Source organism: Grampus griseus (genome assembly GCF_964374135.1).
Source record: "Grampus griseus genome assembly, chromosome: 3".
Taxonomy (NCBI): Eukaryota; Metazoa; Chordata; class Mammalia; order Artiodactyla; family Delphinidae; genus Grampus; species Grampus griseus.
In genome coordinates, this window is record NC_139019.1 from 40,842,723 (window position 1) to 41,419,438 (window position 576,716).

A 576,716-nucleotide genomic window follows, 5' to 3' on the forward strand; every position below is an offset into this window, starting at 1 on the left:
GGCATGATCTTATACCTAGAAAATCCTAAGGAATCTACTAAAAAATTATTAGAACTAATAAATGAGTTCAACAAACTTGCAAAATACAAGATCAACATGCAAAAATGCAAGGATAAAAATGTCTAAATGATTACTTCTTTTCTTTTCTTTCTCCTTTTTTTTTGGCCTTGCGGCATGTGGGATTTTAGTTCCCTGACCAGGGTTTGAACCCGCAACCCCCGCATTGGAAGTGCGGCATCTTAACCACTGGACCACCAGGGAAGTCCCTAAATGATTACTTCTGAAGGAGGAGGAGACAAGGTAGAAAGAACAGGCACAGCGGTAGATTTCTGCGATTATACTTTGCATTGTAGATTAGACAACCCGGAGCTCTGAAAATATTCTACATGTTTATAAAAACAAAATTTAATTTAAAAAGACGGCTCTTAAGCACTGAAAATAAATGGGTACAAATGAACCTAACTGCACCATGTTGGTGGCATAACTACACATAGAAAAACTGTTTCACATGACATTAACATGCAATAAATTCACTATCCATCCTGAGTGGAATGTACTCTGAGGACAAAAAAAATTGCAAGAATAATTTTAAAAATCATAAACTGTTTTCAGTGATCACATTGTTGGTGGCAGTGTTAGTTTTATTTTGAGACAGCTGTGTGTGTATTATGGGATAAAGTAAAAGAGTAATGTGTCATTGAAAACGAGGACTTTCCCATGGGAAAAAGGAGTAGTAGGTGATAGTTTGATGGGGATAAATCTTGGAGTCTGGAAATTGGATTGGAAGTGAGAGTTATAAATTTATAATGTGTTTTATTTTTAACATTATAAAAGCATTTCCAATTTCTGTCCTTTAAAGAGGCCTAGAAGTAATGACTAACTCAGTAAAAATGCACACTCCTAGTGCTCAGATTGTAGTCCCTAAACATCCTTTCCAACTTATACGAGTGAGAGCTGATTCTGGGCCTGCAATGGGAAATGTAAAAAAAATGAGTCTGCAACATTTTGTCTTACCAGAAAGCAATAAAGTTATCAAAGACTATTGGTGTTGTTGGGTGTTGAATTTTGTTCCCCAAAAGATATGTTCAAAGCCTAACCTCTGGTACCTGTGAATATGACTTTATTTGGAAATAGGATCTTTGCAGATGTAATCAAGTTAAAATGAGGTGATACTGGAGTAGGGTGACCCCTAATCCAATGACTGGTATCTGTATAAAAGTGGGAAGTTTAGACATAGCTACAGACAGGGAGAGAACACTATGTGATGGCGGAGGCAGAGACTGGAGGGATACTTCCGCAAATCAAGGGAAAGCAAGGATTGCTGGCAAGTGCCCGCAGCCAGGAAAGAGGCATGGAGCAGATTTTCCCCTCAGAAGAAGCCAATCCTGCTAACAGCTTTATTGCAGACTCCTAACCTTCAGAACTATAGTATAAGTTTCTGTTGTTTTAAGCCACGCAGTGTGTGATACTTTGTTATAGCAGCCGTAGGAAACAATACAAGGGCTTTGTCAGAAAGACTCAGAAGCCAACTTGAAAGGGGTGCCATTGGTCAAATATGGGCCATTGGAGCATCCACAATGATAACAGATCCAACAAAGTAAGACAAATAAACATGTTTAAATCCATAAAATCACACTGAAATTTGGAACATTAAAAAACTTAACTGCATAACTTGGGAGGCTGTTAGAGAACTAACTCAATATTTTGATAATATATAGGGGAAATCAAGCATTCATTCTGCCTCTCCTATACAAACTATATCACTGGTTAACCAACAAGTATGTGAGGGGAATTTTCTCTTTATGGAAGTATTCTAGCTAATATGTGGTAGAAGATCACCATTTTGATACTCCTAATGCATGAATGGGCCCAGACAACAATCATCAATGGCTACCAATGAAAAGAGAGACAATCACGAGCTTTTTGATTGAAACATACAGCACTATGATGTGCTCTTAGAGAAAAAATGCTAATCTGATCGAATCTCTAGATCCAACCACAATTTGAAGACAGTACAAGAAACAAATAAAGTTTTTTTAAAAAAAAATAGTATGGGGATGCAATCAACAAAATGAAGGACAAAATCCTACAAGAAAAATGATTTGATCTCTTAAACAAATAAATTACAAGAAAAAACAAAAGCAAGACAGTCAGGAAACCCCTAGATTAAAAGACGCTTTAGAGACATCAACTAATTGTAGTTCATGGAGTTTAATTTGAATTCTGGTTATAATAAAAAAAAACTGAAGAAAAAAATTTATGAGATAGTTGGAGAAATTGACTGGATATAAAGGAATTATTAATAATTTCTTTTAGGTGTGACAATTTATGTCTTAAGAAAATTCTTATCTTTTAGAGGCAGGTATCAAAATATTTATAGATCAAAAGATAGATCTGGGATCTGCTCTAAAATAATTCAGCAGGGTGGGGGGATAGGGTCGGGAGATAGATAAAGTTAGATTGGTCATGACTTTATAATAGTTGAAGATGAAGTCATGGGAGTTTATTATACGTTTCTTTCTACTTTTGAATGTTTTTAATGCTAAAAGGTTAAGGGGAAAAAACTTTACTGAAAGAGCAAGGGCTTCCAACCCCTAAAAACTCATAATTCAAAATGTTATCAAAGACCAGCTGAAAAGGCCCAGCAGACAGTGAAGCCCTGATCACCTCCTCCCGGTTTCTCCTTTTCTCCCTGTGAGAGTCCTGCCCTAACTCACAGGGCTGCAGGGAGAGTAAGTAAATGTTGAAAGCATGTCAAATACAAAGTGCTAAGTGTTTAACAATAGTTGTTGGAAGGCAGTTCTCTTTATCTTTTTTGCTGAGTTCAGGCTCAGGGCCACATCACTTCTTCGGACTTCTGTATTTATTGCCATTGCCCAGGGCCTTTAGACACAAAGATAGATCCAGACCACTGACTGCCAGGCCCTTAGTCTGATATCTAGACCACCCACCCACTTCCCATGGCAACTTCCAGTTCAGAAAAATATTTATGGGAAGGCACCTGCTCCCAGGGTTAAAAAAAAGAAAAAACCCCCGTGGTTGAACTGAAATCATTTTCTCCCATTCCAGTTTTAAACCACTGTCCCATGTGTTGAGGGCAGAATGAGTTGAGTCATGGACGAAGAGTTACAAATCCCACAAAATAATCACATTTCATCACAGGAGGGACTTGGTTGGTAACAGACTCATCATTGCCAGAATACTTTGAAATAATGAATCACTAATGGAACAAACACCTATGGAGTTAGACATTGTAGCTGCCAAAGCAATAATTACAATTAATATGCTCACAACACATGCAAGTCAATGGACCCCTTATTAGTGATGTCATGGACAAGCTTGCTGGTAGCAGTTTTCATTGAGAATTAGTATAATTAGCAATAATCACAATTAAATTTGGGATCCCTGTGGACCCTCTACACGGTTTCTGACTCGGATTATGCGAGGCTATAATGTAACTTCATGTCAAGTATGATCACACCCATTTCACAGCTAATAAAATAGGTTTGGAGTTTTCTCAACATCCAGCAGGTTAATCAAGAATGCCCAGAGGGGTGTCCTTCATCTGCCAGCTCACCTGAGGATTTTGCTCTTGATAGCATCTGTGACCTGGAATTTCAAAATTTATTGAAACACAAATCTTTAAATAGCAAAGCTGTGCTAATTTAAAAAGTATATATAAAATGTTCTTATTCAGGGCCTTTAAGAAACAATTCCAAGCTTTCTAACAGGGCCCTGGTCTTCATTCTATGACTTATGTCTTTTTATTCCTGAGTTAGATTTTCAATGGTTGTATTCTGGGCAACATAGTTACACATCAAATAATAAATATTTCCTTCAAAAATTAACTAGAAATGGATCACAGATCTAAATGCTAGAGCTAACATTATAAACTTTCTAGAAGAAAATATAGGAGAAAAATCCTTATGACCGTGGGTCAGGCAAAAGTTTCTTGAATAAGTAAAAGAAAGCATGGGTCCAAAAAGAAAATATTGATAAACTGGACTTCATCAAAATTTAAAAATTCTGTTCTTTAAAACATACTGTTGAGAAAATGAAAAGATAAGCCAGAGTCTGGAAGAAAATATTTGCAAAACATAGTTGATAAAGGGTATATCTGGAATATATATGTATTCCAGAGACTGTCTCTGTCTCTGTCTCTCTCTTATGTGCGTATACATACATACATATATATATATATATTACACATACGTACATATATATATCATACGTACATACAAATATACACATATATACTCAATAATAAGAAAAACCCAATGTTTACAAAATAGGTAAAAGAATTGGATGTTCTACCAATGAGGCATGGCAAATCATGGCAAATCAGCACAATAAGAGATGCTTATTCCCATGGCAAATCATGCACAATAAGAGATGCTTAATGTTTGTTGGAAGAGAAATGCAAATTTAAACCACAATGAGATACCACAACATACCCACTGGAATAGCTAAATTAAATTAAAAAGACTGATAATACCAGGTTCTGGCAAGGATGCAGAGCAACTAGAAATCTAGTTTGCTGGTAGGAATGCCAAAATGATACTGCTACTTTGGAAAACAGTTAAGCAGTTTCTTATAAAGTTAAACACACACTCACCATACAACCCAGCAATCCTACTCCTGGGCATTTATCCAAGAAAAACTTGTGTCCACATAACCTGTATGCTAACATTTATAGCAAAGACCTATTCATGAATGCTTCTATCACTCTTGTTAATAGCTCCAAACTGGAAATGCCTAAATACCTGTCAACTAGTGAATCGATAAATAAACTGTGGTACATCCAGGTATATTACTGATATATACAACAATATGGATGAATTTTGCATTATGCTAAGTGAAAGGTGGCAGACACAAAAGCCTACATTTTGTTTGATTCCATTTAGATGACATTCTGGAAAAGGTGAAACTATAGGGACAGAAATCAGATCAGCGGTTGCCAGGAAGGAGCTAGGGGTAGGGCAAGAAATGAACTGTAAAGGGGCACAAAGGAACCCTCTGTGGTGAAGGCAATGTTCTAGATCTTGACTGTGGTGGCAGTTGCATAACTATATGCATTTACAAAACTCACTGAACTGTACACTTAAAAGAGTGAATATTAAAATATGTAAATTATACCTCAATAAACCTAACCAATAAAAAGCATTCACTGAGCAACGAATGCAGTGTGCTATGTAGGGTAGTACAGAAAAGTCAACAAATTACAGATGCAACCTTTGTGCTCTGAGGGATTTATTTTTTTTGGTAGAAGAACAAATTTTTTTTTTTTAATTTAATTTTTTTGACTGCTCCAAGCCACATGTGGGATCTTAGTTCCCCCACCAGGTATTGAACCCATGACCCCTGCAGTGGAAGCACGGAGTCCTAACCAGTGGACCGCCAGGGAATTCCCCAAAAGTAATGTTTAAAAGAGAGTCAACATTTCTCTTAAGGCTAGAACGTGGAAGGCCCTGAATTTTTTATGAAGGACTTGAGCCTCATAGACAATAAGTCTCCACCGAAGGACTGAAGCAGGGAGGTGATGTGTGGAAGTATCACTTTCAGGAAGTTAAACTGGTGATAATTTAAGGGATGAGTTAGAAGAGAAGGCAATGAGAAGAGAAGGCAATGAGTTGGAAGAGAAGGCAGGAAAACAGTTTTAAAATTCCTGGATCCTTGTGAGTAAGGGGAGCTGGAATTAGAATGGTGGCTGTGGGGCTGGGAGAGAAGGGATGGACTCAGAGACAAGGCTGGCTTCACGGGCACGTGAACTCTGTGGTCACACAAGTCTCGACAAGCTGATGGGTCCTGCACTTGGTTTGTGCTTGGCTATCACTGTCTTGAAATTTCTAATAATTTTATATTTGAACTTGTGTTTCATAAGTGAAGTCCAATGGGACAATGGACCACATGCATGAGTGGAGGACGTATGCATATATATGCAATCTTTAGTAGTTTTTTTTTTTTTTTTCTGTATGCGGGCCTCTCACTGCTGGGGCCTCTCCCGCTGCGGAGCACAGGCTCCGGACGCGCAGGCGCAGCGGCCATGGCTCACGGACCCAGCCGCTGCGCGGCATGTGGGATCTTCCCGGACCAGGGCACGAACCCGTGTCCCCTGCATCGGCAGGCGGACTCTCAACCACTGCACCACCAGGGAAGCCCTATGCAATCTTTGTCCACTGCCCTTGCTACCATGTGCATAGAACATTCAAGATGCGTCATGAGCACAGAATTCCAGGAGGACCAAAATGCATGGGAGTCCAGTGAGAGGCAAACGGAATACACGTGAAGTGTGTTACTTCTGTAACTGAGTAAGTGGAGGCACTAGCAACCCAAGAGGCCAGGCCTCCTGTGGAAACTGGGTTAGAACGAGATGGAAGGAAATCACGTCTAAGAAACATGACCAAGGAATTTTATCATATCCTTTCTTACCCGTGTTACTCCCCTGTATTAGCCAACATCTTATGCTGAAAATGATGACACAGAAGGACAGAGAAAGGTAGGGCAACCCATAGTTTTGTCTCCTTTACTCATCCATGTCCTTCTTTAATAGTCTTTTAAAATCCTTTACTCATCAGTGAGATGAAAGCAGAGTGTTGGTAGAATGTGTGCACATCAAAAAGTGAAATAAAAACAGGTGAATTAGTTTTGTGTACTTTCCATGGTTCTGATGAGAATGAAATGTGAGTGTATGGGTGAGCTATGGAAATTGAAGTGTAATTTTGGTGATTCCACATACAAGTTAAATGCTCCCATATTTGCATTTAAAACTGGCATTGCACAGTATAAAATTCATGGTCATATTTTAATTTGTAACTTTTCTTTACTTAGTATGACAGAAAATAGCAAAAACAAAAAAATGCAACAACCAGAAAAACCAAAAAATAACCCCTATAACAATTTGAGAGTTCACAGAAGAAAGGAAAATCTTCATATTTTAGTACCATTAACAGCACTGCATTTTGAACAAAGAGGCCTGGATTTTCCTTTTGCACTGGGCTGCATAAATTACGTAGCCAGCCCTGACCAGAGGACATAATGTACAAAGAACCAGCAGGATTTTGTGACTCCATAAGAAGCAAGTTAGTGGTCAGATAGTATCTCCTCCTACACTTCCAGACCACAGCGTCATCACATCAGGCGACAGCATAACCAAAGCCTCTGTGCAGAAATAAAGAGGCTCATTTTTACTGTACGCTCTTCTTTTTTAATTGTGATAAAATACACATAACATAAAATTTACCTTCTTCTTCTTTTTTTTTTTTTTTTTTTTGCGGTACGCAGGCCTCTCACTGTTGTGGCCTCTCCCGTTGCAGAGCACAGGCTCTGGACGCGCAGGCTCAGCGGCCATGGCTCACGGGCCCAGCCGCTCCGCGGCATGTGGGATCTTCCCGGACCGGGTGCACGAACCTGTGTCCCCTGCATCGGCAAGCGGACTCTCAACCACTGTGCCACCAGGGAAGCCCTTCTTAACTATTTTTAAGTGTGCAGTTAGGTAGTGTTAAGTATATTCACATTGTTGTGCAACCAACCTCCTGAACGTTTGCATCTTGCAAAACTGAAACTCTGCATCCATCACACAATAACTCTCACTCCCCCTTGCCCACCAGTCCTTGGCAACCACTATTCTACTTCCTGTCTCTGTGACTTTACTCTAGATACGTCATATGAGTGGAATCTTGCATATTTGTCTTTTTGTGACTGGCTTATTTCACTGAACATAACGTCCTCAATGTTCATCCATGTTGTATCAGGTGACAAGATTTCCTTATGTTTTAAGGCTGAATACCATTCCTTTGTGTGTGTATACCACATTTTGTTTTTCCACTCATCTGTCAATGGACAGTTGGGTTGTTTCCACCTAAAGAAGCTCATTTTAATTGCATTCAAAACTTGCCTCAATTGCTTTTGACCTTTTTGCTTCATCCATCCATCTACCCACCGATTCTTTGACTTATTCCACAAAGGATTTAAGGTGATTCCCAGACAATTCCAATTAAAGAAAAGAAAAGAGAGAGATTTAGGACAAATGGAAAATGTGGGTGACAAAATAGTAAAGCAGGTCCCATTGGAAATCTGGCTGACAAAATTTTCTAAAATCTATGCACTCACAATGTGGCTAGATTGACCCGGAACCACCAATTCTCACCCAGGGCTTTTCTAACTTTTTTGTGTCCTGGCACGTATAGAGAACAATCATATTTGCATGGCCTACAGGGGTAAAGTGATGAGGCTGCTCTCCATCAAAGGGGGCTGGCGCCAGATCACACACCATCCCCATACCCTGAGGACTGAGGGAACCTGCCTCTCAGGCCTCAGTGTGACCTGCTACTGGCAGGCCAGTGGCTGCCACAAACTGCATGAGAAGCTCTGCCAACTTACCCCCTCACGGGGGCCGAGCTATAACACAAGCTTCATATTTCAATTGTAAATGACCCAAATTACAATTTCTATCTCCAGCAAAGAGACTGTGAAGCAATGGAAAACACTAGGGCTTTGGAGTTAGAACAAACGGAGTTGTTTCTCTTTCTGTCACTAGTTCTGTGACTGGACAAGTGACTTAATCTCTCTGTGCCTCAGTTTACTTGTCTATTAATAAGACTAAAAATACCTGCCTGATAGGAATGCAGCATAACTAGAGGTAATGCTTTTGGAGTACATAATACACACAAGACCCTCATTTGGCGCCCCCCAATACTTGTATTAATAGTAATAGAAGTACTAAACTAGATACCGTTCTACCTAGTGAAGCAGTTCAACAGAACTTTCCGTTATTTCCTTCCTTCACTCATTGATTCATTTCTATGGAAAAGTATTTATTGAGTACTTACCTTGTGCCAAACACGACCAGGTTCTGGGCACGCACTTGGTAAGCCAAAGTGCAGTAGACTTCTAACCAGAATACTTGTCTTCTCGCCCAGGCTGTGTAACAAAGTGTCTGTGTGATTTTGGCTGAATCACTGCAACCTCCTGGGTCATTGTATTAGTCAGCCCTCACTAAGTTATGCTATAAACCAAACAACACTAATAGCTCACAGACTTAGTCAAACATTTGTTTCTTGCGCATGTAGACTGGTGGCAACTCTGCTTCATTCCAAAATCCAGACTGAAGGTGCAGCCAGGAGATGCTCTTCTCATGGGTGGGGGGACTGAAATAAGAGGACCCCAGCCAAGCCAGGCAATTGCATCTAACATTTCTGCTCTAAAGCAAATGCCATATCCACCCACATTCCATTGGCCAACACAGGTCACGTGGCCAAGCCCACAGGCAATGGGGTGGGGTGAGGGTTGGAAGGAAACAAGTAACGATGAGCCAAGAACATAATCTCTCACTGTCAGCTTTCTAATTTATAAAATGAAGATGTTAGGCTAGAGTTCTCTGTTTCCTTCCAACTCTATATTCGGTAATTCTATGATTTAAGGGAGAGAAGTATGACTATTAACTATCATGACCTGATTGAAGGGTCTGGAAGCCATGCTCCCAGAGCACCACGTTAAACACGAGATGCTTTGGACAAGGACCTCTATGATCTGGTAAGCCCAGTCACTCCTCTGCAGGGAAACACAAGGATAAAAGTAATGTTACTACACCTGCCTCTGAAACTGTTTTCCCACTTGGACCCTTTAGGTCTTTATGAACTTTACCCAGTCACAGCTTTCAAAGATGTGAACTGCATGGACCCCTTGACATTCCCTACGTAAAATAATATTAAGATTGTAATGCACTTTCGGGGAGGAGATTGTCACTTAAAAAAAACCCAACTCTGAAAAAAAAACCCCAAAACTCTTTAGTGAATCTTTTAAAAAGGTACAAAGTTGTTTTCAACAACTGACCTTCCATAATCAATTGCTTGCAAATATAGATTTTAATTTGCTGTCAACCTTGGAAAAGGACTGGGACAAGATAACCTTCCTCAAATAAGTTGGTCACTAGACCTATGAAATTCTGTGTTAAGCCTGTTGTCAGCCTCCAAATGTAACTTCTAAATGTCCAGGCTCCTACGGGCTCATTAATTACCAGCCTCATGTACTGTGTACCAACTAGAAGAAAAAAATGATTTCCACTGTACAGTTACGAATGGCTATAAATACTGAGACCTATGATGTGGCAAGTATCGTGCTGTGGTTTTACATTTGTGGTCTTTGCCCTTGTCATATCTCTGCAAGGTATTACCTCAATTTTCCAGATGAGCAAGCCAAGGTTCCTGGAGGTTCAATAACTTGCTTAAATACTTCAAAACAAAGCATATTTTAAACCAGTGCTACTGTGATGCCAAAGTTCAGTGCATCCTGCTGAAGAAGAAAACCAGAAAGTTCTTTTACTACCTCTGCCAGGAAGATAGAAGGCTAAACAGCTCTTTTTCTTCTTTGTATTTCCAATCATTGTTTTCCTCCCTGGAGGATGAGAGCTATTATATTCTGAAATTTCTATATGCAGGTTGTGAGAAGATGAACTGTATCTGAGAGTAAGGGACATAGGTGCCTTGCTTTGTGTGCTGGGGATGAAAGTTTGGAGAAACAGGTTAACTGTAACCCTTTTCCTACATATATGGACATCAGGCCTGGTAAAAGAACAGCCTACAGATCTCCTTGGCATAAGTTTTATTTTGACTCCCCTGGGGCTGCTGGCTACACATTCAGTGGGCTGGAATGAGAGCCCCAGACCCCGGTTCTGAGTGTTCATATACGCTAATTATACGGTCTCCTTGAGGTGGGAATAAACTGAGGGCTAACAGAAGAAAATGGCTTTTCCTTCTGGCTAATAGACGAGAAGAGTCGCCCCATCACATCAAAGGTACCCATGTTCATCCGCCTATAGTGGACTGTGGCCATTCATCTGCAATGTCACCGACAAGGCAGCCCATCCAGCCACATCTGGAAAAGTTAAGTGAGCTGCAGAGCTGACACGTGTTGGGGAATGCTTTCAGCATGGCATATTGACAACAGGCTAACACAGTTTTCTTCCCCCTCTTTGCATCAAGCCTAGTAAGTTATTGGAAAGTTAAAGCTTCCGGGTTTAGGTAGGTTGATGAAAACACATCCAGACAGATATGTACTAAGGCCATCAGCAATTCTTTGAAAAGTAAGATGTGACAGGCCCAGGAGGGTTAATGAGATCCATAAAAAGGGTGACCAGTCCAGGGGAAACTAGGGGGTTCCATGAAGGGTTCAGCATGTGTACCCTAAGAAGACAGATGCTTTTGGTACCCCTAACGCACACCACACAACTCTTTATCTCTTTACCGGGGTCTGATAACCGTCTGAAGAACAGAGCATGTGATCTGTCTGAATGATAGCACAGCCACCCTAGGGATTGATGAGTAGCTTTTCTGACTGCCCGGAATGGTTTCAGTTTTCTATGTCTAAATTCCCAACAAGCCCCTCAAATCAGGAGCCGTGTCTTTGGATTTCATTTGCTTATTTTTGTGGCACTGACAGCCTTGTGCATGATGCCACGTGGAAGGCACTCTGTAGCAAATCCTTCTTGTTCTAGTTCGGACGAGATATGACAACTCGGTACAGGGACAAGAGAAGTAGAATGATAATCCTGTGATTACTCTAATCATTCTCTTCGACAAGCTCCTCAGCTAAGGAGAAGATACTCTGTGATTCAAAAGCCTTCTCGAATGTTGTTTTCACTCACCATCCATCCAGAGGTGCTTTCTATTGAAACACTGATTTTCAGAAAAGTATCTTTGCTCCATGGAGCCCCAAACTTCATAGCATCCCTTTCCTGGTATAGCCTCATGAGAATCTGAGGAAAGAAATGGAGGTATGTGGCTGGGGAAGAGAGCAAAAGAAATTCCTGTGCTTTGCTACAAAAGCTTTGGATGGCGTGTAGCTGCATGGTGCATTTGGTTCGTGTACAGGTCCCCCTTAAATAAGATCCTTGCTCAGCCTCTGATTTCCCCATTCTCTTCCCGATGTTCTGTGCCTCCCGTCAGGAAAGAGTCATTTGAAGAAACTTTGCCATAGCCTACCTCAGCCCCATGGGAACTGGTGAGGCCACTTTCAGAGGTGAAAACTCAATTTAGGGATTGGCTCTTTGCACCAATTCAAGAAAGGGAGGTGTGGTGAGAAGCCTGGGAAGGCAAGACCTTCCCTTCTGCACCCATGGAGAGAAGATTCTTTTTAGAAAAGCTCTATCTGATCGACTTTCTTTTTCTAGAGAACTGTAGGGAATCACAGCTACCTGATGGGAGCAACAATTGTCCGGAGGCTCAGCGAGGCTCACAGGAGTAGAAAGTGGCAAAACTAGAATTCAAATCCAGATCTCCTAACCTGGTTCTCCAGTAGTTCCACATTGTTCTGCACACCTAACAGGCTGTGTGGGTACCCTGGGGCCACATTGTGCAGTACAGATGGATGAGATTGTGGAGGTCTGAGCAGTTCCCTTTTTATTACTATTTTAAAATTTAATCTAAGGGTAAGATTTTATTTGAAGAAAGACTTTCACAGTGAAAGAAAGTCTGTCTTGTCTACACCATGTTATCTCCAATTCTGGAAGATTTTACTAAAGTAAAATCTGGAAGCTATTCTCAGGTAGTTCTCTGTGAACTAAGTTCTCACTAAGCATCTTTTTATCCAAAAAGCATCATGGTAATAGAAAGCAATTACATTGTGGTCATTGGCTTACACATACGTTCCCGGCCCCCTGAATGACTGGAGAAGTTCTGATTCATCATTTTGCTATTTCTGAAGGATGCTATTGAGATTTTAATATTTATTCTCCATAAGAATAGCACAGTGGTTCCAAGTGTGGGCTCTGGTCAAATAGACTGGGTCTACCACTTACTATGTAACCTCGGGCAACTTAAGAAACAAACAAAAAACCCCAGAACAAAACCCAGAAACCTTTTATGTCACCTAGGGCTGAAGATTAAGTGACCTAACATATGTAGAGCACATAGTAAGTGTTCAATAAATATTTGCTGTTATTATTGTTGCTGCTGCTGTTGTTATTTGAGGGACCCATGCCAAGGTCTGGCAACAGCCTCTGAGCAAAACAAATGGAATCAGCTTCATAATCCAAAAGCTTTACATTCCTGGCTTAGATCAGTGCGTTGTTCTCTTAAATAATAATGTTTAGGGCAGAGCTGTACCCACAGTGGAACAAACCCAGCGAACCCAGTGTGTTGAGTAACTCACCACTGGAAAAGAGTAATCCACCACTTACCCAAGCTGGTGGTGGAGCTCGTGATGGGAGCCAGAAGCACTGTTCTCTCACCATCAGGCAACTGCAGTCTTGAATCTGTTGTCGTTGGCTCAGCTAAAACCCGCATTTCCAATTTTCACACTATCTGTAAACGTTTAATTCAAAAGGCTTTCCTATTTAATATCAAACAAGTGAGAAAAAAATCTCATCAGCTCATTAGTGCCGTGCCAGACTTCCATTGGGATATGGTGGTGACTGGAACTCAGCTGCGCGGAGACCTCAGTAGGATTTCTCAAATGGCTGAACGGAGAGCAGTACATCAGCCTACTAAAATCTCACATGCCATTTGGTTTAAATTTAAAGTTCCTTTGAGGTTAAGTAAGTATTAGAACCAGAAGGAAGGCAGGTTTACAATCTGTTAGCCTGGGCTCCACATGCGGCAGTTGTCACAAATATACCTCTTTTCGGCAAGAGGGGTCACTGCCAGCCCCAAATCTCCCCGACTTCATTTACCATTCAGAACTGGACTTTCACATTCCCATCAACCTTCGCCCAAGGCTGCTAAACCCACAGTCTAGACAGACATGCTGTCTGTTGGAAATAGAATTCAAGTCACAAATGTGAGGCACATGTCATTTTAAATTTTCTGATAGCCACACTAAATAAACAACTAGAAACAGGGGAAATGACTTTTAATAATGTTTTAACCCAATATATCCCCCAAATTATCGTTTCAAAATGTTATCAATATAAAAATAATCAATGGTATTTTACATTTTGGGAGTACTAAGTCTTTGAAATTTGGTGTGTACTTTATGTTTACAGAACACCTAGATTGAAACCAGCCACCTTTCAAGTACCCAATCGCTACTGTACTGGGCAGGACAGGTCTAGACTCTAGACTAGGGTAATTGCACACAGCGCACTATATCTTAAAGCAGCAGGCCAGTGGTGAAAATACCCAGCAGAGTCTGAGGAAGGGTCTCGTGAGGCTGAGAAGAATTGGGAGGACCCTGTGAAACAGAATCTGTCACCACAGTTCCTTTTGAAGTGCATTTGTTTGCAATAACTTCTATAAACATCAGCGGCTCTCTTCCCTTTGTTTCACAGTTTGGGGAGCCAATTGATCTCTGACGGAGGAGAGTATTATTTTCTCAGCTGCAAATCATGTTAATTGGGCAGCAACTAGATAGGAATGTGAAGTAAACACCCCTAATACCTTTAATGCTTTTGATGACTTTTCCAGCCCCATACTGTAGGTACTGTATTGAAGGGGGGTAGCAGCCCCTACCCCTGCTAAGGAGACAAGCGTCTGCAGAGTGCAGGGAGGTGGGGTCATGGATGCATTCTAAAGGGAATGCATTTCGAAGTTCTGATCCCTTGTTCTTTGATTTTATTTGATGATCAGACAACTTGGATCATTTGGCCAGAGTAAGTGCAGAAAGCACGTTTATCAGGGGTCTTTGGAGGCAAGATAAGTTTGGGAGGCTGTTGCAGTGCATCATGGCATTTGGTTAAAGCACTGATCTCTTCACGGCAGTCATTTTGCCAGTTGCTTTTCCTTCTCTAACCCTGCCCACCTTTCAGCTCTTGGGTCACTGGAGGCCTAACCAACTGTCCCAGATGATGAGAGGTCTGCCTTTCTTTTCTAAAGTGGGAGAAGGGGTGCTGTGAAAAGGAGGGGAAGGTGAAGCTGCAGAAGCTGACTCAATGTAAGGCAGACCAGTTTCAGGAACGAACACCTGTGTGAGATGAGGATCTGGAAATTGGTTTCCATAAAACTACCCTGCCGTGTACTCACTGGAACATCTTCCTATATCCCAAGTGTAGACGTAATGTAGCTTGATGCCTGCTGGTGCAGAGCGTACCAGAACCTTCCCTCACACGTCTTCAAATGCTTTTCTTCAGAGTCCTCAGTTATGACCCTTCTCCTCTTTCTCAGACTTCATCCCACTTCTAGAAGGCTCCTTCAGACCTCAACAGAGAATGACACAGTAACTCGGTACTCAGAACCCCCAGACTACAAAGAACCTGTAAGCTTATATTCCAGGGCAACGGCCAACCACAACTTTACGAAGGACGTGCCTGATGTAGGTTGAGTTTAACAGCTCCGGGACAAATAAATGTCCTTATGCCTAATTCATTTTTATCATTGTTCACCCTCTTCTGCCCTCTGCTGCCCACAAACACTCAAAGGCAGATTCATGACTCATAGATATTCTGATTTTCATTGATCTAGGAGCACGGCCCAGGAATCTGCATTTGTATGACTATTCTGGTTTCCTTTTTTTTTTCTGGTTTATTTTTTACTTATTTATTTTTGCGGTACGCAGGCCTCTCACTGTCGTGGCCTCTCCCGTTGCGGAGCACAGGCTCCGGACGTGCTGGCTCAGCGGCCATGGCTCACGGGCCCAGCCGCTCTGCGGCATGTGGGATTCTCCCAGACCGGGGCACGAACCCATGTCCCCTGCATCGGCAGGCTGACTCTCAACCACTGCGCCACCAGGGAAGCCCTCTGGTTTATTTTTATACCAGTCTGTAGAGCACGCCCTCAGAAGCCCCGTGGGATGTCTGCTGGAGTAAAGCTTTCAGTGTCGTAGACTGTCATGTCAATATAAGTATATAATTTGTTTCTGTGCATTCAAAGGTAGGATTGTGATTTCAGGGCTGTGTTCTGTCAAAGGAAATGTACCTATGAATCTATCTGATCCCTAGTAGATAACCAAATGATCAAAAAGACCTATTTTTTTGGCTTTCAAACATTTCAAAGACCACATCAGAAGGCATCCAGACCTTTTCCTGGATGAACAACTCGAGGTGCCTACTCACTACATTGCCCCCTCCTTGGCAGCATCAAAGAGACTGTTGCACCCCATGGTCTTCTTCTAGGAGTTTCTTATGCTTTGTAGCATGTAACCCTGCTATCCTGGCTATAGTTAATGAGATTAAGGATGGGAGCCCTATCTGGGGTCAGCCATCCAAAAGACGGCAGTGCCTCACCAGCACTCAGCCACATAAGAGTGTCTTCCACTCAGGAATGACTGGCATAAGCTTCCTCAAGGAGTTTGCATGTGCCACAGAGAAAGGGGGTCAGCTAGGTGGAGGCTGGTCAAATAAAGCACACAGAGTAAGTCTCCATCAGCATCACCATATGGTGGAGCACAACAGTGACTGCAGTAACTAACAATTTATCCTGTAAGAGCTAACATTTATTAAGCATCTGCTATGTGGCAGGCAAGGTGCTAATTTTATTTATAGTATTTCATTTCATCCTTATGAAGATCCTATGGTTATATGACATGAACTGTTATTATTCCCATTTTACAGATGAGGAAACTGAACCTTAGAAAGATTAACAACTTGCCCAAGGTCAGCAAGTATCAACATTGGAATTCAAACCCAGTTAATTTCAGAGCTTATATGTGTATTGAGGGTAGGGCTGGTTACATAACTTGGAGAGCCCAATGCAATATGAATATATGGGGCCCCTTGTTCAAAGAGTAGGGAAATATGTCATTAACATAAAGCTTTTCCTTTTCTTCCAAGGTCCTGATGTTGACTGGCCATGGTGAACTGTATTCGTCATTTAATGTCATTCTAAGTCAACAAAAATTAAAAATTAAAATTATTAACGTAAATTTTACCATTCATTTTTATATTATGCAATGCCAGCTTTGAGTGCCAGTTTTAACTTGTTTGCAGAATCACTGAAATTACACAAGTTGTATTTCATAGCTCAGACAATGCAGTTGTGCTTTACACAAAATGAACTCACCTGTTTTTATGTCACTTCTTGATACACACGCATTCCACCAACTTTGTACCTTTTGCTACTGATGAGTAGCAAGAGAGGACTGAAAAGAACTGGGACTCTGGGTTGCCCTGTCTTCCTCTTCCTTCTGTGCCATTATTTTCAGTGTAACTGGTTGGCTAAGACATGAAAGTAACACAGGTAAGAAAGAATATGACAAGGTTCGAAGGGGAGCAGAATTTGCCACCCCAAATATATCTTTTCGGCATAAGGATTATTTTAGGCTGGTTATTTTTAAGAAATAGCAGATACAGGAGAAGGTCTGAAAAGTGAGATGGTACCCTTTTGTAAGAGAAATTTGCATTTAGAAGAAAAAGGTCCGTTAAGGAAGGGTGTCTCCCTCTCTGTACCAGGAGGAGCAAGATGTCTAAGCCTCCAGAAACTCTTTACCAATGGAGAAGGCAACTGACTAAAATCTGCATACCAACCATGCCCTTGGTTAACTGTGCTTTGCTCGATAATCTTCCATAACTGGCTTTCCTCCCACTGCCCCCCAACGTCTTCTTTTGTCTTTACCTGGAGATGTTATTTAAGGTGGTGGCTTGGGCCATTTAGGGGAGTTATTCAGTTTTCCCGGGTATCTCACATGTGTACAGGAGGTGTATATGTTATTAAACTTGTTTGTTTCTCTCCTGTTAATCTGTCTTTTATTACACGGTCAGTCTCAGCCAAGAACCTAGAAAGACAGAGGGAAGAAATGATTATTCCTCTCCTGTGAGCTCCTTGATCGCTGCTGTTTCTTAGGCTGCCATTTGCTTTCTCCCTGTATTTGAAGCAAGCTCAGGTTTGGATGGAAAGCATGGCCTCTGAGAAGTATCAGTACCCCTCACACTCAGTCATGAACTGAACATGCTTGCCTTGCACCTGGCTGGAGATCACACACATGGTGGGTCCACTGGAATTCTATGTCAATGGGGCATCAGCCACACCACAACGTGAACAGGCAGGCAAGGACATGCACATTGCAGTGTCTCCTCTACTTACACGCAGGCTCCATCATCCCATTGGACCCCACTTACAAAATACAAGTCCAAAGATTATTAAGAATTTCAAGATGGTGGAACAGGGCATTAAGTCAAGCACAGGGCCCTTCCGAGTAAGGGCCCCTGTGCGAGTGCACTAGTTGCACACTCGGGAAGTGAAACCTGAATGGGGACTAGAGTAGAATAGAGCTTTTGCCATCTAGCTGTCATTGGATGATGTAAAGTTCTTCTGCACCTTGAAAAACATTGTTCCAGTTACCACAGCAGCCCAGCCACGCAGCCTCGGAAAGGGAACCGCACCACCTTGATTTGTTGGTGAGTTTATTGGTTACACCCTATTACCTGAGGCAGCTTGAGTGTGTTCAGCAAAGCACTTTCTGTGTGGCCTGTGGAGCTCCTCTGATCTTTGGAAATCTTCCGCGGGTGGCTGGGTGGGAGCAGTGCTCTGCAGAACCTCTACTCATCCATCTGCATCACGGAAATTCACCGAGTCCACCTTTGGAGGCATCCAATCTTGTCTTCACTGTTGTGGACAGTGGGGTTCTGGGGTGACAGGCAGGTAATAAAGGTAAGAAGGCTGGTTTTATAGTTCTCTCTTCATTACCTCAGGCCCTCAGTTTGGCTTCAGTAATTTACTTGTTGCTCCCGTTGACCAATGTTTTCCTGCTACATCTTTCATCTTAGCATATTTATTCTTTTACAATGTTACCTGTAACCATCTTAGAACTTCCCTCTCCCGACTCACACTCTCCCCAGGTTACTCTTCCTAAATAGTTGTTTTGATTACGCTCCTCTTAAAAACATTCATCGGCTCCCCACTGACCACTAGATTTCATCCAAGTTCTTTGCCTTGGCATTCAAATCCCTCCACAGTCTGACCTTAACCTACCTTTCCATTTGTGTTTTCATTCTTTCCTTCTGGGCCACATAGTAACGCATATAATCCTTGTCTCTTTTGTGCCTCTGCTATGTCTTCCCGCCCCTCCTTTCACATTTCTATACAATGGACTCATCATAAGTACATGGTATTTATTTATAAATCTTTTCATCCCACAAAAATATATATAATATACATTGCATATCTTCCCCGTGGTCAACATCATGTAATAAGTTCAAGGGAAGTGTTTGAGTTAAACAACTGATCAAACAGAATTAAACAGTGGTCACTTCTTCTACTTCCCCAGAAAGTGATGACCAAAGTTGTTTTGTTTATTTAAAGTCTTGCTAAAATACAAGTTATCATGATAGCAAATTAAAACAAGATGTCATTTTCTACCTATTCAATCAGGATAGATTAATATAATTCAAAAGCCCAATTCACAAGGTAACAGAGAAATAGGAACCGACCTGTAGTCACTGGTTAGAGTTGTGGATTGATACAGTTTGGGAGGGCAATTTGAGAACACGTTTTAAAACCTTAAAAGTGTTTTTGCCTTTTGACCCTGTAATTCCACTTTAAACCCTGTCATTTTGCTCGCTGTGGAAGTCATCAAGAAATGTACACAAATTTTCTACTACAAAGACATTTAAAACAGAAATCCAAATATCTAACAGGGGACGAGATAAATAACAGTATTTTAAAGTGCTAGGCAGCCATTAAAAATCATGTTTTAGGAAAAAATCCAACAACATGGAAAAATGCTTCTTATATATTAGTAAATAAAAAGCATGTTCTAAAACAACATGCATAGTCTGACCCAATTTTGTAGAATTACAGAAAAGAGATTAAAAGGTTACATATCACAACATTATTATGATTCTTTCTAGGGTTACAGTTATGTTCTATTTTCTCCTTTATATAATCATTATATGTTCCCCAATGAAAGTGAATCACTTTTTAAATCATTGATGATAAAGCTCACCTTTCTACAATCCCAGCCCTATGAAAATAATGTATTAAACTTAAAACTCTTGTCTCTAACTTGAAATTGTCCACCAGTCAGCAATATTCATGAAATTTTCCTGTATTTAGAGCTGTAAAGACAACACTGGACATAAGCAATGCCTTTCTGTGATTATAAGCTAACGATGACACAGAAAGTACTAAAAAAATCCCAGTGACTTCTGAAGGAATAAATATTTAACTAGCAAATATTTAGTTCTGAGCACTACATCAGATTATGTTTTTAATTGGTTTTTACCTCTCTCCAGTACATACAGCCCAATGCCTTGCGCATAATATACACTCAGTCAGTGTTGTTGAATGAATAAATGAATGAATGGGCAGTTGAATGACGAAAGACTGAGGCCATGGAGGTCACTGGAGGTGCATTGACCTAGTCTAGAAAGACTCCGTGACCAGGTGAGGATGGGCTTTTATGGAACTTCCTCTTCCCTCAGCTCTTACAGAGCTTTCTACCTAAGAAATGCAAAGGGAAGATTGCTCCAAATATACTTCCTGAAATCGTAGTTGCCACTATTTATCGAATGTTTCCTATGTGCCAGGCACCACGAGAAGCACTTTCCACACATGATGTTATCTAATCCTCATGATAGCCCTCTGAAGTAGGTATATTACCTCAACTGTAGAGGAGAAACTACAACACAGTTAAATGATTTCTCCAGAGTCATGTGACTAACAAGGAGTGGAACGGAACTCTTAGCTGGTTCTGGTTGACTCCGAAAACTAGGGGATTAGTCACTAGGCTACAAACCTCCTTCTTTGAATCAGGACACAAATTTTCAATGGTGATTAACATGCCAGACTGACACACATTTTTTTTTCTTTCTTATTTTCTTTTTCCTGGTATTATCTTTAATGGTAGCTATTCTGATGAGTGGATAGTGCTAACTCATGGTAACATCTCACTATGCTCTTGCTAACTTTTCCATTAAGTTGATTGTTTTTTTTTATCCTTCTTGATTTGAGTAGTTCTGAATCTATTCTGGCAACAGGCTTGGTTTTGCGTTGCAAATATCTTTTATTCTGTGGCTTTTTGCCCCACTCTCTTCACTTTCTCTTTTCCTTCTTTCTCTCTTTCAAACACTTTTTCTTGAGGAAATGTCAGTTATACATTCAGAGGCAGACAGCAAGTTATCCTGAACCTCCAGGTCGCCATCATTTGGCTTCAACAATCGTCACCAATCTTGTTTCATCTATATCCTCGCCTACTTCTGTTCTTCTCTGCACCCAACTGATTATTTTGAAATAAATTTCAAGCATAAGAATTCATCCATGAATATCTCAACATATGTCACTGATAGATAAGGGCTCCTTTAAAAAATACACAACCACAATTCCATTATCACACCTAAAATATCCTAGTAATCAATGCTTCCTTAATTTATGATATATTTAGTAAGTGTTTACATTTCTTCAATGTCTCTGATTTTATCTTTTTACATTTTGGTAGTTTGAGCCAGAAACCAAATAGGGTCTATACTCCGCAATTGTTTGATAGAGCTCTTAAGACTCACTCCATAGGTTTCCTCCCTCTATTCCTTTTTTCCTTCCTGCCATTTACTTAAGAAACCAACTCATCTGTCCAGTTGAGTTTCCAATAGTCTGGATTCTAATTATTGCATTAAATCACCACAGGTGATTAAATCACACCTCTGTTCCTGTATTTTCTGCAAATTGTTAGTTAGATCCAGAGACTTGATCAGACTCAGGTTCAATGTGGGGGTCAGAATACTTCATAGGTGGCATCGTATACTCCCTCAGGCAGCACATAATGCCTGGTTGTTCCCCTCTTTGTGATGTTAGCAGACACTGAAGAGCACTGCCCAGATCCATTATTTCACTAGGGGCAGAACCTCAAAGTATAAACCACACGCTTTAACTAATCATTGAATTTTGCTGTTTTACCTAAAAATTTGGGATGACTTGAAATTAACAAACTGAACAGAAATAGAAAGGATTCTGTTTCTGTTTCTTTTCGTGATTCTACCTGGTTACCCAGGCTGGTAGACTATAGGGGATGTTGCGATTCTCTGAGAGGCACATCTGTCATGGGGCTTGGGGCTGGTGAGGGAAGAATGGTATGGACTTCAGGTGTCCAGGGAAATGAGAATGGTGTTGGTATAGACTTTGTAAAAGTGCTTTAAATCCAAAATGTGTTAACTCCTCCTAAAGGAACAACCTTGCACGAGTATCATCTTGGAATAAATAATGCGTTTAAAGAGGTCTTTCCAAGTTTCCAATCTTCAATGAGAAGCAAACAAAGCAGCCTGAAACCCAGTTGAAATTTACTGCTTCTAACTGGTTAAAACATTCACTGGGTTGTACAGCTTACAGGTGACTCCTGTCTGGGTGTGTGAATTGTGAAATTTTCTTTTAAGACAGAGGCTTTTACCGTTAGGTGGAATAAAACACAAGAGACTGCCACTGAAGAAGAATTTTGTTCTTGGAGATTCATCATTTCAAATAGAGATCTTTTATTAGATCACCAGACAGAAGCATGAGACGAAGCTGCTCTAGAGAAAAAGATAAAGCCCTTTGAATACAGAAAAGATGAAAAGAACAGTAGGTGATTGAAAGAGTTTGGTTTTGCACTTTGGAAGCAATCTGTGTGCTAGACACATGCTTCGTTGTCGTAGTGGTTAAATAGCAGAAGAAAAGGTGCTAGCTTTACAGAGTTCTATTTAGAAAGACACTAAAGAGAGGTAAAGCCTTTTCGGTGTATGTGTGTGTTAGATTTCTGGTTTTATTAATGGTCTCAAAAGAAACTACACAGCTTTAAAAGGCAATTTTAAATTAGGAGGGCTGAAAACCAGAAATTAGGACCAAGAAAAGATATTGAAAAATCTGGAGATTCAAATTGCAATTTTACTATAAAAATGTTCCCCAAATAGAATAACATTCTCTAGAGCCATAGAAATAACCCGACTTAACCAAAGGCTACAGGAGTGAAAATCCTACAAAGATAGGAACCAAGACTGCTCTGTGCAGTACCGTATCCCAAGCATCTAACACAATACCTAGGACACAGTAGGTGTTCAACAAAAACATACCAAATGCACGAATAAATTAAAAGCCTAAAATTATCAAAACCCAAATTTCCAATTGTGAGATAAACCTGTAAAAAAGACCATGGTAAGTTGAGTCTTGACAAGCTGTCATCTGAAAAATCCTGTTGAAGCAGCTTAATAAAAGTGTTGGGTTGAAACACCCCCTGTCTAGAAAGTTGTAAAACAACTGGAGAAGGTCTAGAGCCAAGCCTGACTTGCTCCAGATGACAGAGAATGACAGCCAGACTTGCCGTTTGCATTCCTGTCTCTGCCATTTGGTGAGCAGTTTCTGCTCCAACCAAATCTCCTCACTTTTAATTTACTCTATTTATATGTCTAATGATTTAATATCACACCATACTAGTCTGGCCTTCAGGTGTCCCTGACACACATTTTTCTGATTGACCTTTCCATATATTATACATAAACCAGCCAGAAATCATTCATCGCCACATGAGCCTCTCAGGTGAGGATCGTCATTTCACTTCTCTCTCCAGAAACAGCCTTCTTCACAGAAGAAGGCTGTTTCTGAAAAGAGCTCCCTCCCCCTCCCCAACCCCCCTGCCCTCGTCTCCCACCTGTGTCTTCCGTAAGCTTGTAAGCTTGTCCAGACGTGGAGGCATCATCAGGCCAGGTCTTCTAGTCATTCCACTGCTTGCAAAGCAATCATTTATACGCATTTGGTGTTTGGTCTGACATCTTTTTGATGCTGGAGCGCCAGCCTTTGTCTCAATGAATCACTTGTCAGCAAAGGTTGCAGCATTCTAGGCTGGATTTCACACCTTCTGGAAGGGTTGCCTGTGATGTAAGTGATCTTAGGCCTTTTTGAAACCACCACTTCCCCCACTTCCCTATATCCCATGAGGAAACAGGGGACTGAAGGAGACCTGGGAACCCGATGCTTATTCAAGTCTTATTTTCATTTGTCAATGTGTACCTTGTCCCTGTGGTTGGAGCCGGGCTTTCCTCTCCGGGGACAATATTGTCAACTCACCTCCACGGTTGGAATGTTGCTGCTAAAAAGAACCAGGATGAACAATCTCTATAGAATATTTTGAGAGCTTCAGAATAAGAGGGAGAGATTTTTGAGCAAAAAAAAGAAGAAAAAAAGAGGAATTCATCATTCTTTGGTAGTTTGCAGATCATTTTTTTTCCCCCAGAGGATCATTTTTTTTAAAGTGCAGTTTGATGGCTGTGTCTAAGTCGGTCATAGTTGTGGAAATGTCTACTGGAGCAGTAGGGGGTCAGGAGTCAGACTGGGTTATAAACCAGGCTGATCCCAGCAAGGCATGAAATCGAGGAGTCCCCTTCCTTATTCTCCAGAATGGGCACCAGTGACCTCACAAAGTATATATGGTAAGTGAAGTTGCTCTAAACCACAAAGCCTGAACCATTTCCTTGTAAAAAGTGATTATTCAGATAGAACGTCCCATGGAAACTCCCTGCAATCTGAGGACTTGAACAGAGGATAAAAAAGTGGGGGGGAGCTAAGCCTAAGAACATCTTTGGTGGCCTTTCTAAACCAGGACCCAGTGATCAGAGCCAGCCTCGTGGAGCAGAGATGGAATGCAAGATGGGAATGTAGAGAAAATCTGATAGAAGAATCATGCGCTCTTTCACTCTGTTTTGTTAGGAAAGAAGGATGTATGCTGGAGGGATTTTTCTTGGTGCCTTTTAAACTCTTTGCATTGGTTTTCACAGAAAGCCACTTTATGAAGAGGTCACACACGGATGAATCCCTACGATGGGAAGTCAGAAGTTCCAGCTCCGATGAAACAGTAGGTGGAAGGAAAGTTTTTCATTCAGAGAATATGGGAAAGGGGAGGGGAAACTGATATCCCATCTGAGGCTGCTGGGTCTTTACAGGGATCCTTTTCATGTTCCTAAATCAGTACAAGGGGGGTGGGGCAGGGTGCCAAAACGGGCTCATCCGTCACTCCGTGCATCTGAGCTGGAAAACATTTTAACCCTGAGATGCAAATCATTTAATCATGCTGACTCAGTGGTGACCAAAAGTTGTGAACCCTTGGGATCCAGGAATTCCCAACATGATGTGATAATGCATTTCACAGCATGAACTTCAGATCTCCAGGACCCAGGCTAAGGGAAAGAGATGGCAGGGAATCTACATTCTCCTAAAGTTTTATCCTTCCTTCCAAATGCATTGAAAATGAGGGATCCCCAAGGGCAACTCCCACTTCCCGCCCCCTCCACGTATCTTTTCCTTTCTGTTTGCACCATTAGGTCAAGAGGTTAATGAAAATGCACTCTAAAATTATAAAGACGATAAAGCCAGGCATGAATATTAGGTTTCCACTCGAGTCTGAATATTCCATCTGGACATTATTAAGAAAACCCCATTTGCTTCAAAATCTTACAGTTCTGTCCACATTTGCTTGGATAGGTCTGAGATGCTTAGGAATGTGATAACTGCTAATTACCTACCTTGGAAACAAAACTAGGAATGCAGGTTGCAAGCTTTCCGTGTAGTTAAATAATGTGTCGGGATAATGTTGCATTTGGACCAAACAAGAGCTGGGATTTGTATTTTTCATCCTTCTATTATGTATTTTTTCCCCTTCCCTTCTTTGTCTTCTTCGTCCATCTATCTTTTAATTTTTCTTTCTCTTTTACGGAATACTCTCATCCTTAAAGATGGACCTATAAATATTGTACACAGCATTTCCTCCTGAGTCACTTAAAAATATTTACTTATTTCCTGAGGGCAACAATCCCCATTGAAGGACATAGTTCATTGCACCAAACAGCCACTCTTAGAAAGTTGCTTTTACAGCAGATATTATAAAATGATGCTTTGATTGAAGGATGACACTTGACATTAACATCTCGACTCTGCTTACCCATTCTGAAGGAATAGCTCCAGTGAAAGTAAATTGCTGCTGAAGACAAACCAACTGGAAAAGACACTTGCGCTTTTCTTCTTTTTTTTTTGTCTCTTAAGGTTTTCACAGTGGCTTCAAAGGAAATGTGAATTAATCATTTGTTTTGACCCAAGAGCAGCAGAACTTATTTTGAAGACTTAAACAGGCAACACAAATGTAAACAGAAATCTGGGACTCCCAAATGCTAAAGCTGGAAGGAGTCAGTCTGAAAACATCAATTCTACTCAGCGTTTATTTTCATTTGAAGATAGTGGAAATCATATATAAATCACGGACAATACGAGTTCTTCTTGCCTGGCCATTGTCCACATGAATCTGTTAACCTCTAAGTACAGATACAGAATTTTTTAATAGAAAGACAGGGCAATATGGCAGTTAATTAGCAACTGATACTGTAAACTACAGGAGATACAAAGTTCTGTCATATAAATTAATTGCCATTACAAAAAGGCAACTGCTTGAGCTAAGAAGGTACAAAAACTGATAACTTCCATAAATATAACGAGAAGCTAAGTGAAGAAATACATAACAGACTGTTTTTCCTATATAATATTTGAATATGCAAACTAAGACACCTGTGGCATTTTACAAGTAGGAATACGACAGACACGTTCACCCACCACCCACCCACCCATGTCCGTCCAAGCCCTCTCCCCTCCCCCTACGTGGATTTCCCAAACACGGCAAATTCTAGGGTTACAAGGACAGGATGCCGCACGGAAGCAGCAAGACTGCGAGCTCTGAACTGCTAGACAAAGAAGGAGCCTTATTGACAGTTGTAAAGCATTAGGCGTCAGACAGAAACTTGTCAAAAACAGCTGTTGTTGGGTACTGATTGATAATGTTTTCATTCTGACGGCTGAGACACTGCAGACAGTCGTGGGTCTGAGAAGAAGCCCATCCCTGGAGCACACATGAACACACACGCAGACAACGGGAAGTCATTTAACAGATGTCTTACGAGCACTCAGCCACGGTATCTTAAAAAGATAACATTCTACATTTAATGAACTTGCAGAGAAAGTAATGCCTAATAATCATTTATGTTTCATAGAAGATGAGCACAACAGGACGAAATAAAAGCAGGACTTTTGTAAGTGGTCATCGGAATAAAAGTTTTGTGCTGCTCACGGATTATATAAGGTTGATAATATTCAAGGATGCCGTAGATAAAATTTGAATGTGAATCTTTTTTGATCCACTCCATTAAAAAAAAAGGTTAAAAGAAGTGTTCGATGTTTCAAAGGTAATGATTTCATTAAAATCCACCTACAAGATCAAACCACAAAAGCAAAATTTGAATGACATATACCTTCTGGAGAATTACAAGGTATTACATCACCCTGTAATACAGTGTGAGTGTGGTATTTGGGAATCAGTCGATGCTACCTAAAAATTGCAAACATGTTTTTATTGCTCAGGTGAAGGGAGCAGTCTTCTATCATTTGGTCACTTGGTATTTTAAGTGGCCCAAAATCTGCAAAATGTGCCAAAGAGTATTTCATCCATTAACCTCAATATCCATAGATTATTCCTGATTTAGAAAAGGTCCAAGGTGCCAAAACTTAGTAAACCTGTACATTTATCTGTATAATTTTATCATTTAAACTAAATGAAAAAAAATTAGTTCCAAAGACTGAATCTAGGCCTTAAAATTATTTATTTGCTGCAGCCCCAGCACATTTTTAAGGGCATACTGAAACCCCTGAAAATAGAGGTTTATAAGAGAAATACTGATAGACCTTAAATTACTGGATGGGACATTAACAGACTCCATTAAACTACATTAGCACTTACTGAATGAATACACAGATGATTCTGCCTTTATTATCTTTGTCAAATCCACGCCAGCTTAAGCCCTAGCCAGTATAAACTATACTTCATTTGGCTGTTTAAAAAATTTTTTATCTCTTATTTTAAAAATTATTTTCTCTATTTCAATCAGACGTAAGATTTTTAGAAAAAGATTTTTAGAAACATGTTACACTGCAGCTCGACTTTACATTGGGTAATTTTTCCATTAAAAAAATATTTGAGGACTTGATGGAATAGTAATCAGCGATGCATGCATTGTGCCTAAATCTCCTCTAACTCTTCTTGAAAACAGAAACAATGTCTTTGCTCTTAAAAGAGGGGATTGAGGGAGAGTTCAGATGTAATTAAAAAAAAAAAAAGAGTAGGCAACTTGTCTAAGTTCTTCCAAGTCAATTTTACTATGGCAGGATACTCGTTTCTGGTAAGGTGATTAATTGAAGTTTTTGGTGCTCATTTTTCTCCTATACGCTGTAAGGCCAGTATACAGAAAACTTAAAAATAAGATAAGATAAAACCCCCAAGAGATCTTGAAAATGATACCCATATTATGGGGGAGCCCTAGTCACACAGTACTCCACCCCAAACCCAGGGTAAATGAGCCGAGGTTCTCGGTCTCCCTGAGTCTTCCATAAGGGATTTGATTTCTGGGAGCCACGAATTCCATCCATTTTAGCACACACTAGAGAAGAGACGCTTAGAACAACAGAAGGAAGAGACATGCGGTGAAGATAATTAGTGGTAAACAGAGAATAAATTCTCTCTCAGTAGTGTATACTTGACGGTAATGCCGATGATAGTTCACCTGATTTACAGAATATTCACTTTAATAGAGAGATGAGAGTCTGAGATAACTGGAAGAAAACAGATACTGAAGCCATTAAAGTCTTGATACCAAAATAAAATTAAACGGAGAAACTAACATGATAGGTTCAAGGCCTTGTGGGAACCCATTTTCTTCACCAAATTTCACATTCTTACAGCTTCATGGTCTTTTTCTTCTAACAAATTTATCAGCTGAGAGAAGCTGTCTTTCAGTGCGTCCATGTCATCCAGCGAGCAGGGCTGCAGAATCCAGCGTTTTCCACGTGCAAGTGGTTCAAGTTCAAAATATTTTTTGACCTTAATTGGGGAGGGGGAGAGAAATATGTTATTAATCATCTCGGAATCTTTCTCATACCGAAATTTTGTGAGTAATGAAGTAGGGGGATTTTAAGAAGTTATAGGAACCATGATGGCCGGGACCTGCTAGAATCCCATCCACAGCTGTGGTTATAATGTGGGTTATATGTTGTGACCCAGGAGTGTTTTTTTTAGGGGTGAATGACCCCCTTGCAAGCTACCATTCCATCCATTCACTTAACGGCATGGGAGGTCTGACGAAGTCTAAGAAAGAATTATATGTACTATGGCACGGAGCAAAAATACACTGCAGACACCAAAAAGTTGCAATTCAACCAAAATAACTCTAGCAGAGTAGCTTTCACTACATTACCTTGTTAACTTATTAAATTGGTGACGGCCAATAACATGTACACTACTGATTACACAAGACAATTATTTTGACCATCAAATACACACACAACAACAACAAAAATAATTTAAATAATCCTTTCTCTCATTTAAATACATGTCTCTGGCATGTATTTCTGAGACCTGGGAAGGTGGTTTTCTAAGAAAGAGGATAGAAACCGAGTGTATGTATCTGCATATATAAACTTATATAAATACACGTACATACATAAAGTCTCCTAGCTTTTTTTTTTCTCCCAGTCCTGAATTTTCAGGGAGGGGAAAATCAAGACCTTATAACTGGTATGTAAGGTGGAGCAGTTGCTATCTGAAAAATCTGTTTCATTAATAACAGGTCACAAGTCACCCTTACTGTGTACGAGGCTAGGATACTGACTAATAACATCCAGGATTACCAACTCCTGACTGTGAATAAATATCAAATTATTATGGCTTTCAGAAGTATTGATTTTCTCTCAAAGGGTATGATAAAGTACAAAGTTCACGAAGTTACAAACACACACACACACATACACACACACAAACACACACTACATCACACAAGAAAAGGACATTGTATTTATAGCCCAGCAGGGTTTACATAACATCAAATACAGTGAGTGGCAACATCAGAAGAGGCATTGTTCAAAGACATTCTTGGTCAATGAACTGTGTTAAATCTCATGTGCCATGGAGAATCCCCAGGCCTTACCTTAGTCAATACCTGACCCAGAAAAAAAAGGTGTCCCAATCTGATGCCACTTCCAAATGTGGTTTCATTTTGCTTTTCTCATCACAAGCACCAGACTACTGTTAACAGCAGAGACACACCATTCAAAGTGGTATTAATATGTGTGTACATTTTTAATGTGAGTAAGAAGATATAAATAACACTAAGTTTTTATGGTAATTTAGGAACCACAAATATGCTAACATTTTACAGTTCAAGTGTGTCCCAGAAGTACTCCTAAAGATGTCTGCAAATTCATAATAAATACCACTCCTGAAAAACAAAAGAAGCCCTTGAGAATGGAAGGACTCTCATTAATTCTGATTCTGAAGAGTAATGGAAAGCTCACCTACAGACCAGAAAATGGGTCCACAATTTCAAGACAATTTTTGGCCAAGGTATTTTACAAATCATGTTGTTAAGAGGATTCCCTCTTATGGAAAATGTAGACTCCATTCTCTTAGTTTCTTTTCTTCAGGGCTCTGAAAATGACTTACTTCAAAAAGAATATGAGATTAGGAACCAAGACGGTGGAGTAGAAGGACGTGCTCTCACTCCCTCTTGTGAGAACAGCAGAATCACAACTAGCTACTGGACAATCATTGACAGGAAGACACTGGAACTCACCAAAAAAGACACCCCACATCCAAAGACAAAGGAGAAGCCACAATGAGATGGTAGGAGGGGTGCAATCACAGTAAAGTCAAATCCCATAACTGCTGGGTGGGTGACTCGCAGACTGGAGAACACTTAGACCACAGAAGTCCACCCACTGGAGTGAAGGTTCTGAGCCGCACGTCAGGTCCCCAACCTGGGGGTCCGGAAACAGGAGGAGGAATTCCTAGAGAATCAGACTTTGAAGGCTAGCGGGATTTGATTGCAGGACTTTGACAGGACTGAGGGAAACAGAGACTCCACTCTTGGAGGGCACACACACAATAGTGTGTGCATCGGGACACAGGGGAAGGAGCAGTGACACCAGGGGAGACTGAATCAGACCTACCTGCTAGTGTTGGAGGGTCTCCTGCAGAGGTGGGCAGTGGCTGTGGCTCACCATGGGGACAAGGACACTGGGAGCAGAAGTTCTTGGAAGTACTCCTTGGCGTGAGCCCTCCCAGAGTCCGCCATAAGCCCCACCAAAGAGCCCAGGTAGGCTCCAGTGTTGGGTTGCCTCAGGCCAAACAACCAACAGGGAGGGAACGCAGACAAACCCATCAGCAGTCAAGCGGATTAAAGTTTTACTGAGCTCCGCCCACCAGAGTCAGCTCTACCCACCACCACTCCCTCCCATCAGGAAACTTGCACAAGCCTCTTAGATAGCCTCATCCACCAGAGGGCAGGGAGCAGAAGCAAGAAGAACTACAACCCTGCAGGCTGTGGAAGAAAAACCACATTCACAGAAAGATAGACAAGATGAAAAGGCAGAGGGCTATGGACCAGATGAAGGAACAAGATAAAACTCCAGAAAAACAACTAAATGAACTGGAGATAGGCAACCTTCCAGAAAAAGAATTCAGAATAATGATAGTGAAGATGATCCAGGACCTCAGAAAAAGAATGGAGGCAAAGGTCGAGAAAACGCAAGAAATGTTTAACAAAGACCTAGAAGAATTAAAGAACAAACAAACAGAGATGAACAATGCAATAACTGAAATGAAAACTAAACTAGAAGGAATCAATAGCAGAATAACTGAGGCAGAAGAACAGATAAGTGACCTGGAAGACAGAGTGGTGGAATTCACTGCTGTGGAACAGAATAAAGAAAAAGAATGAAAAGAAATGAAGACAGCCTAAGAGACCTCTGGGACAACATTAAATGCAACAACATTCTCATTACAGGGGTCCCAGAAGGAGAAAAGAGAGAGAAAGGACACAAGAAAATATTTGAGGAGATTATAGTTGAAAACTTCCCTAACATGGGAAAGGAAATAGCCACCCAAGTCCAGGAAGCGCAGAGGGTCCCATACTGGATAAACCCAAAGAGAAACATGCCGAGACAAATAGTAATCAAACTTGCAAAAATTAAAGACAAAGAAGTTATTGAAAGCAGCAAGGGAAAAATGACAAATAACATACAAGGGAACTCCCATAAGGTTAAAAGCTGATTTCTCAGCAGAAACTTTACAAGCCAGAAGGGAGTGGCATGATATACTTAAAGTGATGAAAGGGAAGAACCTACAAAAAAGATTATGCTATCCAGCAAGGATCTCATTCAGATTTGATGGAGAAATCAAAAGCTTTACAGACAAGCAAAAGTGAAGAGAATTCAGCACCACCAAACCAGGTCTACAACAAATGCTAAAGGAACTTCTCTAAGTGGGAAACACAAGAGAAGAAAAGGACCCACAAAAACAAAACCAAAACAATTAAGAAAATGGTCATAGGAACATACATATCTATAATTACCTTAAATGTGAATGGATTAAATGCTCCAACCAAAAGACACAGGCTCACTGAATGGGCACCAAAACAAGACCCATATATATGCTGTCTACAAGAGACCCACTTCAGACCTAGGGACACATACACACAGAAAGTGAGGGGATGGAAAAAGATATTCCATGAAAATGGAAATCAAAAGAAAGCTGGAGTAGCAATACTCATATCAGATAAAATAGACTTTAAAATAAAGAATGTTACAAGAGACAAGGAAGGACACTATATAATGATCAAGGGATCAATCCAAGAAGAAGATATAACAATTGTAAATACATATGCACCCAACATAGGAGCACCTCAATACATAAGGCAACTGCTAACAGCTATAAAAGGGGTAATTGACACTAACACAATAATAGTGGGGGACTTTAACACCTCACTTACACCAATGGACAGATCATCCAAAATGAAAATAAATAAGGAAACAGAAGCTTTAAATGACACAATAGACCAGATAGATTTAATTGATATTTATAGGACATTCCACCCAAAAACAGCAGATTACACTTTCTTCTCAAGTGAGCATGGAACATTCTCCAGGATAGATCACATCTTGGGTCACAAATCAAGCCTCAGTAAATTTAAGAAAACTGAAATCATATCAAGCATCTTTTCTGACCACAACGCTATGAGATTTGAAATGAATTACAGGGAAAAAAATGTAAAAAACACAAACACATGGAGGCTAAACAATACGTTACTAAATAACTGAGAGATCACTGAAGAAATCAAAGAGGAAATCAAAAAATATCTAGACAAATGACAATGAAAACATGATGATCCAAAACCTATGAGATGCAGCAAAAGCAGTTCTAAGAGGGAAGTTTATAGCTATACAAGCCTACCTCAAGAAACAAGAAAAATCTCAAATAAACAATCTAATCTTACACTTAAAGGAACTACAGAAAGAACAACAAACAGAACCCAAAGTTGGTAGAAGGAAAGAAATCACAAAGATCAGAGCAGAAATAAATGAAATAGAAACAAAGAAAACAATAGCAAAGATCAATAAAACTAAAAGCTGGTTCTTTGAGAAGATAAACAAAATTGAGAAACCATTAGCCAGACTCAGCAAGATAAAAGGGAGAGGACTGAAATCAATAAAATTAGAAATCAAAAAGGAGAAGTTACAACAGACACTGTAGAAATACAAAGCATCCTAAGAGACTACTACAAGCAACTCTATGCCAATAAAATGGACAACGTGGAAGAAATGGACAAATTCTTAGAGAGGTATAACCTTTCAAGACTGAACCAGGAAGAAATAGAAAATATGAACAGACTTATAACAAGTAATGAATTTGAAACTGTGATTAAAAATCTTCCAACAAACAAAAGTCCAGGCCCAGATGGCTAGACACGTGAATTCTATCAAACATTTAGAGAAGAGCTAACACCCACCCTTCTCATACTTCCAAAAAATTGCAGAGGAAGGAACACGCCCAAACTCATTCTATGAGGCCAACATCACCCTGATATCAAAACAAGACACAGATACTACAAAAAGAAAATTACCAAAATCACTGATGAATATAGATGCAAAAATCCTGAACAAAATACTAGCAAACAGAATCCAACAACACATTAAAAGGATCATCCACCATGATCAAGTGGGATTTATCCCAGGGATGCAAGGATTCTTCAATATACGTAAATCAATCAATGTGATAAACCATATTAACAAACTGAAGAATAATAACCATATGATCATCTCAATAGATGCAGAAAAAGTTTTTGACAAAATTCAACACCCATTTATGATAAAAACTCTCCAGAAAATGGGCATAGAGGGGACCTACCTCAACATGATAAAGGCCATATATGACAAACCCACAGCAAACACCATTCTCAATGGTGAAAAACTGAAAGCATTTCCTCTAAGATCAGGAACAAGACAAGGATGTCCACTCTCACCACTATTACTCAACACAGTTTTGCAAGTCCTAGCCATGGCAATCAGAGAAGAAAAAGAAATAAAAGGAATACAAATTGGAAAAGAAGAAGTAAAACTGTCACTGTTTGCAGATGACATGATACTATACATAGAGAATCCTAAAGATGCCACCAGAAAACTACTAGAGCTAATCAATGAATTTGGTAATGTTGCAGGATACAAAATTAATACACAGAAATCTCTTGCATTCCTATACACTAACGATGAAAAATCTGAAAGAAAGATTAAGGAAACACTCTCATTTACCACTCCAACAAAAAGAATAAAATACCTAGGAATAAACCTACCTGGGGAGACAAAAGACCTGTATGTAGAAAACTATAAGACACTGATGAAAGAAATTAAAGATGATACCAACAGATGGAGAGATATACCATGTTCTTGGATTGGAAGAATCAATATTGTGAAAATGACTATAATACCCAAAGTAATCTACAGCTTCAGTGTAATCCTTATCAAGTTACCAATGGCATGTTTTATGGAACTAGAACAAAAAATTTTAAAATTTGTATGGAGACACAAAAGACCCTGAATAGCCAAAGCAGTCTTGAGGGAAAGATATGGAGCTGGAGGAATCAGACTCCCTAACTTCAGATTATACGACAAAGCTACAGTAATCAAGACAATATGGTACTGGCACAAAAACAGAAACATAGATCAATGGAACAAGATAGAAAGCCCAGAGATAAACCCATGCATGTATGGTCAACTAATTTATGACAAAGGAGGAAAAGATACACAAAGGAGAAAAGACAGTCTCTTCAATATGTGGTGCTGGGCAAATTGTACAGCTACATGTAAAAGAATGAAATTAGAACACTCCCTAACACCATACACAAAAATAAACTCATAATGGATTAGATACCTAAATGTAAGACCGGACACTATAAAACTCTTAGAGGAAAACACAGGAAGAATACTCTTTGACATAAATCACAGCAAGATCTTTTTTGATCCACCTCCTATAGTAATGGAAATAAAAACAAAAATAAACAAATGGGACCTAGTGAATCTTCAAAGCTTTTGTACAGCAAAGGAAACCATAAACAAGACAAAAAGACAACCCGCAGAATGGGAGAAAATATTTGCAAACGAATCAACGGACAAAGGATTAATCTCCAAAATATATAAACAGCTCATGCAGCTCAATATTAAAAAAACAAACAACCCAGTCCAAAAATGGGTAGAAGACCTACATAGACATTTCTCCAAAGAAGACATACCAATGGCGAAGAAGCACACGAAAAGCTGCTCAACATCACTAATTATTAGAGAAATGCAAATCAAAACTACAATGAGGTATCACCTGACACCAGTTAGAATAGGCATCATCAGAAAATCTACAAACAACAAATGCTGGAGAAGGTGTGGAGAAAAGGGAACCCTCTTGCATTGTTGATGGGAATGTAAATTGATACAGCCACTATGGAGAACAGTATGGAGGTTCCTTAGAAAACTAAAAATGGAATTTCCATATGATCCAGCAATCCCACTACTGGGCATATACCCAGAGAAAACCATAATTTAATAAGACATATGCACCCTAATGTTCACTGCAGCACTATTTACAATAGCTAGGTCATGGAAGCAACCTAGATGCCCATCAACAGACAAATGGATAAAGAAGATGTGTTACATATATACAATGGAATATTACTCAGCTATAAAAAGGAACAAAACTGGGTCATTTGTAGAGATGTGGATGGATCTATAGACTGTCACACAGAGTGAAGTAAGTCAGAAAGCGAAAAACAAATATCGTATATTAACGCATACATGTGGAACCTAGAAAAATGGTACAGATGAACCGGTTTGCCGGGCAGAAATTGAGACACAGATGTAGAGAACAAATGTATGGACACCAAGTGGGGAAAGCCGCGGGGGGGGAGGGGGTGGTGGTGTGATGAATTATGCGATTGGGTTTGACATGTATACACTGATGTGTATAAAATTGATAACTAATAAGGACCTGCTGTATAAAAAATAAAATAAAATAAAATTCAAAAATTAAAAAAAAATTAATGAAGAATTGATGAGTCAAAAAAATATATATATATGAAATTGCTTGTGCAACGACCAGCACCAAGGACCAACCTTGCCGCGCCAAGAGAGGGGCTGCCAGTCAGTGGACCGAGGGAGCTATGGGCCAGCAGGGAGAGAGAAGAGCTGGTAGGAGCAACAGGTGGGGATCATGTTTAAATCTACAGCTAGAAGGAGGAGGTGGCTGCTCTAAAGAGTTTAAAATCCGAGATGCTAGTCTCCTTGATTCTGCCACAAAGACAGGTTTCAGATCACGCCACTAAGTGCAAAATTGGGGAAGCCTGTGCTTACCAAACAGTCTGGTATTTGATCAGTGATGCCTCCCATCAAGAGTGGACAGCATGTCACATGCAAATCTGGTACACGAAGGAATTTGTACCCTTGTCACATTTTATAACCTCAAATTTAAAAGGACAGCATTTTAAGTATTGCTAATACCTAGGAAGAGGACTAGTGGCAAGAAATCCAATACTATTAAAATAAAGACTAACACAGTAAGTGCATATTACTAACACTACTTCCTCCGAATGGTTTACTTAAAAATTCACAGAATTCATACTAGTAGCAAATTGACAGCTAATTTAAAAACAACGTTAGATGTAAATAATCACAAAATATCATAACTTGTGATATTTTGCAATATGGATTAGTCACAAAAGCACAGTAAGGATTTTAGCCACTCATCAGGTTGGTTACTAGGCAACTGAAAATATAGTCTATGACGTAGGCACACTTGGAAGATAATAAAGATGTCCAAAGGTAGTTATGTTTCAGAAGTTGTTCCTGATGAATATTAAACATGAGAAGGAAATGGAAGCTTCAATTACAGGGTGGTCACCAGATGAAAGAGCCTATTGGTGTTAAGCTGGCAAATACGGCTGGGTAACCTGAGATTTCCACATCTGTAACCTAAGTGGGTACCTAATTCTGCCATATTCACCCTACTGGTATCCAAATGATTCCCCACCACTCTACCTTTATAATATCATTTTAAAAACAAGTTTGGCATTCCAATGATACTCAAGTACAGTAAGTGACTATGTTTGCCGCAAGAACAGAGATTTGCATTACCCAGAGGTTTATGTTTCTGAAGCCAAAGAGTACAATACAAGAGAGGAGAAGATGAAGACTTAATGTTCTGCCTTGAACTTTTTTCTTTAGGATAACATTTTTTATTTTGTTTTCTTATATTAACCTGAGGTCACATTTTACCGCCTCCCCTCAATTACTACAATAAAAATGACCCACTGTCACACTTGACTTGTCCATGATTGCTTTCTCTGTCTTTCTGTATGCCAATGTATAATTTTAAAGAAAGATGTTTAAGTTTGACTAACATAAATCATATGCTTACATGTGCTTACATAATAACCTTATTATTTTTAAGGTTTAAAAAAACTGCCCATGATGCAAGGATCTATTTTTTATGATCGACATAATTTTTTAAAGGTTATTTCCTTATCAAGATAAACATTTTAAAAATGATTCAAGAGAAATGAACCCAACTCTTTTGACTGCTTTATCAGCTACTTAAATGTCATGGCTAACTGGAAACTGCTGGAATTAGGAGCTGGTGGTTGTTTCACATTGGCCTCTGGTGGTGGCACTTGGGGGAATGACCTCAGAATACAGCTGCCTGGCAACGTGTGGTCATCGGGCTATTTTCGGGATGGCCACAGAGAGTGGGCATTTGTTAGTGGCCATGGATCCGCCCTAGAAATAGGAAAACAAAGCCACTATAAGTTGCCAACCTATTTTAGCTATGTCATCAGAGCCCTTTCTTCACTCACAAAACTTCTGGGTGATTTGAATTACTGTATTGTTATCCACACATTGCATTTACTGTAAAGTCCTAATATAACAGAGACAAATCGGCACCACCTCATTGCTGATAATGTTTGTAGCAGCTGTTGAACCTGTGAGACATTACATAGCATAGGAGACCCACTCATTGGGTAGGAGATGTCCCTTATGTTTCCTTGAGTAGAGAAGTAACAAAACAATTCTTTCCTACTTACAGGACCCCTAATGGGGTTGTAATGATACTCACTGTTTTTCCTATCTTGCCCTTACTTAACATTCAAAAATTTTATTTTTAATTCCTGCAAACCTGTTGTGACTACATTTCTAGAAGTCACGTAAATAGTTTCTGAACTGAAATGATAGGTCTTTCCTTTTTAAAAACCTGCAAATCTTATTTTATTTATGACGATAAGCTGCTTGTTTTTTTCTGTTTTTGTGATTAAACCATGTAAGTAGTGTGTGGCCAGAGTTGGCCTCGTTTTCCTTTAAACACTTTTGGGGAGGCGGGTGATAGAATGCTCCACAAGGGGTTACTTAGTGTTTTCATGTTACATAGAGTTGCTTTGTAAGCTCAGATATTTATAAACAGTGCTTTGACCCACATGAATGTGTGGCAAGACATTAAAAAGGGGGTTTGTGACAATTTTTTAGGATGCATGGGACTGTGCTGTGCACCCTAGAACATGTCACCTCTAGTTCTAATGAATGCAATGTCATTAGCACCAACCGGTCACTGCTATAACTAAAAGCACCCTCTCCCCTCACACATCCAGAATACCACCTGTCCAGATCCTGTCCCTGTGGATGCAGGTATCTCTTGAGCCTGTCTGGGGCTATTAGCTTATTTTTGCATACATTCACCACTAGAGATAGAAGCTGGATATCTTCTCTCCTCCCCCATCTTCCCCAGATCCCCATCTACACACAACACGTATATTCCCTCTGCAAAAAACTAGCCGATTATAACGGACCTCTCTTAAGCTTGCGGGTGGCTGTGGTGGAGTGAGGATTAGTATAAGCAGTTTTGGAAATCTGCATCCTGAAAGCTGGCTTCCTACAGCTTCATTCATTCAACCACTACCCCTTGAATGAGCCTCGTGAACATGCTCTAATGAGCTACCTGTGCCAGCGCTCCCCTTGCCAGTGCATGGGGTTCCACTGATTTGAGAGAATACTGTAAAACCAAAACAGAACAGAAACAACAGCCGGATGAGGGGACGTTCCTCATCATTTGTGTTTTTTTTTTTTCTGCAGTACGCGGGTCTGTCACTGTTGTGGCCTCTCTCGTTGTGGAGCACAGGCTCCGGACGCGCTGGCTCAGTGGCCATGGCTCACGGGCCCAGCCGCTCCGTGGCATGTGGGATCTTCCCGGACGGGGGCACGAACCCACGTCCCCTGCATCGGCAGATGGACTCTCAACCACTGCGCCACGAGGGAAGCCCATCATTTGTGTTTTAAGATTACAAGTCCCCACCCTGCTCCTGGTTTTTTAGTGGCTGTGAAAGACTGTTCAGTACTGTACAGTTTACAAAAGGCTTTTTCACTCACTTAGAGCACTCTGACTATACTTCAACTGAAAGTAGGAAAAGCAATTGATTCACATGAAGAGGGATATTATTATTTAGAATAATTCTGAAATCATGTAAGTCAATTTGAATAAGAAGTATCTTGGTAGAAGATTGTTTAGAAAAAAAAACTTCAGGAATAAAGACACCTTCTTTCTTCATCTTTTGAGAAGGAATCAGGACTCACAGAGTCTAGGTTGACAACTTTGGCTCCTTCCAATTGACAGTGACAGGTCAACAGATAAGACAGACGGCAGAGACTACAGGGTGAGGATCGTCAACAAAATTCTGAAAGCCAGGAAAAATTGCAGTTGTGGATTTGATGGGTAGAAGGGAAAGCTGGAGGATGATGCAAGAGAACACGACTCGGTTAACTATCTTGAACCCAGTGGATTCACTATGGTTTCCTTGTCATAGCAATGTGTCCATTGCATGGTTTGTACTCTTTAAAGAACTGTATGAATAATGTTCTTTGGGGACAGGTTCATATTGGTTCTTAACTCTTTGATAAAAGTATGGTCGGGGGGGGGAGGGATAAATTAAAAGTTTGGGATTAATAGATACATACTATTATGAAGAAAATAGATAGACAATAAGGACCTACTGTATAGCACAGAGAACTATATTTGATATCTTGTAATAACCTATAATGGAAAATAATTTGAAAAAGAATATATAGATATAACTGAATCACTTTGCTGTACACCTGAAACTAACACAACATTGTAAATCAACTGTAGTTCAATTAAAAAAAAAAAAAAGTACCGTCTGGATGATAAATTTACCCCAGGGCTCCAATTAAGAGGATGTTAACTGAGCCTGAATGGACTGTGCAATTTTTTTTTTTTTTTTTTTGCGGTGCGCGAGCCTCTCACTGCTGTGGCCTCTCCCGTTGCGGAGCACAGGTTCCAGACGCGCAGGCTCAGCGGCCATGGCTCACGGGCCCAGCCGCTCCGCGGCATGTGGGATCTTCCCGGACCGGGGCACGAACCCGCGGCCCCTGCATCGGCAGGCGGACTCTCAACCACTGCGCCACCAGGGAAGCCCGGACTGTGCAATTCTGCACGATATTGTCCATGACTGTAGCCGTCCTTGCTCAGTTACACCCTAGCTCCTTACTGTAGTCACTACAGCAGATGCACCTATCGTATTTATATGTCACGCTGTGGGAAAACCTTTGTATTGAAATACTGACTGTGTGCCTTCTCTTTCCAATTCCAGACACAAGCATGTCAAATCATACAGGTCGTGCAATTGGCCATGGTTTGGAGTATTTACACCGTGGAAATAGGCAAGAGCAACAAACCAGGACTTTTTCTTTCTAGAGAATTGGCTGTTAAATGCTTACCAGCACATCACTGAGTATATGCATCTTGTATGGATGTTTGCAAAGGGACCCTCGAGCTTAGCTGTCTTCACTGCAGAAGCTCATGGAACAGGCTTCACTTGGTAACCCTCAACAAAGTCAGAGAGAACTTTGCCCATGCCACGGCTCCAGGACGGGGTCCGGAGATAAAGTGCTGGGCGCCATTAAGATTCTTCAGCAGCTTGTTCAAAGAAAGGTTAGTCTAGAGAGAGCTGCACCAGCTGTTCCCCTTTTCACTGTACTGCTTTCAGGATTTTGAAATCCTTAGAAAGGTACTAAATATGTCATTAAAGGCAGAAGTAAATAATACAAGTAAACCCAATTTGCCACAGTTACAAAGACATGACAACACAGAGTAGATATTACCTTTTCACTGAGTACTAATAGGGACCAGAAAATGGCAACTTGATGTTAACCCATACGTAGTATTACTTTGGGATGTGTATTTATAATGGACGCCTGCTTTCAATATAAAAGTAGTAATATAAAAGTGTAATATAAAAGTGTAGTTCTGATAAGACAGCTTGTTTCTTAAGTGGAGGGCAGCCTGTCTGACCTTGGAATAATTAAAAACCAGACAAATGATTGCAGGTTATGACCTGGGATTGAGCCTCACCCTTATTAGAAGTCTTTCTGCCCAGGCAGTAACCTCTGACGTGTCTAGAACGCTATATTTTGTGACAATAATTATATAGAAACCTAGGCTTCCACCGCACGGGAGGATTTAGCCTGCCCCAGAAGAGCCAAATAAAATGACCCCATTTGCTTTGCTGGTGAGCTTTAGGATCTGAAAAGCACTCCTATTTTTGCTTCATTTGCTAATCTGGAATTACAGAACAAATGATCAATGCACCTATTTTCTCTTTTTGATATACCTGGGTGTGTGTGGGGGTTCATTCTCTGAGCCCCAAATCTTGCTTCGCAGACAATCACTGTGAAAAGCACAGACTTAGGTATGGATGCTTCCTGTTTTCAGGGGGCGGTGAAATAGACCCCGTCTCCCCATTGGCACCCTCCTCTACTCCAGTGATTCCACCCGGCCCGCTGCAGCCTGCAGGGGTGCCTGCACATGGGCCCTGGCTCCAGCTCCTGCTTCCCACCCCAGATGCCTCCGTCCACAGGTGCAAAGCAACATCTTTGAAGACCCAGCAGATGTCCTCCTATCACCTCAAGGGGAAGTCTTAATGTTATAGAAGAAACTTCGCAAAGTCGAAGTGACCTTAGTCACAGTAGCCGCTGTTGGTTCCCTCCTCCGCACCACGCCCCTATGAATTCCCCGTAAATAAAGTTTTATTGGAACCTAGTCATGCTTATTCACTTATTTATGGCTGCTTTCATGCTACAATGGCGAAACTGAGTCATTGCCACAGAGACAGCGTGTCCTGCAAAGCCTAGAAGAGTTACTATCCGGCCCCTTAGAGAAAAAAAAGTTCCCAAGCCCTGGCCTACCACATCCTGCAGCTTCGTGCTTTGTCCAGCAGAGGCACAAGAAGCCCTTTGCAGGGGTCTCCGTGTGACCTGGCTCGCCAGCCCTCTTCCTCTCCGCTCTACCTCACACTTTAGGGGGACAGAGAAGTTGGCTTTTCAACCTGGCCAGGCCCCACTTATAATTTCAGATGTTCTCAGTTGTGGTCTAGCAGGCAGAAGGGACATCTCTCAACAAAGCCCTATTTTTTTCTTCTCTGTGTTCAGCCTGGGTTTCTTTCATGTGGAGACTTCCTAAAGGCCACAGGGACTCCAGGGTACGGGGTAACCTGTCAGTTTGAGGGTTTTGGTGTCCTTAAGGATGGCTTTTAGTGCGCAGAAATACCAGTTATTGTTACTTTGCAGTTTTAAAAGGGATATACAATTTATTAAATGTATAGTATCTGAAACCTAGTTTTTCCTCTAACTATTATATTCAACCTAAAAATCCTAATACTCCATTTATACATCTGTTAAGTTTTAACAAATACATTCAGGGGGCTGAATATTATTTAGGTCCATTTAAAAACTTAATTAAGTTAACCACTTTAAACATTTCAAAACTCCATTTATAAATTTAATATATTCAACTTTCTTAGACTGTCTTAAGAATCAAAACATCCTGAAGTAGTTAGGAATTATTTATTTTCTAGTAAGAATACTTAAAAATTTCTTCCATTAAATTTATATATTCAATGCCTCTCAAGTTCTGAGATAGTCTAATACTATTTACAAGTTTGAGTAAACACTCATACCTCTCCACATAGGAGGCCAATTCTGATCGCTTACACATTTTAAATTAAATCGTGCCTGCTTTCTTTCACTTAGCATAATGTTTTCAAGGTTCACCATATGCAGCATGTACCAGTACTTCATTCCTTTTTATGGCTGAATAATGTTATATTCTATGGATAGGCTCTATTTTGTTTATTCCAGGTTCATCAGTTGATGGACATTTGAGCTTCCTCTACTTTTTGGCAATTATGAATTCATTTATGTGAGCCATTACTTTCTCTTTAAAACAGACATTATCAATAGTTATTATATAAATGAATGGGTTAAGATATCCAGACTCATCGGGCATGAAGCACCCCCACAAGTCTAAGGTGAACTCCATTTTCACCCAGATTCACTAGGATCTTCTAGTTTTACTAAAATAACACAGATTTGGGATAATTATTCTCTAATTTTTTTCATATGTATGACCCCTCAGTTCCTTGAAGGCACAAACAATGAAAAAATTATTTTGCATTCTCTAATGTATCCAGTACAATGAAACGATAATGAAGAGGGCAACACAATATGTAGTTTATTTCATCCCATATTAAAATGTTAGTAAAGGAGAGAAACAGAATATTGGAGACAAGTTACCACTCTTCACAATTAATTAGGCCAAGGTTTCATATAGGAGGTGGGATTTCATGAACAGTTTTGAAACTATAGGCCTAGCTGATTTAAACTCTATTATATACATATGCAAACAGGCAGCTGCAGTGAATTCTTTTGTAAACAGAAAAGTAAACAGCCTATCATGGAAAACAGAACCACTCAAGAAATCTCAAGACCCATAGGACACTTACGTTTTGAGCTATTCCTTTAACCTGTGTTCAAATAAAGCAACTAATTCTTATCTCAGAGAATGGAAAGCATTGGCACGTGCAAAAAGAGAAGCACCAGTACCCTTGTCTTCGCATGCAGGTGCAGGCATTGGCCTTTTCAATAACATCTATAACATAGCCATTAATTACAGAGGCAGCCAGCTTCCAACAGCTCACCACTTTTTCTTTTTTCTCTTCTCTCCTCCCTTTATTCCATTCTTTCAAAACGACATTCGTTTTGGATACCAAGCATTTTTAGGGTGTTATACTTGATTCTGTATCTTCCATGTTTGGGATAATACTCAATTATGATTTATTTTTATTTCAAGAAGGCAAATATCATAAGTAGGAAGAAATCTATCTATGAAAACTTTTCTCCTGGCAAGAGAATATGGTTGTTAAAAAAGTCCTACCTATACATATGAGAGCTAGTCAAGTATGTACTAGACAGGAAGGAGAGTTAATGAGTGAAAGCCCCAAACACATCAGAGACAGCCAATTAGCTTGTCTGAAACACAGGCTTGTAAGGCTATCAGTAACTTATAAAATGGTCTGCTACATACGAGTAAAATGTTGTTTAAATGGCTTGCTTAACTAGATGCATTCACCATGAAATTGATTCTTTTAAGGTTATTTTTTAAACTTAATACTCATTAACTGTGCATATTGAAATGGCTGAGTGGGTGGGAAGAGGGGTAGATATCTTGCTACTGTAAAGTGCATGTTGAAGATATGAATTCCATAGTTTATGAGGTTAAGAGGTATTGGAAAAAAACAACAACAACAAACAACTCATCCATTACCAACAATTGTGTCTGCCTCAGTAATTGAAATGGATCAACCCAATTAGATTATTCCTCTTCTGCTTTGCTAAACACTTACACGGGGACTGGCAGATGTGCCCCGAGGACCTACCAATCTGAGAATTTATGCTTTTGTGTTACGGAAATGCACTGTTTTCCACCAAAGCCTACGATTCTGCAAAATGGCATGAGAGAAAGAAGACCCCAGGCTTGGTATATTTCAAATCCAACATGTGCCTCCGAGTGAACATCAAATTTCATCCCCCAAAGACTTAACTTTACTAAAACATTTGAGGTAACTTGATGTTAGCTGACACATGAATGACAATCACTATATAATTTCACACTTCGAATTTGCCTTCAAAAACTCTTGTATATTTTAAAATTGGTTTCTGGCCATGCCTTATACTCGGTTTTTCCTGTTATACAAGGCTGCATACCTTAAATACACCTCAGTCAATGATCAGACAACCGGGAGGACATGCTTCATTTTTGCAGGGTGTAACTCTTCCTCCTGCTTATTCAATATTGGTACCCTTAATGTGCTTCCCCAAACCACTATCAGTTGGCCAACTCAAAGGATTCTTTGACTCAACAAAACATTAGGAAAAATATATTTATATTTACAATGGTTAAAGATACAAAAATCTTTCAAATATAGTTTATATATTCTAGTTTATTTGGCTTTTATAATGGACTATATGTCCCCTATCTCAATGTCACAGTTGTGAGGCATCAGAAAGCAACAGCAGTAGTAACAAATCAAAATCTTAATATATGGAACCCAATTAAACATGTTTAATATTGGCCCTGTGGTACTACGGCAGCGTGCTGTCCTAACAACGGCAACGTTTAGATGTCGGGGCAGATTCAAATTCTTGGGCCTTAAGCAGGAGACAGACAAATACAGCAAGCCACGCACTGCCCAGCCACCCATGCAGGGTGCCAATGGCCCTGTCCAGATGCAGAGATATTCAAGGGATGTTCCTGTCAGCAGTCTGTCCTCTGGCTCCAGCAAGGAGCCACCATGGGAACACTGGGAGGAAAAGGAAAAAGAGGAAGGCGTGGAGAGATGGGGGGAAAGGCAGAAAGAGCTGGCAGCTCCCTCCATCACATATCTGAGCAAGGGGAACAGGTAACAAATGGCCATGTTGTTAGTCACGGGGAGAAAATTTCTCTTCCTGCTGGCGGTATAGTCAGGAACCTAATATCCTGGCAACTGAGAAGTATGAGCTTGGAAAGAGGCTTGCAGGCGGCCTGAGGAAAGGCAAGCTGAGTGGTAATCTGTCCTGAGGAATTTTAGCCAAAAAACCCCACACAGGACTAGTTGAGCTCGGAATAAAGCCTGTGAAAGACAAGTCTGGAGAACATTACAATCAGACATAAAGAGAACACCAGAAATGAAGGTTCAAAAGCCACTGACTGGACTTACCACAGCATTGTTAGTGTGGACTTGGGTCCTAGTTGAGTTCTCCACAGGGTAGAAGAGGCAAGGTGACTATGCCCTGTGGCTCCCGCCCCCCAGGAGAAATTTGGCAACATCTTGAGATATTTTTGGTTGTCACAACTGGGGGGTGGGTGGGGTGGGCAAAGGGGGTAGTTGCTACGGGCATCTAGTAGGTAACAGCCAGGGATGCTACCAAACATCCTACAGTGCACAGGACAGCTTCCCCTTCCCCCCAACAAAGAGCTATCTATCCCCAAACGTCAATAATGCTGAGGTGGAAAAACACTACTCTGAACCGACATTTTTAAGGCAAAAATCAAAGAACAAAAGACCTGTTAATGATTCAATCAATGGTTTATCAGCATGAACCATCAGGCTCCTTCCCTGGAATCAGGAGATGTAGCAACTGGATTGGAAAGCTCCCCAGGGAGGAGCATCAAAGGTCCACGGTACGTACTCTCTGTCCTTCCTTCTTGTTCAAAGTAGAAATCACTAGATCTTGGGGACAAGTGAGAGCATCAGATTGGCCTAAAACAAGGGCTGAAAGGAAGCAGCCACATTTCTCTCATTCTACATATTCACTGTTTTGAGTTCTGGGGATAGAAAGGTGCACAGTACAAGTCCCAGACCTCATGGAGCTTACTCAGCAGTGGAAGGAACTGACAGATATCAAGTGAAAATGTAAGGAGCTAAGTAAAGTCAGGTAAAAATGAGTGCCATGACGAAAAAGAAGGCAGGACAGCAATAATAACATCTGCCACATAACTGATCCAAAAGAGGGACTGATGGTGTAATAGGAGTTAAAAATCAAGCAGTCACAGATGAAGACGAATATCCAGCTGGTTTCAAAACAAAATTTCATATAATTACAATTGAAAACTCTCTTGATTAACTTCCACTTAATTGTCTAGGATTAGCCGACTCTTCATCCCACTGATACAAGACAAAGATTAATGCTATCTGCACAGTGAACGTCCACACCTGGCGGATATAGCACCAGCTACACCCTTGATGTTCTTGACCGGTAGACTGCTCTCTGGCCTGTCTGCTCATTTTTGCTCCTGAGCTGTCCATAATTCTCATCAAGGCAATCAGATTTGCTATTACCATTAAGTAACGTTATTAAATGTGATACCAATGAATGAAATATGAACCAGAAAAGAGAATTTTTATTTCTATGAAAAACTAAATGGGATCGGTTCAAAGAAATCTATAAAAATACGTCACTAAAAACAAACTGCTGTGGAATTAGATTTAGGTAAGATGACTCTAAAGAATTGGGAGGAAAAGGAGAAGATGGCTCCCCAAGTGTCTTTAACTATGGCTTTACTTTAAAGAAACAGGAGCTGAAAATCATAGGTAATGGCTGTGTTGCACGCAAGAAATATGATACAGAACTCTAATTAGTGGCCACATACTCAGAGAAAAGACCTTGGCCCAGTATCAAAAGATGAGGACCATCTGTATGTTGTAAGTTGAAATAAATTATTTAGGGTATGTATACATTTTACTTTTTAATGCCAAGACACTTTAACCAATTCTAACTGTTCAACCATCAGTTCAGATCAGGCCAGATACGGGGGTTTCTCACCATATATTTCAAATCGCACTTTTTATTCCATCTGAATCAAAAACCTTCTCAGAGAGGAAGTCATTAACACCCATTTCAGTCTGAGTGAAGAGTGTTACATAAAATCATATCCACTGTCAGCATCAATATTAGAGTCTATCACCTCAAATTCTCTTGTGAAAGAAAGTAGAGTATAAATAAATAAAATTAAAATAGTCAAATCCATACTCACACACATCCACACCCCTGCAGTCTCCTGTGGAAACAGTCTTATCTGTGAAAGCAAATTATAGTTAAAACTGGATACCTCATTATTAAATACAGTATCCTTAAAAGATAATAAACATTGAGGGTTTGGATCAAGATGGTGCAGTAAGAGGTCGTAGAGTTCATCTCCCCCCATGAACACATCAAAAATATACCTACATGTGGCACAATTCTTACTGAAAACTAACCAGAAACTGACAGAAGGACTCTGTACAACTAAGGTTGTAAGAATGATATACACGTAATTGGGTAGAAAAGGAAGGAAAGCAATTGGGTTGGGACCTGTGCCTCTGGGAGGGAACTCAGAGGAAAAAAAGATTACATGAGTGGACACCTGCCCTGGGGAGTGAGCCATATTGGGTGCCCCAGTCCTGGGGTCCTATGCAGGGGAGACAAGTCCACTTGGCTTTTTGAGGACCACTGAGACTAACAGAAGGGCTGTGCGAAGCCTAAACTCCACTCCTGAGAAACATGTGCAGGCTGGCTTGCCCCTGGGGCAGGGCAGAGAGGAGTCTGCTCTAGGATGCTGGCTTTCCCACAACTACCTTGCTGTGAGCCCCAGGTCAAGCTGAGCCAACTCTGGCCCCGATCGCTCCATGTCACAGTGTGGCACTGAATCTGGGATGGCCAACACTGGAGAAAAGACTCAACCTTGTTATGCAGAGGCATCTGGGTCTGGGGTGGACCCTGGGTGGTGTGGCAGTGGTCATTGTTGGCACTTACTCGAGCAGTGTCTCAGAAGCTGCCTAGATATCTGATGGCCACTCCACCACAGCTCACTCCCCTATACAGGGCTGAGAGTCCATGTGGCCCCCACCTGCAATCCCACAACAGAGCCTGGACAGCGGAGGCTGGGGGGACTGGTTGGCTGTGAGGAACACAGGGAACTTGTACCTGAGGCTGCATCTGAGCGGAGCTGCCAGCGCCTGCATAGGCAGTGCATCAGACTTCTGCCTGCAGCTGACATGAGTCAAGGGCCCACGCAAGAAATATGATACAGAACTCTAATTAGTGGCCACATACTCAGAGAAAAGACCTTGGCTCCACTTGCTTCAGTACTCCCCTCCTCTGTGGCAAAGGTCCCAGTGTGGGGAGAAGGAAAATACATACGCTTAAAGGAAACAGAACCAGCTTGAGCGTGAAACTCAGGGCTTCTGTTACAGCAACCTGGGATCAAACCCTGGCCCTGTAGGGTGATGATGGCCACTGAGCAGAGGGGAAGTCTTGCCTCATACCTGGCACCAACTCTAGCCCCTCTGTCTCTAGTTTCACCCCGTACCAAGGTGACAGCTGCCAGCACACCCTGAGGAAACACATGACTTGCCTCCATGTCAAATCCAGCTCTCCCATCAAAGGCACTGGGCACATGTAATTGGCATAGAGATGCTCCCACATAAGAACACCCTTTCAAGAATGCAATAGGTAACTGTTTCACCTAACTTCATAGAGACAGAGAAAGTTATGCAAAATGAAAAGGCAGAGGAACTACTCAATTGATAGAGCAAGAGAGAACCCCTGAAAAAAAAATAAAACAGAAATAAACAATTTACCAGATAAAGAATTCAAAGCATTGGTAATAAAAAATGTTAACTGAATTAGGGAAAAGAATTGATGTATACAGTGAACACTTTAACAAAGAACTATAAAGTATAAAGAAGACCCATTCAGAAATGAAGAATTCAGTAGCTGAAATAAAAAACACAATAGAAGGAATGAACAGTAGACTGATACAGAAGAACACATAAATGATCTGGAAGACAGAATAATGGAAATCACCCAATTAGAACAGCAAAAAGAAACACAAATTTTAAAATATGAAAGCAATTTAAGAGATCTCTGGGATAACATTAAGCATATCAACATTTGCATTAGAGGGATCACAGAAGAAGAAGAGAGAGAATGGGATCAAAAATGTAACTGAGGAAATTATGGCTGAAAACTTCCCAAACCTCAAGAAAGAAAAAGATACCCACCTACAGGAAGCAGAAAGGGTCCCAAACAAGATGAATCCAAACAAACCCACACCAAGGCATACAATAATTAAAATAGAAAAATTTAAAGATAGAGAATTCTAAAAGCAGCACGAGAAAAAGAGTCATTTACAAGGGAACCCCCATAAGGGTATCAGCTGATTTCTCTGTAGAAACTTTGTAGGCCAGAAGGAAGTGGTATGGTATATTCAAAGTGCTGAAAGGGAAAAACTTGCAACTTAGGATATTCTACCCAGCAAGATTATCATTTACAACACAAGGAGAGATAAAGAACTTCTCAGACAAAAAACAAACAAACAGACCAAAAAACCAAAAAACTAAGAGTTCATCAATACTAACCTTCCCTAAAAGAAATGTTAAAGGGTCTTCTCTAAGTGGAAAAGAAGGAAGAATATAGGAAAGGGAAAATTCCACTAGGAAAGGCAAATATATAGTAAGGACTGAGGATCAACCATTTAAGCCAGTATGAAGACTAAAAGACAAAAAATTGTAAAAGCAACTATAACTACAATACACAGTTAAGAGATATGCATGAAGATGTGAAATATGACATCAAATGTACAAAATGTCAGGGAGCGGAATAAAAATGTAGATCTTCTAAAATGTGTTTGAACTTAAATGACTGCCAGTTTAAAACAAGTAGATATAGTTATAGGTCAACATATATAAACCCACAATAATCACAAATCAAAAACTTACAATAGATACACAGAAACTAAAAAGAAAGGAACACAAGCATACTACTAGAGAAATCATCAAACCACAAAGGAAGAAACAAAAAGAAGAAATGAACAGAGATGAACTAAAAAAACAACTGGAAAACAAGTAATAAAATGGCAATAAGTATATACTTATCAATAATTACTTTAAATGTCAATAGACTAAATGCCACAATCAAAAGACATAGGCTGGTTATTTGGATTAAAAAACATGACTCTTCAATATGCTGCCTACAAGAGACTAACTTGTGTGGCTAAAAACCCACACAAACTGAAAGTGAGGGGTTGGAAAATGATACTTCATGCCAATGGAAATGACAAGAAAGTGGGGTTAGCAATACTCATATCAGACAAAATAGACTTTAAAACAAAGGCTATAACAAAAGATAAAGGAGGGCATAAAGAGGTCAATATAAGAACAGGGTATTATACTCATGAATATATATGCACCCAATACAAGAGCACCTAAATACATAAAGCAAATACAAACAGACATAAAGGGAGAAATTGACAATAATAAAATAATAGTGGGGAACTTTAACACCTCATTTACCTTGATGGAAAGAATATCCACACAGAAAATCAAAAAGGCAAGAGTGGTTTTAAATGACACAATAGAGCAGTTGGACTTAATAGATATCTACAGGATATTACATTTCAAAACAGCAGAATACACATTCTTTCCAAGTGCACATGGAACGTTCTCCAGAACAGATCACATGCTAGGTCACAAAACAAGTCCCAATAAATTGAAGAGGACAGAAATTATATCAAGCATCTTTTTCTGACCACAATGGCATGAAACTGGAAATCAATTACAGAAAGAAAAATGAAAAAATAACAAACATGTGGAGACTAAACAACACACTACTAAAATACCAATGGGTCAATGAAGAAATCAAAGTGTAAGTCAGAAAATACCTTGAAACAAATGAAGTGAAAACACAATACTTCAAAATCTATGGGATGCTGTAAAAGCAGTTCTAAGACTGAAGTTTATAGTGATGTAGGCCTTACTAAAGAAACAAAAAAAAATCTCAAATAAGCAACCTAACCTATCAACTAAAGGAATTTAAAAAAAGAACAAACGAAGCCCAAAGTCAGCAGAAGGAAGGAAATAAATAAAGATCAGAGAGGAAACACATAAAATAGAAATCAGAGAACAATAGAAATGGCAAAGAAACCAAGAGCTGTTTTTCTGAAAACCTAAATAAAATTGATAAACATTTAGCCAGGCTCACCAAGAAGAGAGAGGATCCAAATAAGAAATGAAAGAGAAGAAAAAACAACTGATATCACAGAGATACAAAAAATCATAATAAAATACTGTAAACAGTTATATGTCAATGATTGGACAACCTAGAAGAAAGACAAATTTCTAGAAACATACAACCTGCCAAGACTTAATCAGGAAGAAACAGTTTGAGCAGACCAATCACTAGTAATGAAATTGAATTTGTTTAAAAAAAAAAAAATCCAGCAAACAAAAGTCCAGGACCAAATAGCTTCACAGGGGAATTCTACCAGACATATAAAGAACTAATACCTATCCTTCTCAAACTGTTCCAAATATTGAAGAGGATAGAACACTTACAGATTCATTCTATGAGGCCACCATTACCCTGATACCAAAACAAGACAAACATTACAAAAAGGAAAATTACAGGCCAATATCTTTGATGAATATAGATGCAAAAATCCTCAACAAAATATTAGCAAAGTGAATCCAACAATATGTAAAAATGATCATATATCATCATCAAGTTGGATTTATTCCAGGGATCCAAGAATAGTTCAGTATTCACTAATCACTTGATATGATACACCACATTAGCAAAAGGAAGGATAAAAATCACACAATCATCTCAAAAGAAGCAGAAAAAACATTTGACAAAATTCAACATCCAGTCATGATAAAAACTCTCATCAAAGTGGGTAGAGGAGGGACACATCTCAACATAATAAAGGCCGTTTATGACAAACCCACAGTTAACATTACACTCAATGATGAAAAGCTGAAAGCCTTTTGTCTAAGTTCAGGAACAAGACAAGGATGCCCATTCTTGCCACTTCCATTTAACATAGTATTGGAAGTCCTAGTCACAGCAATCAGACAAGAAAAAGAAATAAAAGTCATCCAAATTAGAGGAGAAGAGGTAAAACTGTCACTATCTGCAGATGCCACGCTTTATATAGAAAACCCAAAAGTCTCCACCCCCAAACTATTAGAACCAATAAATGAATTCAGCAAAGTCGCAGGATACAAGATTAATACACAGATATCTGTTGCTTTTCTATACACTAATAATGAACTACCTGAGAAAGTTAAAAAAAAAATCCTGATTAAAGTCACATCAAAAAGAATACCTAACACTACCAAACGTAAAATAGATAGCTAGTGGGAAGCAGCCACATAGCACAGGGAGATCAGCTCAGTGCTTTGTGACCACCTAGAGGGGTGGGATAGGGAGGGTGGGAGGGAGGGAGATACAAGAGGGAAGGGGTATGTGGACATGTGTATATGTATAACTGATTCACTTTGTTAAAAAGCAGAAACTAACACACCACTGTAAAGCAATTATACTCTAATAAAGATGTTTAAAAAAAAAGAATACCTAGGGATAAACTTAACCAAGGAGGTGAGAAGCCTATACTCTGAAAACTATAAAACACTGATGAAGGAAATCAAAGGTGGTACAAAGAACTGGAAAGATATCCCATGCTCTTGGATAGGAAGAATTAATATTGTTAAAATGGCCATATTACCCAAAGCAATCTACAGATTTAACGCAACCCTTATCAAAATACCCATGACATTTTTCACAGAACTAGAACAAATAATTCTAAAATTATATGAAACCATAAAAGGCCCATAATTGCCAAACCAATCTTGAGAAAAAAGAACAAAGCTGGAGGTATCAGACTATACTACAAAGCTTCAGTAGTCAAAACAGTAAGGTACTGGCACAAAAAACAGACACACAAATCAATGGAATATGATAGAAAACCCTGAAATAAACCCACGCACCTATGCTCAATTAATCTATGACAAAGGAGGCAAGAATATACAATGGAGAAAAGACAATCTCTTGAAAAAGTGGTGCTGGGAAAACTGGACAGCTACATGTAAAACAATGAGATTGGAACATTTCCTCACATCATATATAAAAGTAAACTCAAAATGGATTAAAGACTTAAGTGTGAGACCAGAAGATATAAAACGTCTGGAAGAAAACATAGGTAGAACACTCTTTGACAGAAATTGTAGCAATATTCTTTTGGATCTGTCTCCTAAGGTAAAAGAAATAAAAGCAAAAATAAACAAATAGGGCCTAATTAAACTTAAAAGCTTTTGCACAGCAAGGGAAACCATGGACACAATGAAAAGACAACACTATGGAATGGGAGAAAATATTTGCAAGTGATATTACCAATGAGGAATTGATATCTAAAATATATAAATAGCTCACACAATTCAATATCAAAAAAACCCAACTTGATTAATAAATGGACGGAAGACCTGAACAGACATTTCTCCAAAGAAGACATACAGATGGGCAACAGGCACATGAAAAGCTGCTCAACATTGCTAATTATCAGGAAAATGCAAATCAAAACAACAATGAAATATCACCTCACACTGGTGATGGCTATCATCAAAAAGAACACACATAACAAATGTTGGTGAGGATGTGGAGAAAAGGGAACCCCTGTACACTGCTGGTAGGAATGTAAATTGGTGCAGCCACTACAGAAAGCAGCATGGAGGTTCCCGAAAAACTAAAAACAGAACTACCATACGACACACCAATTCCACTACTGCACATATATCTGGAAAAAATGAAAACACCAATTCGAAAAGATACATGCACCCCAATGTTCACAGCACCACTGTTTACAATTCCCAATATATGGAAGCAACCCAAGTGTCCATTACAAGAGGGATGAATAAAGATGCGGTACACATGTATAATGGAATATTATTCAGCCATAAAAAGGAATGAAATTCTTCCATTTACAGCAGTGTGGAAGGACCTAGAGAATATTATGCTTAGTGAAATAAGTCAGAAAAAGACACATACTATATGATATCACTAATATGTGAAATCTAAAAAATAATACAATTGAATGCATGTAGCAAAACAGAAACACACTCACAGATACAGAAAACAAACTAGTGGTTATCAGTGGGGAGAGGGAAGTGGGGAGTGGCACGTCACAGGTATGGGATTAAGAAATACAAGCTACTGGGCTTCCCTGGTGGTGTAGTGGTTGAGAGTCCGCCTGCTGATGTAGGGGACACAGGTTCGTGCCCCGGTCTGGGAGGATCCCACATGCCACGGAGCGGCTGGGCCCGTGAGCCATGGCCGCTGAGCCTGCACGTCCGGAGCCTGTGCTCCACAACGGAAGAGGCCACAACAGTGAGAGGACCGCGTACCGCAAAAAAAAAAAAAAAAAAAAAAAAAAGTTAAAGTTGTTCTTTAAGAAACATTACATTATTTTGAATGTATTGTAAAATATTTTCTAAATAGAACGTATGCCCATTTTGTAGAGTCAGAAGCAGAAACAGAATTATACAGCATACCCATCAGGAAAATTTCCCTGACCTTCCTTCTCTTAGCCACATCCTAGACTACTATATCACACACTTACAGTTTTCTAGGGAATAGGCAATATTAGTGCTTCTTCACAATAGTCCTATTTTACCTTGAAATTATTATCTGTTTCTTTCTACCCTTATCACATGGATGTTTCCATCAGTTAGATGGCAATTCTATCATAGTATTTAAAAACAAAAATCATATAATGCCAATGTCTGACAAATGATGGCTTGTGCTGACTATTTTTCACTAGGAGGTAAGTGTCAATGATGAAATCATATAAAAGGATGTAATGTAAATGGCATGTAAATGGCTTTTACCTCTCTGTGTCCACTAATTTATTTTTAGTGAATGAATTACCTGATACCTTGTCTTCATCACATTTAACATAAGGGGATCTAGACTTCAGAGTCCTCCAAATAGGGTTTGTAAATTTTAGGTGCCTGTTTATGACATCTAGTCTTTCACACCAAAAGAAGAGACGATGTGACTCCAGAGGAATAAGGATGTGAGAAATAAATTCTTGCCTATTTGACCCCAGCTTCTCATCCAGACATACAGCACATGTAACCTACATACTTCTTAGTAAGTTAAATGCAGCACATGGTTTGTGTAAAACACATGGGCAAGTTGAATTCTCTTGCAGCTGCTGAAACATTTGAATTCTGACTTTTTATCTGAAGTCACAGACACCAAGTATGTAGTCACCTGGTCACAGGTGGACCTGCATTTTGGTGCTTTTAGAAGGGATAACCTGACTTGATAAACTGTAAAGATGCCTGGTGTCTGGTATGACCTAAGGATGGCAAGGCTTGGATCAGTAACTAAAAGCATTGTGTTCTGGAAATGGAGTTTGCCCGGTTCTGACATGAGTACTGACCCTGTAAATCACCAAGACATAGGATAGTTCCTACACGACCTGGGGAGAAAGAAGGAAATGGGACAGATAAACATGTACCACATAATGGGTGGAAGTTTTCAATACAAGATGGAAATGAAAGTGAATTAACTGTTCTCTCTCTCTATTTAGGATATTAAGCTAAGGACTTATTTAAAGCACTGAAAGACAAAATTCATTAACTAGCACTCATGAAATAATTGAAAAGAATTCCCCAAATAAGCAAATCACTCTATCCTTACAGGCAAGGCTTTGGAGTGGCTTGCATAACTATCTTTGACGGCTCTTATGTTTTTATGAAACACTATAAATTAGACTATTTTAGTTTAGGTTTAAGAAATTCATTCGTGCTGCATCATAGATGTTTAAAAATCTTACTGCATCTGCACAAAGCATAAAAAGCTCTCTGGAAAATCATGAACCCTTGCACACCCAATATTCCCCTCCTCATTTCCCCCCACCCCCAGAATCCTTCCCATCTGCCAGCTGGGTTTCATTTTAAGAATTTCACACTGAATACAAAGTGCTATTTTGACCATTTGGCTCCAGAAATGTGAATTTATAGTCTATTCAGATCGTACACAAGTGACTGACAGAGAGGGGATTAACCAACTGGATGCGATGACGCCGCTGCCTCTTCCTTCAGGTTACTTTAAGTTTCCAGGAAAGGATGGCCATCCTAACACAGTTTCATTGAGACTAGCAAGAAGTACAGTCTCCTTGCGGAGGTCTTACTTTTCACTTCACTACTTAATGGCCACTGGACCTTGGAACTCTTTTCCCTATGTTCCTGTACCTTCCACATTCCACGTACTTCCCCACATGTAAACAAGAACACTACAGCTTGCTTTCTTAGACATCCTTTGTAACAATGTTCATCTACTGACTCATAACACATATCTGTAATTCCTGGTCGTCAGGTTTAAGAGTAAAATTCTGGGAAAGTATGTGTGTGTATTTGATTTTCTTGGGTAAAGGCTAGCAATGACTAACAACTTAAACATGGGAAAGACTCTCTGGGCGTAGTATTTCACAGATTGTTTGAAAGTCTTGGGCATCTAGAAATGTTTCAAATACCATTGTTATTTAAGCTCTACCACAAAGTAGTCTTTTTTTTTTTTTTTAATAGTTATCCACCTTGTTTCAGACTTATCATCCTCAACTATTATCACAGGCATAAAAGTGATGTTATAAGTATATATTCAGATTTGCTAAATCTTTCTTTTTCTTTTAAATTTTTAAATTTATTTTTTTATATAGCAGGTTCTTATTAGTCATCAATTTTACACACATCAGTGTATACATGTCAATCCCAATCGCCCTAAATCTTTCTTTTTGCAATTTTAGGGTGGTGCTGTTCCTAGGACTCTGTATGGACACTAAGTAGTACTATAAAGCAGATTACTTCTCTGTTTAACAAAAGCTCAATGAAAGGATAGTCAAGTGCTGAATTTTGAGAAGGGTGTGTAGAAAGAATTTAGATCTGATACTGCGATGCTGGAGCCAGTCTCAAAATTAATGAGCACATCTAAACTTGTATTACACAAACACACACAAGCTGACATCAGGGGAAAGTCAACATCATTGGGAAAGTACAAGCTTATCACATCCTATCAAGTTTGGTCCTGTTTAGAGTAGGAAAGGTTCGTTTGAAGGTGGGGTCCTTAGTTTCTAAATTATTCTAGAGAGTAATAGAGAGAATAATGCCTCCCCTCCCTTCCCCCCCGCAAAAAACAAGCAAACAAGTACTCCATAGAGACTCAATTATAATTAGGGGAAATTTTCTCCTACTTGCCAGCACAATAAATATGACTCCATTGAAAAAAATCACCAATATTATACATTTAAGTTTTAGACACATTATATGAACGGTTAAGAAAGTTACTGGAGCATAGAGAAAAGTATGGAAGAAGCCACAGCAAACTGATAACACTGGATAATACATTGGGGAGTCACGGAGAGTAAAGATTATTAACTTTTTCTTAATATATCTCTTGAATTATTGGACTTGAAACAATAAAGCCCCTACAGTTCTTATACTTAAAAAAAATAATAATAAAATAAAAACATACATATGAACAAATCACAGAGCAGAAAGGGCATTTTTTAAAAGAAAATAAAAATACGCCTATATGCAGAAACACATACAGAAAGGTAACCTGGTCTACCGTAGAGGCTCAGAAAACACGTGTTGTACGAATGTGAAGAAAACAATACGGATGATAAAAATTCTCCTCATATGATAGTTTCTACTCATGTGACAAAAAGAAATATAGTTGCTTTTTCCTCCCTAAGAGGGTAGTTTTTAAATTTTTATATAATTTTTAAAAGCTACACTCCATTTACCATTATTACAAAATATTGGCTATATTGCCTGTGCTGTACAGTACATCCTTGAGCCCATCTTACACCCGATAGTTTGTACCTCCCACTCCCCTACCCCTATCTTGCCCCTCCCCTCTCTCTCCCCACTGCTAACCACTAGTTTGTTCTCTGAAATATAGCTGCTTTTTAACCATCACAGTTAAATATGGATTTTTATCATATCAAAGCATTTTGGGGATTTACATTTTAAATCAATGACAATTTATTTAAATTATAAGAGTTTGTCCACTTCTGGAAAGTGGGTGACCTTCTAGGGAGTCAAAAAACACCACTCAGGACTCTTACCTTTCACAACTGAAAATCTGACACCCTCTCACCAGGCGGCAAAGTTCATATGTGGATTTTCCACAATCAGTAGTACCAGTGCTTCATGTCCTGGACAAGAAATAAAACTTCCTACTTTCTGTTCTTCATCAGATCCCCTTTACAGAGAAGTAATATTTACAGAAGATCATTTAAAGGGCCAGCCAATCCATCCTCCTCTACCGGATGTCTAATGCTATCTTTGAATGAAGTTCAAGCAGAGCCTGCTGAAGGCTATAAAATCACTCCACTCCATGGAATTTTAATACTAGGGTCTTAACTTTAATGTCACCATAAGAAAGAGCCACAAAAAATTCAGGTCTACATTTACTAAAAAAAGGTTATCATAGATTACTCATTAAATCACTGTCTCCCATAGGAAAGTCTTTTACAGTTGTGCTAGAACAGCTTTTATCTTCCCTGTGGAAGACACATCCTCCCTCTTTCCCAATAATGAGAAATATGTCACAGATCATGATTCCCCACCTTTTTGTTTTTCAGAAACTCAGAGCACTAAATATAAAATCCAACTTAAGCAGTAATTTGGCCCATACGATTGGCGTTATTATAGTTTCCTTTTTGTTGTCCTTATCTTCTATTTCATTTTTTAATTATTATTATTTTCATGTGAGTCCCTTTAAGTTTAAGTAAGTACTTTAAGTCCCTTTAAGTTTAAGTAAGTACTTTAATTAAAGTCCCTTTAAGTCCCTTTAAGTAAGTCCCTTTAAGACAGAAGTAGTGGACTATATACACAAATAAAAATAAAGTAACATTTCTGTCTGGAGTTGAATAACAACAGTCAATCAGTATCTCCTTTCTTAACAGAACATACCAAGCTTCATTGAAAGTCACCAGTCTTAAGTCATTCTTGCTGTTTTAGGGGCTTCTAGATAGCTAGTGGGAAGCAGCCACATAGCACAGGGAGATCAGCTCCGTGCTTTGTGACCACCTAGAGGGGTGGGATAGGGAGGGTGGGAGGGAGATGCAAGAGGGAGGAGATATGGGGACATATGTATATGTATAGCGGATTCACTTTGTTATATAGCAGAAACTAACACATCATTGTAAAGCAATTATACTCCAATAAAGACGTTAAAAAAAAAAAAAGTACCTGTCAACACTATCATCATGGAGTACAGACTCCAATTTTATCAGAATTGTCTCAGTATAAGAAACCTCAACAGAAGTTAATTCATTTTAAGATTGGGTTTTATGAATCACGGTAAGAAGAAATTCTTCAGCAGATCAGATCCCTTACAGAGAAATCCAAGGAATTGTTCAATTGTTTTACTGTATAAAACAAATGATGCTTAACATATCATTTTTCAGGTTTTGTTCTCTTGCTTTTCAGGTAGTGCTTACGTAGAGTTTTCCCCCCTGTGGTATTTTTTCGGGGTGTTGGAATTTTAACTGTACTGTCAACTTTTTATTATCATCTAGGTCAGAGATCAGATGTCATCTGGCATTTCTAATGTCACAGGATCGAACCCAATAACACCCTCCAAAATAATCTTTCAGGATGAAAGAGAGAGAAGTCTAAAAACAGCAAAGATGAGGTATCTTTAGCCAAACTCTTTGAGATAAATAAAATCAATCTGCCTTTATTCCTCCTTTTTCACCTTCCTTTTTAATAATTCTTTTCAGCAATCCTAGGAACCCCATCTCTATGTATCTTATTATATGTCAAGTACTCTTTCAAGATTTAAAAAATTATGCTAGCTTATCAACCCTCATGTCAACCCATTGAGGGAGTTACTATTATTATTCCCTTTTGCAAAGCCAGGACACTGAGGCTTGGAGAAGTTAAGTCATGTGTCCAGGTTGTGAGGGCAGGACCTGAAGGTGGTGGTCTGTCCCTAGAGCCTGTGCACAGGACTGTGCTTCCTGTCAGCATGGTGCACACTGAGAGCACACCAACACCAAAGATGTGGGTCTCCGCCAAAGACCAGAGATTAATATAAGGAAATGAAATCCAACAGTATGTAACTCCAGGCACCTATAATAGGGCTGATATAAGATCTGGTTGCAGTACCTCTTGAAGTCCCTTAAAAATCAGTCCACATTGACAGCTACTCCTTGAAAGCATTCTAAGTAGAACAAAGCATTTCTGCCCATAGAGTTCTTTTCAATACCTTTATATTTCTTCACTACCATCTTCACGGTACCCACTCCTTCAAAGGGCAGCACTGAATGCATTGACAGATAAACACATTGAACCAGTAAAAGTTTATTGGTGGCGTCCTATATACCATGGGGTCCCCAAGAGGTGAAAGATTAGTACAGTGTTGCGGACTCTCTATGATCCGGATCCGACTTATTCATTCATTCATTCAATAGATATTCACTAGAGACCTACAATGTGCCAGATACTGTTCTAGAAACTAAAGATGCAGTAGTGAACAAAACAGAAAAATTCCGAATGTCTAGTTGCTTACATTCCAGTAGACAGAGACTGACAGTAAACGTGATAAATCAGTAAAATACTAAATAGTATGTTAGACTATGGTATTATATAAAGTACTAGAAAGATGAAGCAGGGAAGATATATGGAAGGTCTACAAGCCAAAATAGGCTGGTCATCCCTCACTACTCAAAAGTTCCCACGTCCCTAACTTTCTAGCCAAACTGGGTTTAGCCACTCCCTAAATATATCTTGCCCTTCCCATCAATGAGCTCTTTGCTCAAGGTATTTCTCCTAGAAGGCCTTCTGCCCTGTCTCCATGTGGGTGGTAGTTTAGTATAATAGTTAATTAGACAGGAGTCAGCACCACCTATGTTTAAATCTCCGCTTTAACACTTACCAGCTGTTGGACTTTGCATAAATTTTTTAACTGTTCTAGGCCTTAATTTTCTTATTTAGAAAACGGGTGTAATAATAATTACAATAATATTGACCTCACAGGGTTCATGGCAAGGCTCAAACAAATAGGCTATATATAACATTTAGAAGAGTGCCTGGCACTATTCCACGACCAGTACCGCCACTACTAAAATTCTGCTTTTAATCGTGCTTCAGACCCAGCTCCAAAGCCACTTTTTCAGTCCCTAACCATAAGAACTGAAGGAGAGATCTTCCTTTTCTGAGGTCCTATAGTCCCTTGGTTTTATCATTCCAGTGGTATTTGCCCTGTATCATTGCAAACATTCACACTATCTTGAAGTGTGCTTATTTATATATGTAATTATAAACAATCTCCCCCCCCCGCCCCCCTCCCCACCATGAAGTCACAGCCCCTGAGGGTTTAGACTGAACATAAACTTTTCTTCTTTCTCCTTATCTCCTTCTCTTCCCTTCTGTTGAGTGTTTTAATTGGTTCATTATTCATATATACCAGAGAGTGGTTAAGACAAGGAAATGGGAGAGAAATTAGAACACACACACACATTATTTATAGTTCTATAGTAGTTCATTGAATTTAAATCCACCTACATTCTTGGTCTCCTTCTCTGAGCAAAGCTTGTATGGGATGCAAACAAGGGAGAACACAGTCCCTGTCCTCCCAGGCTTCACAATCTAAATTAGGTAGAAAAATACCTTTAACTAAACAACCTGAGCCCCAATGCTTCTTGAATCTAAGTCTCAAAGTGCTTGCTGTTTCTCCAGATATATCATATATTAATTTTCATTCTTTTTTTGTCTGAGTAGTATTCCATTTGTATATATATACCACAGATCCTTTATCCATTCATCCTGACAGCTCCTACTTTTACGACCCAATCAAAAAGAAATCCCTATTCCAGCTGCCTCGCTATTCATTGATTTTAGTTGTAAAAGTGGAAAAACTAAAAGGGAGAAATTTAAAAAATGCACCCCTGTCACATTCACTCTTTTTCTTTAGAATGATGTTGATCCAGGAATAACAGTCTTAACCAGGATGTCATATATTTTGAATTTCGAGTAAGAAAGGTAAATCCCTTTATTCTCAAGTTGGCTTTTGACCTGCCAAGTGACTCTATGTGGCTCACCTATTTCTTCCCAATTTGGTGTCTCCTATTCCAAAGGAGAAATTCTAAAACTTACTCATAAAACATTCAGAACAGATTTAATTGAGAGAATACCTTAAACTTTACTGCAGTGTATCCAGGTGCAGAGTCAAAATGCAATAAAGAAAAATAGAAAATTAGGCTCTAGAACACAAAGTATTATTTTTTTCAGAAAGTTTTTACTATCACAGAAGTAGGTGATACATCTTTTAAGGCTCTGTACTAAGCTTGCCCAGCAAATGCACGGCTAACTGGAATATTCTAATAGAACAATCAAGGTACAGGGAATCTCCTTTGAGACCAGGAAAAGGCTAGCTGATTGGTAAAGACCCAACATAATTTCTACCAAGGCGGCTAACATCACAAGGGGACACAGGACACTACACTGAACAAATTAAGTCCTGATGGGTCATTTAGGAAACTCACACATCCCAACACATGATGTCTTACCATTTCATTTTGCTCTGCATTTCAAAGAGATGATTTACCTCTAACCCAAACCTCTGATATTCAGGAATCACCTATTCATATTTATATGAAGGCAACCACTACAAAAGAAATCCACAAAGCTCCAGTTTGCTCTGGAATCAATATCCTAGGGGAAGACAACAGTTTTCACTTTCTTTTCTTTCTGGGGAACAAAAGCATCAGATAGGAAAATCTGTCCCTTCGGAAAAGGATCGGCCATTCGTTCTGTAGAAGGCCCCTGAAAGTAAGCAGATAAGGGAAAGGGGATATCTGGACTTGCCTGAGAAAAGCCTTTTAGGTCCAATGTAGCAACTTATTTGAGAGCTGCAACTCATTAAGTGTGGCTCTGATATCACTTCAGATATGAAGATTAGTGGAACATACCAATAGATTGAATCATCAAACAATTCTCTTAGGAATTTGAACATAGCCAATTTGATGGAGAAGGACTCCAAAGGCCCAAGCCTGTATGGGATCCTGGTAGAGATAAGATACAGACACCTTTCAGACAAGGGCTTTATTCTTCAGAAATGGAAGCTCAAACTGAGAACTTTCCAACAACATTATCATCAGTGTTTATTAGGAGTCTATACACACTCTGTGGGCATTAACCAAACACATAAAATCTGAACTCTGCCTTCACACAGCACACAAATGAAGAAAGTAACCCCGCCCCCACCTCCTATTCCAGCGAACAGATCTCTTTTTTTTTTAAATGCTACTAGTTTATATCCTCAAATCCTTATTGATCCAGAAAATAGTGCTCTTCAGGTTCCTGGCTTGAGAAGAGCAGCTATATTGAACCTTTTCTGATACTCAGGAGAAGCTGCTGGATACCTTCTTTGCATTACCTCTAGAAGGAATTCACAATGCTCTAATCCCTCATTTATCAAACTCCTTCACCAGAGGAGTGAAGGGGGACCTTTTGCTTCTTATTTTATGAGTCTGCCAGGAGTGAACTGGCAATCAAAACTGAAGCTAAATTCCTCAAAATGCTTTTGGTAAAAAGACATAAGACAGCATTGTGCTTACAGATATTGCGTATTCTAAGCTATCAATCTTCAATGGAGACTGCAAAGAGGCTCTGAATTTCCCATTCTTAGAAATCACATGGCATATTCAATAAGAACATATGGCCATGAGATAGCTGAGGCTTCGATTTGTACCACAGCCAAGAACACTAGACACCCAAGTATATAACAACTACTGATGAATTAAGGAATAATGCAGAGAATTTGCCGAGAGAAGGAAAAGACAGACAGAGTTGGAAAAATGTAGACATTTTAAAGGTATCTGGCAATGGGTAATATCAAAAATATTTACATAAATGTGATAATGAGAGTGATTTAGATTAGGGGGGCATGGAGTGAAGAGGCTTCTCAAACTCAGCAGAATTTCAGTAATTTTCAAAGATGATAGCAAGGCTTTTAAAGACAGAAGCAGGGGATTGCATACTAATAAATACGAAGCTCTTGAAATCTGGTTCAAAAGCAACAGCAGCAACACGGGCCCATGACGAATGTTAAGCAAACGAAATCAGAGTCTGAATATCTGAAAAAATGTTAAGTATACGAAGCAGATGAAATTTTGAAATACAGTTTTCATTTGAGGAACTGATTGGAACCTACACATTGAAGGCTGAGAGGTGTAAATATGGTGAGATTGACAGTACGGGAAAAAAATGTATTCCTTTTGAAGGTCCTTTAAACTTTAACAGTATCAACAGAAATCTATAACCTAATTGTACAGTTAAGTTACTACAGGAGATGTGCAATTGATTTTATATCTTCTGGGTTTTTATTGGGCTTCTCTTCCCCTCCCTTGGTTTTGTTCTCAACTGAGAAGGAACACTTTATCTTAAAAGCACCAGGTGTGAATGAACATTCGCTGGGCAACAGTACAAGGCATAATATACCCTTCAAACACCTCCTTATCAAGGCTTTTGTTATAGATCACCACCATTCTCTGTGAAAACAGGAACCATATTGCAAAGATCAGCAGTCTGCAGTTTTCTTTAACAACTTCAAGTACCAAATTGTAAGTCTAAGAGGTGTGTGCCAAAGGTCTTATGCAACATACTGAGTACTAAATAGCAAAAGCCGTCCTGTGATCACACTCCCTCAGCTTGGAAGGAATTCGGGAAGCCACTGAAATGAACGTGGAATGGTTTGAAGAACCTCTGAGTATTCACAATAGCATCTATTGAGGAAAACAAGAGAGGATGGGGGAAGAAAAGAAGGAAAGTTTCGAGTAGCACATGTGTGTGTACACTTTCTTTTTTTAAAATTGCAGTATAGGGCTTCCCTGGTGGCACAGTGGTTGAGAGTCCGCCTGCCGATGCAGGGGACACGGGTTCGTGCCCCGGTCCGGGAAGATCCCACATGCTGCGGAGCGACTAGGCCCGTGAGCCATGGCCGCTGAGCCTGCGCGTCCGGAGCCTGTGCTCCGCAACGGGAGAGGCCACAACAGTGAGAGGCCCGCGTACCGCCAAAAAAATAAATAAATAAATAAATAAATAAAAATAAAAATTGCAGTACAGTTAATTTACGATGTTGTGTTAGTTTCAAATGTACAGCAAAGTGATTCAGTTTATCTTTTTTCAGATTTTTTTCCATTATAGGTTATTACGAGATATTGAGTAGGTCCTTGTTTATCTATTTCATATATAGTAGTGTGTATCTGTTAATCCCGAACTCCTAATTTTTCCTCCCTGACCCCCTTTTCCCTTTGGTAACCATAAGTTTGTTTTCTATGTCTGTGAGTCTACTTCTGGTTTCTAAATAAGTTCATTTGTATCATAGTTTTAGATTCCACATATAAATGACATCAGATGATATTTGTCTTTCTCTGTCTGACTTACTTCACTTAGTATGATAATCTCTAGGTCCATCCATGTTGCTGCAAATGGCATTATTTCATTCTTTTTTTATGGTTGAGTAATATTCCATTGTGTACATATACCACATCTCCTTTATCCATTCATCCACTGATGGACATTGTGTGTACACTTTTAATAAACAGCTAGGATTTTCAGATCAAAGATCTGTGGCAGCTGGCATATTTCTGTGGAAGGGCATTGGGGTGGGAGCAGAGGAGGTAAAGGGGGCTGACATTTATAGAGGGCTTACTCTATGCCGGGCTGTGGAAACCATGCATTTGAATCATCCCACTTCTTTCTTTTTTTTTTTATTTGAATTTTATTTTATTCCCACTTGTTTCTTATACCAATAGCCTTTGCTCCTCATATCAGTGCTCTGCCACTTGAACTAGAAAGACCACTGTCCGGCCACTTTTTAAACGCAGACTCTTGAACAAGCCACTTCATGTTTTTCATTTTTTTAAGTAGAGATAAACAACTGTCCTTGAAGAGTTCTGATACAGTTGGGGTACAAATACAGATAAGTGGCTGCCCAGAGTAGGTGCTCAAGAATGGCTACTTTTAAGAATGAAATTTATAACTACTTACTAGAAACCTGGGATTTGAACCTGGGTCTTCTAAATATAAAAATTCTGTTCCTCAACACACCCCACCCTTAGGAGTTTCTCAATTTGTTTTTTTCTCAAGTAGAAGAATTAAAAATATAAATTGGGCTTCCCTGGTGGCACAGTGGTTTAGAGTCCACCTGCCGATGCAAGGGACACGGGTTCGTGCCCCGGTCCGGGAAGATCCCACATGCCGCGGACCGGCTGGGCCCGTGAGCCATGGCCGCTGAGCCTGCGCGTCCGGAGCCTGTGCTCCGCAACAGGAGAGGCCACAACAGTGAGAGGCCTGCGTACCGCAAAAAAAAAAAAAAAATATATAAATTAGTTAAGTAAATAAATAAAAAATAAATAAAATAAAATGCCAAAGCCCCAATCTTTCCTTTCTACAACTGCTTTCATAAATTGTTTTTTTTTTGGCTATTTTACCAAAAATAGCCTAACTTGATAAACTTATTTTTCCCACATATTCAAAGCTAGAGTGCAGTTGTGGACATGATGAAAGGTTCTCACATTGTTTTTGTTCTTGGCTTCAAATTGGTATATATCTCTGGTTAGCTGGCTTTCACAATTTATGTTTTTGTCATTTGATGCGGAAATGGCTCCCTGACGCAAGGTATGTGTTTCCATGGGTTTGTGCTAATTTGCATAGTCTCTGAGCAAAATGGCGAGGAGCATCGTGGTTGCTCCTTGGGTGTTCTTGGGATTAAAAAAAAAAATGATAAGCTGATGACTCAGTATGTGCCAGGCACTGTGGTGAGTGTCTTAGATGACCAGCGGAAACCATTAACGCGAGATGGTATCTGTCCTCCCCATCTTCTTCTGGTGTCAAAGGCTAGACCACACCCCACAGCCTCCACCATGCTGGGTGTGGCTGGTGAGTCCTGGGAGGAGGAGTACAGGGGATGTGCACCCCTTCCAGCCCTGGAACAAACAAAACCTTTGTGATGCCCCTCTTTTCTGTGCATAATCCTTGCTCTTTTTCCACAAGACGTTGAATAGCATGGGCCCCAAGGACCTAGAAGAGAGCAGCCTGGGATGGAAAGTATCAGGATCCTTGAATAAGTACATGGAGCAGAGTGCCCCCACTGACCCACACAGAGCTGTGAGGTGAGCGAGAAATAAGCTATAGTTAGAAGGCATTGAGACTGCAGACCTGATAGCAAGTTGTGCTATTTACTCCAACCAATACAGGAATATTACCTCATTTACTCTCACTACAGCTCTGTCAGCTAGTATTATTACCTGCATTTAAAACTCATAGGGGAACAGAGTTTCAGAGAGGTAAGCAACTTGTCCAAGGGCAAAGAGCTACCAGGTGATGAAACTGATGTGCAGCCCTAGGTCAGTATAACTCTGGAACCTGTGTTCTTACCCAAGGTAGTCAACTGACTCCCTAATAGCGGTTATAACTATGTAAGCACAAACCCACGTTATGATAGTACCTGTTTTAACATTGAACTTATGTTCCATAACAGAAGTGTTTTATTTTCCCATTAATTATAATTAAAGAGACTAGTAAAAGTTCACATGGACTAATTTTTGTAGGTGATTTCACTCAGGGAGCAACAGGTTAATGTATATAAAAGATTAAAAGCGGGAATGATGAAGTAAGGGGTAGTTCCCAGGAACAAACAGTTTGAAAACCACTGTGTCACATCACACTGCTTCTTATATTGTGCTACTCAGGTTTCTTCTTCTTCTTCTTTAATAGCCAGTCAGTTCTAAAATTCATTTTTATGGACATATCAGTGCCACAGATTAAAAGTTAGTGCACACTTTTAGAGCAAGGAATTCCATCAGTACCTGATCATCAAACCACTTTTTAAAAAAAAATTATTTATTTATTTTTGGCTGCGTTTTTGCACACAGGCTTTCTCTAGTTGCGGTGAGCGGGGGCTACTCTTTGATGCGGTGCGCGGGCTTCTCATCGTGTTGGCTCCTCTTTGTTGCAGAGCACGGGCTCTAGGCACGTGGGCTTCAGTAGCTGTGGCACACGGGCTCAGTAGTTGTAGCTTGCAGGCTCTAGAGGGCAGGCTCAGGAAGTTGTGGCTCACGGGCTTAGTTGCTCCGTGGCATGTGGTATCTTCCCGGACCAGGGCTTGAACCCGTGTCCCCTGCATTGGCAGGCGGATTCTTAACCACTGTGCCACCAGGGAAGCCCCCAAACCACTTCTTGTTTTACTTAACTTGTAAAGTAGACCCATTTGGTTTGTTGGTTAATTATGGATCCCCAGCAGCTAGCCACTTTGTAACGAAGAAGATGAATTTTTCTGATGTGTCATTAGTTTGAGTTTTTGGCCTTGTCCACATTTCAGTTCTTACCTTCTTTAAGCCTTAAGTCTATATTTAGCTCTATATAGTTCAGTTCACATTTCCCGTCCCTTTGCCTGTGCTTAATTAACAGGGATGCAACACGGTCCAGAACCAGTCCCTGCCCTAGGACCAGGAGAAGAAGCTGATATTTCACCGTAAGATAATCACTGTGTTGTAGTAGTTCAGTAAGCTCCTGAATCTGTTTTATTTTTTTAGATGACAAGGACTATAATAACTTTGTGCAATCATTCTTGAAGTTTTGCTAACCTTCTGTGTAAATGATGCCTAGTGAAGGGAAACTATTTCAAATACTGAAGAAGGGTATTCTCCAATCAGAATGGACACTGGCAGTAGTGCTGGAGCACGTTTCTAGAGCCTCCCTCCTAAGCCAGGATCTGTCCCTTTGGCTGTGGGATGGTGGAGCAGCTCGGGTCACAGGGAGGAGCCAATGCAGGCAGATAAAACAGCGGGGCACTTACAGGCATGGGCCACTACTTCAATATTTTAACAACTCGTCTGTATGCAGTGATGCATACGGATATAACAGTGCCTTGACCTAGAGTAGGTGATGGAAACTCAGACTTGTGAATACCAACTCCATAGGAAAAGGACAGCCACTTCTCCACCTCTGCTGGCAACTGAGCCGTGTAGATCCCAAACCAGAAATACAAGAGAAAAACGACCGGTAAACTGTCTCTTCCCTTGACAACGTTCACTTTCCTTTATAAGCATTTCACGTAGAGCGGCACTCCATGAATGTTGCTGACTGACTGACATTTACTGAATGCCCAGTGTACACAGACAACATTCTGAAAAACTTATAAAAAGAAAATACAAATGACGTATGTTAAACTGGCAGTTAAACTGGTAGTTATTTTGACAATCGAGAAAAAAGGCAGCCTTTTGGAGATGAGGATGCAATCACAACTACACCCTAATGAAGTCTTGCGAAGAGAGGTAACTTCCAATTTAGGATCCAACATGCTTTGCAGAGTGCTTCCCCCCCACCCCCCACCCCTCCATCCATCATTCAAGTTCTGGTCTTCATCAGCTGCCATTGGTAAGGGTGAGACAGAATGAAATTCATATAACTCAGCACAAACAAATAACTACTCCCATGCCTGAAGAAAAATCCTATCATCTCCCCAGCTTGAAACACAAGTTTGTGTTTGTGATCTGATTTTGAAGACCATATAACTTTACATCTGCTTAAAATATGATGCAGCTGGTTCCGAAGGGTAGGCTGTCTCCTCCCCCCTCCCTTCGTAAAAGGCTACTTGGTAAAATGATCTTTGAGCGCTAGGGATGAATTATACATCCTGAAAGTTGTCAAATGCGCAAAGCTTTTTCAAGGAAGGTTGATTTACTTAAAGCAACTCATTTACTAGTAACCTCGACTGTTGGGCATATCTAAATAATAATCTTGCAATATCCAAAAATGTATCAAGTTTTATTGTTTAAACAATATTTTTTAAGAAGCTTTCTTTTTTTCCAGACTAGGTAAACATTATAAAATTGAAAAGACATATGAACGCTTACAACTAAAGCTTAAGATCCTCTTTGAAAGATACATGAATGAAAATTTTCAATTAGAAAGCAGGGCCTGAGAGATACATGAGACATGACTATGACTTGTCTTCCTGGTGTTAGATTATGACTTTCAGGAAAAGGAGGTAATAAAAGCGTGGGGAGAGAGGTATTTGTCTGACATTGTGTCAGGTTTCCTAAGGCCCACGAGCACCTTGAGAAGTAACAGCTGGGAGGAGCAGACGGAGGGCTTTAGCAGCCTTTGGAAAGTTGCCATTATGTCTCCTTAGCTTTCTTAAAAAGCCTTCATTTGGTATTTGTCTTTTACTTTTATTAGCTTAAAAAATTTTAGCAGATTGTCACACAAACGACGTTATGGGAGATATTCACAATTTTGTTGATTACTTTTCAAGCCTTTCTTAGTGTTACTTTAATTATTCTAAACAGCATTTTAAAACTGTTTAGATGAATTGAAAATAAGATTCGTTCCAAAGAACTGATATGAAAAAGATACTCTTAGAGTCAGAATTTTAGAGCCAGAAGCGGACTTCCATATCATCTATTTCAACCCTCTCATTTTACAGATAAGGACACCAAGACCCCATTGGGTGAAACGACTAAACCCAAGGTCATCTTAAGAAGGTCCTGGACATGAACCAAACTTCTAACATTTAGTCTAATTTTCTTTCTACTAATGGCCAAATCCACACTGCTTGTCCTTTTCTCATTCCCACTCAGAGGCTGCTCGCAGCAACTACCCGCCCCTCATCCTGAGCACAGGACAGCAACCAAGCTGCCTCTGGCTAATGGCAACACCTGTGGATGGCACAGGGCGCTGCAGTTTTCTCCCACCAAGTGCCTTTCTTTCTCCTTCGTGTACTTCCTTTCTTCCAATTCTTATCAAATTCAATGAAACTGTGAGCCCCAAATACCCAAATCAGTGTCCACGAATTTATGGAGAAAGTAAGCAATATATTCACATCATGAAACTGTTAAGTTAAATGTATTAGACATGATAAAAATTTCATATCCCTCAAAAAGTGCTTATAGGGCTTCCCTGGTGGCACAGTGGTTGAGAGTCTGCCTGCCGATGCAGGGGACGTGGGCTCGTGCCCCGGTCCGGGAAGATCCCACATGCCGGGGAGCAGCTGGGCCCATGAGCCATGGCCGCTGGGCCTGCGCATCCGGAGCCTGTGCTCCGCAACGGGAGAGGCCACAACAGTGAGAGGCCCGCGTACCGCAAAAAGAAAAAAAAAAAAAGTGCTTATAAGTGTCTTTTAGCATTTTTCACAAAAGTCTTCTACTGCCTTTAATAAAATCTGTGTCCTTTGAAGCATCAGTTTTCAAGTCTGTTTTTTAATTCTGAAGTTTTAACTTACTCATTTGCCCTAAATTACAGATACTTTTTTTTTTTTCTTGGACATTTTGTTTCTCATGGTGCTTACTAACTCTGGGACAAAATGCAAGTCACTTAACCAGTTCCTGAGTGGAAAAGTGACGGTATTGAATCTTATAAACTTCAGCAAACATTGACCACACATGTACTATGACACACATCTAGGACCACACATGTAGGACCATGTTCTGCTCCTGAAAAATGAGCATAGATGAAGAAAGGACAAGGAACTTAGAGTCTTGGTAGTTGTGTTTGGAAACTCGAAATTAAAAGCATGTAACAAGGAGAGGATGCAGAACCAAGCAGTGCGATGAAAACTAAGCATCGAGAGCCCCAAATCTGTGATTTGAACGAGGCAGCAACTCAAGGTGGCGTACGGAGTGGTGGCCCCTGGCCCCTCGAATTCTGGCTTTGCCTTTCCTAATTACGTGACCTTGAGTACGTCTCTCAACGTACATGAGCTTTAGTTTCTTCACCTCTGTGGTGACAATAACATCCCTTAGCCTTTAGGTTATCCTGTGGATGAGGTGAGAGGCTGCAAGGGAAGCATTTAGCTTAGTGCCGGGAGTGTAGGAGGCACTGCATAAATGTCAGCTTGTGTTATTCAGCTCTACCCTCGCGATGAGCGCAGAGACGGCCTGATGGTAACTCAAGTTCCTGGAGTCTCCGTGGAGGAGGCAGGGTTCAAGATGGGCCTTTGATTATACGTCAGATTTGAACAGAGGCATCTGGATGCCAGAAAAGGCTCCAGGAGGTGGGGAGGGATGGATGGTTTCTTGAGTAGTTTAGACACTAAATGAGGGCAGTATTTTAGGATCAACACTTGGATTAATTTTTTTTTTTTTTTAATTGCAGGGTAAAGGTAAGCATTTGGGTAGAAAATCATTGTCACTGTTCGGGCCATGATCTCTCTAGAAAGGAGACTCCTCAGATCTTTCTCTTCACTTTTAATTCTCTAAACCCCCTATAAAGTGTGGATTAAAATTCATCAAATCATTTCAGGTTAAGGAGGAAGAGGCTTTGCTAATAAATACCCTTTAGAAATATGAGGCGTAAATTGAGACTCGACTTTGAGGACTTTACAAACAAATACAGCCAGTTACCCAAATTCTACAAATTATCACTAGCATTCATTCATATAGTCTCTCTCTCTGTAAGTATGGACGTATTTACGGGCTACACTTGAAAAAAATAATCCCAAGGACCTTGTCATTCCAGGAAATGGCTGCCAGGATAACTGGTTCAAGAAGAACGTCATATAAGGCTCAGCAAAGTTCATGCAAACTTTCTGCGCTATCTCTTCCCTCACCTCCAGATGTCTATACCACAGAAAACTCACTTCTGTAACCAAAGCCCGCTGCACGTTCAGAATGAGATGACTTTCTACTGTAAAAATGGTGTCATCCAAAGCCCCACGATCACTGGGATGTCTGCTTTAAGACTAATGAACCTGCCAGTCTGTAGAGAGTCCATGTATTTATGCTTTAGCAAAAGCACTGTAATTTTGTTTCTGAAATTTCATTCTTTTCCTCCATAAACAGAAATACAGAATACCCAAGAAAGATCACCTTCAGAGTTTTTATGCAGGTAAAGGGAAACTGTTCTCTTTGCTTTACTCCTCAGGGTTATCTAATTCTTTGTTTAGATAAGCATTCCAGATGGGAGAATAAGTTTTAAAAAATGAATACGTAACGATATGCAGACTGGTCAAATAGAAGGAAAGGGGGACAGAGGGAGGAAGTAAGGGTAAATATTATTGTTCCTTCCATGGAAGTGTTTTAAAACGAAATGTCTTGCCCTGAAAAGTCAAGAGGTTCGGAAAGTATTGGTGGTTGAAGTCATTTGAGAAAAGCACAACCAGAATGTGTATTTCTTTTATGGGTCAAACAAAAGTCAGCATAATTGTGAATGCCCTTTACGCCACTCAAAAATTGTTATAGGGCTTCCCTGGTGGCGCAGTGGTTGAGAGTCCGCCTGCCGATGCAGGGGACGCGGGTTCGTGCCCCGGTCCGGGAAGATCCCACATGCCGCGGAGCGGCTGGGCCCGTGAGCCATGGCCGCTGAGCCTGCGCGTCGGAGCCTGTGCTCCGCAACGGGAGAGGCCACAGCAGTGAGAGGCCTGCGTATCGCAAAAAAAAAAAAAATTGTTATAAAAAATGAGCACTCTAGAAACTATAAAACTATAGTTTACTATACATGTTTTTTTAGCAAATAATACCTGTGAGTTTTGTTTTGTTTTTTTTACCAAGCTACTGAATCAGAAATAGGTAACAATTTAAAAAATAGCTTTTCTATCACTGTGCAAGATTAATTCCTCTTTATTAAATTTAGATCCTAAAAGATAATTCTCTTATATGAGAGCACTGTAAAAAACAAAACATTTTATGTATAGCGGTATTGAGGAACTTGGCCATGAGAGTCAGGGTGGAAGGCCCAGTGGATTACCATAAATGGGTGGATCCCATCATTGGGACTGATGAACATGCTGGTCTGGCTTCTCAATCAAAGCAGCTCTTGCAAGGCACAAGTGTGGCAGCATGCAAATGGAAAGAAAGGCACAGCAGAGCTTATATTTTTCTATTGCATAGAAGGTAAAAAACAAAAAAAACACACGATAGTTTACAGTGGACACACTTGCTACTAAGTGAAGTATTCTCTTTCTTTACACCCTGTTCTTGGGATGGGCTGATCCATTTACTGTGAGTAATGGGGAGCCTCATAATTTCACAGGGAGTTTCAGATTAAAGACCAATGATATTAAATACCTGGAAAACCTGGTGTAAATAAAGATGGATTGTGAGCACTACTCAAATTAAAATTTTAATAATAAAATAAAAATATATTTTCATAATAAATCTATAAATCACATGCTCACATAGGCTACCTCTTCCCACCTGATGTATATACTGTGTTGGCTACCAGAAAAAAGAAAAGAAAAGAAGGGAAAAAAAAGAAGAGACAGACCCCTTTTATTGTTATATCTCTTAAAACTGAATGCTATCTAGAGATCTCCATCTTCACTAAGCAGCCTATGACTTCTCTTCCTGTTGCTACAAACTTGCCGACATTTCTCCAGCATCTGAGAGATATCTTCAGGGCTTCAAAGAGCCTGAGAAGGAAAGGGTCATTTGAGAGGGATGAAATTTACCATCCTTTGGCAACAAACCTTTCCCTACATTCACATAAGTTTCAATAAGCCTACTTATTTCATGGAATATTCCATGAAAGTAGGCCTCACTTCTCCTAAATGCAAGAGATACATTTAGTAAAAAGGAGGTAGAAGATATTGCTTTTGGTGTTAGAGTTCATTTCAAGACTCCGTAAAAGACAAACCTTGCTCAACATATTGGGGGAATATTTTCTTAGGTCGACTTTTAAGCACATACCGACTATAGAAGACACTCCTATGAATAAGACAACTAGAGAAGAGTTCACTGTTTTCTTAAATTAGCCAGTATCATAGAGCATCATTGAAACTTTTCACATTCAAGTGGTTTCCCTGTTTATGCCATGTTTATGCCAGTTTAATTCAATAAAAATCTGTTTGAAATACAAGCAAATAAGCGGAAAGATGGTGTCACAGATTCCTTCAGGAATTCTGGGCACTAGATTCACCCTCCATGCTTTTATTTATTTCTACCTAAAAAGGGTTCCATGAGAATAAATGATGATGTTCCTAATACCTGAGTAAAGGGAACAGTATAAACATGGAATGCTTTACACCCGTCATAGATTAAGGCTTTCAGAAACCATAAACTGTGATTATAAATAGTCTCAAAATCAATTCCTTATGAACATAAATGGGTAGTCCCAGCTTTACATGGCTTACAAAGAGGACAAATATTAATGTAAGTTATATGCTATTAATATACGCTATTGACAAACAGGCTTATATTATTACAAAAAACTTAGGGGGAAAATTCTCTCAAATTTAATCTTTCCTCCAGTGTGGGTTGCTGCGTCTAGCCCAACAGGTTTTGTACAGTGTGACACCAGGATGCCATTTACACAAATTATTGTGTGAATGATGGTCCTACCACTTCAAGTGTATATAGTATACAATTTGTTCTGTTGAAAGAAATAATTTAAGATTTAATGAAGGATTAAATAATTTCATTCCATCAAGATAGATAATGTGCTTGATGTAGTCTCCTACAAATCTTTGGGGAGCTTACTTTTATTTTTATACCATATCTTAGACTTGAGAATAGTTTTGGCACTAGGCAGCCATGCTCAATCTGGATCTTCCTGCTAAAGTAGGCCATAGCAATAGATACCTTTATTGGTGCCAATCTCATCTCCCTCATCTTTGGCCCCTTTATTTTCTTCCACCATTTATCACCGAAATAATATAAAAGCTATATACATTTTCCTACACAGTACATTGCAATTTCCTCAACAGCATAAAAGCTCAACGACAACCAAACAAAATGAGAATGACCAGGAGTCAGGCATTTCATTTCTTCTAACTCTACCCCACAAGTCTTTCTTTTTCTCATCCCGGTAGGTAGGTTTTGTGTTTGTTTGTTTGTTCCAATAACTGTCTTCCAAATAAGCCTGCAGGTTGGCTGATTATACCTCTTGCATCTTACACATCTTCTGTCCTCTGCACACGTGGTACAGTAGCTCGTTACTGGAAAATATACTTTTTGATGGGTCAGGCTTACCCTAACTCGCTTACTGGCCTTAGACTGCCACTTGTCTTTATGATTATTTTACATAATGCATGCTTTCTGGCGATTAGTCCACACTTTGCTGGATCTCAAAATTCAGTTTTTTAAATTACCGTTTGTATTTACTTGATAAACTAAGAAGGGGCGGCCCTGGTGGCCGTATATTGCAACGTTACAAAAAAACATCATAGTCGTGAGCATTTTCAAACAAATCTAAATCTTATAAGGAAGGGAACTTCCGCTTATTGAGAGAGAACCAGGATAAAGAATGCAGAAAACATATGCTTTTGGGGAGGGTGAGAGGAGGCAGTAGAAAACTAAACTTAAATGCTTTGGGTACAAATCCCCCCAAGGGAGTATAAACCAAACGGAACTGAGTACCTCCCACTAGCCCCTGGCCCTTCCAACAGCTCCCCCTTCTTTGAAGAGCTCTGCCAATGGCTTTAACCTCTGGCACAAAGACCAGTTACAAAATGGACCTACTATTCCCAATCCCAGGCTTTGAAATTACAAATAAGCAAGGAAGAAAAAACCTTCGTAAGCGGATCACCATCTGGGTTGAGGAACGAATTTACGCCAATGAAGTGGTGCTATGAAATTATAAACATTCTGGAAGACTCTGTGCCTTGATCAAAAGTACTGGGTGAAAGCCAAATTTGGAAACTGAAAGCAGGCTGTAGCCAATGTTTGTGGTCTTTATCATTCACTGTGATATTGGTTATAGGTAATGCACTGGACGCAGCGTCAGGAGGGAGTTAACGAAGGCTTTGAGATTGGAATATGTGGCTGGCAGTCACAAAGCAGGCCATAGGGAACGAAGATTTGCAAACAGAGGCTAAATGTGAGATTGTCTAAGATGAAGGAGCTCAAGAAATTGCACGTAAAATGTAGAAGAGCTGGGGCAAAGGACATTTAAAGCCCCATCAATTTCTGATCCACTTCTAGTAAATAGAGCCCTGTCTTATAATCCTTCTGGTCTCCCAAATGTCTCCAAATTTACTGGGTACAATTGGGCTTATTTGAAAGGATTTATAGAAGCACAAAAACTTAAGGTCATAGTTATCGCAGAGTCAAAGCTGTAATTTCTAACAAAGAAACAAATGAAAAACTTTTATTTAGAAGAGGACCGAGCATCTCTGCTATACTCTTTTGACATTACTTTTTGGGACAAACTTCAGGGTCTTTTCCAAAGACAATAACCCTACCTGCCTTTACTTCATGCTCTCAAAGAATCTTCCAAAGTCAGGGCATGGAGACATGGGTAGAATTACCCCCTGAGAAAAAGGATTAATTGAATCTAGAAGGAAAAAGGACATGGGACATAGGGAGGGTATAGTTGGAACAGCATTCCCTCACAGATCTTGATCGTCAGGAGAAAGCTTTCCTTTTATCAGTGAAGGTTAAGAAAAAGCATTCAAATGCACTAGAATGAACACTAACAAAAGTCTTCTCAATATACATCAAGTTTAAGGATTTCTCCCAATGAGAATCTACGCTTTCTTCTATGTTGCTTAGCTCAGTTTTAGAAGATGGTGATTGATATAGCATATTTTCACAATAACAGCTGCAGGATATTTCCAAAATCTGGCCTAACTAGCAATGCCCAAAGGGCTACATCTAGATTATGAAGATTCCCAAAGTTATAAAAATGAGTCTCAACCACTGCGCCACTAGGGAAGCCCTTAATTAAAGCCCTTTTGATAGATGTTCGTACAAATGTTTCCTAAGACCAGTATGTATGTACATTTAGTTGGCCTAGGAAAATATTCCCTCTGGAGTGTCACTTAACCCTTCATTAAGCCTTTATTTGTTCCAACAGGAGATACTGAGCCATACTGCTTTCAGAAGCCACTGCACCTGGAGATGGACACACTGGCAGACTCTATAAAGACAAATGCAGAATTCCTGCGTGCCAGGGAAGCTGCCACTTAGTTCAGGTCTTCCTTATTGTCATTTCATGAGAAACCTTAGTACGCAACTGCACATCAACTTAAAAGTATAATTTTTTTATCGTTTAACTGAAATTCTAGGGAGGACAGTATATAAATGGAGAAAAAATGGAAACCAGGCCACACAGAGCCCTTAAATAAATTTAATGGCTGCCCAAAGACAGGAGATTTAAATAAATGTACATTAAACTCTTACCACTTGACACATACATCTTTTCTCTATAGTTTGTGGGAAGACCAGTTCCAATAGAAGAAGGCCTTAAAGGATGTTATTACCCATTTTCCATCTATTAATAGAATAATGCAGTAGTCAAAAGACTTTCAAAAGATAAAAGCATCATTCTCTCTAAAGTTTCTGGACTCCTGCCGAAATCACAGTCATATTTTCATATTTGTCAGCTCAAAGAGACTCTTTTATAATAGCAAATAAAAATTAAGTGTTCACACTGGGCTTCAAAGCAAAATTCTTTCAGTGATGATGCATAAAGCACAGTATACATCTTTCTTTAGGAAGGTTGACTGCCTCAAATTCAGTATTCAAGCTGGTAACATCACAGAGTAAAAACATACTGGGACAATGACGGCTATGATCCGATTTTTAAAAATTAGGCTAATTATGCAGAAAAGAGTTCTCACATAAGTGAATCCAGAGCCCTTTCCCAGAGGTGGCATTTTTCAGAAATGTCCTTAATAAAGACATGGAACTGAAGAGTGAACAGGGATAAAAAGGGAAAGTGGATCACAATTAAGATACTATTACCACTTAGTGGATGCAGTGTCCGAGTAAAGAATTAAGCCACTTACTAAACTAATGTAGAAAAGCTATTAAATAATAGTAGTCCCTTGGGTGTTACTTGTTTCTTGGTAAACACACTCACATCCTAACACTTTTTCTTGGATTATTTTCCCACTGACAGAAGGAATTGTTCTCTTTACACCTCCTTTCATCCAGGAGCAGGGTCTGCTAATAAGGAGATCCACACTTGTGAGGAACAGAAGTAGTGATAAATCATTGATTTAAATAGTTTCAGGTTATTGACAAAAAAGAAAATAATTATTGGCAGACTCCTATTTAACTACTAGCCGATTCAAGAGTACAAACGCAAGTTTATCCCCTTTAGAGGGGTCTAGTCTGTATCACTCCCTTGTTTTAGCACAGTTGGTGGACCTTTACATTTGGAAATACCCCAAACCTCAGTGCCTGGGGTAGTGCCCATCAGATAAGCTCGCCAGGAGTTGTTGAGAGAAATCCTCTGGAACGTGGTTAAGTGTTTTCTGGATTCCTCGGTAAATCTGGAGGGTGCAGGGGGCCAAGTGACAGTGTGTGGGGAATTTATTCATGTCTGATTTGCATTTTGAGAGCCATATTCCCCCAAAGCAAACAGTAACACCACCACAAATCCTAGATAATCTCAGACATTTATTTGTAATCTCAGAGAAGAGGAAGAAAAGTAAAAAAAAAAAAAAAAAAAGAAAAGAAATAGTTTATGAAAAAATGAGCTTTTAGAACGAGATGCATACATAAGACCTAATAAAATAATATTTCTTGATAGTTATATAAAATATAATCTTATAAAATATTTCTTTATATAAATATTTTTATGTTAGGCCTCTTAGAAAAAATGATTATAAATAAGCAATCAAAGTCAAAAGCTACCATTTGCTTCACACTTATCTATTTTGAGTGTTTTACATGTTTTTGTGCATTTCTCCTCAATAACTTTATGATGTAGATGTGATTTTGCTCTCACCACAGTTTAACAATGCTTAGAGAAAGGATGGGCAATTTGCCTAAGGTCACATAGCTTGAATAAGGCTGAGTTTTAAACCTAAGCTGATTCTAAAACCTATGTGTCATATACAACGGAATATTACTCAGCCATTAAAAAGAATGAAATAATGCCATTTGCAGCAACACGGATGGACCTGGAGATTATCATACTTATATGCGGAAGATTGAAAAAATGATCCAAATGAACTTATTTACAAATAGAAACAGACAGACAGAGAACAAACTTACGCTTCTCAAGGGGGACGGGATAGATTGGGAATTTGGGATTGACATGTACACACTACTATATTTAAAATAGATAACCAACAAGGACCTACTGTATAGCACAGGGAACTCTGCTCAATATTCTGTAACAACCTAAATGGGAAGAAAATTTGAAAAAGAATAGATACATGTATATGTATAACTGAATCAGTTTAATGTACACCTGAAACTAACACAACATTGCTAATCAACTATACTCCAATATAAAATAAAAAATTAAGAACAAACTAACAAACAAATAAAACCTATGTGCATCTATTACCCCACTGTCTAGCCTGAGCGACCAGAGTATTGGGGCAACCTCAGGGAGGTGGACCAGCCTGAATCTCAATCTTGGCTTTGCCTTTTGGTACCTGTATGATAATGAGCAAACCTTTGCATCCTTCTCTGAAAAATAATATGTACCTATCTTTCAGGGCTGTTATGGAAATTACAAAGAACATCTATAAAGTACTTGAGAGCTGCTAGCGCTGTTGTTGTTACTATCATTATTATTACAAAGAATATAGAATTTTGAAATTCATTAAAGGTTGAGTGACCAATGTTTTCATCTATCCATGCATTTCATCTGCGTCCAACCTAATGTCGGGACTCAATTAAGCAGGTGAGCCTCTCTGCTGGGGTTGGCTGGAGGAAAGGCTGGGACCAGGACGCTGCTTCCCTGCTCAGGGTGGTTTTGATCACCCTCTGCTACCTCTCACTTGTTTCACTTTAAAAAGACTAAACTAATCCCAAACATTGCTAATCAAATCCAAACTAAATAAGAAAAGAAAATGTTCCTCCTTCGCAGGGAACCATAAAATTGGAATGCAGAAAACACATGCTTTTGGAAAAAAATCAGCAGAAAAGACTCAATACTCTTTGGGTACAAATTCCCCCAAGGGAACAGAGACCTGACAGAACTGAAAAAAAACACCCACTGACAGTGAATCCTGCCAAGAGCTCTCCCTCCCCCGAGGCTAATGGCATGGCTTTCACCTCTGGCATGGTGACCAATTACAAAATGGGCCTTCTATCCCTAACCACAGATGTCCTAAATGACAAATTAAGTGTCCAGGAGATAAAAGGTTATCGTGAAATCAGTACAACACACACACACACACACACACACACACACACACACACAGAGTCTGACGTGGGGTTAAAAAAAAGTCTCATTTGGTTTCTAGCATATTTACACTGGTTTCTCTTTTCCAGGATAACTCTTAGGTCAGTAGTTTAAACAGCTTTCAATATTTAAGAGAAAAGACCCTCATGTAAGTGCAAAATAAGTTATCAAAATAACACTACCACCACCAAGGAGGTCTCGTCTATGCAGTGAAGGGTAGGCTACGAAAGGGCAAAGAAAGCACTGGAGCTTTAAGGGCCTTCCCAGTCCACACAGCACACAACTGTACAACAGCAATATCATCACCACTTGGGAGTAAACAATTCCTGGGGCCGTTTATATCAAGGTCAGATCAGTGTTCATATTTGTTCTCATGAGAGTAGAAATAATTTTCTCTCGATCCAGAAGATTATTAAGATAAACACTCTCAAATAATATGGTACTTAGAATTTAGGAGAGCCCACAAATTTTGCTGTCATTTGTATGTCTCTTCCAATATAACTTTTTGAAATTTTTATTTTTCTTTCTTTCTTTTCTTTTCTTTTTTTCTTTTTTTCCCCCAGTTACAAGAGGTGGTTTACACATAGTTCTCCTTGGTTAGCATCCTGTTAAAAAAATAAAAAATAAATAGAAAAAGACCTAAATGTAAGGCCAGACACTATAAAACTCTTAGAGGAAAACATAGGCAGAACACTCGATGACATAAATCACAGCAAGATCCTTTTTGACCCACCTCCTAGAGAAATGGAAATAAAAACAAAAATAAACAAATGGGACCTAATGAAACTTAAAAGCTTTTGCACAGCAAAGGAAACCATAAACAAGACCAAAAGACAACACTCAGAATGGGAGAAAATATTTGCAAATGAAGCAACTGACAAAGGATTAATCTCCAAAATGTACAAGCAACTCATGTAGCTCAATAACAAAAAAACAAACAACCCAATCCAAAAATGGGCAGAAGACCTAAACAGACATTTCTCCAAAGAAGATATACAGATTGCCAACAAACACATGAAAGAATGCTCAACATCATTAACCATTAGAGAAATGCAAATCAAAACTACAATGAGGTATCACCTCACACCGGTCAGAATGGCCACCATCAAAAAATCTACAAACAATAAATGCTGGAAAGAGTGTGGAGAAAAGAGAACACTCTTGCACTGCTGGTGGGAATGTGAATTGGTTCAGCCACTATGGAGAACAGTAAGGAGGTTCCTTAAAAAACTACAAATAGAACTACCATATGACCCAGCAATCCCGTTACTGGGCATATACCCTGAGAAAACCATAATTCAAAAAGAGTCATGTACCAAAATATTCATTGCAGCTCTATTTACAATAGCCAGGACATGGAAGCAAACTAAGTGTCCATCGACAGATGAATGGATAAAGAAGATGTGGCACATATATATACAATGGAATATTACTCAGCCATAAAAAGAAACAAAATTGAGTTATTTGTAGTGAGGTGGATGGACCTGGAGTCTGTCATACAGAGTGAAGTAAGTCAGAAACAGAAAAACAAATACTGTATGCTAACACATATATATGTAATCTAAGAAAAAAAAAATGTCATGAAGAGCCTAGGGGTAGGATGGGAATAAAGACACAGACTTACTAGAGAATGGACTTGAGGCTATGGGGAGGGGGAAGGGTAAGCTGGGACGAAGTGAGAGAGCAGCATGGACATATATACACTACAAAACATAGAGTCGGTAGCTAGTGGGAAGCAGCTACATGGCACAGGGAGATCAGCTAGGAGGTTTGTGACCACGTAGAGGGGTGGGATAGGGAGGGTGGGAGGGAGGGAGACGCAAGAGGGAAGAGACATGGGAACATATGTATACATATAACTGATTCACTTTGTTGTAAAGCAGAAACTAACACACTTAAAAAATTAAAAAAAAAATTAAAAAATGTAAACTGGCTTATAATACCTGTGACACCAAAAACACTTGGTGAGCTACTGAACTGCAGTACTACGTACTTACCTTAGGGCAGGGGTCCCCAACCCCCAGCCTTGGACCTGTACCAGTGTGTGCCCTGCTAGGAACCAGGCCTCACAGCAGGAGGTGAGCAGCAGGAGAGGGAGCGAAGCTTCATCTGCCGCTCCCCGCCGCTCCCCATTGCTCCCCATCGCTCGCATTACTGCCTGAACCATCCCTGACACCGTCTGTGGAAAAATCATCTTCCACGAAACAGGTTCCTGGTGCCAAAAACGTTGGAGCCCGCTGCCTTAGGGGACCTCCCCACTGCATGCATGGGTAGATACTCTTACTTTATTGTACAAAGAATTAAGACATCAGATATTTCCACAATAGCCTGCATACATTTTCTTACTAATAACCATTACATTATTCTGCACACATCAATCTTTTGTCCTAGATGTTCCAACCGTCTCTTAACCAGGTTGTTTAAACATTAAAAAAATATATTCTTCTTATTGGTATTTGTAGTAGTCATCACTTTGTTGTCTGACCACGTACGTTAGTCTCAGTTCATTGGTTCTGTGTTTAGAGTTAATCAGGATGAATTAGCATTAGTTTTCTATGGTTATGTGAATCTTTCCCATTTTCCACACAGATTTCCCAGCATCATAAAATTACACTCATTTTTTTTAATGTATTAGAGATTTCCTCTATGTCAGTTATGGTGAAGACTCTTAGACTCACACCCAAACGGTATCTTGGTTGCATTTCTTCCAGAATGCACTTCCATCAACTACCCAAATTAAGCATCGTTAATCAGATTAGGTTTAGGAAGAGCTCCAAATGCATTCATTGTTATGCTGAATAAAAAGGAAATTGTTATTTTTCATTCAAGTAGCTTGACCTTTCCTTTCACTTAGGGAATTATTGTTTTCCAATAATTTTCCATATGAAAGTACTACCTATCTCCTGTATCTTCCCACAATCTTATATTTCATGGTAATGCTTGTATATCAGTTTTCATTTTACTGACATCAGTTAGTTACTAATGCTGTTAAAGTTTTTGTCTTCACAAGTTTGCTCTTGTGTAAGATTGCCTTCCCTCCTGTGTTTCCCTGTGTTAAAAGTTACATGTTTTGCATTAGCTCACATATTCACCTTTTGAACTTTAGAATGCATGCATGCTTCACCTTTGCAATTCTTCTGGCATTATAGAAAATATTCTGCTTCAAAGTCATAAGAATGAATTGATCGATTATATTTACTTCCCACAAATATCCTGTCTTTCACAGTCATTTAAACAAAGACAAAACAAGTTTGGCAGATTATTACCTGGGTACAAACCATCCCAAAGGCATTCTAGCCCTTTAAGCTTCTAGTTCTCTCAAAGATTTTAAGCAAAATAACCAATGTATTTTAATGATTAGGGAACCCAAATACTTTAAATGTATACTGAGTGTTTCTTAGAAAGCCCATCTTCTGTATCATTCAATTCTCCATCTAGAATATATATTGGCTATACCACAAGTAGGAAGGGATTTTTTTTTAAAGTATAGTTGGTTCACAATGTTGTGTCAGTTTCAGGTGTAGAGCAAAGTGATTCAGTTTTATACACACACACACACACACGTACACACATATAAGATTATTTTTCATTATAGGTTATTACAAGATATTGAATACATTTCCCTATGCTATACAGTACTTGTCTATTTTATGAAGGTATTTTAATAACACAAATGATGGGTAGAGAGCCAGCATGGTTCTCGGACTGAGGAAAATACTCAGTCATAATGTTCAGTATTGCAAATAGAAAGTTAGATTTTATATCACTCACGATTCCCTCACATTTGAGGTCTATGGGTTACTAATCATAAAATATTAAAATTAAGTACTCCCTAATTCCAACAAATATGCATAGCAATCTGTAATTTAGATACGTTACCCAGAGATTTATCCAGAAAAGAGAACAAACATTTGATTTTTGCTTGAAAATAAAACAATTAAAGGCCTTAATTTTTAAAGCCAGACCAACCAGTGCTATGGTACTGCTTAATTCCCACAGGGACATAGCAGATTTGTATTTGTTAAAAGAAAAAAATTTCAAAATTTTTCTCTTTACCTTTGAGCAATTTAATAAAATCAACTTTGAAAGAGATCAAGGGTAGGAATCAAAGTGCCAAAGATGGCTAAGAAAAAGCAAGCTACTTTGATGGGGGTTACTTAACACATATTTGAAGAACTTTTCCTCAGTATGAAATGCAGTTAACAGGAATTCACTCATTATGCATGGTCTAGTATCATTAAATGTCCATAGGTTATTTGTAAACTTTCGTAGACATAGAAGTTAGACGTCATGCTTCTAAATTTAACAGAGAACAATGATGGATTTTAAAAAAAGGAAAGAGAAACACATACACTTCACTTATGCCCATAACTTCTGGAACTTTTATGTTTAATATGAAAAATAGAAAAAGCATTTCTAATGTGATGTCAATTCTTTTGAACTTCCAATAATTTGAATGGACATTTAACAGCAAATAGTTTAATAATCACATCATGCAGCTCACTTAATTCTCAAGATGTCCTTGTAGTTTTTTTTTTTTTACGATAAGTGGGCCTCTCTCTGTTGTGGCCTCTCCTCTCCCGTTGCGGAGCAACAGGCTCCGGACGCGCACGCTCAGCGGCCACGGCTCACAGGCCCAACCGCTCCGCGGCATGTGGGATCTTCCCAGACCGGGGCACAAACCCACATCCCCTGCATCGGCAGGCGGACCCTCAACCACTGCTCCACCAGGGAAGCCCCCTTGTCCTTGTAGTTTTATTGTTCTGTAAAAGCAAACTGTTTCATTGAAAATTGTACTAGGTCAGGCTTTTACAAGAAAAAAGTTTATTATATTGCTCATTAAAGATTACCGATTAATTACCAAGTTTAATCAATGGGATTGCTTTGAAATGCCTGTGAGATGAATTTTTTATTACTTATTTTCATAATAATGAGATTTGACAGATTATTTACCTTACAAAATCTCAATGGCTTATTTCTTAATGTTATTTATTTGTTAAACCAAAGCATTAGTCATTCTTCTTTTCCTTTCTTCCTCCTGCTCCTTTCCCTTTACTTCTGTATGATTTTTTAAAAGAAAATACTTAAAATATGAAGAAATCTAACATTACACTTCATTAAGCCATTGCCAAATTCACAATAAAGTGTGCCCAGGCCGCTTTAAAAAAGGATTATGTGTACAGAAATATATGGAAAACTTACTGTTCTTAGAGAAAAACAGAATGGAACAAATAAAATTCCACATCCGAGGTAGAGTTTTCTTTTAAAGGAGGTTGGGTAAGTTCATACAGAAAAACCCTACAGAATGGGCTTGTCATTAGAAATAAATGAAGCAGGGCTTCCCTGGTGGTGCAGTGGTTGAGTCCACCTGCCGATGCAGGGGACGCGGGTTCGTGCCCTGGTCCGGGAAGATCCCACATGCCGCGGAGCGGCTGAGCCCGTGAGCCATGGCCGCTGAGCCTGCGCTCCGCAACGGGAGAGGCCACAACAGTGACAGGCCCGCGTACCACAAAAAAAAAAAAAAAAAAAAAAAAAAATGAAGCAAGGGATTACTGGGTTTAAATTGTTTTCTTATGAGTCAAAAAAGTTTTTCAAGGATTTTAGCCAAGTACATGAAGGTAAGTGATGTCTACTTCTGGTTTTGCCAAAAAACTCTAGAAATGACAAACTCCGATGGCTCTGGAAGAATGAATCTCTGCCTGGGTCAATTCTCCGTAACAGGAACCCACAGAATCTAAGTCTACTTCACATTTGAACTAGTAGATAACAGCAGGCCAGATGCATGTTCCTGATGAGGCACAGCTTATATACATTTGGTGGTTCCTCTCCGAGTTGTTACTGGCTTCTCCCTTTCTTTTCTTGCTCCCTCATCTCGCTTCCACTTGGGGGGCGGGGTGGGCCACTCCTATGCAGGATGCTCACCTCTGACTGTCTCCAGCAACTGTCTCTTAGAGCCTAATTGCATCTGGTACTGAAGAGAGAGGACTGCACAGATGTGGTTCACAGAGAGTTTGAACTCTAAGACAGAGTGGTATTGCAGATAAACATGTTCAAGATTTCCAGACAATACAATAGAAACATGATGCCTCTCTCCGTATATATACTACTTATGTCAAATATCAGACAAGATAATCTTAGAAGTAGAGAGTAACTTACATGAAGAGAGAAGGATTTGTGCAGGTATATAAAAATATGCAGAGGGCCTGGGACACAGTAAGTAATTAAAGAAGGTAGGGAGCCCACAGATAGTCTCAGGAATAAAAGCAATATAACCAGACGTGGAAGTTGTGGTAGTTTCACACAAAGAATTACTTGTGCAGCATTTAAAAAATGTGAACTGAAGGCAAGTTGCAGAAAGATAACAAAATAATATACCCCAACTTCAAAACAGCAGTTACCACTTAGGAGGTAGGGAGGGAAACAGAATCAAGTAGTTATTTATAAAGTTTCAACTTAAAAAATAACTGAGCTATGAAATAAATATGGCAAAATATCAACATTAAGACTGTAGCGTTGCTTATGTTATGTGTGAATTACAGACTTCACAATGTAAAAGAAAGAAAAATGTATGTGTAATATTTAAAAAATAAAGAAAAGAAAAATGTATAAAGTGATGATTGAGGTTATATCAAAATGAGAGGGTAGTAAATGGGCTTTTTTTCCTCCTTAACTTGCATATTTTTTGTAATATGATTGTGGTCATTGTCACTGCTATTCCCTGAAATTTCTGGCTCTGTTTCTGGACACCTGGTAGTTGCATACTGCCTGGTTCCCTGAACTTGGGTGGGGCTGTGTACACAGTACTGATCAAGAAATCGTGAGTGGAAGTGCTAACTGGAGGATTTAATGGCCAGGGCAAGACCCCTCTTCCCACCCCTGCTCTCCCTGCCCTCTGTCACGGCAAATGGCAATGTTCAGGCTGGTGGTCGTGCTCTCAGCCTGAGTCTCTGTGTGATCATGAAAGAACACATGGTCTCCCCACTTGGGTGTAATGGAAAGGTAGCATGAATAAGAAAGAAATCCTTGTTGCTTTAAGACACTAGAATTTTAGGGTTTTTGTGAATGCAGTGTATCAGAGCTTAGTTTTTAAGAAAAAACTTTTAAGTGAGAGATGATAGAATTACTAACTCTCTAAACAAAGATGTATTGAAAGCCTATTGTGTGATAGCACTGTTTTAAGTACTGGGGACACAGTGCAGCCATAACACAGACAGGGTCCCTGCTAGCCTGGAGATGACATTCTATTGGGACGACTGAATGTATGCAAGTAAATACATTTTTTTAAAAAACATCTTTATTGGAGTATAATTGCTTTACAATGGTGTGTTAGTTTCTGCTGTATAACAAAGTGAACCAGCTATACAGATACATATATCCCCATATCCCCTCCCTCTTGGGTATCCCTCTCACCCTCCCTATCCCACCACTCTACGTGGTCACAAAGCACCAAGCTGATCTCCCTGTACTATGCAGCTGCTTCCCAGTAGCTATCTATTTCACATTTGGTAGTGTATATATGTCAATGCCACTCTCTCATTTCATCCCAGCTTACCCTTCCCCCTCCCCGTGTCCTCAAGCCTATTCTCTACGTCTGCGTCTTTATTCCTGCCCTGCCCCTAGGTTCTTCAGAACCTTTTTTTTTTTTTGATTCCATACATATGTATTAGCATATGGTATTTGTTTTTCTCTTTCTGACTTACTTCACTCTGTATGACAGTCTCTAGGTCCATCCAACTCACTAAAAATAACTCAATTTTGTTTCTTTTTATGGCTGAGTAATATTCCATTGTATATATGTACCACATCTTCTTTACCCATTCATCTGTTGATAGACACTTAGGTTGCTTCCATGTCCTGGCTATTGTAAATAGAGCTGCAATGAACATTTTGGTACATGACTCTTTTTGAATTATGATTTTCTCAGGGTATATGCCCAGTAGTGGGATTGCTGGGTCGTATGGTAGTTCTATTTTTAGTGTTTTAAGGAACCTCCATAGTGTTTTCCATAGTGGCTGTATCAATTTACTTTCCCACCAACAGTGCAAGAGGGTTCCCTTTTCTCCAAACCCTCTCCAGAATTATTGTTTGTAGATTTTTTGATGATGGCCATTCTGACCAGTGTGAGGTGATACCTCACTGTAGTTTAGATTTGCATTTCTCTAGTGATTAGTGATGTTGAGCATCCTTTCATGTGTTTGTTGGCAATCTGTATATCTTCTTTGGAGAAATGTCTATTTAGGTCTTCTGCTTATTTTTGGATTGGGTTGTTTGTTTTTTGATATTGAGCCACATGAGCTGCTTGTATATTTTAGAGATTAATCCTTTGTCAGTTGCTACATTTGCAAAAATTTTCTCCCATTCTGACGGTTGCCTTTTCGTCCTGTTTATGGTTTCCTTTGCTCTGCAAAAGCTATTAAGGTTCATTAGGTCCCATTTATTTACTTTTATTTCCATTTCTCTAGGAGGTGGATCAAAAAAGGTCTTGCTGTGATTTATGTCAGAGTGTTCTGCCTACGTTTTCCTCCAACAGTTTTATAGTGTCTGGCCTTACATTTAGGTCTTTAATCCACTTTGAGTTTATTTTTGTATACGGTGTTAGGGAGTGTTCTGATTTCATTCTTTTACATGTAGCTGTCCAGTTTTCCCAGCACCACTTATTATAGAGGCTGTCTTTTCTCCATTGTATATTCTTGCCTCCTTTATCAAAGATAAGGTGACCATATGTGTATGGGTGTATCTCTGGGCTTTCTATCCTGTTCCATTGATCTATCTTTCTGTTTTTGTGCCAGTACCATACTGTCTTGATTACTGTAGCTTTGTAGTATAGTCTGAAGTCAGGGAGCCTGATTCCTCCACCTCCGTTTTTCTTTCTCAAGATTGGTTTGGCTATTCGGGGTCTTTTGTGTTTCCATACAAATTGTGAAATTTTTTGTTCTAAATTTTTAGTTCTCTGAAAAATGCCATTTGTAGATTGATAAGGAGTGCATTGACTCTGTAGATTGCTTTGGGTAGCATAATCATTTATACGATGTTATTCTTCCAATCCAGGGAACATGGTATATCTCTCCATCTGTTTGTATCATCTTTAATTTTTTCATCAGTGACTTACAGTTTTCTGCATACAGGTCTTTTGTCTCCTTAGGTAGGTTTATTCCTAGGTATTTTATTCTTTTTGTTGCAATGGGAAATGGGAATGTTTCCTTAATTTCTCTTTCAGATTTTTCATCATTAGTGTATAGGAATGCAAGAGATTTCTGTGCATTAATTTCGTATCCTGCTACTTTACCAAATTCATTGATTAGCTCTAGGAGTTTTCCGGTAGCATCTTTAGGATTCTCTATGTATAGTATCATGTCATCTGCAAAGAGTGACAGTTGTACTTCTTCTTTTCAGATTTGGATTCCTTTTGTTTCTTTCTCTTCTCTGATTGCTGTGGCTAAAACTTCCAAAACTATGTTGAATAATAGTGGTGAGAGTGGACAACCTTGTCTTGTTCCTGATCTTAGTGGAAGTGGTTTCAGTTTTTCACCATTGAGAATGATGTTGGCTGTGGGTTTGCCATATATGGCCTTTATTATGTTGAGGTAAGGTCCCTTTATTTCTACTTTCTGCAGGGTTTTTATCATAAATGGGTGTTGAATTTTGTTGAAAGATTTTTCTTCATCTATTGAGATGATCATATGGTTTTTCTCCTTCAGTTTGTTAATATGGTTTAACATATTGATGGTTTGCGTATACTGAAGAATCCTTGCATTCCTGGGATACGCCCCATTTGATCATGTTGTATGATCCTTTTAATGTGCTGCTGGATTCTGTTTGTTAGTATTTTGCTGAGGATTTTTGCATCTATGCTCATCAGTGATACTGGCCTGTAGTTTTCTTTTTTTGTGACATCTTTGTCTGGTTCCGGCATCAGGGTGATGGTGGCTTTGTAGAATGAGTTTGGGAGCATTCCTCCCTCTGCTATATTTTGGACAAGTTTGAGAAGGATAGGTGTTAGCTCTTCTCTAAATATTTGATAGAATTCACCTGTGAAGCCATCTGGTCCTGGGCTTTGTTTGTTGGAAGATTTTTAATCACAGTTCCAATTTCAGTGCTTGTGATTGGTCTATTTTTTCTGTCTTCCTGGTTCAGTCCCAGAAGGTTGTGCTTTTCTAAGAATTTGTCCATTTCTTCCAGGCTGTCCATTTTATTGGCACAGAGTTGCTTGTAGTAATCTCTCATGATCCTTTGTATTTCTGCAGTGTCAGTTGTTACTTCTCCTTTTTTGTGTCTAATTCTGTTGATTTGAGATTTCTCCCTTTCTTTTCTTGATGAGTCTGGCTAATGGTTTATCAATTTTGTTTATCTTCTCAATGAATAGCTTTTAGTTTTATTCATCTTGGCTACTGTTTCCTTCATTTCTTTTTCATTTATTTCTGATCTGATCCTTATGATTTCTTTCCTTTTGTTAACTTTGGGTTTTTTTGTTATCTTTCTCTAATTACTTTAGGTGTAAGGTTAGCTTGTTTGAGATTTTTCTTGTTTCTTGAGGTAGGATTGTATTGCTATAAACTTCCCTGTTAGAACTGCTTTTGCTGCATCGTATAAGTTTTGGGTTGTCGTGTTTTTATTGTCATTTGTTTCTAGGTATTTTTTGATTTCTGCTTTGATTTCTTCAGTGATCTCTTGGTTATTAAGTTGTGTATTGTTTAGCCTCTGTGTGTTTGAAGTTTTTACAGATTTTTTTCCTGTAATTGATATCTAGCCTCATAGCGTTGTGGTTGGAAAAGATACTTGATACGATTTCAATTTTCTTAAATTTACCAAGGCTTGATTTGTGACCCAAGATATGATCTATCCTGGAGAATATTCCACGAGCACTTGAGAAGAAAGTGTACTCTGCTGTTTTTGGATGGAATGTCCTATAAATATCAATTAAGTCCATCTTGTTTAATGTGTCATTTAAGGCTTCTGTTTCCTTATGTATTTTCATTTTGGACGATTTGTCCATTGGTGAAAGTGGGGTGTTAAAGTCCTCTAGTATTATTGTGTTACTGTTGATTTCTCCTTTTATGGCTGTTAGCGTTTGCCTTACGTATTGAGGTGCTCCTATATTGGGTGCATATATATTTACAATTGTTATATCTTCTTCTTGGATTGATCCCTTGATCATTATGTAGTGTCTTTCTTAGTCTCTTCTAATAGTCTTTATTTTAAAGTCTATTTTGTCTGATAATGAGAATTGCTACTCCAACTTTCTTTTGATTTCCATGTGCATGCAATATCTTTTTCCATCCCCTCACTTTCAGTCTGTATGTGTCCCTAGGTCTGAAGTGGGTCTCTTGTAGACAGCATATATACAGGTCTTATTTTTGTATCCATTCAGCCAGTCCATGTCTTTTGGTTGGAGCATTTAATCCATTTACATTTAAGGTAATTATCGATATGAATGTTCCCATTACCATTTTCTTAATTGTTTTGTTTTTGTTTTTGTAGGTCTTTTCCTTCTCTTGTGTTTCGTGCCTAGAGAAGTTCATTTAGCATTTGTTGTAAAGCTGGTTGGGTGGTGCTGAATTCTCTTAGCTTTTGCTTGTCTGTAAAGGTTTTAATTTCTCCATCAAATCTGAATGAGATCCTTGCTGGGTAGAATAATCTTGGTTGTAGGTTTTTCCCTTTCATCACTTTAAATATGTCCTGCCACTCCCTTCTGGCTTGCAGAGTTTCTGCTGAAAGATCAGCTGTTAACCTTATGGGAATTCCCTTGTATGTTATTTGTTGCTTTTCCCTTGCTGTTTTTAATATTTTTTCTTTGTATTTAATTTTTGATAGTTTGATTAATATGTGTCTTGGTGTGTTTCTCCTTGTATTCTCCTTGACTATTCTCGTTGAATATTTCCTTTTCCATATTAGGGAAGTTTTCAAGTATAAACTGTTCAAATATTTTCTCAGTCCCTTTTTTTTTCTCTTCTTTTTTGGGACCCCTATAATTCAAATGTTGGTATGTTTAATGTTGTCCCAGAGGTCTCTAAGACTGTCCTCAATTGTTTTCATTCTTTTTTTCTTTTTTCTGCTCTGCAGCAGTTATTTCCACTATTTTATCTTCCAGGTCATTTATCCATTCTTCTGCCTCATTTATTCTGCTATTGATTCCTTCTAGAGAATTTTAAATTTCATTTATTGTGTTGTTCATCATTGTTTGTTTGCTCTTTAGTTCTTCTAGGTCCTTATTAAACGTTTCTTGTATTTTCTCCATTCTATTTCCAAGATTTTGGATCATCTTTACTATCATTACTCTGAATTCTTTTTCAGGTAGACTGCCTATTTCCTCTTCATTTGTTTGGTTTGGTGGGCTTTTACCTCGCTCCTTCTTCTCATTTTGCTTATCTTACTGTGTTTGGGGTCTCCTTTTTGCAGGCTGCAGGTTCATAGTTCCCGTTGTTTTTGGTGTCTTCCCCCAGTGGCTATGGTTGGTTCAGTGGGTTGTGTAGGCTTCCTGGTGGAGGGGACTGGTGCCTGTGTGTTCTGGTGGATGAGGCTGGACCTTGTCTTTCTGGTGGGCAGGAGCACATCCAGTGGTGTGTTTTGGGATGTCTGTGAACTTATTATGATTTTAGGCAGCCTCTCTGCTAATGGGCGGGGTTGTGTTCCTGTCTTGCTAGTTGTTTGGCATGGGGTGTCCAGCACTGGAGCTTGCTGGTCGTTGAGTGGAGGTTGGTCTTAAAGTTGAGATGGAGATCTCTGGGAGATCTCTGGGAGAGCTCTCGTCGATTATATGGGGCCAGGAGGTCGCTGGTGGACCAATGTCCTGAACTCGGCCTTCTCACCTCAGAGGCTCAGGCCTGACACTTGGCCAGAGCACCAAGACCCTGTCAGCCACATGGAGCCAGATAATGAACTCCTGAGACACCCACCCACTCCATGGCCACTCATGCCTCTGTGGGACCTGTTGGAGGGTGCTGTGTGCTTGATCTTTATTTCTGAGACTGAAGTTCCAGCTTTATTATGCTCACAGGAAACATCCTGACCAGGCCCACCTGTCGTAAATACATTTTGAAAAGGAATGTATTTAAAATATAATTTCATATAATGGTAAGTGCTCTGAAGAAAATTAAAGCATGGTAAAAAGTAGAGCATTTCTGGGGGCAGGAGTGGCCAGCACAGCTATTTTTGAGAGGGTATCAAGGAAGCCTTTTCTGAGGAGGGATGTCCCAGCAGAAACCTGAGCAGGAGTAAGCAAGAGATTCACAGGAAGATAAGGTTAAATGTGCTCTTCTATGGCTGAGTAATATATCATTGTATATATGTACCACATTCTTCTTTATCCATTCATCTGTCAGTGGACATTTAGGTTGCTTCCATGTCTTGGCTACTGTAAATAGTGCTGTAATGAACATCAGGGTGCATGTATCTTTTCGAATTATGGTTCAAAGAATGAAATAATGCTATTTGCAGCAACATGGATGGACCTAGAGATTATCACAGTAAGTGAAGTTAGTCAGACAAAGACAAATATCATATGATATCACATAGGTGGAAACTAAAAAAAGGATACAAATGAAGTTATTTACAAAACAGAAACAGACTCACAGAATTCAAAAAGAAACTTACGGTTATCAAGGGGAAAGGTGGAGGGTGAGGGATAAATTAGGAGGTTGGGATTAACATACACACATTATATATAAAATAGATAACCAACAGGGACCTATTGTATAGCTCAGGGAACTCTACTCAGTATTCTGTAATAACCTATATGGGAAAAGAATCTAAAAAACAATGGATATATGTACATGTATAAATGAATCACTTTGCTGTACACCTGAAACTAACGCAACATTGTAAATCAACTATACTCTAATATAAAATAACAATCAAATTAAAAAAAGAAAAGAGTGTCCTGTAAGGTAGGCTTTCTTTCTTTACTCACATGTAATTTTAGGTAGCAAAACAGTCAAAGAAAACATGTATTAGACTGAGAATGTAACTGGAACTTAGCAAATGATGCAGAAAGCAGAAGAAAAGGGAGTCAGAGAGCTAGGCAAGGGTGAGCTCACTTACAGTCTGGATCAAGGCAGGTATTTATTCTACATGTGATGAGAAACCACTGGAAGGTTCTCAGAAGGGAAGTGACAGGATCTGATTGACATAGTGGAAGATCATGGGCTTTGGTGGTTTGAATGTAAGAGGGCAAGAGTGGAAGCAGAGAGACCAGGTGGGAAGCAGTTACAAGAATCCAGGTAGCAATGGTTGCTTGCACTAGGGTGGCAACACTGTAGATGGGTTCGGGATATATTCTGAAGATAAAACCAACTGGTCTTGTTCATGTGGGTGATGAGAGAAACTGGTGCCTCGGAACTGGGTAAATGGGGAGGGGGTTTGGAAAAGATGCTACTTTCACTGAGATGAAAACACTGGAAGAGAAGTTGGGTTTGAGGGAAAAGTGCATAAGTCTTTTGGCCTTAAATGTAAGATGCCATCAAACATACTCGTGGGGGGCTTCCCTGGTGGCGGTGGTCGAGAGTCCGCCTGCCGATGCAGGGGACACGGGTTCGTGCCCCGGTCCGGGAAGATCCCACATGCCGCGGAGCGGCTGGGCCCGTGAGCCATGGCCGCTGAGCCTGCACGTCCGGACCCTGTGCTCCGCAATGGGAGAGGCCACAACAGTGAGAGGCCCGCGTACCGCAAAAAAACAAAAAACAAAAACAAAAAACATGCTAGTGGGGAAGCTGAGGAAGCATGGGACTAGTCTCTCGATGGAGAGCTTTAAGTAGAGAGATAAATGAACAAATCATCAGTGTATTTAAAACTACAGGAAAGATGAGATCACCCAGGATATGAATATAGATGGAGAAGAGGTCCAAGACCTGAAGTCTGCATTCCAACATGAAGAGGTGAAGAAAGTGCTTCAGGAAACGATGGATCTAATGTGGACTGTTCAGGAGTCCAGTCATAAGAAGACTGATTGGTGTGGTGTGAAGAGGGAATGAGAGGTGACGAACTAGAGGCAGCAGATAAACAGTAAATATTCTCTCCAGGAGTTTTACTGTGTGTGCTTGCAGAGTCAAGAAAGGAGCTAGTTGGAGGAGAGGCAGAGGTGTGGAAAAGAAAGGATCAAAAAAAATTTAATAGGCCATATAATAGCATGTTTATATCCTGACTGGAATGGTCCACTAGAGAGAAGAAAAAACTGGTGATGCCAGAAAGAAAGTATAACCTCAGGAGGTGAAAGAGATACACAGAAAGGCAGTGGATAAAGCTCATTAGTAGATTTGGTTATGGGAAGATGAAGGTTCTTTTCTGATGGTTTCTATCTTCTCAGTGAAATAGGAATCAAGGTCATTCATTGTGAAGGGGGTGGAGATGGTAGAGGTTTGTGACAGGAGAACGGACCAGGGAACATAGTAGGATTGCCAGGAAATCTGAGGCTACTTGAGCCTTCTGGCTACCAATTTAATGAGAGGCCAGTTGGGACTGTTGTCCATTTTTCCCCCCTGTCATGCTCAACTATTCATACGCAGGTGTGGAGTAAGTTAAGTTGAAAACATGGGAAGTGATGGTCAAAGCTACAGCACCTGATAATGAGATTTTAGAGGTAGAGTGGCTACTCATGATGACAAGGTTTGGGAGAAAATGGCCTCAGAGAGGGTGGCTGAGGTAGAGTAAAGACTTAGAAGAAAGGAGCTCAAGGAACTGCGAGTCCAGGGGGCTGGATGAACTTTCTACCTGGAGTTTCCAAGAATGAAAGATGGAGCCATGGGAAGAAGACTGAAACCAGGGGCTCAAAAGCGTCAATGAATGATGGGCAGAATGAACAGGAGGTTGTAAAAAATACCTCAAGGAGGGTAGCAGGTAGAATTGCATGCTGGCTTATAAAACGAAGAAGTTGGGATTTTTAATTGGAAGAGAGATGATCTGGAAGTGGCAGCAAGGAAAAAGGAAGATGGCAGCCCCGACTCCTGATCCCGTGCTCTGTGGCCTCTGGGAGATAAAGATCATGACGAAGGGCATGGCTCGGGGAGTAATGGATAGAAAATGAACACGGAGCCTTCCAGGGCTCTTACGGTGCCTTAGATCTCCGTGGTAAACACCAGCACGTCTAGCACAGAGACAGACACATAACATGGCTTGAATAAATACTTGGGTTTTAACTAAAAGGAGTTTTAAAATATTATCAATTCCACAGACAGACAGCCTAGATATGAGGCTTTAGGAAAAGTCCAGAAGGGAGTGGTCAAATAGTTTGAGCAAGAGACTTGGAATATATGAGGAAAGGGATGAAGTAAAGAAATGACCTCATCATCTAGTGAACAGCTCCCTGCTGCACTCTCAGCTATTTTCTCTCCCAGTACCGTACCCTTTTCTTGATGCCTGTGCTTATTATTTGTATTCCCTTCTCGACTTTTAAATTTTCTCATTCACCTATTAGAAATTCATCAGCTCAGGTACTATTTCTTTTCTTCATTACTATATACCTAGGGCCTAGCAAAATGTCTGGTAAATATAAGATGCTCAAAGAATATCAAATAAGCAAAATGGAGATGAGAAAAGCATGGTTAGAAGGAGTCCAATTAACTTACATTATCCAGAGGAAAGCTGAGATGAGTTTGATTCTTCTGTGTATCCCTTCTTAGGGCTGGAATTGACAGAATGGAAGGGGTAAGAAATAAAGGTTGAAGGTTGGCTCCTGGGCAACAGCTCAGGGAGGCGGTAGTCTTGCGGGCCTAGGGCTGAAGAGCACTTGCCGAGAATAAATAGGCTTGGGAGTGGCCAAGGAGGGTCAGCCCTCTCTTCTGCACTCACCCATTTTCAAAGTCCTGCCTCATGGACATACAAATTGTGACCTCACTCCTAAGCAACTCCATCCTGTCCATTATTGTCTCCCATCTTTTCCACTTCCTGTTCTAACAGACCACCGCTATTTCCACTGTCACCCTGGTTTCTGCACCACTATTGCTGTGCAGCTGTGAACACTGACATACTTGCTGCTCATTGAGTATGCACACGTGAGTTAGACGTACACTGACATCAGTCAGTTTATCTTGTGGATTATAAACTCTTAGAACCAGGGATTTGTAGTCTCCTTAATGTCATCTTTGCTTCGTTACTGCAGTTTGCGTAGGTCAAGGTTGAGGGTTTAACCACCAAATGGATTATTTAATTTTGTTTTGCTTCACTGCCTCAAACTACCTCCGATTCAGGCATTCTCAGCACACCGAGAAGGGTTAAACAGAGACAGAATAATATAGGGGGAAAAAAATGAACATTTGAATAAAAATTTCCAACTTCACTCTTGCAAACACCATATGTTAAAAAGAACAGCAGTGAAATTCCAAAGCACCTGAAAAATGAGTTGAGAAAACAAAAAGGTTTATATAATCTGAAATTCCTGACTGCAGAAATATGTAAATATATATTTAAACTTGAAATATACAGCCATTCCTATTAAATGTAAAGTCAAATAAATTTATGTTAAAGTAAAATGTAGTCTTCTCATTCCACTAACCATAAACATAGAGGTTTAGAGCTAGGGAGGACCTTGCAGGCCACCCCCCTCATTCTGGAGATGAATTAGAAAAGCCCAGAGAAGGGATGCTGACATATTCAGCATCAGACAGCAGTGCGAGGAAGCAGAGTGTGGGAGCAGGAAGACCACAGGCTTTAGAGACAGACAGGTCGGAATGGGACCCTGATCGTCCACCCGTTAGTCAGTGACACTGGAAAACTTTACTCTCTGAAACCTCGGTGTCCTCATGTGTGACTAATCACACATGATGTTAGCTGTGATATACTGAAGAAGCACTGTAAAGATTGAATATGATAATAAATGAGAAGTGCCTAGAACAGAACTTCTAGGCTAAGATGGGAGAATAAAGTCAAATTATAGAATTTTTCCCCTAAAGCATAAGGAAACACATTTAAAATCACTATTTTTTAAAAAGAGGAAAAAAGTGTTGGCAGAAGTTAACCAAGGGAAGGAAAACACCACATCTTAATCTTTAAAAGTGGTGCCCAGGCAGGGAACTATATTCAATATCTTATAATAACCTATAATGGAAAAAATCTGAAAAAGAAGATACAGATGACTGAATCACTTTGCCGTATACGTGAAACAAACAATGCTGTAAATCAACTATACTTCAATCAAAAGTTGTTCATTTAGGGGAAAAAAAAGTGGTACCCAGGAATAAAAAGATTCCAAAAAAAGAAAGGATTAGGTTGGAGATGGGAAAGTTAGGTGGACAAAATCCTGAAAACTATCATTAACAGCCCCCAATTTGGGGAAAACAGATCTGAAGTGGTATTTAGGCAACCTGGGGAAAAGATGGAAAAATCCATCCAGAGTGAAAACGCCTCCCTGACATCACAGGATCTCCTCAGACACAGAGAAGTAAACCAGGGCTTACCATTTTGGTTTTCCATGCCTGGGAGGAAAGGAGGAGAAGAAAAGGGATATGAGTCATTATCAAGCAAAGCTAATTAATCACAGCCCAACTTTATTATAACACTACATGGAGGAGTCTAGCAAATTCAATCATGTATGTGGGATATCATTACCGTGAAGTTAATGCAATTAGGACGAGGGCTGGGATGAAGGAAAGAGGAGAGCCAATTGCCAATTGTGTTAAATCTGAGCTTGTCTTAACATGGGTGCACTCGTCTATATCAGCTTTTATTGTACCTTAAGCAGTAAACAAGGGGTTAGCCAAAGAGAAGGAAAATAAGATCTGAATACGTGTGTGTTGAGTGTGCAGCAGAGAGAACAAGAATGAGGGGAGAAGAACCCTAGGTGAAGTTCCTTCCTCTGATGTGGATTAATGATGCCATTGCTAAAGCTCACAGGTGTCCCTTTTTCTCCATTAGCTGGGAAAGGACAGAAACATCTGCGGGAGGTAAGTAGGGTTTGGCAAGGGAAGGAACACCAGGGGCTGACCTTCTTGGTTCTGTTACCTCCTTAAATTGGAGCAATAATCCAAAGCCATAGAAGACATCACCCCCTGCCCCCAAATATCCTCCCTCCTCTAAAGAGATTCATCTGTGGGTACATAGAGCAAACCTCGATGCAGGGCAATTCACACAATTACTGAGGAAGAGCCAAGTCCAGATCCTACAACCAACAGCACAAGCCTCGGCTCAACTCACTCTACCCCTTCCCTAGCATGTGGCCTCGTTTCCTCAAATCCTCAACTGAGTGGAGCTCCAGGGACAAGACATAGAGTTCTAATCAGAGAAAGTAAAAAGGAAAATGAGGACAATTCACCAACACTAAAGAGCAAAGAGAAGTCCTTAATTGAATTGTTCAAATGAAACTTAGGTCTAACAAAGAGAAGAGTAGGACAAGGAAGCAGGACTACTGGAGCAAAGAAAGAATGAGTGAAAGAGGAAGTGGTGGGAAGGAAGCAAGAATCCACTTGGGAAGAAAAGAGAGCCCTCCACCCCACCCCCCAAAATCTCCATGAGGATATTACGCTACAGGACAAAAGAAAAGATGAATTAAATGAGACATCAGTAATGAGATAAGTTGAAAGAATGAGATAAAAAAGAGATTGCAGAAGTAAGGAAACGATGAACAAAATAATCTCAGAACTAATAAACAAATAAAAAAAGAAGTAGAATAAGCCCAGGTGAAAGAATCACTGACATACCAAAACCCCTGGAAACCTGAGACAATGACAGTGAATACGTAAGATAATGACATAGAGGTGAAGGCAATTCAGGAATGGAGAACAGATCACGACAAACCAATAATGTTTAATATAGAACTAAAACTTAATGGTAGGTCCCTTAACAAATATTAGCAAATTTTCTTTGCCTAACTCCTATCACCATTTATGTAAAAACAATGTTTTATGATTCCTTTGGTCTTATAGAAGACTCCTTACACAAGTAAACAGTAAATGTAGGTTTTGTAAAATTTGCCCTGATGTCTATTTTGTAGGCTTGTAGAGTTGGTATTTGCCTAAGAGTGGCTCTCTTGGAGAGGAGCATTAGAAACTCAGTCCTGTACACCACTCTTTCTTCTTCAGTGAATATAAAAGAGAAATCTGAAAGCAATCTGATAACACAAAAGTATTAGTTTGTGGAATTGAAGCCTTTATCTAATAGACTTCCAAAGCAGCTGTAGTTACTAAAGTAAAAGTCTTTACTTCCGAGTGGATATATTTTAATTAAGAGAACAATTAATAATTTGTTTTTATATATTTTAACATTTTCATTAACTAAGAGCCACACACTTGCTAAAATACTTTTCTAGAAGCACAGAGTAGGTAATATTCACAACAAGTGAACCACAATTCACTCATTATTCCCTCACATTGATCAGAACTCCGTTCATCCATTCATTGAAAAGTGCTGGGCTAAAGGCTTTAACAAGACACGATACCAGAACTGAAATGCACAGGGCCTGAAACTCAGACTTTTACAACCACACACACACACACACACACACACACCATCTTTCACTGCCATTCTGAAGAGAATTTACTCTTTCTTTAAAAGTTCTTTAAGTTTAGAAGTGTCTCTGATTGCAAATAATACTCAAAGGAAAAAAAAATTATTAAAACTTGCTAAATAAACTAAAACTACATACTGCCTGCCACATAGAAGGTGTCTGATAAACATACACTGGATGAACAGCTTTCAATGCATGCCAAACAACAATTTAAAAATGTAATTCCCACTAGGATAAAGCATGGAAGAGGACTCTAAATTTCTAACTAAATCAGTGCCCTCTACTTCGTGCTGTTGACAGACTGGTTATGTAACCAGAACTCAACTCAATATACAAATTGCTACAGAACAGGCATTTTATCCCTGAATACACTAAAATAATAAGACATTATGTAATTAAATATGACTGATGGAGAAAGCACTTAGAACAATCTGATTTTGATTTTCAAGTGAAAAATAGGAAGTTGCCTATTTAAAAAGTTGCTGGGTTTGAAAATGGATCTTTTTATGGATTTATAACACAACCAGGGAACCAACTTTTGCAGTTTGTTCTCAAATATGAGGAGGCGTAGTTTCTTCCTCACTTAAAATGCGGACATGGAAGACAGCATGGGTATGACATAACATACTTTAAATACAGAAATACAGCATTAATGGGCTTGCTCATATTCCAAGGATATGTCTCTTTGAATACTGGTTTGTCTCATAGTTCTCACTTTTTTGGAAGACTTGACTCAGTCCAAAAATGCCGTGGCATGCATACAAAAGTTAACCTCTTATATTTGAAATAGAACAAAAAGGGAACACATAGTCTGATAGGAGATTCTATCATATGAGCTCAGAACACTGAACTTTAACAACCTGATGAAAGGTTTTCCCACATTTGAAATACTACAAACTATACTACAAGTAATTCACTTCCCAAAAGACTGCTGCATATGTGAAGAGTGGAAAGAAAAAAAAAAAAAAACCCAAACTGAAGTTAGGACTAAAGACTAACAAATGAATCAATAAAGAAGCTAAGTGCCTTTGCTCAATGCCAACACATTTCAGAAGGGCTTGCCTAGTTCACATGCACATATTTACTGTCAAACTTTGTTTAAATGAGATGGAGAAGAAGGTGCTACATTAATGTGAAAAATTAATGCTAAGTAAAACCATAATAACCATAGAATAAGAATGTTGTCACTTGATTATGTGAAAGATCAACCAAGTAATAAAAGTGTGCACTACTCAAGTATATAAAAGTATGTAGTGCTCAAGGTGGTCAGGGACAAACCACTTTTTTTTTTTTAATATTTATCTGGCTGCGCCGGGTCTTGGTTGTGGCATGCGGGATCCAGTTCCCTGACCAAGGATCGAACCCAGGCCCCCTGCATTGGGAGCACGGAGTCTTAGCCACTGGACCACCAGAGAAGTTCCAAGAAACCACTTCTAATAAACCAAATGGAGATTTCTGAGAAGAGAAATACAGTGGCCTCGTGGTGGGTGGAATGCTGTGGGAGCAGATAGGACCCGGGTTTCTGTTTAACAAGATGAGACAAAAAGGACCTGAGACAGAGAGAGGGAATCTGAGCAGTTCTCTGTTTTGGATGCTAAACTCACAATTTACTCACAGCCTTCTGTCATTTTATTACCATCAAAACCAATGATTAGTCCATTTCAGGATAAGAATTAAGCAGGATTTTAACTCACTGCTGTATCACTGTCCATTCCTGGCAACAAATTAAAATAATCCACTATTATGCTTATGTATCTGATCAAGAGATCTTCCATCCCACACTTCTTGGATTACTTCTTTAAGCAAAGTTCATGTAAGCCAGTAGGTCACAGCGAATCCTAAAATTTATTCCCACAGTGATACTTGGAACATTTTCCTTCTGGACTTTATTAAACATAATGTTCTAAGCATTATGAGTACTCTAAGGTATTCTTGAATAATAACCCAAACTGCAGAGTGAAATAAGTGGCAATTAAAATTGCAGAGAGAGAGGGAAAGGCTGAGACAAGGAAATGACAGCATCTGTTCCCAAAGATTGCTGGAATGGTGATGTAGCTCTAGGGTCAGCAAGCTGGGCCTAAGGCCCAAATCTAACCCACTGTCTGTTTTTGTATAGCCCACAGGAGTTAAGAATGGTTTTTATACTTCTAAGTGGTTGAGGAAAAAAATATTAATAGTATTTTGTGACAGGTGAAAATGAGATGAAATTAAAATCTCAATGTCCATAGATAGAGTTTAATTGGCACATAGTCATCTGTTCAATATTGTTCATGGCACTTGTGTGCAGCAGAGTTGAGTAGTTGGGACTTGGAGAGTACGGCCTGCAAAGCCTAAACTATTTACTATTTGACCCTTTCCAGAAAAAGTTTGTGGACCCCGAGCTATCTCAGAGTTTCTAATATCATATGTGAAGGATCTGATTTGTTTTGTTTTCTAATCCATCATGTATCAAATTATGCTTTTATAGAATACAAAATCACGTAGTTGGATGCTGTAGCGATGTCAAATTGCTACCAGTTTCTCAAATGCTTACTCTCAATTTCTGTATGTCTCTTGCGTCATACTGGTACAAACATTTTGTGGACTAGCACTAGTCCATAGACCATATTTTAAAAAGCACTCATCTAGGGCTTCCCTGGTGGCGCAGTGGTTGAGAGTCCGCCTGCCGATGCAGGGGACACGGGTTCATGCCCCGGTCCAGGAAGATCCCACATGCCGCAGAGCAGCTGGGACCGTGAGCCATGGCCGCTGAGCCTGCGCGTCCGGAGCCTGTGCTCCGCAACGGGAGAGGCCACAACAGTGAGAGGCCCGCGTACCGCAAAAAAAACAAAAACAAAAGCACTCATCTAGATAATGCAAGAATATCTTAATACAACTTTTTGGAAAACCTCTCTCCTTCCCTACATACTTCTGATACGGTGATCACTGAAAATATCAGTACATAAATATATACACACTTGGATAAATTTTTCCACGAGTCTTTTCCCTTTGAGTGTTATGCTTTAAAATTATAACAATTGATTCTGCATTACCAACTGCCCCAATATATAAGCATTTTATTATTCTCGTAGGAATGGGATAAAAGAAAAAAATTCATTTACCTTTCATGCTTTCGGGAATGATAACTCAAATTATTTCATAAACAAAGCAATTAGTACAAATGTTTTTTGGGCAATCTGTGCTGTGATTTTAGAAACTGTGTGTGAAAAAATCAGTCTTTGCACGGACCAAAACCAGTTTCTATGTTTAAATTTTTAGAAGGTTGAAAAGATTCCTTCTTATGTTTACTTTATAATAGCAAAGTCCCTTGGTATGTCAAAGGCCACGGAAGTAATTTTTAGCTTAGGTACAAAAAGTGCTTTGGGCTTGTTTTATATGACACTCCCTGGCTTCAGTATTGCATTTAAGAAAATGAATGCGAAAAAAAAATCATCTGCATGAAAATTTTTTTTATTGGCCTAAAGTTAGTAGTGGTTTACTTTCAAATTTCAATCTTTATCTCCCAAGGGAAATGCTTATTTAATCCTACTATGATTTTTGTTTAAGACTTGAAATAATTTCTAAACATTTTTAAACATTAAGGAAGATGAAACTCATTATAGGGCCAATGAATTTTTTATTATTAGGTGTCAGATGATCAAACATTCAAATAAGAAGCCATACTGTGATTTCATGGTATAAGTAGAAAGTCTACAAAAAGTAACTCCAGGTGCGCTAAGCATTTAGATGACAATAGGAAAATGTTTTCTTTATTTACTGTTATAAAAGTATGTTGCTGCTAGCAAAGGATGAAAATTTCAAAGCAGAGGGAATATAAAACGGCTGTGGATTGAACTTTTGCAAATGTCCGCTTTGCTCTGCAGCTCCAGTACCATGAAACAGTCAAAAGAGTAAAACCTACTAGTTCGAAACAATGACATAATGTTTATAAATATTTATATGTATGCTGAATTAGACCATGCCTAAGAGATGCAGCTGTGATAGAGAAAGAAAATCGGGGCCTGATCGGAGCCCTCGTTTTGCCAATTATTGGGTTCCATGATCCTGTGCAAGTCACTTAACCTCAGTGAGCCTCAGTCTCTTATCTGTAAAATAAAGGAGATATGACCCACTTCAGAGGAATTAAGGAAGATAATGCAGTGTCTTGCTAGCTACAAAGCACTATACGAACATCAGGGGTTATTATTATTATTACCGAGTAGAGAGCGAATAGACTCTTAAAATGTATTTATAAATTTGCTGTAAATAAAAATGAGCTTTTTATACAAGAAAATAATTTGGGTTGTTTGCATACTTTAACACCCTTGTCTAATGATATCACTACTTCTTCAAGCAGGGAGTATATTGAGGGAAACCCTTCTTAGACAACTTATTACACAAAATTTTCACTAACTGTAGTCATGGTCAGTGCTATTGATGGGCAAGGTGCTATGAAGAGGTGCCACAAGAGGACCTTTTTAGTATGGGGGCGGGGTAAGGGGATGGGCAGGGGCAGAGGGCATCGTATTCTTTTCACACAGACACCTGGAGGAAGAGGAGGCATCAGCCAAGGGAAGGTGAGAGCAAATATCCCCTGTACTACTAGATTTTCCTCATTTAATGAAATAATCAGTTTATATAATCACAATTAATATGGACATATCAAAAAGTCTCTGGTCTGGGACCTCCCTGGTGGTGCAGTGGTTAAGACTCCACGCTCCCAATGCAGGGGGCCTGGGTTCAATCCCTGGTCAGGGAACTAGATCCTGCATGCCACAACTAAGAGTTCATGTGCCACAGCTAAGGAGCCCACTTGCTGCAACTAAGAAGCGGGCGACTTGCAACCAAGGAGCCGGCCTGCCGCAACTAAGACCCGGGACAACGAAATAAATTGAAAGAACAAAAAAAAAATTCTCGGGGCTTCCCAGGTGGCGCAGTGGTTGAGAGTCCGCCTGCCGATGCAGGGGACACGGGTTCGTGCCCCGGTCTGGGAGGATCCCACATGCCGCGGAGCGGCTGGGCCCATAAGCCATGGCCGCTGAGCCTGCGTGTCCGGAGCCTGTGCTCCGCAACGGGAGAGGCCACAGCAGTGAGAGACTCGCGTACCGGAAAAAAAAAAAAAAAAAATTCTCTGCTCCATCATAATATGTCTATTCGTCGAGTCAAACCCACAAGCAACAATTGTTACTATGTGAGAGTCTTACACTTTAACGTATTATCTATGAATCCTTAAAATAACACAGGTTTTCTTCTTCAAGGTTAAAACTAAGTTCTGAGATGGTGCTGGATGTTTTTTACCCCCATGCACATGCACATTAAATATATGGTATGAAAACAGCTTCAAAATCCACTTTCAAAATTTAAGATAATTTAATTTCAGATCTTTAGTTGAGTAGGTACTGGTTTAGAGACTTCCCTGCTTACACAAGAGCATCCGCCACTTTTTTTTTTTTCCTCAAAGACATGGGGGCTTCTTCTTCGTCCTCCAAGTGGTAGAACTATTTTGATGTTAGGGAAACCAGTGCTGGGGGTCCTTTAGGGTCTGGATAACATACTTAAAGGATGATGGTATGAAAATAGGCAAGGGAGGCCCAGTTACTTCAGTAAGTTTGCTACATATTGATATATTCTCTCTATCCATCGTCTGGAAATACATTCCTCTTGCTTGGGATCCAAGCCCTATGCCAAAGGCATAGAATTTGTACACTGATTTCTCATTATTTGGAGGTGAAGAAGTTAATTACTACAATGATAGGAACAGAATAAGGTAATTATTTTCTAATAATACTTCCATGTTCCATAGCCCAACTTCTCAATGGATCAGTGCCCACTCCTTACATATCATGACTCTGCCTCTCCTGCTTCCCAAACATTACATGTTTGCCCCCAGAAAGCTTTCTTGTCACATCAAATGCTGATAGCCTGAAAAGTGAGTAAAAACTCATATTCCACTCTAAGGACCCAGGTAAAGAGGTTACATTATTGAGAATTTACACCATGTTAGGGCTTCAAGTCAAGGGTTTCACATATATGGCCTTAGTTAAATCTCAGTCAGGAAAATCAGGCATTATTATCCAAAGCCTCCAACACACCGCTTACTAAGACCACACTGTTCCTCACATAGAAAAAAAACATATTCCTTTTAAAAGCATTGTTTGTAAAGTGGAAACTATTTTATAGAAACTACAATAATCTAATTTCTGACCTGCACTCCAGTGTTTTCACTTTGCACCTGCTCTTCGGCAACACAGGTGTCACGTTGCAACACTAACTTCTGGAACCTGCCTAAGAAATAATTCCTTGGGTGAAAGTCTCTATATTCCTTCCAGCATGGAAATGCACATCATCTGCTTTTGTTCCACACCATAGCAATGTCCTAGTTAACGTGAACTGCATCTAACAAATATTTATTGAGCACCTTTCATGTGACACACTGGGCCTAGCCCTACAGATCCCCCTGAATGGAGAACTTGAAGAACTGTTTTCAGCGAAGAATTTATAATACGAAAGGAAATAGCAGCAAAGCTGGAGAGGTGTCTACATCCCTCCATTCACTCCTGACAGCCCAACAATTTCCTTCATTCAACAGTTAGATTTTTTGAAAAGGGTAAAATTTTCTATCTAATCATATTAGTGCCAAGCTGATATAATGTGCTTTACCACTTCCTCTTTGTAAATATGTAAATAGTTTGCAAAACACCCTTGTGAACCTACAGCAATATTATGAGGATTACAACTGCAATTAGAACTTCTAAAACTGGAAAATATTTTACAGTTTAAGAAAGAATGTTTTGATAAATAAAATACATGTCTGAACCTTGTATTTTAAAGTAGGGCAGGAAAATGACATCAGCAAAAATGGCAGAGTAGGCAGCTCCAAGGGCGCTGGCCCCCCAAGGGAAGATTGAAAAATAAAGCAAAAACTCTCAGAATCAGCTTTTTCAGAGCTCTGGAAAACAAAGGTTTACAGCAACCAAGCAAACGCTGAATGAATGGAAAGGCAATTTGAAAATGGTAGGAAAGCATTGTGGTGTTTTTGTATGTCTTTGGCCAATTCTTCTCCTGGGCTCAGCAGCGGTCTTAAAGATGACTGTTCATGTTCCCAGTTTGGGACTCTGGTCCCTGGTTCTGGAGGAAGCAGAGCAGACCTTATTTGTAAAGAATTGTGTTTGTCTGTTCTAACTTATGTAGGGACTACCTGAAGGACTGAGGTAAGGTGCTTGTCTTTGTTTCACCTAATTCAGAACTCACTCAGGGTGGAACTCCTTATAAGACAAAGAAAAAGCCTGCAGCTACCTGCGGCAAAAGATTAAGTGGAGGCGTACAATGGAGTGCCAAAATTCTGGGAGGAAAAGCTAGAGAGAGTTTATTTGAGAAATCAGGGAATTCAAAAGCACTTGTAAATTCCGGAATTTAGAAAGTCATGCACATGCTCAGGGCAGCATATATGCTCAGAAAAGACCTAAGAGGGTTTTTTTTTTCCCTCTTATTTTCACTCACTTTCTCTCTCATTTGGCCTCTGGTAGTCAAAGAAATCTCTGTCAAAACACTAGTGGGACATAAGCTAAAGGAAGAGAGAATTCAGAGACCACATATGACTAAGAACACAGTACATGCAAAAATAGTTTGGAAAAGTTACCTAACAAATAGCTACAGCCTACAGCAAACAACAAAAACAAACCCTAACAAGTAGGGGAAGACTCTGGTTACCAGAGTTACCACTTTATAATATTCAGAATGCCCAGTTTGCAACTAAAGATTACAAAGCATGGAAAGAAACAGGAAAGTATGGCCCGTTCACAGAAGAAATTAATAAACGTACTCCGAGGAACACAGACGCTGGACTTACTAGACAAAGCCTTTAAATCAATTGTCTTAAATATGCTCACAGAGCTAAAGGAAATCATGGACAAAACGCTAAAGGAAACCAAGAGAATATTGTATGAACAAATAGAGAGTATCAATTATAAAGAGACAGAAATTACAAAAAAAGGAACAGAGATTTGGGAGCTGAAAAGTACGATAACTAAAATGAAAAACTCACTAGAGGGTTTCAGTAGCAGATTTGAGCAGGCAGAAAAAGAACGAGTAAACTTCAAGATAGGTCAATTAAAGTTATTCGGTCGAGGAACAGAGAGGAAAAAGAATGATGGAAAATAAACAGAGTGTAAGAGACTTATGGGACACCATATTAGTGTACCAACACATACAACAGGAATCCTTGAAGAAGAGAAAGGGAAAGGAGAAGAAAAGATATTTGAAGGAATAATAGCTGAAAACTCCCAGAATTTGATAAAAGACATAAATCTATACAGTCGAGAAGCTCAATAAACCCTAGGAAGAATCAATGCAAAGAGACCCAGGTTAAGACATAATAGTCAAATTTTTGGAAACCAAGGTCAAAGAGAAAATCTTAGAATTAGCAAGAGAGAAGAAACTTGTCACATACAAGAGACCTTCAATAAGATGAACAGAAAATTTCTCATCAGAAACCATGGAGGTCAGAAAGAAGTTGGATGACATTTTTAAAGTGCTAAAAGAAAACTGTTAACCAAGAATTTTACAACCAGCAAAACTAACCTTCAAAAATGAAGCAGATAAACACTGAGGTGGTTCCTTGTCAGGGGACTTGCCCTACAAGAAATGCTAAAGGAAGTCCTTCAGACTGAAATGAAAGGATACTAGAAAGTAACTCAAAGCTATAACAGAGAAAGAATTCTGAAAAAGGTAGCCACATAGGTAAATACAAAAGCCAATACTATTGTATTTTTGGTTTGTAACTCCTCTTTTTATCTTCTATATGATTAAAAAAAAATGCATAAAAGAATAATAATTTAAAATCTACGTTAATGAACACAATGTATAAATGTACTTTGTGAGAACAGCAACATAAATGCGGAGAGGACAGAGCTGCACAGGAGCAGTTTTTACGTGTTACTGAGGTATTAATTCAAAGTAGATTATTATAAATTTAGGGTGTTAATTATAATCCCCATAATAACCACTAAGAAGATATATTAAAAAGGCAGGGGCTTCCCTGGTGGCGCAGTGGTTGAGAGTCTGCCTACCGATGCAGGGGACACGGGTTCGTGCCCCATTCCGGGAAGATCCCACATGCCATGGAGCGGCTGGGCCCGTGAGCCATGGCCTCTGAGCCTGCGCCTCCGGAGCCTGTGCTCCGCAATGGGAGAGGCCACAACAGTGAGAGGCCCGTGTATCAAAAAAAAAAAAAAAAAAAGCATACACAAAAGGAAACATGACACATTTCACATTTTACTTTATCTTGTTTACTATCTTCCTCTTTTACTGCACTGAAAGTTCCAGTAGGTCAGGGCTTTCACTTGTCTTGATCTCCACTGCATCCTCTGTGCCTAGAGCAGCGCCTGACACATAGTAGATGCTTGATAAATATCTGTTGAATGAATGAATGGATATTTGAGTAGATAAATGGAGAGACGAGTTTAGAGTTTAAGTGAAAAGGTCTAAGTGGAGGCATAAATTTGAAAGTCAAAGGGGATTAAAATGGGTATTATTTTCTCCAACTTAAAGATGTGAAAATTGGTAGAGACAGGGTAATATGAGTATGTATAATGTATACAACAAATTCTCATTATCTTACAAGCTGAAGTAAGCCTAATTGGCAGAATAGAGAAACATTTTCCTGGTGCAAATTCTAAATGGAATTTTTATATCTGAACATTTTTTAAAAAGCACACTGGAAAACATAATGAAACAATGTATCTTTAACAGTGCTTTTCTTATCATGGCCCTTGATGACAGCTCAAGGTCAATACAAAAGTCAATGTACTTCAGTGAAAGCATTTTGCAGTCCAACCCAATGAGGCTGGGGCACAAAGTCTTCTCAAGCTCTAACTTAATCTAAGGATAGAATTTAGAACACCTAATGAGAGAGAGATGGCTTCTGTATAAAATGGCATAGTTTGAGCAGGCTTGAAATTTTTCAATCACTGTTTGGGCTAGGGAAAATAGTAAAAGGAGAGTTACAGACCTCAGAGATCATTATGTCCCAAGGAGGTAGCTGGATCTTAAAAACAACAAAAAATCGTTTCCATTGGTTTTACTGTATTTTGAATAACGTTTACTTGTTCCATGTAATACACAAAAGCTTGAGAGAGAAAAATATTGTGCTTAGTTCTATTATCTAAATAACCAAAATGGGAAAGGAAAGAAAGAGAGAGAGACAAAGAGAAAGGAAAGAAGGAAGGAAGGAAGGGAGGAAGGGAGGGAGGAAGGAAGGAAGGAAGGGAGGGAGGGAGGGAGGGAGGGAGGGAGGGAGGAAAGGCAGACATGCAGAGATTTATTAAATTCCAGCAGTGGAGAAAGGCATAAAACAGAAGGTAAAAGCCTCATGAACATCTATCATCCCCATCCCACTCTGCAAAATTAATTATTCTTAATTGTGTTTTTTTTATTTCTGTGTATCTTCCCAGAAAAAAATTATCTTTTATGTTTTAGTAGTGTTAATTTAACATATGTTTGTATTTTCAGAAAAACATGCACAGACCAATATACACTGCTCAGACTTCTGAAAATTGCTTATTTCCTTTATCCTGAAGGTTTTCAATAGCAGCACAGAGATATCGACCATATTTTTCTTTTTCAGATGTTCTATTGTACAGAAGCGATGTAATTTTAAGCCGTTCACTCCTGATGGGTATTTAGGTTGTTCACAGTTCGTTACTATTATCAGCAAGACTTCAGTGAACATCTTTGTGTATATATATATGTATATATATATAGCTTAGTGTACTTTTATAAGTCTATCTCTTGGGAAAATTACTGGTAAGGGAATCAGGTCAAAGGGAATATGATTTTCAATTTTTACAAATTGCTCCCTAAAATGACTGCATAATTTGTATTCTAGCAAACGTCTGGGGATCAGGATATCCACAATACTTTTTCATCAAAAAGTATATGAAATTAACAGCTATGATGTAAACACAAACTATACTTACTATGTATTCTAGTCCTTGGGATTACTATGATCTACATAAATAATTACCATTAACAACAACATAATATATTTAGAGCTCTATGTTACCAAACATTAATTCACTAGGAAAACAATCATACTCTTTGCTATAGAACCTTCCATAAGAACGATTCTGGGAGCTGGAGGCCAGCTCAGTATCCATAATTAGAACCATACAAGAGTGTGTTGTGTGTGTCAGTGTTTGAACAGTAAGTTACATTTTGAAATACATCTGAATCAGCTTGTAAAAATCTCAAAACAAAAACATCCATTTATTGTCTCCATGCAAGGGCTGACCAGAAATATATCTCAAATGTATATTCTATTTTCCTCCTAAGTAAAGAGGAATAATTCACAGAAGTGTTCAAGTTAAGTAATGTGAAAAGATCCTCATCATTTTTCTTTGTTTCACTGAAATGGGATCAAAGGTAAAAATGATATATGAAAGTTTTAGGGTAAATTTTAAATTATGAAGATAATTGTCCTGAGGATATCAAGAGAGAGGATACAATAGAAGGTAGTGGTTAAAAGACAGGTACTTAAATAAGTTGTTAAAGTGAGGTCTGTGAAGCTACATCTTTTGCTTTACAAATTATGCAACTTCAGGCAAATTACTTAACTCTGTTTTAAATGAGGTAATACAAAGAAAGCATTTAGCCTGGTGCTTGCAGCTCCATACATGTGAGCTGCTATTAGTCTACAGTCACTATTACCAGAGCATTAAGAGTAAGTCTAAAAAATGGGAAAGAACACGTTTCCCTAAGGATATAGAGAAAAAAGGTAATAAAGGATGGGAAGAATTCGACAATAGGAATTTACTACCTAATTAGCACATTCATCCCCTCCCTCAAATGAAAAATGAACATGTTATCTCCAAAGAAGCAGATCACAGTGCAAGCTTGTCAGATTTCCACATTACGGGTTTGGTTTGCCAAGACTTTTGCAGACCTTGGCATGGTAAAAATACATCTTGAAACCCTTATTCTAGAACTGAAGAATTTAAGTTAACCTCTTTGCTTTGGGTGAAAAATAGCATTTTCCCATAGAAGACAGCACAGAAACTCACAGGGTCTTCTGACAGGAGAGGCAAAATTTAGCTTTATTTCTTCCCCCAATTTTATAAATTTCATGGAAAAAATTCATAAAAAATAAAAACTCAAGAATATAAAATTGACTCTAAAATGTAATTTGAATTGTTCACATCTTTGAAAACTGATTGCCAGGTAAATCCTAGAAATAGATGGTTATTTCTTCCCAGCCAGAAACTTGCTTTATTTTTCAATCTTCTAACTACTAGGCTCCTCTAGATCTGACCTTGTAATTTCTCTTCTTATCTGACGATTGCAGATGAGGGTGGGTGAATACAAGAGCTGTACACCACCACAGCTGAAGCAAATTCTGCAGAGGACTGAGGCTTTCTTCCCTAACGAGGCTACCTATGTCCATAGAGTCCTCTCAGCAAGTGCTACCCCCTCCTCCCTCCACCTGGACAGGAGTTGAAACTTACTTGTCATCCCTTTTATAGAATATTCACTTCACAGGAAGGCCTCTGCCAGAATCAATTAGGGTAATATTTCGCTGTAAAGTCATTTTCTTTTTTTCTTAAATTTTTTCTTTTTTGTATTAATGCTCTTGGGAAGGTGCCTAAAGGTATTTCTATACTGGTTTGAAACAGTTACTTAAAACAAAATTGGCGAGATCTTTGAACTAATGGGGATTTCCCCAGTCCTCTAATCTTACTTCCTCTGAATGTAGCAATCCTTTCTAGGACATCCTTGAGAATTAGAAATTGAATTCTGATCGAACACTTGAGCAATGTAGAACTTACAATGAGCACACCTTGTTATAGCAAAAAAAAAAGCACTGGAAAAAAAGTTGGGAGAGCTGGAGTCCCACTCCCCTTCCTGTGGTAGCCACTTACTCCATTCTGGGCTTTGGTTTTGTTATTTATAAAACATAGAAGTTGTTATTTTTGACCACAAAGTTTCTTTTGAGGTTTAAAAGTTTGAAAAACATTTCATAAGAAAATCCTTGACAGAATTAGAAAGTTTTTATTGTTAGAAACCTGCCTTCCTTTAACTTCTGCCCACACGACCTATTCTCTAGTCTAGAGAGACACAAATAAGTACATTTTCACACAGTAGTTCCTTAAAGTTGAAAGCTGGGTATCATGTCTGCCAGAAGTTTTCTTTTCTCCAGGCCAAGAAGATTTCTTAGAACATATTCCTTGTTTACATATTATTAGCATATCCTTCAGTGTTTTAGCAAATGATATAATGGTTAAAGGACAAAACTTATTTATAATATTTTAGTGGAAGAGGTAAGCGGAAAGTTGAAAATTTGCAACTAATAGTTTGTTTAAAGGCTTTATTTTTGTAAGAGGTTAAATAAAGAATATTATTTTAGCAATCTGCAACTGATTGACAACAGTTGACATTTAATTAATTGCTATTTCTACGAGCCAAGGTTTTACTGTCTTTGTAGGATTTCAAAATGCTGAGATGGGGGACATTGTGTTGAAATATGGTGAAAGCCTTAGAGACCACAGAGGGGAGTTGGGCTGCTGGGCCTTGAATTAAATGGGCCATGCACTGCGCAGTTTGGGATTCTATTTCTGATTTTTGGTTTTCGTGTATCCTTCCTCACTCAGTCTGTCTGCTATTACTTGACGCTGCTGCCAATGGATCTGACTATAGCAACTCATCTTTCTTCTTCCAATTTCCTGCTTCTGATCTACTGTGGATTTGGCAACCAGATAACCAAACATTTTAGAAATTTGTCTTAAATTAGAGTAAATGAACTGAGATACCATTTTTCATTTACCCAATCGGTTAAAAATATTAAAAGAATGGTTATTATACTGTGGATGTGGGGAATACAGACAAATTCATACCCTGCAAAGGACAGTATATAAACTGGTTTTAACCCTCTGGATAGCTATTTGGCAATCTAGTTTTAAAGCCCTAAAACAATGCATCCCCTTAATCTGACAAATCTTCTAGTAGCAGTAGAAACCTGTCCTCAGAAGATAGACGGACAAGTATAGAAGGATTTATAAATAAAACTTTTTTTGTAATAACGAAAAATTGGAAATTTCTATACATTGATCAATAAGGCAATGGATCCATAAATTATGCTGCTGCCATATAATAATACAATGAAAAAACGATACTCAGATCTATAATTATCAACAAATAAGTATGCATATGCTATATTGGAATAATATAAATCAGTTCATACCTTACAATCTCATTTTTAAAAAGATTATTCTACATGTTTGAATGGAAGTATCTGCAAAGTTATAGACAAAATATTAGTTAACAATCTTTCTTCAGTATAATTTCAGTTTATTTAGTTTTAATATCTTTGTCTAGTTGGTTTGGGCTGCTGCTTAAACACGATGAATTCATCACACAAGTTTTATCTCTTCTCTTTCCAAATATTACACTAAAATGACAATAAAGACATGTAAAGATAATAAATGGTAAGATCAAACCGAATGGGAAGAGCCAAAAGCAGATGACAGATTTTAGGAATGAAGATGGAGAGAAAAGCGGCTGTTTTGATGATATGCAGGCTACAGGGATTTGATAAGATTTAATAACTGGGTATGAGAGGGGTGGCGACAAAGGAATCAGGAATCAAACACAGAATCTGGGTTGGTGGGATGCTGGTGCTGTTCACTGAAATTGGGAAAACAAGAAGAGTAGGTAGAACACTATGGATAAAAGGATTCAGTCTCATATATCTAACTTTGAGAGACCTGTGGGATCCACAGGGCACCAGATACACACATCTGCCGTGCAGTAGACGGATGTGGGCGGGTCATCTGCATGAGTAGTAGCTGACACCAGCGTCGGCCATACGGTCACCTGGGAGACCTGTTTAGTGATAAGAAGCCAGGGAACGGAATCCTGGGGAACGTCAACTGTAATAAGCAGTGGAGGAGAACCAAAACAGGTAACCAGAGAGGCAGTGGAACTGGTGTCACGGAAGCCAGGAATGGGGGGGAGGATAGAGAAGTGGGGACTAAATAATAACGAAAAAGGTACAAAAGGTGAAAAAAAAAAGATAAGGCCTGGCAAGTGCCACTGAATTTGGTTAACAAAGAAGTGATCCTGTAAAAAGCAGTTATTGTGCAGTGGTCGAAATGGAAAGATGAGGGAGTGGGGACAGCCGGTGTAGACAGTGTTTTCAAGAAGTATGGTGGTGATGAAATAGACGTGAGTGGCTAGCTGGGGACATCACACTGAGGTTAGGGTTTTGGTTTTGTCTCTTCAATATAGGAGAGCGTTGAGTATGCTGAAGTGGAATTACATGTGGCATATGTGAACTGTTACTCTACAAAAAAACCACTATTTGTCTGAATAAATTAATACAGTTTTCAAGTGATTACTTAATATCTTACTCAACAAACTAGCAGCAAAAGCTGGCGTAGCTGATCTTTTGCTCTTAATTTTTTTTCTATTTTATGATCTAAACATCTCACATACTAAAACATAGAAGTTTAAAATATCAAACTAAGTTTGAACATTTGGAGGAGAGTAGGGGGCAAGAGACAAACCCCTCCCAACAGAAAACATCTTCACTGAGACTCGTTTCATTAAGACACCTTAAAACATAATTTCAGAGCCAAATCAAATACAAACTTATTATCTTGACAAATAAGATATAATTTAATTTTAGTAAGAAAGTAGCCAGAAATCAGTATGTAACGTGTGTTGCTGTGTCCTGCTCAGCTAACAGCATCCTGATCTGAAGGAGTCTGCAGTTTTCAAAGGGGCTAACCTCTTGATATAGAGCATTTAAACACGCTTCATGTTTTGTTATCCGAGCACATTTTATGTCTTTTGAAATACTCACATACATGCTAGTGTCTTTAGTAACTATATGTTTACATAACAGGCATGCTTTGTCCACCACAGCATATTTTTTAAAAACTGAAATACTTACAAAAGTACTATTAGGTATTCAACAATTTGAATTCCCTAGCTAGGGAGATGAGGCCAAATAGTATCATACTTTTTTTTTGGTAACTATTCATGGCAGAACTTCAACTACTTTCCTCTTAATGTGGTGTTCTGTGCAGTTAGTTTTTCTTTCCATGTCTATCTTAGAAGGATGGATTTTCAAAAATTAAAAACATGTGACAACAGTGATTTCAGCACATTCTGCCAGGAGCAAAGAGAAAGCAGCATGAACAAAGGGAAAGATTAATTAATTTAGGTACAACTCTGGTGAATCAGGTAGAATTATCAAGCAGATAGAAACAGGCCTGTTCCTACTTCCAGTCATCACTTTTATGCTTCATATTTTAATTTAATTTTATTAAATTTTTATTGGAGTATAGTTGCTTTACAATGTTATGTTAGTTTCTACTGTATAGCAAAGTGAATCAGCTATACGTATACATATATCCCCTCTTTTTTGGATTTCCTTCCCATTTAGGTCACCGTAGAGCACTGAATAGAGTTCCCTGTGCTATTATCCTTCATATTAAAAACAAACAAACAAAAAAACCGATTTCTTCTTTGAATGTAATAATCTTAACAAAACTCACTATGAAACATGCAAAAGGGTAATGATCTCTGAATTTTGTGAGTTGACAATTTTCCTCAAGTGCCTGGAAGAATTCTGGAATAAGAAAATACACGAACATTTTCGGTAATAAAAATATGACAGCTTAAAACACTTTACTGTTAAAAACGATTCATATTTATTCAAGAAGCTGTGATGGTAACAGGGGCTTAGGCATTTAAAATACCATAAATTAAGATAAACTTGGCACTTATTACATGAGCATATCTAAATGAAAATGTGGTTTGATGCCTCCACAATCATGGTATATCTCCTGGCACACTTAAAGGTGACTGCAAGCTAAAAGTGAGGGAAACCTTGGAAGAGGTAAGTCCAAAATGTGATACATGTCCAAATATGTATCCAGTACACTACCTCACAGGCTATAGATGAAGCTTGAGGGGAAACTCCCTCCAACATGACATCAAATGTGGCAGTCAACAAGTTTGAAATAAATTTCTGTCTTTAAGTTAAAAAGGAAAAAGATAAAAGATAGTCAACGGAAACAGAAAAAGAACTGTTATAATAAAAACACATTAAATTATGTTTAACAACAACCATGGGGTTGTTTTATTATAGTTTGTATGGTATACTAGAATCATGATCACTGTGCCAATTTCAGGTGGGTACACAGGTGGGTATAAAAATCCACACAATTCAGCTTCTAGGATACATCGGAAACAGAAATCACTTTCTCTTTGAATAATAGTTTGAACAAACTTCCAGGTTTTCTATAGCTTACTTCTGGTCCTCACTCCAGACTTTATAACTCTGTGTGTGTGTGTGTGTGTGTGTGTGTGTGTGTACTCCACACTTATGTGTTGAAATTTGGTCTTCAACTCTGGAATCCATTCTTACTGACACAGTTGCTCTGTTTCCCCTTCTTGCCCTGAACTACTCATCAAACATTATCAAAGATTATAAAGACAACTCAAAGCAACAGATGATTTTGTGTACATAGGCTGGAAGACAAATTGACTTTTGTTAATTGGACCCTGAAAGTTTTCCATCCCACCTTGGGCAGTTTACTGTCCAGCTTGCCAAACCTTCAAGTTATTATAACTAGTTTCACACAGATGCCAGACAAAACAGACAAGGGATTAATTGGAATGATCACAAACACACTCCTTCTGAATAAACTGAAACACACTGGCCAGTGCCAAAAGACATTTAAAACAGAAAACCTGAAACTAATCAATCAAAACAAGTTTAGTTCTTTGTGATGTTATAGTTGGGAGACATTTTGCTCTATAAGTAATAGAAAAATTACCTAAGGGAGGAAAAAAGAGAGAGAGAGGAGTTTGATAGCATCAAGAAGGAATTTTGCACTGTCAAAGAGAAATACCTAGGGAGACAATATCTTTTGTAGCCGGTGCTTTTTTCCCCCCCTTTAAATTATAATTGTTATTTTTGTAAGTGATAAGAGTTAGAAGTCTTAAAGAAAAAGTGAAGTCTCACACTATTGGCTCAGTTTTAAAATTATAACATTGAACAAATCAAAGTGTAAAAGCCCAGAACAATACTGGGAGATGAGGGCTTTGGTCAGATGTTAGACAGACTATCCAAACAGCTGGAAAAGATGTTGAAGATTCTCCTTGGGAAATTTGTAATGTATTTGACTCATGTTTTCATGGAGCTGTGGACTGTCCTAGGGGGTTTGAAAGAGAGAAAACTTGCCAAGAACTTTATCTGGAAAATGATAGTATTTTACCAGTTTTCCAATTAGACAACAAGAGAATTTAGAGAATAACAAAAATATTCATAATCGATGAATGTCATCTCCATAGCAATCCCATTTAGGCTATATGTCCAGAAGTTACTGACTAAATTATCTTATCCATTAATACACATTTTTTTCTTTAAAAATACATCCACACACAAATACAACATGAAGTGATAAAAAAAAAAGAAAAACAGAGTTTTTCATTACTTGAGTTGGATAATATGTTAGATTTCATGTTTGGTACACACACACTTTCTAAATGGCGTGCTCAATAACAAGTCTCCTTAGGCATGCCTTGGCATACCCACAGCTAGTGTCTGATGCAGAGAGGCCAGAAAGGGAAGATGTGGTCACTGAATCCTTGCTGATGTGATGGAATTTTTAGTTCTAAACAGTCTTTGCATAGGTTCTACTCAATTTCATAAAGGTTTTTAATTGTTTGCTTATTAACAATTACAATATTCATGTCACCCAATCGGCCTCCAAGATGGATTGGGAATTATCTATTACACATACTGAAAGATTTATGGATGAAATAGCATGATGTTTGAGATTGGCTTCAAAATAATCCAGGGTTGGGTAGGAAAGTACTTGAGTATAGAGATGAAATGAGACTGACTATGAGCTGTTGACTGTCGAACCTGGGTGATGGGTACCTGATGGGTACCTGAGGTTCACTGTATTATTTATTCTCTCTACTTTTGTGAATGCTCGAAATTTTCTATAATTTTTTTAATGTTAAAAGAAACAGTGGAAATGCAGAAAATATTTATCTCTTGGCTCACCAATGTAAAGAAGTTGATGAAGCACATTTTCCCCACATTTTCTAACTTCCTAGTGATTAATCAACCTGACCACATTGAAAGTTTGTTCTTCCCCTAAAGAAACATAGTTCCCTTAGTTTGGATCCTATTTTCAACACCACAATTATTGTGACAATTTTAACCTGTTCCCCAGAAGCACAGTAGAGTATACTAAACTTTGAGCCAGAAAACGCAGGTTCTAAAGTCCCAGTTGTGCTATTTTTCTAACCACATTACCTTTAACAAGTCATCTAATCTGAGACCGCTATCTCCTGTGCTCATCCCATATGGCATTATACAAATATTAGGTTGAATCACATCACATTTCTGGGTTTTTTCTTCCTAATTGTCGAAAACAGTTGAATTGTGGCAATATCATATGTGTCCAACCTAATATAAGACGTTATAACTACGATTTATTTCTTCTAGAGAATTTAAAGCCAAAGATCATCGTCATATAACTTATTACTCTAAAGGTTTAGTGATATCATGGGTCAAGGCATTTTCTGTGGAACATAAAATAGGAAAGTATTCCAACAGGTACATTATAAATGAGAACTGGTCCCGTCCTCTGATACCAGTATTGTACTGGAATTTCAGCATTAAGGGAGTGAGTAGGAATGAAAGCTACGAGAAGGTCTATATCTTCTGAGCTGTTATCTACTGGAATTGGTTTCAATGACTGTTCTATGCGACCAGGTTTGTTGGTGGTGGTGGTGTTTTTAGTTTCGTTTTGCAATGGCCTAAAAATACCTGAAGCGAAATTTCTGGAAATATTTAACTGCTTTTTACTGAATCACATTCAGCTTGTTTGTGCAACTGCAATGTTACTTGGACAAACAGCTGTAGAAAAAGCAAGACTGCGCTAAGTAAATATTATTTACTAGTGATGAAAATGACAGTGACGGCTAAGGGAATGCAATTTACAAGCACAGCCGAGTGCAAAAAAACTCTAAGTATAAAGGTCCAAGAGATAAACAGAAATTGAAAATTTATGGTGGGTATAAATTTGCTTTGAAAAATGTTAGTATCAAAAAATACACAAAGACTTAACTGACGTTAAATAATGTTTTAGTTTCTAGGAGGGGGCATTTTAAAAATGCATTCTAAACTGAAATGATAGTTATTTACAATATGAATAAATAACTCAGCTATTTCTAATGATTTCTCCCTTTTGTATTTGTGGGCAAATGATAAAGTCTTAAAAATTTTATGTTGAATCTGAAATTTTATTATAATTGAGGTTCAAATTTTGTGAATAAGCCATGGTTACTCTCCCCAACACCACAATCAAATTGCTCACTTTGAAACAAGCTATATAATTCTAAGGTTAAACAGTAAATACTTTAATTCCTCCAAAAAGCATCCCTTTAGGGAATTATTAATGGAAAAGGAGCAGGATTGAAAAGATATGGCTGGCAATAAAAGTTCAAAACGCAACTCAGTGTCCAAATTTTACAGCAAAAAACATATTCTGATAATTCCAAAACTACTGAGACAAAAACACACAATTCTTAAAAACGATCACAGTCCTGACACTAATAAAGCTACACAAAAGACTCAATTTTTAAGTTTAAATCTTCTTTCTCTTTGTTAATTTCCTATACTCTTCAATTTTAAAATCAGAAACATGCATTACTCTTTATGCTATGAGCTGGGACTGAACTCGAGAGCCCAATTTTTAGTACAAAAAATGCAAATATATGGGGGAAAAAACCCTGTCTGTACAGAATGAGTTGTATCCTCACGTCTTAGGAAGTCCATTATTTTCCAAAATTAATGAAATAAAACTAGCTTAGAAACTAGACTCATAGGGTAATATAGAACTATTTGGATTACATACTGAAGTTAACAATTCACAATCCAATATAACACGTTATTTTAGTTGTTTTCATGACAGACGTAACACTAATAGAAGAATTTAAACTCTTAAATAGCCAGTCTTTTACTCCATTAATATGATGAGATTGTTATAACCATTTTTTTTCAGATCAATCAGTTAAGTCACTTAATATCTTGACATAAAGGTGAGTTATAATTATTTTCATATTGTAACTCAGTCTTGTCCAGACATACGAGATATGCATCCACATATATACAATGTATGTGGAGTAACAGCACTTAGGTCATTTTGTTGTTGGTATCCCGTCCCTCTCACTGCATCAAAGCTGCATCTGCAGCAGTGTCAGGAATACTGTGGGCAGCCTCAAGCTCACTTAATCACTCTTGCCACGTGCCGCTCCTTCTACCTCCCTCTCCTTGTTTTCCTCTTGCCCCACTGGCTGCTCCTTCTTAGTCATCTTTGCCAGTTCCTCCTTCTCTCACTTCTTATGTCATGGTACCATCTCCATCTTGGTTCCAGCTGCCTAACTGGCATTTCCATTTTGATGTCAAACAGGTACAGTCAACTTGGCATAGCCCATACTTGCACTTCCTAATATCTGAAAAGGACAACCTCATTTTGTAGTTGCTCACCTTCCCCCACCTCCCCAAATCTCAAAGCCATCTTGCTTCTTCTCTCAAACCACACATCTAATCCTTGAGGAAATTCTCGTGGCTCTTCCATCTTCAAAGTACGTTGACTGCTACCACCCTGGTCTACACCAACAGGATTACGTACTCCAGTCTGGATTATTGCAATAGCCTGCTGACTGGTCTCCCTGCTTTTAAGCCTTGTCCCCCTCTGGTCTACAGCAGCCAAGGCAAGCCAGATGTCCTACTAGTATGCATGCCAGTTCATGGCACTCCTCTACTTCCAGTCCTCCAAAGCCTTCCCATCTCAATGAGAGTAAAAGCCAAGCCCTGGCATGTCCCGTAAGGCCTGCTCCTCCCCTTTTATTTCCCAGACATGATCTACTCTTACCCTTTCCCTGTCCACTCCTTCCCGCCACAGTGGCCTTGTTCTTCAAACACTCCAGGCATGCCTGCACCTCACTGATGCTTGGCAATGGAACCTCATCTTTCTTAAGGCTTTGCACAATTGTCCCCTTCTGAGGGAGGCTTGCGTTAATGATCACTCTTTTTACAATAGTATCCACCCTGCAACCTCTGAGACCCCAGTCTTATCACGCTTCCTTCTTGAACTATCTGGATTCTTTCTCTCAGTACAAGCTCCATGAAGGCAGGGAGTTTTGTTGGCTTTGTGCACTGTTCATAGATTCTCAAAGTGTTTATTTGTTGAATAAACAAGCAAGTGACACTTTTTTGGCAGAAGAGAAACTGTAGCAAGAAGTCTGGGCCGGAAAGAAAGAACACCAAGGAGCTCCTGTTCCTTTGACTCCCCTCACGTCTCTCCTAGCCTGGGGAACACGCCTCTGTCCCACTAGAGACCTCCCCCGCCAGAGTTTGGAGATCTTGGAAGAATCTAGAAGTCAGGTGCACAATTAGCACATCTTTATCTCTGTTGTGGATAGAACTGACCTTTGTGGTCTGTCTGGGAAACAGATTCAACATAAGTAACACTGTGTACAAACTAGACTCTATTTTCCCATAGAAACAAATTACACATTAAACTCTTCAACTTATTTGTAAATTGCTCTTCGGCAAAGTACTGTCACATACCCATCTTTTGGCAAGTCGCCTGAGACACTATCGTGCTGTCCAAGTTGGTCCAGCCATGAGAAAAACGAGCAAAGTCAGTGGCTTGGCAGCTAAGTGGTTGTAAGTGCCTGGCATTGCCAACTGAGTCTTCTTTCCTTGTGACTTAATCTGAGAGAAGAAAAATGATGGTCTATAATGTTACTAGGTAAATTTCTCCTCAATAATCAGCTCTAAGGTGCAATATACAAAGCATGTCTGCCCCTTTGAAAAATTTCTTCCACATATTAGTAGATATAAATTATTTTTAAAGCAAATGAAGGTTCCTCTGTGCCCAATGTTTTCTGCTTGGAAACAAGGTATCTGTGAGTGGAGGTCAAAAGCAGAGATATTAGAGAAAATGGCAGTATCCTGAAAGCTACTGCATCAGGTACCAGGCACAACTTGTAGGCTATCCGCTTGCCTAGACTTGTCCTAGCAGAATAAATTATAAGACAACACTGTATATTTGTTTATTCATTTATAAATTCAATCACTTGATAAATATTTAAGCAACTAAATGTGACAGCACTGTTCTAGGCATTAACAAAATAGTGAACAAAATGCTATGACCTTACAGACCTTAAATGTCTGGTTTATTAATGGACTTAACAATTTTGCTTCTGTCTTTGTACACAGGATTTGAGGCAACTATAATTCAAGAGTTAATTAAAGCCTGGTTGGATCCCAAGAGAGACCTTGGGCATGTATCAAGATCACTGGACACGTATCCTACCTCCAGGGGAACAAAGCTCTTCTGCCTTCTTTATTGAAATGAAGCCTTCCTCCACTTTACTTCTACCTCTGAGATGGTAATGGGCCATCAGAAGGTGGGGAAAACCATCTGGTTGTGTGGACCTCAGAGAGGTCCAAGCAAAGGAGCTACGAATGAGGCATCAGAGTAGCCCCGGTGCCTTGACTGGGTTGAGAAAAGTGATTTTGTGGGCTTGGTTCCCAGGCAGGCAACATCCTCTACTCTAACCTGGAAATGTAATCTCTTTTCTTCTTGTTCTTACAATCTCAATCTTTCCTCCTTCCCACTCTAAATATTTCTCCCATATCAATTCATAAGAGGAGAAGAGGAGAAAGAGGAAGAGGGGGAGGGGGAGGGGGAAGAGGAGAGAGGAGGGAGGAGGGGAGAAATGAGGTAGGCAGAAATGCTGCGTGAGCAGCTTCCAATTAGCATGGTCACTAAGAACACCTCTAGTCTCAGCCAGCTGGGGCTTGATCTGGTGTCTGTCCATTGCTGGAACGATCACAGTTTCACCAGCTCTCAAAGACAGCTTGCCTACAGAGCACTAGCAAAGGGTCCCCCCTGTCACATTACACCTCCGAGAAGTTCCCAAAGAGCACATCCTTTAGGGACATCCTAAATCCCTGGTTAGTGTTTGACATGGACATGATGCAGGATCATAAGAATAAGCATGAAAAGGACTGTGAAACGCTCAGTGTCTAATTCTGTTCCCTCTCAGGGCAATATTTAGTGACTTCATAATTATTACTGAACGAAAGACACTAGGGGCATCTAGGCTCCTGGGGTATGGCAGTATGAAGGGTCTTATTGAGAAAGAGTCTGAAAATGGAAGGAATTAAAGGAAGAGTATCCATATGACTCCTCTGGGGAAGGAGCAAAGCCAGATGAGACACAACCGTCCACAGGGTTTGCAGGTGGGTGGGTGGGCGAGTGGAACATGTTGACCTGACCTGTCCAAGGCTGATAGGTCTAGGAACATCAGTACAGCTGTTTGGCCAGAATCCCTGGCTCTGTACAGGTCATCTGGCTGTGTAGCTGTAACTATAAAAATGGCAACAAGGAAATTAAGAGGCCATACCTTTTTATCAAGGAAAGCTACCTACCATCATAGACTCATGACTCCCGTTAGCACTGAAAACTCGGATGTCCTGGATTTAGTCTGTGTACCATCAATGTTCTGTTTATTAGAAGGAAAGAAATTGATTTCCTGATTCCTTTCTTCCTTCATCCATTAATAAACATTATGTGAACACCTTCCATGTCCCAAGTACTGGGCCAGTAGAAACACAAATAAAACATAATCCCTGCTCTGAGGGTATAGTCGGGTGGGATGACAGAGGAGATACACAAACCAATGAGTACCAAAGTAGCTGGATAAGTGCCACGTTAAAAAAACACCCCAGAGCTGACTCTGGTGCACACAGGAAGGGCATGCAGGTAAGAGAGAATAACATTTGCAAATGCTCTAAGAGTGGAGCGATGACATGACCTGTTTAGGAAGCTATATATCATAGGGCTGACACATGTTATGAGACAGACTGGCTAGAAATAAGTGAGGAGGTGGCTGTGGGCCTTATGTGCTGCACCAAAGAATTTGAACTTTGATACTAATGGCTCTGAGGGGCCACTTAATTTAAGCAGAGGACTTGATATGATCAAATATCCAGGTAGAGAAAAATTACTTGGGCAAATGTGGAAGGGCAAAGCTGGTAAGCAGCCCCAAAGACTAGACTAGGTGATTGTTCCAAGTGACCAATTGGAAGACTGAAGCTTCATTCACTGAAATGGAACAAAAAGGAAGAGAAACACATCCAAAGCAGATGAGCTCAATTTCTGGCATGCTAATAAGCTTGAGGTGGTGATGGTGACTTAGAAATGTCAGTATCTAGGAGGAAAGTTGTAGGTATAGAGCAGAAGGGAGACAGATGTGGGAGTTATCAGCACAGGGGTGTTGGACCAATAGCTCCTTCTAAGACAATGGATTTCAGTAGCGACTAACTTCATGGATTTTTTTCTGCTGGAATATTTACACCTAGCAGTGATTTGACTGATCTCTGGATTATAGTATTTCTTTTGTTCTTATTTTTAATGACAAATACAAACTAATTACCGAGATATTTATAAAAGAGTTTTCGTATACGTTTCTCTTCAAATTACAATCTGAATATTGGGAAATTTGAGACATAGGAAAGTTTGAGACAAGGAAAGTATCCCACAAATAACTGTTTTGTAATTTAGCATAGCATTCTTTTGCATATGATTTTTCCCACCTGGGGAACTAAAAGTCTGTCAGTAATAACTTCAGGTTAATGCCTATTTAACCTGAAAGTTTTCCCCATCAAATCTGTGTCATGAATACCTGGTCTGAGTTTTTATGGAATATAGATCAATTTAACCTTAGAGCTTCAGCCCACACAATTTTGCCAAGCTAAACTAACCCAAATGATTGACCCCACTGATAGAAGAGATCATATTTTGAAAGATACCAGCACAAAATATAAGTATTTCAAACTCAAGCTCTTTGATGATGAAATTAGAGCAGAAAAATCTTATCAAGTCTCTGGAAACAGGGTCTGAGAACAATGAATCCAAGTCAGGAGAATCTGGTTCTCTCTACCCAATGCTTCCACCGGTGCCCTGTGTGACCTTGGGCAAGTCTCACCACCTCCCCCTCCCCGTTACTCGTTTTTTTCCCTCCTATCACCAGGTGGAGTTTTAGAAAGTATTTTATGCTCTTTAGATGAAAGATAGAAAGTGTACCACTTAAGTGGAAAGTCTGAGGCTTTTCACTCAGAATAGGAGGAAAGACTCACTAGCACATAACCATCGTAGAGACAAAAACTTTATCTAGTGGTTTTACTTCCCAGCTAATGCTTAAACCAACAAAGGCCTAGGTCACAAGTTCCCAAACATTTCAGTGTAAAGAAAATGGCGGGGATGCGGGCCGGGGGGGAAAAGAAGCCTAGTGAACAATCAAATCTTATAAGTGATATGTCTTTTAGTACCTGTAACCTGAGAAAATATGAAATGCTCAAAAGTTACTGCTAATTCAGGAATGCTTGCAAGTGAATTTACATATTTTGGGTGTGCTATTCACTTTTTTTAAAAATCAAGACTTTATTCTTTTAGAATAGTTTTAGGTTCACAACAAAATGGAGGAGAAGGTACAGAGATTTCCCGTATTCCCGCTGTCCCTGCACATGCGTCGCCTCTCCAATCATCAACATCTCCCACCAGAGTGGTACACTTATTAGTGGATGAACCTACACTGACACATCATCACCACCCAAAGTCCAGAGTTTACATTACAGTTCACACTTGGTGTTGTACATTCTATGGGTTTGGACAAATGTATAATGTGTATTCATCACCATGGTATCATACAGAGTATTTGCACGGCTCTAAATATCCTCTGCGCTCTATCTATTCATCCCTCCTCTCCCCTCTTAACTCCCGGCAATCACTGATCTTTTTACTGTCCCCATAATTTTGCCTTTTTCAGAATGTCATATAGTTGGAAACATACAGTATGTACTCTTCTCAGATCGACCTCTCTCACTTAGTATTTAGTATTTAAGGTTCCTCCATGTCTTTTCATGGCTTGATAGCTCATTTCTTTTTAGCACTGAATATTACACTGTCTGGAGGTACCACAGTTTATCCATTCACCTACTGAAGGACATCTTGGTTGCTTCCAAGTTTTGTCAGTTAGGGATAAAGCTGCCGCAAACATCTCTGTGCAGGTTTTTGTGTGGACGTAAGTTTTCAACTCCTTTGGGTAAATACCAAGGAGCATGATTGCTGGATCATATATTACAAATATGTTTAGTTTTGTAAGAAATCACCAAACTGTCTTTTAAAGTGGCTGTACCATTTTGCATTCCCACCAGCAATGAATGAGAATTCCTACTGTTCTACATCCTCACCATCGTTTGGTATCATCAGTGTTCCAGATTTTGGTCATTCTAACAGGTGTGCAGTGGTGTCTTGCTGGTGTTTTAATGTGCATTTCCTTGATGATATATGATGTGGGGCATCTTTGCATGTGCTTATTTGCCATCTGCATATTTTCTTGGGAGAGGTGTCTGTTCAGGTCCTTGCTCCATTTTTAATTGGGTTGTTTGTTTTCCTATTGTTGAGTTTAAAGGGCTCTTTGTATAGATAACAGTCCTTTATCAAATGTGCCTTTTGCAAATATTTTCTCCCACGAATGTGTATTTTTAAAACCCCCACGGTATTCACATATATTTGGAAAACAGTGGTGTCTGTAACATGAGACTTAACTCCTCAGTCACAGGCAACCACTTGGTTTGCAATAAGACCAAGAAACTCATGACATTAAATCTTAACACCCACCCTGGCGTTCTGAAGACTAAATATTGCAAAAACCTCCTTAGCTTCACAGAAGCTTTTGTTTTACTATTTCCTATTTCATCCATTTGTTGCAGCAATTGAAGGAAAAATCTCAGGCAAGAGCAATGTTAAAGTCCAGTTTAACACAAATTTTTGTGCAAGAAAATATATCCTACAGAGAGAAGGGAACAAAGTACCTCAAGGTACAGATCATGTAGAAAGCCACATAAAATAATGAAAGGAGGCAGAAGCACAATGAATTGAGGTTAAATTTCTATCATTTTTGCAAAGGGAGTAATAAAAGTGTGTTTATAAAATATATAACAAATCTTTTTTGTTGGTAAAGTGTTTTATAAAATAGAAAGTATTATACAAATGGTAAGTGGTTAAATACGTAGGGTAATATTAATATTAATATTAATAATAATATTAATATTAATATTAATATTAATACGTAGGAGAATATTAATTTCCTGAACACACCGGCATGGCTGCATTGAGAGGTTTTGTCTCCCTATCAAGGCAATCAGTAATCTCTCCTTACTCAGGCAGTCATGTCACTTCTTGAGCACCACATGTCATTCTGGGTCCAGCCTTTCGGAACACCTAGAACTTCTAGAGGTGGGCGGATTTGTCAACAGGGGTAGAAAACATAGATGATGATATGTAACAGTAGTTACCGTTTATTGATCACTTCCTAGGTGCCAGGCATTGTTCCAGACCTTAGTATATGTCATCACTGAGCCTCACAATACAGCACACCTCTTTGCATCTGTTTTTAGCAGAGGAGCCTCTGAGAGCACAGCCAGGGAGAGAAGTCTGGCCAACCTCATTCCAAAGCCCCTCTGTCACTATACTACCACTGCCTCCTAGGAAGTGAGATGCACATAAAACGGGAGAATTTTTCTCCAGCAAGAGATGTTCAAATAATTTGTTCAATACCTACCTGGCAGCTCTGCCTCAGCATCACAGTTTAAAGTCTTGATTCTAGTTTCTTTCTTCAACTACTGTTGAGAACCTACAACCTATCCCTTAGGGTGCTATTGACTTCACTGGCTAATAAACACACAATTCCTAAATTACCCTACTTGTTGCATTTCCTTGGTTATCTTCTCCAACGCATCCATTTTTACAAAAACATACCTGAGCAACTCGAATACAAGCTATGCTACCTCTATCTTCTATTTCCTTATTTCCTAGTAGTCTGAAAACAATCTGTAGTCACTCTTTTTTTATTATTTTTTATTTTTTTTGCGGTACGCAGGCCTCTCACTGTTGCGGCCTCTCCCGTTGCGGAGCACAGGCTCTGGACGCGCAGGCTCAGCGGCCATGGCTCATGGGCCCAGCCACTCCGCGACATGTGGGATCTTCCCAGACCGGGGCACGAACCTGTGTCCCCTGCATCGGCAGGCGGACTCTCAACCACTGCGCCACCAGGGAAGCCCTGCAGTCACTCTTTTAAGTAGCATCCAAGCAGCGCCAGCAATGTGCTAAGTACCTAATTTGCATTCCCTTATTTATTCCTTATGACAAAGCTATTAGGTTGGTGTTGGATCTCCATTTCATGGATAAGGAAAGAGTCCTAAGGTAGGATTCAAACAGAGGTTTGTTGGATGCTGAAGCCCTCATTTTAAGCCCTAATTTTAAGCACTACGGTATGCCTTCCCAGAACACAAACACAAGTTTTTCTTGTCAGAAGAGATTAATGGTTAAATTAAAGGAGCTGGATGGAGAGATGTCAGAAATTATCAGAATTTACTGCTTTCCACCTGCTCAGCCTCAGCTGTCTTCACTTCCTTTAATTCACTTTTGATCCTATAGAGCTAAGAATTTAGGATTTGAGTTATTCAAAAAGCCTTCAGACTTAAGGGAGAAGGCAGAACAAGGAACTAAGACACAGCATTGGTCTCCTTTCTTAAAACTATGTTCACTTCAAACGTTTAAAGAAAAGAAAACCCCAAATCAAAGCACTGTGTTTGCCTCAAAATCACTTCCCTGGCTAACACATTGAAAGGCTTCCCCTAAAATTGTCCCACACCCTCAGCCAGGAGGGATTCCTGAAGGAATGAAGCTGCTTAGGGGAGTGGTCTACATTCAAATGGACCCCAGCACCCTCAGAGGGGCCCCTGGTTGGGTCACCATGTTAGGGAAGAATCGCCCAGACCAAGAAACTGGAGAGGCAAAGGTTGTATCCAGAAAAAACAATCATAGAATTTCTACTCCTTCTGGTTTTTTTTTTCTGGCGGGGGGGTAAATTTTAAATACGCTAGTGAAGAAATGCGAATATTACTAACATGAATTAAAGACTGTACAGTAATGGCACTGTTGTTGCCTAAAGACAATCTTCCTTAGGTTTTTTTTAACCCAGTGCGACACTAGATGTAGAGGAAGCTGGAAGGTACCCTGGAGGCTGGCCATCGTATGAGGGTGGGAAACGGTGGCCATTCCAGCGTCTGAGTCTTTCTGGGGCACGTACACATCAGGGCTCTGCTAAGAGTCTCCACGTAACTGATATTCTGTGAGAGGTGGTGTATTTCAGCACAATCGTGAGGAAAATCATCACTCTCCGTTTAGGACTCCTTCCTAGTTCGAAAACTCGAAACACATTAATTTGCAGTTTGTATAAGAGCTCTTGGAAGAAATAATAGAGCATTTTCAAAGCTAGGCTAGGAGCCTGGACTTATTTTGCAGGAAAGAAGAAACTACTTGGGGTTTATGAGTAGGATGGGATTTCTATGGGGAATTTTGGAACCAGGGGAGCTGTGAGGAGAACCCAGATACTTTGCAGGCAGGAGGAATGGGATGAAAGTTAGCACTAGACCAAACATTCCTTGGTTTTACCCACTGCTTAGTGTCCCCAGATTTTCAGTCACTCCTTTTTTTATTTTCATGGGGCCAAATGGCCTGTGGGCAAAAGTGTTTCAATGAGCTGGGGCTAATGATTTTACACAGAGCACATAGGGCTATGTGTGAAGGATTTCTGAGGTACACGGGGCGGGGGGTGGAGGGGGTGGGTGCGATCAATAAGATTCTCTGAAAAAAATGACCTAATTTTTTAGGATTGCTGGGAAGTATGGCCAAGCTATTACAAAAGAAGGACTTAATTAAATAGCTTCAAATTGGTCTCTCCAGCTACAACATGCAACTCTCCGAGCTCCCAGTTTCTTCTTATATAAACTGCCAGTTATCTAGCCCATCAACCTTGCAGACAAGCAAAGGAGAACTCAGAGAGACAAGTAACTTGTGCAAGGTCACCACGTGTTCAGTTCTTGTTGATACCTCGGAAAAACCTTGAAACGTGCTCCATAAACGTTTCATATTTATCTCAGTTTGCAATAAGGATGGCATACCATGGAGTGGACAGTGTCATGTTTCTTAAGACAGAGACTTCCGTGATCACTGTTGTTTACGCAATTTTTAGGTTCTTACAGGAGACACTTCTATATCCATCTTGGGTTATCAGGGTGCATTTTGTATATAAGTATATTTTTAAAATAAATGTTCTTTTAAAAAATCATTAATTGACTCAATCCTTCTGCATATTAAAGGAACACAGAGAACTCACTGTCTGGATCCACACTCCAGATTGATGTCACTGATTTGTAAAGAACTTCTGAAATTTTCAGTTTGAGGTCTCAGGTTTCCACAGCAGGTGAAGGAAGGCTGCTTAAATCAGTGTCCCAGAAATTTCACTTTCAGGGTTCCTTTCTCTCAAAAGAACGCCAGGAGATGTACTCAGGTTCACTCCTATTTCCCTACAACTGCCCCATTTTGACAATTTGCATTTCATCTTGGACCAGGGCAATGGTTATTGTAAATTGGTCCACTTTCTTTAATCTGGAACTAGCAACAAGTCATTTTTTAATAGCCCTTAATTCCCCCTTTTAATGAGATATCTGTGTTTGGCAGTGACTCAACCATGGACTGCTGTAGGCTAGGGGGGATGAATCACAGAAAAAGAGATAGAAGAGACCCATTAGGTAATCTCACACAACTCTCTGCCAGACTCAGGACGACTCCCGACAATAAAACTTCGAAAGTCAGAAAGAGAAAGACAAATACCGTATGCTAACACATATATATGGAATCTAAAAAAAGAAAAAAAATGGTCATGAAGAACCTAGGGGCAAGACGGGAATAAAGATGTAGACCTACTAGAGAATGGACTTGAGGATACGGGGAGGGGGAAGGGTAAGCTGGGACAAAGTGAGAGAGTGGCATGGACATATATACACTACCAAACGTAAGGTAGATAGCTAGTGGGAAGCAGCCGCATAGCACAGGGAGATCAGCTCGGTGCTTTGTGACCACCTGGAGGGGTGGGATAGGGAGGCTGGGAGGGAGGGAGACTCAAGAGGGAAGAGTTATGGGAACATATGTATATATATAACTGATTCACTTTGTTGTAAAGCAGAAACTAACACACCATTGTAAAGCAATTATACTCCAATAAAGATTTAATAAATAAATAAATAAATAAATAAATAAATAAATAAATAAATCTTCTAGGACCAGTTCGGCATACTTTTTATTTGCCTCCAAGGATGAAATTGCTAACACTCACACCATAGGCTGTTCTATCATTTGAAGAGCCCACACTCCGACAGTCATCTCCCTGCTGTTTCATGTACACCCTCCTTATCCTCACTGCTCTTTATCTCAACTGTAAAGCTCTGGGTCCACCCAGACTACTGAGTGTCTCTTATGTACACACATTTTCCTTCCTGTCTGTTTGCAAGTACTCACATATTTAGAGAATGACCGCCTCGGACATCAAGGGAAAATTGAACTATACAGAAAAGAAGTTCTGATATTTCTTAGCCCCGGTCATAAAAACTAGAAACAGGATTCATACCATGGACTTCATCCTCAAAGGCTGCTGTCTTTTACACGCTTTCCAGTTCTTTGTTCGGTCTCATTCTCTCGCCGAGAGTTCTCTGAACTCTCTCCAGCTGTTCCACATCTGGAATTGAGCTGCTCACACTGAACAAACTATTCCTGGCGTGGTCTTACTTGATGAAGATCAACTCTGGGTCTCTTCTTCTTCCAGCCCCCTTACCCTGCTTGCTTTTCTCTTTTCCTTCTATTCTCTCTCTCTCTCTCTCTCTCTCTCGTTCTGTAAACTCCTCTTTGGACTCTCTGTTCTGAAGTGGTGTCATTCGAGTCAGGTCAGTGGGCTCAAGAATAACGATAACAGCAAAAATTCCTGGTGAGGCCTCAAAGCCCATTTAGTCAGCACAGCGATGCCTTTTAGGATTTCCACTTCCCTCTTCTCCTACAATTAACATTATCATCATCAACAACCACTACCTCTACCTTTTTCTTTTGAGGTCATTGTATCACCTTCTTTGTAATTATTCTACACAGCTACTATGGGTTAGTTGGCTTTTTCCATTTTTACTTCATTTCCAGCCAAATGCACTATTTTACCTACCTTTCAGCTCTGATTATTTTCCTATGTATGAACGTACAATTTTTTCTCTTTGCTAATGTTAGATTATTCTGCCTTCAATTTACTGAGAAAACTTCTATTTAGACCGTCAAGCCTAACCTCCCTAAACACTTATTTCTTCATTGTCTAAGTGATTCTTGCAATCTTTGCAAAATTCAGAATTGGAAAGGACTGAACTCATAGCTAGGCCACTTTCTTTGACCTTTAATGCTGGCCACTTGTCCTTCCAATTTTTCCTCACACATGTACAATGCAGCTTCCTTTAGAGCAGGACCTAGTTAAGGGAATCGCCTTTTAAACAGGAGACTTTCTATTCATTTATGTAAAAAGCTTCCTACCTAAGTGATTGGCAAGCCGGGAACAACTATGCAGCCAGATTTTAGCCCATCTGTTTACACAGAGTGGGTGAATGTAAATGTCACCCTCACAATTCCAAGGGTGCCCCCAAGGCTGCATGAATCAACCCTCTCCACCACTCCCCTCCTCCAAGAAGAGAAGGTCTTCCCCACGTCCTCACCCCCACATCCACCCCTTCCCCCATCTCCAGTTAGGCTAGGCTCAGATCATTCTTTTGTATAGTATTTTCAAACGTACGCAAAAGTAGAGTAATTGGTACAACTGATGTCCCCATATACTCAACAAGATCTGAAACAGGTCATCCCCCAATCCAAAGGACCCCAGATTTCAATTTCTCCTCTTCAGAGATTCGAAGGCCGTCGCTGAGTCTGGCACAGGAATTTTCCATTGTGCCTTGGGGATGACCCCCAGTGTGACTAGTCTTTGGATCTCATCACCACTAATCCCCTGGAACCGCAGAACTAACAGAACACATGTCCTCATCCAATTTGCCAGCGCTTTCTTTTTTTCTCTCCCCTCATTTAAAATTCTGCCAGAAGTTCAAAATAAAAAGAATAGAGTGCCTACCTTCCTTCAACCCCAACTCTGAAACATGTATTTTTACCTTGAATGCTTTTTTTTGGTCTATCTTCTGAAATTGTGACAAGTGGTTATGACTTCAACTTTCAAATGGCTTGAGGCAAGGTTTTGGAACAAACAAACACAATACTGCTAGAGAGAAAATGAAAACCAGCAAAAATAAACCGAAAAGGTAATTGATAATTATTTGGGGAGAGAATATTTATTTTTCTTCCTATTTTGACAATCTTTTGTTATTTTGCTTTTTCCTCAGCACTTCTAACACAGCTAAGAGCTCAGATCAGAGGTCTTCAAATGTTAATGTGCATTAAAATCAGCGCTAAAACTGTGGATTGCCAGGCTCCACTCCAGAGAGTTTGATTCCACAGGTCTGGAGCGGAGCCTAGGAATCTGCATTTTATCAAACACGCCAGAGGGCTCTAATGCAGGTGGTCTCTGACTACGCTTTCAGAAACACTGAAGGTTTACATGAGGAACACAAAGTCCTTATGAGAGTTTCGAAGAGGGAGTGGTTGTTTTTACTTGGGGTAACGAAGGGACAGCTTCACAGAGATGGAATTTGAACTTTATAATTTTCATTCAATCATTTGGTCACTGAAAAAAATTATTAGATATCCACTATGTACGAAGTTCTGTCTCAGGTACTAGAGTGAACAAGTCTTACAGAGCCCTGCCTCATGGGGGCTGAGAGTCTACACAGGCGGGATTGCAGGAGCAAAAGGAGGTACCATCATAAACAAAGAGTGGAGGGTATTAAGGAATGTCGAGTTCAATGTTGGGTTCAATGTTGGAGAACACAAAAGGAAAAAATATACAGTGACTGATCCAAAGAACTACTTCAATGATTCTTTGCTGATTTTCTTTGGATAGACTCATGTCACTGACTAAACTTACACATTTATAGGAGACAAGGAACTTCCCTGGTGGTCCAGTGGTAAAGAATCCATCTTACAATGCAGGGGATGTGGGTTCAACCCCTGGTTGGGGAACTAAGATCCCACATGCCGCTGGGCAACTAAGCCCGTGAGCCACAACTACTGAGCTCATGCACCTCAACTAGAGCCCACGTGCCGCAAACTACAGAGCCCACATGCTCTGGAGCCTGCACGCCACAACTACAGAGTCCACACGCCCTGGAGCCCTCGCGTTCCAAATAGAGAAGAGAAAACCTGCACGCCACAACTGGAGAGAAGCCCGCGCACTGCAACGAAAGATCCCACGTGCCTCAAGGAAGATCCCACATTCCGCAAACAAAAATAAATAAATAAACAAAATAATAATAAATAAATCTTTAAAAAATTAAAACAAAATAGGAGACAAGATTGAGACATGAGAACCAATAATGAATAATAAAGTATATAATTAAATCTGAATTGGGGCTATAGAATAACAGAATATATATGTGAATTTTGTGTTTAGGTTCGTATAATTTAGAAGGGCTTTGTGCAAAAGGCAGACCTTGGAATTCTGGGATGCTAATGGAGAAGCTGAGACGGGAACTGTGGTCATGTCCGGACACAAGCTACCTTGCTACTCCAGGTGTGGCCCTTGGATCAACAGCATTGGCATCACCTGTCAATATAGCTGTGTTAGAAATGTGGACTCTCAGGACCTACCCAGACCTCTTGAATGAGACTCCATATTTTAAGGAGATCACCAGATGATTCATATAAGCTTGACAAACACTGCTACAAGGGGTCCAAATGGAGATGGGCTACACATATTGAGGACAGAGTTTAGGGGTACAGTTGAGGGGCTAGAGCTGATGATATTGCTGTGAATTAAGAACACAGAGACAATAACCTTTGTCAGAAAACTGGAAGACTTTTCAAAGTAGGAAGGAAAAAACAGTAGGAGAACTGAGGCCTAGAGTTTAGGAATCGCTCATGGTGAGAGGAATGTTCACACATGGTAAGACGGAAAAAGAAGAATCAGATTAAAGAAAGAAGACATTAGAAGGGAGAGGGCAGTACAGTACAAATTAGGGAAAGAGTTGGAATGGCCAAGGCTTCAGGGAAAGATAGGATGGGAACTAAGAATGGGCATTGGAGATGCCTAAAAAGAAGTCTGCAGTTATCCCAGGGGCAGTGGGAAGCAGCTCTGAGGGGTTTAAGCAGGAATGACATAATTTCAAGATATGGTCCAGATAAAAATTTAAAAGGTCATCTTTTTCCTAGAAGGTAGGTTAAAAGTGAACTATACTAGAGATCATGTGTAAAATTGTCAATGTAGAAACAGACGTTGAACTGCTTCCAAAACTATGTCACCACGCTGACAAATTTTTAATTAAGTCCATCTGGTGTGAGCTCCTTGTATCCATGTCTTCTCTTCACGTAGATCTAGCCTCTTTCTTCCATCCAACTTGAGGAACAGATATACACACACACACATATACCCATGCACACGCACACACACCATCTTCCTTCCAGAGCCAATGCTGCTTCTAAGCTTTTAGTTGAATTCCCAGTCCCAGACCTTTTTCACGTGTCTTTCGAGGACCCACTCACACCTTCTGGATCTTTTTGAGCATCTTAACATCTTTAAAGAGAGTAAGAAGAAGAGACGAAAGATTTTGTGGCTAATGAATCTTTAAAGAAGAAAGGTGGCTCATAGGTGGCCAAAGTCAACTTTCCTTCCATTCAGAAGAGAGCTTTGTGTCCTTTCAGAAATTATCTAACCTCTCTGAGCCCAAGTTTTTTTCAACTATAAAACTGAAGACAATAGCTACCACTTCAGGTTCTTAGAATAATTAAATGAGTTGAGTTTTAAGTTGCTTTACTGTAGTGCCTGGTGCATGACAGTTGCTCAAGAAATATTAGCTGATAAAAGATTAGGAATATACATCATCAGGAGTAGGAAAAAAAGAATGAGCTGCTCATTTAATATTTACTTGGTGGTAACTTACACTTAGCATAGAACCAAGATTTTAAATTTATTAAAGGGACACATTTTGTGTGCCTAAGATGAACAGAATAATCTCCTAAAGACAGTTTTATAGCATACCGTCTAACGGTGTCTGGATTTTAATGGTAGATTGTAGCAGGGACATGAAGTGAAAGTCAGTTGAAGAAGAGAAGCCATTAAGGATAAAGAGGGGGAGAGCACCTCAATGCCAGCCCTGAGGTGCTGCTTGATAGATGAGTTCCCCACAATTCCAGAAACACTACCAAGCATAATGGTTGGCGTCTCAACCTTTGGGAGGAGTGGTGAATTTCTGAAAGGCTCCCATCAGCTGAGATAAATACGAAATGTTTATGAAGCATGTTTCAAGGTTATTCTGAGGTATCAACAAGAACTGAACACTAGGTGACCTTGTACAAGTTACTTGTTTCTCTGAGTTTTAGTTTGCTTGCCTACAAGGTTGATGGGCTAGATAACCTTTAAATGGCCCTTGTGGTTCTAACAGGATCTGGGAAGAGGAATAGATAACTGAAAAAGAGACCAGACTACACAGTCAGACCTGGGCTGGAACTCTGGTTCTACCAAGCACCAGGCAAAGCACTAAATATCCCTGGTTCTCATTATTCTTCTCTGTAAAATGGGGAAAATAAAACATACATTACAGAGCTACTGAGGAATGAAAGATGTTTCTAAATTATCTGGTATATAACAGACAATTAATGGAACACTCTCAAGAGACTCCCTGATTGTGTGTTAAATATACCTATTGCCAAATTTAAGGTATGGTCATCCCACAGGAGACTAAAAAGCATTTCTTCGGATTTCAAAAACATTTTTCCCTTAGAGAAAAGATTCATCCCAGGCTCCTCTTAGAATGTGAGTCAAAGTTCATCCTGAGCATCAGACAGACTTCTCGAATACTTAGATCTATCTACCCACTGTTGAATATGAAATGTGACATCTTCATCCTAAACAAACCCTTACTGAGGAAGCATGTGTACGTGTGTGTGTGTGTGTGTGTGTGTGTCTTACTGATTGCAAAGCTTGACAGTAAGCAATATGGGGTTTACAAAGCTGTGCATGGTTTGGTTCTCTGCTCCTGAGAAACCAACAATAACTTGCCTCTGTAGGAAGACTAGTACACAATGCCGAAGGATCAAAAGCATTATTCAGAGAAGGAAAAATGTGTGACTCCTTCCACAGAATTGTGTGAATTAATTAATGTTTATGAAGAGTTTTCATATGCTTGTGCAAAAGGCGCTTTAAATGTACACATTTTTAAGGGTACTTTGTTTTGGAAGACTACATTAGGAATACACAAGGCAGTAAGGAGTATTCTGCGAGGCAAGAAAAGGTTTTAAAGAAAGCACAGATACAGATGTACCCAGCTGAAAAGACAATACTTAAAACCTGTTGTAATCACGATGTAAAAGGATACTTTTAGAGTACGTTTTCTATGTAGATGATAAGCCAGGTGAAATCTGGAAACACAAATTTTTTAGCTCAGGATGAAAAGTCAAGTTCCTCAGTATAAATAAGTTTTAAATAAATTTTTAAAAACACCAAATCAATTTAAAGTGCTAACAGCCTTACTAGGATGTAAATTCTTAAACAATTAGCCTCATTCCCAACAGGATCAAACACAAGCAAGCGGCCAAGACAGTTTAGCTCCTAAGCCTGGTGTGTTCAAAGAGAATCTTGATTTGAGCCGAGCGTGATGTCCAGATGCAGTATAACCCTTCTACACACAGCTCCATGGGAAAGCATTTTCTGGAAACAGATGCACCTTGTTTAAAACCAAAGTTTTGCTTCTGAAAAAACTGGATACAAATAGAATTTTAGAAAATTGAATCATACTTCAAATGCCCTGGGGAGGCTCATATCATAGGGAACCCTGTCATGAATGTTTTTGTAAGTGAAAAATTATTTTATGAATTGAAAAATCACCTTTAATTTATATGCTGCATCGATACTTTGGTTTTGTTCTGTAATCATGTGCTTGCTTTTTGTGGCTTATTTTGAACAACTTTCTAAAAAACAAAACCATTTTTTTTTCTTTGAGTATTTAATTAAAAATATTTCCTTCTTTTAAGTGTAACTTTTAATATATTCTGGGACTAATTCCTTTCACTCCTACCCCTACACCCCCCTCCCCCCAAAACACCCTCCATTTTTGAAATTGAAGCTATGGGATTATCTAACTAAATTTACTCAAATTTATTTTATGGTCAAATTTTAGGAACTCGTTTATTCTACTTGGTAGGGAATGTACAATAGATCCTATTAGATCTAAGCAGAAAGCCATCGGGGGCATGGTGTCCCTACCTGCTCTTTGACAGTTGATTTTAAAGGAATTGAAGTGAAGGGATATATAAATTTCCCAGCTTTGTAGCTTGTCCCTGATCAGGTGGGAATGGATAGGACAGAATGAGGAACTTATGCTTGCTTCTGTGTTGAAAATCCACATTTGTTTGGTGTTGAAGCAAATATGCTGCAGACATATTTGCTTCAACTCCAAGAAACTGAGTAATGTTTCACAGTTAAGCAGAGGTTCCCAAACCCTCTTGGATCAATGAATCCCTTAGTCTTTCAGTAATTTTTTCCTACTGTCACTAGGCCAAAAGAAATACCTAACAGTTCATTTATTAAGTAGTTAGAGTCAAATAACCTACTACGTATTCACGTCCTAACAACGTAGTAGCACTTTGAAAAAATAATACTCATAAATTAAAAGAAATAAAGTATAGTTTAATTTTATTCTCAAAGAGCCAGACTTACTTACTAAAGGGTGTGTACGCCTATTGGGCAGCACACAACTTTCAAGTCTTGGAATCAGACTGTATACTGCCACCTTCATTTTCTGTTGCACATTAATTACCACGCAGAATTTACCTTTTGACACCTCAATCTCAAAAAAAACCCCAGCTTTAAAAAGCTATGACATCAAAAGGAATGTAGCGCCATCTAACGTTGAAACTGTGAACTATCTCAGCCAGTATTTCATTGGGTGTCTGACTGACATCAAATGTTACTGTGCTTTCTTCAAAAAAAGAAAAAAAATCCCATAAAATATCCCCTATGCATTGACTGTGGCACCCTGGGGTGCCCCGGCAAACAGTTTGGGAACCACAAGTTCAGCGACACAGCTATTCCCATTTTCCTGAACTGACTGAATGTCATGAGATTTCAGTATCTTTTCAATATACACACATGTACAGAGCTGAAATCTCTAGTTGCTTCCATGTACATCTTGTCCCCAGTTAAAATCACTGCCATCTCAGCTAGGTCACATTTTTAAAGACAATCCCTTTATCACAATTCCTACCCTGATGTATTTAAAGACAAAATACCATTAAATTTCAGCTTTACTTCCATAAATTTGTATCTGGCCAGTGATTTGATTTAGTTTATACTAGGAAAACATGCTCTTTTTTCACATACCTGAAGTTCTGTGTCGTAGTATAACCTAATGTTGAGTACCAACAGTGTTATTACTGAATCTGCCTTTGTGGGTGTCCACATGTCTAAAATGTAAGATATTACATATCCAGGCATAATGGCTGGACAGTCTAGTGCATGAAAAAATTACCAAATGTGTCAACTGCTTTGTGAAAAAGATGTTAAGAGCAGTAATTCAGGATAATGTTAAGTAGAAATCTTCCATTTCAATAACAGACATTTCTCTCCAGCAAGCGCTAGTAGAGGTTGCTAATGACAGAATGAGCCCAGTCCTAGTCTTTACTCCTGGAACGAAAATGTTGCCCCTCTTCCTTCCTTTGCATACAGCCTATTTATTTCCATTTGCTGCCGAGGATAAACCACTGACTGAATCACGTAATTCTAGTTTTGCTATCATCTCACGATTTCCTTTTATACCTTTGAAACCAAGCTCCCGTCATAAATTCAACTATTGTCCTGCCTGTTTCAACTTTCTGCATGTTCATTTCATATTGCTTTTGTTCTGGGTTTCCCTTCCCTCTTCAGAGTTTTATCTGTGCCCTTCCTTTCCTCTCTCTGCTACTTTCAAAAGCCTCCCACACAATCCTAGGTAATAGCAATTTAAAAAGGATGCCCTTGGGTGGAATAATCAGCCTTCATGATTAGAGTCAGGTCCTGGCTGAATCTGGGATGTAGGACCAAAGCAGTGTGTAGCCCCAGAAGAACAGAATTAGAGGGAAAACTGCACTCAGTTTGTTAAGCGTGGCATTTTTTAATCAGTACGGCACAGAGCCTTATTACCAATGTGGATTGAAATGAACTAATTCTAATGGCAGTGTGTCCATGGTCAAGATATTTGTGGTTCACGGAGGCAAGGAAGTTGATAGGTCCTAACCCAATCCAGTGGGGATAACAGAAATGTGCTGAAAGAGACTGGAAAAAACCACACCATTAAAGATATCACAGTGTAATCACTGAAAAGACAGCAGTGCTGGGGCCCCTATTCTTTCCTTTAACAAGATTTGTATTTTGTTACTTTTAAACATTCTGTCATACATAGTATTCTATCTCAGGAATATTTTAGCTCATATAATGACATTTAAGAAAAAAAAGTAACAAAAAACCTAGAAGCCTTTTCTAGTGCCAAGCTCATTTAGAAAGTTTAGCTTCTGACTAATGCAATGATGCAATGTAACAATACCAAATTCTTTCCTAATATTTAGGAGTAAGTGATTACTGGTGGAAACTGTAATGTTTCCTAACAAACCAAGTGTTTCAGGGACAGACCACCCAAATGTATTATTATATAAAGATGTCAGTTACATAATTACATGAGAAAACAACACATTTTACTTTTTTGTTTTTTAACAACAATTATCCTCTCTGGGGAAGATGGGCTGAATTAGCTGCTTAGCAAAGTGCCTCCTAGGGGCTCCAATTATCTCAGACACATTTAAACTGGAACCTTGATAATGTACATTTAACATGAGGAAAATGAAAATGTCTTTCCTTCTCTCTCCATCTCCCACTCCTGCCATGTCTGAAGTGACTTTGCTGAGACCACCAACAGTGAAGATGCATTTTAAAAACTCCAACTCAAATTTAACCATGAACCATATACCAGTTGCCTTGCTGTAAAAACTTTTAGAATTATCTATTTGAAAGGCATTATACTGATGCCATTCTTTAAAAGTAACCAGAAATATTTTAAAAATGTGAGTGTCCAGTTGCATTTAATTCAGATGGCATTTATAAACATCTGTGTACATGAGGGGTATTCAATAGTCTTAAAAATGATTATACTGCTCCCTTATAAAACATAAAAATATTTGCTTTAACTATTTGATGGCTCACTACTCATATAGTTCAGTATTTTGGCAGACACACCTGCTGACCATCCAATGTCAGAGAAAAGAGTTCTTCTGGTAATATCCAAATTAGCGAGATAGCTACAGATCAGCCATCTTTGAGTGTAGCTTATCATAATTTATCAGTGAAATAAAGATGGCAAAGGGAGAGGATGTTTTCATCAAAATGCTGGGTGTTTCTCAATGGGATGGTATCGGCATTTGTGATATGATAATTCTTCCTTGTGGTGGGACTGGCCTTGTCCTGGCATCCCTGGCCCCTTCCCACAAAATGCCAGTAGTGTTCCCCAGTCATGGTGATGATCAAAACAGTCCCATACATTTCCAAAAGTCCCCTAAGCAGGAACAGTACTGCCTTCAGTGGGAAACCACTGACCCAAAGAGTTCCTACCAAAAAGAGAAACAAAACCAGAATAATGGTGAAGTCTGTTAAAGCTTCATTATGTGGTTTAAAAGAGAGAGAGGGAGTGGTTTCTTAATAACTGTATGTAACTTTACTTCCTCATCTTTCAGTTTATTTGTAAGAGGTTTATCTCCCAGGGGGATTATACATTATCAATGATTCTCAAAGGCTTCCTCAGAGGGGGGCGCACAGGCACATAAGCCTGAACAGTATGTCTAGAGGAATGAGCGTAAGAAGCTCACGCTTTTGGTTGACCTCATCCCTGCCTCCTGGCTACTCAAAGTTCTCTGCTGTGGTACCACACCCAGGTTTCTGCTCCTGCCAGAGATACCCCATCTCTAAAGTTACCCCTCGTTTCTAATCCTGCCCCATGAACATTTCTGATGCAGCAGCAAAACGTTAGGAAAGCAATCTGATTAAGTCAAATTATATTATATTCTGAAAAATTGATATTTTTTCCCCTTTGGCATTTTTCATTAACCTGAAACAACTTCTACTTGATGTACTTTGTTCAAGGCAGGGTGAAAGGAAAGAAGAGCTGGAAGAAAAACACTTAACATTTTCTATCTACATTAGGTACATGTAAATACGCCTAGGAAGAAAAGGATGAAAAAAGCACTTGTAGTAGCCAGCATTTACCTTCAAAAAAGAGCTTGAGAGTCAACTGGGATATTAGACTCTGCAGAAAAATTTTCTGCAGCCTTTCTGAAAATTCCTAGATAAGCCAGGGGCACCAAAGCACTTACACTACCTATGTCTATGTCCTAGAGATAACTCTGGTGAAGAAAAAAAAAAAAATCCAATAATATATGAATAATGCTTTGGCTCTTGTAGGAGTTTTCACACTCCTCATCTCATGTAATCCTTTCAGCCACACAGTGAAGAAATAATCTAATCATTATTATCCCTCGAAAATAGGGGAGGAAATCAAAGCTCAAAATGATCGAAGTACTGGTAAATAGCCGGCAAACTTGAGATAGAAGGGTTTATTTATTGACGTCTTTTGGAACCATACTCCTGTCCTTTCCTACCACCCAGGAGACAGCAGGTGGAGGGATGGGGAACTTGATTCAGTGCAGGGTAGTCTCTTTAATGACTGCTGAAGGAGGACAGGCAAACTGGGCAGCCCTCAACAACACTTGCCGACGGGGGTTGGGAGTGGGATGTGGCCACATAAGCACTGTTTTCCCTTACGAGGGTTAAGACCCAACCACGGCCCTCCCATTTAGTGACGTCTCTTAGTTGTTATCTTGCTTGAGAATTTGTAAGTAATGTGTTCAGAAAATGTATTGATTTGCCTCCTTCCTCTTTCCTTCCTCACTTAGCTGACTCTAGAAATGTTCAAATTCACTGTATAAGAGGGATGCTAATGAATGGCTTGCCATTTGTACCTAATGATCATTTCTGTTGTGAATCCAGAATTTTTCCACTTATGAATCAACTTTGAATTACAATCGATAAAGATGCATTATTTCAGGATCTCTTTTGGGTGGTATGGGCGTATACAGAGAGTAAGACAAAGTTCCTACCCTTAACAAGACTACCCATACTACTACCAAGACTACCCATAGCTATAACCCTGTGAGATGGGCAGGACAGGTTTTAAGCTTCCCATTTTTGCAGATGGGAAGAAAGAGAAGTTCAGGGATGTTGCATTCTGTGCAGTTCAACAAATATTTATTAAGCCTTTGCTATATGTGTGAGACACTGTACTAGGTGCTGGCAGAATAGGCAAGTCAAGAGATCTTTTCAAAACTGTGTTGCAAATGCTATAGATCACAGTCTGTCCAGAGGTCTTAGGGGTACAGGGGAGATCAATCCCAGGGTTTGAGAAAGGCCTCCTTTGAGGGAAGGCACTTCAAAGGAGTCAAGACTGAATATATATAAATATGTCAGACTAACTTTGCTGTAGGTTTTATTTGATTAAAATACCAAATTGATAATAAAAACTTGGGTCGAGCCAAGGAAATACACCAATTAACTTAAAGTTTACTAAATGAGTCTATTCTTATAAAAACAAATTCTGAAGAAATTTCAGCTATTCAAAAAAGCTTTCAAATCAACCCAACTTTTTAACCAACCTAGATTTTGATTCTCCCGCAATGTACAGGGAGATCACTTTCCAACGTTACTACTTCAAACATGGTGAACAATAAACTTCCCATTTACCACTGGACCAACTGATGCTGTAAGGCAATTATTTTTGCTCAACCTAGGAAATCAACTCAACAAAGTTCTGCCTTTTACACTGTAAATCTAATTCATGAACATCCTACGAACTCATTCCTCCAAATAATCTGTTTTCTTTTTTCATTTCCTGAGCTAAGAAGAGTTCCTGCACCTGAGCTCCTCCCCTTCAGATTCCCCATTTTTCCATTTTTTGATACATACTCATCACCACCAGCTGTCTTTGTTTATCACTCTGGCCACACTGTCCAAAAATCTCCAAACAGTGCAAAGTCTCCTTGTTGCCCTCTTAAAAGTCCCCTTTCCTGGCTGTCTTCACAGAGCCGAATGGAAGGTCCATTTACTTCCCGATGACTAGCACACTTCCCCATACCACTTCCTTTTCTCTCTCCCTAAATCTTCATTAGCTGAGAATTTTCAGTAAAGATCCAAATGGCAACAGATTATACAATCATAGCGTCGCAGCCTGTGAGAAATGGAAGGGACTTCAGAGATCATCTAATTCAATAGCTCTTCAGATCTTCAGCCATTACCGTGTAAGAGGCAGGAGGCTGATGACCAGGCAGGACTTAGGATTGCTCCTCACCTCCTATTTAACCATAACAGTTCCACTTTAATCTGTTTTCCTAATTATGCTACTAAGTACAATTTTATTTTAAAAAGAAGATAAAAACAAGGTTGATGGTGTGGATCTCTGCTTAAAAAAAAGAAATGGAAAACCACTAATCTGTTTCTGAACATGCTGAGTTCTTTAAATAGGGTCTGATGTGAATCTTGCAAAAATTTGTGATTAACAAAGGGTCTTTAAATGCCTGGTCTCTTAGCAGTTCTAATCTCTCACTTTAAAAACTGGCCTTGGCCACCTAGAAAAGAGATAATGTGATTTATTGATGGATGTGCTGGAAGAGGAATAAAGAGACTCGTGTTTTACTGCTGGTTTTTCCATTAGCGAGCTGCTAAGCCACTTAACCTCCCCGGCCTCAGTTTCCTTGTCTGTAGAATGAGAACTGGGCTCCACTCAGGCATTTTCTGGCTTCACAATTCTATGTTCTACGAACAAGATTTCATACTTGTGAGTGGGGGACTGAGCCCACTTTCTCCCTCCTTTCCCCAGCTCTTGAATAATGTATCTTTCTTTTCCAAAGAGGGAAAAACGTATCCAGGGACATCAGCAAAAAAGCACCAGCTTTCATTCAATCTAACACCAAGACGAATGGAATGTTTACAGACAGACTGGCTGGCCTCAGCCCTTTAGTTTCTCTCCTTTTATCTTTCTAATCCTCCTTTCAATCTGTCACCCCCTCACATCTCTTTCCTTCCTTCTTAGCGCTGCTCCAGCTAAGTTGAACCTACCTTTAAGTGGCTACTGTGCACAAGGCCCTGCGGTTCAGCACTCGGGTTATGTAAAGATGAGTGAGACGCAGCCCTGTATGTATTAAGGGCCTTCAGTGTTTTAGGAGGATGACGCTGGCAGAAATATAAAGGATAGGTTAGAGATGCAAAAGAACAGAAGTGGAATATTTATGTAAGAGACGAAGGCATGAAATAGTCTTTGACTTAAAATCAACTAAACTTGAGAACTGACTGGGCAGTGGAGGGAAGTCACTCAATATTCATTAATTGAGTCAATGAGCACTTAGTGTTCCAGGCACTGCACCAGATGCTGCAGGTGCAGAAAGAAAAGGCATCGTGCCTGCGCATGCCCGATAGGAGAGATGGACATGGGTGATGGGTTTGGTATCCAGGAGAAAAAGAACACTGACCAGGAGAGGGAGCACATCATGTCAGAAACAGCAGTGATGGGGTAAGATGAGAGAGAATAATAAAACTCCAGTTAGAAAAATGAATTTATTTAATGTGATGATATTCAGGGGATGTCGGGACTAAAGGGGTATTAGGACATTCATGTGAAACACAGTCAAATGAGCATTTGGATCTAGAGTCAGGAGGGAGTCAGTGACATCAAGGTGAAGATGTTGTCAAAGGTAGAGCCATGAAGTGGAAGCAAGCTCCCAGGGAGAAAGAATAGAGGAGGAGGAGAAGGCTGCAGGACCGAACCCACCAAGTGCCTACACTCCAGGGGTAGAGAGGAAAAGAAAACTGAGTGAAGAAGACAGAGAGAAGAAATGTAGAAAAAGAAGTAGGGGCGTGCAGTGCCAAAATCAACCAACAAAGAGAACTTTGAAAGGAAAGAAGTATTAAAAAAATAACTGGGAGCAGAGAAGTCAAGCAGGGCTGTGAGAGAAAAGTAGCCCTAAGACTGGACAGTCAGCAATAAAGACCTTTAAGGGAGAAGCTTCACCTCATGTCTATATGGGGTCCAGGAGGATCTTCCTTCGAGAAAATTGGCAATAAAGAGAATGGTGCTGCACAGTAGACCGAGGTCTGAGAGACTCAAGAAACATTCGTTCTTTCTTTCCTTTTACTTTTTCTTCTTTTGGAGTTTGGAGGACAGTTGAGCAGCCTTCCAGGCCAAGGAAAAGAAATGAGCCTGCTACAAATTCTCATCACCGTCTATCCCCCGTGGAAAATGAAGATGCCAAATCTAAGGTAGGGGTTTTCAATCTTTTGAAACACTTCCTTCTTTTCATCTAGCTACATGTGGTGGTGGAGGTGGTGACAGTGATCTGGAAAAATGAAATGGGACACTGAGCCTGCCTACCACAGTGCCTGGATGGATTCTCACCACAACTGGGGCACCTTTGGGGTGGTCCATCAGGCTTTAACTGAAAAAGACAAACTGCTCCCCTCCGGAAGAGCTGAAACTGAGGAAAACAGTTGCCGATGTGACAACTGATGTAGAAAGATGTACAATAAATTTTAACACACCTTGGGTAGAAAAAATAAGCAGATCGGTTTCAAATGCGTCCCTTGAATCCAAGTCTGAAGGGCAGATCTGAAGTGACAGGTGATTGAATTGCCCCTCACAAGAACCATTACAAGTGGGCTACAAGTTACACAGATGCAGGAGTTTATTTAAAGATGAATATTGCTTCTCCTAAGTGACACTGGGAAGGTTAGCTGAAAGTGGCAGTAGCAGTAGGCAGAATGGTATAGATATTATTTCCAGTGTCTGCAATACATGCTAAGACACACATATGTGTATGTATATAAATACATATAACTATATATATGAACTCATTTTACATGTATTAGTTCATTTTACACATATTAATTCATTTAATCCTCCTAGCTCTATGAGGCAAGTCCAATGATCATTCTTATTTTACACAGAAAGTGAGAGAGACCCAGAGAGGTTAAATACCACCCACAAGGCCATCAAGCTAATAAGAGGGAGAGCAGGGACTTAAAACCAGTTCTGCCCCCCTCCGACGTCCACGCCACATTGCAGGCAAGAAGCCATGCCAGGACTTGGATGTTGCCACAGCCCAAACCCTACTTGGGAGAGACCAAGCTGGGATCTGACTAATCACTTTTCCCCTCTCCTCTAAAGCAAAAATGAAGATAGTATGTTTTTCATTTTAAAAGAAAATCAATCTATTAGGAAAAAAGTTTCCTAAGAATGGCTGCCCCTGTGTGCATATACCAAGATTCTGGATGGCAAGTCCTGAAGCTCAAGTTTAACAAATGACTCATCCCCTCCCTGGGTGCACACAACAGTCACCATGTTTCTTCAAGTCAGCTATTTCTTCTAAGTTGTTCATACCCTATTCTCTCTCCTCCCATATAGCAAACAAAAACTCCCCTGCCCTACGCCTAACCAAAAAAACATAAACCATAGTCTTGCCCACACATATCTGTCTTGATTTATAGAAACATTTTCAAATTTCTCTCTATAAACCCTTCCTTGAACATGAATTTAGTGCTGACATAGTAGATTTCATAGTAATCCCACATTCATGGTGGGCTTTGTGGGTGTGTGACCTGTGCAGTTGGCCACAGACCTGCTGTCAAAAGGGGCCCAGGCTTGGAAGCACTCTGCACTTAATTTAATGCTCTGCTGTCGCCATCTTGAAATTCTTAATTTTATCTTTGAACTTGTGTTTTGTAAATGAAGTCTGATGGAACAATGGAGCAGGCGCATGAGCAGGGGAGATACACAGAAGATGGAAAAAGCTTTATATTTTAGTACTTTTAATGGCTCTTTTGGCTTGCTTTTTGAACAAAGGGATCTGCCTTTTTACTGGGCCCTGCAAACTATGCAGCCAGCTCTGCCTATCACCTTTTGCCCCCAAATGGGTTTTGTGTGTTTGGGTCCTCCAACCACCACTCAACCCTCCCCATTATTCATTTCCTTGCATTGTGGACCTTCATAAATCATCCACACTTTTGAGGGGAGTGCCTCTATCATCTTCATCTCTGTATCACAAGCTCCCCACATCCAAGTGCCTAACAGTGCTAAGAACACTGAAGGTACTTGAAACTTATTTGTGAAGTCAGCACACCACCCCAATTAGATAATTCTTAACTTTTCCACGATGATCACAACTGCATCGTTCTACATTATAAAATCTATGTGGCTCCCAGAACACTATAAAGTATCAACCTTCTCTTTCTATAAAAGGCTACAAAAATAATGACTTCTTCCCTACCTGCTTATAAGAAAAAAACACTTCATATTAATAAAACAATAAGTGGCAGGGTATTAGATTTGTTTTTTAAAAATTATTTTTATTTTATTATTATTATTATTTTTGGCTGCGCTGGGTCTTCGTTGCTGTGCGCAGGCTTTCCCTAGTTGTGGCGAGAGGGGGGCTACTCTTTGTTGCGGTGCGTGGGCTTCTCATTGCAGTGGCTTCTCTTGTTGTGGAGCACAGGCTCTAGGCATGTGGGCTTCAGTAGCTGCAGCACGTGGGCTCAGTAGTTGCGGCACGTGGGCCCTAGAGCGCACAGGCTTCAGTAGTTGCAGCGTGTGGGCTCAGTAGTTGTGGTGCATGGGCTTAGTTGCTCTGCAGCATGTGGGATCTTCCCGGACCAGGGGTCGAACCCATGTCCCCTGCATTGGCAGGCAGACTCTTAACCACTGTGCCACTAGGGAAGTCCTAGATTTGTTTTTGAGGGCTTTATTTCCTTTTAACTTTTTGTTAAATCTGAGCATCAAAGCATTTTTTGGAAGTTTACTGTTCCAGCATCTAAGATTCCAAAACATGGCAACTGACTTTTCCTAAGGGTTGAATGTTGCTTCATGCAATTCTTAATTTGAGTCAACAAATGGCTGAGGAAACATCCCCAAATGTTTCTCTCTCAGGGGGAGCAAATGTAACTACCAGCCTCTGGCAGTCCAGAGGCAAATAACCGAGGTCAAGTTTCCATCTCTGATTCCTAGCACTGTTACACCTTGTACTATTGCTGGATTCTCATGCTGGCTCATTTAAAGCTCTTTATAAGGATATGATTTATATCCTATGATTCAAGTTCATTACAGGTAACTATACCCAAGATAGATACCACAAGGAGCAAAAGACTCTATATACTCACAGTTTCCGTGGTTGGAGTGACTGGATGATAAAAAGTCACTTATATGAAAAATATGAATTAAATTGCTTAAGTATCTCACAAGACTCCGGGTTTAACAATTTTCTTTTTCCCATTCTGGCAAGCATAGAGATAGAGAACTCAGAAATGTGTCCTTGGCTACTAAGAGGGAAGGGAGATCCAGGACACACATAGAATAAAGCAAAAGCCAATTTAATAACGATGTCTTTTATCCAAAGATGAGGGGAGACATCAGTTGTCCTCTAAACATTAATGGAAGGACATACAACTGCAAAACAATGATGGAGGGGCAAAGGAAGTGAACTAGGAAGAGTAACAGCATAGGTATTTGGTATTCAGAACAGTGGAGAGGGCTTCCCTGGTGGCGCAGTGGTTGAGAGTCCGCCTGCCGATGCAGGGGACACGGGTTCATGCCCCGGTCCGGGAAGATCCCACAAGCCGCGGAGCGGCTGGGCCCGTGAGCCATGGCTGCTGAGCCTGCGCGTCTGGAGCCTGTGCTCCGCAACGGGAGAGGCCACAACATTGAGAGGCCCGCGTACTGCAAAAAAAAAAAAAAAAAAAAAAAAAAAACAGTAGAGAATTGACAAGATGAGTTTGAATTTGGGGAGGTGTCATAAGGGTAATAAGAGTCTCAGTCACAACATTTTCACCAGCTTAAAATAAGAAGTTGTTGACGTTTAACATTAGCTATAATAATCTAAGAAGGACTAAATGTACACTGTGTTGATATATTTTAGGCAGAGTAATCAAGACACGGGGAGCATACTTTATTCACACTGTGACTAAACCTAGCACACTGCCAAAAAAATAGGATTTGGAACAAATTTTGGAATAAAAACTATTCATCTGTTTTGCAAAAAGAAATCAGAAGCACATCGTCGTAATCAGTAATTTTAAACTTGCCTATTAAGTCAGGACACTGACCACTAACAGATGCATATATTTGCAAGTTTCTTCAACAAAGTTGACAAGCTCTGCTTCACAGGCCTCTTTTTCCTGCTCAGGAATACATGTTTCTGAATTTGTAACTATGCTCATTACTAAATGATTCCGGGTATCTTTGTCAGTTTCTACTAACCGGTCGGATACTGCTTTGTAAGAAAGACCAAAGATAGGTTTTAAATCAGGCCTCAGATAGTCATTTTCTGGGTTCAATGTAAATCGAACAAAGTGGATTGGTACTAAGCAATCAACGGAAAATGCCCTGTTTGGGGAATGGACTTAATCTGTAAAAACTCTGGGCTTGCACCTGAAGCACTCCGACAGAGGGCATGGGTTTTAAAACAGATTCTGACTGGGCAAATGAGCTCCAGGTAACTCAGGACACAGTTCCTGAACGCGTCCGTTTCGGAAGTTACGCGTGTAAAGCACCACGGTGGCAGGGGAGGGGTTGTGCAGGATACGTGGCCGTGACAACTGAAGCCTTATCTAAGGGTGACGGTGAGGATGCAATAATGGAATAACTACACGTAATTGCAAGAAGGAGTATCACTCTGCTTCAAATTCTAGCAAGAAACCTAGTCGATGGAAACACCATAGTTACCTCGATGCTGTAACCCCACACATCCTTAAACTGGTTATATTTATGAGTCAGACATTTCTCAATAGTGTGGAGTTTTATATACAGAAATTTTTTAAAGAATATGCAAAGGAAGATCCATGACTGCTGAACATCTTGCCTGAGAATTTTGAAAATTCCCTTCAGAAATAAAACTGTTTTCCCCCAAACAACGCCTGAGCTATGGAAACAGGTTAAAGCTGCCAAAGAATTCACCTGTGGTGTTTATATTCTACCCTAAAGAGGCCGGGATGTCAGTCAGAACACATACACTGCCTTTGGCCTGGAACTAAACTTCTAAAATTCAGAAACGTCTTTACTGTGTCCCCTCCCCTTAAAAAAAAAAAAAAGCAGCTACCAAGAGTATTTCATTAAAAAAACCAAAAACAAGTACAAAAAACTTTCAGAAACCAAACTGTGTCAGCCAATAAACTGAAATGCAAGAAACATATAGACTTGTAGATCTAAAAATGAAAAGAGGAATATCAAAATGAATCTATAGACAATACAAAACAGTGTGAATAACAAGCTCTCTTTTTCTGCTAGTCTTTCTTTAGCCTCAAAATCTTACTAAAGCCTCCCTTTTGTAGTTTCATAGACAACCTTCCTTCAGTAACCCACTGGTCACTTTTCCTTGCCATCTTTTCGGCACTCCTAGGTGATACAGAAAACTAACTTTGCCTAGTGGTGGCAATATTCTCAGCACTTCACATATATGAATTCATTTCAAACTCATACTCATAAAAACCTATAAAGTAGATGGATTACCATCATAATGTTACAGATGAAGAAACTGAGGACCGGTGTGGTTGAATAAACTTGCCCAGTGGCCTGGGAGGAAAAGCTCTAGGGCCCATGCTGTTAACCACTCATGTATAACTGCCTCTCTGCCACAGTCATTTGCACTTACTGATAAATTATTTCAGAGAGTTTAGTAGTACTTTATTTAGAAGACATTCAATAAATGTTGCTGGGCAGTTAAAATTCTGTATGTGGGTACGTGGGTGTGCATCTGTATCTGTGTGTGTGTAGAATGGGTTATACCTGAACTTTGTTTCAATGAGTTCATATACAGAAAAAAGAAATTCACATTTTATTGAGGGCCTACACTGCACTGGTTAGAGTGTGATGTCTTTTAATCTTCACTACAACTCTGAGAAACAAGTATTCTCTTTCTAGTTTTTTATTTCTAATGTAGGTTTGTTTTTAAAACAGATATAGGAACTAAGGCTCCATGAAGCTAAGCAAACTGTTAGATGCCACACAGGTAGGAAGTGGCAAGGGAAAGACAGCCTGTCCCATCATGCATTTTGATATCCAACACTATTTGCTGCTTTGTCATCTTCTTTAGTTTTCAAAGACTCAAAGAGCTAACTTGTTCAGAGGATCCAGTCTGACCCCAGATTGTTTTCTGTCCAATATATCTCATGGTGGAGGATATAAGGGACCTTCCTCATATTTTGTCGTACCATTTTTGAGACTATTTCACTGATCGTTTTAGAGCACATCTCCAAAGTACACGCAGTCCTTTTACATTTAGAGGTTCATGAATCCAGGAGCCTGCTGCCATCAGTGGTCTTAGTGTTCGTGCTCTCTTTCACAATTGTGGCCACCATTGTTTCTGGGCTATAACTGAGGTGTCATTTCATAGATGTACCCATGGATATGAAGCTTTAAATAGTTCTGTACTCAAAAGTACCTGAAGAGCCATTTCAAAAGATTGAAATAAAAACAAAACCAAGAATTTCAAAGTTTTTCACCAAGATTCTCCATAAGAAGTCCTTTTGCTACTGAGACCCAGTACACACGTACATACGTGTGAATACACATGCATAACAAGAAAAAAAATTTACAAAACAATGTTCTCTTACCATAACACATTTTGATATTTTCTATTCAATTCAGTTTCTTTCTTTCCTTTTTTTTTTTAACAGAAAAATCACAAAAGTCTTTACATGACTCCCTAATCCACTGCAACCAACAGCTTGAAGAACAGAGATCAAGAACATACTGTTCCTATTTTAATTAATATTTCGTGCAGAACTGGATCAAAATCCATTCAGGCAAAATGAATAACATTGATTTCATAAAATGCGATCATTTATCTCACCTAAACTTACTTGAAATGAGACTGTTGTCTGCAATCTGGGGAGTAGAAAGGTTCCCTTTTCACCACGTGTGTCCTTTCTTTTTTAATTTTGTACCAGGTTAGTGCATTGCCCATTGAAAAGTTAAATGAGATAAAATTTTACCCTTCTGAAAATCAGATTGCTAATTAGGGCTGTTTTTGTGTTGCTTGATTTCATCTGTTCTGAGTGTTTTAAGGCTGATTTGTTAAATATTGTTTCTTCAGAAAGAGAAGTTCAATTCAGGTCTGTGGTTTGCAGGTCACAATTCTCCCTGTTAAAATATTGGTCCACTTTGGGCTCTTGTCCAATCTTATGTACTTCTGTAACCCTCCTGCAGTTTTCAAAACAGATAACCAAATGGTGTTTCAAGAAAGTTGGCCAATTTCTTTACTATCCTAGAATATAAGTAACATAACATCTAGATTTGAATATATTCATCTTATTCCAATCGTCTTTCAACAGATTTTCTTCCTCTTCATCTTAGCTTTTGATACCCTCTAAAGTGACATTTGTCTTGGCCAAAGATAAAATATTTTTACCTTGATATTTTCAAAGAAAAGAAAAAAAGGTAAGAGTAACTTTTTGGTATGCTGTTATCAGGTTTTGTTTTGGCTTTTGTTTTACTTTTTAAATATGGAGATAACACAATGATTTCTCATTTTACGTGCATTACACGCAAGTTATTATTTTTTTAATATGTTTAATCTTTAGAACTATGGAAAAGGAAATAAGAAAATTTTCTTAGCATTGAAGCAAAACATTGCCACTCTCCTTATGAACATTCCTTCTGAGAAGCACACATATGGGCCAAAAGAAGATCTGTAAGCTAGAGTCCTCTATTACTTCAGATTCTTTCAAATCAAAAGCAGTTCACAATGTTGGGAGTCTTGCCTGCCTTTCCTATATGAAAGAGGAAGTGTAGATTACACAGAAACACCTTCATGCTCAGGAGGGAGAGGGTTAAATTCTGCAGGAGACCCAGCCTTCAGTATCCCAGTGAGTCCCAGAAAAGTGCTGAGACTGGCCTCCTGCTTTAGTTCTACTGTCTTCAAAAGCAGCTATATTTGATACTCCTGTAGCTGACATAGCCTTTTGTATCAGAGGAGCTAAATAACTTCTATAACTCAGAAACAGTTTTTTTTTTTTTTTTTTAATGTTGAGAAACTAGTTCAAATGCCAAAAGACCTCTGGGCACACATGCAAAATTTTAAAACACTTTACATATACAAGAGAGAGAAGAGATGAGTAACCCACTAATACAGGGACGGTGAGAAGGTATCTGAGGAAAAGAAGGTGTGTCCTGATAAACATCAAATGTGTGAAATGTGTATGTGGATTGCATTTTTAGATCCATCCAGTTAGGTGCTAACGTATTGCTGCTAGTAAGTGGATTATTAAAACTGCACTGCTGGCTCCAACCTTTGTATCCAGAGTGCTGAGCTATGTCATCCAAATTTTTAAAAATACAAAACAAACACCCTTCATAACAAAAGTTCTCTCAGACTTTTGACCTCTCTCTTCTGGCATCATACAAAGCTAAAACTTGTTTTAGGGGTTGGGGAATGTGGCCTCTGATTACTAACCAGGGTTTTCTCTTTACACTGTCTTGTTTACTCATTTCTTCACCAAAGCCAGAGATCATCCCTTTAGCTACTGCAGCATTTCTACCAGATGCGACAAATCACAGGGGTGTATTTTGACTGCTGCTCTATCATGTGAACAAGAGTAACACTGAAACCTTTTACCAGTCCCTGTGCTTCATCTTTGTTTTCCATTTCCCCCAAATGTTTGTAAACTGCTCCAGAGAATTCTTCTTTTAACATTTTAATCTTCTTTCCTCCCCTAATATAAGCTAAAGCTTATATTAATAAAAGAAAATGTCATCATCAATTAGAAGTAATTTAGCATCGCCGCTATGTATTCTGACATTGTCATTTCTGTACTGTGGCTGACTGGAGGTCTGAGAAACAATTTATTTCAATGCAAAAGAATGAAACATTAGAAATTATTTCTATGGAAGTTATTTTAAGGTTCTGAAAATGATCTGATAGTTTTCATTCCTCTCTCCTAGCAATAGCATTCATGTTTTGTTATAAATAAAACTTGTATCAGAATTTGTGAAATACAAAAGGTGCTACATTATATATATATGTATATATGCACACACATCTGAATTCCCACAAATCTTTGACAGTCTAAATCCAAGTTCTCTTTGAACTTTTCTGTTCGCCATCACTGTTAAATTGCCTGATCACAAAGTTGCTTTCAATTTAAACACTTGGAAGGAGCAAGCAGTACCAGCCCGAGCCTCAGACCCAGTGACTTAAAAAAGCCTGTTGCCCTCATTTTCATCTACCAATCCATCTAAAATTACCAGTCATCACCTCTCCATAAAAGCTATAAATTTTTAAACAATCACTTTATTCATTTCAGACATAGATTTGCAGGTTTTTAAAAAAGCACATTATTCCATTACTAATTTATTTAGTTATGCAATGTCCCCCATTCTAAAGGAAATAAAACTTAAGGTTTTGTATTACATTTGCTGGATAACTGTTTCAGGTCCAAAAAGATAGCTCTCTTGCTGTTGCTGGCATTACTGCTTACAACTCAATGGGCTGTGGACCTTTTGCACAAACGGCTTTGTCTTCAGCCCAGAGATGGAATTCGGCATGCATGAAGTTGACGTTTGCTATAAGAACCATAACTGCTTTACTACTAAATCTTGCAACTTCTATATTAAATGAAACTTGATGAAAAATGGATCAAAATTTGAGGCTCAGTATCAGCCTTGCTTGACAATAGAGCCAGTCCTCAGTAACCCGTGGAAATGGCAGGCAGGGGAAGTAGGGAAAGCCTCCAAAACTCATTTTAGCCGAGTTCCAACAGTTTTAGTCATCAGAGTTCCTAACAAAGGACAGGATTGAAGGTTCTTCCTTATTTCTCAGCCCACCCTCCAGGGTAGGGGAGAGAAAGGGAGGAGAGGGGCTGGGAGGGCAGACTGCAGATTCTCTTTACTTTCCCTTTACAGAGGAAAAAACAAAACAAAAAAGACAGGAGGGGGAGATTAGGACAAACACAGGAGGTCACACAGGGAGGGAGAGTGATGACTGTTTTGAAGTGATTTGCATCCTTTTAGGAGACCTGGAGTCAAAGGAAAGCCCTCCAGAAAAGCAAAAAACACGGTCCCACCTCATTTCTTCCTGAAGGAGAGACTAACCATGACTCAAAATTAGCCTGAAGAGGAGACTTGTTGATAAACAATCCATGCAGAACCATCATCCTCATCACCTTACATTTCACACTTAACTTTATGAGTGTGAAAGCAATGAGAAATTCTAAAGTATAACAAGACTCAGTTTTCAATGAAAGAGCTACAAATTTAAGACTTCCAAAATATTGCCTTAAAAAATTCTCAAGGTAGGCAGAATTTCAATTGATATTGTCGCAGCTAAACATTTTTATTTCCCGTTAAAAAAAAAATTCTTCCATTGGAAATACCTACAGGGTCAGTTGGTAAGACACACAAGAAAAACAGCCTCAATACCTAATAGATTTTGCCTCACCTTTGACTCAGTTTGGAAGGGCTCCAACATAACTAAATATATTCACCAGACTTGGCTCTGAATAACCACAGGCTAATAAAAAAAAATAACAACCTGCTATGTTAGACCCAAGATTGTCCAACACTCAGGACATCAAAGAAAGATACTGGCCTCTGAAGGAATTATCTCAAATATTATTTTATTGATCCCCAAAACAATTCCATAGTATCAGTAAAATTATAAAAAAAAAATTAGCTCTAACAAAGTCTATGGTTAATATTAAGAAGTCCTAGAGACATAATAAAAGGCCAAATCACAAAACAAACTCCTATGCAGAGGGTTGAGAAACTAAGGAGTGAACCACACAAGATCAGGTCTCTAGCTTGAAAATAAGTGTCGTCTCGACAAAAGTCGTCATGTAAGATATTCAATCTGAAGAAATATAGACTGTGAATTCAATACTCTGAAATTCAAAACATTGTTGCTTTACAGACTATAAAAATATAAAATTAAATGTTTCACCAAACTTCACCATTATTACCTTAAGCAAGTTGGATTATAGGAAAATTCCATTTTCTATATGACCTATTTCTGTAATGGGTACACTTTAAAAAATGAGCACATTTCTTTTGTTGTCAGAAAAGGGATTTTTTAAAAAAATAATTAAAGACCCCCCCCCCCCAAAGTTGTACGTATTGGAGATAATGTTCTTCATGAGTGAGAGAAACTTGATCTGGTGATTAGAAAGGCAGTAGGAGTGAGAAATCTCATGAGCCCCATTTTCAACTTCTTTTCTAAGAAATCGTTTAACCTAAGACAACCTAAGACACAGAAGTTAAAAGACTTGTTTAGTTAGAGAATTTCGGAAGGGAAGCTTGAATGCAGTCACTGGACCACAGGCAGTGGGTCTAATAGGTGTAAACTATTTGCTTTCGCTGTGGTCTTAAAGAAGCAACTACAGACTAGACAAAAGATTGTCATTTAAAGTAGTATTTCTAGAGGACTACTAATAAGACACCATCATTTTGTGTAAAAATAACCATGTATTTAAAATATACTATTTCTATGTATGCCTAAAATGGCATGCATACATTACAAAACCCTTCTACGTCCTTGAAATATTTCAGTTCAAATCATAGCTCTGGAAGATACATGAGGGAAGATATTGTCCATCTCTCTACATAAGCAAATACTGAAAACTTCCAGAAATAAGGATTCTATAACTTGCCTATACACCTCATCATGGTATTTACTGTTTTGTGGGTTCCATGCTTCTAAGCAACCAGCTGAAGTCTCTTCTGCTTTGATTTTAGTTCACTGCCTCTTACTTGGTCACTCCCCTTCTTAGCACTAAAGATAGCAGTTAACTCTTGCCTTGAACGGTTGAGGGCTTGCTTTAATAATCACTGGGGGCATTGAATCCAGGCTATAGGATGATATGTTTTTTAAAAAAAGCACACTTATTTTCTTTTTCTTACTTTCTTTTATTCTGTTTTAAGACATCTCTATTAGTTCTGAAAATTGATTATAGAAAGCTAACCCATTTACCTTCATTTTCCAAGTTACAAGTATGTAAGCCACAAATTTAAGTTGAAAAGCTGTATCTAACACTAAATATTTTCAAAGTATCTCCTAACATCCATATATGAGTTACTCTTTTATTAAGCTAAACATTAGATAGGGTTTTTAGACTTTATATCTTTATATAAATGATGATGGATATTAGAATCATAGAATTTTAGTTTGGAGGCTTTTTAACAACGTTGCATTAATCATTTTACAATTGACAGGGTAAAAAATTCAGAGGGTCATAACACATTTAGTTTTCCTTCAATTCTGACCGAAACCTTAATTTTACTTATTTAGAGAAAAACAAAAAGCTTGGTGTGTGTGTCTATAACATACATAGCTTGCTTTCTTTGAGCTTCTTCCAAGTATGTAATAAGCAGTCAGGGGATGAGGGGAAGTGATACCTAAGATCACAGGACAAGTGTAGGGCTGTGAGAATGACCAACCACCTTCCCTGCAGGGTCGGCTCCACGGGGGCGCCACCTGTGCATTGCAGAGGGCCCTGCACTACGAAGGCTCCTGTGCTTGGTTTAATGATCTGCTATTGCTGTTTTGAAATTCTTAATTTTTGAACATAAGACCTGACATTTTCATGTTGCCCTAGCCTGCAAATTATGTAGCTGTTCTGCCACCTAGCCTTTAACACTGACTCCCCTCCTTGCATCAATTAATCCATCTCTAGGAGAGCTACGAACACAATCAAATCAGGGCTTCCCATCTTGGCCTTCCTCTGGCCACTTTCACTGCATACTGAGCGGCTGACCACAGCACACCACAGACTTCCCTCAACTGCCATCTCATTTCCTCAGGTCATTATTTTTTATGTTAACCTCTTTATGCTACGCTTCACCTATGGAATATTTTCTCCCTACCTTTCTGATGAGTCACATGCCCTTTAATACCTTTTTTTTTTTTGGTCATGCCACGCAACTTGTGGGATCTTAGTTCCCCGACCAGGGATTGAACCCACACCCCAGCAGTGAAAGCCCTGAGTCCTAACCACTAGACCATCAGGAAAGTCCCAGCATTTAATATCTTTTAAACTATCTTCTCAAACTATATTCCACGATGTTTTGCATTTATTGCCACCTGTCTCTCCCTTCCTTGTTTAAAACCAATTTTACGGTTGGCTGAACCAACCCCTTAAATGACTGTAGATCGAGGAAAAGTGAAGATAACAGCCAAGAATGTGAACTTGCCAGCTCTTCAATTCTACAGCTTCCTTCTACTTTTGCCTTCAATGCTGGCACGTGATTTGCTTCTTGTCTCCACTGCCCTGTGCTGCATCTAGCTCTTTGCTGGAACGGAAACAACATAACAACAAGAAGGAGAGTAATGAGTATGGAATTTTCATCAATGCGTTTGACCTTAGAAGCACACCCTTGAGCACAAGGGAGAGCTTAGGCTTGACGTATTTTCCCAAAATGCTGTGTGTGTGTGTGTTCACGTATTTTCCCAAAATGGTGTGTGTGTGCAAGCTTGTACGCCCTGACCAGGTCATTTTTTAAAAATTAACTTCAAGTGAACTGCAATGAAGTGGAGAGAGGTCTGAGTGTGTTCCAGCGTTCACAGATGTACACATCTGTGAGGCTGTCCTCCTGGCGAGAGGCACCGTGGCACACAGCTGTCTCACCTCCAGGACCAAACGCAGCTCTCCTCAGAATTCTCCGGGGTGGTGGCACCGGGATTCTCTCTGCTATTATTGCTGTAACTTCACTACCAGCTGTATTGTCACCAGCTCACATCGACACTCCCACACCACCACCCAGAAGGAGCACGTTCTCCCAGAGTTTAAGGGGGACTCAGTGCCTTTGTGAAAGAAACCCTCCCAAAGGGAAGGCTGGAAAACTGAGCCACAAGCAGTAACTGGGGTCTTTTGAAAACTAGTTTTTAAAAGGCCTCCTTTTCCTTCCCATTCCATTTGTTCTCTAACCCTTCCATTAACCCCCCGGAGCCTCTTGTTCTTGCTACCTTCCCCAGAACCTCAGCAAGAGACAAAAGACACTCTTACTTCCTTATAAGTCAAGAAAACTGGAACAGACTTGAGGGTGGCTAAGGCAACCTTGAGGAGGAAAATTAATAAACCGCTGCATCACCTACACAGACCAACACCATAAATGAGCACGATCCTCAGAGTAATTCTAAAACGAGAAAAAGTGGCAAATATTTTTAAAATGAACAGAATGTACAACTGCTGAAATGTTTACATAATAACTAGGCTTGTTGTCCACTGAAGAAGCACATTTCTCGTGTTCATCATTGTTTTTTTAAAAATATCTGGATTCGAACCCAACTCTACCACTATGTTTACCTGTCAAATGAGCATGAAAATGCTAAGGCTTTAAAAAATATATATATATATATAGCTCAAATGCACAATTTTTTTCCCCCTGTGAGTTTCACTTTAGAGGGTTAGTGGACTGATTTATAATTTGTTGCCTTTTATCTTTTTCAGCAGTATGTCATTAAGTCTTTAATTTGGCGTTTCCTATAGTCTGCAGTAGGATATATGCTATTTTAAATCCAGGGATTGCCGACATAGATGGTGGGTAAAAATCTGTGAACCATAAGTAAATTCTTATAAGGAACATACAAAAAAGATTGTTCTTCAGTCAGACTTAAGCCATTACTTTTTTCTAAAGAAGAAAAGGCACAAGTTAAGAAAAAGGCACCGTCAAAGACCTTCTGGCCAAATGTGCATCTCCATGAAGTTTCCTGCTGAGTGCATATGAATGCGCCGTGATCTGGGAAAAGGATCCAAATAGGATTTCAAACATCCAAAAATTTTAACTCAAACATTTAGGTATTTCACCATGCTGCTATTCATTCATTCACTGATTTTTTTTGTCTTAGTTTAAAGAGATGCTAAACAAAAGGAGGCGAGCTCTACATGTATTTACATTCCAAAACTAAGCTCCCTTCACCATCCCCCAAGTCTGTCATCCCTTCACAGCTAAACAAACCGTAAAGTCTAGCCCTAAGTTGGTGAAGAGAAGCAACAAACATGTTAAGAAAGTTTCCCCTTTTCTCTAACAAAACACAACTAAACACCCAGAGTGATTCATCTATTCTCATTCCCAATGTTATTTTTTTCTACGATTTGCACACTAAGACAATGTATGTAGGCTAAATTAAGGAACAAAATCAGATTCTTTACTAATTTGGTATTATTGCATTCTTTATTCCTTAAGTTTTTGGTCAATGAAATGCTTCTGGTATCTTCACTGCTAAATTTAATGAAAAATATGTATATCAATTTAATTTATGAAATTGATGCATTTATGATTATAAAGTGTAAAACACTTTCTGAAACACCCTGTACAGGATATTTTATTTTTTAAGCTGTGTCCTTAATCCAATTGAGAAGTACATGAGTTTGTCATCTAACAGTGATTTTTTACATTTAACTAGTAATTTTATTTATGGCCTCATCCATATATGTTAACGGTAAGTAAACTACGTGCTGCTTTAGTAGGTTCACATTTGCTTAGAGATAAGGCTAAAGTAAAGTAATTCCCTGGTATTCCTTATTTTTAAGAAGCTCTGCATTATTATTTTTGGAAGTTTTCTCTTCGCAAATGACCTGAGAATCTTCATAGCAACTAAAAGTACTGCTTAGTAACTCTGCAGAATGCTGTACCTATAAATCTACTATTTTGGGGAAGGATTTTTTTTTTTTTTTGGCAGTTCTGCATGGCTTGCGGGATCTTAGTTCCCTGACCAGGGATTGAACCCAAGCCATGATAGTGAAAACGCCGAGTCCTAACCACTGGACAGCCAGGGAATTCCTAGGGAAGGATTTCTTAATAGGCCCTCAATTAGTATCATGTTGAACAACTGTTGAGTATATTGGGACCATTAAACCACTAAAGTCCCTAAATCTGAGTGTGTTCACAAATTCTCAAATTTCAAGTTTAGATAATCTATGTACACATAATTCCAGAAATATAATAAACTGTATCCAAAAATGTGAAAAACAGACGTAACTATTATGACATTCTGTTGCTCATGCCAACATAGTCCTACACAAACGTATACAGTTAATTCTGTTGTAAATCTAGAACAAAAACGCCTATTTCTAATTGGCTTGTCATAAATTGAAGAATCAAGTAAGAGTTTAAGCACCGTCTACCTCCTTAAAAAAAAACAGCCTTATAATTTCACTGTTTTTCACAAAATACTTAGAAAAGCATTAAACTCTCTCATCCACAGCACACTTTGCAATTATTCTCTTCTTCTCACATCTGAAAAGCAAATTAGCAGTTCTCAAATGTGGTGCTACACCAGGCAAAAATGTAAGCTCTGAGCTTTGTTAAAACTAGTCTGACAAAAGTTAAATATATACCGATCTTTAGACCTAAATGAAATACAACTGAAAAAAACAACTACAGTAAAAACAGTTTTCAAGTTATTTGGAATCATCCATCTAAAATACTAAAAATTAGTGTTTAAAAATCATTGGTGTCTCCCCCTCCCCCAAGTCAGTGGAGACTACATGGGGAACGTGGACGTCCACCAGAGGCAGTGAGGAGCACCCCCCTCTGTGGGGGCAGTGTCAGACACAGTGGAGCCAGGACAGTCACCACCCAACGACAAGGCCAAACCCTGAAGAGTCAGTAGAGGCTGCACAGCAGTAAGAAGGAATCTCCACCTCTCCCAGCAAGGGTGGTATCAGCAGAGGTCTCCCGGGAAGCCTGAACTCCCACCCCTGCCGAACAAACATGAGGAACCACTTCTGCCCCCTAGGTGTTAACAGAGACTTAGGAGGGAATCTGCATTTCCAACCTCATCCAGCAGTAAAGAGGTAAGCAGTATCAGAGGAGATCTGCAGAACTAAACAGAAGATTTACATAAAATCCAGGGTCTCATAAAATAATGGCTAAAGAGTCAAAGAAAATCACTTGTCATACCAAGAACCAGGAAAATCTCAACTTGAATAAGAAAAGACAACCAAGAGTCATTAAGGGCTTCCCTGGTGGTGCAGTGGTTAAGAATCCGCCTGCAGGGAACACAGGTTTGATCCCAACTAAGCCCGCGAGCCACAACCACTGAGCCTGTGTGCCACACTTACTGAAGCCCGCGAGCCTAGAGCCCATGCTCCGCAACAAGAGAAGCCACTGCAGTGAGAAGCCCATACAGCACAATGAAGAGTAGCCCCCGCTCACCACAACTAGAGAAAGCCCGTGCACAGCAATGAAGACCCAATGCAGCCAAAAAAAAAAAAGTCATTAAGACCAAGATGGCACAGATGTTAGAATCATCTGACAAGGATTTTAAATCAGCCACCATAAAAATGAACTAATGAACAATTATAAAGACACTTGAGGGCTTCCCTGGTGGTGCAGGGGTTGAGAGTCTGCCTGCCAATGCAGGGGACACGGATTCGTGCCCCGGTCCGGGAAGATCCCGCATGCTGCGGAGCGGCTGGGCCCGTGAGCCATGGCCACTGAGCCTGAGCGTCCGGAGCCTGTGCTCCGCAGCGGGAGAGGCCACAACAGTGAGAGGCCCGCGTACCGCAAAAAACAAACAAACAAACAAAAAAAAACACACTTGAAACTAATGAAACAATAGAAAATATCAGCAAGTAGAAGATAGAAGAACCAAACATAAATTTTAGAACTAAAAATTACAATAACTACAACAACAAAACACAGCAAGTAGACTCAATGGCAGATGGGGAGAACAGAAGAAAGAATCAGTAAACTCAAAGACAGAACAACAGAAATTCCCAATCTGAAAAACGAAGTGAACACAGGCTGAAAAGAATGAACAAAGACTCAGGAACCTGTGGGACAGTAACAGGTGTTACTATCGCTGGTGTTTCAGAAGAAAAAGAAGAGAAAGTGGAGGGGGCTGAAATTTTTTTTTTCTAAGAATAATGTCTGAAAATTTCCTAAATTTGGCAAAAGACATAAATCTACAGATTTAAGAAGCTGAGAGAACCCCAAACAGTTGATATACCCAAATAAATCCATGCCGAGACACATCATATTCAAACTTCGGAAAAACAAAGACAAAGTTTTCAAGTAGCAAGAGAAATGAGACCTTAACTAAAGGAGGGGAACAAATAAATGGCAGCAGATTTCTTATTAAAAACCATGGAGGCTAAAAGGAAGTGGCATAGCACCTTCAAGCCTTGAAAGGAAAGATCTGTTAAGCTAGAATCCTGTAATCTAGCAAAAATATCCTTCAGAAATGAAGGGGAAATCAAGACATTCTCAGATGAGAGAAAACAAAGAGAATCTAAAGACTGAACAATAGGAATTACCCAGTCTGAACAACAGAAAGAAATAAGCCTGAAAAAATAGAAGAAATATTTAAGACGGTTATATTACAAATGGGTAGGGTAAAGGGACATACAGGGAGATAGTTTCTATACTTCACTTAAATTAGTAAAATGTTGACACCAGTAGACTGTGAACCACTAAAAAAGGTATACAAATAGATAAACTTAACACTACAGATAAATAAAAATGGAATTGTAAGCAATGTTCAAGTATCCCACAGGAAGGCGGCAAAAGCGAAATAGTGAAACATAAACGGAGGGATAAAATAGAAAACAAAATATAAAATGGCAGGCTTAAGCATAACATATCAATGCTGGGAAACAGAGGGTGATCTATGCCCCCAATAGGGGCAACACAAGGGAGATCTTTGTGGCGATAGAATAGATCTGGATCTTGATTTAAGTGGGAGTTACACAAGTCTACACCAGTTCAAAAAAAAAAGACATAGAAATACATACACATAGACTATCAATGTCAATTTCCTGGTTTTAATATTGTACTATAATTTTATAAAATGTAACCATCTGGGGAAACTGGGTGAAGGGTACATAGGACCTCTTTGCACTATTTTTGTAACTTCCTGTGAATCTAGAATTATTTTGAAATAAAAATTAATGGCAAATGTGTAATAAATCAGCAGAAAATATGTAATATCAAGATAAATGAAGGTCATGGTACCTTTGTAGATATACGAAGAGAAACTAATGCATGACTAACATGTACTGTAAAGTTGGAATTACAACACTTCGAATTCTATAACATATTAAAATGATAATTTTAAAAATTAAAGCTGTTATAATTACACTTGTCACTTTATGATCAGTGTGGTATTAATTCACATAATTATTATGTTTCCAAGAATAAAATAATGTGTATAATGGGGATTCCTAAGCAAATCTACAAGTTACTTTGCAAATATTCAAGAAGGATGTATTTATGTTCATTGAAATATGTAACTCTATTTCCCTATATCTAAACAACATATAGTTACTCATATTTATTTATTTATTATTATCATTTTTGGGCTGCACCACGTGGCCTGTGGGATCTCAGTTCCCTGACCAGGGATTGAACCCGGGCCACGGTAGTGAAAGCCCAGAATACTAACCACTAGCCCACCAGGGAACTCCCTAGTTACTCATATTTAACTAGAACAGCTAAAAATAACATTCCACTACCCAATAATCTGGATTAAGAGTTTGTGGTATCAAGAAAAAATACAAACACATACATATGTATATCTATAGTGAATATAAATACTCGGAGAATAAAGTGTAACATTAAACCCAGAACCTTTTAAAAAGGACATTTAAGAAGGGAAATCTGTTTTTATATGTATTTACTAAATAAATAGATAAATGAACCAACATTTCATAAAGGGATCAACATAAAGTGATTAACAAAAAATGAAAAAGGTAGTTTATATATGCGTATTTGTGGCATGTGTGTTTATGCTATGTGCACATATTTTTCTCAAATAAATTTTTTGTTTCTTTTTGTTTTAACCTAAAACCAATAAAGATAAAGGGAAAGAAGGGCTAAATCCCAGGCTGATTTGGTATCTACAGAACAACATGATAGTACTTTCCTGCCACTAAATGGAAGTGGTCCTTGGATGGATGGAACAATCCTTTCTTTGTGAAGCGAATGGAACGTGAGAGTAGCAACTGAAAACTTCAGTTCACCTTCACCTGAGTTTTCTTATATCTGCTAGCTGAACACACAGATAGGATATGATTATAGAGAGACAAAGGGAGGAAAAAAAAAGCAAACAACAGTCACGTATTGAAAGCATTCCGCATGCCAAGTATAGCAAACCTTATACCGTGGCTTATGAAGAAGGAGATTCTGTGAGGAAACAGAATTTAATTCAATTTCTTAAAATTAATTGGAACCTTGAACAGAAGATGTTAAACTGATATAGAACCTGAGGCAAATTTCTAATATATCATGATCACATTTTCATGAACAAGGATTTCAAAACTGTAAAATGTCATGCACCATAACACATGTGGTTCTTTCTGAATAAAAGCAATGTGAGTGATAATCGCTTCTCTTTCCTTGTTTTCATGTGAAAGATCCTACACTACAGGTAGGTTTTCTTTTTGTTTTGATAATTACAAAATCTGATCACATCAGTGAGAAAGCCATTTCCCAAGGATAAACTGACAAGGATGAAATTTTGAATGCGTTAAGTTAACTGGTGTCATCTTACAAGAGTAATTAATTTCTGGGAATATTTTACTTGCCATAAAAACCAGGATAGTGTAAATCTTCTTGGCACTTTTTCTTAGAAACATTTATAGAGTTTCTCAAACTGTAGGTCTTATTAGTCCTTAACATTCCTCTTTGGTAGGAATATTAGAAATATCATCTTCCTACGATATCTTAACATCTACCAGGAAGCAGAGGGCTTGATGGAATAATTTCCAAAAACAAAGAAAACTCAAACAAATTTTCAGTACCAGGGTTATAGCCATTTAGCATAATTTCCTACGTTAAATAATCACCATATAGTTTTTATTAGTCCCAGAGTTATGCTGAATTTTTAGATTTTACAACTTTGTTCCAAATTGCTTGGCACATAGTAAGTGCTCAATAAATAATTTCAGAGTACTTAAATGCAAAAGGTCATATTCAGCAGATACAAAAAATCAAAGTGTACCTAATAAATGATGTCACAACACAACAGTAAAACTTTCACTTTATAATTTTGAATCTGACATTCAGGAGGGCAAAAGGAAATTTTCTTGTGGTTCTATGGGTGAACTTTCTGATTTCCGTACAGAGTCTAAGTGGGACTGCAAGACAAGAGTACAGCTGAGACCTACCATCACCATGAGTGTTGCCTCTGTCATTATGCCATTCTTTTTGGAATAGCACCTATTCCTAAAGAACAACAAGAGAGACACCAATGAATAAGCCATTTCAGGAGAAAGGATGGGGCATTTGAGGGTTGTGACAAACATGTGAACTAAGTTACCAGAAGGTTACCATATAGAATCTTCTATGGTTCCTACTGATAGATTTTTCTTACCACTGGATGCAAAGTTCTCTTCTTAAGACAATACGAACCATAGCCTTGCAAGCCATAGAAATGATACTAAGCTTAAGGGTTTTTTTTTCCTGGATCTAGAAGATGACCTCATTTGTGACTAACTAAAGTGTATTGTTATTATTCCTCCCTTACAACTCATTTCAAATGAGTGGGTTTGGGGTGTTTAAAAAATGTCACTTGAGTGCCTTTGGCTTATAGCACTCTAAACTGTGAACAGGAGAGAATGGAAAATGAAAACGAGTCACCTGGTATTTATAGACAGCAGGACTGTGTTGAAAGTCAATATGATCAAGTACCTTGCCAGAAAAACAATAAGCAATAAAGCTGTGGTTCTAGAAAGTTTTTGACAAAACTGCATCTCATCTTGTCTTAACCAGTTGAAGGCAACTATGAATGGTGAGATTCCTTCATATATTAATTACTTAAACTTCCCTAATGAAATTCAGGTGTAATCCCTGAGGCTTTGAGGTCAGCACAGTTAACTAAACTGCAGAATATGGTATTTGCCAAAGGGGAATTAATTAACAGAGGTCTACTATGAATACCAACAAGTCTAAATTCACTATTTATTGAATAGTAGAAAAATGAAATGCTAAACTAGAATTTTAAATTATAAAACTGTAGAATACTGTTAATTACGAAAGCATGGCCTGTCATCTGGTTGCATGACATTTATTTTGTTTCGTTTTTACTTTCACCATTTTGATCTACGCTTATACCAGCTACCACACCTAACCTGGCCATCTGCAGCAGAAGGGGGAGGTTTTCTTTTCTTCCTTCCCTCCTCAATATTCTACATGACATTTTTCTTTCTTTTTTCTTTCTTTTTAAAAAATTTTTGGCTGCATTGGGTCTTCGTTGCTGCGCACAGGCTTTCTCCAGTTGTGGTGAGCGAGGGCTACTCTTCGTTGCGGTGCTCGGGCTTCTCATTGGGGTGGCTTCCCTTGTTGTGGAGCATGGGCTCTAGGCGCGAGGTCTTCAGTAGTTGCAGCACGTGGGCTCAGTAGTTGTGGCTCACGGGCTCTAGAGCGCAGGCTCAGTAGTTGTGGTGCATGGGCTTAGTTGCTCCGTGGCACGTGGGATCTTCCCGGACCAGGGCCCGAACCCGTGTCCCCTGCATTGGCAGGCAGATTCTTAACCATTGCACCACCAGGGAAGTCCTACATGACCTATTTCTTAATCAAAGCACTAAAGACTGGCTCCTTAGATCCAACAAGAACAAACCATCCCCTGCATATTGGACTGAACATTTTGAGAAGAGAAGTAGTCATCATTAATAAGTATATTAAAATGTAAGTGTACCTAATAAATATATTAAAATATATTTATTAAATAAGTATATTATTTATACTTATAAGTATATTAAATAAGTATACTGAATTATACTTTAATATAAGTATATTAAAGTATAAGTATATTAAAGTATATTAAATAAGTATAAGTATATTAAATAAGTATAAGTATATTAAAATATACTTATATAAGTATATTAAAATAAGTATATTAAAATAAGCATATTAAAATATACTTATTCCAGTATCAACCAATTAAGAATAACCAGTATATCTATTCTGGAGGAGCAGTATTAATTTATATAAATGATGATAAATCATTCCAAATTTCATAACTGCTCTCAGTCAAAAATTAAATTATTTGCAATATAACTTATAGAGACATATATTATAATTTCATAGTCCTTTCCTAATACTCAGTCCCATAATAACTCCAGTGTCTCAAAAGCTCTTTCACTTACTGGGATATGTTTCTCTTTTTGCATTCAGGATTTACCTCTTCAACCCACCCTCATGAGAGTAGACTAGGTTGAGGGGCCTCTTCTTCTTAGTGAATTAAATAAATAAAAAAAATTAAATGCATCAATATTTTCCAAGTTCCTAATACACTGTTAGTTTGTTTCTTTATATTTTCACCAACATATCAAACTGATTTTTTTTTTTTTTTTTTTTTTGCTTTACGTGGGCCTCTTACTGTTGTGGCCTCTCCTGTTGCGGAGCACAGGCTCCGGACGCGCAGGCTCAGTGGCCATGGCCCACGGGCCCAGCCGCTCCGCGGCATGTGGGATCTTCCCGGACCGGGGCACGAACCCGTGTCCCCTGCATCGGCAGGCGGACTCTCAACCACTGCGCCACCAGGGAAGCCCCAAACTGATTTTTAATATTCGGTCTCCTCAACACTTAACTGGCACTCAGTCCTCTGAAAGCAAAGAGTAGACTGGATGTCTCTCTCTGGATACACTTAGTCAGTGAGAATAACTAAGAATTTATAGGGCATGGGGTAGGCTGCATCAAACAGTTGTTTTAGGATGGAGGTTCTCAAGGCAGATCATCTGGGTTCAAATCCTGGCTTTGTCTCTTGCTTGCTGTATAACCTTGGGCAACTTCCTTAGGGAATTTTCTCAGATATAAAATGGGGGTAATAATAGTAACTAGTTCATTGGGTTGTCAGGATTAAATGAGGTCATGTTTGTTAAGAGCCTGGCACAAGGCCTGGAAAATAATTTATAAAAATAGTTACCACCACCACTATACCTAGAGAACCACGCTAAAGAGGAGTCACAGTCCAGCTCTCAAAGAGCTAACAATCTCAGTTTAGAAGCACTGAGAGCCCCCATCCTCCAGAAACACAAGCTGACAGATAAAGCACGTAAAACTTATGTAATAAACACACGTGTACACAGGATTCTTATAGCACAATTCAGTGAAATGATACCAGTAATGGATTACTGGTAATCCAATTAAATGGGTTTTGGAAAATGAAGAACAAAACTAGAAAACCACTTCTATGCAGCAAGGAAAGCCAAAGAGGCAGGGATATAGCAGGGCCTCAACACAGTGTTTTTAGTGAGAGGAGTAACATTTTTAAAAGTAAAGTAAAAGGTTGGGGACTGTCCCAGAGATACACTGTATTATCACATACTACTATTATCATTTCTTAAGAGAAAGGTCATTAACAAAAACTTTGGGAGAAGACAAGCTCAGAATAAAGCATAGTCTTTTAAATCTTGAAATCGTTACAACAGAATGATGTGATAGGGATGGACTGGTGCATGTGAGGAAGCTACCTGAGAGGTGAAGCCAGACACACACACATCTGAGGAAAGACAATTCCAAGAACTATCAGCAAGTCCAAAGGTCCTGAGGCAGCAATGAACTTGATTTCTGTGAAGAACAGAGAGGGAACCAGTGTGATAGGAAAAAAGGTAGACAGACAGCAGTTGTGAGATTATGTAAAACCTTACAGGACACAGTAAAGGGTTTGGATTTGACTCTCAGGGTGATGGTAAGGCTTGAGATGGACTTAAGCAGGGATGTAACATGCTTTCAAGACAAGAATTATAAGTAGAAAGATAATCTCCTACCTGGCTAAAAGGTAAAGAACACTAAAATAGGGGTAAAATCAATTCTAATATTTGAACCACTTTAAGTGGTTGAAAGTGCCATTCAAGGTAATGGAAAAACTGGGAAATAATGATAAGTTAAAATGATTAGGATGATTCGGGACATTTTAAATTTAAGAACAGTGTGACATAAAAGAGGAGCCACCTGGAAACTAAGCTGAATGCAAATGGCAGATACAGAGATACAGCTTAAATCTACATTTGTGGAAGCTACCATGACACATGGTGTGTGATGAGATGAACTCCCTGAAACAAGGGGTGTGGAATCAGTCCCCAGAGCTTGGGACCATGGTAGGGAGACATGGTCAGTCTTATGCTAACAAAGGTTAAAACTTTATTTTTGACACAAAAAGAATTTTCCAATAATCATGAGCCACTTATTGAAACGGACATTTAAGACTATCTAGACTAAAATTAATGTCTGTGAGTGACTCTTATGCACCACTTGGGAGAGAGAACCCCATGCTCACACCATTAAAGCATTTGCCAGCTCAAATGTCATCTTGGCCACTCATTCAAAGTGGATGAATAGACGACTTTCTATTTCATGACGGGACGAGGTCTTACAGAAAACCTTGAAGCTTTATCTTGGGCAGAAACATTAAAGATAGAACACATGGCATTTGTGAGAAAGAGGATTGTCCTTCTATCCTAGATAACATTTGCCAAGCTCTAGAGGCAATGTTCTGGGAGAACATACCATATGACTTGTTGCCTTGGTAGAACTGTTCATTCAAGAAGGAAAGTTATTTTACAGAAAGTTTATTCAGAGCTACATCATCTAAAAACCCATCTGAGTGGGAAGCAGCCACATAGCACAGGGAGATCAGCTCGGTGCTTTGTGACCACCTAGAGCAGTGGGATAGGGAGGGTGGGAGGGAGACGCAAGAGGGAGGAGATATGGGGAGATATGTATATGTATGGCTGATTCGCTTTGTTATAAAGCAGAAACTAACACACCATTGTAGAGCAATTACACTCCAATAAAGATGTTAAAAAAACCCAAACAAACCCATCTGAATGCTCCATTCCTTCACAAACCAAATTCCAAAATATATTACTGTTCATGGAATCAGTGACTGACATGCTCACGTTTCCACAGCTGTCTAAGAAAAAAGTCTTTCCCTTCAGATTTTGCAAAATGCAAAAACTATATGCATTCTTCCCATTACTTAGACATCCCCCTGACCCTTACCCATAATACACACACACACTTGATTTGCAATACCAATGGCCAAGCTTGGGCTAGCCACATTGGAAGGGAAAAAGAAGCTTGGAAAATCTGTGAAACACCCAACTTCGAAGGAAAATATATGCATCAAAGTCCCAATAATTTATCAGGTATGGTTATATAATACACGATTGGCATTACTGAAGTAGAGAGGTCTTTCTACTTGTTAACAAGACATTTTCCATATCATACTGACTATATGAACAGATAAACTCGAGAATCCACTACTTCTCTATCAAGTCTGGGGATTGAATACATGAAGGCTTTATCCTCAGAATGTGAGGAATTTAAAAGACGCTTTTCTAGCTTTTAAATTTTTCTTAGGTCTTTTGAAACATCTGTTTATTCCTTGTTTCTTCTGGTACATCTATACTGAGGGCTTACTAAGTACCTAGTACAGTGACAATTAGAAAAAGTAAAAAAAGAAAAATAACTGCTAACAAAAAATTTCTAACAATGCAAATAAGAGGATAGGATAAAAGAAACTGCTTAAGTTTGGGAATAATTAGTGTTTCACAAAAATTAAACTTAAGGAATATGAATATTTGTTATTACTTTAATCATATATGACGAGCTATTCAAATTCCTGACTTGTAAGGTAAACTAGAAGTAAACTTGAAGTTGTGGTTCCTGACATTTTCTGGATGGTCAGTATCTTCAACCCTTTTTTTTTTTAAGCTGCATTCTAGTTCACTGGGTTGATTAGCCAGATTGAACTGAAACTTTTGGTTAATGTTTTATTTGATAGCCTGATTTGGATTCAGGTAGAGGTGTCTGTACACGTGCACACATGCATGTGATTTTTACAAATGTGGAAGTTGGAGTCTATAGCTTTGTCAGGCAAGAGATTGTACCAATGGCGCTCAGAAAGTACATGCTTAACAACTGAACAAAATAGTTGCATTGAAATTCTATTAAGAGTTGTTGAATATTTCATTATGAAAATACTTTAGATATAAGAGTTTAGAACAGCATCTTAATTAACATATTATTCTAGTTCTACTGAGAGATAGCAGCTTTGTAGCCTGTCTTAGGTTGTCTCGCCATTGGTATCCCAGAGCATTTCATAAGAGGGAAGGTAGAATCAGGGTTTTATTCATTACAAAGATGTCCCAGTTGTTTTCACTAAAATTGGAGGGTTAACCTATTTCACTGGGGATTAATCTGACGCCTAGGATGAGTGTGACAAAGATAAATCAATGCTATCAGAACTGCCTGTTTAGCTCTTGCTAAAATAAATTAATAGGTTACAAAAATAATGCCCAGGCTAAGGACCTTAATGCTCTTAACCTCTCTACCTTGACTACATGAACCTTCATTTTGACAACAGACCAGAAGAGAACAAATACGGAACTATTTAGTGTTACTCCGTTCTACCACCATGAATAAAAGTGATCTGTTAAAATAAAAGGATGTCAGTATGCTGTAGGCCGGCATTACAAATTTCTAAAGTAAAACCTAATTTGATGGGTCTGAAAAGACACAACTTTATAAAAATCAACTCAAAAAAAATATACTTTTTGAATGATTTAATCTAAACACTGAAATTCTAACAAGTCAAAACACATGCATTCCTCAAAGAAAACAGCTTTTAGCCTGAGAACATAGGTAGATACGTATACCAAATGAACAGGTTAAGTTATTTAAAAAAAAAACCAAACCCTGTCAGTTATTTAATTTTAAAAAATATTTCAAGTTCTGAGACATAATGAATCACACACTCCTCAGTTATAAGCAAGCCCTTTTGATAGCTTTATAAAATCAGTTCACAGTTTTGTTAAACTTGCGATGGTAAAACATTAAAAATTCAATCCCAGATGAGTAGTTATGATATCAAATAAAGAAATTGTCTGGAGGAAAAACTGTACAGACACAGTAATCAAATTCCCATACAGGATTAATGGATAACATGTAAGCCAAAAGATGATTCATTTTATTTTAAAATTAATTACAAAAGTCCTTGATTATTTTAGAATGAATTACATATCCTTATAGTAGGTTTCCTTAGGCAATAGCAAAATTCATTAAATATAACTATGATATATTTGGTCATCAGAAATGTAACAGAAGGGAAAACATGACTGTTTTGAAGAGTATATACCTAATTTTCTCCAAATCAAGATGAGTCAAATGAAATTTGCATTCGTCTTCTAAACAAACGAATATCCAGGACCTAGCACATCATTAGTAAATTGCACAATCTTTAATAAATATCTAAAGACAATGGAATGATAAAGCACACTTTTAAATATTTGAGAGATGAATGTCTATTTCTGACAAATTTTTGTTTTAGGAAAGTCATAAATATTTTCTCTGTCAATATGATTTGAATATTTAAGAAAAAAATGTAAATCCACTAAATATTGATTTAAGAAAAATTACTTGAAAAAAATTAACTGAAGTCTCTCCCACTTACCTATACAGAGGGAAAAATAAAAGCAATACTGATTAGGTATAAGAAAGAGTTCTGGGAATCAAAGAAAGCCATCCAATTATTCAAAGTGGAATATGTTGGGACTTCCCTGGCAGTGCAGTGGTTAAGAATCTGCCTGCCAATGCAGGGGACATGGGTTCGAGCCCTGGCTCGGGAAGAATCCACATGCCGCAGAGCAACTAAGCCTGTGCACCACAACTACCAAGCCTGCGCTCTAGAGCCCACGAACCACAACTACCAAAGCCCACATGCCTAGACCCTGTGCTCTGCAACAAGAGAAGCCACTGCAGTGAGAAGCCCAGCACCGCAACGAAGAGTAGCCCCTGCTTGCTGCAACTAGAGAAAGCCCGGGCACGGCAACAAAGTCCCAATGCAGCCAAAAATAAAATAAATAAAAATTTAAAAACCCCAAATGAAATATGCCTTGTGTAAATTACACGTTTTAAAGTGACTATACATTTGCAACATTTTCAAAATTTCAATTAAAATTCAGTCAATAAATCACTTTATAGTCTTACGTACGGCACTAGTCATAGTGTCAGAATACTTTTTATTTTTTTTAAAAAAAAAACCTTAGAAGACACAGTCCAGTTTCTAATGCCACATTTCCACGTATTCCAATACTGACTGATGCATACACCTCATTTTTTTCACTGTTTACCCAGATATAGAAGAACTCTGAGAGTGCACCTAAGACTAGGATTCTATTTTCCTTCAAATCTATACTTTGTGTAAGCTAAGTGAGAAGCACCTGTTAAAATTGTATGATTAACGTGGCAGATGGGTAAAAGAGTTGGGAAAGGAGTTCTATTTTCAGGCTAATAAAAACACAGTTATTTCAGAATCAGAATTTATTACTAAGTTTTAAATAGTCTGAAAAATGTAATGGGCATTTTGCCAAGACAAATCTGAATTCCAAAATTAAATGGACTTAGTGTTTCATTTCATATAGCAGTTAACATATCAAAAATGACTTTAGGTGGAGTTTTAAAGATAAGTAATTACAGCACATCCCAATAGATTCCAAGACACAAGGTTCAAAAGTGACGGTTCTCCTTTTAAATGGAAATTTATACAAAGGAGTCATAATCTATAAGCAAGAATATATTTTCTTGTTTTGCTTCTTAAAATTAAAACTGGAAGTAAAACTGGAAGGAATGTAAATGTCCTATAAGTAATTTTTCATTTGCCAGAAAATGGTCTACTTTTAGGTTTCTCAAATTCTAATATCTTAAATGACCTTGTGTCCACTAAACAATATAAAAAGAAATATGAACACAATATTTAAAGTTTTTATCCTTGAAATAAGACACATTCTTTTTCAACTACAAATAAAGTACTCTCTCCAAGTACTAAATGCATACTTCTCAATCACTTCAAAAAATTAATAAACTTATTTTTAAAGTACACAGTTATTAAGTCTCAAGGAAATGTTCTGTCCTTATACTTTCTACTTTTCATTCTTCTATTAAGAATATACTGAACTTAGAAATATCTCCCAAAACAAAGAAAAAGTTTACATATTTTTTTGTGAAGAATGATGACCAATATGGGAAATGTAGTAAATACTTGCACAAATGAAATGTAGAGAGTAATAATCTGTTTCTTTATTCACATACATTAAGTTGATCTCACCCTGGATACTGAAAACTAACCACTGAACTGAAAAGGCAAAGCTAGAGATAATCTGTGCAATGTCTAATGCCTCCATTCTAATTATCATTAGGTTTCCACCTGTCAAGAAAAAATAATATATGCTCTACAGTATATTTAAAAGATTTCAGCATAGTTGACCCAGGCATCTTGGCAACCATTGTCAACTTAAGGAAAACTGTGGTATTTAATACTGAGATGCTGAAGTACACTTGAAAATGGATGACGGTCACTAGAAATACTTCATCAGTATTTACCTCCATTTCATCAGAATTGTTATAGTCTCAAATTTATTATATTTGCAACTCAAGGGGATATAATGGCATGCTAACAAACTAAAATAAACCTATCATTTATTCCCATTGCTTTTTGGCAATAACACAAATATTTTTTATGTGAGGCTTTCCAAATCTCGCAAATATTATAGGCCTTTCATCAAGGGAGTAAACATCTAACCTAACCCTCAAACTGTTACATACCTCAGAAAAAAATTTTTATTTAATAATCTATTTTAATTGTTTAATCAATATGTAGAAGTGCAAATCAATCATACTTTAGTAGCCAACTGAATATGTAGTATCTGTGTAATTAATACCCATCAATTTTATGGCTGACAAGAGCATGTATGAGGCTCTCATGTGAATGTAATGAAGTTGCTATCATTCCTAAAAACTTTTTGCTTATTGATACCCTGCTTAGAGATACCAGGAAATTATATTTTATCCAAACACCATGCACTGCAGTAATAGCATAATGAAGACATAAGACTCTCCTGGCCTAATCTGATTCTGTGCAGAACAGATGTAGTTAGTACTTAGTAGTTTAGACAAAATATAAGAGATTTATTTTAAAGTGTATCTTTGTCAATACTCTTGTGAGGGCTTGGCAAAGGATTTCTAAATTGACAACTCAAATGTCTTAAGCTGAACTGAAGTTTACTTGATTATAACAAACTGTTAAAACATACATAATATCCCTAACAGAAGTACTACTAGGTTCACTAAGGGTCCATCAAAATTCAAGTAAAAAGCAGTATATGGGCTTCCCTGGTGGCGCAGTGGTTGACAGTCCGCCTGCCGATGCAGGGGACACGGGTTCGTGCCCCGGAGCGGCTGGGCCCGTGAGCCATGGCCACTGAGCCTGCGCGTCCGGAGCCTGTGCTCCGCAACGGGAGAGGCTGCAACACTGAGAGGCCCGCGTACGGCAAAAAAACCCCCCAAAAAACAGCAGTAAAGTCATTGGAAAAAAACAAGCGAAAAACTTACAGGCAATGAATTATTAAACAGTGGAGTAAACCAAAGTTGAAATTACATAAACAAGACTTCCATATTTTTCTGTCTCACTCCATGAATTTACAAGTGAGATTAGTGATAAACCAATATTTATAATTATCACTTTTATTAAACAAAATAGATTGGTCTTATTTATTTAAAAAATCATATAAATCATATCAACAGATGTTCAATGAGGACAATCAGATACTGAGACGTTCGTTGTCTCTGGAGAAATCATATCATTGCCATAAAGTCACGCCCCATTTCTAAATTATAAATTCATTTGGGGAAAGTCAAAGATGCTCTACTGATATGAAATTAACAGTCTAAGCCTTTTATAATTTCTTTTAAGACATTAGATACTCCAAATCCTTTACCCATGCCTTGTAGTCTCAAAGCATACTTTAAAATGCAATAAACTTCTTTGAGGCTGTCCTGAAGTTCCAAAATTGCCAGAAATTACAGACCAATCATTAAGTCTCTGGGATTCCAGCAATTATGGTGGTAGGGACCAGTACGGCTCTTCTACCCTTTCATGCACACGCTTATCTGCCCACCTACTCATCCCCCAGTTCTTGTACCCACCCACCAGGCATCCACCTACTTAAACAAACACACCCAACATTTACTGTATCCTGTGATATATGATGGAGAGAGTAAGATAGTCCTAGTCTGTAGGGGTTCAGGCTTTTGAGCAGGGAAGAAAGCCCAGAAAGATTAGTAGATTAAAGACCAGACTAAGAAGAGGGAAAAAAAAGAAAATTGAAACCACAGTAGAGAAAAACAGAAAGTGTAGAAGAGCTTATATACATCCTGCAAGACAATGTATTTAGTCTTATGCATGCTATATTTCCATTACTCAACTCTTGTATAGGAGGTTTCGACTGAACATAATATAAACTGATGTGTGATAAAAAGGATAGGATCACTTTAGAACTGTTAAATTCTTTTAGAGGTAAATAAATAAGTAAATACAGTTGAAATGGATAGAAATTCACTTAAAATATATTTTCTAACTTTTACATTTTAATATTCACAAGGCTACTTTCCACTGGAGAGGAAACCATGATGAACTATGCATGAAAAATTATAGGATTATATGGTTGAAAATGTATCCCATTTATTCCAAGTTCAAACAAGAAATACAGATCATTTAAAGTGGATGTTCAACTCATTGACCAAATATCAGCTTTAGTCCTCTTTGTTATTTATTCTCCTGTGATTCACAGAAGAGCTCTGACAAAACTTAAAATTTTATTTTTCAATATTTCTTATCTTTAAATTTCATCATGCATTAAAATCTTATTTAGACTTGTCTGGCACCAAAGGTACATTTTTCCTGGCTAATGGCATTATGCAGATGCTAATCATGTTTTAAAAGTGGCCAAGGGCATATCAGTAATACACTTTGTCTCTCTCTTAATGAAAGTTCATACTTAAAGAGATGAAAGACACCTAAAGTTCTAGTGAGATGAGAAAATCAAAAAGCAGGTCTATGAACATAACAGTGACAATAAGATCTTGACAATACAGCTATAATTTTCAGAGTACTTATACTTTTTGTCAGTGATTCATACTTTTCTTAGTTTTATAATGAAAAAAATGGAAGCTAAAAGCTTGGATTCTATGTCTGTTGTTCCCACAAAGCATGAACAAGATACAAGAAACAGTATTTGAGTAAGACTGATCACAGCAGAGCTGGTGACTGTATCGGCAACATTTTTTTTAAATCCTCAGAGCCAGTTTACCAGGACATTCAACAAAGTTTCAGGGTTATAATGATGTTCAGTAACTCTGTAGACTACCTGTAAAGAACACAACAAACCTTCTAAAAGCTCATGGATGCCACCGATATAATAAAAAGGGGGAAGATCTTGTTTAAATCATACAGGGAAATTGCTCAGTTTTACAAAATGCACTGGAATGTGATTGTCAACTAGTGCTCTGCTCCCAGCATGTAAAGGGCTAGTAGTAAGGATCTGTGTTTGTTTTTACACTGTAACTCCTATTGTCTGAGCCAGATTCTCCTTAGGACCTTAGTTTATTCCGATTACTGCAACATCACTGCCAGAAAATGTAGAGGAGACTTGGTCACTCCTTTACTGAAGTCAGCCAAGAAGTAACATTCGCCTCAAAGGCTTAGAAGCCAAGGGAAAAACTGAGACACATACAAGACAGAAGTATACAAACCAATTAACTTAGCCTCTCTGGAAAATCATCTTCACTCTCATCAAATTGTATATGTTCAATATAAATTGAAAATCTATTTATAGAGTAGTCAGGCTAAATATTTTATTGCTAAAACAGAAATAGGAAGGGTCATAGAATGCAAAATCCTAGGAAACACATTTTTTTCCCAAGGCCATTTAATATGCTTTTGATACAGATTACTTTCTTGTCAATGGTTCTTTTGTCTTTCTTAAAACTACATCTGCACAACAACGAGGTCACCTTGAATTTCAAGTACAACATTGCCTATAAATTTAATTTAACACCATATTATCCATAATTACCATAAACAGGAGGCAGGTGTGACCTTTATTGTCAAGCTAGAGGGCCTGAGAACAGGATGGGTTAATAGACTAACTAAAGGATACAGGGTCTGAGTTGACTACAGGCTCCCTATGAGCCACAGTATGACCCGGCTATTAAAATATGATTGCAATCATATGCTTCTTTAAGAAGCAGTACTTCCAAATCGAGAGATATCAGCTCCATTCATTGCATACTACACTGCTCACCTCCCCTCTGATGAATGTATTTCAGCTCTGGATTCCATATTTTAACAGTTCACAGAATACAGAGCATCTACAGAGGGCAACCAAGAAAGCAACTGGTCTGAAATTTATGTCCCATGGACTCTGAATGATTTGCTTGGAGAAGAAAAGGTGAGTAAGAACTTAAGGGCTATGTATAAATATCCAAAGACTGTCTGGTAAAATCCCTCAACAGAAGATTTCCTATAGTTGGAAATTAAAGGAAGATTTTGTTCGTTCATTTGTTTTTCTGGTTTTAAATGCAATTAGGGCCACCAAGAAAGAATGGGATTCTTCCCAATATAGTGTGCTTCATGTCATGTAAATGTTCTAAGTCACATAATGGCCTAATCATTTGTTAGTTGCATCGTTAAGGGACATCTAAATTGGAAAGGTAGTTGAATTAGTACACATGGAATGACCATTTTAAATCTAAGATTATGTGATTAAAGGTCATATAGTTTGGCAGAGAAAGAGCCAAAATCAAAACTCAGATCTATGCAAATTAGTTCCAACACTTTCGTTAATATCTGGACTCCTGGAATACCCAATTAACAGGTCTCTACTCTGATCTCTCTGTGTTGACCCATTTACAGAGTGCCCAGGGCTCTCATTCTAATAGAGTTGATGCTATTCATTTGCTTAAAAATGTTTGATAATTCTCAAGCCCTCAGAGGACAAAGCCCAATCTACCTAAAGTGACAAATTCTGGCCCCCAAGCCTGGTCTACATGGTCTCCTGCCATGCTTTTCTTCCTTCCCAAGTGTCCCCACTGCTACCGTGGGTGGCCCACTGAGCTAGAGCTATGACTCCAGGCAGTCCTCCCTGCTTCAGAAAGGCAGCTTTGCTTTTCTCTCTTTCCATGTGGAATTCTGAATGGTCTCCTTTTAAAAAAGATTTTTCTTTGCAAAACTACTGCTCCAGATACACATAAGCATGATGGTATGTCTACTAGCACGACGTATAGTACTTGCCTTCCTGCCTTTAGACACTCATCTTCCCCATTCCCTCCTGGCAAATACCTATTCATCTCTCAGGACTCTAAAACAAATGCAGCCTTCTCTATGAAGGCTTCTTCAATTCCCAAAGCTAAATTATTTGCTGTCTCTCTGCTCCCATTCTATATACATCTCTCTTCTAGTACATTATACCTTCTAAAATATTGGGTTGGCCAAAAACTTCGTTCGGTTTTTCATAACATGGAAAAACCCAAACGAATTTTTTGGCCAATCCAATATTAGACAAACCTGACTTTCTCATATACAATTAGCTCCCTAGGGCCAGGCACATGTAAAATTAGCACAGTTAAAACTCAATAAAGGTTTGTGTGAATGGTGGTTGCTAATTTTCAACTTGTAATCTATGAAATTCTAGGTCTGTTAAAGATTGAAGACAATACTGTAATAGTGACCATACTAATATTGTCCCAATATTTTTGAGCAACATTTTTCACAAACCTTGAATTAGAAATATGAGCTACTGATCCTTCAGCCTGTGGAACAAAAACCACATAAACAGAAAGACAGACAAGATGAAAAGGCGGAGGGCTATGTACAAGATGAAGGAACAAGATAACCCTCCAGAAAACCAACTAAATGAAGTGGAGATAGGCAACCTTCCAGAAAAAGAATTCAGAATAATGATAGTGAAGATGATCGAGGACCTTGGAAAAACAATAGAGGCAAAGATCGAGAAGATGCAAGAAATGTTTAACAAAGACCTAGAAGAATTAAAAAACAAACAAACAGAGATGAACAATACAATAACTGAAATGAAAACTACACTAGAAGGAATCAATAGCAGAATAACTGAGGCAGAAGAACGGATAAGTGACCTGGAAGACAGAATGGTGGAATGCACTGCTGAGGAACAGACTAAAGAAAAAAGAATGAAAAGAAATGAAGACAGCCTAAGAGACCTCTGGGACAACATTAAATGCAACAACATTTGCATTATAGGGGTCCCAGAAGGAGAAGACAGAGAGAAAGGACACGAGAAAATATTTGAAGAGATTATAGTTGAAAACATCCCTAACATGGAAAAAGGAATAGCCACCCAAGTCCAGGAAGCACAGAGAATCCCATACAGAATAAACCCAAGGAGAAACATGCCGAGACACATAGTAATCAAACTGGCAAAAATTAAAGACAAATTATTGAAAGCAGCAAGGGAAAAATGACAAATAACATACAAGGGAACTCCCATAAGGTTAACAGCTGATTTCTTGGCAGAAACTCTACAAGCCAGAAAGGAGTGGCATGGTATACTTAAAGTGATGAAAGGGAAGAACCTACAACCAAGATTACTCTACCCTGCAAGGATCTCATTCAGATTTGATGGAGAAATCAAAAGCTTTACAGACAAGCAACAGCTAAGAGAATTCAGCACCACCAAACCAGCTCTACAACAAATGCTAAAGGAACGTCTCTAAGTGGGAAACAAAAAAGAAAAGGGCCTACAAAGACAAACCCAAAACAATTAAGAAAATGGTAATAGGAACATACATATTGATAATTACCTTAAACGTGAATGGATTAAATGCTCCAACCAAAAGACACAGGCTTGCTGAATGGATACAAAAACAAGACCCATATATGTGCTGTCTACGAGAGACCCACTTCAGACCTAGGGAAACATACACACTGAAAGTGAGGGGATGGAAAAAGATATTCCATGCAAATGGAAATCAAAAGAAAGCTGGAGTAGCAATACTCATATCAGATAAAATAGACTTTAAAATAAAGAATGTTACAAGAGACAATGAAGGACAATACATAATGATCAAGGGATCAATCCAAGAAGAAGATATAACAATTATAAATATATATGCACCCAACATAGGAGCACCTCAATACATAAGGCAACTGCTAACAGCTATAAAAGAGGAAATCGACAGGAACACAATAATAGTGGGGGAGTTTAACACCTCACTTACACCAAAGGACAGATCATACAAAATGAAAATAAATAAGGAAACAGAAGCTTTAAATGACACAACAGACCAGATAGATTTAATTGGTATTTATAGGACATTCCATCCAAAAACAGCAGATTACACTTTCTTGTCAAGTGCACATGGAATATTCTCCAGGATAGACCACATCGTGGATCACAAATCAAGCCTCAGTAAATTTAAGAAAATTGAAAACATATCAAGCATCTTTTCTGACCACAACGCTATGAGATTCGAAATGAATTACATGGAAAAAAACGTAAAAAACACAAACACATGGAGGCTAAACAATACGTTACTAAATAACCAAGAGGTCACTGAAGAAATCAAAAAATACCTAGAGACAAATGACAATGAAAACATGATGATCCAAAACCTGTGGGATGCAGCAAAAGCAGTTCTAAGAGGGAAGTTTACAGCAATACAATCCTATCTCAAGAAACAAGAAAAATCTCAAGTAAACAATCTAACCTTACACCTAAAGGAACTACAGAAAGAAGAACAAACAAAACTCAGTTAGCAGAGGGAAGGAATCATAAAGATCAGAACAGAAATAAACGAAATAGAAACAAAAAACAATAGCAAAGATGAATAAAACTAAAAGCTGGTTCTTTGAGAAGTTAAACAAAATTGATAAACCATTAGTCAGACTCATCAATAAAAAGAGGGAGAGGACTCAAATCAGTAAAATTAGAAATGAAAAAGGAGAAGTTACAACAGACACCACAGAAATACAAAGCATCCTAAGAGACTACTACAAGCAACTCTATGCCAATAAAATGGACAACGAGGAAGAAACAGACAAATTCTTAGAAAGGTATAACCTTCCAAGACAGAACCAGGAAGAAACAGAAAATATGAACAGACCAATCACAAGTAATGAAATTGACACTGTGATTAAAAATCTTCCAACAAACAAAAGTCCAGGACCAGATGGCTTCACAGGTGAATTCTATCAAACATTTAGAGAAGCGCTAACACCCATCCTTCTCAAACTCTTCCAAAAAATTGCAGAGGAAGGAACACTCCCAAACTCATTATATGAAGCCACCATCACGCTGAGACCAAAATCAGACAAAGATACTACAAAAAATGAAAATTACAGACCAATATCACTGATGAATATAGATGCAAAAATCCTCAACAAAGTACAAGCAAACAGAATCCAGCAACACATTAAAAGGATCATACACCACGATCAAGTGGGATTTATCCCAGGGATGCAAGGATTCTTCAATATACATAAATCAATCAATGTGATACACCATATTAACAAATTGAAGAATAAAAACCATATGATTATCTCAATAGATGCAGAAAAAACTTTTGACAAAATTCAACACTCATTTATGATAAAAACTCTCCAGAAAGAGGGCATAGAGGGAACCTACCTCAACATAATAAAGGCCATATACGACAAACCTACAGCAAGCATCAATCTCAATGGTGAAAAACTGAAGGCATTTCCTCTAAGATAAGAAACGAGACAAGGATGTCCACTCTCACTGCTGTTATTCAACATAGTTTTGGAAGTCCTAGCCATGGCAATCAGAGAAGGAAAAGAAATAAAAGGAATACAAACTGGAAAGGAAGAAATACAACTGTCACTGTTTGCAGATGACATGATACTATACATAGAGAATCCTAAAGATGCCACCAGAAAACTACTAGAGCTAATCAATGAATCTGGTAAAGTTGCAGGATACAAGATTAATGCACAGAAATCTCTTGCATTCCTATACACCAACGATGAAAAATCTGAAAGAGAGATTATGGAAACACTCCAATTTACCACTGCAACAAAAAGAATAAAATACCTAGGAATAAACCTACCTAGGGAGACAAAAGACCTGTATGCAGAAAACTATAAGACACTGATGAAAGAAATTAAAGATCATACCAACAGATGGAGAGATATACCATGTTCTTGGATTGGAAGAATCAATATTGTGAAGATTACTATACTACCCAAAGCAATCTAGAGCTTCAATGCAATCCCTATGAAATTACCAATGGCATTTTTTACGGAACTAGAACAAATCATCTTAACATTTGTATGGAGACACAAAAGACCCCGAATAGCCAAAGCAGTCTTGAGGGAAAGAAATGGAGCTGGAGGAATCAGACTCCCTGACATCAGACTATACTACAAAGCTACAGTAATCAAGACAATATGGTACTGGCACAAAAACAGAAACATAGATCAATGGAACAAGATAGAAAGCCCAGAGATAAACTCACGCACCTATGTTCAATTAATTTATGACAAAGGAGGCAAAGATACACAATGGAGAAAAGACAGTCTCTTCATAAGTGGTGCTGGGAAAACTACAGCTACATGTAAAAGAGTGAAATTCGAACACTCCCTAACACCATACACAAAAAGAAACCTCAAAATGGATTCAAGACCTAAATGTAAGACCGGACACTATAAAACTCTTATAGAAAAACATAGGAAAAACACTCTTTGACATAAATCACAGCAAGATCTTTTTTGATCACCTCCTAGAGTAATGGAAATAAAAACAAAAATAAACAAATGGGACCTAATGAAACTTCAAAGCTTTGGCACAGCAAAGGAAACCATAAACAAGACCAAAAGACAACCCTCAGAATGGGAGAAAATATTTGCAAACGAATCAACAAAGGGTTAATCTCCAAAATATATAAACAGCTCATGCAGCTCAATATTAAAAAAACAAACAACCCAATTCAAAAATGGGTAGAAGACCTAACTAGACATTTCTCCAAAGAAGATATACAGATGGCCAAGAAGCACATGAAAAGCTGCTTAACATCACTAATTATTAGAGAAATACAAATCAAAACTACAATGTGGTATCACCTCACACCAGTTAGAATGGGCATCATCAGAAAATCTACAAACAACAAATGCCAGAGAGGGTGTGGAGAAAAGGGAACGCTCTTGCACTGTTGGTAGGAATGTAAATTGATACAGCCATTACGGAGAACAGTATGGAGGTTCTTAGAAAACTAAAAATAGAATTACCATATGATCCAGCAATCACACTACTGGTCATATACCCAGAGAAAACCATGATTCAAAAAGACACATGCACCCCAATGTTCATTGCAGCACTACTTACAATAGCCAGGTTATGGAAGCAATCGAAATGTCCATCGACAGACGAATGGATAAAGATGTGGTACATATATACAATGGAATATTACTCCGCCATAAAAAGGAATGAAATTGAGTCATTTGTTGAGATGTGGATGGATCTAGAGACTGTCATATAGAGTGAAGTAAGTCAGAAAGAGAAAAACAAATATCGTATATTAATGCATGTATGTGCCACCTAGAAAAATCGTACAGATGAACCGGTTTACAGGGCAGAAGTTAAGATACAGATGTAGAGAACAAACGTATGGACACCAAGGGGGGAAAACCGTGGTGGGGTGGGGATGGTGGTGTGCTGAATTGGGCGATTGGGATTGACATGTATACACTGATGTGTATAAAATCGATGACTAATAAGAACCTGCAGTATAAAAACAAACAAACAAAAAAAACCCAACTAATAGTAAAGTTTCTTTGTGTTATTTGTATGGAAATATGTTAATATAAATGTTTCAGACATTATATGAAATTTCTAAAAATCTTGTATGTTCTGGTATAATATTATAAGTCATAATTCTAGTTATTACTTTAAAATGTATATCTCAGAAATAACTAATTTTATTTTTTTTAGTGTGCGGGCCTCTCACTGTTGTGGCCTCTCCCATTGCGGGGCACAGGCTCCGGACGTGCAGGCTCAGCAGCCATGGCTTATGGGCCCAGCCTCTCCGCGGCATGTGGGATCTTCCCGAACTGGGGCACGAACCCGTGTCCCCTGCATCGGCAGGTGGAGTCTCAACCACTGCGCCACCAGGGAAGCCCAGAAATAACTAAATTTCCTTGTCAATTGCATTATTATGAACTTTCCTCAAATCTTTAACCGAGGTCATTTTTAAATCTTTTGTCATTTACAGAGAGTTCTGGGTGTACTCTGATGCTTTTGCAAAAATGTTCCTATAAAAGGGTTTCATCTTCAAGAATTCATGGAAAAGACTCTGACAAGTACAGGTTTCTGGTAACTGACTATACTGCTGAACTGAATGAATAAGCATTTTCAGGACTCTAATGGAAAATTGATGAATTCATTAAAGTGGTAACAAAAGATCAAGATTAAAAAAATTAATTACATGGGACTGAGTGAACTGATGAGGATGATTTTAACTTTTGTGACTTTCTGTTTGAATAAAAAAAAAATCCCATGTGGACTGAGAGGCAAAAAATATACAAATCAATTTTCACTGCAAAGTAAAGGAGCTGTTACAGTGGAGGATTACTGGACTGAATGTTAATATTATGACATAGTATGAGTGTGTTTCATGTTTGGTAATTGCAATCGTTGCTTTTGTTGTGGTCATCCATTTACAATGCTTGGTGTCAGTTTATTTATCTCTTGTAAAAATAAAATACAGTGTGTGTGTGTGTGTGTGTGTGTGTGAAAAAAAAAAAAGAAATATGAGTTACTGATCAAGAAGCAAGTTAAAGGGCAGAAATTTCCTTTAGGAAATGATCTCCATGGACAAGATGATAGAAATCATGGAAATAAGGAGTTCGCCAATTAGATTGACCTTCCAAAAGTCTTTCTTCAGTTCTAGCAAGGCGATTTCTATTTTTTTTTAAATTAAGACTACATTTTCAGCATGGAGAAAGGGAATACTTACCACCATGGGCTAGGTACTGTTAGACGTATTGCGTATATTACTGCATTTAACACGACACTGCAAATAAGGTCTACCTATTGTTTTTACTTTATAAACAGTTCCTATGAAACTTGGAAAAATTTAAAGCATTTAGTCTCTCAGTAACAGTAAATTCTATATTGTCATGCTCATTGTATCTTGACAGCTGGTTCACTCACTCATTCATTCATTCTATTTACTGATTTATTCATGAAATGTATTAAGCAAGTTATATGTGCCTCTGACATATAAAAGTTTCCTGCAAGTACGTGATTTGGATAGGCTGCAAATCTGCAATTTCCAATCCAAACTGCTTTGATTCTTTAAAAAATTAAATTACTTATTTATTTATTTCGGGTGCATTGGGTCTTTGTTGCTGCGCGCGCAGCTTTACTCTAGCTGCAGCGAGCGGGGGCTACTCTTCCCTGCGGTGCACGGCCTTCTCATTGCAGTGGCTTCTCTTGTTGCAGATCACGGGCTCTAGGCACGTGGGCTTCAGTAGTTGTGGCACACGGGCTTCAGTAACTGTGGGTCATGGGTTCTAGAGCGCAGGCTTAGTAGTTGTGGCGCATGGGCTTAGTTGCTCCGCAGCATGTGGGATCTTCCCGGATCCAGGGCTCCAACCCATGTCCCCTGCATTGGCAGGAAGATTCTAAACCACTGCGCCACCAGGGAAGTCCCAAGCTGCTTTTATTTTGAATTTAGAAACAGGTCATCTCAAATCAAGTTACATTTTGAATTCGAGAGGGAAAAGATGCAATTTTTAGAGAAAATTGTTATTTTTTAAATACTGATCTATATCTTGTTAGTAATATCTTTAACATTATATTTTTTAATCTCCACAAATATTAGTTAATATCACATAATAAGACATTTGATAATTTCAAATTTCTATTCTTTTTTTTTTTTTTTTGCGGTACGCGGGCCTCTCACTGTTGTGGTCTCTCCCGTTGCGGAGCACAGGCTCCAGACGCGCAGGCTCAGCGGCCATGGCTCACGGGCCCAGCCGCTCTGCGGCATGTGGGATCTTCCTGGACCGGGGCACGAACCCGTGTCCCCTTTGGCAGGCGGACTCTCAACCACTGCGCCACCAGGGAAGCCCTCTATTCTTTTTAATTTCACAAAATTTTATTTTAAACTACTTTTAACAAATTTAAGGCAATTTTGGATGTCCTTTTTGGTTCTGTTTGTTTTAAAATGCAGCTCTCTGGCCAAAATTTTGGTAAGCCAAATTTCAGACTAAGAACACACTTTAGAAGTTTCCTCAATAATTCAGAATGATCGCAGTAAACCCAGTTATATCACTACATGTTAGCTCAAGGATTTGGCTATTCAGCAAGTTACATCATGCTCCTGGAAACGTAACTGCTGGGAACCAGTGAAAGCCTGGTTCACCATCGCTTGTCTGCACTGATTATGGCATTCCTATCCCCAACACCAGTAGTATAAAGTAGTTCCCTGGACATAGAACACGAAGCAGATCTTTAATAACTGGAGACACCGTGAGGTCTAACTATAGCTGTGTAACAAAGCCGACTGCTTGAAAATCTAGACTGGAAAAGCACTGGGGCCAGGAAATATTCCCTCTTCATAACCTTTATCTAAATTTGTTAAATCGAACTTCTAAATTCTCCTTAAGTTTCTAGTTCTGTATCCTATTCTATTCATTTAGTACAGGCGTAAAATCAGGTACATCCTATCAGATACAGATTGTTTAAAGCAATATACAATGGCAATTTTATTATGTGTCAAATAGAGGTCATTTACCTTAGGCTAAATAAGTCAAGAATCAAAGAGGAAAAAAAAAAAAAGAAAGAAACGACCTTATCTTGGTTATTATTTCAGTTTCAGCTATTTAGTCTTTAGGTCACAGGAATAGGGTGGGAGCTGAGTCTGCCTCCCAGTCAACAATAAGCAATGAATTTTAGTCACTATTTCTCTGTGTAATTCCTCACTGGGATGAAAAGAGCTAACTCACTTGAAGGAAACGCTAAAAACAGAATAAAAGAACAGCCACTTTTCTAGGTCCAAATAAGTTCTATAGTTCTTTCTCTCCTACTTGACTGGTATTTCCTGCGTTACCTATGAGTGACTTCCCTCCCCATACAAGGGTACTTATTAGAGTAAGATTACATCTGTAATCAAAAGAACGGTATGGGGCTTCCCTGGTGGCGCAGTGGTTGAGAGTCCGCCTGCCGATGCAGGGGACACGGGTTCGTGCCCCGGTCCGGGAGGATCCCACATGCCGCGGAGCGGCTGGGCCCGTGAACCATGGCCGCTGGGCCTGCGCGTCCGGAGCCTGTGCTACGCAACGGGAGAGGCCACAACAGTGAGAGGCCCGCGTACCACAAAAAACAAAAAACAAAACAAAAAAAAACGGTATGAAATATCTGAACTTTCATATAGTTCACTGTTTCCATGGGGATTGAGAATAAAAGATTTATAAAGAAAAGAATGACTAAAACCCAATATTCTTTTTTTTATACTATTGAAATTTTATTTATTTATTTCAAGAAACAGGATTTTATAACTATTAGGTAGTAAGCCCCCTGAGGGACGAAAGGAAATAAAAGAAGTAGTTCTTACCCACAAAGAACATATGATTAGATTAAAAATAGGATAAAAGAGTTTCATCATAAAAAATAATGCAAAATACATAACAGTTTGAAAGAAAAACAGAGAAGACCCAGGGATTATAGATTAGCACCAGATTAAAGAGACAGGCAATAGAGTGTTCCAGGAATTTGGAGAAGGAAATTAAAACTTTAAAATGGTGATCCAGAAAAACACAAAAAACCACAAAAAAAACAAAAAAAAACAACAAAGTAGTAAAAAAAAAAAAATAAAATGGTTAGTGATAGAAGTCATAGATGAGATGGGATTGATTTTACTGCTTTTTAAAGACTGGGCTACATTAAGATAGGTAGATAAAGGGCGGGAGACAAGCCACATAGTGGGGGACATATGGCTTATTGGGGAATAGCAGATAAGCCAGTTTGGATGCAACAGAGTTTAGTGAGGTGAAGAGCAGAGGGGAGGATGGCTCAGCAGGCCGCCCAGCTGCGGAGGCCTGGACAGCCACACTTGGGAGTCTGGACCTTCTCGGGGAGTGCTCACCATGCCCCAGGACTACATCAGATGCTTCACATTTCTGTGATCATGTTTTCAGATCTCAGTAACCCAGAGAACTAGGCATTTGAGTCAGGAGGCTCACAGAGATGAAGAGACCTGCTCATTAGCCAAGGAGCCAAAACCTCAGACTCTGACTCACAAAGTCAATGCTCTTGCCAGTGGGGACAAGGAGTGGTTTTTTTTTTTTTTTTTTTTTTCGGTACGTGGGCCTCTCACTGTTGTGGCCTCTCCCGTTGCAGAGCACAGGCTCCGGACGCGCAGGCTCAGTGGCCATGGCTCACGGGCACAGCCGCTCCGCGGCATGCGGGATCCTCCCGGACCGGGGCACGAACCCGTGTCCCATGCATCGGCAGGCAGACTCAACCACTGCGCCACCAGGGAAGCCCGACACGGAATTTTTTGAATGAGGAGTGATGTGAACAATTTAGTATTCTAGAAAGTATAGTCTAGACGGATGGTGTTGAGGAACTGAATTGAAGAGAGCTGTCAGGAGTAGTTTCACAAACGGTTCAGAAATATACAGGACTTTGATTGGTTCAGGTAACCGTGAAAGAGATCAGTGGGGTTAGACTAATACCAGTACAGAAAAGTTAAAAAATCAGCCTCTCTGCCATGTTTCTCTCTATGTGCTGGCCTCCATCTCTCCTACTGTGTGTTGAATGTCTACCTCCATCATGGCGGTGAGGGAAGGAGGAAGAAGGCAGCAAACAGCTTACAGCCACCGCTGAGAAAGTGAAGACCCCCCTAACATCTATGAATAAATTTTCAGGAAAGGATTCTGATTGGCCATCTTTGTGGCCAGGAGGTAGAGTAATGAAACTGATAGTACAGCAGAATTTTAAAAAATTGTGAAGGGGGTAGTGCCCCAAAAGAATACGGGATGCTGTTCAGAAAATACTGAAGAAGAGTTGCTGGAAAGACAACATTCTACAACCAGCAAACACTGAAGGCAAACTAGATCACCAGGAGAGAATAAAGTCTTCCGTGATGGAAGACCACAGAAATGGCCTGGATCATGCATTTAACTCTGCTATCCTGAGTTAATTCCTTATCACATAATTGAGTTTTAATTTTTATTTGCAGTTATGTTAAAGTTACACAAGCACTGCTCATCATTCAAATGCTAAGATAATTTCCAAATTTATCCTACATCTTTCTCTACTGGCTCACATGTCCTGTTTTTAGGAATTATTTTGGAAAACATGATTTCAGTTTTTTCCCCCCACAGGTTTTTATAATATACTACTTTCATACTCAATTACCTTTCAATTAAAATTCTGTATTGCATCATATCTGTATTCTTCTTTCTCCCAGCCTTCCCCAAAGGAACCACTGGCCTTTTATCAGGGTGACTGTGCAATGGGGAAAAGGAAATATAAGAACTTTCAGAGATTACTGGACAGTGGCTCTGAACTAACACTGATTCCAAGAGACTAAAACATCTCTGTGGCTCACCAATCAGGGTAGGGACATAATGGAGGTCAGGTGATCAATTGGATTTTAGCTCATGCCGTCTCACAGTGGGTATAGTGGGTCTCCAAACCCAATTTTCCTATTTCTGGAATGCATAACAGGAATAGACATACCCCCAACAACAGGCAGAATCCCCATATTGGTGGGAATATAGAATCTATCTTATATTCTGATCTTTACCTTCCATTTGGAGTGGTGAAACTTACATATTTGGTCTAATCTGTTCAGAATTAGTCCTTTGATTTTAAAGGTAACTGCCTATAATGTCTATATATACCTCTAAAGATACATACATACAGAGGCATATATTATAATGCTTCTAAAATATCTCAAATAATACCCTCATGGTATTGGATATACCAAGAAAGTGGGTGTTCCACTTTTTCCCAAGCTTATTTTATAAGCATCTGGAAGCTAATTCAATGAAAGAAACAATAGTGATTTTTAGATTCCACAGTGGCAGATAAACCGTGTAATGAAACATCGTTTTTAAACACTACCTTGCACTCTGTCCTTGTGAACAACTTGCTTCCAATAAGAACGAGGAGTCAAGTTGAAGCCAGCAATTACTGGAATGGACCCCTTTGTTGGTAAAGGGGTCAGCACTACATCCTTCCTCTAACCCTACATCCCCGTAGCCATGTGCAGGACATTTTCTTCTTTAGTTGGTTAACACTTTTCTTCATCTGGATTGCCTTCAACTATGTGACAACAAAGAACTCAAGCACCGAAACAGCAGCAGCTACATATCCTCTGCATGACAGTGTAATTTCTTCTGCCTTAAGGCTGTGTCTAGCACTGAAATCATAGTCTGTTTACTTCGATCTGGTGCTACATTACACTGGGAGGGATTTAACTCTTCCTTTTAAACACACAGGGGAATGATCTCTCGGCTTTGCCTAACTTAGAATCGGAGACGAAACTGTGCAGTTCTTTTTGCTGCTGAGCCAACCATGCCATGGAGCAAAAATTTACATTCTAACTTTATTAGGCAAGGAAGGGTACTGTGCTGTCTCTTAAAATGCTCAGCAGTACAATAATTAGAACCAATGCAGAAAAGTTTTGGTGGCTAATGAGTCCAGGAAATTAATCTTGAAGGTTTCCCATTTGACTTGAGAGTTGAGTTTCCTCTTCAGATGTTTTTGCTAGGGAATCAGCACTTCTCCATTAAAGCGTTTTACGAAAGAAATTTCGGTGTGGGACAGTGTGTGTGTGTGTGTGTGTGTGTGTGTGTGTGTGTGTGTGTGTGTGTGTGTGTGTGTGTGTGTGTGTGTGTGTGTGTGTGTGTGTGTGTGTTGTGTGTGTGTGTGTGTGCGTGCGTGCGTGTGTGTGTGTGTGTGTGTGCTTCAAGCTGTGCTGATTATCCAAACATTCTAAGTGATTTTGTTCCTTTATAAACCAGTATTCTATAATCTCTCTTTCAGAAAAAGTCAGTCATTGTTAACACACTCTCTGCTTTACCCATAATTACCTAGTAATCTCCAGGTCTACTGGATTCTACTTGTGAGACATCTTTTTCAGCTGTTCCCCCTTTTCCATTCCCAATTCTATCTTTTAGGTTCTTATAATCTCTTATCTGAACTTTTAGAAGAGTCTACTGACTTAATTCTCTCCTTTTGGTCTTTTCCTACAAGTTAATTTTCTAAATTATGAGTAAATATCACAATCCAGTTTAAAGGACTTCTATAAATCCTGCTACACAGCGATTCATGGAAGTATCCCAAATACACACAACAGTTCCTGGCACAAAACACTTGACAAATATTTGTTTAATGAATGAAGGAGCTCTCCATTGCTGGGGGTAGGAAACCACCGTATTTATTGAGCACCTCCTATGTGCTTCACAAGTAAAGTGTCTACTTATTGATCTCTACCTAACTATGCCATTTTCATTAAATTCTCACAAAAAACAGGTGAAGTAGATATTAACATTCTCATTTTCAGTATGAAGAATTCAAGGCCCCAAGCAGATTATATAACTTTCCCAAAGTCACAAGACTAATAACCAGCAAATAGGAGTTTGAAGTTAAGCCTGAATTCTTAATTTAATCAGCCCTTGCACCTACAGCATGAAGCTCAAAGTTTTTTCCTCCTCCCTTGTTTTGCTTTAATATTTTATCCCATTATCTGACACACACAAAAGAACATATGCAACATATACAAATTATAGAGTCTTTAAAAAAAAGAAAACAAGCAACGTGATTTAAAAAAAAATGGGTAGAAGACCTGAATGGTACCTCACCAAATAGGAAACTAAGCATAGTAAAAGGTATTCAACATAATTTGACATTAGGGAGCTGCAAATTAAAACAAGGAGACAGCACCACACATTTATGAAAATGGCTAAAGTCAAAACACAAACACCACTAACTGCTGGTGAAGACGCAAAGCAAAAGAAGTTCTCGTTCATTGATGGTGAGAATGCACAATTGTACCATCATTTTGGAAGACCGTTTGGCAGTGTCTTACAAAATTAAATATAGTCTTAACATAAGACCAAGCAATCATGCTCCTAGACAATTACTCAACTGATGTGAAAACTTATGTTCCTATAAAAGCTTGCATGCAAATGTTTATAGCAACTTTATGTACAATTGTAAAAACCGAAAGCAATCAAGATGTCCTTTGATAACTGAATTGATTAACTGTTGTACAGTCGTACAATGGAGTATTATTCAGTGATAAAAAGAAATGAGCTATCAAACCACAACAAGACATGGGTCAATCTTAAATGCATATTGCTGAATAAAGGAAGCCAGTCTGAAAAGGCTATGTACTGCACGATTCCGATCATGTGATATTTTGGAAAAGGCAAAAATAGAGTAACGATCAGTGGTTGCCAGGGCTTCAAAAATGGGAGAGTTGAGTAAATAAAACATGGGGGGATTTTTTACGAAGGTGAGACTATTCTGTCTGATACTGTAAATCTAAATAATAAGGCATTATTTGTCAAAATCCATAGAGCTTTATAGCATTAAGTAAATTTTAATGTATGCAAATTAAAAATAATCAACTAGAAGGTCAAGAGATCCTAGGATGGAATGCAGAGAGTGACAAAAGAATCTAAGTGTATTAAAAATGTATGAAACAACCTCATTAAAGGGTGTGGAGGCATAAGATGAACTAAATAACTTTGGAAATAAGTAGTCTGTAAGACTAAAAGCAAAAGGAACTGTACATAAGAATTATACTCTAGTTGATAGAGTTGTTTCTCACTGGGGTGTAGATGGACAAATTTGAAACCTGCTATACATGTATACAGAATAGAATAATTACATAAACTGATGATGAATGGTGGGAGCTAGGTTTCTCACTGTTTGAGATGGAGGTTACACATAAGCAAGGGTAAAAGGTTAGCATGATTTACATGGAAATGAATTAGAGCTGAATCAGTGTGAACTCATATTTAGTTTATTATAGATAGAGAAGGTTACGTATGAAAATATCTACAGATATACATATATGTGTGTGTGGGTTAGTACACACGTATATATTGCCTTGTTTTGTCAACTGGAGGGCTTAGAAGCAACAATACCCCAGCAGCAATGAGCACGTGGAACATCCAGATCTTGGCATCTGCTCTCCAGTGAAAAGGAACCAGGGGCTCCTTAGAGAAATGGCTGATTCCAGGGCTGGGGCAGGAAATACACAAAATGAGTCTGGAGCATCTTGGAGAGCCAGGAAGTGCCAGAAACCCAAAAACAAAAAACTCCCAAACGTCACAATGACGAGGGTATGTCGAAGGGACAAAAAGAGCCAAACAAAAGGACTCCCGAAGGCCCAAACTGGAACAGTTTGAGCAACAAAATAGTGTTGGACTGTAGTCCAAAGCACAAACATCCATGAATATCCATGTATCATTATATCCATACTGATATAATTGAATAGATAAAAATGAGACAAATTTCTCTTGCAGAAGAATTCCAAATAATTTCTGTAGGTACCTTATTCTTTTTTTTTTTTTAATTGAAGTATATACAGTTGATTTACAATGTTGTGTTAGTTTCAGGTGTACACTACAGTGATTCAGACATATATATATATATATATATTTATTTATATATATTTACTCTTTTTCAGATTCTTTTCCCTTATAGGTTATTGCAAAATATTGAGTATAATTCCCTATGCTATAGAGTAGGTCCTTTTGATTATCTATTTTATATATAGTAGTGTGTCTAGGTTAATTTATCCCTCCCCACCCCTCTCCCCTCTACCTCAGCCAGGTGATCAAAGCCCACACCAATGGCAAGACATGTTAATAGTATGCACCTTTGACATGATTGCATGTGGCACTTTACCACTGTGAGCTTCCTCCTAAGTCTAATCATGAGAAAAGGTATTAGGTAAAAACTAAGGAAACCTGTCTGAATAAAGTATGAACTTTAGTTAATAACAATGTATCAATATTGGCTCATTCCCTGTGACAAGTATACCACAGGTAAGAATGTTAACAATAAGGGAAGCTGAGTATGGGACACACAGAACATTCTGTACTATCTCTGCAATAATTTTGTGAATCTAAAATTATTCTAAAATAGAAAATTTATTTAAATAATACCTATATATTTATGAATGTACATATGAACGTGCTTATGAACGTACCACCCAATCAAGAACTAGAATGTTATCCTGTAAACTTGCATCCATTATCTGTGCTCCCTCCCTCTCCCTTCTCCTGTCTACTTGCCTCCCTCCTCCCCATTACAAAAATCACTGTGCTCACTTTTGTGTTTATTACTTCTTTCCTTGCTTTGGTATAGTCTTACCATACACGCATGCTGCTATACCTTTAACAGTTTTGCTCAGTTATGAGCTTTATAAAAAGAGCACTGTACCTTATACTGTCTTCTGAGATTTGCACCAGTAGATAATTTATAAGAAAGTTTATCATAGTACTGTTTATAAGAGCAAAATCTACAAACAAATGTCCCAGAACAGATGCATGAATACGTAAATTGTGGTACATTTACACAATCACACAATGAAATATTACACAAAAGTGAAGAATATGAACTATATACAACAATGTGGGTGAACTCTAAGTAAGACAATGTTGAGTGAAAAAAAGGTAAAGGCTTTCATCTGGTGCAGAAGGCCCTTTGCCAAAAGGCTGCAGTCAACCTCATCTATCTTACTTCTTCAAAAATATTTGTTGAATTAGCAAATGAGTAGAGTCTTCTCACATCTGTCAAGTTTACACTTATACAAAGAGTAGGGGATAGTGTGGAAACAGTATCTAATAATGCAGTGTTATTATGATCCCAAACTTGGGTTCACATAGGAGTTCTGCATTTGAAAACTTGGTGGCCTTGGACAAGTGGCTTAGCCACTCAAAAGCCCATGTGAAACGTGGGGATGATAATATCACACCGATACGGTTATTGACTTTAATAAGCTATGTTTGTGAAGAATTTAACCCAATAGTGGTAGCCATTATTACTACCAATAATAAAAGCCATAAACAGAGTGGGGGTGGGGAGGGGCCTTAAAGAACATCTGAGTCAAATCCCTCAAATGAAGAAACTGATAACTGGAGCGCTTCAGGGAGATGCCAGAGGTCACTTGGCCTCCTGAGGAAGGAGTGTGGTGTGATGGAAAGTTCACATACCGTGTCATACAACATACCTGACTTTGAGTCCGGTTCTGTCACTTACTAGTTAAATGTCCTTAGGCAGATTATTAAATTTTCTAAACATCAATTTCCTCTGAGTATAAGAGGACAACAAACACCTAGCTCCCAGAACAGTTCTGAGAATTAAATGGGAAGCTGTGCTTATGTAGTAGGCCTCTGATGACGATGATAATGGGATGCGCACACACACCCAGAACGATGCAATGACCAATTCGTGAACTGGCAGAAAGTTTTGGAATGAAGAAATGTACCGTTTCACCAAAAAAGAAGATAGAAATCATTTTAAAAGGGAGATTAAATTTTAGGAAAAGTGGTTTACAGTCAGCCTAAGGTAAGAACAGAACTTTGTAAGTATCAGTCGGTAAAATACTGTGGGCTCTTTAGGAGTAAGAGATGTTTATAAAACTAAACATTATTGTTCACTCTGCCCTCTCTTCTAACTGGCTTGTCTTTAAACTTTCCAGTATTCTCCCTCTGATACTCCTGGAGCAGATCCTAAGGATACGAATGTTCTCTCTGAAGCCTCTAAAAGACTAGCAACACAGTTTTCCTTCAGAAGTGAAAACCTGAAGATTGGCAACAAATTTCGAGGTGATGAAACAGGTGTTAACACAGAACTATGCCACTGTTTAAAAAGAACATTTTATTGCCATCATATTCTTTTCCTTTGTGTTTGGTTATTTACTAAACAGGGGCTCATCTCTCATTATTAATGAAACAGTAGCATACTCAAATTGCAATGGACCCGACAGACAGAAGTCGTATGTCACTATTTAAATCATAGGATGGTCTCCCAATCCCTGTAATTTCGTATATGAAGATACCAGGAAACTGTGAAAAATACACAGCACCATTTTCCCTCCCTTTCCTCTTATTTACTGGTTCCCTTAGTTCTAGTCAAGACTAGTCAATACTAATTTTTTTTTTTTTTTTTTGGTGCCCAAACCTAGGAATGAACCAGGAAACTTACAGATCAAAGACTGATTTTTAAAAAGGTCCCTCACACTTCATTTTTTCCTCAGAGTTTTCAGCTTGGCTGTTTTACATGAGTTAGTTATTTTTATTTATTAATGAAATAAACATTTCTTGAACCCTAGTTTATACCAGGCATTGTTCTGGCTGACAGGGACCAAAAAAAAAGGAGACCCTTAAACTTGCTTATTATTTCAGTTTTGGCTATTTAGTCTTCAAGAGCTTAACATTCTCATAGGGGTGCGAGAAGGAATAAACAAACAAATGCTATGTGATACGCGAGAAGGTAATAAGTGCTGTGAAGAGGAAAATAGTAAAGAAGCCAGAGAGTGATTGGGGGCAGGGGCCTCAGGAAAGCCCTCTTCAATAAGGTGACAACTGAGAAAGCTCCTCGAGGCAGTGAGCCATGGGAGTGTCTGAGCAGAGGGAATTGCCGGAGCAGAAGCTCTCAACTGAGCTTGCACTCGTCAGGTTCAAGGAGCAGGAAGACGACAGCGTGGCTGGAGTTGATGGAGCAAAAGGTGAAAAGCTAGAAGATGAAGTCAGGGAGATGACAGAACCCAGACCACACAGAGCTTCTGCTCTTACCATGGCGAGCCACGGGGGAGTTCTGACGTTGTGATCTGACTCATTTTTAAAAGCTGATTCACTTTGTTATAAAGCAGAAACTAACACACCACTGTAAAGCAATTATACTCCAATAAAGATGTTAAAAGAAAAAAAAAGCTTCCTGGAGAAAGCAGAGCGTAGAAGAGTAAAGGGGTGGGCATCAGGGAGAGGGTCAGAGACCATCAGTATTGCATGCAAGAAATGCGGGTGGGAGCAGGGCAGCTGGAGAGATGTGATTGGGTCCCGAATACAATTTGAAGGAATAATTTTAATGGCACAGCCCTTTACATGCATCATAACACATTCCTTCCTTAAACCCAGTCTAAAACCCGTGTATATGTATGGCTGATTCATTTTGCTGTGTAGTAGAGGCTAACACAGCAATGTAAAGCAACTATACTCCAACAAAAATTAAAACAAACAAGACCTACCTCCTCAAGAAAAGGCTTTATACAACTCTATGATCTCCAAGCCACTCACATAATTCCTCCTATTCTTTTTTTTTTTAATTTTTTTGCGGTACGCGGGCCTCTCACTGCTGTGGCCTCTCCCGTTGCGGAGCACAGGCTCCGGACGCGCAGGCCCAGCGGCCATGGCTCACGGGCCCAGCCGCTCCGACGCACGCGGGATCCTTCCAGACCGGCGCACGAACCCGTGTCCTCTGCATCGGCTGGCGGACCCTCAACCACTGCGCCACCAGGGAAGCCCCCTCCTATTCTTGCTGATTCTATACTTGTAGTTGCTGTTTTACTTGTACAAAATAAAGGTCACTGTTGTCTCAGCCTAATGGAAACACAGGAATTATTTAAATGGCCAAGTGACAGAACACGGCTACTCTTAAGGAATGACAGTGGGGCAGGCTTAAAGGCTCAAAGAACTAGAAAATTTAGAGAAACTGCCTCTTGTCCGTACAGGTGCCCCCTTCTTACACCATCTTCACGGTGAAGTAAAACAACCTTGAACAGGCTGTGAGATCAGTCACAACTGATCTTTTGGGTCTTCCAGTGTTTTTTCAGATTTGGCATTCAACATAGTGCATGGACTTTAATTTTCAAGTGACAGCTTAACCAGTTGTATTTAAATAATGGCATGAACTTGTTCATATTCATCACTTGGTTAGAAGACCACAATTCGTTGGTATTACAGCATTTATACAAAAACATAGAGACAGAAAACAATATTCCATTTTCCCTGGATGTATGTAAAACGTGACAGAGTATGCCAAAAGGTTTGGAAAGATAGATACTAAAGTCTCAATAATAGTTACCTCTAAGGAGGGATAGCAGGAACCAGGGTGGAAAAGCAGAACAATGAAAGGAGACTTGGGCTCTGTAGAAATGTCTCACCTATTTTGGAGAATAAATCATTCTCTCTCTGTAGAGTTAATTTTTTAAAGGATCCATGTTAGTTATCTGACTCCTTCAGCACTACTGATTTGGACAGTAGCCATTAAAGTATGGGAAAAAACGGGGTTGTGAAGAACTAATGCTTGGATTTCATATTCTACTTCTAACCAAATATTGGAGGTAGTTAAAAAGTTCTTTTCAAAGCTGTGATTTTGTTCAGACACATTTATAACAGATTTTAATTCATGAAAAGAACACTGGCTATGCTCACAACCTTTTGGACCTTTGATATGATGAACATACATTTTCTTAACAAATGAGACTCTATCAGGCTCTATACCAGAAGAAAATCTGGCAAGAAGGCTGAGTTTACAGAGAATAGAAGTTGGGCTCAGGAATGAAAAAATCGGAGATGACAACAGTCAGACCTGGAAGCCCATGAGAAGAACTTGGAAGAAGGAAATAAAATGGCCACTGAAGGATGCAAATTTTAGTAGCAGCTAAAGGTACAGGAATCCAGGACTCGAACAGCCTATAGTTTCTAGAAGTAGTTCTTGTTTTTGAGGGTGCTTGTTTTTTTTGTTTGTTTGTTTAAATTCCCAGTTGTGCAATCTAATTTCCTCAGCTCTCACAGTAATCCTTCCACAACAGAATCATTTTACACAACTTCAAAAGGAAATTTTTTCCTACATGAGGCAGAGGATGGCAGGGAGAGAAAAAAAAATATCTAAACAAGTAACAGCTGATAAAAATCCTGCAGAAGGCAGGGCATCACGGGTCTTGCATGCTTAACTGGCTTATGCCCTGAAGGACTATGGGGCGGCTACACGTTAGGGGGTCTGTGGAGTAACAGACAGACATTTCCTAGGAAATATCAGGACAGTACAGTTTTCACTGTGTTGCCAAACTGATCTGGGAAACACATACCAGACTTGGAGGTGCAAATAAACTTCTTTATCCCTGTGCTTCCCGTGTACATCATGTCCCCACTCATTCTGCCAGCCTGACTGTCCAACTTGCAGACTGACATAAAGCAGCACACCTGGTACAGTTACCTGAGAGGTGAAACCAAAACTGTACATGCATGGGGCTTTCTCACACAGCAGGGTGGTCAGCAGGAAGGCCACAAAACCTGTATTTAGTTTCTTTTACAACTTCTGACTTTGTTGTTGGGGAACACTGACACATATGACAAGCTCCACTCCCGATTCAATCATGGGAACTCATTTTTTGTTATCATGTTTCCCTCGAAACTGTCTTAAGTGAGTTAGCATAACTCATTATTTTTTCACCCAAAGGGTTTGCCTGCTACTTCTTGTTTTTATCTCAATTAATTTTGTGTCTGCCGGACTAACACAAATTACCACTTCCCTGTCTTGCACTTTTGATTTAAAAATAAAGCTAATTTGGGAGGTGTTTAAAGCTTTATTAATATTTATATGGCCGTTAGTGGCGGCTATGAGGTTAGCAAGCTTCTTTTTAAAATTAGAAATTCTCCTTCCAGTACTGTCTCTGGGCTGCAGCTCTCCTACCCTGACCACATCATTTTTAACATTTTTCTTAGGGCACAAAGCAGAATTTCACATAAGGTCACAGAAAAGTTGGTTTTGGTTTTCCCACCACTTATCTTGCCCATTCTGCTCCATGAGTCAGACTCACATAATACATTTCTTTCTCTGACTTTCTTCAGAAGTTCAGAGACAGCACTTTCTCCCACAAAAGTGTATGAGTGCTGTGTAACAACCAAGCACTATTCTTTACCGTCTGTTTTCCCTCCTCCAACCTGAACTTGGACTGGGCAAGTCAAAAAGAAGTGCTGCAAGTTTTCTAACATGAATTATTCCTCAAAAGGAGAAAAGGATACAAAGGGCATGATCCATACCAAATAACATGGGCTATATCCCCACACTCACCCTCTCTGCCAGTTCCCTCCCTCTATGCACTCCCCCATCCCCACCAAATACAATGCTTTCAGCATAGTAGGGCAACTAAGGAAAACCCAGTAGAAGATGTGACCATCTATTGGCAATAACAAGTCCTGAGGTTGACCAAGTATTACAACGGGACAAGTGAAAATAACTGGATTGTGTTAAGAAGAATGAGCACTGAGGAAAAGCCAGCATCGCATTCACTGAGAGTATGAATCTATATACCAATTTTCCTGAATTCATATCCCAAATCTTCCACTCCCTGAATGTGTGATCCCAGGCCTGTGATTTGACTACTCTGTGCCTTCATTTCCTCACTTGGTAAATGGGGATAATATTAGTACTGCCCTCACTGAAGTTTCATGAGTACTAAAAAATTAAAGGAAGAAAGTACTTAGCACAGTGCCAGCACATATTAAGTGCTCAATAAATACTTGCTGAATGGATAAGTCAAACACGGAACTGAACAGCAAGATAGAATGTACACTAAAATGATAGCACCTGTAAGATATCTCTACTGACAACCACGATATTAAACAAAGTTGAGAAGTTCAATGTAAAATACAAGAGTTTAATACTTTTCTCTCCTGCTATTAAAAAAAAAAAGGGAAAGTGGAGGATAACTAGACTATTTCATCTTTAAGGGAGACATTCCTATCATGTTTAATAATAATTTATTTGCTACTGATGCATGTGTTACCTGGCATCTTTCATGTATTGCTTAGAGCTGTGTTATCCAATATGGTAGCCACTAGCTACAGCTGGCTATAGAGTACCTGAAATGTGGCTGGCAGAAATCAAGTTGAGCTGGTAGCGCAAAACGGGCATTGCATTTCAACCACTTAGAATATAAAACATCTCATTAATGATTTTTAATACTGATTATATGTAGAAATGATAATACTTGGAAATACTGAGTTAACTAAAATGTAATACTAAAATTAATTTCACCTATTCTTTTATTGATTTTAATGTGGCTACTAGAAAATTTACATTTCATCTGTGACTCACTTTTGTGGTCCGCATTATATTTGGGCAGTTCTGGTTTAGATCAAGAAGGAAATTAAGCCACACTACTATTATTATTACTACTTCTAACCATCAGTTATTGAGTGCTATTCTGCTAGATGTTTTAAAACAGTATTTCTAAGTATCACAATGGCTCTGTATAATAGGCTGTATTTTCTCTTTTTTTATAGATAAGGAGAAGGTTTCAGAATGTATTTTGCCCCAAATTAAAAAGCCAGTAGTGTTCAGAGCAGGAGTGAATCCACGTCTGTCTGACGTGGTACTTCCAAAGCCTAGGTACTTTCTCCTGTCAGAGGCCACATGGAACTAGAAGCACACGATGGGGAAAGGGGTCCTCCATGAGCAAGGGCAGGCGGGGGGGACCCAGAAGGTACCTTGCAGCATGTGTGAACACGCTGATCTTATAAGGGCACTGACTCCCTTAGAATTTACAGATAATTGGGGTAATGCTTTATTTTCCAGGAATAGAGACATTTTGGTTCCATTTTACCTGAGCCTAAGTCCACAGTGCCAACAGATAAAGTAAGAACAGAATTCACAGGCAATGTAGTACATATTTTAAAAGGAAAATTTAAGGTAGAAAAAGTATACGCACAAAAATGTTATCTGCCACGTTATTCATAAAAAATTCAGAAGGGGGCTAATTAAAAAGTGATAATTTTGATACCTAGTTAATAGTAGAAAATGTTTAGCTGTTATATGATTAAAAAAATCAGAATACAGCATTATGCCCACACTACAGCTCTGTAAAAGTGTGTGTGTGTGTGTGTGTGTGTGTGTGTTTGTGTGTATAAAGACTGACACAGAACACTCTTGATTGATAATAGGTTTGTATTAGGGCAAGTCTCAAATGGAGGAGAAGCAATTTTGCCCTTCAGGGGCCAAATGGCAACATCGGGAGATATTTTCAGTTGTCCAAGTTCAGGGGATGCTAGAGGGATGCTTCTAAATATCTTACAATATACAAGACACCCCCAAACAATGAATTATCCAGCCCCAAATGTCAATATTGCAGAGGTTGGGAAACCCTATATTAGGGAATCGGGATTTGAAATTTGATTCTACTCTACTTTCACATTTTTGTTACATTGTGTTACAGTATAAATTTTTTTCAAATACAAAATAATTATCACTAAAAGAAAGCAACACAGGAACTAAATCATAATCACCAACACAGAAGGTTATTATACATATGGGGGACACATGCTGGGTTTTGGAGTAGGGTCTGTTAAACAAATTCCTTTTAAATATTTCTTAGATTTACTGCAAACCACGTCCACAAAGGATACCTATAAACTACTTATAGATGAAAATTTGGCCATGTTTGCTCAATCACTACTTGCTGTTGGAATGACTGATTCAACATCTAACAGGAAACTGGCATTCCCTGCACTGTTGGGATAGCATTTGATAAACATCAAAATATTTTTCTCACTCCTCTGAGCAGGTAGTGCCTCATGCGTGTTATTGTTACTGAGACTGACAATATATGCTGCTATTTACACTGCATTTTAGGAAGAGATGGGAAGAGAGATTTTTTTACAGACAATTTTCTCCAGTATCTGCATCACTGTGATGAAAAATGGAAGCATAAAACTTCTACTTGTATAAATTCTCTTTAAAGACTACTCATTTTGTGAACTAAACTACTTGTGCTAACAGATTATCTGATTAAAGGTTTCACAAAAGTAGGTATATATGTCTTGCTTGCAGGCATGAAAGGGAGCACATCTAGATGCAAGCTGTTTATATGCTCATCTATTTCTTAGTTCATTTACATCAAATAGGAGATTTTAAAATAAAAGTATCCAAAGTACCCATTTAAATAGGTTTATTGATGCTATAAGGAAGGTCTAATCCCAGTCTATCAAATGTTTGTACTACATCATTTGACCAGAGAAAACTCAAGTGCTCTTACTTAATATTCAGAACAATGAACAATTCAGTTTTCTTCCTTGAGCGAAAACCATGGTCTTTGTAATCTCCTGTAAATTGCACATTGTCTGCCATACAGAACTCAATAAATAATACGTGAATGAGTGGACATTTATAAAATCACTCCATGAGCTAACCAGGGTTGTGCTGAACCTCCCTGACAAGAAGCCTTATATATTTCAGTTCCTTTTCTTAAGTTTTACTCATCCATTCATTCACTCACGGAAACTTATCCACCTCTAAGCTCTGACCACACGTGGCACATACCGCCTCTATAATACTTATCACTTGCTGGTATATTTTTGTATACCTACCTCTTCCACTAAAGTGTCAGCATTTCAAGGACGAGGACCAGGTCCCGACACTTTGTTTTCTGACTTAATCTTCAATATAGGCCTAGAGGGCAAGGAAATCATGAGCCAGAGCATTTGGCTACAGTCACAGAGTTAAAAAGTGGGAAAGCTAAGAGTTGAACTGAGGACACCTCACTCCAAACTGTCTTTTTTCTATTTTATCAAACTGCAGAGAAAATGAGAGTGGAGGTAGAGTGTGGGAAGAGAAGTACATGAATTAAAACAAAACAAGAAGTTTTAGATGCTAAGCAAGGTAAGATGCAATCAGTGGGTTATACTGACACTGAAAACCAGAAAAATACAATTCAAGAAATTGATATGGACAATTAGAGTGCACCTCAGAAATGGTCTCTAGAAAGTCAATTCATCCAATATTTATGGAAAATCAAGTATGACCATTTCAGCCATTTGAAGTGAATTTCTTGCGGGGATAAACGGTGTATTTTGTCTGTTTCTATATCTCTAATTTATAAGCTGTTAGAAGAATGAGTGACTATATGGCACTGGTTCCAGTGCAAGGGGTCCCACTTCTACAGGGCGACTTCAACAGGTGACATAAATCCTATAATAGGCAGCGAATTTGTCAGACGGGGGCACTAACCTAAACGAAGCAAACAAGAGATTCTGAGGCATATTTATGCTAATTGCGGCGATTTCCTACCTACAACAAAATGGGAAAGTTTATCAGGATCATGCCATTTCATTGTAATGACATCCTGGACAGGCTCTTTGAAAGGGCGATACCTTAATATTGCTATTGTTCCGAGACAGAACAGCAGAGTTGTTAGGAAAAAGCGTCCCAGAGCCACCCTCTCTGGGTTTTTAGCTCAGCTCTGCCATTTCCTAGCTGTATGACTTTGGTACCCTCATCTATAAAGTCAGGCCAGCAATGGTGCTCATGTCATCAGGTCGTTAGTAGACTAAATGTGAGGCACGTAAAGTGGTTAGAACAGTACCCAGTACAATATACCTGCTTAATAAGTGTCTGCTGTAATTACCATTGTTGTTCTCATTGCTGTTATTTTCAAAATGCTATATTAACATATAATTTTTTAAAGAATCATGAGCCTCTCTGAAATAACATGACATTTTAAAAATTAGTGAAAGTAAAAAAAAATTAAGTTATCTATATTTGGAAGTATTTTGTAATTTGGGAAACTTTTGTTAATTCAAAATTAATGAGGAAATGCCAAACAAATATAGATGGTGGTGATTAATAATGACAGTGATAGTAACAACAGTCTCCCTCTAAAATGTAACTGTATGATTATATGTGTGTGTATGTCTATTAACTATATCTTTAGATATACCAAAAACTAAATGTTTTTAATCATTAAAAAATGATTGGCAGCTTGTTGAAGATATAACTAGAACATCTCCATTTGCAAAGAAGAGCTGCGAATCACAGAAGACTGCGAATAGACAAATGAGCTCAGGCAGGGTAAGTAACGGTTACAGTTCAGTCTAAATCAGATTGGGTTGTTTTTTTCCCCCCCAATGCAGACTGTTTTCAAAGCTAGACACAAGCTGCAGCATTCAAGTGGAAACCTGAAATTCCTATAGGCCTCTCCGTTTTGTTTTGGTTTCTTTTTTTTTTTGGTGCCCTAGCATTCAGAACTTCCTGCTGGATCATGTCAGGGAAAGTGGTAGCTGATTAGAAAATAGTAGCGACACACTGGCTACAAAAATAATAAAGAATAGATTCCCCCTCCCAGACTGCCACTGCATCACTCTTCTCTTTGTTGGGACATTTGCACTGACACTGAGCCAGTTTTTGTTTTACTGTAATAGGATGCAGAATGTCTTTTTAAATCATACTGCGGATGGGATAGGTTGGTTACTATCAGTCACAATCACTAACAAAACAGTTCCCCATCATCGGTCCTGCCATCTGTCCTCCGAGTTCTCTCTACACATGGGCTTGGTTGAACAGATTTTGAACTGGCCAAGGTCACTGCGCAAACAGCCTCCACAGATGGGGACAGTGTGAAAACCTAATTGCAGCTGTGGACAAACACAAACAAGGACACACATGGTTGACAAAACCCTTGTCTAGACTTGATGGTGGCTCAGTGTCACCGAGTACAAATAACAAGGACATGGTTTCAAGGTAACTGTCTCTCAGGGGTAGTACAATCATTAAGGAGCTCTATCATTATGTGGTGTAAATCTCTCCACACTGACATTTAAATATCAATTTAAAAATGGCAGTAGGTAAGTAATATTTCCTATCGTACATACATCTTCTAAAATTTCGAGAAAATAATGCCTTTCTTCAACAAAAAGATATGGCTTGAAATCAGTACAGCTCCGTAACCCATGTGAAAGTCACAAACGTGGCCCCCATGTAGCACGGAAGACAATGAGTTAGTGAAAGAAATGAAATGGCCCCTTTCCACATATTTATTTCATACTGTATCAAGATTTCCTTTTCTCACTTCTTTTCCAAAACAAATTACTTCATTAGAAATGTTACTCATTTGTTGCTGTTTTGACAATATTTAATTGTCAAACCTAAGTGCGGCATACCTTCCATTCCACACTCCTCAGAAACTCAGCAAAGTAGAATCACCCATTGAAATTGGTATCCTAGATTTTCCGATTGAAATACATAGGGCCCCAGAGAATTTGGATTGCCAGTGTCTTTTCTAGATACTCAACATGTCTGGTCACTTAGGTTTAAAGCCAAACTGGGTGTGCATTACTTTTTGAGAAGTTGTTAAATTTAAAATAAGTTATCAAGTCAGTGCTATTTCCAAAGATTGTTGATAAAAAAGAACATTTAACTGTAACCATACTGAACAGACAGTTGATTATAGAAAGACATGTCAGTGCACATATGGCAGCCGGGTAAATTATGCACATCTGGATTACTTTTGGCAAGAAACATAGCTAAGTGTCTAAAGCCAAGTTTAGCAATCTGTCACTAACAATATGTACATTTATTTTAAAATGTCAAGGGCTCAAAGTCATATTTTCTATTTCTTCATAAACTTTCCAGCTCTTTATAAGACAGCAAACAGGTGACAAAACACATTGCCCAAACTGCCAAAGGCTGTATAAATAAGGGGTAATTTTGAACTTCTCACCACATATACAAGAGGACTCAAACTCTGAAGCAAACTCGTGTTTTGTGGGATATACTAAAATCCAGAGCTCAAGTAAGAGTGTTAACATTTTACTTTAGAAGTTGGTTGAAAAGTGCTTTCATATAAAAATATGGCTGCCCCCTACTTGTAGTAGTAAACAATGTAACAATCTGGGTAAAGCAAATGGAAAACGTCTGATGGCGTCTACTTATAAAAGGAGAAGACCAGTGACTCTCTGATCATCTCAGATTAAATTTTCCTTTTGCCTACTGCCAATTACTGACATCATTTAAATCCTAAAGAAATATTTTCCTACTTCCAGTCCCCTTGATTAAAAGAAAAGCCAAGAGACATGAAGGTGGCTCAAATTAGCAGTAACAAGAAACTTTACAAGTGGATGTGTGAGTATCAGGCAGGTGGGAACTGCAGCAGTACCGGTAAGCACAGCACTCACCCTGACTACTGTGCTGCTCGCTAGTTCCCTGAACATTCCAGGCTTCTTAATAGCTTCAGTAGGAATGCCAAGATATATCGTAGAGACTGGGTGGGTCCCCGCCATTCCAGGTGTTGCCTTCCAGTCTCATTTGTGCTGGCAGCAGAGAAAAACCAGAGTGGACCTATTTTATTCATAGGACGATAATAGGAATGTTCACACTCTGTGTCAGCCTCTCCTCTAGCTCACTAAATTGGCAATTTCACTGTTGATTGGCATCTTTACTGTATGCCAGGTCTAGGTCGTAACGTTCTCAAATGGTATGGGGAAAAAATCCTATGTCTCTAAATCACGTAGATTGGTATTCAGACGCCAGGTCCACGGCTGACAACCCATGCCTAATCTGTAGAACGAGGGTGGCACCTACACCTCACTGTGTGGTGGTGAGAATTCACTGCCTAACCCTTAATGAATATTCCAAAATGCTAGCTAAGATCGTTATGATTCCTCTTCTCCTCTTAAGGTGACGGACCAGGAATAATACAGTTCATGAACGACAGATCGCCAATAAAATACTGTACATTCACGAGAAAGCTTAGAAACAACTGAGAAGAGGGGAGAGGAAAAAAGAAGGATCCAAATAGGAAAAGACATTCTGTTAAGTTTTAATTTGTACCTGCTTTTCTGTTTTTGTAAAGTCTGATGCATGAGTATTAAAATCTAATGAGTTTAAAAGTCTTTCTCCAAATGGAGGGATAAAAGACAAATTGCTATGTTGTTAAGAAAAGGCACAAGTTTTCAGAGCTGTCAGTTTCCACCATTCATCAATTCAAAGGGATTTTAATTAAATGATATTAGAGGTACAGAGTAAATCCACTGCCTTCTTAATTTTGATCTTTTCTAACTGACTATACAGCTTTATTTTAAAAGTATACCTGGTACAAAAATGCTCAAATAAAAGTTATGTATCGGCAGATAAAAGGTAAGAAGAATTTTAAATTAAATGAGTCTATTTGTCCATATTCACCACCCAATGTCTCAATGTTAGCAACCTTCACAAAGTATCCATGTTTTTTTAGTCTCTTAGTCCTTACATCCCCAGGGGTTTTAAGTCTTTGTGGGATACAAAAGGACTAGAAATACAAATTAAGTGGATCTGGTAAGTTAAGTGGAATTCTAACTACCAGGATATTCCAAGATCCAGCAGGTTGAAGGAAAACACTCTCAGAAAAACCCAAAGCAGACCTGACAGAATGATTCTTATCACTGAATACAGAAGAACAAGAAAAGTTATGGGTTACCATACTACCATACTGCTTTTAAATGAGTTAAAGTCTCCTGGCCCAAAGTTATTAAGAGAATTTATAATTTAGAGGGTAAAAATCAGTGTTCATGATCTTTGCCAAGTTAGGGAGAATAAATATAGGGGATTCTTCCAACCTTAAGATTCTGTTATTGTCCCTAGCCAAACAAGGAACTTGAGGAGACTGATGTGTTCTCCAAGTAGACACGAAGCTTTTTTGTATGGAATTATATGAGACTTTCTTGATTCTTCTATACTGGTCATTTAAGATTTTATTCACAAGACAGCCAGAATGAAAAAACAAATGGAAGTTAGAACAAAATAGTGTTTGGGTTACTAATGTATATTTACTTCTAAATAAACTACAATATATTTTATGAGGGGCTTTAAAGCCATAATTATTTAACCTTGTATCTAAATTATAAGCTTAATGTCAGGTAAAAACTTGAGTACCATATAAAATGTGGTAAAATGAAGATTATGAACTAGCTAAGAGTAGGAGATCTGGAATCAAGCAGACCTGGATTTGTACACTGACAGTGCAGTCTGTCTTTCAATATATTATATTAGTTTTCTGATATCTATCCACAATAAATTATATATCTGAATAAGAGTATATGTATGTGCTGTGTAATAGTTACACACACACCACAGGGTTGGTATGAGGATTAAACAAACACCTCGCACAGTGCCTGGCCAATACTCAATAGCAAATGAAGAAATCAGGGTGGTACAGGAGGTAACGTGATGAAAATTACTAATGCATACCACGATATATGTTAAAATTAAAGCCTGTGTGATAAACTCTTTGAAACAGTGACAAAGAACACATGTAAACTATCTTTGAGAAGGTGATCCTCACCAGAGAATTAAACCACAGTGAAAAAAAGAATCTTGTAAAAATCATCTTCCCAAGGCCAAAGCATTACATTTTTAGTTGACATCTTTGTTAAAAGGTGGTAAGTTCTAGATCCTAGAGATGCATAATTGCAACACTCAAAATATGAAACTGAATGAACTAATAATATTCCCAGTGTCAATTGGGTAGGAGTGATCTTTTGTAAATCCTCCAGATTACACACAAAACATCCATGGAGGCAGACATCACGGTTACTCCTTAAAAGGTTCCTCTTCTCATGAAGAAGCCAACCACCGGACTGCTTCAGTGCCATCTAATACGTGTCTTAGCGAGACTCTTCCACCTGGCAGCTGCTGAGGGGGTACTGATCCTTATTAGATTCCAATAAAATAGTCTATGCTATTAGAGATGTTTCAAGTAACCCCAAATAAATACAAACTCAACAGGGAGAAATTAAGAGGACTGATAAACTTTTCTTATGCCTGTTAATTTCCTGTCATTCATTTATTTGAGTTCTTCAAACTCTGACCTTCTTTTAGATGGAATGCAAAGAATAAAGTGATGTTTTCCTAAACTGTGCTGTTTAAGTATGTCTGCTACTGAAAGAAAAAAAGTATGTGGTAGGAATATCTTGAAAATAACACAGAAAACATGGCTTCGAAGAAGCAACTTAAAAAGCATCTTATCGGGCCCAAATAGAAATTCACCCTGTTAGTTCATTAAGCTTTTCAAAAGTCAGTCCCTGAAGAAAGAATGGAATGGTGGCCGTCCACTCCATGGAAGTATTCCCCAGAAAAATGAACTCAGAAACTGAGTAAATGTAACAAACTCACGGCAAAGCAACCCACCTTCCAAACAACAAGGCATGAAGTATTAAAAAGGTCTGAAGGAATTTAGTGTCCTATATCAGACATCATGCAGAGAAAACTCACTGTTCCAAGGCAAAAAAACGTCTGAACATTTATGTTAAATGTTCCAGTAATGTCTTGGGTCTGTAAAAAAACAACTGATAAGACAGCAACCCCTGATAACGGGTAGGTAACTTCAGACTCTTTTCCAACATTCTGTTTTAAAGTGTAAACCTCAATCAATCCAGGCGGACTGTCTTCTGTTACTTGGCAAAGATGTGAGGTTTATACCCCAAAGCAAGGTGGGAGAGGGGTGGGTAGAGGGGTCAGTCTTGACCTCAGATTTTTAACTGCATTTCAAAAGACATTTTACAATGCGTTTGTGAACATTTTGGCAGATTATGGAATCTGAGAAACCATTCCTTTCAAAACATGTAATTAATAAAGCATTATAAGAAAAACACATGATGACAGTGTCCTTCTTGAATTATGCTAATTTGATTACAATGAATCTAAATAAACTCTGAACTAATTATTTCTCTGCAGTACTTAAAGGGACTGCCTGAAGGGTAAGCTGGGACAAAGTGAGAGAGTGGCATGGACATATATACACTACCAAACGTGAAATAGAGAGCTAGCGGGAAGCAGCCACATAGCACAGGGAGATCAGCTCGGTGCTTTGTGACCACCTAGAGGGTGGGATAGGGAGGGTGGGAGGGAGATGCAAGAGGGAGGAGATATGGGGAGATATGTATATGTTTAGCTGATTCACTTTTTTATAAAGCAGAAACTAACACACCATTGTAAAGCAATTATACTCCAATAAAGATGTTAAAATAAATAAATAAAATAGTCAAATTCAAGGAGACTGATTAGTAGGTGAATAGAAATATATCTTTTAAAATAAAATATTGGCTATTAAAAAAATTCTGTTTAATTTATTTGTCCATTATTTATGATGCCCTCTTAAGGTTAATATATTTAAAAAAAGGCAAGCACAGTGAGTTATTCCTAATGACCAAATTGTTGAGTTTTTCTCTTGATGCTGAACCCAATTTTCTCCTAAGCATCAAATATACCACAATCAACTCAAAATCCTCAGAAAAGCTTTTGATTAGAACATATATAGTGCTCACTCCACAGGGTGATTTGACTAACAGTAAAGAGTACAGTACTTAAGGAGCCAGACAGTAAAATGGCTGCACTCACTGTACATAATTCACTGGCCAACACCATAAGTAAAGAAACATGAACACACACACAGGAAACCTTCAAATCACCAAACGACATACTCTTGAAGCTCACTGACTCTCCTTCTGAATGAGTTTTATTTTACACGTCTATTTAGATGTATATAAGAAGGTATACTAGGACTCCATAAATATAAAGCACGGGCCCACTGCAAATATTCAACCCTCCTATCACTTCCCCACAAGATGAGATAAAACAGAAGTTTCCTCCAAAATTACTGACCCCCCAACACTAATAGTTAGAATGACTATTCTCACTGAAGTAAGACTGATGCACATTTCCTCAACAAAACAATTAGAATGAGCATCATTTCCAACTACCAAAAATGCTTTAGTGAATGTAAAATATTAAATCATAAAGAAAAATGATTACATAAAAGCAAACTATCAGAGTGAATCTGACAGCATGAAAATCAGCTTAACCATTTAAAATTTTTATTATGATTAAGTTTTATTGTAAAGTATCACTTAACTAAAGTGAAAGGAGGAACATGATTTTTAAATGGATTGCTATCAATACCTTATTTAATGCAAAAGAACTCAGTAGTTCATGGATTTCATTAAAATATCAAATTTAGTACCTCTTAGAATGTAAATGATATTTAAAGTTGAATAGCAAGTAATATTTCAAAAATTTATAATTTTAAATTATACTTTATATAAACATGTAAAATGATCAAGATAAAGTCAGATGCTGGAACATTCAAGTACGGATTAATGCCTATATTCTAGCATTATTTTTAGTTCCTGAAAATAAGTTGGCTTTTTGTCATCTCATCACTTCACTATGATTTCATTGGATAATTATGCACTGAAGTTCATTACTCAAAGCATCCATTGTTGAACAGAACCAAAACCATCCAACCCAATAACCACAGAATAAAGAACTGAAAGAAAATTGAATATAACCATGAATCTTAAAAGGGAACCAAACAGCAGGCAAATCGGTCCCAACATTAAGTGCTAATGCAAAATTCCTCTGCCTGAAAATTATTCTTTTCACTTGCAAACCTACATAATATCAACACTTTCTGAAACTCATTTTAAATAACCCCTCCTTTTATTTTTAAACGTAGAAAAATTAAGCAATGTTGATGAGGGAAGAAACAAATGCAAAAAAAAATCTCCCTTTCTAGATGTTCTTTCTAAATGAATTAGGTAGCTAGACAGATAATCTGTAGAAAATTGGGCAAAGGGTATAGGCAGGGATCTAAAATGTGTTAGAACACCAAAAATTCAAAATAAAATTAATTTAAAAATGTGTATTTATTTAATCCTTTAAGAAACAACCTTCTATGAGCATCTTCTATGAACAAGGCCCTGTATTAGGTGCCTTGGAATCACAAAGTACTTCTAGGAAGGTGTCATCGTTTGCAGTTAAACAGGACACAGGAATTCTACAGTTGAGACGGGCTTAGGTACTCTCTACAACAGGAATATTCCTGAAGACGAAAAACGTTTAAATATTTCACCAAGTGAGGTGGAGAGCTGAGGGGAGAAGTGAAGGCCATGACTGCCAAGCAGAGAATTCACTCAGTGCTGCTGGATGCAAAAGGCGCTGGACACAAGTTACTTAGTCAAGCTTTTCATTTTTATGTGTGATTCTTCAAATCTGCCTTTGGAAATGGACAATTTCAGCCTATCAATGATTTTTTAAGTAGGCATTTAGATATGGCTATAAAATCATTTTTGCTTGAATCATGTCCTCACCAACCCCAAGAAAAAAAGAGGCCTGAAGGTTTGTATTTTTTTCCCTTAACGTCACTTGAAATAATCATGGAAACATGTTAAAACCAAGTATTTAATTTCAAATCAATATTTATGTTCAAAATAGTTCAAAATTCATAAGATATAAGTATCAAACGAGGAGTAAAAAAGAAAAATCCTGAGAAGTTTATTCATTAGAGCAAATTCAGCTGAGTGCTGTAGAAGCACCACGTCCTTTAAGCATCACCAAGGAGCAGTGAAGATGGAACAAATGTTACTTATTGCAAGAGGATGGCAACCTGAAAGCTTTTCCATTTTCAAGTTTGTAAGTTGCTTTAGTCTGTTTGGGCTGCCATGACAAAATATCACAGTGACTGGGTGGCTTAAACAACAGAAATTTATTTCTCACAATTCTGGGGGGCTGGAAAGTCCAAAAATCAAGGTGCCACCATGGTCAGTTTCTGGTGAAGGCTTTCTTCCTGGCTTGCAAATGGCTGCCTTCTTGCTGTAGGGAGAGGGGAGATCTCTCTTCCTCTTCTTAAAAGGCCACCTATTCCACTGAATTAGGGGACCTCCCTTATGACCTCCTTTAACATTAATTACCTCCTAAAATACAGTCACATTAGGGGTTAGAGCTTCAATGCATGGATTTTGAGGAGACATAATTCAGTCCATAGCTTAAGTCAAAAAATATACATCCTATGTCATTCATGAAAGTGTATATTATATAAAGTTTATGTATGTTTAGTTATTCGTTTTTTTGTGATTGCTACCTAGCCTTAGTTTGAAATTTTTAAACTAAATTTAAAAAGCAGTTAAAAGTATTTAGCTTATTTGTCTGAAAGAATTGTTTCTATGTGTGTTCCACTAATGAGTCAGGGAGCAACTAGTAGGAAGGGATTGTATCACAAACATATTCAACTTGAGAAAGAAAGAACTGAAGAAGTCCCTGACAACCATTCCCTTGATGCATTTCTGTTCTGCAGAAGAAAGACATGAGTTCCCTCAACCGGTCCCAGTTCTCCAGGGCTTCTCATGGTGTGAGCATCTCCACCCCAGTGTGCGCTTCTAATCTTTAAAGTTGAGTATTTCTTATTCACCCTGACTCCTGAATGCCAACTACTGCATCTTCTGCATAATGGAAGAAACAGGAAAATGCTCCACTATTGGATACAAAACAATTGTATGGAAATCCTAAAAGATTTTCAAAGGGAATATTCAGGCTCTATGATTTTTTCCTTACAGGCTGCCTTTAGAAATTAACTACCACAAGGTGATGAGCAATAACACTAAGTTGTATCTGTTTGAAAGTCACAAATACATACACATGTATGTACAGACAGACACGCATATTGGGAAGGAAAAATTTCCTCATAAAAATTTCTGTATCATTATAGAAAAAAAGCATCTCTTTTCACTGCAGTGGCTCTTCCAATTTGAATATATTGTCTCTCCTTGATACACTAAAGAAACATCATCTACTCACCTACTCTCAGCTGAGACGGGGAGAAGGCAGCCCTCATACCAACCCCTATGTTTTTCTCCCATTGGTCTCGGATAGCACATGGCTCTTGCACCTTTAATGCACAGAGAGGGGAGCTGAGGCTTCACTTGCTGCCTAGTTCTTCCTTCTGAAGCTCAATATTTAGAGAGGAAAAAAAATACCATGTGCAAATATCATCTTTCTATAATTGGCAAATCTCAACAAACCTTTTCATTAAGTAGTATCTTAAGGAAATAGGAGTTGCTGAAGAACTGGACATGTTAAAAGACCTAAATTCAAAGTAATTCTGCCATTTTATTTCTAGCTTTGGATGAGCAGCTACTTTTCTAAAAATATGGGAGAATCTTAAGAGATGGATGAAGGCCTACATACCTCCATATTTGAGAGTGAAAATACCTGAGGGAAATATAAAGGAGATTATGTAAGCAAATGGGCTATGCCTAGAATTTAGAATTTCACACAGTGCATTTCTTTTTCCCAGTAGTTATATCTGACAATGGGACTTAATTTATCGAGGACGAAATAACCATGCTGTCTTTCTACTGTCAAGAGAACAAATCAAAGAATTGTAGTTCATGAGCAATGCCTTTCAATTTAAAAAGAGGAAGAAAGGACAGAGAAAGGCTCACATATTCTGCTGGGTGTTTGTGTAGTAAATCCATAGGGGCCACTGTGGCCACTTAAATAATTGAGACTCATGGAACCAGAGAGAAGTCCTAATGCAACTGGAATAGAGTCAATGGTACACTTTAATTTTTTAATGCTTTTCTTGAATATTCCATTTTATGGGGATTGAGTACTCATTTGACTAACTTATTGCAGGGGTGGTTGTGCAAGAACTAAACGTGCTTTGGATGGACACTGATGATGAAATGAATTTGGATATATTTAAATGTGACACATATTGCTGCTTCAGGTCAAAAGTTTTTAATGAGAAAATATCTCCAACTATAGCCAAGGTCAAGGGGAAACTATCATTTCTCCTTATTTAGAAGCTTCTAGAAATGCATTCATTCTATTAATAGGTATATGGTAAACATTGGATCTCTGAGTTGCCAAACTTTCAGCTCAAAAACTTCCTGAAGTAAATCACTGATTAGATTGTAATAATGACTACAATCATACAGAACTATGAGTTCTGCAAAATAGCTAACGATCTTTGAGAACTATTTAATAGGGGAGTCTTTTTTTTTTTTTTTTCTGTTTCAAAGGGCAACAATACTTCAGACAAGGTTTATCACTCTGGCCAGTCATTCATTATTCAACAAAGATTTATTAAACACATGCTGCATTTAATGGAGTAGGGTGAGGGTTGGTGGGAATGAATTATACAGACAACAAGAGGACTGAGTGATGGGTGTCGGGTAGTAATCCCCGCACCGCTAGTGTTTATCCTGTAGCCAGGGTGCTATGGGAACCAAGGGGCTGAGTCCCCCAGTCTTTAGGAGGAGTCACATCTCCTCCTGGGAATCAGGAAATCTTCCAGGAGGACCACTGGAAATGGGCCAGGCCAGGAGCGAGGGGCACTGCAGACACTTGGAATGCTCTTGTACCGTTAGCCTTAGTGAGTGAACCTGGCACTCTCAGCCTGTGAGACCAAACCCACAACGGGTGTCTGAGGCCTTTCAGGAGACCTTTCAAAATGCTTCAGAATGGGGCTTCCCTGGTGGCGCAGTGGTTGAGAGTCCATCTGCCGATGCAGGGGACATGGGTTTGTGCCCCGGTCGGGGAAGATCCCACATGCCGCAGAGCGGCTGGGCCTGTGGCCCATGGCTGCTGAGCCTGCGCGTCTGGAGCCTGTGCTCCGCAGCGGGAGAGGCCACAACAGTGAGAGGCCCGCGTACCGCAAAAAAAAAAAAAAAAAAAAAAAAAAAAGCTTCAGAATGGGAGCTGATTCTCAGTCCACAGATGACTGCTGATACAGTGGCTGGGTGGGGTAAGACTATTCTTGGGCTCATCTAATCTTAGAGATCTGGACACACTCCCAGAGGGGTGGAGGACTGGGATAGTTTTGGGGCCACTAGAAGTGGTGTTGACTTCCTTTGGAAAAGATCCAGAGGCTGTAACTTAAAGTGGTCTATTTAAATTTATTCTTTTTTTTTTTTTGAGGAGAAAAGCACAGGAGAAAAAACAAGCACTGTGTCCACCCTTCCATCTCACTGCCACCTTCACTCCCATTGTTCTTGTAGGAATCCCGCATGCACAAAGTTGAGGGGAGCCCTGACACTGCTATTTCCCCTCCGGAGCTAGATCTGTCTGTGGCATTACTGCACTGTAAGCTGACGGGGGAGAGCTGAGTGCTCTCCGGAGGACGAAGTGGTAATGCTCAGAAATTCTGCAAACACATGAAGACAACACTGCCTACCTGCCAAGGGTGTGGCACCATGTTCTGGCTAAGAGGACGGCAACTGATTTCACTCATCCAAGCAAATTTTTAGGGAGTTGTAAAGGGAGTTGAAAAACATCATCTTGGAAGCTGCTAAGGGACAAACATGATTTGAAAATGATTGGGAGAGGTCATATTTATGAATCCTTAGTGAAGCTGTTTTATGGTTCAGATATTATTGCTTTGGCTAATGTCTGAGTGTCTGTATACACAAATTTTAATAAAAGCAACCATGAAATTTGACAAACCACTTCATTGAAATTATAGAACAAATATATCTTGGATACTACACTCTGGGCAACGCTTAATTCATTCACTTTGGGTGAACTGAATGTGACACTTCTACCTTGTCTATTCGCTATAGGATATGGGAACAGCAGAAAAGAATGGATTGTTTTAACCCTTGATCTTCAGAGTGCTTAGTAAATTATCAGGGATCAAAATACATCACAGAATAATCTTTGGTTTTACTTAATAATATTTAACCAGTCTCATAATTCTATTTATCAAATCTATTATTCCATTATTTTACTTTTTTGGATCTCATTTCCTTTCCCTTTGCTACAGTTTGGAGCAATGTTATTTAAAGTATAATCTGAGGATGAGACCAGTCCACAGATGTAATAAGTACAGAAAGAGAGAATAAGAACTGAGAAAATTCTGAAGGCATTTGACGTGGCTGTGACTTACAAATATGTGGTCAGTGGTCTCATCTCACTGAACATATAGACCAAACGTATCGGTCAGCATTGGATGGGGGATGGGGTGGTGGGAATCAGTTCTTTACCACAAATAATTTGATTAGTATTGGTTTAAAATATCTGGCAACTACATATAAAATATTTTAAAATTCCCTTCAGCTATTCACATGTAAATTGCTGCAGAATTTATTAGACTAACAGATTCTAACTTGTACTCTTAGATACAGGAAAAAGATGTCCTTGGCCTTCAGAACATTTCCAATTGCCTTTATTCTCTTTGAAAGATTTTCAGTAGGAGAATGGTCAGTGCCAGTGGCAGTAACCATGACTTTGAATTAAAGACAAGAGGTTGATAGGCCTCAGGGCAGGCAGGCTTATAAATAACAGTACTCACCCCTGAGTGGCCTGTGGCTCTGGGTACCACACATAAGCCTTATCATCTGGACACTTCAGACTAATCTGGGTCAGGTCTAATGAATACTTAGACACATTATCTCTTTGGAATTTATAGGCTTTAAACAAAAATCTCCTCTATGGCTCTTTAGTTCTAAAATTCTGTAAATGCAAACGGCCTCACCCTACTCATAAGAGCTTTAGGGAGGTGTTTCATAACCGGAGAGAAGCCTTCAAGACACACAGGCAATGAATGGGCTAGTAAACAAGTATAATTCATGCATATGTATTTTGCAGTGGCTTAAATGAACATTCCTCAAATGTAAATTTCATCAGGCTTTCAGCTGAAGAGATTTCTTGAACTGATGACTGTTGACCTTGACTGCAGTGCATTTTATGACCTCCCCAGACAGGATGGGGAAGCGATTAATATTACTGCTCCCCACCCTCTACTTATCACTAGTTAATCCTAACTCTTCATGAAGCGTGCATGTCAATTAGCCATAAAAATATACACCAGTCCACTAAACTAGGAACAAAAAGAAATCATAATGGATTAAGCAAAAATAAGGCCTAATGATATGTACTATAAATTGGGCCTTCATTTTTCTGGGCTTTGATTTTGCTTCTCACAAAGATGAGAATCAAATTCCTATAGGCAGATGACAACGATTTGAAAACAGTAGGACAAAACGTGAAGATATAAGGGAAGGATGAGGAATTTATATATGAAAAGTCAACAGTTATTTTAGAGCCACATAATTTTTATAGTTTTATTGATCTTTTTCAAATTTTGTTCAAGTCAGGATGAACAGATGATTTTCATTTTAAAACTGGGTAGGCAGAAGAAAGGTGTTGATGGTACCTTAGATGGTACTACTGAGGCTACGACTCACAGTTTCCAAACAAAACCATGATATTTTGCTACTTTAGCAGTCTGTAGTCCCAAGTCTCCTTAACAGCAAAAACCAAAAGCATGTTACGCTTGGATTCTTTGAATTCTCTACTTTCAGGAAGTAGCACCTCTGGTTTGGACAGCTACAGGGAATGGCAGAGATACCAGGCCACAACTGCATTTACCACAAATATTCCAGTCTGCTAAAATTTAAACATGTGACTCGTTTCTGTTGGCATTTACCATGTTTACAAAGCCAACAATGGAGGAAGCCAGAAACGCTGTTACTACACCTACAGCTGTCAGGAATGACACTAAATGGCTCCAAATATTAGTAAGTATAATCATGATGCTGTCTTCTGAATATTAGCTGACTGATTTTACAGCTAGAGAAATATGCATCTCAGGCACCATCCACTAAACAGTTCATGTTAATAAGGCAGATACACTGCAACTAATGTGGCTGTTTCCAGAAAGCATGTGGAAAGGTGATAAAGAATGAGAATAGATAATAGAGCAAAACACAGAAAGGCCAAGAGAAGAAAACAACTCATTCTAAAACTGAGGAATTATCAGTTCTCCTGAAGGATATGAGTAAATCAAGGTGAAAAGAATGGGAAGGAAGCAGCACTGACTGAAGAGGTCTTATGGGATTGTCAAAACTGGGGTAGGTACATGTGATGAAAATGGCTGAAAATGTAAAGAACTGTAAAAGAAAAACCTTCAGGACTATGTTAAGTAAAAAACAAAGATATGTGTACAAGTAAAACTTTGAAACAAAATAATAAAAGATAACGTATTTTGGCCTTTGAAAAGTAAGCCTCTTCCAGTCTTGGCCCAATTACCCAGCATGAAAATGACTTTCTCAGCCTGATCAGAGGTAGAGCAACCTCTTGAAATCACTGAGGCAAAAATCATTCCCAATATGAGAAAAATGAGAATCTTAACTACTTGATGTTCAATGACAATAGTGCACAATCTCACTGAATTTTAAGCCTCCTAGTAGACAGTTCAAAGCTTCCTGAGGGCAAGTATGCTTAGTTATTTATACAGAAGCCAAGTGGAGGCCTTTTCATATTGTAGGTGCCTTATGACGGTTTGTTTAATCAAATTATTCTTAATTAGTCCTCTTTTCCAATTAGCCCTAAAAATCTAATAGTTTATTAAGGAAAAAAAAAAGTCCAAATATTTACGAAGCTTATATTATAGCAGCAAATTCAGGATCGTACTAATGACCTAAAAACTAGGCAGCAGCAAAATATTTGCTGGGAACAGGGTAGATCCTAAGGGTGATTTTGTCAGGTAAGATGCAATCTTTCTAAGCAGTAGTGACCCCACATGAATGATTACTTGAAACCAGTGTTAAAATCTCAAAAAGTAGGTATGTAATTTGGTAAACCAACGCAATGCTATTCAGTGTCACAAAAGATCAATAGCCATTCTTCTAGCTTCAGCCCCAGGATCCCTCCAGGAAGCTGGCTCAGCCCACTATAGCCCATAAAGGGTTTTGCCAACTGAACTCAAAGCCCCATTAATGTGGCAAATAATTACAATATACCCTTCTGGCATCTATTAACTTTTCTTTAATCATGTTTTGTCTCTTCAATTAGACTGTAAGTTAATTAAGAGTAGAGAACTTCTGATATTTCTTCTGTGGCCATCACACCTAACTATGCAAGGGTGATTAAATATTAGTTAAAATTTTTAGGTAATTTACCACATTAATAAGTTACTCTTAATAGGGGAAAAATCACATAATCCTCTCAATAATTATGAAAAAAGCATTTGACAAATTTCCACATCCATTCATCATAAGGACATAATAGAAAAGGACATCTTTTACAAGAATGCCCTTCATCTTTCACTGGATTCAAGTCATTTTTCTAAATAAATACATAAATAAATAAATAGCCTTCAGCAAACATCATACTTAAGGAAGAAGTGTTTCAAAGCCACCCCTTTATAAGCCAGAAAGAGACACGAACACTTGCCATCACCAATTCTATTCAGAATTGTCCTGGAGCCCTGAGTCAATGCAGGAAGACAAGAGCACAGAATAGAAATAAGACAGAAAGGAATAAACTTGTTTGCTGATGAAATTAATGCACGCAGAAAAACCATAGAATATATACAGATAAATCATAAGGATGAACAGTCTAGCAAGTTTACCAGCTACAAAAATATATAAATGTAAATTTCTTGTATTGAACAGCAACGATCAGTTAGAAAATGTCAAATTATGCACAAAGACTGGCAAAATGTAAAAAGCCAGAGAATTCCACATACTGACAGGCATATGAACAAAAGGGATTTTTATCTACTCTGGAAAACATCTTGGCAGTACCTAATAAGGTTGAATATGCATGTACTTTAAAAGTCCTTACATTCTTAGGTATATACTATAGTGAAATGCTTGTACGTATACATCAGACACACTGAGAAATGTTCACAGCAGCAGTTTTTGAAAATATCCAAAACAACAATGGAAAATGTCCATCAACAGTAGAATGGATGAACAGGGATATACTCATATGACAGCCTATTAGATAGCAGTGAAGAGGAATGACCATGTCCTCAGCGATAAACACGGATGCGTCTCAAAAAGATAATCACGAACCAACAGAGAATCACAGAATATGTTTCATAGTACATATGTACTCATGGTACATATGTTTCTCAATCTACATAAAGTTCAAAACAGGCACACCACTATGTAATACATTATTTACAAAGATGCATACATACATGGCAGAAGTCTAAAAAGCAAGGAAATAGGCAACACAAAATTCAAGACAGTGATTATTTCTGGATGGGGAGCTAGGGGGACACATGCAAATGAGGGGCACAAAGTTGAATATGGCGCTGGTGGTGGTCTATTCTTTAATGTGGATAGTGGGGATACTGGCTTTAAACCACATATATATGTCCTTTACATTTTTACATTTTTTATAAAGTATTTCAAAATAACGGAAGGAAGGAAAAGGGAGGAAAGAATGGAAGGAAGGATGAAAGGAAGGACAGAAGGATGGAGAGAGGAAGGAGCATGGGGGGGAAGGAAGGTAGTGATAAAATCCTTGAAATGCTGAGATAAAAATAAGTCTGCCATGGTAACCTCCTTTGTATGAGGGTATAAGGCTGCAAGACATATTTGCAACACAACTGCAAGGGGCTATAACAAGATGGCACATTTAGATTCCTTTTACTAAAATTGATGAGTCATTTGTCATAATGCAGATGGTTTATGGCTGAAAGTCAGGACTGAAAACATTGTTTTTTTCTTATTTGAAAAACAACTTTCACTTGATTAAATTTCCTCTAAAATTTTTAAGTACTAGGTTGGAAATCAAAGGAATCCACTTTCACATTTCTTCAATTATTTGCAGTAAAAAAAGGAAATGTATCACACCACAGAGGAAATTTTTTCTTCCACACTTTGGAAATCTGGAAGGTACTACTTTTCTGTATGACCATTTACCATAAGTAGATTTAAATCCAAATTGTTCTATTGAGAGGTGAAAAAGCCAGTTAAAGTGTCAACACTCCCAACACCAGCCAAACAACATTTTGGCAAAGGCTAATATAAATGTTTTCATAACTTATGTTTTTTAAGATCACTATTCAAATTCCATACTTCTACATCTCTGTTTTTAGAGATGAAGACTGCTCCTCAAACATCAGGTTAGTAGAGAAATTTTAAGTTTGGAAATCTCCTAGAATGCTACAGAGCTCTACTCACATCTACACATGCGGTGAGGGAAGGTGGAACAAGGGGAGGATGAGGAAAGCTGAGATCCAGAGACTGTCTGCAGAGCATCTGTTCTAGCAACCCAGTTGTGGGCCTTCTCCTGGACCAGTAAAACTCCATCTGGTGCGGGAAGATAACTGTTCCCCAGGTGGTGTGTCCACCTGTCAACTGACAGTTGGGCGTGTGCCACTGAGAAGGGCAGACACAATTTGGCACAGGCTTTTGGAGCACTGCTTTAACTTGATGGCTAAGCAAGACTTGAGATAAAGAGATGAGGAAACAGAAAAAAAAATGTGATGGGCACTGCTGGACCCAGGCATCAGCTAGGGAATCTGGGTCACGCCTAGAACAGGCGTCTGATGGGGTATGCCATGAAGGGCGGAGAGCCGCAGGGAACGGTGCCAGCCTCTCCTTTCTGGGCTTGCCAGCCCTTGGCAGGGATTCTGGAAAACGAGACATCCCAAGTCAGACACATTTCCGTACATTCCTCTCCCTCCCCTGCCTCCAGCTACTTACATGTGGCTAATGGACAGACTACCGAAACTTTAAAAAAAAAAAAAATAACACTAGACTATGGAATCAATGCATGTTTATCCCAGAACTTTTAGGGCTAAAACTGACATACAAGAGTCATCTCTTTGTGAAGCTTCATACTATATATTTATTCCAAGTGATGCCCAAAACCTATTTGGAATTCTTTTGACATTTGGCTTTAGAATCCTTGGCATATTCTTGTCAATAGCTCCAGCAATGAAGATGTTTGGATCTAAAGAGTAAATTTTGCCTGGGACTATGTAAGCAGGTGCTCAGTACATACATATTGAATAAAAGAACAAATGGATGGACGAAACACACACTCATAGTACTTAGACAAACTGATAAATAGGTGACCAAGCAGGAATATTTTCTTAAAAAAACAAAACACGTATAAGGGCTTTCTTGTATGGCTCATATGCCAGAAGTCAGAAGACCAATTCAACAGAGGAGGCACTGTTGAAATAATAGAGCCTCTCATGGTAATCCTTGATGTAGAGAGTATCAACCTCTTTGTCTCTGCACTATTCCTTAAAGGGAAGGTCGCTAAGGCACCAGACCACAGCAGAGTTTCTGCTCCCTTACTGGGCTGGCTTCCAGAGATGTCTTTGACCAGGTTTCAGACATAACCCTAATCCAGATGATCTAAAGATCTTTATTCTGTTAAATCTAATAACATGAATATTCAAATCTATTTTAAATAGGAAAATAAAATCCAAATTATACCATTTCAACTGTTATCACTTTTTCCGGCAACACAATACGTCATAAGTATTAAAAGTCTCTGTGCTTAGAAGGAACAGTGGTCACACACACTGGGGTATTTTTTTGAAAGTCTTATTGCTTCATAATTATACCCCATACACATACATATTTATATAAACGTAGGGATATAAAGGAAGTATTCATAAAGGATGAGTGATGGACAAACACAAAGCCATGCTTTGATGTTAAAGATGCAGCCCTTTAGTGCTGAAAAGGACATGTAATTGAATTCTTGGTAATCACTGAGAATAGTGTCTATTGTTGAATGTGGAGCGCCCACAGAAGTCTGGTCTAGGGAGTTTGCTCCGTTCTAAGGTGAATTCTCCAGAGCCCAACTCAAACATCAAAGACATCCTGGCATCGAGCCAAATGCCTGGGCCAGGGTGTTCTTTAGATTAAGACCAAACCAGCACCCTAAACCTGGTCTAACATGAACTGAAAACACTTGGGCAGCATTTGCCCCAGGGGAAGCCTGTCGTGGGGCCTCCTGACTCTTTTCCACACACTTTGGCACACGTTCAGCAACTCTGTATTTGACGGCTATCTTTCCCTAATAAAGAGCTGGGATTTACTGTAGGGGATGTTCTGATTCTCATAAACCAAAGACCAAAAGTGCGTGTGTGAAGGTCTCTAGCACAACATGCTTCCTACACATCCTCTACTCTTTAAAAGACTCATTTGAGGGATTTCCCTGGCGGTCCAGTGGTTAGAACTCTGCACTTCCACTGCTGGGGGCCCAGGTTCGATCCCTGGTCGGGGAACTAAGATCCCACAAGCCGTGTGGCATGGCCAAAAAATAAATTAAATTAAATTAGATTAAAGACTGATTTGGGTTATCCAACCTCTTCTGAAATAGGAAAGTGATTTCTGGAAATGTGCAAAAATGACTTAGTCTTTTAAGTATCAATATTACACAGCTAAGTGACTTCTCTATTGGAGGGAAGTTGGAAATATACCCTGATGAATATAGTCTGCTATAAAGACAGATTATTTTAAACATCAATTTACCATGGACACATATACACATACATTTAAAAAAATCTGCATCCTTAAGTGCAGATGTGTTTTCAGCGTGGTCTTAGAGGGAAGGTTTCTACACAGGGTTTAGTCTGTGAAACAATTAGTGAAACAGATGAAAGGCATTTCAGATGATTACCCCAGCAACACAATGCTTCTTCAAGACTTGGTGCATATATGCCACACAGGGCGAGCAGATACTTTTTTGACATTTACCACCTGCCTTAGCAAATGTCATACCAGTTAATCTTGATGTTCACCAAATTTCTGAGTTCCACCATGACTGGTCTTGTAAGGTTTCTATTCAAAGCTCCTGAATAATTGCCACGTTTCTCCACTACATTAAACATACTTCCAATTCTTCAAGGGTATAGAAGAAAAAAACAATTCTACTAAATCAATTTTGTCAGAAATATCTGAATTATGTTTTAACATGACAATATTAAACATTTTAAATTCAGGAATAAAACATTGAAATTCCCAGCAAATAAAATAACAGTAACAAACCAAAAAAAAAAAAAAAGTACCGGGGCACGTAATTCAGATGAGCATTTTAAATAACGATTCCTATTTTCTCTTAAATATCCTAATAAAAATTGTCAAGCATTTTTAGGAATGCTGCATTATAATCATTTTTTTTTAACCATCATCTAAATCTCTCATTTTATCCATCTCTAAAAGTGATTTACTGTCACTACACTATAAAGAAAACAGTTTTGAAAACTGCCCACTTGGAACACTACACAATGTCTGGGATTTTGGTCTGTATATTGATCACTATACAGTTTAGCCCATTACAGGCACTGAATAAATTTGTTTATCTGACAATATTTATAGCACCTACTATGTTTGAAGGAGGTGTTCTAGGCACCCACAGATACATCAGTAATCAAAACAGAGATTCCTTCTCTCAGGGAATATCTGCTGACTCAATAAAAGGTAGCTTAGCAAGTTTCTTAACAAGAACATCAATGATTTCTGTAATAGAGATAGAGTGCAATGATATTATTCAAAGAAGACAACAGTGGTATAAAATTAAAACTCAGAATTCTTTTGAGAGCTAAGAAATATTTTCTAATGTGTTGTATCCTTCAGTGGGCCCACAGCATTTTATAGGATAGAGAAAATTTAGGAATCTATTGCCACTTTGAGATCAGATGAGTTGATCTAAAATCCCAGCCTGTCTTTCCTCCATCACACGTCACCTGCGCGGTAGAAGTATTTAATAGGAGGTACCAAAAAAGGGAACTATTACCTAATGCAAACCTTTTAAACTCTTTTAGATGGTTATTTCTCATCTAAGCATATGAAGGGTTTCATTTAGAAAATGTATCGATCTCTCTAGAACAGTTAACGATTCCCAAAATATAACATGTTTTTATATTTCCACTCCTTTTCTTAACTTGTTCCTTCTGCTCCCAAGACCCTTTTTGATCCTCCCTTCTCCTTCTTGTCTCTCATTTATAAAACTGAGGAATATAAACACATGAATGAATGGAGCCTGAAAGCTGCTAGAGGTGGGTTACAGCCAGGAAAGCTTAGGGAGGAGGATGGGTGTTTGCAGAAATTGCTTTCAGTGTCATTCGTTCTCTAATGCAGTCTTGTGTTATTTCTAAAAACAAAGATGGACTGGACAGTAAGTTAAGCCCAAATCAGCAGGCTTTCTCCCCCAAGTACTGGAATACAATAGTCACTTTGTTTCACAAATATATAAAAACATACTTGGCTTAGTTTCTTCAATATATTACTCTCATTTCAACTGAGCTCATTTGTAAAAAGGGCCCATCTGCAAATTGGCAGCTGGGGCCTATCCAAGTAGCAAGAAACATTCAAGAGAAAAAGTTGATTCAAGACTTCAAAGTGAAAAAAAGAAAATTAAGTTATATCTTAAAAATCAAATAAAATGTTTCTGTTTTTCATAAATTCAATGACAAGAGATTGTTGTGGTGAAGTGAAAAGAGCAGATGAGTTGAAGTCCAAAGACTTGGGTTCAGGTCCCAAGCTGGATCTTGGGTAATTTATCATTTCATTTCTGGAACCCTCATTTATAAAATGGATAAGGAAGTAATATAACACCAGGCTTCCCCGGGACAGTTGAGAGAATTACCTGAGCTAATGTATGTGAAACATACCTTGTACTACACACATGTTATTTCAAATGATTTCAGTCTCTCCTCTGTGATCCCATAATACTCCTTACATATTTCCATTGGCTCTTACCATGATATTGTAATGATTTGTTATATGTAGGTGACTTGAGGGAGGGGACCACATTTTATTCATTTTTGTATCTCCTTGGACAGTATTTGGCCACACAGCAAGTGTGCAAAAAATACTGGTTGAGAGAATGAATACATTGTTGTTTTGTTAAATGACTAATGACATTTTAAAAAACTAAAATATGCTTCAAATTCTGAACAAAGATAGCTTTCATTTTTGGAAAATTTCCTTTTGCCAATTGTAGTTTCTACACATAGGTCTTCACATGCTGCTCACAATGTTAGGCTTAAATTTGGTCTATCTACTGTACCTTTTAACTGTATTTTGGGGGCTACTATACCAATTCCAAAGTCCTTTTGAATATGAAGGGAAATATTAAAAATTCAAAAAGATCACTTTTGGTTTCCTATAATAACATTTAAGCTGGCAACATGTTCCAGGAACTTGGTTATTTTTTGATAAGTCATCTATTTTCTTTCATAAACAACAGTAAGCTGTAAAATAAACCAGTTTACGCTTGAGGTGGAGGAAAGAGAAACGTTGAAACCTAATTTAGCTTTCTCAATTAACAATGACGGTACTCTACGGGGAGGACACACAAGCACGTGGACGCTTACACGCACAGATGCACATACGAGTAGACATGCAGGGACAAATTTCAGAGCTTCGTCCTGCTGTCAGGATGGGAATTCACCAAGGCACTCTTGCAGCATCTCCAAATGAAATGCATGGGCACATCAGTAAGGGTCGAACATAGGGCATAAAAAGTGCAACGACTTGCTCTTCATTTGGCTCCTCTTTCACACTCAAGCTCATTGCACAAAGGTCCAACCATGACAGGGTGCTGAAAACTGGCAGCATTAAAAAAGAACCCAGAGTCACAGAATTATTTCATAAATATATATAAGACTGAAGGAATGTGTGATGCTCCCGTTTGGTGCATCTCAAAGGTGGGTTAAAACCAACTTTGGAATGAATAGCTCTCAGAGATCTGAAAGCTTTCTAATACTGGGATTTTCAACTTTGTGATTTAACGACAACCCTGCTGTTGGCCTTTCCTGACCTGTTGTGAAGTAAATCAGGCAAACTAATGTGGGCTAACAAGTCTTTTTCACACTGTTCGATCACCCTGCCTCTCTTTTTCTCCGCAGACATGGCCTTTCTCCCACTCTGTCTGGCCATCCTCCTCAAAGCGCACAAAATGGCCACTGTAACCCTGCATTACTGTCATTAGATCACAGGTTAGTCAAGTGGAACTGGCTGGCCTTCCCAAAGGAGAGCTCTACTTCAAAAATCTGTCCATGTCAAATGAAGAAAAAAACCCCTGAGCAAGGGGTCACCCAGATCAATGATCAAAAGAAACGGAGAATGAAGCGGGGCGGGGGGGGGGGGGAAGCACACCCTCCTTTTTGTTAAACACACACACAGGTCTGATTTATTATAAGGAATAGAGATAACGATGAGGTTTTTCTCCTCATACACCTTGTTTTCATTTTATTTTATTAAGTAACTTGTTTCCATCAGGCCCTTCTGGTTGGTAAATTTGGGACTTTGGGAAAGTCCACAAGGAATCCTTAAAATTTCCCCCAAAAGAAAACACACTCCAGGAAATCCCGTTTTTAGGAGGGCTCTTAAATAGGTCCCAAAACATTGAAAAGCCATAAAAGTAATGCAAAGTAATCCACCTTTAAGGCTTAAGAAGATTCTATTTAAATCTGAAAGTAAGAATTGGTGCAACGAACACTCTAAAATAATCCGAGTAACCTCTTGGGCCTTCAAAGAGAGGAAACAACAAGACTGTCAGTCACATCCTGAGAACACACCAAGTGACACACTATAAAAAGCAGATTTCTGGGCTTCTGTGGTGCCTGCCAGAAACCTAGAGATCTGCAGGTAGGTCCACAGCTAGTGCAAGCAACTCCCTTATTTTTATGCTTTGGCAAAGCATAACATTCTACATTTGCTTTTGTATTTTTTTTTGTTTTAAAGACAAAGCTGCTAACTTAACAGTACTGCCAAACTGACATATTAAAAAATTAAGGCAGAATGATCTATCTGGAACATCATCAAGAACAAGCTTTAGTATCAAATTGTGCAAGGGAAAATCACCGAAAGATCTGATCTTTCTGGTTTCATCCCAACAAAAGAGGAAAGGATGTTTTATTAGCTTAACAATTAAAAAAAAAAGCAGTGTCTGACAAGAACTCTGTATATATGAAAGTAAAATAAATTAATTGCTTATAACTAATCTAACAAAAATTGTAAGGGTTGTATAAGGTCCTCATTGCTTCTTTGTTTTCCTTTCAGGTTTTGTTTTTGTTTCTTTTGTATTTGTAATTTATTCTTTGAGTACCCTCAAAAAGCATATAAATATTTGTGCCTAGATGGACTTTCTGTCTCATTTTTGTGTATCTGACGAGCATTGACGGGCCACTATACCAGACACAGTTATAAGTGCCATTTAATCCTCATAACATCGTCGTCCGGAGGAGGGGAAGGAGCAACGATTAATACTGACTGAGCGCTCTCTATGGGCTCAGTCTTCATTTAATCCTCACTGCTCGCTATGAGGTAAGTTCTAGGATTATCCCCATTTTACAGATGAGGAAACAGACTTAAAGTATTGAGTATTTGCCCAATATGACTCAGCTGGTCAACAGTAAGCAGGATTTAAATCCAGATTCTGACCTCAGAGTCTTACTGTTTGTCATCTCCAAATCCAAAATGCCAAGTTAAATACACCTCAAGTTAAACATGTGTATGTCCTCTGACCCAGTAATTCCAATTTTACATTATATACTTGAGAAATGCTTGCAAAAAACAAAAGGAAACACAAAGATAATCATCAACAACTTTGTTTATAATCTCAAAAACCTAGAAACAACCTAAAAGTTTATCAATAAGAGAATGAATGAATAAAAACTACGGCACAGTCATGCCCTGGAACACAGACTCACTTCTGAAGAACTGAGGGCAAAGGCCTTTAAACGCATGTTTAATGATTTGTTTCTTTAAAGAAAAGCTCTGAAACAAATATGGTAAAAATATTAATATTTGCTAAATCTGGGTGTTGGGTGGATGAGTTTTTCTGTTATATTATCTTCTGTACTTATCTGTATGTTTGAAATTTTCTTTTTCTTTTTTTAAATTTGTGGCTGCGTTGGGTCTTCGTTGCTGTGCGCGGGCTTTCTCTAGTTGCAGCGAGTGGGGGCTACTCTTCATTGTGGTGTGCGGGCTTCTCATTGCAGTGGCTTCTCTTTTTGTGGAGCACGGGCTCTAGGCATGCGGGCTTCAGTAGTTGTGGCACACGGGCTCAGTAGTTGTGGTGCATGGGCTTAGATGTTCCGCAGCATGTGGGATCTTCCCAGACCAGGGATCGAACCCATGTCCCCTGCATTGGCAGGTGGATTCTTAACCACTGTGCCACCAGGGAAGTCCCTGTTTGAAATTTTCATAATTTAAGTAATTTGAGTATGACTCCTTGGATACATATCTTCATACAATCAAATATATCTTTCTCGTGTAATCAGAATTGGAGTTTTGCTAATTTGACTTAATAAACTGCTTAAAACTCATGGTAATAATCTAGAGAATGAACTACTAAAATTAATTTTCTTGAAATAATTGTAACATTTTACTGCTATTATATGAGAAGTACTAGCTTTAATATAATTACGTTCATTAATGTATAGTTCATATTTCATTATGTTAAGCAAAATGCATTAGGTTGGTGTTTCTAACCTTTTGCTATTCAAAGTTTTATAATAATGTAGGCTGGCTGAAGACTGAGAGTTATAGATTAGAGTGGAACAGGGCTCATGAGGAGTAAAGAGAGTACTTTTCACTGTATACTTTTTTGTATCCTCTTAAAAGTATATACTATGTGGTTTTATTAATTATTCAGATTATTAATTAAAATAGATTTTTAAAGATTATGTAATATTCCATGGAGATCCAAGTGAAAATGATAGACATACATTTTCTATAGGATGTTAGTCATATAATCTTAATTGACAGAGAATGGGTCAAGTAATCTTAACTACAATTCCTTATAAACTTGTCCATATTCGTGTTCAGACTGAGCCAGAGAAGAGCTGTTGTTCTAAAAATAATTTCAGTGAAAGTAAATCCAGGAATTACAGCCATATCCCTTGCTTAAACATCTTAAAGATATGACATTTTTAATAGCACACATTTTTCAGTTCAGCTTTACTACGGCTAAAGAACCATATGACAAAATCTTGACTCACTAGAATCCAAACAAGAACAAGTAAACAAGTACTAAAGGAATTACAATTTTTATATATTCCCTTTTTAACAGATGAAACTACAAAAACACAGATTTGTAGCTAGTGTTTTACCAAAAAAAGCAATGTCTAGAGCCTCGTATGGAGTTAGTGCAGATTCAACAAAATATTCTATACTTTGTGCATCAACACTGCTAGAACTAATGCTCTAAATAATTAAAGGGCATTGCCCATTGAGAATCATTACAGAAAGATGGTATTTCCCTAGGGCAGAAAACTGTGCTGATAAAGTTTAAAAGACAGAAAAAAAAAAGACGGAGAGAGCTTTTTGTAAAGTGTAAAAGAGATAGCTATATTAATAAAAAATTTCTGTTAACTATAACAGGCTCAAGCAATCTAGTGACCTCATGTTAAAAGTCTGTTTTCCCTTTTCACCTAAAAAAAAATGAGCTTGTTTGCGTACTAATATAAAAATCATTAAAAGCTATTATTAAGAAAAAACAGAAAGATATCAAGACTTGAGCTTTAAAGAAAAAACATCAGGTCGAGATAAAGATATGGAAATTCGGTATCATTTTTTATTGCTCCAAACCTGCAGAAACAAGTTTTACACTTATGAATCTCTACCTACACATTGAAATAATTCAAATATTTAGACTTCACTTTCCAATAAGTTTGACAAGTACCATTTTAAATGAAACTATATTAGAACTGAGTAAAATGTAAATCTTTATATATAACAAGAAAGAAAGGTGTTCTTTCTTAAGAATTTATGTTTTTATGTTTTGGAAAATCGCGGCATTTGTCTGGGCATATGATCTGCTATTGCATAACAGTAATAACAATAATAACAGTATCAATGATACTACTTACTGCATATTGATTATACCTCTATCTCAAGATCTTTTTTGGTTTATTTTTTCAGGATCCCTCTAATGATTACTCAATCTTCTCCTCAACGCAGTGTGCTAGATCATGATGACAGAATATCTTTCTTTTATAGCACTGTTAACAATTGCAATCTTCAACCAGCTGTTCTCTAAGGATTCCCCTGCCAAGCTCTTATTTTCATTTCATTATTTCTTTGTTCTCCTGTCTAAGCTACACACAAGTTACCCAGATTTTCCACTCTGGCCCCTTTCAGTAAAGACTTCTTTTGGCTTGACAAATTATCAGTCATAACTACAGTCTAAAAATAAATAATATATTACAAATTCTCCATGTTAAAATTATATCATTCTATGCAACATCCAAATTATTTCACAGTTCATACATAGAACCTTCTTCCCATAAGGCTCAAGTGATTTTACTTATCACTTATGAAAACAATTCCAGTTATTTTATGGAGCTATTTACTGTCAAAACATTCTTTACAAGCATTCTTTTCAAGCTCCATAATCTTATTTCAGGTGTGGAATGAACTAAACTCAGTCAGTCTATACACACACTAATGAGTTCAGACACTTGAATATGTTTAATTGTAAGCCTAAATAAAACAAAATGAAATTCTACTTGAATCTTTTTCTTTACATACGAGTAGAAAACTTGTAGATGTTCTTTTTTTTAAATTTTTGGTCAAGGATTTATATGAAATTTGTATTTCAGAATTTCTAGTAATGAAGTTAAAGACCTTAATAGGCCCAGTCTGGAAGGAACTATGCAGTGCCTGCAAACGGAGATGCTAGTTTTATTCATTCGACTCTTGTAAGAACACCTTGTTGTTTGTACTGAAAGTCTGCACCTTACCTGCATTTGAACCACTAGATACCCCTTTTCTCAAGAAACGAATACTCAAAGTGGGTATGTGAACATTTAAATAAGAGAGTTGTGGCTGCATATGGAATTCTACATAAAGAGATATTACTAAAGAAAGAAAAAGAATGAGTCTAGACACCAGTGAACAAAAGGTAGAAGAGGTTCTATAGACAAATTACTCAGGTGCGGATGAGTTCTTTTCTACCAGAGCCCAGGCTCATTGGAAGAGTGGCCACTTCTAAGCACCATTCAGTCTATTGTCTGTACCATTGCCCACGTCTAGTTCATTGTTTTCATCAAAGGCACATGCAATTCATAGGTAAAGAAAAAAACTAAAGTGGCAAGGAGAAAATGCCTGTTTCTGAGCAGCAGAGTAGTCTATTCATCTCAACAGATGAAAGCAGGTATCTTTCATTACGTGTTTTTGTTCTTACAGGAGGAAGTCTAAAAATACATGATTTTCATATTTGTGCTACCACAGCCGAGCTTTTCAAAGTCACTGCCAGAAATGGACTGGTTTTCTTACCTGCTTTTCCCATGTTTTAAGTTAAGGATGTCTGCCTCATTATAAACCTTGCTGCTTCCCTAGACTTTCTGTAGTCTGGCTTCGCTGTGATTACTGGTCGAAACCTTTAATTACAGTATATAGTTTGTGCAGCTGCCTGGAAATTGGTCTCAGGGTCAGTGGCTCTTCCCGTTCCCCTCTTTCCATTCTTTTGAAGCAATATTGCTGAACTGGAGGCATTGTTCCAGCTTTTGGCTGTGCTCTGTCTGCTGCACACTATGAATAGCTTTGCAATCACTCTAGCAATTGGTTCTTCAAGTGCCTTTAGGTTGTCAATTGTAATTCATTGGCTCCAGGCACCTTTTCTCTTTTCATTCTCTTGAGGTCTTTTCTTATTTAATTTGCAATAATATTAGGGAATGTCTTCTTCAGACATGTCACTAATGTCCTTCTGATTATGAGGCTTGGTATACATGTGACTTTCATACATCTGCCTGTTAAAATGTTTCACTACTTCCCTTATGTCTGATATGGGATGACAATCTTTGCAGTACCTTGCAAGGAATTTAGCTTAATCTTGAAGTCTTCTTTATAAAGAATAATCTAAAGAATCGCTGTAAAATACTCTCACTGGAGTTAATTTATGTAATTAGTTGTTATTTTTGTAACTTCCCAAAGGCGTAATTTTTCATTTTTGTAATAAGAATTAAGCTCTCATATTTTCTTCCTAGAATCGTGCTCTATTTTTTTAGTACATACAAATTATAAATTTGAGCTCTTATACAACTGAGAAATAGTTAAGAAATAAAGGGTTCTGACTATTTAGAAATCAATGCCTATGTTTTTAGACCCTTTTCAGAAAACCTATCCTCAGACATCTCTTGAGAGATTATATAAAGAAAATATTCAAACTATTCAAAATGAGTTCTGATGGTTCTGCACTAGAGGAAGTTTATTTTTCTTTAGAGAAGAGAATAAACAAACATATCTCTTGATCTATTTAGGAAACAAACAAACAAAAAACCTTTAGTGTATTAAGTCTCAAATCCTTAGTTCTGGATAAGACCCAGCAGATTAACCCCTCTCATTAGTTGCAGCCATCCCAGAGTAACCAAAGGTATTTTTAGGCAGACACTATGTAATAATAATAATGATAATAATTATCATAATGATAATAACTAACACTTATTGTGCTTTTTATCTTCAAAGCACCTTACTGGCATTAACTATGAGTCTATTTTGAAATAAATTTAACTCGACAAATGTTTTATTAACTTTGTAAGCTCTGGAATGTGTAGTAACTGAGTTTCTTTGCAAATGAAATAAATAAATAAAACTAAGAACCAAGGAAATGATTCTGGAAACTTTTGCCTCAGAATCATTTGTTGCCTTTGCTGAATGAGAGTTAATCAAATACTTATTTTTACAAACTACAAAATTGAAATACAGATATAAAGGGTGAAGTTCACCAGTACAACCAATCAAATACATATTGCTTCAAATAACGAAGAATTAAAATAATATTGTTTGGATAAAATCAAACTCTAACTGTATTAGTTATGGTTCATTATTGTAAAATATTTATAGAAGAAAAACTGTTAAATGTAAGAATTTTAAAAATCCTTCTAAGTCTCACAAATGTAACAAATACTTTTATTAATTTACACAGCTAAATTTGTTTTTATTAACTTGAATACATTGCTTTAAAATCATCTCAATTATGTTCCCATAGAGTTTCACCATGTATCATACCAGCCTCCACATGAGAAATATAAACAGTAAAAGACAGTTTGTGATGCTAGCAAGTGAACTAAGCTCTATGTGGTTAAAAGACAGGCAATTAATAAAAACATATTAAAATAATATTATTCAGGCAGGATGTCCTCACTTTTTATGAGGGACTTGGGAAGAAAACAGTAACCTGTTGTAAGCAAAGTCCTCAAGTGAACAAATATAAATACATAAAAAGACATTAAAACAAACTTTTGTAAATATGGTAGTTAACAGATTGAAGCTTTTAAACACTATTAACATGGTTGGAGTGGTGAGGTTTCATAGAAGATGTGGCTCGTGAGCAATATTCAAAGGTCAGGGTTTGATGCAGAGGAAAAGGAAAATTTTTATATTCAAGGATGGAAATAGATGACTCATACTGAGTAAAAGGAGAGTAGGGAAATCTAGACAAAGCTGATGGCATTAAGCCAACAGGGAAGCACATACAGAAAGACTCAGAGGTAGTGCTCATTCAAACAACATATAGTGAGCACAGAGACATAAACCAACAAGAACTCCTGTCTGGCAAGTAGCTTGCAATCTTGAAGGGTAGACAGAAAAGTTAATAGGCAATTAATTCTAATCTTTATGATTAGGATAAGACCAGGATGCCTTGGGAAGTCACAAGGAGGGCATCTATCTCAGTCATTGGTATCCAGGAAAACTTGTTGCGAAACATAAGCTTTAGGTGGTTTTCCTACGGCAACAGGAATAGTGAGTAGATGAAATGACAGAGAAAAGAAAAGGGAATTCAATTCTCAAGCACATTAACCTGTTAAATCTGTGGTGTTTCATTTGCTTCTAGCAGGAATTAGAAGATAACACTGATTTTTAATATGGGTATTGTGAAAAACAGAAAGGAAGTCTGTTCTTTCTGGTCTGTGTTGGGGGATAGGAAGGAAGGGAGGAAGGGAGGAGATGTGGGAATGTAAGCAACCAGGGAATTCTGAAAAGTACTACAGGTGAGAGAGCTGGGCACTAAACTGTCTGGAGGAGGAAAGTAAGAATTGGAAGAAGTTCCAAAACTTGCCAGCTTTACAGAAAATGAAGATATGCATGTGACTGAATAAAGGAAGAAAGTGGAAAGAAATGGGGGTTTTATAAAAGAACATAATGAATTCGTTTTGCATATACACTTTATATTTTCAAATGTATTACTTTGTTATCCCACCTAAACAATTTTCTTGATAGAAGGGACCTTTCTTATGTAACATATTTGTTAATGGGAATTTCTTTAGTTTTCAGTGGGCAGGGCATATTCTCATCATATTGCCTGGTGGATGCAAGAAACACAGGTATACAGGGCTCCCTAGAATGGTGAGATCAAGATGACTAGATTTAGAATCAATGAAATCAAATATGCAAATTAATTTTTTTTCAAGGAATGCATATAAAAAGAAAAAACACATCAAAATACAAAAAGGGACTTCTTGGTGGCACAGTGGTTAAGAATCTGCCTGCTAATGCAGGAGACATGGGTTCGAGCCCTGGTCCAGGAAGATCCCACATGCCGCAGAGCAACTAAGCCCGTGTACCACAACTATCGAGCCCGTACTCTAGGGCCCACGAGCCACAACTACTGAGCTCGCGTGCCACAACTACTGAAGCCCACGCACCTAGAGCCCATGCTCCGCAACAAGAGATGCCACTGCAATGAGAAGCCCACGCACCACAACGAAGAGTAGCCTCCGCTCACCTCAACTAGAGAAAGCCAGCACGTAGCAACGAAGACCCAACGCAGCCATAAATAAATAAACAAACAAATAAGTAAATAAATAAATAAATTTATTTTTTTAATTACAATAAATAAAATATTCTGGCTGTTTCAAGTAGTCTCTAAAAGTTGCTCTATAATAATGACACTTTTGTAATTAACTACTGAAATGATTGCGATTTCAGCTTCTCTTGCAAGTGAGTAAACAGTTTCAAGAGATCACTGAGTCATTCAATGGAAAACTAACTTCCAAACGCTCTCATTGTTTCCCCAAGATTAAACTGTAACAGAATGGAGTACATCTGTAAGGAATGGACAAAAAATAAGTTGTATCTCTTATATCACTTTAGGATAAGTGTACATCCTATAAGGGAGTTTTCAAACTGCTCACACAATGGGTATGTACACTGTTCATACCTATTTCAATACTGAAATCGAATCAGTATTCTAAAATGCTGCCAAGAAGCAGGTCAAGATATTTGGAAGACTCTTAAGATTTAAAGTATACGACACTTTACAATGACTATACCACACACGCGCACAAACACACTCATTTCTCTCCATATACAGAAAGTAATATTAAATTACGCTGAGATTTTATGTGATTTAAACACTGCTTTGCACTTCTAATAAAAGATTTGTCATGTAAAATCAGAGATGATATTCATTACTTCATAAAACTACCAGAAAAGAACAGCTCTCCTGTCAAGCAGTGTAAATACAGAAATTTTAAACTAGTGGATTATTTACAGACAAACAGTGTCCAAAAATTTCAATCTTGCAAAACTCTCTCTGGTCCTTTGTAGGAAAGGGGAAAAGTACACGACGTAGAAATAATTATCTATAAACAAGAAGTAATTGTATTTAAATGTACTAGTTAAACAACATAAAACATATATTAGCACTCTCTTCCAGAAAATGTCTAGACTAAGAAGTGAGAACTAGATAAACTATTCATGACATGGTGAATACTGAAAGTACTATTCAAAAAACATGAATATTGATAATCAAAACAAAACATGGTCTAAAAAAGTAATGTTTATATCATGACAGAAATACAAATACTCTTCTATTCTTCTCAAATAGAACACCAATTCTACGTACATCACAATAACGAACTAAATTACAATTGAGCAACAACTGAGAAATGCCTGATTACAAATCTCAACTTTAATGCTGACATCCTAATTTACAAGCTGGATTTTCCTATGCTACAATGAATGAGCCATGGAACCAAATAGTGTCATCTGACCTTATAATTCTACTTCAAAATTCTGTTTCACAGTTTTCATCCTTTTTTACATTTTTTAAATTGAAGTACAGTTGATTTACAATGTTGTGTTAGCTTTCATATTCCTTAATATTGCCTTTAATATAAAATATTCAAGTTAACTCAATATTTTTGATGTATTATTTCTGAAAAAGTTAAATACTTTTGGATTAAGGAGATGAATGAATATCAAATCAGATTAGATTGCTGAAAGGATAAACTATTTCTTTCATGTTGACAAAATGTGTTATTTTCTAAGACATGGTAATGCCCAATAAAATGAGAATAAGATTTGAAAAAGCTAGGAGGTAAAAGAATCGCAATCAGCAACTGTGTCGAGGGAAAACAGGATTACTTTTATTGGCTACTCTATCAACTTAACTTCTCATAAAATCCTCCTGATCTATTAAATAACTTCAGAACTGAAGTATGCTCTCCTATGGGAGCTGTAAAACAAATTAGATACAATTACAATTCAATACAAATAAAAAACCAATCTATTTACCCTTAAGAGGATTCTCGTTTTAGAAAGCTTTATCATTTATATTAGACCAGAATTTTCCCTAATGAATCAAGTGGGTCACTTGACATAATTACAGATTTTCATATTATGTTTTCTACAGAGGAAAATAGTTGATATGAGTAAATTCTGGAAAACTGTGGTAACTACACCTCCCTAAAGTGAATACAACAAACATCTGTTGCAAGAACTGCTTGGCTTTCAGACAGTATGTAAAGGGTGTTCTTTTTCCCAGTGTTCTGTTATTACAAAAAAAAAAAAAGCTTATTTGTTAAAAAAAAACATGTTTCTACTATTGAGTCTCAAGGCATAAAATCTTAAAATTCTGGTAAGTTAAACACAGGTCATTGCCAGGTAGGTATATCACAGAAAGGGAAACTATGCAATGCACAAGACTCCACTTGCTTTCTAAAAGGGCAACAAAATAATTGGGCATGTTGCCCTCTGTCAGTGGGTTACATAGCAATTTTAACCATTGTTCCTATCTTAACTTACTTCTCAACACAAACCTAGCAAAACTCACATCATAGAGGAGGGAACTAAATACATAACTTCCTGATGATTTTCATCCTCTGTTGGAATCCAAGTGATAATTCAGCTTTCTCCTTTGGATTTCACCGGCTCCTACCAGCTTCTAAGCTCAGTGGTAACCTGATATCCTCATTAAATGATAAATGAATTCTTAAAGTTTTACTCCAGTGACAGGATAAATAATTGCAAAATTTCTGCATAATGCATTAAGCACAAAATGTAATAATTTCAATGGGAGGAGGGGAAGAATCAACAAGCCTCTATGCCTCGTCTTTTCTTAACTGCATCAAAGAATTGTTCTGTGCTTCTTGGTAAACTGAATGCATTTTCCCTGATTCTGAAAGAACAGAATTTTACCTACAATTCACAGGTATTCTGCAGAGTAAAACACCATCTTTTTAGTATTTGGAAATTCCACAAAGTGCACACAAATGAGCAGGTACAAATGAATAAAAATGTTTATAAGCAACAGAGCAGCGCACAGCACGTAATAATACCTTTAGGATCAGGAAAGAAAGTAATAAACAGATGACGACTTCTCAACATATTTCAAGTAACACGTAACTTTGCTCACTTCTCAATCTTCTATCTCCTCTTCTACTCGTGCCTACTCCCAACCATTCTGCGGTTACTATTTTAAAAAAGTTTAAGATTCCATTTTTAGGCTAACAATAAGGTATAAACATTCCTAGGAGTACTGCAGCAAAGCCTCATAATAACTACACTGAGAAACCTCTGCTGTTCAAGGAATGGGGAAAATAGGAAGCTTCCATTTCTTTCTCTCCCAAATCCAAAGTAAGTTTAAGTACTTCATTATGTTTCGATAAGTTCAAGATCTACAACGGAATTTGTTCATGGATTCAATTAGGGCAGTCTAAAATGTTAACATGCACCTGGCCTAGTACGTGTTTATATAATCATAGGGAAAATGCTTTACATAGAGCAGTCCTCAAAATGGTATTTGCAAATTCCATCACAAGTCAAAATTTTGAGGAAAGTTCATTTAAAATGGATATGAGTAAAAAGGAAAAGTCAAAGTCACATATGTTCCAGTATATACAAGTTTAGAATAATTTTCAAAGTGTATCTATGATTACTCTACATTCACAACTTCTTCTTACTAAAAGATGAATCACAAAAAGATAGTTGCCCTTTTCCTAGGAGAGACAGCCAGCCAACACCCACATGGCACACTCCAAAGCAATCGTTAAAAGCTTCCTTTACTCAATGTAGCAGTCTTTAATTCCTACGGAGGATTACCATGGGTCGTATATTAGGTTTAAAGAACACATTAGTTTCTTTTTTTGATGTCTATGGAAACATATAAAAAGTTTCTTAAATTAAAAAGCAAAAAAAAAAAAATTATATTTTCCACAATGAATCTCAGAATACTAATGCATTTTCAGCAAAGCACCTTATAAACATAAACTAATCTAACATTCATAACTACCCATCATTATACACTATTATATCCACTTTACAGACAGAAAAACTGGTGCTAAGAAGTTAAAAGATGTACCTGAGGTCTTAAGAAGAGATCAGGAAGGCACCCAATTACAACGCTGAAGATCTGCACATTGATGACTGTCTAAATAGATTTGTATTACTCTCTTTATCTTAATCACTTAATGTTATCCATAAGGTATTTCACAAAATCTACAAAGGAAAAAGGTGCTAACTACTTAATTCTGAGTGAGGCAACGAAATATACACATAAGCTCTAAAGCTCTATTTAATAAGAAATCCTTGCCTTCTTTACTACTTTTCTAAAATAAATGACAATTCTCTAGATACAGTACAAATACACTTCAAATTAATCCCACTCACTCCTCATTTTAAAAAAATCACATTATTCCCATTTTACAGGTGAGAAGACAGGCACAGGGACAAAGCTATTTGCCCATGGGTCCCACACAAAGTGGGAGAGAGTCTGGAGTTAGAACATGTTATGTCCTGGGCTCCTCAGCCATTTTCAGACTAAAGGGCAATGTGGTTTCTATTATTCCAAAGTCACTAAAAGAAGCACACAAGCTATCTACCTTACTTTTGGTAGTGTATATATATCCATGACTCTCTCTTGCTTTGTCACAACTTTGTCACTACCAAACGTAAGGTAGATAGCTAATGGGAAGCAGCCGCATAGCACAGGGAGATCAGCTTGGTGCTCTGTGACTACCTAGAGGGGTGGGATAGGGAGGGTGGGAGGGAGGGAGACGCAAGAGGGAAGAGATATGGGAACATATGTATATGTATAACTGATTCACTTTGTTATAAAGCAGAAACTAACACACCACTGTAAAGCAATTATACTCCAATAAAGATGTAAAAAAAAAAAAAAAGAAGCACACAATTTGTGAAGGGGGGGTGCGTGGGGGAAGTAATGGAACATATCCTGAAAGTTACAGGTGTAAAGGAATACATCAAAAGTTTTGATTTCACTATTCTTAAGGTTAACATTCACTATAATTTAAGTTTTGAAAGCTATTCACATATCTTATTACTTTAGTACCATGAATCAGAAACTCTGCTGAGACACTGATTATCTGCCCAGAATTAGTCTCATGCTTTTATAGGAAAGATACAAGCTAAGAAATGAAATTAAATATGGAAGATAAAGAATGGGTCCATACTAAAAGGTATTTGCTGGCATGGAACTTGCAAGATAAGACATCACTTTTCAGCCTGGCTGATTACAGAATAGGACCCATTGCTTCTCGTCCACAGTGAGCATTTCAGAGAGACAAGAACACGACATTTGAGGGCAAGTGATGCATGGTAATACGCACGACGCATTCCTTGAAAAGAAGAATGAACTAAGTAAGCTGTCGAGGTTAAAAAAAAAAAAGTTAAATGACCAGGCCTTTAGCCCTTTAAAATAGATGAGAAATATATTCCTAGAAATCCTTTAACTTTTGCTAAACAGTTAAAAAAAAAAAATCTATGGTCTCCAAGTGGGGTTATGGGTGTGAATAATAATTTTTATCAGATTGATATAGGCTTTCTGTTTTCTAAAAAAACTTAGGTTTCATGTTGCAAAACAGTATAACCAGCATCTCTCCAATTACAGGAATCTTTTCAGACTCCAACATGGCAGCAAAAGTCAACAAACAAGACAGACAAAGAGCTGTTGCCTTAATGAGACATACCTCTTGTACTGATCGAGCGGCTGGCTTGTCTTGATGATTGGCCAATATTAAAAACGGTAAAGTGCATAACTGTGGGTGCTGAAGAGCTGAGTGCAGTTCATTTCTAGCAGTCTCTAAATCATCTTCTGAAGAGGCACTGTCTAATACAAATATTACCCCTTGAGATCCTTGGTAGTAGCGGCTCCAGTATTTCCGGATATTATCAGCCCCTGTCAAAAACAAAACAAATTCTCTTTTTAAAAACAGCTTTCAGCAACTGAAAAAAGTTCCCAACAGTAATTTCCTATTGGAAACCAATGCGGCTTTAAAAATTAAGTGTGGGGCTTCCCTGGTGGCGCAGTGGTTGAGAGTCCGCCTGCCGATGCAGGGGACACGGGTTTGTGCCCCGGTCCGGGGAGCGGCTGGGCCCGTGAGCCATGGCCGCTGAGCCTGCGCATCCGGAGCCTGTGCTCCACAAGGAGAGAGGCCACAACAGTGAGAGGCCCGCCTACCGCAAAAACAAAACAAAACAACAACAAAAAAATTAAGTGCGGAGATCACAGATGATGAGAACAAAGGCATTAGAGCCAATGGGTGGATATGGCCTTGAAGGAGAACACTAAAGTTTAAGAGTCATTCTTCATGCCTTTCTTATCAAAATATGGAAGAAAGAATCAGGATAAGTACTTCTTAGACTTAAACACAAAAGAATGTTTTCAGATTTTGCTTAATAGTCCTGAAAAAACTACCCTCTCTACAGACTGAGTTTGAGCCTAACTCAGGGAGCAGAATAACCAAGCTGTTCACCAAGGGTTCTCTCCATACCATTAACATTATCTTGTTGACATTTTCTGAGAACTGCTTACACTGATCAGGCCAGCCTTGTTTAATTTATCCAGAAAGTTAAAACTATTAGCACAATACCTTTATGTGTCAAAGTGCGAAAGTCTGTAATGATGTGCAATCTTGGCCTTTGGTACATCTGCATAACACCATTTGGCAATGAGCACACCTCATGGCCTCAGTCTGATGGGATGTTCATAGAAAAAGATACTGAGATGCTCTTCAGCCAGGGCCAAGTCTTATTCCTTGTCATATTTCCAATATCTAGCATAATGTACAACTCAAAGTTTGATACAGGAATGAGGAAAATGAGGGAAGGAGGAAATGAAATTATACACTAATTAGGCTTCCAACTCTGAGGAAACTGGGGCCAAGAGAGGTGAAGTGACTAAGCTCCATTCATGTGTATAGCAAATCACAAACTTGAGATCTGTGTCTGAGTTAGTAGGCAACTTGCCCAGGGAGGGCATGGGTATTTCCCATCACATCATGATGAATACTTCCTTTTCTCTGATTCATGAATAGCATGGGCAATTTTTGTGCATATGTGTGTATTGCGGGGGGGGGGGGGAACTTATATAACCAATACAAGTTATTGGTTACATAACAAAAATTAGATATCAAGGAATTTCACCAATTTAGGGCATATAATCAAGTTCTGGCCACTCAATAACTATATTTTAGGCATCTCTTGAACATCTAGCTCCTGTGGTGGATATACTGTGCTGAGTGTTAGGGATTCAGAGTAGAGACTGGAGTTGGTGTGCCAATTGTGTGTCTCTTCCCAACACTGTTCAGTGACATCATTTTGGTAGCTTGAAAATGGACAGGGTAGGAGTATTTTTCACCAAGAAAAATCAGCAAAAGCTATCTGTCAGGTCTTTTCTTCCCCTGGAGAGCCAATATACCACTAGATGACACTGAGAAGCTCATGTTTTTTCTGGGAGAAATAGAATAAAAAACAAAGATTATAATAAAGAGTAATAAAGCACTGTGATAAAGGAACTTATTAGGGTTCTCTGGGAACAAGGGATGAGACATCTTATCCAGACTGGGCAAGTCTCTTACAAGAGTAATATAAACCAAACAACTACCATTTATTAAAAACTTCTACATTCCAGGCACAGAGCTAAGTATTTTCAAAAAAAAAATAGCTCATACAATTCTTACAACAATCCTAAGAGGAAGCTGTAATTGACTCAGGCTTTGAAACTTATTTTGAGACGCTAAAATCTGGGGTATTCATCAAAATACTATGAGAAATAACCAGGGACATAATAAGAACAAGGGCATTTGATGTTGAGCAACCGAAAATATGTAAAGACAGGGGATATGAGCGGGGTTAATGCCTATCAGGCAGGGTCCAACCAAGAAAACAAAACAAAGAGAGGAAATTTAAGCCAGGGATTATTTAATATAGGGAATTAGTTGCATAAGTGATGGTGGAACTAAGAAAACAATAGGGGCACTGAAATTAGCAACATTAGGTCAGGTACCCTACATGCAGAGCCTGAGACGGCATTTCTTAAACACCTGAGTATAGACAGAGTGCTGTCAGGAGAAACAAGAGTGAAAGAAGCAAGCCAGAATGGGGGAAGGAGCTCCACGAAGATATGGTTTCAGAAATCTAGCCTCAGTCTGATCCAATGAGCAGTTCTAGAATGTGGACTGAACCACGGAATTTGCCCCATCCAAAAGGCAAGGGGGCTGGGCTGTTACACCCCTGAACAGTCATTGGCTCTGAGCCACCCCTGGGGAACAGGAGAGGGGGCTGGGGCATGATCTCATAATCTCCCCAACATACTTGGTTGAGGCAATTACTGTCAGCCAAGGGCAGGCCTCTGGAGAAGGGTACAGGTGTGAGTCATTAGCAGCCAATACCCGCAGCAGCTGGGAGATGGATGCACTGGCCCAGTAAAGGAGATCTGGGTAGGGTACCAACAACATCTGCTACAGGCTACATCCAGACATTATCCATATGGGAGAGAAACATCCATAAGCTTGAAGAACAAAAGTAGGGACAGTGTTACCTGGTGGTAAATGTTTAAAATAACAAAAATGCTGTGCGCACATGTATCCATACACAAGCTTTTTATACATTTGACCTACATAAAGGACGTGTAGCACACAATTTTCGCATAATAAGAATAGATGCAACATGCTTTATCATAAATTCTATAGACCTCATTAGTGCTCACAGAATGCTTTCATTGATTTCGCCAAACTTCTGTATCTATAGCCAACCAGCAGTTGAGGTTGACCAACTCCAGTTCTGAAATAAATGTTGGTTGTGCTAAGTGTTTACATGTATTAAGTCACTGGCCCATGACAGTCTTATGAGGTAGGTACTTTTATCACTCTCATTTTATCAATAAGGAAATCAAGACACAAAACAATTACATAATGTGTCCAAGGCTAAGCAACTAGGAATATATTTAGGTCTACTGTGATTGAAATACAAGGATCATTGACCAGAAAGGTGACAAAGCTAAATAAAGAACTCTACTACCACATAAGCCAAGAGGGGGAAAAAGGGAACCTGTTAGAATAAAAGGTACCTAAGTGCTTATATATATTAATGCTTAGAGTGGGAACCTATCCAAGAACATTTCCCAACCAATTAATTCAATGAATAGTATTACTGTCTATTCTATACAAGTCACTGAGCTAGGACCAACAAGAAGTATTTAGAAAGCCATTATTCTTCTCAGCTCAAACCCTCAAAGCCTGTAAAGTAATGCTGATTACAATGAGGTCTGCAAATGTATGAGAGGAAAAAAACATGGCCATAGCATTGGAGGGTATCCAGGGAGTGAAGTATAGGAGAAGAATACTAGATGCATGATTTAATGGAACTTGTTCACTGGAAATATGTGGGACATACTGGAAATCCAACTTGTGAAGTCATCTTTCAACAAGAAACTATTTTCACCTGTCACATTTAGGAGCCCATAAGGAACCCAGTGAGATGAAATGACAGTCCCAGGACTGTGTTGGTGGATGAAACAAACCCAAATACCATAACTTTTTAAAATGCTCTGTATATGACATAATATATGAATGTTATTAATATTGCAAAGACCCTTTTCTTTAATCTCCTGCTACCCAGTCATCTGCCCAATCTTAGCATTTCTGACTTTCATCACAAGCAGTGAGCTTGGAATTGTAAGTTTCAGTTCAGCCTCCCACACAACAGCGTTAGTGAGTAGCAGCCTCAACCCAGATCAGGGCCGAGGAAACCAGGAACAGGGTGGTGGTGGTGGGATACAGCTGTTCAGTCCAGCTGAGTGGGCCTTAAGTTCACTCACCAACTTCAAATGAGAAATGGATGTGTCATCCACCCAGCTGCCAGGTGCTTTGAGAAGTGAGCCTAACTGGGGAAATTCGGAACACCTGTTTGATTGCCCACATCCCAGCATTCCTAACCTACAAACCAAATCCACACAGGGTAACACACACAGGACAGCACATCTAACAGTAGTCTGAGCCTGCTCTTATTCTAATGACTGGCAATTGTGTGCTCTGTGTCCCTGAAATTACAATTATTATATAAAAAGGATAAATACCAAACTCAAACCTGATCTATACTTTGTTCATTTAGATTAAAAATCAAAGGGGTGGTCTAAACAGTAGAGAGCTTGGGTGGAAGGTGCTGTCCAATGTCCTCATTACCCAAGATCTGAGATCTCCTTACTGAGGGCTGTAAGGAAGTCTTGGGAATCTAAGAGTTCATTCTGAGAGCCAATCAATTAGGATAGCCTGGTTCAAGGTACCACAACAGGAGCAGTGATAGAAGACAGGAGCATAATGTCCTCACTGGGCAGGTTCATTTCTATGGCACACCACGTACTTGTTAATTCATTAATTCATTCCTCTAATGGATATCTACTGAGCACCAGGCATCGTCTTAGGTGCTGGGACACAGAAGTAAACAAAACAAGACCAAACTTTCAGTCTTCATAAAGCTTACATTCTTTACCAGCAGAGCCAGTCTACCATTATGGAGGTTAAAAATGCCAGGTACTGGTATTCCCAGCCTCTGTCTCTTGCAGCATGGACATCTGATTCAGTTCTGGCGAAACAGGACTTGACAAAAGTCTGCTGTGAGCTTTTGGAAAAGATTTTGCCCCTCATTAAAAAGATAGATGCCCAAAGAGAGACGTCTCTTTCTTCTACTGTTTAGATTTCATTAGGTGATCAGGTGATGCTTTGAACAGTGTTAGCCTCCTAGCAACCTTAAAGGAGACATACCAACATATTGAGGACATCAGAATAGAAAGACAGAAAGAACCTGGGTCCTTGAGAACAGTGCTGAGCAGCAGAACTTATCCCCAGTTCTGTATTACAAGAACTCATTCTGTGAGCACAGTACATGCCAATTATTCAAGCCAATTGTAGAAGACTATTTTGTTATTTGCAGCCAAAAAGACGCTTAGTTCCCTCATGGTAAATTAATATGCTATGAATAAGTTCATTAAAAGAGCTGCTCTTTGAAAGGTGGACCCAATGAGCTAAAAAACAAACAAACAAACCAGGAATATGCAGGAGTCAGCTACAACAATAAAATAGTTGCTCCAAGTTTTCCCCATGGAAAATCTGATCTCTAGACCAGTGATGTCCTACTGACCTTTTGTGATGGAAAAAAACAAAAAAATTCTACATCTATGCTTTCCAACATGGTAGCCACTAGCCACACGTGGCAATTGAGCGCTTGAAATGTGGTCAGTGGAACTGAATTTTTAATTTTATTTAAATTTACTTGGTTTTGCCCAAGGCACTCAGCAGCCAGAGAACACTCCCAGACGAAGAATTCCAAGAGGTTTAAGTTGTTGAAAGTCAGTCTGGTGCTCATGGAAATGGGGTTATGGGGGACACCAACAAAGCCTCCCTCAGCTACCCCCCAAAATAGCATATAAATGTCAATTTAGGCCATGTGACTAGCTGTTGGCTCATGAGCAGAAAACACACACACACAAAAAATACAATCGTTATTATGTGTAAATAAATATCCAAGACTTGGTTTATGTAATTATCCATATACTTTCAGGCAGAAGAAGTAGCCATTCTCAAAGAGTGTTCTTCAAGACTCTTTCTGGAGACCCAGGAATCAACACTGTTTTTATAATTAGAATAAGACATTATTTGCTATTTTCACCGCACTGACATTTTTGCTAATGGTGCAAAACAAAGGTGAATAAATTTGCGGGTAACCTAACATGATCAGAAGTGCTGGCTTCAAACTAGTAGTCACTGTATCCTTGACCACCATGTATTTGCCAGGGCGGGGAGCAAGTTTCACCTAAGAATGAACTTAATAAAGCAGTAAAAAGTTTTATCAAATTAACTCTTAAACATGTTTTTTTAAAAAAACTAAATGAGAAGCAGTCAAAAAGCATTTTTGCTACACACCAAAGCACATGGTTGTTTGGAGGTTAAGCATTGGTGCAACTGAGTTGTGAGCTAAACTAGTCGTTTTTATTTTGCTGGAATCCCATTTTTACTTGAAATTTCAACTGACAAACTATGATTATATTCAGTCTTGAGTATTTGATAGACATTTTCTCAAAAATGATTACATAAGCCTGTAACTTCAAGGAAAACAACTGAAAATATTTGTTGTCAGTGGTAAAATTTGTTTTCAAGCCAAAACTAGAATTTGGGGAAAATGTTTGCATCACTGAGATCTTGACAGCTTCTCAATGATGAGATTGGTGATGATATTAATAGATATGTATTATAAAATGTTTCAACATTTGGAAGATCTACCTAACTTAATGAATCAATATTTCCCAAATGACAATGCATTACGGTACAAAACTATGCATAGATTAAAAAAAAACACACTCGAAGCACAAGACTGATCATTGGATGTTACGTAACTGAATACAAAAAGTGCAGGGATGTGGTTTTCAGATTCCACATCGCAAATGACCTTTAAAAACTACCACTTGTTAAAGAATTCCAGTGTTGTATGAAAGAAGACGATCAGCAATCATCCGAACAGGCTATTAAGATACATCTTCCTTTTTGAATTTATCTGTGTGAGGCTAGAATTTTTTCACTCCAACCCAAATAACACATAGCAACAGACTAAATGTAGAAGCTGCTATGAGAGTCCGGTCCTCTTCTACTAAGCCAGACGTTAAGGAGATTTGCCACTGTTCTCAAATATTTTTGTTTGTTTTGGAAACTGTTAATTTACATTAAAACATTTTTTTAATACTGATGTGTAATGGGTTTATTGTTACTTTTAAAGGAATTGAAGAATTTTTAAAAAATTTATCAGCTTTAATTCCTAACATGGCAAATACTGATCTATATCAATATTGACACATACATATAAGCTACATAAACAAAAACCCTCTGAGGTCTCAATAAGTTAAGAGAATAAAGGACCTGAGATCCCACAGAAGTTTTAAGAATTGTAGATACTAATTATCTTTAATATGCAAAAGAAACTTAATGGTCTCTTTAAGACCTACTAAAATTTGGCATAAATTCAAAGCTGTTTTCCAACAGAAATAAAGATGTTACGCTGAATTATCTTTACTCTCCCCGACTGTCTCCTGTCCAAAGATAGGCCAGCCGGAGCTGGGAGCATAATCTCAAAATTAAGAGGTCCATATAGGAGTCATACTAATCCCCTTGGTCTCATTGTGTTGGAATTCTAACCCAGTGGTCACATGCTTCCACGCTTAGAAAGATTCTCATAAGGTGAGCAGCCCAGGAGATTTTGAGGCAGGTTGTCCTCAGCTTACCTTTGGCAAAACAAAGTTCTAAACGCTACACAAGCTGATACACCAACTGCCCTCTTTTCTCCTTATCCTCAACAAGCATCCTGCATGCCTGTCTGTATTACTCTAAACACAGTTTTACATCATTACCTTCAAAGTCAAGTCCTAACAACTGTACTTGAGGACTATTATGCCTGCTATCCGATAGCTGCCCTGCTCCTATGTTCTCACTCTGGTTCACACTCTCATGACTTTCTGTCTGGATCATCAGAATGGCATTCTAACTGGTCTTCTCACTTCTGTCCTGGCAGTGATCCAATGAAATTACTAATACTGGTCCAGAAAAGTAGCTCAGATTATACCATCATTCCGCTCAAAAATATTTAATGCCTGTAACTTGCAATTCCCCAACTCCTTGATTTAGCTTTTACAGTTCTCCACGATGTAGCTCCAACTGGCCATTCCTACCTCATTTCTCCATTACACTCCTGTACACTCCACAAATGCAACTTTTGCTCTCCTGGACCAGATTCAGGCTTTTCACCTTCACCTTGATTGTGTTATCCCCTCTGCCTGGAGTTTCTAACCATGTCAGTTCTCCCCTCAGCTCTTGTTCATTTAAATTGCTAGATGCCCTTCAAGGGCCAGATCAAACATCACCTATTCCACCAAGCCTTATGTGATCTTCCACCTGGAAGTAACTTCTCCGAAAGTTTTAGGTAGCTTCTCTTGTTTCTGTTCATAACCTTCCCACCCTGCGGCATTCATTGTTAGCTGAATGCGTATTTCATCTTCCTAGTTAGACTGAAAGAGCCGTATGGGAGTTTTGCGCATTTATGTGTCTCGTTAACTCCATACGTTGAATGAATCCGACATGAAGTCTTACACACACTGGGCACTCAGTCAGTATGTTTTAAATGAACTGAGTAACCTTTTATAAAACATTTAGTCAGATTTCTCAAATGCAGAATGTAGAATTTACCTAAAAAATCACTCGATGATACAGAAATAATTTATCTTTTTGGTTGATGGTGGTAGTTTGTTGGTTTACAGTTATTAGCACGTAATTTTTATGCTTATGGCACATACCCAGTTCTGCAAGAAATTTCTCAGCCAACGTCTGATATTAAAAACTTTTTAAAAAACACATACACAACAAAACTTCACTCTACTTATTGCTTAGCCTTTCTCAAAGTTCTGTTTTGGTGTCTGGAAATGTGTATCCATGATGCAGCGTGTGCTAAGCCCCGTACTACAAAGTAAGAGCATTACCCTATGCTCAGTGTGATCCTTTTTGATCCTATCCTATTTGTGATCCCTTGCCCTGTCCTGGTGCCCACCAGAACCAGCAGCCATGAGAAACTGAAAGCATGGAAAGAAAGCACTGTGAGAAGAGCTCTGGGAAAATATTCCCTTCTGTGCTCCTGTAAAAGCCAAGGGCTGACTCCCTAGAAGATCCACAACCCCCAGGGTGATCACGATTTGCATGGCTCCAAATAGAAAACAGCAAATTCCTGAGCTATTGGTATAACACAAAAAGTAAAGCACATTTGTAGTATTCTGGAAACTCTGGTGGCTGGAGTAGAAAAGCTAGTATGGGAACGATTTTGTTGAAATTGCCATTGACCAAAGCAACCAACTGGGGAAAGCCAAATAGGAATTTTCTGGCTGAAGTGGAAGATGTTTGTTACATACTCAGGGTGAAATAAGATCTTTTAATACTGTGGAAATGCTATTGCATTCTAGCACAGCTTGCCATTTCTCCCTTAGCAATATTTCTTTTTATTGCAGACTTTAACTTATCAACTATATGACAAAATTGACAGAGATAACATGAGGTTCCAGATTAACACAAATTCACAGCCCACAGAAAAAAGCTTAAAACTATCTAATGGCTCATCCTATATAACAATAAAGAATAATTAGAGTAACAGATTATAAGCCTTGGCACTCAAAGATAGATATCAGTTTCTCACTCTAAAGGTAACTTCTCTGTGATTAATTTGACCCCAAACAAGTTATTACTATATAACCTACTCATGTAATAAATACTATAAAACCTACTCATGTAATAAAACCTTAAGAGAATTCTGCCTGGTCTACAATACTTATTTGATCCCACCCACATCTACCCTTTCCTGACACTCTCTGTCATTCTTAATGGAAATGCTTACCAAAGGGACAATGAAGTTTTCTTTGTGGACTATTCCGTTGGTTCTATTAGTTGTTCCCCTATTGATTCCAGAAATATAGCCAAGATCCATGTTTAGGCTTAAGCATAAAATAGTGAATGGCAAGGGAACAGTCTAGACTTTCTGGGCAGTGTTTAATAATGTACAAAAGCTAACATGCGGATGGTCCTCAACTTACTATGGTTAAGCTTACACTTTTTCAACTTTACAATGTTGCGACAGTGATATACATTCAGTAGAAATCATACCTTAATTTTTTTTTTCCATCTTTGTTGGAGTATAATTGCTTTACAATGGTGTGTTAGTTTATGTTTTATAACAAAGTGAATCAGTTATACATATACATATGTTCCCATATCTCTTCCCTCTTGCGTCTCCCTCCCTCCCACCCTCCCTATCCCACCCCTCCAGGCGGTCACAAACCACCGAGCTGATCCCCCTGTGCTATGCGGCTGCTTCCCACTAGCTATCTACCTTACGTTTGGTAGTGTATATATGTCCATGCCTCTCTCTCGCTTTGTCCATACCTTAATTTTTAATTTTCATCTGTTCCTGGGCTGGTGACATGCCCTATGATACTTTCTTCTTGATGCTGGGCGGCAGTAATGAGCCTTGGCTAACAGTCAGCCACGTGATCACGAGGGTAAACACCTGATACACTTACAACCATTCTGTACCCAGATAAGCATTCTGCTTTTCACTTTCAGTACAGTATTCAATAAGTTACATGAGATGTTCCATTCTTTATTATAAAATAGGCTTTCTGTTGGATGATTTTGCCCAACTGCAGGCTAACGTATGTGTTCTAAGCACATTTAAGATAAGCTAGGCTTAGCCGTGCTGTTTGGTAGGTGTATTAAACACATTTTTGACAAAATTATTTTCAATTTACAATGGGTATATTGGGACATAACCCTATCGTAAATCGAGGAAGATCTGTACATTATAATTTTAATTATGTAATTGGACAAATCAATGTACTTTACAAATCATAAATAAATATGGACAGCTGTCATCTTAGGGATCAGATATGTTCCAAAACTTTCAGAAGGTCCCAATTTTTTCAGATTTTTGGTACACAATTTTCCTTGAAAACAAGGCAATGCACTGGTGTTGGGGTCAGTCCTGACAGGCAGGCCAGCTCTGATAGGGAATACGACAGTAGAATGACAAACAGCATGGACTCTGAAGTCACTGGGTTCGAAATCCAGTTCTGCCACATGTCATCATAGTGACCTTGGATAATCAGCTTAATTGTTCTAAGCCTGGGTTTCCCTTTCAATGAAAGGGAGAAAATAATACTTAGGTACCTCATGGGATTCTAGAGATTAAATGAGATAACTTATTTGACATAGTGCTTGGAATGTTCCAAATGTTCACGAAGTGTTAACTATTATATTCTTATTATTGTTACTATTATTATTTGGCCACCACTTAAGCCTATAACTTATTGGACTACGGAACTAACCTGAGTTCTAAGATCTGGTAGTAAAAGTGCTGAAAGAAACAGCCAAAGAAGGATAATAGATTCCTCTGCAATTTCCAATATACCCAATTTTATAAAAATAAACCAAGTTTTTATTGGGGGTGGTACTTTCCTCTTTTCTAGTAACTTTATTCTATATCCGACCCCTCCTGCAGCCCCTAGTACTTTATATTCCTCAATTTCTTCCTCCCCTATGGCTGTCCAGATTTCTTCTCCCCAACACCAAAAAAAGAGGTTTCTCCTGTTCAGATGAAAGTGCACATTCCTTCAGTTACATTTTCAGCACAACAGTGTGATTAATCAACTTAACATTAAGGTGACACTTTCATATATTTTATATGAAAAACCCCAAATTAATCACTAATACAAAGTGAGCTCGTGTGTGAGAGTTGATGTTGTCTACAAGGCTGATGTATGGAATACACACACACTCGCACACACACACACACAGAAAGCTATTACTACCCTGTACATGTCCCTCCCTTTTGCTATAAAGGCATAGATGATCACATATCGCTGCACCCCAGTGATACTTCCAGTGGCTCATGTAGCTACACTTGTGAGAGCTCAGGAAGTATGTAGGAGTTAAGGGAGGGGCTGCCATTGGTAGGCAAGTGCTCTCTCTGTCTTTTACTCTGAACAGGACTCCTTTTAAATAAAATGTAGTTGGATTATGAATAGGAAAAAGGCAAACAAATCTCAGCACAAAATGGGCTCTTTTCCTCAGGCATTCTCACAACTGTTTATAACCCACTTTCTCACAGTTTTTCCATTGCTTTTACGAAAAGACACCATTTTCACAAGGTACTATGTACATAGCTCTACAAATCAACTTTGCTAAAAATCCCCAAGCTCTTCCTCGCTAGGCAGGTTCACCACTATGCCTCCAGGGGTCTGGGCAGACTCTGACACCAGGCAGGTGCTCAAGATTTGTTGATTAAGTCAATTAATAAGTGGATGAAAGAATGAATATGTAGGTTATTTGCCCATAGATGTGAATATAAGCAGTCTCATATTTTAATAGTTTAAAATATAGTAACAATTACTATATATTAAAACAAGACTAGCCTACCACGTCATATATACTATTAAACAGATTTCTTCACATGTAACTATATTACTAAATCAGTAATTGCCAACCTTCTGTCTTTCATGCTGTGGGATGTCTCCAATTATCTCGAGAGGCAAGTGGAGCTCTCAAAATGAAATTAATTTTAATTAACTTTTAAAATGTAAGCGTGTATGGGAACAGAGGGTTACACAAAATAGTGTCACAGCATAAAAAGATTAGGAATTAGTGCACTAGCCAAAGAGAAGACAAAAGAGTTTGAAACATTGCCTGAGGTCAAGCATTTCACTTCTAAATAGTTTCCCATGAAGAACACACTCGAAAGAAAAGAGACAGTGCAATTTAAACGATCCTAAGCCTACTACTGTTTTATTTAGATGGGGATAGTTAAAGACTATATTTGCCTGAGGACAGAGAACAGACTACATGAAAAGAAATATTTCTTAGGTATCCAGTACAGTCCCACCATGCTGAATTTTCTTAAAGCTCTGACATTAGCTTGGGACTTATATTCATAGCTGACTAATGAGGACACATCACTCCTTTCATGCCCTTCTTATTCGAGATAAGTGAAAACAATTAAAGGGTAGACATGCATAATAGTATGCCGATCTGACACAGGATCAAGGTCCTTAAAAAAAATGTTTTCAACACATTTATCATAGATTTGTTGCTATTCTGAATAATGTCTCCTATAAGAAAATGGCTCAGCCTTTTTTTTTTAAACTTAGGAAAGAAAAACATAGTACCCCTTCCACCTTGATTCTTTGGTTTGTATCCTTCAAGATTTCTCTCTCCCTTAATTAGAAAAATAATGGTCTTGCTATAAACCTCAAGAATCAGGTCATTTCATCAAATAGGCACACATACACATGCACGAACACAGTCTCTTAGCACACAAATCAGTCTAAGGTCATACATCCTTGTAAATAATGAATGTCTAAGCAACTATTTCTGTACGACAATAGGAAGCATTAAGAGAAATGACCCATGTTTTACATTGCCATAAAGCCAGACACCACATTTTCTCTTTCTTTATACTTGCCATAATGAAGTCATAGATACTCAATACATGATGTTTGGATTTACGTGAAGAGGGTTCTATCAGGAACAGCATACGGTTGTCCCTACATAAACAGTCAAAGCCTCACAGAAACATTAAGGGTAACCCCCTAACATTTGTGGCAGGCAGGCTCCAAGACGGCCTGCAAGATCCCCACCTTCTGGTATCGTCACCTTTGTGTAATCTCCGCTCTTGGAGTATGGGCTGGTCTAGTGCTTCACTTCTAGGTTACAGAATGTGGCAGAGATGATAGGATGTCACCTCCATGATTAGGATACAAAAGATTATAGTTTCTGTCTTAATAGCAGATTAGCCTTCTTGGTTTGGACACTTCAGTGAAACAAACTGCCATGTTGGAGAGGCCCATGTGACAAGGAACTGAGGACATCCTTTGGCCAGGAACCAACGCCCTCAGACTAACCACATGCCCCAGGAATTGAAATCTGCAAACAAAAACTCTAGCTTAGAAGAGGATCCTTTCATGGCTAATATTCCATTATATTGATACACCACATTCCGTTTATCCATTCATCTGCTGTTGGATATTTTGGTGGTTCCTAACTTCTAGCTACTGTGAACAGAGCTGCTATGAATACTGATGTACAAGTTTTTGTTTGAACACCTGTTTTCAGTTCCTTTGAGTATACACCTAGGAGTGGAATTGCTGGGTCATATGATAATCTTAAGTTTAACTTATTGAGGAAAAAGTGTGGTTTTTTAAAAGTCTCTAAGTTATAGTAAACTGCTACACAGTAATAGGTAACTCATGTGAAGTTAAAAATGAATTTGTAGCCAGGCAGAAAATTCCAAAATGTGGACTAATGAACTAAAGGGGAAAAACTTACCTTAGGTCTTACTTGCAAGTCATTATTGCTTTAGTAAACAGCATCTACTACATTCTCAAAATGCTTCTTTCACAGGCAAGATTTAAAAATAACACCAATACCAGCAACTGCTCTGAAAGCTTATGGCTTGCCATGTGCTGTGCTGCACCATACTACCCAGACAAGGAAATGAAACTCCCCAGAATTCTTTCTTCTCACTTTCCACATCCTTCTTCAGAACATCTTCAGTCACATAGTTTCAGCTACCTCTAATACCCTGAAAACCATCAGTTCAACTGCTCTCATCTAATTTTCTCCTAAGCACCAATACCCTTATTTCTTACAGTCTATCATATATTCCCTTCTAGATGTTTCCCAGGTATTTTAAACTCAAATTGTCTCCCAATGAACTCATTCTTACCATGCATTCTTTTCCAAACCAGTCTCCTGGATTCCCTGTTTGGGGACTGGCAGCCAGCCAAACTAAGAATCTGAAGAGTCATTCTTAACGCCTTACCCCTTATTCCTAATAATCAATCATCAATCACCCACATTTACCCCCCATCCCCATCCCAGTGTAATTGCCAAGCTCTTGGACACTTTGAAACGCCACCAGGCGTTTTTCCTCTGGCTGTTTTTCCTCTGCTCCACCTATGGCATACCTAGAAAAACCCAATGCATATTTCAAGTCTAAACCCAAACATCATCTCATTGTGAGGGCTTCTTTAATTTCATTTTAACAAAATTGCTTTCTCCATCCTTTGTGATCCTAGAGCAACCTGTATATCCCTTTGATGTTAGGACACTTGTAACAATGCTTGTGTATTTAACGTGTTCAATTTTTTATGACTGCTCTGTGCTGATACCTCTCTGTACTTAACGTTTTGAGACCAGTTCTTCCGGATATTTCAGTGATCTAGCACTGGAACAGGCATATAATCTTCACTCAATTCATGTCTGCTGAATTAAAAATAGTCGTCTGATTTATACTGCTCATTCACTCAATCAACTATCAAATATTTACTGAGTGACTTCCGTGCACCAGAATCAACACGGGACAATGGGAATACAGTGGTGAACTAGCTGGACACGGCCCCTGCCTGACTCATGAGCTCATAATCCAACAGGTCACTGAGTTGATAATATCTTTATGACACTATGTTATTTAGGCTTTAACCTACTTCTTAGCAACATGTGTATTTCCCATAAGAGCATATTTACTCTTCTGATTCGTAAAGTAGTAATAAAAATTGGAAAGTTAAATTTCTTTTCAGTGAGTTGTAAATAAAATAATTTTATTTCCAGTGTCATTATCACTGCACTAAAAACAAAGCAAAGCCCCTCCTTGCAGTCTCAAGACATATGACTGCTTGTACAGTATATTTAAACATTTACAGATGCCTCAACCATCCAGAACACAACTAAAAACTAGGAGCCATGGGGCAGCCAACAGAAATGTCCTCAAATTAACATCTTAACGCTCACATGCTTAACACTCTAAAAGGTCCCTCAGGTCCACACAAAAATCTTGCCTAGAAAAAAAATGTGATCACACTTAGTTTCTTAGCTCCCTGCTCAAAGCATATTAGAAGCAGTAAATCATTATGTGGGAGACGGAGGAGAGATAGAATCCACCAGAGACAGGCACGTGGACAGTAGCAAAGAGAAATAGTTACAAAAGAGACTAAATCAAGAAATTACGAAATTAAAAAAAGAAAAAAGAGAAGATGAGATCAACAGCAATTAAAGGGGAAAAAAAGGCAAATCAAATTACGGTACTGTGTATTTTAAACTTGTTTCTTTAATCAAGGGAAGTCCTTTCTAAAGAAAAATCATCTGTTAAGGTAATTTTGTTTACATTCTACAGTAGCTCTTTCAGACTGGATGTCTAACAATTTGATTAATTATTATTTCAGAGCCATATACTAGTTTCCTGAAAGAATTGTCAGAGGTGGTATGTTTACTTCTTGGGGGAAGCACAGGTAATCTTGAAAGAATTTCATGTCAAAATTCAGCTGCATTAGTACTGAGATATAATTATTCTTCAAAAGGATCACAAAATCAAAAGCAAGTCGGATAAAACAAGTGTAATGATACACACACCAAGAAATTGAGAATTGATCTTTGGTAAACCACAATCTGGGTAGGAAATTAAGGAACCTGGGACAGGGGTAGATTGTCCTCTCTTCTTACAATTAAAAGCCATAGTTTTGACAGAAAAGTAAATAAATGGGACTCTTGATAGTTGAACAGGGAACTGGAAACATACGCGGTACATGTAACAAAGAGTCTATGTGTGTGGTAGGGAGGTGTCTTGCTTGGCATAAAGCTCAAAACATCTTTAAATTGAAATGAGAGAGAAAATATGCCTTCATAAAATCCTACCTCCTTCCTAACATGGGTGTCCCTCAGAAGGACGAGAGATGTGCTGAAACATTATAGCCATTGGGGTGTCTAGTGAGGCTTGGGGCATAATCCCCCATTTCTTGTCATCACCTCTATCAGTACACAGTTTCTGTTTATCCCAATATACCATAGAAGTATTATAATTTTCCACGTCTCTGGTGATGTGAAATACCTTGAGAAGCACTGGTGAAAAACAGTTTATCTTGCCATTCAAGGATCCTGGTGGTTTAACCCCATTAACCTTCCTAACCTTGGATCCTTCCACACCGTTTATGGGAATTGTACAGCAGCCAAAATGCCCTGCTCACATTTTTTGCCTTAAACCCATCATACTTCCAAATGTGACCATCTCTGCTAATGACCTGTCCCTCTTCAGGGAATCTCCTTTCTCCCTATCTTCATATCTCCAAGTATAATCCATCCACAAGTCCTGTGTTATATGCCACCTGTGCCACAATCATTCCTTTTACTGCATTTGTACATAATCTTCTTTTTCTCACTGAAGAGCCAGAGTAGTTTATTATCTGTAGTGTTTGTTTGTTTGTTTGTGGGCCATGCAGTGTGGCTTGCGGGATCTCAGTTCCCCGACCAGGGACTGAACCTGGGCCACAGCAGTGAAATCCCAGAATCCTAACCACTAAGCCACCAGGGAACTCCCCTATTATCTGTAGTTTTTAATGTCATGTGTAGGTAGCTTTCTATTTTGTACTATTGTTATTTATACACACAGTTTTTTAGTTTGCTAACTATAATTAAAGATCTTTGACAGCTAAATGTAAGGAAATGTACTCCAGCAAACATTTTCTGAGTACTTTTATGTGCCAAGTACTATATTAGGTGCAGAGGATATAAAAATTAATGTGGCTCCACTATCACCAGACTTATGTAGCATTGCTCTTAAAGTTGTAGCCAATAAAATAGGGCAGAAAGCTGATGTAAAAGACATAACAACCACTAGAAAAGAGACAAAACAGTCGTTATTGGCAGATGATTACTGCATACCTACAAGTCCTAGAGAATTAACTGGAAAGCTTAGAACTAATAATATGGCTCCAGGAGGTGATTAGAAACAAACTTTAAATGTTTTAAAATATCTTTGGGACTTCCCTGGTGGCACAGTGGTTAAGCATCTGCCTGCCAATGCAGGGGACACAGGCTCGAGCCCTGATCCGGGAAGATCCCACATGCCACGGAGCAACTAAGCCCGTGCGCCACAACCAAGAGTAAGTCCCTGCTTGCTGCAACTAGAGGAAGCCCGCGCGCATCAACGAAGACCCAACGCAGCCAAAAATAAATAAATAAAATAAATAAATTTTTAAAAAAATTTAAAAATTAATGCAATAACAATAAAATATGCTTATTTGGGGAAAAAATCCCAAAATGTGTATGAATCACACACACAAAACACGGTTGTATAAATGAAGCATCATATCATGTTTCTAGAAGGAAAGACTAAATATAATAAATATTTCAATTTTCCAAATTTACTAATGAGTTTAATGCATTACCAATAAAAATCTCAAGGGAATCTTTCAACCCAAAATTCACCTGGAATATATAAAAATAGCCATATTTTAATGGCAAAATGATAAATAGAGAAAATTTAAAGGCACCTACAAACATAAAAAATATTAATCTGAGTTATCCAAAAAAATGCAAACTAAAATACAGTTCATCTCCAAATACTTGCCCAGTCTTGGTAGCAAGTATGTTCCTATTATCAGTCACACTATCAGAACCAGGCGCCATTAAACACATGGCTGCTATAAAGTCTTCAGATCTGAGAAATTTCTACATTATTCAGCTGACAATGTCACAGCAAAGAAGTATGAGAAAACAATGAATTCAAGTCTCTACATTTAATTGTGACCATCAAAGAAGAAATGGTTGATGTTATCCTAGAGACCATAATACTAAAAATGGTCAATTATGCTAAACTTCAGCATTTCAATATAATAATTGGAGGAAGAGGAGAAGGAGAAAAACCAGTCCATGACCAGTCATCTTAAAGAAGAAGTTAGATAAAGGAAGGATGAAACTATAAGAAGGGGAAAGAAGATTAAAGGCTAAAATGAATTTATCCTTGCAAAACTGTTAAGAAGAACAAAGAAGCAAAACAAACAAACAAACAAACAAAAACAGAGGGTATAAAAAGAATGATGTTCGGGCTTCCCTGGTGGCGCAGTGGTTGAGAGTCCGCCTGCCGATGCAGGGGACAGGGGTTCGTGCCCCGGTCCGGGAGGATCCCACGTGCCGCGGAGCGGCTGGGCCCGTGGGCCATGGCCGCTGAGCCTGTGCGTCCGGAGCCTGTGCTCCGCAACGGGAGGAGCCGCGACAGTAAGAGGCCCGCGTACCGCAAAAAAAAAAAAAAAAAAAAAGAATGATGTTCAATCCGGAAAGAGTTAAGAGAAAGGTAAATTTGAAGGTACGAAAGCATGCATTAAGCATCTTTAAGTTAATTCAAGTCTCCAGATCCAGAGAGATTACACACCAAGATAGCAGAAAAACTCAGATACCATCGCAAAACTACTCTAAGCATTGCTATGTAACCATGAAGAATGGGAAAGTTACCAGAAGACTGGGGATAGGCCAATATCACTTGAGTTTTTTAAAATGGGATCATCATAAGTCATCATGGGGTCACTAAGAATAAGTCTTTCAAAATAATTCTCAGTTCCTTTTGGACTGGCTTGCCAGGTTGGTACATTTTGGGAATACCTCATTTCAGCAAAATATTTAACAAGTCTCTTGTTGTATCCTTGGGCAATAAAGAGAAGAGTAAACCAGATGACAGTAATTAGGCAGCCTGGTAACTGAATGAACAGCCATACCCTAAAATTCATGGATCTGTGCCAGCATGGAAAGGGTTGGGTCTTCTATGATTTGCAACCAACCTTGGTTCTCACAGCATTTTACACATAACTCTATTATAGCAATTATCACACTGCATTATAGTTATATAATTACATGTCTATTACTCCCTATAGCCTGTGAACTCCCTGAAGGAATGATTACTAGTCATCTTGTTATCCCTAGCAGGGAGCATGGGACTGGTACAGAGTAGACAATTTGATACATGTCTGTAAGCTTTAACTGAATAAAAACTTTGAAGGCATCATTTCAAGATTTACAGATGGCACAAAGCTGAAAGAAATTGCTAATATTTTTGATGACAGAATAAAAAAAAAAGTCAAAAAGCCCTTGACAAGCTGGAACTATGAGCCAGTGCTTACACAGTGAAATTTAATAGAGATATAAGTAATGTCTGGAACTTGGAATTATAAAAAAAAATCATTAAAAACAGAAGAGACTTGACTTAAAACAGCTGGGTATCTTGACAGTGAACCCAGTATGAACCAGTGGGGTGCTGTGGCAGGTACTGCTGGCTTTGACAGAAATACAGTGCCTGAAGGAGACAGGTGAGAGTGTCACAGATCAGACCATATCTAGAGCATCATGCTTCTGGATACATGTTTTACAAGGACTACTCACAATTTAACACTTGTCCAAAAGCAGGCAACTAGGATGGTGATGGACCTGGAGACCACAGAATGTGGGAAATGGTTAAAGACATGAAAGAGACTTAGCTTGGAAAATGATCCTTCAGAGTATATGACAGCAAGTTTCACGCTTCTGACTTACTGTCTAGGGAGGATATATTATTTGTTGAGTATGGTTCCACAAAGCTAACTGGGTCCATTTTCGCAAAGAAGCAGAAAGTTAGATTTTAGTAAATTATAATTAATTGTAATAATTAAAACTCTTCAAGTGTGACATATTAATATGCTTTCTGAGACTGACTTTCTCAGCATGGAAGCACTCAATTTGAGACGGTACAGCCATACCTCAGGGATTTGAAAAGAGCAAATTCCTATCTGGTGTAACAAGTTTGACTAAGTAACCCCTGATTTAACATGTACGGTTTCATGTTATTTTATAAGATGAAAGCTGGAAGGCAGAATGCCGTAAGAAGCCTCAAATGACTTGTGAGACACATTTCTGAAGGAAATTGCATACACAACTTTTCTGACACTGCTCTTGAGAAGGATGGCTGGGGCTACTGCAGCAAACGCACCCATAACCCAGAGCGATGGTAGATCATCTGTAAGACACTGCCATGCCTCACGTGGGTTGGACTCTCCAACATGCCAGCAGGTAGGGGAGACCAGGAGCATCACTCTATTACATAGGTACACTGTAAAAGTATATAAAAATACGCAAGCAGTCAAGAGGAATGAATTTCTAAACTCTATAACCATACACTCCCTCTTTTTTACACTGATTCCCAGACTCACTGACTGATTTAGAACAATTTTCCCAGCCAAAAAAAAACCCTTTAGCTCATCAACTAAAGAGCAACATATATTTAATATGCAATTTTTCAAACCATCCTTCAAACACCTTCAATAGCCAGTTACATCACCAGAGATGCACACCTACACATTTAAGATTAATTCAAATTCCAAGCAGAAGTCAAAAGTGCATTGAAATGTGACTTTACGTCCAGTGCAATGTAAGCAAGTCAATTTTTCAATGAATCTTGACTAAAGGTAAAATATCATCTGTTTCTGCGACAAACAAGTCTGTGCCATTAATCATATGCTTCCAGGTGCAACAACTCACATTCAAATTAAACCACGAAATAGCATCACAGTGTTAAGATTCACACAAACTGATCTTTTAACAGATTGTAGAAAAAAACACATACATTAAAAGAAGCAGCGGGAGAAAAATGTTACACAATAAAAACATCTGAAAGAGCTTAAGCACCCAAGCAGATAGAATTCTGGTTTTTGAGCTGCATAGGAATAAACGTTAAACAAAACTCAGAGCCTGCTCTTAAACAACGAATACATCATAAAAAATATTTCTTTTTATAGTCACAGGACTGAGAGTTTTGCTGTTTATATCTATCCCAGCATACAAATCCAAAGTACTGCCAGGACTGTCCCCTCTGACTTAACTGGGAAGCCAGACAGAAGAGTCTGCCTGGGCTTCTTTTAGTTTAGTTCAGTTTGTGTCCAAAACAGGCCCAAGAATCATCTCTTCTTCAGTCGCTACACTCCTGCCTGCCAGTTACACGGCTCCAAACATTTCCCTTCCAGCTACAGATTATTAAACTGTTTTGTTGTTTTAAAACTTGATTTAGAACTGCAGTAGATAACTTTTTTTGCTTCAGGCTCCCCTAGGTCAGCAAGCTGTAACAACGTTCGAACAGCGCAATAGCGTCCATTGCACATTAAAAGCAAGGATGGTGCCAGGAACCAGCAAAGTGATATATTCTAGGTTAGCCATGTCAGGCATTTTCCAGTCCCAAAGCAGGTTTCATATACTCAGCCCATGGGCCAAGGGATGCACATGGCTGTCCTGTACTTGCTCCCTTGTGTCCTCCTCTTGCCTCCCTTGTGTTCTTGTGACCTGCCCCACTGAACTCCCTGGACAAGTTTCCCAGGGAGCGACGGTACACAAGAGGGACGCAATCCTTTGAGAGTCCTTCCTTTCTGCCTTGGGTCTTACGCTGTATTGCTATAGGGCTTTATACTGCATCATCTGGCAAGCCACACATCATTCCCAGTTCTCAGTTGACTTCCCTTTAAAATGGTACCCCAGCCTAGCCTATTTGAGAGAAAAGCTGTTAAAAAAAAAAAAAAGAGAGAGAGACAAAACTTAAAAACCAACAGTACAAATAAAAATGTTAATAGGCATACTGTCAAATGAAGGTTAAGAATTTAGCTCCTCTGATTAACGAATCAAGATGAGACTACGATAGTCATCAAGATATTGAGATATAAAGATATGAGAACAAAAGCTTCATCTCAGTAGTTTCTATGCTCTTACTTACTAGATTTCCTTCTTTTGTACTCATTATTTCTTTGCTCTCTTGTCCTCTTTCACAGATGACGAATGAAGGAGTATGTAAGGTTTTAATTTCATAACAGTCTTTGGAGAATTTTCCCAAAGTAATTTAACCTGAAGTTAAGTTGTATATGATAGTTGTATGTGGTAGATTTCAAGGATTTTGAATAAAACAGACTAGCATCCTTTTAAGAGAACACTTTTTTTTAGAAAGTAGGATGAGGAAATAAACAGAACATTGCACCGACTAAGACTTAGACGAAAGAGAATTTTAGAATTAATTTATGCCTTAGAAATGGTCTTGACAATATTTAGCTAAATCAAATAACTTAAAAGATATCAGGACTTCAATATTTTAAGAAAATTTGGAGTGCAACCTTTTACAAAACCAATAATTCTTTCATAATACTACAAATGACTTAATAAAACCTACTAATGTGTAAATCTATATTTTTAAACATAGGGTTTTCTTAAAGCAGAGCACAACCATACATGTCTTAAAACAGCGAGCTTTTAGTAATAGTTTAAAGGACAGATAACTAACATCCGACTGATTTCTGCAAAAGCACAGTGTCCAGAGATGATAATGGTGGTAAGATGTCATGGTGGTACCAAAATCATATTAAATACCCAGTACCACTTTTAGTAGAGAACTCTTTTCAATAGTATACTGCATGCAAATAATCTAGCTATTTAGGTCCTTTAAATCTGGGTAGTACTCAGTGCTTCCTGCATAAGACAATGCAAAAAGATTTTCCTTTTATCTATTACTAAGAGGAAAACCATCTTATCTAACGTTGCTTTCAAATGGTCTCATTTTATTAAATCCTGTCTTGAAGATTAGGGGAGGAGGTTGACCATTAGTCTCTAACCATTAGCTTTGGTAGAGAAAAACTTTCAAGACTCATTGAGTTCACACTCTCATTCTCTAATGCAAGAAGAAAAAAAATTTCTTTTTTGCGTTACGCGGCCTCTCACTGTTGTGGCCTCTCCCGTTGCGGAGCACAGGCTCCGGACGCACAGGCTCCGCGGCATGTGGGATCTTCCCGGACCAGGGCACGAACCCATGTCCCCTGCATCGGCAGGTGGACTCTCAACCATTGCGCCACCAGGGAAGCCCGAAAAGAATTTTTTGTATATCTTTAGACTCAAATTGAGCTGATCAGTTCAGAAAAGGGCAGAATTCGCTGGAACAGAGAGCCCCCAGACAATTATATTATAATCTCTTTTAGACTAGAACGAAAAAAATTAAGGGAAAGTGACACGTATAGTTTCTTGATGTTGTTGTTTCCTTTTTCCTTTTTTTCTCCACTGACCTGAAGAGAAACAAAATTCAGAAACCTGAAGGAGAGAGAAGATAAGGGGTGGGAAGGTTCACCCAAGCAGAAAGCTGTATATTGTTTTAGTTCCAGGAAGTAACAGGACTAGGGAACAGTTAGGGTCCTATGTAGAGGTCAAGAAGATGTTTAATACCTGAAACAAAAAGGGCCACTATGAAGGAGAAGTTCCAAAGCTCAAAGCACCAAAACATCAAATCTGCCCAGGACAGGACTAGGAGAAAGCATTTAACCTTAAAAAGAGGAGAGACAAAGTTGCTTGAAACAAACAAAAACACATGGGCCATGGCAAAGGCTGATAATAATTAAATATGTAGAACACAAGAGGCTTCAACCTAGATATCTGGACCTCATCTGAGATATTTGTTACTCTCGTGTATTTTGCCCTGAATTGTTACTCCTTCATTTTAGGTAGAAGCATGGGACTGATGTGGGGTTGTTCCTCTCAGCTCCCTTGCATACATGGGCCCTTTCAAAGATTTGAAGAAATAAAGAAAGCAACTTTGAAGAAATTTTTAAAAGTAGCTTCACCTAATAAAAAGGTTTTTGTGTTCAGTATTGCTCTGTCTCTTATCCACGATATGATTCCTGGTACACGTGTCAAAAATCTCCCAGTGTAATTCATTTGATTCTTTTTTTGAATCCTCATCCAAATCTGTAGCGTTCAGAGTTTAACTAAACTTCATGACAAGTAACACACATAATAAACTCAGAAAGAGAAAACAAACTTTTGATGGTACCATTAGAAAACCAAACTATATTAACCAGTTTTAGAGGATGGAGAGTAATCGACATTTCATTTCCCAAATTTCAGCTTCTGCTGCCTGTTGTCATTCTCACCCAGAATTAAGAAGACTACATAGTCAAATGTTTTCAGTGTTTCACAGCCTGAGCCTCTTACGATTTTTTATGGACACACACAGAATCTAAAATGACTAGGAAATTTTGTTTTAAGACTGTCCAGAGATACACCTAAAATCTTTAGGTAATTTTCCAGACTCTAGATTTAAGGTATAATAATTTTGGATCTTAACACATTACCATTTAAACAGATTTTCATCTGCTTAAGAAGAGACAACAGCCCCACATCTTGAAAAATACTTGCAAAAATAGACAGCTATATAAAAACGAGTAACTATCAAAGACAGCCCACATTTAAAAAAAATAAATGCATCTATTATCTACATTTAGAGCCCTGACAACTATGTTCCCAAGAAGTTGCCTCTGCATTTTTCACTTCCCAGCTAATATTAGATCCATCCTCACTGAGATTTAATCTAATTAGTAAGAGGAAAAAGTTATTGACATTGAAATCTACTTAGTAGACTTTGGAAGAAAAAGAAAACTGAGCCAGAGATTGGCACTCTGCCTGTGTGCCCTGAAGTGTGGACTGTTTAACAATATGGCAAGCCCATCATCAGCCCTGGTTGCACCACCAATTATGGTTTTAAGATAAAGAGGTTTTATAATTACGCAACCCAAATTTAAAATTCACCATCAACTTAAAGAAAAAGAATGTGGCAGTGGTGGCTCCCACTCCAAAGAACTTTTGGGATCATTGATGTTAAAGTCCAGAGAGAGAAAATATATTATGTTCTACCATCTTACCATATCATGTATAGACTACTGTAGATAAACATACCCACATCAATCCCAACCAGGCATTTTGCTGAGACTTGCAGAAATGAAACAAGGAAAGAAGCAAATGAAAAATACATTCCTTTTTATGCAAAAACAAGGTCTGGTTAAAACATTTTAACCAGAGGTGCAGTCTGGAGAGCACAAAATCAGCTTAAGAAGATAAATTGAAACAGGGAAGATTCCTGAACCAAAAAAAGGTATTTTACACACACACAAAATGTATTTTGTACATACTAATTATTCTAATGTGGTTTGGAGTCAGATGCTTTCTAATATATTTGTTCACCTTAGTGTTATTATTATTGGTTTTTCCCCTCAGCCTCCGACTTTCTCTAAGGCCTGCATCTTGCCAAATTCAGAATTACCAACATGAATATTTTTCATAACTGTTACTGCTGAGATTGGGAAGAGAATATTTTATAACTATGGTTTTGAGTATTCCTATGGAGTGAACCACACTGGTTTATTCTTAGGAATCTCTCTTTGTATAATGTATGTGTCATAGTACTTGTTTGATTAACTGAGGGTTGCTGTGGACAGACAAATCAATGTCTTCTTTTATTAGCACTGTGATTTTAAAAATCTACACATTAAATTGATGGATTTGATAACATCTTGATCTTAGGGTTTTAAGCACTTATATATTTAATCTTAACAATTCAGCTATATATGATTATCCAGAGATTGATATATATTTTTTCTAAGTCTTTTCCCAGTCACATTTATCTTTTTTTAAACCATGGACGTTAACTTAGCCTATTTAAAATAATTCTTTACTGGAAAGCAATCCAAGAAAAGGGCCATAAGTCCTTCACAAAACATACTTTCAATGATTTTTAACCTGAGATGATTGAAAGAATATCTTTTAATTTCTAAAGGTATAAAGTATTTTTAATAGTCTTACTGTGGTATAATTGACATATAATAAAGTACACATATTTAAAGTATACAATTTGATAAATTTCGACAAATGTATGCATCTATGAATACCATCACCACAATCAAGATAATAAATGTATACATCACCCCGCCCCAAATTTTCTCATGACCCTTTTAATCCTGCCATCCCACCTCTGCTCTCATCTCCTGTCCCTATCCCTCAGGCAATCACTGAAATACCTTCTGTCACTAAATATTAGTTTGTATTTACTAGAACCTTACATAAACAGGATATAAATTTATTCCAGTACGGGAATACTACTCTACTCAAAATGTTCCATTTTGTCTGGCTTCTTTCACTCTGTATAATTATTTCAAGATTCATCCATGTTGCGGCATGTGCCAATAGTTCATTCTTTTTTTATTGCTAAATACCACTCCATTGTATGGATATACAACAATTTGTTTATCCATTCACCAACTGATGATTCACCAACTGATTTGGGTTGTTTCCAGTTTTGTCCTATTACAAATAATGTTGCTGTGAACATTATGTACAGGATTTTGAGTAAATACAAGTTTTCATTTCTCCTAAGAGTGGAACGGCTTATTAGATTGGTTTGCATTTACCTTAAGAGACTGCCACACTGTTCTCCAAAGTGGTTGTATCATTTTACATCTCTACTGGCAGCGAATGAGAGTTCCAGTTCTTCTACATCCTTGTCAATATTTGATATAGTCAGGCTTTTTAATTTTAAATATTTTAATACGTGTGTGGTGATTTTAATTTGTATTTCCCTAATGACTAATAACGCTAAGCATCTTTGAATGTCCTTATTTACTTTCTTTACATTTTCTTTGATGAAGTATCTATTCAAATCTGTTGCCCATTTTTTAAGAGTATTGTTTCTTTTATTATTAAATTCTCAGTATTCTCTATATATTCTGGATTGAAGTTCTTTATCAGATATATGATTTCCAAATAATGTTTACCTAGCCTATGACTTGTCTTTTCACTAACAGTGTCTTTCAAAAAGCAGAAGTCTAAGTATTATGAAATCTAACATACCAATTTTCTTTTCATGGATTATGCATTTGGTGTCTTACCTAAGAAATCTTTGCAGAACCCAAGGTCACAACCCAAGGTCACAAAGATTTTCTCCTATGTTTTCTTCTGGGAGCTTTATACGTTTAGGTCTCATATTTAGGTCTAGGATCCATTTCGATTTAAATTTTTGTGCATGGTATAAGGTTCAAGTAATTCTAAATCTTGTGTCATATGTCATTATTTTTGTCTATTTGCTATTTCTAATCTTAATGGATTTTGGTCAGAAAACACATTATACACGGTCATGCATGGAAAAATTTTATGTGTATATCAAAGGAATGTGTATTTTCTATTTGAGTATAAAATTATATCATTGTCAATTAGATCAAGTTTGTTAATTGTCTTTTTAAATGCTTTACATGCTTTTATTTACTTGATCTGCTGTCTTCTGAATAAAGCATGGCTAAATTCTTCTACTAATTATGGATTGGTTGATTTTTTCTTACATTTCTTACATTTTTCTTAGTTTTAGAATTATGCAGTTAAATATGTTAAGGTCAATACTCAGTTATTTTAGTATACCGATATAAAATATCATCATTCTCATTTACATTCTTTGCTTTGAATTTCATTTCATCTGAAACTAATATTGCTTCCAGTACTTTCTTTTCAATGGCCTTTCTTTAGGGTATCTTTTCTATCCCTTTATTTTTACCTCACTGCATCTTTTTATTGTAGAAGTGTCTCTCATCATCAGATATAGCTGAATATTTTATACTCAGTGTTTTTATGCCACCCATATTATAAATGGGGAATTTACTCTATTTACAGCTATTGCAATTACTAATGTATATATAGACGTTTTCTATTTATCATAACATTTTGTTCATTATTTTGTTTTGTTATTTTTTTTCCCATTCTTGCATTTTGCTGCATTTATCAAATCTTCTTTGCTTTCTCTCCTTGGAGTGAATTTATTTCATAAATTAAAAAAGAAAGTTCTCATGAAAAAAATACACACAATACTAAAAAGCAACAATTCTACTGGAACCCAGTAAACTCTCACTCCACTCTCTAACATAACTTATTATATTAGTTGAATATGTAAACTTTCAGACATTTAAAAAAAGTATTTATGTATATATCATCCTTTTATTGTTAGAGTGTTAATTTTTTTTTCTTTTGTGGTATGCGGGCCTCTCACAGAGTGTTAATTTTTAATTAATTTTTAAAGGTAAAAATTTTAAAAAGATATATATATATATATATATATATATATATACACACACAGATTGCCAACAAACACATGAAAGGATGCTCAACATCACTAATCATTAGAGAAATGCAAATCAAAACTACAATGAGGTATCACCTCACACCAGTCAGAATGGCCATCATCAAAAAATCTACAAACAATAAATGCTGGAGAGGGTGTGGAGAAAAGGGAACCCTCTTGCACTGTTGGTGGCAATGTAAATTGATAGAGCCACTATGGGGAACAGTATGGAGGTTCCTTAAAAAACTAAAAGTAGAACTACCATACGACCCGGCAATCCCACTACTGGGCATATACCCTGAGAAAACCATAGTTCAGAAAGAGTCATGTACCACAATGCTCAGTGCAGCTCTATTTATAACAGCCAGGACATGGAAGCAACCTAAGTGTCCATCAACAGATGAATGGATAAAGAAGATGTAGTACATATATACAATGGAATATTACTTTGCCATAAAAAGAAATGAAACTGAGTTATTTGTAGTGAGGTGGATGGACTTAAGTCTGCCATACAGAGTGAAGTCAGAAAGAGAAAAACAAATACCATATGCTAACACATATATATGGAATCTAAAAAAAAATGGTTCTGAAGAACCTAGGGGCAGAACAGGAATAAAGACACAGACATAGAGAATGGACTTGAGGACACGGGGAGGGGGAAGGGTAAGCTGGGACGAAGTGACAGAGTGGCATGGACTTATATATATTAAAAAAAAAGTGTGATATGGGTGTATATACATATACAGCCTCTTCAATAAGTGGTGCTGGGAAAACTGGACAGCTACATGTAAAGGAATGATATTAGAGCACTCCCTAACACCATACACAAAAATAAACTCAAAATGGATTAAAGACCTAAATGTAAGGCCAGACACTATAAAACTCTTAGAGGAAAATATAGGCAGAACATTCTATGGCATAAATCACAGCAAGACCCTTTTTAACCCACCTCCTAGAGAAATGGAAATAAAAACAAAAATAAACGAATAGGACCTAAGGATATATAATTTTAAATTAATTTTAAAGATATATATTTAAACTTCAATTTTTCTTTTGTTAATTATAATCTTACTCTAAATACATAAAGAATATACTTTAATGTTTTTTTCTCTTTACCTAACTCTGCCATTTCCCATGCTGAAATCAGAAATAATGCTATTTTATTATGTGTGTTTCTATGATGACAATGAATGGTTTCTCCTTCTTCACAGTATGTCTAGGTATGGGTCTTTTCTTGGCACTCAGAGGGCTCACTAAATCTCAGTACTCTTTTTCATATTAGAGGCTCTTTTTCTATTGTTTTTTAAATTATTTTATTCTCCAGTTTCTCTTTACTCTCCTTTTAGAGCTCATGCTTCATAGAGAGATGCTGGAACTTCTGTAACTATTCCCTTTGTCTCTTAAATCTTCTTTCATACTTACAAAGTATTCCTTTGAGAAGGCATTCTGAGGACATTCCCTTGCTCAGTCCTTAGTTTCACTAATTTACATATGAGTTATATCAACTGCCATTTTCATTTTAAATTTTTAAGTCACATTTTAATTTCCCAAGTTCTGTGTTACATTCTTTGTCATAGATACAAAACATTCCTCCATCTCTCTGAATGTCCTCTTCTGATCACTCTATTACCTCTAGATCCTTGGATATCTTTTCTTCTGACTTTTGATTGGATGTCTTTCTTTCATGGTGTTGGTTTTCCTCATACTGTGGTGTGTCATGATTATATGCTTATCCTTTGTTTGAAAATCTGTTTGCCAGCTCTTTTGTTTACCATTGCCTGTCTCCTGTGATTAACAGGGACAGACAAGTGGCTTGTCTCCCTTGTGTGTGGGCTTTCTAACCCACCTGGCAGTCAGTACATTACTGGAGTACTGCTCTGCCTGAGTCTAGCACCCACACTCAAGGACTTAGTTGGGGGGTAAACACAGCTGCTATCCACTACCTAACACAAGAAGAAAAGAAAAATAAAGGCATAGCTCCAAATGTAAATCCCCAATTAATAACTTTGATAAGCTCCCTGATTAATAATCCTGATGAATCCCCCTTCTATTTCATGTTTCCATTGTCTGTACCTCAAGCTTTGTCTTGCTTTCCTTTTTCTATTATAGATTTAAATCTATCTTTGTAATAGATTTATTATTGTTTGTTTTCTGATATTATTGTCATATCATGAGATTTTGGCAAGGGAGAGAGAATAGACACAGTAAAAAAATCAATCTTCAATTCTCAATCATAAGAGCTTCCCGTAACTGTGTTAAAAATAATAATTAGGGCTCCCCTGGTGGCACAGTGGTTGACAGTCCGCCTGCCGATGCAGGGGACACGGGTTCGTGCCCCGGTCTGGGAAGATCCCACATGCCACAGAGCGGCTACGCCTGTGAGCCATGGCCACTGAGCCTGCGTGTCTGGAGCCTGTGCTCCGCAACGGGAGAGGCCACAACAGTGAGAGGCCCACGTACCGCAAAAATAATAATAATAATAATAATTAACTTTATATGGTAAGTTCTTCACATTATTACCTCTCACAACAATGCCATAAATATCAGTAAATTTCAAGATTAAAATGATCAAGCATCATCAATATAGTCTTTAGACAATACTTTGGATCTTAAAATATTAAAAACCACAAATTTGTGACACCTCAAAAACAAATCTAACCAGTTCTATTTCATCTGGCTCCAGCATACGTCAGAGAATCAATCCAGTCTGATAAGTGATGAATAGCTACAAACATATTACCTCTTCAACAATTGTCAAGTTGCTATTCCAATTATAGGAACATAGTAAAGCTATTTAATTTTTCTGAGAACTTCCATAATTGTTATGGCCAACATCACTCTCCCACGAAAATACCCAAAGAATTGGGCTCAGAGGAGTGAGTGAGTGAGTGAGTGAGTGAGTGTGTGTGTGTGTGTGTGTGTGTGTAGGGCGGGGTTGTATGGCAGAGCAGAAATTGTATCCTCAGGGCCCAGCATGTAGTTAGTATTCATTAACTATTCACTGAAATGAATTCAGCAACAACAACAAAACATTTTGCCTCTGAAGCATCTAACATTACTCTAGCATCTTGGGGCACAATTTGGCAAATTTCCCTCCAGCTTAGAACTATGGATATATTTTATACAACATACAACAAACCTTTAAGACTATGTTGTGCTTTTCAGTCCTTCATAACTTTACAGTCTAGTATGGTAAATACCAGTACTGAGTACACGATTCAACTAGGATCATAGAGAAAGGACAAAGAAGACATGACAGGGGGAAAGACAGCCTAGGAACAGATGGGACAAAAGTCAAAGAGGTGACAGTAGGCTTGGCTTATGCTAGGACAAGACTGAACCAAGTCCACTGTCACCTCCATGACTTTCATCTCTTCTGCTCCTTTCCTTAGACTTTGTGTGATGTCTTGTCCTTTCTGTACGATCCTAATCGCATGTTGTACTGTTATAGTACTTCCCATACCAGACTATAGTGCTTCTCAAAGTAAAGACCACAGTCATAGCAACTTTGTTAAGTCAGTATTAGTTATTATTTTATGGATGTTTGGTCTGCCTCACACTACCCACGCAAAAAGAAAACTTTGAGATTTATTAAAATGCCTACTGTACAAAATAAAACTAAAGAATTGACAAAGTCAGGGATAAAGGAAAATAGAGGAAATAATCCTTTATAGTCCTGCACAGTTGTTAGAGACCGTCTCTATGGTTCCCAGAGGCTGATGCGAAGTAGATACTGTATGTTTTTATATAAAAAAATAAACTAGTTATGCTATACCAAAGAGGAGAACAGTTATCAGAATCTTCAGCTGCTAGAAAAGAAAGCAGCAATGGAGAAGTTAAATGCCTTGCCCAATGTCCCCTGGCTTGTTTTTTAGAGGAAAATACTAGTCTCTTGACTTCCAGTGCTGTTGTTGCAATATCACACTGAAACCAAATACACAGTGAAAATTAGTTGCTATTATGGCAACCCCTGGGAGAAACAGAAATACCTATTCCCCTGTGAGGGATAAGAAGTTAAGCTAAGAACCCAACACAAATGTTCTGTGAGGAAGCTGGGCAGAGTGAGAAGACATGAAATGACCTGATTGCCCCTAAAGAGGAAACAGTGGTGAGGCAGCAACCTCAGAGGCACATGAGAACCCTACTGCCAGGGCCTGGGAAGTTTAAAAGTCTGGGACACTCGTTTCTAGAACGTTCTATATACACACAGAGTCTTATAAAGCAAATTGTAAGCGCTATACTAAACTATGACTGGGAAGACAGATTTTTAAAAATTTCCTAGGGCACTTCTCCAGAAGAAAACAAAAATTAAGGTCAGGTCTACATCAGCCAGTAACAGATTTCTGGGCCCCTAGATTCACTTCTTTGGCTCTGCTGACTGTTTGGCTGAGTTTTCCCTTAGCAAGTGTAAAAAACGCTTGAACACCACCACCCTGGGATCCTGTTCAACCAATTCAGATAGCTGTGGCCTTTTAACTCACATCCAAGTGACTTGGCTTTATACCAATATCATTTCCCCTAGTAAAGCCTAAGCCTAAGTGAGAAAGTACACAGCTCAGGGAGCCAGGAGTTAACTGGCTGTTCCCATTCCAGAAAGGTCTGGTTCTTTTCCTAGATAAGGAAACAATACTATATCAAGATGTTTCGATCATTCAATATTACATATTACACTGGATCCACAACTATAAAAAGAGAATTAGTGGGAATACCACTGTCTATTCTTAAAGCATCTCTTCTGAGGTGCTTTAGGCAATTGAACTTTTCTTTTCCAGCCCAATCCCTTGGGAAATAAATAGTGATGATTTATTAAAACTTACATTTTACAGATAAGAAAACAACAACAAGAAGTTCAAATGCAGAGGGGGACAGAGTGTCTTGAGGCTACACTCTACTTGCTGAACCACATTTTTTCCTTATAATTATACAACAGATACAGAACATGCACATTTACTTGTATGTAGCTGACTGTCACTCAGCTCAAAGCACGGTCCTAAGGTATTCTGTGGACCTGGCCGCACTTGGGGCCCCCCTCTGTGCTGCCATGTTCCTTTGCCAGGGTCATGGTTTCTTGCCTCCTTTCCCATAGAAACCCACGTGGAGATGTCTAAAACAGTTTTCGAATGGCAAGTTGCTTTCTCCTATAGCAGCAAAGAATGTAGGCAATTCTACTTGTCTCTTACAGCAATGTGGCCACAATAACCTCTTCAGGTCTGTCTGCTTATACTCATTCTTTTTCTAATATACAACCAATTTATTGGTTTATATTGTCGAGTTTCCTCCTCTGTCTTTGTTGTATAGCATGACCTTCAGAGCCAGTGAGTATATTAAATTCATAGGTATTTAGTTGCATTTTTTTTTAATAGGAGGCAGTAGTGGCCATATAGAGGGAATAATCATAATATACAAAGGACAGTGAGAATGCATCAGATAAAAATTAAAAAGCTATTATTCCCTCCAAATTAAGTTTTAATAAAAGATTCTGAAGGAAGAAAGCTTTATTTTGGAGAAAGACATCAAATGGCCTGGGTACAAAAAGCAGGAATTACAAGAAGCAGGCAGCAGTGCCCCCTGGGCTGCCTGTTAAGAAGTCTGCCCTGTGCAGTTTCTGGAGAAATTAAGAAATGCAAATAACCTGGACAGATTAACAGCACCCGGAGATAACTAGCAGCATACAAAGAAACAGCACCTTTCAGCATGAGGAGGCGTATTCCTCCAGGCAAACAAAGAAACAGGACAGAGTCAACATCTGTTTCATATAACAGCTTGGCTGCTGAAAGAAGCAACCTTTAAAAAATGGCTTAGCTGACAATCCTTAAAAATCATTCAGTCACTATTGCATGGGTTGAAGTAAATGGGTAAATGAACACAACTTGCACTTTCCATACGACCCTCACCTCCTTCCTCTAAAGAAAAGAAAATAAAGTGCAAACAAAAATCCTCATGAACTTCCCTTTTGATTGACAACTAGCAGCAATGAATACTGAAGTGTAAAAGACAGCTAACTGCTTTTTAACATTTCTTTGCTTTCCCAAAGTCAACTGGGAAGACAAGACTGCCAAAGAGTATATTGGGTGGGGATGGTGGCCAGGATAGGGGGTGAGGAAACAATTCAGACATAACTCCTTAGGATATTAAGGGAAGAAAACAAGTCATTTGGCCAAACCAACCATGGTTCCAGTATTCAGTTCAAGAAAGAAAAAGGATGATGTCTGGATGCCTATCAATAAGTGGTAACAAACGAAACATGTTAAGAAACGAAATTTTCCTCTCTGGATTCTATCAATTTGTAAATGAAATTTCAAAATCAAGAGACAGACACCCATGAATGCATAAAAATCTGTTCGTAGATTTAAGAACTGGACATTTCTAAGATGAAAAATTATCAGAGCTGTGATGTCACTGCAGTGTGACCACTGCTTCCACTCAGTTAAATGCCAAATGCTTCACTTACCTTAGTAATGTGGTTAAAATACATAAGCCAAACAGAATGAAAGCAATTAAGAGGTACTATGACAGACAAGAGATTTTTCAGGTGGAATCTGAAAACAGAAAGAAAGGTGATTAGGTGGAAAGGGAGAAAAAACATTTACTACTAACACACATGTAGTGCCAAAAAATATGCTGGGCAGCTACCCAAGACCATAACGAGGTGACGTCCCTTCCCAGTGACTTTTCAGTTTAAATAGGTATAATGCAATGAAGGAAAAGATCACCTTGTCTACGAGGGAGGGAGGCATGACCACAAAAAGAAAAAGCAATCAATATGTGATCTGTGTTGTTTTCAGAGACCTTGGGGTAAAAGGGCTTTATTGAAAGGTGTTTTTGCGGGGTATGAGGGAGTGAGGATATAATTATAATAAAAGCAAATCTTCCAAAAATGTTAGCTATGGGCCAGGTGGTCTCTAAGTACTTGACCTACGTTGACTAATTTAGTCCTCACAAGGATTATATGATGTAGGGACTATTATTACTACATTTTACAGATAAGGAAACAGAGATACAGGAAAGTAGACTTGCCTGGAAGCATGCAGAATGACTGGGCTTTGAAACAAGTCACCAGGAGGAAGGAAAATCCTTTGAAAGATTAACCTGCCTATCCAAAATCCTGCACGGTGTCTTGCACAACATCCATAAAAAAATAATAGAGCAAGACAAGCAGAGTAATCAATTAAAGCTAAAAGAGAAAGGATTTAGATTAGTTTCAAACAAACAAACAAAAAAAACCTTTCCAAATTAAAGAATATGCAGGGGAAAAAAAGTTCATTGAGCGATACCACAGAATGTCCTTCGTCAGGATGGAAACTAACACTCAGCCTTGCTGGATGCTATTAAAAATAAATCCCTTCAAGTATGGAAGGGATTAACCTAGAAATTCATTTTAGGCCTATAAGAAGTCATATTTGGCTTTAATCAAGGAGAGAAGTTAAGTAGACATCAAGAGTCTCCCCTTGTGTCCATTAGCCAGTCTGTTCAGGGACTATGCTTGTCTTAACACTATAACCACCACCATTTTCTAGAACTCAGCCTGAGCATATAATATGTACTCAGTAAATATTTGTTGACTGACTGAATTAGAAAAAATAAAAGAATATCAAAATGACATGTTTATGGAAGATTCTGTAAGTTTTGGAAACTATCTTGAATAAGGTAAGACTCTGCTTCAGAAGGCAGTCTTGAAGAAATCAGAAGAGGGAAGTGCTGGAGCACTGAGGGAGGGCACTGGAGTCAGACCATAACTGAAGAAAAGTTTGACTTGAAAGACTTCTAAATAAGAACCTACTGGATAGGGGCTTCCCTGGTGGCTCAGTGGTTAAGAATCCGCCTGCCAATTCAGGGGACACGGGTTCGAGCCCTGGTCTGGGAAGATCCCACATGCCACGGAGCAACTAAGCCTGTGTGCCACACCTACTGAGCCTGCGCTCTAGAGCCGGCGAGCCACAACGACTGAAGCCTGCGCGCCACAACTACTGAAGCCCATGCACCTAGAGCCCATGCTCCGCAACAAGAGAAGCCAGTGCAATGAGAAGCCCACCCACTGCAACGAAGAGTAGCCCCTGCTCGCCGCAGCTAGAGAAAGCCCGCGCGCAGCAACGAAGACCCAACACAGCCAAAAAGAATAAAAAAAAAAAAGAAAAAGAACCTACTGTATAGCACAGGGAACTCTACTCAATACTCTGTAATGATCTATATGGGAACAGAATCTAAGAAAGAATGGACCTATGCATATGCATAACTGATTCACTTTGCTGTACAGCAGAAACTAACATAACATTATAAATCAATTGTATTCCAATAAAAATTAATTTAAAAATAAAAATAATAAAAAAAGAAAGACCTCTAAATAAAGGAGTAAGACAGAAAACGAATGATAAAAGCAGTTGCAATAATAAGGGATGACATCCTAGAATTTTTCAGCAAAGAGCAAGATGTTCATGTTTAATCAGTACAGTGTTAATGAAAATAATCCAAACATGTGAAGATTTCAAATTGTTCATATAATAATGATAAAAGCATCAGCAGACAACACATGGGAGCACTTCTCTTGTGCTGGGCCCTGGGTAAAATGCTTTATGTATAGAGTATGTTGATTAAGCGCAAGCGCTCAGACCAACTCCCATACCTCCTCCAAATAACTTTGATCAAGCCATTTGATCTGTGTCTAGGTGTCCTGTGTCTCATTATCTGTGAGATAATAATAGCATCTATTCTCTAGGCATGAAGTTGCAAAGATTAAATGAGAATGTGTGGGGAGAGAAAATATAGGAAATTTTAGAGTTCTAATTTCACATAAAGACAGGAGTAATCGGTACAGCCTGATGAGTATGACAGGTAAGCTGAGGAGAGCAAGTCATTCTCAAAATAGTGAAAACAGGACTCACTCATCATATCACTAGGCTGGACTAACTATATCTCTCTTTGATATAGTAAGTCATCCCTTACTTTATTCTTACTTTCCCCTTAATTTCATCATTTTCAAAAATTAATTTCAAATATTTCTTTTCATGCATGTCTCCATCCCTGAACCACGAGTGCCTTGAAGACAGGGGATATGTTTTAAATATCATTTATTCCCAGCCCCTAGAATCATGCTTGACACACAAATACTTGTGCTAGAATGACTGCATGAACAACAGGAAAAGACCATATGAGAAAATTGATGTGAACGAGATTTACAGCAATTTTTTTTTTTTTGCCGTACACGGACCTCTCACTGTTGTGCCCTCTCCCATTGCGGAGCGCAGGCTCCGGACGCGCAGGCTCAGCAGCCATGGCTCACGGGCCCAGCTGCTCCGTGGCATGTGGGATCTTCCCGGACCGGGGCACGAACCCGTGTCCCCGTATTGGCAGGTGGACTCTCAACCACTGTGCCACTAGGGAAGCCCAAGATTTATAGGAAATTTTAAGAGGAAGATACAAGAAATACCCTCATAGAAGAGAAATTTGATAAGAACATAGAATTATTTCTATATATACATAACACAAATTATGTAGTACATATATACAAACACACAACCATCTATCAGTGTGTGTGCAAACACAGTTTGTTATTAAGATCTACCCAAAGTGATTTTCTTTTAATTTAACTCCATTAGTCATTGTTATTTCATTCTAAACCATTTCTTCTTACTAGATAAGGAACAGAAGTTCATGCCTCTTCCTATTTTTAAAAAGTGAGAAATGTAACTTAAGGTTGATAAGGGGGTGATGGAAAGTCTTGGAACCATCTGGAAAGGGTAGAAGAAGGAATTTGAAGGGAGGAACAGGGGCCGTGCCGATCTTGGGAATGAACCCTAGGATAAGCAGAACTTTCTGAGCATTCTGCACTTCAGCACAGTTCGGGCTCTTAGTATCTGCCTACCTTTATACCTATCTTCTTGAGTTTCTCCCTCGATTTCATAGTTTTCCCCTGGATTGACAACCTGATTGAACTCTGATTAACCTGTCTTCTGAGTTAACTCTCTACTGGTAAATAGCTGTTTCACATCTTCACACCCTGATCTTAAAATTCTCAGCTCTTTCCTCTTGAACTCAGAAATTCTTGGGTCAAGCAACCTCCTCTCAAACAATCTGATTTTAGGAGGTCATAATTCTCCCTAAATGCCGCATATCTTATATTGGGACGAGCCTCTTGGTATGTAAGATTTACTCTAAATCCCAGGAAAGCTATACTCTCTGTGTGTTAGTCTACTTTTCATGCATTCTTGGGTGAGACATGACCTAGGGCCCAGTCCTACCCCATGCAGAGTAGGTCCTCAAAAAATATTTGTTGGATAAAGGAATTAGTGAGTAAAAAGTCAAGGATTGAACTCCCTCCACTGCTTGCCTCTGAGCACACAATACAGGATACACAATTAGATTCTACTCAGAAAATCACCTTTTCCTTGAGACAGTCTCTCAACTGAAAACAGCTAGTAAAGTTCAGGGGAAGAAGAATCTGTGCTTAAGCTAGGAATTTGCTCTTCATTACCACCCGCCAAACACCACACATCACTAGCCTGAAACTAATGTATAGGTCCCAATCCCTGAAGCTCTATCTTATACCTACATCCCTCAACTATTACATCACGGAAGAGGCACAAACTAAAGCGTTTCCACCAAACTCTATGGTATCCGCTCCATTGTAATTTCCATTTCAACAATTGCCAGGGTACACACAGTTCTTTCAGCAAAATTAAACCTTGGGAACAGACAGATTCCCACCTTATACACCCCGTCCTCTAATGTGATCTTCTGAATTGTACTGATTTTCAATGGCACAGAGTCAAGATTATAATAAATTCCTTGATGTGTTCGCTTTTTAAAAATTGTCCAGATACATCCATTATTTATATCATCCAACTAAACGTCAATAATAAACACCTTATCAATTAATCAACAGTTTTGTATACCTGGAGGGTACTCAATAAAAACTTTGCATCTAGCCTAGTAATAATACATTTACTAAGTATCAACCATATTCAAAAATAATAGAATTCTCAAACCATTCATTTTGATTCCGTGGATGTTTACACTATGTCCTCTGAAGCCACAAAGTAATATTAAAATATTCAATCTAAAAGAAGAGTCTTAAAATTTTTGCATAGAAAAATTATTCTATTACAAGAACATTCATGTTTTATAATTTTTGCAGTTAAAATGACAAAACCAACATCAAAGAAAAACCAGAATTTATCAACCATGGTTCATTTTAAATATTAATGCTGTAAAAGTCAAAGGTAGCTATAAAACAGACTGACAGAAGTATACCTGTTCTGGATATAGCTCTTTAAAACACACACCTGAAAAGATCAGCCAATATATCATTAGATAAAAATAAGAAGGCATCAAACACTATTGTGATGGCATAAGGTTTGTGTCAATTTCATCAATCTAAAAATAGGTCACAGAATGAGCTTAAAAAAAAACACAGGGTAAGGTCAATATCACAAAGTGATTAAAGAGATGGAAGAGAACTTTCTTCTAAGTCATTAAACTCACCAATATTATACTGAACTCCAGAGCACTTACCATTTTCCTGTGGCATTAGAGAATTTAGTAGGTTCACTGAATTGACTGATTTCTTTGTTAACCTATTTACATGGGTTAAGACCCTGACTGACATAAAACACAACCAAAAAAAAACCCCAGACAGAGAGTGTAATGAAAGACTGAATGATGTATAGTTTGGGGTGCAGCCTAGCCAATAAATGTGCTTGACCAGCAAAGAACCTATTGGCAAAGATTTATTATCGGAACAAATACATTCTAAAAAGATCTAATACAATAAAACCTGCAGTATGAATACAAACTACGCTAAAATACAGTTCTCTGCCCTGCATAACACATAGCTTATTTTTTATGATTATATTAAAACTCTCTTCATTTTGTTCATTGAAGAATAAATTTCATTAGCTAAGTAAAACCAAAGAGTACAGTGTATGAAATGGCATTAGTAGTGTAGTTCTTTAAACCACACAAAACAAAGTTTATGTTACTTAGAACTCTTCAACTACCTTTAAAATATATATAAAGAAAAGGAAATATTTCTAGGAAATGTATTATCAAGAGAAAAGGTAAAAATGAACCACCTCTGAGAATAATACATCATCATCATGTTTTAATTATATGTAACACATTAATATGAACTTAGTAAAAGCTAGAGCCAGACATATAAGTGATCTTAAATGATATACCTCCAAGTTCTTTTACATTCAAGATGGCATTCTGGAATGGCACTGCTTTTATACTAAAACCTACAATTAGAAAACAGAAAAGAAAGAATTAGCAACTTAAGTTTTAAAAATGTATAAAATGCTCAAATGCTCTTTTTTAGGCAGATTAAGAGTTCTTTTTCATAGTTCATATTTACACCAGAAACACATAATTTCCAAGACAAACGGTTAACCCAGTATTATCTTCTACCGTTTTGCAAAACAGTTGTATGTTACAGCAAAATATAACCCTTTTCTTCAAAATATTGCCTCATTCTTTAATACATAATGCCACTTTGTAAATTTTATCAGTTGCGAGAAAGACACTTGGAAGTATAGAGAAACTTCAAAGAAAATATTAAATCTATCAGGACCTTTGCATCTAATTCCTAAGGTTAATCTTCCCTCACATATAACTTAGCAACCCTAGAGACTAAGGTATCAAAATTATAACTATCTTATATTGAATTACATAGTATTTATGTTAGCGTTTTCTTTCAAGGACATGGTTAAAGTCATACATAAATTTTTCTTAAAAGTACAATCATAATTACCCATTTATGCATTTTATAATGCATGTAATAAATGACTTCTATTATAAAAGTATATTCAGAGTATAGTACTATGATTAATTCTGTATTTAGGACTTAATTATCATCATCTAAGTCAATCAATTCAGGTGTGACATATGTGAGTGTGCGTTTACCTATACACAGACACACACACAAATATATACACTAAATATTTCTGAAATGATCCACAAGAAACTGGAACATGTAATGACTCTTGGGAGAACTGAGAGTCTTCTTCTGGAGGTCTTAAATAGAAGGGAGATTCTTTTGTTTCATTTGAATACTTTGCATATACAGGTACTTCTTTTTCAGTTAAAAGCTCTACTAATTTTTAATAGTTAATTTATTCAGTAATTTCCGAGCACCCAATCAATTTAAGGTTTTAAGCATTATTTGATATGTACAATTACAAGATAAATAAGACACGGTCCCCTTTTCAAGAAATTATCAACAGGGTGAAAGGGAAAACAGACAAATACTTTCACTGAAGCAAGTTATGATGGGTGCCTAGAAAGGTAAAAAGATATAAAGTACAACGTGTATAAGAACAATTCTTTTACATGGTTTTGCTTTACTTTATTACAAAACACGTTAAAATGTGCCTTATTATACTCCAGCCTATTATTACCACTCCCCTGTTGTATACTGTCCCAGAGCTTTAAGATTTTATATATTACCTTCTACTTAAGGCAGTGAGTATCATGTAATGGTTAAAAAGTGACTTTGGAGTCAGACAGAACTAGGTTTTAATAAGCTCTTACTGTGGGCAACTTACCAGCCTTGGCTTTCATCGTCTGTAAACTGGGAATGATAGTAACTATGTCACAAAGTTGTTATGAGGATGCGATAATGCATGTGTTATCTTTATCACAGTGCCTGGTACAAATAAGCACAAAATACAAGACTGCCGACGTTCTATTTCAGTGGATGCCATGTTGTTGACGATTTAATCATTAGGTACACATATCTTCTGCCTGCCTGAATATATTACAGACTCAAGACAGAAATGCTGGTGCTCATTAACGAAGTATTTAGTTGGAGCCATAAATGTTATCACTGAATGAAAAGTACCTTTGTTGGAGTGATGGAAGTGTAAACTGTTGAAGTTTGTTGTCCAGAACGTAAATGTTCATTGGGCTCTCTGAGAACCTTCCAAAACATACCCTTCCTATGTGGGTTTAATACAGACTGACACAGTGGGCGTAGCACTATGATTAACGGTGCGTGCAGTCACTGAATCTTAGTAAGATAGCAGGAGTAGGGGGCAGCTTCATGTGGCTGACATACCGGCATATACCTGGGTCTGCAGGAAAGCCTCTCCAGGTGTCTGGCCTCTGGGAAATTACGGAAACTCAGCGTCAATCACAATACTCCTGCTGGCAATGAAATTCGCCCACAGGAGACTTGGATGCTTGACTGTATCTACCTACCACACAGGGGTGTTACATGGATCAAAAGGCAATGATTGTGAAATCCTGAAAACGAAAACACTATGTAAGTGCTAAACAGTCTATTAGTGGTTAGGTTCAGGACAACCCAAGTATGGATTTTCCAGAGAAATGGGACAAACCCCAACTTTGAAAAAGAAATAGTTATGGAGCACATCAGCAATATTTCATCTGTTTTGATTCTTAAAAGCTGACAATATGCAGGCACCCAGAGGGAAGAAATATCCTTCTGGAAATTACCACACCCATATGCAAAATACAACTTTTGAAATTTATTGATCCAACAGGCAGGTTTTGAATTTTGAATCCTTACACAGACTTCATAATAAATTGACTACAAAAATGTCGTCCAATGTTCACTCTAAGCAAAGTAACCTAGCAATGTTATTTATAGGCATATAAATGTTCCTGCAGAATACTCATAAATGTTTTCTCTTCACACAGAACATATGTGGCTAGATTTATACTGCAAAGGTATATGCAGTCTTCCACTTTGCTGTCTTTGTATTATTTTTACAATATAGCTGTGGTAATTAATGTTCAGAGGATGAAGCCTAGATAATCAGTCCAGAAAATAAGAGAATGTACTATTTATGGAAGAGAAACAATATTTTTCTATTTTAGTCATTCTGTTTGCAAGGATTAAAAAGACTTAAAATGTAAAGACACATTTTCAGTTCACCAGAAGGGCAATCAAGAAGGGCAACCATCAGATCAATTGTATTTTATTCCTTTACACTGAGTTGGATGAGGTCAAGAAGGGAAATTAATATTTAGTAGGGTTACAAAGGTCAATCCATCAAAATACCTTTCTCAAAGGGTTGCTTTGAGGAATGAAAATCACTGGATTGCATGGGCTCTACAGTAAGAATGTCTGGGTTCAAATTCTGCTCTACCATTATTAACTGTCTGACTCTGAGCAAGTTACTTAATTCCTCTGTGCCTCAGTTTCCTCAGCTGTAAATGAAAACAGAAGGTAATCAGTGCTATAAAGTGTTTTGTTTTTAAATAAATAAAACTAAAAATTCAGAATACTAATGGTCATCAAATAATCACTGAATGCTTTCTCCCAATCAAAATCAGGTGCGGCCTCAAGTTCAGATATATTATGAAAGCAGTGGTAAAAATAAGAGTTGCTGAAGAAGCAATCAAAACATTTATTGAGGACTTCTATAGACTAAATATTTGTGGTCCTCCTTAACACTTCTTTTCCTCTCAATCAGTCAATCAACCAATCCCCAAAGCCTTTAAATTTCACCTGCTAAATAGTTCTCAAAAATGCCTACTTCTGAGGGCGTCCCTGGTGGCGCAGTGGTTGAGAGTCTGTCTGCCGATGCAGGGGACACGGGTTCGTGCCCCGGTCCGGGAAGATCCCACATGCCGCGGAAAGGCTGGGCCCGTGAGCCATGGCCACTGAGCCTGTGCGTCCGGAGCCTGTGCTCCACAACGGGAGAGGCCCGCGTACCTCAAAAAAAAAAAAAAAAAAAGCCTACTTCTCTTCATCCTCACAGCACAACTCTCGTCAAGCCACCACCATCACCACGTGGTGAGCCTCCTAACTAAACTCTGCCTCTATTATTGGCCTCCTCAGTCATCCCCACACATTGGCAGAAGTGATTTCCTGAAATGCACTTCTGTTTACATCATTCCCCTACTTAAAAGGGTCTAATACCTTCTCACTACTCAAGGTATAGTTTGAAACACCTAACAAGGCCCTACCTGATCTGGTTCCCCTTTCCTTCCCTAGGCTTATTTGGTACCATCTCCCCCTCATTTATATTCTTCAGTTCCTAAAACAAGCCATGTTCCTTCCATCTCAGGGCCTTTGCACCTACTGCTCCAAAAGTGTGTATACTTTGCCCTTCTGGCAAACTCTTTACCCTTCAGGTGGTATCAGAACTTCACTTTGTCAGGCAGGCCTTCTCTGGTGTTCCTGAAATAGGTTGGTTTTTTTGGATCTGTGTGCTTGGGGCACTCAGCATTTCTCCTACATGACTTTCACGGTTCTAATTACATATCAGTTTATTTACTTGTTTTATGTTTGTTCCCCAGCTAGACTGCAAGGATTCGTAATAGAGATACAGTGTACAGTGTATCTTGTATGCCAGTGCTTGGTCATAATAGGATCTCAATATTTGTTTAAAGATCTGTGCTAAGGGTTTATATTTAGTCAGCCCTCCATATCCGAGGGTTCTGCATCCACATATTCAACCAAACAGACCGAAAATATTTGGGAAAAAAATTTCCAGAAAATTCCAAGAAGCAAAACTTGAATTTGCTGTGCCCAGGCCATTTACATTGTATTTACATTGTATTAGGTATTATTGGTAATCTAGAGATGATTTGAAGCATATGGGAGGATGTGTGTAGGTTACATGCAAATACTGTATTTTTATATAAAGGACTTGAGCATCCTCAAATTTTGGTATCCGTTGCAGGGGAAGGTGGTCACCAGTCCCCCTCATATACCAAGCGACGACTGTATTTTAGCTGTTACGACCATCCTTAACTTAATGAACTAACTACTGTTCCAGGAAGCAAGTGAAGTCTAGAAGGGTTAAGTGCCTAGCCAAAAGTACTAAATGCTGTATTTAAAACCTGAACTCAGGTCTCATCACCTGAGTCCACCAGAGCTCCACACTATAGCACCTCTTCCACATACCAACAAGATGATGGATTCAAAATTTCCAATTTTGAACCTAAATAACGGTGGAGCTGACTGGAAAAAATACACACATACCTAATAATCCCACTAATTATTTTCCCTCGTATTTATAAATAATCCAACACAAGGAATCTATTTTGATTCTTGTGTTCTCAGGTCTATACTACATTTCCTTATTAATGGAGTAAAAATAATAGTATGAGTTTAGAGAGTACTTTTTTAAAGACGTTATTAATAAAACCAGGAACTCAGGAGGGGAGGGAAAATGTCCAACTGACTCAGCCATGACAGTGTGCTCGCTCTGTTCCTTCTTCGAAAAAATAAGCATCCTCCGACGCTCTTCTCAGGAAGTCAGTGAGCTGATGGAACAAGAGCACTGTCCTAAAACCCTGTCACAGCTCTTAGACTCACCAGGCACTTTTTTCTTTTTTTTATTTATTTTTTATGTTTTTACATCTTTATTGGAGTACAATTGCTTTACAACGGTGTGCTAGTTTCTGCTTTATAACAAAGTGAATCAGTTATACATATACATATGTTCCCATATGTCTTCCCTCTTGCATCTCCCTCCCACCCTCCCTATCCCACCCCTCTAGGTGGTCACAAAGCACCGAGCTGATCTCCCTGTGCTATGCGGCTGCTTCCCACTAGCTATCTACCTTACGTTTGGTAGTGTATATATGTCCATGCCTCTCTCTCGCTTTGTCGCAGCTTACCCTTCCCCCTCCCCATATCCTCAAGTCCATTCTCTAGTAGGTCTGTGTCTTTATTCTTGTCTTACCCCTAGGTTCTTCATGACATTTTTTTTTTCTTAAATTCCATATATATGTGTTAGCATACGGTATTTGTCTTTCTCTTTCTGACTTACTTCACTCTGTATGACAGACTCTAGGTCTATCCACCTCATTACAAACAGCTCAATTTCGTTTCTTTTTATCCAGCTACTTTTTCTTGACTTTGAATCCCTCATCTGCAAAATGAGTGGACTAGATTAGCTTTTTAAAGTTTCCTCTAATGTTAGGATTCCATTATTTATATTAAACAAGGAGAAGGAAATAACAGTAACAACTGAGTCAACCATCAATGGCCTCCAGTATTTGGCTGAAGGCCTCAGGGGTAGGTCTCCCGACTCCATTCAAACAATTTGATGGCTGAAGCCTAAGTTACGTAGTCATTTTTTCCTGGCCTATTTAAGCTACATTAGTAAGACTGAAACCTCCCCTAAGATTTAACCCCACAAATTTTAATAAATATATGACTTAGCAACTCTTTGGGGAAATAATTGTTTGCATAGACTTTCAGCTTTTGTCTTTTAGTCCTTAAATCCAAAAAAGCCTGTGATACAAGGGAGATGGATTTGAAATTTTTTATGCGGGGAAAGCATTACTGGAATCGTAACAAAATTAGGTTTCAGAGGGAGGTTAGTCTATTTTTATTCATTGTGTGGAACACAGGACTATTTCGCTTGGACCTACAGACCAACCTCCCCCCTTCCCCTGCAACACATACACAAGCCTGCACACATGTACACAGGTACTCGGTGTGTGCTTCTGACATTCCTGGGTCACTCTAAGAACTGCTAAAGGGAAAGACATTCCACAGATCTGGTGGCCTTGACTTGGACCAAGGACATGATTTATGCGTTAGTTTTGTGATGTTTGGACAATGGTCCAGCGAAATTCTTCTAAATATCATTTCAACATCATAAAAGGAAATTTAATCTACCAGCATTTATAAAACACAATTCTTTAGCAGATACCAAATTCGACTTTCTAACTTATTTCTTCTTAACGTGTATGCAGCTAATACTAAAGTTATTAAAATGTCTGATTCAAATTTTCATAAACTTTTCTGTATTTCTTTCAAATTACCATAATTGTTTTCTATTTTAACTGACTGACATATCACTTGACAAATTTTCAAACATGGTAATATATATCCCTAGAAGAGATTTTTCAACCTTTTTCAATTCCAAGTGTTCAATTTTCTCTAGATTGTTCTCTATGTTACAACAATATATTATCCTAAACCTTTAGACTCCATTCCTCTGTTTTAAAAAGAAAAAAAAGCGAATATTGTGTAATCTACAGGTTAACAATCCCTTTTATCAACAAATTCTTTGGGCATATACAGTCAAGGAATTCACTCTGGACAAAGTTCACTTTTGTTTCTAGACCAATGTGTAAGCTACTCAATTTTTTTCCTCTATCAGCAAGACCTGCTCTTTTCAGGACTTCTTGGCCCTTTGAGTTTTGACAATTTAAGTATCTTTTTAAAATTATGTCAAAGTAAAAGACTGCTGAAGTTAACAATCCAATAAAGTCTGTATTCCCTTTACTTCTGAAGAAAAGGCTGACATTCTTGCCTTGCTGAAATGGATAGACATACCCTTGTGTGTCATGTTTTCATTTTAAGGAACTAATTCTCAGTGTATCTTTTCAACTGTTCCAAACTCTTCCAACAAATATTTCATTTTTAATTGGCTTTATATTATCAAAACATTATAAAATAGAGAAATAATTTAAGAGAATAAAATTTCACACATAATTCGACCATACCAACAAAGCCCATAGTTACTTTTTACGTTTTTTTTTCCCATTTTTGATTCAAAAGCATAGTTTTGCAAGGTTTAATTTTCAAAATGAATGTAAATTTAATTTTCCTTGACAGAAGATCGTGTTTTCCAATATATGATCATTTCAACTGATGTACCACGAGTTAATTAACAAATTCCTTTAATATAGGACATTTAAATTACTTTAAAGTTTTAGTTATACAAAATGTTGCAAGGAATCAGTTTGTTCATAGTTTCTTTGAAATTACACACTTAATGGAAATTCTTAGTGACACGCTTATTAGGCCAAGGGATGTAAATATTTTGGTAACCTTTAATTTATATGAATAACTTCTTTCAAAAAAAAACGGTCAACACACGTTTTGGTAAATTTAGGTATAAAATTAACATTTTCTTATTTATTTTCTAGTAAAGTTGAACTTCTTGTAAAGCCAAACCTTTCCATTTATTTGTTTGCCATTAATTCTTTTCCTGAATACCTTTGTGGACTTAGCTTAATTAATCAATTAGATTCTAGACACTACTTGTGAACGTGACTGAATTCTCTAAATGGGACTGTCATAAACTCTTATCTGTAATATCTGATAGAAATACTTCTCAACAGCATTGCTTTTACTTACATTTGTCATCTTAATCTTAGCTTTCCAGTCCTTCTAAACTTTTATGTAGTTAGCTCCCTTGCTCGTTCACTTTGTACATTATTCTCCGTAGGACCTCCTTCAGCTATTCTCCCGTCCTCACATTGAATGTTCACATGCACATGTGGCTTTCTGACCTCCTCATTTCTTCTAGTTACCTTTTCTTGCCATTGGGTTTTGTCATTTATTTTAGGACCTTCCTTTTACCTCCTTTGTTCTTCTTCAGCTGCATACATACACAACAAAAAGGAGCCGGCAGTTGAGTTTGAACAGGCTGGCAATGTCCGTCTGGAACTCTGGTGAGGACTGGGTTTTGTGGGTCCACTGATAACTAAAATCAGCCTGCTTGGTTCTCCTCTGCCTCCACCCCTCCTCTGTCACCACTAATTAGTTTCTCCAACCTCTTGCCCACCTTCATTAGCTACAATAATCATACAGACTCAACCAACAAGCATCTACCCCTTCTCTTCTCTTTGCACCTCATGCCCAACTCTGCCCTGCCTTTATCCTTGCAAAGCCCTCTCAATGAATCACAGGGAACCTCACCTTTGTTAAGAAAAGTCTTCTCTAGCCGCCAACATTTTCTTACCCGCTTTTCCTTCCTTCTTATACTAGCAAACAGAGCTTTTCCTTCCCTCATCAGGGCCAGCCAGGACAAGCTTTGCTTCCTTATAATGCTTTTACCGCTTTACCATACTCACCTCTTAATAACTTCCCAGCTAAAGTTGTGACATCTGTTTCTGTGTCGACCTTTGCATTTCCATCTACCAACTTTCAGGGCATTTGCTTATCTATCTGAATGAATTCAACACATTTGTCCACCACTCTATCTGCTTCTACTCTTATAGACAACATTCTCCAAACTAATGATCAAAGCTATCCTCCAAATTTTCAGATCTCCAAAACTATCAGATCTAAATTCACATTAGCCATCACTAATTTGTTGGTATAAAGTTGTAGATCCCATCAAATTTTCTACATAGATGATCCTGTCATCAGCAAACCAAGAAAGTTTTACTTATTCCTGGAAAACTTTTATTTCTTTTTCTTGTCCAATGCACTGGCCAGAATCTTTACTACAATGTTGAACAGAAGCGGTGAGAACAAACATCCATGTCTTATTCCTAATCAGACCAGGAATAAATTCTGTATTTCATCATTAAGTATGACAACAGCTATAGGGTTTTCATACATGACCTTTAACAGTTGAGGAAATTCCCTCTGTTCCTATTTTGGTGAGTTTTTATCAGAAATCAATGTTTTTTGTTTTTTTGTTTGCATCTCTTGAGATGATCACATGGTTTTCTTTTCTTAGCTTATTAATATTGTAAATTAAATTTACTGATTTTTGAACATGAAACCAACCCTGTATTCCTGGGATAAATGTTACTTGGTCATGACACATTATCCTATTAAAAATATACTACTTTAAGATTTGATTTGCAAGATTTTTGTTTATATTTTTGGTATCTATGTTCATGAGGGATATGGTATATAGTTTTTTTGCAATGTCTTTATCTGGTTTTGACATTAAACTTGCTGGTCTTATAGAAGGAGTTGGAAAGTCTTCCCTCCTCCTTCAATTTTCTGAAAGATATTGTGTAGCAGTGGCATTATTACTTCAGATGTTTGATAGAATTCACCAGTGAAGCCAACTAAACTTCAAGTTCTTTTTCTTAAAAAACTATAATTTCAATTTCTTTAATAACTATAGATCTGGGCTTTCTATTTCTTCTTGAATGAGCTTTGATAACTTGTCTTTCAAGTAATTCATCCATTTAAGTTGTCAAATTTACTGGTATGAAGTTGTTCATAATATTCTATAATACTTTTAATATCTATAGACTCTATATTGATGTAATCTCTCTCATTCCTGATAATATAAATTAGTGTCATCTTTGATTTTTTTTTTCCCTGATCAGTTTGGCTAGAGTTTCTTAAGCTTTATTGATCTTCTCAAAGAAGCAGCTTTTGATCTAATGAGTTTTCTCTACTGTTTTTCTATTCCACTGATTTCCACTTTGATCCTTATTATTTCCTTTCTTTTGCTTACTTTGGGTTTGACCTGTCCGTCTCTTTTAGTTCCTTAAGGTGGAGGTTGAGGTCACTGATTTGAGGGCCTTCTTTCCTAATCCAGGGGTTCAGAGCTATGAATTTCCCCCACAGTCCTGCTTTAGAGACATCCCACAAATTCTGATGTGTTGTATTTTCATTCAGTATAAAATACTTTACAATTTCTCTTTTGATTTCTTATTTGACCCATGGGTTATTTAGAAGTACTTTAGTTTCCAAATATTTGGGGACTTTTCCAGAGATGGTCTTGATTTCTAATTCAATTCCATGTGGTCTGTAGTTTGAATACTTTTAAATTTATTGAAACTTGTTTTATGTCCTCAAATATGGTCTTATTTGGTAAATGTTACAAATGCACTTGAGAAGGTTCTCTGCTGCTGTTGTGTAGAGGGTTGTATACATGTTAATCAGGTCCAGGTGGCTGATAGTGTTGTTCAAGTCTACTACCTCTATTTTCTTCCTACGTGTTCTATCAATAATTGAGAGTACTGAAATCTCTGACTACAATTGTGGGTTTTGTCAGTTTTTGCTATGTGTAGTTTTGAAGTTATTACATACATAAATGTTTAGCATTGTTATGTCCTCTGATTCAAAGACTCTTTCATCATCATGAAATGAACTTCTTTATCCCCAGTATTGTTCTTTGCTCCAAAGTCTACCTTGTCTGATATTAATATAGCCGCTCCAACTTTCTTTTTACTCTTTCTTATGCCTATCGGCATAACGTATCTTTTTCCATCTTCTTACTTTTAATCTATTTGTGTCTTTATATTTAAAGTCAGCATATAGTTGGGTCTTGTTTTTTTAATCTAATCATATTCTCAGTCTCTTAATTGAGGAGTCTAGACCATTTGCATTTAATTTGATGACTGATGGTCAGGTTTGAGTGCTAACACCTTGCTACTTGTTTTCTACTTGTCCCATATATTCTTGTTCCCTTTTTTCCTGCCTTCTTTCTGATTAATTATTTTTTATAGTTCCATCTTATCTTATTTGTTGCCTTATTGGCTCTCACACTTTCTTTTGTTATTTTAGTGGTTGCTTTAGGGTTTATAGTGTATCTTTAACTTATCATAGTCTACCTTCAAGTGTTATTAAACTACTTCACATATAAGAACCCAACAATAGTATATTTCCCTTTTTCCTCTATGACTTTTATTCTATTGTTCTCATGCATTTTACTTTTACATGTTATAAACTCCACAACATACTGTTTTTATTTAAACAGTTATAAAGAGATTTAAATAAGAACTAAATCTTATATAATTATCCATGTAGTCACCATTCTGTTACTTTGCTTTGTATAGATCCAGATTTCCATCTGTAATCATTTTTCTCCCGCCTGAAAAACTTCCTTTAGCATTTTCTTATAACTTTGGTCTGCTAGCAATAAATTCTTTCACTTTTTTAATGTCTGAAAAAGGCTTTATTTTGAGTTTCTTTTTGAAAGATACTTCTGTTGGATATAGGCTGATAATTATTTTTCCCTTCAGTACTTTAAAGGTGTGCTCCATTGCCTTCTCCCTTGCATCGTTTGCAGTGAGAAATCTGATGTCACTCTTATCTTTGTTTCTGTGTAACATCTTTTCTCTGTTTTTAAGATTTCCTTTTTGTATTACTCGGCATTCTCCAGAGAAACAGAACCAATAGGATGTGTGTATACACAGAAAAATGTTTCAAGGAATTGATTCATAATACTATGGAGGCTGGCAAGTCCAAAATCTGCAGGGTAGGTCAGTAGACTGGAGACCCAGGAAAGAGCTGATGCTCCAGTTCAAGTCCCAAGGCCACCCAGTGCAGATTTCCTTCTTGCTCTGGGGAAGTCAGTCTTTTGTTCTATTCAATCCTTCAACTGGTTAGATGAGGCCCAACCACATTATATAAAGAAATTTACTCAAAGGCTGCGGATTTATATCTTAATCTCACATAAAAACGCACTCACAGAAATATTCAGAACAATGTTTGACGACATACCTGAGAACTGTGGCCCAGCCAAGTTGACACATAAAATTAACCATCACACTCTTATCACTGGCTTTAGTAATTTTATTAGGATGTAACTTGGTGTAGTTTTGTTCATATCTCTTGTGCTTGGGGTTCAATGAGCTTCTTGGATTTGTTGTTTATCTTCAAGTTTGAAAACATTTCAGCCATCATTTCTTCAAATATTTTTTTCTGTCCCTTTCTCCACCGCCTCACCTTGATAGATTCAAAGTTAGGTGTTGCCATATATTAGGTGACTTGGAGTTGTCCCACAGGTCACTACTGCTCTTTGCATTTTCCATTTTCTCCTCTCTCTCTACTGTGAGTAGTCCCGAATGCTAATGCCCGTCAAGGTCATTAATCTTTTTTCTGCAATGTCTAATCTGTCATTAATCCTATCTGGTATATATTTCATCTCATATATTGTAGTGCTCACCACTAAAATTTGTATATGGTTTTTTAGATATTTTGCATGTCTATACTTTTATAATAACAGTTTTAATGTCCTTCTTTGTTAATTCTAATCTTTGTGACAGTTATGAGTCAGTTTCAATTCACAGGTTATTCTTCTCATTATGAATCATGTCTTCCTGCCTCTCTGCATGCCTGGTAATTTTTGATTAAATGTCAGACATTGTGAATTTTACCTTAAGTGCTGGATAATTTTGCTTTCTGTAAATCTTACACAGCTTTGTTCTGGGGTGTATTAAAGTTTCTAGGAAACTGTTTGAGCCTTTTGTCTTATTAATATGATTTGCTACATGCGTCTAGGGCAGTGCTCAGCTTAGAGCTGATTCCTAAGGCAAAACCTTCCTTAGTACTCGACCCACTACCTCGTGAATTGTGACTTTTCCAATCTGGCTTGTGGTAACAGGCATAACTCTCAGTCCTGTGTGAACACCAGGCACTGTTCCCTCTAGCCCTTTCAGATGGTTCTTTTGCTAGCCTTGAGTAGTTTCCTCATGTGCATGCAATGAATACTATGACACATACTCAAAGGAGACCCTCTACAGATCTCTAGGGTTCTCTCTCTGTACAAGTCTGTCCTCTCCAGTACTGTGTCCTAGGAACTCTAGCTGCCCTAGTCTCTCCAGCTCTCAGCTCTATCCCCTCAATGCAGGGAGTCCACTGAGCTCCACCTCACTTCCCACTGGAGCTGTGCCATGGCCTGGGAACAGTCTTGAGGCAGTAGGCTGGGGCAACTGTGGGGCTCATCTCATTTGTTTCTCATCTCTCAGGGATTACTAACCCTTGTTGCTTGATATTTACTTTCTTAAAAACTGTTTTATATATCTTGTCTGTGTTTTGTTCCCCCCTTTTGGTTATTTCAGGTGGGAGGGTAAGCCAGTTCTAGTTACTCTGTCTTGACCAGAATCAGAAGTCTTCACTTATTCTTGCACTCCCTGCCCTCTACTGAACATCTTCAGTGTTTCCTTCTTCCTCATCACCACCCTTACACCTCTGTCCACTAGCATGCTCACATGGCACATTTCCTTGCAAAAATAAACTCCTTCACCACTGCTTCCTGTGTTTCTGTCTTTCTGTTACCTTCTTAAAAGAGTAATCTATGTGCAATCTTAGCCAGGGGCCCAAGGAGTAAAATGGACAGTCTGTGCCTCATTCCTTCTGCATGCTCACCACCCTCTCATGGTTCATGTTAGTTTCTACCCCAACGCTCTATTGAAACTGGTCTACCATTGGTCATTAATGGTCACCACATCCATGGCCTCCTCTCAGATTTTAGACTTCGGTTTATATTATTTAATTCTGGTTCCTTTGATCTATTGTTCACATTTGACTTATATGATACTATATAGAACTGCCTGGTTTAGATTCCCTGTTTAATGCAGATGCTAGAATGTAAGCTCCAAAGGGCAAGGATATTTGTCTAGTTTGTTCACTGACGCACCCTTAGTGCCTAAATCAGTGGCAATCATGTAACAGGCATTCAACAAATGCAGAAAGAATGAATGAAATATAGTTGGTGCTTAGCACTCTTCTCCTCCCTCTCTGCTCATCATCCCTCAACAATCTCATGCAAATCAACAATTCAGTTGTATCTCAAATCTAGATCTCTTGCTATAAGCTCTCTTTAGTCAGCCTGTCTTTTGGCATTTGGATCACTGTTGAAAGTCCTGCCAACACCTCAAATTAGCATGTCCAAAACTAAGCTCATTATCTTGTATCTTAAAACTGTCTGTCACCTTCTTCCCACTTTTTATATTTCACTCAGTCACCAGCTAGAAGTCATATTTGATTCTTTTCCTTTCCTCTCTATTTCCCAATATCTTTGACAGTTTTATAGGATTAATGACATCTGCCTCTAACTCTCCATTCCTCACAGCCCCTGATGGATCACCTCTCCATGTTACAGGTCTCTCTCAGTAGCTTCTCTAGTCTCTAGCTTTGGATCACAACTCATGCTATACCTCCATATCTTGGGCCTCAACCCAGTAAGATCACGAACTGTTCTCCAAATACACCCTATGCTTTCTATCCTTACTCTTCTCACCCCGTTCCTTAGATTCTCCCCATCATATGAGGCCCTATTTGAATGAGGCCTTCTTTGATCCCCCAGATTAGAAATGATCACTCTTTTAACTTTCATATTTATACCATCAAGTATAGCACTTATTCTGTCTTAGCTCCTGGCATATATTAAACATTCAATAAATTTAAACTGTTTATCATGGTAATCCTACCCCAGGTATAAACTTCTTGATAGCCGAGACCTCCAAACAGGTCTCCAAAAAGGCACTGCGCCTGGTTCAGGACAATGACAACTCAGAGAAGCTTGATATCCAAAATGTCAGCCAACTTACTAATTCATCAGAAAATCAATTAGCGCACAATGTTACAACGGGTTCCAGTAAGAGGAAAACATATTATTAAAAAATTGAATAAAAGCAAATATAGAACATATTGCATTGCAATTTATAAATAATAAATTATAAAATTATTTACAGATAATTTTGTACATTGTAATTCAAAACTGTGCTTCTAGCAATAGTGCTTCTCATTTCTACCTCCGATAAGTGAAGAACGGTATACTTGTGTTACTCATACATATTTTGAAGGAAGTTATTTTGCTTTAAAAGAATTGTTAAGTTAATAAAGTCTGCATATTACGTAACACATTCCTCAGAAGACGTCCACAGCTTTACAGACAACTAGCAAATAATACTCTCATCAGAAATTCTAAGGCTTGGGTACCACTAACCTTCATTTGGAGACCTGCACTGGCATCCTACCTCTGTCATTAACTGTGTGAAAACAGCCATATCACCATACCTTTGAGCCTCAGATGATTTAAAGACAGAATATGGAAAAAGAATCTTACCTGTCATAAAAAGCAGTTATGAGGTTCAGAGAGGTACGATATTTTATGTAAAAACATATGGATTCAATTTACTGTTGCAGGCTTATTCACTCAACAAGCATCTTAGCTATGTCCAAATCGTGTGCCAGGATCTGGAGGCACAAGCTAAATAAGATGCTCTATCTGCCCCTTAGCCTGGGGAGACAAATGTGTCAACAGCAGTGTCTCAGGCACTAAATGGTAGAGAGATAAACACTTCACAGTGGGAGAGCAGGGAGTTCTCAGTTCCATGTGGGGGAAAGGAAGGTAGTTAGAAATGGCTTCCTGCAACAGGCCACACTTGAGCTCTGTTCATCCTCCCTGTGGCCTCACCAGTCATCATGAACCCCTCAAGCTTTTCCTCATCCTTTAATCAAGCTATGACTCTGTTTCTTCACAGGTCCACAGTTTCTTATCTACAATTCTAAACTCTGAAAAGCCTTCAAAGCCTGCACTCTTCCCCTAACTTATTTGGTGGCAAAACCTGGCCTGAAATGAGGTAAGGCTCTTGGTCATCAATATTTTTCCTACTTACAGGAAATCCTAGTCAACGGTTCCACCATATACCCTTCACCTAAGCCAGGACCTGAGTCACCCTTGGCTTCTCTCTCTCCCTCATCCTCCAAACCCAACTGGCCAGCAAGCTCTGTCAATACTAGGCCTGCAATAAGTATCCTATCTATTCCCTCCCTCCTCCCTCCCCCTCTCTTCTCCCTCCCTCCCATCACTGTCTTAGTTAATGGCTAATGGAGCTTTCCACAGTTCAGCCTCAGCATCATGGCTAGCGTGATCTTTCTCAAATGGATATTTTATCACACAGTTTCTCTTTGCTTAAAGTATGTGCAGATGTCTCTGTGCTATCTACAAAGCTCAAATTCCTGAGTGTGGTATAAAAGGTTTGCCAAGATTTGGCCACTGCCTATCTCCTGTGACTCAACTCGTGGCATTCTACTAACCATGTGTCGCAGCCACTCGGAAATGTGGTTCCCAGGAGGTAGCAACCTGTTTCAGGCCCCTCTGCCTTCACACAGCTTCCCCTCTGTCCCCAAATCTTCTTTCTTCTCCCACCTCACTCTCTTATTCCTGCTTGTCTGCCAGGCTTGCTTGTCCTCAAGATCCAATGTAGAAAACTCCATCATGTATCATCCTCCCCTTCCCCCAGTCCGAGCAAAACTGATTGCTTCTCCTCCTTTGTGTATTTCTGGACACAAGCTTAATGTCTGTGTGGCTCATAGCCTGAGTCTCCTGGAGTGCTGGGATCACTGCTTATCCCCAGTTTCTAACACTGGACCTAGCACATGATAGGTGTTCAGAAAAGAAAGCTGTCTGAATGAACAATCTTTTTAAGTTTCCCCGACAATGTCCCAGCCCACTCCTTCCCTGTCAGTTCTCCCACAGCAGCTCTGGTTTTCACATTCCATAATTTTCTCTAGTTAACACTTGTCTTTCCCGCTTCATTTTCAGAGGAAAAAGAGGACACTTTTGGCGAGTGAGAAAAGTTCTTGGTAGCACTTTGATACTCTGGGCCAGATAATTCCTCACGGAGGGCGCCCGTCCTGTGCACTGCAGGATGTTTAGCAGCATCCCCGGCCTCTACTCAAAAGAAGTCAGTAGCACCCTGCCCAAGCTGTAAGAACCAAAATGTCTCCAGACATTGCCAGATGTCGCCTGGAGAGCAAAATCTGCCCTGATTGAGAACCACTGCCTAGACTGACTTTTCTTGGCCACCTCAGGGAACAACATGGTAAACCTGATCAACGGTCCCTGTGCCCACCATCTTCCAGGGAAGAAGATTCAGACTATCACTTGTACCGTGTAGGGAGCGTGTGACCAACACGAGTAGGCTAGAGTGACACTTCAAGGGAGGAGGACGCTCAGTGGGCCTGAGCTGAACCCATCTATCACAGTACGAGAATTCCAGGTTGCGAGGTTAGTTTCTATCAACATCCTCCTGGCTTGATTTATTCAGTGGCACTGAAATGACCAACTAGAGGGATGAAGCGTGCAGCAATTTGATGCTATTAAAGCCCCCCTTAAATATAGTTTGAAAAATAGAGTATCTAAAAATAAATAATCAACAGACTGAAGCATTTCAGTGAAATGAGGGGACCCCACCAACAGCATAGGAAACGAGAGCATCCCAGGGGTGAGGAAGAAAAGGGTGAGAAGCCGGCGCTGTACCCACCTGTGGTCGACACCACGCTGTTGGGGCTTTCGCTGCAGAGCTTGGACAGGAGGCTGGTCTTGCCAGAGCCCGTGAGGCCTATGCAGACCAGGTCATACTCTGGGCGCGCAGGTGGTGGTCCCTTGCAGCAGAGTGCTCTAAAACACTGCCGAGAGAGGGGAAATGCAGCGCTTTTAAGCATGACTGTAGGCACAAAGCTTAGTCACATTTCAAATGACTATGTACTGAGAGGTAATTAAATAACCTATTGACCCTACGGAGGAAAGGGACCTTTAGAGTGAGAGACCAGGAGGACACCGCCTTGACGAAGCAATCAAAGTTAACTTCCCAGGAATGAGACCCACTCGGACTTGCCGGCTCCCCTCTTGCTGAGACGGGGGCACCGCGAGGGGTGCCACGTCATTATGCAGCTTTTCTGCCAAAAATGCACCACCTTCATCCAAGCACGAGGAAATCAGACGACACCTCCGCGAGGAGCATTCTGCAGGACAAGCAGCCTGTTCTTCTCTAAAACGACAAAGAAAGACTGAGGAACTGTTCCAGGTTAAAGAAGACTAGAGAGACATAACGAATGCCATGCCTCCTGGATTGGGCGGGGGAAGAGACATCATAAACGACAGTGTTGGGACAACAGGTGACAGCTGACTAGAGACTGAATAGCAGAGCCTGCAATGACAGTATCACTGAAGGTTACAGTTTCTGAATTTAATCAGCGGACTGTGGTTACGTAAGGAATATCACTGTCCTGAGAAAACACATACGATAGTACTTAGAGATGAAGTCTTGACATCTGCAAGTAACTGGCTAAGAACATTTCTAAATCTCTATCTCCATCACCGTCTCCACGCCTAGATGGTGAGGAATGTGATAAAGCAATCATGGTAAAATGTTAATGACTGGGGAACCTGAGTAGAGTCTACAGGAAAGTTCCGTGTACTAGTCTTCCAGTGCTTTGATGTTATTTCAAAATAAAATGCTTTTAAAAAGCATTAAATAGAATTCCTGTGTATATCACCGCCATCTTGACTCTTGCTAAATCTTGCTTCAGGTCAACTGACCTCAGGGTACTATGAACTGCCGTTTGCTCTGCAAGGGTTAAAGACAAGGGGATTTGGGAGGCTGGAAGCCACTCATGCAGTTTCTGGTCTTTCTACTTATTTGACATCTACTTATTAGGGGCCATCTATGTGCCAGCTTGTAGAGTCTGAAGCATTTAGGACCTGAAAGATTCAACAGAGGAAGAGGGAGACAGAGAGGAAAGAGGGAGACAGAGAGGTAAGAGGGAGGCAGACCTACTGACTTCTGGGTCCTTTGGAGATCATGAGAGAAGAGACCTATAAAATGTCTGTGCTAATTCTTCTTACTCAGATGAAATGTGACGCCTAACTGGCTGTCATACTCTCATAAACCAAGCTTGATTATTCCTCACCCTCACTTCTCATATCCACGTTAGTCAACTGACAAGTCCAGTCCATACGACCTCTGAAACAGGTCTAGAATCTGTCTGCCTCTCTCCAGCCCAGGCCACCGCTGCCTGGACAACATCAACGTCCTCCAGTGGGTCCCAGTACATTCACCGTTGCCCCCTCTATTCTCCACATGGCCTCCATAATGATCATCATGGTCTACAAGACCTTCCATGATCTCTTCCACCCACCCCTCCAGCCTCACCTCCATGATTCTCCTCTTACTCTCCCTCTCACCCTCCCACCTCCAGTCACGCTGACCCTCTGGCACCTCAAGGCATTCAACATACGCCTCTCCCTCTTCCCTCCCAACTCTTGGCATAGCGAATGCTTCATTGGCTTTCGGGTCCCAGTTAGAGCACCCCTTCCTCAGGGCCGCCTGCTCTGATGCTAAGAGTACATTAGCAATTCATGTCAAGCTCTCACAGCACTTTTGTGAATTCAGCACACAGACTATTACAGTTTCTCATTCATCACCAGACTGTGGGAACCATATCTGTCCATCTTCATCCTAGTATCCACAGTGCTTAGCAGAGAACACGGCATAGAAGCCACCCTCAGTGAATAACTGTTGAATGACGAATGAATGACATTTAAATTTTGCCTAAGAAAAGAGAAAAGAAAATGTAAAGGCTAGTAGGAAGCTTGATCTAGGCTCTCTCTGGGTCCCCCATGCTTCAAGAAAATAGTGTTAAAATAAAAGAAACGCTTGACTTTTTCACTGCTCTTCAATGCCAGAAGTTTTAGCCCAGTTACCAAAAGAGTGGTTTTGATGTGCACAACCTACTTTCTTGGTATGAAAGACCTTCTTTTTGTCCTAAATTCACTTTTCCTCGGCTTTTAAGGGGCTCTGCCTACTTCTGGTAAATTCTATGATTACCTAATCCATATTCTTCATGGATTTATTAAACTCTAATCATATTTCTTCTCCCCTGTTTAGAGCCTGAGGAGTCCTAATTATTTCAGTCTGCCTTCATATAGCAGCCCCTGCCACTCCTCCATCATATTCGTGACTCTTCTCTGGCCTTACTTGAGCTCCATTTTGCCTCTCCTACAAGATTAATGACTATGACAATAAAAAGCATTCTAGATGCCAATACATCTCATCCCAGATTCATATGAAGGCTGGCTGATAATGTCTGACCTTTTGCAAACTTTTTCTTACCCATAAGAGAAACAAGTCTCCTGGACTCATGATTAGAGTTTTCCTGAGAGACAGATGTATGTATGTATGTATTCCCTCAAAGACTGGCTAGCAGCCATTCACTAAGAAGAGCTCTGCCAGGTTCAACTATGACAGACAACAGCACCAGTCACACAGTGGTTTCTCTTACTGGGCTGCTGGGATCTTTGTTGGGGGGAGAGGGGAGAGACCCTATTCCTGCTCTGGACAGCACCACTCATGCTCAGCTCCTCTGCCAGAACTCCCTTGGGCTAGCTCCTGGCAAGAGACCCATTCAACTACCCTGGCCCAAACTATCATCAGTCTTAAATACAAGATGAAATTGCAGGTGACTGATTGCTATATATTGCCCAGTTTTAATCATTCACGTGGCAATATTACTCAACATATTTTGGCCCAAAGTTCCAGAATTTCATTTTCATGTTTTTTGTAAACTCCAGAGTGTAAAAACTTTGCAGCCAAGCCCAATAATATCTACATCACCTGCTCATTTATTCTAGGTCACCTACGACATGTCTGACATAAAAGGCAATTTAGCAGTGACGTTCTACTCCACTCTCGTCTTTATCTCCTCTCTCTCTGTTCTCCCCAGTGACGCCGTCTCTACCCCAGAGTTCCAATCATGCAGATGGTAAAGGCATGTAACATGACATCTCCCCTCTCCCCCAGTCTCTTTCTGGAATTTCAGGCTCCATATTTCAACTGTTCTGAAAAAACCCAAACTAAACCAAATCTGAATAAAACAAAAGCCCCCCCCCCCCGCCCCGCAAACCACAGTCTGTAAGAATGAGACATTTTGGAACATAAAAAGCATAAAGGTTAGACTGACAATTATTCTAAGGCAGGATCTTTGAAATAAGTCACAGACTCTTGGAGTATTTATTTGAAATAAATAAATCCTATGGTTAACAGGGGTAGTGTCAGATTCAAGCCATAAAATGAGACTCTTAAAACTATGCTACTTCAAATGGGGGAAGAATGTTCATGTTTTTGGAGTCAGTTCCTAAAAACTGTACAGAGTTTTCACTTGGTTTTCGTTTTAAAACTTAATGAAGCTTTGGATCTCATAGTCAATTTACTTAAAATTACTCATTTTGGCCTCTAGACTATACTGTACCAAAGTTCATTGTGTCTGTCTCCTACAGCAGCTCGTGCATTGTTAAGGGTAAGCCCCTTTCACTGGTGTACAATGCTAAACACAATGCCGTCGGCCGTCCTGACAGCAAGCGGCAAACTCAGGCTTCATTCCCAGGCCAGACACTGAGGCATTGTATGACTCCGTGCAGGCCCATAAACCTCGGCGGCTTCGGTCTCCCCACGATTAACCAGTAACGTTTTAACACTATCGGCCACTTCCTTTCTTTAGGAGGACATTAGGAGGCAACAGTTCAGTGCATTATGCTATGAGAATACAGGTAAATAAGTGCCCATCTTCCTAAGGCATCTTAGGTGATTGTTAGCTTTCTTGGGCAAGGGCCTGGCAGCCCACCATACAGCCCAGACTGTGGTACTTCCCTTCCAGCGGCCCACAGCAGTCACCACATGCTCCAACCCATCCCAGTCCAACCCAAGACACTAAAGACACACAATCCTTACCCGTCACTTGCAGCAGGCAATAGAGAACAGGGTAACTATGGCGGGTGGGGGGGGCAGGGGAAGATGGCATCAGACAACCAAGGTCACAGCCTCTGTTGCCTAGATTGCTTTAGTTCACAGGTCTTTTCACATAGGGTCCGTTATGACTTGCTCCTTTCCAAAAGAACCCAGTGTCTCTCTCTTATCATGTCAGGATGCAGGATGTTACCCCCCAGCATGCATCCATAATCTTCTACCAACACTGTATGTGAGGAAACAGTGTGTCAATATCTTGAGAGAGGGCCAAGACCGGAATCACCAGTAGTAACTCTGTGTCGTAGACTTTGGACAAATTGTATAACCCTTAGCTAAAAGGCGGATTAGCCAAAAAGCCCAAGCAAAACCTTAGGAATATTTGCTTGAAGGAGTATGATCACATGTATCAGGAAAAAAAATAAGCAAAAGATTAAATTGCAAGTATTTCAGTCTGGTGGTCTAGCACCAAGGCAGCAAGATTATCTTAAAATGTCCCCATTTCTGTTGGGGACAGCGCCAGACATCGGTAGGTCTGTCGAGCACTGTACACTGCAGGACTCAGTGAATAACTACTCAACAAATTGACGCTGTAAAGCACTAATGAAGCACTTGACTGTATATCGCACTTCCCTCTACATCTCCACCTTAATGATGCCAGCCACCCTCCAGATCACTCTCTAGTCCCTCAAACAGTCTGAGCACTTCGTGTTTCTGTGCCACCCGGGTCCTGTGCACTCAAGAGGAAATCTCCCCTCTTTTCTACTTGGCAAATTCCCATTCAAAGTTCTCCTCAGACGGCACCTCCTCCGGAAAGTCTCCCATTCCCCTGGCGAGAACTATTCCTTTCTTCCACTCTTTGGTCCTTTACCACACTTCTAGCGCTGCAGTGAGTATTATGCCCCGTGCATTTTTTACTGACTGTAAGAATTATTAGATGACAGAATTATGCACACTGACCCAAAGACATATTCATCCTTGGTCTGACTGTTGGTTCAAAAAGTTTAATTTTACAGCTACCAAGGGTGGCCAGGCACCAAAGCAGAGGAGCAAAGCTGTCATACAATTCACCATTCTAGACAGAGTCCTGCTCGAAATCTTCCCCCTCTGGCACTGGCCCCTGCATTGCCCACATCTCCTACCATTCCATCTCGCTAAATCCCTAGCCTTTGGGGACATGGCATTTGTTTCAATTGACGCTCTGTTTTTCATCATGAATACATGATTTTATTCTGCGCATGATTTCAATTGGATTGAGGCTCTGTAGAGTTGCTGGAAAGTTTTCTTCAGTCAGTGTCGGGGCTTCCCACAGCTATAGAGTCACTGCCCAGGCCCCATACTACCTCTTCCTTATTTAAATACGGGTCTTGCCAAACAAAAACCGGAGTTCTCCTGTGACGGATGACCAGGTCTTTCCTTGGAGTCCTCAGGTGAGGCCTGGCACTGTGCTCAATAAATACTTGTCAGATTAACAAAAAAACAGTTAGTTGGTACCTAAAAGCAAGAGAAGTCACCCATGACTTGAAGTGGATATATTTCTTAGGTGGTTTGGTTTCAAAACCAAAAAGAGGCACCTATATATTCTGAACCTCACCAACTCTCACAATGACAAAAGGAAGTCAATTTCTAGAATGTTTTCTAACACTAAACATGTTCACTGAATAAAACATTAAGAAGCATATTAATATCCAAAACTACAAGATTTAAAATATTTTCCGGGCTTCCTTGGTGGCGCAGTGGTTGAGACTCCGCCTGCTGATGCAGGGGACACGGGTTCGTGCCCCGGTCCGGGAGGATCCCACATGCCGCGAAGCGGCTGGGTCCGTGAGCCATGGCCGTTGAGTCTGCGTGTCCGGAGCCTGTGCTCCACAATGGGAGAGGCCACAATGGTGAGAGGCCCGCGTATCGAAAAAAAAAAAAATCCAAGTCTATAATAGTCAAATATGGGTCTGTCTTTTGAAAATACAACCAAACATGTTTATAGGGCTTGTAAGAGCTGCTTAAGCTCTGGAAAAGACACGAGGAAGAATCGTGTCCTAATAACACAAAAACAAAACCCAAGATGGTCAGTACTGTTAAGCACAAGATATAAATGATTTGTGTGTTAATTCACTTATAAGAACAACCCAATGAGAAAAAGCATCGATACTTTGCACTTTCCATTTTAAGACTGGGAAATTGAGGCCCAAAGAAGTTAAACTTGTTAAGTGGAACCAGGATTTGAACCCTGGCAGTCTGGCTCCAGAGCAATTTTCTGAGTGATGGGAATGAAAAGCCTCTAACATCTGAGAGTGTGTCATGTAGAGGCGACGTTCGGGGCATTCTTCGTAGAGGGCAATGTACAGATACGAAAATATGCCAGAGTTTGTAAGGTACAGAGTAAGGGCCAGAGCTGGGGCTCCAACCCGGGCTATTTGGCTCCAGAGCTCTTACTCATGTCCTCTTGGCCTTGGTACAGCCACGTCTGGAGTCAGGGCTCAGAGCCTTGGAAGCGGGGTGTTGTCTCGAGGGAGTGAAGGGGGGCTTTAACAAGGCTGCCTGTGTAACTGGACAGATGCCTGGCAGAGGAAGGGGAAGATGCAAGTCTCGGTACTGCTTCCTTCATTGCACTGTCCGGCTCATGGCCTTTCATTCTGGGCAGACACCCTGCATCTCTCTCCCTGGACAGTTAGAGGAACTGGGTTCCTTTGGGGCAGACTTAGGGAGCAGGGAAGGAGGAGGGGGGCTGGCTGGGCTGGAAGACAAGGGGATACTGAAGGGCTGCTGGCTTCTCTTTCCCGCTGTTTGCTTCTTCCATTTAACCCTTTTTTGTCCTCTGGAAAGGACAAAGCTTGTCTATGAAGAGAATCAAGCTGCACAGATTTCTGATTCTAAACATGGTAAATAAGGGGAGAAAAAAACCTCTAAGGGAACAGTTCTCAAGTTTTCCCCTTTAAAATGTGTGCATGTAAACTGTACCTCAATAAAGTAAATAAATAAACAAGCAAATACTAAACAAAATAATATGCATTGGGGAAGAGTATGAGAGAAAATACATAAATAAACTGGGCTGTGTGGAAATCCATGTCAAAGAGATGGTCTATATGAACATGCAAGCTTTTAGCTGATCCTTTCTTTCCATCTGCAAGAAGAAAAATGAATTTCAAAAATGCTCTGATGTCTTGGATTATTTAGTAGGTCTTGCAAAGAAGTGAAAAGAATATAAATTCCAAATGGCACCTCAGCTACAGAAATAATCAGCAGGGCAACAGTGTACTGTGAAGAGGCCCTTGATCACCAGACGGATCCCAGCAGACGACCCCTCCCCAGGTTACAAGAGCAATCCACTTTTTGAGGTGAAAAATCCTGTGGCCCTTTAAGACCCTAGTGGGAAAAACAATAAATTGTTTTTACAGAAGATGGGTCAAACCTTTCGGCCATGTGGGCTGCTCTGAGCTCACAGATTGTCCCAGGGCTGAGGCTTCTGGCCAATACATCACACTGCCTCAGGACACTAAGTCTGTCTTTGCCTTACCCTTTGTATTTCTCAATCCACATTCCTTTTTGGGGTGAAATACTCCATTATTTCTGCTTTGTTCTGGGCTGTCTCCTGTCTCTGTCCCTATTAACTCGTGGCAACAAAAGAAACAAACAGAAGCAGGGGATTTCATGCTTAGCAGCTACAGACATTGGCCTCACGGCTTTGCAGAGGGGCAGACATTTGAGACTTTGAATGGAAGAGAGTGCCGCGGCGCTGAACCAGACCAGGGGCCCACGTGGCTCCCAGTCTGTGCATCAGTCATCCTGAGCAGTGGCATTCATGAGTCCTGGTACGTGTATTTCCAGATGAGCCACAAGTGGGGTTTTAAAAGTTAAGGCACGTATCTGATAATTAGATTTAAAGAGACTCTAATTCGAGATTCTCCTATATTCTAGCAATCCAAAATTTCAGGTCTTCTCATATTGGAAATAGATCAGGGGGATAAGATTTTTTTTTTTAATAAAAATGAAGAAACTCAAAGAGGAAGCTAAGCAGAAAATAAACGTCTTTCTTATTTTCAAGATGTAATTTTTCTCTTATAATGACTAGATGGAATATCTAATTTTTATAATGACAGAATTATCCAGTAAAACTAGCAGTAAATTCCCCAGGCATGACTATCTGTAATGAGAACCAAGCTAAATGAATATTCATAAACGTATCCAAATCAGGGCTTCACCTGGGTCAGTTTCAGGCCATTTATTATTTTTTTCCCTCAAGAGCAAAGAAATACAAATTTAGTTGAACGTGAAAGAGATTAATACATTTTGTATTGAACCTCTTTCTTGGTCACTTTCTGAATAGAATGTTTCTAAACGGAAAGTCGGGCATGAAAATACGTAAACACTTTTACTATTCCTTAACAATGGCATTTTTCTATACTTTGTACACTTAGGAAAAATCAGGGAATGGAAACATTTAAAAAGAGCTAGACTCCCTAGGTAGATCTTCCAGCAGATGGATCATCTAAAATCTCCCAGGAAAGATCCCAGCAAAGCAGATTCTCTCTGCTCTTGGTGCTTTTTGGAACTGGAGATGGGGAGCTTTGGAACGGTCGAGAGAAAAACAAATCAAACTAAAGTTGTTTTCCTTGTAGACCCTAACAGTGAAAATCCTAATTCCATATTTTTGGACCACAGAGCATTCCTTCACTTAACAATCTCCAGGTTCCATGAAGATGGAGCTCAGCCCCACATAGCCTCTCTGTCACCAATTCCCTTAAATCCACCCATTTGGTCTCTACCATCTCCCCATTCCTAAAGTCTCTGACAGCGCGTCACCACTGTCTCCTGGAAAACACACTGTCCTAACTGGTGTCCTTACTTCGGGTCTTACCCGAATCCAATTCAGTCTCCAAAATGCTAATAATGATCTTCCTAAAACACATCAAGTCATTCCCATGATTTAAAATCTTTCCACGGCTACCCATAGCTGTCAGGAAAATGACCAAACTTCTTATCTAAACAGATAGGCTTTTTATGATCTGGACTTTGCCTTCATTTCTGGCCTCTGATGGTTGTTAGAGGGATTACATAAGATAATGTTCATAATGTTTATAAAGCACCCAAACCGGGGTTCAACATGTGAATCTTAAAATATAATTATTTTAAGTTTATAATTCTTATATATTTATAATTATAATATCTGCATAATAATTCATTTTTATTTTCCCACCATATACATGGCCCTCACGCCAACCATACAGACCTATGTGCAGTTCCTGATCCAGTCTCCTTCATGATCCGTGTCATCAAAGGGGCTGACCCTCTGCCTATACATCATTCTCCACTAAACTCCCTCTGGCTGGCACCTAGTCATCCTTCAAAATTCAGCTCAATGATCACTTCTTCCAGGAAGAATTCTGTGGCCCTCAGTCTGATTGAGATGACCTTCTTCAAACTCCCTTAGCACCTTTTCTGTTCCACTGTCCTAACACTCATCATTCTGTCAAGTAAAGGTGATCTATAGTCCTTCTTCCCCCACTTGGACTTGGAGCACTTCAATGCAGGCTCCACTTGTGACTTAATTTTGGAACCTGAGTGTCTGACACAGCATCCACCCCGTGGTAGAATGAGCTCCTCAGTGACTCAGTACATGGCTTTGATTAAGTGCATGGTCAGACAAGCCTGAGATCCAACCTTACTGTGATCTGGAGAAGTTACTTCACCAACACCTGTTTCCTAATCTAGAAAGCAAGGATCATCTCATCGGATTGCTGGCAGCAGTAGTACCTACTATGTATCAAATGCTCAGAACAGTGCTCAGTAATCAATAGGTATTGTTATCACCATGACTGTGGTTATTAGATTTTTCACTTAGAAAAGTGTTTTCCTAAAAACTGACTTTGTGACCACCCATCAGGACTCTTCTCACAGTGCACAATTCAAGATAACTCAGGGTCTGGATTTATTTTATTGTCCATTTGGTCAAAGATCTGACCTGATAAGCCAGATACCAGTGGTGGCTAATCATACAGAGACAGTCCTTTTGGTTTGCTATAATAAGAACTATTAAAAGAGAGCATAATATGATGTAGAGTGGGACCATCACTGTATTTTTTCTTTCCCTGAGAGGAGAAACAGCTTTTAAACATGACTGGTCTATCTTAGCAGTTAAATCAATTGTCTTTGATTATGAATCTCCTGCTATGTCTATGCAGACCTAGACAAAAGCATAATGGTGGCAAGGGGAGGGGGTGGTGGTAGTGTCTGTGATCCCTGTGCATCCTCAAATCACGTTGCTTTAACTGCTGACAAAGACAAATGTTTACTCTGGTCTAATGTGGAAGAGCCAATACAGTGAACTAGACGCTATCTCGCCTCACACATCAACACACGTGTCAGACAGACTCTGATTGCAAAGTCTGTTATTGGTGATGAGAGAGGCAGAGAGGGCACAGCTGGATATTTCAGATCCACAGCTGAGCTGGCAGCAGTGGTAGTTCAAGCCATCTTCTCACTTTATAAGCTGGAATTAATCAGAGAGTTATTTAAAGGTGTGTTTTATTAAAGAGGCACTTTAGAACCAGGAAAATATGATATTTGAACATCATAGATGTTTTTTTAAAATGGATGTCCTCCTTTTTCTTTTGTACCAGAGAAGGTTCTGCTTGCAAATACCAGAAAAGTGATTTATTGGAAGCATACTGATAATTCACAGAACAGATGAGAAGACTAAAAAAATGCAAGAACCAAGGCAGCCCACAGTAACACCGCAGCAGCCATTAGTACAGGAGTCACCACTTGTACTAACTGCTTGGCGTCCTGTACTGAACTCCATTGCAGCATGAGAATGACCTGTGACTACTCCAACCCGGTACCACTGACCATCAAGCTGGAGCATCCAATTGGCCAAGCCTTGGTTTCAGGCTGGGGCCCTGGCTGCCAGGCAGTTAAGAAAGAAATAGCTGAACCCTACCTTCAGCAATGAAAGAAGGGAGCCCTGACCCCAAGCTCTTGTGGGATTTGTCCCTAAATAGACTATTCACTTACAGGGCAGCCATAAACAATATCAACTATACATTTTGTCCCTTGGCCCAAAAGACAATAGACTTTCTCTATTATTACAATTTAAAAACATAAAATAGAACAATATTTGTTGATCTTCCAATTCCATGGACTTATTCTGATGGAATATGCCAGAGTTCTGGGCAGAGGGCAAGATGAAAGCTAGCAGAAAAATCTAAGTCGGGATTTTCCTGAGCAAAATGTTTTACCCTCTCCGTGTCCCACTTGGCTACTATTATTTAATACTCAGCTCTCCTATTCCACATGCGTTCTCTTCTTTCTTTTCATACTTCTACCAATAAATTATTACATGTAAGAAGATGGGAACTGGCTGTGTCTGTGTAGGAAGCTGATGCCTGACAGCTCTTATGTCTAAACTTGCATATTCTTGCTTTCCTTTCAACTTTAATATCTTGTAGGAGGAAAATGGGGCAGGACATACTTGGAGGTGTGTGTAGCACCTAGCTTTTGTTAATTAAGAACAAAAACTCAATCAGGTAGACTGTGCTATTGCTTGTCACTAGAAGCATAGATATAAACTCCCTAAGGATATATGACTGGGCTTTTTCTTTCTTTTTTTTCTTAAATCAGACTACTCTGGTTTTCTACATATTTATCTAAGTAATGTATAATCCTTCAAGTCTCTCTTTTCTAATTTGCACATCACACTGTAATTGTGAAGCAACTGCTACAACAACAAAAAACTACTCATCAGGAACACGTAAAAAATACCAAAACCCAAAACAAAGAAACCAGAGCAATCATATTTATGGTCAACAAATAATTTAAAAAATCATAGTCTTTGGCTGACAAATTCAGCTTTCCCAAAAAAACAAAATCTGAAGGGTTATAGTAAACAAGCATGTTAAAATATAAATCAAAAACAAAAAACCAAAAACAGGGGGAATGAGGTTGGAGGGAAAGGCTTAAAGGCATGTGTTTAAAATTAGGACATTATGTCTCATTTATTCGGTGACTCTGTGGAAATTTTATGACATTCATCCAAGGAATTATGACTACACCTGAACAGATTATCCCCGCCATGGCTCTCCAAAAGGAAGAAAGGGCATATACTCATGACTATTTGAACTGCAGGTTAGAATGAACTTTATAATTACAAAAATAGTGGATATGAAGGTCCTCAAGGGAATTGTTCATGGACAAATTAGAGACAGTGTTGGCAGAGATAAAATATTTATCACCAAAAGAATACATAAAAAGTATTTGAGATGATCAGGGCTCATTTGGGAACCACACAAGGGCAGTAAGATATCACCAGAAAAACACGAGTATTCTCTGTTACGTAAAAACCTGAAACAAAGAATTTCAGTCATAACAAGTTCTGCATCTATTAAAATAAGACCTCATTGTCACGTAATCTGGGGGCAGTGGGGAAAAGAACAAAAATTGCCTTGAGATTTTCTTAACATGCAAGACTTTCAGAGCAACTATACAATAAAAACCATAGCTCTCTCTTCGATCCTATTAATGTTTTCATATTTTACAGTTTCTTACAATTTGCAAATCTCTCTCTGCCCACAAAGAAGGATAAAAGATACAGAACCTTAAAACATGAGATTTTTGAAATGATGTATTATACAATTTTAAATTCCATATTACTTCTTACGTTTTATTACATGTTTGTATTATAAGCCACATCTAGTCCTTCACTGAAAGAAATGAGAAGAGAATGAAGGAGATAATAAAAAGATAGACATCAAATAAAATTTGATCAAATAGTGGCAAGAGATATTCTCTAAATCACATCCAATTTAGGTTAACGTAGGTACTTCAAACTTTCAAAGACTGATGGAAAGGCAAGGAGAGTTCAAAGGGGACATCCTAAAGACAGCACTAGATAGTGTGATAATCTTTGACTTGACACAGGATACGGCTTCAGCAGCAGTTTGAACCGCAACCTCGAACATTTGACTGAATCTCAGCTTGAGAACTTCCTACAACACTTTCATTAAAAGCCCCAATATTCAGTGTATACAAAGGTCAAATCATTATGTTGTACACCTGAAACTAATACTGTTGTATGTCAATTATACTTCAATTTTAAAAGCCTCAATATCTATTTTACTTCCATTGACAATGAGATTTCAAAAAGAAAAATTAAAGATTTAGAAAACAAAGTACACAATGCTGAAAATCAGCTACTACTAGCAATTAATTATACTTTAAATATGTTCACTCCTCAATTTTAGCACAACTTCTAACAACTTAATACTCAAATTATATGGCTATAAAAAGCACATCAATTAACAGGTCGGGCTAACCTCACCCCACTTCTTCCTCCCTTTCTCTGCTTTCAAAGCTCCTTGAAAACATCATCTCTATTTCCCCTCTTCCCTTTCTCTCCTGAACCCACTCCTAACAGGCTCTCTCCTTGTCAAAGTCATCGTGATGTCCACACTACTAGACCCAATGGTCAAATCTCAGCCCTTGTCTTACAGGTTCTTTCCGTTAACATGACTACCACTGCCTCCCTTAAAAAGCTTTCTCACCGGGCTTCCCTGGTGGCACAGTGGTTGGGAGTCCGCCTGCCGATGCAGGGGACACGGGTTCGTGCCCCGGTCCGGGAAGATCCCACATGCCGCGGAGCGGCTGGGCCCGTGAGCCATGGCCGCTGAGCCTGCGCGTCTGGAGCCTGTGCTCCGCAACGGGAGAGGCCACGACAGTGAAAGGGCCGCGTACCGCAAAAAAAAAAAAAAAGCTTTCTCACTGAACTTCTAGACACCACTCAGTTCTGGATTCTCTCTTACTTCACTGGGAAAGGGGTTCCTTGTCAGTTTCTTAATCTCATCTGCCTCTTACCATCGGAATACCTGGGATGACCTAAAGCCTCTTCTACCTGCACTCACTTCCGTGCTGACTACCTCCAATCTCATGCTTTCAAATCTCTCTAGATGCTTTTAACTCCCAAATTTCTATCTGTACCACGGACCTCTAAACGCATATATGCAAATGCCTTCTCCACATTCCTCCTCCAGGATACTGAGTCGGCATCTTGAACCTAACATACTCAAAACACAACTCATAACTCATCCCCAAACTTCTTCCTCGGCTCAGTTAACAGCAACTCCATTTTTTTTTTTTTTTTTTTTTTTAGTTGCTCAGGCCAAAAACCCAGAATGATCCTTGGCAACTCCTTTTCTCTTAAACCACACATTCAATCCATCAGGAAACCCTGTCAGCAATAGCTTCAAAATATTTCCAGAATCCAACTACTTCTTACCACCTCTGCCCTTCCCACTCTGTCTAAGCTACTGTCATCTTGCCTGGATTACGGCAAGAGCCTCACAACTGGCTCCCTGCTTCCTCTCTAACCTCCCTATAGTCTATTTACAACACAGTAGTCAGAGTGATCCTGTTAAAATGTGTCAGGTCACATCTATTTTCCATGCAAAATCCTCCAAAGGCCAGCCCATCTCACTCAGGATAGAAAAACCACAGCCCTTATAACAGATTACAAGGTCCCATAAAACCTGCCACAACCTCCCTCCCACCCCACCCCCCAACTGTTTCTATGGCAACACCTACTACAATTTCCTCCCTCAGTCAGTTGCTCCTTGTTGTTCCTGGATTATGCTAGGGACAGTCCTACTTCAGAGCTTTTGCACTTGCCATTTCCTCTATCTAGAAATTGCTTGCCCTAGATACACACAGACTCACTCCTTTATCTTGTTTTTGCTTTGCTCACACGTCACCTTTTCAGTGAGACTTACCCTGATCACTCTATTCTAAAAGTGCATCCTCCCTGCCTCACGACATTCCCTATCCCCCTTATATGTTTTATGTCTTTCCACAGCACTTACCGTCTTCTTACCTATTCAATAACTTACTCGTGCATTTGGTTTACTGCCTGTGTCCCCTCATAAGAATGTAAGTCTCATGAGGGCAGGAATTTTTGCAGGATTTTGACAGATGCAACCCCAGCACCTAGAACGTGGCCTGGCATAAAATATACACCCAATAAATATTTTCAAACTAATGGTTGAATGGTTTCCATGGATCCTTCACAACCATACTGGATTATTTTCTAACCTCTTTTTGGATTGAGGTTGATGCAATTATATATTCTATCCATATTTTTCTTGAGTGGAAGGAACACATTCTTTTACGTCACCTATTGGTTTTGGCATATCTTTTATCTGACTCTCACCGAGCTTAGCCTTCCTCTAGAACTACAACACAAAGTTCACGGCAGTGACAGACAGGGGGAGGCTGAGGCAGAGTCCCAGAGTTGTCCAACCTTTATAGGTTGGGCACCAGAGGAGAAACCAACCAGCCTGATAGGGAAAAAGCTAGGAAACAGAGTGTAACAGAAATCAAGAAAAGTCGAGTGCTTCTAGAGGGAGGAGATCATCAACTGAGATGAATGCTTCTAAGCAGTTACGTGAGGATCAGAGCACACAGATAACCCCTGTATTTGGGAATAGGGGGGATGCTGGTAATCCTGACAAGCACAATTGTAATGAAGTGGTGGAGGTGGAAATCCAGGGTACGTCCTTATGTCCAACGACCTCCTCACTTGGCATGCTTCACCTGAGCCAACCTTCCGGTCTCATTGCTTTGACTACACTGCTGATTTCTCAATCCCATGTCCAGCTTCAGCCTCTTTCTGGAGAACCCAAGCAGTGTGTCTAAACTTCCTGTTAGACATCTATACCTAGATATTCCTTAGGTACTCAAACTAACAAACACCCAAATTCACTACCAATCCTCCCACCCATTTGTCCCTCCTTCCTGTATTCCCTACTTTAGGAAATGTCATCATCATCCAACCCAGCATTTAAAGTTAAAATCCTCTTAACATCCTAGATCCTTTCTCTCTCACACTGTTCACAATTCATAAAACCCCATACTCATGCTGATTCTACCTCTTAAATATTTCATATTCTCTATACCTATTGTTTTGCAATAAAGCCATTATTTCTTGACAGAACTGTCACTACTTCAACATAAATACTGTACCAAGCACATCACAGGTGCTCAATCAGATATTTGTTGATTCACTCAAGGAGCTCATATGGCCCTATTATAAATTGCTCAGATATATGGTTATAAAATCCATTTTTAACCTTAATAACCATTATTGAATTTTTAAAAAGACAAACTGAATACTCTGGGGCTGAGATACTATGAATAATAATACCATAAATAAAAAGATCCCAAAATACCAACTGGGTTTGAGTGTCCCCTGGGAGACTATAGTCATGAACACTGTAGAGTTCCGACTGCCACTCACTGGAATTACTCTCACTGACTACTGCTTTCCATAGTCCCTTCTTGTCCACTCAACCTTCTTCAACAACGTATTTTCCCTTCAGAACTTACTCTACATGGTCTAAAAGCCATAACTCCAACGAAGGAACCTGAGCATTGCTAACAAGCAGACAAAATACATAACATAAATTATTAGTTTCTCTTTCTCAGAGGCAAGGACCCAATGAGACGTTCATCTTGAACAAGAAGTGGTAAGTCATGACTGGGAGAACACCGGCAAGGGCAAGTGATGATGCAAGCCTCAGCCTCAGAGTTCCTCATCTCTTCTGCAATTTTCTGAGACCCAGCAATATAATCTTGACCTTGATAACCTCCAAAGGGTCTTGCCAGGAGAGGACAGAAAAGACCTCAAGAAGTATTTTGGCCCCCAAACGTTTTTGAATCAAGTTAGAGAAAGTTATGAAACTCACAGTTGTCATACTTGACTTGCATCCAGAAACACAACTCAAATGAAGCATGTAGCCTAAATGGTTGATGGTTTTCAGCTGGATGTACTCTCCAGTCACCTAAAATGAAAAATCTTTCTCTAATCTCATCCTAATAAAAATCTTTGACCTGGCCAAAAAAAAAACCCTATATACCTTTATGGCAAAGTAGGAAGAGCGGGTAGATAACAGAATATAGAATGACTTTACACAGTTTTGTACTTTTACTCCCTGGTATTTATAGATTAAACACCGTTTGTAAGGCCAAAACCTGGAAAGAATCTGCTTCAGCATACCTGACCCATCATGCACACAAAATGAATCATCTTTTATCTAGCTCATACCACAAGAGAGTTTTACTTTTAGCTGAACAAACTTCCCAAAGGGACATCTAGTCATGCTATTTAGAATCCCAAAGGGCTGGCCTCGAGAGCAGGGTATCCCGATCTCTCTCTACTAGTGGATTGAATGATATGGAGACCCCTCTTGAGACACTAAGGATGTTTATTTACTCAGGAAATAAATCCATATTCCTTTTGTCCAAGAGGCAATAATCGTTCTCAATTCTCAAGGCCCAGGTTTCCCTAACTCCTCCTCCCTCCCTCTAGGCTCACATTATACTCTGTATTCTCACAGTATTTGGTTCATGTTGCTAATGTTCTACTTACTACATTGCACTAGAGCCAAAGTGCATACTGAATGTCTGTCTTCCCCATTACATATTAACTCTAAATCATTCTTTATTCAACTTTGTATCATCATGCCTGATACAGAGAATGTTTGTGAAATGTGTAAATCAATGGATAAAATTAATCATGGCTGGTCTCAAGCAAATTGAATACATCCATTAAAATAGTCCAGAATCATTAGGTTAGATTAATGGAAAATATGAAGGGTTTATCTCATTTTTTTTGAGGTAGATTCTCTATTCATCTACCCATATTCTAATCAGTAATTCTCTAATGTGTTTCAGAAAGATCTGAAGAAGATATTCCTTGTCTTAGACTTTGAAAAGCATCCTGGAAAAATAACAGATGCAGAGATGTTCATTTTTTAAAAATAAAATTTTAAATGAGATATACACACTTACATGCTGACTGCTCTCTGGGAGTAAGGACGAAAACCACACGTTGTCTGAATTATTCTATTTAAATAAGGAAAAAGAAAGATAACACTGCTTGAAAGCTTCTGGAACCAGGAGTCTTGACTCAGCTACACTCCCTTATAACAACCCTCTCCCCAGTCCACAAAATTGGAGTGTTCCTCTCAAAATCAAGCAACCTGTGCAGTTATATCTGGGTAGCAAGACACAGGAGAGGGTCATTTCATTACAGAAAGAGTAATTAAAATCCTGCATTCAGATAATCATCAATGAAAATGTACAATAAAATGAACCCAACTTTTGTCTTCTTTTTACTCATAAGGAATCATGCAAAGAGCTAACATAAGAAAGAAGGATACAAAATATCATAATGATTTAAATAGCTAAAAAAGCAACAACTCACAGGTAGAGAAGGAAATAATTTTCTATCCTCATTAATCAAAAAGTTGGCCCAACCCCCATATTTCCGGAAAACTTCTGTTATCTGTAGTCCAGTTATAGACACATTCAGATGTACACTTAATTTTCTTCTCTAATTTTTCTCATCTTTAAAGTAATCCTTGCAAATAATTCAATCAATCAAATGTATAAGGGAGAATGCGTAATTTCCGCATTATTCTAATCTCCTAGAGATTATTGGTGGTCGGTTCTTCAACATTTTTTGCATATACTACTTTACATGCATCTTTTTTCCTCTCTTTTTAAAAACAGAGGAAATGAATTGCATACAAGAGGGATCACTGTATGCCTAATTATACAACTAGCTCATCATTTTTCTGATTTATCACAGACAATGCTCTGTGTCATAATAGAGTTCTGATTCTTTTTATTTTTTTATTTTTTGAATTTTATTTTTTTTTATACAGCAGGTTCTTATTAGTTATCCATTTTATACATATTAGTGTATATATGTCAATCTCAATCTCCCAATTCATCACACCACCACCCCCTCCCCCTGCCACTTTCCGCACTTGGTGCCCACACATTTGTTCTCTACATCTGTATCTCAATTTATGCCCTGCAAACCAGTTCATCTGTACCATTTTTCTAGGTTCCACATATATGCATTAACATATGATACGTATTTTTCTCTTTCTGACTTACTTCACTCACTACGACAGTCTCTAGATCCATCCACATCTCTACAAATGACCTAATTCCTTCCTTTTTATAGCTGAGTAATATTCCATTGTATATATGTACCACAACTTCTTTATCCATTCGTCTGTCGATGAGCATTTAGGTTGCTTCCATGACATGGCTATTGTAAATAGTGCAGCAATGAGCACTGTGGTCCATGTGTCTTTTTGAATTATGGTTTTCTCTAGGTATATGCCCAGTAGTGGGATTTGCTGGGTCATATGGTAATTCTATTTTTAGTTTTTTAAGGAACATCCATACTGTTCTCCATAGCGGCTGTATCAATTTACATTCCCACCAACAGTGCAAGAGGGTTCCCTTTTCTCCACACCCTCTCCAGCATTTGTTGTTTGTAGATTTTCTGATGATGCCCATTCTAACTGGTGTGAGGTGATACCTCATTGTAGTTTTGATTTGCATTTCTCTAATAATTAGTGATGTTGAGCAGCTTTTCATGTGCTTCTTAGTTATCGGTATGTCTTCTTTGTAGAAATGTCTATTTAGGTCCTGCCCATTTTTGGATTGGGTTGTTTGGTTTTTTAATATTGAGCTGCATGAGCAGTTTATATATTTTAGAGATAAATCCTTTGTCCATTGATTCATTTGCAAATATTTTCTCCCATTCTGAGGGTTGTCTTTTTGTCTTGTTTGTAGTTTCCTTTGCTTTGCAAACGCTTTTCAGTTTCATTAGGTTCCATTTGCTTATTTTTGTTTTTATTTTCATTACTCTAAGAGATGGATCAAAAAAGATCTTGCTGTGATGTATGTCAAAGAGTGTTCTGCCTATGTTTTCCTCTAAGAGTTTTATAGTGCCCAGTCTTACATTTAGGTCTCTAATCCATTCTGAGTTTATTTTTGTGTATGGTGTTAGGGAGTGTTCTAATTTCATCCTTTTACATGTAGCTGTCCAGTTTCCCAGCACCACTTATTGAAGAGACTGTCTTCTCTCCATTGTATATCCTTGCCTCCTTTGTCATAGATTAGTTGACCATAGGTGCATGGGTTTATCTCTGGGTTTTCTATCCTGTTTTATTGATTTATATTTCTGTTTTTGTGCCAGTACCATATTGTCTTGATTACTGTAGTATAATCTTTGTAGTATAGTCTGAAGTCAGGGAGTCTGATTCCTCCAGCTCCATGTTTTTCCCTCAAGGCTGCTTTAGCTATTCAGGGTCTTTTGTGTCTCCATACAAATTTTAAGATTTTTTGTTCTAGTTCTGTAAAAAATGCCATTGGTAATTTGATAGGGATTGCTTGGAACCTGTAGATTGCTCTGGGTAGTATAGTCATTTTCACAATATTGATTCTTCCAATCCAAGAACATGGTATATCTCTCCATCAGTTGGTATCATCTTTAATTTTTTTTCATCACTGTCTTATACATTTCTACATACAGGTCTTTTGTCTCCCTAGGCAGGTTTATTCCTAGATATTTTATTCTTTTTGTTGCAGTGGTAAATGGGAGTGCTTCCTTAATTTCTCTTTCAGATTTTTCATCATTAGTGCATAGGAATGCAAGAGATTTCTGTGCATTAATTTTGTATCCTGCAACTTTACCAAATTCATTGATTAGCTCTAGTAGTTTTCTGGTGGCATCTTTAGGATTCTCTATGTATAGTATCATGTCATCTGCAAACAGTGACAGTTTTACTTCTTCTTTTCCAATTTATATTCCCTTTATTTCTTTTTCTTCTCTGACTGCCAAAGCTAGGACTTCCAAAACTATGTTGAATAATAGCGGTGAGAGTGGACATCCTTGTCTTGTTCCTGATCTTAGAGGAAATGCTTTCAGTTTTTCACCACTGAGAATGACATTTGCTGTCGGTTTGTCATATATAGCCTTTATTATGTTGAGGTAGGTTCCCTCTATGCCCACTTTCTGGAGAGTGTTTATCATAACTGGATGTTGAATTTTGTTAAAAGCTTTTCCTGCATCTACTGATATGATCATATGGTTTTTATTCTTCAGTTTGTTAATTTGGTGTATCACATTGATTGATTTGTGTATATTGAAGAATCCTTGCATCCCTGGGATAAATCCCACTTGATCATGGTGTATGATCCTTTTAATGTGTTGCTGGATTCTGTTTGCTAGTATTTTGTTGAGGATTTTTGCATCTACATTCATCAGTGATATTGGTCTGTAATTTTCTTTTTTTGTAGTATCTTTGTCTGGTTTTGGTATCAGCATGATGGTGGCCTCATAAAATGAGTTTGGGAGTGTTCCTTCCTCTGCAATTTTTGGACGAGTTTGAGAAGGATGGGTGTTAGCTCTTCTCTAAATGTTTGATAGAATTCACCTGTGAAGCCATCTGGTCCTGGACTTTTGTTTGTTGGAAGATTTATAATCACAGTTTCAATTTCATTACTTGTGATGGGTCTGTTCATATTTTCTGTTTCCTCCTGGTTCAGTGCTGGAGGGTTACACTTCTCTAAGAACTTGTCCATTTCTTCCAGGTTGTCCATTTTACTGGCATGGAGTTGCTTGTAGTAGTCTCTTAGGATGCTTTGTATTCCTGCAGTGTCTGTTGTAACTTCTCCTTTTTCATTTCTACTTTTATTGATTTGAGTCCTCTCTGTCTTTTTCTTGATGAGTCTGGCTAATGGTTTATCAATTTTGTTTATCTTCTCAAAGAACCAGCTTTTACTTTTACTGATCTTTGCTATTGTTTTCTTTGTTTCTATTTATTTCTGCTCTGATCTTTATGATTTCTTTCCTTCTACTAACTTTGGGTTTTGCTTGCTCTTCTTTCTCTAGTTCCTTCAGGTGTAAGGTTAGATTGTTTATTTGAGATTTTTGTTTCTTGGGGTGGGCTTGTATTGCTATCAACTTCCCTCTTAGAACTGCTTTTACTGCATCCCACAGGTTTCGGATAGTTGTGTTTTCATTGTCATTTGTGTCTAGGTATTTTTGGATTTCCTCTTTGATTTCTTCAGTGCTCTTGGTTATTTAGTAATGTATTGTTTATCCTCCATGTGGTTATGCTTTTTATGGTTTTTTTCCCTCTAATTGATTTCTAATCTCATAGCATTGTGGTCAGAAAAGATGCTTGATATGATTTCAATATTCTTAAATTTACTGAGGCTTGATTTGTGACCCAAGATGTGATCAGTCCTGGAGAATGTCCCATGCACACTCGAGAAGAAAGTGTGATCTGCTGTTTTTGGATGGAATGTCCTGTAAATATCAATTAAACCTATCTGGTCTATTGTGTCATTTAAAGCTTGTGTTTCCTTATTAATTTTCTGTTTGGATGATCTGTCCACCGGTGTAAGTGATGTGTTAAAGTCTCCCACTATTATTGTGTATTACTGTCGATTTCCTCTTTTATAGCTGTTAGCAGTTGCCTCATGTATTGAGGTGCTCCTATGTTGGGTGCATATATATTTATAATTGTTATATTTCTTCTATAATTGATCCCTTGATCATTATGTAGTGTCCTTCCTTGTCTCTTGTAACATTCTTTATTTTAAAGTCTATTTTATCTGATATGAGTATTGCTACTCCAGCTTTCTTTTGATTTCCATTTGCATGGAATATCTTCTTCCATCCCCTCACGTTCAGTCTGTATGTATCCCTAGGTCTGAAGTGGGTCCCTTGTAGACAGCATATATATGGGTCTTGTTTTGGTGCCCATTCAGTGAGCCTGTGTCTTTTGGTTGGAGCATTTAATCCATTCACGTTTAAGGTAATTATTGATATGTATGTTCCTATTACCATTTTCTTAATTGTTATGGATTTGTTTTTGTAGGTCCTTTTCTTCTCTTGTGTTTCCCACTTAGAGAAGTTCCTTTAGCATTTGTTGTAGAGCTGGTTTGGTGGTGCTGAATTCTCTTAGCTTTTGCTTGTCTGTAAAGCTTTTGATTTCTCCATCAAATCTGAATGGGATCCTTGTAGGGTAGAGTAATCTTGGTTGTAGGTTCTTCCCTTTCATCACTTTAAATATGTCATGCCACTCCCTTCTGGCTTGTAGAGTTTCTGCTGAGAAATGAGCTGTTAACCTTATGGAAGTTCCTTTGTATGTTGTCATTTTTCCCTTGTTGTTTTCAATAATTTTTCTTTGTCTTTAATTTTTGTCAATTTGATTACTATGTGTCTCGGCATGGTTCTCCTTGGGTTTATCCTGCCTCGGACTCTCTGAGCTTCCTGGACTTGGGTGGCTATTTCCTTTCCCATGTTAGGGAAGTTTTCAACTATAATCTCTTCAAATGTTTTCTCGGGTCATTTCTCTCTCTCTTCTCCTTCTGGGACCCCTATAATGTGAATGTTCTTGCGTTTAACGTTGTCCCAGAGGTCTCTTAGGCTGTCTAATTTCTTTTCATTCTTTTTTCTTTATTCTGTTCCACGGCAGTGGTTTCCACTGTTCTGTCTTCCAGGTCACTTATCTGTTCTTCTGCCTCAGTTATTCTGCTATTGATTCCTTCTAGTGTAGTTTTCATTTCAGTTATTGTATTTTTCATCCCTGTTTGTTTGTTCTTTAATTCTTCTAGGTGTTTGTTCTTTAATTCTTCTAGGTCTTTGTTAAACATTTCTTGCATCTTCTCAATCTTTGCCTCCATTCTTTTTCTGAGATCCTGGATTATCCTCACTATCATTATTCTGAATTCTTTTTCTGGAAGGTTGCCTATCTCCACTTGTTTTTCTGCGGTTTTATCTTTTTCCTTCATCTGGTACATAGCCCTCTCTGCCTTTTCATCTTGTCTATCTTTCTGTGAATGTGGTTTTTGTTCCACAGGCTGCAGGATTGTAGTTCTTCTTGCTTCTGCTGTCTGCCCTCTGCAAGTTCTGATTCTTCTTAATATCAGTATAGAATTTCACTGTATAACCCTCCCAAAATTTAAGTATTCTCTAACTGGTGGCTGATACATGGTGAATTTTAAACTATATAGAATTTAGACTTTTAGAGGTATAAAGACCTTATGGAGTATCTTACAGAGTCCAAAAGTGTCACTCTATAGATAAAAGTACAGAAGCCCCAAGATACTGAAGTATGTTAATAAAAAAGATTGCAACTTTGCTTCGTAGCAGATAGGGGAACGTAAACTATAATTTTCCCCAGTATTTAAAAGTTGAGAGCTCAAACTCTAGAGCCAGACTTCTGGGTTTGACTCCCAGCTCCATTACTTACTAGCTGAGCCACCTTTGTCAAATCACATAACCTCTCTGGGACTCAGTTTCCTTATCTCAATAATGTGACAATAATATAGTTGTTGTCAAGAAGAAATTGGTTATAATATAAAATGCTTAAAATACTACCTTGGCAATAAAGCAATAAGTGTTAATTATTACTGTTACTGGCTGAATGTTTATTCCCACCCCCTCCAAATTCAGATGTTGAAATGCTAAGCCCTCATATGATAGTATTAGGAGGTGGGACCTGGGGGAGGTGATTAGGTCAAGGGTGGAACCCTCAAGAATGGGATTAGTGCCCTTATAAAAGAGATGGCACAGAACTCTCATCATGTCCACCATGTGTCTATGAACTACGAACCAGGCCCTCACCAGACACTGAATCTCCCAGAACCTTCATCATCTTGAACTTCCCAGCCTCCAGAACTATGAAAAATAAATGTGTTTTATTTAAGCCACCCAGTCTGTGGTACTTCATTATAGCAGCCGGAACTAGGACAATTATAACTGTAGCTATTAATATTATATCATGCTACTTCAAGCTTACTTTATTAAACAATTAAGATTTCTGTTCTTGGCATAAGCAAAATAGAAAACACAAATTTTGGTTGTTATTTAAGATTTTGGTATTTATACAGTCACGCTATTTCTTTTTTATTCTTTATTAAAATATAAAATTATGTAATGGCTGCAGGGAGATATATTGAATTATGACTTATGAAGGATTTAAGTATATCCAACTGAAACAGAACTCTCAACAGAAATGTGAATACTTACTTATGTTAGAGTTATTGGTTACCTATCTAAACCTCCTTGGAATGAGGAATGGAGGAAGAAAAGGAAATCAAAATCATCAGTCCTACTATATTTTCACTCATGTGAATTTTACAATAAAGGGTGAAAACTTGAAACTCCACAGAACATACCAGTGGATATGTACTGATTCTCAAGCAGAAAAAACACCTGCTCCAGGTGGTGGGCTAATATTTGAGGGAAACAAATGTGTTGGTTTCAGTTCTCTGTGACTTGTAAGATTTGCACTTCCTTTAATATTGGTGGTGTTATTGGTTTTCTGATGTTTTATTCTTTCTTTCTTTATTTTTTTTACTTAAAACACATCAGACAGAAGTGTATTAGCAGAGCCCAGATTGTTTGAACACCTTTCAACAGCAAGAACAAAATGTTACATACCTTTGAGGTAGAGCCTAATAACCTACCCAGAGAAACAGAGAGCTCTGAGAGTACTCCAAACCATGGTATCCCAGCCCTCATTTTGATGCAGCTCTCTTTCAATATCTCAACTGGTTTGTGGTGACATTTTTCTTTATTGTTCAAAATCATGAATTCTCAGGTCATAGGATACTCTGCACTTTCATATGATCCAAGAGCTTTTTTATTTTTTTAAGCAGAATTCATTAAAAAACTTAGAGTATGTAGCTCACCAGAATGGCCCAAGAGAAGTTAGCAGGCGGTACACAACTTACTTGTTGAAGTTAAAATGGGCAGAGTATTTTGGCTGGCCTAAGACTAAAACTGAGGAGGACAAGTATATCTGAGTACATATTTAAAAGAACTCAGTTCCTTTTCTTAGACTTGAACTCACTCCTGTTCAATTTAAAATCATTTCATCTTTTTAAAATTTAAATTTGAATCTTTAAGAATAGGGGGGACATTTTCATAACTCCTTTTCTAAAGAAATCTTTGGCAATAAAAAGTCAAGCAGTACTCAGGTCAAAGGTTAAAATATCACAGACAACATTTCATTCTCAGGTCTATATCCCTTAATCAGGTAAACAAGCTTCAACTGTTAGAATTATATAGTTTGAATTCCAAAGACAAAGAAGTTAAACATTCTTTTGAAATTATAGGAATTTCCACTTTGAATACAGATGAACAAAGAAATAAAAACAAAGTAGTTGATTACCATACTGCTGGCCTCGCTTTGCAGTGTGTAAACTCTCTAAAAGATTTTTAAAATTTATTTTTATTAAGTTTTTTTTTAATGATAGAAAATGGAAAGAAAACAAGCACAAAATTGGAGAGGATCATGCCTGGGTCTCACCCCATCCCACTCTCCAATAACTGAATTCAGTTTGTGCTCCAGAGAGTAGCAAACAGAAGAAGTAACTAGGGCAGATCATTCCTAGGTCCACAGCCGATTCCCTTCAGATGACTAATTCCTTCTTATCTCTCTATACGTTAAAGTACATGGAGCAATTTAACTGAATCCCATCTTTGCCTCACTCTGAAATACCACTCTGAAAATTTGCTGATGGAAGAATCAGAATTGGAAGTGTAAGACAGGAGGAAAAGTAGAGGAAACACTAATCTGCGATTCATGGTAGAAAGGCAGTACAAACTTGCCTGGGTGTTCTCCAGGTAATGAGAAACATCTCATGAATGCCAAGGAAAGAACTTTAAATGACTGCTCTTTTAACACGCTTTTCAGGTAAATGTCTTCAGGCCGGTGTCACAGAAAAGCCCCTGAATGGGAGGGGTTCCCCCTGCTTCATGATCACACTAGCTCTGAGCATAATTAAAACTAATCCTTTTACCTGCCTACATTTCTTACAAGCAAGCCGTCTAGAGTAGTACATAAAAAAGGTCTGGATGTTTTGCACCAACAAGATTCAATCAGGACTTCAACGTTGGGGGTCAGGGGATGCAAGTCCAAACAACAGCAGCTCATTCACTTATTTAAAACATTCAGCTATTTTCAAAGGCTTAGAACACACAGAGCATAATGGCATATGAAAATGACAGGCCCTCATCAGAGGCACTGCCTCCAAATTTGCTTACGTCGAGCTTTGAGAGACAGCCAAGACATGAAAACCCTAGAGAAGGAAAAACTTATGTCATGACTTACATTAAGAAACAGACTGTAGAAACAACAAATGTTTACAAACCGATTTAGGGTGCTCAAAATTACACGAGAAAGGCTACAGAAAGATCCTCTCTCTCAAAAAGTAGTTGATACAATTATACACCAACTCCCTAAAAGGGTTTCCTGTACCAGAGTTGGGGAGAGGTCAGTGTTGCTCTGTCCTCACGTCATTAGGTGCCAAAGAAAATACGTTTTGCTTTTGCAATAAGCACATCAACTGTTCATGACAAACTTTTTATGCAGTTTTATTCCTCTTGTCACACTCTCACACACAAGCCAAAGTAACAACTAAAAAAGCTGAACCACAATTATACTTCTATGGTGATTCTTCTCACCGGGTTATTTTATTTAAACATCACATGTAACAACAATAATCCTACCCTTCCCGACTCATCGGATTTACTTCCACCACTTTTTTTGCAGCTCAGTTGGAAGATCGTGGGATGTACAACACCTATGTTCTTTGTCTCCACTCGAATGCCTCAGATTCAACAGGCGCCAAATAAATGTTGAGCAATTCTCTTCTCCTCAACAGCTTTCCTTGGTTTCATCTTCGATTCATATCTGTGGCTTACCAAAGAGAACACCAGAGTAGGGCCTTAGTCTTAACTTTAGAAAGAAGAAACTCAAACTGATTCATTCTAACTCAACATCTCTCTACCCACCACCTCTTCACAGAAGAGGCAAGCTTTTGTGGTTTCAGAGTCTGAGGTCACCCCAAGTCACAACAGGCCATCTGCCCAATCTTCTCATCTTAGTAACTGGGCCTCCTTAGAAAACTTCAAGCCAGAAATTTAACATCACACACACACATATGGATTAAAACCAGGTGAGTAAGATACACAATGAGTGAGAAATTCAAAGCAAATAGAAATTCCCTCATGACCCAAAACATGGTACCAGCTAGGATGTGGTACAAATGAATTATAAAGTTGAGATTTTTAAAGTCACATGAATGAGGGCTCTTTAGCCTAAGTTTAACGAGTTCCATCTCCTTAAAAATTTTATTGTTTAACTTATGTTTTAGGCAGGTACAACAAAGTAGCACCCTGCCATAGTACATAAGAATCAAGGCAGAAAAACCATATTCGTGTGAGACAGTGGTGTGGTAAGGAGGTTAACGGCTTCCCCCAAATCTATCCACCCCCTAATCTCTGGAACCTGTGAAAGTTATGTGACACAGAAAGGAAGGAATTAAGTTTGCTAATCAGCTGACCTTAAAGAGATTATGCTGGATTCCTCCAGGTGGACCCAATGTAATCACAGCGGTCCTTAACCAGGGCAGGGGGAGGCAGAAGCGTGAGAATCAGAGAGATGGCACTGTGAGAAAGACTGACTAGTCACTGCTGCCTTTGAAGACGAAAAGGGCCAACAGCCAAGCAGTTCAGGCAGCCTCTGCATGCTGGAAAAGGCTAGAAAACAGCTTCTCCCCTAGAGCCTCCCGAAAGGAATGCGGCTCTGTTCACACCTGGATTTTACCCTGGGGAGACTCATTTCGGACTTCTAACCTCCAGAACTGTAATCGATGTATGTTGTTTTAAACCACTAAGTGTATGATAATCTGTTACAGCAGCAACAGAAAACTACTACAAGTGAGATGCTGAAAATTAATAATGATCCAGCTCCTTTAAATTATAGAAAAGACCATTTTAATGTAATTATCCTTCAAGTATTTACAAGGGAGGGTCTATATTTGGGGGTTTTCCCCCCTATCTTTAAGGTCTTCTAAAGTCAAATTAATATCTGAAATATCAGCTTTCATGAATGAAAGTCAACAGGAAAAAAAAAATGCCTTAACATAGTTCTGATTTAAAAATCAATGTACCAGGGACTTCCCTAGTGGTGCAGTGGTTAAGAATCTGCCTGCCAATGCAGGGGACACAGGTTCAATCCCTGGTCTGGGAAGATCCCACATGCTGCGGAGCAACTAAGCTCGTGCACCACAACTACTGAGCCTGCACTCTAGAGCCCACGAGCCACAACTACTGAGCCTGTGTGCCACAACTACTGAAGCCCACGTGCGTAGAGCCTGTGCTCCTCAACAAGTGAAGCCACCACAATGAGAAGTCTGCGCAACACAATGAAGAGTAGCCCCCGCTCGCCGCAACTAGAGAAAGCCCGCGCGCAGCAAAGAAGACCCAACACAGCCAAAAATAAATAAATGTATTAAAAAGAAAAATCAGTGTAGCAGAAGTTGTAGAGAAGCAGCAGTTTTCCATTCTAAGGAGAGGAAATGTTCATGTGAAAAGTCCCCATTCTCTGCCATGGTTTCAGGAGGTTCCCTATTTGCCATGGACATTCAGCTCGTACAGGAACACTCTGCACACACATCTTCCAAATAATCCTAGGTTTTCTCCCTCATCTGGCTCTCCTGAATGCACAGCAAGCCCCTCCCCCCATATATAACTTACTCTTCTTCCTCTTTTTCTACCTCTTTTATATACACACACCTCTCACTTGTTGATACAAACCTCAGGGGACACAAATTAACTTTAATGCATTAATATCAATCAAGAGAAAATATAATTATCCTTAATGAATCAGATACAAAAAGTTTTAATATATTTCAGAACCAAACAGAGTAACATCTAACTTCTCCTGATCACTTAACCATCAACTTCAACTATACAATGCCAAGAATACAGAAGGGGGGAAAAAGGCATCTGGGTGGTCAAAGCAGACATGCCCAAGTTTAACAATTATAAAGTTTATGTAATTCATTCATAGTAAAATTCCTCAGGCTCTAGGTCACAATCTAATGACGTTTGTTTTAGATATAATTCTAACAGATTAGCTTATCTAGGTTTCTAGGCCTCAGCAGATTAAAACCAAGAGGGTGAAGGACAAGAAGAGGTTAGAGACCCATACCTTCAAACAACAGGAGAGAAAAGGTAACACATTCACTGAGTGTTTACCAAGTGCTAGCCCTGTACCCAGCACTTTGATAGAGGGTCTGACGTTTACAGAAGAGGAAGCTTGGACTCCTTGGAGCTAAATTAACTTGTCCAGAATCAGAAAAAGGGGATATACACCAAGAGTGGGAAGAGAACACAATCTCCCATCTGATTCATAAACTAATCTTTTCCCCTCGACCTTATCACCTCAGAATCAACAGCAAACACTGACTGTTGACAGTAAGGGTCTGAAAAATGAGTGAGAATACAACCCCAAGACTTCAGGCAAGAACACCAGTATAGAAACTCACAAAAAAGCTGCAACAACAGCCATGCATTACTAAAAATCTCCTAAAGCCATCCCTATATAAAAGAATTTTTCAAAAAAGGTAAAATCATGACTGTCATACAGATATAAAATAAAGTGTCTCAAAGATTCCATTTAACTCATTAATTAATGGGGGAACCGAAAAAGATGTTATAACCAGTTCAAAGGAGAAGACAAAGAATCACATTTTTAATGTAGCAAAGGAATGTTGAAACCAATGTGCAAACACTGGTCAATTGCATTCCCCAGGACATAACTAATTTGCATTTCTATGGACAAGAATTATTTGCACTGCTTTCAATTTTCTACAAGTTAACTTCTAGTTCTACAGAGGTATAAAATAGTGTGGTCAAAGACAAAGACTCAGGCCCCATAGATCGAATAATCCCCAGACATGACAGCATCAGATTGACAGGATATCCAAAAGTCTTTTTGCTCATTTCAAAGTATTACACTTTTTCTTGCACCAACCTTGCACCATAGTAAAGAAATGATAATTGTTTATTATCTTCAACATACTCTACTTGCAAAGATTAAATATGTGCTAAAAATCGTTAAAGCTTTACATCTAATTGGTTGCCAATGAACTTCAAGTATGTAGATCTGCCATTCCCAATGATGCTGGATTGATGTTTTGTTAGAGTGGAACATACATGAGAGGCACTTGATAAATGATTCTGAGGCGGAGGGTGGGGGAGTGGTGGGTGTCAGAGGATGACTTTTCCAAATATTTCCTAGCATCACAACTCTTGCTCAAAAGAATAGATTCAGGACAACTGACTATTCAACATCATTTTATTCTTTCCCTGAAGAACAAGTTGAAATAGTATCTTGTTCCTATTTCCTAATATAATAAGACTGTATATATAAGCAAATATCCAATGATTTGCACAGAGCCAATTCTATGAAATATTTTTGGGTGATCTCTGTGTCATTCACACAAGCCTCTACTTACCCTCAGTAACACTGATTTTAAGACTCTTGAAGATAATTTTAATCATGGCAATTTTTACGTATGTGTAGAACCATCAACTATGATCGTTCAATTCACAAATGAATGTTCCCTAGAACTGGTTTGTGGCCTACTGTTGATTAGTAAGTAAGTTTTCAATGACCCATTGTGAACTGAGCAAAATAGTTTTTTTCATAAATTTATCTTTATTCAATTTAAAGGGATTATTTATTTAAAGATTATTATCTTGCTACTGGGTACGGGCAGGAGTCCTTTCTGTCAGGAAATAAACTGAGTGACAGTCCATAAGCATTGTTTTCCTAATGTCCACATCGGCAAAAAAAGCTCCACATTTGCGTGCGCACCCATGCGTGCAAACACACACACACACACACACACACACACACACACACACACACACCCTGGCCCAGGGGGTGGAGGGGGGCATTTGTTTTTAATATTATAGTTACTGCAAAATTGAAAAATCCGGAAGCTACTACCTAAGCAACTCTGGAAAGCCGAGTGCTAAAGGGTATATTGTTGATATATACAATTTTCATTTTGAGAAGTAAATCAATGTCTGTATTTTTCAAATGTTAACCAAACCACAAAATGTCCTATTGGGATAATTATGTTAGTAACAGTGAGGGTGAAAAGACACAACTAAAGACTGAACTTTTCTATTCATAGCTATGAGCGCTTGTGATGAAAAACAATTCACATACAACTATTATCTATGCCCGACTCCATTCTATTCACTATAATTCCCAGACTTGCAGAAATTCTGCACTGCCCATGTGCTCAAGAGTTAGGCCTTTCACTTTTCTTTCTCTCTCAACACTTCTTCTGAGAACTTAGTCTTAAACTGTCATAAATGAGCTAAGATTTTGGCAGATGTACACTGCTTTGAATTGCTCTCAGTACCTGTATTACCTAAACGGGAATTTCCATTATCCCCTTGCCAATTAAACTATCTCCAGACTGTGGCCTTCTTAAAATCCCAGATAAATTATCCAGTACCTAGTCTTCCTAGAAACTAAAAATAATGCACACACCCTAAATTTTTGATAACGGTAAAAAAGTTTCAAGTCAAGTTTTGTTCCTTTTTTTTTCTGCCTTTTTATACTTTAGATACAGAATAAGATTTGAAAACTTAAGACTTAAAACCTGAAAGTTCCCATAGTATTGTGGATCAAAGGCCATAATTAAAGCGGCGATTCTGAACATTTTGCCTATTTTAGAGCAAACAAAACTCGTTATTTAGTAGTTAACACTCAGAATCCCTGTATTCATGTAGTTTGCACACGATTTTTCATGGAAGTACCTGGACAAATGTAGAGTCATTTACTTATAATCATCTTTGCTATCAATTCCCTTGCACTTTTCTAACTTCCCTGATTGCAAACTCCTGAAAAATCCTAACAACTGCTACGGTGTGAAGAGCCCTCACTCTGGGTGAAGGACTTTCCAAGCACTTTAGGAGGATTATCGCAGTTAATCCTCGCAGCTCCCCTGGGAGGTATGCACTTGAATCCGTCCCTGTGACGGGAAGGACGGAGGCTGCAGCTCAGAGGCCTCACTTGCCAAAGATTACACAGCTAACGCGATCTGGAATTTGAACACAGGGCTTAATCTGCTTTCAAAAAAAAATGAACTACTGCACTGGAGGGTAAAACACAGGGGGTAAAAAAGTTGTAGTATGTGGTTCCTTCCAAATAAGACAGAAGTTCAGGGACTGCCCCTGGATCCCAAAATACCAGATGCCCCAGAATGACTGTCCATCTTCACCAACTGGCCCATCTGACAGGTACTGAAGGGCAGGACTTAGACTACAGGGTGTAATCTTCTAGGCGTTGAGGGGTGTGCCACTTAAATTATTATTACACCTGGGACACACTGAGAAACTGAACCCTGGTATCTGGTGTATCATTAACTGTCCAATAAACCTTATTTGAGCGCCTCTATATTTAAGTAACTGTTAAGTAACTGACACTTTGCTGTGGAGAACTGAATAAGGGAAAGGCATATCCCTGCCCTCCATGAACTTCCTGTCAAAGGCATGAATAAGAACAAAGAGAGCCTCCAGAAACAGCCACTAGAGTTACCTCATCACTATTAACGTCCTTGTCCTTTTCCTCAAATTCATAATTTCCTGGGGGATAAAGGAGAACATGAACACTGGTAAATACTCTAAAAATATCTAGGCTAGGGGAGGGGGAATTGGAGGAAGGTGGTCCAAATTTTCAGGTACATGGCTCTTAGTGCCCTGTACCACATGATGAGAAGATACAGGGACTCAAAAGCCACTGTTCAGTGCGTGCACAGGATGTGATACACTCCTACTTCCAAAGTTCCTTTCAATATTCCGGGGATGGGGTGGTATCTGTGTGCACAGGGAAAGTAAAGGAATAAGAAAAGAATCCACCTGCACTTAAAACCCTTCTGAAAGAGACACTTTGCCCCCAATGTTACTTCAACCTAAAAATGTGCAGGGCACAAGCATTTAAACACACACAAAGTACGCCTCTATTCAGTCTTCTGCTGAGTGAAATTGCCCACACTGCACATGTACTTTTCGACCACACTGCCTGTTGAGAAGGTGACCAATGATTAGAAAGAGAGAAAAGACTTCTGATTAAAGGGGCAGGTTGAATGCAGTCATTTAGTTCCACCTTCTCCTGAAACTGCACTAAAATGATTAAAAGAGAGATGTTTTAAAAAGAAAGATATAAACACATTTAGACACAGAAAATAACTACAACATTTTGGAAGCCAGGAAGCAGAAGAATGAGTGGTAACTGTGATCCAGCAGATCAGAAGAATTTAATCTAAACAAGCAGTGGGGAGAAGGAGAGACACAACCCAGTTCTCCCCTACAACTCCCAAGAAGCTCAGGAATCGGTAGAATCTGAGATCCCACATAAACGGGAGTAAAGGTAGGGCTAAAAACAGGGGGATTGGTTCAAAGCCCTTTAAAGAATCACTGAGAGTTCTACAGCCTTCCCTCCATTTCCCATTGCCTGCCCACCCGAGTAGAAGACTATACATTCATTCCCTGGAAAGAATGAAACATGGCATCTGAAGTGAAAATCACCAGGCAGAGTTTTCAGCAGGGCTATGTGCAGAAAAAGAGAATCAAGTGAAACTTTAACAGAGTGAATACTGAAATCCCCAAGCCCTTTGCCCCACACGCCTCCCAGGGCACTGAGAACCAGACTTATATTCTTTAGGTAGAAGCTTAAAACATCCCTTTTGGGAGTATCAGTCCAAGAGAGAAAAGCTAAAGTTGTGATTGTTGGGGCCTCCCCGCAGAAAAAACAACCAAATACCCCTGGGGTGAGATCCACAGTAGACAAATCCCACCCATGCACAGAGAACTCCGAATTAGTTCTATAATGCTCCATTTTTAGAGATAAGCAGACACACAAGAATTGTGAGGCATCTAAGAAAAACCATTAATGTGAAAGAAACCTAACGGGGGGAAAAGAAAAGCAACTTAGGATAAACAGAGCTATACAAGGAGATGAAAATAAGTATACACATATTATTAATATTTTTTAAAGCCTGAAGTTAAAAGATACTGCATTCACAAAAGAAGAATAGCAACAGGATGCTACAAAATAGAGCTCTTGAAATAGGGAAAAAATATGGGTAAACGGAAATTTTAAAACTCAATAAAAGACTTAAAAGGTAAATTTGAGAAAATCTCCCAGAAAAGAGTGCAAAAGGACAAAGCGATGTAAAATACAAGATAAAAGTAATAAAAATTAGAGGATCACTCCAGGAGGGCCAACAAAGAAGGGGAAAAAAAATCAAGGAAGTTTCACAGAACTTAAGTATTTGAGTTTGCAAATTTAAAGGGCCTAGCACATTCGGTAATGAAAAACAGTCACCAAAGGACACCGTGAAATTTCGGAAGACTGGAGTTTCCAAACAGGATTAAAAGACAAACACACAAAAAACGACAACAACAAAAATCACCACCACAAAAAACCAGATCAGATACAGAGTTCTACTCTGGAAAGCAACACTGGAGGCTTAGAAGCCAGTGGAGCAAATGCTTTCAAAACTACAAGGGAAAATCATTTCCAACCTAGAATTCAACACCAACTAGACCATCAATCATGAGTTTGATAAGCCAAATGTCCAAAAATTGACCTCTAATGCACCCTGGAGTAAGTTAAGAAGTGGGAGATTTGAAAGCCAGCTGGAATCCTTAGGATGAGAAGGAACTCCCCATGATAATGCACAGGATTAGGGGGTGACAGCCATGCAGCATCCTCGACAGTAGCCAGTCCAGAGTGGAGCAGAACCAAAGCTCTGGGAGAAATGTCAGCAAGAAGATGAACTGGTAGAACCGTATGCCATACCTGTTTGATATGATTAAAAGGAGATTTACACAACTGTGGGTAATACCTGGGAATGAATTGATGTGGATTTAGCAAACTAAGTGAAAGAACACAACAATTACCAACTCTGGGAAAAGTAGGGTTGAACAAGGAGGAAAAATCATCATCACATGCTACATGACAGCTATGAACAGCATTTACAAAGGCATAAATGTCGTGCACTTGTGCATCTACCCAAAACCATGACATTAACTGGAGGGTAAGGAGGTATATTGAAGGTGCATGGGAGGGAGAGGAAAAAGACCTAAATCCATATCTTCCCAAGGGGGAGGCCAAGAGATGACACCCAAAATAGAAAAGTCAAGAAGCTGCCATATAAGCACACTATTTACGACAACGGAAGTAAATACAAAAAAACAAAAAGTGGAAAAAAGCTAAATAGTTAAAAGTAGAGAAAGCTACAGAGAGGTTAGAGGGGATTGGTAGGGGAAGGAAAGAAGTCACCACTGGTTTTCATAACACCTTTACAAACTTATTTGACCCTTTACAAATTGTTCATATAGAACACTGATATAAATTAAAACTAAGTAATAAAAAAGTAAGAGATGTGGAATTCAATATTCACTTCCGTATCCATTATTAGAAAAATATGTGTGCCTGTATTTTAGAACACAGGTCATGTCATTCTTTTAAAATGACAATTTCGAGGCCTTCTTTAGTTGAAAGCACATTTAATGAAGAAAATCATTCACCTAGCATCATTTGTCAGGACCTAGACACTGGCCAGACATGCTGTATAAAAAGGCTAATTTGTGAACAGTTATTTGCAAAGTCAACATTCTTCCAGAGTCTTTTAAACTGGCAGCCTTTCCTACTTTTAAATTTGTATTTATTCATAATTCACCTTTTCTCTCAAAGAAGTGAAGCAGCTATCTTTATTACATCACAATTTTCTATTCAAAATATAAAGATACACAGTGAGTTAGAGCATTATGGAGTGTTAATTAGAGCCTACTTTCCAGAATAGCTACAGACAGTTCTTTGAAAAAGGAAAAAAGGGAATAAGTGGTAGAAATAAGGTAATTTGTTCTTTGTGTCTTAATATTTAGCTTGAACACAATACCAAAATTTTATTCCTTTATGTCTTCCATGCAAAATAAAAAGCCAAAGAAGTAAGCATAATAAGCATAATTCACAAAACAAGCTTTTTCATTGTTATTAAGCAGTTATTACTAAAAAGCAAGAAATGCTTGAACATACCCACTTCAAAATAGCAGTTAAGATTCTGTGACACCGACATTGTTATTATAAAATTCCCCAATCAAGTTAAAATTTTGTCTTTCATGAACTGTAATTTCTTAAACAAGGCAAGAGAATTTTGATAAAAATAATAATGTATTAATATTACCTATTTTCACTGGAATCCACTCTTACTTTACAACTAATTTACTTCTAATTATTTCCTTGGAAATCTATACTTTGAAGATAGTAGTTTGAAGGAACTAAATATGTTATTTTTAAAAAATAATAAATATATTGTGAAATATATTGTATTTGATTATCAACATACAGCATTGCAAATTGATATTACAGAACCCAAATTCACCCAGAAGTTTCCATCCCCAGAAAATTATTCTGACACTGAAGGATACCTGTACAATGGCAAAACTTCTGAGGCATCCGGGCCTTAAAATTAAAAGGCCATTCTGACCGGTACCTCAATTTTCCAAAGAGAATTTTGTTATTGCTGTTTTGTTGTTTGAACTGATTAATCCTCAAGTGGGTTCCAACCACCATGAAGAATTCCTAAAAGTATAAGCATCTTAGAATAGGAGGAGACCTCGAATGCCATAAAGTCCAATCTCCTTTCCTTGTTGATGCAAAACTGTGGCATACAGAAGTTAACTCGTGGTTAATTCAGTCTCCTAGAACCCAGTGTAGTGCTCTGTCTGCAACATTATGTTACACAATGTGCAAAAGCAGGACAAGTCCTATCTGATACTTTTACAACCAGCATGGAAAGACACACATTGTCATTAGGTACCTTTTGTTTATCTTTGTATTCACACATATGGGAATGTTCTACCTTCGTCCAAAATCAAATGAGGGTTCCCTTTATTGTTCAAAAGACAGGCTGCCCAATTATAGCTGTGACTAAAACCAGAAAAGTGTTTCCAATTTATCTTCCCATATCAGGTTAGTGACTTGTTTGGTGTGTACCAAGCAGTACATGTGGTCACAGAGTGGGTGTTACTGTCAGTTTTCCCTGGTCCTTCTAAATCACAAAAGGCAACAAGTTGTGGGGGGAGATGGGAGCTGTTCTATCAGTTAAGACTTTAAGATCCATCAGCAGACCCCATGCACTGAGAGCCCTGGCAATTTTCCTTCTCTATGCCCCAGAAAGTAATGCCTCAGACAGTTAGACTGTTGGAACATCAAAGAGCTGACATGAGTTTTAGGTGGCACTTAAATGAAACATGTTTACATTCTCATCTTTAAAAATATATATACAAGAACAAAGATAATCAGACAGTTTAGGAAGGACATCACGGTTAGTGGACAAATGAGGAATATACTGAACTGGAGCAAACCAGCTTAACCAGACAAGGGTAATTTGAGCAGGTGGAAATCCTAAGTCACACATCAGAGATCATGATTATTGGTTGACTTTAGCAATGTGTTTGGCTGCAAGTAACAGCAAACTTACTTTATGGTGCTTTCAAACAAGGGTCAGCAAACTAAAGGGCCAGAGAGTCAGTATTTTAGGCTATGGGCCAAAGTATCTCTGTTGCAACTACTCAACTCTGTCCTGGTAGCATGAAAGCAGCCACAGACAATAACAAACAAATGAGTGTGGCTGTGTCCCAATAACACTTTATTTACAAAAATAGGCAGCCAGCCCACAGGTCATAATTTGCCAACCACTGGTTTAATCAAAATGTCAACCCCTGGTTTAAACAAATAGGACTCACTAAAAAAAAAAAAAAAAAAAAAAAAAAGCTGGCCTTTCCTCCAAGGTAGAAAGAAGGCTACAGCAGCTCCAGGTGTCAAATCCATGTTCAAGGTGAGAGGAAGAGCAATGTGGGGAGGGGGGACTGGGGGGGGGATGGGGGGGTGGAGGAAGATTGAGTCAACCCCATCTGTCCCTTTTCACAAGAAAGCAAAAGTTTTCCCAAAGCACCTCAAGCAGACCCCACCCACCCTGATCACTGGTCAGCAATACAGACAGGACACAACACCAGAGTCATAAGCATCTTAGACAAAACACGATTCATTGGCTAGGCCTAGAAACATTGCTAACTCAGCTAAAACTAGGGTTCCTTTAGCAAGAATGCATAAATGGTTATTGGGTATACAGTTACCAGTATCTGTCGCAACTGACTTTATTTTTTCTATTTTTTCTATTGGTATAACCCGCTAAGAGGAAATGAAACGCACTCTCTTAGCTCTGAACTAACTGTCAAATAAAGATTGAGAAGGATAAGGCATGGTTGACTGGGGGTGGGAGGTGTGTAAAATAAGCAAGCAAGAGTGAACCTACCTCTAGCTCCCTAAAAGTAGTGATTAAATGGGAAAGTAGAGAGTGAGAAACCTGAATGGCAGCCGGGCTTTGTCCTGAGCAAAAACACTTAACATAGCCACGCCTCTGTTTCCACAACTGGAAAAATGAGGTTATTCAAGGAGATGTTCACTAAGGTCTAACTAACATCCCAAGTTTTAACAACCTACAAATGCTTTAAATATGTTGTCCGATCAAGCAAATGCAGCATAAAGTATATATCAAAATTTCATTCTTAAAACAGTAAAGCCTCCACAAATGTGGAGGATTCCCAGAGAAAGTAGAGTCTTAAACTAAAGAAAAGGAATTTTATTCAAATAACTTTCACACGTTGTTGGAAGACTGGCATTCCATCCAACCTTTCCAATTTCCCAAAAAACACACGTGTAAGAAGGGTAGTTAACTTTTTTAAAACACTATAAATGTGTCTTGTAAAAATTATACTGTTTCTTACAACCTTAAAATAGTTCTCAAGTCAAAAATGGTAACTGTTCTAGCGCGACTACTAACTCAGGAAACGCCCAGTAACCCTTCCATTGCCACAGCCCCGAGTAAGCAGTGCCAAAGACGAGGTGGCAGTAATTAGATTTACTGGAGACAGTGCTCAAATGATCACTGTTTTAACAATGGTTTGGAAATTAATCAAAACGAAGTAAAAAAATCATTGAGGTTCCTTAAGAAATATGCTTTGCAGAAGGAATCCTTTTAGCCATTTGAGCAAAACAGGAAGAAAAAAGAGGAAAAAGGGGAGGCAGAAACAGTGGGAAAAGGAAAAGAAGTAGTTTTGGAGGAAAATTCTGTTTAGCATGATGTTCCCATTGTGGCGGTGGGGGGGATCTTCTAGTTTTATATCCATAAAACAGAGATAAGCAAATTCTTCTCAATAAATTGGTCATAATTGATTTTAAAAATATACTGTAAACTAAGTGAATGCTCAAACACTCAAAGAAATTAATGTAGAAGATTATTTTTATTTCGTGCATTTAATTCATCATTTAAAAGCTTGAAAATGGGCAAAACTGAAAATTCCATTACTTTATTATACTGGAGAGCATGTACTTTGTTGCTATGTAATTTATTTGAGCACTAATTACATCATTTTTTGTTACAACTAGTAAAATACACTTATCACTAAATTTGAACACATACATGAGCAAGAAGCCTTTACAAACAGCCCCGAAGAGCCTCTCAAATGATTACTGTGTGGCAAGAGCAAAGGCGGTGGGGGAAGGAGAGAGGGAAGAAGGGAGGGAGGGAAGGAGGGGAAAGCTACCACCACTGAGACGCAGGGGCTCCTGGAGGTTCGCAGGAAGCCTTCAGTCCAGTACTCAATTAGAGAATGCTTTATTCAGCAGTGGATATCACATCTCGCCTGCCACCGGAGTAGATAAGAGATACCCTGGGAGTGAGAATTCTGCAAGGATTCTGCCCTGGAATAGAACAGGCAGCAGTTCTCAGTCCTGACATACCAAAGGGGTTAGCAGGGGTTTCCCCAAATGCCCATTCTCAGACAGATGAAAGTACTTCCTTTGAAAAATGCTGGAGCTTTTCACCTCTGCAAAGCCTGCTTCCCTATATATTGTCTCCCATGGCCGTCTCGGCGTTTTAATCAACCCCCAGCCTCTTCACCATTTGTCATTTACACCAGCATACAATAAGAAAACACATTTTCCGACATGCCTCAGCACGTCCAGGATGGAATCAAGCCTCATGCCTGCAAGTGCTTTGGATGAAAATGCGCAGAATACATCGCTTAACCCATTTACGCAAAAAGACACACACGAAGCTTAACCCGAAATGTCCTGAACACTCCATGTGGGCACTTCCGTCCTTCCAGCTCCATAACATCAGTGTGATTGAGAATTTCGGAGGGTTTGGGTCGTATTTATTTATTTATTCTAAACCCTCACGTCTCTCACTTTCCACGCAGAAACCGATGACTCTAGTACGGCATAGTAGCTGTGACCCCACCTTGGAAGGAGGTATGATCAAAGGCAGCCTGGCCAGACTTGGGAAAACATTTCCACCAAGAATGGACACACTGCCTGTCAAAAGGTTATTCCCACCGCGTTGGGGCAGCAGATCACGTTACTGCAGAGTAAGAACATGAAAGGGCAAAATCTGGCTAGAGTCACCCACATACATGTTTTTCTTTCCAACAAGGGCAAATGGGAGACACCAACCTGAACAGAACATCCTTCTTATCACTTGGGGGGGGGGGGTCGGGGGGATGGGGAGTGTGCCTTTCCCTAATCAATACAGCCCCTAAGCCGCAACCACTGCTTAATTCCTTTTATATTTTTCTTTTCATTCAGAAACAGCTCACATTCAGAAAGACTTTTCAGTCTTAAACTTTTTATTTTAAATCCGAGCAATCACAAGCTATATTCTGTGGAAGACAAAATAACTTTGGAGGCGTAAATCTTAATGTCAATGACAGGAAGGCTTTGGTGAACCATTACCATAAATCTGACAAACGCTAATTTGATGGGTGGCTGTATCTGTCTGCTGCACGGCCAGTCTAGACAGTCTATTGAGAAATCCTAAAACACAACTGTTTGTTCCCTGTAACACCATCTGGATATGGCAATAAGCGCCGACCCAGCGCCATTCACACATGGATCAAAGCACATGCTAATGCTATCATGAAGTCATACACATAAAAAATTCAATCTGAGAACTCGAAGCAATTTTCCTAAGTCTTCAGTGAAGAAACCCCAGACTTAGTGAGACTCAAGCTAAGTGCATGGAGGGGGGAGAGAGGGGAAAAAAGGAACCGAATATTTAATGAGCTTGGGCGTCCGGAGGAATGTTAGGCCACCCATTGTATTGGAAAAGGCTCATGTCACACTTCAGTCATGGTACCCGTCAGGGTGCCCCTTTACAAAAATTGATCTGAGGACCTTTGTAATTACCTGTTTCAGCCGGGGAGGGGTTGGGGGGTGGGCACGGCGGATTCAGGACAAGAAATAAAAGAAGGGATCCAAGGTGTAAATCTAATATTATATTATATTGGTCTGAGCTGGCAGAAATTTTCATTATCGCACACAATATTAAAAACCTTTCTCATTAAACAGCACTGTGGCATTAGATCAAAGAATAAAGGGCCTCCTATTGAACTCCTTTAAATGTTACAAACATAAGAGCAAGTCTGGCTGTGCAAAAAGTAGAAACAAAGCCAATTTTTTTGTCCTTTCTCATCCTATAGCTGGCTGGAAAGAAACATTGCTTGAGAAATCTCTATTGCAAGTCAAATGGGAAGAATCCTGACTTCTCCCGAGGTATTTAACAAGGCAGAAATGAACCCGTCTGGTCTTCAAGAATTTGAGAATTCTCTCCGACAGGATTTTTTCAGACAATATGTTACTCCTTCAAAACTTTAAGCTACTCTTTCAAAATGTATCACTCAACAGCACAACTTCAATCGCAAACCATCCAGGCACTGTTTAATCCCCGCCACCCTGTGAGCCAAACTTCCCAGGGAGATAGGAAGTTCTGCCTACGCCCAGAGTTTCACTCCACTGTGTACTCCTATGAGAAACTGATTTATTTGCTTCTTGGCTGGCTCGTATCTGATGGAAGAACGGGATAAAACGATCTTACGAATTTGTTATTACTGCATTCATCTGTTTGCTGGGAGACACTAAATATGTTATGTCTCCAATTTTCACATACTTTAGCATAAGTTACACACAAATTCCCACCAACATATTTTCTTTTACAGCAGTTATAGTTGTTTCTACATCCTGTGTGTAAGCATGTGTGTGTATGTACACACACGCACACCCCATAAATGAATCTTTAAAATGTACTGATCATGTCATGGGGTTAAGAAGATAATAACAAAACCTGTCAGGAATTACTTGCTATCACAGGTTGTGGCCCATGTGGCAACTTTCAAGTTTATACAGTAGTTAAGACAACTGATGTATCCACACGAGCTAAGCATAAAACAATAACTGAAACAGAACACATATTCAGCAGCACAGAGATGTTTTCTTTTTCTACTCTACCTTCTAAAGCCTTTAAAAGGTAATAGAGAAGAAGCATTACATTCTACTTTTTAAAATGTCTTGAAGTTTAAAAAAAAAAGCCAGATTAAGTCTATCATTATTCATTTTACAATTCTAGATACAAATTCAGTTTTTAAAAAATGAGAAAATGTAAGATAAACAGCAAAGCCATAGTTTTCTTAAATTCAGTTCAGTTTGAAATTGAATACTTCTCCCAAAGTATTTCACAAAACAAAATACATTTATTTTCTTCTCAAATGGAACATTAGTAACATAAGGCTTTTGTTTCTTAAAAAGAAGAAAGAAAAACTACTAATTTCATCCTCATAGTATATGAAATCTTCCCTAAAAATCTCTTAAAATTTTAAAAATTCAGGAAATATATTAACTGCCAATCGACTGTGCAAGTTTTCATTTATAAGATGATCATATATTGTTATTTTCTATTCAACCTGAAAGAGAGAGAGGTAACCAATACAACATAATCTGGATCACAAAGAAAAATAGAAGAACAGCTTATTTTTCTGTAGTGCATGTTTCCATAAGGGACCTATAGAAAACCTAATACGAGAAGGTAACCTACCCTTCCCCAAAGACAGCCTCATTCCCTGAACTTCCAAATAAATAAAAACTGTAAAGATATTAGCTATTTTGGTCTCCAAGTTAGTTAATATACACCAAGATCCCTTAACAGGATTAAAAAGTATTTCATTTGCAAGGCGTATGTGTAGACCCACAGGAATAAAAAGAAATAACATGTACACACAAATGCACATCTCAGATGATCCACCATAATGCTCAGATGTTACCCTAGATAAAACTAAGGAGAAAAAAAATCGAGACAAAATAAGTGAGAAATTATAATCCTTCTGGTTAACAATTTTATACATTTATATAGACTGTTGTTACAAAAATAGTTAAAAACCTATATGCCATTCCCCATGTTGCACTGACTAAATTACGACTGATCATCGTGTTGTCTACCAGTAATGGCTTTCTTTCAGACTGTCGCTATAATTCTGTAAGTTTAAAAGGGGGGGAAAAAAACCACCCAAACATTGCTTAATGTAGCTAATCAAGCATTTTCAAAGTGAGACTGGGGACGAAATGTTGGGCAGTATTTGCTGTGATTTTTAAATATTGCAGTGGAACAGTACTGCCATCTACTGCCAACTGCGTAACAGTGCCCGCAGGGCGCCCGTGTCCTCCAGAGTAGCCTCCCGTTAGAGCTGACCTGAGAAAGCCTTCAAGAGACGCTTTGCGCAGGGAACCAAAATGAAATTGGAAAAGTTAGATGGCTCACAGTTTTACCTCTGACTTTAAAAAGATAACATCTCGTTTTCCTTTTGATGTGTAAAGAGCCGTAATTTTTTGGTTAATTCTTTAAATTTTAAAATATAGTGACCCACAAACTAACCCAGTGACTAATACCCGGCCAAGATGTCTGTGCCTGTACTTATGAAGTGCTCACACTCCTACAGCTAATTCTTTTCAATGCCACAAAATACCCTCCCCCTTATCCCTTATGCAGAAGTAGATAGAATATACCTTCTAAAGAAAGCAGATCACAAACCAGCATAAGCAAGCCTGGATGTCGGCATTCATATGTCGATCATAAAAGCATTTAAAAGCATTCCATATTACTACCAAGGAATCAGTCACTTTATTTAGGGTCATTATGGGTCCAGGTCTGGCTCTAGATTCCTCTAGGAGGGAGCACAGTGCACAAGCCGTGGTGAGCGTTGAAATCCCAGATTTGACAACCTAAATCAAAACCCATGCATATCAGACAAGACTACAGTGGCATCGCCAGCATGTAAGAGCTTTTGCACACCTTTTATAGTGCTCGAAAAGATACCTAGTAGATGCTTTATACAAAGCTCTACCAATTTTTTAGTGGTTTAAAAGTAGATGTCAAGTGGGGAAATAACATAATATGAGGATTCTTTAAAGCAACTTGGACCCATATGATGTACTAACTCAAGAGGATGGCCAGTCTTCTATCAGTGTACAAGGAGACTGCATTCCATTAATGACTACTAAAATATATACATTTATGGGTTACAGATTTTAACATTCTAGAGAAAAACTGCTACTGCTGGGGTTTTTTTTCCCCCTTTTCTTAAAGACTGTAATCTGAAAACACAGATTACAGACACAAAACACGTAAATGACTGATTTTTAAAAGGATTTAGTCTCCACTAACATAGCCCTTTTAGGCCACATAATTGCAGAACTCCAAAGAACCACAAAATAAACTGAAAACCCCAGACATAAAGAGATCCACTTATTAATTAAAAGCAGCTCTCTTGCGCTATTAAAATAAGGTTGGCCATGCATACTTTATTGCTGTCACAGTCTCAGATGAGGCAGTATTCAAAACACATAAAAGTAAAGTTGAATAGTTCTCTATGTAGGGAATGGAGTTAAGTCATGTCTGCTTGCACAAAACTGTTTTGCAAAGAAGCCATATATAGAGGATCAGAGAGGACGGGAAAAAAAAGAAGACTAAAATGCATCAAATTTCAAATTCAATGCTCCTCTTTGGTAGAGACAGTGAGGTGTGCTGTGGACAATGTGAGTTGAACCAGGAAGGCCTAAAACTTTCCCTGTTTTAAAAACTAGAACCAGGAACTAAGATAATCGCCACAGAAGAGGCAGGGAACTCTTAAGTTTTAAAATTACCTATTAATTAAATACAAGTTATTTTGGGCCTTTTTTTAAGTCTTGGTTTTGTTTTTAAACCAATACAGTCTATATCATACTAATTATCTGTGGAAAAAAGGCAGTAGTCACAGAAAGGAAGAAAGGAAGAAAAAGAAAGAAGAGAGAGAAAAAGGGAAAGAGGGAGGAGGGAAAAGGAGAAAAGCTGAAGGAATGAAGAGGGAAGGGGAAAAAAGGAAAAGAAAAAGAATGTTAATGGTAACTACTAATATTTCATAATGTGATTTTTAAGAATTTCCAAAAACTGCATTAGAAGTATCATGGCCAAAAATTCATTCCTCCATACTGACTGTGTGTTTTTTCCCCAGAATTATGGGTGACCATCTAGCAAAATCAAGAACTTAACACAAAATTCATCCATCCATATTTAACATTTCGTCATGAAGAGGGTAACTTCCCAGGCATCTTGGAGGAATAACCACTTTTCTTTACAGTGCCTTCACTGAATGTCAGAACACACCAAAATTATTTATGACCTTTCAAAGCATGGAAAGAAGAAATTCCTATACTAGATTATAAAAAGAAAAATACTATCACCTTATTTTATGGGGTACTAATAACCATATAACTACTTCAACTGTATGGTAACTGCCATATAATTACAATGCCTAGTTATTTACGTCTTGCAGATTATATGGTACTAACGTAAGTTACCTGTTACCATATGTAGACATTTGTGGTCAGCAGATGTGGAAAACAGTTTACTATAAAGGTCAAAATTGGCTTAGAAATTGACCCAGCGTATGAACATGATTTCTTTATCTTTCCCTCACCTTCATTTTGTTTGCTTTTGCTATAGATGAAAGGAGGAAAAACAAGGAGAAGCTTCTCCAGGAGATGTATAGCTTTCCAGAGTCAATGGTTTATCTAAGTGGATCTGCCACTGAACTTGATTCAGCTGGATTTTCCCCTGGAGCGTGTCTGCACCGAACTTTCTGTTTGACATGTTTCATTACCTTGACATTTTCTGGCATGGAATTCAGATATTAGTGGCCTTAAGTTAGAAACTTCCTTCTTGCTTGATTTTTTAATACAATACTCAGCAACTTCACCCCATCCTGCATTTCAAGGTACCCTAGGTCCCCAGGGCCTTAAAAAGCAGCCGTTTGGGAACTGCAGACCAGTTCCATTTTGCTACATGTTTGTTTACTGGCGCAATTACATGGGGTTTACTCTGTAATTACACAAAAGAGTGACCATTTCATTTCCCTCCGAAATTAGCAATGGCCTCCGGCAAGAGATAAGAAACAACGCACATCCCGTAATTTATGATTCTTTGTTTAGTTTGGGGAACTAACTAATGGTGGCCAATAAACCACGCAGTCCGCCTGAAACACCCGCCCTGCTTTGGTGAGATCCACAGTGCCGACTCCAGCCCCAGCACTAAGATTGATAAGTCCTAGGAGTGAAATCAGTAGACAGGTGTCTTCTTTTTTCTTTAATTCTGAATAAAATTCCGCAATTCAGGGCATTAAAATGCACTCTCCAGCTGCCCCCCAAAAATCTGACTTTGCCTTCCTGCCCAAAGTCCAATTTCTTTCCCCAAATTGCTTCACCATATGGAAGGAAAGAATCTCTACTTTTTATCTTCATTTTTGTATCACAGTTTGGCATACATGGTAATTTTGTATTCAGGGTTTGTTTTCTTGTTTAAGACCCAAAATACGCACCTCAAGAGTTATGGTACATTTCACATAGGTCAGAAGACAAGTGTTATGGAAATGAAATGATTTTATGATGGCTTTGCTTTAATGGGGGTTTTACACAGGGGCTTTCCTGGGAAGATGTCCAGACAAACACTCCAAAGCCCAGAATGAAGGAAAAATTCACCTTGATGCAACAGTGCTGAAGAGGGATTTGCTGATTTGTCATTTTAAATGAAACACAAACTTCAATTCCAGTCCAGTTAAGAGAGTATTCCTTTGTCCTCTTACTTACGGCATCTCTCTTTCCTTTTCTTTTCTTTCTTTCAAATCTTACAATTGAAAAACCACTCAAGGAAGAAGCTGGCATATGTATACGCACACACCTCCCACAAACACATGCAAATACACACACACACACACACACACACACACACACACACACACACACACATCTTCAAACAAGAGTTAATAAGATTCCAGCTGGTTTAAGAAAAAATATATCCAAAACAATCCCAGTCTTCTTAAGCTGAATTTCACACAAAGAACAAGATATAAATGAAACACATTTAATAAGAATAAACTACCTGTCAAGCTTAAAACAGGACCCCTCCCCCCCAAAAAAAATGTCATGGGGGTCCAGAGAAGTAATTTTTATGTTGTTTTCCCAGAAACACACACACATACACACACACACACTCACGCCTTCTCAGTAAGGGTTTCATTTAGAAGTTTGGAACAATTCTGAACAATGAAAAGGCAGGAGAAATTCAAGTGACTTGGAAAATACTTCTCCTGTGCCAAATGAGCATAAACAGAATAAATTCTAAACACAAACCTTAAATACTAGAGGATGGGAAGTAAAAATGAGCCGCGCTGAACTGGAAGATCAATCCTGAAAGGATAAGTAAGCAAGTTCCTCCTTAACCCCAATGATTCTCAGATTTCTAAAAAGGCACAATACAGTTACTAGAGCTATCCTTTGAGCAAAAATTTAACTTAAAGAGACAGCATAATTAAGTCAGCTTCTTGTCGTTTTATTCAAAAAAGTGATACTGATTATTTTTTACCTAAAAGATTCAGAAATAGAGGGTAGCAACAAAGTAGTACCACACTTCAAAGAAAAGCTCCCCCTAACCCTCAAATCTGATGTTCAGCTCAGTAAGTGGTTTGGCTGGGGCTCACCCCATCAAAAACCAAACACAACCAAAACACCAAAAATGTTTAAGCTGCCTATTCGGACACTATGGTGCTTGTCCTACAACAGTCATCGTGCTGTTCCAGGAGCTTCTCCTCTAAGTTAACACTGACACTGCTGGACAGTAATAAATCAAAGCTATGTTTGTCTTACAAGCATGTAAAATCATCACCTTAAATGGTATTAAAGGATTTGTACAGTTCGAAGGTAGAGAATGGAGGGCACAAGAGGGGCAGGATATGTACTTCTTTTTCAGTCCTCTCACTGCTTCTCCTTATCTTCCCAAAGAGAAGGAGCTATAGAAAACTTTTCACCCACCCATTCATAGTGGGATAAAATTGCAGGGCACTAGTGAAAAATGGGAAAAATCCTTCCCCTTTCTTTTATCAAGTCTTAGCCTACATATACTTCATGAGAGGAGATGGGTCATTTGGGAGTCAAGTGGGGCCTTGAAATTATCATGCATTATGTTATCAAAAGACAGTGACTATGGTAGGGTAAATGTCCTCTATCCTCTTTGCATGAGGACAGTAAGTCATCCTTCCACCATTTTAAAAAACTACCTAGTTTTAAAAATAAAATATAAATCACTTAATTTTATATTCAAAACGGCTTGGTTAACAAGACCCTGTAGGAGACGCTTACGCTAAGATTTATTAAAACACGGATTAAAGAATTTAAATTTTTAATCAATGGATATTTTCAATACTTTACTGGTAACTTTCTTGAGGCATTTTAGAGTTCACACACAGTCGGAGGCCATGGTAGGCTGGGTCTTAATGCAATTCCAAAGCCTCTTAAATAGGTCACTTTAGAGATATGAAAAGGTATATAGGTTGATTGATAACTGATATGAACTTATTTAGATCACTAAGCATAAACTTCCATTGTATAGAGTATTAGGACTTTCAGATATAAGCTTGCCAACAGCATTATCTAAATATGAAAATAACAGACTCAATCAATGTTAAGGTCTCAAAGTTTCAAGAAAACATCCAAATAGCATTTACTTGAGAACTTAGTTATGTACAAATTAGAAAGCATAAAAATATCTGCAACACAGTCCTTTAAAAAAAAAGTTATCATCTAATGAGGCAACAGATCTAAATTACAAACTTAACACCAGGCAAGATGGACCAAATGCTAATACGGAGAATAAATAGCAACTATAAAAGCACGGGAGAAGGGAAGAGCTTCTCTGGACTTGAGAATTGGGGGCATCTCGGGAGAGGGCTACAGGAATACTGTAGCATTTGGGGGGTGTCTTGAATGTTGGGTACATTTGGAGTAAACAGTAAAGCATAAATACGTGTGGAAGAATACAGTTTCAGGGCAGGGTCCAGAAACAGATGCAGCCAGAACTTAAACTGCATCAGGGTAAAAAGTTGTGTTTGTGCAACACAATGAAGGGACACAATGACCTCTCGGTTTTAGGAGGTTCAGTCTCGGCAGAATGGAGTTAGAAGGAGAGCAGGATGATCACCAGGAGGCCAAGGTAACTCTCCAAGCCGGCTGAACTCCAAGAGCGGCAGTGGGAAGGCACTGCAGTGACCCTCCGCAGCTGAAAGGACCTGCCATCTGATTGCACAGGGACGCGAAGAGGGTTGAAACAGGGATGACAGGGAGATGGTATGGAAACTAACTGAGATAAGGCACAGGAAATGGAGCTGAAGGAGGAAAGAAAGGAAAGGAGTTTAATTTCAAAGAATATGAGGGGCCAGCAGGACAGATGTATACATAGAGCCAGTGGGCGGAATGAGAGATTAATCAGTTGATTGATTGATTTCACATTTGCCACTCTCCAAAAGAAATTCAAATGGCTCAAACACATGAATACAAACAATTGTATGGAAAACTGTAAATAGCTATAAATCAGCATCTGGGCTCAACAGTTAGAGATTAGATTGTGAAACTCAAGAGGGATCTAGGGACTGAAATTGAAAACGTGGACATCATCAGTGTAAAAATGATAGCTGTCCCCACCCCTTGAGAGTGGGAGCGGTGAGAAGCGGAGGGAGGGAATTTTTTTTTTTTTTTTTTTTTTTTTACTTTTAGAACACGATTTCATTGTTTAAATGTTTATCAACAAGCACACGCTACTTTCTGTGATTTTTAAGTCAATATTTTTTAAAGGGAAAATGAAACAAAAAGATCAAAGCCATAGGAACGGACAATGTCACAGATTTGCTCCTCAAATATTTAACAGGCACTTAATATATACTACAAGGACCAGGCTGGGCACTGTGAAAACACAAAGGTGCTTCCCACCCGAGTCCTGTGGGAAAAGCACAGGCATCAGAACCAAACAGGATTCAAACCCCTGCTCTTCCACTGACTAACATTAACGTGAGCAAGTTGCTTAAATTCTCTTAAGTTTAACTTTTCTCCTCTAAAAATGGGACTTAAAAAAAATACTTCATATCGTTGTCATAAAGATTAGAAAAGTCAATAGTTTAAGCACATAAAGGACAGGATTTGGCACAATTAAGATCCCCTCAATTAAGAATCCCTCCAATTTCATCATTCTGTCAAGCTGGGGAAGCAAAATTTAAGAGCCAGGTGGAAAAAAGAGACTGAAAAGGAGTGGTCAGAGAGACTGCAAGTGAAAAAGATGGTACCATACCATGGAGACCAAGGGAGAAAAGCTAAATTCCCTTTATTCATCCATTCAGCATAAATTGACTAACCATCCAAGACGTGCTGGAGTGGAACTATGTCAAAGGTGGTGAAGTAGATTCTTTGGTAACCAGGAAAGTGGTCCTTGTTGACTTGAGAACAGTTCCAGTAGAAGAGCAGAAGAAGATGCCCCTTGGCCAGAGGGCTAAGGTGGTGAAGAATGTAGTAGCGAGAAGACACAGGTCTCCTGAGAAATGTGTGACGAAGGGAATGAGAAGCCCTTGTGAAGATAAGCTTCAGGAAAGTCAAGTGGTTCCAAGAATGAAGCCAAGAGAGTCTAGGAAAGAGAGAGAGTAAGACAGGGAAGAGGGGGCAGAGTTAAATGCATGAGGCCCTGCAGGAGATGAATGGGTGCCCAAGAAGAGAGGCTGGCCTTGGAAAGGAGTAAGGAAGAACGTGAGAAATGTGTAAAAAAACACGGATAAGTGGCAAGGTGTAAAGGAGAGCTGAGGAAATTCCATTCGATCAACATCAACCTTCTCATTGAAAAAGAAGGCAAGATTACTATCAAAGTAAGGAAAATTGATGGGAATGGGATCCCAGAGAGAAGGATCTAAAACTAACAGGACTTTCTCAGGACCACTGAGGTTCCAGCAGAGGCAGGAGGCATGCATCTATACTAGGAGCATTCAGCCCAGAAATGTGACTTCCTCCATGGGCCTGGTAGGAAGAAATAGGGTGGGGTGGGGGAAAGGCAGGGACATGACAGAACAGTGAGTGGAGAGAAGGTTAAAGGGCAAGGGATTCTAAGGATACCAGTGAACAAAGGACTGAGGTAGTGAACACTGGACTTCAAGACCCAAGGGAACATTAAGAGAAGGAAGGAAGTGAGAGATGAGAAAAAAAAGACAGGTGGCAAATGGTCATTTATTGGATTTAAGAAGAAGAATGGGAAGTTTAGAGGGAGAGAAGGAATTAGTAGGTGCAAAGACAGAATTAGTAGGTGAGGCCAGAATGAGAGCTCAGAGCCTAAATCCTCAGAAATGAGGCAAATCCAAGCCATACAAAAGGCTGAAGCTGGCTGATTAAGAGGAATGGGGAAACTCTCAGAATTCAAAGCCCAGGCATGAAACTGGGCTTTCACAGTTTACCTGTGATAATGTCACAAGACCAACTGGGGTGAAAGGAGGAACCTTGAAACAAATCCAAAGGAGGAGAAAATAGGAGAAATAGAAGAAATAAAATTTTCTGAATAGATTATTTCAAAAGACTTTAAGAATGTTTCACTAGATAATACATTGATTTTTGTCTGTTTAGAAGGTTTAAAAAAATTAATGTGGGGCTTCTCTGGTGGCACAGTGGTTAAGAATCCGCCTGCCAATGCAAGGGACACGAGTTTGAGCCCTGGTCCAGGAAGATACCACATGCCGCGAAGCAACTGAGCCCGTGCGTCACAACTACTGAGCCTGAGCTCTAGAGCCCGCAAGCCACAACTATTGAAGCCTGCGCGCCTAGAGCCCATGCTCTGCAACAAGAGAAGCCACCGCAATGAGAAGCCCGCGCACCGCAACAAGGAGTAGCCCCCACTCGCCACAACTAGAGATAGCCTGTGCAGAGCAACGAAGACCCAACGCAGCCAAAAATCAACTAAAAAAAAAAAGTTACGTTTCCAACCAACCAGTTCCTTCTCTTTTTTTTTTTTCCCCCTTCTCTTGATATTCCTCTTTCTCTCCCCAGCCAGCTAGACTTGGAAAAGGCTTCATCTGAACCCTTCCCTTCCCTTCCCTCTGTGGTACCACCAAGTCCTCTCTGTGACCCTGTCCCCTCCCTCTATCCCTCGTCTGGGCCTTTACTCCCTAGTGCCTCGTACTTGTTCTCGTATGTCAAGCATTTTCCGTTTTAATCCCAGTGAAATAAATACTCAAATGTGTACAGTCCTTTGCAGTTACAAATGTGCTTTCACTACATTTTCTCATTTTGGTTTTATTTTGAGCGACACAACAGCTTGGGGAGGCAGGCAAGGAAAATACTATTTATACTTTACAGGAGAGGAACGAAACACTCAAAGGGTTGAAGTGACTTGGCCACGGACACTAGAACCGTCTTGCCTTGGAAGGTTGCCTTCCTGAGGTAACTCACCTCAGCAGTGCCTTCCTCTCTCCCTCCCTCTCTCCCCCCTTCCCTCCTGTCCCCGGGTCTCCAGGTCTGTGTAACCCAACTGCTTGGGAAACACCTCCACCCAGATACCCCACAGACACTTTAAACTCACCATGTCCAAAGCTACACGCCTCCTTTCCTCTTCTGAACTTGCTACTCTCCTGGGCTCCCCAGTTCCATGAACAAGTGTCACCCACGATCCACCCGCTGCCCACGCTAGAAACCCGAAGTCCCTGACTCTTCATCCTCCTTCAGTCACGTGGCCAGTCACCAATTTCTGTCTCCATGATGATGAAACCGTTGCTTGAAACCAACGGTTTCTTTCAATTCCACCGCCCACCGCTGCCACGCTGACCAGCTCATTCACGTCCATCTCTCTGATGACACTAACCTGCACACTCGCAGCCCATTCCATTCTGCTGCTTACCACATTTCCATGTCTCCCTGCAACCCTCAGAATAAAAATCAAACTCCTGAACAAGGCTGACAGAGTCCTTCCAGTTCTCTGGCCAGTGCCTCCCTGACTTAGCCAGCTGATGCTCCCATTATAAAATACCATAGATTGGGCAGCTTAAACAACAGACATTTCTCTCACAGTTCTGCAGGCTGGACAGTCCGAAATGAACATTCAAGTGGGGTTTGGTTACTGGTGAGGACTCCCTTCCTGGCTTGCAGACAGTCACTTTGTCCCCACGTGGCCATTTGCTCAGAGAGGGGGAGGGGAGCGCGTGAGAGAGCTAGCTAGCGCTCTCTGCCTTCTGGAGTCTCTTCTTATGAGGGCACTAATTGTATCAGATCAGAGCCCCATCCTTATGACCTCATTTAACCTCAGTTACCTCCTCATAGGCCCTGTCTCCAAATACAGTCACATTCTGAGGTACTGGGGTTTAAAACTCCAACATATGAGTTAGTGGGGAGGGAGGCATACAATTCAGTCCCTCTCTAATCTCAAGTGAAGACCTGTCCCCTTGGCAGTCTACACTCCAAGCACACCGACTACTCACTGTGGCCTTACCTCCATGCCTTTGCCCAATTTACTCCCTCACTGGGACCCTCTTGTCTTCCTCCTCCTTTCCTTACTCCCATCTCATCCTTCAGCCTCAGCCTACATAACCTTTGTTCCTTGAGAAAGTCTGCCCTGACCTGCAATCCCATTCCCCCTCTGGGATTAGGGACCCCCCACCATGTGTTCCCAGAACACTAATGACATGTGCCTGTATCCCTTACTTATCCATGAAGTCAGGTACTATGCCTCATTCATTGTTGGATCTGTAACGTACACCAGACAGTACACTTTCAATAGATATCATTGTCCAGTGCCATTCTCAGGAAGGGAGCAAGAAAAGCAGACAGGGAGAGAGGGAGGGAAGGAGGGAGGGAGGAAAGGAGGGACCAGAGTAAGGGGGGCTCCTCACTATCTACAGAAGAAAGTCCAGTCCTCAGCTTGGCATTTGAAGCCACCCTCTGCTGGGCCTCAAGACCTTAATGTTAACAAACTTATGATTACCAAAAGGGAAAGGTGGGGGGAGGAATAAATTCAGAGACTGGGATTAACATATACACACTGCTATATATAAAACAGATAATCAATAAGGACCTACTGTATAGCACAGGGAACTCTACTCAATACTCTGTAATAACCTATATGGGAAAAGAATCTGAAAAAGAATAGATATATGTATATGTATAACCAAATCCCTTTGTTGTGTACAGTGCACAACACTGTAAATCAACTGTACTCCAATATGAAATAAAACTTAAAAAAAAAAAAAAGAAGAAAATAATGTTTATATTTTAAGCCCTGCACAGAAAAAGCAGAGCCCTATATTGCCTTTGGGGGTAAAAATACAAGAACCAATGGGCAGAAGTGAGAGAGAAACAGGGTTGGAGTGGGAAAAGAGGGAATGTTTAATGAAAACCACAAAAGAGAGGCTCTAAATTTGCGTTAAAGTACCTGGATGGTGCACTCCACCTTCAAGACACATTCTTTTCTATGCTGATTCCCTTCTATTCCCATAAGAACCAACAACTGCAGAGTCTCCTCTCAGGTCCCTGTTCAGCTCCCTGCCCTAGGTCCAAGCTATTTTCCTAATAATACTATTATGAAATATTACTTTCATAATACTAAGATGTTATTTACCTCTTGGGCTGTGTTCACATTTGCACTGACGGTGCAAAATCAAGAGTGAGTGAAACTGCTGGCCTCTTAGCACAAATCATGGCAGTGGCAGCAAACGCTCCAGCAGCCATTGTATTTTTCACTGCTGTGCGCTGGTAAAAGCGATGGCAGTTTCACTTAGGAATAGCCTATGAAGCAGTAAACATTGACTTTATTAAATTCATTGGTCTTAGACTTTGAAAGGATTTTTTACCCACATGTAATTTTTTTATTATTACATTTAATTATTATGTATTATCTTCATTATTACCTTTCTTTTTATTATTCTGTGATGAAATGGGAAATACACATACAGTATTTTTGCTGTATATCGAAGTATGAGGGTTGTAGCACGAAAAGTTACTTATGAACTGAAAGGGCTTTTTTTTCTTTCATGGAATCCCATTTCTACTGGAAAAAAAAATCACTAACAAACTATAATTATTCACACTTGCATATTTCACAAACATTTTCTCAAAAATAAATAAAGTAAGCCTGTCAATTCAAGGAAAACAACTGTTAGTATTTGTTGCCAGTAATAAAATTTAAGCTTTCAAATGAAGATTAAATTTTTGGAAAACCTGTATCTGCCACCATGAACTTGATAAATTCCCAATACCGAAAACTTTTCTGATGACATCAGTAGTGATATTAACAAATGTGATTTTTCTTATATTATGTCATCATTTGGAAGATTCACCTAACTCAGTGAACCAAAATCATGCATGGGTAAGAGATCCTTTCAAAGTCCAAGAGAGACCAGTGGATTTTCAACAAAATAGACTAGAATAAGTTGACTGATTGGTTTCAGGTTCCGCATTGCAACTAACCTTTAAGAAACTAGCATTTGAGAGTTTGGGTGCAGAATCACAGAATACCCACAATTATTAGAAATGATATCAAAATACTCCTCCCTTTTCCAACTTCATGTCTACATGAGGGTGATTTTTTTTTTTTTTACATACTTCAACCAAAGCAACAGATTAAATATAGAAGCAGATATGAGAATCTAGCTGTCTTGTGTTAAGGCAGTCATTAAAGAGATCTGCAAAAATTTAAAATAATACCACACTTCTTGCTAAGTTTTTTGTTTTGGAAAACTTTTATTGAAAAAATGTTATTCATATTAATAGGTAATAGCTTTTTACTGTTATTTTTAAATGAATTGGTAAATAAATATCTTCAGAGCATCTGTTTCATTTGCTAATCTGTTAAATATTGAGAGTTATAACCCACATAAACAAAACTCTTTAGGGGCCTTAATAATTTTTAGTAGTGTAAAGAGGTCCCGAGACCAAAAAGTTTGAGAACAACTGTATTGCCCTATTTGACTCTGGCTGGTCTTTCAATGCCACATCAGGTCCTATATGGTCCATGAAGCTTCCCTACCCCACGGTGCTTCCTCTGGTGCCCTACTACTATAGCGTTCACTGTCAAGGCCACTATTTGAATAGCTGTACAGTTGTTTCATATTCAGGAGTCAGATTTTTACATGATAGTTGTCTACCATCCATGTTTAAGAATTTTGGGGAATTTGTTTTCTGATAGTTGTTAACACAGCTCCATGAAACTGAGAACACAATTATAGTAGACAAACTTCTTTATTCAAAAAAGAGTAAAATACACCCCCTAGTGGACATGTAAGCTCATAGAATACAAAAGAAGTTTATTTGGAAGAGTTCTGGCCTCATTCCAGGAAATTCAGATAATAAAATAGTACTATATGAGCATAGGAAAAGTATTAACTTTAACTTTTTGAGGACATGTTTTAAAAAGAACTAAGAAAATGTGAAACCAGATCTGGTTCAGACTTAATAACTAAATGCAAATGTGAATCTGAGGTCACATTGCTACATGCTTAGTAAAAAACAACCTTCCTTCTTAAATTCTTATGAGTCGATTATACATTATACATATACAAAATAATCTGTTTAAATTATGTATTATTTATTAAGTAATAATAACTTTAATAAGCAGAAAGAGAAAAATAAATACCATATGCTGACACATATATATAGAATCTAAAAAAAAAAAAAAAAAAAGGTGGTTCTGATGAACCTAGGGGTAAGACAGGAATAAAGACAGACAAAGATGTAGAGAACGGACTTGAGGACATGGGGAGGGGGAAGGGTAAGCTGGGACAAAGTGAGAGAGTGGCATGGACATATATACACTACCAAACGTAAAATAGCTAGCTAGTGGGAAGCAGCTGCATAGCACAGGGAGATCAGCTCGGTGCTGTGTGACCACCTAGAGGGCTGGGATAGGGAGGGTGGGAGGGAATATGGGGATATATGTATACATATAGCTGATTCACTTTATTATACAGCAGAAACTAACACAACATGGTAAAGCAATTATATTCCAATAAAGATGTTAAAAAAAAACAAACTACCACATGACACAGCAATCCATTTTTGGGTATATATCGGAAAAAAACAAAAACACTAATTTGAAAAGATATATGCACCCCCCCCAAAATAACTTTAAATATTTAGAAACATTTAACATTGATGGATAAAGCTGGGACTATTATTATTAGTTCAATCTCCAGATATTAAAACTGCTCTCAACTCACAACCTCGGCGTTCCAATGACCTCCCAAAAATCTGAAATGGGGCCTTTGAAGGATGAGAACAAATACGTGAGGTATATCTTTATTTAACTTTGTATGTTAATGTTAAAAGTATTTAATTCTTTGCATCTTTTTCTGAAAACAAGAGTGAAAATATGCACAACCTTATACTTTCTACAGTTAAAAATAATGTAATGAAATGGAACGATGTCCGAAATATATAATTAAGTTTAAAAACTGAAGTTACAGAATGGGTGGTATGATCGAACTTATGTTCTTAAAAACGTACACACATGCACACATGTTTGAGCACAGATATATGTTAATAGTTTGCTAAACTACTTCTGAACAGATATATGCATTAATGGAAAAAGTAATGGAGGAGCTTTTTACTATACTTCTATACTGCTTAAATGTTATGAGCATTTTTTAATTCAAAATAATCAAATAGGGAACTTTTAGTAAGGTACAAAGATTAACAATTAATTCAAAGCATCTCATGGAATGGAAATAACTAGTTATGTCATCAACTAGGGTATTAGAAGGTTTAAGTCATAATGAGAAAGTTGATCTCACTGTTTTTTAAATCATGAGACCAGTATTGGGAAAAGGGTTTTTTTTGGTTTTTTTTTTTTAATGCCTTTATCAATAAAACACATGATGTCTGATTCCTTGGATGATGACAAGCTGTGGTGGTATAAATAATCCTCTCTGCCACTTTTCAAAACTCTGGCAAGGATAATTATTCCTTTGCAACTGATATTATCTGACCAGATGATCATGATGTTCCTTTTTTAAGTCTCAAATTCTATGACCCATGAAGTGCTGAGATACCATCACGGCCATGAAATCATTTCCTAGCTTTTGAGTTTTTATAGACCTAGCCTCACCATAGCAGCCTGGTGAGCACAGTCCTTTAAGTGAGTAATTCATTGGCATCATTAATCTCAACTGACATTAGTAGGGTTGATTGAAAACAACAACAACAAAAAATCAGTGGTATTACCAAACCACCACCACTAAGGAGTATATATACTCTTCCGATCACAATTTGAGCATCAGGTACAAAAAGACAAATGATGTATTTGCTCCAACAGCCTTTTTTATCTGAACACACAATATCTCCAAGCCAGCAACTTGGAGAAGACCGGCCAAGAATAAATTTCTGTTGTCATCACTTATATGAAATGCTACTGAGCCGTTATAATATGCCAGTGTTCCACTCTGTAATCATGTATTGCCCACTGGATATATCCATTTAAACAAAACCACTCTTTTCTTCAAACTAATTAAAACTCTCTACTCTCTTATTTTGTAAACCTACTCCAATTATTATTTATGTTGAAACATCTGTCTCATTTCACTAAAATCCTCTGCCTGTGCTCAAAGAAGTACAACTTCCTATTAGTCAACTAAATTGCCTCCAACACATTTAAATGTTGTGGTTTTCTGAGCACAGGCAGAGCAAGTTTAAAAAACAGTGAGGCTAAGAGTGGTCAGTATGTGAACCAGGATTCAATAGTCAATCGTGTCCAAATTGTGTATTCAAGTTACAGGGGGAACTGCTCGTGTATAAGGCTCCCTTACCATTGGCCTGGGTCACGATGATACAAGGTAAAAACAGGCTTAAAAATGTGCTCTACAAGAAAATGACCAAAAGGACCCAAAAAGTAGCAAAAAGGGCAAGGGAATGTGTGTGAGAAAACACATAATACGCCATCAGAACTAAAACTAAGGGTAGAGGATCAACCAAAGGACTCTGGGGGATTGACACAAATTAATTACCTTTCAGGAGTGGTATTTGTGAGAAGTACAGGGGATTACAGCACTGCCCACCCTACCCGTCATACAAATGCAGTAAAAGTGTGGCAGTCTCCTCCATTTGAAGCCCTTTTCTAATAACCGAAGAGCAATAGCTTTCTGTTGAAATACTAAGACTGGAGTCAAAAGAGCAGGGCCATCACTAACCAGTTTTCTCTGAAAGCACTTAAGACTACTCAGACATGCACAGGAGACACCTCTATCCTGGTTAAGTGAGATCCTTTATTATGACAAGAAGCATCTAGCATTTTTCGAGAGCAGAGGCAGGCAAGTTATACTTCACCTTACTTTCAGATATTCCCCGAGCTGAAAAGTGCCCCACCAGAGCATGTTGAACCCTAGAATCTTCCTTACTAAAAAAATTTAACTGGCCACATGGTCACTTAACTGGAGAATGCAGCTTCCAGCCTCCCTTGCAGCCAAATGTGGTCACATGGCGTCAATGGAATGGAATGGAAGTGGAAGTGATGTGTGCAACTTCCAGGACACTTGCATAATTAAAAGGAAATTCATTGTTTGCCTCCTTTCCCACTCTTCCTACCCTCCCTATCAGTAGAGAAGTATCCTACAATATTAGAACAGCATACATTTATCAGAACTCAACCAGTGTGCCAATGACATATGATTCAACACGTGGATCAATATAAACAGAAAAACAAGGGGTGAAAACACATCTTAGTATATATGCAAACTGATTACGAAGCAGAAGCATTTGATATAAATTAGTATTGTCAATTTAGAATAGCGTGACAGAATTATTAATAAGGTTTCTTTGTATACATAGAACTTTAAAAAATACAACTCTCAAAAATAAAAATTCATCACAAATACTACAATTGGAAACCCAGCACACCAAATGTAAACTGTTTTTAAGACTGTTGCCATCTGAGGGTACCACGTTAGCTGATTAAGAGAAACGGAGGTGATCTTTTGCAGGATTTGTCTTGAATGTGCCAAGTCTTCAAAAGTACTTTTTTTTTCTTTTCCGGTACGCGAGCCTCTCACTGTTGTGGCCTCTCCCGTTGCGGAGCACAGGTTCCGGACACGCAGGCTCAGTGGCCGTGGCTCACGGGCCCAGCCGCTCTGCGGCACGTGGGATCTTCCCGGACCGGGGCACGAACCCATGTCCCCTGCATCGGCAGGCGGACTCTCAACCACTGCGCCACCAGGGAAGCCCAAAAGTACATTTTTAATATAATTTTTTTTTCCATCTATGGGAAACAAACAGTGGGAAACAGGTGGATAATTCAGCAAATGGGGCTGACTAATGGACTAACCATGAGGGAAAAAAGCAAAGTTGCCTCACAGCTTACTCTGAACTAAATTCCAACTGGATTCAAATTTTAAATGTAAAAAAGGAAACCACAAGAGTACCTAGAGGCGGAGGAGGAAGGGGAGGAGGGGGAGAGGATCTCACCTTTATATTCTTAGGGGTGTGGAAAAGCATTCAAGGATGAAAGGAAAGCATCTGGCCATTCTTTCCATATTACCAAATCCCAACACCCTTCCTGTCATTATGGTTACCTCACCTGTAAGGTTAACAAAATTGAAAACCAAAATGGGAATGCAAGAAGAGGGAGCAACCTGGTCACTGAATCTTTCATGGCCAAAGGTAAGCCCAGATTCGGGGGGGAGTGGCTCTTTTTGCCCCGGAAGCACTGCATGTGACTGATTTCCCAGTGCCCAGCACTGACAGCTCCAAAGTCCGAGCCTGAAATACTTTTAACCCCAACCCTGGCTCTAAAACAAACAACAACAAAACAAGCAAACTAAAACAAAACAATAACAAGAGCCAAGAACCCAGGAACTGTTAGAATACTGAGGAGGTTGACAGTAAACGTCCCCTTCCTGACTTCCTGACCAGCCTGCAACACAAGACAGAGGACTGAACTTAGGCTCAAAGGACGCTCCATTCTTCCCATGTTACCCAACTAGAGTCTTTTTCAGGAATGTGGAGCATGAGAATAAGCGGTTATCTCTAAAGTGATCTTAAGTTCATATTCTTCAGCAGTGCCGACTTAACAATTCGACCTTGACATAAAGCCAACTTCACAGACCAATCGTTATTTCAAAGAACAAGAAAAACCTTGAATAAATGCTAAATTTAAAAAAAAGCTTTCCAGGGCTTCCCTGGTGGCGCAGTCGTTAAGAATCCACCTGCCAATGCCGGGGACGGGGTTCGAGTCCTAGTCCGGGAAGATCCCACATGCTGCGGAGCAACTGGGCCCATGCGCCACAACTACTGAGCCTGCGTGCTTAGAACCCGTGCTCTGCAACAATAGAAGACACTGCAATAAGAAGCCCGCGCACCGCAATGAAGAGTAGCCCCCGCTCGCTGCAACTGGAGAAAGCCCGCGCACAGTAACAAAGACACAACTCAGCCAAAAATAAATAAAAGAAAATAAATAAATTTATTTAAAAAAAAAAAAAGCTTTCCAAAAAGAAACACATCAGGTTGCTGTAATAAAGTAATCAACACATTTCAAGAGCCAAAAAGGTATTCTTTAAGATATGAAAGCTTAACCCAGAAGAGACTGACTATAACTGTCTGGGATTTGGGGCCAGATATTTACGACTGGCAAATGACAAAGATAAAATTAGCTAATTTAAAAATGCAAGTGTTACAGCTATCCAGGCTAATCCACAGCAGTAATTCCAAGGTAAAATACTGCGGTGCTAAGTTTTATAGATGGTGAACTAGGCCATCAATGATTCTTCTAACATGATGAAGGTAATAAGTGGCAGAATCAGGACTCAAATCAAGGTCTTCTAACCCCAAGATCAGAGGTGTTTTGCTCCATCCTATAGCACCTTCCCTGGTGGAAACAACATTTAGGTCAATCTGTAACATTTGAAGGAATCACTAGCACTAGCATTCCGTAAGAAACTGAATTAACTTGGGGGAGTGACAAAGGAAAAGGCTTTGATCCATGCCATTTTTTTTTTCTGAGAATTTTTTTCATATACTATAATCTAGAAGCAACTAACTCTATTATCCAAGACATAAATGGCATGTGCAAAGTACAGTTCAAACACCCCTTCTACAGGAAAATACTGGCATATGTCTATTGAATATTTCTCTTCTACTCCCAATATTAGTGCAGATAAGGTGATATACTTAAGACTTACGTGGGTAAAGAATCACCTGGAAAAAAAATGCTCTCAAAGTCCTTGGTTTCTCTGGGGCATAGGGAGTCTGTGTCCCTGTAGCAGAGACTGTCAGGGGGTTCACAATATTTATTTTCCTCTCCTTCCTTAGTAAGAGAACTGTGTACGTGGTCCTGTGGGGAAAATGCTGTACTTTCCAGCCTTACTTGTGGTTAAGTATGACCGTAAGTTCGGAAGTATGGAAGTAAGCAAAACTAGGATGAAGTCCTAGGATGTTTCCTTAAAGAAAGGGGGCAGACTATTCTTTGCCCTTCTTCTCACTGTCTGAAATGTGGGCATGATGGCTTGAGCTCAAGCAGCCATTTGGGACAATGAGGTATATGCCATGCTTTGTCAGATAAAGCAACAAAATAGAAAGAGGCTGGATTCTGAAAGATCAGAGGCCACCGTATTAGACTATTTACCTCCAAATTTGTTTACAGAAATAACTTTCTAGCTTATTTATGCTGCTGTACACTGGAGAATAGAACCTAATTCTAACTGATTGAGCCCCCATGATTTTTACTGCTTTGCAACATTTTCAAGCATCTCAATTATCTCAAAAGACGTCATTAAATTCTCATTTTTAATTTACTTTAAATCCAAATATATATATTTACCAAAAGCACATATATGACCATGCCTATGTACAGAGTCGGGGACTCTGCTGTAAATTTAAATAGCATCAAAAAGCCCCACTCTGGGGTACATTAGGTATCCCTCAACCACACTCAAATGACCACCTATTTATATCCTTTCTACAACACCTAACACACTGCACTGTGTTTGCCAACACCACCCCTGCTCTCCCTGCCAACTAGACTAGAAGCTCTCTAGCTCACTAGAAATGCCTAGCAAAATGCCCACCACAGTGCAGACTCTCAGAAAATGTTTGTGGACTGACTGAACAAGTCAAAAAAGGGCTTTAACAATGGGATTCCCCGTCATAATTGGAAATCCTCTCAAGGTACTGGTTAGACGTGGTATTGAGTTGTGAATTTATCCCGTGGTTTCCAACCTGGGCAATGTTTAAAAAATGGCAAATCTCTGGATCCCGCCCGACCCAGGATCACTGAATCAGAACCACCTGGGTTGGATTCTAGGCACTTGCAGTGTATACAAACTAGACCTACGCTGCTTATACAACAACTCACTTTCAAGGAAGGAAGGGAAGGAAAAGTAGAGTAACTTGAAAATCCTGTTTTGATGTTAGCATATGAAATAGAGGGAAATGCCTCTCTCTGGAGTTAGAGTGAAAAAGTGCCTATTGCCTTTTATCATTTTACCTTCTACTTCCTCTAGGGTTCACTTTCCTGCCCCTATAAAATGCTACTGCCATTCTGTGAATTCCTTTGAAATAGTTCAAACCATGAAGACAACATTGCTGACATTCATTTTCTCTAACTCAGTATTTTTCCTTAAAATTCAAAATGTCGTCAATTATTAGTTACCACTCTCCAAACCCCATACTTACAAATAATAAATGCCAGCATTTAGGTACTTTTTTAATAAGCACTTTCCAAATTTTATTTTACACACCTAACTAAAATCGGTTTCTTCAGTGTTGTCTACAGTCATTAACATTTTATTGACTTCGTATGGACTTAGAAAGCGTTTATGGGCCTTTTTTCTCCACCGCAAGCTTTCTGGGGTAGCATTTTAAAGCTCTTCTAGGAAGTTAGTGTTTCTCTTAAAGTACTCACCCCTGATAGAAAACCCAACACTTACTATAATAAGAACTACCAATCTAAACAGCTAGATGTTGGCCTTTTGCAACAAGCCTTCTTCTTTTCAGGTCAGCAATACTAGTTAAACACCATCCAGTCCCATCAGTAATCCGATAATAAATATTCAGTCACATTAACAAAGTCTTCAAACTTCTGAATTACTGGTGATACTTAATATTACATAATGATGTTCAAAGTTCTGACCCTTGATTAATCTATTAAAAATAAGCCCGCGGGCTTCCCTGGTGGCGCAGTGGTTGAGAGTCCGCCTGCCGATGCAGGGGACACGGGTTCCTGCCCTGGTCCGGGAGGATCCCACATGCTGGGCCCGTGAGCCATCAGCGCTGAGCCTGCGCGTCCGGAGCCTGTGCTCCGCAACGCGAGAGGCCATAACAGTGAGAGGCCCGCGTACCGCAAAAAAATAAATAAATAAATAAAAATAAGCCTTCAAAACCGACAGTCACCATGCCTGGCCATCTAAATACAATTCGCCCAATGGTTGTGTTAGTAAAAATATCATCCTACATTATTATTCAGAATCATAAGGAAATGAACCACTGTAGATATTTAGATATTCCTTCTAAATGTGCTATACTTGGCTTTTTTGTCTTATTTCCTCATTTATAGAGATAATTATACTTACCTCACGGGTTGGGTTTTTCCCTACAATCACATGATTTTTAATATGCTTCTCAAATAATAATCAATAAATGGCAGGATAATAGTATTATTATATAATTTGCTGCCTTCTTTTTGTAATGACTCAAATGTATTAGTTTGGGTCATCTTAAAATAACTAATTATTTAACTTTATGTTAAATCAGATTTCTTATGTAATACCGGAGTGTGTAGACAAGCTACACTGCAAGCACCAAGGTTAAGAAAATGTGAACACACCTTGAAACTGGAAAAAACCTTACTAAATTTTCTCCTTAGAAGATTGAATTAGTCATCAGAATCTCCTGCATCTCAGGACCAGATGGCTTCACTGGTGAATTTTACTAAACATTTAAAGAAGAACACCAATCCTTCTGAAACTCATTCCAAAGAAAATCAGAGAAGGGAATACTCCCAAACTCATTTTATAAGACCAGTATTATCTGGATACCAAAATACAGAAAAGGACACTACTAGAAAATAAAACTGTAGGTCAATATCCCTGATGAATATAGGGATAGTGCAAAAATTCTCAATAAAATACTAGCAAACCAAATTCAGCAGCATATGAAAACAATCACTCATCATGATCAACTGGGATTTACCCCTGGGACGCAAAGATGGTTCAACAAACAAAATCAATGTGATATGTCACATTAACAGAACAAAAGTCATATCATCATCTCAATAGATAAAGAAAAAAGCATTCGACAAAATTCAACATCCATTCATAATAAAAACTCTTAAATTAGCCATAGAAGGAACACATCTCAACATAATGAAGGTCATATGACAAGTCCACAGCTAACATCATACTCCATGGTGAAAGGTTGGAAGCTTTTCCTCTAAGATCAAGACAAAGATTCCCAGTCTCACCACTCCTAGTCAACATAGTACTAAAGTCCTAGCTAGAGCAAGCAAGCAAGAAAGGAAAAAAAAAAAAGATATCAGACTTAGAGAGGAAAAAAGTATAATCTATTTGTAGGTGACATGATTTTAATATATAGAAAATCCTAAAGACTCAACCAAAAAAACTGTTAGATGTAATCAATGAATCAGTTAAATTGCACGGTACAAAATTAACCTACAAAAAATCAGTAGCATTTCTATCCACCTACAATGAATTTTCTGAAAAAGAAATAAATTGATCCCATTTACGATAACATCAAAAACAATAAAAAACTTATCCATAAATTTAACAAAGGAGGTGAAAGATCTCTTCTGAAAATAAGACCTTGATGAAAGGAACTGAAGACACAAATAAACAGAAAGGGTGTTATTTGGGTGGTCCACCATTTCTTAAAACCCGACGGGCACAGAGTCACACATACGTTCCTCAAAGATCATTTTCTAGTCCCCACTTATCATATTTCTCATTCTGTCAGTCCTATCATCAATCTCCACGGGAAAAACTTCTCCAAGGTTCAGGCTCAGGGCGAACATGAGGAGGACTGTCTCTGCACGGCGGCTGGGTCTGCTTCCTCCTCCCTGTTTTGCTGCGACATGCGCTCCTCTTTCATTTGAAACAGCCACACTCACCTCATTGGGCTGCAGTCCCTGCAGGCAGGTGGAGGGGTGTGCCAGGCCGCAATGCCCCCACCTGAAGCCCCTCGAGGTTTCATAGCACAGGGGCAGAGCTCAAGGTCAGAGATAGGTGGGTGCCTTCCTCCTCCTGACGCCGCTACCACATCAGCACAGAGCCACATGTAATCAGGCATGCAGAGGACAATGCCAACATCCTCTAAACCTTCCTGAGAGCCTGGTTGGCCACCAGTTCCCATCCCCATCCCGCTTTGAGCATTTCTCAGATTCTCCCTTGCTTCTCTATTTTGCACAGACCCTCCTCCAGTCATGCTCAGACAACAGCACTCAACTCACCTCTGTCCTACGGGTCTCATCCTTCCTTTCCGACCTTTTGACCAACTGATTTGCTGAGTTTCATACTATGATAAAATATGCTTCTAGATTTCCAAACTTTGAAAATAATTCAAGGAGTTTTTACTGTTACTGATTTGCTATCAAAGGCTTCTTTGACCTTCTAAAGGAATTCATTATTTGGCTCCTTCAGTCAATCCATGAACCAGGCTTTAGTCCTGTTGTCACAAAAACTAGGAGAATTGGGCTTGAGTCCCAACACCTGCATTAATGAGTCCTATCCCTTGAACAAGTCACACAGCCTTTCAATGAGTTGGTGTCCTCATCTACAAACTGAAGCTGTTAGGCTAGAAATAATATTTGCCAGAGAAATGACCGAGAGATACCTTCCAGTTCTAAAATTCTATGAGTCTAAGTACTTACTGAACCCAGACTCTGTATTAAGATGGCAGAATGGGGGAGGATACAAAAAAGTTGATCTCAATGAACACACAATCTGAGAAAATACTGTATCGACTTCTAAATTACATGTTAAATCCAGAAGGATTAAAGGGCTAGATGGTAAAATAACAATAATAATAGTAATGATGACTTTTTTTGTGTGGTACTTGGGCCTCTCACTGTTGTGGCCTCTCCCGCCGCGGAGCACAGGCTCCGGACATGCAGGCTCAGCGGCCATGGCTCACAGGCCCAGCCGCTCCTTGGCATGTGGGATCCTCCCGGACCGGGGCACGAACCCGTGTCCCCTGCATCGGCAGGCGGACTCTCAACCACTGCGCCACCAGGAAAGCCCTAATGATGACTGTTTGAGGAATATATATGGAAATATTTTTAAAATCCTGCATTGGGAAACATCTTCTATACCCTTCTTCTGGCAATAGTGCCTTGATTTATCAAGGAGAACCACTTCCCCACACACAGTCTATATAGTTTGGGTGGAGCTGAGCCCACCTCCAGCCCAGCTCCACAGTTACAGGCTTGGCCAATCACAGCCTCACATCCTCCCGGCCATGGGTCTGGTTCATGGAGGGACACATAACCTCAGCAGGACAATGAGAGGAAATAAGAGTCTGGAATAGGATGACTTTTGTTGGAATTATTAGAAACAAGTGTTTTCTTGGAAAGGGCTGCTCCCTGTATAGCTTCTGGCAGCCATCTTGCCACCAGGAGGGGAGGTCCTGCCTGAAGATGGAGCCAACACAGAGTAAAGCAGAGCTGAAAAGGGGGGTATGCAAGTCACCTCTGACAAGCTTGCTTGTGGCTCTGAATCCAGATAGCCTGAATCCAGTTACCCTTTTTTTCTTAGGCCAGCTTGAAGTTTCTGGCCGCAACCAAGAATTATAATACGCTCCCCTCAGAGCTTTCCAATGAAAGTAAGACTACAACCATCCCAAGGGTGGAAAAATCTACTTGCCCATACCTTTTCAATATATTTAGTACATAAATAAGCCCCGGATCCGCATCTCTAGGGGCACACAACCTTACAAATTTAAAAGCGAGTGCCCTTCACAGTACGAAAAAATATCCTCTTGCAAACATGGCAGCAAAGAAATGTTTAATCATTTAGCTATTTTAAGAGCATGTTTCCAAGTGTTAATGATAGTAGAACATTATTACCTGCTTAGGGATCGTTTCAGAAATATTAAATAGGTGGCAGGCCATTACAGACTGTATGACAACTCATTTCTGTAAAACTGTGATGAGTACCATTAAATGGTCCTGGTAGTATCTTTTGAGAAAATATGCCTCACGGACCTTCTGAAAATGTGCCACTAAACCTAGATTTAGACTGTCATGAATACATGTAATCTTGGACAACTCAACTGTTATCTGTAATAAACATAAATAAAGCCTATTCAAGCTGACAACCTGAAATTATCCACCCTCTTATTCTTCTCTTAAACAGAGACTGTTTTGTAATTAAATCTTTGCTAGTCTAGGCAGCAGCTGAGATTCATAAAAAACGGGGACTATTGAAAAGGCCTGACAATCAATGTGTAGTACAAATAGAAAAACACAGACGTGGTAACTGAGAGTGAAGGGCCTGAGCTTTCCGATAATACTAAAATTCCAGGGGCCACTGGACTACAGCCCCTGGGCCACATCTGGTCTGCTGTCTTTGTTGATAATGTTTCACTGGACTACACAGAGCCATGCCCATTTGTTTGGTTTTGCCTTGGCTGCTTGCACGGTACAATAGCAGAGTTGAATGACTGCAAGAGACCAGGGAGCCTACAAAAACTAAAATAATTACTATCTGGCCCATTATAGAAAAACTTGAGGTCCTCTGCTCTATGGTCTAAGTCTTTATTGATCATTTACCATCCTCTAGACTATGGGAATAGAGTGGGTGGGCCACTATGGTAACAGAAAGATATATGAAAATGAGAGACAGCCTCTATCCGCAGGCAAGAACTTAAATGAGGATATAATACACATCAGAGACCATGGCAGGTGGGAAATAACTTCCCAAATCTCATTAGGACTAGGGGAAGGTTCCAAACTCAAATGCTTGCAGAGACAGACAATGAGGGGCACAAAGAAATGGTAATTGATGACCATGTGATGCACCTGAAGGTCTGAGTTCCATCCAAAGGGGGCAGCAGTCACTCACGAATGGGGACCCAACTTTATCAGCCTTCCCATTCTCTAGTTTTCCAAAAGAAGCCAGAAGCTGAAATTGTATGTGGAAACCTTTTATCTTAAATGTTGACAACAAATTTTAAGAAACTGTAAACAGTATGTAGGCCAAGCAAAATACATTAGAGGCCAGTGGGCCACATGTTTGACACAGGCTAAGAACTGACAGTGTGCGAAGTAAGGATGGACAAATGTGGGCCAGAATTTGACCAATGGTCAAAAAGCAGATAGCTGAGAAGTTAGGCCCAAATCTCTCACTCTTAGATCTTGGACAAGCCATCTTCCCTCTCTAGGCCTTAGTTTCCACAAAATGACAACAGAATTAAATGACTGGAAGTTCCCTTTAGCAATACACATTTATTCTTCTATAAGGATTTCCTAAAATATTATCCTTATAAGGGAAAAACTCTAGATTTCACCCATCTAATAATTTACAGAAGATTTTACAAAACAAAAACACCACCTACTTGTACTGTGAATGTTAGGGAAACAAGACCAGGCTGCATAAAAATAACTGACAAATTAACGTACTTCATGGTCCTGTGTCACAAGTAGTTTCATAAATTTTTATCAACTTTCTCATGTCAAATATCGTTAGAGCAAGGCACACCCAAACTCAGCATCACAACCACCCAGAAAGAAAGGGTCTTTATCTGTAAGGAAGTGTGAAACAGAACCATTGAACAAAATAAATGTATTTTAATACCACTCCCTAAAACATGGGAAAGAATTCTCTCCTGCCTACACCTAAGAGTTTTTTTTTTTTTAAAGTTGGGATCACAAAATCAAACACAATAAAGGTCAATCTAAGAAATAATCTAGACTAGCAGCAATACCATCACTTCCTGTTATAAAAAGAGTAATGGGCTTTTGAATCAGAGATGGAATTTGATAGAAAAACCCTCCTATCAGGCTCTGGAAATTGAGTTCCGGGTGAACATTATCTGCCTCCGCCCAGCCCTGTCCCTCCCCATCATTTTCCTCTGTTCATGATTTCTCTAATTCCACACATCATTTCAACAAAGAAAAAGGCAACCATAAAAATGTCATCAGAAGGTGAACCATCACAATTAAAAATTATAGCACTGCTGGTGCTTTTAGTATTTTTACAATTTAAAATTTTTAAATGAAAAATGTAATTTCCGTAAATCCTATTATCAATCTCAATATTAACCTTCAATGCATTCTACTTCAAAAATGAATAAGGAAAATGCTCTAATGAGTCCATATAAATTTTCTTTATGGACCCAGATTTAATTCGGGAGTAGCGGAATTTCCTTCTGCCTACATGTTATTATGTTTGAGGCTGCCTTTCATTAACTTCAATCTTCCCTTCTGCTATCCTTCTATAAATATAACTTTCAGAGAGTGTCCTATCCCTTTACTCAGTCTCTCTCAAATAAACGCTAAAAGAAATCTTTAAGCATGTTATATGATATTCAAAAGAAATGAGTAATTCAGGATGTATAACAAGCAGTCACTAAATCTGAGGAGAAATTATGTAAAAGAACTCTCTGGAATAGTACGTGCTCAAAGAAATAGTCGTATCTCTCTTGCCTTTTTGAAATTAGGAAAAAAAATTAAATGACAAAAAATTTAATTCTTTCTTCGGATTAAATGAGCAAAGAAACTTTTTAAAATAAACAAAATCCTAAATTTTAAAATCTTTTCAAAGAGATAACGTGATGTAGTGACAAAAGAACGGAACACAAGCCAGATGATCTGGGCTTAGGTGCTGAAGCAACTGACTGGCTATGCTGTATGTTCTAAGGAGCCTCCTGGGTCCTGAGCAGACACCCTGTGAAAAGAGGCTCTGGGGCTTCCCTGGTGGCGCAGTGGTTGAGAGTCCGCCTGTCGATGCAGGGGACACGGGTTCGTGCCCCGGTCCGGGAGGATCCCACATGCCAAGGAGCGGCTGGGCCCGTGAGCCACGGCCGCTGAGCCTGCGCCTCCGTAGCCTGTGCTCGGCAACGGGAGAGGCCACAGCAGTGAGAGGCCCGCGTACCGGAAAAAAAAAAAAAAAAAAGAGGCTCTGGATTTATGAAGTCCTTCCATGACTGTTCTATTAATTCTACGATGAGACTCTTTCTGGTAATATTGTATCAATTCATGTGGAATGTAAACTAGGTCAAATGGATTGTCAGCACAGCACTCCCTTCTCAGCTCTTCATTTTAATGTCCCCCCTGGGGGAAGGGTAATTGAGAGAGTTCTGAGCCTTAATCCCTTAAATCATAACAATGTCCCAGAAACAACAGGCATGTCCTAGAAAGTTTAGGGGTTCTTTAAGGGGCCATTTCCTGAGCCAAGTTTTCTTCTTTTACACTCATTCAAAGTTAACAGGTGTACAAGATCTACACTCACTGTTTTGAAACTAATAAAATGGCCTTCACTTACTCCTGTTCTCTTTCTCTGTCAAATTAAAATAGTTCTCTCCAGATAGACTCCACAAACCCTTCTGCTTCCCCTTATTGTTTGTTTGTTTTCTCTAATCTGAAACTGGCTTCTTAAAGATCATTATGATCTGCAAATCCTCAAAATCAAAGGTCTTTTCCTCAATCTTAATTTTCTTGGATTTTCTGATACATCTGACTCCGATCACTCATTCATATATCAAACAAATTTTTCCTGAGTGCGAACAAGGCAGATGCCACACTAGGTGGGCACTGCTTATACATGCTGCGTGAGATGTGAAACCAACCCTCCAGATCTTACAACCCAGAGACAGGTATAAATAGACAGTTATCCAAAAATTTCTAGAGAGATCAGTAGACACCCACCTTGAATTTCCTTGAAATTCTAGAAATCACGGGGCTGGCCAATAAGATGTAAGTTCCCAGAGGCTGAATGGATATTGAACAAAGTAACACAGCCTGTTTTAAGAGTCACAAGTTAATAGTTAATAACGATATCATTCAATCAATTACCTAATTCTAAAACCTCAGCCTTTGCCTTCCATATCCAATTAGAAATAGTAGCCAGCCTGTTCTTTCAATCCTGCCTCCCCTCCCCCAAAATCATTACTGGTCCCAGAATCTCCCCTTGGCCAACGTTCTTCTCATCTACACACTCCCTCCAGTGAGCTCATCCACTTCCAACATTTAACCATGGCCTCTCACCTGCCACTCCCAGATCTGCTGGAGCCCCAACCTCTCCTCCAAGCTTCAGACTCCAGAGCAAACCGTCTGATGCACACACCCACATAGACATCGCATGGATGCCTCAAACTCAACACGTCCAAACTAACCTCCCCAACCTCCTCCTCTAAACAAACAAAGCTGGTGACTTTTACATGTTTTTTGAATCTGCCCCCTTTTCTCTATCCCTGCTACCATTGCCAAGGAGGTAACTTTTCTCTCATCCAAAATGTTGTCCCCCAGTTCAGGCACTCATCACCTCCCACGTGGCAACTGTTTTCTCAGTGAACTCCTGGCTTCTGTCTTCTTGCCACCCCTATCACTTATACATGCCTGCACACTATGGCCTGAAGAATCTTCCTCAACTATCAGACGCCCCATTGAATACAGCCTAACGCTCAAATTCTTTTGCCTGAATCCTTGGATTCAGAGTGACCACAAAGTCCTTTGTGTACTAAAACCAATATATCAGGGACCATGTGAATAACTCCCAGCCATCTTCATGGAAGAAGATATTTAGATGACATGGGAAAAATTAAACTTTGCAGATAATGGAGGTATTCACATAGAAAACTCTGTGGTCAATCTGTCCCTATCAGATTTCTGCAATCATATCTCCCACACCCCTGTCCGACACATGCCCACCAGAACAATCAAGCTGGCTTCCTCCCTAATACATATCTTTGGCCTGCCTGCCCTTTTTTTGGCTCACCCTGGTGCTTTCTCCTAATCACATGATTCTAATTAATAACCTTCCAGCCCCAGCTCTCTCCCTGGGTAATATCTTCGTGGACCCGTCTAGTCTAGACATCTCACCTTTGTCTAAACAGCCACAGCATTCCCCTTTTATACTAATTCTCATTTGGCAATGTATTATGTACTATCTGTTCTACTACTATTTAAATTCTGTGATAATTAAACTATGATAATATTTCCCTGTCTGTATTCATCTTGTCCAACAAGGTCACAAGGTCTTTGGAGCCAGGGAGCGTGTCTTAAATACTCTTTTGGCATCTGCTATCAAGCCTAGGCTTATATACAGAAAATGTCGGATACAAGCTAGTCAACAGCTGAAAAAAAAAAACAATACTGAGCCCTAAAACAATCTCTTATACTCTCAGGTTACTCATATCATCCTAAAATAAATTATCAGAGTTAAAATAGAGGTCTTCCTATCATCTACTAGTATCGAACTCTGGTCCTTCTTTGAAGCTAGGGAAAAACTGGGCGTCTGAAAAAGAAGAGGATGATCCCTGAAAGAAAGCTTTTCAGTAATACTGGTCTCATAAATGTAATTCAAGCAAGTTACACCCGGGTTAGATTATAACCGAATTACCTAAGTATTTAAACATGTATCCTCTGTCCTTTTAAATCATGCATTTTCAGTGGGGTAATACTGCCCCCCAAAGGGGTGCAAGAGATTCTTGGGGAGGGGGGCAGCAAAAAAATCTTGCTCTTTTGACCTACAAAGCAAAGATATACATACAGCACATAAACTCATATACAATATCTGTGGTATTAAGGAAAAAAAGTATACAAAGGCTCTTGAGGAGGGGGAAAATAATGAAGAAAAGGTTGAGAGATGCTGTTTCAAACCAAATAGACTGTCTGCTCTGCTAACTTTGCTAAAATTTTATAGTTCTTCAACAGCATTCAAAGACCATACAAAGGAACAAAATCTAGAAGACAAATAATTTAGATGAGAAGTATTTTTGTGTTTTCATGGTCTCAAAAATTTCTTTTGTATTTTGTTAAATGTTCATTTTTCCCCCTGCTAAAGGGAGTGTATCACTGGGTAGACATAAAGGTGAAAAGAGTTTCCTATTAAAAGTGACTTGGAAATTAAGGAATTAAAGGTTTGTTTTTTAAGAAAAATGCTTTTTAAAATACATTATCAAATATGTGTGAGAAAGTAGCTAGGGCTGAATTAAGATTGAATAGTTATTTATATCTGTTTCCTGTTTAGCCTTTTGACAAAGTTCAGCCCTGTATTTTATAGCTAGCCCTGGAAAAGATTTCCCAGAATAACCCTGATGTGGGGTCTGCTGGTAGGGAGGACCCCAGAACTACATCCTGCAATTCACACCCTATGAACACACAGTCTGCTAAACTCAAAAACTTCAAAACAAAAACCAAAACGTCACTGTCCCATTTCCTCTGCCAAACCGTGCTTTGAAACTCCAAAACACAAAGAAGGAGAGGAAAGGAAAAAAAAAAAAAAAAAAACTAAACATGTTTAGAAACAAAGGCAGGTTGTGAGAAACATTAATAGTCCTTCCTTATTTTTTTTTAATTAAGCCATAAATTCCTCTGCACGATCTGAAAAATGGACTACTTGAGACTATGCGAGAAATAATTATCACAGTCGTAGCATATTTGGGGTGTGAATGTAACATTTTTACCCAATATCAACATATGATTCAAATGTTTGTCAGCTTGGGCAGTCAGGAAAATGAAGATCTCAAATCAGAGACAAAACAAAGTAAAATGAAATAGAAGGAAAACCTAACAATAGCAGAACTGCCATAATTGGGGCATGAGAGTTTGTAAGTATGAAAGAGAAAAGATGATGGGGCTTTACAGGATAGAAGACAAGACTCCTGGCTTTGGAAGTGGGCCCCTGAAGCACCTGGGCACATTTGGCAAAAAAGATGGGAACAAGAAAGGGAACACAGAGCTGATGGTAAGGAAGTAATTTACCCCTATGGTTACACCATCAAAAATGGAGGTTCTCTAGGAACCCTACAGAAAAGATGGTTTAAGATCCATCTCTACATTGCCAACCTCAACGGCCTGAAAATTTTCACCCGTTTTCTTACTGGATGTTCTGCATCTGCACACTGAAGACTACTCACTGTTTCTAAAACAAATCTGTTTCTCCCAAGTTGTTATTCTCTTCCATCTCCTATTTCATTGGCCAATCCTTCCCCATCTCCTTGATGATCTCCTCCTCCCCAGCCATTACTGGTCCCGAGGTCTTCTCTGAGGCTCTTCTCATCTACACACTCCCTCTACCGACCTCTTCCACCTCCTACATTTAAAAATGACCTTTAAGCTCCCACTCCCACATCTCTTGATCTAGCCCTGACCTCTTCCCCAGGCTTCCAATTCTCCCTGCAAATTGTCCACTGTACACATCTACATGGACGTTCCATAGACGCCTCAAAATCAACATGTCCACAACTAACCTTCCCAAACCCGTTCTTCCTCCTGTATTCTACATTTCAGTTCACAGCACCACACATCCAAGTTATTGAGCCAGAGTCAGGGAATCCTGCTTAACATTCTCATCTCAACACAACTTTTTTTTTTTTTTTTTTTTTTTTTTTTTTTTTTGCCGTAAGCGGGCCTCTCACTGTTGTGGCCTCTCCCGTTGCCGAGCACAGGCTCCAGACGCGCAGGCTCAGCGGCCATGGCTCACGGGCCCAGCCGCTCCGCAGCATGTGGGATCCTCCCGGACCGGGGCACAAACCCGTGTCCCCTGCATCAGCAGGCGGACTCTCAACCACTGCACCACCAGGGAAGCCCTCAACACAACTTTTTATCATTTTTACCTCTTACAAATTTCTTGACTCAGTTTGCTTAATCCCTGCCACGTAGGCCCTAGTACAAAAAGTCCTCTCCATCTCACACCCAGACTGCCGAAGTACCTCCTAGAGATCTCCCTGCCTCCAAACTTAGCCCTACCCTACAGCCAACCTCCCCCCACTCCAATCTGGCTAAAATGCGAAGTGACTGATGCGTTTAGAGGAGGCAGTGAAACCACTGAACAGACCCCGATACCTCCCAAGTAATGACAACCTTAGTGACACATATGTAGTGCTTATTGTCAGGGACTATTAAAACACATGATGTATATTAAGGCTGACAATGATTCTATGAGGTAGATGTTATTATTATCCCCATTGTATGAATGAAGGAACCACGGAACAGGGAAGTTAAGTAACTTGGGAAAGTTACTAGATAACTTGCGAAAGTAGGTGAGAATTGAACCTAGGAAATCTAATTCCAGAGTCAGTGCTCTTAGGTACGACACTCTTCTCCAGGCTGGTCTCTCCCCGCAGCCCTCTTTGGATAGATATTTCCTGCCGTGCACTTCACATTGAGTAATACCAAATTGCCCATAGTTCCCTCCACACAGCAGACTGTGCCTCTGCTTACGCTAGTCGTCTCAGGGGAACGAGCTTTCCAATGGTTTTTACCAGGCAACCTCTGAATACATTTCACACCTCAGCTCCATCAGCATCTCCAAGCAACCTTTTCTGAACCTCAGGCCTCAATGTCCAGCTCCCCGTCTCCCAACATCACCACGCCCCCCCTACGCTGCCCATACTTCTATTTTAGCATTTATTACACTATCCTGAAATTACTTATGTGTCTGTTGCTCCTGGAAACCATCTCTCATTCATCCCTTCTTGCAGTCCTGATATGTAGGATACACTGAAAAATTGTGAGAAGTGAACTCTGATGACAACCACAGAAGAATGAAACTAGAGAGTTTATAGGATTAAGAACTGTCTTGGGGAAAAAAAAACAAAAACAAACCCTGGTGCCTCTGCTTTTCAGCACTTCACACTCTGCCAATCTACTCATTCAACATTTCCTAATACTAAGCATACACACCACATTTCTCAGAAGTTTTACTCGCTCATTTGAAAACCCTACAGATGATATCCTACCTGGTAATCAACAGTTTCCCATTACCAAGGTTCAAGCAATGTCCACTGGCAACAAATTAATAAAGAATTGTAAGAGGGCATGCCCAGCCACTTTGGGACAATCAACCTCACTGACCTGTTTGCCAAGAATGCTCATGAAAACTTAAACATTTTCTAGTTATAAACTTCACAGACTGTTAGCACAAGCCCACCCAGATCATTCAGATCCTCATTCATCTGTTCATTGCACGGATAAGGAACTACACGTCAAAAAAAGTGGTCCTGAGTGCCGTGTAACTTGCTAGTGGCAAAGTCCAGGTGAAGATCTTCCCTCCTTGACCCATAGTCCAGATTCTAGCTGTACAATTACTTCTCAGGACATTGTGAATTACTAAAACTGAAATGTTGTAAGTAAGGCTCTCTCCAGGTCAAGAAAAAAAAAATGGCCAAACTAAAACTAGCTTTTCTTAGACCTAGTGGGAAATGTGGAAGACAATACAGATTTATTTTTTAAAAAAAAAAAGGAAAAAAGCTTTTAATTTTGAAGTGTTTCCACCCTAGGAAAGACAAAACACAAGGCTTAATTCCATGAGAGAGATGGTGGGAACCTTGAGGAGGAGTAAATGGAAGCCACCCAAGAAAGTTTATGCATCAGGTCTAATTGCCAGAACTGCCTGGACCCCCCATTTAAGAAGAAAGATCAACATGTATATTACTTATATCCTAAACATTAACCTCATTCATTTTTGGGTATATAAGACATGAAGATTATTAACCCTGCTTCAAGAAAGATACTTAAATGCCTCATTTCAAAAATGTTAAAACAATCCTTTTAGAACACATCCAAAAAACTACCAATTCTTCCTTCAAATCAACGCCTATAATTACTCTCATTTCTTATCCATTCTTAAAAGTCAAATTCCTGGTCTATCTTTTCTAGTCTTAATTGTTACAAGATGCTCATTGGCCCTGCCAAGTTCGAGAAGTGGAAGACATACAGATATAGTGTGTGTGTGTGTGTGTGTGTGTGTGTGTGTGTGAGAGAGAGAGAGAGAGAGAGAGAGAGAGAGAGAGAGAGAGACAGAGAAAGAGACAGAGAGAGAGACAGAGGACAAGGCAGACATTGTATGAAGTACTTCACATGAATAGTATTACCACTTCTACTACTCAAAACACCCCTATGTGTTATTTTCTCCATTTTATAGAAGAGATCGGCTTTTCAAAATCATCATCAGGATGAGAAACAAGTTTGATTCAAGTAAGTAAACGCCTGATTTTGCGGTCTCTGAAGTGGAAAGATCAAGGTCCAGTGACTTCTGAGGAGACATGAAGGTCCCTAAGCAGAAGAGGGCTTGTGACCCTGGGGATCTTGGGGAGAGAAATGACGGTGGAAGGGGGAGCAATGTAGGGATGTGGGTGGTACAGAAGGTCCCAAAAGATCTCAGATGGAGAGCTGGCTGGGGTTACTGAGGGACCGCTGGAGATGGAGCAGGGTCCAAAGGTACTGGGGAGAGAGCCATACTGGCTGTGGAGCGGACTGGACGTCCCTCTGCTAGGGTCCAAGACCAGGCTTGCTCTGGAGAGCTCCAGAATTACAAGTGGGCACACAAAAGGTCACTGGGGCCACGATTCCAGCCTAGCTGAAACACAGTTCACTCTCTGAAATGAAACAAATTGTAAAAGACAAGGTCCAACTTTGTCAGTGTTGAAGGTAGTTTAGTTTTCCTATACTTAGTAATCTACCTTCAAAGATGGTTCCAATGAAAGGCTATATTAAGTCAAATCATTCTTTTTTTCCAAATTATTGACCACAGCTTGAGAAGGCTAAAGAAACCTAACACTGCCAATTTGCACAGAAGCCTAGGAAGTGATTCACTTAAAACCCCCTCCCAATTTAGGCAAGAAAAGAAGAAAAGCAAACAATGATGTAAGGCTTTAATTAGTGCCTCGCACTTTTTATGACAAAACACATACTTCAGAGCTTCTAAGGTGGCCCAAAAGACTCTTAAGCATGCTCTGAACTGAAATAAAAAAGATAAACATCTATAGGCTTCTGACAGACATTTAAGTATTTTCACGTAATTAACCCATGCTTTGCTGAGGATGCTTTTTCACATACATAACCACACTAAGGAAAGCCAAACTCCAAAATAATGGACTATTAACACTGGTCAATACAAGTCTGTGAGGTTTTCACCACAGCACCCAGAGATGGCAAAACAAAACTGAGACAGACCCCTGATAAACTTTACGGTTGAAATTCCTATGGCATCTTATGTGCACCCTAATATGTTTCTAAAATTTTATACTTAAAACTGTGGCTCTTTAAAGGGATGTTCTCAGGATCACCTGGGAAGATATTCCTAAATACCTCAGACCCACTGATTCAGAATCTCCAGGGACAGGAATTCCAACAAGGAGATTTTTATCATGTTCCTTGGTGTCTACTACACTTTCCTGGTTAAGAACACCTGTAACATAATAAGGTAAACCCAGAGTGACCCCAGTTAAGAATACAATCAACTCTAAAGCAGTGGTTCTCAAGCTTGTCTGCACATTAGAATCACCTGGGGGAACATTTACCCCCCCCCGCCCCCCCCCATGTCTCACCTACACCGAACACTGATTAAGTCAGAGTCTCTGCAGGTGAATCTGGCCACCGGCCTTTTTTAAAGCTACTCATGCAATTCCAACAGCCTGTCAACACTGACAACCACTGAAGCAGCAGAGGGTAACTTCTACCCACTGTTTTAGTTAAGTGCACACTGATGGTTGTAATTGTATGCATGCAAAGAGCTGGCCCATGCAACTATCTGATGAATAGTAACTTATAATGCTCTGAATTTCTCCATATTGGAACAAAACAAATGGTACTCCACGTTACCATCAAAATGCAGGCTAGTGCTGAGAAGCTACAGCCCTTGGAGGAAGTGGCACAACTGTCTGAGGCATCGGGCAGATCTCAGACACCAAGCTAACTGGGTGACAAACGTGCTAAGAAACTCCTAAGCGCTCTGAACGTTCAATAAAAGGTTTCTGGCACCACTCCAGGCAAAAGATGTACTAGTCAGGTAGTTAAGAAAAACTTTCTTTACAGAAGAGACTGGCATCAGTTAAGTCACTTTGTGGAAAGAAACAGTTCATTTCTTCAAACCCTTTCGGTTGCAAAAGAGCATCAGGAAAGTTCTAAAGTGCAGGTTTTTAGATGCTTTCTGTTGCTCTTTAGAAAGAATACATTTTGCTGCTTAGAAACTCACCTATGCTTTTGCTCCCTGAACTTGCTGAGGTTCTGGTAAACAAAGCTTCAACAAAGACACCATCCTTTGAACCAAGTTTAAGCCTTCTCCACCAGTTTGGCCACTGACAGGCTCCGTGTCAGGGGATGAGGGTCAATCAGGATTGGTCAGAGTGACATGATGGATCAGAGAGCTGGGTCACACCCACTCCCACATGGTACCAAGAGCAGTGCCCAAGTAATCAACATAATCAACACCAGGATGGGGAGTGGGGAGGGTCCTTAAGAAGGTTAAGAACTGATTAAAAAACAAAGTATCACCAAGTGAAAATCTAAGCTCATTCAACTCAATACAAGCAGGTTCTTTGCCAAGCCACAAGAGAAAACTGAAGTAGGCTGATGTTAAAGTTATAGTTAATTATATAATTTAGATAAGGAATCGGTTTGTTTAAAAGTAGGACACATTATAAGTAATTGTATAAGGTTAAGCAAACAGTGAGATTATCAGTACTTTTCTACGATAAAAGAACTTCCCCCAAATTCTGGCAATTTTTAAGCTAAAAGAACTTCCCAAATTTTGGTAGTCTTTTAAGATCACCAACATATTTCTTAAGAAACAGGTCAATCTAGTATTGGGAGATGAAGACTAGGAGAAGGGCCGGGGTGGGGGGAAATATAGTCAGAAAAACTAGACTATCGTGTACAAATTTTCTATCAATTTTTTTTTAAAGTCTCCTGTGGATTAAATTAGGGATTGTCAAACACTGTTCCCAGGGAACAGTGATACTCTGTGTCTTGAAGAGAGGTATTCTGCTACCCAAAATCAGATCATGAAGATCCCTTGCCAGGTAGCAGAGGGGAAAAGTTAACAAGATTGTTCAAGATGTGCTTACCTTTTTAACCTTAGGTACTTGCTGTATAGCATGTCTACACCAGCCTCTGTTATATAAGGAATCTGATTTAATATAAGATTATATAATTAGTTATTTGAAGCTTCCCCCCACCTCCAACATTCTGGAGTGTCACAGAAAGAATCTCATAACTTCTAGGGGCTCTGTTACTACTAAATGAGTTTGAGGTCCAATTAGAGCAATAGTATGGAGTCTGTATTTTTGTTTCTGACTAATCTTAACATATAAATTATAAAGAACTTGACAGAAGAAAAGTAACAGCATCTTTTAGTATAATGGTTCTAAATCACAAAGATCCTCATGATGGTTTTTCATGAAAGGTCCTTGCAAAATATTTCTGATCCACAGTGCCTAGCTTGGTGTTTGACACGAAGTAGGTACTTAGGTAGTTCGTTCTGGGGATGGAGACATGTGAACAGATACGTATGTCCTTAAGTTACTTGGCCTGCGTGGCCTTGCTTTCCTCATCTGGAAAAGATCAAGATGGCAGGGGGTGGGGGTCAGACAGGGGGAGTTAAGTGTTGTCACAAAATTGATTGCTTCTGCAAAATGTAATAGGAACTTGTCATTTGCAAGTTCATCTTAGTACAGGATGCTACTATCTTAGTAGCATCATCTTAGTGATGCTACTTAGTGATGCTTAGTACATCATCTTAGTACAGGATGCTTTTTGCATTAGAGCACGTTGTGCTCTTCTTTCTTTTCTGAACACTAGCAACATCTAAGTTCCTTTCCAGTCCTGCACAACTCTTTGCCTGCCTTTCAAAATCCTCACCCCAGCCCTGTCATGATTTGCATGTGTTTCTATCATGTCCGTTTAGAGACAGGATCTGGAAAGAAAAGTGAACCATGATCTTGAGCCAATTATGGGCAGGACCTGGTAACCTTGTTTTCGCTACTCGAATCTTCAATTCTAGGAATTTATGTTCCCAGGAAAAGACTAGCTACTGACATGGACACATATATAATTACTTTAGATAATTTTCCAAACTCTAATCCAAATCATTTTTCTTATTCTTGCACTTACTCTTTGTTTTAATGGCTGGAAAGGGAAGTGTTAAATTAATTAAACAAGGGAGCCATTAGACTGAGGTGGCTTAAATGCCTGAGTAGCCTCCATAAGGAAACCTAAGCCTGAAATGCTTCAAAATCAAAACCTAAGGTCAGCTGATCATAATCAGTCAACCAGGTTTTCCAAAAAAAAATGCAACCACTTAAACTATAGCCAATCAAATCATTTCCTTGTTTTGCTTCTGCCTCTTTTCTATAAAAGCCTTCCCCCTGTCCCTGTTGGTGGATCGCTCCTAACCACTTCTGGTTTGGTGCTGCCCAATTCAAATCAGTAAGCGCTCAAATAATCTCTTCAAGTTTTTAATGTGCCTCAGTTTATCTTTTAACAGATGTTAAAAAGAAATGTGACAGAAACAAAAGGTAATGTAAAGAGTTTAAAATATGCTAATCACCCTATAAATAAATGCATGGAAAAGTACAACTCACTAGTAAAAGTGCAAATTAAAAATCATTATTAGTTTGATAAAAGATATTTTAAAAATTAACACAATTTTATCTTAAGTGGTAAAGATTTTGTTTTGTTTCCCTTTAAATTATAGTACCTAGACTTGAGATAAGGAGGTCTACAAGAGGGCAATCCCTTGCATGCCTAGCTGAAGTGCAAAGTGTATGTCTCTGGAAGGATACTAGTAAAACATATTGGGGAGGGAAAAAAACCTTCAAATGGTCCATACCTTTGACTCAATAGTTTCACATCTAGGAACTTATATTACAGAACTAATCATAGATGTTTATATTAGAAATGAGTTACTGCCTACCCTGTCCATAACCCCATTAGGGCAATCCCACCCCAAACCAAGGCCCAGCAGACTGATCCAGAGGCAAGTCCTTCACCCAAGAGGGACTCAGCTAACACCCGACTTGTGACCTGAGCTAGAAAATAACTGGGCCAAATTCCTCTCTATTAGGAATTCTTATTTGGGCGCTAAATCGTCCTTGTAGGCTTTGGATCTAAGGGGCTATGAGCCAGGGTCAGGACCAGTGACCGCGTGGAGCCAACTTCAACATAAATAAGTTGTTTGATTCATATTTGTAATAATCATGTATTTAATTTCAAAATTAAAAAGAAATGCCAAAATATTTGGTAAGAAGTAACCCAAGTATCTGGTTGCTTGGCAGTGAAGAGGCTATTGGTTTCCTGTTGGTAAAAAGCTGCCCCCTTTCTAAGCCCACATAAAGTAAGGGTCTCCAGCAAAACAAGGGTAGGTACTTGTTTCCAGACCACAATTGTCGGTTTCTTCTCTCCCGTTGGTTTCTTTTCAGAGCTGTATATAAACTCAGGAGTATTGACTTCCATTATTTGCTGCCAAAAGAATAACACCTTGTATTTGCAAAACATACTTCTGTGGAGGTAGGGGAAGTGTTTGTAGACATCAGCTAAGTCAGCCAGAATGTCAGAACCACAGGTTGCTGGTGCTTAATGCACTTCAGACATCAACCCATCCTCCTACAGCAGATGGATACTCACAGAGGGGCATCAAACTTTTACTCTATTCATGTATGATTTCTAGCTAGCCCCATTTAAAGCAAAAAGGATCTGAAGCCGCTTACAATTAAAGAGAAAATTGGGATGTTGGGAAAAGCATAATTAGAAAGTTTTAAAGAGGTATGCTCTAGGAGCATCTGCCTTCTCTTGGAAGTCCTGGATCACAAACTGATCCTAAATCCAAACATAATTCCCACACTATCCCCAGAATAGCTCCAGAATACACAAACTCCCACGGCACTTGAACTCTGGCTTGGGCCAGAGTCCCCAAGGCAGCTCAAGATCCTCTGGAGCAAAGGAAAGCCACTCAGATCAGAAGTGGGGTGGAGGGACAGGGGCTTGAGACGCAAAGCCCAGGTTCACCCTAAGAGTCAGTGATCAAGCCAGAGCTTCTGAGAAGCATCAGGACCACAGGCCCAAAGGACCCACCCAGAGACCCCCCCTGGGCCAAGATGAGGTGGGTAGAGGGCAGCACGGCGGTAGGATGGGAAAGCCATGAGGCCAGAGGTAGCTGATGTCACGGACTCCGCGGGGCACACATCTTTTGAGACATAAAGAACAATACAGACCAGTCCAAAGGGGAATGGCAATACTATACTCAGGCCAGGCAGCGACTTCAACCCTCAATTTCCAGTGGAGACACAGCCCCCGACTCCTGCCAAACTCTGCTCTCAGCTGTGAGTTCAAGGCCAGGGTGGCCTACAAGGGATGGGGCGATCATACAGAGGGAACCTAACAGAATGCACCTGGGCTAGCTCAGAGCCAACCCCACACCCATCACGAATCTAAACAAGGAGCAGAAAGCCTGGCGCGACCCAGTGAGAACTCACACATCTGAACAGGAAAGGCCACACTCCCCTACCACCACCGCCAACACACACACACACACACACGCGCACACACACACACGCACATACACACACACGCTCTTAACCTTGGGGTTGGCTGCTGTCAAACAGTTCTGTTATCAATTCCTGACTATTCATGCAAGAGGCATAGATACCTAAGTAAACTAAAAAACTATTGATCATCCTAAATCATTTCTTTCCAGGATTAAAAATGTGATTTTGCAGTAACTCAGTATTTCTGTTGATTCACTTACCCTACACATCTCCTCCTTCCCAACACTGATATTAGTTGAAATTCTCTGAAATGGACTGAAAGGGAAATCTATGCATAGGTTAGAGGTGAGTGAGAACTAATCTAAATCTAAACCGCCCAGGATCTTAACAGGCTCTCATAGTTAAGAGGTTATACATAGCCAGACATGCAAAAATCAACTGTATCTTATACACTGCAAGGGAGGTAAATGACTACAATACATCTTACCTCAGAGAAAAAACAAACATATAGAATGACCGAGTAATCTGCTCTCTGACAAATAGAACAATCAGTAGTGTATAACATTATAATATGTTCTTAACAACATCGCTTTTAGTTAGCAAAATGTTTTCTCACTCCAGGCCAGCAACCAGACTGTAATGCAGATACCAAACATTAACCAAAAAAAAAAAAAAAAAAAATCACAGAAAAGGCTGTCTACCCAGAACACCCTTAGAGTTTACACCCCCTTGACTGGTACAAGTGACTCAGTTACTACAGACACACAAAAATGTGACAAGTGCTAGAATTTATTCTGCAGTCTGAAATCATTTCCCCAAATGAACCAACACGTGTTAGCTTTCAAGTTGGACGCAAACCTCTGCTCAAGACCTGGAGGGGAGGAAACACCTAACGCACTCCCTCAGCCATCCCACCGCGAGATGCCCGGTATGGCCACCCTTAATGTCGCCCCTTCTGAATGTGCATCCTGTGTTCTGCACTCTTCTCCCTACACCCTTCCCACCCTCACCCAGAGCTGCCTAGAGGTACAAGCCAAACCACGTTTCTCTACACAGAAAGGGAAGAAGAGCAAGTGTGGTTCCTCCAACCCCAATTCCCATGGTCCCATCCTTATCTCAGGATAGCTGGCGCTCTCACAACCCATGCAGTTTTATCTTCATGGTCATAACTACACAGGTACCAAGCTACCACTCCCTCTTTGACATCAGATTCATTACAATGAATTCCAGAACTCCAAATTGTTTTCTTTAGAGATGTGTAAAGGTACTACTATCTGCTTCTTCTGAGTCTGTTCTCTCGCCTTTGGAAGCCCAGGAACTCATTAAAGACTCAAGTCTCAAAGTAGACACAAATACCAAAAGAACAACAGGGCTCTGGTGAAGCTGACTTACTATTTAAGAAATAAAAATCCTCCTGATTTCAACCCATATTTGAGAAAATTCCTTATGAAATGCACAGAGTATTTTCCCTGTCTTAGAGGGGCAGAGTGCTCTAAACAGGATGAAACTCAGGTTGTTGTCAAACATGAGACTCTGACAATGACTCAAGGGTCATCCTTCTGGACACAGAATCATAGAGTTGGACGAAACTTGCAGGTGCCATAGTCAAAGCCCTTGTTTTACAAATGGGGATGCCAAGCTCAGGAGAGATGAAGAAATGGGCCCCCAATCATATAATCATCACTTTTCAATGTATCCCAATCTGAGTCATCAATTAATGACACTCCCCAATTCCCCCAAATCACCCAAGCTCAGTACTCAGAATGCACCTAGTTAATGAGTAAACCCTGGGCTTCTCTGCATAGGCCTTAGCAGTATGAGCCAGAGAAAAAAGTTTCGCCTGCTTCTCATCTCACCTCCTGGAGGGTGACAGGCCATAGGAAGCAAGACCTGCTCTCATGTGCTGGGAGTGAGGGGCTGCAGAGGGACAACAGTGCTTCCCAGGTCAGAAGGTAACTCCAACATGACTTCCCTACGGACCCAACAGGAGCGCATCACGGTGTCACTGGGGTCATTAACAACACAGCACTGCCAGTCACATCCATCCCGTGGGAGAATGCCTTGGACCGTGATGACCTGTAGGAGGTGACACTTTCTTCTTGCCAACTACACCCATTAATAGACCTCACTGTTATTTTAAAATGCCTGGTGTTCGTGGTTCACAATCCAGTTGGACCACATGATTTAACAAGTTAGATTTGATAAGATGTCCCACCATGTTCAAATTTATCAAGCTAACCCAGAAGGGCCTTCCAGAATAATCAGTTGTATGGCTGTTAGCACAACTGACACCATCTAGGACCCGTACAGTTCCTCCTGTCCTTCCACTGACCCTACCTGGGACTGTAGCGTGAGGTAAATCACTTCTCTGTTGTCAAGGGCTTTATAGTTAATAGATACTGTTTAATAAACATTACGACCAAGTGGCCTGCACGCTCTGTTAGTCCCCAAACAATGATGAAGACCTTCACTGACATACTCTCAGCACCCACAAGACTAGTTACACATTCATACATCTTGACTTAGGAACGCACTTCCAATTTCGTAGCACGTACCCCCATACTCTGGGTTCACTTTAAAACTGTCCCAGTGCCCCCTCGGCGGTGCAGAGTACAGCTGCGAATACCTCCAATCATTGTCTAGCTGATCCAGATCCCACCCTGTAAGTTATCCTAGAAGAAACTGAGCCATTGATTATATGGAGCTGCCTAGTTTTCCGGTCTCAATCTACCTTCTCATTTCAGTGGGCACTTTTCATTCCCTCCATCCTCCAACATCAGTAGTTCCCTCAAAGGGTCAGGATGCTGTCTTACCTCTAGAGTCTAGCACTTTAATTGACATACAGTAGATACTCAATAGATATTTGTCAAATTGAACTGGTCCTATGTTGGTTATGGAAATACTGGGACTAAATATGCAAAAAAAAAAACCCAGAGAACTTCAATAGCCTGGGTTTTAATTTATTACATGTGTAATCACACAGCATATGCACTGAAAATATCCTTAGAGAATATCCACTCTAGTTCTCTTTTACATAGCAGAAAACAGGCTCAGGACAGGTAAGTGAATATCCCATATTTACCTGTTACAAAGCTGGACCCCCCCCTTCTCTCTCTAATACACACACACACACACACACACACACACACATACCACACACACACACACCATTACTACCACCTCTTTTTAGGAAAAATAGGAAGTCATTTGCTCTTATCATCTAGGAATGAACAAGCAAAAATTCCAATGAGACTCTAGTTAATTGGATTCCCAATTGAGGTTTCACATTAATGTGCCCCAGAGGATAATGTGCTATGTTTAAATTAATAGTGTAATAAATTAAATTAATACTTAATGTGCTACATTTATCCATGATATTGCATGTTTTCAATACAAGGTCTCCCCTGAAAATCATTAAGTCAATGGAAGAATGTGTACTCTGAAATGAAAGCTTACATGCATGTTAAGGGCCATTTCGTTTCAGGATCTGCTATCTCAACCTCTTTCATTTAAGAAATCTATTTTCCAACAAACCTTTCTATACATAAAACATCCATCTCCCACACACAATCCTAAATTTAAATGGATATTCCTGCCTCTCTTCAACAACCTTTTTTTTTTTTTTCCCTAAGATTTAAGCCACCATCTAAGCTTCTGGTTTCGACGCTGCTTTACAAATGAAGCTGGATTCACAAGAAGCAGAATTAGGGCTGATTTTTAGTGAGAGTTTCATTCAAACTTATCATTTTCAGAAGAGAATAGCAAGGCCCAGATTATAAAATATTTTGCCCAACATTATTCAAGTAAACAGCAGGGCCTAAATCAGAACCTGCCTTTGCAATCCACAAATCTGCCTACCTTTAGGGCAATGATTTTTAGACTCTCAAAGGACTAGTACCGAAAAACTGTCTCTTCCCTAAAACATGACCAAACCCCAGTAATCTATTTTCATTCCTTCGTTAATAACCATACTCCTATTTCATATTCCATGTCTAGACTGCTAGGTTTTGTTCTTTCTTCCCATGACAGCAATTATTTTCTCCTATCTCTAATAGGTAAAATAATGGTAAAGTATACTTATCTTTCCCTCCTGCCAGCAAAGCTGAGAGCCCCTTCTTGTACTCTTCATGTGAGCTCATTAAAATGAACATTTTTTAAATTCTAAATCTGTTAAAAGTTTTATCAAAGTTCTACATTAGCTTAATTCCCCCCCACCAACACACACACACACACACACACACACACAAAATTCAGTTTGTGATCCTTTCAAATTAAAAGTTTAGACAGGAAATTAGATGATGAAATTCAGCGAAATGAACAGGCACTTTAATTCCTCTTGCCGGGCACCAGCAACAGAAAGTAGCATTTGGGAACATAATGGACATAACAGGAGTCATCGGGCAGTAAAACTTCTGGCTTATCTTTTCCTCTAGGTTGAATTCATGTGATGGGGTGGAAAATCAGGATAACAATATAGCAAATTTTCCATACTGCTGCCTACAATTGTTGGGGAAATGTTAAGGCAGAGATTACAGGACCAATGGCATAGCACTGTGTTGTTTTGGTTTTTTTTAAACATTAATCATAGGCTAAAGTGAATTATGCATTTATAAAAAATAAAAGCACAAAAAAATCTAATATTAATGATTCTGTGATAACCCAACTATAATTAATAGTTTGCATTTTGAACCTGTACCAGATAAAGCTGAAATGTAGTTGAAATGTCCCAGTTAACCTATCACTGTCACTGTTAACAAATGAAACAAGACTAGAGAGCATTCAAATATAATGAAGCATATTTTGTTAAAAAATCTTTCTACCTCCACAGCAATGACAGAAAAAAAGGAACCACAATTTTTAAAAGATAAAGACTAAAGGGAAAAGGTAGTATTTTAATCATGGAGTATAAAATAATGAGATGAATGTATGCTTCCTAGCCAGAACCCAGAATCATATTGTGACTTATCAATGTTATTTTTAGTGACCAGCTGACAATTTGAGTGTACTTGCCTTCAATTTTGTTGAACGCGAAGAACTGAAAATGACTTAACTGGTCATATTAGAGTTGTTCACTTCCTCAACACCATTTTGAATTTTTCCTTTGTTTTGTGCCCTGCAGGTTTTTATATCTGAGGCCAATACACCATGAAAAGACTCAGAAGTAAGAGCACTGGCTTCTCTCTTAACTGGAAGTAGGGTAGTTGTGAAAGGGCGGTGATAGAAGAATTTATATAGATGGACACTTATTTCCTTAACAATCATCTCAATGCTAGCATACCTCTTAGAATGTCTTTGTGTATCCCAGGGGCAGGTATTACCAATTCTAACCCACTGATTGGAGCTCTGTTCATGCATTCATTCACTCCAAAAATATTCTCTGAGCGCCTGCAACATGTCAGGCACTTATCTAGGTACTGGAGGTACAACAGTGAACGAAACAAGTAAGACTCCCTGCCTTCATGGACCTTCCAAGTCAGAGTGCACAATCTGTGAAATGTGTGATTGGTGCTATAGCCAGAGCTGCCCGAGCCTCCTGGAGTCTGGGCAAAGCTCTCTCTTCTCCCCAACCCAAAGAACCATATACCTATTCGGTCAATGCATAGTTATTGAGCACCAACTACATGCCAGAGCCCTAGCTAAACTCAAAGGAATACGGAGGACATAGACTGATTCTTCAATATACAATAAGCATAAAGCTTCTCATTCAGATTCACTTTGTATAATATTCTAAGTCAATGTTTAAATAAATTTGAGTTCTACAAAGCAAAGACCAAATGATCACCAGGGTCAATTATATTCTCTATATACATAATATTAATCTACTTGCTCTGCTTAAAATCTAAAACACAATTGTGTTCCCAAATTATGGATGTAAGTAAACATATCCTTGATAGTGACTGCATTCTAAAATAATTTTTAAGCCTTGACAAAAACAAGTTATTTTCCCTATCAAGACAAAAGTACTAGTCTTAAGGACTAAACACTGAACATTTGTCAAGAAAACAGTCAGGACTTCCCTGGTGGTCCAGTGGTTAAGACTCCGTGCTCCCAGTGCAGTGGGCCCAGGTTCCATCCCTGGTCAGGGAACTAGATCCCACCTGCCGCAACTAAGACCCGGCACAGACAAATAAATAAATAAATATTAAAAAAAGAAGAAGAAAAACAGAAAAAACTTTAAACAAACAAAAAAAGTCAATCATCTGTGAAAAGAGACAACATAAAAATACGCATTTCCTAGGGTGGAAATTTCCATCAACCAGACACACTTTTGTTAAGGACCACCATGTCATTTATATTGGGAAATATTAAACATTTTAAGTTCCTAAGTTAAATGATTCTACACGTTTATCAAGAACAGAGCCCCTCCACCTAACCACACAGCTTCAATTGATAATAACCAAATGAAGCCTTCCAAAAGGCCTTTGTAAAGAATGATCCCCATGTAACTAGTCAATTTTCTACTGCCTCTTTTTTGTGTTGTCTTTTAAGTCAGGATATCTACAGTCAAGAAATGAGAAATATTATACTTCATAAATAAAGGTGAGTTAACAGAGAATACATAATTAGAATTTCTTCTCCACTCGTGATAATAGACTTGCAGTTATAGCCACTATTTCATACCATTAAGCCTTGAAAGTGAAGGCAGCTAGCACACCCTGAACGCTGAACTCTTATCTCTGCTTTCAACTGCACAACAGCCTAACCAAGAGAACAACCTGGAATAGACTATATTGTTTATTAATACTGTAACCCAAATGAAGGAAAATGCTAAGGTTTCATCTAGATCAAAATATCCCAAGTCAAAAAAAAAAAATTTCTGAAACTTCAGCAAGCTGTATTGAATTTAGATAGTCCCTTGCCTGACCTCAAAATACGGTACAAAGTTATAATGAAAAGATATAATATAGATGATGTCGTAAATGCATAAAGGATACTATAGCCTCTAAGTAGGGTGTAGTCTGTGAATTCTGGGTAAAGCTAGAAAATATCAGCCCCAGATTTAGGTTAATTATAAATTTTAAAAAATATATCAACCACCAATGATAAGATAAATTGGCATCATGTACCCCTAATGAGATGCAATGAGGATACGATGTCACCTCCATAATATTCCTGCCAAAATTTTTAACATGAGTCTAATCATGATGGAACAGTTACACAGGTCTAAACTGAAAGACGTTCTGCAAAATAACTGGCCTGGCCCTTTCAGAAATGTCTTTGAATAAAAGACAAAAAAAGAAAAAGAAAAGAAAATATTAAGAAACTACTCTAAATTCAACAAAGTCATATTGAACATCTACTGCCTGGAGTGTAGTAAAGTGTGTTGGGTAAGGGTTTAGAATTCAGCATAAATCCACTCAAATTCTGGCTCCAAATCCCGTCTCCACCATGCGGAAAAGACATTTAAGCAGACTATGCCCCTGTTGTCTCTCTATCAAATGAGGATAATAATAGCGCCTTCTTCACAAGATTGTAGAGAATTAAATGATTTCACCTATAAAGGCCTTAGCACACTTAGTAAGTGCTCAGTAAATGTCAGTGGTGATAAATAATGATGTTGGTGGTAAAGAGCCATCAGATGCTGGGGGTAAAGCGAGAAACAGAATGACAGGGTCACTGCCCTCGGTGAGCTTACAGTTAGAGGAAAATTAACAGGAAATTCTAAGACTGTGAAATACAGGTACTTTGGCTGGTGAAAGACTCTAGAGTGCAAAGACAGGGACACCTGAGAAAGAGCATTTAATCCAGGTATTGGAAGTCATGGAGGGCTTCCCAGAAGAGGTGTCAGCTCACCATTCCAGGATGAGAGGATAGCACGTACAAAGTGCTGGAAGTAGAAAAGAGAACAGACCAAGAGCTGAAGATAGATGAGTATGCCTGGAATATACAATGCTGGAGGTGGAAGAGGAGATAGAGAGAGAAGGCTAAATGGACAAGCAGGGTCAACCCACGCAGGGCACCTTATAAACTTTGTTAAGGATTCTGGGCTTTAACTTCAGAGCCATGGGAGGCTACTGAGACATTTACAGCATAAGCAGAAATGCATTTCACAGTTATGCTGATTACAGAAGGTAGAAGTGGATTGGGAGGGGGCAACATTGGAAAGGGATGACCAGCTAAGAGGAGCTTGTTAGGGTTTTCCAGGCAAAAAATAGTGGTGCTAGAACCTGGGTAATAGCAGCAAAGAGAGATGACTAGGATGGGAGAGGTCCAAACCTGGGGACCGATAAGATGATGAGGCCGGGGAGAGCTGAGGACTGAGTTCAGTTCCTGGCATGACCGCTGGGTGCGCTGTCGCGCCAGTCACGGAGAAAGGAAGCATGGGCCATGAGCGGGTTTGGGGTGGGAAGAGAGTGGGGTCAGTCGGGTCAGACTCAGCGTGAAGGGCCACCCGAGTGGAGCTGTGCTGGAGTCACAAAGGTCTGCAGCAGACAAGCCTTGATGGTGAGAGGAAAGGATACATTCTACATTCCCCAGAATAAAACACCTAAACCAAACAGATTTTATCTTGTTCTCATATAGGCTCCAATTTCAAAAGATGATTTAAAAAAAAAAAAAAAAAGCATGGCATTCCTGTCAATCTCACACATTTCATGGTGTAACTCTCTTACTGTATAAACAGAGAGTTGATGGATAGTTGTGGCTCTCAACAAGTTCATTAAACCTCAAACTTTAAATCCCCCTGCCAGGAAAGTTAGCAACATTAGCCAGATATTCTTGCTCTACTTGAGCACATTATTTTGTTTATTAAAGAAAGCAAGCAATCATCAACTCTCACCTCCTAGATTATAAAGCATATAACCTTCCACTTACACCCTTCAAAATAAAATTGTCAAAATACAAATGTGCACTAACCACGTGTCTGTGCACAAAAGTACATATAATATGCTGATATGTGTAAATAAAATACTAGATTTGATCTTGGCCCGTAAAGCCTCAGTTATCCATCCAACCAGAAGGCGGACTTGTCACAAACACAAAATCACTCTTGTTGCCCCACTAGGTGCTCATTCAACGTGTGCACTGGCAATGGCTACCAGCAATGCTGACTCTCCTCCACACCTTCCTCAGGGTATACTGCCCTGTGTGAAGCTGAAGTGCACATCAATTTGCCTTAGCTTATTTCCTCACGAGATAGCAAATTGTCCCCCAATGTCCATTCTCTTCTCCCCATTAGGAATAGAACCCCCAGAGTCTTAGCTCCTCACCAGAGCCCCCATTTCTAAGCCTCTCCTGCAGTGACACAGTCATGTGACTCAATTTCCGGGACTTGGGAGGTGAGGGGAAGTGTGTAGAACTTCCATGTCACACCCATAAAGGGAACTGCTTGGCCTCCATTCCTCTTTCCCAAAAACCTAACAGACACGGGAGTGGTGAGCTGTCTTCAACCTGCACAGGAGCAGAATAAACCAGGCAATGGAAGAACATGCTAGAAGGAGCCTGAGTCCCTAAAGGACTCATGAAGCAAAGGGCTAGATTCCAAACTGACTACCAGCTTAGAATCTGATATGAAATAGAAACTTAACTGTTTAAACCTCTGTTATTTTGATCTTCACTAAAACAGCCAAACCAATAACTTAATTCATTTCCGTTCCATTAAGGTCTCCAATAATGCTGAATTTCAATTAACGTGTGCCTCCCTTTGTCTTGGAGCTTTTCATTTCTTTATTAGGACTGCAGACATCTCAGCATCCCACACAATTTACAATAAATATTTAATCTGGAGCCTTCAAGGAACACAGAAAACAGGGACAGTCAACACCACTCCTCTCCACATGGTCATGTATTAAAGCTGCCCTTTAGTTTGTTCCCAGAGCAAAGACTTGCAGAGCCCATATGCGGGACTGCCAGTCTGTCTGACACGTGTTTAACCTTGGTGTTTTACTGACAGTAACATCCTAAACCCGGCATCAGGATTGCCTACCCTGATTTCCTTTCTCTCCAGGAATGATGACAGATTTTACTGAGTCCTCTATACTTTCTTCTTTGGTGCCTGTGGTACACAGCATGCTGCTTCCCTTCCCCTCCTCCATGAGATGTTCACGTCCTAATCCTCAAAACCCATGACTATGTTACCTTACGTGGCAAAAAGGGGGCGTCACAGGTGTGATTAAGCATCTTGAGATGGGAATGGGAAGGTTGGCCTGGATTATCCAGGTGTACCCAATTTAATTACTAGGGTCCTTATAAAGAGAGAGAGGATTATTAGACATGTTAGAGAAGATGTGATGACAGAAACAGAGATGTGGCAAATGGAGAAGCTGAAGTGATGCCACTGCTAGAAGGGGGCCAAGAGCAAAGGAATACAGGCGGCCACCAAAGGTAAGGATCAGATTGTCCTCTAGAGCCTCCAGAAAGAGTGCAGCCCTGCCAACATCTTGGTTTTAGCCCAGTGAGACCCACTTCAGACTTCTGACCTTCAGAATGATAAGAGAATAAATACATGTTGCTTTAAGCTACTAAATTTGTGGTAATTTGTCTCAGCAGCAAAAAGGAAACAAATACAGTGTCCTTACAAGTGGCACTATATGTTGTAAAAACTCAAAGTTTAGGGCAGGATTTGTTCAGACTTAAAGAGCTAGATTAAAATCAGTTTTAATAATATACAATATTACTAATAGTATTATTAATAATGATATGCAACTGTTGTGGGATTTATTCTAATAGGTAGCCCTCCCTGCCCCTCCTTAAAAATAAAGTCACAGAAGTTGAATATGAGCATTGTGCGGCAGGTACAAGCAAATGTTACAGCTCGGTAAAAGGATAATCACTACCCACTACTGAATGCGTCTGTATCTCAGGATGAATCTACATGCCATTTTCACAAATGCTGTTATTGTTGTAAATGATGTATGTTTTCTCTGCTGGTAAAACAGCATTTGATACTTTCTGCAAAGTCAAAAGAAGAATTTAAAGAGTTTTTAAAGCTCTTATTATTAACCAAAATCACTAGCCACACACAATATTTTACTGCTATTATTTAGTTCAAATCTCATTCATCACTAGATTGAGTTTTAGTTCACGCAGGGGTTGGGTACGGAGAGGGAACAATCAGCCCATAGGGTCCGTGTGCTTCAAACAGTACCATCCTGGAGGAGGCAAGATTAACTGGCCCGGCTTCATTCATCTTGGCCTCCGAGCTTTCAGGGTTTTTTTGTTGTTGTTGTTGTTTTTGTGGTACGCGGGCCTCTCACTGTTGTGGCCTCTCCCGTTGCGGAGCACAGGCTCCGGATGCACAGGCCCAGCCGCTCTGCGGCATGTGGGATCTTCCCGGACCAGGGTAGGAACCCGTGTCCCCTGCATCGGCAGGCGGACTCTCAACCACTGCGCCACCAGGGAAGCCCCGAGCTTTCAGTTTTGACCAAAGGAGTTCGCACTCCAACAAGGAAGGTGGCTAGATGCCCAAATGACCACTCCAATCCTCACCCCGCTTCAAGCCACCACCAGCTGGTTGTCCACCACGGTGCTCTGGCTCTGATAACAATAACAGTTCCCAACTCAGAGACGTCTGGGAACAACTGCAAGTCCCTTTGAGGGTATTTACCCCGACATTTCAAAGGGGAGTCCTAAACTATGCCCTAGCATGCCCTCTAGCCCGGAGTTAATCCACACCTGACTGCCAAAGGTTCATTTCAAGATCACTTTCTCAAGTATGGCCTGTTGCCATTGCTCGAATTTCAAAAAAAACCATAGACCCACAATTGTGATGTAAACTCTTGGCCTGGACTTACTTCCCCTTCTTCTTCCTGACCAGAACCCAATGAATGTTGTTTAATACCCAAAATAGTCTAGATTCTCATAACAGGTCTTCTTTTGTTTCAAAAACTAAATTACCTCTTTGTAAGACGTCAGGATATCACATTTGAGAGAACACACTCTGTCCTGTGCTACAGGGCACAGGAAAGGAAGTTATCTCCTCAGAACAGATGCTTCATCTAAAGACCTTCTTCTGTTTTGCTCTGTTTCAATTTGTCCTAGCATTTGGGTTTGGGAGCGGCTATCACTCCATCACTGATAGTGCGTAAGTTTTTCTACCCACGCCTTAAGATCCCTGCCTAGAAAACTGAGGTAGGATTTGTTTTCTTCAGCTTCCTGAGTTAAGGCACTCTAAACAAGCATCATTTCCTTTCGATGTCTAGAGAAAGCTCTGTCCACTCCAAACACTGGAGAGAAAAGTGGATGTCATGCAAAGGACAGCCTTTGTTTTCTCTGAGTAATGGTTTTCATTAAACTTGTTTAGTATATAAGGTTCAGTATGCACTCACCTGCATACAACACATTTACTTTTTTTAAAAAATAAATTTCTTCATTTTATTTATTTTTGGCTGTGTTGGGTCTTTGTTGCTGTGAGCAGGCTTTTCTCTAGTTGGTGGCGAGCGGGGGCTACTCTTTGTTGCAGTGCGCAGGCTTCTCATTGTGGTGGTTTCTCTTGTTGTGGAGCATGGGCTCTAGGTGTGCAGGCTTCAGCAGTTAAGGCACGCAGACTCAGTAGTTGTGGCTCGTGGGTTCTACAGTGCAGGCTCAGGAGTTGTGGCGCACGCACGGGCTTAGTTGCTCCGCAGCATGTGGAATCTTCCCAGACCAGGGCTCGAATCCGTGTCCCTTGCATTGGCAGGCGGATTCTTAACCACTGTGCCACCAGGGAAGCCCAACACATTTACTTTTATACGTTGGAAGTTTTCAGCGTGTCTGTCCTGTATACATTCCATTTTGGTCTTGGCTCATTGCAGATTACGGATCCCAAATATGTAAGAAGTACGGCTTTTCTCTCCTTAGTTAAGTGCTTAATCTGCTTTTTAGCAACGTTAGAGGCATATAGAAATAAATGTCATGTCAACTACCTATCACCATCGTCTCAGACATTCACCCATAATCTTTAGTTTCCTCCTCTACTTTGTTTTACTTAAAACTTAGCATTTCTTTTCAACAGGTACTTCTAAGTTTTTCATGTTTGTTTATGTTCTTTATTTACAATTCACAAGATTTTTTTTTCCCCTCCCTGTTTTAGTCTGCTTGGGCTGCTGTAACAAATTATGAAAGAATGGGTGGCTTAAACGACAGACATTTCTCACAGTCTTAGAGTTAGAAGTCCGAGATCAGAGTGCCAGCACAGTCGGGTTCTGGTAAGAGCTCTTTCCCTGGCTTATGGAAGGCTGCCTTCCTGATTCACAGCACAGGGAAAGAGAGAGAGTAAACTCTCTGATGTCTCTTCTAAGGGTTAATCCCCTCACAAGGACCCCACCCCCTCACGACTGTATCTAAACCTAATTTCCTCCCAAAGGCCCCATCTCCAAACACCATCACACTGCGGGTTAGGGCTTCGACACGTGAATTCTGGGTAGGAGCACAAATCTCTCCACAGCACTCTCCTTTAAGGACAATTTTTATTTGCCTTAGAATTAGTCCACAGCAAGAGCTTCTTCACTAAATAAACAGAGATGAGCACCTGCATGGTCCCAGGCCCAGGCTAAGTGCTAGGTAATCGAGGATGACCAAGCACCATTCCTGACATCAACAGTCCCGGTGTTCTCAGGCTCTAGTGGTAAATACACTGTTGTGTTGACTTCCCGCGGTGCCCACACTCAGATCTCCCGTCTAGAGAAGCACAGCCGGCTGACAGCCTCGAGCGGCCACAGCTGCAGGCATTCGTGCTGAGATGGTACTTCTGCTGGGCTGCTGCCAGCCAGTGCCCGGGCACTCAGAGGTCCTGGAGTTGGGCCTTTCCTGCACATCATGGGACTCCTCAAACAGGCAGCTTTGTTCAAGGACACCCCCCCCCATCAACAACAACAAAAATACTAACAAAGTAACTTCAGATAAACAACAGAAAACATGTCTAGCCCCAAGTAATCTATTCATCTAACTGGGGATAAATGTCACCCAATTTTGTTTTGAGATGGCAAATATACACAAAATCCAGCATCTTGAGGGAAAACATAAAATACATAAAAAGATACTCGGCTGAGACAAGCAGCTAACACAAGTGAGAAAAGGAATAAAGAAAACGTGCTTTTTCTAAGTTCAAACTAAGGCAAAACTGAAAACGGTGCTCACACCAATATAACTGAACAGATAGCTACTGAGCACCTACCGTGTGCCAGACGCTGTGGAAGGTACAAGGATAAGCACAGCTAGGCAATCTGTGGTCATATCTTTTACTCAGAGCTCTTGCTTCATTCATTCTAAACAATTTCCCTAAACTTCTTGTGCACACATATTCACACTCCTCTGTGCAAGGTGGATGAGAAACAAAATCACCTTAAGTCTTTTTAAACCCTTCCACAGAAAACAATTTGGTCTTCAAAAGTAAACATCATTCCATTTCCTGTTCACTCTCAGAATCCCCTCCCTAGGCCTTCAAAGGGAAAAAGTCAAGATACTTTGTCACTGAGTCTTTACATTAGAAAAGTTCTTTAATGGTCATCTACATAGACACATCCCTATATTTCTGAATTACGAAATGGGCTGGCTCACGGCACTGGAGTCAACTGACAGACTCATATAAAAAAAAAATTCCAAAATACACTAACATTTTCTATATTTTTGTGTTGTGAAGTATATCATACATACAAAAAAGTATATGAAGCAAATATGTTGTTTAAAGAATAACTATAAAGCCAGCACCAGGTGCCCACCATTCAAGTTAAGAAGCAGAACATCACTAAAACTTTTAAAGCCTTTTCCTCGCCTCCACTTTCCTAGAGCAGAATTTCTCAGCCTCAGCACTGCTGACATTCTGGGCCAGATAACTACTAAGTGCTTACCCAGTGTATTGCTGGATGTTTAGCAACACCCCTGGCCTCCGCCCAGTGGATGCCAGTAGCATGCCACCACCACCCTCGGGAGAAGCAACCAAAAACGTCTCCAGCCATTGCCACATAGCCCCTGGAGGGCAAAATCGTCACCCCCCCACCCCTACCCCCGTCGAGGACTGCTGCCCTAGAGGTAACGACATCTGAATTTTTACATTTCTTTATAATTTATCTGTCTATTTATGTAACCTTAAAACAATGTATTGCTTAGTGCTGCCGTTTTCAAACTTTGTAGAAATCAAATCATACTGCATGTATTTTCCTGTGATTTGTTTTTTAATCAACATTATATTTGTAAAATGTAACCACTGTGTATTATAGCTGTAGTTCATATATTACTTTTAGTTTATAATGTTTGCTGCTGTATGGTATCCTATGAAATTAACTAAAATGCCACAATCCAATCTATTACTGATAGACATTTGCATTATTTCTAATATTTTCCTTTTATGAATACTTCTGCTGGAACTTTCCCTGCACAGGTCTTCTTATAATTACGCAACAATTTCTCTGAAGTACACACCTAGGAGTAGATTTGCGCGGGTCATAGAACATTCTGGTACTCAACTTTATTATTTTCCGAAGTGGCTGTATAAATTTACACTCTCACCAGCAGTGGAGGACAATTCCCATAGCTCCATACACTCTCCAGCACGCAGTTCTTCATTTATACTTTCATGACATTTGGTACCGAAAAAATATACATTGCTTACCGTGTAAATGCCAATTCTACAGACAGCAAATGAGATCTGGATACATTCAGACATTCTCTACAAGATTAAAATAAGAGATTACAACTAAATGTTTGTTCCATAGAACTGACTTCTCCCCTCTTGTCTTGCTTCTCTCTCTAAAGAGAATCTGTTGTCTTTTGACACCTGCTTTACGAGCAAGTGGCTGAAATTTTTTCCTTCTGCTTTTTCTAGGCCAGCTCAAATAAAACAGAGATAATAAAGTATGTAGCATAGTGCCTTATCATGGGACCATAAAGCAGATACTTCAATCTCTAATTCAACAGCATAATTTAAGGAATGTGATTTATTGTAATCATTTGATTACATTTCTTTAAATCCTGCTCTAATATCTAATTTTCAATGATTAATTCTTTGACTGCTAGAAGTAGTTTTATAAGCACTTATTTTTTTTTTAGTTCAATTCTTACTAGATCATAAATGTCTACAATGCTTACAGAAAACTAACCTTTGTTAAAATAAAAAAAAAGTAAAAGCTCTTGGTTATATACTAAAAGTTTTGAATGGACTGAATTTAAAGAGAAGCCTAAGGTTCTTGGTCTCAGAATATCAATGACAGCACTCAAATTAGAGTTCACAACTTCTCATACCCAAATCAAGTTCAGACTCCTAAAGCTCATTTCCACTCACAATACCATGTATACCAAACACGAGTATTGATTTATTGCCTTTTCTTTAACTGGAGGAATATTTTTAGCACATTAAATCGGTATGTAGTCAAAACAACTCTAACTTTATACAGTCCAACACTGTTATTATGGTTTACTGCTGGCAAGCAAAAGCTTCTCTGTGGAGTTTATAATGCCCAAATCTGGCAATCATGGTTGTATCCGCTGCACCAAGGAAACAGAGACACAAGATCCCCGATTCCCATGGTAGCCAAAAAGGCTTCCAAAGAGATGTTCCTTCGGAAGAGAAGGCCAAAAACTCGTATCAGACTGATTCTGCAAAATGATCCAGTCTCTTCAGATGGCCATAAGAAACTAATTCTGTATGATTAAAGGAATTGGTAAGGAAAATATTGAAAGCCAAGGCTACATTGCATGGACATGCAAAATTAAAAATTACAGCAATGGAAAAACCAAACTCATGAGATAATTTGTTGTGTAAAGTTCTTAAACTCTAAACTTACAAAAAGTTCCAGGTGCTACTGTTCACATGAATGGCTGACGATTTAATATTGGGGATCATTTCTATTATTAAGGTATCATACCACCATGGCACTATTGGGTTTCTTTATTCTGCATAAAATACACTATTGGAAACACCCCAGGGCAATGCCACTGGCCTCCTCAGAGCTGAATGACAGAATACTCACTACCTTGCCCAACGTTTATTCTCCCTTCCACCTTTGGAAATTACCCTGATTTTTACTTTTGTACAAAATGAATTATTTAACAGCTCTCCCAGTAATCTGGAAAGCTTATTTTCCCCAAGTGAAAGATAACTATCTTATTTTATGTCACCTGGAACAAGAGTCTATTTCCCCGCCATCCCTGGAGCTGGGGACTGTCGCGTGACTCAGTTCTCTGTAATGAGATGCATAAAGTGAAGGATGCGTAAAGTGAACTGACTCTAAGAAGGACCCTTTTACTCTTCTGCCTTTCCTACTTCTTCTTCTGCAATTGAGATTTCATGTAGCCCCAGCAGGGGCCTTAGATTGGGAGGAGCCCCGAGAACAGTGGACACGGGAAGTGAAGCCCAAGGATGAGCAAACCTGGAGACTCAAAGGGCAGTGGAGCTGCCATACCTGTCTCCTCCAAACTGTGTACATGAAAGAGAGATAAACCTCTAACTTGTTTAAAGACTGTGTGTCTCTCTCAACCGACTAACCCTAACTGGTACAGAGCAATACTCTAAGAAATAGTCAGTTTTAACAAGCGGGTTTCCCCGGGGCCTTAAAAGAAAGAGACCCAGCATTTGTCATTAGAGCTCTTTTTAAGAGCTTAATCTTAAAAACAGCTTGACCTTTTAAAGGGGGGAGACGTATTTATTCTTCAGTTACTAAAAACCTACTTTCCAATCCTTTTCACACTCCCAAAATGTACAAGTACTGTTACTGGGATTGCCAAAATTATTACCCTTGAAAACCCTCAACTTATTTTGTGTAATTTTTTTCTCACTAGCCGTATTTCCTCCTTCTCTCTAACCTCTAATCCTTACAAATACTGCCTTATCCCTGAACATCTGACCTCAAACCAAGCAGCACATCTATTGCTCAAACTCCAAATTCATTCTAACAGTAATGTTCTCGGGAACGGGCTTCTTTACTCTCATTAGAGGGAGTCGAATAAAAAGAGATATTTAAAAGCATAATGAAACTTCTTTGGGTCATGCTGTAGGAAATGGTTATAAATTTTAAATGATTAGTTCATATTCTTTCCATATATAGATGCTCTATTGGCAAGAACCCATTTTAAAAACCCAGAGGACAGGGGCTTCCCTGGTGGCACAGTGATTGAGAGTCCGCCTGCCGATGCAGGGGACACGGGTTCGTGCCCCGGTCCGGGAAGATCCCACATGCCGCGGAGCGGCTGGGCCCGTGAGCCATGGCCGCTGAGCCTGCGCGTCCGGAGCCTGTGCTCCGCAACGGGAGAGGCCACAGCAGTGAGAGGCCCACGTACCGCAAAAAAAAAAAAAAAAAAAAAAAAAACAACCCATGGGACAGAACGCATAGCTTGGAATGAAAGATGAGTAATCATCCCCAAGGAAAGAATGGATCTCTACCCTAGATAAACTCTGACCCAGTAGCCTCTATACCAGCATTCATAAATCTCCGTCTAGACTCACCTGAGGAAGAACGAAAGGATATTATTTCAAAAGCAATAACCTTCAGAGTAATCGCACCTTCTTTGCTGCCTCATCTGATGAAAGTGCAGAAAAGAAGTGCTGTCAAGAGCAAGTCACAGATTGGTTACAGTCTGTTAAGACAGGGCTACAGAAAAAAAAAGTCTAATCCAGAGAAAGAGAAAAGGAATACTCAATTTGAAATTAATATGATTACTTACATTTTACTGTGGTTTTCCCTAAGAAACTTCAAAAGGTAAGCATGAAAATAAAGGAGAAAAAAAATCTTCAACAAGACGGCAGAAAATACTATACAGTCTGGAAAAAAACTTGATTTCAAGGTATAACAAATTTCCGTTCCATCAGGGGATGAAAAAACACATTAATTTTCTTTTTCTAAAGGAGCTGTTTTTAGAATATTTGAGGTGGCGTGCAATCCCTCATTCTGATACAGGGCAAGGTGACAACCATGTTTCCTTATTTTCTCCTCTGTAATTTTGCATGTGATGAAAATAAAAGGTTAATATAGCCAAGTCAACGCTTCTGAGTACCGCGGGTGTGTGTTAGAACTTGGGTGACAAGATGGGGGTAGGGAGAGCAGTAAGTCACCTTCAAATGAGGCCCATGCCTTGATTAGCTACTCCCAAGTAAAGCTAAGATCTAGCATTTTCTCTTGACAGCATCCCAAAACAAGTGGGCTGGAGGCAAAGGTGCAGGATTTGGGAAACTGTGGAGAGAAGACCGGTTCAGTGCGTTCCAAGGTGCGTAGGTGCTCCAGAGTCCTGAGTGGGTGGAATCATCTCTGAGTAAAGATTACGTCTGTCATTATGCTGTAGTCACTCCTCCAGACACAGAAACAAACCGTTGGGAACGCCACGGACTTCAGAACCCGCATCGCCTTCTGTTAGTGTAGCCGCTGAAAACATTAACAGTGAATTATTTAACAACTCCCTTGGCACACTCGAAAGGTTACTTTCCCCACTGGGAAATAAGTTAACTTTTCTAAAAAACTCAAACTTGTATTTACAAAATAAAATGATTTTTTATTTACAAAACGTGGAGGAGTTTGCTCCTCAACATCTAAGTTATAGCTTCCTCAGACTAGGAAAAAGGATAGTGATAATCAACCTGGAAAGAAACATTTACGTCTAAAGCAAAACTAGCAAAACTGGTCTTTCGGCATTTTCCAAAATGTTTTCAATTGTAACGGTACCACCATCATCCCAAGAGCATCTATACTTCTCAAGCTGTCCAGGGATGAAGTATGTAAGGGTTCAACCAGTAATCCAAAAAGGAATCACTGCCCTCACCTGTTAAAAAATATCTTCAGCACATCACTGCCCTCACCTGTTAAAAAATATCTTCAGCATATCTCTCTGTGAAATTCAAACACAAATATTTGAAAAGACATCTAGCAGAAATAATCTCAGAGATTTGAAAAGTCACCTAGCAAAAAAATCAAATACAAACATAAACAGTCATATCGGAATCTATAGATCTCAAGCCAGCAAAATTTTAGCCAATCTTCTGCAAAATGGCACTAAAAGTCATGTGTAATTTCTAAACAAGAGCAGAATCTTGGCTCAATACTGAAGATAAGAACAGTTCTCCTTCTGAAAGTTCTGATTAAAGAATTGGAAGCAGGAAAGAAATGCCCTTCTAATTTACCAGATTAAAATAATTAGTTCAATTCACCTTGGCAAATTTATTCCTTTTACTTTTTGTCATGAACTGAGGATAAAAAAAAATTTCAATCCAAGAAAAAGAAAAAAATTTTTGCTGAGCATCACTAATGTGTCAGGCATTGCTAGACAAGCAGATATTAGACATACAACGATAAAGAAGACCAACCCTGGCATCGACAGTCTTCCAGCTCAGGAGAGAGCAGTTATTTAACAGACCTGTGACAGAGAATGGCATGATAAACACGTCCAGCATAATAAGAGGTATGCACAAAGGGTTTTAGAGAAACTGAGTAGGAGCACGGAACCCATTACAGGAGTGACAGAAAGACTTTGTAGGGGGCGGATCCCCAAATAGTCTTAAAAGATTGGGAGTTAGCTAGGAGAAAGGGAGTAACGGAAGAGGAAAAGATCATTCCAGATGAAAGTGACAACATGAATAAAAGCAAGAAATATCACAGGATATGCAAGCATTTGAGGGATACTGGTGTATGCCTTAAATACCCTCCTGTACTTTTAAATAATCACTTCTCAATCAGACGTTAGTTACTGATACTTGTTGACTATCTACACACTATCTAAAATTCATTCATGTTAAGATTTTTAATTTTAAGGTTTATCATTTTAAGATTTATCTCTAACTCACTGCCAAAGGAAGTTCCACTTGTGAAGGAGCAAGCATGCTGGTCACATTATAAAGCCTGCTCTGCCTCCACACACTTGCAGATAAAAAGACCCATAAGCAAGATAGCCACAGCTGATTAAATTAGCAGGCCGTCCGTCCTCCAGCTGGCCAACAACCACGGAGGGGCCCAGCAGGAAGAGCTAGGCTAGCCTAGACCAATCATTCGCACTCTCCAAGATATGAATGGAAAAGTACTGAGAAGATGAAGCAGTTAGAAGTAGAAAGTGAAGCTGAGAGAACACAAAAAACAAAGGCATTAAGTAACTTCATGACCATGAAAAATCATAGGAACCTAAATGTATGAGGAAGCCGAAAGTATGAATAAAGGAAACTATACAGAAAAGATACACAAAGCAGAGAATACCCTTGCTAGTAATCTCAAGAGAAGTGGACCCAGAGAGATAGAGGTATGTGAGGAATGGCTGAATGCAGTTGCAGAGAATTCTGTTTCTGAGTGAAAAAATGATATATTCACCAGGTTCCTTTGCAGCTAGGTATAGCAATGTGACCAAGCTCTGGTCAATTAAATATAATTAGAAAGTCCCAAAAGTCTCCCATGAAGGAGGTACACTCTTCTGCCCTTTCTCTGTCCTGCTGCCTGGAATGCAGAAGTGATGGCAGGAGCTCTGGCAGCAATTTTGAACCATGAGTTTAGAGTCCACACACAAAAGCAAAAGCATCTTGGGGACCTAATGACTTCTGGAGTTACCTACCTGAGGGGGGGAAAAAGAATCTATCTTGTCGGGACTTCCCTGGTGGCACAGTGGTTAAGAATCTGCCCGCCAATGCAGGGGACACGGGTTCGATCCCTGGTCCAGGAAGATCCCACATGCCACAGAGCAACTAAGCCCATACACCACAACTACTGAGCCCACTCACCGCAACTACTGAAGCCTGCACTCTTAGAGCCCATGCTCCACAACGAGAAGCCACCACAAAGAGAAGCCCGTGTACCACAACAAAGAGTAACCCCTGCTCACAACTAGAGAAAGCATGCATGCAGCAACAAAGACCCAATGCAGCCATAAGTAAATAAATATTTATTTATTTTTTTAAAAATCTATCTTGTCAAAGCCACTATTTTCCAAACAATTCCAATCCTAATTGATAGAATGGTTGAGACAATGTCATCTCAGCAAGAGGGATAGTCCCTTAAAACAGTTAAATGGAAGAGTGATGTGTTCTGATTTACAGTGGTATTATTATCCTCAATTTAGAGATGGGGAAACAGATACCAGCTAGTAATGTGACAGAACCTGGATCTGAACCCAAATCTTTTGGACTTGAGAGCCCATACTTTTAGTCATTAAGAACAAATGAAGGCAAATGAAGGCAAACAAACTGTAAAGCAGGTTCACAAGTATTTCAGAGTTCAACAAATATTCTGACTACTAAAAGCCAATAAAAACCCATGCTGAATACGGTGTCTCTGACCTACCACAAATAACACTTTTGACAAGTCCCTGTGACCTTCTAAACAGAAAAGCCTTTTCCCAGCTAGAGTATTCTACTCTAAGTACCTAGGAGAAGGTATCTGGGCACCAGAAACTGAACACAGGCACCAGCCCCCTCATGCATAGCAGAGGTCTGCCAAATTCTGATTTGTAAGGAGTGGAATAGATATTTAAGAGTACAGAGGATTCTGGGAGACATGAAGTATATTTTTTAAGGTGGAAAGAGGTCATTTCTTTAAGGTGGTAAGAGGTCTTTCTCGTTAACTTTAAGCAAAAGAATTTTCCATACACGTGACAATGAGAAGAGCTCAGCCTTAGTATTACAACTTCCAGGCTCCTGATGCCCCTGAGATGTTTCACTGCCCCATGCAGTAAGGGTGGGATGGAGCAGCAAGCCTCCTGAAAGGTTCAAGGATTTTAGATGGCCAAGATGAAGGCACCAATGTACTTGCCATGAATCTTCATATCTGTACTGAGCATCTCCTTTGTGCCAGGCAGCGTTCTCCTTGCTGGAGACTAAGCAGTACACAAGGCTCAGAAGCCTGCCCTCTAGTCAGGGGTGGCAGGCAAAAGCAAAAATAAATCAAGGTAGTTGGTAATAAGTGCTATGAAGAAAAATAAAATAAATGAATAGAATGTTCAGGAGGCAGTGGATTGGGGGTATTACTAATTTTGAAAGCAGATGTGGTAATTCTAACAACATTATGGACAATCAAAGGGATCCCAGAAAAGCTTTCAGCAACTTAACTCTGAAAATCCCTGGCATAAGCAAATGCAGGATTCTATCCTGAAAAGTCAAAGCACCAGACACTCAATTCAACAGTTCACAGATATTAAGAAGCGATCAGGCAGCCATTAAGAGCACAGAGTTGGGTGTCAGACTTCCTTAAATCAAATCCCAGCCATACAACTTACTATTTCTGGGGCCCTGGGTGAGGTACTTAACCTCTTTGCATCTTAATTTGTTATTTGTAAAGTAAAGATAACAGTACTACCTATCTTAGAGGGTTCTATGAGGATTAAGGATTAAGATTAAGAGAAAACACAGTAAGCTCCAAATTGGTGTTTGCTTATTTTTTTAATCGAGTGTCTGTGTTCCAGGCGCACAAATTCATCTGAGCATCTGCACTAAGGGGCCGAGGACACTGGAGGCCCCAGGAGATGCACTCTGCCATCAGCTTCTCTGGACACCCTTGATTCTGGCCTTATTTTGTACTCCTGGTGTCTCTTCCTGCGGCCTCCACATTAGAAAGGTGACTTCTCATCGCAATCACTGAAAACCAGGATGCTAAGCCTGAGATTCCCCAAAGGAAGAAACATCCCAAAGCATAGGGCTTAGCTCCCAGCACTTTGCCCACACAGACCCGGAACCAGAGGCAAAAGGGAAACCCATTCATTTTAGCCAGACCTCATATTACTGTCCACCTAGGCAATTTACATCTACGTTCAAACCGAAGAGGTTTTAGTCTGCCTTGTGTAAAAATTTATTCTTCAATTATCACATTTTAATATTCAATATTATTAATGTTTCATGGATATTGTTTTATAATGATAGGCATCCAGTTTGTAATGCGTTGCTCACTAGACACCCAGGAGCACCATTATTTAGAATCATAAGGAAAATCATATTTTTTAATTCTCTAGAACATGGAATTATCCTCGTTTTCCCTCCCTCTCCTTTTGGATATAATCAAATGAATAACAACTTTTCGGCACTGCCCTTCTGGTTAGAAAACCTTAGAAACTGTCATTTAGGGATTGTGTCTTTGAACATTTTTAAGCCTCTACCTTGAGCATGATGCTTATATCGTCAAACCTATATTTAAAGTCATCAAAATATTTAAATGGTCAAGCCCTTTTACTCGATCAATAGCTCCCTCTTAACTTACAAAAATTATTGTACCGCCCAGAAAGAAACACTGGTTACAGGAGAATGTGGTCCAATTGTTTAAAGGATCAAAAGAACTCCTATCGGTTTATGACTTGGACAATCTGGACCTGCCCTCTGGTTTTTCTGACCGTGGCAAGGGAAGAAAGGGAAGTGTGAGCTTTGAGTTTAGACTGACCTGGGTTCAAGTCGTTCAGGGTGTGACCATATAAAACTTAGCCGCCCTGAACTGCAACAGCTGGTTCTCAGGCATGAAAAGAAAGGACTACTACTAATACCACTAACCTTACTGGATTAAGTAAGCAAGCCTCGGGGGCTTGGCAAGGAGAAGGCATCCTAACTCGCTGACGCCCAGACCAAGCCACCCACATCTAGTGCTGGGACATGGATGAGTTTCACCAACAGGTCCTCCTCCCGGCTGCCCTCCCGCCCTGTATAATCCAGGCTCCGTGGCAGCAGCCAGAGCAAGATTTCAAAACGTAGATCAGGTCCTATCACCTCCTGCTTAAAACCACTCATTAGTTTAAGAGTAATTTTAAATGAAACTCGACTTCGCTACCACAACCTCCCGGGCCCCCAGCATCCTGTCTGGCTGCCCTCTGGACCCTGGCTTCAGGACCAATCTCCTTGGGCCACTCAGCACCTGAGACCCGTAAACCTGAAACTTATACGAACAGCCACAGTACTTTCACTTGCTGAAGACAAATGACCCCAGTTGAAATGGTCAGGGAACTACCGGGGGTTTTCTGTGAAATCCCAAGGCCACCCGTGCCAAGCTTGGCTTGCTGGGATCTCACTACTTTTGGTTCCTAAAGACTCAGCCTATTTCTCTTTTCTTTTTCAAGGGACACTACTTTTCCTGAGTCTTGTGGATTTTCTCCTTATCCCTACAAGTCTGGCTGCCAAGTGGCACAAGCCCTCCCTCATTTCCCTGCTGTTCACATCCTTGCTTCTCCAAAGGTGTGCACACTGGCCCTTCTGGTACATGGCTTTTACTGCTAATTTCTAAAGAGACCAGACAGAGATGGGGCAGTTGGCATAAAAATCGAATAAGGAAAGTCTGCACACTCACTGCCCTTGTTTCTGATTGTGTGAATAAGCCTCTTAAATTCTTATCCTCTACCTGGGAGGGTGGATCGCTCCAAACTCCTCTTCACTCTCAGGCCAGAAGATGGAATCACAACCACAACAGGGTGAGGGGCTCACCCAAACCCACTCCTTTTGGGGGAGTAATTGGCATTTCTGCAGGCAGGGATCCTAGTCAGTCAAGCGTTCCTTTAAGATGGTGAAAATTTCTAGTAAAAGCAAATGAAACCATACCTATTGGAATCGAATGCAGCCACACACAATGTAATTTAAAAGAAGGGCTGTGATTATGTTTTAAGTCACAGGAGAGAAAAAAAAAAGAAGACGTTTATTAGGAGACTATGTGCTGGGTGTTTTACACGCTCACTCAGTTCTCACAACTAGAGCAAGGTGGGTATTTCTAGGCCTATCTTTCAGATGGAAAACTGAGGGTTACCAGCCTGTGGCAAGTAACTAGCAGAACTTAGATTTCCGCCCACGTCTGATTCTAAACTTGTGGTTTTCAAACTCTGCTCCCCAGATACGGTTCCAAAGAGGCAGCTGGATATTTGAGAAATATTTTTTTAAACGAAATTGAATCTTTATTATCTTAGAGACTGAAATGAGAAAAAAATACATATTCAAATATACTGTACATGAAACTTTTAACACACTGGAGAATGCCCACACATTTACTTGTGCTGCCAGAGTGATCTTCTTTCGGCGGGCAGGGTGGGGAGGTAGCCTCAGAATAAAACCTATATTCTGCCTTCTGATTGAAGAGTAATTTAGAATTGAGCTCCTTTAATATCTGTAACACTTGCAACTATGATTATATGAGAATCTTGTTCTTCCTTAACCTCACACAAAAAAACAAAATGTGTAACTGAATGAACTAGAAGATGAACCTTCAGTTCTCATTCATCTAAATGGATCGAAATGAAATTCGATCCATCTAAATTCAGTTCTGTGTTTATCCAAACAGCTTCATTGGGGGCTTCCCTGGTGGCGCAGTGGTTGAGAGTCCACCTGCTGAGGCAGGGGACACGGGTTCGTGCCCCGGTCCGGGAGGATCCCACATGCCGCGGAGCGGCTGGGCCCTTGAGCCATGGCCGCTGAGCCTGCGCGTCCGGAGCCTGTGCTCCGCAATGAGGCCACAACAGTGAGAGGTCCGCGTACCGCAAAAAAAAAAGTTTCCGAAAACCAAAACTCTGATGTCAGTGAAAAATAGCGAAATACTGCCTCTCTTCTTCAAAGAGGTAAATCCTACTTCACGAGTCCAGCGGTTGGCAATCTACAATCCATGGGCCAAATCTGGCTCACTGCCTGCTTTTTGCAAATAAAGTTTTAGTGGAACACAGCCACGTCCATCTATGGCTGCTTTTGTGCAACAACGGCAGAGGTGAGTAGCTGAGACAGAGACCGTATGGCCTGCAGAGCCTAAAATATTTACTAGCTGGCCCTTTACAGAAAAAGTTTGTGCACCCTGTTCTAATCCATCATCCAGCGTTTTTCCACAAGCAAAGAACTGTGTTACTTTCAATGTTACAGGCTATAGTGCAGTACCCAAAAGATTCATCCCTGTATTGTCTACGATGCCCACGTCCCTACGAAATTAAGCATTGCTCAGCAAGTATTCGTGGGCTGCTTCGGGGCCGCCAGTGCGGGGCTGATTCAGCCACGGGGCTTTAGGGGCGGCGCAGACCTCAGGTAACCGCGCCTCCCGCCCCACCTCCCAGAGCGGCTCTATAAGTGCCCCGTCGCGGCCGGGCCCCGGAGCACGCCTGCAGCAGTGCAGCTGGCTGAGCCGTTCCTGCTGAACGCGCTCGCCTACCTGGAGAGCGCCCCGGCCTTCCTGTGCTACGTGCTGCTGAAGCTGGTGGGCTGGCCCTACGGGCGCTACGCGTTAGTGCGCTCCGCCTTCCGGCTGCCCGAGCAGGCCGCCTGGGCGGTGCAGGAGCTGCCCTCGCGGGCCCTGCCACTCCTCGCCGGGCCGACCTCGCCGGCCGAGCGCCTCAGCCACTGGCCCAACTGCATCCTGCTGGCCATGTTCCTCGTCCACTACGTGCAACGGGCCTTGATTTCCCCCTTTTCAGATCCGAGTTGGAAAGCCCACACCATTGTACGCCTTTATATTGGCATTCGTGTTCTGCACCTATAACTGGCTACTTGCAGAGCAGATACCTGAGCCAGTATGCAGTGCATGCTGACGACTGGCTCACTGACCCCTGATTTCTAACAGGTTTTGTCGTGTGGTTGACAGGCATGCTGATAAACATCCATTCAGATCACGGCCTAAGGAACTTCAGGAAACCAGGGGAGACCAGCTATAAAACACTAAGGAGAGGGCTTGTTTTAGTACATCACTGCAGCCAGCTACTTCCGAGAAGTCGTCCAGTGGTGCGTCTACACCCTCGCCAGCTGGTCCATTCAAGGCTGGGCTTTCGCTCTGTTCACCTTCTGTGTCCTGTTCACCAGGGCTCAGCAGCATCGCCAGTGGTACCATGAGATATTTGAAGATTATCCAGAATTCAGAAAAATGATGATTCTGTTTTTGTTTTAAGTTCATTGTCAATGGAATTATCTTCAACTTGAAGCTTTCGATGATGTTTCTCTTGGATTATATAAATAAATTTATGTCTCTGTAAGTTTTCTGCTATTTCATCTTTTTCAAGATTGCTCAAGGGATTTTTTCCCCTAGCAAATTTGTATGCTACCTAATAACAGTCTAATCAAACTGAAATTGCAGGTTGAACTATGCTGCTGCATACCAGGTCAGGAATCTGGAACTCTGTAATTGCGGCTGACCCTCCTGTGATTTTGGGTTTGCCTCTATGGACCAAAACGTTTCTGTACCACTTACACAACCCCCTACAGCAATGGGTTTAAGGTCAAAGGCGATGTCTCCCCGTCCTCCCCATGGAGGCCTGTTCTGTCTTTGTGTCCCTTTCATCCTACTAGGTCGGAGAGGCCTTGGTACCCACAGTGTACCCACAGCCTCTCACTGTTGGGTGCTGGGCAGGCAGAGAAGTCGTGCACAGAGAAAGGGGGCGCCCATCAGAGGCTGGTGCAAAGGGCCTCTGGTACCTGCTGCAGCCTGGTCCACCAGGTGACTTCACTGGCAGGACAGGGCACTGGGGGCATTCTTAAGGAGCAGTCTGCTGTGTCCCCCCACAAAGGGGACTTATTGGAGGCCCTGGGCTAGGAGCACAAAGGTGCTGCAGGGCACCGCGCCCGTCTTGGGCCACTCGCCATGAGCCATCAGGAGTCTCTGGCCTGGGATGGTTTTTCTACCTCCTTCCAGGTAGAATTAGAATTTTTTTGTAAGGCACTTTTTAAGTACCTCTCAGTACTGCAAAACTATAACTTGAAGCAGAATTTCTTATTTTAGATGCACTCAAAAACTCCATGGAGATAAATGGCAGTAATAAAATGTACTACTTATTGCCAGATATGTAAAAGAAATCTCCCCACTAGAAAGCTGTTGAATCTCTTGACCCCTCTGTGAAAATCTAACGAACATATGGTAAAGACCCCGCCTCTCCTGGGAAGGCACTGCCTCTGTTGCTGCCACATTTATAGAGGTGGAAACTGAAAGAGGAAGTGGAGAGAGTCCATGTGCACTTACGATTGCTAAGGATGCTAGGTGGCAGGGGCCTTCAGGACACACCTGATGCTGTGTCCTGTATGTTGTCCAAATGCCACCTTTGGGCAAGGAGTAGGCCCTCCTGCCCCTGCACCCCAGGCCCCCGGGGCACCCCATCAGCTCCCTCCCACCCTTCTCCTGGCTCACCTTCCCAACCAGGGGCTCCCTGCCACGAGTTTTCATGTAGAAACTGTATTCTCCGTGTTAGTGGTTTTTAGAGTCTCTTAGCGTTTTAGAAACATTTTCTGATGGTGGTTGTGCTTCATTTTAACTAAAAATGGAATGCTTTCGCAGGGAAATTTTTATGATCAAATAATCTTTGGCCCTTTTTCTGACTGACTAATTACTTGAAACCATAAAACAAATATTTAGGATCTCCTCTGGAAAACTCAAAAATTTAAGCAAGTCTTGATTTATTTGGGCCCCTGGGTTCTAGAAGGTGTACCTGGCCAGAAAGTTGCTTGTCTGAGAGCCAGAGAGGCTCACTGTGAATTTTACTTCTGTTGGTGCTTTTTTATCTGAGTGACCAAAAGTTTGGGGTAAGTCAGCATTTGATGCACGGTTGCTACTTCACTCGCATGCACTGGATGGATGACTGACATAGGAAGAGATCTTGTTCTATCTTGCCTGCCTGTCTTCCGTTTGCTAAATACTGTAACTTAGCAAATTATGGCAATTTGTTATCGTGTTAATTATAATAATTAAAGAGATTAATAAAATTACTGTTAAAAAAATAAGTATTTGTGGAGTGAGGAAAGTTAGATAGGAAGAGGAAAGAAGATACGGGGGAAGGGAAGGACAGTAGGGCTTTTCTTTTCCCAAAACTATTCTGACATATACGCTTCAAAAAATTATTTTAAAACCTAGCAGATCCTCTTCTTGCTGTAACTAGGTATTTGAACACAGGGATGTACAACTGAATTAAAATAGAGAACCTAAAGTTACTATGTTTCATTTCAAGCAGATCAACACTGATTGAAATGTTGTTTAGTAAACAAAAGTCCTTGCTAATTTTGAATACCCAGGAAAATGCTACCCACCCAATTTTTTTAAATTGAAAGTTCTTTATTTTGATTTAACATGAGACTTTTTAAATTGAAGTATAGTTGATGTACAATATTACATAAGTTACATGTGTACAGTATAGTGATTCATGATTTTTAAAGGTTATACTCCACTTGTAATTATTATAAAATATTGACTATATTTCCCATGTTGTATAATATATGCTTGTAGCTCATTTTATACATAATAGTTTGTACCTCTTAATCCCCTACTATCTTGCCCCTCCCCTCCTTCCCTCTCCCCACTGGTAACCACTAGTTTGCTGTTTATATCTGCAACCATACCCACTCTTAAAAGAATATTCATTTTCTGTTACTGCTGTTGTTTTAAAATCACTCACTGCAATAATATAAAGCAATTGGGATAAATGACCTTTGCCTCAGAGATGAACTCTTAAGCACTCTGGATTTGGGAAAAAGAGAATTGCTTTAAAACAGATGAGAGATTCAAACCATCAATGAGCTTGTTAAATCTTCTTGATTCTCATCCCCAGCATTTCTTCACAATTATGCATTTTTACGTTGGTTTATTCAAGACAACTTTTGTACAAAGAATTAAAATATGCATCACTTCTTACACAGCTCTTTATAATTTCAACTTTTTTAGCAACTTGTTTCATTATACTTGTGGCTCTCCTAGGTAACAAAGAATCCAATTTGAAGAGCTTTAAAATCAGGAGCTGAAGATCTCACTTCTTGACACGGGAATCAAAAGAGAAAATTTTTGAAATTTTGAAAGTCTGCTTTATGAAACTGTTCAAAGTGGATCTTAAACACATAATTATTTACAATAAAGTGCAGTAAGAAGTGAGTACTTAGAAGTCAAGAAATGGAAAATATCCACCTATGGGTATTTTCAAAGATGACCAATAAAGTTAGGCATTCCCCCCAAATAAAGTCATATTTGGGAGAAAAGTAAAACATCAGTAGCACAGGTATCTATTTCCCACACACTCAGGCTGCAAAAAAACTGCAGCCTGAATCCACAGAAATGATAGAGAACAGCTCCTCTTCAGGCTCATGAAGTACTGTAATCCTGCCCACAGCCCAAGGTCAGCTCACAGGGGCCCTGAAAAAGTTAGGAAACCCAAAGAAGTCCAGGAATGATCAAATAATCCTATCTCAATGACCCAGTCTTTAAAACATGCATCTCGAAAACCCAACGAATCATGGGGAAAATCATGTTACATTAAGAGAAATAGTACTGGTGAACAACATAGATGTACAATATTTCTATGTGAAATAAAACAGAGAGGAAAAGAATTTCAATCACCACAAGAGGTTTTCTACCTCTAACACAATGACTTGAAAAACAGAACCAGGCACATTCAGGGAACATTCAAAATGACGACATTATCCAATAAATCAGCTCACTGCTCTGTCGTCTACAACAGGGGTCTCCAACCCTGCGGCCACTGTTAAGAAGCGGACCGCACAGCAGAAGGTGAGCCGCGGGCGAGTAAGCAAAGCCTCATCTGACGCTCTCCATCACTCGCATTACCGCCTGAAGTAGCTGGCTGCAGTGATATACTAAAACAAGCCCCTCGGGCTTCCCTGGTGGCGCAGTGGTAGAAAGTCCGCCTGCCGATGCAGGGGACGCAGGTTCGTGCCCCGGTCTGGGAAGATCCCGCATGCCGCGGAGCGGCTGGGCTCGTGAGCCATGGCCGCTGAGCCTGCGCGTCCGGAGCCTGTGCTCTGCAATGGGAGAGGCCACAACAGTGAGAGGCCCACGTACCGCAAAAAAAACACACAAAAAACAAGCCCTTCCATCCAGTCTCCCCTGGTTTCCTGAAATTCCTTAGGCCATGATCTGAATGGATGTTTATCAGCATGCCTGTCAACCACACGACAAAACCTGTTAGAAATCAGGGGTCATTGAGCCAGTCGTCAGCATGCACTGCATACTGGCTCAGGTATCTACTCTGCAAGGAGCCAGTTATAGGTGCAGAACACGAATGCCAATATAAAGGCGTACAATGGTGCAGGCTTTCCAACTCGGATCTGAAAAGGGGGAAATCAAGGCCCGTTGCACGTAGTAGACGAGGAACATGGCCAGCAGGATGCAGTTGGGCCAATGGTTGAGGCGCTCGGCCGGCGGGAGGGCAGCTCCTGCCCCGCCTGACCCATCCGTGGAAAAACTGTCTTCCATGAAACCAGTCCCTGGTGCCAAAAAGGTTAAGGACCACTGGTCTACAACGTGCCGCCTCTCAGGAAACATTCGTAAGGGAAGAGGGATAAGAGAGCTGGCCAATCACATGCTAGGAAAAAAGTTCTCACAAGCAGAAACTTGACTCTCAAACTGATTCCAACAAAAGAGAAGTTGAAAGTTCCAAACGAGTGTAATTCTACAGTAGGACCTCAGAAAACTTGCCCACTTAGTTTAAAGTAAGTTGGCTCATTTGGTCAAACTTACGTAACAGCTGTAGGCAGAATTGGCCTGAAGAGATGCGGGCCACCCTCTGCCATGCCAGGACCTTTCACCCCTATAAATCAGAAAGAGCTGCCACTTAACCCATCAACAAGCAGCTGCAATATCGTTAACCTAGTTACTCCGTGCTATGTTTACTAGGTGGAGGCAGAAAGATTTTTGAAAAGCTGGTATTGGAAAAATGAAGAATCAGAGTGAGAACATTTTGGTGACAACAGTACCACAAATCCTTGTTTTATAAAGAGAGTTCCAATTCAATAATGGCAAACACTTTTATCTTGCTCATGGTACTAGTCTCTCTACTGAATGCTTTATATATTTTAACTCAACTCTGCGTGGTAGGTACTATTATGCCCATTTCGCATATGAGGAAACAGGCACAGAGGCTGCACAGCAGGTAACTGACAGAGCTAGAAGGCAAGTGCAGGGAGTCCGACTCCAAGGTCAGTGCCCTTAAACATTACTCTGTGCAGCCTCTCAGCCCAACCACTGACTTAGCAGCTATCTTGTGTACCTATGTCAGGCTCTGGGGACACAAAGAGGCCCACAACCCAGCCCTGCACTGTGAAACACTGTGCTTTGTCCGGTAACAGAGATAGGAACCAAGGCCTGAGGCAGGGCTGTAGCTGGCCCACTAGCACCTCTGTGCCAGTGCACAATGGGGACCTTGGCAAGCTGGGCAGGGGCTAGACTGCAGGTGTGCTTGCCCCCTTGGCCAGGCACCTCCGTGTGGTGTCCCGTGAGCTTAACTGTCTACGGCAGCCCCAGGAGCAGCCCTGGAAGGAGCCTCAATTCAGTTCTGGCAGTGGAAGACTTGCAAGAGAGAAGGCTTAAATTAGAGTAGGAGGGAGAAGGTGAACTCTCCAACCAAAACTTACTTCTACAACACGACGCTTTGTGGTCACTTTAACTAGACAGAAGCCAGGCTCACACACGTCTCTGCAGCTTTATTAACAGTGCATCCGGATTACTATGCAATTGTTCCGGACATGTCACATGCAGGTTAGCTCACAGGCTGCCCTGACAAAACAGCCCTAAGCAGGCGGCCTTCACAGAACCAACTCCTGGTCCCAACAAGCTGCCTGTTACTAGCTTTCAGTCCAGTGGAAAGGTCTGGGCCATCCTCGTCAGCTTCTGGACTCGGCAGCTTGAACTACCAGTTCTCTGCCCTGGGAGACTGGTGCCAGGGGCTTTGAGGGACCCAAACTCCAGGCATCCTCCAAGGAGATGCAGCCCGTGTGAGAGAGACAGATGTCCACAGTGCGTCTCTGGAGAGAGCCCCGTCCCCTCACTCACTGGGGACCAGGACTCCTTTGCAAGTACAACCACTCTTAGTGGAAAAGTAGGCTGAGGGTCTGAAGAATCAGGTACTTGAGCTGTGGGTTTACTTATCTGAACTAGGACTCCCTCCTTGCAACACAACCAACTTGGGCCTCCCTTCTCCCATCTCCTTGACCAGGGAGCTGCTAGATCAAATTATTCTGGGAAAACATCCGCCTGACTGCACCATCTTCCAGATCACGGTTACCCTTACCCCACGCTGCTCTGCGTCTCCTCTCCAGCAAGCCAGCCTCGCGCAAGTCCATTCCCTCCCCAGTCTCTCCACAGAGCCCTCTGCCCTGGGGTCGTGGTGGTACAGGTCGGGATGTGGTGTAGTTAGTACGCATTAATTATGCATATTGGTTAGGAGGGAGGGCTTTGAAGCAAGACTTCCTGGGTTCAAAGCCTGACTCTGCCACTTCCTAGCTGTATGTCCTTCAACAAGTTGCTTAATCTTTCCATGTCTCAGTTTTAACATCTGAAAAACAGAAATGATACCTACCTCATAGGGTCCTTAGAAAGTGCCTGCCAATATAAACGCTGTGAAGGGGTTTTCGTTGTCGTTGCTATGATGACAGTAAGAGGGGGTGGCAGAGAAAGAGGTACCAGGCACTGTTCTGAAATACATGTATTATTTTAGTTAATCCTCACAACAAACCCAAGAGGTAGTTAGTTACTCCTACTCACCCCACTTTACAGAGGAGGAAGGTGAGGCGTTGAGAAGTTAAGTAACTTTGCCAAAGCTAGAGTGGTAGAGCCAGGCAGGCAGTTCAGCCCAAAGCCTGCGGCACTCAACCGTGAAACAAGCTCCTCTACACCCACAGAACTTCGTTAAATGCCCCCCCCACCGTGCTCAGTCCCTCAAGGTCACCTTCGAGGATCTCCAGGGCACTCCTCCTCCCCCACTCCTTTCAAGATTCCGGGCAATGAGCTCTAACATCTAGCTCTGTGTGCCTCTCCTTGTCAAGGACATTGGCCGACCTTCCCTCTCTCACTGAGGATTTCTGAATCTGCCTCAGCCTTTTGCTCCAGCCCAAGTCCTGCCCTGGTCCTGCTGACTTCGCCAGCCACAAGGATGCTATATCCAGCACCTGCGCTGTATTTCCTCTTCCACGTCTTAAGCTCCCCATCCTTCCCGCGGCCACGCACCGCCACGCACTGGAGACTCCCCTCCGAGAGCCACTCTGCAATCTTAAATTCATACACCTTATTGTCCCCTACAATGAACTTTCTCTCCCTCCAGTTTTCTGAACAGTTACTCCAAATAACTCCAATACTCCCACCGTTCATCCGCCTCAGGACCACCCATCCTCGCATCCTCTACTTACTCCTCGCCCTTCCTTCCTTTCCACTAACTCAGAGCTCAAGACGGTCTATCACTTCGGCCATCCTCTTGCCAGTGTCCTAAATTCCTCTACCCCATTAACCACCCACTGACTCACCTTGGAAAAATCCCAACCTTTATCCATCTAACTGCCCACCTTCTTGAAACCAACACCCAAACAGCTACAAAGTCTGTGTCCCTGGTCATCATGGCCCTCATTCTTCACTGTAGCTACTTCAGCTCAAACCCCTCCGCCACCATATTTCAGTCACGCTCAGCAAGATGACCTCATGCTCCACTTCATCGGCATTTAATCATCTCAAGTTCGGTCCCCGTTAGAAAGGAAAGCCGCCACTCAATGTCCCCTCCCCCCTCCAGTTCCAGCCCTGGCCTTCTTCTCGCTCGTGGTGAAATTTTTAGACAGTCTCAACTGCAGCGGCATCATTTCCTCACTTTGCACCAGGTCTCTGAGAGCCTCTGGTCAAGGTCACCACTGACGCGAATCCAGCGAGCACCGTGCAGCCATTATCTTCCAGGATCTCTGGGCCACAGTTAACACAATTGGCCACTTCCTCCTCCTGGAAAGTCTCCCTTCTCGGCCCACGCAGCAGGACACTCTCCAGGTTTTCTCCCAACCTTGCAGCTCTCTTTCCCTCTTGAGATTCCTTTCCTGTGGCTGATCCCACAAGAACTGCGTGCCTACTATGTGCCGGCCCTGGCCGAGGCACTGGGCTTCCTCGGGTTCTCCCCTCCCCACTCAGCACAACCCTCCCTGGGCGACCTCAGACGTGGACGTGACCTTGGCTTCAGTTTCCATCTAAGTGGTTTAGGGTGGTCAGACGTTATCCAGACCTGGGTTCAGATTCTGGCTCCATCACATCACAGGCATGACACAATTTCTCTAAGCCTCAGTTTTCTAATCTCTAAAAGGATATTGAGTTGGCCAAAAAGTTCGTTCGGGTTTTTCTGTTCCATCATATGGAAAAACCCGAACAAACTTTTTGGCCACCCCAATAGTAATAAATCATGCATGAAAAATATGTAGCACTATGCCTCCCACCTGATGATTTAATAATACAGTGTATATATATAGGGCGAGTAACAATATTGTTTTTAACTAGTCATCCAAGGCTCACCTCTCAGCTCCCATCTACTTACACGAAATCTCAACTTGGACTTCCCACAAGCAGTGCAAACTCCAGACTCAAAGTCCTCATCTTCCCTCTCCATGTGCTATTCCTTCAAGTGTCACCTATCACAGTACATGACCCATTTAGCCTCCCTGATGCCTGTCGTGGTCCTAAAACATGCCCGTAAATCCTCTGGCTTCCTCCCACCAAGAGGTGGTGTCTGTCTCCTGCCCTTGGCCCGAAGCATGCCTTTGTGACTGCCTTGATAAACAAGTGCAGTACAAGTGATGCTGCATGACTGCTGAGGCCAGGTTAGAAAGACCAGCAGCTTCCATCAGTTTCTCTTGGTACATGCACTCTTTGAGCCTTCCAGCTGGATGTAAGCAACGCCGCTCCCCTGAGTCCTCATGCAGAAAGACTGCGCGAAGAGAGATGCCGCAGGAGTTCACACTTTTCCAGCCCCCAGATTTGCATGTTCCCAGCCCAGATGCCAGACCAGTGTATGAAGAAGCCTCGAGATGCCCCCAGCTGCCATCTGACGGTAACGTAATAAGGCATCCTGAGCAAGAACAATCTAGCTTATACTCAAAGAGACAAACAATAGCAAGATTTGGCAAAGATGTAGAGAAACTGGATCCCCATATACTGGCAGTGAGAATGTAAAATGATGTAGACACTTTGGAAAACAGGTTGGCAGTTCCTTAAAAAGTTAAGCCTAGAGTTACCATATGACCCAGCAATTCCACTCTAGGTATAACCCAAGAGAACTGAAAAGATATGTCCCCACAAAAACTTGCACATGAGCATTCATAGCAACATAATAGCCCAATAGTGGAAACAACCCAATGTCCATAAGTTGATAAATGGACCAGTAAAACGTGGTACACCCATACAACAGAATATTATTAGGCAATAGAAGAAAATGAAGTACTGATATATATTAAAACATAGATGAATCTTAAAACATTTATGCTAAATGAAAGAAGTCAGATGCAAAAAGCTACATATTATATGATTCTCTTTATATGAAATGTAAATAAATGTCAGGATAGGCAAATCCATAGAGAGACACAAAGTAGATTAGTGATCGCCAGGACCTAGGGAGTGACTGCTAGAGGGTATAGGAATTCTTTCTGGGGTGATAAAAACGTTCTGGAATTAGATGCGGTTGATGGTTGCACAACTTCATGAATATATTAAAAACCACTGAATTGTACAATTCAAAAGGGTGAGCTGTTATCTTGTAAATAACCTATAATGGAAAATAATCTAAAAAAAGAATAGATTTATATACATAACTGAATCACTTTGCTGTATACCTGAAACTAACATGATACTGCAAATCAACTATATTTCAATAAAATTTTTTTTAAAAGGGAAAAACAAGAACAGCCTAGCTGAACTCAATTTACCTCCAGATTCATGAGTAAAATACATGACCGTTATTAAGCCGCTGTTTTAAGGTACTCTGTTATTCAGGAACGGATAACCAGAATGATGCTCAAACCAGAAACCTGAAAATTATCCCTAAAATCCCCTTTGGTCTCATCTTCTACATCCAATGACAAAATCCTGGCAATTCGCAAAACGTTGCTTAAATCCACCTACTTTTCTGCATCCTTCCTGCCCCTACCTGGCTGTGAATACCATCATTTCATTCCTGAATCAGGACAGCATCTTCTTAACTGGTCTTCTTCCTCCAGTCTGGCTGCCCTTTCCAATCCTTCTCCACAGTGCAGCCAGATCTGACCATGTCACTCTAGGCAAACGTTAAAGGTTCCCATGATGTGACTGTAGAGGGACTCTGCAGCTCAAGTGTAGACACTGAGCCTGACTCTGCTCCAGCCACACTGAGCCCTTGGAGTTCCTTGAAGCGACGGAGTTACTCACCCCCAAGTCTCTGCACAAGCTGTTCCTTCACCCTGGCTCTGGCCCTGCCTGTCACTTGGCCAACTCTACTTAACTACAATGTTGCACATTAAAAATGGCTCCTCTGAAAAGCTCTCCTTGGCCCTCAAGTCTAAGTTTCCCTTTCATATACCACATTAGTAACCTTTATTTCCCTCTGAATAGAATATGCCACTCCAAAACATAACTGCTTACTTTTCATCTCTACAAGAGTATAAGTTCCTTGAGGGCAGGCCAATGTCTTATTCACTTGTATATCCCTAGTGCCCAGGACAGCACCAGAACCTAGAAGGCTTATAAAAAAAATTAGAGCTGTTTGAGTGAATGAATGATAATTCTGTAAAGGCAAATTTATGATCACTTAAAGAATTAGAAAGAATGGAAAACAGAAGAAAGTTATTCCAAAAGGGATACAAGATAACTGAGAAAAATTTTGAAATAAAAGAAACATTTAGGATTATCTAATTAATCCCACCTTTTTATAGATGAAGAAATTTAAGACAATAACATTGACTGGTTTGCCCAAACCTCACACTTAGTTGTTTCAAAGCCAGGAATACAACCAGGTCAACCAACCTCCATAGTACCTCTTCAGCGTTTCAGGATTTTCAAATGAATCACACAACTCAATAATGTAGGAATTTCAGACTATGGCCAAGTAATTTCTCCAAATTAAAAAAATCTGCCTTATAATCCTCTTGTACTATATTGTTCTCATGCCTGAACACACGGATGTAGCTCTGGGCAACTTTACATTCCTTTAGCGTACACACTCATCAGAATAAGTAAAGGAGTGACAATGTAAAGACTTGGTGAGGATACGGAATAACTGGAACTCTTACACTACTGGTACAAGTCTAATTGGTACAACCACTTTGGGAAAAGTTTGGTGGTATTTAGTGGATCTAAACATATGTATGCCCTGTGAACCTGAAATTCTACTTGACCCAACAGAAATGAGTGCTTATTTCCACCAAAACCATGCACAAGAATGTCTGTAGCAGCTTTATTCCAAATATCCCCAAACTGGAAACAACCTAAACGCCCATCAACAACAGAATGGATAGATTAGTAATAGTATATTCATACAATATTGCATTGCAGCTAAAAGGAACAAACTACTGATTCACTCAACATGGATGGATTACACAGGCATGCTGAAAGAAATCACACACAAAAGAATACAAAGCTGTGATTCCATTTATATTAAGTTCAAAATCAGGCAAAACCAATCTATGTCAATATTGCCTGGGAAGGAACACAGAGAGCCTTCTGGGGTATTAGAAAGGTTTTACATCTCCACCTGGGGTGGTTACAAGACACAGGTACATATAAATTCATCTAGCTGTACCTTTAAGGCTGTACACATTACTGTATGCAAATTACACTTCAATTAAAAAGAAGACAACAATTTGGTGAATAAAAAATTTGATTAGGGCTTCCCTGGTGGCGCAGTGGTTGAGAGTCCGCCTGCCGATGCAGGGGACACGGGTTCGTGCCCCAGTCCGGAAAGATCCCACATGCCGCGGAGCGGCTGGGCCCGTGAGCCATGGCCGCTGAGCCTGCGCGTCCGGAGCCTGTGCTCCACAACAGGAGAGGCCACAGCAGTGAGAGGCCCACGTACCGCAAAAAAAAAAAAAAAAATTTGATTAGAAAAGAATAAGTGCACATTAGCTTTATGTAATACCTTATTTTCATGAAGTACAGTATAAACATTCTCATTCAACCCTTACAGCCCTATGTTAAAGTTTTTTTGCAAATAAGATTCTCATTTACTAGTCATAATTACTATCTTTAAAAATACCTGAATCAGAGAAGAAAAGAGGAAATAAAAATTAAGTGATAGTAAAAATTAACTTTAACATTCTTTTTGGGACTAGAAGTCCTAATATGAGTAATTTGCAGAACAGACAAAAAAACATGTTTTATCCAAGGTCAAGGACAAATCTTTTGTGCCCAGCTCTTAAAATGTACAAGAAAGTATGTGCTCTGACGTAATGTTTAGTTACATTATTTCACAAAAATTGTACACTGCCATTTCTGGAGAGTATAAAAATCCCCACGGTGTCACTGAAGGGTAGGGGGGCTGAGGGAGGGCAGAATCCAAGACATACACAAGGAGAAAGAGACAGACTCGTTTTATCTATACTTGCCCCCCTTCTGTTAATGCCATTATATTGAGTCATATGGACTCCTACACCAATCGGTACAGAAATTATAACGCGATTATTTTTTAAACACACTTAATAATCAATAGTCATCACAGAGGCTCTGATGCTATCTGAATTTTTCAAATGAGGAAATTGTAGTTTGGATTAATTTGTCTTAGACCAGGTTCCCAGTATTTGGGGTTTTAGAAATAAGTACATTCTAAATATATACATACATACAAACCTGAGGATGGATAAGGATTGTCATCTTTTTATTCTAACAGGTAATAACATTTTGAGAGCAAGAGAGAGAGAGATACTATCGTTCACTATCATCAGAATAGACAGCATATTCTAATATCTACACAAAGTTGGAAAGATATAATCTCATATTTTTAAGACTATAAAATAAATGTACAATGACTTTGTAACACTCTGACTTTTCCTTTTTGCTATGGACCGACATTTGGAAAACAACTCGTATTACTCAGGTAATAGGTGGAATATCTAGGAATCAAATACAGGACTTCAAACTTTTTCTTCTCTATCACAAAATAAAACACATACATATTAAGATTACGGATGTGTTACCAACCCTCATAACAATTGAGGCAGCTGGGATTACTCAATTTCTCCTGACCCTCAGTTTCATCAACCATAAAACAAGAATACAAGTTCCTACACCTCTCAGAGGGTCGCTGAAAAGACCAAACAAATGGTGAATGTATATTAAGTACTTCCTGCCAAATCTAGGACAGAGTAAATTCTCAATCAATATTAATTATCATCATTATCACCGTCTTTACTATTACATAACTTTGACTTAACAAACAGCAGCTGATTATATCCAGGCACGGTTTATTAACTTATTTAATCCATAAGTCAAAGCTTTAAGATGCAGGTACCTTTTGACCCTGCATAAAATCTACTAGAACATGATCATAAAAATACTCCACAGGATTAGAAACACTGCATGTAATAATCTCCCTTTTTGAGATGCACCATGTACATTTGCATAGTAAAGGCTGTACAATAAAGAAACTTGAACTTTGTTTGACCCAGTTTCCAAACTTCCTTGGCATTGAAACCTCTTTTTGAAACCACAGAACAATACACTATCACAAAAAATCCAAGAGTTTATATTGAATGTCCACTGCAGCATTATTTATAACAAAACATTAACAAAATAAAACAAAAATTTAAACAAACATAAAATATTCAATTAAAAGGTGATGTAGTTAAGAGAATTATGGTTTACGGGTATAATGCAGAAAATTAATGTTGCAGAAGAGAAACTGAAACATAAGTGTAAAAAGCAAGTTATAAAACTATATCTTCATTATAATTCAGGATTGAAAAAATATTAATCGGATCTCTGTGGGTTGCTTCGATTACAGATATACATTTTTTCCATTGTGCTTGGCTGTGTTTTCCAAATTTCCTCACTAAGCTTTTACTTTAATAATAAATATATTACCAAAATAATCTCATTTCTTACACAGGCAAGAATATATATGTACATGTGTTAATATGATTACAAAATGACTGCTCTAAACTGTAAAACAAACTGAATCATAAAAGACAGATATTCACATAAAATTTTATTAAACAATTTATATGATTCATCGTGTGGTACTAAAAACAAGTAAACACACACACGCAAAATCATGCCTCAAAACCAACACCTATTCTTTTCTTTGAGCGTCTCACAAAATCCAAATAAGATCTCTACATATAAAACCAGAAATGGTAATATCCAAACTAGAACTATAAAACAAATATCTACAGACACATACAATAACATTTGTTAACCTTAAAAACTTTAGAGAAATTAAACAGGTTTCAAGAAGATAAGGATGGTCTGCTACAACTCCTTTAAAATTAACACACACAGAACAATATTATATATTGTCTATGCATACCTGCAAATATAATAAAAATGCAGAAACACACAATGAGAATGATACCCACTAGCTTTGGGATAGTTGTCACCACTGAGAAGGACAGAGGAAGAAAGCAGGGGAGAGCAGAAGGCTTTCGCCTTAAAGTTTCTTTCTTTTTTTTTTTTTAAAGAACACCAGAGTTTTGAAGTTAAAATGGCAAAATGCTAACAACTTCAATCAGGGAGGTAGGTACACAGAAATGTGTTTTCTTATTTTCTGTACTTTTTCTAAATACTTGCATTTATTAAAAATAAAACTTTGAAAGAACTGTATTTTGCTTTAGCTCCTGACTCCATGTGCAGATTGATTAGGAACAGGTGTAGGCGTTCTGCGCCTCAATCAGTGGTCCTGGGATGGCTCCAGGCTGTCATCTGCTTCCTCCAGAGAGGCCAGAGAAGCAGCTATCTTGTTGAAAAAAGAACCCCCAGGAATCCTTCTGGGGGAGACATGGCCCCAGTTGCTAGGATCTAAGTCCTCAACCCTGAGAGAGGCAATCCAGAAGTCAGAACAATTCCCAGCAACGCTAGGTACAAAGGAACCTGATAAATGAGATGGTCCTGCAAATCCAACTTTTAGTTCCTATTTAGTTACTCTTAAAATCATGTGCTTTTGGCTGTGAGTCAAAGAGCAGAATGCCAATGCTTATGCACGGGGTGAAGGAGACAGTGGGTAAACAAGCGAAAGCAGAATCAGTGGGCAAACTCTCTCACCTTAAGGTACAAACACATGTACTTCCCCAACTGAAGCGGGGCTGTCTGAGTTCCCAGGAGGGCTTCTCCCAGGTGACAGCAGCAATCAAGCTACCTCTCAATTTCCAGCCCTGTGCCCGAAACATGGCCCCACTCACTCATCCTCTCAACAACTATTAATTATTGCTAGGTTGGCAGTACTGAACCATGCTTACATGCATGGGCTTGGAATCCACCAAGCTAGGCTCGTAGCCTTGCCCTGACACTCCACTGGTTACGTGATCCCGGCCATTACTCCACCTCACAAAGCCTTAAGCTCCCTCTTTTCTAAGTCAGTATGTCTTGCGCCTAAGTCAGCAGTATCTGGTTAACAGGACTGTTGGGAGGATTAAATTGGGTGATGCAAGTGAAACACTTTGCACAGTACTTGGTACATAGTTCCTTATTTACCGGGCTCCAGACTCAATTCTGGTGATAAAAGGATGATCAAGATAGTCAGGGACCCTGCACTGATACATGTTACAGATTCAGCGATGAAAACGTTCGCAAAGCGCCCAAAATTAAGAGTTTCAAGATGGTAACCACAGAGCATTAAGCCAAGCATGGGGGCCCTTCTAAGCCACACGCCCACGAAGCCAGCCCTGCCGGAAGTAAATGTGCTCAAACACTTTGCTGATACTCAGACATGAGGGTCAACAAGAACTGGGCTTCTTAGATTCAACCACACCCCAGAAGCATTTAGGGAGATGCCTGGGTAGAGCACAGCATAACTGAGGGACTGCAGGCTCCAAAATAAAAGCCCATCATTAACTCAATTTGTGAGAAGTATCAGCATTTGTTAACTAAAATGCAGTTACCAGACATTCCCTAAACATCTTTTCTTCCTTCTAGTCTACCTCAAAAACAAACGCTTTGGAATTCATGTCATCAGGAGACTTTGCCCAGCTGAAATCCATAAGCAAAAGGCTACTTGGGGCCTAGTGTCTGCTGGGCACAGACCCACTTCCCATCAGCCCTTGGTTAAGGAGCAGAGCAGACTTCAAATAAACTGCCAAATAGATTCTGAGTCTCAGGGCTTCTGAGTCTTCAAGAGATGACTGGGGCTTGTGGCCCTGAAGGTGCCCTTGAAGTGACACTAGGGGGCAGAGTACCAGGGTGCCTGGAAACCCATTTGTGGTCACTTGATGAAACACTGGATGGTGAAGGCCACCTCAGTGCCCAGAGTCAGGACGTTACAGGGCGGGAGGCTCAGGACACAACACAGTTCTCTTTCTATCCGGCCTTCTTCTTAACAGTCATGTAGCAGAGCCAAGTCCTCGAGCGCGTGGGAACATCAGTCAGCCTGCTCCTGGCACCTGATTTCTTGACTCAAGAAGCAGCATGGTATTTACATGAAATACACTGTAAAAATTTCAACTGCATTCCAACAGCTTTAACACCAAGCTGGAAGGAATGCAGTGAAGAGGGAGGGCTCTGGGGCCACAATCCCAGCTTATAACTTGTTAGCTGTGTGAACTTGGTGAAATTACACAACCTCTCTGAGCCTTGGTTTAATGCATTACACGTGGAAAGCACTTACATTATCTGGCACCACAGCAAATGCTCAATAAATGTTAACTGATCTTACCCTCATAACTCCTATGCTTAATTCCCTCACCCCCCAGCATGCCTACAAGCACCTGGCTTAGGCGTCCTTCAGAATGCAAGCTCCCAGAGGGCAGGGGAATTGTTCTACAAGCCTGGAACAATAGAAGGTCGAGAACCAGAACTACTGTTTTATATCGCAGTTCCTGCTTCATCGTCTGGATATTTTTAAAACTTTTTTGATAAGAGAACTGTTTATTGTGCTCCCATTATTTTTATCTTATGATTTGTTAATAAAAGAACATCTACGGGGCTTCCATGGTGGCGCAGTGGTTGAGAGTCCGCCTGCCGATGCAGGGGACACGGGTTCGTGCCCCGGTTCGGGAAGATCCCACATCCCGCGGAACGGCTGGGCCCGTGAGCCATGGCCGCTGAGCCTGCGCGTCTGAAGCCTGTGCTCTGCAACGGGAGAGGCCATAGCAGTGAGAGGCCCACGTACCGCAAAAAAAAAAAAAAAAAAAAGAGGCTTATGTCATTATGTTACACATAGTCAGAACATACAAGTTATAATGATCACAGTCATTCATGGTCGAAAACAGCACACTTTTAAGACAACAGAACATCAGATGAAGTCACAACTGTGCCTTCACTCCTCATTTTGAATGGGCTCACTTACAACTTAGTAGAGCCTGAGAGCTCTGTGTACATCAAGAGTTTCTGTTCTTGGTTGGTTGATTCCTTGGTTTGTATCCTGAAAATGGGGATGGATTTGTGCTGATCCACCCACCTTCTCTCACCTGATCTTCCCCATTGACACAAATTTTTATAATGGCAGGTATAGCCTGTGACCAAGAAACTAGACCACATTCATCAACCTATACTAGGAAGAAAACTAGAACCCTGGCCTTATTATATCCCAAACCCAATACAGACACGCAATGATCATTATCTGACAATTAGCATCCAAGACTAATGAAGCACTTTTAGTTGTCACATTTTCAGGCCTAGCTTTGCATTTTAGTTCACAGTGAAACAAAGAAAAACACATGAGAGAGAAACCTACCAGCAACCCAAGCAGCAGAGAGAAACCTACCAGCCAGCCAAGGAGCACATCAGAGGCAGCCTCCTCCCCCTGTGTCTACCCAACTGTCCTGCCACAGGTTCCTGTAGAGCCACCTGCCTGCCAGCCCTACAGCCAAGGGGATCCCAGCTGGGGGCTCATCGGCTCTGACTTTCAGGGTCATGCACAAAGCAGGGGTCCCATAAATATTTGTTAAATGGATTAAAGAAAATATCCGAAGGTGGCTTTTATTTTTATAGGTATTAAACAATCCTCAAGAGAGTCTTGTGACTTCCTGCTTGCTGATGACACTCTAAATCTTTCCATATCCTGAGACTAATTTAAAAGGTAGTCCAGGGACTTCCCTGGCGGTCCAGTGGTTAAGACGTCACCTTCCAAAGCAGGGGGTACGGGTTCGATCCCTGGGAGGGGAGCTAAGATCCCACGTGCCTTGGGGCCAAAAAACCAAAACATAAAACGGAAGCGATATTGTAACAAATTCAATAAAGACTTTAAAAATGGTCCACATCAAAAAAAAAAACCTTAAACAAAATAAAATAAAAATTAAAAGGTAGCCCATTATTTACCACTGATCGGTAACAGTCATTCCACAGGAGGTGTAAGAATAATATCAGAGACTTAACCACATTATATTGACATTCTACATCTGAAAAGCAACGTGCTGTGTATAAATCACTTTCCTTCCATTGTCTCATGTAATCATCAACGGCACTACACAAAGCATGAGAAATTTTATTGCTGTTATTTTGATGGCAGAAGGGGGGGAAAGGTAAAATCCAGGCCAATGAACATGAATCGGTACACAAAGAATATTAAACCGAAAGGAATCCAGAAGTTGATCTTATCCAACTTTCCAGGAAAACATGGTAGACACGTTTTTCATTATAACGTGACTATTTTCTCCTACCATATTCAAAAAGCTCCACACGTTGTCTTACTAATTCTACCTGTAAGAAGAGAGACAGAAAGAAAGATGCTGGTACTGCCCTTTGAACAGCAGCAGAATCTTTACCTACAGACCTGACAGGTGTGCACATGGCCTTTAAAGCCCATCCTGAAATTGGGAAAAAGGTATGTGGCCTGCCAAGCAGATTCCCTCGTCAACCGGAAAACCAAGATTTTTTATATTAAATGGCCACCCAGCCTAAACAAATAATATCTTGATAATCTTAAAGTTAAGAGTAAAAGATACATTTTGCATTCCCCAGAGCAAAACACCTAATCCAAACAGATTTTATCTTGTCTTACTTTAGAAGCTGGACAGAAAAGAAGAATTGTCCCTTCGGTCTCATATTCATTCAACTCAACAAATAAAGATTGGACACAGGGCGATACATATAATTATTTAGGATAAGCAAGTTACCATTATTTCCCTAAACTGAAATCAATGAAAACCCTATCCACCTTATTTGTCCCCTCTAATTGAGAGCACTTCTTTTAAGTTAAAAAATCAACAGCAGCCTCTAAGATCAGAGAGCTTCATCAATTGTTTTAATAACCGCAATCTTAAAGAAAGCTGTTAAAAACAGCACATCTACGTTTCTCTCATTTCTCTTCCTCTCCTCCAAATGAAAAAGGTTAAATGATGACATCCAGCCTAAAGAACAATGCATACACACACACAGCTCCCTCTTCCAGCTTCCAACAGCACAATAAGAAAGTCAAACACCGATTAAAAAGAAAAAAAAGAAAAGATGGCACACAAATTATTCCTGTCAAGTGATACACAGGGTACTTACTCTAGTCCACAAGCTCAACAAAAGCTGAAGAGTTAAACTCTCGGAATGAAAGGAGCATATTTTCTCTGGAAAGTAGGTAAAAGGACTTGGGAACTGATTTTTAAAATAAGATCCCAGACAGAGTCAATGAAATTGATTTTCATTTTTTAGAAACTGGTTTTTAATAAACACCATATAAACATTATGTACGAGCAAATGAATCCGTCTGAAAGGCAAGAAGAAAGGAATGGTGTGTGGAACATCATTTTCTCTGAGAGCTGATAAGCAAAACGTAAACACAGAAGACCACCTGAGGAGGGTTTCTTCTTTTAAACTTAATGTTTAAGGATTTCCTTAAGTCTTTTCACAGCGGATATTTGGCACACTCATAAGAACAGACTTATTTCCTTTAAGAGTTTTTTCCTCACCGCCAGTGATGAGCCAAGTGATTTTTATGGGGCTGTTTCACTGCACTTGTGGATTTTTTAAAAAGCATAGATAAAGTGACAAAATAATGATTTTTCAAAAACAGGGTGTATGGGGGCATGGCAGGTACAACAAAAAGGCCGTGTCGAACTTGGGGCCCATTGATTCTGACACAAAACTGTTAGGAAACTGACAAAGAAATAATCTGCTTTTAAGGTAATCTAGAGCCCCACAAACATTCCTCCACCCACCCTTAGACTCTCCATCAGTAAATTAACCTGAGTAATTAAACAGTCTTCCAATTTTTTTCCCCATGCAATTTGCAAATTTAAAACTCACCCAGTAAATAAAATAATAAAATACCAGAACAACTTGAGTTCCTTTTTAGAAACTACTTAAGAATCCAAAATTAGCTTTCAATAATATAGGTAAGGGCAGCCCCTTCCAATTAGGTAATTATCCTCAACTTTGGCTTTAATTCAGGCAGACTGCAAGACAAAGCCATGGTACTGTACTTGATAAGACAAGCTACAAAATAATCAGTTATTTAATTCAGAAAATAATCTTTAAGAAACATCCAACAACTCTCTTAACCTACATGGCACTTTGTATTTTAAAGAACCTCCTAATCAGATAACCCCCTTCACAGGCTCCCGTTATGGGCAGATAATGTCCCTTTATCACAAAGACAGAGGAAGTTACTGACATCAACAAATGAACCAAACAGAATTTGAACTCAGAATTTTTGACTCCCCTCGATTCACAAGGTCATGCATTAACTGCAGTAACCACCCCTCCCCACAAGACCACCAAACCAGGAACCTTCAGGGGAAATAAGCCCAAATACAAAATAACATTACAAAACCAGTCCTCGTCCAGCGTTTCTTGACTAGGAAAGCATTCACAGTCTTTCTTAGTACAGAATTAAGTGTAATTCCTAGAAGGCACTGGCAAATCTCTGCCAAGCCAATCTGCAGAGAGAAACCAACTGCCTGTGTTCAACAAAATGAAGGGACGGTCAATGTTTTTTAACCATCTACTTCAACTCTGCATTGCAATAGCGGTTCCAGCTAACAAGGTAAACCTGGTCATTGTTTAGATCGAACACAGCCAGGGTCAATGAGGATCCCCGTGAACACAAACATGCAGCTGTGGGGAAATAATTTCTGGAACAATACATGGTTCTTGCATAATTACACACACACACACAAAACAAGTGCTTTTTAAAGTAATGTTCAGTCCCAGCATTGTGCTGACACTTTTCCCACCTAAACTTCTCAGCATAAGCCTGGCCTAAAAAAGCACAGATGGGATCCAATTCGTGCACAGGGTAAAAGCGGCGTGCATCCAAGGCAGGAACGGTGAGGCAATGCCTGCCCCTACCCAGTCCCTTCTACCCAGGCTGCGATGTAGATTAGTCCCGTCTACTTTATGGTAATGTGCTTTTAAAACCTCGCGGCGACCGAGGTCATAGCTTTAGAGATCTAATAACAACCAAATGACCGGACCTGCCGGGCACTTAGTAAGCCATTCTGGTTATGGCTCTTTAATAGTACCTGGAGTTCTGCTAAAGGGAGAGGGGGAAACTCCTGCTTCCCGGGAAAGAAAAGTCCTCTGCGGGAGCGCAGAAGGAAGCAAGGAACCCGAGCGCGGGCGGGGGACGCCCAGCCGCCGCGGCCCCATCTCTCCGGGAGCGCCCGCGCGCCCCTCGCCCCACAGCACATCTGACCCGGGCCGCACCTTTACCTGTCAGCTCCACCACCCCCTCGGAGCTGCGGCCCCGCCGTCTCAGCTGCCGCCCCTCCGAGTCCCGGCACAGCTCTAGAGCTTGCTGCGGGAGAAAGAACCCCAAAGGCATCCCATCCCAAAGAAAGAAAGCAAAAAGGCTCTTCCTCCAGGCGGAGGGACATCGGGCACGTCGGGGTCCGAGAGGCGACACGCCACCCCTGCCCCGCACCTACCAGATAATCCATGTACAGAAACGCCTCAGTTATCCGGAGATCAGACATCCGGCAGCCTAGAGCATCCGGAACGGCTCCGAACCCGGAAAAAAAAAAGCAGCGTCTCCGGCTGCGAGCGAACAGCCCCTGAAAAAGCCAGCAACAACGAAAATAGCCGAGAGCAGCCGAGGAGCCGAAGATTACACAAGGGGCGCGGCGATTGGCCGGATGGGCGGGCAGAAGGAAAAGAGAGCGCTCATTGGCTGTAGCGCCTATAAAAGGCAGGCCGCTGCTGGTGGTTGGGGAGAAACGCGGGAGCTGCTGGGCTGCTGATTCCTGTTAGGAGGGCTGAGGGGGCGGGGGTTAGGGCGGCGCGGGCGGAAGAGCGCGAGGGGAAAAGCGGAAAATCAGCTGGTGCTGTTGCCGCCCGATTTCTGTGTGCCTCCGTGGTCTCCAAGTTGGGTAAATCGGAACCGAGCTGTGCACCAGTGCGAGAGCGCCTTAGTGTTTCCTCCCATCACCCAGTAGGAAGCTCGCACTGAAACGTGGGGGGCGTAGTAGCCACAGATACTTGATGCCGTTCTCCGGAGCGATTTCCTGAAGGCCCTGTGGCCTCGAGACTGCAGGGCAGGGATGGTTGGAATGTGTAAGAGGGTACTCTGAATAAGCAAGCATGTGACTCGGGGGTGGCCCCTCCCCTCCTTCAGGATGTGAAGCAAAGGCGGACAGCTCCAGCCTGATGTCCCTGGGGGTATACAGAAGCCAGGCGCGGTCAGAGGTAACCCAGGAGAGTCCCTTTCAACAAGACGCTAGATTGCCCCAGAAGAAGCCACTCTCCACCGATGTGAAAGGGAAAAAAAAGTTGAGGGACCCTGCATAAGTCGGTTGTAGACTTGAGACTCTCAGGAAGCATCAACTGGTCAGTTCTTTGTGTGCTTTGTGTCCTACACTGTGCACAAATCTATTGCCCCTGAAGAAAATGAGCCACACAATAAGCGATCTGAAAAGACCCGAGTAATACTGTTTGTGACCCGATGTCATCATAAAAATTAAAGGTATCTATAAGCAGGTGCACTTGAGATGTGTACTTCCTGGTAAATAATGTGGAAATTAGCATTGGGGTTTCAATATTGCATTTGGCTGAGAGCAAAAAAGCCTGGATCAGACAAGAATCAGGATAAGATCACCCAAGCCTCTAGTTTTTGAAGATTTAGGCTATGAACAACTAGCAATGCCAGACACACCTGTCTTATCAGGCTCAGGTGACTGAAGTGTGCTTGCCCACCCCTCAGCGTTTGAGGAGGATGAGGGATTGCTCTCACCGGTGTTAATAATTAAGGCTTCCATACAATAACCTTTCAAGAGTCAAACTTCATCAACTATCTTTCTGAAGAGGCTGCCTGCCTGTATAAATGTTGTTTTAGGGGTTGAATTTTTATTTTCCCCCAATTTAGCACCTTCCTCTTTTGTATCTTCAGGAACAAATTTCCATAAAATAAGCCTACCTGGGGCTGCCAAAACAGTTCTGTGAGACAACAATGGAATTCACCCTAGATTTGCAGATAACCCAGAAGGAAGGGTAGCCCTTTAGAGGGGGCTCCAGATTGGTGAGCCACATGATTTGGGGGAACTCATCTCTCTGAACCTGTTACCTCAGCAGCAAAATGAGAATAATTATAGCCAGGAAGTCTTTTGAAGGAATTAAAAGCCTATAAGTATACACACACTTAGTAGAGAGCTTGATTTTGTTAATCAATTTACAGACAAGTGTGTGTGTAAATAAATTATACTTCTGAAGAAATTACAGTGAGTTTTTACCTATGCAGGAGCTAACTAGACTCAATAGCATCAAGCCATTAGATCCTACTTTAATTGGTATTGACATGATGTTTTGTTTAGGTTAGAACACACGTAGGTTTGGAAGAGATTTTTGACCTGGATTCTGGAGGTGATGATCTACCACAAACCTACAGCACAATTGGTTGAAACTAATTGCGGAAGTTAAAGGCCTCTCAAAGCTGCTAGCAAAAGTAATTCAAATAGACAAGGAAGTGTTTGATTTTTTTCCTTTCTCTCTATGAATTAGCATATCACAAATAAGATAAAGGGTTTGAGTTAGCAAAGAGACACCTTTTGGTCCACTGTCTTACTGATAAGTGATGTCTTGACTACTGTCAAGTGAGGCTCTTGAAAGGCCTGTGAGTTTCTATGCAAGGGAAGATGACCATTCAGGAGCAGTTGGCTTCTGCCTTTCTTTAAAAGCTAAACTTAGGGCTTCCCTGGTGGTGCAGTGGTTGAGAGTCCGCCTGCCGATGCAGGGGACACGGGTTCATGCCCCCGTCTGGGAAGATCCCACATGCAGCGGAGCGGCTGGGCCCGTGAGCCATGGCCGCTGAGCCTGCGTGTCCGGAGCCTGTGCTACGCAACGGGAGAGGCCGCAACAGTGAGAGGCCTGCGTACCGCAAAAAAAAAAAAAAAAAAAAAAAGCTAACCTTAGTAAAGAAAAAGAATCCTCAACAGAAGGTCATCAGGATAAACATAGTTCATGCTACCTCTAAGAATGAGTAAGCAGGGAAATGAACTTTTCAAGGAAAAGTTCCAAAGGCTACACCGTAGTTCTCACCCTGTTCCACACCATTTGCATATTCATTCTAACTGGCACCAAGGAAAACTTTGTGTTCAGTGTGATGTATTAAAAGAATCTTGTCTTTTGGAAAAGGATCCTTGAAAAAACCCGAAGCTTCAGAACTCCATGTGGAGCACATTTTCTCAATTGTTGTTAATCTTCTGGGGAGTTAATGTGTGCACCCTTGTGCAGAAGAAAGAGGCTAATTTATGTTGGTATGAACAGATAATACACTGCCTACTACATGAAGCTGTGGTCTTATGTGATAGTTGGTAGCAGTAATCACCCCAATGCATGCTTTGAAAAAAAGTTTGGAGAGGTTAGAATGAATTCACTCAACCTACCCCACTGTGTGCCAAGTAACAGGCTGCAGTGTTGAATAAGGATCTCCTTAAGGTAGTACTGCCTTTGCTCTCAGTAGAAAGGACCCTCTTCCAGATGCCTAAAAAAACATGTATAAACTCACGAGGTAGTTACATTACTACACAGGTTCTGAAGAAAGAGGCCATCACTGCTGCTTGTCAAGCACAAGGAGCAATTCTTTTGACAGTCTGTACTCCACAATTCCATAAATATGGCTAGCTAGCCACAGTTCAAGGAAATTTTTGTGAAAGTGTTACTTGTAGGAAACAAAAACAAATGCATTTTTGCAACTTGGTCTCCCAAATTCTACCATCCAGAATGACCAATATATCAGTGGCTATTCCCATCTACTTTTTTTTGTTCATTTCTATGATATATAATAACTTACAGAAGAATACTGTCTTTACTAGTTTTATCAGGCACACTCACTTCATATATTAAATTCACCATATCATGAAACTCTATACATGTTTAATGGCTATATAAGACTATTGTATAAATGTACTATGTTGACAAATCCTCTTAGATATTACTGCTATAAACATTGCAGGGAATGTTTGCTTATAAACTCACTCACATCTCTATATCCTAGACGTAATTTCTTGCAGTGGAATGACTGGTACAGAGAGTATATGAGCATTTTTAATACTCATTTTTGTACTACCTTCTGGTCTTCTTTCCCCTACCCCAACTCCAAAGTAGGGAGTACTTATCTTGCTTCATTGTTGCCTTGATTGATTGGGTATATTATTCCTTAATAGCTGAGAGGTGGTATCTTCTATACGAATAACTCTTAAGCCATGGACACTCCTTTTTCAGAAAAAATAAAGGTGTCCAGACACTGAATTCTCCAGTGGTCACTGGACACACTGAACATTTACTGCCTCCAGTAACTCCTGTGACTTTAAAATTCTCTAAGCCCTTTCCCCCTCAAGTGGTGGCCTTGACCCCCCATCTCTAAGTTAGCCTACTCCCCTTTCTCTGCTTCCTAAACCTTCCTAGTACCACTGTGTCCTGAAAGATGAACCTCAGAGTGGGATGACTCCACATGAAGCTGTTAACAGAACTTGGTTCATGAACGGAAGACATCAGAATGAGGTTGGAAGAGCACGGACTTATTCTAAAAAGATAACTCACCTCTTCCAAAAAGTATTTGCTGGGCCTTGGAGTATTAAAACAAGATCAGGCATTTAAAATGAAGAATCAGAGGGGACCTTCACGATGGCAGAGGAGTAAGATGTGGAGATCACCTTCCTCCCCACAAATACATCAAAGATACATCTACGGGCTTCCCTGGTGGCACAGTGGTTGAGAGTCCGCCTGCCGATGCAGGGGATGCGGGTTCGTGCCCCGGTCCGGGAGGATCCCACATGCCGCGGAGCGGCTGGGCCCGTGAGCCATGGCCGCTGGGCCTGCGCGTCCGGAGCCTGTGCTCCGCAGCGGGAGAGGCCACAACAGTGAGAGGCCCGCGAAACGCAAAAAAAAAAAAAAAAAAAAAAAAAAAGATACATCTACATGTGGAGCAACTCCTACAGAGCACCTACTGAACACTGGCAGAAGACCTCAGACTCCCCAAGAGGCAAGAAACTTGCGTACCTGGGTAGGGCAAATGAAAAAAGAAAAAACAGAGACAAAAGAATAGGGGTGGGGCCTGCACCTGTGGAAGGGAGCCGTGAAGGAGGGAAAGTTTCCATTCACTAGGAAGCCCCTTCACTGGTGGAGACGGGGGGTGGTTTGGGGGAAGCTTCAGAGCCACAGAGGAGAGTGCAGCAACAGGGGTGCGGGGGGCAAAGCGGAGAGATTCCCACACAGAGGATCGGTGCCGACTCACCAGCCCCAGAGGCTTGACTGCTCACTCGCTGGGACAGGTGGGAGCTGGGAGCTGGGAGCTGAGGCTCAGGCTTCAGAGGACAGATCCCAGGGAGAGGTCTGGGGTTGGCTGCGTGAACACAGCCTGAAGGAGGCTAGTGTGCCACAGCTAGCCAGGAGGGAGTCTGGGGAAAAGCCTGGAACTGCCTAAGAGGCAAGAGACCATTGTTTCGGGGTGCGTGAGGAGAGGGGGTTCAGAGCACCACCTAAACGAGCTCCAGGGAAGGGCACGAGCTGCAGCTATCAGCATGGACACCAGAGACGGTCATGAAACGCTAAGGCTGCTGCAGCCACCAAGAAGCCTGTGTGCAAGCACAGGTCACTATCCATATCTCCCCTCCCGGGAGCCTGTGCAGCCCGCCACTGCCGAGGTCCCATGATCCAGGGACAACTCCCCTGGGAAAACACAGCACACCTCAGGCTGTTGCAACATTTCGCCGCAGGTGCGCCCCGCATTCCTACCTCACCCTCCCCCCGGCCTGAGTGAGCCAGAGCCCCCTAATCAGCTGCTCCTTTAACCCCTCAGGCGACCTACAGGCAGAGGTGGGGCCAAATCCAAAGCTGAACCCCAGGAGCTGTATAAACAAAGAAGAAAAAGCGGGGCTTCTCTGGTGGTGCAGTGGTTAAGAATCCACCTGCCAACACGGGGGACACAGGTTCAATCCCTGCTCCGGGAAGATCCCACGTGCCATGGAGCAACTAAGCCCATGTGCCACAACTACTGAGCCTAGCTCTAGAGCCCACAAGCCACAGCTACTGAACCCACATGCCACAACTACTGAAGCCCGCACACCTAGAGCCCATGCTCCGCAGCAAGAGAAGCCACCGCATTGAGATTCCTGCGCACCGCAATGAAGACTTGCCCCCATTCGCTGCAACTAGAGAAAGCCTGCGTGTAACAACGAAGACCCAACATAGCCAAAAATAAATAAATTAAAAAAATTTTTTTAAATTAAAAAAAAAAAGAATGGAAGAGAAAGGGAAATTTCTCCCAGCAGCCTCAGGAGCAGCGGATTAAATCTCCACAATCAACTGGATGTACCCAGCATCTATGGAATACCTGAGTAGACAATGAATCATCCCAAAATTGAGGTGGTGGACTTCGGGAGCAACTGTAGACTTGGGGTTTCCTTTCTGCATCAAATTTGTTTCTGGTTTTATGTTTATCTTAGTTTACTATTTAGACCTTATCATTGGTAGATTTGTTTATTGATTTGGTTGCTCTCTTCCTTTTTTTTTTTTTTTTTTTTTTTTTTTTTTTTTGCGGTACCCGGGCCTCTCACTGTTGTGGCCTCTCCCGTTGCGGAGCACAGGCTCCGGACACGCAGGCCCAGCGGCCATGGCTCACGGGCCCAGCCGCTCCGCGGCATGTGGGATCTTCCCGGTTCGGGGCACGAACCCGTGTCCCTTGCATCGGCAGGCAGACTCTCAACCACTGCGCCACCAGGGAAGCCCCCTTTTTTTTTAATATACAATTTTTTTTCCTTTTTCTCTTTTTGTGAGAGTGTATGTGTATGCTTCCATTTGTGATTTTGTCTGTGTAGCTTTGTTTTACCATTTGTCCTAGGGTTCTGTCTGACCGTTGTTTTGTTGTTGTTTTTAGTATAGTTTTTAGTGCTGGTTATGATTGGTGGATTTGTTTATTGGTTTGGTTGCTCTCTTCTTTTTATTAATTACTTTTTTATTTTTAATACTTTTTTTGTTTTAATAACTGTATTTTCTTTTCTTTTTTTTTTTCTTTCTTTTTCTTCTCCCTTTTCTTCTGAGCCGTGTGGCTGACAGGGTCTTGGTGCTCTGGCCGGGTGTCAGGCCTAAGCCTCTTAGGTGGCAGACCCGAGTTCAGGACATTGGTCCACCAGAGACCTCCCAGCCCCACTTAATATCAAACGGCGAAAGCACTCTCAGAGATCTGCATCTCAACATTAAGACCCAGATCTACTCAATGACCAGCAAGCTACAGTGCTGGATGCCCCATGCCAAACAACTAGCAAGAAGAGAACATAAACCCATGCATTAGCAGAGAGGCTGCCTAAAATTGTAATAAGTTCACAGACACTGCAAAACACACCACAGGACGTGATCCTGCACACGAGAAAGAAAAGATCCAGCCTCATCCACCAGAACACAGGCATCAGTCCCCTCCACCAGGAAGCCTACAAAACACACTGAACCAACCTTACCCACTGGAGGCAGACACCATAAACAATGGGAACTGCGAACCTGCAGGCTGTGAAAAGGAGACCCTAAACACAGTAAGTTAAGCAAAATGAGAAGACAGAGAAATATGCAGCAGATGAAGGAGCAAAGTAAAAACCCAGCATACCAAACAAATGAAGAGGAAATAGGCAGTCTACCTGAAAAAGAATTCAGAGAAATGATAGTAAAGATGATCCAAAATCGTGGAAAAAGAATGGAGAAAATACAAGAAACATTTAACAAGGGCCTAGAAGAACTAAAGAGCAAACAAAAAGTGATGAACAACACAATAAATGAAATTAAAAATTCTCTAGAAGGAATCAATAGCAGAATAACTGAGGCAGAAGAACTGATAAAGTGATGTGGAAGATAAAATAGTGGAAATAACTACTAAAGAGCAGAATAAAGAAAAAAGAATGAAAAGAATTGAGGACAGTCTCAGAGACCTCTGAGACAACATTAAAAGCACCAACATGCAAATTATAGGGGTCCTAGAAGAAAAAGACAAAAAGAAAGGGACTGAGAAAATATTTGAAGAGATTATAGTTGAAAACTTCCCTAATAGAGGAAAGGAAATAGTCAAGTCCAGGAAGCGCACAGAGTCCCATACAGGATAAATCCAAGGAGAAACGTGCCAAGACACATATTAATCAAACTATCAAAAATTAAATACAAAGAAAAAAATCTTAAAAGCAGCAAGGGAAAAGCACCAAATAACATACAAGGGAATCCCCATAAGGTTAACAGCTGATTTCTCAGCAGAAACTCTGCAATCCAGAAGGTTATGGCAGGACATATTTAAAGTGATGCAAGGGAAAAAACTACAATCAAGATTACTCTACCCAGCAAGGATCTCATTCAGATTCGACAGAGAAATTAAAACTTTTACAGACAAGCAAAAGCTAAGAGAGTTCAACACCACCAAACCAGCTTTACAATAAATGCTAAAGGAATTTCTCTAGGCAGGAAACACAAGAGAAAGAAAAGACCTACAATAACAAATCCAAAGCAATTAAGAAAATGGTAATAGGGGCTTCCCTGGTGGCGCAGTGGTTGAGAGTCCGCCTGCTGATGCAGGGGACATGGGTTCATGCCCCAGTCCGGGAAGATCCCACATGCCTTGGAGCGGCTGGGCCCGTGAGCCATGGCCGCTGAGCCTGCGCGTCGGAGCCTGTGCTCCACAACGGGAGAGGCCACGACAGTGAGAGGCCCGCGTACAGCAAAAAAAAAAAAAAAAAAAAAATGGTAATAAGAATATACATATGGATAATTTCCTTAAATGTAAATGGATTAAATGCTCCAACCAAAAGGCATAGACTGGCTGAATGGAAAACAAGACCCTTATATATGCTGTCTACAAGAGACCCACTTCAGACCTAGGGAAACATACAGATTTAATGTGAGGGGATGGAAAAAGATATTCCATGCAAACGGCAATCAAAAGAAAGCTGGAGTAGCAATTCTCATATCAGAGAAAATAGTTTAAAATAAAGACTATTACAAGAGACAAAGAAGGACACTACATAATGATCAAGGGATCAATCGAAGAAGAAGATATAACAATTGTAAATATTTATGTACCCAACATAAGAGCACCTCAATACACAAGGCATGTGCTAATAGCCATAAAAGGGGAAATCAACAGTAACACAATAATAGTAGGGGACTTTAACACCCCACTTTCCCAATGGACAGATCATCCAAAATGAAAATAAATAAGGAAATACAAACTTTAAATGACACATTAAACAAGATGGACTTAATTGATATTTATAGGACATTCCATCCAAAAACAACAGAACACAGTTTCTTCTCAAGTGCTTAAGGAACATTCTCCAGGATAGATCATATCTTGGGTCACATACCAAGCCATGGTAAATTTAAGAAAATTGAAATCATATCAAGTATCTTTTCCGACAACAATGCTATGAGACTAGATATCAATTACAGGAAAAACAAAATGTAAAAAATACAAACACATGGGGCTTCCCTGGTGGTGCAGTGGTTGAGAGTCCGCCTGCTGATGCAGGGGACACGGGTTCATGTCCTAGTCTGGGAAGATCCCACATGCCACGGAGCGGCTGGGCCCGTGAGCCATGGCCGCTGAGCCTGCGCGTCCAGAGCCTGTGCTCCGCAATGGGAGAGGCCACAACAGTGAGAGGCCCGCATACAAAAAAAGAAAAGAAAAAAAAACACATGGAGGCTAAACAATATGCTACTAAATAACCAAGAGATCAGTGAATAAATCAAAGAGGAAATCAAAAAATACCTAGAAACAAATGCCAATGAAAACACGACGACCTAAAACCTATGGGATGCAGCAAAAGCAGTTCTAAGAGGGAAGTTTATAGCAATACAATCCTACCTCACGAAGCAAGAAACATCTCAAACAAACAACCTAGCCTTACACCTAAAGCAGTTAGAGAAAGAAGAACACAAAAACCCCAAAGTTAGCAGAAGGAAAGATATCATAAAGATCAGATCAGAAATAAATGAAAAAGAAATGGAGGAAACAATAACAAAGATCAATAAAACTAAAAGCTGGTTCTTAGAGACAATAAACAAAATTGATAAACCATTAGCCAGACTCATCAAGAAAAAAAAGGGAGAAGACTCAAATCAATAGAATTAGAAATGAAAAAGGAGAACAACTGACACTGCAGAAATACAAAGGATCATAAGAGATGATCAGCAACTATATGCCAGTAAAATGGGCAACCTGAAAGAAATGGACAAATTATTAGAAAAGCACAACCTTCTGAGACTGACCCAGGAAGAAACAGAAAATATAAACCGAACAATCATAAGCACTGAAATTGAAACTGTGATTAAAAATCTTCCAAAAAACAAAAGCCCAGGACAGATGGCTTCACAGGCGAATTCTATCACACATTCAGAGAAGAGGTAACACCTATCCTTCTCAAACTCTTCCAAAATATAGCAGAGGGAGGAACACTCCCAAACTCATTCTATGAGGCCACCATCACCCTGATACCTAAACCAGACAAAGATGTCACACAAAAAAGAAAACTATAGGCCAATAGCACTGATGAACATACATACAAAAATCCTCAACAAAATATTAGCAAACAGAAACCAACAGCACATTAGAAGGATCATACACCATGATCAAGTGGGTTTTATTCCGGGAATGCAAGGATTCTTCAATATATGCAAATCGATCAATGTGATAAAACATACTAACAAATTAAAGGAGAAAACCCATATGATCATCTCAATAGATGCGGAAAAAGCTTTTGACAAAATTCAACACCCATTTATGATAAAAACCCTCCAGAAAGTAGGCATAGAGGGAACTTACCTCAACATAATAAAGGCCATATGTGACAAACCCACAGCCAACATCGTTCTCAATGGTGAAAAACTGAAACCATTTCCTCTAAGATCCGGAACAAGACAAGGTTGCCCACTCTCACCACTGTTATTCTACATAGTTTTGGAAGTTTTAGCCACAGAAATCAGAGGAGAAAAAGAAAGAAAAGGAATTCAAATTGGAAAAGAAGTAAAACTGTCACTGTTTGCAGGTGACATGATACTATACATAGAGAATCCTAAAGATGCTACCAGGATGCTACTAGAGCTAATCAATGAATTTGGTAAGTATCAGGGTACAAAATTAATGCACAGAAATCTCTCGCATTCCTGTACACTAATGATGAAAAATTTGAAAGAGAAATTAAGGAAACACTCCTATTTACCACTGCAACAAAAAGAATAAAATACCTAGGAATAAACCTACCTAAGGAGACAAGAGTCCTGTATGCAGAAAACTAAAAGACACTGATGAAAGAAGTTAAAGATGAAACAAACAGATGGAGAGGTATACCATGTTCTTGAATTGGAAGAATCAACATTGTGAAAATGACTCTACTACCGAAAGCAATGTACAGATTCAATGCAATCCCTATCAAACTACCAATGGCATTTTTCACAGAACTAGAAGAAAAAATTTCACAATTTGTAGGGAAACATAAAAGACCCCGAATAGCCAAAGAAATCTTGAGAAAGAAAAACGGAGCTGGGGGAATCAGGCTCCCAGACTTCAGACTATACGAGAAACTACAGTAATCAAGACAGTATGGTACTGGCACAAAAACAAATACAGATCAATGGAACAGGATAGAAAGCCCAGAGGTAAACCCACACACATATGGTCACTTTATCTTTGGTAAAGGAGGCAAGAATATACAATGGAGTAAAGACAGCCTCTTCAATAAGTGGTACTGGGAAAACTACATGGACAGCTACATGCAAAAGGATGAAATTAGAACACTCCCTAATACCATACACAAAAATAAACTCAAAATGGATTAAAGACCTAAATATAAGGCCAGACACTATAAAACTCTTAGAGGAAAACATAGGCAGAACACTGTACGACATAACTCACAAAAAGATCCTGTTTGAACCACCTCCCAGAGAAATGGAAATAAAAACAAAATTAAACAAAGGAGACCTAATGAAACTTAAAAGCTTTTGCACAGCAAAGGAAACCGTAAACAAGATGAAAAGACAACACTCAGAATGGGAGAAAATATTTGCAAATGAAGAAACTGACAAAGGATTAATCTCCAAAATATACAAGCAGCTCATGCAGCTCAATATCAAAAAAACAAACAACCCAATCAAAAAATGGGCAGAAGACCTAAATAGACATTTCTCCAAAGAAGATATACAGATTGCCAACAAACACATGAAAGGATGCTCAACATCACTAATCATTATCACTAATGCTCAATATCACTAATCACAAGGATGCTCAATATCACTAATCACGAAATGTCAAGTGGATAGCTAGTGGGAAGCAGGTGCATAGCACAGGGAGGTCAGCTCGGTGCTTTGTGTCCACCTAGAGGGGTGGGATAGGGAGGGAGGGAGGGAGATGCAAGAGGGAAGGGATATGGGAACATATGTATATGTATAACTGATTCACTTTGTTATAAAGCAGAAACTAACACACCATTGTAAAGCAATTATACTCCAATAAAGATGTAAAAAAAAATGAAGAATCAGAGACTTCCCTGGCAGTCCAGTGGTTAAGACGGTGCACTTCCAAAGCAGGAGGCATGGGTTCGATTCCCTGGTTGGGGAACTAAGATCCCCACGTGTTGCGCAGTGTGGGAAAAGAAAAAAAGTCACCACTTAAAGTGGTAAATAATTATACCAGGAAAAGATAACTAAACCTAACAAGCAACCATTATTCAAGCCTCAAGTACCAAGAATCTATACAAACCCCTCCCAATACCTCCCCAGGATCATTTAATCTCTTAGACACAGTACTGCACTGCTGATTGTTTTAGTTTCCTATTGACACTATAACAAGTTAGCACAAACTTAATGAAAACACAAATGTATTCTCTTCCAGTTCTACAAGCCAGAAGTCCTAACTGAGTCTTATTGGGCTAAAATCTTATGTTGGCAGGACCGGTTCCTCCTGTAAGTGCCAAAGGAGAATTCCTTCCTTGTCTCTTACAGCTTCTGGTAACATCCTTGGCTTGTGGCCATATCACTCCAATCTCTGCTTCTGTGGTCACATTGCCTCCTCCACTTCTGTAATCTAATTTCCTTCTGCCTCACTTTTTAAAAATGAATTAATTTTTTTATTTTTGGCTGCATTCAGTCTTTGTTGCTGTGCAGGCTTTCTCTAGTTATGGCAAGTGGGGGCTACTCTTCGTTGCAGTGCGTGGGCTTCTCCTTGCACTGGCTTCTCTTATTGTGTAACATGGGCTCTAGGCATGTGGGCTCAGTAGTTGTGGCTTGCGGGCTCTAGAGCGCAGGCTCAGTAGTTGTGGTGCACGGGCTTAGTTGCTCCCCGGCATGTGGGATCTTCCCAGACCAGGGCTCGAACCCGTGTCCCCTGCACTGGCAGACAGATTCTTAACCACTGTGCCACCAGGGAAGTCCCCTCTGCCTCACTTTTATGAGGACAATTGTGATTGCATTTAGGGCCTACCCAGATAATCCAGGATAAGCTTCCCATCTCAAAATCCTTAATTTATCACACCAGCAAAGTCACTTTTGCCTTATAAGGTAACATTCACAGGTTCCAGGTATTAGAACCTTATATCTTTGGAGCCATTATTCAACCTACCACACTGATCTTTTTTTTTTTTTTCACACTGATCTTAAACACAAATACTTCCATGAAAATCTAAAGTGACAAGCACAATTTACTAATGCCTAAGAAACCAGAACATTTGGAATAAACTATCAACTTCATAAAGAAATTAATTAATTTAAACTTTTTGATGCAGCCCTATGGTCTTTTCCAACTCTATTTCTGTAGTTGTTCTTCTCATCTGGCATTTTAAGTTTACCTTCCCAAAGCGTGTCGTCTTCCTCTATTATACTTTTTAAAAGATAGCCTTATTGAGATACAGTTCACATACCATACAATCCACCTATTTAAAGTGTACAGTTAAGTGGTTTTTAGTATATCTACAGATTTGTACAGCCATCAGTCAATTTTATAACATTTTCATCACCTCTAAAAGAAATTCTGAACCTTTTAGCTAGCACCTTCCACCTCCTACCCACCAGAAACCATAATCCACTTTCTGTCTCTACAGATTTCTCTCTTCTGGAATTTCATATGAATGGGATCGTGATGTAGTACCTGGTCTTTTGTGACTAGCTTTTTCCACTTTACATAATTTTTTAAAGGTTCATCCATGTTGTAGCATGTACATTCCTTTCTATGGCCAGATAATATTCCATTGTATGGACATGCCAGCCTCCATTTATCCCTTCACCCATTTATGGACATTTGCGTTGTTTCCATGTTTTAGCTATTATGAATAATGCTGTTCCTTTATTATACTTTTGGTCTCCATTTTTTGATGATCAATATTAACTTTTTCTTCAGACCTGTTCCTCTCATTTCTTTCTTTTTCTTCACCAGTAGCTAAACTTTCTCCTTCATAGTAATAGTTTTAGACAAATTTTTCTAGAACTGGTCAAATATGAATGCTATTTCCTCCCTTTAACATTTTAACTGAGTTCTTATAAGGAATTTTATCTGCTTCTCATTGTCGGATTAGTCCTTCACTCACCACATCTTTTGAACTCCATTAGTACATTTTTTTATTCTAGATAGAATGTTGAAAGGGTAAAATCTCTGAACATATTTTAATTGTACAGTGTTTACGGTGGTTTTGAACCTTCTGTGGGAAGAAACATCTGAATTGCTTTATCCTGCATGAAACAATAGTATGCTAAGTTCTTTGAAAGTCTTTGAATAACCAAGATCATAAGCCCTCCTTGGTAGCCAGATTATTTAAAAAAAAAAAAATCAGGATGATAAACCAGAAGAATCAGCTATGTATCTTCAACTGTAAAATACTCATTGTTCCTTGGTAGTGATTTATTTCAGAGGGATAACTAATGCCCTTTGAAAAATAAAGGTGTTTTGGAGACTGAGATGAGCCACTTGCTTACTCATATTGGAAGATCAATTTGGCTTTAATAACCAATTTGCATTGGATTAGAAATCTGTTTTAACAAAACAGATAACATGTTCTTTCTTTTTCTTTTTAATGCTTTGGAATAAATTTAAGAAGAAAGGCACATAACTTACATCTTAAAATTTACAAAATCTTACTGAAAAACATAAACCAAGATCCAAACATATGGAAATAACCAAGATAATAATAAGAACAACAACTAGCACTAATACAGCACTTATATGGCAGATATCATAGTAAATGCTTTACTTATGGTTTTGGGTGGGAATACTTAATGTCACCCAATGTCCTTTTCCCCTAAATTAATTATAACATTTCCTTAGTGCACCCAAATCGACAAAGAACATATCAGAACCTAGAGTCCAAGGTAATGAAAGGTAATACATTAATTTCCTAGGGACCCTAATCACGTTACAAAGATCTAGCCATTTCTTAAAAAAAAAAAAAACTTATTTTACAAACTCTGTAAACCAAACTGACGTGACTTCCCTCCTTCCCTCATGATACCTGTGACCTGAAAAGCTCAATCATAGGTTTTACAGACTCATGGTTGACAGTTCATATCATTCTTGTCAATGATATACACTGTTTTCATTGTTTGATTTTTCTCAATTTCTTCCCTTCCCACCTGACTTTGTAGGAACTGTGTTTCATGTTGGTGCAGGTTGAGGCCCTCAGGGAAGCAAATGCTGAGACAGTTAGAAACGCAAAAGGGTTATTAAGATATAACACCTGTGATAGAAAACAGCTGCAGGACTGGGCAGGGCTAGGGGAGGGTACCAAAGAACACTGCACACACCTGACAAAGTCTGTACCAGCCTTGCTGGGAACTCCCAAGCAAAAATTGCCCAGAAGAAGAGTTCAGGCTGGGAGAAATGGCTAGACCCTTGTACCGCCACCTTGCTTAGTCATTGGTTGAGGGCAAACCCAACAAGAGAGAAGCCCAGGAAAAGTACAACCTGGGTTCCAAGGCTGAAGCAGAGCCTGAAAGAGGTGACAGATGGAGACTGTCAGCTAATCACACGCCAGGCAACTGGGCAAATCCTGTATTGAATGTTGCATCTCCATATCGGCCACAAGGGCGTGTCTGAACCTCCCTCAACAGCCTGGCTTGGTACGTTGTGTGTAGCCCTCGTACCATTAAAGACTGGTGGGTTGCCAAGTGTATGGACTTCACTATTTACTACAACCAACCATGTTGTCATTGTGTCACTGCCTGAGCATACTTTGTAGTACCTCCTGAGGTGGTCAGCCCTGAGAGTAGAAAGCAAAATTGACACATGCACCTGACACCATTAAATCTCACAGCAAAATCACAGATGAAATGACGTGCTCAATACCACAATATTAAGTTGCTGAGGTGTGGAATTTCCTTCCCTAATTGCAGAATATCTCTTTCCCCCTTAGACTGCTGTGGAAGTAATAAGACCAACTCCCCTACCTCCATTTGCCAGTAAAAGAATAAGAGGTCCACAAAGACAGAATTAGAGACACCAGCTTAGGAGAGAGCAGCTATTTTGTAAAACAGAGAGTGGATAGAGAAGTGGCAATTAACATGGCAGAACAGAGGAAAAGCTGACACCTAAGCTCTAGAGTGGGGAAAGCCAGCAGGAAGCAGGCCGATTCCTGCTGCGGAATTCCCACCAGCTCAGGAATAAGCAGCACCTGATTCTGAACTGAAAGGCTGAAAACACAAAATAGCTGTGAGTCTTTAAAAGCTCACTTGAGCCCACCAACCTGCCTCACTCCAGAAAGTCGGCTCACCACCCCACTGGTGCCCTAAACAAAGACCAGAGCGAAAGTTTACTCCTGAGATTAAACTGGAGAGGGCTCGACCTCAGAGACACCAGGTAAAACCTAAAGACACCAGGTAAAACCTTCCTTCCTAAAGGCCAAGAGTAAATTCAGCAGAGCTGGAAGAAAGCTGAAGAAATCACCAAAAAGACAAATGAGAAGCAGTTGAACAAAGAAAATTAGCATATCAACCTGGAGGCCTAATACCCAATTAGATATTTCTCGACAAAGAAAAACAATGGCAGTGGTGGGAAGAAAGTATCAAATAATTCTAGCAAACATTTTACAACCCAGACTATGCATTTCCAGGCTGAAAAGCCCACAAATGCCCAAAACAATAAGTGAAAAAAAGACACATTACCGTTAAGGAAACAACAATGTTAAAACCTTCCCACAGAAGCACTGTGCCAGACGGTTTACCATCAAGTTCTACCAAACATTCCAGGAAGAAAAAATTCCAACCTTGGAACTGTTCCACAGTTGGTTTCTCCTGGGACCTCTCTCTGTAGCTGGCAGATGGCTGCCTTCTCCCTGTCCTCACATGGTCTCTCCTCTGCTCACTCACACTCCTGATGTGGGTCTCTTCCCTGTGTCCTAACCTCCTGTCTTTATAAGAGTTCCATCAGATTGGATTAGGATCCACCCTGAATGCCTCATTTTAATTTAATTTCCTCCTTAAAGGCCCTATCTGCATATCCAATCACTTTCTGAGGTACTGGGAGTTAGAGCTTGGACATATGAATTTGGGGTTGGGAGTGGGCAATTCAGCCCATAACAATATAACCGGTTGGCAATCTAAGAATAAAAGGGAATTTATTTATTGTGAAGAATATTTACAAAAAACTTACGCAGGGCTTCCCTGGTGGTGCAGTGGTTGGGAGTCCGCCTGCCGATGCAGGGGACGCGGGTTCGTGCCCTGGTCTGGGAAGATCCCACGTGCCGTGGAGCGGCTGGGCCCGTGAGCCATGGCCGTCGCTCATGTGGCTCAGTAGTTGTGGCTCCCAGGCTCTAGGGCGTAGGCTCAGTAGTTGTGGCACACGGGCTTAGCTGCTCCACAGCATGTGAGATCTTCCCGGACCAGGGCTCGAACCTGTGTACCCTGCATTGGCAGGCGGATTCTTAACCACTGAGCCACCAGGGAGGTCCAGCCCCAGAGGCACTTACTTTTAAAATCAATTACTTAAATCCCAGGTCATCTTTTCTTAGAAGGAAAAGAAATCATTCCAAAGGAAACTTACATAAAAATTAATTATTAATTACTTAACTATTAATTAATTAACAGCTCTCTAAGGAGCAAGGCGATTCATGAGAGCCAAGCTTTTGCAGTGCCTTCCCTCCCTCTTTGTCATGACCTGTGCCTGCACGTTGCGTTTAATGCTGCACGCAGACTGATACATTATAATGCTTTGTCTTTGAGAGGTTTTCCTTCAAATTGGAATCTATAACGTTGCTGTGGTCTTTTTTGTGTGTGTGCACTTAAGTGGTATTGAAGATCCGACCTAATGAGAGCAGGAGGAAGAGACACCTCATAGAGTCACTCTTTGTAAATTCTCTGTCGATGAACACCCTTCAGTGCCATCCTAAGTTGAACGAGTTCTGGGACATGCCGTTTGACTGTGGCCTCTTTTCATTCACTCTGTGCTTGTGTATGTTCTAGCACACATCGTGCTTGACCCGTGGTGTGCATGTGTAGTTAGCCCTGGACCTCCTGGCAGAAACAGAGGAAGAATACCGTGCTAGACGTTATATCTTGTCTTTCTGCAGCTCAAGCTGCCTCCAAGGAAATAGTTTGGAAAACAGAAGGATATTTGGGATTGGTAGAAGTTATTCTGGCATTATAAAGGGCATCATAACCTTGTAGTCTGAGCAGTTTTGCCACTTTTATTCATAAGAGCTGAAAGAAATTGTGGAACGAGGCATGGTATGACTTCATGGGATTTCAAAGAGTCCAAAGAGCAATGACTGACTTATGCCACCATCATTACATGCTATGGGGCAGTTATTTCGTATAATTCTGATTCAGTTAACTAACTGGTTAAGATCAAGCTTTAGTAGCATATCCACAGAAATAAATTTCAATCCCAGGCACTTTACTAGCTGTGCGCCCTCGAGAAGAATACTTAATCTCTGATACACAGTTTCCTCATCTTTAAAATGGAGATAAAATATAGGTAACTGCCTCAAGGTTGTTGTGAGGATTAAATAACAATGCATTGAACACTCAGGTGCTGGCTGTTATCCTTCTCTGTCCTGAGTCCTGAAAGTTTTGTGGGAAGCATTGTGTATTTCATAGACAGTGCCTTTGACTTAGTCTGGAGAAGGGAAAGAATCCTGTTTCCACCACCAACCACTTAGGATCTCAGGAAAAGTACTCAACTTTGGAGTTGCAATGTCATCTTTAAAATGTTGATGAAATGAGAGAAACTAAGCAAAAGGGTAAACCAAGGAGCAATGAGAAGATGAGATGGCTTTTGTTGATTCTTCTTTGGCTTTCTCTAGTGTGGCTCAAAATTGAAACAAAAGAAATTGTTAAGCTGGGCAGTCCAGTAAAAGCAGGCTGGCTTTATGTGCCAGGAAGCTCAGTGTTTTGTGTCATTTATGTGAAAGCAGTCAAGTGCATCAGAAGACCCTAAGCTGCAACTCAAACACGTTTTATTTGGCTGCTTGGCCCATGGGCCCACTTCCATCAGTGAAAACCATGTTTGTACTCCAGTGGGTGAACAAAAGTTTGTGTGCTATGCAGTGAACATAAGACTGTCTCTCTGTGACAGGTGCCCATCCACAGAAGTGCAGGATTACTGCACTTCTCTTTGTAAGCAAATATCTATTGTGAGCATACAAGTAGGAGAAGCTCTCATTATAATGAAGTGAAATACCAATAAATTATTATAGGAAAGAGCTGTGCTGGAAGAACTACTTTCAGTCTCAAGTTCATACTAACTTAGTTTTATAAATGTTCTCCATATGACATACTACTTTGATAATGTCTAGACTACTAGATTAAATATTCCAGAGCACATACAAAGTACTAAGATGTAACCAATGATTTGAATCAATTTATCAAGGAAAAATATCTACTTTTGTCTTATGCCAGTAATCCTCACTGCTCCCCAATTTTTAGGACATATTTAGAAGGAAAAGAAGAAAAGTAGGGCTTCCCTGGTGGCGCAGTGGTTGAGAGTCCGCCTGCCAATGCAGGGGAGACAGTTTCGTGCCCCGGTCCGGGAAGATCCCACATGTCACGGAGCGGCTGGGCCCGGGAGCCATGGCCGCTGAGCCTGCGCGTCCGGAGCCTGTGCTCCGCAACGGGAGAGGCCACAACAGTGAGAGGCCCGCGTACCAAAAAAAAAAAAAGAAGAAAAGTAACAAATGTTGCCTGGTCCATGATAGTACTGAATCTCGATTCACTAATGTTAAGTGAGGACTCAGTTTATACCCTTTTTAAAGTTTTAGAGACCAGGTATGACCCTCTTCAATAGGAAGGCTAGAGACTCAGATAAGTCCCTCATGTCATAGCAGGATAAGCAATTTTGTTTTTCCACAAAGGGACACTTCAATAAGTCAGCTACTTATAGTAAGCAAAGGAAATTATAATCATACTGAAACCAAGTGCAGCTCTTGTTCAAAATTAAGAAATTGAGTATTGTAATGTTTCTCTCAGCCTCAGCATTCTTATGAGAAATCACTAACAGTCATTAGATGCTTGGTTATTGTGATGGGTGGGGCTCTATTTCTTTGCCCAAATCTCTCAGGAAAAGGCTACAATTACTGGATGTATACAGGAACATCAGTCACGGATATGAGTGGTATTGTTCACAGGGCATTTTACTGTGCACAAAGCAATAACAAAATATTCAGTTCTCAGGATACCAAACAGCATTTTATGAAAACGTTTTGACACACCACAATCCTAAAACTTGATAAATTACTCTCGAAATGTTTAAGAATATGTGAGTCCAAGAAATGCATGTGACAACACAAACCCATTTTCATACAGGAAAGCCTCTATTAAGATTTACTAAAGAAAAAGGCCTTTGTCTTGAGTCTAGGATGATAGGGTTGGTCACTTTAGTACGTTTTTTTATATTTTGCAGGGTTGGGTAGTGGTAGTAGTTGCCTCAAATCTTACCTTTCCTTTGGTGGTTCCATTTGCGTAACTAAAATTTCCTGTTATCTTGCACAGAATGCATCACAGACTGACAGTAAACAACACTTTGTACCACTGTGTGAAATTTAAAACAGAAATGGCCGCTGCTGGGTCATGCTGTTTTGTATCATATCAAAAATGATAGGCAAGATTTTATAAAAGACTAAAACAGCCCTTGTATCGAGAAAAGCAAGAAGGGCAATCATGACATGTGTAAACGTGGAAGCTGGTAATGAGTGATGTCCCAGCCTTCACAACATCACAGATATAACCCGTGAGAAAGGAACAGAAATCCGTTCACAGTTGAACAAGATCCTGCTTTTGTAAGGGACGATTCAGGCCACGGTGCATTTTTAGTAAAGTAACAGATGTTTTTGATATATCTGTAACTCAGAAAGATTCATCATGTTCACTGGGTTTGACAAGTACAAAATTAAGCAAGTTAAATCAGTCCCAAGGAAAAGAAATGCTGTGTAGGCAACTTATCAAATGACCAAAAGCTAAAGCAATCCCCCAGGAGATGAAATGCTTACACTACCTGAATATGCTTTTGCTCAGAAAGGGTTTCTATTAGAAGAACCACAGCTGTGAGATTTTATACGAAGTTGTGATAGTTTTCACTCCCATGCCTCATAAAATAGGGTGGTTTAATTCTTGATGCATACATTTGCATCTGACCATAGCACCGACTACTTGGGAGAAAACAGTAAACACTAAGATGTGCTGTGGGCTCATGTCCTGACAGAAGGCCCATATCCTGCTTTTGACAGAATGCCCAATAACTTGGATTTGGGAGACAAATTCCATGTAAGTTCAAACTCACAATTCACCTTTTATTGGCTGGGCGACTTGCCGCAAATTATTTAAATTTTCCGCGCCTTAATTTTCTCATCTGTTCAATGCTGATAATAAAAACTACCTCCACAGAGCTGCTTGGATTAAATTTGTTGATACATGTAAAAGCTATAAAGCACTTCAAATGGTATTTGGCACATAGCAAGCACTCAAGGCAATTTCGTCACCCATATTTGTTAAGGATTAGTTGGGTCCTAGAAGAAGGGCAATTAAGATCTAGGCTGTGCAATAAAAATAAAATATCTTTGAGGCCTAAAATTCAAACACTGCTAAAGAGGTGGAACACAGAAGACCTTGAGATAGAGAACTTGGTTTAGAGGAGGGGGTGAGACATTCTAAGTGACTTGAAAAGGCAGGTTGGAACATGGCCTTTAAGAAACCAGCCTGACTGGAATGGCAAAAACAGGTTGTGAGAGCACCCTGTCCAGATAAGATGTGGCTGATTGAAAGGGGCTTGGATTCCATGATTGAGGAGATCAGGCTCTGACAGGACCCTATAATAGTTTCCTCAGGAGCTGTTCTAAAAATAGTATTGGTTCCTAGAAAACACAGTAGAATGTAAGGGAAGAGTCTAGAAGCAGATAAATTAGTTAAAAGGTATTGAGGCCCATCTAAGAATGAATAGGTAAAGCTCTAGACCAGGGTAATAAACATGAGAAGAAGAAGGAAGCAACTGCTAAGGAAAAAAACAGGAGGTCTTTAAGGGATTAGATTGTAGGGAACAGAGAAGACAGGAGGCAAAGATGGCTCCAGAATCTTGAGGATGCCTCCATTGTCTAATATTGTATCCAGATGAGATAAGTAGTTGGTAGATTGCAGAACACACTCTTGCAGAGTGCAGGGGACGTTAGGAGCTGGACTTGCCCTTTGTATCTGGAGGATTAAATCATCATTTGTGAAACTTGAGAGTGAGAAAAGAGTCAAGACTTACAAGCATTGCAAGGGAATCTCCCGAGCATTGGAGCTCCACTCAGTACAGCTGTTTGTAATGAGAACCACCTGAAGGTTTAACGGCTCATGAGGGCTGATACAAGGCAGGAAGAGAGCTAAGAATGAGCCTTGGGGATCATGATAAGAAGCTTTAAGAACCCTTTCCTTGGTGTGGATTTTGCTGCCTATTTTATCTTAATAACTGGACTGAGTATCATGTTATATCTTATTATATGGTATTCCACAAGAGTTAATTCCACTTACTCCCAGATTTATTGAGATATAATTGACATAAAACATTGTGTAAGTTGAAGGTGTATAATGTGATAATTTGATGCACGTATATATTGTGAAATGTTTGCACAATAATGTTAGTTAACACATCCTTTACCTCACATAATTACCATTTTGTTGTTATATTGTATACTCTTTCAAGTATACAATACAGTATTGTTAACTATAGTCATTATGCTGTAAGTTAGATTCCTGAAACTTATAACTGGAAGTTTGTACCCTTTGACTAACATCTCATTTCCCCTCCCCTCAGCCCCTGGCAACTACCATTCTACTCTCTGTTTCCGTGATTTTGATGTTTTTAGATTCTACATATAAGTGACATAATGCAGGATTTGTCTTTCTCTGTCTGCCTTTTTTCACTCAGCCTAATGCCCTCAAGATCCATCCATGTTGTTACCAATGGCAGGATTTCCTTCTTTCTCAAGGCTAAGTATTATTCCATTGTGCGTGTGTCATATCCAAAAAAATCACTGCCAAGACCAATGTCAAGAAACTTTCCCCCTATGTTCTTCTAGGAGTTTTATGGTTTCAGGTCTTATGAGTTAATTCAATTTTTAAGTACTTGGAAAGTATCAGTACTTAAATGCAGTTCATTGCAGCATGACTTACAATAGCTAAGACATGGAAGGAACTTAAGTGTCCATTGATGAATATGTAAGAAAGTGTGATATACATACCTATAATGGAATATTACTGAGCCATAAAAAAGAAGGAATTTGCAACAACATTGATGGCCCTTGATGTCATTAGGCTAAGTGAAATAAGTCAGACAAAGAAAATAAGAAAAATAAATATGATATGATCTTACTTATATGTGAAATCTAAACTAACTAATCTCCCCTGCAAAACCCACCGAACTCATAGACACAAAGAAGAGTTTGGTGGTTGGCAGAGGCGGGGTGGGTGAAATGGGTGAAGGGGGTCAAAAGGTACAAACTTCCGGTTTAAAATAAATAAGTCACAGAGATGGAATGTACAGCCTGGCAACTATAGTTAATGACACTGTATTGTATATTTGAAAGTTGCTAAGAGAGTAGATCTTAAAAGTTCTCCTCACAAGATAAAAAATTTATAACTATGCGCAGTGATGGATGTTAACTGGACCTATTGCAGTGATCATTGTGCAATGTATACAAATATGGAATCATTATGCCGTACACCTGAAACCAATACAATGTTATATGCCCATTATATCTCAAGTGGAGTAAATGTGCAAATGGGAAAACTTCAGGCCTTAGCAGCATTCATGCCATAAATACATGCATACGGGCTTCCCTGGTGGCGCAGTGGTTGAGAGTCCACTTGCCGATGCAGGGGACACGGGTTCGTGCCCCGTGCCCCTGTCCGGGGAGATCCCACATGCTGCGGAGCAGCTGGGCCCGTGAGTCATGGCCGCTGAGCCTGCGCGTCCGGAGCCTGTGCTCCGCAACAGGAGAGGCCACAACAGTGAGAGGTCCACGTACCACAAAAGAAAACAAACAAACAAACAAAAAATACATGCATACCTATATACATACTGCCTATTCTCCTGAGTTTCAGAAAGGTCACGGTAGAGTAGGAAGAGCCTGAACTAACTGACCTAAGTTCTCTTCCCACTCATAAGCTTCGTTGTTCTGGGTTCCAGTTTCCTTAAAGGAGTGAAAATTGAACAATTTTATCAGTGCGGTGTCTGCAATAACTTGTATTCCTTGGCTGGGGGACGCTGCAGGGATATCTATTATCGATCCTGCATATGAACTGCTCCAGCTAGACACTGGCTAGAAAATAATTTACCCTCCTATGTTCACTCTCTGATTCCCATAGTACGGTAGGAATTGCTATAGACCGCTTGTCCGTTAGAAGCCCTACATGCCTTTTTTCCTGAATGTAGGTGTTATCTCAGTTTGCCTGTCTCCCTCTCCCTCACTTCCATTCTCAGCCCTGGTCTACTCACTCCTACTGACGGCATTACCCAGGCTTTCCTGCCAAAGGGAAGCATCAGCTGAAGAAGATGGGAGCCGAAGGAGGGTTGTGTTATTCCCTCCCACTACTCCTGCTGTGGCATAGTGTGGCAGTGGCTGTCCTCCTCTACACTTATAGCTCTTGTTGGTAGCCTCCTTGCCTGGCTCAGACTCGCACTGGACTATAGTAACATCGGTCCAGTCCTTTGTCCCTTCATTCATGAGGTGGTCATGGCTTCCTCTGTGGCTAGTTCCTGGTACTTCTCCATCTCTTGTTGATTTTCCTACCCCTGACCACACCAATGTAAATAGTCCCTTCATTAAACACTCTTCCAAAACCTGGGTTTGGAGTCCACACGTGTCTCTCGCCATCTCCAACTCTGAATCTGTTTGTGACTTGCAGGAGAAGTTGGCACCTTTCACCACAGAGCTACACATGCCTTTGGCCCAGGATTTGAAGGAGCTGCAGGACCTGGTAGGAGCTGGAAGAAGTGAATGAGTCCAAGTATACTGACGGCAGGGAAGGCAAATCCCTATCCAGGGTGGGTATCCACTCCACTGAGAACAAAGTGCTACTACTTCTATAGTGGAAGTGATCCAACGTAATCAATCTGCCCCCAGATGGCTAGCTAGTTCTCCCCTTCCCCACTCCTGCCCCAGGGAATGGTGCCAGATCAGGACTCAGTGTTGGTTTCTGCTGGTGGCTGATTGGGCACTCAACAGCAGCTATAAGCTTCATTCTTATATGGTTCAGAGCTCATTGAGCAAGGGAAACGATAGCTGGATAGGGAAAGAGTGACTGACATCCCCGAAGCAGGCCACCTTGCCCACCTGATTATTAAAATCCTCTGCTTATGAACTTGCTCTTTGAGGAGCACAGGCATGAGACAGAAATATCTTCACACTCTGTGCGAATGCTGTCTGGTCACATCCTAGTTTTGCAGACTTCTTTGTCAGCAATTTTCCAATCTTATTCCTTTCCACTCTCTGACTATCCACCTAAACCATTAGCAACTGCCCGTCATCTGCATAGATCTATACCACTAGCCATCTCTCCTTCCAGACAAAATGAGCAACCAGATGCATTGCTCAAAGTTCTGCCCACTAGGGGCTGGACTTTCTTTAAATACTATCCTTCAGAGCCACCTTGGGTAGGGCTGTAGTGCTGCACTCATCTACTTTTGGGTGGTGTTGGAAAATCATGCAGAATTATCTAAAAATTGTTTCTTCTTTGGTCAACTAGCCATCGAGTACCCCCCATGAGGTTTTAGGTACATGTTACGAGGGAGAAGCCTGTACGGCAGCCATGGGCATCTGTGCCACTTACTCACGCAATTTACCTGGGCCTTTAGGACCACTGGTGACCAGTCTTCTCCTGAGCTGGGGAATGACACCTGGAGAGGGTCCAAAGTCTTCAGGCCTGAGTCCCTCAGATTACATTCCCTGGTGAGGAATGGGAATGCTTCCTTAGCCGTTAACACCCTCCACCCGCTTTGACCCCTGCTGTTATGCAACCCCTTCCTTTAGTGAAAGCATAAGTCTACTGAGATGCTGGTGGAAGAAACTCCCAGCTGCCCTTTCTCACAGTAAAGGTCTGGGAGTGAGGTGTCCCAGTGGTTGCACTCCGCAACTTCTCTGCTCCCTCTCTCTCCTTTTTTAAAATTTATTTATTTATTTTTGGCTGCGTTGGGTTTTCGTTGCTGCACGTGGGCTTTCTCTGGTTGCGGCGAGTGGGGGCTACTCTTTGTTGCGGTGCGCGGGCTTCTCATTGCAGTGGCTTCTCTTGTTGTGGAGCACAGGCTCTAGGTGCACGGGCTCAGTAATTGTGGCTTGTGGGCTCTAGAGTACAGGCTCAGTATTTGTGGCACACAGGCTTAGTTGCTCCATGGCATGCGGGATCTTCTCGAACCCGTGTCCCCTGCATTGGCGGGTGGATTTTTAACCACTGCACCACCAGGGGAGTCCCTCTCTGCTCCTTCTCTTGACCCCAAGGAGGCTTCAAGCCACATCACAGTGAAATCTCTCAGTCTTGGTTTGTTCCTTCAGAGATAGTGATGCTGTCACTTGGCCCTTCTCAGCATTACTTATGTTGAACCGCATTTTGATTTTGGTTTTGTTTTTGTTTTGCAGTATTGGCCGTGGCAGATCCTGTCTCATCTTTACATGAGTCTGACCTGTAGGAGGACTTTGGGTCTGGCCAATGGCTGGAGGTGTTGGCTGAATGGACAGGAAATGTCCCTTGAATGGAGAGCAAGGACTGTGTTCCTTCAATGTCTTAGAAGCTTATCCTGAGTTTGGCAGGACTCACTGCCAAAGGAGTGCCTGGTCTGTGGGAGATGGAGACAAGGAAGAGCTGGGATTGCTATGACTTTCCTAGTAGAATCTTCTGTCTGCCTTAAGATGCCAAAAAGCAGGGCCCTGGATTTGCAAGGTGTGGGATTGGCCGGTGACGCAGGTCAAGTGTAGGGCGGCTCTGCTGTTAGGTCACTGTCAGGGCCTGCTCCCAGGAAAGACGGGGATGGACTGTAGAGAGCCACTGTCACACATTTTCTGCATCCTGGAGTCTTCCCACCCAATCTCCACTCTCCTCGGACCTTCTAAGTTAGTCTCCATCTGCATGGCACATTTTTCTTTAAAAAGTCCTTAGAAGGGACTGAACAGTAATCTGAACACAGGGCATAGACATGATGTCTGTCTATTTAATTTTTAATTGAAAAAGTTTTTTGGTTTTGTTTTTGTTTTATGCCTTTTGATATCTTCCAAATTGTCTGCAAATAAACATGTATTACTTTTGTAACTTCTCCGGGAAGATGTAATTTCAGCCAGGGCTAGAGTTTAGGCCACAGTCAGCTTCTTGGCATCAAACGCCACTGGCCTATTTATCTCAAGGAAGAATAGGAAAAGGTGCCCGACATTTATTGCCCCTATACACCTCTAAGTGCCGATTTCTCCCTAGAACCCTTGGTTAGTGCATTATTTTTAGTTTAATTTGCTTCCATATTAAGTCCTAGCTCCTGTTACCCTATATGTCTTAGCACCAAGGTGACTTTAAAAGCAAACCAAGGGGGCTTCCCTGGTGGTGCAGTGGTTGAGAGTCCGCCTGCCGATGCAGGGGACACGTGTTCATGCCCCGGTCCAGGAAGATCCCACATGCCGCGGAGCGGCTGGGCCCGTGAGCCATGGCCGCTGAGCCTGCGCGTCTGGAGCCTGTGCTCCACAATGGGAGAGGCCACAACAGTGAGAGGCCCATGTACCGAAAAAAAAACGCCAAAAAAACCCCAGGGACTTTCCTGGTGGTACAGTGGTTAAGAATCCTCCTGCCAATGCAGGGGACACGAGTTCGAGCCCTGGTCAGGAAAGATCCCACATGCCATGGAGCAACTAAGCCCACGTGCCACCACTACTGAGCCTGCAGTCTACAGCCCGTGAGCCACAACTACTGAGCCTGTGCACCACAACTGCTGAAGCCTGTGCACCTAGAGCCCATGTTCCACAACAAGAGAAGCCACTGCAATAAGAAGCCCGCGCACTGCAACAAAGAGTAGCCCCCGCTCACCACAACTAGAGAAAGCCTGTGCCCAGCAATGAAGACACAACGCAGCCAAAAATAAACAAATAAATAATAATAATAATAAAGCAAACCAAGCTAAACCTAAACAAACAACCCAGGAAAGAGTGTTGGCTTACTCCTTCATTCCTTTCTCTTGGATTAAATATCTTGACTACTATCTCCCCTACCAGTTTTAGTACAAAGAGCAAAATACTTCAGGCATAAAGAGAGGGGCTAGAAAAAAAACTCCATAGATTGAAGTTATCACAGCAATAATATTGAAGGAGAGGCCTAACTAGCTTAAGGACATAATTACATCTATTTTTAAAGTTCACAGAAAAATTCTTGCTGCATGTGTGTTATGGTAAAACAAAACGCAGGCATGGAAAAATGACTGACTTTAAAAAGACTTGAGAGTCCAACTCGGAGTCCTTAGAGGTAGTACAGCTGGGGTCAATTTATAGACTTCTGTTTTTAATTTGCATAAATAGTCTAGTGCTTGGCCAGAGCAGGCATCCAGCTGCCTCATCAGACTGATTAACTTTTTATTCGCTCCACAGATACCAAAAGGTGCCGGCACTTGAGTCAGGCAGTGCTAGGCATCATGATAAGCCTGAAAAGTGAGAAGCCTTTCACACTTCCACACCAAGGACAGCTTAGAACTTCTGACAATATTTTCTCAACATGGAGTTGACATTATTTTGAGTTCTGCTAATGAAAAAAAACTACCACCCACACCGCACGAACATTGTTAGTGTACAGTAAGTCCCCTACCTACGAACCTTCAAGTTGCGAACTTTCAAAGATGTGAACGTGTGTTCCATCAATGTGAGGTGTGCGTGAAATTGCAGCTTGCCCTCTGACTCCTATTGCTGACAATCCTTCAGCTCTACCATCTCCCACCTCGTCTCCCTCCTCCAGTCAGGAACTCTTCTTGCCTCTTCACTTGATGCCAGCTGTTGTACTGTACTATTGTACTTTCCAAGGTAATGTACTGTACGATTAAAAATGTTTTCTTTATTTTTTTATGTATTATTTATGTGAAAAGTATTATAAACCTATTACAGTACAGTACTATATAGCCGACTGTGTTAGTTGGGTACCTAGGCTAACTTTGTTGGACTTAACGAACAAATTGGACTTATGAATGTGCTTTCAGATCGGAACTTGTTTGTATGTAGGGGACTTACTGTAATGGTACTTCCACCACACCGCCCAGACTGACAAGTTGAAGGTCCACACTGTGGAGCCCTGAAATGGAAAAACCAAGTAGGCCCCCTATCTTAAATCACATAGAGTGGTAGCAGTGCTTGCTATGTTTGTGCTTGGACATTTGTGTCCCTTCCAAATTCATATGTTGAAAACTCACCCCCTAATGTGGTGGTGTTAGGAGGTGAGGCCTTTGGGAAGTGATTAGGTCATGAGGGTGGAGTCCTCAAGAATGGGATTAGTGCCCTTATAATAAAAGAGATCCTGGAGAGCTCCCTCACCCTCTCTGCCATGTGAGGACATTGTGAAAAGGTGGCCATCTATGAACCAGGAAGAGAGCCCTCACCAGACACTGAATTTCCCTGTACCTTGATCTTCCAAGCCTATAGAACTGTGAGAAATGAAAGTCTGTTGTTTAAGCCACCCAGTCTATGGTACTTTGTTATAGCATCTCAGATGGACTAAGACAGTGCTCAATGTCCTTCTAGGTGAAGGAATCATGGTTTTGTGTTAGAGTGCCAACTATTTATTCAATAAACACAGAACATCCCTGAAGTCCAGTTTCCGATATTGCTATGGACAGGGTGAAGGCTTCCTGGAGAATCTATTGTCTTCCATATAGAAATGAGATTAAGAATGTAAGTTTTCAATCACATATTCAATGAAAAAGTAAGAGGAATTCCAAGATTAAAAGCCAAGTGACTGATAGAGAATTGCAGGAAAAAACAGATGAGAGCAGTCGGGAATGGCATCATAGAATTGAGATTTAACTCATCAAACACTTATTTAACAGATATATTCTATGAATTAAACCTTACAAGGACCCAAAGGTGAATCAATCCTAGATCCTGGCCTCTTGCTGCTTAGTTTTGTTGAGTGTCCACTTGAACACACCTGGAACGTAGAATAGAGAGTGACGAGTGTCATAACAACACATACAGATAAAACTCTCCCTGTCACAAAACTTTAGATTTAGAAGAATCCTCAGAAATATCCTAAACCAATCTCCTCCTTTACAAATAAAAAAACTAAGAGTTTGTCACTTGCCCAACTTACTCTGTTAAGTTTGGGACTGAGCTGGGATTTGGACCCTGGTCTAGACCTTGAAGGACAGGTGAATCCAGGCAGAGGGAAGAGTAAAGGCTCAGGCAGGGTTGATGGTCAGTCAAACTAGTGCCCTGCCTTCTTGCTATTGTCTGTTTTGATTGATGGGTGCCCCTGCTGACTCATTAACAATTCTGAATGTCACCCCTGGGCATGGGCACTTCTCATTTCCTGTAACAGAAGAAGGAGACAGAGTTTTTAATAATGAAGTACTAGGAGGTAATTAATCTCTTAGCACTGATACGGTACTTGAGATAGCAGAGCTCTCTCTAAAGAGATCACAAAAGGAGAATGCATGTCCTATTATGTTATGAGCAGGGTAAATGAATAAGCTGAATCCAACACCATGATTTAATTTTAAAGTTCAAGAATTATGTTAGGTGAAGTATTCGTAAGTGTTAAAATTAAAAAAGAAGGACAAAGAAGTTTTTTACTTTTTTTTTTTTCTCCCGTTGCGCAGCACTGGCTCCGGACGCGCAGGCTCAACGGCCATGGCTCACGGGCCCAGCCGCTCCGCGGCATGTGGGATCTTCCCGGACCGGGGCACGAACCCGTGTCCCCTGCATCGGCAGGCGGACTCTCAACCACTGCGCCACCAGGGAAGACCAGAAGTTTTTTTACTTTTATGGTCCTCAAAGATTTACTCCTGGGAGGAGAGGAAGTTGGGAAGGGTAAGAAACACACAGTGAGCTTCTAGAGCACGGCAATTTTCTCTTTCTTCAATACTGGTAACTATTCATTACAGTATACATCTGTTACTATGCACTTTTCCATATGTTCCATTTAACAATAAAAATTTAGGCTAATGGAGAATGAGGTTTGGTTTCTATTCTGAAGGCTGGGAAAGTAATGTGGAAAGAGCATCAAGTTCAATGAGCAGTTGCTTGTATACAGAGCAAAGGAGCCTGGGAACAAAGTCACTACAATGGCATCAAAATTAGAACGTGAAGATTAGCTATAAACATCCCTGTGGAGAGTAGTCCTTGCCAGCCTCTCATTTCCACACAGAGTGGTTGTTGTCAAGAGCAACGAGTGGTTCTTGCTTAACATGAAGTCAAAAGGGGCATCTAGTACTGCATTTCCAACACTTCTGGGAGGTGTGGTCAACAAGACTTCTAAGAAAAACACACAGGAAGGGTTTTGATAGCAAATGGGCTGAGAAAGTTAAAGAACAGGAATGAATCATCGATATTTTGAATCATTGATTTTTTTTTGCCATTGTGTCATTTTTATGTCCACAATTCAGTGGCATTAAGTAAATTCACAGTGTTGTGCAATCATCACCACTATCCATTTCCAGAAAAATCATCAATTTTTAACCAGTAAAATAGGGGCACCAGATCTCTAGTCTGATATCCTTTTTGGACAGATTGAGGCAGCAGGGAACTTCTGGTGGTCTGAGTACATCAGGAGGGAGACAGCAGTGATATGGGGGCAGGGAGGGGTGTTTTTCCTAAGATGTGATGGTTTCAGCCAGTGTAGTTCAACTCCACCTGCTGCACACACTGATTTTCATAGTGAGCAACCAGGTAAGGACACCAGATGATCATCACGTGCAGCCTTTTGCCAATGCTGCTGGGTGCAGTGCTACTGGATTTCATGGGCTGGTTCCAAAGGAGGGCTGCCCGCAGCCCAATGACACAGAAGGAACTGCTGTGCTTCCCGCTGCCTTGCGGGCTTCCCAGAGCTATGACTCTTTTGTTTGGGGTTTGATTCTGCACAACTACTCTCTTGCTGTATAATATGCAAAATTAGTATAATATTGGAGCTAGAAGGACCCTAGAGAATATCTCTTCAAACCCTCTCACTGACCAATTGCAGAATCAAGGGTGGTCAAGAAGCTCACGCCAGGCAAGTCAGCAGAGGGATCTGGGTCTTCTGTCCTAGTCTCATGTTTCCCCCCCTGCATTTTATTTATTTTATTTTATTTATTTATTATTTTTTGGCTGCACTGTGGGGTTGTGGGATCTTAGTTCCCTGACCAGGGATTGAACCCGCCCACTTGGTAGTGAGAGGCGGAGTCCTAACCACTGAACTGCCAGAGAGTTCCCTGCCCACATTTTAAGTTAAAGTGACTATAAAGACCTAAAACATTTTTCTTTTGCCTAATTTTGAATAACCAGACACTCCCAGGAGTAACAAAAGCAGAGCTAGGAAGGTCTAATCTGGTGGGGTTCTTTTTTGTTCCTTTAACTTTACCACATGTAGACCCTGAAAGTACAATAAGGAAAAGGATAGGACACAGTAACTCATAATATAAAGCAATCTAACCCAGATGTTGACAAAATCAGAGGTAATACTCAGTGTTGGCAAGGTGCCCATGTGGGAATACAGAGTAATCTTTCACATTCCTATTAGGAGTATGAAATAATCAGTTGTTATCTGGAGGGTAGATTGGAAATCTACCTGAAGCTTTAAAATGCCTTTCTAAAATGTGCTTTCCCACTTCCAAGAATTTATTTGCAGAAACCTTCGCCAAATACCTAAAAAATACAAAGAAGTTCATAGTATTATTTGAATATTAAAAAACTGGCATTGACCTAAAGAGCCAATAAAATGGAAAGGGATATAGTAACAACGCAGTTACTATAAATAATAATGGTATAAAAATATATTTATTGATAATGAAATAAGTCCAAACTTTAGTCAAAAACACAAATGAAAAGATTCTGTTCAGACAATAAAATTCAATTTTTTTTAAATTTGGAATTGCATACAGTAGTGGTGATCAGCTTTGAGTGATGAGTTCTTTTTACCTTCTTTGCGCTTATCTGTATCTTTCTGATCTTTCTATAGTGAACAAGTAACATAACAATAACTCACAAGCCTCAGGCCTCTTGGTAAGAACTGAAGCCTTGGTAGGAACTCAGAAAATCCTTGTTTGAGGATGGCGTTAAACACAATTTCTAGTTATTTTTGATTTGTTGCTATTTCTGACAAACATAAGTTTGTAAGTATATGCTTGGAACATATCTAAAGAAAGAATGAAGACCAACCAAGTTCAAGCAAACAGATTTCTTAAACACATAAGCACAAATCACTATAGGCAATGAGCACACATTTTTACTTAAGGAGGAGAAAGGATCTTTTCTTTAATAAGAGTGGTTAGTAAGGGAAACACTTTTGACTGGTGCTTTGAAAACTGATTTACACTCATTCAAGGAATTATTTCTTGAATGTACTATTTTATTCTGGCTTTAGGCACACTTCACACTTGGCCGATGTAGCATACTGTATCAATCAGAACCACCACAGTAAACAGATGGCACAATCAACAGGGTAATTGAGGAGAGGTTAATAAACGGACAGTTTACAAGGATGTGAGCAAGGCTCAGGGAAAGCAGAACATCAGGGCTAGCAACATTAGACAGTGGTCACCACTCCTAGGTTGAAAGAGCAAGAGGGAGGAGCTGGGCGTCCCTGGTGGCGCAGTGGTTGAGAGTCTGCCTGCCGATGCAGGGGACACGGGTTCGTGCCCCGGTCCAGGAAGATCCCACATGCTGCGGAGCGGCTAGGCCCGTGAGCCATGGCCGCTGAGCCTGCGCGTCCGGAGCCTGTGCTCCGCAACGGGAGAGGCCACAACAATGCGAGGCCCGCGTACCGCAAAAAAAATAAAAAAATAAAAGAGGGAGGAGCTGTTTTCATAATCTGGAGAAGGCCACTTGAGAGAAGCAGGGGCTTAGTGGAACAAACGTCACCATCCCAATCGTGTAGGGCAGCTGTCCTCCAACTGTTGCCTTAGCATTTCAGGTGGCTTCGGCTTCAGTGTCAGGGCACCTCCATATCAACACCAGTGTCCACAATCAACATGGCAAGAGAAGAGAGGGCACAGAGTAGCACACACCAGCTCTTTGTGGGTTTTTTTTATTTTTATAAATTTATATTTTGAATTTTTGGATGCATTGGGTCTCTGTTGCTGTGTGTGGTCTTTCTCCAGTTGCGGTGATCGGGGGCTACTCTTCGTTGCAGTGCGCGGGCCTCTCATGGCGGTGGCCTCTCCTGCTGCGAAGCACGAGCACCAGGCACCCGGGCTTCAGTAGTTGTGGCACATGGGCTCAACAGTTGTGGCTCGCGGGCTCTAGAGCATTGGCTCAGCAGCTGGGGTGCACGGGCTTAGTTGCTCTGCGGCACGTGGGATCCTCTGGGACCAGGGCTCGACCCTGTGTCCCCAGCATTGGCAGGTGGACTCCTAACCACTGTGCCACCAGGGAAGTCCTCACACACAGGCTCTTCAATACTGCTGACTGGAAGTGATGCATCACTCCTCTCATTTCATTGGCCAAAGCACATCATCTGGCCTTGCTCAATTACAATGGGGTGTGGAAGGCAATCCTCATATACACCCAAAGAAAGAAGAACTGGAAACATTGGTGAATAACACAGGCAGATAGTAGCCCCTCTCCTTTCATGTTATACTACATTTCTCTATACGAGACAAGCTCTTTTTTTTCCTAAGGATTTAAAAAAATATTAATTTATTAATTTATTTCTGGCTGCATTGGGTCAATTGCAGCACATGGGATCTTTCGTTGCAGCACATGGGCTCTTTGTTGCGGCGTGCAGGCTTCTCTCTAGTTGTGGTGCGTGGGCTCCAGAGCACGCGGGCTCTCCAGTTGTGGTGCGCGGTCTCAGCAGTTGTGGCACGTGGGCTTAGTTGCCCCAAAGCATGGGGGATCTTAGTTCCCCAACGAGGGATCAAACCCATGTCCCCTGCATTGGGAGGTGGATTCTTAACCACTGGACCACCAGGGAAGTCCCTATATGAGACAAATTCTTTTTTTTTTTTTTTTTTAAAGAAGATGTTGGGGGTAGGAGTTTATTAATTTATTTATTTTTGCTGCGTTGGGTCTTCATTTCTGTGCGAGGGCTTTCTCTAGTTGTGGCAAGGGGGGGGGCACTCTTCATCGCGGTGCGTGGGCCTCTCACTATCGCGGCCTCTCTTGTTGCGAAGCACAGGCTCCAGACACGCAGGCACAGTAGTTGTGGCTCATGGGCCTAGTTGCTCCACGGCATGTGGGATCCTCCCAGACCAGGGCTCGAACCCATGTCCCCTGCATTAGCAGGCAGATTCTCAACCACTGCGCCACCAGGGAAGCCCGAGACAAACTCTTAACCAATCTTAGGACATACTCTAGAGCTGTGCTGCCCAATACAGTAGCCACCAACCACACGTGGCTATTGAGTACTGGAAACATGAATTGAGTTGTGCTGTATATGAAAAATATACCTAGGATTTCAAAGACTCAACACGAAAAGAGGAATGTGAGATACTTCATTAATGATTAGAATTGATCACATGTTGAAATAGTAGTTTTGATATATTGGGTAACATAAAAACACATTATTAAAATTAATTTTACCTATTTTTATTTTTTAAAATGTGGTTTCTATAGAATTTTAAATTACATATGTGGCTTGTGTTTTATTGCTACCCAACAGCGCTGCTCTAGAGAATTCTCTTGGTTCCCAATAGGGTTCCTAATAGAGAGAAATGAAGACTCAGCAAGTTTTGCTAGAATTCTCCACTGAATGAATCATTACTTTAATTGCCCTTGGAACAAGCAGCTTATTTTAGTGTCTAATTTAAATTTCTTTATAAAAATTCAGGATCAGTTTTTCTTCTCTCCTCCATAAAGGCAAAGCACAGGTAGTTCATAGAGAACATTATTCTACGTAGAATCTTTTTTATAAGATGCGTCTAAACGTAATTCAGTTCCATTAAAACAAAGGAGCCATTCAGCACATGCATTGTTTTTCAGTTTCTTACTTTTTCATTGATGCTCATTTTGAAGACTTACACAATTTTTTCAATTTCGAAGGAGAGTACAGAGAAGGTCATTAACCTTACCTTTTTCTACATATTTAGAGCTGAAGTTGTAAGAAGTTCTCAAGTTTTCTTGGAAATTTGATCCTACAATAACTATTTTATGGCCTGTGCCAGAGATACCCCCTTTGCCCCTCTGGTCCTCTGTCTTCCCCCTGCACCCAGCTCTCTGCCCTGGAGGCTGACCGCTTGGTCTGCACCAGGAGGTCGGGAATGGAGAGTTCTGGCAGAAGTCTGCAAGGAGGCAGGGGAGCGGGGTCAGAGTATTTTTTCACCTGGCTCCCTTCCTGCGAGGTAGCCTAGGGCTGCATACCCAGAATTGACTCAGAAAAAGATCATCACCACCAATAAGGCGGGAAGAAAGGGTTTCATACAAAAGTTAGAGCTTTCACAGACTGTGGGAGGAGCTGGGATGTGAAGGTCTGGCAGGAGAATCAGAGGGTCGGACAAATAATCGTGGTCATTTTAGCCAGGTGCACGGGGACAGGAGTTCTCAGCACCATGGAGCTCGCAGAAAAGCCTGAGAAGCAGCTGTGCGTGTGCGGTTGTCAAAGTGGGACCCAGAAAAGGGAGTTTGTGAAGTCTGTGGAAGCTGCTGCCGTGTGCCTGACAGGGAGCTTGAGGCTGAGTTGGTGAGCAGCGTCTGCCATTGGGAATATGAGAAGGAAGGCAGAGAGGACCAGCTGGGGCCCGCCAGGGACAGATACGTCTCTGTGTCATCGTGTCCGACCAACGTGACCTTCCAAAGGTGACGGGCTTTCTTTCATGTTCACCTTCCAAATCTTGTGCAAGTTCCTTTTCTTGGTCAACTCTAACCTGGAACCATCCTGGGAAGGGGATTCTGGAGAATAGGGTCCCAGCCTTGCACGGGAGCCGAGGTACCAAGCTGACAACCTTCTGGCACAGGCTAGCTATGTCCGAGACTGAGCACCATGGCTGTCTTTAAGAGGCTTCTTTTGTGACTGCACGTTCCAGTGTTTGCTCTACTCATCCTTTTGGGTCTCGGAGTGGTAGCAGCCTCACTGATTCTACCGTTGGGTGACTGCCCTGCCCCTTGTGATTCCCTAACTCTCCTCACTCCTTTAAATGATCTTGATTTGCGTGTGCCACCTGCATTCTATTGTGACCTTGACACCTGGTCCACTGGTATCTTGCGGGAGGCTACGGCAAAACAAAAGGCCTTTGACTGTCTTGGCCAATAATGAAAGGATACAGAAGAGCGATATTGCGAAAAGACATTTGCTCAAGTCTAGGAACATAAGGCAGCTTTTTATAGTTTTCTGTCTGATATTTTAAAAAGACTTTACAATGTCTTGTAGGAGCAACGGACTCTCTGTAATATGACTAAGGTAAGACAGGAAGTTATCAGGATGCATTTTATATAGTTTCTTATATATATTATATAGTTGATTATACATATAATATAGTTTATTCTTTTGCAAAGAAATAGCAATATTTCAACCACACATTAAGTTCAATACTCATCAATTATTGGTTGTCCGAATTCTACTTGTACTTCTTTTGCATGAGAAGTTGAAAAACTCCCTTTGTTTCCCCATCTGTACAATGAGGGACTTAGACGAAATTATCTCAGATATGTCTGTGCACTCACATTCTTTGAATCTATAATGTTTCAGTCAAGTTTGTGGAATATATTGGTGAGGTAAATGTGTGGAGACTTTTCTGGAGCACCGGGATGAATATTTTGTGAAACAAATTTCACCTTCCCAGCTGACTCAGAAAATCAGAGACATATATTTTTATTAATGCCTTTTAAAGTGTAAAAACGCGCACAGCCCTAATAGCACCACAGCCTCAGTCAGAGGTCAGCAAACAATAGCCCAGGGGCCAAAGGTAGCATACCACCCGTTCTTGTAAAGTTTTCTTGAAACACATCCATGCTGATTTGTTTACGTATTGCCTGTGGCTGCCTTTTCACAGCCATGGCAGAGTTGAGCTGTTGCAATGGAAATTATCTGGCCCACAAAGCCTCAAATACTTACTATCTGACCCTTTACAGAAAACATTGCCAATTACTTAAGCCTGGCTTAAGTAATAAACTTGTAAGCCGCTTTCTTCAAGTAAGATTCCCTATCCATGATTTTCAGAAATGATGTACCCTAAAATTCTAACAGTGGGTGATTTAAGGTACAAATAAGTGTACAAAGAAATGTTTATTTTGAAAGTATGAAAATTGTAACACTTGGTATAACACTTCCCAGGCAGCCCTAGGATCCAGTCTCAACTCTTCTTAACCAGCTGAACAACCTTGTGCAAGTTGCCTATTTTTTCTTAATTGTAAAATCACGTAAGATAATATGTAGAACAACTTAGATTTGTATCCAAAAGGAAGTAGTTATTAAATACTAATTTTGACCCTGGAGAAAGGGAAAAGCTCTAGATCTATGGAGATAGAAGGTTGGAAAATGCATCATATGGGTATAGATCTTGAAATGCAATGTTCAGTAAATTATTAAATACCCTTTTTCCTTCCATTGCCCTCACAAAGCCACTCCTTTAGCAGAAACACTTGAATCTCTCAGGCAGGTGACACATGTGAATTATGTGAATTATTCATGGGAGTGAGAAGCTGAGGCTGAATTTAGAAGGACGGCAGCCCAGCAATGCTATGCACTGGGACCCTGGCCAGCAAGGTTTCAGGATTTCATCACTCTCAAGCTACAAAGGCCTCTGCGATGTCCACCACGAAGGGCCTCTGCAAAGGAACCTTCCAACTGTGGATTCACGGGGACTTGATCTCTAAATGAGGACTAGACAACCTGCTGAGGAAGCCCGTGTTCTGAAATATCAAAGCCAGAACTATAAAGATTTGAAGATGCGATGCAGGGGCAAGCCTCAGGAACAGACTAGGTTTTAAAAGTTCATCTTTATATTTATTTTCAGAACAAAAGGGGTTTAAAAAATATATCATTACAAAGAAATCTAATTCTTCTCTTCTGGCTCTGCAGGGTTCAAAGTCCAATAACTCACTCTTATGTCTCTGCCTGAGCTGGAGTTTAATAGATAAGAAGAGAACCTTAATGATTAATCAGCCTATGCACAGTTCCAGAACAAGAAACAGATGTTATTGTCATTTTATAGATGAAGAAACCGAGGCCCCGAGGGATCCAAACAGCTGTTTGAGGTCACATAGTGTTTTTCTTTTTTTTTAATTTGGCGGCATCGGGTCTTAGTTGTGGCATGCGGGATCTTTCGTTGCGGCTGGTGGCCTCTTTGTTGCAGAGCGCGGGCCTAGTTGCCCCGCAGTATATGGGATCTTAGTTCCCTGACCAGAGATCGAACCTGAGTCCCCTGCATTGGAAGGTGGATTCTTAACCACTGAAGGTCATATAGTTTTTTGTGTGGAGTGAAAACGAATTTCTGGGTCTCTGATTCCTGCTCGACTCTGCTTCTCTCAACCACCCTGCTTCTCCAGAACCCAGAACCTGGGTTGACCACGCTGGGCCTGCCTCTGAAATACTGTGTGCCCTTGGCATGTTGAGAACCTCTCCATGTCTTTGTTTTCACTTCTGTAAAAATGGTCAGGATACCTGCCTACCCTTCCTCATAAGGATGTTGAAGCTCAAATGTGATCATCGACATGAAACTGTGATTCACGGATTTGGCAGGCACTTATTTTCCTATATAAAACCATCCCCTTCTTATTAAACTAATTTCATTCCAGCAGCCATCTGCCCAGGCGCAGGGAATAAATCATGATTAAACAATGACAGTTGTGGTGGTCCTGTTCCTTTCTGCCAGTGATTGAACTAGGAATTGTCATGTGACCCAGAACTGGTCAAGAAGATCTAGAAGAAAGCCTGGAGAGAGGCATGGGAAACTTTAAGGAAGTCCTATGCCACCTGATAAAGGCACAAGTGATGTGAAGAAAAGTTAGTGTCAGCAAAGGATGATCTCATGTGAGATGGAGGACACCACACAAGTGGAGCAAAGCAGATACCAGTTACAAACGCATTCCCTTATTCAACAAATATTTATGGTATACGCACCATGCATTAGGCACTGGGAATACAACAGAGAATGAACAGACCAAAATCCCTGGCCCCATAGAGATTATATTCTAGAGACAGGAGACAAAGAAGTAAAACATGTAGTTTATTGGTGATATGCATGGAAGAAACAAATGAAGCAGGAATGAGGATGTGAGTGATTGAATGGTTGAAAGTTTAGATAGGGTGGTGAAGGATGCCCTCGTGGAGAAGGTAGCTTTTGAATAAAAGCCAGGAGGGGGCTTCCCTGGTGGCGCAGTGGTTGAGAGTCCACCTGCCGATGCAGGGGACACGGGTTCATGTCCTAGTCCGGGAAGATCCCACATGCCGCGGAGTGGCTGGGCCCGTGAGCCATGGCCGCTGGGCCTGCGCGTCCGGAGCCTGTGCTCCGCAACGGGAGAGGCCACAACAGTGAGAGGCCCGCGTACCGCAAAAAAAAAAAAAAAAAAAAAAAAAAAAAAATCCAGGAGGAAGCGAGAGAGTGAGCCATGGTGGAATCTGGAGTTAGAGCAGCCCTGTCCGAGGGCACAGCATGGCAACAGAGGGAAGTTTAGAAAGTGTGGTCAGCTGTATGGAGAGCCAGGCTGTGTGAAGCCTTGAAGCCACTGTGGGTCTTTGGCTCTTACTCTGAGTCACACAGGAAATCACTGGCAGGTTTTGAACAGGAAAATCATGTGATCATACCTTCATCTTAGCAGGATCATTCTGGCAGCTCTGTGCAAATAGGCTAAAGAGGGAAAAGGGCAGAAATGAACCACTTAGGAGCATATTTTAACAATATAGGTGAGAGCCATGGGTGGCTTCAGCCACAATGCTGGTGTGAAAGTGTAAGAAGTGGTCCAGATTCTGGTTATTCTTTGAAGATGGAGTTGGCAGTTTTTTTTAAAGATAGGAATGGGGTTGGAGGGAGTTGAACACAACTCTGAGGTTTTTGGTTCGAGCCCTGGAATAATGAAGTTGTCATTTACTGAGTGGGAAAGATTGTGGGAAGGGCATGTTTTGAGGGCCATGTCAGGAGCTTGTTTTCATTTTGTCTGAGATGCCTATTAGCTGTCAAAATGGACATGTCATGTAGGGCACTGGTTGACAAGTCCAACAAATTAGGCATGAATTAAATGGGAGAAACACCAGAAATGAGTCACAGGCAAGCATCTGTCACTGTGAGAAAAGCAGGATAATTTCTTCAAGCTTCAGTTTCCTCATCATTGAAATGGGAGCAGCAGCAGGTGTTCTGTAGGTTTAATAAGAAGGTAAAAGTACCTAGCACCCTGCTTTGAGAAACAAACAGCAAGTAATAGTCCTTCATTCTTCTGCCTAAATGGAGTCATCAAGGAATTAGGCCACTTGACCTTCCAGTTAATTTCCTCGGCCTAAGAACCAAAGAATATCTGAGTATGATGGGCTTAATGATTTACAATTTATAACTATCGCATACGACTGAAGTTTTTTTTTTTCTATTTTATAGAAGAGGACAGATTCAGAAACAAAGTAATTTTCCCAAAGTCACACAGCTAGTACCACCTTTGAAGATCAATTTTTCCATTATTTTTAACCTAACAAATTATGTATTTAAGGATATTCTCAATACCTTTACTATTTTCTAACACTGATTTCTAAAAAGTGAACATTTTCCATCCACGTTAACAAGTCATTTTTAGGAAGAGGTTCTCAAGATTCAGTTTTGAGAGAACATAGGTCCAGAATAGTGAATTCTTACCGACGATAGAAACCAATACAGCAAGTATGAATGTTTCATAATGAATGATAACCCTCTTCATTTACACCTATTGAATAGATCCGCTTGACAAATTCCTTAGTGATTATCTGACATTTCTACTCTTAGGTTGATCTAGAGGGAGAGTAATAAAGTTCTTATTAAGTTGCTTACTGATCAAAGAGATATTACCGAACTGTGATTTGATATTTTGGTGCTAGGAGCTCTGAGAAAAAATTTAATATAAGGACAATGTTACACAACTCTTGGATTTCAATTTAATCCTAAGTCAGTCCTGAGGTCCAGAGGGCCGTTGGTGCTTTGACAGTCGATAGTTGGATTAGGAAGTTGTTGATGAACAATGACGGGTAAACTGTGACCATGAAGGGAACACTGGGGAGATGCACTCACAGACTTGTACACTCAGGCTAAATTATACAGCAGGCAAAGAATGCGGTATTCTCTCCTTCCCTCCACTGCTACCCCCATGCCTATTTCTGAATCTTCTACAAATCTGCTTTAAAAAGTGACCTTAATTCTATGAGCATTTAGAACTTCAATCCATTGTTAATAAAATGAAAGAAAACACAGATACCTGGGAGAAAAATAAGACAAAGGAGAGTTAAAGTCCTTAAAGGAGAATTCACACATACAAGACCATTAGAAACACTGAAATCCCAAAAGACGAGAAGGCATAGATGCCGCAAGCCAACAATTCACAGAAGTAATATATGCTTAATAAACACTGGGTAGGTGTTCAGACTCACTAGTAACCAACCACAGAGACTTCAAGTGAAAGAAACAGTACCACTTTTCACCTATCAGATTAACCAAGGTTTAAAAATAGCATTCAAGGTCACTGTGTGGTAAAATCGGTATTTCATATGGTGTCGGTGGCAGCATAAATGGCACTTTCTGGGAAGCAAGCTGGCAACGTGCAGCAGCGACAGCACTAACCGCGCATGTACGCTTGGACCCTGTAATTCTATTTTACACATATTTCCAGTCACCTCTATGAATACCCTAAGACTTAAGGGAAAAGACGTTCATTAAAGTTATTTATAAGCAAAACTTGAAAAGCTAAATGTTCATCAGTGAAGGTTTAAATTATGTTTAGCTATATGGTATACTCTATGTCATCATGGAATGCCTAAGAAAAACTTATATAATATAAGCAGAAAGTATGATAAATAGAGTAAAAGTGGGACACGGGATATCTTATATAGATACACTATCTTATATTGATATAACTTACATAGGTATCTTATAGATATCTTATACAAGATGATCTGACCTATGTAAAATATATATGCATCAAAAAATATATTTTATTGCATTTCCTTTTAGTGTTTACAGTGGTTGATATTTAGCTGTTATAATAACAGGAAACTGCTTGAGTGTTCACACGTGCCAGATTCTGTGCTGAGTGTTTTACAGGTACTGGTATTTCAACATTAACCATGGGATGACATTTTATCATTTTTTGAACCCTTACCATGATTGCTTTTATTTTTCAGCACAGATTGTACAAGTGGGATGACAAGTTCCCACCCTTTTTTTTTTTTTTTAAAAAAAAACAGCTTTATTGAGGTATATTTTACATATCATAGAATTCATCCATTTCAAGTGTGCAATTCAGTGATTTCTGCTAACTTTACTGAGAGGTGCAATCACCACAGTCCAGTTGTAGAACACTTTATTCCCCTGGTAAGATTCTTTGTGCCCATTGGTAGTTAGTCCCCATTCCCACTTCCAGCCCCAGGTAACTACTAATCTATTTTCTATTTTGATAAATTTGCCTTTTCTGGACATTTCACATAAACGGAATCATATAATATGTGGTCCCTTGGTATTTTGTATCTGACTCCTGACTATCTTTTGTGTAGAATGCCTCTCTTGCCTTTATTTTCAACAAGGCCAATCTCTGTTCCTCCTTCAGATCCTAATTTGAACATCACCTCTGTGAGGATTTCCTCGCTGAGTCTACCCTCCACCCTCTCTGGAATCAGTCCCCCCTCCCTCTGAAGAGCTTGCTGCCTGTACGTACTTTGATCATGGTGTGTGTGTTGGGAGACAAACATGCCAGAGCCATCTTGGAAGCTCCTTAAAGTGAAGAACCAGCTTTCCTCTGTCCTCTCCTCGGTGTACGATCCTTCATGGCATTGAATCCTTTCTCGAGCATCTATTATGTATAGAGTCCCAAAAGATAACAGATAACACGTTTCCTCCTCTCAGACCAGGACAGAGGTGTGAGGCCAGTGAGCAGAGTCTGCTCTAGATGTGATCACATGTCTCCCTTGGTGCTTAACCTGCTTTCAACACAGCCCTTTGTTGCTGCCAACTGGGGGCACTTCTGACGTTATTCCCCACTGTCCTATGGCCCCTGACATCCTCTGCTAGGGGAAGGGAGGAAAAACATAAAAAGCACTTAGTCTATAATCTTTTTTCTCCTTTGATACCAAAAGATGGGCGGGAGCAGGTCTGACCCGACCTGGATGTTAGGATTGGGAGAGGCTCGTAGACTGACTTAGTACCAAGTGCTCTCTTTTGTCTGACTGCTGGCCTGGCCGCTCTTGCCCAGGTCACATAACCACTTGGGTAGGTGGCCACCCCTCGTGTTTCAGGTTACAGGAGAGTAGAAACATGTGAATCTTGTTGCTGCAGGAAATCCAGTTGTTCTCCTAGCTCTAAAATAAAATCTGGCGGATGTTTGTTAGAGACCACATACTTCACTCTTCAAAGGAAGGAAGAAAGATTAAACGTGATTTACATACCTGTAACTGGGATAGGCAGGCATTTGGGCTTTGCGATAAGCAACAGTCTGGAGAATTTTGAAGGAGAGATAATCAAGGAAATTGCAACTCTTTGAGCGCAAACAGAAGCATCAATTAGAAAAGAAAGCTGAAATGGAGAGAATGTCTGTTGTCTAATTCAAGGCTGATGGGCTTCCTAAGCGTTTTAGACTAGAACAGCTCCCATTTGGAGACTGCTCTGAGTTCTTTAAATAACAGCGCAGATATATCAGGCATAATTAAATATGCAGTCACTAAAGGATGTTAAACTTTTTCCTCTTTCAAGACTCTCTGTGTTAGGGTTTAAAAATACAAGTGATGGCACAGGAAGTCCCAGCCAAAAGGAATTCAATTCTTTCTATCGATAATGGCCTAAAAAATATTGCTGCATTTGAAACAAAATCCTGTACAAGCTTAACACTTCGACCAGCTTAGACTGTGGCTGTGTTGGAATATTTGAACCCGATACGTAGTATGAGATGTGTGCAGGCCTCCTGTTCACTTCCTGTTGTAGATATTTTCCCCTCTGTTTCAAAATCAGAAAAAGGAAATCCAACCCTGAGGGTTCCATTCCTGGCATATTTATGCCCCAGGCAGACTGAGAGTGTAAAATAGACTTTTCACAAACGCAGACACGTCACGCTTTTCAGCCCAGGACAAGAAACTTCAACCGTTGCCAAGGCAACTGCAAGATTCTCGCTCCTAGGCTGGCTGCCTGAGAAGCATCTTGAAGCCCCAGCCTCCTGTGCTGTCACTCATTGTCAGGCCAAGTGCAAAGGCCTTGGGAGTGAATTCACGGCGAGAATCAGCCTATAAGCTTCCCAGAAACAACGGGACCGTCTCTGAATTATCGAAAAAGCAGGTGGGGCGTCACAGGAGTGAAGTATACACATGATACCTTTTAAAAATAACTGAATGATCCTATAGTGATGGATACAGGTCATTATACATTTGTCAAAACCCGTAAAATGTACAACACCCATAAAAAGGGAACCGTTATGTAAACCACGGACTTTGAGTGATTATGATGTGTCAGTGTAGGTTTATCAGTTGTAGCAAATGCGCCACTTTGATGGGGAAGCTGACAGTGGGTGAAGCTGTGTGCGTATGGGGAAAGGGGGTATATGTGAAACCTCTGTACTTGTTGCTCAGTTTCACTGTGAACCTAAAACTTCTCTAAATAATGAAGCTTATTACACACGCACACACACACACACACACACACACACAAACACATAGATATAGGGAATCTCTAGGAGGGTGGGACAAGTCCAAAGGGCTTAAAGCAAGGCTGTGCGGGAGAGTTGCATTTGTTTGTAGCACAATAAGCAAAGAAACACAGAGGGTATGAAAGACCCAAAGAACACTCTGCTGCCCAGAAGAACACTCTGCTGCTGTCTGGGGGAGAAAATAATTCGGCTCACTCAGGCTGGAAAACTAGCAACACTGGGACAGACTGTGTTTCTTATTTATATTCCTGGATGAAATGCGGAAACACGCTGAGATTTGTCAAGGTTACAAAGGAGAGAATATGGCCTTAAGAAAGGTGATGTTTTATATAATGGCCTAATTAATGCTGATATCTGTCCATCTCAGCCTCCTACCGGGAGCCAGGAAACCTTACTCCCCCGAGTCTATCCAGGGCCCAGACACGGGGAACTATTGTGTAACCACTGGAGGAGCATCTGTAGCTACTGCTGCTTATTTTGAGCCCCTCCCCTTTTCTTTCCTCGACTCTGGTAATAGTTTTTGTTGCAGCTAGTACTGTTGCCCTTGCAAAGCCATGTCGGTGTGTAGTGTCAGGGAGTAGAGGGGATAATTGTCAAAGTGAAGATGAGGGGTCCTCCCAATAAAGCAATCTTGGGAAACCTGAGGTTAAGGTCACACATGCTTGCATTTTCACCTTGCCACCCTGAGGTCCTTTTACCCACTCAAGTGGACCAGTTCAATCCAGTGTCTCTGATCTTGACCTTGATAAACCAAAACCATGACCGTGAAGTGAGTACATGTTGATAATAGAGCAGAGCAATTAAGATGTTGGGCTCTACAGGGTCAGATGGCTTTACAGGTGAATTCTGAGAGAACAGCTAACACCTACCCTCCTCAAACTCTTCCAAACTATAGCAGAGGGAGGAACACTCCCAAACTCATTCTACGAGGCCACCATAACCCTGATACCAAAACCAGACAAAGATGCTACAAAAAAAGAAAATATCACTAATATCGCTAATATCACTGATGAACATAGGTGCAAAAATCCTCAACAAAACACTAGCAAACAGAATCCAGCAGCACATTGAAAGGATCACACACCATGATCAAGAAGGGTTTAGCCCAGGAACGCAAGGATTCTTCAGTATATGCAAATCAATCAATGTGATACACCATATTAACAAACTGAAGTTTGATAAAAACCTTATGATAATCTCAATAGATGCAGAAAAAGCTTTTGACAAAATTCAACACCCATTTATGATAAAAACTCTCCAGAAAGTGGGCATAGAGGCAACTTACCTCAACAAAATAAAGGCTATATATGACAAAGCCACAGCCAACATCGTTCTCTATGGTGAAAAACTGAAACCATTTCCTCTAAGATCAGGAACAAGACAAGGTTGCCCACTCTCACCACTGTTATTCAACACAGTTTTGGAAGGTTTAGCCACAGCAATCAGAGAAGAAAAAGAAATAAAAGGAATGCAAATTGGAAAAGAAGTAAAACTGTCACTGTTTGCAGATGACATGATACTATACATAGAAAATTCTAAAGATGCCACCAGAAAACTACTAGAGCTAATCAATGAATCTGGTAAAGTAACAAGATACAAAATTAATGCACAGAAATCTCTTGCATTCTTATACACTAACAACAAAAATTCTGAAAGAGAAATTAAGGAAACTCTCCCATTTACCATTGCAACAAAAAGAATAAAATACCTAGGAATTAACCTACTTAAGGAGACAAAAGACCTGTGTGCAGAAAACTATAAGACATTATTAAAGAAATCAAAGGTGATACAAACAGATGGAGAGATATACCATGTTCTTGGATTGGAAGAATTGACATTGTGAAAATGACTATACTACCCAAAGCAATCTACAGATTCAATGTAATCCCTATCAAATTACCAATGGCATTTTTCACAGAACTAGAACAAACAATTTTTCAATTTGTATGGGAACACAAAAGACCCTGAATAGCCAAAGCAATCATGAGAAAGAAAAACGGAGTTGGAGGAATCAGGCTCCCGGACTTCAGACTGTATTACAAAGCTACAGTTATGAAGACAGTATGGTACTGACACAAAAACAGAAATATTGATCAATGGAACAGGATAGAAAGCCCAGAGATAAACCCACACACATATGGTCACCTTATCTTTGATAAGGAGGCAAGAATATATAATGGAGAAATGACAGCCTCTTCAATAAGTGGTGCTGGGAAAACTGGACAGCTACATGTAAAAGAATGGAATTAAAACACTTCTTAACACCACACACAAAAATAAACTCAAAATGGATTAAAGATCTAAATGTAAGGCCAGACACTGTAAAACTCTTAGAGGAAAACATAGGAAGAACACTCTATGACATAAATCACAGCAAGATCCTTTTTGACCCACCTCCTAGAGAAACGGAAATAAAAACAAAAATAAACAAATTGGACCTAATGAAACTTAAAAGCTTTTGCACAGCAAAGGAAACCATAAACAAGACCAAAAGACAACCCTCAGAATGGGAGAAAATATTTGCAAATGAAGCAACTGACAAGGTATTAATCTCCAAAATATACAAGCAGCTCATGCAGCTCGATATCAAAAAAACCCAAACAACCCAATCAAAAAATGGGCAGAAAACCTAAGTAGACATTTCTCCAAAGAAGATATACAGATTGCCAACAAACACATGAAAGATGCTCCACATCACTAATCATTAGAGAAATGCAAATCAAAACTACAATGAGGTATCACCTCACACCAGTCAGAATGGCCATCATCAAAATCTAGAAACAATATATGCTGGAGAGGGTGTGGAGAAAAGGGAACCCTCTGGTACTGTTGGTGGGAATGTAGATTGATACAGCCACTAAGGAGAACAGTATGGAGATTCCTTAAAAAACTAAAAATAGAACCACCATATGACCCAGCAATCCCACTACTGGGCACATACCCTGAGAAAACCATAATTCAAAAAGATACATGTACCACAGTGTTCACTGCAGCACTATTTACAATAGCCAGGCCAGGGAAACAACCTAAATGTCCATCAACAGACAAATGGATAAAGAAGATGTGGCACATATATACAATGGAATATTACTCAGCCATAAGAAGGAACAAAATTGAGTTATTTGTAGCAAGGTGGATGGACCTAGAGTCTGTCATACAGAGTGAAGTAAGTCAGAAAGAGAAAAACAAATACTGTATGCTAATGCATATATATGGAATCTAGAAAAATGGTACTGATGAACCTATTGGTAGGGCAAGAATAAAGATGCAGACGTAGAGAATGGTCTTGAGGACACAGTGGGGGAAGGGGAGGCAGAGACTCAGTAAGAGAGTAGCATTGACATATATACACTACCAAATGTAAAATAAATTGTTAGTGAGAAGCTGCTGCATAGCACAGGGAGATCAGCTCGGTGCTTTGTGACGACGTAGGGGGTGAGGTGGGGGGGGGTGGGAGGGAGGCACAAGAGGGACGGGATATGGGGATATATGTATGCATATAGCTGATTCATTTTGTTATACAGCAGAAACTAACACAATATTGTAAAGCAATTATACTCCAATAAAGATGTATTAAAAAAAAAAAAGATGTTGGGCTCTAGAGTTAGACTGCCAAGGTTGGAAGTTCAATTCTACCACTGACTAGCTGTTTGGTCTTGAGCAAATTACTTAACTTCTTGGTCCTTCAGGTTCTTCATCTGTAAAATGAGGGTAATAATAGCACTTATCTCATTGTGAGTTGTGAGAATTAAATGATGTAATCTATGTAAAATGCTCAGAACAGTACCTAGCATGCTGTAATCACTGAAGTTGGCTCTTTGTTATACTATTGGCTTTCTGTCTCCCTCTCGTTTAGACCTGGGCATGGCTATCTCACTGCTTGATATAATGCACCTGGGAATACAAAATTTAAGCCACAAGACAAGGAACAACGTATTCTGGTACAGTGGTATTAAGTTTCAATTTCATAACACAACTGAAAAAACAAAGTTAATAAATGTTGGTATTTTTCTAGATGCTTGCAGCAACAAAAATACAACCAACACAATAGATTTGAATCTCTTTAACACCAAGGCCTGCTTTATGAGATCTGTTCCATGGTATGTTTACTATAAGAGCTCAAGAAGCTTTAGGTGATAAAAATCTGTCCTATAATATTTTTTAAAAAGACAGTGTTAGTAATAAATCTTATTATAGAACTTCAGCTTAGTTCTCATATGTGTTTTGTTTTCAGTCTTTAAGGAGGAGAAGACTGTTCTCTACCAACTTCCTTTATACTCTGCTTGGGCCAAGACAGTGCCTAGACAAGCTTATGAGTTGGCTCTGAGTTCAACAATCTAGTCATTGGGAAACTGTAGTTCTCCATTCTCCCTTCCCCCATATGCTTTCCTTGTCAGTCAAGGAAGAAATTGGCCTCGTGGATCATTATCCATTGATTTGGGGGTGGAGATGGAGTGGGATCCTCGGAGTTAAATCACTGGCTATATTTGCCCAAGAAGCTGTTGCTTTTATTGTGGTATTAGGTGCCTCACAGGTATACATGCTAATGTTGTTATACTTGTTTAAAAACTATTTTATTATACTAATCATTCTGTAATAATAGTTTAAAATGCTTCTGAAGTTACCAAATGACTAGACAGAAGGAAAATCCAACTCACAGCTAGGTACAAGATGATCTTTTGCCATGTTTCAAAGAAAGACGTTAAAAATACATGTGGAATTATTTCTGTTACAGCAATGACCGAGAGAACTCTCTATGATGATGGAAATTTCTGTTACCTATGTTGTCCAATATGGTAGCTACTAGCCACATGTGGGTACTGAGCACCTGAAAAGTGGCTAGTGTGTCTGAGGAACTCAATTTTTAATTTTATTTAATTCCAATAAATTTAAATTTAAAAAGCCACATATGGCTAAGCCTACCATATTGGGCAGGGTAAATTTAGGACATGATTAAAAGTCACTTAACCTCTCAAAGTCTCATTTTCTTAAAGTGCTAAAGGTTTGAACTAAGTCAATGGTTTTCAACATTGGCTACACAACAAAATCACTCAATCAGCTTTAAAAATACTGATACTTGTGTCTCTCATTCCAATCTAATTTATTGTGCAGCTGGGGTATTAAGGCTTTTTAAAAACTACCAAAGTAATTCTAAAGCACAGCCAAGGCTGGGAACTGCCACTGACCTACATTATTTTTAAGTTCTCTTCCAATTTTAGACTTAGCTGCAAATTATACTAAGGTTAGAGTTTTATAAGGCAAATAGGGCACTTGTTACTTCAGCTTGATGCATTAGAAAGTTACATATGGATATAGGCTTTTTACAAATATTGTCTGTCCTAAAACTTATCTGAAGACTAAGTGTTCAAAGACATCAAGCCAGGTTGATTAGATATACTCTTCTTTGGAGTTGTTTCTAATTGATAATGACTGTGGGTTCAAGCTATAGGCAAGGAGGAGGCTTATGTGTATGTACTTGTTTGGGGATCTGACTGCAGCCTTGTGTCAAGGTTTGGCCATCTGCCCATAAACCTGCATGGGGTGACCTCACTGAGTAATCCAAGCTGCAAGTTCATGGAGATATCAGTGGGAGGTCTTTGGGCAAATCCACTTGGAGCACCACCCAACTGCTGAGTTTGTATCTTCCCTGGGATTAGGAAAACAAAGTTTTGGCCAAGCCATTCTCTCTAAAGCCACCACAGAAATGGTTCCAGGAAGTGTCTGGACAGCTGTTCTCAGGACTTTTAAAGCTTCAAATAAATGTGCATTTCTTCTAGCTAGTGTATGCTTCAAACTGAGTAAAATAGGTGCAAGTATTCAGTTATTAAAACCTATTCAGTTTTTAAAAACTATTCAGTTTTGGGCTTCCCTGGTGGCTCAGTGGTTAAGAATCCGCCTGCCAATGCAGGGGACACGGGTTCTAGCCCTGGGCCAGGAGGATCCCACATGCCGCGGAGCAACTAAGCACATGCGCCACAACTACTGAGCCTGAGCTCTAGAGCCCATGAGCCGCAACCACTGAGCCCGTGCACCACAACTACTGAAGCCCATGTACCTTGAGCCCATGCTCTGCACAAGAGAAGCCACCAAAATGAGAAAACCCGTGCACCGCAACAAAGAGTAGCCCCCGTGCAGCAACAAAGACCCAACACAGCCACAAATAAATAAATAAATACATTTATTTAAAAAAAAAACTATTCTGTTTTAAGGCTGAACTTGACTAATTGATATTTTATTTATATGGGAAAACAAAGGACTGTATGTAGTCAAAATATGGGAGAATGAAGGACTACCTGGGGTCAAAATGTTAAAGACCAACAAGAAGGTGGAGAGGAGGAGGATCACTTTACTGGTTTGCTTTATTTACCATCATTTTAAAATAAGATAACAGACAATGGACCAATGGAACAGAACAGAGCCCAGCACCAGACTCCATACATCTCTATACATCTGACATGACAGACATGATATTACAAATCAGTGGGGAAAAGGACTGCTTGTTAAATCTTACCAGAAAAATGCTTATCTATACATAAAAAATAAAATAAAATTAGATCCCTACCTCATACCAATAAATAAGTCAATTCCAAGAAGATTAGAGACCTAAATGTGAAAAGTAAAACTTTTAGAAAAATTGTAGGATATAAATTATCCTCCAACACTTAGGTCAAAAGATAAAACAAAAACACCAGTAGTAATCACTGAAAGTTGCCTGCACAAGATTTAAAACTTCTATATATTAAGAGAGAAAAACAAAATTAAACAAAAAATCTCAGACTGGGAAATATATTTTCAACACACAGTGATAAAATTGAAGGCTCTTTCAAAGCAAGGAGACCTAAAGAAAAATGGGCAAACAATGCAAACAAGTTATTCTTCACAGAAGAGGGCACTGTAGTTTCCAATAAACATGTGAAAAGATGCTCAGCCTCTCCAACAATCAGGAAAATTTATTTTTAAAGTAATATACTATTTCACACCCATCAAATTAGCAAAAAGTATAAATATTGACGATATCATGAGAACAATGGGAGCTGTCAAACACTGCTAATGGGAACGAAATTGGAACAACCTCTTTGGAAAGTAATTTGACAATATCTAGAAAAGTTGAAGGTGTGCATATGCTTTAGTCCAGCAATGTGATTTGGAGCATGTATTCCAGAGAAAGTTTTGCACATGCATGCAAGGAGATATTTATAGAAATATCCACTGAGTATTCCTTATAGAAGCAAGGATGTAAACAAAATTGCTATAAATTGGAAAAATACTAAGCACGTTGTGGTATATAGTTCTACATATTAATGAATTAAAACTGTGGGTATCAGTATGAATATGTCTCAGAGAATGTTTGTTAAAAACCTAGTTGCAGAAGAAGATCCAATATGCTATTTATATAAGGCTTAAAATAAGCAAAATAATACTACTTATTGTTTTTAGGGGCTTACATATGTAGGTAGTTATAAAAAACATTTATTGTTTCATATACTTCAGGGAATGAAATGAGATTCAGGAGAAAATGTCACAAAAGGTTTAAAAAATATCTAAAACGTTTTATTTATCAAGCAGAATGGTGGGTTCAGAGGTATTCATTATACATAGTCTGGACGCTCAAAATGTTTCATCAAGAAATAAAGAACAGTTGGTTGGTTACCTTCCAAAGAATACTTGAATGATAAGACTTTGGTGATTAAAGGGAAAAAAAAGTTACAACTTAAACTCTATGATATCAACATTATAACACAAGCTTAATGGTTTTTAAGCTCGTGTGTGCAGTGGGTGTGGATATTGGCCCCAAACTCAGGTGAGCAGGAAATAATTCTTAATTTTAATAAAGATCAATGTCTTTTCTATTTCAGGCCCCTATTTGGGCCTTGTCATGTATGGGAAAGAGGAAAACATTTAGTTTTGGATCAACTCTATCTTGGAGATCCTTACCTTTTCTAAGGGATCTTACATTGTAGAAAGTGAAAGGGATTAGAATATGCAAGCCCAAAATATGCCACTTTGGCACAGGGATTATTTTGAGCTACAGGGAACGGATAAACAGCAGACACAGGAAAAGCTCTCTACCTTCTTCCTTTCTGTCTAAAATTAGGGCACAAATTTCCCTTTGTGAAGATGTCCTCCTTCTTCTCTCCTGTACTAGGAAGAGGAGACATCTCATCACTGGAGATGGCGCCAACTTGAATCTGCATAAACAAACCTTACCGAAATAACCTTCATCTTCTGTTAGTTCCCCGCGTCTATTTAGCTTCCCCATATTTGCTGCCCATAGAAGTCCAAACTCCTTTCCTTTGTCTTGTCACATCTCTATAATCTATTGCTCTTTGATATAATGGTATGTAAACTCTCAGGTCTAATCACTACTTTGGGTTTTTTCATTTCTTTTTTATGAAGCCCTCCCATGCTGCATGAATGTATTAACATCAAATAAAACTTGTATGCTTTTTTTTTTTCCTGTTAATCTGTCTTTCGTTAATTTCATTTGCAGGGTCCCAGGTACTGAACATAAGGATAGAGGAAAAAGTGTTTCTTTTCCTTCTCTCCAAAAGAAAAAGGACATACAGGAAGAAAAAAAAAAAGTAGCTGCTTAGGCAAATATAGCAAGAGTTAATTATCTGATCAGTAATTTTAAGGAGCTCACTTATTTAAGAAAAAGCACACATATTGCAAGACAGCTAAAAAGTACATATTTCAACTCCACATCTTGTCAGAAACTTTGCTCCTATTAGGTAATAGGTAATAAATGCTCACTGTTATATTTGAACTAAATAACAAAGGTTTTGAAAAGTAGATTTTCTATAGACTGAATGCTTATGTCTCTCCCCCACCCCTGCCAGTTTCATACATTAAATTCTAACACTCAATATGATATTTGGGGATCTTTGGGAGGTGACTAGGTCATAAGGTTAGAAGCTTCATGAACAGGATTAGTGCCCTTATAAAAGAGGTCCCAGAGTGTTCCCTTGCCCCCTTCTACCATGTGAGGTTCAGCAAGAAGATAACCATCTATAAACCAGGAAGTGGGCAGATACCAAATCTGCCAGTGCCTTGATCCAGACTCCAAAACTGTGAGAAATAAGTGTCTGTTGCTTATAAGCCACCCAGTCTATAGTGTTTTGTTATAGCAGCCTGCACAGACTAAAACACAGGTGCATTGGAATATCTTCACATTTAACTGAAGGTCCTCATTCAAGCAGAGATAAGAGGTGGATACGGTTGCTGTGAGCAGATCTACACAAAGATGACTGAGGTCCCAGATCCTAGAAACATTTACTGGCCCATCATCCTCTACCTTGCCAGGTCTCAGCTTGGCTTCTTCATGGGAAGTGGCCTTCTGATTCTCTCTGATTCTCTATTCTGATTCTCTCCCTCTTCCCTAGCCTATGATTCTCTCTGATTCTCTATTCCGATTCTCTCCCTCTTCCCTAGCCTATGATTCTCTCTGATTCTCTATTCCGATTCTCTCCCTCTTCCCTAGCCTATGATTCTCTCTGATTCTCTGTTCCGATTCTCTCCCTCTTCCCTAGCCTATGATTCTCTCTGATTCTCTGTTCCGATTCTCTCCCTCTTCCCTAGCCTAACCAAAAAGCCAGAACCAGGTTCATCCTAAGGTGTTTGGAATATATTCAGGAGGCTTTTGGCATTCCATATTCTCTCTACCTACTTCTTGCTATCTACAACTCTTTTACAGCAAGGGACACACTTCTTAAATTCAAAATTGGAGATGTCTTTAAAGATCTGGTGGGGGGATAAGAGTGGCTGAAACTTCTTACTCAGCCAGTGATTCTCAAAGTATTGTCTCTTGATCAGTAGTACCAGCATCGCTTGGGGACTTGTTAGTAATGCAGATTCTTGCCGCACCTCCTCCTAAAACTCTTGAATTAGAAACTCCGGAGGCGAGGCCCAGCATGCTAAAATTTTAGCACAACTGAACAATCAAACAAATGACTAAGAACAGAGCTTCCCACACCTTGTCACTCCAGCTTAATTGGTGGTGAAGTTGATAGACGAAACACAAGAGCCTTGGAGTGTGCAGGAGGAGGTGTAGAAAGCACAGAACTTGAGTCTGATGGTGTTCAGTGGGAACCACAGGAGGCTTAAGGGTGCATCCTGTCCTTCTTGACTGCCCAGTGGAACAATGTAGAAGCCAACACTGCCATTTGGCAGTATGCTAAGCACTTAATTAACTCGTTGAATGACTGACTAAGCACTGATGACCTACTGTGTGCTGGGTATGAGACACAACAATGAATAAGTTTGATCCCTGCCCACTAAGAGCTTGGATTCTAGTTGGAAAAGCAAATAAGTAATTAAAGAGTTACCCTTGTTGTAACTTCTGTGATAGTGTGTTAAATGCTATGGGAGCTGATGAAGGGCTTCTACCCTCAACTTGGGGTGTCAGGAAAGGTCTTGAGACCTAAAGCATGAATAGGAGTATGTCAGGGGAAGGGAGTGGGGCTTAGGGTACAGCATTCATTGAGTTTTCTTTTTAATAAAGGAGCTCTGTTTCCAGATGATTTGTTGATCTCTATCATTCCACTCAGGGCATTAAAAAATGCCCAAGATGTTTCCTAACTTGTCAAATGAAATATAATGTCCATAACAAAATATATCCGCTTCTGATTTATTCAGGCCCTCGAGGGCATCAGTTTGGCCAGATAAACTTTCACCAGGCAAATCAGACTACAAATTTAGATTTGAAGTTATTTAGGAAATAACATTTACCAAAGTTACAAAATGTGATACAATATTACAGAATCTCTTTGCATGGAAGTTACAAATCACTGTTGCTTGTTTGATCCGTGTTTCAAGAAATAAACAATAGTATCTTTAATTTACTAAAGGGGATTTTTGTTGAGTGTTTTTGACATTCACTGAGTATCTTCTACATGCCAGATTATAAAGGGAGATGAAAGGAGTTGGTAGTTAAAAGAAAAATAGTATTATCAGTAAGGATAAGGTCCAGTGTATAGCTTAGACACCTAAGCTTCCTTCTAGTTCTCTTCACATGGCTTGTTTCATGGTAATTTCTCCCAAAGAGGGATTTTCCTTCAGTGGACATCCTCAGTCATCAGAACACCTTGCTGTGAGATCTGTGGGTCTCACATTTATCAGATGCAACACCCATTTCTAAAGTACTTTGCTAAACTCCATTGATGATCTCAAATGAAACATTTATAATATAACTACTTTCTTTTATATTTCCATTAGTGTATTATATTACACACATATTTTTAAATTGTATGTAGGGAGATTTTCTCTGTACATTTCAGTGTGTACAGTAGGGCTCAACTGCACTGGAAGACATAATGAAGTCACCTGTCAGGCACTTGAATATTTTTGTAGAATCACTTTGGAAACTACAGATACAAATGCAGATAGTTGTGTTGTTTTTCCAAATCATGACCAATTTGGTAAAATCCAAACAAAACAATGTATAATAGTTCCTCAATTTATGTGGTAGTTGCATTCTGGGAAATTTGAGTAAATATTAAAGCCATATACAAATTCTTCCTTCCTTCCTTCCTTCCTTCCTTCCTCCCTCCCTCCCTCCCTCCCTACCTCCCTCCCTCCCTTCCTTCCTTCCATGTAAAAGATAACACAAATCTTTCACCTAGATAATTATAAACAGGTTCTTCAGCAACGTAAACATTCTCAGGACATTCAAGTCCTGTGGAGTTAGTATCTGTTGTATGGAACCATCTCTTAATCACAGGCAGGCTAGCATCCCTGGGCCACGGCCCACAATCAAAGACTCCCCACAATTTCCAAAACGACTTCCAGGAGACAATGTAAACCACGCTTCCCACCCACCTTGAGAATCATTGTCCTAAAATCTAGAATCTAGATGAATTTTATCTTTCCCTTTTTCAACCCAGGCTTGCAGCTAGCCGCCAAAGCAGAAAACATCTGAAACTCATTTAACACATATGTCTTTGACTGCCAACTTTATCTCTAGCTTTCTTCCAGGGATAACTTACCTCCTATTGGAATAAATGCCTAGTCTAAGGGAGAAAACTGTGTTCTGAAATGGAGCAGCAATCTTGGTGATAGGAATTTTGCCAGCAGAACCTGCCAAGTGGCCTCTTGCCATTCAGTCTACCTACAGGGCAGGACACAGGAGGGCCCGAGGTGGGGTTTTACACCTTTAAACCAAGGGGAGCAGTGTGGGCAGCAGCAGGAATCCCGGAAAGTTGCTGGCTTCTAGGAGGATGACCGGAGCCTGGGCTAGCTCCCAGAAAGCAAAACTGTAAATGTACCTAAATCAGTGTTCACCGATGGTCCCAGCAGGAACAAGCACAAATTAGGATCGTTCAGAGAGGTGGTAATGAAGGGATTGTTTACAAAGGTGTGGACAGTGCGGGATTCTGAGAGCTGTTACTGTCCCTAGGCCTAAAGGGACAGGGGAGGAAGGAGTTCCTGAAACCTAGAAGGCAAAGGTCACTCAGAGCACCTGCTTTGAAGGCTAGAGTCCTCTGTGGAAGAATGCAGCTGTCCAGGTGACCCTACAGGGAGGGAGCTGGGGAAATCTCCTTCCTTCCTCTGCTCACTGCTGGGGAGGATGGACCCATCTGAAAGCCTGAGGACGAGGGAGCCTGTTGTAGCTCACAGTGGTCTGCCTCCTGGGCTGTGAGAGGGTGGCGGGTGGACCCGGAGGGCAAACAGCCAGAGATTTGTTGTGCTGGCCACTTGCTAACTTCTTTGATGGACCTGCTAGAATGCTAGTACGTTGTAAATTGATAGTCTTAATCTGTATCCTTAAAGGTGAACGTATTAATCCACCTCTAAGATTCACATACATGGACATGGACCAAATTGCCTAGTATACAATTAATTTCAACAAAGAAAATGGAGAAAATTGTGCTTGAGACCACAGGTCAAGAAGATAAAAAGCAGGGCTTCCCTGGTGGTGCAGTGGTTGAGAGTCCACCTGCCGATGCAGGGGACACGGGTTCGTGCCCCGGTCTGGGAAGATCCCACATGCTGCGGAGCGGCTGGGCCTGTGAGCCATGGCCGCTGAGCCTGCGCATCCGGAGCCTGTGCTCCGCAACGGGAGAGGCCACAACAGTGAGAGGCCCGCGTACAGCAAAAAAAAAAAAAAATTTCTGAGAGCCTCAAATGCTGTTTATAGCTGGTTTTTTCAAATTAGGATCCAAACAAGTTCCAAACATTGCATTTGGTTGTTTACTGACTACACCTTTTATTCTATACCTTCTGCCCATTTTTAATACAATTCATTTGTTGGAGAAACCAGTCCTCTATATTACAGAATATGCCACATTTTGAATTTGGTTGATTGCTTTCTCATGATGTTTAAGCAGTTCCTCTATTCTCCTTATTTATTACTGGTAAAGTGATTGTTAGACCTGGAAACTTGGTTTAGGTTCAGGTTCAATTTTATTGGTAAGAATATGTCACAAATGGAGCTTTATGGTTCCTGTTGCCTCATATATTGAAACACAATGTTGAGGCCTAATTTTAGTGATGCCAAGATTGTTTAGTTATTAGGAGGTGGCAACCGGATCCCTCTGTTATAAAGTCCCCGGCAACTTAGCACTTAATGATTTATCAACCACTGATCACTTCCTAGATCCATTGTTTCACCGAGACTGAAAAATACTTCTAAGTCTATCATTCCTTCTGTAATTATTAGCTAGAATTCTTTTTGTGAAGAACTTGACCTCATCAACTCTTGGATGAGCTGAAACACAGCTCGTTCAGGAAAAGTGAAGTCTCGACTCTTTTATCAATTTTGAGAGCAAAGAGTTGGTAACCGAGCCAACTCAGATGGTGACCAGTGAGTCTTTCCATGAATGTCATTGTCAACTACTGAATTTTTATATCACCGATGTCATGCTTTTTTGCTCAAATTGTCCCAACTTTGCAACGGAGCCTTTTCTGTTTAGTGTACTTTTGACACAACCTCTTCAGAGTTTGATTGTTTCCTTGCTTTCTAGCACAAAAGCATATCTGACTCATTTTGTAAATGTCCTGATGTGGGCTTGAAATCAACTATTTCCTAAAGGAGCTTCTTTTAGTGGAGAATGATATCTAAAGATCATATTCTGGTCATTAAAGGAGATATTACTCTGGAACAAGAGCTAGATGCAATCAGACAGGTTTTCTAAATATGCACTAATTTTTTTTTTTTTTTTTTGTGGTACACGGGTCTCTCACTGTTGTGGCCTCTCCCGTTGCGGAGCACAGGCTCCGGACGCGCAGGCTCAGTGGCCATGGCTCACGGGCACAGCCGCTGCGCGGCATGTGGGATCTTCCCAGACCGGGGCACGAACCCATGTCCCCTGCATCGGCAGGCGGACTCTCAACCACTGCGCCACCAGGGAAGCCCCTATGCACGAATACTGATAAAACTTTTGCAATTCCCTCAAGAGAAAATATCCTTATTGCAAATCTAAACTCAGTAGTCTTGATTCCATTTTCCCTATGAAAACAATTCTTTTCTGCTTCTTTGATAACGTGAGTCTTAGGGATAAAATTATTTGTTTTAGCCAAATTGATAGGGAAGTGAACTGGTAGCAAGTACTATGAAACTATCCTAAGTATTTCCAAATGCCCAACTATGAAATTTTGGACTCAGAAGTTATGCTTCAAAAGTTATTTTTATTTTTGAATATTAACACATTTAAAAGAGTAAACATTTGCTCCTTTTTCGGTTGGAACATTAATATGTTTTCCATTTTATAGATTATTTTAGCTTTATAGATATTAACTATTTTGGTTGCGTCCTTGGCTCAGAAATCTGTTCATTTTATTTGTGGCAGTCGTTTGCAATTCTTCAAATTAACATATGAAAAAATCCAACTCCAACTTTATTAGTAACCAAATGATATGCAAATTTTAAAAAGAGCATTCTTCTTACAACAAATTAGCATAGACTTAAAAAATTATACTCCATTCCAGGGAGATTTACAGACTTACTTTTTAGACCTCCTCTGCTCTCATGATCCCATGAGATTTGGTTCTTTTCTATGTGGGGTGTCTTCTACCTCCTTCCTTCCCCACTATTAGAACTCCCCTCCCCCAAGCCCTCTCTTCTGACCTGCCAGGTTTGAAGTATAATCTAGATAGAATTCATGGACCCACTACTTCTCTCTGTAAAAGGCCAGATAGTAAATATTTTAGCCTTTGCCGGGTAAGCCGCAAAATAATCAAGACATTATGTAGCTACTTGCGTAACATTTAAAATGTAACCATTAAAAAAGGAAAAACCGGGCTTCCCTGGTGGCGCAGTGATTGGGAGTCCGCCTGCCGATGCAGGGGACGTGGGTTCGTGCCCCGGTCCGGGAGGATCCCACGTGCCGCGGAGCGGCTGGGCCCGTGAGCCATGGCCGCTGGGCCTGCGCGTCCGGAGCCTGTGCTCCGCAACGGGAGAGGCCACAGCAGTGAGAGGCCCGCGTACCAAAAAAAAAAAAAAAAAAGGAAAAACTATTTTTAGCTCCCAGGGCTGTGCAAAAAACAGGTGGCCGGCTGGACTTGGCCCTCAGGCTGCAGTTTGTCAAACCCTGGCTCAGATCCTCCTGTAAGAAAGGAATAATGCCCAGTTCTGAGGATTACTGTCTAACAACCTCGAGGGGTTAGCTTCCTCCTGCTTCGCCTCAACTTGAGCCCTAGTTATGCTATTTTTCCCCGGCAGTGACTGAGCAAGGTCTAACCTCCCACCGACAGCGAGTCAGGAAAAGGGACCTGAGTCCTCTTGCTGCAAGGAAATGAATTGGACCAGCAACCTGAAGGAGCTAGGAAGTGGCTGCTTCCCCAGAGCCTACAGGTAAGAGCCCAGCGGCCATCTCCGTGTGGTCTTGTGAGATCCTGAGCAGAGAGCCAGCCGAACTCACCCAAGCTCTGAACAACGGAACTAGGAGATAATAACCAGCTGTTATTTTAAACCACTAAGTTTGTGGTAATTTGTCATACAGCAATAGAAAATGAATACACTGGGAACTGGTGTTTTCAGGGCACGGTCCCTGTAACCTAGAGCAGACCTGGGGGTGGGGGCGGGGGTAGCAAAGAAGGGATCTAAGAGCAAAGAAGCCAATGACCAGACAGACCGTATCATAATTTTGTTAGTACATCCTCAAAGGCTTTTGGCATATATAGATCACTCTGTGTTTTCTCAATGATGATAAAGATTTCATCAACCAGCAAGGGAGGCTTCATTTGTGATGAACCATAGGATATTAGAAATTTCAGTTAAGTTTTGTTAGTCTTATTGGAGAAGGACTTTATTAATTGATGATGGCTATGTTAGCCTTTTTTTTTCAGACTGGTTCTCTCCCTCTGCTTTGACGTTTATGACTGAGGAACAGCTACTAAGAGGGGTGGGGGGGCTGCAGAAAAAAAGCCCAGGGCCATACAGATGAAGAGCAGTGAGTACTCCCGACAGGAAGCTTGGTAACCAGCTGCTGCTACCTGCAGCAAGTACCTGTGACAGCACAGGGAGTGATGGAGACAGCCAAATGTGCGCTCAGATAACCAAAGGCCAGCCCCCAAAGATCAGTTATGAAAATCCAAACAGACCCTAGGAGTCTCACTGCCTAGTTTTAAAAAATCCATTATTTCTTCCAGACAGAAGCATGTAGAGGAGCAAAATGGCTTATTTCAGTATACATGTAGAGAAAGCAATGTCACAGTAGAGCAAAGCTTCAAGGTTTTGTGATCAAAGATTTGTGCAACTAATAGATAACACAGAAGAGAGATAGTAGCCCTTTTGAATGCATCTTGAGTGCTCCTATGGGAAGTGCAATCCAATTGTGGTATAATTGCCAGCCTCGGATAATGGTTTTTGTTCCTACAGTTTGTGCTATGCGAAGTCTGTGTCTATTAGTGTTAAAACTGTATGCATGACCAGGGCTGGGGCAGGAACCTCTGAAGCAATCATTAAAAGTAAGAAGGCAGATGGAATTGAATATATTGTGTATCAGAAGGTTTAGCATTCAATTTCCCTGATAACCAGTTCAAGCTTAATTGTACAGAATTCTGAGACCTCATTAATGAAATACAGTATAGTGTTTATACTAGTAATAGTATCATATTGATTATCTGATTTTAGAGTAAATAATTGAAGGGGAAATCACTTAGGTTTATTCTGCTTTTATTGTAGCAACTGTAGTCAGAAAAAATCCCTGTCATTAAAGTAAAGCTCTTATTTATAGAAGAATACTAGCTAATAAATATAGAAGTGATGATTAGAATAGAAAATAATAGGTTTGCAAGACATAATGAAATAATTGATGCAGGCAAGAATCAATAATGAATGCTAAAACTATTAGCAGAAGGGTTGAGTTGACAGAGAACTAGGTATTCACATGGTACCAAAGTACCACCCCACAGATGACTTGCTAATAGCAGTTGGGGTGGAGTGCCTTTTACAACAGACAAATATGGCTATTATCACTTGGTAATTAAATTTACTATCCAATTGTCCCACTAGTAATGATGCCACGTGACTCCTGAGATAACGCCCTTAAATTTTACATCATCACCTGTATTCTAACCAACAGTGTTTAAATGGAAGTTGGATCTTAAGGCTTGATTAGATTCAAGTTAAAGTAGTACAAAGGGGAGAAGCACAAATTAAGTGACACTGTGAGGAAACAATGGGATATATTCAGAATGTGGGACTTGCAGAAGACAACTGGTCTGGTCTCTTTCAAAAAAGTCAAAGGAAAGAAAAAAGGAAGTAGTTGCTAGGTTAAGAAACTAAAGAGGCAGAACCAAGTTCAGTACAGAATACTTAATTGGATTTTGGTTAAAAAAAATCTTTAAAAACAGTTTCAACCAATGGTGACATTTGAATATGGGTTACTCAAATGTCAAGAAGGGTCCTTGCAGGAAACAGAACACAAACTCAAAAGAACTTACTCATGAAGCACTTAGTGACAAGACGATTGAGAGGCATGATCAGGGCTAAAGGAATCAACAAAAGATGCCAAGGAACCCAGGGTTAATAGGGAAGTCATTGCCAGCCACTCTTAGACCTTAATGAGCAGGTATGGGGGTAGTTAGGAGAGCCCAGTCATGGCTGGAGCCCTGGAAGGGAATGCTGCTTCACAGGAGATACAGTGGTAGGTGCAGCCAATGCCAGACCAGCACCCTGGCAGCGCGGAGCAGAGAACAATATCCCAGCTTATCTTGCACACTCATCTCCTACTGGTGCTTCTGTTGGCCTCTGGTGCCTGTGGGCACCTCCCACTGGCTGAACCCGACTGGAAGCCTGGCTGTGGCAGTATGTACAAGTCAGCCTCTTGGGGCTCAGAGCACAGAAGGTGGATAATGCATCTGCAGGTGGGGAGCAAAGGGACAATAAAGCACAGCTGGGGGGTAGAATAGAAAATTCTTGTTAATTGTTAGATGATAATAGTGTTGTGGTTCTATAAGAGAATGCCCTTAGTTTTTGTTTCTTTTGGAAATGCACATTGAAGTACTAAGGGATGCAGTGTCATGATGATTCATTTACTTTGAACTGGTTCAACAAGATAGGTAAATAAATAGAATAGATACTTGAAGCAAATATGGAAACAAGCTGGTAGGATTTTCTTCTTTATTGCTACCAGCTTTGTGCACTCAAGCTCCAATTGTGTCATGCCTGAAGAAACAGTCCTTTCTCTCTTTTCCCAAACCCAGCATCTGGCATACAGTAGATGCCAAAAATTGAATTTTGACCCAGACATCTGTCAATGATAATCATATTTACTGGCTACCCTATATACACTTCTATTATAAATATACATATCACATATTTTGTCTCTCCTGCAAGGAAAGTTCCTTGATAGCAAGGGTTTTTGTTTTATTCATCCTTGAGCACCTATTGTATGCCTCATGGTCTCCTCTAAAGTATGATAAGATTTGGTTCTATCATTCACAGAAGAAATGCTGTGAGAGGAGACAAGATTGAGAAACTAGAAGAAGTCAGAACAGAAGTTATATCAGGTGGTAGAGCCTTGCTATGGATTGAATGTATGTTCCCCGCCCCCCAAATTCACACATTGAAGCCCTAAGCCCCAATGTGATGCTATTTGGAGGTGGGGCCTTTGGAGGTAACTAGGTCATGAGGCAGAGCCCTCATGATGGGATCAGCGTCCTTATTAGAAGAGACATGAGAGAGAGGATCTCTTGATCATATGAGGACACGGCAAAAAGGCAACCATGTGAAAACCAGGAAGAGGACTCTCATCAGACATATAATCTACCAGCACCTTGGTCTTGGCTCTCCCATCCTCCAGAACGGTGAGAAATACATGTTTGTTGTCTGAGCCACCCAGTTTATGGTATTTTGTTATAGTGGCCTGAACTGATTAAGACAACTCTGATTTAACTATCAAAAATGACCATCATATATGGTCAATTAATCAACGACAAAAGAGGCAAGACTATACAATGGAGAAAAAACAGTCTCTTCAATAAGTGGTATTGGGAAAACTGGACAGCTACATGTAACAGAATGAAATTAGAACATTCTCTAATACCATATACGAAAATAACTCAAAATAGATTAAAGACCTAAATGTAAGACCAGATACTATAAAACTCCTAGAGGAAAACATAGAACACTCTGACATAAATTGCAGCAATATTTTTGGCTCCATCTCCTAAAGTAAATGAATAAAAGCAAAAATAAACAAATGGGACCTAATTAAATTTAAAAGCTTTGGCACAGCCAAGGAAATCATCTACAAAACAGACAATCTACTGAATGGGAGAAAATATTTGCAAATGATATGACCAATAAGGGATTACTATTCAGCATATATAAACAGCTCATGAGGGAGGGAGACGCAAGAGGGAAGAGATATGGGAACATATGTATATGTATAACTGATTCACTTTGTTATAAAGCAGAAACTAACACACCATTGTAAAGTAATTATACCCCAATAAAGATGTTAAAAATAAATAAATAAATAAATAAACAGCTCATACAACTCAACACCAAAAAAACAAATAACCTAGTCAAAAATGGACAGAAGACCTGAATAGACATTTTTCCAGAGAACTTATACAGATGGCCAACAGGTACATGAAAAGATGCTCGACATTGCTAATCATCAGGGAAATGCAAATCAAAATCACAATGACATATTGCCTCACACTCGTCAGAATGGCTATCATCAAAAAGAACACAAATAACAAATGTTAGTGAGGATGTGGAGAAAAGGGAACCCTCATGCACTGTTGGCGGGAATGTAAATTGGTGCAGCCACTGTGGAAAACAGTATGGAGGTTCCTCAAAAAACTAAAAATAGAACTACCACATGACCCGGCAATTTCACTCCTGGGTATATATCTGATAAAAAGCAAAACCACTAATTCCAAAAGATACATGCACCCCAAAGTTCATAGCAGCATGATTTGCAATTGCCAAGATATGGAGGCAACCTAAGTGTCCATCAACAGACGAATGGATAAAGAAGGTATGGTGCATATATACACAATGGAATACTACTCAGCCATGAAAAAGAATTTTGCCATTTGCAGCAACACGAATGGACTTGGAGGGCATTATGCTAAGTGAAATAAGTCAGACAAAGAAAGACAAATACTGTGTGATATCACTTATATATGGAATCTAAAAAATACAACCAACTAGTGATTGTAACAGAAGAGAAGCAGACTCACAGATATAGAGAACAAACTAGTGGTTACCAATGGGGAAAGGGAAGTGGGGAGGGGCAATATAGGGGTAGGGGAGTAAGAGGTACAAACTATTAGGTACAAAATAAGCTACAAAGATATATTGTACAACATGGGGAATATAGTCAATATTTTATAATAACTATAAATGGGGTATAAGCTTTAAAAACTGTGAATCAGTATATTGTACACCTGTAACATAAATATAATATTGTACAGCAACTATACTTCAATTTTTTTTAAAGTTAAAAAATGACTTTCATAAAGGAGAGAGGAAGGTAAAGGACAGAGCTTCAGAGGGAGAGGGGCTGAAGGACAACGCCTGAATAAATGGCTGACTCTCAGTGAAGTTCAGTCTAGGGTGAATGAGAGGCCATAAAGTGGGAAGGCAAATAGCCACAGGACCTCAGGTGACGCTAAAGCTCCAGGAGGTCTGGGATGTCCACCGATGAGGAAGAGTCAGGCAGTGTTTGGCCATCCAGACCAGCTAGCTCACAGGCAGAAGTGAGGTCCAGATATGAACAGGCCTTAGGGTCCAGGGATCAAAACAAGCAGGGAGAAAGAGGCAGAGTGCAGAATCCAGACAGGGAGGCTGACAACAAGATCTGAGAGATCTGAGAGGAGGCAAACTACGGATTAATGTAGATGATCATTTCTGGAAATTCTAGTTAGTGACTCACTCTGAACTCCTATAGCATGGTATCACTTGAAATGCATCTGTGTTATAATTACATGCACAATTAATAAGGCCTGCTTATTGAGCCCTTAGTATGTGCCAGTTACTCTTTTATACATACTATATTTAACTCATTTAAACTCACACTAATTCCATGAAGGTAAGTACTGTTATTATTCCTGTCTTACAGATGAGGAAAATCAGAGGTAAGAATGACTTATGTAAAACTGATCCACTACAGGCTGATCTTACAGAAGAAAGGTGCTGGCTTACTGCAGATTTCTATGGAAACCAATCAGGACTGATTGCCTTAAACCATGGACCATAGATAAACACATGTCTTGCCCTTCACCACCTCTTCTTACTAGGAAGAGCTGGTGCTTCCCCAGCCATGAAGGTTGAGGTGATGGATCCTGCCACTGGCTTGTACCCCAGTTCCCTGATCTTGCAGACAGAACAACTAGTGCTACCCTTGATCACGAATGCAGAACTGGAGAGCTGGAAGGACAGAACTGGAGGCAAGAGCCCACCCCACCGTACTGCTTCTGTAATTCCAGGCCCTGATGACTCCAGAGAGGAGCCTGAGCTATCCTGATCATGTAGCTCAACAGTTCCACAACCCAGTAGTAAGTACAGGGCCCCTCTCCTGAAATCTGATATCCAAATCTGCCAGATTGCTGTGTGCTGTCCTAGGATGAGTAACCAGAGACCCATACACCCAGTCGTTTCCCTGTCTTCTAGTGTTTCCCGGTGAACGCTGCTTCAGAACGTTGCCGTTTGCCACTTTTTTCCCATAATAAATTAAAGCATGGAGAGGAACTTTTGAAAGTCATGTAGCCAATAGGTGGTGGAACTGAGATTTGAACTCAGGCAGTCCGGTCTACCATCTCTTGTGCATGACTTCTAGTGGGTAGGTAAGCTTTTGTATCATATGTCTCTGCATTTCCCCATAACGTGTGGCACAAAGACTTGCACATACATTCTCATTAAATACTTGCATGACTGTAACAGTGATGTTAAATAATAAGAGAGGGAGTACTGGTTTAATAAAAACTCTTTCATAAAACTAGCCCAGCAAAGTCTCTACACACAGGATACGAATGCTTTGCATTTAATCGCTAAGGTGTTTTGAAGTTGAATTCAAATTAATAAATGCTATTGCATCTGTCAGTTAAATGAAAGAGCCAATAAACAACCAACCCTACTTTCCAACCAAGAGGAAATGATCCTTTAAGGAATACAGAGGACTTGAGAGGGTGTATGATCAATGTTAAATTGTGTGATAGACTTTTAGAGTGTTAAGAGATGAGGCAAGAGACAAAGATAGAAATGGTGTAGCTGGCATAAGACTTTCTCACAAATGGGTCCCTAAGTGGATTTAGGAGGAATGACCTGATTTGGATAGAGAAAAAGAAGAGAAAACTTGCTTACAAAGATAATGAAAAGCACAGATGTAGACATGAACACAGAAGGTACTACAGGCCAGTGAGGAAGGGTCATGATCTAAATTAGGGAAACATGTGAAGTCTAGAAACAGTGAGAGAAGTTAGAAAAAAACATGATAAGACAAACTATACAGTTTCAAACATTATCAGTGGGCACTTGATCTAGAAAGTAATATAGAGCTCATAGGTATAATGAAAGAAAGCAATGCTTTGCACAAATTAATCTGATAGAATTTATGGGATGTAAACCATGATTTAATATAACTCAGGGTGATGAAATTATGCATATGTCATAGGTGTGTCCATATTGAGAAAACTATCAATGTAGTGCAAAACCTGCCAATTGTAAGTCCTATATAAATTGAAATTAAGGCTTTTCTGCAAATCCTGGTGCTTAGTTATAGTATGCTATCAACAAAATACTTGCCAGTTAGTTATTTCTATAACTTGTACTCCACTGCCCAGTGTCTGGGCTTCAGTCATGTTTCTACATCCTCTTTCTTTGTCACTTTTACTTTAAATATGTTTCTGAATGTTCAAGTGTTTTCTATGGTATTTTAACATCAAAATAGTTTCAAAATTTTAATCTAACAAATTTATCAGTCTTTTCCTCGTAATATAATTTTCAGGAACTAGAAGGCTCGAAAAACCATTTCTGATCTGAGATCAGTGTTTTCTAGATTTTTAATTCATTTGTTTATTGTTCACTTGTTTACATATTTTACTTTCAATACTTTAATTCATCTGGAGTTTGGGTGTTTTGGATATAACAACTGTCTGACTTGACTATTTTTAAGTACACTTTTTCATGTATTTGTTGAAAAGTCTACTTCATTCCTAATAATTTGTAATCATATCTTTATTATATACTAAGAATATGATAAATACAATATATGTATATATTTTTAAAAAAAATAATCTGATAGTGATATATACAGTAGAGGATCTTGGCCAAGATGGTGGAGTAGGGAGATCCTGAGCTCACCTCCTCTCACGGGCACACCAAAACAACAACTATTTACAGAGCAACTACTGATGAGAAAAACCGGAATCTACCAGAAAAGATCTTCTACAATTAAAGGTATAAAAAAGGAACCACAATGAGATGGCTAGGAGGAGCGAATTCACAGTGTAGTCAAGACCCATGCCACCAGTGAGAAACTCACAAACAGGAGAATAATTACAATTGCAGAGATTCTCCTCAAGGAGCTAAGGGGTCTGAGCTCTACATCAGGTTCCCCAGCCTGGGGGTCCTACAAGGGGGATTTGAGTCCCTAGAACATTTGGCTTTGAAGGCCAGCAGGGCTTACTTTTGGAAGTCCCAGAGGGCTGTGGGAAACTTAAACAGTGCACACTCAATCTCACACGCTCCAGGACCCAGGGCAGAAGCAGTAATTTGAAAGAAGCCTGGATCAAACCCACCTGCAGATTTTCACCCACCCCTGGCTTCACCCACCAGTGGGTGGGCACCCCAGGATCTCCTGGACCTCAGCCTCACCTACCAGTGGGTGGACACAGACTCCAGGACCACTGCAGCTCCACAGTCTACCTTGTCAGGACCCAGCCAACACACCAGCAGGCCAAAGGGTCTTTAGGATTACTGACTTAAAAGACTTAAAAGACTTAAAGGTATTCCATGCAAATGGAAATCAAAAGAAAGCCAGGGTAGCAATACTTATATCAGACAAAATAGATCTTGTTTTAAAATAGAGTTTAAAACAAAGACTGTAACAAGAAGCACATTATATAATGATCAAGGGATCAATACAAGAAGAAGACATAACAATCATAAATATATATGCACCCAACATAGGGCACCTACATACATAAAGCAAATATTAACAGACACAAAACACAGACTCACAGATATAGAGAACAAACTAGTGGTTACCAGTGGGGAGATGGCTGGGGGGACGGGCAAGATAGTGGATAAGGGATTAAGAAATAAGAACTAGTATGTATAAAGTAAATTAGCTACAAGGATATCTTGTACAGCACAGGGAATATAGCCAATATTTTGTAATAACTTTAAATGGAGTATAATCTATAAAAATATAGAATAACAATGTTGTATACCTGAAACTAATATATTATAAATCAATTATACCTCAATTAAAAAAATTTAATCTTATAATAGTGGTTAAATGAATTGGAAGGAAGACCAATTAGAAAGTTTTTTGTGGACTTCCAGCAGCATGATAATCTGAACTAATGCAGATAGATGCTCCTCCCACTACCAAAACTCAGAAATATGGGATCCAATATTAATGGGTGATGGGCAATGATGGTAAAAAAGAACAATATGATAGATGACATGAAGTATGGGATTTGGGAGGATCAGATTTAAGATTCTAAGGTCCTTAAATGTAGCACGTATACTGGCCTGAAAATACAATACTAAAAGAAGAGGAAGAAAACATATTTTCTAACACAGTAGCAGGAATAAAGAAAAGAATACAAAGGTAGGGAAGGAATAGTCCCCCCTGGAACACGACAATAGAATATGAATGGTATATTCCTTATATGTAATATAGGTATTAAACACAGGGTGGGATGGACACAGTTTCAGAATAGTGGTTTATTCTGGAATTGTTCCATATAAGGAGGGAGGGAAGCAAATGGAACTGGGAGAGGGTTAAAAAAGGCTTCACCTCTACCTGTACTGTTTTTGGTTTCTTGAAAACATCCGAAGCAAGTACCTATATCTCCCTATTAAACCATGGGAGGAGTACATAGATGCGTTTATTCTTTAATTTCATGTTGTATAACAAAACATTTGAAAAGCTATTGAAATAAATGAATCTGACGTGAAGGGTCTAGTTTAGCAATGGACCAGAGCAGCCTTCTAACCTTCCCTTCTGCACTTCCACCCCAGCAGGAATCCCCTACATAATACCCATGAAGCTAGTGTGGCAACGAGAGTGCACATTTTCCAAGTCTCAAAGAGAGGTACTTTCTCACTTTTGTTACTAATGGTTTAAGATTTTATAAGACAAATGCAGTCATGCTTCATATCACTAAAGACAGAGGTTCGTTCTGTAATCTGTTTATAGTGCCCTCTAGTGGCAATTCTGCACCCTTCTCTAATGCGATACCTCACTTCATGTGTTGTATACATTTTCCAACATACCAATGAAACATACATTGAATTTTGTTTTTATTATTAAGCAGATATGAGCAATTCCAGAGTGATTGGCTTTCAATGTTATTATTCATTAATAATTAATAATTATTTATGAAAGAATCATGCTTTTCTTTTTAACTGTAGGTTGAATCTATTAAATTCGTATAAGTAAAATGTTATCATTATAATACTTTAGAAATGTTGTATTTCACAGGAAACCTGTGGAGAAATGTCAATGCCCTCATTTTCAATCATATGTTTGAACCTTAGGGAAAACACTGAAATAATATGAAATAGTCCTGATGAGGTTTTCTATATTTATCAGAGTTGTGGTGGTTCTTTGTCTGATGATGTTGGTTGACAGCACTACAGGGTTATCAGTCATAATTTCACTTATTATTTAAAACTTGGTTGCAACCTTAGTTCTTTAATTTGAATCTAGCATCTTTTTGGCCAGTGGTTTTTAATTGACTTACCTAAGAAATTTCATGAAAATATAGATGTTTAGGACTTACTCCAGACTTACTGACTCTCTTTACTTGATTTTCTTGATATACTCTCCAGAGAGTCTTAGAAAATTCTGGGTATGTCCTTGGTATATTATGTACCTTATGTCTCAAGATTATTATATGTAAAAATGAGATTCATCCATTTTTATGAATCAGATGAAACATGTACTGACTTTGAAAATTGACTAATTATTGTCCTTATAGACATTTTATCTAAAATGTTTTTGAAATGACTCCATTATCTTTATTTTACATGCCACAAAAACAACTAAATTTACTTATCAGTTGCAATATTCTTGTTATAAACTCTCATCAGACCTTTTACTTTGAAAACCGTCAATAATACATTTACCACAGCTGTTGTAAGTCTTTATCATCTACAAATAGATTGTGTTTTACTCTAATGCTTTCCTAAAGGTTCTGCAATCAGCTACAGATCAGAGTTTGTGTCTTCAAACAATACTGTCTCAGAATCCCACAGAAAAAGACTCTACCATGTACTTTAAATTAATGATACTTCAAAGAACAGACTTTTGGCAGTAGACTTCTGTTGGCATTGCTTAGACAGCTTTTAGTCTATCACTGAAGACTGAGTTGAGATTTCCAGAGCTCTTTATTTGAGAATAGATGGTGTGATAAAACTGCTAACCCGAGATACAGTAGAACAAGAATTAATTACCTGGGACAAATGAACTCCTGAAGCATGATGTGGTTATATGTTTGGAATATCACTGATATTGTGGGGGTTTTGGGGTTTTTTTTTGCGGTGCGCGGGCCTCGCACTGTTGTGGCCTCTCCTGTTGCGGAGCACAGGCTCTGGACGCGCAGGCTCAGCGGCCATGGCTCACGGGCCCAGCCACTCCGCGGCACACAGGATCTTCCCGGACCGGGGCATGAACCTGTGTCCCCTGCATCGGTAGGCGGACTCTCAACCACTGTGCCACCAGGGAAGCCCCTGATATTGTTTTAACGTCATACTTTCTGGATATAAAAAGAAGCCCTTACCTCTTAATCTGTCTGTATCCCATAACAATTTAGTAGACTTTGCTTTTACAAAATGAAATAAAACATTTTTAAATGTTATATTTTTTCACTGAACTCCCCTCCCCCCTACGACTTGAATTCAGAAAATATTATTGAGTATCCTTACTTTTCACAGCAATAGAGTTATTTGCAAAGGTTCAACAAGAATCTGGCCTCCTTTTACCAGCCCATAACCAGAAAAATTAATTATGCAATCAAGGTCTTGCCTGGAATGTCATATTTGGGAGAGAGATGCCATTTAACCAGATATGACCAGAGACTTTTGAGGAACTAAAGTAGTCCCCCCAAAACTGGTCTGTTACCCAGCTTACAGGACCTAGCCTTCAGGAGAGTTAAGGAAGGTCACTTCTGGGCAGGCCAGGAAGCTTGGGGTATTTGGGGGACCTGAAGAACAGAGGAACAGAGGAATTTGCTCACAATATGGGTGTTGCCAGTGAAATCTGGAGGAGGTTTCAACTTGGCTAAGTGTCTAACCTCCAGGACAGCCTTTTAAAAGTCCATCTAAGACTCCTTGTGATACTTCCAGGAAAGCAAACTTCAGAAGGCCTATATCATAGGGCTTCCCTGGTGGCACAGAGGTTAAGAATCCGCCTGCCAATGCAGGGGATACGGGATCGGGTCCTGGTCTGGGAAGATCCCACATGCCGCAGAGCAACTAAGCCTGTGCGCCACAACTACTGAGCCTGCGCTCTAGAGCCCATGAGCCACAACTACTGAGCCCACATGCCACAACTACTGAAGCCTGCGTGCCTAGAGCCTGTGCTCCGCAACAAGAGAAGCCATCGCAATGAGAAGCCCACGCACCGCAACGAGGAATAACCCCCGCTCACTGAAACTAGAGAAAGCCCGCGCACAGCAACGAAGACCCAATGCAGCCAAAAATAAATAAATTTAAAATAAATTTATTTAAAAAAAGGCCTATATCATAAATTAATATCCTGGTTGTTCCTATGTAAATAATCAGGCAAACCTATATGGTCTAGATGCCATCTATATTTTCTGGGCATTAATATTTTGATTAAAATTTATGGTTAAATATGCTATCAATATCTCTAGTTTTTTTTTTCTGGTCATGAACTGATTCTTTATTAAATTCAACCTAGTTCTTTCTTTATAAATCACTTACTGTATAATTTGTTGGCTCAGTATTTAATATGAATGAGATAGAAAGAAGAATGCAATCTTTAAATCCTCACCAATTCATTGCTTCCTTTGGTGGGGGGATCGTGCATAAGCAGAAGGGAAGATGCAGAATGGTTACAAGGGAAATGGAGTCTAGGAGTCAAAGAACAAAAGCAGAGGAATTAAGGTTGTATTTCAGAAATGTGATACAGTACTCTTGTCAGCAAGTCACCCTCTTTTTTCTCTTCTGCCACAATTGGAGGAAAGGAATATTTCCAAATTTGCACTTAATTCTGAGAAAACAGTACTGTTGCCCCATAGGTATGTTTTACTCCTAGTGATAATGATTTGAGGTAAATTTAGATTTTTATGTCCACAAAACATCTATTATTAATTTCGTATTTCTTTTACTATTTTCTATCAAATTCAAAAAAGGAGAATTGGAGAAGAACCAGTTTAAACGAAGTTTTGACTTTGTTCACTATGCCTCACAGCATACTTCTGGCCTTGCTACAGGCTTAAGTATTTTCACATGTTTTCTTGGTGGTTTCCCTCACTTAACTGGTCAAAACTGGTTTCTTTTAATTGAAGTATAATTGACATATGACATTAGTTTCAGATGTACAACATGATTCAATATTTGTTTACATCCATCACAACGGGTTTTAATTACTCTTTTAATAGTTCATACTGTACGCTACACTCCAAGGTGTAAATACATTTTGTTCCAGACAAAAGCACTGAAATGACATTTAAATATATTGAGAATGGAAGTCATAAGTTCTGAAGGCATCTGCTCTGGTGGGCTTTTCTTCTCCTGGGGCACCTGTGTTAGTTCAGGAACTGCAACCACAGAGGCATGAAATGAGGGCTCTTCTAAAAGGTTTCCAACCAGCCTTTACTAGATTAAAATTGGTTTTGTGTGTGCATTTTTAATTTATACTCTCCCTTACTTACTTCCAAAAGTTTCCATGAATTTTCCCCATCATCATAGCACTTCCAGACATAGTCCTCTAATCTCAGTGACGTGGGGGGGGGGTGTGTGGGGAGCAGACAGCTCCACCATGTATGTAGCCCAGTGGTTAAGAGCTTGGACTCTAGGGCTCCACTATTCATATCCCAGCTCCCTACCTATAAGCAAGCGATTTCAATTCCCTCAGTTTTCTAATCTGGAAAATGGGCTTGGTCATAGTAATACTCATAGGGTTGTTGTGACGATTAAATAAGACAGCTGCGGGCTTCCCTGGTGGCGCAGTGGTTGAGAGTCCGCCTGCCGATGCAGGGGACATGGGTTCGTGCCCCGGTCCGGGAAGATCCCACATGCCACGGAGCTGGGCCCGTGAGCCATGGCCGCTGAGCCTGCGCGTCCGGAGCCTGTGCTCCGCAGCGGGAGAGGCCACAACGGTGAGAGACCCGTGTACCGCAAAAAAAAAAAAAAAAAAAAGAGAGAGCTGCAAATAAAGAGCTTTTTATATGGCTAGCACATATGAAGCACTCAGAAGTTAGCTGCTATTATTACTACAACATTATTTTTAGCCACTGAGAAGACTTCATTCTCTCACAGAACTCCAAAACAGGTGTAATAGAAATGGGAAACACTAGGCATGATTTAAAAAAATGGCAAGGCAGCAAACTTTTGATTTGGAGGTCAGTTATATTTTCTGTGTGCTTGGTAGAAACTGGCAGCAAAGTTTTAGAAAAATGAACTTTTGTCTACAGCAGTTATAGGGTAACAAGTGATTGGGCTACTTACCTTTCCCCCTTCAGTGTTAGTGGAGGCTCCGTGCCTGGAAGCTAGAGCCAGCATAGCTGAAGTTCTTGATGAGCTCTTAATGAGACTCCTCGGAAGTTCGGTGCCTTTGGAGCGGCCCATCACAGGGGCTTTCCCTTAGGACCCCACTCACTTCACCTACCATTTGAAAAGATCTGAGTTATTATTACGTATTTCTTTTCCATCATGCCTTTCTCCCCAATTATTTTCTATCCGTGCTAATGTGCTAGAAGGGCTAAAAGAAAGCCACCCCTTTCTCATATGGCATGTCTATGTATCAGCAGCCCATGGGAACTGGTTTTGTTAACATTTATACCCATTATTTGTTGAATCATTATTCTTACTTGTTCACTAAGGGAAGACTTTATCTCCCAAAGAGCCCCCCTCTTCCAAACCTGAGGGAACACTAGGCAGTGTCTCATTTGTTCGCAAATCAGCCTGTGTCTGCTGGGCTGCCTTGGGTGGGTCCTGTTTTGCACATCTGTCATGTGTCACCTCTTGGACCCTGCTGCCCTGCCCAGGGCGCTGAGTCTCGGGCTGCAAGAGCTTCCAGATGCTAAATGGAAAGTCATGCCTGTCAGTCCTTATTGGGCCAGAAATGGGCTGACTGCCACTCTCCATGGAGTTCCGACCTGGTGCGTGACGCTGGGCTGGGTACCAGATGCCAGAATGAACTCACCACTATCCTGTCTCTCCCCCAGGGTCCCTGTACCATCAAATGTCCTTCTCTCAGGCCCTCCCTCCCCTCTGTGAGATCCACTCATGCAAATACCTGCCTGGCAAGTGGATCCACAGTTCCATGGCCAGACTCAACTCAGCCTTCCCTCCCGGCTGTACTCGTCCCACCAGTCAGTTCTTCAGTGCCCCTCTGGTGTGTTCTCCACCCCCTATGGCTTTTCTCCCAGAGGACGACTGGAGGGATAGTCCATAACTCGGGCACCATGCTGCTCCTCAGCTGGACCCGGGGTATTTCCTTTGCACAGTCAGCAGCTCGCGGACTCTCCAAATCTCCAAGACCGTGTGAGTCTCCTTATGAGGAGAGTTCACAGCTTCCCCTATAAGAAGCTGACCCCTACCCTAGGCCTTTTGGTTCCTACACTGAGCCCTTCATGGGTCCTCCTGATCCCGGGTAAGCCCCTGGTGTGTGTGTGTGTGTGTGTACAAGAGGAAGGTATGGAGCCTGTTTGGAGCTGATGTCTGGCCACCTGGCTGGGTTGATTCCTCCATTCTCATCTCCGGGCGCACCCTGTTGCTCCGCAGGTTTGGCATTGCTCTCACCTGTCCCACTTCCACCATCTGGAGGGAAAAGCCTTTTCAGAGCTGCTGCTTAGGGCCATGTCCCAGGTCCTTGCTTTGGGTCTGACATGGAGTTGTCTGCAGCTCTAAGGCCTCTGAGAAGCCCACGTGTTGACAAGGTGCCATGTCTCTACCCCGATCCTGCCCCTGTGGCCACCCTTGCTAATTCATCTTTTCCCCACCAGCCCCCGCCACTGTAGCAGCCGGGGCCCCAACGGGACACCGATGGTATGTCAAATTAAGATAATCCAAAGAGGACTTGTTCACAAAAGCACCAAATACATAGGAGTGGGCGGGATGCATGAGAACCACGGTACCAGCAGCAACAGGGTCGTTTCCCCCACCCCACCCCGAGGCCCCACCCCTCCCAGAGGAGGGAGAGGAGATTCAAACCTGGAAGGAGGGAGTCCTGCTGAGCAGGCCCCCTTCGAAGAGGCAGGGATGTTCGGTGAGGTGCGCAGCCAGCCTGGGTGACCTTGCAGAGAGGGAGCCGGGAACCGAGAACCCAGCCTTCCTCCCTGCTCCTTTCTCTCTCTCTTATCTCCCGCCAGCGGCTCCCATTGGCTGAACCCAGATGGGAGCCAGAGAGCCTGGATGCCTGTTGATGTAATCCCTACTGCTCAGTCCCATGGCAGGAGCAGGATGGAGGGACAAACCAAAGGTATCTGGCACATTCAGGGCCCTCGCAGCTCATGAGGAAGAACAAAGCAACAGGTGTCAATTTTAGCATCTTATTTAAAGTTGAGCAGGTGGCTGTGTATTGGCCCTACCTGGTATTCTTCATGCCGACTGAGAAGATTTTAGCTTCTGGATCACCCAGGGCAGCACTGATTTTCCCACATAGTGGTCTTCCTCTCAATGACAGTTAAGAAAATAATTGTGGCTGGGTCTACTGCCCTCAGTCTTGGGGCTTTCCTCTTTCAGGACTGTGAGATGGCTCCTCTAGACTTCCAGGCCCCCCAGGCTCAGAGCAGGGCCTACGCTGAGGCTTCTGATTCCCTTTGCAAATGTAGCTGCAGCTCTGCCTGCCCAAGCTCTGGGCTCTCTTCCAGATCTGCCCCATCTTTCTTCGGTGTCTTCAAGTCCTGCAAGTGAATCACCTAAGCAGCTAGAGCTGATGTTCTTAAGCCCATCTTCATAGCTCTGGTGGCAAAACACTGACCCCCTAGGTCTTCCTCCAGTGGCCTTCTGATTCCAGGGGCGCCTCCTCTCTTGGTTGCACTGAATAGTGAGGATTTGCGGTCTGCATTCTTAGGAGGAGATCCCACAGTGACTATAGGTAGCTTCTCCAAGGTGCCCCCACGTGGCCTGGTTTGTCTGATCCTTTTCTATTGCTCCCTCCTCTGCTGCTTTCTGCAAAAGGTTTGCAAAAGGCAACCTTCCTCTCTTTTCAATGACTGCTGAATTCTTTTTTCCATATCTTCCCACGATGTTAAACAATTGCCCATAAACTACAAGACATTAGCTAAATTGGATTCATCCATGAGGACTATAGCAGAAGGTCCTGTCTCCTCCTGTCCTGGCCAGGATCTCCAGGGTTGTACTGCCTAAGGGCATTTTTTTAAACCACCTCCCTCTCTTTAGAGAGAGGTCTTACCATCGTTCCCCACTACTGTCAGGCGAAGGTCCTTCCGAGCTAGTCAATCCACTACTTTTTCCTGGTCTGTGAAAGGACATAGGAATTTTTCCAGAGGTTGGTAAATCTAATGCTGATGCATTAAAACCTTTCAGAAGCAGGAGGTCGGCAGGATTGCATATAAAACTTGTGAAATAAAATCCCAGATTTCTGTATATGGTTTCTGTGTTTGGGCTCCCCTAAAAGCGGACCCTAAAATGAAGATTTGGGTGGAGGTTATTAATTTGAGAGGTGATGCCAGGAAAAATGGTGATGGAGTGGGTGAGACAGAGATGGGAAAAAAACCTCAAATATATACAATGCATTTATGAGCAGGTTACTGCTATGGGCACTGGAGTGTAATCCTCTTGGGGGTGACTGAGAAACTTCACAGAACATACCTCAGAATTGCAGAATTGTCCTGCCAAGGAGAGAAATTTGGGCTATTTATGTACAAACTCCGGCCCCTCTTTGGTTGAAGGTGGATGCTGGGATGTTAATTCCCTTGCACCTCGAGGCAACACTGCACAAAGGTGCCCCCTCATCCAGAGAACGCCCTCAGGCAGAGAAGCAGAGCCCGTCATCACCGAGGGAATTGTTTGCAGCTGAGTTCTGGCCTGGGCAGTGTCAGCATTAGTTATTTTCTTCTTCCGAAGAAGCATAAACAAATATTCTTTTCTAAGAATAGTGCATTTTAAAAATATGGGGACTTCCCTGGTGGCGCAGTGGTTAAGAATCCGCCTACCAATGAAGGGGACACAGGTTCGAGCCCTAGTCCAGGAAGATCCCACATTCCGCGGAGCAACTAAGCCTGTGCGCCACAACAACTGGGTCTGTGCTCTAGAGCCTGAGAGCCACAACTACTGAGCCTATGTGCCACAACTACTGAAGCCCGTGCTCCTAGAGCCCATGCTCCTCAACAAGAGAAGCCACTGCAATGAGAAGCCCATGCACCGCAGCGAAGAGTAGCCCGTGCTCACCGCAACTAGAGAAAGCCCGCACGCAGAAACGAAGACCCAACACAGCCAGAAATAAATTATAAACAAACAAACAAACAAATAAATAAATAAAAATTCCTTGGATTTGAACAGACTTGAATACTTACAAAGACCTTTAAAAAATAAAAATATGTAGCATGTTAATCTTTTGGAGCTTTGAAAAATAAATGTGTTTTCCCCACCCACTTTTCCTACCAGCTGTGTCTCATGATAGGAAGGAAGATGGAATCAGGGCATCTGGAGTTGCTGTCACCATGTGTGGGTTTGTAATCCTCTCCACAGTAAGCACGTGGTTCATCATCCCCCGAAATTTCCCATGTTCTTCATGGTCAGACCTCAGCAGGACAGCATCAATGGAAACATCGGGCTGACATGCCTGGAATATGCATCCTTGCTCCCAATGCCATTGGAAACAACTGAATCTCTGGAAAGAAAAACGTTTGATTTTCCTTCCCATTGAGATGAGATTGTTTTTTAAAAAAATAAAGCAAAATTATATATTTAAGGTGTACAACATGATGGTTTATTATACAGAGTGAAATGATTACTATAGTCAAGCTAATTGACTTATCTCACATAGTTAACCATTGTGTGTGTGTGTGTGTGTGTGTGTGTGTGTGTGTATGTGTGTGTGTGTGGTGAGAGGACCTGAAATCTACTTATAAGTGAGGTCAGGCAGTTTTTTTTCTTTCTGTGTCTGGTTTATTTCATGCAGCATAATGCCCTCCAGGTTCATCTATGTTGTTGCAAATGCCGAGATCCCTTTCTTTTCTGAGGCTGAATAATATTCCGTTGTACACGTAACATACTACAAGTTCTTTATCCATTCATTGTCGACCATATCTTGGCTATTGTGAATAATGCTGCAATGAACGTGGGAGCTCAGATGAGGTACTGATTTCATTTCCTTTCGGTGTACACCCAGAAGAGGGACTGCTGGATCATATGGTAGAAAAAACTCTTTTTGAACCACTTGGTCAGGGGTACAGCTTTTCCACTATGCTTCTGCTTGAGCTACTGCTGGTCCCACAGCCTCAAATTACATGAGTGATTTGCATGGAGAAAGAAAGGGAAAGAAGAAGTTTCTCTGAGGGGGTAATAGGGCAAGATTACTACCTTCTTCATTTCCCTGTTTCCCAGCCCGGCATCAGGGACTAGCTCTGATTCCTGTGTTTCCAGGTAGTCAATGGCAGTTGAAGTAGCTGTTGATATTAGGGATCTGAGACTTGGGGTATGAAGCATTGCATCTCTAACTTTAGAGGGTCAAGTGTGACACAGCTGGAGAGATGTTTTCTCTGTTTCTGTGCGGTGCCTTGTACAGTGTCTAGGGAGAAAGAAGAGCCAGAAGCCACATGTCCCTTTAGCACGTGGAGGGATTTGCAGCTCTGGGAACTCAGGAGGGCTCTGGCAGGCGGGGAGGCCTCCCTGAAGAAGCTGGAAGCAGCAAACAGAGCTAGGAAGGGCAAAAGGGAACCTGCCCACCACCACTCACTTCTACAAGGTGTTGTGGGAGAGCCCAAGGGGTATTAGGTTTGCTCAAGACGCATGTCCTGTAGGGGTAGGTTGGGGCCAGTGAGCCAGCAAAGTGAGAAGAAGGGTAAGCTTGGTAGCATAAGGATGAGACTTGAATATAGGAGGCCTGGAATATTGCGGTTGCAATCAGAAAAATATCATGTCCTTAGCAATTTCACTAAATGAAAGTCATAAAATCTGTCTCTCTTTCTGTTAACTCCTGTTCTTTCTGCTTTTAGCACTCTCCAACTGCAGATCAGAGGCAAAAAGAAATCAACTTCCAGCAAGCTGAATAAATGGTGATTAACTTCTTCTCTTTAATCCTTTAGCTAACAGCAGTGAATATCATGCATGAGTATGATGAGCCCAGGTGGAACCAACTCATTTGTGTGGGGGTTTGGGCAGCTCTGCTGGGTGTCTGGTTTATTTTCATGGGGGCTTTCTTCCTGAGCCCCAAGTTTTATTCAGTAGCTATAATTATGATGATTAATTATAGAAAGCGGTGTTAGCCAACTCATTTTAATTTACTATCACTTTTTTTTTTTTTTGGCTGCGTTGGGTCTTTGTTGCTGCGCGTGGGCATTCTCTAGTTGCAGCAAGTGGGGGCTACTCCTCGTTGCAGTGCACGGGCTTCTCATTGTGGTGGCTTCTCTTGTTGCAGAGCATGGGCTCCAGGCGTGCAGACTTCAGTAGTTGCAGCACACAGGCTCAGTAGTTGCAGCACGTGGGCCCTAGAGCATGCGGGCTTCAGTAGTTGCGGCGTGTGGGCTCAGTAGTTGTGGCGTGGGGGCTCGGTAGTTGTGGCATGTGGGCTCAGTAGTTGTGGCGTGGGGGCTCAGTAGTTGTGGCATATGGGCTCAGTAGTTGTGACTCACGGGCTTTAAAGCACAGGCTCAGTAGTTGTGGTGCACGGGCTTAGTTGCTCCGCAGCATGTGGGATCTTCCTGGACCAGGGATTGAACCCCTGTCCCCTACATTGGCAGGCAGATTCTCAACCACTGTGCCACCAGGGAAGTCCACTACCACTTAACTTAAAAAAAATTCAGATGGGAGAAAATATAAGCCATACTTCTCTTTAGAGGTTTAGAGGATATATAAAACAAAGCTTTGACTTTCTTCTTAACCATGGAATTATTCCCATTATCAGAAAGAATTGAGGTTTCTATCCAAATAAAAGCCTAGATACTCACTAAGTCTATTGTGCTGGACAGCATTTTTCTTTTGGTGTTGCAAGAGTCATTAGTGTCCCCAAAACTGTTCTATGGTTAAATGAGTGGTAACCAATGTGTTAGATAATGTCAAACGGGTTTGATTACTGCAAGATTACTTCTCAAAGACTAGTATGCTCATGTAGGTAGTCTGATTTCCATGATAAGGGAATATGAATGGTCACTTCATGGATAGATACATTTGGGATACTGTCAGTATATCTTGCAGAAGGCTGGTGCTCTAGAACATAATTTTGAAAATGCCACGTATTATAGACCACCACCACCCAGATCCCCTTTTAAGGTAAGACCTGCTGCCCAGATGCAAGGAATGTGATAGCAGACTGTCTTCAGCTGTCTGCTTCTCCAGACTCTGCCTCAGCTGCAAAGAGCCTCCTTACCCTTCCATGAGCAACCCATCCAGTGGCTGAGCAAGGTGGGTATAAAGGACCCATCCTCTCGTCCAATCCTAACTGTAAATACTTGCTCCAGAGCTCCTGAGTGGGTTGGTCCAGGCTTTGTTAAGTCTGCATCATTGTTTGACTTCTCCCTCTGCCCAATGCTGTTTCATCTTCCTTTCACAGGTCTTGATCCCCAATCAACATCTTGTACCCCAGACTCTGTCTCAGCATCTGCTTCTATAAAACCAAACCTCTGACATTATGTAGATTAAAACACCTGAAATTACTGTACTTTATGAATCAAGGATCCTTATGCAATGGATAGAATGTTTGTGTCCCCAAAATTCATGTTGAAGCCTATCTCCAATGTGATGGTATTTGGAGGTGGGGTCTTTGTGAGGTGATTAGGTCGTAAGGGTGGAGCCTTCATGAATAGGATTAGTGCCCTTATAAAAGACCCCAGAGAGCTCCTTTGCCCCTTCTACCATGTGAGAGCAAAGTGAAAACTGGGTCCTCACCAGACATTGAATCTGCTGGCACCTTGATCTTAGACTTCCCAGCCTCCAGAATTGTGCAAAATAAATGTTTATTGTTTAAGCCATCCAGTCTATGGTATTCTGTTATAGCAGCCTGACACCTTAAATGCCAATTTTACTGACATGCTATTAATTTTTAAGGTAGGAAGAGTTAAACCTTGTTAAATTACATATAACCAAGCATTTAGTACCTAGGTTATTTATAAATCGAATACCTCCTATAATGTTATTCATTTACTCAATTATCTAATACAATTAATTAGAAGCAATGTGTCTATTTCACAATATATTTCAAGTTTTAATATAACAAAGTCCAGGGTACAAAAACTTGTTTACCTCAAAGTGGCTGAAATACTTCACATATGTAACAGTATACAGTAAAACTGATGAGTTACAAAAACCCAGTCTTCCCTCTTGAGTTTTCCCTTTATTCTCACATGATTACTACACTCAGAGTACTTCACTTCTGACACTTCTAGTCACCAAATGTGTGGGGTTTTTCCTCATACCAAGCAATTCTGCGATACAAGCTGGGTGTTTTATAATTTAACTCAATTCTGATACTCTCTGCCTAGAGATAGTGTCAGACCCCATAGGTTAAGGGCTCAGTCCCACGAGGCTGCCCCCCAACTCCACTTCAGATGTCAGTTTCAAGTAATAGGTTCCCAGGTTACCCACAACTCTGTCTGACTTGGCTACAAATCAAAAGTGCCCATGACTTCCTTCTCCCTTGGATTGGAGTAATTGCCAGAGGGGCTCACAGAACTCAGGGAAACAGTTAACTATGTTTATAGTTTATTAAAGGATGCGATAAAGGATGAGCAGATAAACAGCCTGATGAAGAACTACATAGGGCAAGGTCTGGGAGGGTCGTGAACACCGGAGCTTCTGTCCCTGTGGAGCTGAGGTGCGTCACCCTCCTGGTACGTGGCTGTGTTCCCCCACCTAGAAGCCCGCAGAACCCCATACAATTGAAATTTTATGAAGCCTTCCTCATGTGGGCATGATCAATTATTAATTCCATTTCCAGCCCCTCACCCCTCTCTGAAAAAGTATATGTGTGAGGGGGAGCTGAAAATTCCAAGCTTCTAATTATGGCTCGGAGTTTCTGGTGACCAGCCCCATCCAGGAGCCATCCAGGAGCCATCCAGAAGGCTGTCCAGAGTCACCTCAACAGAACAAAAGATCGTTCTAGGGCTCTTACCACTTAGAAATTTACAAGGGTTTCAGGAGATCTGTGTCAGGAAACAGGAGCAGAGATGAGTGTACACATATACACATATATATGTGTGTATGAAATTATTATTTCACAACAAAATTGTTAATACTATTACCTAAGTAAAACAAATTCAAGCTAATGGAAAGTCTGTCAACTAATTGGCCAAAGATCCCACTGTTGAACTAAAGCAGGTTTAATTGGAAGGAGTTCAGAGTCTTAGAAATATTTAAGAATGTAAAGAAAAATTCTAGACATTTTCAAAACAATTCATCCCATTACGTGTTGATGGCTCGGGCACTTCTAATCCTTCTATGCTACAAATAAACATAGCCATAATAAGAAAGAAGAAAATAATCGATTTGTTAGTGATGAAAAAATTCATATTTTAAGGCAAGACAAGAAAAATTTAAACATAAAATGTTTCTTTGCCCATTTGGACCTCCTTCCTCCCCTCTAGTGTGCATTGTGCATCTGCATTAACCAGACCTCCCATGGCAGAAATACCTATCTAACCATAAAGATCGAATCTTCTTCTTCCGGCACCAGCCATGTAACTCCCTAGAAGAAAACATTACTTTCTCAGTCCTGTAAGGGATCACGATGATCTACCACTTGCCTTGTACATGCACACATCTTTGGTGAACTTTATACAATTTCATTTCCCTTAAAGACAGCAATTGGTGCAGAAAAGACTTGTCAGACTATCTAGGGAGATACTGGACCACATCTAATGGAAGTTCTTAGCCTAAATACTTACTTATGACTTTATTAGTGTTACTAGCTATATTGCTTGTATTCTGCCTTTTTTTGTTTTTGTTTTTTTGTGGTTCGCGGGCCTCTCACTGTTGTGGCCTCTCCTGTTGTGGAGCACAGGCTCTGGACGCGCAGGTTCAGCGGCCATGGCTCACGAGCCCAGCTGCTCCGCGGCATGTGGGATCTTCCCAGACCAGGCTCAAACCCATGTCCCCTGCATTGGCAGGCGGATTCTTAACCACTGTGCCACCAGGGAAGTCCCTATTTCATTCTTTTTAATGGCTGAGTAATATTCCATTCGAGATATATATATATATATATATATATATATATATATATGGCATCTTTATTCATCTGTCCATGTCTTGGCTATTGTAAATAGTGCTGCTGTGAACATAGGGGTGCATGTATCTTTTTGAATTATAGTTTTCTCCAGATATATGCTCAGGAGTGGGACTGCTGGATCATAAGGCAACACTATTTTCAGTTTTTAAAGGAACCTCCATACTGTTCTCCATAGTGGCTCTATCAATTTACATTCCCACCAACAGAGCAAAAGGTTCCCTTTTCACCACACCCTCTCTGGCATTTGTTATTTGTAGACTTTTTAATGATGGCCATTCTGACTAGTGTGAGGTGGTAGCTCATGGTAGTTTTGACTTGCATTTCTCTAACAACTGGCAGTGTTGAGCATCTTTTCATGTGCCTATTGGCCATCTGAATGTCTTCTTTGGAGAGATGTCTATTTAGGTCTTCTGCCCATTTTTTGATTGGGTTGTTTACTTTTTTGTTATTGAGTTGTACGAGCTGTTTGTATATTTTGGAAATTAATCCCTTGTTGGTTGTATCAGTTGCAAATATTTTCTCACAGTCTGTAGGTTTTCTCTTTTTTTTATGGTTTTCTTTGCTGTGCAAAAGCTTATAAGTTTGATTAGGTCCCATTTGTTTATTTTTGCTTTTATTTCTATTGCCTTGGGAGACTGACCTAAGAAAACATTGGTACGATTTATGTCAGAGAATATTTTGCCTATGTTGTCTTCCAGGAGTTTTGTGGTATCATGTCTTATATTTAAGTCTTTAGGCTGTTTTGAGAGTTTCATGCCCTTTAATGACATGAAGTTGCTAAGGAGAAACAGTATGGAAATTACCATTTTATTGATTTTATTATTACATAAGTATCTTTAATTAGTTCCAAATAATCATAATTCACATTTATTTCATTCTTAGTATGTGTCCACCAACATATATGTTAAATTTTTAAGTCAGGTTTTCAAGTGTTTTGATATCAGAGCTACTCATCTGTCCCTCAAGCCTACATATTTTCCTAGAGGGTTTCTTGTCTGTAGCCCAGGAAGAAAGACAAGTTAGGATGTTAGAGTTAAGTCCACAAATATATGGACTGAAATATGGGGGATCAGGAAGACGTGGGAACAGGGACCCATTTTCCAAAGCTGATTACTGCAGAAACAGATAGCCAATGTTCCAGGGATGACAGATGGAAGCACAGCACAGGGGAACCCATGTTTCCAAGATGGACAAACTGAAAGATGTGAAAAGAAGTGAAGAGAAATGCCTATTTCATATTATTAAATAAAAGTATATACGTGTATCATTTAAGTACATGGATAACTTATATGTGGAATGTAAAAAATACAACAAACTAGTAAATACAACAAAAAAGAAGCCGACTCACAGATATAGAGAACAAGCTAGTGGTTACCAGTGGGGAGAGGGAAGGGGGAGGGGCAAGATAGGGGTAGGGGATTAGGAGGTACGATCTGTTATGTATAAAATAAGTTACAGGGATATATTGTACAACACAGGGAATATAGCCAATATTTTATAATAATGATAAATGGAGTATAACCTTTAAAAATTGTGAATCACTATATTGTACACCTGTAACTTATATAATATTGTACATCAACTATACTTCAATAATAAATAAACAAATAAATACACAGGTAAGAGCCTAAGGGATTCCCATTGTTAAAAAAATTTAAACATGCAGAAACACCAAATTTCGCTGTAACTTGGCCTCTATTTTCAGATCTTTAAAATACCTTTGCATTTTATATATCTATAATGACACAGTTAAATATCTATTGAAAACGTGGAGCTTTTTCACATCTTAAATAAATGGTGTCATATTGCACATATTCTGCAACTTAAATTTTCACCCAGTATTTCTGGAACATTGTTCCACAACGTTCACATTAAAAACCAAACCAAACCAAAGTAAACCAAAAAATTCAGCATGCTATTCCACAGTATGAATGTACCATGACAGATGTCATCAGTTCCCTACTGATAGGCACTTAGATGATTTCTAAGATTTCCCCTATCGGTACTGTGGTGAACATAATTGTACACTCCTTTTTGTACATGTGAGCTACTGTTTCTCCAGAGCAGAGTGTTTCCTATCATATACTATTTCTAGCACAGACAAGCCTGTCTGTAAGGATCCAAATTCTACTCTGTCCCTTTTCAGCTGTGTGTTGGGCAAATTACTTAACCTCTCTGTGCCCTTGTTTCATTTCCTCAGATTAGGTAATAATAAAATGTCTTTATAAGATTCGAGTGATGATTAAATGAGCTGATATAATATCCTAGGAACAGTGCCAGAGACATTTTGAGGGCCATAGAGCATTAGGTACTATTGTTACTCAGACAAATTATACAAACCTCTTATGTTTTAAGTAGATGATTCTGGGAAGGTAGTCAGGGGCTGGCTGTGCAGGCTTTGTTTGTTCAGCACTCTCAGGACAACAACAACAAAACCCTTCCCATGACACAAGATGTGAAAGGAGAGGTGGCCAGATTTATTTTAACAATACTAACATGATTTTATTTACTCTGCAACCAATATACGCCAGGCCCTTTGTTACTAGACATCTCAATGAATTCTCGAAACAACCCTCTGTGATATGGCCTGTTTTATGCCCATTTTACAGATGAGATAAACCAAGACCCAGAGTATCAGGAATGACACTAATTTACTTCTTTAAACTTACTTCCTCTGTGCATTTACACACACCCATACATATATACACACTCAGATATATATGTGTGTATATGTATGTAGATCTGTTTATGTGTATACACATAAGTGTAACTATAACATGTAACCTGGTAGGTCAGATTCTTTGAAAAAAACTCTATTATTTCAGTGTTTTACCCCCACCCCACAAAGGGAACAGGAGGTTGTCTCTGACCTAAGTATTTGAATAAAGAATCAGACAAAATGAAGAACAGTGAGAAAAGTGTGAAGAGATCCTCTTCTACAAGGTCTGGGATGACCCAGAGCTCTGGCCTTGAGGTGCATGGGCTCAACATGGGCTCTTAGAATTTCTGACTTTCTCCTGTGCTGTGGGCTGCAAAGCCCTAGTTAGAGCTCAGAGAAGCCAGGATTGAGGCATTAAAGGAGCCCAGGGCAGGACCCTGATTTGCCAGATTACTGATAAAAGTAGCTAAAAGATATGCTGGGCCTCTAGGCCTCAGAAACAAGCATAGATTTTCCCAAGTGGAGATCCCTGATTCAGGGTATCATAAGGATCAGAGGATGAGGCTGGAATTGAGGAATCTTGCCTAGAGAAGTTTAGGCTGGGTGTCCAGTAGGGACAGACATCTCTGCCAGGTTGGGCTAAGGCTGTAGGGCCAGGCAGAGGTGGAAGCAGAATTTGGGTAGAACACAGCCACCTTCCTCTTGGCTGGAAGAGTCTGGCCTTGCCTCCATAATGACTGCCCCATATGATGAATCTCCTGCTTTTGCATCCTTCATTTAATTTGCCAATTCTTAAACCAAACCTGATTTTTGAGGCCAGTTCCTTCTGGGCAGTGTAACCTGGAAACATGACTTTCCTAAACAGGAAATATTTTGTTTTGTCTGCAGATTGGCCTTGACTGAGGTGCCTTGTTAATTTCCGGTCCTCTAGGTGACTGGGATGAATGCCGGTGGGCTCCGGCTGTCATTCTTCTTTGATCACTTGAGAGTCCCTCTGTGGAGTTGCTGCTTACCTACTGTGACTCTTTAATCTTCCTGAGGCAAACATGAATAGAAAGATACTTTGTGTGATCTCAGAAACGAATAGATTGTAAATCACCTATACTTCAATAAAAAAATTTTAAAAAAGGAAATGAATAGATCTTTCCAGTATTGTATGAAGGATGATTTCTAAAAATATTTTTATTACAGCATATTTGGTGAATAGATAGAAGGAAAGCAAAAGTAATGATGATACAAAACTAAAACACCCAGACTCCTGTAATTATTAACTGCAGCAAATTATTTCAACACTTAGTGGTTTAAAACACTTATTATCCAGTGTTTGTGGGTCAGAAGTTCCATACTGGCTTAGCTGGGTGGTTCTGTCTCAGGTTTTCTCATGAGGTTGCAGGAAAGGTGCGATCAGGGCTGCAGTCGTCTGGAGACTTCACTGGGGTTGGCGGATTCTCTTCCAAAACAGTTCATCCACATGGTGATGGTTGTTGAAAGGAGGCCTCAGTTCCTCCCAATGTGGGACGGTGGCAGGATTCCTTCACAGGGAGCAACTGAAGAGAGAGTAAGGTGAAAGCCTCATCGCCGCTTGTAATCTAGCCTCGGAAATCACACACTGTCATTTCTGCAACGTGCTCTTAGTTACACAAGGCAGCTGGATTGAATGTGACACATTACCAGCAGTCAAGGATCCTTGAGAGCCATTTTGGTGGCTGACTACCACACTAATCAAAAGAAATTGAGATGGAATTCAAACAGAGGAGGTAGATCACGGTGGCTAGATTGTGTCTCCGGTAGTAAGGCTGGAAGGAATTGATATGGAGAGGTCCGTAGAGGGCTCGGGTTCCAAGGTAACCTGACCAGTGGTGCAGTACACTTCTCAGGAGGAATTTAGGCCAGGCTTGGAGCTGGTGCTCTTAGGAGACACGGCTCAGGATAATTTCCTGCTGACATTGATGCCCGATCTTTTTCATTCTTCTCTTGATAGATCTCAGTAGTTACATTTAGTATATGGTTCTTCTCCATCATTTCAAAATGTGCCTAATTTTCAAAGAATTCCCATTCCTCTTTGAAAAATGTTGTATTTTCTTATTGCTCCAATGCTTCAGTAACTGAAAACTTCTCTTGTCCCTGGCTATTGCCTTTCTTTACTAAAAAATGGTACAACCCAACTCAAGGAAATTTTATTCTGAGTGTTTATCTCTAGTCTTCTTTTTCATTATTTGTCTCCTGCACTTATCTGAGAATTTAAGAAATGAATCTTTTATCTTTGTATAGCCAGTGCTTTTTCCAGACCTGGCACATAGTAGGTATTCAATTAATATATGTTGCTAAAATATATTTGAACATTAGAGGCCAACAAACATGGAAATATATTCTATAGTTTATTCCCTCTGCTGCTTACAGAGCCAGTGAAGCACATTAAAAAACAAACAAACAAGAAAACCAGTTTATTTTTAATTGCTTCAAAGTTATACCTTTACATTTTTTTCTTTTTTGGTTAACTTAGCAGAAATGCCCATTTCCTCCATAGAATAAGAGGATTTTCCCAATTAGTGTTAATGATCTCCTGCCCTGGCTCCCTTTTTCCACGTTGTCTCGGGGAATTTTCTTGGTGATTTTCCATCCCTTTCAGAGTTAATGTTGTGGATGGCGGGTGGGCTGGGGGAGAGTATTTGTAGAGCTATGTAAGGGGTATAATTAGGATGGTGGTTTTGTGGCCCTGACTCTCCCCTCTCTTTGAAGATGATGTAAAAAGTCTATGAATTACTTGTCCTTGTGGCAAAAGAGTAAAAGCCTAGGTTAACTCAAGAAAAGATAAGAAATTTATTAATAGGGTCCCATGGAAGTCATGGATGAAAAAGAAGTCAGATCTCCGGAAGGGAGTGGAAACAGGTAGCGGGAAACCAACAATACCCCCCACCCCAATCTCTACATAGACTGTTTTCCTCTTCTCTCCAACCCCCATGGATGGCCAAGTATGGCCACTGAGTTAATTGTGTCCTCTGGGAAGCAGACACAGCATGATGTAGATCTGACCCGTGCCACAGGTAAGTGGGGAGGAAACAGGATCAGGCAGGGAGAGCCTCAGACCGGGATGCAGACATGATGGGGGCTCCAGAGCAAAGACGATCTGTAAGAGATCCGTGTTAACAGAAACATCCAGGCTCTAGAGCCCCCATGATGCTTAGTCATGGGGGGGGTTGCCTAGAACAAGTGCGGTCTCAGCTCAAAAGCTGAAGGCTGTCACAGTTCTCACTTCTGGAAGTCGTCAGCTAACAGCACACTTGCATCTCCCAGCTCTGTCTTGGAGGGAAAATTGGATCGTACACTTCTGTGGCTGCCACAGCTATCAAGAAATCAAATGTTTCCTTGTCATTGCAAATCAAAACTAAGACTATTCCTAAAGGTTGTAATAACGTTCTGCTCTGGTAGCCCTGGGGGCATTGCATCACTCTATACTTTTCCTCAATTCTGCCCACCTCTGTAGCAGTCTGTTTTTTGAACTCTCCTTAAATGACTCAGTTTGCAGATGCCACATTTCCTGCTGGGAACTTGACTGACACATGTAAGGCAATGACCCGGGACTGTGTTTTGGAAATCTGGGAAAAAGTTTCAGTGGGTAAATGTCAAGCGGGGTGTGTGTGTGTGTGTGTGTGTGTGTGTGTGTGTGTTTGTGGGAAGGGTAGGAAGGAGGAGATGCAGGCAGTGAAGTTGTAAAGATAGGTTCCTTGGAGGTTACAGTCTTGAAGGCAGTAGAGTATCAAAGTCTACACTTTTCAGGGGTTGGGAAAAGTATCGTATAGTGTTGTGAGAAATGAAAGTAATACATTCCATAAAAGCACATCCTGTAACTACCATGATGTATCACAAGGAGTTGCTTAAGAGATGGCTAGATTGTTGCAATGAGATGTGGGGACACAGTAAAGTTAATGTTTTGTAGAAGGAAAGAAAGAAATGAACCCTTGAGTATTTGCCCTGTGCTGGTGTCCTGACATAACATTTCACTCAAGGAGACAAGCCTATTGACTTTGTTTCCTTCAAGCTATGAAGCCCATGAGCTGGCCATGAGACAGTGTATCTTGCTCTGGGCCTTAGAAAAAGACATCTTCAGAATGGTGTCCGCTGTGAGGATTCCCGCTGACGTATATAGAGGTAAAGAAACCACTGGGGTTTTTTCTGCCTTTTGACTATTACTGACCAATTGCTGTGGGTGGTGAGTTTCTAATATGAATTTTAATTAGTTCCCACTGGGTCTTACTATCAAAACACTAAGCATGGCTTCCGCACACGTAGACAATTCATGCACCCAGTTTCTTAGCTGTCTCTCTAGTTCCTCCTGTGACCAACACACTGAGCACTTTATATGCACACAGGCCACCTTTTATTTTTATGTGAGACTACTTAGAACAGTGTCTGGTACTAGATGCTCTATATATGAACTCAATTGATGTTCAAAGAACTCAATGAGGTGGATACTAAGTTACATGTCCAGGTCAGAGGTGGAGTCAGGATTTGAACTCAGGCAACTGGCTCTGTAGCTTATGCTCTTGACCATCATGCAACAGGGCCTCTCCTGAGGTTTGAATGGGTGGGCCACATGCGCATGTGAGCAGATTGCATCAATTGGGTAAGCCTTCATTCTTCCTCCAAAAGGGGCTCCAAAGAGGACTTTCTGAGTCTAGGCAATAAAAATACCAACCTGAGTTTTTTTTTTTCACCTGCAAGATCTTTCACCTTAGATCTTAGTTGTTGTTTGTTTTGCAAGCAAAACGGAAAGTCTAGTCAAGTATGTTCCTCTAGAATTCCCATCAAGGCCAGGAAAATAGCACAGGAAGCTGCTTATGGATTTGAGGAACCATAAGAAGATCCTTCTGCCCCCAAATATGTCTCTAGTAGCTTGGATTGTGTCTGAAATGCCCCTTCTTGGAGTTAGTCCTTCAAGTCATGGATTCATTGGGATCTTGAGCCCCAGAATAAATTCCTCAAAGCTCCTTTGCCAATAGGTATCTGCTGGGCTTCCCTGGTGGCTCAGTGGTTGAGAGTCCGCCTGCTGATGCAGGGGACACGGATTCATGCCCCGGTCCGGGAGGATCCCCCATGCCGCGGAGCGGCTGGGCCCGTGAGCCATGGCCGCTGAGCCTGCGCGTCCGGAGCCTGTGCTCCACAACGGGAGAGGCCACAACAGTGAGAGGCCCGCGTACCGCAAAAAAAAAAAAAATAGGAATCTGCTTTCTAAAGGCTAACAGAAACCTACTCACACTAGCTCTAGAAATAAAGAGAATTTTATCCAAATGATACAAGTGTTGTTTGCCAAAGTACAAGGGCAGAAAGTCGCTTGGGAATTGGTTCTAAGCAATTTTTTGGTTTCTAGGGAATTCCTAATTCCAAGACAAATATTCTCACTGAGGCTGCGTGAGCACCCTTCAGTGCAGTTCCCCACAGGGAAAGGAGAGTGAGGCAAACACGAGGACTGGCCCTCTCTGATTTGGCCCTGTCATGGCAGGAAATGCCATTTCAACGCCATGCACACCTCAGCCCAAGGGCCAACAGGGCCTGATGTCTCAGAATCCCAATTCCCCGTCCCCTAAAAAATTCGATTGGCTCAGCTCTTGTCAGGTGTCCACCCTGGGTCCACTCACCTGCCCTGGGAATGGGGCCACATGGTAGCTGCCAGGTCATGAGTGTGAAATGGACAGAAAGGGAGCTGCCAGGGCTGGGAAGTGGATGCACACAAAGAAGAAAATGATAATGCTTTGGAGAACGCTTCAGCAGACTGTATGGAATCAGCATCATACCTAAGTGTGTCTTCTTTTCTTCTCCATCTTTTCTCTTTTTAACTCGAAAGGGACCTTATAAATTTAGTTCAGTCCTTGTTTTCACTTTTCCACCTGAGAACTGAGGTTCATGGATGTGATGGTGACCTACCTGGGGTTACAGAGCTGGTTAGGACTCCCGGCTTCTATCTCTGCCCCTGACTGCTGGTCCTTCACTCTACCCTCTGCCCCACTGTCTCCAATCCTGCATTTTCTCTAACCTGACATCCTTATCTGACCTCTCAGTTAAACTATGTTGTGGAAGAAAGAACTCATACACCCTCACCCACTCCCCCACCCCCTGCTAAGAACCAGTTGTGAGCAAAGTATATTTCCTTGGAATTTCCCTCAGGTTAAAAAAGCAGACTTGATGTTAATGTTAATACCACCAAAGGGCTTAAAAGCAAATTGTGGAAAAAGAAAAAAAATCATTTGATCATAGCTGATAAAGACACTCTGGCATGATAGGGAAGCTTTAATACATTCCTCCCAGGGTCTGGCTTGGTCTGAACCTTACCTGCAAAGAATTAGTGGCTTGTATAGTTACCCAGTAACATCTCACATTTGCCAAGGCCTTGATTAATGTTTAAAGAAACATGGGCAATGCCACATGCTATTCTTTTAAAAGAGCCACTACTGAGTTGAAATGGGTCAGTTTTTTCTCCAAAGAACTGTAATCCTATTGTGTATTACAAATAATAATATCTAATATTTACTGAACACTTTCTATGTGCCAGGTTCTAGTCTAAGTGTCTTATATCTCTTTTCTAATCCTCACAACAACCCTAAGAGACATATGTATTTTCCCCATTTTCCTGGCAAAGAAGAAATTAAGCCTCAGAGAGGTTGTGACTTGCCCTATATCAAGCAGATAGTAAAGGGCAGAGTGAGGATTCAAATTTAGGTCTTTATGTCCCTAAAAACTGTTCCTTCAGGACTTCCCTGGTGGCACAGTGGTTAAGAATCCGCCTGCCAACGCAGGGGACACGGATTCGATCCCTGGCCCAGGAAGATAACACATTCGGTGGAGCACCTAAGCCCGGGCACCACAACTACTGAGCCTGCGCTCTAGAGGCCATGAGCCGCAACTACTGAGCCCACGTGCCACAACTACTGAAGCCTGCACACCTACAGCCCATGCTCTGCAACAAGAGAAGCCACCGCAATGAGAAGCCTGCTCACCAAAATGAAGAGTAGCCCCTGCTTGCTGCAACTATGGAAAGCCCATGCACAGTAACGAAGACCCCCCGTGGTGATAAACAAACAAACAAACAAACAAATAAATAAACAAATCCATTTAAAAGAAAACCGTTCCTTTAATCACACCGTTATGATGCCTCTTTAGGTACTTTTATATAGAACTAGCATAGTTTACGCCTGGTAGTTTTCAATCGGAAAGCAAGGGTTTAAAATTTATTCTTCAAAAGTTTCCCAATTCTTATCCCGCCCCCTACCCCAATACAAATGATCTAAAAGCTGCAAGGGTTATGACAAATAAATGGGCTTAGTGTATGAGGACCTTTATTTGGAATAGAGTCAAAAGGCAAGAGGACTAAGAGTTGCTCATTTAGAATTTCAGTTATTATTAGTCTCTTATGAGTATAATTCTAATCTCTCCCACCAGAGGGCAGTTATCACATGAAAATATGAAACCACTCCTAGTGTTAACATGAGCCAAGATAGCTGCTTGGATTGGTCCTATTCTGGAGGGAGAAACCTTGCACCAAACACTGAGGGACAGTCAAAAGCATTCTTCTGTTTCCAAGATTTTATAATGTATTCCATTTAAATACCATCTGGGTTTCAGTAACCTGTACGGCCCTAGAAAATTAGATTTATATGCTTTTTCATGAGGATTCCAAAGAGTAGCTGAGAAAAAGGATTAAAGTTTTTGATAGACAGCAAATAACTTCAAGTGTCCAGTCTGCTTATGATTTGGAGAGACCACCAGAAACACTTGTATTTATTGATCACGTTGCACAATGCCTTATAGTGAAAATGCTTTATGGCCAGAATCAGATCCAATTTTCCCAACGTCCCTGGCAGGTAGGTTCTGTTAATTCTGCCCATTTTAGAGATGAGGACATTGAAGCATGCTCAGGTGAAGCAATGTCCCAAAGAATACACGCTTAGTTTATATTCTTAAGCAGCAGGAAGCAGTGGATCTGCTGGAGGTGTGTTGGGCCCAGTTACAGAGACTGGGCACCAAGTTCGGGAGTGAGGTCCACTGGTGCTCAGAAAATCCATGTCAGGAAAGGGAGGGTGAGGCAGGGTAAATAGGAAGCTACCTGGTTGCTCTCGCCGGCTGCACGGCAGGCTCCACGACTAAGTCAAAAAGCATAGCTGCTTGAGTGATGGTTACAGACCATCTTTCCATGGTAGGTGAGGATCCCCTGTGCTGTTTTAAACCAGAATTTAGACAGCCTGGTATGAGTCTAGCTAGCAGGTGAGGGTATAGGAACTAGGACCCATGCCTACAGAACAGACAGGGTGGGTTCTCCATGGGTCCCCTGGACCCAGACACCGGCTGAGATTCGGAACAGGATCCAGGCCTTAAGAGGGCCTGTGGACCTTGGCAGGGAAGAAAGCAAAGGGAGGAGAAAATCTTGGCCAATGTTTAGCTTTACGAATTGGGCCAACTCCAAGAGCTGGCCGATTCCAGCTCTAATGTGAATCTGGTTGGAGACTCAGGAGGACCGGCAGACTCCCGGTTGTTGGCTATGCTACAGGCTCTGGGAAGGTCAGCTTTGATGTGGATCCCTGTGATAGTAGCTGAGGCTGTTAATGAGTCGTTGGTTATAATGGACTCGGGAGCAGAAGCAGAGCCAATCCTGAATGTGGGTGGCTTGGTAAACCCCCCAGGAAGGACTCAGGGAAGGCAGAGTGAACACAGTGTGCGCTCACTCCTGGTCCCCCATGAGCAGTGCCAGATGAACCTGGCCGCAACACTGCCATCAGGAAGCAACTTACAAGTTCAGAGTTGTGGACCTGAAGCTTCACAAGTACGTTATGAATCAATTGAACTAGTAGAATCTTTCAAAGCTTTTCTCATTCACCACTTGTTGAACACCTGCTCTATCTCCCAGGATTCCTAGCAGCATGCCTTGCTTAATAATGCATAAAATTAGATCCAGGGGTCTATAAGGTGCCAGGTGAACCTCATACACAGCAAGTAGAGGAAAATTGCTTTCAACTGAAGAAATACGGGCACTCACAGGCAGAAGGAGTGTGGAGTTGAGCCTTAAGGGAAGGACAGATTTTGAGCATCAGAAGTAGGATGAAGGCATCTGTATTTGTTTCATGATTGTGGTAACAAGTTACCACAAACTGCAAGACTTGACCCAATGGACTGTTATTCTCTCACAGTTCTGGAGGCCAGCAGTCCAAAATCAAGGAGTCAACAGGACGAGCTCCATCTGGAGGCTCCATGGGAGAATCTTGCCTCTTCCAGTTTAGAGTGGCTGCTGGAATTCCTTGGTTTGCGGCCCCATCACTCCAGTCTTCAAGACCAGCATCTTCAAATCTCTCTTTGCTCTGTCTTCATACCACCTTCTCCTCTGTGTGTGTTAAATCTCCCTCTGCCTCCTTTCTCTTGTGATGACATTTGGGGCTCGTCCAGATAATCCAGGGAAATCTCATCTCAAGATCCTTAATTTAATCACATCTGTAAAGTCTTTGCCATATAAAGGAACATTTGTAGATTCCAGGGTTTAGGACATGGACATCTTTTTTTTTGGCGGAGGGAGGATATTCTTCAGCCTACTATAGCATCCTGACTACAAGAAATAGCATGAGGGGGAAAAAGAGAGAAGCAGGAGCATTTGGAGGACAGCAGAACAGTGAGTCTAGAGGACAGGGATCATACGCTCTAGCCCCAGAAAATATGGCTTCCACATCTACCTTTTTGGTCATATTGGTGGGGAATATGACTCCCAGACCAAAGAGTTAGGAATATATGATGGAGGAAATTCCATAAAGGTAGATTTAGAAAGAATAGTCGAGATCAGAATGTACAACCAAACAGTTTTCATGTGAGAAAGCCTAGAACCACTGCTAGTATTTGATCTAAGGAAGGGTGATGTGATGGAAGTGGTGTCTCAGGAAGATGACCTCCTCCATCCTCTCAACCCTGTTAAAATGTGTTTGCACTTATGGCTTCTATCTAAAATGTGATCTCCTTCATGGCCGTAAGGCTAACATTCCAGAGCTGACTCTGGCCTCCAAGATTGCAGCAAGGTCCAATCAAATTACCATTCAAATATTTTTAGGATTCCCTTAGGCAGATGTCTATGTTCTAACTTGGTTGCCACTTTTATCTCTTTCCAGACTGCTGCTATCATCTGCTTCTGTCTCATTACTTTTTCCTCAGGTACTGGAGGCCCTTTGCACTTGTTTCCCTAAAGCCTGGTACAATCCCTTGCTTAATTCCCCCAAAGACTAGTTGACACCAGGCTGAAATGCTGAACAAAAATCTTATTCATGATTTGAGGATGACATAAGGAAATTACTTTGTTTAAAAGAAATACTTAAAGCAGGATATTGGCCATCTAGCTCTCAGACTCGATCAACCATGGCCCCTCAGGGCCCCTTGCTAACCAGTTCTCTCCTTTCCATCAAACTAACAGTCGCTTTTCTTAAAAACATCTTATTAAAACAAAACAAGCCTTCCAGACCTCATGTCAGCCTCTAGTGAATCCTTTCCATTCCCTCCCACCCAGCTCCTTGAAATTGCAATATGCACTACCCAACCAACTGCAGTCCAACCTCTGCCCGACTTTGCCTCTGACTCTCCTTAAGTCAAAGGCACCCTCACTGCTAAGTCTGTGCTTCCATCCTTATCTTCCTTAACCTCTCAGCACTTGACACAAGCCATGCTGTCTGGTCTCACTACACCTCTTGCTTTCCTACCTACTCAATGTCTCACTGCAGCCGCAGAAGTAAAACCAGTCTAGACCATCACAGTCTCCCCGTAGAGGGGTAACTCATCCCACAAAGATGATAAACTACCTTACTTAATAATGGAAAAATTTAACTAAGTGTTGCCCAAACTGTGGGCTGTGAAATCAATTTGGTGAGTTGCAAGGCTCACTGTTAAGCTAAATGGAATTAAACAGAGGCCATCAGAGTGCGTCACATGTAGTAAAGCTAAGGGTTTTGTACCCAGTATGTGTATATGTGTGTTCACTGGTGATGCTGAGTATGTTTCTTGTTGTGGGTATAGTCAGAAAAGTAAAAAAGGCACCTATCTGGATCTTCATGAAGTTAGCTTCTATATTTCAGAACAGAATTTGAACTTTAATTTGGAACAAAACCCCAAAATCTTCAATAGGCCTTTTGATTACAAGGAGAAAGAGTGTTTACTCTAAAACAAGGATTCTGGTGTCACTCTTAGAGCAACTGGTAGATATTTGAAAACAAAAATGCCATACAAGGCTCACCTCTCCAGCCTCGTTTCTCCCGCTCCCTACTCTGTGGTCTGCACTGTGGCTACACCTTGTCCTTTTGTCCTCCAATCACAGGTTCTCTTCTGGCTCCAGGCCCTGGAATGTGCCATTCTATTGCTGGGAACACTCAAATCCCCCCTTCCCTTTCCAAAGCTCCATTTGTCCCCCTCTGTCAGCTTATCCAGACTGAGATATCACTCTTTTTAGGGAACCTTCTCAGACCCCAAGCCTAGTTGGTACTGAAATCCCCCAAATGAGCCCCTGGGCCATTGGGGTCTGGATGAGCAATTCATGAAGCTGACTAGAGCTGTGTCTCTCACCTTTTTTAAATTATTGCTCCATCCCTCCATCCCCCAGGAGTCTTTCAAGACATTTTTCATCTAATTTCGCCTCCCTCTCCCTGATGAAATTTTAATACCACAGATATTCTTTATGTCTGTTTATGTACTTGGCCCCTTTGGAGAGTCATAATCCATTATCTATAGCTAAGATTTGGTATAATCTTAGATAATATGATATGTATAAAATAGAGAACTAATAGGAACCTGCTGTATAAAAAATAAATAAAATACAATTCAAAAAAAATCTTAGATAATATGGATTTTGTTTCTTTTTTTTTTGCTCCATAAGAACAGATTTTTGCCCCATTGAGAACGCATGGAATAGGATAAGATAAAACTCTACTTGTCGTCTTGACAGCACTAAGACAAAACTAGTTCGCATTCTTTCCATCAAGAGGCTTATGTCAAATGCTGAAGAGGTTAAGGTAAATAAGGTTAAAGTATAGATTTAGCAACGAGGCTGCCTTTGACCTCATTGAGGGCAGACTTATTTTGCAGCAACGTGGAGAGTCACCGTTGAATACAGGCTACCATTCAAGGAGCTGGGCTGGGAGGGGATAGAATAATTAGCTAGGGGATGACATAAGGTCTAGAAGGTTTTGTTTTGTTTTAGAAGGATGGGGCACAATGGACTTTAGGCTGATGGAGAGGAGCCTGTGGACACCGAGAGACTAGAGAACATCGAGAAAGGGCTAAGTGGTTGGACAGAAGCCCAGAGGAGGATGGAGGGGACAAGGGAATCCCGAGCAGAGGGGATGCGAGCACAGCCAGCTTCTCCCCGCTCAGACGTCTGGGCGTGAACGTGGAGGCAAGTCCCCTCAGCTGGGAGAGAGAGACCCGGGGCACAGGGAAGGCCTGAGGAGAGGAAGAAGTTTGCCATCTCCACTCTGGAGAAATAGGAGAAGCTGATCGAAATACACAGAAGGATGGCCAAGTGACATCGAGGGCCAGCTGAATGAAAAGCACAAAATTTGTAACAGTTGGATTATTTCTTTTTCCTAACACTTTCCAGGCACTGTCTTAGATGCTGGGGCTACAGCAGTGAACCCTATGTTTCTGACCTCAAAGTGCCATTGTCTGTCTTCCCCAGCTGGAATTTAAATCCAGAAGTAAGGTAGTTTTTTTGTTTGTTTTTGTTTTTGTTTTGGCTGCGCGGCATGTGGGATCTTAGTTCCCTGACCACGGATCGAACCCGAGCCCCCTGCAGTGCGAGCGTGGAGTCTTAACCACTGGATAGTCAGGGAAGTCCCCAAGACTTTGGATTTTGGTTTTTTTCGGGGGGGCGGGGGCGGTTCCACCACATAGCTTGTATATGGGATCTCAGTTCCCCAGACAGGGACCAAACCCGTGGCCCCTGCAGTGAGAGCACAGACTCTTAACCTCTGGCCCACCAGGGAAGTCAGAAGTAAGATAGTTTTAGATGCTGATAATGGCGATGGAGATAAAATAGGGAAGTGACAGGAGGAAGACTCTGGCTAGATGATCAGGAAAGACCTGCCTGAAGAGATGACAACTGACCTGAATCCTGAATGGCTTCTGCCATTCTGAGGGTGGAGCTTTCAAAGCAAAAGGGACTCCAAGTGCAAAGGGCCTGAGGAAGAAAAAAGGTTGGAGTATTCGAGGACAGACAGGAGGCCAGTGAGGCTGAATCATATAGGATCTGGGGAGAGAGGCGGGGAGGAGGTCAGCAGGGGCCAAGAAATAGGTTCTTGAAGGCCGTGGTCAGGATTTTGGATTTCATTCTGGTTACAAGGAGAAGCTTCTGGTTGGGATTTTTAAGCAAGGGAGTGACGTACTCTATCCTATGCTTTGGAACAGTGGCTCTGCTTACAATGGGGAGGATGGACAGTAGGGTAAGAGTGGGGGCAGGGAGACCAGATCAGAAGCCTGGGAGATTCTCCAAAAGGGTCAAGGGAGTTGATGAGAAGGAAGGCAGTTCAGGTGTAGGATTAGGGTCAAAGGACAGTTTGGGGGAAACAATAGAAATCTCGGGTGTTTGCGTGGGAAATGTGAATACTCTTTTTTAACCTCAGCAACTCACGCAAGCAACGTGGAAACACCACTCCTATCTGCTCCTTCTTACCCATTTTAGAGATCCCTGGAGGCAAGAAACTATAAGACTAACTGGACATGTTTTTCTCTGTCCACCCTACCAGCATCTTTCCAGTATTTATTTTTTAACAGAGTTTATTTTTTTAGAGGAGTTTTAGTCTTAGGTTTTTAAATAGACATTTTTTTACAGCAGTTTTTTAGAACAGGGATTGGGGGGAGGGGAGATGCATAGGTGGAGCACAAAGGATTTTTAGGGCAGTGAAACTACTCTGTATGATACTATTTTGGTGGATACATGCAATTATACCTTTGTGCAGATTCATAGAACGGGCAGCACAAAGAGTGAAGCCAAACGGAAATTATTGTCTTTGGGTGATTATAATGTGTTAATGTAGATTTATCAGTTGTAACAAATGTACCGCTCTGGCGGGGATGCGGGCATGTTCATAGGGGAGGTTATGCACGTGTAGGGACAGGGAGTATATGGAAAGATCTCTGTATCTTCTTCTCAGTTTTGCTGGGACTCTTTTTAGGAATTTAAAGCCAAATCCTTAGTACTTTATCTATTTCCTGCCACTGGCAGTGAGTTCTGTTTTTGACTTACCACTCAGAGAGGCACTGAGGAAAACATCTCTCAATATTTTATGAGCTAGAGGACATTAACATCTCAAAGAGTACATTTTTCCCTTGAGGGTCACCAACCTGCAAAACGAAGGTCAAAAAAGCTGAGTGTGAACATGATTAGGGCATGTTCTTAAATATATACCAAAAAGTCCACACAGATTTTTAGAGTAATGGAAAAGAGCTAAAGGAAATGGTTCCCTTCTGTTTTCAGATTTTTTATTTTTTGTAGTTTTTTTATTTCATTCTAAGAAAACGGATATGCGTTTTAAGGAAAGGTTTTCTGGAGTCTACCCATTCTAGAAAATACTAACCTCTGTGGAGAGGAAGTGTTCTATGTTTAAAACCTTCTTGAGTGTATGCTCATTGCATACACACTGCAGAAATGAAAAGCACAAATGTGTTTATAGTGGTAAGCAAGGCTCCCCCCAGCCCCTACCTCCTGATCACTCTGTTACCCTCTCAGGAGGTACCTGCCATTCCCCATGACACAGCTTTCAGAGAGATTCTATTTGTACAAGCAAATACCTACTTATAAAAAAGATAAATCGTAGTGTATTATATGCTGTTCTGGACCTTTCTTTCGTACCTAACATGTCTTGGAGATCCTTCTATAGCAGTGGATGAAGAGTTGCCGCATGCTTTTTCAGTGTAAGTTTAATGTTAAGGTATTACAGTTAAGAAATTATATGTTATTTATTTTTGCCAATGAAACAGCAGAGCTGCAACCAGATTAATCCTTAGCTTTCTGGGCTTTAGTATCAAATAGTTCAAAGCTTTAACGTTTTTCTCTCCCCCAGGGCTCTGTTTTCCTTGCTAAGATGTCCCATTCTATGCCTGTCCAACTCCCATCTGAGGTTCGACATCATTGTCTGGTTTAGTCCTAGGATCTCATTTTTGATGAGTCAAATGTAATAAACCCAGATGGCGTGGCTCAGATGTCCCTTAAGTATAAAAGATTAAAGGATGAAGTGAAAGTAAATATATAGGACAGAGGGCTGAGGGTTTGTTGAATGTTTGATATTTGAATGTGTGTGCCTGTGTATCTTAATTCCTAATCAGTTACAGCTAAATTCACCTCCCCCCAGCTTTGCACTTGGAGACTAGGATTAATGCAGTTTTAGCTCATATCATAAGACGAGTGCACATCTCTGGGCTGTTCTGATCCGCTAGATCACTGTAGTTCACAAGGACGAAGCACTCCCTCAGATATTTCTCAAACACTGTTTCTGATTCTCTTTTTCTCTGGCGGTAAGCAAGGCAGACACACTTGCCAGGGATAACTGAGAATGTAAGGGCAATCCTTGACTCGGCAGCTCGAGCAGGCTGTGTTGCTAAAAGCAACTTCGAAACATGCCCTATAAATAGCCGTTCATTGTCAGCTGGAGTGAAAAGACAAGAGGGAGTGTGCGGCGCTGTGATTCAGGCCTAATTAAAGGGTTGCGTCTGCGCAGGGTTATAAGCGAAGAGCGGCTCCAACAGATCCTCTAGTCAGTAGGCAACTGCGAGGGTTCGACACGGACAACGTAGCCGGGGCGGAAGGCGTTCGATGCTGGCTTTGCCTCCACTATGGCAAAAATCATCTTGAGGCATCTCATAGAGACTCCAGTGCGATACGAGCAGGAGTTTGAAGCTCGAGGTCTGGAAGACTGCAGGCTGGATCACGCTTTATATGAACTGCCCGGGCCAACCACCGTGGACCTGGGGAAAGCCAGGGTGGCCCAGCCTGCCCCCGTGGACACCGTAGAGATGCCGCCCCAGAGAGACGAATCCCGCTTCCAGGTCCTGCTGGACGTGGTCCAGTTCCAACCCGAAGATATCATCATTCAGACCTTCGAAGGCTGGCTGCTGATTAAGGCTCAACACGGAACCAGAATGGACGAGCACGGTTTTATCTCAAGAAGCTTCACCCGACAGTATAAACTGCCCGACGGCACTGAAACCAAAGATTTGTCTGCCATCCTCTGTCACGACGGAATTCTGGTGGTGGAAGTGAAGGATTCAGTTGGGACCAAGTGAAATCTTATCGGTGCCTGTTCACACAGCACGAGGAAGATTCTGTTTCAGCCCATGGTGTCACGAGAATGTGTGTATTACCTACGTTTGAAATGATTTTTATGAAGATTAAAAATATAGACATAGTTCCTGGTATATTGAGGTTGTCTTTGTTACTTTTACTCAGAAAGGAAAATTATTAAATATGTTCCTACAGCTCAAGTTGTTGCTATTCTTACACCTGAGAAACATGAACAGTTTGGGAGACCATAGTGTGATAGCAGAGACGACTCAGAATTATTTCTTCGTTACTCCAACAATGCCAGAGAAGCTGCATTTTTAACAATTGATGGCAAAAGAGCCACATTAATTTAAGAAATTCTTATCCATTTTATGAAAACTTTATATTGCTGAAAAGAGCTGTGATCCCCTTCGCTTGATAAGCTTTTCTTTTCAGTATATTTTATTACAGTGGAGTGGAGCTTTGTAAACCTAGAGTCTGAAGGTTAAAATACAGTATTTGAAAACTGGGTCTGAAATATATTTATGATTCACTACATTTGTTACTGCCTTAAACTTACGTTGGAATTTTCAGATATAAATCTGATTTTTAAAAGTTCCAAATACGTACCTCTTTTTTTTTTAAGCTAAACTGGATCTTATCTGCAGTGTTTTCTAAAGCACAGCGTATGTTCTGTGGCTACTTATGAAACATTAAGATGTATTAACTCATACTCATAAATTGAGTTTAGGAAACCACTTTAAAAAGTACAATTATTGAATTCAAAAAATTTTAAACTATGCTTTTTAAATGTTACTTAAAATTTTAGATTTCGGAAGATGGCAAAATGTACTGCATCTGTTCTCACTGCATAATCCTTGGCTTTAAATAGCCTGGCAGGCAGTGGAAGTTCGGAGGCCGGAGCTTACATGGGAGTCTGAGTTTTTACAGCACAGGGGCTGCTTCTATTTCCCCCAACTGCTGCTTTGGCCCAAGGGAGCGCCTGACACACTGGTGATTAGGAATATTGTGTTCAACAGCTGGTCTGTGACATTCCAAAGATTTGCTATCTCATTCTGTACATATGAAATATTTCTTTGAGGAAGTAGCTGCTTTTACCCCATACCCCATGTGAGGCTGAGGACAGTGCTATGAATAGAAGAGGAATTCGGGTGTGGAAGACACCAGGGTAGCTACTGATTGCTGACAATACTGCTGAACTCCTCTATGGTGCTTTATTCGTAGTTCACATGCAAAAACGAGAGATATGAAACAACAGAAAAATAAATCGGACAGTTATGCAAGTGGTTTTGAAAACAGAGATGTTTGTTTACGGTCTAATTAAATTGAAAGGATTTTGAAGCTTCACGTTCATATGAGGTTACGGCCCATGGAGTGATGTTTGTGCATGCAACTCGAGAATCACAAATTTTGTTTGACAAAGTGAATATTACAGACCACCTCTGCTACATAACAAAGTTAATGGTAATTAATGAGATTGCATCTACTAATATGATTAGAACTGAGATACCATTTGTCCCACATTATTCTTTCCCATTGCTGGACAGAATAGTGTTAACACAAACTAGTGCTTTGAGAAACAAACACAAAAACCCCTCTCATGTGGCCTTGATCTTACTCTAGATGAGATTTTCTGAGAAAGCTCAGAAAGTGAAATTCTTACCACCAGGAGCCACTGATAGGAAATGTTTAAAAATTATAATTAAAATAAACACATCATTCAATTAACATTTATTTTTTCTAAGACAAATTTTAAAGTAATACACAGCCATTTTTTTGATTTGGAAAATAGATCAAATATTGTCAAAAATAAAAACCATTTATTGGTTGATAACATTTTCAACTAATCTTCACCATTCCTTACTTTAAATACTACTCTAAAGTATAAATGCTTGTGGTTGTAGGTTGGGGATAGAAATGGTGAAAAAAAAAGGGAAAAAAAACCCATTAATATTCTTTACGACCATGAGATAGCTACTTTTAACTCCTACTTCAATCTTCTCTTGCACATAAATACATGCATCACTCTTCACAAAATTAGGACTATATTTGCAAGGAGTTTTTTTTGTTTTGTTTTGTTTTTTAACATCTTTATTGGAGTATAATTGCTTTACAATGGTGTGTTAGTTTCTGCTGTATAACAAAGTGAATCAGCTATATGTATACATATATCCCCATATCTCCTCCCTCTTGCGTCTCCCTCCCACCCTCCCTATCCCACCCCTCTAGTTGGACACGAAGCACCGAGCTGATCTCCCTGTGCTATGCAGCTGCTTCCCACTAGCTATCTATTTTACATTTGGTAGTATATATATGTCCATGCCACTCTCTCACTTCGTCCCAGCTTACACCTCCCTATCCCCGTGTCCTCAAGTCCATTCTCTATGCCTGTGTCTTTATTCCTGTCATGCCCCTAGATTCTTCAGAACCATTTTTTTTTTTTAGATTCCATATATATGTGTTAGCATATGGTATTTGTTTTTCTCTTTCTGACTTACTTCACTCTGTATGACAGTCTCTAGGTCCATCCACCTGACTACAAATAACTCAATTTCGTTTCTTTTTATGGCTGAGTAATATTCCGTTGTATATATGTGCCACATCGTCTTTATTCATTCATCTGTCAATGGACACTTAGGTTGCTTGCATGTCCTGGCTATTGTAAATAGAGCTGCTATGAACATTGTGGTACATGTATCTTTTTGAATTATGGTTTTCTCAGGGCATATGCCAAGTAATGGGATTGCTGAGTCATATGGTAGTTCTATTTTTAGTTTTTTAAGGGACTCCCATACTGTTCTCCAGAAGGCTGTATCTATTTACATTCCCACCAACAGTGCAAGAGGGTTCCCTTTTCTTCACACCCTCTCCAGCATTTATTGTTTGTAGATTTTTTTTGCGGTCCGCGGGCCTCTCACTTTTGCGGCCTCTCCCACTGCGGAGCACAGGCTCTGGATGTGCAGGCTCAGCGGCCATGGCTCACGGGCCCAGCCACTCCGCGGCACGTGGGATTCCCCCCAGACCGGGGCACGAACCCAGGTCCCCTGCATCAGTAGGCGGACTCCCAACCACTGTGCCACCAGGGAAGCCTGTTTGTAGATTTTTTGATGATGGCCATTCTGACTGGTGTGAGGTGATACCTCACTGTAGTTTTGATTTGCATTTCTCTAATGATTAGTGATGTTGAGCATCCTTTCATGTGTTTGTTGGCAATCTGTATATCTTTGGAGAAATGTCTATTTAGGTCTTCTGCCCATTTTTGTATTGGGTTGTTTGTTTTTTGGATATTGAACTGCATGAGCTGCTTGTATATTTTGGAGATTAATCCTTTGTCAATTGCTTCATTTGCAAATACTTTCTACCATTCTGAGTGTTGTCTTTTCGTTTTGTTTATGGTTTCCTTTGCTGTACAAAAGCTTTTAAGTTCCATTAGGTCCCAATTGTTTATTTTTGTTTTTATTTCCATTTCTATAGGAGGTTGGTAAAAAAGGATCTTGCTGTGATTTATGTCAGAGTGTTCTGCCTATGTTTTCCTCTAAGAGTTTTATAGTGTCTGGCTTTACATTTAGGTCTTTAATCTATTTTGAGTTTATTTTTGTGTATGGTGTTAGGAAGTGTTCTAATTTCATTCTTTTACATGTAGCTGTCCAGTTTTCCCAGCACCACTTATTGAAGAGGCTGTCTTTTCTCCATTGTAAATTCTTGCCTCCTTGATCAAAGATAAGGTGACCATATGTGCGTGGGTTTATCTCTGGGCTTTCTATCCTGTTCCATTAATCTATATTTCTATTTTTGTGCCAGTACCATACTGTCTTGATTACTGTAGCTTTGCGGTATAGTCTGAAGTCCAGGAGCCTGATTCCTCCAGCTCCGTTTTTCTTTCTCAAGATTGCTTTGGCTATTCGGGGTCTTTTGTGTTTCCATACAAATTGTGCAATTTTTTGTTCTAGTTCTGTGAAAAATGCCATTGGTAGTTTGATAGGGATTACACTGAATCTGCAGATTGCTTTGTGTAGCATAGTCATTTTCACAATATTGATTCTTCCAATCCAAGAACATGGTATATCTCTCCATCTATTTGTATCATTTTTGATTTCTTTCATCAGTGTCTTATAGTTTTCTGCATACAGGTCTTTTGTCTCCTTAGGTAGGTTTATTCCTAGGTATTTTATTCTTTTTGTTGCAATGGTAAATGGGAGTGTTCCCTTAATTTCTCTTTCAAATTTTTCATCAGTAGTGTATAGGATTGCAAGAGATTTCTGTGCATTAATTTTGTATCCTGATACTTTACCAAATGCATTGATTAGCTCTAGTAGTTTTCTGGTAACATCTATAGGATTCTCTTTATATAGTATCATGTCATCTGCAAACAGTGACAGTTTTACTTCTTCTTTTCTGATTTGCATTCCTTTTCTTTCTTTTTCTTCTCTGAATGCTGTGGCTAAATCTTCCAAAACTATTTTGAATAATAGTGGTGAGAGTGGGCAACCTTGTCTTGTTCTTGACCTTAGTGGAAATGGTTTCAGTTTTTCACCACTGAGAACGATGTTGGCTGTGGGTTTGTCATATATGGTGGTTTTTTTGAGGTTAGTTCCTTCTATGCCCACTTTCTGGAGGGTTTTTATCATAAATGGGTGTTGAATTCTGTCGAAAGCTTCTTCTGCATCTATTGAGATGATCATAGGCTTTTCTCCTTCAGTTTGTTAGTATGGTTTATCACATTGATTGATTTGCGTATATTGAAGAATCCTTGCATTTCTGGAATAAACCCCACGTGATCATGGTATATGATCCTTTTAATGTGCTGTTGGATTCTGTTTGCTGGTATTTTGTTGAGGTTTTTTGCATTTATGTTCATCAGTAATATTGGACTGTAGTTTTCTTTTTTTGTGACATCTTTGTCTGCTTTTGGTATCAGGGTGATGGTGGCCTCATAGAATGAGTTTGGGAGTGTTCCTTCCTCTGCAATCTTTTGGAAGAGTTTGAGGAGGATGGGTGTTAGCTCTTCTCTAAATGTTTGCTAGAATTCACCTGTGAAGCCATCTGGTCCTGGACTTTTGTTTGTTGAAGATTTTTAATCACAGTTTCAATTTCAGTGCTTGTGATTGGTCTGTTTATATTTTCTATTTCTTCCTGGTTCTGTCTTGGAAGGTTGTGCTTTTCTAAGAATTTGTCCATTTCTTCCAGGTTGTCCATTTTATTGGCATAGAGTTGCTTGTAGTAATCTCTCATGATCCTTTGTATTTCTGCTGTGTCAGTTGTTACTTCTCCTTTTTCATTTCTAATTCTATTGATTTGAGTCTTCTCCCTTTTTTTCTTGATGAGTCTGGCTAATGGTTTAGCCATTTTGTTTATCTTCTCAAAGAACCAGCTTTTAGTTTTATTAATCTTTGCTATTGTTTCCTTCATTTCTTTTTCATTTGTTTCTGATCTGATCTTTATGATTTCTTTCCTTCTGCTAACTCTGGGGTTATTTTTTTGTTCTTCTTTCTCTAATTGCTTTAGGTGTAAGGTTAGGTTGTTTATTTGAGATGTTTCTTGTTTCTTGATGTAGGATTGTATTGCTATAAACTTCCCTCTCAGAACTGCTTTTGCAGCATCCCATAGGTTTTGGGTCATTATGTTTTCATTGTCATTTGTTTCTAGGTATTTTTTGATTTCCTCTTTGATTTCTTCAGTGATCTTTTGCTTATTTAGTAGTGCATTGTTTAGCCTCCATGTATTTGTACTTTTTACAGATTTTTTCTTGTAATTGATATCTAGTCTCATAGCGTTGTGGTCAGAAAAGATACTTGATACTATTTCAATTTTCTTAAATTTACTAAGGCTTGATTTGTGACCCAAGATAAGATCTGTCCTGGAGAATGTTCCATGAGCACTTGAGAAGGAAGTGTGTTCTGTTGTTTTTGGATGGAATGTCCTATAAATGTCAATTAAGCCCATCTTTTTTAATGTATCATTTAAAGCTTGTGTTTCCTTTTTTATTTTCATTTTGGATGATCTGTCCATTGGTGAAAGTGGGGTGTTAAAGTCCCCTACTATGATTGTGTTACTGTCGATTTCCCCTTTTATGGCTGTTAGCATTTGCCTTAGGTATTGTAGTACTCCTATGTTGGGTGCATAAATATTTACACTATTATATCTTCCTCTTGGATCAATCCCTTGATCATTATGTAGTGTCCTTCTTTGTCTCTTCTAATAGTCTTTATTTTAAAGTCTATTTTGTCTGATATGAGAATTGCTACTCCAGCTTTCTTTTGATTTCCATTTGCATGGAATATATTTTTCCATCCCCTCATTCTCAGTCTGTATGTGGCCCTAGGTCTGAAGTGGGTCTCTTATAGACAGCATATATATGGGTCTTTGCAAGGAGTTTGATATCCTGATCATACTCGTTCTTGTCTGTTGCCCTTCCCACCTCCCACTAACCCAGACCCATCCTCTGCCCTTCTTAGCCCCAGTCTGAGCCCAGGCAGGCTGACCCCTATGAGCCACGTCATTCTAGTCTCCAACTGGGTTCAGCCAATGGGAGGCACTGACTGCAGAGAGGGGCTGGAGAGAGGTGGTTGGTGGGCAGGAGGGGAGAAATGTCAGGGCATTTCTTTCCCCACTAACAGCCTGCTGCAGACAGAGGCTCTGGCAGGACCTGCATCCTCCCAGGACAGGAGCTCTGGAGAGACAGTCTTTCCCCCAGGACTTGGACGCCGGCATTCTAATCCTTTTGCCCCTTCAGCACTTGGGGTGGTGATGTTCTCTGCCTTTTCTTGTTCCTGGTGCTTCAAGAACCTCTATTGATTCCCTTTACTTTGCCTGCTCTCCCATAAGTGATTCCTTCATTAAAGTCCTTTTCAGGAGATAAAAGAAATTTTCACATATTGAGGTATGGTGAAGTCATGGCTAATACATGACTTTACCTGAATTTTAACTGCTAACTAAAACAGCCTGCTTGTACCCTATCAAATGTACGCTGTACATCTGCTTTAATTATTAAAGAAAAAGGCACAATGACTAGAAGTAAAGAATGTCCGGGCTTCCCTGGTGGCACAATGGTTGAGAGTCCGCCTGCTGATGCAGGGGACACGGGTTCGTGCCCCGGTCCGGGAAGATCCCACATGCCGCGGAGCGGCTGGGCCCGTGAGCCATCGCCACTGAGCCTGCTCGTCCGGAGCCACAGTGGGAGAGGCTACAACAGTGAGAGGCCCGTGTACTGCAAAAAAAAAAAAAAAAAAAAAAAAGAATGTCCATGTTAAAAATAAAGATCAAATGCCTCCCTTCCTGGCCTGCCAGTGCTAGAACTCCTTTGATGATAAGACTCCCTTCCCAGGGGCCAAGGCCATACTGACTCACTATGTATCTGTTTTTCTGAAACCTTGAATGAATGCATTCCTGACTTATTTGATGTTCTTGGTTCTGACAAGATATAAAACTGTGTTGAAATCCATGATTCTCTGGAGCGGTTCTCTGGAGCGGTTATCTGAGAAGCTGTCTTCCAGGCTATAGTCCGCAGTTTGGCTCAGATAAAACTCTTTTCTATTCCTATTATAGATTTTTTTTATTGATTGTTTTCATCAACACAGGAGATGGAATTCTGGCTGGTTTTCTTTGTTTGTTTGTTTTTGCCAGAACCCTGATTGACTGACTTCTTCTTCTTTTTTTAAATACTTATATTGGAGTAGAGTTGATTTACAATGTTGTGTTAGTTTCTGCTGTACAGCAAAGTGCATCAGTTATACATATACATATATCCACTCTTTTTTAGACTTTTTTCCCATATAGGCCATTACAGAGTATTGAGTAGAGTTCCCTGTGTGATACAGTAGGTCCTTATTAGTTATCTATTTTATGCACAGTAGTGTGTATATGTCAATCCCAATCTCCCAGTTTATCCTTTCCCCCTGCTTTACTTCTTAAGTGATTAAAAAAAAATAGTGCATTACTTTCTTTTGCTAGCAAACATGAACTGATCTGTAATGGTTATGCACTACTGCAACACAGATAAATGGTATTATAATTTAACCATTCCTTTTCACTACTGGCTCCAACAGAAAGCAGATGGCACTGTTAAATTGGAATAATTCAAATTAGAATAATTTATTTATAAAGACACTAATTACAAAGGAGTGAGCAGGGTGGAGAGGAGCTACAAGGCAGTGTCATAACCTGAGGGTAGCATTGTAGAGCTCTTAGGTCCCCCGGTCCAGAGGGATGAGAGGAGGAAGCAGGTCTCAGAAATCAAAAAGAAAGTCAGATAGAGGAGACCATCAGCTGCAACTTTTATTTGAGGGACCAGCCCAAGGTAACCTCATAGGCACCGGGAGAATAAATACTTTCTCCCTCCAGTCTCCTACCAGGGCACCCCATTGCCTGGACTTATCTGGTAGCCAGAGGGTGTGGGCTTCCTGTAAATACAGTTCAACAACCTCCCAGGGCAGAGAAAAGTGGAGAGTGACTCCTGGGGTCCAGGGGCAAACTCCAGCACTTCAGTAATGTGAGGACTGTTGCCATAGCTCTCTCTTAGGAAAGCTTTTCTACAAAATACAGCCTGAGACAAGGATTGAAGAGCTGACAGTTTATTTGGGGCGTGTAAGCCCAGGATGGTAAAGGTGAGGAAATAGGGGGAAGGAAGCAAGAAAAAATGGGAAACAAAGTGATGTGATGTGCTGCCATGCTGGCCACTGTTTCACAATGAACTACAAACAGACTGCAGCCTCTGGGCAGGGATGTTGGCTCAGCACCTGGAACTTCTCCAGAAAATTTTCAGGAAGAAATCAAATCTTAGCAATCCACAGGGAAGAAAGGAAAGGGAATTTGCCCCATTCCGTACTATATCCTATATCTCATCAGTCAAGGTTCAACTCACAGGGAGTAGACTTTCCTACACTCTGAGTTATATCATCCAACCCCTTAGTGGCTGCTCAGAAAATCAGACCCCATGCCCCACGGTGTGACATTTCATCCAGGCTAGGAGCAGAAGGATGACTCGGCATGATTAGGGTTCAGTCAGGGTGAGGAGTGCAGCCTCGGGGATTCCACCTGGACTCCAGCTACCTAAGGAGGCTAGACAAAGGCTCTGGCAAAGGTGGCAGCATCATGGTCTGGGAGGCAGGGGATACTTTCAAAAAAAAGAGGGCAGGTGAGAAGGTACACAGGGTCCGTAGCCACAACAACCTCAGATCCAGAACTGCAGGAAGAGGGTGCCAGGCAAATCACACATCTTACAGCATCTACACTGCCTTCAAACTATGGACTGTAATATCACCTTATATTTTGATCTAATTTTTAATCTGCTTAGGTGCAAAGTCAGTCCTCTTAAACTTCTCCAGATTTTTCTTTTTCTGAAGATAGTGGACCAATCCTGGAAGTCCAGAAGATTTTGATTCCACTGATCTCCCCAAGTCCAAACTGACCTTATCTTATTTCTCACCTACTTGTGATGATCTGAAAATTGCTGTTAATGGGCCTTAGTTTCAAAAACACAAATAACAACTTCAGGTAAAAAAAAAAAAAATCCAAAATACCTAATAATCATTTACTTAAGCTTAACAAAAATCATTTTTTCAATAACGACCACTGTTCTCTTCACAGCTTCTCAAATAATTAGTTGGAAAGAAGAATTAAAATGTTGGTTCATTATGCTGGCTAATAGCTTAGACATTATATTTTGAAAATAACTCTGTGTTAGCAATTGAGTTGGCCAGATGTTCTCCACAAAATAACAGAGCAGTATTTTAAATGTGAAAAGTAAATTATTCTAAGTAACTATTTTTTTCTATATTTCCTTAGCATTGTTTAATATATAAGAGCATGTATGTTTGCATGTATATGTTTATAAAATCCTGTTTATTAATGTTTTCTAACTTCAAGGACAAATACAAAAAAACATATTGTGGTAAGATAAAATGGTCTCTATGATACCATTCTTTGTAATTTGTTGAGACCTTCTTCATGACCCAGTATGTAGTAACTTTTCTTAAATGCACTATGTATATATGAAAATAATCCATGTGTATATTTTCTATTTGAGAATATATATGAACAATCTCCTAAGGAAGGAGACAAAAGCAAAAATAAACAAATGGGAGCTAATTAAAAGCTTTTGCACAGCAAAGGAAATCATTGACAAAATGAATAGACAACCGAATGAACTGGAGAAAATATTTGCAAATGATATGACCACTAAGGGGTTAATATTCAAAATGTATAAACAGCTCATACAACTCAATATCAAAAATACCCCCCAAACAACCCAGTTAAAAATGGGCAGAAGACCTGAATAGAGACTGCAGTGAAAGCCAAGATAGTGGGCATGCGAGCAGGGGCCAGGCAGACATCTTGGGATCCGAAGAGTGGCCAGGCCAGCTGAGCAGGGGGCCACGGACACCAGGTCTCTTCTCAGAGAGATGGGCCATGGAGACGGAGCTGCTGCCATGACTGGAGGCTTGTTCATCTATAATCACAAGGGTGAGGTACTCATCGCCCAAGTCTACCGAGATGACATTGGGAGGAACGCAGCGGTTGCCTTTCGGGTCAATGTTATCCATGCCGGGCAGCGGGTACGCAGTCCCATCACCAACATTGCTCGCACCAGTTTCTTTCATGTTAAGTGGTCCAACATCTGGCTGGCAACTGTCACCAAGCAGAATGTCAGTGCTGCCATGGTCTTTGAATTCCTCTGTAAGACGTGTGACATAATGGCTGCCTACTTTGGCAAGATCAGCAAAGAGAACATCAAGAACAATTTTGTGCTCATATATCAGCTGCTGGATGAGATCCTAGACTTTGGCTACCCAGAGAACTCAGAGACAGGCGCGCTGAAAACCTTCATCACCCAGCAGGGCATCAAGAGCCAGCATCAGACAAAAAACAGCAGTCTCAGATCACACTGGGCAGATTGTCTGGTGGCGGGAGGGCATCAAGTATAGCCAGAACGAGCTCTTCCTGGATGTGCTGGAGAGTGTGAACCTCCTCATGTTCCCACTGGGCCATGAGTGCCCATGTGTCAGGCCGGGTGGTGATGAAGAGCCACCCGAGTGGCATGCCCGAGTGCAAGTTTGGGATGAATGACAAGACTGTCATTGAGAAGCAGGGCAAAGGCACAGCTGATGAAACAAGCAAAAGCGGGAAGCAATCAATTGCCGTTGATGACAGCACCTTCCACCAGTGTGTGCGACTCAGCAAGTTTGACTCGGAGCGCGGCGTCAGCTTCATCCCACCGGATGGAGAGTCTGAGCTCATGAGGTACGGCACCACCAAGGACATCATCCTTCCTTTCCGAGTGATCCTGCTAGTTCGGGAAGTGGGACACACCAAGCTGGAGGTCAAGGTGGTCATTAAGTCCAACTTCAAGCCCTCACTACTGGCTCAGAAGATTAAGGTGAGGATCCCAACCCCATTGAACACCAGTGGGGGGCAGGTGATCTGTATGAAGGGGAAGGCCAAGTACAAGGCCAGCGAGAACACCATCATGTGGAAGATCAAGTGCATGGCAGTCATGAAGAAATAGCAGATCAGTGCTAAGATTGAGCTTCTGCCCACCACCAACAAGAAGAGATGGGCTCGACCCCCCATTTCAATGAACTTTGAGGTGCCATTCGTGCCTTCTGGCCTCAAGGTGTGCTACTTGAAGGTGTTTGAACCGAAGCTGGAACTACAGCGATGTCATCAAATGGGTGCGCTATATTGGCCACAGTGGCATTTATGAGACCCGCTGCCAGCTGCCTAGTGGCAGCTAGCCCGCCTCCCCACCCCCCTGTTCCACAGGTCTGGGTGCTCTCTACCACCACACATCAGTGTCTCCTCCCTCCTGCTTTGCTGCCTTCCATTTGCACCAGCCCGAGTCTAGGTCTGGACCAACCACACTGCAAGCGGGGCTCCCTGGGCAGGGTAGTCTCTGAGGCTACTGTTCCTCCATGCATCTGCCTGCCCCAGCCCAATGCCAGGCTCTGAGTTCTGCGACCAAAGCCAGGTGGGCCCCATCTGCTCCCCTCCCCTGTGGCCACATCTCTCTGGAGTGGGAGGATTGGCTGCCCCTCACCTTAGAGCTCCCCCAAAGGCAAGAAATGGATCCCCAGCCCTCAGTTCCTACTCTGCTTTGGGATAGGGTGAGTTTCATTCTGTACATGTGTGACTTCATCCAGTTATAAACCTAATAAACTCTGCAGAATGGGAAAAAAACAACAACACCTGAACAGACACTTTTCCAAAGAAGACATACAGATGGCCAACAGGCACATGAAAAGATGCTTAACATCGCTAATCATCAGGGAAATGCAAATCAAAACCACAATGGGATATCACCTCACACCTGTCAGAATGTCTATCATCAAAAAGATCACAAATAACAAATGTTGGCGAGGATGTGTACACTGTTGGTGGGAATGCAAATTGGTTCAGCTACTGTGGAAAACAGTACAGATGTTCCTCAAAAAACTAAAAATAGAATTATATGCTACAGCGATTCTGCTTCTGGGTATATATTCAACAAAAGCAAAAACACTAGTTTGAAAAGATACATGCACCCTAATGTTCATAGCAGCATTATTTACAGTATCCAAGATATGGTAGCAATCTAAATGTCAATCAACAGATGAGAGGATAGAGAAGATGTGGTATATATACACAGTGGAATACTACTCATCCATAAAAAAGAATGAAATTTTGCAATTTATAACATGGATAGACCTGGAGGGTACTATTCTTAGTGAAATAAGTCAGATAGAGAAAGACAAATACTGTATGTTATTACTTATATGTGGAATCTAAAAAATAAAACAAACTAATGAATATAACGAAACAGAAAAAAAAACCCTCCTTGTATTATCTAGTAATATATATTAAGATCCCATATTAGAGAATTAGAATTTGCACATACCACTTAGCAGTATCCATTTCAAAACATATCTGAATAACAAAGCTTTTTATATTTGACATTTCCCCTCAGTTTTCAAAGCTATTCTTTCCCAATAATTTTCATCAGAACTTAAGAACACTTGGGAGATGCTCTACCAAATGTTAAAACATATTGTCATGCTATGATAATTAAAACACTGTGTTATTGCACAAGAATAAATTAATCAATGGAACAGAGTTGGAAACACTGAACAGAATTCCATTATAAAAATTTAGTTTGATAATGGTAGCTGATAAAATAAATAGGAGTATAATTCAATATATGCACCTAAGATAACTGTGTAGTTATCTAGAAAAATTAAATTAAAAGCTTATCCCTGGGCTTCCCTGGTGGTGCAGTGGTTGAGAGTTCGCCTGCCAATGCAGGGGACACGGGTTCGTGCCCCGGTCCGGGGGGATCCCACATGCTGTGGAGCGGCTGGGCCCGTGAGCCATGGCCGCTAAGCCTGCACGCCCAGAGCCTGTGCTCCGCAAGGGGAGAGGCCACAACGGTGAGAGGCCCGCGTACCGCAAAAAAAAAAAAAGCTTATCCCTATTACACACTACAATCAAAAAGAAAAATTACAAATGAATTTTAAAAGTACTAAATGTAAAACACAAAAAAAATGCCATAAATATCCACTGTGCTGGTTATTCTTTATTCTCTCACCTTTCACTGCCCTGTTCTGTGCCCCCAGGGGACAGCTCTCTGGTTTCAAGTTGGATTTACCCAACTGACAGCACCAGCAAGACAGCAGCCTATGGAATGACAGACAGATTGGAGTATTTTTGATCTTTGACTCTTGCTGTTTCTATTCCATGTTCTGGCAGAGGTTGCCTCCGTCTGTCAGCAGCTCTGATGAGGCTTCCCTCTCTCCTCTGGCTCCAGCCCACAATGGACCAATAGTTCTGTTTCCTTTTCTCTGTTCCTCAGGCTCAAGGGGGTAATGACTTCCCATTGTTACTGGTCTCTGGGTGCCTATAAGTCTGCATCAATTCTGATGTGTGGGAGTTTTTCCCATATCACCAAGCAATTCTGCCATGCCAGCTGGGTATACTAAAATTCAACTCAGTTCTGACACTATCTACCCACAGATCCTACAAGTTAAGGGGTCAGCCCAACAAGATTGCTCCCCTAACCCCAACTTCAGACATCAGTTGCAATCCCAGGTTATTACCTGTGTTTCTGATCAACTGGCTATAGACTGGCGATTCCAATGACCCCTTCCTTGGGTTGGATTAATTTGTTGGAGCAGCTCAGAGAACTCAGAGAAACATTTTACTTATTAGATTACTAGTTTATTATAAAAGGATATATAACTCAGGAAGAGGCAGATGGAAGAGATGCATAGGACAAGGTATGGGGAAAGGGTGAGGAGCCTCCATACTTTCTCTGAGTGCCTCTCTCCTTGAATCTTCACGTTCACCAACGTGGAAACTCTCTGAACCCCTTCCTTTTGGGTTTTTATGGAGGTTTCATTACATAGGTATGATTAATTAAATCCTTGGCCATTGGTGATTGAATTCAATTTCTAGCCCCTTTCCTCTTCCAGGGATGAGGACTGAAAATTTTCCAAACCTCTAACCACATGATTGGCTCCCCTGGCATCAGCCTCCATCCTAGGTTACCAAGGGGCTTTCCAAAAGTCACCATTAACCTAACAAAAGACAACTCTGTGACTCTCCCCACTTAGGAAACTCCAAGGATTTTAGGAGCTCTGTAACAGAAATGGAGACTAAGACCAACTATATATTTCTTACTAGAAATCCCAATATCACAGTGCCTCAACATTTTTGTTGGTCCCTCAGCCCTGCCCACATCTCTGTAAATAATCACTTTATTATATATTTTTTAAAAATCCAAGCTAAGTATGCTTTTTGTTTCCCCTCGGAACTCTGAATGATGTATCCACCTATATATTCTTCATTTGGCACAAAAAAGGCATCTTTAAACAAATAAACAGAAAGACAACAAAAAAATAGGAGAACATAAAAGGAAATTTTTAAAAATTAAGGAATATTTGCAATTTTTTGGATTTTTTCTAGTCTATGTTTGAGACTAAAAAGTATGATGATATTCAGTGTTGCTGAGTATGGTAAACAATACCCCTTTGTTGCTGATCTGTACCATAAATTAGCACAATCTTTCTGCCAGATAGTATGTTAAGGCTCAGTATAATTTTAGAAGTAGAAGAGTAAGAATTAAAGAATTTACTCTAATGATACAATAAAAACTTGCACAAAAATTTGTGAGGCATTCTTTACTTTGAAGTATTGAAAATGTAAGAAATTTGTTAAACGAACTAAAGTCTATCCATATAATAAAACACTATACTGTCAATAAAAATCATCTTCCAGAAAAATACTGAGTGAAGTGGAAAAATGCTCACTAAATTTAAGGAGGGAAAGCAAGTTACAAAAGGTATATAAAATTCCCACCTTTATTTTCAGTGGGCATATCTCCATGTCAATAAGTTTTTGTTTAGGATGTGATTCTAATGGCAGTATTGTACTTCATAATATGGATATGCCAAAACTTATTGTATGCCGAGAAGAATCAAAGGTTAAGTTTAAAAATGTCAAAAGAGGAGAGGGATCAAGATGGTGGAGTAAGAAGACATGGAGCTCACCTCCCACCATAAACATATCAAAGATATATCTGCATGAGGAACAATTCTCACAGAAAACTAACTGGAAACTGGCAGAACACCTACACAACCAAGGCTGCAAGAAAGATTCCCCCACATATACTGGGATCCCCAGTTCCAGCTGAGTAAATAAATGCATACCTATCGATAATTACTTTAAATGTCAATGGACTAAATGTTCCAATCTATAGACATAGGATGGCTGACTGGATAAAAAAACAAGATACTCCAATATGCTGCCTATGAGAGACTCACTTCAGGGTAAAAGACATACACAGACTGAAAGTGAGGGGATGGAAAAAGATATTTCATGCAAATGGAAACAAAAAGAAAGCAGGAGTAGCAATACTTGTATCAGACAAAATCGACTTTAAAAGGAAAGCTATAACAAAAGACAAAGAAGGGCATTACATAATAAAAGTGATCAATACAAGAAGAGGGTATTACACTCATTGACATACATGCACCCAGTATAGGAGCAAAACAAATACTAACAGACATAAAGGGAGAAATTGACAGGAATACAATTATAATAGGAGACTTTAGTACTCCTCTGATATCAATGGACAGCTTTCCCAGACAGAAAATCAATAAGGCAACAGAGATCCTAAATGACACAATAGAATAGTTGGACTGAGTTGATATCTATAGGATAGTACATCTGAAAAACAAAAAAAGCAGAATACACACTCTTTTCAAGCATGCATGGAACATTTTCTAGGATTGACCACATACTAGTATACCAAACAAGCCTCAACAAATTTAAGAGGATAGAAATTATTTCAAGCATCTTTTCTGACCACAATGGTGTGAAACTAGAAATCAGCCACAGAAAGAAAAACAGGGGAAAACAAATGATCACAAGGAGACTAAATAACATGCTGCTAAAAAACCAGTGGGTCAACGATGAAATCAAAGAGGAAATCAGACAATACCTCAAGACAAACAACAATGAAAACACAACCTTATAAAATCTATGGGATGCAGCAAAAGCAGTTCTAAGAGGGAAGTTCATAGTGATACAGGCCTTCCTCAAGAAAAAAGAAAAATCTCAAATAAACAACCTAACCTGTCACCTAAAAGAATTAGAAAAAGAAGAACAAACAAAGCCCAAAATCAGCAGAAGGAAAGAAATAATAAGGTGAGGAAATAAATAAAATAGAGATAAAAAAATAGAAAATATCAATGAAACCAAGAGCTTCTTTTTGAAAAGATAAACAAAATTGATAAACTTTTAGTCAGATTCATCAAGAAAAAAAGAGAGCCCAAATCAGTAAAATCAGAAATGAAAAAGGAGAAGCTAGAACCAACATCACAGGAATACAAAGGATCACAAGAGATTACTATGAACAAGCATTTGCCAATAAAATGAACAACCAGGAAGAAATGGACAAATTTCTAGAAAAAATACAGCCTACCAAGAAGGAGTCAAGAAGAAACAGACAATTTGAACAGACTGATCATTAGAAGCTAAATCGAAACTGTAATAAGAAAAACTCCCGGCAAACAAAAGTTCAGGACCAGACGGCTTCACAGGAGAATTCTACCAAACATATAAAGAAGAGCTTATACTATCCTTCTCAAACTGTTCAAAAAAATTGAAGAGGAAGGAACACTCCCAAATTCATTTCACAAGGCCATTACCCTGAAACTAAAACCAGACAAGGACACCACAAAAAAAGAAAATTACAGGCCAATATCTTTAATGAATATAGATGCAAAAATCCTCAACAAAATATTAGCAAACCAAATCCAACAATACATAAAAAGGATCATACACCATGATCAAGGTGAATTTATTCCAGAGTCACAAGGATGGTTCAGCATAGGCAAAAGTGTTTTACTCATTCAATGAACATGTCCCATCTCTATTCTATTGGATTATTCTGAAGAAATCAGCATTTTTAGGACCAAAAATCCTAAGAGGTTATGAGCTATAAAATGCAATAAGCCCAGATCACTTTTATTTCTAAAAGCCTAGTTTTCAGTGCATTGCAAATTATTTTCCAATTTGAACTGTAGATGCAGTCCAGAACTTCATTTAAGCTCAGAGTTTATTAGTGGGGGAGATCAAATGAGCTGTCTTGGCTGAATGGCAGGCCAGGAAAGCATGTCTCCTTTCCTCACTCCCCCTGGTGGATTTGACTGGATGGGACAGCCACCATCATGTCCCTCTGTGAAACGCTACACTGAGGTTACCAAGCACATACATGCCATTCTCCTGAAACACTACTCTTCGAAAGGGTGGAATTTCCTTGTGCTCTTGTTTCATCTCCCCAAGCCCAGTATTCTCAAATTCTCCAAGCAACGCTCAAAGTCTTGGAGAACTCAGTGTGGCTTTAATTTTCAGTTGCTATCAAATGGGATACAATTAATTTCTTGTGGAACTGATTTTTTTTAATTTGCCAGGAATTTCTAAATAGGCTCTTTCGGTGCTAAGTCTATGAATAAACTTTATTCTTGGGGCAAGGAAGAAATATCTCTTAAAAAATAAAAAACCTCTAAGGATTGTAACTTCATGGCAAAAAAACAGAGTAATTAGGAAAGTAGACTTTGAAAGCAAACAAATATAGACAGACGGGGGTTTGAGTACTAACTTTGTAACTTTCTAATCTGGTCATTTTGGTCTGTTTGCTTAACCCCTCTATGCTTCAGTTTCCTCACCTGTAAAATGGGGATAATTATAGTACTGATCACATGTGTTTTGAAGATTAAATGAGATGAAGATATAGGGTGACCAACAGGCCTGGTTTTTGCCCAGGCCTGAGGGGTTTCTTGGGACACAAGACTTTCAGTGCTAAAGCTGAGATATTCGCAGACTAGGATGGCTGGTCACCCTATAAGAGGTCAGGTACTTACATAATGCCTGGTATCCACAAATGATAGCCATTATTTTATGTATTACAGATATCTTTAAGCATATTCCCATGGACATGTTTTCTACATAGGTTAATTAGACACATCTCGACTTTATGCTTTATAAAAAGACTAAAACATATAACAAGAAAAAATGCTTCATTAGTAGATCAGCATCACTGTCCATTTTTAAGGTCTACTTGGTTATTTCTAAAATTCTACAAGTCTATTTTTTTGCTTACTGACTTCAAGTCTTGAAAAACCTCACACTGCTCTGTGAAGTAGTATGTAAGTACACATTTCTTCAAAAGTGCACTGTGACAGGGAGGGTGGGAGGGAGGGAGACGCAAGAGGGAAGACATATGGGAACATATGTATATGTATAACTGATTCACTTTGTTATAAAGCAGAAACTAACACACCATTGTAAAACAATTATACCCCAATAAAGATGTTAAAAAAAAAAAGTGCACTGTGGCAAGATAAGAAGCTTTGTCACAATAAGAAATGACTTGTAGAATAATCTTTTTAGTACAACGAATAAAAAGTCATTTAGGGGACATCAAGCTTTTGGATACAATATTTCCATGTGAAATATTTCCAGTTAAGACGGCCTACTGAGCATATTTCTTTATCAGTCCTCTCCTACCTGTCAGTCCTATTTAACAACATAAATTTCTCTTTTGTCCTTATTCTCAGTCATTGCAGAGACTAGGAGGGAGCTTATCAGGTGACCTCAGATCCTGGCAAACTCATGGCTGACCTAAAGCTCTTGGGATCACATTGACAAATCAGGGGAAAGGGATGCAGAGCCATTGTTTTCTAAGTTTGTCTGGTTTTAAGAGTCACCTGGGGCTCTTACTAAACATACAGATTTCTGGGTTCCTCCAATAGAGATACTGATTCAGAGAGGGGGTGGAGAGCCCTTGAACCTGTAATTGATTGGTGTCCCCTGAGACGCTTATGATGGGGCAAGTTTGGAAATGGTTCTCAACCAGGGATTCTCATTATGCCTGGGGGTCTCCAAGCACTTAATGCCATGGAACTAAGGATGCTAAACATCCCACAGTGCTTGAGCCAACACAAGACACAAAACAAACCCTGGAAACAGGACAACCACTGCATAGAATTTTAAATGGAACTCTACACTTCATTCAGACACTCCATTAATGTTTGTTAATCTAACAAAATTATCAGTATCCCAAGGAGCTAGACTAAATATAGGCTGACCTGCAGATGATAACATCTCCCTCTTGAGGGTTAAGGTAAAATTACTTTCATACAAGCAATTATTTTTAAACAGATTTATTCCTGTTCTTATTTTCTTCAAAGATTATATAATGCTATGTTTTATACGTAACACCAGGAGAGAGAGTACTATTCCTTTCAGAAGGGACATTCTGAAAGAAAAGAAATAACCATGTGTAAAAAGATATTCTTTAACAAGTCTTGTTCGTCATTTCCTTCCTACTTACTGCTCATCAACATGGCATGCATAATGCTTGTCCTCCTAGTTACCTTTTTATTCTTTCTGCAGTGGTTCTCAAGTATAGTTCTCTATACCTGGAAGGTTTAATTTTCCTAGGGTTCTGTCTTCTCCTATTTTAAGTTTTCTTCTTGTATTTTCTTCTCCCCCAAGTGCCTTTATTTCCCGTGCTTACTTTCTGTCCATCTACTTCTCTTTCCTTCATTTTCTCTCTAGCATTTAGTCCCTCCTGCCTTATGATCTAGAACCTTTAGTGCCTGTATCATTCCTTGGATGTTACAGGCCAGCTGCCTGATGTGGGATGACCAGCTGTCCCAGTTTGCCCTGTACTAAGACCCCTCTGTCCCAGGCCAACCAGGATGGCTGATCACTCCACTTAACCAGTAACCTGGGGAAATAATACACTGACACCAGGTGGAGGGAGGAGTAACTGTTATTGGTAGTACCCTGCTGGGTGGCTGTAGTTTTTTAATTAGTGATTGTTGGAAGAGGATGCAAATGCAAATAAACCAAATAGAGGTCAGAACCAATTATTAGCAAGAGTTTCTCTGGTCCTTTCTGTGAAGGACCAGAGAAACCAAGTATGTGACTAAAAGAGACTTGGAAGATCAGTGTGAGAGACTGAGTTGGTCATTAGAGCTGAAGGCTGTGAAGCTGATGTGTAGCCCTGCCTGTGGAGAAAAGAGGATAGTTTTGGCACTGAGATGTCTGAGCCGAGTAAAAACCACTGATGACGTAGTCTATTCCAGAGTAACCGACAAATCAGGAGGACGCATTGAAGAGGCAGAAATGGCTCTTCCTGCTTCTGGGAAGCATTGTGGAGGCTGAGTCTTATCAGTCTGAGTTGCAGGATCAAAGACTTCTCACCCGTGAGCTGAGTGGGCGTTCTCTCAGGGGCTCAGTGGAGCCCCGAACAGCCTTCTGTGGCTTTCTCCAGTGTTCTGGCTCAGAGCGAATTAGAGTAGTTAGGGGCTAAAATGTCTGACCGAAAACAAGCTTCACCACCCCTGTCGTTCTACCATGAAAAGGACCATTCCTCTTTTACCTTCAGATTGTCTTTGTACGTGCCAATATCCTTAGTCAAAGGCCATACTAAAATATAACTCATCCCCACTGCGATGCTAACTGATGACCCAGGGTTTGTTTTATTTTTAGGAGCCATAGGAAGAGCAGCTCTGTCACCTCTTCACTTCCCCTGTGAGAGAGGATTCCTGCTTCCAGGCGCACACGATGCCTATTTGACAAATTAGACAATTTTGAATACATGACTTATTCTTCCGTAATTAATTCATTCTAGCGGAAAGCACAGAACTCTGAGATTCTTAACAGACGAAGGGAGTGAAATCCAAGACTCTCAAGTACTCCTGGGGGAAGTCTGACTCAACCATTGTTCCTTGTTTTCATTCAGCAAACCGTTTATTGAGCATTTAGTACATACTGAGCACTCTGCTTGGTGTTGTAGATCAAACAAGGAAAATAGTGTAATTCTTGACCTCAAGGCACAGACGCTATGGTTTTTAGAAAGTTACGTACATGTGAATAATAAAGGTGACAGGTGCTAGAGTCAAAGCGTATTCACGTTACAAGGTAAGGGTGTAGTCCGTTCTCCCTGGGCTGTGGTCCCTGTAGAGATCTAGCCTACCAGCTCTGGAGGAGAAGGTCTGTGACCGTGATTGATTTATTCATCATTGATCTCTACTGCCTCACACTTAGTAGGTGCTCAGTAAATAGTTTCTCAATGAGCAAAAGATGGTGTTGCCATAAAGCATGGTGGGTGTGCACAGAAACGATGCAAGTAGCTCAGCCAAAGGGTCCAGGTACTGCATGATCGGGCCCTGCCTCCCTCTCCAGCTGCCATCTCCCATGCTCTGCTCCCCTTCCGTCAGGCTGAGCAGTTAAGGCTTTATCCTGAATGCAATGGGGAGGGGGGGCCCAGAGCGTAGTTTTATGTCGGGCTCTGACATGGTCAGCTTTGTGTTTTAGAAAGATAATTCTGGCTGCAGTGTGAAGGATGGATTAGAGGGGGAAACTCTGGAGTAGGGAAGATCATTCAGATTAGCAGTCATTCAGTTGGGAGAATGCACACAAGAATTGCCCGGTAACTGTCCAGGGCCCACCCCAGACCATTTGAACCAGAATCTCTGGAGATGGAATCCAGATATCAGTAGTTATAAATTGTCCCAGGTGATTCCGGTGAGACATGAAGTTGAGTAGCATGAGATGGTTGCAGAATGGAAAAAGGGGGCATAGATACTCGGGCTATTAAAGGTAGAGGAACACCACCACTAAGTAACAGAGCAGGGGCCATGAAGACAGGAAGGAATTGAATTACTCACAGGTTCTGGCTGGAGTCATTGACATGGGAAGTAAGGTGACTGACCTTTCTAAGTTCTCTGGAGTATCATGCTTTCAGTACAGATGCTCCGTCATCCCAGGGCAGTTGATCACCCTACAGGAAGGAACGTGATAACTTTTACCAAAATAAGTAATAGGCATCAGAGTGTGGTTGGGAGAAAGATGATTAATTGTAAACATGGGTGACAGCTGCTAAGTATTGGTGACTAAGGCTGCCCTAAAGCTCACAGCTGAGGATCAAATGAGCTAAATACCCCACATTCTAAATTCCTAGAATCACAGCCGTTAGGGCCATACATCCCCAGCAGGGCTTGCTAAGAGAAACCAGGAAGCAGAACAAGCGCCACCACATCCCACCCTAATATAAGATGAGGCTGAAAGGGAGAAGGCTGTTGCCTTTTGTAGAGGTACGTTACTCACGTAGAACTACTTATTTTCCAGAACAGGGCAGGGTGGCTCTGGGCTACGTCTCATCCTCAGAGCCAAGGGGAGGAGCTGACAAGAGAACTGCTCCCAGGTGTGTGGGTCTCCGCCTGTGCCGGTCCCTGTCTGGACAGTTAGAGGGCACAGGCTCACTGTGCAGCCCCCGTGCTACCAGGGTAGAAGAAATGCACATGGGGGAGAGATGCTGTGGTGTGGGACTGCTGGGTGAAGCAGGTTGAACCTTCAGGTTTGGAAGATGGATCCCACATGTGCCTGACAATGCAGGAGTTGGCTGTGGTGAGTAGATCATATTTGGAGCGTTGTTCTTACCTGGGAAAGCCACAGCAAAGAGGAATGGGATAGATGGCTGCCAGCTCAGGGGCTGGGCCTGACGCTGAGAATGAAGCTCTCTCGTGAGGGACCCCTAACACCCAGAGCTGCTGCTTGGGAGCAAATTCCTTGTCAGATGAATTTGTCAGCCTCCATCTGCCCACACTGAGCACAAGGACAGTAAGCTGGGTCCCGCAAGTCCCCTCTCCCTTCCTTAACCCTCCTTCCTGAGCTCTATCAGAGGGGTATGTGATGGAAAGACATGGGCAGGTCTGTGTGGGCCAGACCGCATCCACAGCCCTGTTCTGCTGCGGGGTCAGGAGAGGAGATGGGAGAGAAGAGAGACAGTGGTTGGGGATGAAACTAGAGCTTTGAGACACTGAATCTTGGGGGTAGGAAGTCATTGTTTTAACAGCTGGAAGTAACAGTTCTAAGAACTGAGAGGGCCAGAAAGTTAGAGCAATGGGCTGAAATCACTAAGGAAGCCCACTTTCCATGGGAAAGGGGATTTTGACGCAGCAGTCACTGCCACGTGAGCAACCCCGAGGAGGGACCCAGGTAGTGAGAAACCGAAGCCTTCTGCCAACAGTGAAGTGGGCCCTTCTCAGATGACTGCGACCTCATGGGAAATCCTGAGACAGAACCTAAGGCACTCCTGCATTCCCAGCCTCCAGAAATGTGAGATAATAAATGTTGTTTTAAGTTGCTAGTTTGGAGGTCATGTGGCCATAGATAAGGAATAAGATTTGTCCTGAGTTGGGCCAAGGAGGCCAGGCCTTTATATCTGACTCGCTGACTAGTCATGGGGTGCAGGCCGCTCCTCGGAGGAGGAGGATTTGGATGAGGCCGCTTCCTTCAGCTAAGGCAGCCCCCGAAGAGGGCAGTCCGCTGAAGGCTATTTACCAACAATATTCTCCCCAGCTGGGTGATTCAGTCCTTTATTCCTCAGGAGGGATCTGGGCAGCTCATCACAGCGTTCACCATGAAGTGTTTAGTTTGGGGCTTCTATGGGCCTCCAGAAAGAAGCTTCTGGAGCACAAAAAAGGTGCTGGTAAGCTAGGACTCAAGAGTTTGACAGTCTGGGAGTATCTGCCACGCATCCTATTCTCTTCGTTACCACTGCTCTCCTTTTAAATGTTGGGGTTTCCTGGGGTGTCATTCTTGACTTCCTCTCCATGTCTGAGTAGAAAAACCAGGAAGATTGGTGTCCATAAAGCAAGGAGGAGGAGAGAAATAGGAAGAAGGTGGTGGTCGCTGAATGTAACGGTTGGGGTCTCGGGAGAAAACAGACGACAGACTCAAGGGGAGAGACAGAAAACGCTTGATGAAGGGACTCTTGACAGAATTGTGGCCAGGGATGGGGGGAGCACCAGAGGGACCTTGAGGCACCACCTGCCACCAGGCCTGCAGGGGTGAGGGCAGGGAGGGCACGCAGGGGAGGTTCTTTGTGGAAAAGGCTGTCCATCGGGAGCCGTGGCCTTCCGAGGGGGACCCAGCGATCCAAGGATGCTTGGCAGGGCCAAGGGCATACCTGCTGGCTTCACTCTCCTCCTGCCCTCTGGGTTTCCGCCAAACCCACCTGGGAGCCAGACGGTCCAGGAGTCGTTGGTGCAGCCCACACAAGTCAGCTCCCTGCTGGCTGCCCTGGCGGCACAAGGCAGGGCGGAGGAGGTTGGAAAGTGGCTCTGCAAGGGCAAAAGTGAAAGGTGTTCAGCAGACAAGAATTAGATGTGCTCATGACCAGCTCCCTCTTAGAAGCGATTTAAGATAACTGCAAAGGTTGGGGTATACTTAAGTTTTAAGGATAGTATCTGAGAGAAACTACTCCTCTCTTCTCCCATAGTGTCCCTGATGCCACTGACAGATCGTAGATAAAGAGGCCACGGGTCTGATCCCCGGAGTATTACTTTCCTAGGAAATTATATTCAGTTCTGTATCTTGACTGTGGCATTGTACTAGAGTCCGGCAAGATGTCCAGAGGTAAACAGGAAAAGGGTACAGGAAAACTACTTTTTACAACTGCATGTGAATCTTCAATCATTTCAAAATAAAACATGCAATTAAAATCGCATTCCCTTATTCATATTCCACTCATTCCACTTACGATAATTGAACCTGAAGCTTTAAAAGTGATGCAGAGTTCCCCAGGAATCGCTGAGCTAGTTTGCATTCTCATCTCATCAGAATGAAAACTTTGAGTCACCTGATCTGCTATGATTTGGATCGTGCTTCTGTCGAGAACGCAGCTGTTGCTGCCTTGAATAAGGAAGAATGAATCTCAGGCCCAGGAGAGGGGCCTGAGGCCTCGGAATGCCAGTGACCAAAATAGACCATCATTGGGTCTGTTTCACATGCACGCTTGGGTCTACTTCTTGCACTGATATTGTGATAGAACAGCTCTGCACGGCAGGCCATGCTTCTACAGACAGATCTTAAAATCCTTAGATGCTGTATTTATGAGTCTGTTTTTGTTTGTTTTTTAGATTGCCAGAGGGTGAAGGGGATTAAGAAGAAACACACCTGCAGTTATAAAATAAATAAGCCACAGGGATATCATATACAGCATAAGGAATATGATCAATAATATTGTAATAATTTTGTATGGGGACAGAGGGTTACTAGGCTTATCAAGGTGATCGTTTTGTAATATATGCAAATATCAGATCGCTATGTAGTACATCTGAAACTAACAGTATTGTACATCAACTATATTTCAATAATAAAAAATCCTTAGATGTTATTGCTTCCTTTCAGAGGCTCTTAGTTAATGGAATTAACTAGCTTATTTATCATTAGAATAAAGTAGTAATTTAGAAAACAAATCTACACTAACAAGCTCATTTGGGAAACAACAGCTGCTCCAAGATTCCAGAGGAGAAGGGGGAATTAAAAACCTGATCCCAGCTGAAGACATTTCTAGACTGAAAGTGCCTGATGTCTAACTCAATTGAAATGTGTTTGGAATATGTGTGGAATGTATAAAGTTTCCTTGAACATTTTTTCTTCAGATTTTTTAGCTCTATGATGTTACATTTCACAGGCTAAATATGGAATGGCTTGGTAGCCTACGATTACAGAACAAAAATGATAATTCTCGGCCCTGTATACAAAACAACTCTCACTGATAGTGTGTGCTCTTTATTCTTTTCCTTGAAGATTAAGTAGTTTTATCTCTCAGTAGGATGTACTTCATACAGGATGACTCTGGATTCCTTTTTCTATATATAATTGGTACAGTCAGGACTGAAATTTTATTTTCTCTCTCCTCATAGAAAATAATATAAGCACCTTATTAAACAGCACCTAGACCAAGAAATGCAAGGGCGTTATAATACTTCTAAGCTCATTATGATCTTAGTGAACAGGTTTAGATTCAGGACAATACCGGAAATGATTATAAAGTACATGCCTGATCAATTTCAATGGAGTCATTACTTAGTGTGAGTTTATGAGTAAATTTATGCACATCACTGTCAAATGCAGCCATGCTTGTGGAAATATAGGAAGTCATTACAGTATCGCTTCATAACAGAGATTGTACTATCAAGACCCATAGATGTCACCACTAAAAATGGTCCCTTTCCTAGGCATTTATACTTGTATTTTTTTTTTTTTTTTTTTGCAGTACGCGGGCCTCTCACCGTTGTGGCCTCTCCCGTTGCGGAGCACAGGCTCTGGACGCACAGGCTCAGCGGCCATGGCTCACGGGCCCAGCCGCTCCACGGCATGTGGGATCTTCCCAGACCGGGGCACGAACCCGTGTCCCCTGCATCGGCAGGCGGACTCTCAACCACTGCGCCACCAGGGAAGCCCCCACTTGTATCTTGATCACCCAAGAAAGAGTAGCTGAGGAAGGTCAGCAGAAGGTCAGGTCTAAGGCAGAATACACGATTCCTTTTTGAAATAAACTGCCGTGTTTTATCTGGCCCCTTAAACGACCCCACTAATTACATTCAAGCAAGCAGGGTGGGAACAGATTAGATTATGTGGAATTTAAAACAAAGGGTCTAGTGCATCTCCACGGCTGTTTCGTTAGAATCTGTTAGCTATAAATTACATTTAGAGTTGTTACTATCATTTGTCTTCAACTCCTTATAACTTCCCATCATCAGAGTGAACCACCAGGTGGACGAAACTCTCTGGGCCTCTTCTCAGTTCAGGAAATCAGTCAGTGGCATCGTGGAAAGTTTCCTTTTGTATTCAATCCTGATTTAGGTTCAGAGCCTAAATTAAGTCACTGCTGTGCAATTGTGTGACCTTGGGGAAGTTATATGACTTTCCTGAGCTTCGATTTCCTCATCTGTAAAAGGAGGGTAATGTGAGATTCAGAAGTAATGTATTTAAAGCACCTAGCACTTCTGTGCTAGGCCGTAATAGGCCCGAATCAATAGGTGTCTCCACAAAATAAAGCAGATCAGCGGGCTTGACTTGAAATGTATTCCTACTTTAAACGATTTCCCGATAATAAATCGGAGACAGATTGATAACAGCCTTTTACGGCTCCTCCTATATGTGAGAAACGTGTGGGAAACAAAGCAGAACACTTAGGGCTTGTTTCAGAGATAAAAGACTAGATAGTGCCCTCTAGTGGTAAACGGGTAAAACGTCTGAAGGACATCTATTTTTTTACTTGGATTCAGACTGAAGTCACAGAAATACCTAGAACGTAAAATCATGGGGTCAAATATAATTAATATTTGGATAGGGTTTTAACTTTCACACCATCCTATAAAACAATGAAATGAAGGAAAACCTTACCTATTATAAGACAAATCGCAGTTTAATCATATGAGCGACAAAAGAATCAGAGCCAGAAACTATTTTCTTTTTCAATCAAAGGTGACCACTTTGATTCATTTTTGCACTCATGACTAAGTATTACATAAAGAAATTAGTTCAGTAGGATGAATTAACAGACTTCCTTCCCAGTTCACTGATCGTTTCACAGGATTTCTGGTAGTCTCTGACAGTTTAGAAAACAGGAATTGGGCTATATAATCTTCTCCAATGATTCTCTCTAAGCATTAGTTGATACAGAACTTCCCTTAACTGGACATTAATGAAGCTGCTCCCATCTAGCTCCTGAACTCTCAGAATCTCCACTTCTACCAGCACTATTGCCCTTGAAGTTCAATCAGGGCAGTGTCAGCTAGTAGTTAAAAGCAAGAACTCTGAGGCCAGACTGGGTTCAGCTCTATGACTCAGCTTTCTCATCAAGAAAACAGCAGTGTTAATATCAGCTGCTTCGTAGGATTGTTCTAAGGATTGATTAAGTTCATATGTGGGAAGTGATTAGAACAGATCCTGGAATTACTATTATTGCACAGCTCTTATGTGCCCTTCCTTCTCAGTGTTACAGAGAATGCAGCAGAAGCTTAAGATCCAGGCCCTGCCCACAAGAGTTTATGATTTACATGGGAAGACCTTGTTAGAGGGGTGGGTCTTTCCCCACTTCTTGGTTTGCAAGGGGAGGACTTTTCCTGAAACATATCCAGGGCCACTCATATTCTTGTCCTCCCCGCGAGAAGTGGAGTGACTCAGTTGGAGTGGGGTGACCTTGGGGACAACCCCATGAGGAAGAGGTGCATCTTTTTAATGCAGGTACAGGCTCATTTGACCCTCACTCTATAGCACATCCTCCAACTTAGCTTGGTCAACAATACAGGTGATGACTGGATTCTGCCAGCCAACCATTTGGTCTAGTTCTCCATTTGTTCAGAACTCAGTCTGAGAACTGGACAGCTATTTATTGAGGGGACCCCCTTGGAGACCCCAACAGAACACACTGATCCATAAAAGCAATTCAATACTAACCTGTATGGTGTGGACCTACCATATAAACCTGTCCAGAACTGAGAATCTGGTGTAGGTTGAAGCAACAGAAAAGAGTTTCATGGAAACGGGACTTATGCTGGCTCTTAAAGAATGGGATAGAATTTGGGTGGGAGGAGGGAGGAAAAAAGAATCCTTCTGCAAGCAGAGCAATTTTTTCCTAAACCTTGCAGCAGTTTGCACTTCTCTGCAATTGGAATAAAATATAAAATATTGGTTAAAATTAGAAAGTCATTTTCTGTTTGATGACTACATGGTACCATAGCCAAGCTGTGGCAGAGAAATAGGTGACGTAGTTCCTCGCTGCCTGATTTTCCAATCACGTGTGACCCAAGTGCCGGGAAAGTTCTAAGTACTTTACACATATTAGTCACTTAT

General features: G+C 39.9%; 2 protein-coding genes and 2 pseudogenes across 4 annotated transcripts; 3 read left to right on the forward strand and 1 right to left on the reverse strand.

Annotated features, from left to right (window-relative positions):
* Positions 1-26,024: 26,024 nt before the first annotated feature.
* Positions 26,025-442,553, reverse strand: ARL15 (ARF like GTPase 15). Its single transcript, XM_082650582.1, has 5 exons — positions 442,439-442,553; positions 307,313-307,457; positions 289,798-289,857; positions 248,992-249,200; positions 26,025-28,734 (listed from the first exon to the last, which is right to left on the reverse strand). Exons 1-5 carry the CDS (start codon positions 442,484-442,486, stop codon positions 28,582-28,584), a joined length of 615 nt encoding a protein of 204 aa, XP_082506708.1. The 5' UTR covers positions 442,487-442,553; the 3' UTR covers positions 26,025-28,581.
* LOC309820920 (3-oxo-5-alpha-steroid 4-dehydrogenase 1-like) lies at positions 393,862-420,629 on the forward strand (annotated as a pseudogene). The gene is made up of 2 exons: positions 393,862-393,868; positions 419,806-420,629. The product of its transcript is annotated as a 3-oxo-5-alpha-steroid 4-dehydrogenase 1-like (transcript).
* Positions 442,554-546,907: 104,354 nt separating the features above from the next.
* On the forward strand, positions 546,908-548,494 carry HSPB3 (heat shock protein family B (small) member 3). The gene has a single exon (XM_082651597.1). The coding sequence runs from the start codon at positions 547,073-547,075 to the stop codon at positions 547,520-547,522; it is 450 nt and encodes a 149-aa protein (XP_082507723.1). The 5' UTR covers positions 546,908-547,072; the 3' UTR covers positions 547,523-548,494.
* A 9,453-nt stretch (positions 548,495-557,947) lies between these two features.
* LOC309819814 (AP-2 complex subunit mu-like) lies at positions 557,948-559,252 on the forward strand (annotated as a pseudogene). Its single transcript has one exon. The product of its transcript is annotated as an AP-2 complex subunit mu-like (transcript).
* The last annotated feature ends 17,464 nt before the right edge of the window (positions 559,253-576,716 follow it).

Excerpts from the sequence above, each read along its gene's own strand:
- ARL15 (XM_082650582.1), bottom strand. The coding sequence starts at position 442,486 with ATGTCTGATCTCCGGATAACTGAGGCGTTTCTGTACATGGATTATCTG. Across the intron at positions 307,458-442,438 it reads TTCTGTACATGGATTATCTG|TGTTTTAGAGCACTCTGCTG; the intron begins GTAGGTGCGGGG and ends CTCTCTCGGCAG. Across the intron at positions 289,858-307,312 it reads CAGCGTGGTGTCGACCACAG|GTTTTAGTATAAAAGCAGTG; the intron begins GTGGGTACAGCG and ends TTCTAATTGTAG.
- HSPB3 (XM_082651597.1), top strand. The coding sequence starts at position 547,073 with ATGGCAAAAATCATCTTGAGGCATCTCATAGAGACTCCAGTGCGATAC.